Source organism: Triturus cristatus, chromosome 2_2 (assembly GCF_964204655.1).
Source record: "Triturus cristatus chromosome 2_2, aTriCri1.1, whole genome shotgun sequence".
NCBI classification, from domain to species: Eukaryota; Metazoa; Chordata; class Amphibia; order Caudata; family Salamandridae; genus Triturus; species Triturus cristatus.
The window spans coordinates 1,104,534,636-1,105,111,351 of record NC_140582.1 but is presented as its reverse complement, the minus strand read 5'-3'; the positions used below and the strand labels follow the sequence as shown (position 1 = coordinate 1,105,111,351).

Below are 576,716 nucleotides of genomic sequence, written 5' to 3'. Positions count from 1 at the left end.
GGCCTATGCTTAATTTTACAGCCCTCTGCTCATATATACATTGGGCGTAATTGGGGGCAAAAACGGGCACTGATATGCATATAAAATCGGAGCTATGGAGGGAAATGCTGCTCTGTTCGCCGCCAGCGAGACACTGACAGCTAAAATGGCCGTCGCGCATGCGCGACACAGCCGCTCGTGGCAATGGAAAGAGGACTGCACGATCGAGCGATTGCGCGTCCTCGCCCCCGAACTCCCGCTCCACTGACAGACTGCGGCGGTTGCGAAGCGCCCTGCAGGGGAGGAAGGAGCACTCCCGAAACAAAGGGAATCAGCACAGAAAAACACTACTCAGACCAGAGGGCACCAGCAATAGCGCAATAGCGGCGAAGCAAAGCGGCAAGAGAGCAGTAATGACAAAGCGGCAATAACAAAGCGGTAAGAGCGCACAAAGCAATACTGCAAAGCCAATCACACAATGAGGGGAATAAACAGGTCGCGTTATCGAGCGCTTTATGAAAACACAATCCAAACAATCCAAATCCAATGGTACAAAAAGAGTAAAGGCTCTTAACTGGCTGCGGAGCAGCAAAGAAAGAGGAGGTGATTGCCTCTGCAGGACCTATTATAGGCTGGACTCTATGGTTATTGTGGGCACTAGGTGCTCATGGGATTTGTAGTTTTTTGTATACAAGAAGTTTGATTGGCTTATGTGAATAAAGCAAAGAAATGAGAAGCATAATCGGAGCCTCCGGTCCTGACATAGAATCTCAGAGTCCACCTCCAGTCCCTTTTGCCACCCCCCGGCCAGTGGCTACATCTGACGATAGTGGCCACATACCAAAGACCTCAAGGGCAAGATACAGCACATGCAGCACACAACAGCAACAGCCCAAGCGGTCCAGGGCGCAGGCACCATCACCAAACTAAAGCCACCGCAGAGCGCAAAAGCCCTTCAGGCAACACCCAGGGCCATAAAGCCAAGAAGCAGGCCTCAGGCTCACATGTCTGAGAGGCATCCCCAGCCAAGGACTCTCCTGTCCAAAAAGCATCTCACAAAGACAAGCAGCCAGTTGCCTTGCCCGCTGAGAAGCTGGTGCCTGCTAAGAGTACACATAAAAAGAGCTCCAAGGGTGATTCACCCACAACCTCAACTCCCATCCAGAGCACTGTGAAGCAGGAAATGAAGGGTACTGTAGGGGGTACATCTGGTAAACAGGGGATGGATGGGCAAAGACAAGGCCAGGCCAAGTGTACCGCTGGATCCAGCATGTCCCCAGAGGGAGGGCCACCGGCTGCACCTGATGCAACTTTGGTGGAGAATGTGCCTGTTGTGCCCGCCCCACTTACCACTACTCCCAAGACAGTGAAGCCATTTAGACTCCCCAAAAAGTGGAAAGGCACCCTTTCACATTCTCCTACCCACACTGTATCTCACGGCAGCATGACTCCACCTCCACGTGCCACCACACCACCCAGTCCAAGCAGCCCTCCGGCTTCCAAAGCCACTGATGCCTCCACCTCAGCTGGGCCTCTCTCTCCCCGGTACAGTCCTCCAACTGTCCCCAACACTCAGCCACCTCCCAGTCTGACTGACAGCCAGGTCTGAGTGGAAGTCCCCCTCACACACCTGTCTCTCCCACAGCGGTGCCTGGACTGCCCATTGTTACCCCCCTGACAGTGTTGCTGACCATGGCAGGGTACAGTCTCACCCACTACCTGTGCAGGTTCTCATGTACCTACTCTGCAATGTGAACTGGTCACCGGACTTGATGTTCACTGCTGTTTGCCCATTCCCTGTGCAGCTTCTCATGTATCTACTCTGCACCTTGGACTGTCCCCTGGCCTTGCTGTTTGTCCATTCCCTGTGCAGGATCTCATGTACTTACTCTGCACTTTTGACTGGCCACTGGCCTTGATGTTCACTGCTGTTTGCCCATTTCCTGTGCAGGATCTCATGTACCTCATCTTCACTTTGTACTGGCCACTGGCCTTGATGTTCACTGCTCGTTGCCCATTCCCTGTGTAGGATCTCATGTACCTCATCTGCACTTTGTACAGGCCACTGGCCTAGCTCTTGTCGACTTTTGGTGCTTATCTGTGTAATACGTGAATAAAGACAATTACTCCTGACTTCTGCTTTGTCAGTGTCCTTGCTAAATAAAGGGTTTTATGTCTGGGTATGGTTTACTGTGACACATTCTTTGTATGCCACTTCTACATTGCATGCCACTTCTACATTGCCAATGGCTTGTTTCACATTTTCAAGGTTTTACCGAGGTGACAGGCACTTCAGTTCTTCTTGACTCTGAGGCTTGGGGGTGCAATGATGGTGGTTTGTGATGAACTACTGTTATCATAGTCATTCTTTGGTCAGGTTGTCTATATTATACAAATGTCATGTTTGTATGCACTGTCTGCACAAGGTGGGATTCTATCCACAGTATTTCAGGTAGGTTGGCCAGGGTCATCATGTCTGTGTGATCTTTCTTGATGTGTGACCAGCAGTGTTGGTGTATGGTCAACTTGTGATGGCCAGTCATCAATGTCACATGGGTACATTTCAATGTGTGCACTTGGGTGGTCAAGAAGTGTGCAGTGTGAAGGGGTGACTTTGTCAGTTGTGTTGATGTGTGTGTGCCCCTGCAATGTCAACTGCACACATGTGTCACCCAGGTGTTTAGTGCCTATTAGTCGGATTGTTCAGCCCTGTGCTTGTGATTGTGTGCACATGTGGGAGTTGTAGGTTGTACACTGTGCAGTGTGTTAGTGTGTCCTTGCACTTCTGGGGACACCCACTTGTAGTTGGTGGCAGTTGTGAGTATGCAGAGCGTGTGACTACCAAGTCAGTGGTGTGTTTTGTTGATCAGCCATGTGTCTTGATAATGCTTGTACTCACTGTGTGGACCTGCAAAGCCACACTGACATTGTGGCCGTGTTTTCTCATGCATTGCTGTCACTTGAGGCTTTTTGGGCTCCAGAATGGCATGTGGGGTGTGGAGTCATACCATCCCCTCTCCCTACCTATTGTGAGTCTGCACTCCATCTATTTTTGTATGGGGCACTCCTCATCTGTCCACTACTGACACCACTTCACTCTCATGTCAGCTGTCCCATTGAGTTGCCAGTGGGTGTGCCTCCCCACCACTTCATCTGTTACACTATGCTTTGTGATGCTGATCTGTGTACAGGACTAATGTGCCACTCAGGACAGTTTCCAAATTGGTTATATATGATTTTCTTGTACTGTTTTGCAGCAATGGTTGGTCATGTGCAGTTCAACTGTTTGTGCTGCACAGTCCTCTGGTCATGTGGTTTTTACCTGGGTGTCCCAGACTTGTGCATCTGTGGGTGTTGGGTTAGCTGTATGTGTCTTTCCTGAGGTACTGCTTCCCTTCCTGAGTGTGATGTTCTCTGTGTGCTGTGCTGATTAGTGTTGTGGGTGTCTCATTGTGTGTCACTCATATCTCTGTGGAACTGATATGTTTGGTGTGCACACACTGCCTGTAGTGCGTGCAATGCTGTGAGTGTATGTTGCCTTGTCCTTGCCTGTTGTGCATCCCCTGATATCCAGCTGTATTTGCAATGCGATGGATTGGCATGTGCATCTGTTGTGTGTTTGATGTGGATGTGTGCAGTGTTTAGACTGTGTTGTCTCTTGCACCTGACAGATGCTCTGTGTGATGTTCTATTTACATGTGGGTGTGTGTTTTGTTGGTGTGTTGTGATTCATTCAGATTTGTGTTGCAAGTGTAGTGTGCATTACTTGTGTGTCTGTCATAAGCACTTAGGGCTATTCTTGTTCCTGAGCTTGTTTTGGGTGCATCCTTGGAGTTTTCTCCTCTCATATTTGACCTGTCACTTGTTAGGATTGTGCATGTGCAAGCATGTGGTATAACTATGACACCAGGTTGAATTGATGGGTAGTGTGGTATGTCTCTCTGTGTTTCATTGTAGGCCCATTGCTCCCAGTTTGTGTCCATGATTGTTTTGATATGATGCACTTCTTGTCTGCATTGGGGTATGTTGTCTGTGCATTGTCCCTGACTGATGAGGTTGTGTACTCCTGTTCTGTCTGGGCTCACATTGCCTTTCCAGAGTTTTGCTGCACAGGTCAGGTCTGGTCTTGTCGTACGTCTGTGTATGTTGTTATTGAGTTTTGTGTTTGGCTGTTGGTTTTGTGCCAGCATTGGTTCATGCATCCCTGAATGAGTGTGTGAGATGTTTGTGGAGGCCCCCCAGGGAGTGTGATTGATTGTCAGTGTATTGACTGGACATTATTGGCACCCTTCTGTGTGTTTGACATTGGTGTTGTGTGCTGTAGGTGTGAGGTTGGGGGGTATGTGTGAAGGATCCAAGTTGTGTTTGACAGTCATGGAGTGTAACAATGCGCCCTGTGTGTTGTGCTGCTGACATACACCTGTCAAATAGTTGGATACATATGTGTGGCTGTTCACTGTTTGACTTCAGAGACTTCCTTTCATTCCTGTGCCTATACATGGGTTGCCTTGCTGTCCCCCTGAGTTGTTGCACAGAAGTGACTGTGGTTTGATTTCACTCACTGTGCCAGCCATGTGTGATTTGATGGGCTAAGGGTGTTGTTATATGTTCCTTCGCTTGCATGTGATGTACACAAGCTTAGTGGTTGTCCTTGGCCTTCCATTTGTGTGCACCTCATTTTAACTTTCCTATTTGTTGTCCTCCACTGCTGCTGACATCTGATCTGAGTATGTGGCTGTGCGTCAGTGTGGGGTATGTCTGTGTGACCTGACAGGCTGTGTATCCAGTTGAGTGTTTGTTCTGCATCTGTATGAGTGTTCATTTTGTGCTTGGACTCAGTTTTATGCCATGAGTGTAGTGTAGGTGTGGTGTGAGGGTTGCCTTGGCCATGTGCTTCTGTGATGTGTGTTCCTCTGCAGCCCCACCTGCTGAGGCTGTCTATCTAGTTGTTTTGTTTGTGATGCAGGGTGTGGGCTCACCTGGCTGGTTTTTGTGCATGGGGTAGCACAGGAGAGGCACATGGCATGTCCCTTCATGTTTGGGGGGGCTACTGTGTGGAGGGTGGAGGTGTGGGCCTATGATCTTTGTGCACTGCCCATGCCTGCCGTTGGCCCTGCCTTCTGCATTGTGCGCATGTTTTCCAGCATATTCACCACTGCAGTGATGTGACCGGATCATTGCATCAAGATCGCGGTTGGTGGGTGACCTGGATGCGGAGTGGTGAGTTGGTGACAGGGAGGACATGTGTGGGTACACTTGTTGATGTGTTCCTGGCCCCACCAGGGTTTCTGGTGTGGACAGGAACCCTCTATCTGCCCATGAATTGTGCGTTGTTGTTGTGTTCGGAGTTGTGTCATTGTGTACCTGCGTCGTCGTCCGCGACGGTGCATAACTTGCTGGTAGTGTATCAGGTACAGCACTGGGAAGACTTGTAGAGCTGGATCCATTGCAGTCGGGACCGAGTGGAAAGGCTCGGGAATATGGTTTCGCGATCCGCAGTCGTGCTTCCGCTGTCTCTGGTTGGGCGGTTTCTCTGCTGCGGTGCGACTGGCTGTTTGGGGCATCCTAATTTGTACGGCGGACAGGACGTCTTTCCGCATGGCGGTGGGTCTCCATTGGCTCCCACCGCCGTGGTGGCGGGCGCATTTTGATGGTGGTTCGCATCGCACCGCGGCGGACGGTAAATGGGCTATGTTTGACCATACTAATATGATGGGCGTGAGGATCGCTGCTGTCATGCAAGAAATGGCATTTTCCGCCACCGCCAGTACGGCGGTGGTGTCTCCTCCCGCCATCATAATGGGCCCTTTAGTTTTGTTCTTACCTTTATTGCGGCATGTTTGGAATAGTTTTTGGTATAGTTGTTTTTTGTTCTCTCTTTTCTCTCTCAAATGTTCGCTCTTCCTCCATATTGTCCACTATACGATAAATTGTATGTTAATTATTTGGTTGTTTTTATAGTGTTTGTTTAATTAGTAAGAGTTTTCTATTGGTTTGTGCTTTGGTGTTTTAATTGGTCGAGATAGCTTTTTTTAAATTTTAGCTGATACAATTTAATTTGTTTAATAATTATTATGTTTATGTATTGTTTGTTTTTTATTTTGTTTATTGTTGGTATTTAAATTTATATGTCGATAAATGTGTTATATATTTTTACATATTATATATACTTATGTTTTTATATTTTCGTTATTTGTGATATATTTTTAATGTTGTATTGTTTGTTTATTTATTTGTCTTTGTATTTTTTATTTATTTGTTTTAATTAATGTGATTAAATTATAACTATTTTTATTGTTTCTTTAAAATGTTTGGTATATGTTATTTTATTATATTATTGCAAATAGTATTATTTAATTTGTCATTTTCAATGTAGTTTATATGTATTTTATCAATGTTTGTGTTGTCGATAATGTTTATATCAATATTTTTGATGTGTTTCATTTTATTTGAATTTTATCAATATTTTTGTTGTCGATATTTTTGCATTCGAGATTTTTTTGGACTATATTTAATTATTGATGTTAGTGTCATTTCTATTTTGTGCATTGTGTATTGACATTTTTGTTTATAATATTGTTGACTCATTAATTTTGTAGTTTGATGTTATCAGAGTCGATGTTGTATCAGTTAACCACTTGATCTACATATGTCCTGCACTAAAGGGAGCCCGTTCTGTATTGCCTAAGCGTATCTTTAATGAGTGGGGGATCCAAATTTGCCAATTGCCAAATGGCCATAATAAAGAGCTTAGATCCCACTGACCCCCAGATGAACTGTAAATTCTTGATACTCCTGACATTGCATGATAAATTATTTAAACAGACCACTTTAGGCATAGCACAAACAGTGAACTAGTACAGTGACAACGAAGTAGATAACTATCAAATACAGTCTTAAAATCTATTAAAATTCGGCTTTGCAGTACTTTGCACAAATTGAATTAAAGTATTAAATTGATATGCGTAAGCAAAATGACACTTTAATTACTCTTCATCAGTTGAGACACGATAAACATTGCAATGCATATATATAAAGAATAATGAATTCTTAGCATTTTAAGAGTGTCTAAGTGTTCAAGTTCTGCGAGTTGATGACTAATATGTAGTATTCATTTACAATCAGAAATAATGTAATAAGGATATAAATTTGCCCAATGACACTATAAATGGTTAAAGCAATGATTTAGTACAATGCAAATATAATCAACCATCTATTATAGTATGATTACATATTTTGATCTGATGATTGTAAACTATTTTCCTATGAAATCAATCATTGAAGTGGTGAAGAAATTTTCTTAAAAATTGGCAAAATGCAAACTTTTTTTGTTTGGAATTTTTTTTTCTTTTAGCATGTATGATTTTGGAAATATTGTGATTGTTTATAAACTTATAACAATAAATGGATGCTTATGGCAATTTTAAATGTTTTATTCTCTGTGGTGCATTTTTCACGTTTGCAAATAGTGTGGTTCAGAATAAACTCTCTCCATAGAGTAACCAGTACCAAGTTCTCTACTGATATCAACTTCATTTCTCAATGTAGGTTCGGTGAGTTCTAGGGGTTTGATACAGATGAAAGTTGTCCATAGTTGGGCATTTGTTTTGGAAATGACATTCACTATTTTTAGGAAGTTGGCTTTCTTTGAACAGTTGTATTGAGATTGAACACCCTATTCAATGAGGGTTTCCCATATAACTGAGGTTTATTGTTAAAGTGAACTATGCTACTTGTAAAGTGTATGGTATAGGGTCAATGTCACACATAATGATTTCTTTCTACACCAAGGGAGGTGTATCTGTGATGGCACTAATGATGTCTGATTTTCTCCAGAGATATTTTGAACTTACTGTCAGGTCTCTAATGCCATAGTAGTGTGTAGCACAATATGCAGGAAAACAAACCTGAATGATTTAATCAGTAATATTATCAATGATTTCATTTGAGATGTGATCAATGATGTCATAATTAATGTCATAGAACATGTCATGAGCGATGTCATATGTGAGGTCATAAGCAGTGCATGACAGGGGAGCAAATTATAGTTGGTGCTGCTCACTATAAGTGTTGAATTTTTGTGTGTTTTTAAAGTTCAAAATAGTAATGTTGTCACTGACAAATTCATCTACCTTTCCCGTTTGGCTTCTTCAATGATTTTTTATTTCTTTTTACGTAACTGAATACTTAATTATCATATGTAAATGCAACCCCACCATGCTGCCAGGCCCTGAAGCCAACCCTCCCTCCAGACAGCAAGCCCCACGCTGTGCACATCTCTAGAGTTACCAGTATGCCAGTCACTGCTCTTTAGAGATTTTGGTAGGAAAGAACCACAGGGGCATGTGTACAAGCCCCTATCGCCACGGGAACGTCACTTTTTGTGACATTCCCGTGGTGATAGGTGCCTGGCCTTATGTAGAAGACAGCGTTAAGCCACTTAACGTGGCTTAACGCTGACTTGTACATAAGGCACCCTTTCACGCTATGTTTAGAGTGAAAGGGGAATGCAGTGGGTGTTGCGCTGGGCGTTCCACCGCAACACCCATTGTATTTGACGCTGCCTCCTATGTACAAGGGTAGCGAACATAGGAGCCAGTGCCAAAATTAAGACCAGGAAATCCTGGTCTTAAGTTGGTGAAACGAGGCGAAATGCATTATTTCTCCTCGGTTTTGCTTATTCCATGTGTGCTGCCTTGTGTTTCACACATGGAAAAAGCTAAATGCCATTGTTTGTTTATGTACAGGAAGGTGTCCCTTCCTACACATAACTAATCCTCCCCTGCACACAGACACCCTTGCAAGGGTGCCTGCGTTGGTGCTAAATTTAGACTTAGTGCCATCGCAGGGGGAAACGCAAGGCTGCACCGCATTCTTGTAAATATGGCGCCGCCTTGCATTTCCAAAGTGGTGGAGCATGTCGTTAAGCCCAGGAGGCTAGCTCCGCCACTTCATTGTACATATCCCCCACAGTGTTGTAGAGACACCACCAGCATCATAGTCTCTAAAGTGGATAAAATAACTTCAATAGATACCTTCAGTGTAGATGCCTGATCCCTTGTATATATCGAGGAAAGACTGTGCCTAAAAAAGGAAGGGTGTAATGCGGCATGTATATGCTTGACCCCATGATGGTCAAGTTGCAATTCCTGAATGTCAAAAAATGCTTTCTTCAAACAGGAATATTTGTGATATCGACAATGTGGTAACAATGTAATATTCTGATGCCACATGATGTTAGTGATCTTATGGAACATGCCATGAGCTATGGCCTGGACAGACCAAGCCCTCATCAGTTTCATTATACACATCCTGCACCACCTCTGAAAACACCCACTGCAGCTTCAAAAGCATCTTAGATGGGAAGTGGGCTTCCCCCCTGCCTGAGCACCAGCCCTAGCGCACCATTGACTTGCTAAAAGCCATCAAAAACCTTAACAGCTGGATCAATTAAGTACAACCCAAGGCAATATACCAACAACAGACCAGCTGCTACACACACAAACTCAGGCTGATGATACATCACTGCAAGCAACTGGAGCACAAATGAAGAATAAGTTAAGACACCGCAGATAAAGTCATCTTCAAATCAGACCAAATACGCTAACACCAGCAGATACAAAACACCAAGCGCACAGCTCTCACAGATATCATTTACAATAGCAGCAAGGGAATCTATACTATCAACAAAGATTTACTTGTGCCTCCTGCCACCTCCAGCAACATCACCCCCTCACAAGACCTTTGCAACAAGCTCTCAGAAAGCTCAGAACAAGGAAAAATCCTATCCTTAAAATCTGAGGTCAGCTTGGCCAAGCGAGCTATGACCAAAAAATAGAATTCAGAAGCACGTTTCCTGCGGCAGTAAATCAAACAAAAGAGATTTTTATTCTCAATAGGAAATGATAAAATCAAATACAAGAGGCAAGCAAGTCTATGAAGAAGATGAGCAAAGGGAGAGTTTCCTGGCATGCTAATTTAAATAAAAGGTAAATAGCAATTCAATAAAATCTATTAGAAAGCCTGACATTAAACAAGTGACCAGTGATCCTTATTAAGGTAAAGATTGGCCCTGTATTAGCAATCAATATTTTTGGACGCCCCTAAGCTTCCTAAACTTATAAGTGAGAGCAGGTAAGCATTGGTGCAACCTTTCATCGAGAAAGAAACTGTTTAAGTCATAAAAAGTATTTCTAATTTCAAGGGGACCAAAGATATTGCTTTACCGGTATAGTGGTCTAAATTATCTTTTATCTCATTAACAAGTCTATTACAGAATTGTTTAATCATCTTTAACAGGAAGGAAATATACTTACATGGTATGGTAAGAGAATGCTTGCAAATTAGACCTGTGCTGAGTGAAGAGTCGGAGCTTACGGAATCCCTATATGGGCTGAAGAGCAAGGCGCACAGCTGATATTTGCAGACTATTGCTGAGAGCCCACATCATCTGGTCTACTCCAATCATCAGTAGCCATGCATTGGTTGGAAACAGGACATAATGTGTCACAGTTAAGATTCACTATACTAGAGTCCTTGAAGATCTGTCCTGGGAGTGATATACATAAAAAATGACTGAGGTCCCAATTTCAGTGGGTTAAGTGGCTTAATTCCTCACAACCCTTCGGGTTAAATGACCGTATTGAATTAACATGTTTTCTCTAATAACTTTTTCGTTTATGCAATATTTTCATGTGGATTTAATCATGTCATATATTTTAGAATGCAGCAAAATCATATAACATCATGTTTATGTTTAAAGTATTTTATTCATTCAGTGTGTCACATCCAAACTTACATACCGCAATACAAAATTGGCAAGTGAAAAGAGGGCAAAAGTTCAGCATGACACTACATTTCAATACAAACGTTCCCCACCCCCCCAACTACCCAACGCCCCCCGAACGCCCCCCCCCACCCACCCCCCCCACCGTCCAGTGCGCTACTAACCTGCGGCCCATCTCCCAAAGCTATAGGTAATTGAAAAGGAGGGTCTCAACCCAGTCACTGATCCGGCGCTGCCGGGCTCGTAAGCCGCAGTAGGCGAAGGTACCTCGGACAGGTGAGCTCCCGAAACTCTGTGAGCAGCAGAGAGTGGAAAGGCTGCCACAGTTCATTAAATTGCGTCACATCCCCAGCCACCACCAAAGACAATTTCTCCATCCCCAGCACGTGCCACAGTCTGTGAAGCCAACCCGTTATCGTGGGCACTGTGTCTGTACGCCAGTGTATCAAGATATTCTGAACTGCGGAGCCGAGTGCAATGGCGATCTGCCTGCCTCTTCTGGACTTAAGGGGATACATTAGCTCATTTGGGAGTCCTAGCAGGGTATACGCCGGGAAGCGCGGGAGCTCTATGCCGAAACGCAAATCAATTTCATCCAGCACTTCCTTCCAGTAGGCAGTTAAGAGGGGACAGTCCCAGAGAATGTGCGTAAGTGTTCCCCTTTGCCCGCACCCTCGCCAGCATGTATCTGTCTTACTATGATCAAACTCATGAATCCGCTCAGGCGTATAATACCAGTACGTGGACACTTTAGTAAAAGTGTCAGTGAGGCCCATATGGTATGCAGAGTGGCACGCTCTGTAAGATATGTGGTCCCAGTCCTTGGGGCTCAGCGTCCGCCGAAGCTCCCTCTCCCATCGAACCCTCCCTGGGTTGTGGAAATGTGTGGAAGGTAATTGCAGAAACTTATACAAGTCCGAGATTAGCTTCGAGTCCGACGTACGGGACACCAGCCACCTCTCACACGGTGAGAGCCTCCTGTCCGCCACATCCCTAACCTGTGGCTGAAGGGCCCAATGCCGGACCTGCATATAGCGGTGTCTCTCTGTTTCGGGGAATGAGAAGTCCCGCCGAAATTGTGTAAACGGGATGACCCCCTCCGGGCCATACAGGTGATATAATGCTCTACACCCTGCCTGCCGCCAATGCGTGAAGGCTCCCCTCTCCGTCCCAGGAGTGAAGACGGGATTATCCACCAGCGGTGAAAGCGGAGAGGGAAATGTGGTGAGGCCATAACGAAGGTAGACCGCATCCCAGACTCGCAGAGGCACCCTAGTAACGAAGGAGGCGTAAAGGTTCCTAGGCCGGTGGGACCGGTGCAGGAACGGTATCTCCTGCAGAGGTCGCCCCGCCACCGCTTGGTCCTGGAAGAGCCAATGCTTATCCGACTCCCACCTGCACCATTCGACCAGGTACCTTAATTGCGCCGCTTGGAAATATTTACTGAAGTCGGGAATACCTAGTCCCCCAGCCTCAGGGGACATAAGGGAGAGAGTCCTACGTAGCCTAGGCTTTTTCCCCTGCCAAATGAACCGCGCCACGTCCGACTGTAGCTGCTGTATCCACCCCTTAGGCGGCGGCAGCGGCAGGGCCCTGAACAGGTAGTGTACTTGCGGCAAAATCGTCATCTTGACGGCAGCAATCTTACCCAACCAGGCAAGAATGCTGCGATTCCAGCGGCCCAGCTCGCTCTTGATCTTGGCACCCAAGGCTGAGTAATTGGCTGAGACCATAGCGGGCAACGTAGGGGCGATCAGAATCCCCAAATAAGGTATCGCCTCCGAGGACCAAAGCAGCGGGAACCTGTCTTGCAAATGCGCTTTAGTGTCAGCCGCCAGGGAGATATCCAAGGCCACCGACTTCCCCATATTTACTTTGAAGCCCGAGACCGCACCGAACGCCGCCAGTTCTTCCATACAGGCCGGAAGCGATGTCCGGGGTGCATCCAATGTAAAGATGACATCATCGGCGTAGAGACTGACCGCGTGTGTAAAGCCTCCCATCCGTATCCCCTCCACCGCCGACCGCGTCCGCACCCGTTGAGCGAACGGCTCCATGTAGAGAGCAAAAAGCAGGGGCGAAAGCGGGCATCCCTGCCTAGTACCTCTCTCGATGGGAAAGGCCGCAGAGGTGTGGCCGTTAACCCGGACCACTGCCGAGGGCTCCCTATAGCAGTTAAGGATCATGGTGCGGAACCGATCTCCTATACCCGCCTTCACCAGCACTTGTTCCAGGAAGGGCCAATGCACCCGGTCAAACGCCTTTTCTGCGTCAACCGTGAGCATCATCCTCTCGCCCGGGATCCGAGAAGCCTTTTCCAGCAGGTGGACCACCCGCTTCGTATGATCCACCGTCTGCCGCCCCGGAACGAAGCCCGCCTGGTGCGGGTCGACAAGGTCGGGCAGATGAAGTGCCAGGCGGCTGGCCAAAATTCCAGTATAGAGTTTCAGGTCGACATTCAGGAGAGAGATCGGCCGATAAGATCCACAGTGCTTAGGGTCTTTCCCCGGTTTGGGGATGACCGTGATGGAGGCCCTCAAGAGGTCAGGCGATATGGCACCAGGTTCCGCAAAGGAGTTGAAGAGGCGCGTGAGAACGGGAGCCAGCAACCCACAGAACGTCTTATAGAAGAGGGCCGAGTAGCCATCGGGGCCCGGCGCTTTGCCGTGCTTGAGTCTGGCAATGGCTGTCACCACCTCCTCTATGCTAATAGCCCTGTTCAGGTGGTCCGCCTGTACGGGATCCAGGAAAGGCAGAGTGACCGAGTCTAGATAGGAGGTCATAGCCGGTACGTCTGTCGGGTCACCCGCGTAGAGGCCCCCGTAAAACCCCCGAAACACGGCAGAGATGCATGCATCATCTGTCACTGCAACGCCCGCGGGGTCAGAGAGTTCCTTCACCGACTGGCGCTGGCGGGTGGCCCGGAGTCTATTGGCCAGAAGTTTGCTACAGCGATCCCCCCGTGTAGAAAGCGTGGCGCAATCGGAGGGCCGCATATTCCGCCCGATCCACATCCAAGGCAGCAAGAAGTTTCCTCGCTTCTTTGAGCTGCCGCCAAATCCTCGGGCCCCCGTTCTGCGGTGTATCAGTTCCAGCTCCCGAACTTTGTCAGTAAGCTCAGCCCTCTTTAGCTTGCGCTCTCTATTTTCGGCCGCAGAGATTGACAGGAACTCCCCCCGGAGGACCGCCTTCAGGGCTGCCCACTGGGTGGCCCTGGTGGTATCTGTGTTATCGTTATGTGCCAGATATTCCCGAAGCACCTGCCCAATACGATCCGTAACCGCCTTCCTGTGTAGTAGAGTATCCCGAAGGCGCCAGACCCTCTCCGGGGCGGCCGACGGCGGCAAGCAAAAGGAGGCCTCAACAGGGGCATGGTCCGACAGGGAAATAACCCCCATGTCCACAGCGGACGCCAGGGCCTGCGCCGGAGAGGTGACCAGGAAATGATCAAGCCTCGCATAGGTCTTGTGCGCGTGGGAGTAGTAGGAGTAATCCCTGGCCGCGGGGTGCTTCTGGCGCCAGAGGTCCCCAAGGTCCACCTCCGCGAGTCTAGCCTTACAGTCGGCTGAAAGTTCCCCAACCTGCGGGGAGCGCTGCACCGAACGGTCGACCGCCGAATCAAAGACCATGTTAAGGTCGCCCCCAAGGATGACATGCCTATCCGGCAAGGCCGAAATCTCCTCCACCACCGACTGCAAGAACCGCTCCTGTCCATCATTGGGGCTATAAAGGGAGCCTATCGTGAACGTAATGCCCCCCACCAGAAACCTATGTGCCAACAGCCTCCCTTTTATCTCTGCCAATTTGTGCATGTGTTCCCCCCGGAAATGTCGAGCCACTAGAATCGCCACCCAGGCTGTTTTGGCAATCCCGGGAGAGAAAAACTGCGTCGGGAATTTACAAGAGCGTAGCCGATGTGTATCCTGTGGTAACAGGTGAGTCTCCTGGAGAAGGCATATGTCCGCCCGTGTATTTTCTAACAAAGAAAGCACTGCGCGCCGCTTAACCGGATTGTTCAAACCCCTGACATTCAAGGTCACGATCTTAAAGGTATGAGGGGGCATAGTCAGACAGGTGTATAAAGGCGCTAGCGTCCTGCGCGGCGATCATATAGAGCAGGCACACCCCCCCCACCCAAACCGCCAGTCAGTCTCCCAAAGACAGCATGCCAAGCCGCTCCCCCCTGCGCTGCGCGGCCTAATACCAATCACCAGCCCCGGTGTGGCCAGGTCTCCCCCCCCGCACTCCCCAACCCTACAATCCGCCTCCTCGGGCGCCTCCTCATCGGCATAAAGCAAGACAAAGGCAGGAAACACAGGCAAAGCAACAGCTCCGGACAGAGCGCACTGGACATCTCCCACCCCCAACTCCCCCGACCCCCCCCGGCCCCCCACCCCCCCAAAACAACCCCAACCCCCCCTCCCAGTCCCCCGAACCCCACTCCACACTCCCTGGGTCCCCGCCCAAGCCTCCTTCGGTAACATGCAAACAGTCCCTCACGTGTCCCCCCCACGTCCCGAAACTTCAGTGTCCAAGTCCTGCCCCCTGGGAAGCAGGTCTTCGGTGAAATATACTAGTGAACGTCCAGCAACCACTCCTTCCCCGCCCACCCCCGCCCCGCCAGCCCCCAAACCTGTATAGCAAATAAAGGCTGTGGTAATCTCCCCCCGGAGCTGCCTCACGCAGTCAATGCTACGTCGCTGACGCCTGTGTTCCCGGCCACTTCCATGACCGCATCGTCCATGCCGGCCCTAGTGGTGGGCGAGTCCGGGCGTGCAGTTCGTCCATGGGGCCGACGCCCCGAGACCCTCCGCCATCCATCCTCTCGGGGGCGCCCCCGCCTCTGCGCGGCCCCCTCGGCCTCCGGCACCTCGATTCCCAGGACCCCACATGTCTCCTGCAGGGAGCGCAGTTGGTGCATTGTACCGTTCCAGCGGAAAATGAGGCGAAAGGGGTGCCCCCAGGTATATGGCGTGTCGTGCGATCTGAGAAAGTCCGTAGCCACCTTGAATGATTTACGCTTCTGCAGCGTGATGGCTGACAGGTCCTGGTAGAGGGCCACCTGATGGCCTCGAAAAGTCAGAGACTGCCGCTTCCGCGCCTCCACCATGATGCGCTCCTTAAGTGGGAAATCCGGGAGGAAAGCCAGAATGTCCGGAGGCCGCGTCGACGCGCCCCGCTGGGGTCCCACTCTATGCGCTCGGTCGATCCGTATAGGGAACCCATCCGCTTCCCCCAATATCTCACGGAACAGGGCTTGCATACAGCTCGCGACGTCTGCCCCTTCGGCCATGGATGGCAGTCCGCGGACCCTAATGTTGTTCCGCCGAGACCTGTAGCTTTTAAGAATGGCCTATCACCATAACCAACTCAGGCCTACAGTACTGAGTAAAAGCTTTCCTACAAGGAGTTGCCTTGTATCAGGCATACAAGTCATAAAATTGAAATGTATACAGAAATACAGTTGGCAAAGCAAAACAGTGTCTCGCCTAACAGGGCTTAACAAGGATGCTCACAGTACAACTCTTCTATACTCATGGATTGTCAGAGAGAGTAATCAATATCAAAACCCTTGCTTACTAAGGTAATCTACAGAATTCCAGGTAAAAAAACTGTGTTTCTCCTAACACTAAATTTGAGGTTTGCAGGGGATTCTGGATAGGAAAATGTTGGGGAATCCACACAAGCCATACTTCACTGGACTCCCCAGGGTGTCTAGTTTTCAGAAATGTGTGGGTTTGGTTTGTTTCCCTAGATGGTCGCTGAGTCCAGGGCCAAACACCCAGGTGCCCCCCTTGCAAAACCGGTGTTGCGGGGATTCTGCACATACACAGAACTATGTGCAGATAAACAGGACCTCAGTGTATAAGGGTTGTACCTTCCTATCACCTTAATACCCAAAATCTCAAAACCGACTAGCTATAGTGTCTCATTTGTTCTCCTACATAATCACGAACCTACAAATGATTAGACAACCCAGAACACAACAATCCCGACTCTCAGGAATCGCGATAGCAAGACATACCCTTTCGCTCACTCACTCGTACTTGTCCACAATAAGGAATAGCAGAGTCACTGTATAGTTCAACATTTTTATTTTAACTATTGTGCTCTATAATGCAGTATACAAGCCTCTACCAGCAGCGAAATGCATACACTCAGAGCAATGAGCATTGTTACAATTGCATTGAATATAAAGGCGGATGTCATCATATACAGACAGTGGAAAAATGACTATAAGGCCTAACCACCCTCCTTTTGACAGGAAGAAGCTTTATTTTATAAAAGAATATCGCTGGGCTTTCTCAGCAGACCCCATACCTTATAGCCTAGATGGAAGGTTTACATCATAGGAACAACATGAGGCTTCTCCATGGAAAGGTCTCTCTCCAAGTGTGTGTGAACAACATGCATCCCCGTAATATCAAAGCACGAGTCTCCAGCAGTGCAGCTGTGTTTAGCATGTTTTGTCTAGGTGCTGGGGACTGCCAAGAAAAGAATAACAAGGGGCAATGTTGATCGACCCTGCACATCGTGTTCAGACTAAACTCCAGGAACTAGCAGAGAACACGAAAAGCAGACAGTTCTCATGTGAAAGGCATAAACAGAGTCTTGCAAAATAAAGTCATGTAGTAACGTTTGCAAAAGCAGCATCATGGCAGCAAAACTCATGCTCACTTAGCAATGTCGACAGTGTTTGTTAGGTTTCCTTGAGTGCGGCTGGCTAGAACCCAAAATCCACAGGTAGTCACATTCTGAAAAAAAGTCAGTGCCTAATGGGCTTTTTGCCGCCCTGGAAAGGGAGAAATTAGGGGAAATTGTCCCAAGCAGAAAGGCTGTGGTTATTTTTTTTGGGGGGGTGGGGACATTGGTATGCCAATTATGGGCAGCCCCCACCCCTATGTATAATAAAGCCAGCATAATCGCTGGCACCTAGTGGGCTTTGGGGGGGCAGATCAGAGGCTACTGCCCCATCTGCCTCCTGGGGGGGGGGGGGGAAATAGTGTAGCATCTTTTTTGGGGAATGGGGACATTGGTATGCCAATTATGGGCAACCCCCACCCTACTGGCCTCATCTGCCTCCTGAGGAACAGAAAGACTGTGGCATCTTTCTTGGGGGGTGGTGGCATTGACATACCCATTCTGGGCAGCCCCCACCCCTGAATTTTGATTTTTTTAAATCCCAGGTGCTTAGTGGGCGTTCTGCCTCTGATGGGGCAGATAAGGGGCTATTGTCCCCATCTCCTACCGGGGGCAGAAAGTGAATTTTTTTTGGGGTGGGGGCATTGGCATGCCCATTCTGGGCAGCTGAGATAGCCCCACGAGCACCGAAACATTGAAACTGAAACTAAGTTTCAGTTTTGTTTTCAATGTAATGACGACAGTGTGCCATGCCCGCAATCGTCATTACATTGAAAATTAGAAACAGGACTTGGGAGGTTGGGGAAGCTCTTCCCCACCTCCAGAGGCCCCCGCCCCCCAACAAAGGAAATTCCTCTGCTATTTGCAGCAGAGGGATTAAGTGAACCTGTGGACATGACAGAATGGTCCCGTCATGAGCACAGGAGCACTGGTGCTCATGACAGAACCATTCCGTCATGAGCAACTAAAGGGTTAAGTGACTGATAAAATTAACATATGGTTTTCATCAATATGTCAGGTCTACTGCATTTATTGTAACTTTTTATAATAAACATTCAGCATATAACCTTCATCATTGGAATGCCACCAGAACCAATTTAAGCCTATTATACGGAGCATAAACTTTCCATAAGCCAACTCATCCGGCATACAGTCATAGAAGTACAAATGTATATAAAATTGCAGTTGGCAAAGCAAAATACTATCCATACTAAGTGAGCCCAATAAGGATTATTGCAGTGCAAATCTTCTATCTCCACAGTTTGTTCAGGTAAATCACCAACACCAAAACCCTTGTCTACTTAAGTAATCTGTTAATTTCCATATACCAAAATGCCTCCCTACAGACTTTACTACAGTGTAATAACAATCGATCATTAAAAGCCTATTGTGTTTACAAAATATTTTCCAAATAGGTAGATCAGTCCTACTGGCTTTGTCATAACAAGTATGACATTTTAAGTTGATTTCATACTTAAAAAATCAAATCAATGTAATATAGCATTCTTTTATTAATGAACCTTTACACTTTTACATTTGCTTTATATTTTACCCACCAACGACCTATTCAAGTGCACATAAACTGGAAACCATCATGCACACAGTTATAAACATGGACGCTATTTAGGAGTTGCCTAGAGTCGCAGCTGTGACCCCTGGCTTGCCCCTTACGTCCTCTGGGATTGCCTTTGCGACCGCCGACCTCAGAGGTGGTATATGGATGGCATGAATTGCAAAATTCTGGCACTGGAAAATTTGGTCATTTCTGATATAAGGGAGCACACATGACAAAGTGAAGGCCCTGGCACAATGGAGATAATATTTGAGATATTGGGACAGCAATACCATATTTTGGAAAAGATGGTGTTATCTCAGGGGAAAACTCAGGTTTTACTGGATTTGGCACACCAGGAAATGATATAAAAATATAATGAGTGTCTATGGTATTTTAGCAACTTTATGTGAACATTGTAGTGTAAAACGCATTATTTCATCCCATTCTTTTCAAGTTTTTCTCAGGGGAGGCCACCTCATAGAAGAGGTGTAGTTTACTCACTCATGGTCAATGGTCATATGATGTCACTTCCTGTGGTGTCATTAAGGTAAAAAGGTATGTGATGTCACTTCCACCACCCCTGGCAATTTGAGGAATCAACAGCCATAGTTATAAAATATGTAGAAAAATACAGCTTGCAAAACAATGTACTCCTCAACAGAGTCTAACAAGAATCATCACATTAAGCCTTCCTCAGAGTTTGTCAGAGCGGGTGGCCAACGTCAAAACCCTTGCTTATTACAGTAATCTGTAAGATTCCATGCAATTAAAAACCTATTTGTATATAGAGTAATAACAATCCACACTTAAATGGCCATCAACTTTCCAGATATTCTTTTCACAATAAATACATCAGGTTTAGTGCATGTATCATATAATTTCATAATAAATAGATCAGGCCTATAGCCATAATCATAATAACCAACTCAGTCTTGTGCCATCAAGTATAAACTTTATCACATTCCAAAAAGTGCAATAAATACAATCTTTGTAGTGGAAGACCACAAATTCGACCCAATTAAATGTTGCACTCAGGGGGACGAACATGTGTGTGTGGCTCAGCTCCTCTCTCATTAGGCCTCTGAAAGCTCTTTTCTGTTGATCATGTAAGGACAGGTGAGTGCTGCACCGTCAAGCCAGATTTAAAAATCCATGTTGCTTAATAATTGCCCTCCTCCCATATGTGCTGCTGCCAGAGAAAAACACCATAGATTATCTAGTTACCTAAGAACATTTATTAGCATTACAATGTCATGTGTATGCCCGTGAAATTTCAAGCTCAGGTAGCTGGATAAGTAAACAAAATGATCCTAGCTGGTGGAGGTCAAGGAGTTTTTGTGGGAGCACACAGCCTCGGCCCAATCAAAACATTTACTCCTGGCTCCCAACATGTGGGCAAAGACAAAGCCCCTCTCCAGGTGATTATAACATAATTGACTGGCAACAGCTGTGCTGTCAAACAGCACCACAACAAGGATTGGCAAAGACAATAGGTAGGACCTTGGCAAGCTGATGTTATGATATTTTTTCTTTATAATTTCAAAGCAGCTATAGCCTTGCGATAATATTGAAATAATAAAAGTAAGCATTGCTTTGCATATACTTTTAAAATAATAGTATTAGTGTCTTTGAGGAGGTGGATATACTTATAACAGTTAGAGAAACAATTTTTTATTTGTAATGCACATCACAAAAAAAAAATATTCGTATTGGGGCAAATACACTTTGGCTTTGAATTACTACTACCTGAAAACATAGTTTAAACACAGAAACATGACTAAGAAAATAAGCAAGCAAATAGGTATCATCTTGAGATGTTGGTCTTGCCAATTTTTGAGTCTTTTTGTCAAAACCCACTAAAAGATGGCCTGCTCACACAAGAGGAATGGTCAGCTATTGTATGCCAGAAACAAACCTTTTGGCATTCTGTCCAGCAAAAAATGTATATGAACTACAATAGGTTACCATGTGTTCGAGATAGGAACCAAAGTATGCACAGTTTTTATTAACAAAAGTTTTCTTGGCATCAGCTTTAGGACATAAGCATATTACAAATAGCAAACTAGAGGGCAGATGTACGACGAGAACTAGCATGGCCAAACATGTTTGCGACACGTTTGCGACTCCCAAAATAGAGTTTTGCAACTTGCTTTTAGGAAGGGCATTCCCTTCCTAATGGCGAGTCACAAGCCATGTACCAATGTTTTGCAACCACAATTGCGGTTGCAAAACACTGGCAAATTACCATCAATCAATCAATCAGGGGTTGTATAGCACTTTACTCACCCGTGAGGGTCTCAAGGCGCTGTGGGGGGGGCATCTCAAGATCAGTTGAAGAGCCAGGTCTTGAGGTCCTTCCTGAAAGTGTGCAGGGTCGGGGAGCGTCTGATGTTCACTGGGAGCTTGTTCCAGGTCTTGGCTGCGATGTAGGAGAAAGCTTTCCTGCCGGTTCTGTTTTTGCGGATGCGGGGGACCTCTGCCAGGGCGAGGTTGGCGGAGCGGAGGTTCCTGTTTGGTACGTAGAAGGATACTCTCTCCTTGAGGTATTTGGGCCCGATGTTGTTGAGGGATTTGTAGGCATGGGTGAGGAGTTTGAAGGTGACCCTCTTCCCAACGGGTAGCCAGTGGAGGCCTTGTAGGTGTTGGTTCATGTGCTTGCGATGCGGTGACCCAAGGACGAGTCTGGCTGTGGCGTTCTGGATGGTTTGGAGTTTGTGTAGAAGAGTTCTATTGATTCCGGCGTAGAGAGCGTTGCCGTAGTCCAGTCTGCTGGTTATGAGTGCATGGCTGACGGTCCTTCTGCAGTCGGGGAGGATCCATTTAAAGGTCATACGTAGGATGCAAAGGCAGTTGAATCTAGTGGAACAACGGAGTTGATCTGGCGGTTCATGGAGAGGGAGGAGTCAAGGATGATGCCAAGGTTCCGAGCGTGGTCGGTAGGGGTGGGTGGGTTCCCGAGGGTGGAGGGCCATCAGGTGTTGTCCCAGGAAGAGGTGCATTGTCCATGGATGAGGACCTCGGTCTTTTCTGAGTTGAGCTTCAAGTAGCTGTCTTTCATCCAGGCTGCCACGTTCTTCATTCATTACTGGAAGCAGAGTCTGGTGTCTTCGGGATTCTTCGTGAGTGAGAAGATGAGCTGGGTGTCGTTGTCGTAGAATACGATGCTGAGCCCATGCTGTCTGACGATGGCGGCGAGCTGGTATATGTTATGTTATGTTATCCAGTTTTTTAAAGCGCAAACAGCTGCCCCAGCAACGGGGCGTCCCGGCGCTAACCCAACCAGTACCTGAGGGGTGAAGGAAGATAACCAACAGAGGACTAGATAAGGGAAAAGAGATGCGTTTTTAATTCTTTCCGAAAGGCAGTTAAGTTGGTTAGGGTACGGATGTGTAGAGGCAGGGAGTTCCACACTCTTGCCCCCAAGACCTTGAAGGAACGTCCACCCATTCTACACAGCTTTGAGCGGGGGACTGTCACAAGGTGTTGTCCTAAAGAGCGTAGAGTACGCTGAGGGGTGTAGGGAACAAGGAGCGGGCGTAGGAGTTCAGGGCAGTCCGAGTTAAGAATTTTGAATGCCGTGGTGAGGGTTTTAAAATGGATACGGGATTCAATTGGCAGCCAGTGCAGATTGCGGATGGTAGCTCTGGCCGAGCACCTGCGTGGGAGGCCAACCACTGCTCTGGCGGCCGAGTTCTGAATACGCTGCATCCGTGCTAATTCTGCTTTATTTGCCCCTAAGAATAGCACATTGGCATAGTCCAGCCGGGCGAGAATCATGGACTGGATGATGAGTTGGCGGGTTCTAGAGTCGAAGAAACCGAGTATCGGGCTAAGACTTCTCATTAGGCCCACGCACGTAGCTGCCACTTTCTTTGTGTGGGACTGGAAGTTAAGAGAGGAGTCGAGCCAAACACCTAGGTTCTTCACCACGTCTTTCGGCACGGGGGTGGGACCAAGCAAAGAGGGCCACCAATGGTCACTCCAATGGCTAGGGTTTTTGCCAAGGAGAAGCACCTCCGTTTTCCCGGCGTTCAGCTGCAAACAGTTGTTTGTCATCCACTGTGCAACTGCCGCTAGCCCATCCTTGAATTTAGTGGCCGAGGTGGAAGGGCCTTCAGAGAGTGTGATGACCAGCTGTGTGTCGTCGGCATACGATACAAGCGTAAGGTCCCACTCTTTTGCCACTGCTGTAAGAGGCTGAACGTATAGGTTGAAAAGAGATGGGCTGAGCGCCGATCCTTGGGGGACTCCCTGTTCGATGGAATGGGGTTGGGAGATGTAAGGTGGGGCTGAAACTTGAAAGGACCTGTCTTTGAGGAAGGACCGGAACCACTCAAGGGCGAGTTCGTTGATCCCTATGGCCTCAAGTCGAGTCAGCAATATGCTGTGTGAGACCGTGTCAAAGGCCGCGCTGAGATCCAACAGGATCAGCGCGGCACTTTGACCAGCGTCCAGGGCGTCCCGAATGAGTTCCGTGGTGGTCAGCAGGGCCGACTCGGTGCTATGTCCTGGCCTGAAGCCATTTTGGGAAGGATCAAGGACGTGGTTGGACAGCATATGATGGGATAGCACTTTATTGACATGAGCTTCGGCCAGTTTAGACGTCCAGGGGAGCAGCGAGATGGGTCTGTAGTTTTCAGGTTTTGTGGGGTCTAATGTGGGCTTTTTAATAATAGGAGAGACCCAAGCGGATTTCCAGTGGGTGGGAACCACAGCTGAGGAAAAAGAGAGATTGAGTAAGCTAGAAAGCGAGGGAAGAAAAAATTCCAATGAGTCCAGGAATTTGGATGGTCTCATGGGGTCTGTGGGGGAGCCAGATTTAACCTGTCTGCACAGTTTTGCAAGGTCGTCGGGAGATATGTCAGGTATTCTTGACAGTTTCGACGTGTCCACTGCAGAGTTGGAAGTGTTAATGGGCACTGGCTCATCTTGAGGAAAAGAAGTATAAATTTTCCTCACTTTCTCAATGAAGAAAGTGGCAAGGTCTTCGCACTGTTTCGAGGAAGTTATATATGAGCCAGTGTTGGAGACTTTTTGGAGGCTTTGCACCAATTTAAAGATCGTTTTGGTAGGGTTGGTGCTTTGTTTAATTTCCTTTGCGTAAAAGGAGGCTCGGGTGGTTCGTATCGTCTTGTGATATATACGCAATTTTGACAGGTAGAGGGCTTTGTCGCTATCTAGGTAGTTTTTCCTCCATTCTCGTTCGGTTTTCTTGCAGTCCTTCCGTAAGGTTTTAAGCGTATCGTTGTACCATGGGTTGGAGGGGGAGCTGCGGGTTTTAGTCCATTTTGCAGGAATAACGGCGTCAAGCCCTGTCACAATCCAGTCATGAAAAGCAGCATAGGCTGTGTTAATATCTCTGTTGTTGTCGGGGAGATGGAATTCTCCTAGGTTTTGAATGAGATTTTCTGAGGACAGTTTGTGCCATGGTCGTTTGTGGCAGGGGTTAGCCGCAGCTTTAGCGTGCGTTTTTTTTGCCGTGATAGTAAGTTTGATGAGGGAGTGGTCGGTCCAACCCATGGGTTCAGGGGGCTCAGCACTGGCTTCCAAGATGTTGGTAAAGATAGGGTCTAATATGTGCCCGGCAATATGAGTGGGGGAGTGGACCAGGGAGTTTAGCTGCAGGGCCGTAAGGTCGGCCAGCAAGTTTTTAATGGTGGGTTCATTGACGGAGTCCAAGTGGAGATTAAGATCACCCAGTATGGTGAAGTTGGGAGAGGAGACTGCCAGAGTGTGGGATAGTTCGAGGAGTTCATCAATAAATCTGGCAGAGGGGCCAGGTGGCCGATAGATGTAAAGACCAGAGAGGGTGAATTGAGGGCAAATGGAGATCTTGAAGCGAGCACATTCGCAACCCCAGATGTCTTCTTTCGTGAAGGAGCAGTTATACGTGGTTCGGTATATAACGGCTATTCCCCCACCCCTAGAGTCTCTGTTAAATAGTTTTAGATGTAGATGTTGAAGAGCGTGGGGCTGAGTGATAATCCCTGGGTTACTCCGCAGTTGATCTCTGTTGGTTCTGCGAGGAAGGGGGGGAGTCGAAACCTCTGGGTTCTGCCAGAGAGGAAGGAATGGATCCAGTCGAGGGCAGCTCCTTGTATCCCTGTGTCATGAAGTCTGGCTGCGAGCGTGCGATATGAGACGGTGTCGAAGGCTGCGGAGAGGTCTAGAAGGATGAGGGCCCAGTGTGTCCCTGGTCTATTAGCATGCGCATGTCATCAGTGGCGGCAAAGAAGGCGGTCTGGGTGCTGTGGAATCCAGACTGGGAGGTATCTAGGATGGAGTTCTCTTCGATGAAGGCAGTTAGCCGGGCGTTCATGAGTCTCTCAGTGACTTTGGTCGTGAAGAGGAGGAGAGGGATGGGCCGGTAGTTCTTCAAGTCCATTGGGTCGGCCGTTGGTTTCTTGAGGAGGGGTTTTACTTCCACCCATTTCCAGTCGTCAGGGCAGATGCTGGATCTGAGGGAGGAGTTGATTGTCCGTCCTAGTTCGGGTGCGATGACGGCGGCGGCCCTGTGGAAGATGTATGGTGGGAAGGGGTCAGTTGGGGCTCCTGAGTGAGTTTTCTTCATGGTCGCGGTGATGAGTTTGACGGTAGCGGGGTCTCAGGACGTGATGGTCAGCTTATCGGTGGCATTGTGTAGGGGGTGGTGTCCGATGCTGGTTCGCTGAAGTTGTCGTAGATGGCCTTGATCTTCAGATGGAAGTAGGAGCTGAGCTTGTCGCAGAGTTCCTGGGAAGGTGTGACGTCCGTGGCTTCGCAGGTGGGATTTGCGAACTGCTTATGACGTTGCACAGTTCCTTGGCATTGGTCGCGGTGGTCTGGACTTTGTCTCTTATGAAGGTCGGTTTGGTGTCTCTTATGCGATGGTGGTATTCCTTCAGGGCACTTTTGTGGTTGTTCCGTGCTTCCGTGGTTTTCTGGTTTCGCCAGGCTTTCTCTAGGCATCTGCAGGAGCGTCTGGCGTTTTGTGTCTGTGGTGAACCAGGCGGCCATCAGAGGGTGTTGTTTGGCAGGGTGGCGGAGGGGTGCGATCTTGTCGGTGCAGCAGGAGAGCCAGCGGTGAAATTACCTGGCTGCGGAGTTGGTGTCAGTCGTGGCGCTGGGGGGGTTTTGACGGATAGTGGTGTTGAGGTGTTCCTCTTTGACCTTGCTCAAGTTCCGTCATGGCGGGCGCGGGGCGGGCGCGGGTGCGGTGGTGGTGTTGAAGATGAAGTGGATGCAGTGGTCGTTCATCTAGGGGGGGTGGGTAGTGCGGCTGAAGCGGATGTTAGTTCCTCCCATGAAGATGGGTTCGAGGGTGTGACCCGCTCTGTGGGTAGGCGTGTTGACGAGCTGCCTCAGTCCTAGGTTGGCGAGGTTGTCGAGGAGAGTGGTGGAGTCAAGGTCGTTGCAGTTGTCGAGGTGGAAGTTCAGGTCCCCGAGTAGAATATAGTCCGTGGAGGTGATGGCGTGATGGTAATGCATTCGCAAATGGGAAGGGGTCCCCGGTGCACCACTACCTGCCCTTAAAAAGTGAAATTAAAAAGTTTCATTTTTTTAAATGCATCCCGTTTTACTTTAAGGAAAAAGGGCTGCATTTAAAAAAAGAACTGCTTTATTGACATACAGTCCCAGACATGGAGGTCTGCTGAGGCCAGCAGGCCATCATCCCTGCGAGGGCCAGCCATTCCCAATGGGGTCGGTAAATTGCTAGTGGCTCATTTATATTCATGAGCCTCGCATTTTGTGACCCCATTGAAAATCGCAATCAGTGTCTCTGACACAGTTGTACATTCTAAATTGCGAGTCGCAATTGTCGATTCGCAATTGAGCACAAATTGCGAGTCACAATTTAGAATGGTCGTACATCTGGCTCCAAGTCTATTTCGCATGTATAACAGATGCTATTTTAGAGGAAAATCCAGAAGAGACGTTAGAGGAATCTTCAGAAGTGAGGCGTAAGGAAATTCCCTGTTTTCCATGATCACCTCACCCCACTTTTTGCTTGAGTTTATTGCTGTGTACGAACTCTTCACACTGGAGCCCTGACATGCAGTGCCAAGTGTGTGTACCCCGAAAACATGGAGAATCAGATAATCCCTGATTGGTATATTTGGGTCACCCAGAAGTCCCTTATATATGGTTCTCTGGGTACCCAGGGCCTATAAGTTAAATGTCACTAGTGAAAACATTTTGAAAGAACTTTATTGACACCATTCAGTTCTGACACAGCATAGTGCCTACAACCCAGTGGGCCGGCACCGCGGAATGACATATGCTATAATTATTGCAGTAGGGAGAGGAACACAACAAGCCGCCTACAACCGCATTGGGCCGGCCGCGTCAAGTAGGCGGATGTTATGGTTGGCATCAAATACAGGTCTTGAGCATTTGCAATTCAACAATTAAACCAGTCGAACACAATTACATCTTGACCGTACGTCTGCCACATCGCAAGTCTCATGGTCCACAAGATGAAAGCCTCGCAACTCAATTGCAACCGCATACCAAGTACAATCTAATTTCCCTAAAGGAACTCTAGCAATCGTGCCTCGGTGTGTTAGGAGGTCCCCAACATTCAATTCCCATTTGCATCCCGTGTGACCTCCCCCTCCTGGTGATGTTCGGGGTCAATGTCCGTGGTGGAGGTATGTTCCAGTAGGTGTGCCTGGAGGGGGGCCCAAATGTCTCGCAGACAGGAGAAGGGTGGTAAGAGTTCAGCGTAGGTGCATAGTTGCTCCTGACAAGATATGAGATCAGTCCTTGAATTTGTGGCACGAACTCTACCCCACCTGCATGCGATCTGCCGTTTAGCTAGGAGGAGGGCCAAGGAGGTGTATTTCTGTATCTTGGCAGGCAATGTTTCAGTATAACCCAGAAGAGTTTTGAGGGGGTCAGTGGGCATGTGTGTACCTATCATTTCCTCATGGAGGACCTCCCTCCAATAGCCCTGGACAGGGGGACAGCTCCAAGCCAAATGGGCGAAGTCCGTGCCTGCTGCTCCGCATCTATTGCACCTGTCGTTGTTGCTCAAGTGTAACCTGTGTAGGCGAGCTGGTGTATAGTTGGGGTGGGGACGGTCTCCCTCTCCTTCTGGGTGGTGCGATAGAGCAGGGACACCACATACACGGGAGCAGTCTGTTGCAAGGGAACGTGTAAAGGGAGCATAATGGGGGGTTCAAGTGGGAAGCTGGGGGTAAGAGACCGCATATCCTGCCTAAGCCACACATTATAGAATCTTTCCAGGAGGGTGGGGGAGGTGTTACCGAAAATTTTTTGGCTTGTGAGAAACTTCCCATGTGTGTACAGCTGGCCCCAGATTAGACAGGACAGTTTATGCAGCATACGGCGGCAGCCTCCCTCCTGTGTGACTGAGAGATCATGGTGCCCCTGTAAAGGTGCCAAAGGTGAGTAGAGCAGGGGGCATTGGATTCTGCGTGCCAGTTCTCGCCAGGCACTGTTGGTACATTGTACTGTGGTGGTGGCTAGGTGTCTGGGGACTGTCGGGGTGCTGAGGTACACCACACAGGGCGTGGGGGCCATGTACCCATGTTCTATAGCTAAGTGAGGCATGTAAGGGGGGGCGTCCAATACGCTGTGAAGTGCGCCTGGGCGTATGCGAAATAGAGCTCCAAGTCAGGGACTTCATATCCTCCAGCAGCGAAGGGTCATGTGAGGACGTCCCAGGTTAGTCTGGTTTGTTTCCCGCCCCATACCAGACGGATCAACTGAGTTTTAATACTTTTAAAAAAATGGCGGCTGGGGGTTTGGGGGATGTTGATAAAAAGGTAAAGCAGTTTGGGTAGCACGACCATTTTGATCAGGGATACCCTGGCAGCCATGGAAAGGGGCATCACAACTAGGCCTGGGCGGTAAATTCCGTTCCGTTCGCGGAATTTGCGGAATTTGGGTAATTTCGCGTTCCGCGGAGAACGCGAAATTGCCCAAAAATCTGCGTTCCGCGACTTCGCGAAATTTTTTGCTTGTTCGCGTTCTCAATATGCGTGTTCGCGAGATATTTCACCCCGAGCACGCAAACAGCAATCGCGAACAGGAAAAAAGTATCGCGAACAAGCAATTCCGCGTGTTCGCGGAATTTCTGCTTGTTCGCGGAGAATTTTTACCGTTTCGCGGAGATTTGCGTAACGCGATTCCGCAAATTACGCCCACCCCTAATCACAACCCATTTGGAGACTTTGTCTGTTAGGCGGTCCAGCGCATTGCCGTAATTGGAGCGCATCAGCTCATCTCGACTGCGGAATATGATAATACCAAGGTATGTAATCGTGTCGGCATTCCACGTCAGTGGGTAGTCAGTGTCGAATCGCTCAGTGGAATCTGTCAGAGGGCATAGCTGAGATTTCCCCCAATTTATAGTAACCCCAGAGAGGTGGCAGAAGAGGATGAGGAGACGGAGAATGGGATTGAGGCTGATGGCGGGGTCTCGCAGGTACAGTGTGAGATTATCCACATACAGGGAGATTAGTATTTGCCTCTCCGGGTAGATCAGTGCATAGTCCTGAAAGTGTTGTCTAACCTTGACCGCAAGGGGCTCGACCACTATGGCGAAAAGGAGAGGCGAGAGGGGACACGCCTGCCGGGTGCCCCAAGCTATAGTAAAGGAAGACGACTGGACGCCATTAACCATGACTCTAGCTTGTAACCCAGTGTACAATAAACTGATCCAGGCTAGGAAGGGAGCGGGGAACCCCATGCACTGCAAAATGAAGGCAAGATAATCCCATTCCAGGGAATCGAATGCCTTGGTGGCGTCTAAGAAAATTGCTGCAGCATTCATGTCCGGGTTTATGTCATGGAGTATCGCGAATAAGGTGCATAGGTTGTGAGACGTGCCTCTGGTGGGTACAAAACTTGATTGGTCAGGAAGTACTAGGGCAGTCATAAAGGGGCTTATGCGGTTAGCGATTAACTTAGCCAAAATTTTGGCATCAATGTTAATTAAGGAGAGGGGCCGGTAGGAGTCGCAGTGTGTGGGCGACTTACCAGGCTTAAGCAGGGAAATGATAAGCGCCTCCCTCATAGTTGGTGGGAGTATGCCCGTTTCACGGGTCTCCTCGTAGACGTGCCTCAGCAGTGGGATAAGTAAGTGACAAAATGTTTTATAGAATTCGACCGGGAGCCTATGAGTCTTATATAGGAGCCTGCAGAACCTACGGAAGGTCTCTACTATATCTGACGTGTTGCTGTGTAATTGGCATTTGAGAATTGCGGGGGTCGAATCAGGGACGCCAACGTCTTCCCCGGTCTATCTCCCTCCCCATATTGTTGCGCTTTGTAATATTTCCCCCCTAAACCTAAATTCACTCTCAGCCGTCTCCTGATACTCAGTGAGTAAGTGGGGGCGTGCTGTATCTCAGCTTCCGTATTTTTGAGTTCTGACTCCAACCTGCATAGGGTGGTACAGATGTCATGCAAGATTTCTCCGCTCTTTGCAATGCACAGGCCCCATATTGTAACCTTAAACGTTTCCTATATCGTGGAGTACTGCGCTACCAAATCCTCATTCGAGGGAAGAAATCGGTGATCTCCTGTTCTAGCTGTTGTTTAAACACGGGGTCGGTCAGGGATAGCGGGTTAAGGCGCCAGGAAAGAAACATGAATCCTCATGTGGGGGGGTAAGAGTGACGAGCACGGGGGAGTGATCTGAGTATGTGCGAGGGAGATGGGAAGTGTGCATCAGCCAGGTAGCGAGGCCTTTGGTGACGAGCCAGCCGTCAATCCTAGACCAGGAGGAGCGGGCCGTGGTGTAGCAGGTTCCCTCATGTAATTGCGGGTGCAGATGGCGCCAGGCGTCTATTAGCTCATGATCAGCTATGATCAGTTTGAGGGTGGAGTGTGAGCTGGAGTAGTGATGTGGTTGTGGATGCGAGCGGTCCTGTGCGGGGTTCACCATAACATTGAAGTCACCGCCCCAGATCAAATGAGTAGGTCCAATGTCCATGATCTTGCCCCAGAGCACCCAGAAGAATTCCGGGTCGTCAGTGTTGGGACCATAACAGGATACAAATGTGAAAGATTGGGTGGCCAGCCTGCCCCAGAGAATGGTGTAGCGGCCCTGTTTGTCTGTAAGGGAGCCTATGGGGGTGTAGGGGAGGGTTTTTCTGACAAGGATGCACGTGCCCCGGGCATAGGAGGAGTACGAGGGAAAACATGCGTAGCTTGCCCTGCGGGATGCGAAAGTGGTGGGGGCAGAGGGATTAAAGTGTGTTTCCTGCAGCATCGCGCAGTGGACGTTGTGGCGATCCAGATAAGATAGAATGTGGCGGCGTTTGTGGGGATCTCCTAGACCACGCACATTCCAGGTAATGAAATGATATGCAGGGGGGTCTCGGTGGGTCACTCATAGTAGCGGCTTAAGGTGTATGTACTTGAGCGTGTACGCGGTCTGTGTTGACGTCAATGTGCGGATGCATGAATGTGCGACAGAACAGTGGCATGTGGCAATGCATGAGATCGTCGTCTTCTTACGAGATTATGCATGAGCCCCCCTCCTCCTCCCACATCAGCAGCCCAATCCTGCCGTGGCCCACAAATCCCTCCATATCGCCAGGTTCCCAACTGGGGAAAGTGGCCTATGTGACAAACTAACTTCCAAAAAGTGGAACATAACAACAATAGCAAGGGTTCGCCTGATGGGTGAAGTCCAGAGGGCGATTAGAATCTACTCGCTTTAGCGAGGGCGTTTGGGCATTCATATGAAGGTTCATCTTAGTACGGTTACTAGTGCATCCGTATGGCGTGGGTGGCACCCTAGTCGAGTCAATCGGGGAAACAGGATGCTGTAATTACCAGCGTGAGACATAAATAGATAGTCCCGTGTGTGCGCTGAGGCTCCGGCTTGCGACGAGCGGGGTCAAAGGAGTGCGTCTAGTCTAAAAGTCCCCCATACGGACTACGCCAGGGTCACTATAGTGGTGCGATGGACAAGGTTAAAACTGGATGGCAGTATATCATTCAATATCGGAGGTGTTGCCCCCACCGTCTGGGCGGTGGGGTGGGTAGGAACGGCCTGTAGGTTGTTTTCGTAGTGTCTTGAGGAAGCCCTGTGCGAGCTGTGGGGTATTAAAGAAGTGGAGTTTTCCCAGGTGCGTGACTTTGAGACGGGCAGGGAAGAGCATTGCGTAGGGCAGATTAAGTTGTTGCAATCTCTTCCTGACCTGGAGGAATTTCCTCCTCTGCTCCTGAACAGCCATGGTAAAATCAGGGTATATTGAAATGTTCATACCCTCAAAGCAGAGCTGACCTTTTTGTCTAGAGAGGCGAAGGGCCGTGTCCCGGACCCGGTAATTCAGCATCCTGGCAATGATCGGGCAGGGTGTAGCCCCGGGAACCGGGCCGGCCGCCAGCGATCGGTGAGCTCGCTCCACCACCAGAACCGGCAAAAAGGCCTCCATGTTGAACAACGTTAAGAGAAGACGCTCAAAGTAGTCTTCCATCCTGCCCGTAACAGTCAATTCCAGTATCCCTAAGATGCGAAGGTTGTTCCGCCTAGAGCAGGATTCTAAGTCTTCATTCTTGGCCACTATTTTATTTATTTATTTATTTGAACTTATAACGTGCAACAGCTACCCACAGTGGGTTTCCCGGCGCGAAGGGATAGACTAAAGAAGAAAAACGGACCTATAAAAGCAGCACCATGAGACAACTGGATCAACATGCAAATCACTGGAACAGTAATGTTTTCAATTTTTTCCTAAAGGCGAGAAAATTAGACGGGCTGCAGAATTCTGAACAACCTGAAGTTTATTAACAGTGGCCACATCAGCACCAAGGTAGAGGACATTTCCGTAGTCCAGGCGAGAGGTTACCAATGCCTGGACAACGGTTCTCCTGGTGGATAGAGGCAGCATCCATAACATTTTCTGGAGCCATCGTAAGGTAGTAAAACAGATGGCGGCTACCTGAGTGGCCTGCTGTCTCATGGAGAGTTTGTCGTCGATGAGAAAACCGAGGTTGCGGGCCACTGAAGATGGCTGAGGGAGAGGTCCCATCTCACTAGGCCAATGTTGTGGGCCCCATAGATCTTTCTGTTTCCCGAAAATAAGGATTTCGGTTTTGTCACCGTTTAGCTTGAGGAGATGCCTCTGCATCCACTCAGCTATACGTGACAACCCGGTTTTCAAAACCGATATATCATTGCTTTCACAGCTAGAGAAGGAAAAAACAATCTGAGTATCATCAGCATATGAAAAAATGGTCAGCCCAGCGTCTTCTGCAATAGAAGCGAGGGGTCTTACATAGATGTTGAACAACAGAGGGCTGAGTATAGATCCCTGAGGAACGCCATATGCCGATGTATAAGTGGAAGAAGTGGCTTTCGTGGAAAAGACCTGGAAAGTGCGCTCACTTAAAAAGGAGGAAATCCAGGCCAAAGCCGGACCGTCCAATCCCAGGGAACGAAGAGAGTTCAAAAGAATGGAATGGGACACGGTATTGAACGCCGCACTTAAATCCAAAAGGATAAGCGCCGATGTTTCACCGCGGTCGATACCGTGTCTTAAACTCTCTGTTACCCCAAGAAGGGCGGTCTCAGTGGAATAATTGGCACGAAAACCAGACTGGGATGGATGCAAAAATCCCGACGATTCCACTAGATGGTATAATTGGGTGTTGACATGCCTTTCCAGCACTTTAGAGAGTACGGGTAGCAATGATATTGGTCTGAAATTGACAAGATTGGACATATCAGCTCCAGCTTTTTTTAGAAGGGGGACAACCATTGCGTGTTTACAATCCCGTAGCACCTGGGATTCACGTAATGAGGCATTTAAAAGTCGCATAAGAACCCTCCGAGGTGCAAGATCTAGTAATTTAAGAAATTTTACAGGTACAGGATCACGCGGTGAGCCCGATCGTGTACTGCTTAAACAGATGGAGAACGAAGTGTCGTCAAACAATTTCCAGTGTGTCAACTTCACCCTAGAAGAAAGCAGTTCGATATCTCCGGTCTGTTCATAACACAATTCTTCTGTATTCAGAGGGGGGCTCATGGAATCGTAAATACGTTCAACCTTAGCTATGAAAAATTTTGCAATAGAGTTACACTGGGCCTCATCTAAAGCTGGGGGTGTTGGGATGGTATCAGCACCTGTCAGTTTTTTAACAACAGAGAAGAGAGTACGAGGACAGTTCTGTGCTTGTGTAACAGTATCCGCAATGTAAGCCGCTCGGGCGGTTTTACATTTTAGATGGTAATCTCTTAAAGCCTCTTTATAAGCAGTCTTCTGAGAGACTGAGTAAGAGTGCCGCCATTTCCGCTCTAAGGCCTTGCATTTAGTGCGCAGGGCTTTCAAGTCAATGGAAAACCAAGGCGCCGGGGGACGATGTGACCTGAAGTGTGTGGAAGAAGGCGGAAGAAGAGTAGTAACAGCGTTTATAAGCCAATGGGAGACAGCTGTGTTCATCTCAGCGGCTGAAGCCATACATTCCTCAGGACAGGTATTGGAAAGATGGTGATTAAACCTATTGATATCGAGTTTCCCCCAACGATAAGTTGGAGCGCCCTTATCTAGGATTCTATTTACCTGATGTTTAGTGTACAATAAAGAAAAATGAACCGCAAAGTGATCTGACCACTCCAGAGGACGAGCACTCTGAGAGCAATCAAAAGAGACATTAGAAAGAATAGGATCCAATAAATGTCCAGCAGAATGGGTGGGACCAATATTCAACAGGGGCAGATTAAAAGCCTCCAGGTCAGATAAAAAGCGTTTACTGTTTGTACACTGAGGGTCTTCAAGATGTAAATTAAGATCACCAAGAATGGTGAAATTGGCTGCCCTGAGAAGTAAGGGAGTTATGATATCAGCAAATGAAGATATCCAAGAAGAGGCGTTCCCAGGAGGGCGATAGATCAACAGGCCCGATAAGGTGAATTGAGGATTGATCACTAATTTGAAGAATGCAGTCTCGCTTCCAGACATAGGAAGGACTTCAAACTTGCATGTATATATTGCCTTAAAAATAATGGCAATCCCTCCCCCCTGTCCGGACTTTCTATCCAATATTACCATGACGTAGTTGTTGGGAACAGCAACAGCGACATCAGGACCAGAACAATCCTGAAGCCAGGTCTCGGTAAGAAACAATGCGTCAGGCTGCTCTTCGATCATAAAGTCGTAGATATGATGCCTATGTTTCGGGAGGGATCGGCAATTAATGCTCCAAAACTGGAGTGGAGGGCTACTAGGATGTTGATTCCGTCTCCGCCTTCTCCTACCCAGAGTATAGGACTGATGTATTATTTTGGCCATGGACCCTTTACCAAGAGAATAGCCACAGCCGGCACACACAAACTTAGAGATCGGAAAACAACAAACGGTGCAGTTTGTAGGGTAAGTGGGACAAAGAGATTTTAAGTCCTCACCTGAATAATTGACTCTACCGCAGGAGCTCGTAGAGGGAGTCATAGCCCCAAGCCCCGGTCTGGCACGGACGGGCACAGACGGGCTGAACTCTGGCGTAACTCCGGCGGAAGTACGGCGATCCGCTGCGCGTGTCCGCTGCGCGAAGGCAGGGCCCTCTTAAGTAGAGGTCTAGCGTCCTTATGACGTCAAACCCCAGTGGCGCCGTCCGGCGTCCGACCAACCCAAGATGGCCGCCGAAATCCTAACTATCAGGACAGGGACCCGCCAAGTGCGGTGAAATCACAATTTATAGTGCAGGTGAGGGGCTGCTTTAAAAACAGGGCAAAAAACTGAAATGAAATTAAATATTACAACAGGTAGATTAAAAACACGCGATTAGCGCAAAGAGCGTCGTAAGGGTCTAAGTATTACGCGCTACACGCTCACAACCTAGCGGTCATCAAGAGCAAGCCGTAATGGTCCATAAGTCTATAACCTTGAGAGCCCGCACCAACTCCAGCGTGTGAGATGTAGTTGATGTGGTGGTATCCTCAAGGTCCGATATGCGGAGCTCCACCTCCTCTAGGCGGTCGTCGTGTTTGTCCACTCTGTATGTGACACCATCGAGCCTAGCATTCATGGAGTCCATCTTCGATTCGATGGAGGTCATACTGGACTGCATAATCAATAACAGTTCTTTGAGGTTCGCGGTAGAGGGGGCAGAGGCCTCCGCTTGTTCCTCTTTGTGTTCCGCCTGAGAGCGGGTGGTCTTCCGAGCATCGAAGGTTAGCGTCGGCTGGCTCCCGTCCGGCTTTCCCATGGCGTCAGGAGATGCTGTGCGGTGTCGGAAGAATGCCCAGGGGGTATCTGGCCAGCGTCGGTGGGGGTGCTGAGGCCCATGTCAGGGTCAGGCGGCGAGTACTCTTCTGCTCTTCCGGGAGGCACCGTCCCAGAAAGGCCGGTCCCCCTACCCCAGGCAGCGGTCGACTCCGCAAGGATACACTAGGTTTGCTCCAAGGGAGGACCACACCGGCCGGGTCAGCGCATCCCCACTATGCTTTCCTCAGTCACCTCGCACGGCGGCCTCTCACAACCAGTACTGTCTGCGGCCTCAAGAATCAGACCCTCAAGTATGAGCAGCAATGGTAGGCCGACAGTTCCGTCCCATTACGGGCAGGGCCAGTCGCGTGTCTTCACCCTCGGATCACCTCACCCCCCAAAGGCAGCAGTCTGGGGCATCAGCAGTTTGCCACCTACTGCACCATTCCCGACAGGGCCACCAGTGCGCTGCAATCGGGTTCTAGCAGCTGCCACCAGCTGGGGGGGCAGTCCGGCGGGAATGTGAATGGGTCCCACAAGGTCACCGCAGAGGGCCCAGGAATTGCGGTGTATGATGCGTGGGAAGGGTCGTGTGGCCGGGCCCTAGGGTGCAGGCCTTGATGCCCCCGGAATCTGTAGTGCATGTATCAGCCAGCCGACAGCATGACAGGGCATGCGCAGGTCCTGGGCAGGTTTGCTCAATGATCCGCGCCATCTCAGCACCAGTACTTCAGCGTGAGGGAGTGGAGAGACAGAGTCGGGGTAGCAGGGAGGCAGAGCAGGATTCACAGGGCCAGCCGCAGCCCGCCAGGCCAGTCACTACGGGTGCGCTGGACGCGCGCCGCGGCAGCTGCCACTCGGGGGGTCAGTCAGCCCCGGGGCCCACTGAACACTCACCGCCTCACCTCCGCTCCGCTAGGCTCCCCGCTGGTCCGACACGGCAGTCAGATGCCTGCCGTGGGGGTCCGCACGGCAATCCACCCTCAGAAGTGCCAACACAGCATCAAGGCAGAGGGGAAAGCAGCGCCTTCAGTCCTTCCCGCAGGGCCTGGCAGGCCGCCACGCACAAGCGATCCCAGCAGCGGCACCAACACAGGCGGCCAGGTCCAGTAGATCGTTCTAATTCTGTCCAGCACAGCTCATTCAGCCCGCGCAGCTGCCATTTTATGCAGCGCGGTCACGGAAGCCAAGACTCGGATTACAGGGCTGCACAGGCTGGAATGTCGTCGGCTTTGTCAGAAGGGTAGCGCTGCTCAATTCCGACAGCCGATTTCATGTTTCTAGAGCACCTTCCGCCCAAGATGACAAGGATTTCTGCCGGATTGCAGCCCGAACTGTAAGAGCCTCACACAAGTGCGGCCATCTTGCTTGGAGCCCTCTAGCGCCCCCAAAGAGCAAGTGAAAACATGGATCTAGGCCTGCAACTGCAACTTAGCTGGCCAGTTTACAAACTGCAAATTCAACCTGTAAAACCCCCCCTTTGTAAGGCCCACCCTTACTTTTAAATACTTATAAGTTGCCATTAGGTTAGGCTCTAAGTGCCAGTGGTACACAGTAAAAAATCTCCCAACTCATTTTTTCACTGTGCTAATGCTGGCTCTGCTATAGAAAAGCACTTACTAAAATGACTAATGTCTTTTAAAGAGTTAATGCCCATTATCATCTTGTACCCTGCCAGCAGGTGTTAATGGCTCCCAGTAAAGGTAACAAACGAGCCTTGATTGGGAGTAGGTGTCCTTCTGGCAGGATAGCCTGGGCTGTTGTCCACACCAAGTGCCCAAGCTTCAAAGACGCAGCCCTTGTTACAAGCAGAGCTCACTCACACATAGGCATGCCCCAAACAATATCCAAGTAGCCAGTGAGTCACCCATCAAGATGGGCGGAAAACCTGTGGCATAACTAGTTTGCACGGGGTGTGTTCTCATTTCCCTAGACATACCTCATATGTGTGCACAGAGTTGGGACCAAGTTGGAGTAGAGCATTCTGGGAAGGTTTGATGCCAAACCCCCAGGAATTGATGTCAAAGTGGGTAGGGTTTGTCCTGGGAACCTTTTCCCTATTGGTCAGGGAGTCTTCCCTATCCACAAGTTAGTGCTAGACATAAAAGTGGCACCCGGATGCCCTCTTCAGAATTCTGCTGTACCTTAGAAAGACAGAAGAAGGACTGTGCCTGCAGAGCCCATACTCCCGAAAAGGGAACTGCACCTGCTGTAAACTGTGGAGAGAAATCCCAAGGGCTGGACCTACTCCCACTTGAACTGAGGACAGATGACTGGCCTCTGAACACTAGTTTTCTAGTCTCCTGCTAAGCTTGAAGAACACAAAAGCTGCAAGAAGCCCAAGAAACTGTCTAGTTACACTTTCTAGTTCCATCTGGATTTTGGGATACCCTGCTAACAACCTCCAAGGGAGTCCTACAACCTCCATGTGAGTCCTAACCCCCAAGTGGTGCCCAATATGTCCTGGACCCTTGAGGTGTACCTAAAAAGTTCAAGAACTGGAGTCCAAAAGAACTAGAGACTCATATCGGGACACTGCTGAAACCAGAGCTGCTGTCGATGACTTGCTTGTAGGATTTAGTTGGCCGGACATTCCGCTCCAAGTTCCTCACGTCGACAACAATAGTCCTCACTCTCCTTGTGAATGCAAATAAAAAACTTGACCGAGGCCAATGCAAAAACTGCACCTGACTGCGAACCAGACCTGCTCGGACACAGACTCTGGACTTTGCTTGCATGTAGCTCTTCACATCGACAATGACCACCGACCTTTTCCACCAACACAAAGTTCTAACCTGGGACTAGCCTGCTGTCAACTAACCATTCTTCAATCCAGCCTGCAGCCCAACCTGCCCAAAAAGTTTTTCTTCAGAACTTTTGGCATTGACCTTGTCTAGTGTGACCAGATACTTGCAGTTGATACTTTGATCTTTTAACCCTAGAAACCTCTACAAATTTGAAAAACAATATCCCTGGTATTGTTTGTAATTTTGTTGTCCATTTAATGATTAAACTTTATATTATTTTATTGTGTTTTGTTTTCTACATTTTAACTGTTTTGGTGCTGGTAAATGCTTTATACATTTGTCCTAGCTTAAGCCTGTTTGCTCTGTGCTACAGCTAGAAAGGATTGAGCTCAGATTTAAGCTACAAGAACCTAATTGGACCTAGTTAGGAATAGTGTCATTATTACTTGAAAAGGACTACAATTCATGCCATCTAATAATACACTTTCTTACAATAGGTATTGGACATTGCATGCATTAAGTGCAAATGTAAAAAGACACAAACATTTTCAGTCAGTTCTGTAGGAACTGAGCAGGGTGCTGTGCCTTTTTGGCAGAAAAGAAAAGCGGAGACAGAATTTAACTTCTTCGCTGCTAGGCCTTTTACCCCCTGTGCTAAGCCTGTTTTGTGCAATTTGGGGTAGTTTTTGCTTCGGCCCCTGTAACTTTTTGACCACATAAGGTATCCACGTCAAATTTGCGTCCTTTTCTTCCAACATGACAGGGATTTTAAAGGGACCCAGGGTTTGTTGATTCCCCTTGAGGTGACCCAGAAATTTGACAAAATACAGTTACTTTTGGTGGAAAAATGGGAAAGAAGTGCTGCAGATGAAAGTGTCTGTTTTTTCCCTGCAAATGGTATCAACAAAGGGTTTGTGGTGTTGCAATCACCATCTTCCCTGCTTTCAGGGACTGTCAGACTTTTGTCATAAATCCAAATTTTTTACACAGTTTTGGCATTTTACTGGGACATAGCCTATTTTTGCTATTTTTGTACTTTCAATCTTGTTCCAGTTAGTGGCAGAGATGGGTATAAAAACAATAATGGATCCTGGAAAGCTATACAATTCAGAAAAGACAACATTTAGAATTCAGCGAGGGGTCATTTGTGTAGATCCTACAAGGTTTGATTTTTTTAAAGAAACTAACAGTTGAATATAGGGAATATTGAAAATAAGTTTTAAAAAAACAGCCATTTGTGCCAATATTTTCACTTGTAACCTCTTATAAATATGACAGATTTTGAAAAGCAATATACCGTTACAACTGCTGGACTCTTCTGTTTGAGGGGATATATAGGACTTGTAGGTTCACCAAGAACCCGAGGAACCCAGAGCAAATAACTGAGCAGTGTCTTGCAATGTTTTTTTTATTGTGTACCGGGTATATAGCAATTCATTTGGGAAAATATAAACAGTGGAAAATCGATATGAAAGACACCTTTATATTTCTGAAATGAGAAGAAAATATAGAGTTTAGAAACAATAGCTAATTGCACATCTCTGGAATTTTGGGTACGCATACTAGCATGTGAATTATCGGACATTTTTCAAAGTGACTTTTTGTTTACACATTGTCCTACATTTGGGCGGCAGAAATGCTTCGAAAGTCAATAGGTAATAACAGTTGCTCTATGATTCTTTATTCCCCTAAGTCTCACGATAAAAATGGTACCTCACTTGTGTGGGTAGGTCTACTGCCAGTTACAGGGAATAGCCCAAAACACAACGTGGACACACCACATTTTTACAGTGAAAACTGACCCTTTTTTTGCAAAGTGCCTAGCTGTAGGTTTTGAGCCCTAGCTCTGCCGGCATCTAGGGACACCTAGCAAACCTATACAGTTTTTAAAACTAGACACCAAGGGGAATCCAGGATGGGGTGACTTCTCTGGCTCCCACCAGGTTCTGTTACCCCTAATTCCTTGCAAACCTCAAACCTTGTAAAAAAAAAACACATTCTCCTCACATTTCTGTGATGGAAAGTTCTGGAATATGCGTGGATCCACTAAATTACAACCACCTCGCATTCCCCAAAGTCCTCCGATAAAAATGTTACTTCACTTGTGTGGGTAGGCCTAGTGCCTGAGACAGGAAACGGGCCAAAACACAATGTGGACACACCACATTTTTACATTGAAAACTGACCCTTTTTTTGCAAAATGCCAAGCTGTAGATTTTGAAACCTAGCTCTGCCAGCACCTAAGGAAACCTAGCAAACCTGTACATTTTTGAAAACTAGACCCACAGGGAAATCCAGGATGGGGTGACTTGTCTGGCTCTCACCAGGGTCTGTTACCCAGAATCTCTTGCAAACCTCAAACTTTGTAAAAAAAAAGTTTTCCTCAGATTTCTGTGACGGAAAGTTCTGGAATCTGTGTGGATCCACAAAATTCTACCCACCCCGCATTACTCAAAGTCTTTCGATAAAAATGGTACCTCACCTGTGTGGGTAGACCTAATGCCTGTGACAGGAAACAGCCCAAAACACAACATTGACACACCACATTATTACACTGAAAACTGACCCTTCTTTTGCAAAGTGCCTATCTGTAGATTTTGAACCCTATCTCTGCCGACCTGTAGGGAAATGTAAAGATGATATCCGGTAGAGTTTAGTTCATGTAAGATCTTTATTTAGTAAGAGATCAGGTAAAACACCTCCAGCTAGCACCACCCTTCACATTGAAAGCATAACATTCCACCCATGCAGATAGTTCTATATTTCATTACAAAGTGAACACATCTTCCCCCTTATACACAAGGAAAACAATAAAAAATACAATCAAAAATCACATTTCAACGTATGATACAAAATAAAATAAATAACTGTTTCAACAAATGGAATAGGATCACATCCAATTATACATCAATCACAGAGAACTGGTTGAGCAGCATTACATTTACAAACATTTCCTGTGCTGCAAGCAGAGCCATCAGCTAAAATAAGAATATTATTATTGACAGCTTTTACTTGAACAGGTTTTGAAAATTTGCTCTCACCTTTGATTGCTACCCCACCTTTCCTGGTTACGACCCAATCTCCTTCTTTTATGTCTGGCACTTTAACAGCTTTCCTGTCATTATAATGACTAGTGGCAACTAATTGCTTTTGGCATTCATCATTCACAATAACAGTACGATCAACCCAGACACACTCTTTATCCTTTAGCCAGACAGGTACTCCCTTTACACCTGGCTCACGACCTTTAAGATAGACAAACAGTGACACACCAGTCACAGAATGTGGCGTCACTCTGTACAACCACACCAATTTTTTTCAATTCTTCCAACCAAGACAATCCTTTAGACAGGGATAATTGTATATTATCCATCAACAAATGATTTATCCTTTCTACTAATCCATTAGCCTGGGGCCTGAACAATGCAACTCTTTCATGTTTGATTCCTAATTTACTCAAGAAATCCACCATCTTCTTCGACACCAACTGCACACCATTGTCAGACAACAGGACCTTCGGAATTCCTTCATGCATAAATACTCTCTCCAAAAATCCCACAACCTTGTCTTTGTCTATGCAATCTGCAGTTTCAATAAGGAACCACTTTGAGTGATAGTCCACCAAAACCATTAAAAACCTGTTGTAAAAATCAAATTTGGAATTTGGACCCAAGAAATCAATTGCTACTCTCTCCCAAGGACGTTTGGGAAAAACATTACAACTCAAAGGAGGCTGTCTTACTATCTTAGTCTTATCACTGTTCGCAAACACATAACACTCCTTCACTACTCCCTCAATGTCTCTGTCCATACATGGCCACCAGAAAGACTGTCGGATTCTCCTCTTCGCCATGTTCCTTCCCAGATGACCATCATGAGCAATATCAATAATCTTCCTTCTTATCCCCACTGGTGGCACAAATTGGCTCCTCCTTAACAACCTCCCATGACACACACTCAACTCGTCATGAACATGATGATAACCTTTAAAACTGACATCATTCTTGTGATCACCCCGACCTTCATATACAAATTTCATAAATTGTTGTAGAATATCATCCCCAGATGTGGCAAATGGCCACTCTTCTTTATTTAGAGCCAATTCTACCTTCTCACTCCCTACTACATCAATCTGCTCATCTACCACATCCTCATCCAGCACCAATTCCACCGTATCAAGAGGCATCCTGGACAAGCAATCAGCAACTACATTTTTCAAGCCCCTCATATCTTCCACTTCAAAATTGTACTCTAGCACCGATAACATCCATCTCGAAATCCTAAGGGTTACACTGCCCTCTAAACCCCTTCCTCCCTTAAACAAATGAATAAGGGGTTTGTGGTCAGTACGGACCTTGAAAGGTAAACTCCAAACAAAGTATCTAAAATGATTTATGCCCCAACAATACGCTAGAGCTTCTTTTTCAATAACAGAGTAGAATGTTTACCTCATTATAAAGTCTCCGAGATGCAAATCCAATGACTCTTTCTTGGCCATCATAAATCTGAATCAACACGGCACCAACTCCAACAGCACTTGCATCAGTGGTAATAAACGTTTTAGCATTGACTTAAAAATGACCAAGTGTAGGAGCTCGAGCAATACAGCTTTTCACCTTATCAAACGCTTCACTACAGGCTTCATTCCATTCAAATTGAACACCCTTCTTCATCAATTGCCTTAAGGGTTCTATAATCTCAGTGAAACCTTCCACAAACTTTGAACACTATTCTGCTAAGCCGAGGAATGATTTCAACTGATCCTTAGTAAGAGATATAGGAGCATTCTTTACTGCAGAGACTTTTTTCGGTTTGATTCTCTCCTTAGATATCTCATGCCCCAAATAAGTCACACAATTATTTTTTAATTGACATTTTTCTTCCCTAATTGTCATCCCATTCTCTTCCATTCTTCTTAACACCTCATCTAAGACCTCATCATGATGCATACCATCTTTTCCTACAATTAACACATCATCGTAAAAGCAAAGAACATTACTCAGCCCTTCACAAATTCCTTGCTTTGCTCTCTGGAACACCGCTGAGGCAGATGCTAATCCAAAAGGCATCCTACAGTAACAAAATGCCTCCACTGGTGCAACAAAAGACGTGAGATGTCTAGATTCTTCATGTAAATCTATTTGGTGATAAGCAGCTGACATATCGATTACGCTAAATACAGCTCCCCCACCCATTGCAGTAAACATCTCTGAAATGTTAGGGAACGGCTGACTATTGACCCAAATATTCTTATTCAGGTCGCGTAAGTCCACACATAAACGGATCTTTCCTCCTTCCTTAGATGCCACCACAATGGGTGCCGACCATTCAGAGGCCTCAATGGGTTCTATTATCTTTTGCGCTAGGAGTACACTCTTCACCTTGTGAACCACTGGCTTAGAATTCTTTTTTTAAATGATTCTCAGACAAAAAATTTTACGTTTTCCCAGTTGATCAGAAAACACCTTGGGATGCTTCTCCACTTCTCCATCATATTCACTTCATACGTATCAATATTGTGCACAACTGAAGTAGTAACAGGTTCAGTAGCGTTCGGATTTAAAATGACGTTGAGATCTTTAGAAGACGCCAACCCAAAAGATCAGACTCCTGCTTAGTCAAGTACACATGTCCAAAAACTTAGTTACCATTAAATGAAATTACCATCCATCTCATCCCCACAATTTCAATGATTTTTCCTCCATACCCAGCTACTTTAATGTCGGGTTTGTTCCACACCAACATTTCCCCTGTCCACTTCTTGGAAAATGTCTCTCTAGAGAGTAAAGTATATAAACTTCCCGAATCTACTAACATTTCAATCCCACATTTGTCTAAGTTTATGACACAATGAGGTTTCTCTAAATTGTTTGTGCTTTCTCTAGGAACACCATCTAGAGATAAATGTGGTTCAATATTGGTATGCTTTGACTTTTCACAAACTTCTACACTCAACATCAGTTCATGCACGCTTTCACAAGTGTCATGTACCTCTTGTAATCGAGTGAATTGGGTTTTAGTTCTACAAACCTTAGCAAGGTGCCCTTTCCTACCACAAGCTCGACACATGGCATTCCTGCCCATGCACATAGTACTAGAAGCAATATGGCCAGGAGTGCTGCAACGGTAACATTTAACTACTCTAGCATCAAATCTAGGAGTTGAGGAAGGAGTTTTCCCAGATTCATTAAATTTGTTAGAAGAATGGAAATTCATGACAGGTTTCACTTTCTTAGTTTCATCAACAACAGCATGTACCTCAGGTGCCTTCTGAATATGTTCCTTAGTCGACATTGAGGTATTGCATTTATCGATTTCCTGGATCCACAAATCTGTGTGCTTCAACCCCTTAGCAATTTGAATAGCTTCTTCAAGTGAGGGATCTTTGATTAAAAGTTTCTCTAACCCTTTTGTTATTACTACAGCTTACAATTTGGTCACGGATAAGAGAATCAGCTAATTCTCCAAATTTGCATGTTAGTGAAAGTCCCCTAAGTGCAGCAACATATGTTGCAATATCTTCATCCACCTTCTGAGTACGACCAAAAAATGTGTGTCTCTCTAAAACAGTATTAATCTTTGTTTTGAAATAAACCTCTAGCATTTGCAATGTCATTTCATAAACATTATTTGGCTGACCATCTCCCATTCCTAAAGATATTTCCGGAAGATCCTCATATAAGCGCCTCCTTTCAACACCCAAATGATGGAGTAATATGACGTGTCTGAGCACTGGACCGTACTTGTCAGCCCCTGATGCCAACACATAAGTAAGAAACAATTTCTTCCGCTCTTTCCATGGAATAGGAGGTTCACCAGGCGTAGCCAGAAAGGTAGGCGGTGCAGACAAACCTTGATCAGCCATAACCATAGATAACTCCACGTAAATAGTACAAAATAACAAATGTTTAACACCAATACACCTTTCATTAACTGTATGAACACGGTACCTGTAAGAAAATGTGGTGAAATAAAATAACTAACTAATATAAAAAATTAAAATAACAATCAAAAAAATAAACTGGTAGTTATCTGTTTTTTATTAAGATAATGTGTCCAAGTTCATTGTGGAAAAAATGGATATCTTCGTGTAAACGTAGAACACCTTTAAAAACCAATTTAGATGAGTCCACTCTAAGATGGCCACCCGAGGAAACAGTCATGTAGTGAAGGAAATTCCGGCCCAAAGAGTTAAAATGGCCGCCACAATGCGTGGTTTACGTCCCTTTTCGATAGGAGGTAGGAGACAAACTTTGATGAGGCAATGAGGCAGAGCGCGCGAGCAAACACTCGTGAAGAATGTAAATAGAGGCCATGCACGGGGAGACCACGAGAAGGTGAGCGCAATTAACAGACACTCTCAATGTTCCTTTTGCTCTTCGGATATTATCGTAATGACAAAACCGGCCATAGAAAGTTCCATTACTAACGCTTTCAAATGTAGCACTCTCACACCGCCAGCATTAATCAGGTGTCACTAATAAAAAGGAACAAGTCAATTTTACCCGCTCCGCTAACTCCGGAAGCAAAATGAGAATAGTTGCTTTAAATTGAAGAATAAGATCATGCTGCTTCCTCCGTTTCATATGGCACTAAATCACAGCGCTTCATTACACATTTGGCGCTAGTGAAACAGGGCAGTGTTTCATTCAATTTACGCTGCTCAGTGCCAGTAACAATGTTGTAAATCATCCAGTACGGCTCCCTTCTGCTTCGTATGGCACTAAATCACAGCGCTCCATCACACATTCGGCGCTAGTGAAACAGGGCAGTACTTCATTGTGAAATCATCCAGTACGGCTCCACATGGTCAAGACTTCAAGAAGCTTTATAGGAACACTTACAGTAGTTGCAGAAATGAAAATCCAGGGGTGGAGGTGATAGTAGACTGCCCCCTGTGCAGTATGGGTTCGCCAACTTGTCGCCAATGTAAAGATGATATCCGGTAGAGTTTAGTTCATGTAAGATCTTTATTCAGTAAGAGATCAGGTAAAACCCCTCCAGCTAGCACTTCAGCTTCACAGCTCTAACCGCCCTTCACATTCAAAGCAAAACATTCCACCCATGCAGACAGTTCTATATTCCATTACAAAGTGAATACATCTCTACACAAACCTAGCAAACCTATACATTTTTGAAAACTAGACACACATGAGAATCCAGAATGGGGTGATTTGTCTGGCTCTCACGAGGGTCTGTCACCCAGAATCCCTGCAAACCTCAAACTTTGTTAATCAAAACACATTTTCCTCCCATTTCTGTGACGGAGACTTCTGGAATCTGCGTAGATCCACAAAATTCCACCCACCCTGCATTCCACAAAGTCGTCTGATAAAAATGATACCTCACTTGTGTGGGTAGGTCTAGTGCCCATGACAGGAAATGGCCCAAAACGCAAGTTGGACACACAACATTTTTACATTGAAAACTGATCTTTTTTTGCAAATTGCCTAGCTGTAGATTTTGAATCCTAGCTCTGCCAGCACCTAGGGAAACCTAGCAGACCCATACATTTTCTAAAACCAGATACCCAGGGAAATCCAGGATGGGGTGACTTGTCTGGCTCGCACCAGGTTCTGTTACACAGAATCCCTTGCATACCTCAAACTTTGTAAAAAAAAACAAATATTCCTCACATTTCTGTGATGGAACGTTCTGGAATCTGCATGGATCCACGAAATTCCACCCACCCCGCATTCCGCAAAGTCTTCTGATACAAATGGTACCTCGCATGTGTGGGTAGGCCTAGTGCCCGCAACAGAAAATGGCCCAAAACTTATTGTGGATACATCACAAATACATATCACAAAACGACCTGGTTTTGCAAAGGCGGGTCACCTGGATTTTTGGCCCTGGGCTCGGCAGCCATCTAGGGAAACCTACCAAACACACATATTTTCAAAAACTAGACACCCGGGTGAGTCCAGGGAGGAATGGCTTGTGTGGACCCCCAATGTTTTCCTACCCCAAATCCCGTGTAAACCTCAAATTCAGCTGAAAAAAAAGTCACTTTTTGCTCAAATTTCTGTGTGAGAAAGTTGTCGGATCTTTCCTCCTTCCTTAGATGCCACCACAATGGGTGCCGACCATTCAGCGGCCTCAATGGGTTCTATTATGTTTTGCGCTAGGAGTACACTCTTCACCTTGTGAACCACTGGCTTAGAATTCTTTTTTTAAATGATTCTCAGACAAAAAATTCTACGTTTTCCCAGTTGATCAGAAAACACCTTGGGATACTTCTCCACTTCTCCATCATATTCACTTCATACGTATCAATATTGTGCACAACTGAAGTAGTAACAGGTTCAGTAGCGTTCGGATTTAAAATGACGTTGAGATCTTTAGAAGACGCCAACCCAAAAGATCAGACTCCTGCTTAGTCAAGTACACATGTCCAAAAACTTAGTTACCATTAAATGAAATTACCATCCATCTCATCCCCACAATTTCAATGATTTTTCCTCCATACCCAGCTACTTTAATGTCGGGTTTACTCCACACCAACATTTCCCCTGTCCACTTCTTGGAAAATGTCTCTCTAGAGAGTAAAGTATATAAACTTCCCGAATCTACTAACATTTCAATCCCACATTTGTCTAAGTTTATGACACAATGAGGTTTCTCTAAATTGTTTGTGCTTTCTCTAGGAACACCATCTAGAGATAAATGTGGTTCAATATTGGTATGCTTTGACTTTTCACAAACTTCTACACTCAACATCAGTTCATGCACGCTTTCACAAGTGTCATGTACCTCTTGTAATCGAGTGAATTGGGTTTTAGTTCTACAAACCTTAGCAAGGTGCCCTTTCCTACCACAAGCTCGACACATGGCATTCCTGCCCATGCACATAGTACTAGAAGCAATATGGCCAGGAGTGCTGCAACGGTAACATTTAACTACTCTAGCATCAAATCTAGGAGTTGAGGAAGGAGTTTTCCCAGATTCATTAAATTTGTTAGAAGAATGGAAATTCATGACAGGTTTCACTTTCTTAGTTTCATCAACAACAGCATGTACCTCAGGTGCCTTCTGAATATGTTCCTTAGTCGACATTGAGGTATTGCATTTATCGATTTCCTGGATCCACAAATCTGTGTGCTTCAACCCCTTAGCAATTTGAATAGCTTCTTCAAGTGAGGGATCTTTGATTAAAAGTTTTTCTCTAACCCTTTTGTTATTAATACAGCTTACAATTTGGTCACGGATAAGAGAATCAGCTAATTCTCCAAATTTGCATGTTAGTGAAAGTCCCCTAAGTGCAGCAACATATGTTGCAATATCTTCATCCACCTTCTGAGTACGACCAAAAAATGTGTGTCTCTCTAAAACAGTATTAATCTTTGTTTTGAAATAAACCTCTAGCATTTGCAATGTCATTTCATAAACAATATTTGGCTGACCATCTCCCATTCCTAAAGATATTTCCGGAAGATCCTCATATAAGCGCCTCCCTTCAACACCCAAATGATGGAGTAATATGACGTGTCTGAGCACTGGACCGTACTTGTCAGCCCCTGATGCCAACACATAAGTAAGAAACAATTTCTTCCCCTCTTTCCATGGAATAGGAGGTTCACCAGGCGTAGCCAGAAAGGTAGGCGGTGCAGACAAACCTTGATCAGCCATAACCATAGATAACTCCACGTAAATAGTACAAAATAACAAATGTTTAACACCAATACACCTTTCATTAACTGTATGAACACGGTACCTGTAAGAAAATGTGGTGAAATAAAATAACTAACTAATATAAAAAATTAAAATACCAATCAAAAAAATAAACTGGTAGTTATCTGTTTTTTATTAAGATAATGTGTCCAAGTTCATTGTGGAAAAAATGGATATCTTCGTGTAAACGTAGAACACCTTTAAAAACCAATTTAGATGAGTCCACTCTAAGATGGCCACCCGAGGAAACAGTCATGTAGTGAAGGAAATTCCGGCCCAAAGAGTTAAAATGGCCACCACAATGCGTGGTTTACGTCCCTTTTCGATAGGAGGTAGGAGACAAACTTTGATGAGGCAATGAGGCAGAGCGCGCGAGCAAACACTCGTGAAGAATGTAAATAGAGGCCACGCACGGGGAGACCACGAGAAGGTGAGCGCAATTAACAGACACTCTCAATGTTTCTTTTGCTCTTCGGATATTGTCGTAATGACAAAACCGGCCATAGAAAGTTCCATTACTAACGCTTTCAAATGTAGCACTCTCACACCGCCAGCATTAATCAGGTGTCACTAATAAAAAGGAACAAGTCAATTTTACCCGCTCCGCTAACTCCGGAAGCAAAATGAGAATAGTTGCTTTAAATTGAAGAATAAGATCATGCTGCTTCCTCCGTTTCATATGGCACTAAATCACAGCGCTTCATTACACATTTGGCGCTAGTGAAACAGGGCAGTGTTTCATTCAATTTACACTGCTCAGTGCCAGTAACAATGTTGTAAATCATCCAGTACGGCTCCCTTCCGCTTCGTATGGCACTAAATCACAGCGCTCCATCACACATTCGGCGCTAGTGAAACAGGGCAGTACTTCATTGTGAAATCATCCAATACGGCTCCACATGGTCAAGACTTCAAGAAGCTTTATAGGAATACTTACAGTAGTTGCAGAAATGAAAATCCAGGGGTGGAGGTGATAGTAGACTGCCCCCTGTGCAGTATGGGTTCGCCAACTTGTCGCCAATGTAAAGATGATATCCGGTAGAGTTTAGTTCATGTAAGATCTTTATTCAGTAAGAGATCAGGTAAAACCCCTCCAGCTAGCACTTCAGCTTCACAGCTCTAACCGCCCTTCACATTCAAAGCAAAACATTCCACCCATGCAGACAGTTCTATATTCCATTACAAAGTGAATACATCTCTACACAAACCTAGCAAACATATACATTTTTGAAAACTAGACACACATGAGAATCCAGAATGGGGTGATTTGTCTGGCTCTCACGAGGGTCTGTCACCCAGTATCCCTGCAAACCTCAAACTTTGTTAATCAAAACACATTTTCCTCCCATTTCTGTGACGGAGACTTCTGGAATCTGCGTAGATCCACAAAATTCCACCCACCCTGCATTCCACAAAGTCGTCTGATAAAAATGATACCTCACTTGTGTGGGTAGGTCTAGTGCCCATGACAGGAAATGGCCCAAAACGCAAGTTGGACACACAACATTTTTACATTGAAAACTGATCTTTTTTTGCAAATTGCCTAGCTGTAGATTTTGAATCCTAGCTCTGCAAGCACCTAGGGAAACCTAGCAAACCCATACATTTTCTAAAACCAGATACCCAGGGAAATCCAGGATGGGGTGACTTGTCTGGCTCGCACCAGGTTCTGTTACACAGAATCCCTTGCATACCTCAAACTTTGTAAAAAAAAACAAATATTCCTCACATTTCTGTGATGGAACGTTCTGGAATCTGCATGGATCCACGAAATTCCACCCACCCCGCATTCCGCAAAGTCTTCTGATACAAATGGTACCTCGCATGTGTGGGTAGGCCTAGTGCCCGCGACAGAAAATGGCCCAAAACTTATTGTGGATACATCACAAATACATATCACAAAACGACCTGGTTTTGCAAAGGCGGGTCACCTGGATTTTTGGCCCTGGGCTCGGCAGCCATCTAGGGAAACCTACCAAACACACATTTTCAAAAACTAGACACCCGGGTGAGTCCAGGGAGGAATGGCTTGTGTGGACCCCTAATGTTTTCCTACCCCAAATCCCGTGTAAACCTCAAATTCAGCTGAAAAAAAAGTCACTTTTTGCTCAAATTTCTGTGTGAGAAAGTTGTGGGATCACTGGGCTGATACAAATTTCCTACCACCCAGCATTCCCCCAGGTCTCCCGATAAAAATGGTACCTCACTCTTGTGGATGGCCCAAGTACCCGCGACAGGCAAGGGCCCAAACATTATTGAGGAGATATTAAAATTACCTATCACAAAATGACCTGGTTTTGCAAGGAGGGTCACCTGGGTTTTTGGCCCCGGGCTCGGCGGTCATCTAGGGAAACCTACCAAACCCACACATTTCTGAAAATTAGACACCTGGGGGAGTCCAGGGAGGTATGGCTTTTGTGGACCCCCCAACCTTTTCCTGTCCAGAATCCCCTGCAAACGTCAAATTTAAATTGAAAAAAACCCACTTCTTTCTCAAATTTGGGGATCTACTGGGGAGGGGTACCATTGGAAAGGGGAGATTCTCCCCTTTCCCATGATGTGTCTCCTGACTTTCTACGTGCTCAGGGGGCTGAGATAGCACATTGAGAACGTAGAAAGTGAAACTGAAATGAGCCTATTGGCTTATTTCTGTTTCGGTTTCTGTGCAATGAGGTCAGCGTGATGTGTGCACTAATCTTCATTGCAAACAACAAAAAGAGACAGCCTCGGGATCTGGGTAGACCCTGTCGGGGGGGAAAAGGAAATCCCTCTGGTGCCCGCACCAGAGCGATTTCCCCTGCCATGTGCAAGGACGGCCGGGAGCCGTAGTGCGCACACGAGGACCATAGCGCAGGACAGCTCCCGACTGTCCTGGGCATGGAAGGGGTTAAACAGAACCTTAGAAATTCACTGAAAAAAACAAAGGTTACAGGGATGTTATAGTTAGGCTGTCATTTCACTCTTACAAAAGCATAGAAATTCAGCTTATGATCTCACATATTACATCACTCATGACATGGTCAGTGACATCACTGATGACATCATTGATGACATCTCAAATGACATCACTGTATGTATATATATTTGCAGTTAGAAAAAGGCGTGAAGCAGAAACGCGTCCTGTTTACATTACCCCGGTAAATAAAGTACCGAGTTTCTTTCACCCTCAATGGAGTGCGGTCTCTTCCCTTGAATGACCAATGGGGTTTGAGCTGGATATATATATATATATTATCTACTGGCGGTCGCCAGTAGATAGTTATAGTTAGGACCACGTTTCCATAGGAAATCCGCAACATTCTATTTTAATTAACTTTGGCGCCGGTTGACGAATCCTCGCGAATTTTTCAAAATAGGTGGGGCGCTACGCTCCGCTCCTACCCTGAAAGTCTCGGGGGGATTCGTCAAGCGGGGGCTGAGATAAAAGGGGGGTCCCAAAACGCGTTTTTCCCATGCATTTTTCCATAGGACCTTTAGACACAGCTACAGCCCGAACGGCTGAACAGAATTACTTGAAATTTGGCAGAGAGGTAGTCCTCAGGTCAAGGAAGTGCCTTTTGTAGGTTTGGTGTGAATCTGTTCAGTAGATTCTGAGAAAATAGCCTTTAAATCAATATATATATCTGAGCCAGCTTACGGTGCGCTTACGGGCGCTTACCGTACGCGTACGCGTACGGTGACGTGCGCGAGCGCGATTCTGATTGGCCCTTAGATCTTAGTAAACATTCGAATCGGTCGAAACTAGGAAGCGGCGGCCGCCATTTTCTCTCTCGCACTCTGACAGGGGGGTGAAAAACAAAGCCCCAAAACATGTAAAGGGGCTGTTTAGACAGCTCCCAAGCACCTAGCCATGTCCAGGGAGTCCCCAACGATCCCCCAAGGGAAAAAAGGCAATTTTAATTTTTTCGAAAATTTCGCCGATTACGCGTACGGTAATAAAAAAAAAAAAAAAAAAAAAAAAATATCCACATTTTTTCCCTACCCCGTGTGCAAAAGGTGCCCGGAGGGCACCTTTTGCGCATGGCTTATTAGCCCTATACCTAACACATATTTTACCTATCACAGCGATGCTCATCATATTTCCTCCATGTGCGCACGGTGCGCGCACGGAACGAACTGCGTTAAGTGGGCGCGCACGCCACAAATGGCGTAAAGTAACTTAGCATTTAAAAAAACGTACAAATTCACTGAAAAAACCATAGGTTTCACACACGTTATAGTTAGGAATTAGCATTTAAAAAACCTTGCAAATTCACTGAAAAAACCATAGGTTTCACACATGTTATAGTTAGCTGGACATTTTACTGATAAAAAACCAATGAAATTCCCCCGTTATAGTTACTGTAGGCAACTATAACTCACGCGACCGTAAACCTCTGCTGATGACATATGTGTCTTTCTGAAAAAAAAATATTTGTAATATATGTATAGCTAAAATTTAATGGAAGAAGACATGGGCAAATAAGTGTCTTAGCATCAGCAGAGGATTACGGTCGCGTGAGTTATAGTTGTAGTTGCCTACAGTAACTATAACGGGGGAATTTCATTGGTTTTTTATCAGTAAAATGTCCAGCTAACTATAACATGTGTGAAACCTATGGTTTTTTCAGTGAATTTGTATATATATATATATATATATATATATATATATATATATATATATATATTCACTGAAAAAACCATAGGTTTCACACATGTTATAGTTAGCTGGACATTTTACTGATAAAAAACCAATGAAATTCCCCCGTTATAGTTACTGTAGGCAACTATAACTCACGCGACCGTAATCCTCTGATGATGCTGATATATATATATATATATATATATATATATATATATATATATATATATATATATATATATATATTCACTGAAAAAACCATGGGTTTCACACACGTTATAGTTAGGAATTAGCATTTAAAAAACCTTTGAAATTCACTGAAAAAACCATGGGTTTCACACACGTTATAGTTAGGAATTAGCATTTAAAAAACCTTAGAAATTCAATGAAAAAACCAAAGGTTTCACACATGTTATAGTTAGCTGGACATTTCACTCGTAAAAAACCATTGAAATTCCCCCGTTATAGTTAGTTCAGCTAACTATAACTTGCGCGCCCGCAATGCATTACTGATGACGTCACATATTACATCACTCATGACATGGTCAGTGACATCACTCATGACATCACTGATGACATCTCAAATGACATCACTGATGACATCATCCAGTGAATGTGTGTTTTTCTGAAAATTAAATATGTTTAATATATGTATATCTCAAGGTCGATGGAAGAATAAATGAGTATATAAGGGTCATTCTCGGCCAAATATTCAATTTCTCCAACAGATTTCAGTACCCGATTTCTCATTGCTGCAAGGCCTAAACTTTTTATTCTTCTTGATTTCGAGTAGAGACTTGCAGAAGATAACCTATCTGAACATTCGTAGGATCCAATTTCTCGATGCGATAACATCTTCAAACTGAAACTGTACAGCTTCTTACTGACAGTTTTCTCGTGAGAAATCTCTTCCCACATTTCCTTCAATTCTGTTTTTTCTGATTTCGTAATGTAAGACGTTACATCTCGAGCAACAGCAATGGAATTGTCAGCTACATACTGTATATCCATGTTAGCGTTCCACATGGATAAAATCACTGGGTTGTAGTCATTTATATTTTTTGATTCTTCTTTTCTTTTAAGGTTGTAGGTATTCTTAGGTGATTTTCTTGTGATAGTATGTCTCACAGATGACATAAAACTGTTAACTCTTCCATTTGAAAGAACAGGTCTAGGAAATCCAAATCGACATTTAGTGTAGTATTTATCTTTGCTCTTGTTTTTCCGTCGACAGTATTTTCCACACCGATGACTTTGGAAACGTAAAACTTGCTCCTTTGACTTTTTCTCTTCTGTGCTTTTTGGTATAGCACATGTTGCATATTCTTCAATGTAAGATAACACTGCTTCATCAGTATCTGTTCCAAACTTTGGGGCATCCTTGATCCACAATAGCATATGAATATGAGGAGCACCTCTTGCCTGGTACTCTTTTCTCCAAAAGAAATCCACTACTTCTCCTAGAGGTGGATTTTTTTTATTGCAGATGAAGGACATCATAGCCTCAAATCTATGATTGAAATATCTGCAAACATTAACCGGATCCAATGAGCACAGTTCTCCTGCTGTCTTGTATTCGATGTTTTTAATGTTTGAATTTGCCTCTCGTAGAAAATCCAGTAAATCATCCCAAGCGTACTCGGCACAGCTTAGGGTAACGAACCATGTTGGTGTTCCTAAATTCCATAACATGCATTTTAATTCACCATGGCGTCGGTACCAATATTCATTTGTCCCACGCTGACAAGCCATCAGATTGATCAGTTGTGTTTCCAAATGATCATCTCGGTGCTGCACTTTCTCCATAAAATCCTTAGCAGACACATTTTGCAAATGTACTCCACTTTTTAAAATGTGATTTACTGCATAAGACAATGCAGACAAGTCGCTTTCAAATAAAAGATGGAACAAATAAGGAATACTTTGTCGAAATCTGGGATCTTCAGCATATAGTCTTGTAGTCCGATACTCAGAAGCTGGAATCTGTTCCGGACGTTCATCGTATCGTCCTCCTTTTCCTTTAGGAAACAGCTGGGGAAAACATCGAGCTTCCAAGCTCTCCTCCCATACACTCACGGGAGTTCCTTTTGCTTTCTTCATCTGAAATAGATCAATATTGTCTCCCATAACTTCTTTTGAATGAAGAGGATGTATGCTAAAATGTTCATAAATTTCTTCTTCCTTTGACTTGTCCACTTTTTCAATTTGTCCAGTTGGTGTTTCTGTGTCTTCTTGTAAATCTTCTTCTTCTTCTTCTTCTATATAAATTGATTCATACCATTTGTTATTCCTTTTCAAATACAAATTTGCTCTTTGTACTTTCCGTACATCTACCAGCTCCTGCCAAATCTTCTTATTCTTTGTAGGTACACCATTAACCAGAATAATTAATGGTTCAGTTTCCAAAGTATCCGCATCAATAGTTTCCATATTTTTTTTCAAATCCAAGGACAAATACACCACTCTACCTTTTAAACCTCTCAGTAAATCTGAAGGAGGTAATTTACCAGTTTTGGGCTCCATACGTACTATGGTCTGGAACGGATGAACACATTGAATGAGTATAGACTCATATGTATTTAATTCAGAAAGTTCAGCAGGAATAGCATCCAATTCTAAATTATTATGTACAGCTCTGGTCGGCATTCTATTTTCCTCTAACTTGTTGTAACAGTATTTACAAATACGCTGATCTTCACCCAATTCAAAACAATTTTCAAGAAATATATATGTGGCAAAATCCTTCCACTTATAATTATCTTCATTTTCACTCTTTCTGTAGAGATCAACATTCCTAGTTTGTTTTCTATAATGAGTTCTGCGGCAACAAATACAAGTAATATTTGGTCTTTCATTAGAGATTATTGCAAATTTGTTATGTGATCATTAAATGTCTTACTTACAGAGGGTTCTACATTCTCTTCCACTTCTTCCTCATTTACTGTGTCCTTCTCTGCACTGTTTTGTTCAGGACCAAAGTAACAAAACTGAATTTCATCAACAACCTTCTCTACATCTGATACCGTTCCACGGAACAGAGCCCTATTCAATTCATCTAACTTTATTGCTGGACTTTTAGCAAAATACAACCGTCTCACAAACTTTCTCATTTCAGTATGATGAACAGCCAGCATCCTAGAATGATGGAAAACACTATTACACACTTTTCTAGATAGACAAGCCAGAGAATGACCCTGCAAACCAGTATTCTCTCTCACTCTGCATGGATCCAGACTTTGAAGCACCTTAATCTTCTGTTTTACACTTTTTTTACTATATTCTCTTAGAAACTCACGAAATTTATCAATAGATTCCTGACGCACAGTGCAAATACTACTACAATTCCAAGTGTACACTGGGGCTTTAGGACGTCTCCCCATAGCCTCATCCGCCATCACTTGTACCTCATCTTTTGGAACCATTATCTCCTTCTCCATTATGCAACCATTTTTCACTTCATAAGCACGACCTCTGGTGTCAACTGCATGCAGCAAACTATTACTTTGAAAATAACTCTCTTCATTAAAAAAAGGTTCACTACTTGAACTATGCATCCATTTTCCTAAAAACACTTTAGAAAAGTTTGTTCTGTTCACTACTCTTTTCCTTTTGCTATGTGATTTCAGTACATTAACCATTTTGTCTAATGTACGCATCCTATTCAAAATTAAAATGAATAGTTTCCTTTTTAATTCTAATGCCTTTGCTGCAATGGCTTCAATTTCTTTTTTTCTCTTATAAAACTTAGCCTTTTGCTTATATTTCTTCACATCCTATATCAAATTGGACATAACTCTTCTCTGAAACATTTTTCTACGTATCTCTTTAAACGCTGTTTTTCTGTTTAAGTTAATCTTTTTAGTTGCAGAAGGTATATTTGCATTAACTAAATTCTCAATTTTTTCCTGTCCTTTTCGATTGAAATCATTCTTTCCAGTACAGACATTTTGTACATTTTTCCTTTTTTTGAATATGTTCTTTAGAAAATTTTTTGTCTGCTTACCAGAAGACTTTTTCTTTTTCCCAACATGAGCATCTTCAACTAACTTAGGTCCTCCAGTTGTCTTCAAATATAGGTTTTTTTGTGGTCTTTTTTTACTCTGGATTTTGTAGGCATCTTAAATTTTGTTCACTGCTCTTCAGCAATACCTGAAAAAAACTAAAAAAAAATTCCTTTATTTTATTTAAATATATTACTACATTTGTTTTCACATTAGTCACAAAACAAAATTTCTTTGCCAATTTGAAAGCACACTTACTACTCTTTTTTTGGGCAAGTGATAATCACTTTTACAGACTGACACATTATGAATCCACTTTTCAGATTTTTTAAAAAGCACATGTCCAAACTGCTTTTTCAGACCAGCACCATTTGTAACCTGGGTGACTGCCTACACTCCAGCAAGGGCAACCAGCCTTAGTGATGCTGAATGTATTTGCATTACTGACTGAAACCTCAAACCCCACTCGCTTGTGAATACTGTGCATGATTCCACATGGTAAGCAGCTGGGTGTGTGCTAAGAGTCTGCTTCTGCACCAAAAAATGGCTCCCCCTTTCCTTCTAATGCAACTGTGAAATCACCAGAGCAATACGCAATAAATCTCTGCCTGTAATTTCTCTTTGCACACAGAGTCATGTTTTCACATTAGTCACAAAACGAAATTTCTTTGCCAATTTGAAAGCACACTTACTACTCTTTTTTTTGGCAAGTGATAATCACTTTTACAGACTGACACATTATGAATCCACTTTTCAGATTTTTTAAAAAGCACATGTCCAAACTGCTTTTTCAGACCAGCACCATTTGTAACCTGGGTGACTGCCTACACTCAAGCAAGGGCAACCAGCCTTAGTGATGCTGAATGTATTTGCATTACTGACTGAAACCTCAAACCCCACTCGCTTGTGAATACTGTGCATGATTCCACATGGTAAGCAGCTGGGTGTGTGCTAAGAGTCTGCTTCTGCACCAAAAAATGGCCCCCCCTTTCCTTCTAATGCAACTGTGAAATCACCAGAGCAATACGCAATAAATCTCTGCCTGTAATTTCTCTTTGCACAGAGTCATGTTTTCACATTAGTCACAAAACGAAATTTCTTTGCCAATTTGAAAGCACACTTACTACTCTTTTTTTTGGCAAGTGATAATCACTTTTACAGACTGACACATTATGAAGGAATGGAGCGGCGGCTCTGAGGTCACTGGGAGTACGGAGACGGCAAACCCCATTGAGACTGAGAGACTATATGGCCATATGGAGTATTACCAATAGAATTCTAACTGGTTCTTAAAGTTCATTTGAATGCTCAGAAAGACATCTTGGAATGATATATTACGACCGGTAGCTTTTGACTAGTTGAACGCTAAAGACCAGACCGGTGGGGACGCGCTGCGAGGGGGCTCGCAGTCTACCTGATCTTCTTGCCTCTCCTTGCTTCACCGACTTCACTGGGTATTCGGGCGCGGCTGGGCTCCTGACGCTGTGGTCTCCCCCGACGGCGAGCAGCTGACATCGCTCGGCCGCGGAGCGGGGTCGAGACTACAGCTCCCAGCCTGCCCTGGGAGATCGCCGCCCACTTCCTGCTTGGCGTGAACGGAGGCGCTTAAAGGCGGACAGCACCAACAGTGGAGCGGGAACGCTAAAGACCAGACCGGTGGGGACGCGCTGCGAGGGGGCTCGCAGTCTACCTGATCTTCTTGCCTCTCCTTGCTTCACCGACTTCACTGGGCATTCGGGCGCGGCTGGGCTCCTGACGCTGTGGTCTCCCCCGACGGCGAGCAGCTGACATCGCTCGGCCGCGGAGCGGGGTCGAGACTACAGCTCCCAGCCTGCCCTGGGAGATCGCCGCCCATTTCCTGCTTGGCGCGAACGGAGGCGCTTAAAGGCGGACAGCACCAACAGTGGAGCGGGAACGCTAAAGACCAGACCGGTGGGGACGCGCTGCGAGGGGGCTCGCAGTCTACCTGATCTTCTTGCCTCTCCTTGCTTCACCGACTTCACTGGGCATTCGGGTGCGGCTGGGCTCCTGACGCTGTGGCCTCCCCCGACGGCGAGCAGCTGACATCGCTCGGCCGCGGAGCGGGGTCGAGACTACAGCTCCCAGCCTGCCCTGGGAGATCGCCGCCCACTTCCTGCTTGGCGCGAACGGAGGCGCTTAAAGGCGGACAGCACCAACAGTGGAGCGGGAACGCTAAAGACCAGACCGGTGGGGACGCGCTGCGAGGGGGCTCGCAGTCTACCTGATCTTCTTGCCTCTCCTTGCTTCACCGACTTCACTGGGCATTCGGGCGTGGCTGGGCTCCTGACGCTGTGGCCTCCCCCGACGGCGAGCAGCTGACATCGCTCGGCCGCGGAGCGGGGTCGAGACTACAGCTCCCAGCCTGCCCTGGGAGATCGCCGCCCACTTCCTGCTTGGCGTGAACGGAGGCGCTTAAAGGCGGACAGCACCAACAGTGGAGCGGGAACGCTAAAGACCAGACCGGTGGGGACGCGCTGCGAGGGGGCTCGCAGTCTACCTGATCTTCTTGCCTCTCCTTGCTTCACCGACTTCACTGGGCATTCGGGCGCGGCTGGGCTCCTGACGCTGTGGTCTCCCCCGACGGCGAGCAGCTGACATCGCTCGGCCGCGGAGCGGGGTCGAGACTACAGCTCCCAGCCTGCCCTGGGAGATCGGCGCCCATTTCCTGCTTGGCGCGAACGGAGGCGCTTAAAGGCGGACAGCACCAACAGTGGAGCGGGAACGCTAAAGACCAGACCGGTGGGGACGCGCTGCGAGGGGGCTCGCAGTCTACCTGATCTTCTTGCCTCTCCTTGCTTCACCGACTTCACTGGGCATTCAGGCGCGGCTGGGCTCCTGACGCTGTGGTCTCCCCCGACGGCGAGCAGCTGACATCGCTCGGCCGCGGAGCGGGGTCGAGACTACAGCTCCCAGCCTGCCCTGGGAGATCGCCGCCCACTTCCTGCTTGGCGCGAACGGAGGCGCTTAAAGGCGGACAGCACCAACAGTGGAGCGGGAACGCTAAAGACCAGACCGGTGGGGACGCGCTGCGAGGGGGCTCGCAGTCTACCTGATCTTCTTGCCTCTCCTTGCTTCACCGACTTCACTGGGCATTCGGGCGCGGCTGGGCTCCTGACGCTGTGGTCTCCCCCGACGGCGAGCAGCTGACATCGCTCGGCCGCGGAGCGCGGTCGAGACTACAGCTCCCAGCCTGCCCTGGGAGATCGCCGCCCACTTCCTGCTTGGCGCGAACGGAGGCGCTTAAAGGCGGACAGCACCAACAGTGGAGCGGGAACGCTAAAGACCAGACCGGTGGGGACGCGCTGCGAGGGGGCTCGCAGTCTACCTGATCTTCTTGCCTCTCCTTGCTTCACCGACTTCACTGGGCATTCGGGCGCGGCTGGGCTCCTGACGCTGTGGTCTCCCCCGACGGCGAGCAGCTGACATCGCTCGGCCGCGGAGCGGGGTCGAGACTACAGCTCCCAGCCTGCCCTGGGAGATCGCCGCCCACTTCCTGCTTGGCGCGAACGGAGGCGCTTAAAAACAGACAGATCCCTCCGCGTCGCGGACGCGCGCGGACGGCGCCGGGCGGAGCCCGGGCAGAGGGCGGGCCGTCTGTGGCCGTCCGGGGACGGCGAGGGACGGGACGGGCAACCCCCCTTGGCCCCAGCGCTTGTATCGGAGAATAGACCCAGGTATTGCATTACCTGTTTGCGCAGGGAAGTTGGACAGGGTACTGAATCCCTTTGAAAAACAGCAGTTTTACCCTTGACCTTAGGGGAATTATGTCTACTCATCCCAACACTCGCTCTGCTGGGAATAAATCAAACAAAAAACCCACCCCTAAACCAACTCGGGGGGAAACTACAAAGGAGGGCGCCCTTGCAAGTGGGAAGAAACCAACTGCAATCGACTTAATGCTAAAGAAAGTGACTGGCGAAATTGAACGCATGGAAAGGAGTTTATCCTCCTCGCCTAACCTTAACGCCATCATTCAAACACCCTCTAGAGATGTCTTAATAGTAGATAGCCCAAATACTCAGGGTAGTGTATCCCAAACAACCAATGATATAGAGGACGTCCCCTGTGCACAAACCGCAGGCTTAGAAACCTCTGAGCTTAATGACATGACCATTAGGAAAAAAAGGAAGCGATTGGGGAGAAATAAGGGACATCAGAGACAGTGGAAAGAACTACCAAGAGACAATTCTCTATCATGTACCCAAGAGCATACAATAGCAGTAAATGACTCTCAAGTAGAATCCGCACCACCAGGGTGGATTGACACGGTAGTTTTGGATTTGAAAATACAGCTAGAATCTTTCATCACGACACAATTAAAGCCTATCATAAGTAAGGTGGATAAAATAATGTGTGAGCTCACCAAACTATCTAAAGCCTTAGAGCACACACTTACTAAAACTCCACTTGCTCCACCCCAATCAACTGAGGTAACCACAAATGATAAGGCAGACTCAAAGAGAGCACAAAATAACAATTGTGTTAGTCACTCCCACCAAGAAATAGTCCAGGTTCATGAGGCCCCCAAAATTGCCCAAAACCCCAAAGGGGGCACTAACGATAACTCCAGAGGAAGACACAATCAAGGTGTAAGTAATACACAAAGAGAGAAACCGATCCCTCAACCTTTAATGCAATGGAGACAGGATGATCGTACCCAGAGGGAAGGGAATTATAATAACTGTTATACAGACCCTGATCCCTTTTATAACAACAACGCTCCACACATAGATCTCCCCCCCGAGGAGTGTCCTTTTGTAGTTATTTTTGCAGGGGTCCCGGAAATTAGGCCTAATGAGAGAGAAACCCATTATCAACTGCTCACCAAAATTTCCAAGTGGCTGAATATCCATAGACCCTTAAGTATGGGGGTGAGAGGAGAGATAGCAAGTGTAAGAAGGGCAAGTTGGATTGGGGGAAGGAATAAAGACATTAGAGGCGATTGCATAGTTGCACACTTCACGGACACTAGTCTGGTTGAGTACATTCTGAAGAACTCCAATAGGAACCAAACAAGTACCATTTGTGCACTCCCACTCGGGTATTTTTACCCTAGATCCAGGAATAATAATTATGGGGGTGACGAGGGAGGGTGGACGCGGGTTAGAGCGCAGCGCCCACATAGACCGAGACTAGCAAGCCGCCCTGAACAGCCCTATCCCCCCAGAGATCGCGCACAATGGACAAATAGATTTGCCCCAATTCAATCATTAGAAGATATTGATTGACTCACACCCACAGAAATCAGTAGTGTAGTAAGCCTGGCTACCAGTGGTTGCTCTGGCCTTGACTCATGGGGCACATGTGGGACTGAGGAAAGTACCCAATCTGGGAGATTGGACTTACCTCGGAGGCAGAGGGGAACCAATTCACCCAATATCGATCTACCTATAGCTGGGGAGGACAGTTTAACTTTGACTCCCACAACAAAAGGCAAGGACAAGATGGAGGGTTTGACCATCCTTTCTTGGAATATTGCAGGGTTGGAAGTCAAATTTAAAAGTAAGGAATGGGTAGAATTTATAAAATCCTTCCATGTCATAGCACTCCAAGAAACTTGGGCAAAGGATTCAGGCCCATGTCAATTGGAGGGCTACAAGTGTTTTTTTAGACCCGCACAAGGAACAAACTCGGGTAGGGCAAAAGGAGGCCTAGTAGTTTATGTGGACTTAGACCTGAAAGGTACCTGGTCTTACCCAGATTGTTCCTCAGACAACATACAAACAGTTAGACTTCTCCACAAGGGGGAGAGTCTACTGTTAGTAAACTTTTATAACTCCGGCCCAGTGGAAGGGAAATTCCCAATATTAGCGGAGCTGGAAGGTAGACTAAATGAGGAACTAGAGCAAAGGACGAAGGGGCCAGAACCAACTGTTCTGTTAATGGGTGATTTTAATTGTCATTTATGCCCCAAATTACTCCCTCCAACCCCTGACTGGTCAGCTTGCCCATTAGAAAAGGGCCCCCACTTTTCTCATTGCAAAGAGGGAACAACTTTGATGAAGTTATTAGAAGACTTTGCCCTCAGTCATGTCATGGACTTAGCTGCTCTCAATGTAGGCGAATCCCTAACACCAACATTTAAGGGCAGAGGGGAGGGGTCTATAATAGATTACATAACGATCTCAGCTAGCGCAAGAGATCAGATCTTAAATACCTGGACAGAGTGGAGCCCCTTCAGTGATCATAATCCCATTATAATAGAACTCAAAGGGAAGGATTTAACTAAAAAAGACCCAGGGTTGATTCACCAATCTGAAATTCAACCAGTAGACCAAGGAAGACGCTTAAGGTGGTCAGTGATCAACCCCCAGGAATTTTATGTCAAATTAGTGGATGAAGGGAAAGCCCACATAGAGACCTGTTTAGAACACACCTCAGAGGACAAAGGAGTAGTAGAGGCGTTTGAGAACTTGACTAAAATAATCGAGAGACTCCTAACAACCAAGAAGCCCGCAATGCAGTCATCTACGCCAAGATGGTTTGATTCTACCTGTTCCAAAGCGCTAAGAGATCTAAAACTGAGCCTGAAAAAAACCCCAAGGGACAAGGTAGAAATTGCTCGCTGCAGAAAAAACTACAAAAATCAATTAAAGATCAGGAAAGGGACCCTTCAAAAAGAAGTATGGGCAGACCTAAGGGAGGCTGGTGAGAACAAAGACTATGCCCAGTTCTGGAAAATTATAAATAGACCTTGCCTCCACGACTCAAACTCTCCAGTCATCAGCTCTAACATCTTACCAGAACACTGGATTGCTCATTTCAAATCCCTGTATAATCAACAGGAGATGGACACTGGTGATGGAATATGGAGGGGACCAAGGGCAGATAAATTTGAACTATCTTTGAACTATCTTTGGATGAAGTTCGCAAAGCAATTTTAGGTCTAACACGCAACAAAGCCCCGGGCCCAGACGGGACCCCCCCGGATCTTTTTCTTAGCAACACTGAGCTATGGGTCCCAATGGTAACAAGAGTTTTGAATGCAGCAATTAAAACGGGTCTGCCGAGATCATGGTCCACTGCGGTGATTGTCCCTATTTACAAAAAAGGCTGTAGGGACAGCCCGCAGTGTTATCGACCAATCTCGCTCATTGACGTCTCTGCCAAGGTACTAGGAAGGGCACTCCTCAATCGACTAATAGATTGGACTGACACCAATAACACCCTGGTGGACACCCAGTATGGGTTCAGAACAGGCAGGTCAACCACCGACCAATGCCTTAACCTATACCTGATCACTGCTAAGTATACCAAGACGTCTGAAGGCACCATGTATATGGGGTTTATGGACTTAGCAGCAGCTTTTGACAATGTCAATAGAGCCAAACTCTGGATACTTATGTCTAACCTAGGCATTGACCCGGATCTCATTAACATCTTAAGGGAGCTACATTGGAACACCACTGCCAAGGTCTGCTACAGTGCGGGGGGGGTGAGCACTGATCCCTTCCCGTGCTCGGGCGGGGTGAGGCAGGGGTGTATCCTGGTGCCATTCTTGTTCTCCCTCTACATAAATGGCCTGGAGAATGACCTCGTTGCACTGGGAACTGACTGCCCTAAGGTGGGCACGCGTCATCTGCCAGTACTTTTGTACGCCGATGACGCGGTGCTCCTAGCCCGAACAGCTGTTGGTCTGCAACTTTTAATCAAGGGTTTCGCGGATTTCATGAGGAATTTGGATCTCTCCGTCAACATGAAAAAATCATTCATTATGATAGCGGGGAAGAAACCACGAAAGAAATTTGTATTCAAACTGGGGGATCAGGTCCTGGACACTGTTAAAACATTCCCATACCTGGGCCTTTTATTTGACGATAAGTTAAACTTTGTCCCGCTGATTGAGGAGAGGGCAAGGAGACTAGTGTTAGCTAATGGGGCTATACTGAGCTTTGCACGTCGAATGGGTCGTTGGTCACCAGAACAGGTGATGACTTTGTATAGATCAGTTAGTATTTCCAAGACCATCTACGGAGCAGAAGTGTGGGGCTGCAGAGAGGCACAACTAATTCAAAGTGAGGAAGACAAATTTTTATAAAAACTGTTAAAACTTCCGCCGAGCATCACTGCAGCAATTACTCATGAAGAGCTGGGAATCACGTATATTGCTGACATTATTAGACTGAGACCTATACTGGCCTGGCTCAAAATTTGGACAAATCCAAATGCAGGACTATCCAGACAGATCATCCAGGATTGCTTGTCGAAAGAGAAATGCCTTCAAATCCCATGGCTGAAATATGTTAAAGACACTCTGGGGGATATTGATGAACAAATGCTATTCCTGGACCCCTCCAGGGTGGACATATACTCCAGACACTACGTTCAAAGCTTATTGTTGGACAAATTTAATGGCAGGAGGAAGGAGTTGGATTTAGCTAAATCCTCGGCAGTTGCCCACTCCCTTGTCTCTAATCAAGCTGGCATGGAACCATACCTCTTTTTATTGTACAGTCAGCACGAGAGGTTTTTAATGACTCGTTTTAGGCTCAATTTGTTGCATCATATTTTAGCTTATCCATCAGGTTTCACTCAAACAATTGAGCAGAAGGGTGCCTGCGGCTGCGACAATAGGTCTCCGCAGGACACCCTTCATTTTGTATTATTGTGTCCTTTTTATAAAACACCGCGCCAAAGATTTTTAGTGGATGTCTTAAAGGACTCAAATATTATCCATGCTAAACCTGCCTTATTGTTCTTGCAAAGAGCCGCTGAAACGCGAACCTTATTCGCTGTTATAAGTTTCCTCAAAATTGCTTTTAAATTGAGAAACACAAGGAAATGATGAAGGGTGGGTTAGGGAGGTACGGGAAATATTATTATAATACGGGGTCTTGTATCACTGTTGCTCACAGGTTTTTATCTTTAACAAAAACCTAACTTTTTCATTGGATAACTTTTTCTCTGTCTACTTTTTAACAATTGTTACGTTGCTCAGAATGTTCTTTTTGTGATTACATATTATGATTAATATGTATTTTCATGATGGTTTTTAACCTTCGAAACAAATAAATGAACTGAACTGAACTGAATGCACTTTTCAGATTTTTTAAAAAGCACATGTCCAAACTGCTTTTTCAGACCAGCACCATTTGTAACCTGGGTGACTGCCTACACTCCAGCAAGGGCAACCAGCCTTAGTGATGCTGAATGTATTTGCATTACTGACTGAAACCTCAAACCCCACTCGCTTGTGAATACTGTGCATGATTCCACATGGTAAGCAGCTGGGTGTGTGCTAAGAGTCTGCTTCTGCACCAAAACATGGCTCCCCCTTTCCATCTAATGCAACTGTGAAATCACCAGAGCAATACGCAATAAATCTCTGCCTCTAATTCCTATTTGCACACAGAGTCATGTTTTCACATTAGTCACAAAACTAAATTTCTTTGCCAATTTGAAAGCACACTTACTGCTCTTTTTTTTGGCAAGTGATAAACACTTTTACAGACTGACACATTATGAATCCACTTTTCAGATTTTTTAAAAAGCACATGTCCAAACTGCTTTTTCAGACCAGCACCATTTGTAACCTGGATGACTGCCTACACTCCAGCAAGGGCAACCAGCCTTAGTGATGCTGAATGTATTTGCATTACTGACTGAAACCTCAAACCCCACTCGCTTGTGAATACTGTGCATGATTCCACATGGTAAGCAGCTGGGTGTGTGCTAAGAGTCTGCTTCTGCACCAAAAAATGGCTCCCCCTTTCCATCTAATGCAACTGTGAAATCACCAGAGCAATACGCAATAAATCTCTGCCTGTAATTCCTATTTGCACACAGAGTCATGTTTTCACATTAGGCCCTTAAACGACATTTCTTTGCCAATTTGAAAGCACACTTACTACTCTTTTTTTTGGCAAGTGATAAACACTTTTACAGACTGACACATTATGAATCCACTTTTCAGATTTTTTAAAAAGCACATGTCCAAACTGCTTTTTCAGACCAGCACCATTTGTAACCTGGGTGACTGCCTACACTCCAGCAAGGGCAACCAGCCTTAGTGATGCTGAATGTATTTGCATTACTGACTGAAACCTCAAACCCCACTCGCTTGTGAATACTGTGCATGATTCCACATGGTAAGCAGCTGGGTGTGTGCTAAGAGTCTGCTTCTGCACCAAAAAATGGCTCCCCCTTTCCATCTAATGCAACTGTGAAATCACCAGAGCAATTCGCAATAAATCTCTGCCTGTAATTCCCATTTGCACACAGAGTCATGTTTTCACATTAGTCACAAAACGAAATTTCTTTGCCAATTTGAAAGCACACTTACTGCTCTTTTTTTTGGCAAGTGATAAACACTTTTACAGACTGACACATTATGAATCCACTTTTCAGATTTTTTAAAAAGCACATGTCCAAACTGCTTTTTCAGACCAGCACCATTTGTAACCTGGGTGACTGCCTACACTCCAGCAAGGGCAACCAGCCTTAGTGATGCTGAATGTATTTGCATTACTGACTGAAACCTCAAACCCCACTCGCTTGTGAATACTGTGCATGATTCCACATGGTAAGCAGCTGGGTGTGTGCTAAGAGTCTGCTTCTGCACCAAAAAATGCCTCCCCCTTTCCATCTAATGCAACTGTGAAATCACCAGAGCAATACGCAATAAATCTCTGCCTATAATTCCTCTTTGCACACAGAGTCATGTTTTTACATTAGTCACAAAACGAAATTTCTTTGCCAATTTGAAAGCACACTTACTGCTCTTTTTTTTGGCAAGTGATAATCACTTTTACAGACTGACACATTATGAATCCACTTTTCAGATTTTTTAAAAAGCACATGTCCAAACTGCTTTTTAAGACCAGCACCATTTGTAACCTGGGTGACTGCCTACACTCCAGCAAGGGCAACCAGCCTTAGTGATGCTGAATGTATTTGCATTACTGAGTCCAACCTCAAACCCTTAAACTATTCTTTTTTTATACCAGTACACCTTAATTTATTGTGAAAACATAGTCCATATTATTTTACATGTTCCTCACATTTAAATTTCTCCCAAAACAGAAAATAATAAACACAACTTCAACAAAAAGAATTGCATTTCTATTATTCATTTCTTAATTTACCATATACATCCCCTCTCACACTCTAAACTCACCTTTAAAATTAGTTAGTTGTGAAAGAAATGTGGCACTCAAACAGCAGATTATCAGAGCCAGGATCTCTGTTCTTTACACCTCTCTCCTCTCAGCAGAACCAGATAATGGCAAACTTTCCCTCTCTTTTTCCACATATATACATGTTAATTTCAAATCTCAGTGCTTCCCCCTCTTTTTCAAATGTAATCACACATTTCTATTGGTTGAAAACCAACCCTTTTCCAAAAGTACCCTTCCCCCAACTTGACTTCTGCCTAGTACCCTTCCCCCAACTTGACTTCTGCCTGCTACCATAGCAACAGCTCATGGAACACTGCTGTGTGGAGTTAGGTCAGAAGTTCGCCAAACAATGTTTCAATTCCACAGAGCAAGAGTGCTTGACTTTTCTAACCTAACAGCAAATCCATAGTACTGTTCTTTGGTAACACATTTTTCTGTACCAATACAAAACATGCTTCTATAAATTTACACATACAGCCTAGTTTTTAGTGTAGAATGGTATGAAACAGCCAATCAGTTCTTTTTTTTTAAAAAAAATATGTATTTCTTTTTACCATTCTACTGAAATACACCTCCTGATTGCATCCAGATCTCCTTTGAAGATGTTCACAGTGTGGATTGTAGGACACAGCTATGTCTTCTGGAGTGAAAAGTTTGCAGAGAAAACAGGTATGGTGAGAGACCTTGCTTTGCCAAATGTAGACATTAAATGGATTGGTCAGAGAGGGTTAAAGTGACACCAATTGATGCCATTGGTGAAATCCTTCATGCAAAACCAACACCCTGACCTCATAATAGTGCACTGCAGTGGCAATGACCTAGGCACTTTGACTGGGGTAGGTCTGGAAATGCTTATGAAGGACACCTTTGCACAACTGTTTTCACTTTTCCCTAAAACTGCCATTGTGTTTTCTAACATATGCCAAAGGCAAAAATGGAACTGGTCCAATCATTTCTGTCCACAGATTGACAAAGCAAGAAAGCACGTCAACAAATCTGTTTCTGCTTTCCTCTGTGACTATGGTATGGGTTCCATTTACCACAACAACTTGCGTTACGACATGCAAGACATTTATAGAGGAGATGGTGTGCACTTCAATGATGAAGGGAACAGAGTCTTCCTCTTGAACCTTAGACTCTGCATCGGTACTTACTTGTAGGTACCACTTAAAAATCACTTCATAAACACAACGGCTCTTTTTAGAGCCCCCTAATATCTAAACACTTAAATCTGCATTTCATTTCTTTTTTTATTTATTTTTTTACCGTACGCTTACCGTACGCGTACCCCGCGATTTTTTTTAAAATCAATAAATGTTTTCTTTGTACTTTTCTGTCCTTCTTTGACCCCCTTACAAATGTTAGGGGGTCTGTAACTCTCCTCCTTGCCCCCTTTTCTTGTTATCACTCTTTTTTTTCTGAGTGAAACACACGAAATGGCGGCCGCCGCTTCCTGGTTTCGGCCGATTCGAATGTTTACTAAGATCTAAGAGCCAATCAGAATCGTGCTCGCGCACGCCACCGTACGCGTACGGTAAGCGTACCGTAAGCGCACCATAAGCTGGCTCAGATATATATATTGATTTAAAGGCTATTTTCTCAGAATCTACTGAACAGATTTACACCAAACCTACAAAAGGCACTTCCTTGACCTGAGGACTACCTCTCTGCCAAATTTCTAGTAATTCTGTTCAGCCGTTCGGGCTGTAGCCCTGTCTAAAGGTCCTATGGAAAAATGCATGGGAAAAACGCGTTTTGGAACCCCCCTTTTATCTCAGCCCCCGCTTGACGAATCCCCCCGAGACTTTCAGGGAAGGAGCGGAGCGTAGCGGCCCACCTATTTTGAAAAATTCGCGAGGATTCGTCGACCGGCGCCAAAGTTATTCAAAATAGAATGTTGCGGATTTCCTATGGAAACGTGGTCCTAACTATAACTACCTACTGGCGACCGCCAGTAGGTAATATATATATATATATATATATATATATATATATATGTATATATATATTTATATATATACATATATATATATTGAACAGCAAATTTCTCGCGCAATTTCCAGGCGCATGAAAAGAGTAGTCGCACACAAGTTTTCCTTTGAGAAGTTCTTTAGTAATTAGTGACTTAGACGCGTTTCGACACCACGGTCTTCGTCAGTAAGTCATTACAGTAAACCAGGAAGTAGTTTTGTTTTTTAAGCAGTTCCTGTCACCAAACAATAAACATAGAAGAAATATATATATATAAATGCTTGATGCTGCTGTTTCTCATTGTTTTTAGAGAACAGACTCCTACAACTTTACTCATAAAAAACACAGACATTTTTTGTGTAACGTCAAGTAATCGGTTAATATAATCAGTGTATTCCTTGAGTTGGCTTTTGGAACTATTCTTAAACAATATTCATTTTAGAATTCATTGATAAAATTACCAAAAGATATAATTAAAAAATATTTTTTGTGTGTAGACATCATAATGCAATGAACATGCAAAATAAATGGCCAGTGCCAAACATTAATTATCAATCTTCTTCCTTATCTTATTAGGAAAAATAATGAATTAATTCAATTCCTGATTGTTATTAAAAAGAAAAAGTAAACATCAGTAGCCGAGGCGGCTAGACCGGGACAGCCAGAGATCTCCAGACTCCGACGGAGCGTGTGACAGAGGTGGTAGGACAAGGAGAAGGTCATTTAAAGTCCTGTTATATCAACCTAGATGGACATAGAGGTCTTCCTCATGATTCAAGCCTCTTGGGGTCTTGCTCTGAAGTTTGATTATATATTCAGATTCCAGGCGTCGCAATTGACGTTCTCGATCTCCCCCTCTGGCTGACGCTTGCACCCTGTCAATGCCAAAATTTGAAATTTTAGAGCTGATGTCGGACATGTTCGGATGTATCAGATCGCAATGCTTAGCAATGGCATAGGATAGGTCTTTGTTTTTGATAGCACGCAAGTGCTCGAGTAGGCGTTTCTTCACTGGGAAGATCGTGCTTCCCACATAACGCAGACCACAAATGCAGACTAACACATATACGACAAAATCAGTGTTACAATTAATAAAAACATTGATTTTACCCATTTTCCCGTTAGGTAATTGGAATTTTTTCACATTTGTGCTATTGTAACATGCTTTACAACGCCCGCATTTGTGGAAACCTGGTAGTTCTTGCAACCATGACCCTTTCGCCTTTGTTTTCATGTCTAAATGGCTGTGGACTAGTATGTCCTTTAGTGATTGACATTTCCTCTATGCAATATGTGGTGATGGGCTGACCAGTTTTCTGCCCTACCTCTAACTTTGAGTTTACGAAAACACGTATTGATCTCTTTCATTTTTTACGCAAATTAAAATTGCTTAAATTATATATCTGCAAATTAACCAGAGATCCATCTAAAACTAAATCATCTACCAGAATTCCCACTAATCCGGATGAGATTCTATCTGTGGGCGACATCGAGACATTGGCTATTATGAGGGAGTTTCAATCAGATGTACGAGATTGGGATTCAGATCGTGACTTATTGATTAGTATGGACATGAGGTTAACAGAAAATCCAGAAATGATTTTAAATCTAAATCAAAATTTAAGAGGCTTGAATCATGAGGAAGACCTCTATGTCCATCTAGGTTGATATAACAGGACTTTAAATGACCTTGTCCTTGTCCTTCCACCTCTGTCACACGCTCCGTCGGAGTCTGGAGATCTCTGGCTGTCCCGGTCTAGCCGCCTCGGCTACTTATGTTTACTTTTTCTTTTTAATAACAATCAGGATTTGAATTAATTCATTATTTTTCCTAATAAGATAAGGAAGAAGATTGATAATTAATGTTCGGCACTGGCCATTTATTTTGCATGTTCATTGCATTATGATGTCTACACACAAAAAATATTTTTGAATTATATCTTTTGGTAATTTTATCGATGAATTCTAAAATGAATATTGTTTAAGAATAGTTCCAAAAGCCAACTCAAGGAATACACTGATTATATTAACAGATTACTTGACGTTACACAAAAAATGTCTTTGTTTTTTATGAGTAAAGTTGTAGGAGTCTGTTCTCTAAAAACTATGAGAAACAGCAGCATCAAGCATTTATATATATATGTTTCTTCTATGTTTATTGTTTGGTGACAGGAACTGCTTAAAAAACAAAACTACTTCCTGGTTTATTGTAATGACTTACTGACGAAGACCGTGGTGTCGAAACGCGTCTAAGTCACTAATTACTAAAGAACTTCTCAAAGGAAAACTTGTGTGCGACTACTCTTTTCATGCGCCTAGAAATTGCGCAAGAAATTTGCTGTTCAATATTTTAGCGGGTCCAGCACCCGCTTGCCTGCACCAACCTCGCCAGGTGGATGTTATCGGAAGAAACGCTGGAAATTAAACATATATATATATATATTCACTGAAAAAACCATGGGTTTCACACACGTTATAGTTAGGAATTAGCATTTTAAAAACCTTTGAAATTCAGTGAAAAAACCATAGGTTTCACACACGTTATAGTTAGGAATTAGCATTTAAAAAACCTTAGAAATTCAGTGAAAAAACCATAGGTTTCACACATGTTATAGTTAGCTGGACATTTTACTCGTAAAAAACCAATGAAATTGCCCCGTTATAGTTAGTTCAGCTAACTATAACTCGCGCGCCCGCAATGCACTGCTGATGACGTCACATATTACATCACTCATGACATGGTCAGTGACATCACTCATGACATCACTGATGACATCTCAAATGACATCACTGATGACATCACTGATGACATCATCCAGTGAATGTGGGTTTTTCTGAAAATTAATTATGTTTTATATATGTAAATCTCAAGGTCGATGGAAGAATAAATGGGTATATAAGTGTCTAAATGGATGATTTGTTTTTGAAAAATTGATTGTTTAACTGACTGATTAAGTGTATCATAGTGAATACATGTTTTAGTGAGTAATGTTTAAATATGTATATATCTGTATCAGTCTCTCACTTTGTGTATAAGTGGCTGCATGGGTTGGTGAGTAGATACATGGGTGTCTATATAGGTTATTAGTTGGTTTTTTGAGTATCAGTCTGAGTGTCTGCATGGTTCGGTGGGGGGTATTACGTAGTGCATAGGTGTATGAATGAGTGACTCACTGTTTGTATGTGTTGAACACAGCATGTGTGCAGGACTGTATGGGTGGATGAGTGTGTGCATGGATGTGTTAGTGAGTGAATGACTGTCTCAATAGTGTCTTTATGAGTAACTACATATGTTTTAAACTAGTATATGTGACTATTTGTGTATATATGTGAGTATATGTGAGAGTGAGAGATTGAAAGAGTTCTTGTATGAATAAGTATGTGTTTCTATAAGTGATTGTTTAAAAGACTAAGTATGTGTAAGTTTCCGTAGAAGTAAGTGTGGTGGTGTGTGTATAACTGTATATGCAAGTAAATGTATGTTTGATTCTTTGTTAGCATGAGTGACTATGTGTGTGAGTAACTCTATGGATGAGTGGCATTGTGTAACAGGATGTATATGTGTATGAGTACATATGATGAGTGAGCACATGTATGAGTGACTGAATTGGACTGTTGGTGAATGAGTGGATGTGTATGTGGGTCTTAGAATTACTGAAAAGGTTGTTTTATCTGGTATTGGTATGTCCATTGTTTTGAACATTGTAGTTTCTATTTTTGAATGTGTGTGTCAAAGGTTATATTAGGGGAAGAGGAGGTCTGCCACTCTATCACAAGGATGATGTCATCAGTGATGTCATCAGTGATGTCATTTGAGATGTCATCAGTGATGTCATGAGTGATGTCACTGACCATGTCATGAGTGATGTAATATGTGACGTCATCAGCAGTGCATTGCGGGCGCGCGAGTTATAGTTAGCTGAACTAACTATAACGGGGCAATTTCATTGGTTTTTTACGAGTAAAATGTCCAGCTAACTATAACATGTGTGAAACCTATGGTTTTTTCACTGAATTTCTAAGGTTTTTTAAATGCTAATTCCTAACTATAACGTGTGTGAAACCTATGGTTTTTTCACTGAATTTCAAAGGTTTTTAAAATGCTAATTCCTAACTATAACGTGTGTGAAACCCATGGTTTTTTCAGTGAATTTGCAAGGTTTTTTAAATGCTAATTTTTTTTTTATTCTTCAATTTTTTCAAACATATTTTTAATTTAATTTACTTACCTTTTATAAAGACTATGCTTTAATTTTTAAAATCCTTAAATATTTTTTTTTAATATATTTTTTAAAATAAACATGTAAAATTTATTTCCAGTTCTTTTTTTTTTTTTTTTTTTTTTGGTACGCGTACCGTAAGCTCACGGTAAGCGTACGGTTTACGCAACGTCCGTAATCTATCTACGCTGCTTGCGTATAGTTACGCACTTTGCGTAGCCGCGCGTACTGCGCGTGGGACGCGTGCGCGCTTACGCCACACGCGCACGTTACGCGGAAGTGCCGGGAAATGACTGTTATGCGCATGCGCGCAAGCGCGTGTCTTTTTTACGCGCATACGCACTTTTGCCGTAAGCGTACCGTAAGCGTACCGTAAGCGTACGGTAGGTCATGTGATCTTGAAACACAACTTTTGATTGGTTGAAACTACTTTCAGTTCTAGAACTCTCCTACACCACACCCATTCCCCTCATTTCTGCTTGTGATCCCTTGGGAGAAGGAGCTGGTTTGTCTTTGGGATACGATGGCAGAACAGCAGAGCCCTTCTGAGAGTGAGGCTAGCACCAGCAGCACTGTCTTGAGGCAGAGAGCGAGGAAACAAAAGCCCTCTTATGTATGGGATTATTTTACTTTTCCTGAAGGCCAGCAAAAGGTGAATGCACCCTTAGTTACTTGCAGGCTGTGTAAGCGTGTACTTTCTAGAGGTAATCCTGACAGGAAGTATTCCTTTGGGAATCACACCATGAAGAGACACCTCCAGGATGTACACAGAAGGACACATGGTCATCTTTTTGGAGGTAACTCTTCAGAAAGACGAGCCAGTACATCCACAGCAGCTCAGCCTGGACCATCATCTGCAGGGCTGACTCCTTCTTCTGCAGGTCAGGTGAGCCCTTCATCTGTGGGGGGAGAATCTCTTTTTGCTGGCCCTCTGGAAATTAACCCTCGGTTTGCGAGGGTTGAAGTACGGTGCGCCACTTGTCACGATCTAATTACTTATAGGGAGACCAGTGTTTCCCTGGTGAACAGTAAAATAGATCAGCACACTTGTCGTACCGTCTAATATTCCCAATCTTTCTTTCCTCTGTCCCTGCATGAACACAACGGTTCTTTTAAGAGCCAACCTTATCTTTCATCTTTTTTTTACATATGTTTTTAAAAACTTTTTTTTATTTTTTTTTACCGTACGCGTACGGTGCGCGTACTTTTTTTTTATTTTTTAAAAAAAACACTAAAAATCATTTATCACATTACATTGTCCTTGAGAGACTACAATTATTATTATTGACTTACCATACTCACTGAAAAAATATTTATTCATTTCTTTTTATAAAAAATAGTTTTAAAAATGTTTGTAGTTTTCGAAAATTTTCTATATCTATCTGGAAAAAAAGAAAAAAGTATTAATATTTTTTAAACATTTTATAATACAGTACACATATTTACATTTTTTACCAAAAAATCTTTTTGCCTTATTTTTGCTGTTTTCAGAATATATTGCATTTCACTATAAATTGTGAAAGCAATTGCATTCATCATTTTACAGCGGGCAAAAAAAAATACCAATCACAAAGATTGTATTAAAAAAGCCCTGATTCTTTTTTTAATTAAACTTAACATTATAGAAATGCATAATATTGTAAAAAAATATCATCTAATACCAATACTTATTTGTTTTAAATACCGTCTGATATGTTTGTTTCAGAACTATAATCACAATATTATATCTCAAATAACTCCAAAATACATCTGATTTCATTTCCTTTAGGCCAAATACTAATTTTAATTTTTTTTTTGGAATAAATTTCCAACGGAAATCCAATAAAATTCTAATGTTTAATTTGTCCAGATCTCACCGATTCTCTGTAACATTTTGGTTCACGAAAATTTTTTGAATAATTTATTTAGTCCACAATAGAATTGGTTACTTTTCCACATGGCCAAATAGTAATTTTTTAAATCATTTTTGAAAAAAATTCCAATGGCAGTCCAATAACATTCCAAAATTTAAAATGTGCAGAAGTTACCGATAATCTCTAAATTATTGGTTTTTCAAAATTGCATTAAAAATTAAAAAAGTCCACATTACAATTGGTTATCTTTCCATTAGGCCAAATGATAATTTTAAAAATCTTTTTTTTACAAAATTGCAATGGTAATCCAGTAAAATGGTAAAATTATTTTGTCCAGATCTTGCCAAGTCTCTCTAAAATTTAGGTTTCAGGAAGATTAGATAGGAATTTGCTAAATCAAAAGGCAAACGTTGTTTGAAAATCAATTGGGAATCATTACACAGTGTCCAGCCTTTTTCACATTTTAGATAAACTGTGTAATGTCCAGAAGTAACAGTAGGTCCATCATGGAAAATTATTGCAACAGTTACAAAAGTTTTTCCTGAAATTGATAATTGCTGTCCTATAAACTTCTTTATTAAAGTATCCAATTTTGAACCATCAGCTCTACATCGTTGCATCATTAAAATTACATACTGTCCGTATTCCTTTAAAATTAATGTTGAAAACATGTCAGAATTACACTCACCACATTTCATGCTATGATTAGCATCTTTAACTAATTTTGCAAAAGTGACTGTTTTACTCTCTGGCAATGTCAAATAAATAAACCTTTCATTATCAACAATAGAGCCACATATATTATAACAATTATCACAACTATGTTCCCATTTATAAGAGAGACCAAAAAAAATGTCAATGGGAACTCCTTCTTCTTCCACTACCTGAAGAAAATACATCAAAAATTCATGTGCATCTTGCTGTTCATTTTGAGAAAACTGTGTTCGTCCTGAACATACATCTAAAAGTTTTCTAATGTCAGTAGCACTTTCTATTTGAGTTTTATCTTTACTCAGCTTTTGAAAAAGGAGACTCAGCTCTGAACAGAATCTTTTTCCCTGATTTACTATTATCTGCTCTTGCAAACTTTCCAGATAAAATGCAACATTCAGCACTACATTTGCGTAGCAGTTGACTCCAGAGCTATTTTCAAAATGACATCCTACAACCTGTTCTTCATTTTCCTTTTTCTTTTTGCTTGCAATTACATCACTCCTCTTTTTTTTCCTCTTCTCTACATCTTCACTACAGATATTCTCATTTTTTCTTTTACGAGAAACTACACGTTTCTCCAACACAGGATACTGACCCAAATGAGGAGCATAGCTTCTTCTTAATCTATTATACTCCTTTACACAATTTGTATCAGCACTAACTTTTGATTCTTCAAAGTCTATCATGAATAAACCTGATAATGTTTTGACTCGTGACAAAGCATTATATGCCATACCTTCTTTGAACACAGTTGAACCAATGTTCACAAATGCACAATCTACAGTCAATCCTTGAGACTTGTGAATAGTTACAGCATATGCTAGAGAAAACGGAAACTGCTTCCTACGTACATATAAGTCTTTCACAAGCATAAAACGAACTGTACAACGACAAATATCTTTTACTTCATCTATCTGATCAAATTTTATTTTTAAACATTCAATTCCTTCTTTTTTCTGATAATTAATAAAACCCACAACTCTTCCCATCGCTCCATTAACTAAACCTTTCTCAACATCCAAATTTCTCCTTAAAAACACTCTACAGTTCATGCAAACATATAGATTTTTTTCTAATCCAGCTGTTTTGGAGATGTTCTTCTCTAGTGAGTCCAATTTATTTTTCAGTTTGCCTGTTACTGTGACAGTAATTCTTCCATCCTCAATTTTGTCCACTGCTTCCAATTTCCTGATCTCTTCCTTTTCCAATTTCAAAAGCTCCTCATTGAATATTGAGCATTCACGTAGAGTAGGCATTAAGCAGATGACACTTTTGTTTTCTGCAATGTTCTTGTATATCTTCTCTGCAACTATTTCTTCCTTTGGAAATAAATTATGTAGCAGCCGAGTCTGTAATGCTTTTTTGCCAGCTTCTGTGAGTAGTCCAATCCTGATATCTTTCAGAATACTTCCATATTCTTCATCGTTTGCTTGCCTCATATTAGTTGTAAGTTCCTTGTACTCAAAGAAGGACCAAATATTTGTATTACCGATACTTCCCAATGACTTCTTCGTGTCTTCATGTGTCACAGTATTAAACACTGGTTGTCCTTTAACTGGAGTAAGTTGCAAAAGATCTCCAAAAACTATGACGTGTTTTCCACCAAATAACACGTCATAGTCTGTCTTCAAAATTTGCTGCATTCTTAAATGCACAAAGGCAAGCATTAATTTTGATACCATGCTCACCTCATCAATAATGAGAACTTGCATCTTCTTCAATACTCGTGAAACTTCCAAGGATGCTTCTCCAGTTAGCTTGTTGAATTGTATTTTGTTCTCATGCTCCACTGGTAACATTAGCAAACGATGTAAGGTGATTCCTTTTATGTTATATGCAGCTAACCCAGTTGGAGCAGTAACCACACAAGACAAAGTAGAATCCGTTTTTTGCTTTAGGTAGCTTCTGATGACTTTAATTAGGAAACTTTTTCCAGTGCCAGCTTCTCCGCTTACATACATCCTGATTGGATGAAATGATGTGCATGAGCACTCTTTTTTTACATGTAGAAATCCGTGATCAATTTTGTTTTTGATCTCTTCATAAATTTGTTGCTGCTCTTGATTCAGTTGTCTTTCCAAATTTTCTAAGTCTATAAATTCTTCTTGAGCTTGATTCATAGCTGTTTCCACTTCATTCATGGCTATTGATGCTTCATTTTCAACGATTGGTTGTCCTAGGGGATCTTGACTGTGTGTTCCTGAACTTTGGCTGTCCTGAGAACTGTCTCTAGCTATTTCTGCTGCAATTGTAGTTTCCTGTTCAATTTCTTCATTTAACATTTGCAGATAAGTTGTGAATGTATTGCATTGTATGCTGTCTTTGCAAGCATTAAATGAATCCTCATAGCTTTGAAATTCTCCCAGTAGTTCATCCTCTGTACGCCATGGTTTGAACAACTGTAAAAGAGCCAAGTAGTAAAATTCTTTCTTGTCGGTAGTGTCGCAACTCAGCTTCCGGTGATTTATCAAACTTCCTTTGGTTTGCTTCACCAAACATCCTTCTTCACCAACAACTTTATATTTTCCATTATTAATGTCTTCTGCAGCTTTCCGTGAATAAATGTAGTTCTGCAACACTTCATAGAGACACATGTTCTCCAGATGATGACTTCTCTTGGGATAATATGTGTCCAACATGTTTGTTTTCAATATATCTGTACTTTCTGGGTCATTCTCGGCCAAATATTCAATTTCTCCAACAGATTTCAGTACCCGATTTCTCATTGCTGCAAGGCCTAAACTTGCCCAAATTATTCTTCTTGACTTCGAGTAGAGACTTGCAGAAGATAACCTATCTGAACATTCGTAGGATCCAATTTCTCGATGCGATAACATCTTCAAACTGAAACTGTACAGCTTCTTACTGACAGTCTTCTCGTGAGAAATCTCTTCCCACATTTCCTTCAATTCTGTTTTTTCTGATTTCGTAATGTAAGACGTTACATATCGTGCAACAGCAATGGAATTGTCAGCTACATACTGTATATCCATGTTAGCGTTCCACATGGATAAAATGACTGGGTTGTAGTCATTTATATTTTTTGATTCTTCTTTTCTTTTAAGGTTGTAGGTATTCTTAGGTGATTTTCTTGTGATAGTATGTCTCACAGCTGACATAAAACTGTTTACTCTTCCATTTGAAAGAACAGGTCTAGGAAATCCAAATCGACATTTAGTGTAGTATTTTTCTTTGCTCTTGTATTTCCGTCGACAGTATTTTCCACACCGATGACTTTGGAAACGTAAAACTTGCTCCTTTAACTTGTTCTCTTCTGTGCTTTTTGGTATACCACATGTTGCATATTCTTCAATGTAAGATAACACTGCTTCATCAGTATCTGTTCCAAACTTTGGGGCATCCTTGATCCACAACAGCATATGAATATGAGGAGCACCTCTTGCCTGGTACTCTTTTCTCCAAAAGAAATCCACTACTTCTCCAAGGGGTGGATTTTTTTTATTGCAGATGAAGGACATCATAGCCTCAAATCTATGATTGAAATATCTGCAAACATTAACCGGATCCAATGAGCACAGTTCTCCTGCTGTCTTGTATTCGATGTTTTTAATGTTTGAATTGGCCTCTCGTAGAAAATCCAGTAAATCATCCCAAGCGTACTCGGCACAGCTTAGGGTAAGGAACCATGTTGGTGTTCCTAAATTGCGTAACATGCATTTTAGTTCACCATGGCGTCGGTACCAATATTCATTTGTCCCACGCTGACAAGCCATCAGATTGATCAGTTGTGTTTCCAAATGATCATCTCGGTGCTGCACTTTCTCCATAAAATCCTTAGCAGACACATTTTGTAAATGTACTCCACTTTTTAAAATGTGATTTACTGCATAAGACAGTGCAGACAAGTCGCTTTCAAATAAAAGATGAAACAAATAAGGAATACTTTGTCGAAATCTGGGATCTTCAGCATATAGTCTTGTAGTCCGATACTCTGAAGCTGGAATCTGTTCTGGACGTTCATCGTATCGTCCTCCTTTTCCCGTAGGAAACAGCTGGGTAAACATCGAGCTTCCAAGCTCTCCTCCCATACACTCACGGGAGTTCCTTTTGCTTTCTTCATCTGAAAGAGATCAATATTGTCTCCCATAACTTCTTTCGAATGAAGAGGATGTATGCTAAAATGTTCATAAATTTCTTCTTCCTTTGTCTTGTCCACTTTTTCAATTTGTCCAGTTGGTGTTTCTGTGTCTTCTTGAAAATCTTCGTCTTCTTCTTCTTCTTCTATATAAATTGATTCATACCATTTGTTATTTTTTTTCAAATACAAATTTGCTCTTTGTACTTTCCGCACATCTACCAGCTCCTGCCAAATCTTCTTATTCTTTGTAGGTACACCATTAACCAGAATAATTAATGGTTCAGTTTCCAAAGTATCCGCATCAATAGTTTCCATATTTTTTTTCAAATCCAAGGGCAAATACACCACTCTACCTTTTAAACCTCTCAGTAAATCTGAAGGAGGTAATTTACCAGTTTTGGGCTCCATACGTACTATGGTCTGGAACGGATGAACACATTGAATGAGTATAGACTCATATGTATTTAATTCAGAAAGTTCAGCAGGAATAGCATCCAATTCTAAATTATTATGTACAGCTCTGGTCGGCATTCTATTTTCCTCTAACTTGTTGTAACAGTATTTACAAATACGCTGATCTTCACCCAATTCAAAACAATTTTCAAGAAATATATATGTGGCAAAATCCATCCACTTATAATTATCTTCATTTTCACTCTTTCTGTAGAGATCAACATTCCTAGTTTGTTTTCTATAATGAGTTCTGCGGCAACAAATACAAGTAACATTTGGTCTTTCATTAGAGACTATTGCAAATTTTGTTATGTGATCATTAAATGTCTTACTTACAGAAGGTTCTACATTCTCTTCCACTTCTTCCTCATTTACTGTGTCCTTCTCTGCACTGTTTTGTTCAGGACCAAAGTAACAAAACTGAATTTCATCAACAACCTTCTCTACATCTGATACCGTTCCTCGGAACAGAGCCCTATTCAATTCATTTAACTTTATTGCTGGACTTTTGGCAAAATACAACCGTCTCACAAACTTTCTCATTTCAGTATGATGAACAGCCAGCATCCTAAAATGATGGAAAACACTATTGCACACTTTTCTAGATAGACAAGCCAGAGAATGACCCTGCAAACCAGTATTCTCTCTCACTCTGCATGGATCCAGACTTTGAAGCACCTTAATCTTCTGTTTTACACTTTTTTTACTATATTCTCTTAGAAACTCTCGAAATCTGTCAATAGATTCCTGACGCACAGTGCAAATACTACTACAATTCCAAGTGTACACTGGGGCTTTAGGACGTCTCCCCATTGCCTCATCTGCCATCACTTGTACCTCATCTCTTGGAACCATTATCTCCTTCTCCATTATGCAACCATTTTTTACTTCGTATGAACGACCTCTGGTGTCAACTGCATGCAGCAAACTATTACTTTGAAAATAGCTCTCTTCATTAAAAAAAGGTTCACTACTTGAACTATGCATCCACTTTCCTAAAAACACTTTACAAAAGTTTGTTCTGTTCACTACTCTTTTGCTTTTGCTTTGTGATTTCAGTACATTAACCATTTTATCTAATGTACGCATCCTATTCAAAATTAATATGAATAGTTTCCTTTTTAATTCTAATGCTTTTGCTGCAATGGCTTCAATTTCTTTTTTTCTCTTGTAATATTTTGCCTTTTGCTTATATTTCTTCACATCCTTTATCAAATTGGACATAACTCTTCTCTGAAACATTTTTCTACGTATCTCTTTAAACGCTGTTTTTCTGTTTATGTAAAACTTTTCAGTTGCAGAAGGTATATTTGCATTAACTAAATTCTCAATTTTTTGCTGTTCTCTTCGTATTGTTACATTCTTCCCTGGACAGACATTTTGTACATTTTTCTTTGTTTTGAATATTTTTTTAAGAAATTCTTTTTTCTGCTTACCAGAAAATTTTTTCTTTTTCCCAACATGAGCATCTTCTACTAACTTTGGTCCTCCAGTTGTCTTCAAATATAGTTTTTTTTTTAGCGTTTTTTGAACTCGAGATTTTGTAGGCATCTTAAATTTTGTTCACTGTTCTTCAGCAATACCTGAAAAAAACTAAAAAAAAATCCTTTATTGTATTTAAATATATTACTACATTTCTTTTCACAATAGTCACAAAACAAAATTTCTTTGCCAATTTGAATGCACACAAACTGCTCTTTTTTTTGGGCAAGTGAAAATCTCTTTTACAAACTGTCACATTATGAAACCACTTTTCAGATTTTTTAAAAAGCCCATGTCCAGAGTGCTACACTCCAGCAAGGGCAACCAGCCTTAGTGAAGCTCAATGTATTTGCATTACAGACTGAAACCTGAAAACCCCACTCGCTTCTAAATACTGTGCATGACTATACACGGCAAGCACATGGGTGTGTGCTAAGACTCTGCTTCTTCCCCCAAAAATTCACTCCCCCTTTCCATCTAATGCAACTGTGAAATCACCAGAGCAAGACGCAATAAATCTCTGCCTAGAATTCCTCTATGCACACAGAGTCATGTTTTCACATTAGTCCCAAAACGAAATTTCTTTGCCATTTTTAAAGCACACTTACTGCTCTTTTTTTTTTTCGGGGCAAGTGAAAATCACTTTTACAGACTGACACATTATGAAACCTTTTTTTTTATTTATTTAATTGCACTTGTCCAAGCTGTTTTCTTCAGACCACCACCATGTGTATTCGCGGTGACTGCCTACACTCCAGCAAGGGCAACCAGCCTTAGTGATGCTGAATGTATTTGCATTACAGACTTAAACCTAAAAACCCCACTCGCTTGTAAATACTGTGCATGACTATACATGGCAAGCACATGGGTGTGTGCTAAGACTCTGCTTCTTCCCCCAAAAATTCGCTCCCCCTTTCCATCTAATGCAACTGTGAAATCACCAGAGCAAGACGCAATAAATCTCTGCCTCTAATTCCTCTATACACACAGAGTCATTTTTTCACATTAGTCCCAAAACGAAATTTCTTTGCCATTTTGAAAGCACACTTACTGCTCTTTTTTTTTCGGGCCAAGTGAAAATCACTTTTTACAATTGGAAATCACTTTTACAGACTGACACATTATAAAACCACTTTTTTTGATTTATTTAAATGCACATGTCCAAGCTGTTTTTTCAGACCACCACCATGTGTATTCTCTGTGACTGCCTACACTCCAGCAAGGGCAACCAGCCTTAGTGATGCTGAATGTATTTGCATTACAGACTTAAACCTGAAAACCCCTCTCGCTTCTAAATACTGTGCATGACTATACATGGCAAGCACATGGGTGTGTGCTAAGACTCTGCTTCTTCCCCCAAAAATTCGCTCCCCCTTTCCATCTAATGCAACTGTGAAATCACCAGAGCAAGACGCAATAAATCTCTGCCTATAATTCCTCTATACACACAGAGTCATTTTTTCACATTAGTCCCAAAACGAAATTTCTTTGCCATTTTGAAAGCACACTTACTGCTCTTTTTTTTTCGGGCCAAGTGAAAATCACTTTTTACAATTGGAAATCACTTTTACAGACTGACACATTATGAAACCACTTTTTTTGATTTATTTAAATGCACATGTCCAAGCTGTTTTTTCAGACCACCACCATGTGTATTCTCTGTGACTGCCTACACTCCAGCAAGGGCAACCAGCCTTAGTGATGCTGAATGTATTTGCATTACAGACTTAAACCTGAAAACCCCACTCGCTTCTAAATACTGTGCATGACTATACATGGCAAACACATGGGTGTGTGCTAAGACTCTGCTTCTTCCCCCAAAAATTCGCTCCCCCTTTCCATCTAATGCAACTGTGAAATCACCAGAGCAAGACGCAATAAATCTCTGCCTATAATTCCTCTATGCACACAGAGTCATGTTTTCACATTAGTCCCAAAACGAAATATCTTTGCCATTTTTAAAGCACACTTACTGCTCTTTTTTTTTCGGGCCAAGTGAAAAGCACTTTTTACAATTGGAAATCACTTTTACAGACTGACACATTATGAAACCACTTTTTTTGATTTATTTAAATGCACATGTCCAAGCTGTTTTTTCAGACCACCACCATGTGTATTCTCTGTGACTGCCTACACTCCAGCAAGGGCAACCAGCCTTAGTGATGCTGAATGTATTTGCATTACAGACTTAAACCTTAAAACCCCACTCGCTTCTAAATACTGTGCATGACTATACATGGCAAGCACATGGGTGTGTGCTAAGACTCTGCTTCTTCCCCCAAAAATTCGCTCCCCCTTTCCATCTAATGCAACTGTAAAATCACCAGAGCAAGACGCAATAAATCTCTGCCTATAATTCCTCTATGCACACAGAGTCATGTTTTCACATTAGTCCCAAAACGAAATTTCTTTGCCATTTTTAAAGCACACTTACTGCTCTTTTTTTTTTCGGGGCAAGTGAAAATCACTTTTACAGACTGACACATTATGAAACCTTTTTTTTTAATTTATTTAATTGCACATGTCCAAGCTGTTTTTTCAGACCACCACCATGTGTATTCTCTGTGACTGCCTACACTCCAGCAAGGGCAACCAGCCTTAGTGATGCTGAATGTATTTGCATTACAGACTTAAACCTGAAAACCCCACTCGCTTCTAAATACTGTGCATGACTATACATGGCAAGCACATGGGTGTGTGCTAAGACTCTGCTTCTTCCCCCAAAAATTCGCCCCCCTTTCCATCTAATGCAACTGTGAAATCACCAGAGCAAGACGCAATAAATCTCTGCCTATAATTCCTCTATGCACACAGAGTCATGTTTTCACATTAGTCCCAAAACGAAATTTCTTTGCCATTTTGAAAGCACACTTACTGCTCTTTTTTTTTCGGGCCAAGTGAAAATCACTTTTTACAATTGGAAATCACTTTTACAGACTGACACATTATGAAACCACTTTTTTTGATTTATTTAAATGCACATGTCCAAGCTGTTTTTTCAGACCACCACCATGTGTATTCTCTGTGACTGCCTACACTCCAGCAAGGGCAACCAGCCTTAGTGATGCTGAATGTATTTGCATTACAGACTTAAACCTGAAAACCCCACTCGCTTCTAAATACTGTGCGTGACTATACATGGCAAGCACATGAGTGTGTGCTAAGACTCTGCTTCTTCCCCCAAAAATTCGCTCCCCCTTTCCATCTAATGCAACTGTGAAATCACCAGAGCAAGACGCAATAAATCTCTGCCTATAATTCCTCTATGCACACAGAGTCATGTTTTCACATTAGTCCCAAAACGAAATTTCTTTGCCATTTTGAAAGCACACTTACTGCTCTTTTTTTTTCGGGCCAAGTGAAAATCACTTTTTACAATTGGAAATCACTTTTACAGACTGACACATTATAAAACCACTTTTTTTGATTTATTTAAATGCACATGTCCAAGCTGTTTTTTCAGACCACCACCATGTGTATTCTCTGTGACTGCCTACACTCCAGCAAGGGCAACCAGCCTTAGTGATGCTGAATGTATTTGCATTACAGACTTAAACCTGAAAACCCCACTCGCTTCTAAATACTGTGCATGACTATACATGGCAAGCACATGGGTGTGTGCTAAGACTCTGCTTCTTCCCCCAAAAATTCGCTCCCCCTTTCCATCTAATGCAACTGTGAAATCACCAGAGCAAGACGCAATAAATCTCTGCCTATAATTCTTCTATGCACACAGAGTCATGTTTTCACATTAGTCCCAAAACGAAATTTCTTTGCCAATTTGAAAGCACACTTACTGCTCTTTTTTTTTTCGGGGCAAGTGTAAATCACTTTTACAGACTGACACATTATGAAACCACCATGTGTAACTACAACAAAAACAATTCCCATTTCTATTATTCATTTCTTAAGTTACCACATACATCCCCTCTCAAACTGTAAACTCACCTTTAAAATTAGTTAGTTGTGAAAGAAATGTGACACTCAAACAGCAGATTATCAGAGCCAGGATCTCTGTTGTGTTCACCTCTCTCCTCTCAGCAGAACCAGATAATGGCAAACTTTCCCTCTATTTTTCCACACATATACATGTAAGTTTCAAATCTCAGTCCTTCCCCCTTTTTTTCAAATGTAATCACACATTTCTATTGGTTGAAAACCAACCCTTTTCCAAAAGTACCCTTCCCCCAACTTGACTTCTGCCTAGTACCCTTCCCCCAACTTGACTTCTGCCTGCTACCATAGCAACAGCTCATGGAGCACTGCTGTGTAGAGTTAGGTCAGAAGTTCGACACACAATGTTTCAATTCCACAGAGCAAGAGTGCTTGACTTTTCAAACCTTACAGCAAATCCATAGTACTGTTCTTTGGTTACACATTTTTCTGTACCAATACAAAACATGCTTCTATTAATTTACACATACAGCCTAGTTTTTATTCTAGAATGGTATGAAACAGCCAATCAGTTCTTTTTGTTTTGAAAAAAATATGTATGCCTCCATTTCCAAACTGTCTTTCTTTTCATATTGCCATTCTACTGAAAGACACCTCCTGAGTGCATCCAGTTCTCCTTTGAAGATGTTCACAGTGTGGATTGTAGGGCACAGCTATGTCTTCTGGAGTGAAAAGTTTGCAGAGAAAACAGGTATGGTGAGAGACCTTGCTTTGCCAAATGTAGACATTAAATGGATTGGTCAGAGAGGGTTAAAGTGGCACCAATTGATGCCATTGGTGAAATCCTTCATTCAAATCCAACACCCTGACCTCATAATAGTGCACTGTGGTGGCAATGACCTAGGCACTTTGACTGGGGTAGGTCTGGAAATGCTTATGAAGGACACCTTTGCACAACTGTTTACACTTTTCCCTAAAACTGCCTTTGTGTTTTCCAACATATGCCAAAGGCAAAAATGGAACTGGTCCAATCATTTCTGTCCGCAGATTGACAAAGCAAGAAAGCACGTCAACAAATCTGTTTCTGCTTTCCTCCGTGACTATGGTATGGGTGCCATTTACCACAACAACTTGCGTTATGACATGCAAGACATTTATAGAGGAGATGGTGTGCACTTCAATGATGAAGGGAACAGAGTCTTCCTCTTGAACCTTAGACTCTGCATCGGTACTTACTTGTAGGTACCACTAAAAAAATGACTTCATAAACACAACAGCTCTTTTTAGAGCTCCCTAATTTCTAAACTCTTAAATCTGCTTTTCATTTATTTATTTTTATTTTTTTTACCGTACGCTTACCGTAAGCTTACGGTACGCGTACCCTGTGATTTTTTTTAAAATCAATAAATGTTTTTTTTGTACTTTTCTGTCCTTCTTTGACCCCCTTACAAATGTTAGGGGGTCTGTAACTCTCCTCATTGCCCCCTTTCCTTGTTTTCTCTGTTTTTTTTCTGAGTGAAACACACAAAATGGCGGCCGCCGCTTCCTGGTTTCGGCCGATTCGAATGTTTACTAAGATCTATGGGCCAATCAGAATCTCCTTCGCGCACGCCATGTTTCTTCCGTACGCTTACCGTAAGCTTACCGTACGCGTACCCCGTGATTTTTTTAAAAAATCAATAAATGTTTGTTTTGTACTTTACAGTCCTTCTTTGACCCCCTCACAAATGTAAGGGGGTCTGTAACTCTCCTCATTGCCCCCTTTTCTTGTTTTCACTCTTTTTTTTTCAGAGTGAAACACAGAAAATGGCGGCCGCCGCTTCCTGGTTTCGGCCGATTCGAATGTTTACTAAGATCTAAGAGCCAATCAGAATCGCGCTCGCGCACGCCACCGTACGCTTACCGTAAGCGTACGGTAAGCGTACCGTAAGCGGGCTCAGATATATATATTGATTTAAAGGCTATTTTCTCAGAATCTACTGAACAGATTTACACCAAACCTACAAAAGGCACTTCCTTGACCTAGGGACTACCTCTCTGCCAAATTTCTAGTAATTCTGTTCAGCCGTTCGGGCTGTAGGTCGTTCTAAAGGTCCTATGGAAAAATGCATGGGAAAAACGCGTTTTGGGACCCCCCTTTTATCTCAGCCCCCGCTTGACGGATCCCCCCGAGACTTTCAGGGTAGGAGCGGAGCGTAGCGCCCCACCTATTTTGAGAAATTCGCGAGGATTCGTCGACCGGCGCCAAAGTTATTCAAAATAGAATGTTGAGGTTTTCCTATGGAAACGTGGTCCTAACTATAACTACCTACTGGCGACCGCCAGTAGGTAATATATATATATATATATATATATACATATATTACCTACTGGCGGTCGCCAGTAGGTAGTTATAGTTAGGACCACGTTTCCATAGGAAAACCTCAACATTCTATTTTGAATAACTTTGGCGCCGGTCGACGAATCCTCGCGAATTTCTCAAAATAGGTGGGGCGCTCCGCTCCGCTCCTACCCTGAAAGTCTCGGGGGGATTCGTCAAGCGGGGGCTGAGATAAAAGGGGGGTCCCAAAACGCGTTTTTCCCATGCATTTTTCCATAGGACCTTTAGAACGAGCTACAGCCCGAACGGCTGAACAGAATTACTCAAAATTTGGCAGAGAGGTAGTCCCTAGGTCAAGGAAGTGCCTTTTGTAGGTTTGGTGTAAATCTGTTCAGTAGATTCTGAGAAAATAGCCTTTAAATCAATATATATATCTGAGCCCGCTTACGGTACGCTTACCGTACGCTTACGGTAAGCGTACGGTGGCGTGCGCGAGCGCGATTCTGATTGGCTCTTAGATCTTAGTAAACATTCGAATCGGCCGAAACCAGGAAGCGGCGGCCGCCATTTTGTGTATTTCACTCTGAAAAAAAAGAGTGAAAACAAGGAAAGGGGGCAATGAGGAGAGTTACAGACCCCCTTACATTTGTGAGGGGGTCAAAGAAGGACTGTAAAGTACAAAGAAAACATTTATTGATTTTAAAAAAAATCACGGGGTACGCGTACGGTAAGCTTACGGTAAGCGTACGGTAGAAAAAAAAAAAAAAAATATGAAAATCAGATTTAAGTGTTTAGATATTAGGGGGCTCTAAAAAGAGCCGTTGTGTTTATGAAATGATTTTTTAGTGGTACCTACAAGTAAGTACCGATGCAGAGTCTAAGGTTCAAGAGGAAGACTCTGTTCCCTTCATCATTGAAGTGCACACCATCTCCTCTATAAATGTCTTGCATGTCATAACGCAAGTTGTTGTGGTAAATGGCACCCATACCATAGTCACGGAGGAAAGCAGAAACAGATTTGTTGACGTGCTTTCTTGCTTTGTCATCGCACCGCATGTCCACCGTGCGCGCACGGCACTAACTGCGTAAAGTGGGCACGCGGTGCGCGAAGCGCACCGCGTGCGCACGGAACGAACTGCGTTAAGTGGGCGCGCACGCCACGAATGGCGTAAAGTAACTTAGCATTTAAAAAACCGTACAAATTCACTGAAAAAACCATAGGTTTCACACACGTTATAGTTAGGAATTAGCATTTAAAAAACCTTGCAAATTCACTGAAAAAACCATAGGTTTCACACATGTTATAGTTAGCGGAAATTTTACTGATAAAAAACCAATGAAATTCCCCCGTTATAGTTAGTGCAGGCAACTATAACTCACGCGACCGCAATCTTCTGCTGATGACATATGTGTCTTTATGAAAAAAAAATATTTGTAATATATGTATAGCTAAAAATGTATGGAAGAAGACATGGGCAAATAAGTGTCTAAATACAGTATTAGCATCAGCAGAGGATTGCGGTCGCGTGAGTTATAGTTGCCTGCACTAACTATAACGGGGGAATTTCATTGGTTTTTTATCAGTAAAATTTCCGCTAACTATAACATGTGTGAAACCTATGGTTTTTTCAGTGAATATATATATATATATATGTGTGCGTGTGTGTGTGTGTAGAAAAAAGTGCTCTGAGAGTCAATAAAACAAATCTGACTCCTTCTTGTATCTCTCTTTAAGATTCCTTTTATTCTTTCTTAGGGATTTTTTTCAATATAGCATACTGCTTCCACAACTGCACTAGCCACAAACAGACAACAAGTGTTCGCTCCCAATTGCGCTTCTTCATGGCTGTTACGAACAACAATTATGTATCAAAACATATTCAAGAATTTACAAAGACAGTTAAAGTATGCATGAATATCACAATGTTTGTTCTATAATGATCTACCTCACTCCTCACTAATGGTCAAATTCCTATTTGACAGCACACTAAAGTACCAGTGAAGTACATTAGTTACCCTTTGGATACAGAAATAAATCAAAAAAATTGTTCTGCAATAGCCTTACAATGGAGAACGAGACTTCATAAAACATGCTGTAAGTGAACCTCCCAGCTTTCACATTTATTTTCACCACGTTATACTTCTGACATGATTATGACATAGTGTGGACTTTGGTGTTTTCACCTCTTTCTTCTTATATACGTTTCCCTGTTGCCATGAGAATTTATTGAATATTTGTTTTTCATTTTACCTCTTGAATATAATTCTTTAGGTCTTCCTTAGCCTTTAGCTCCTTATGTAATGCCTTATTGCTAGTTTGAAGTTTTTATTATATCTGAAGCAAAATAGAAAATACAAGCACAAGAACAGAATTACGTTCAAGTTCTCATGATTTAGTAAATGATCCCCATTAATAAAAAACCCTTATTAACTCATAATGTTTTCAAGTCATAAGTCCCACGGGGAGGGACTTGACCGCTGGCCAAACCAACTGTGGCCTACGTGCAGTGCAAAGGGCACACCCCCTTTCCAGAAGCAAAGTTTCTTTCCCAGGCTCTTTCTATGGCCATCCTAGGAGCACTGAGCAGGGATTAGCCCGGGGATGGTGGTAGTGCCTCCTTCCTTGGGGATGGTGGTAGTGCTCTGCTCATCGCCTTCTTTCTCCTGCCAGCCTTGTCCCTCTGCAGTGTGAAGATCTTTCTGGCATAGCCTCTTTTGCCACCAATTGTCCTTTGACTGTGGAGCGTGGCCTCCCATTGAGAACTGTTGGATATTGATCTGCTGAATACGGTGTTGTTACGTGGGCCCCGATGGGTCATGCTAATGTGTTCCCTCACCCAAGAGGGTGTTCCTGTAACTCCCCCTCTGTACGTTGGTCCGGATAGTCACGACTGTGACGTAGGGAGCTGAGGGTTAAATAAATGGTTTCGGGTGTAGGCGAGTCAGAGTAGTACCCCACTAAACTGTGTCTGAATGTGTCATTTATGAGCGCAGGTTAAGACCTACCTCCGGAGTGTTCCCTGCTACGGCTGAAGCCCGGCCAGTGAACACAACAAGTAGCGGTGATTGGGTGGACCCTGCGACCTACCCAGGTGAGATGCCCAGCGCCATGTGGGCCCATTGCTGTAGGCTTCTTCGCGTGCCTATCAACGGATCCTGCCTGGTGACTGGTGCTGCGAGTGGTGGTGTGGCAGGGGAAGTGAGCGTGTCTTTGCTTTGTCCCCAAGGTGCAGCCAGCGTCAGCGTGTGGAGGTGTGATCCTGTGAGGCGAGTCGCGCCCATCTCCTGTGGTTCCAGCGTTCCAAGTGCGGCACCCGGCCGTGATGGTGAGGTCCTGTTTCTGCTGGTGGGCCCCATCTAGTTCCAGGGGGTGTGACCTAGTCTCTTGTCTGCAAGGAATTGAGCGACAGTAGAAGGCCCAGAGAGGTGAGAGATGGCCGCTCCCGCATGTGTGAGGCTGCCTGGGGCATGTTGACTACTGTGAGTGCCCGGGACAGCAGCTTTCCTCCTGAATATCGGAGAAGGAGGAGAGCAAAGAAAAGAAGCCTCCCACACAGCCCAGCAGCCAGGAAGAATGTGCAGGACTCTGGCAGGGTGTACAAGTCGACAAATGCAAGCGAATCATGGCTACAAAAGGGTGAAAAGTGCATGTCTGGTAGCATACACCCATTATCACAGAAGGTGGACAAACGACTTTTTAAGCTCATAGCAGACAGGACCTGGGGGTAGAATATCAAGCACCTACTGAATTTGGCACCCCGATTGTAGTTGCTCGCAAACCCAAGCAGCCAGGAGAGGTTCAGATCTGTGTGAATATGCACCTTCCCAACCTCGCCATAAAGCGAGAACGACACCTCACCCCTACAGTGGATCATATCGTGGCTGAGGTCAGTGCTTAGAAATGGTTCTCGAAGATGGATCTATGTAACGGATACCACAAGCTTATGCTGGATCCCGCGTTCCATTGTGATTACCACTTTTTCCCCCATGTGGGTTTAAGAAGGTACAGGTGCCTACATTTTGGAATTCCGAGTGCTGCAGAGGTTTTCCAGGACACCATCAGGAGGACACTTTCCGGCCTCGATGGGGTGTTCAATGTCAGGGATGACATTCTGGTTCACGCCCCCACTCTGGAGGAGCACTTTGCCAGCCTAAAGACTGTGTCTCAATGGTTAATGGAAAACGGACTAACGCCCTACAAAGAAAAGTGTGACTTTCTTAAAAAACAAATATCGTTTTTTGGCTTCCATTTCTCGCAGGAAGGGGTGTCATCAGACCCCCTCAAGGTCCAGGATATCCAAACAGCTCCTGCCCCACCAATGTTACCGGAGTAAGAAGCTTTATTGGAAAGGTGAACTATTGTGGTCGGTTCATCCGCCACCTGACCGATCTTACTGATTCACTGAGGGAGTTGATCAAGTCCAACGTTTGCATGGAACTGGGGACCGGAACAGGAGAACGCTTTTCAAGACACAAAGCAAGCCCTTTCAGCAGTCACAACATTAGTCTATTTTGATCCAGCAAAGGAATCAGAGTTGTCCGTGGACGCCAGTCATACTGGATTTGGAGTGGTACTCTCTCAACGGCAGAGAAATGGAGGATGGGCCCTGGAGGCATATGCCAGCCAAGCACTAATGGCGACGGTACAGAGGTATTTACACATTGAAAATGAGGCCATCGGCATCCACTGGGGCTGCCGCCATTTTCACTTATACCTTTATGGTCAGCCATTTACAGTACATACTGATCACAAGCCTCTTATTTCATTGTTCATGTAGTCTTCATCTAAGCCCCCACCTCGAATGAAAAAATTGATTCTTCAGTTATAAGACTATCATTTCACCGTGGTCATCGGTCATGGAACTCAAAACCCTGTGGACTATCTCTCTAGGCATGCCCGTCCTGCGACCCAGGTCAAGGAAATGGATGTGAAGGAAGTGGAAGAATATGTCCGCCGGGTAGTGGTAAGGTCCTTCCCATCTCATTGGAGAAAATCCTGGAAGTGACAAAAAAGGATGAATGCCTCCAGCTTTGCATCTCCGCTGTGTGGTCAGGAAAATGGAGTACACTGCTAGACAAAATTGTGTATCGCACTGAGGAGGCGAGGTCAGCACTGTTGTCTCTACACAATGGGGCTCATTTATGAGCCCCTGCGTCACTTTTGCGCCGCCGGTGCGTCACTTTTTGTGACGCACCAGTGGCATAAAACATGCGCCATGTTGCGCCATATTTACAAAGTGACGCATCTAGGTAGATGCGTCACTTTGTAAACCCCTGCGCCACATTATACCTGCGCCAGTTATAATGTATGCAAGGGGGGCGTTTTGACGCAAAAAAGGGTCGTAGAAGTGACGCAGTGAAATCTACGAGATTTCACTGCGCCACTTCTAGGGTGCAAATGCGTCACTTTCTTGCGCCTGCCTCACAGCAGGCGTAAGACTGACGCAGGCCCTTTCACATGGGGCTTGCCCCATGTGAAAGGACACATTGCTGGAGTTGCGTCACTTTTGTGACACACTCCAGCGATGCATCACTTTTGCGCCTACAGATACGTCAGAAATACTGACGTATCTGTGACTCCTTGCGACATGATGCGTCATACTGTAAATATGATGCATCACTGGAGTCGCAGGGAGGGCGCAGTGGAAAGTGGCGCATCACTGTTTTCTCGCAGTGATGCGTCACCTTTCATAAATGAGGCCCAATGTGAGGGGCGAGTGGATAATATTCCCGGAAGGTTGCCTGATGAGAGGTACGAGATCGGTGATGTTGGATGTCTGCAACAGAGGGTAGTCGATTTGGCATATTTAGCTCATCATGGAGTCATCAAAACGAAGTCCCAACTAAGATGCAATATATTGTTTCCCAGTCTGGATGCCCTCATGGAACAAGCTGTGCAGAGGTGCTAGCTTTGTCAAGCAGCAAGGCCTGCTAACCCGCCGGCTTCCATCATTACTGAAGTGATTCCACCTTTTCCCTAGTACAGGGCAAGCGCAGATTTCGGAAGCCTCCCTGATGGGCCTCATATGTTGGTGGTCATTGACGATTTCTCAAAATATTCTGAAGTTGAAATTCTGGAGTCCACCACGGCGAGCCAGACTGTTCCTCGTTTTGAGAAAATCATGACGACCCATAGATTGTTTAAAGAACTGCGCAGGTATAATGGCCCTCCTTTCTCAAGCCAAGAATTTGCAGAGTATTTAATATCCAGGGGAATCTGTCACCGAAAAGTCACACCCCTGTGGCCTCAAGCCAATGGAGAGGCAGAGTGCTTCATGCGTAGGCTTAACAAGGCCATCAGGATTGCAGTGGTGAAAAGACAGGAGAAGGATTGTGTTCTTTATGGCTTCCTAAGAGACTATCAGATGACCCCTCACTTCCCCACCCAAGTGAGTCCCATGTCTTCATGCATTAACCAGTCAGTGGGAGAGTTGATTCCACACCCTGAAGTTGTGTCAGCCAAACAAGAGCGGGTGGCAGAAAAACTGCAGAAATGCAAGCTGAGAAATGATAAAGTATTGCGGAGGGGTGGAGCGAGACCGAGCTACTTAAAAGTAGGGGATGCTGTTATGGTGAGGAATCGATACCCCCGAGGAAAGTTTAGTCTGCCTTTTGAACCTGAACCCTCGACAGTCCAGAAAGTGCAGTGGATCAATATAACTGCAGTGAAGGATGGAGCGACCATAACCAGGCATGTGTCATTTTTTAAGGCCTACCCGAATCCTGGCAGCAGTCAAGCAGGGGTGTCTTGCGATCACGAGTGATTTAAAAAATTTTTTTTTTAATTTTTTGTACTTGTATAGCGCACAGCTACCCGCAGTGGGTTTCCCGGCGCTTGTACGAATACCGCAAGGGAACCCTTCCTGGTTTTCCTTGTGATGTGTCCACTCCTGGGCACCCCCATGGTGAAACCAGGCATCCCTCGCGTTGTGGGGGCCGTTGTGAAGACTAAGCAAGCTATTGCCCAGAGTTGCAGCGTGGGACCCATGATTAGAATAGGCACTGAGGTGAGAATATCCGGTCAGATGAATTAATGAGCCAGAGACCCGCCGAGGCTGGAATCGAACCCTGGTCCCTGGCCAGAGCTCTACATCAAGGTCTGCCTGTTCTAACCATTGAGCCACACTTCTCCACTCTGCCTGCTCTAACCATTGAGCCACACTTCTCCACAATCTTGGATCTGTCTTTTTCCCTGAAACTTGAGATCCAGTGAGCTCACAGGGTCTGCTCCTGCACCTCCTCCTCTGCCATGTAGAGACCCTGGCCCATGCTGGCATGTCTCTTGGGACACCAGCAGGTGAGGCAGATTTTTTGGGTGGAGAGGAAACATGGCTCATACCACTGTGAGAACCACCAAATGTTCATCTCAGCAGACGTTTTCCAAGACAACAATCTCATGCAGAAGTGATTTCTGACCCTGCCGCTTTGCCTTAGTAATCAGGAGATACAGTATGGTCTTCTGGATCCAGCAATGATGCTGATAACAGTGGAGGGCAGGACGCAGGAGCATGATGATCCAGAAGACATGGAGAGATTTCTCGATGCTCTGGACCTCGACAACATGGACACTCATGAGCGTCCTGGTGAATCAATGCCTTAGTCCACAGTGAGTAAGGAGAGACAACCTGATAACTAAGAGGAACGCTGGAGGCTTGAGAGAGTTATGCAACGTTGATCCTCTAACAGGGGCAAACAATTGAGTAAAATTCATGGCTGTCAAAGGGACAAGTCATGTTCACCGCGCATGGTTTAGGACAATATGCCTTACTGTCCTCAGGCCAGAGGTGGTGCTTGATACCTTCTTTTCTTGCTCTGTTCCGTGACCACAGGGGCCTGCGAGGGAAGTATGCTGATGAAACACGGATGTAAGCTTGCGGGTGTGCCATGATTGACAAGGGGTGTGCCACCTGTGTGCCCCGTAGTTACGTGGCAGACTGAGTGAAGCCCACAGAGGCTTGCTGTTGGACTATTATACAGTGCATGCATTGCTGACTGAGTCCTGCAACTGTAAAGTACTTTATGTTATTTGCTCATATGTTTATTACAGAAATCTATGATTTACCTATTCCTCATTTTGGTGGTGATCTCTCGGCTTCAATGTATGTCATAGCTCAGATACAGTTGTGGATTTCTGGGTTCTGTGTTTGGAACCCTACTTGGCCCATTGGGTGGCATGGCCAATATGTGGATGTAGATCCATTTGCTAACATTTAATGGACCAGGGCCCATGATGGCAGGCTGGTGGGTCCGCTGTGACCCAGAACTATAGGTCTTATTGACCCCATATTATTCCCTTTTCCCAGTGATAGAGGAGGAGTCAGCGGTCATTTACGTGTTTCTCTGGGTATAGCATAATCTTCTTCTCTGCTTTTCGGAGGTTGTGGTTCATATACCAAAGACAACTCCTGGTTTACCCCTGTTCTCCCTTTTTAGCTACCTTTTTACTCCCATTCATGAACCCATCCTGTGCCATACAGGACTCAGATTGCCTTTGCATGTCCTATTCTCTTCTAGATTACAGGAAGAGTGTGGTGGCCTTTCTGTTCCACAAATCCCTGGTGGTCAGTATACTGTGGATGTGGAAGGACCCCTTGGGCAGGTACATCTTTGCAAAGCTTTGGACCCACAGGGATAATTTTATTATGAACTCTATCCACACTCCTTTGGAGGATAAGACAGAACTCTTCTCCTCCCTGATCAAACTCCTCCTCTCTTTTGGCGCGTCATGGTTGATCAATGGAACATGCCCCTAGACCTCTTCCTTGACAAATCCAGAAATCACGCAGCCAGACAGCCCCAGGACCGGTTTATCCTCTCTGACCTCATTAATGCCCATGCTTTGGTAAAGCCCTGGCGATTGACATATCCAAGAGATAGGGACTACACTTTCACCTTCTGCATCCATTCCTGGATCGATTTCTTTTTGTTGTCTGTAATTTAGTGGCAGCCTCGATTCTTCCAAACAGTACCTCGAATCATAACATGGTGGTAATTGACCTTGGCCTTCAACTCTTACATCCCCGCAGGATATTGGCGTATGAACACAGCACAGTCAGTATAGGACCTCCTAGGACAAACGCAGGCTGTGTCAGTACCTTGGTCAGTATTTGGAGGAAAACGCTGGGTCCGTCTCCTCTGCACAAATGTTATCGGTGGTCAGGAAGTCCTCTGTGAGTGGCAACATGATGAGCAACTTTGCTAACTTTAAGCTCTGCTTGACAAGCAGCAACGTTGGCTGACTGACTGATCTTACACATTACCTGACCAGGTGTACAACTCGGTGCCAACCCCCACTCGAGGAGCTGTTCGTGTCAAAAATGATCTGAATACACACCACACATTGCAGGCAGAGTCACCAATCTTTCGCATTGGCAGTGGCATTATGAATGGGTGGAAAAAACTGTCTGGTTATTCGCTGCACAACTGAAGCAGGCACAACCACGCTCTGAGATACCTGCGATCAGAGTCGCCCATAACATGCTCCTTACTGTAGTGTTGGGCCTCAAGACTACATGGTGAGACAGTAACAGACACAGGCTAGTGTGGTACAGTAACTGGGCCCCTTTTTATTGACAGGGTCACCTGACTGGTGACGCCTGTGGTGGGTGGGTGTAGAGTGTATGTTACATCCTGGTAGAACACTAGAATGTATCCAGCCGGATACTACACTTACGATCATTCCTTGGCATACTTTCGGGAGTTCACCAACTATTATGAGACCCTCCACTCCCAGACGGCGCATAGCCCAGCTCCCGTGGAATGGGTGTCGCGAGACCAGGCACACATACTCAGTGTTGATTTCGGCAATGCGGACATTTCTGCCCCCGGGAGATGTTGGCCTACCGATTGAATTTTATAAAATCACCAAACCCCTGATAGTGCCACTGTTGAACAGGTTGTTTAGAGAGATCTTTGCTGCTGCAGGCCCACTTCTGGAATTCAATAGGGCACATATATCCTTGATACTCAAACCAGATTGGAACCCACTTCAGTATACCAATTATCACCCAATATCCCTCATCAATGCAGAAATGAAAACTTTGGCAAAGGTCTTGGCCAGTAGACTCCAGACTTATATCACACTCCTGATACACCCTTCACGAGTTGGATATATACCTGCCGGTACTTTGGCGATTCACCTGAGGATGCTCTTCCATCTGCTTTGGCAGGTTCCTACAGCATCAGTGACCTATCCATTCTCTCCCTTGTTATTCTTGTTGGCACTATAGCCACTAGAGGCTAAGATTCATACTGTGCCCTGTAATGATGAAATAGCCACAACAGTGGGTGTGAGGAAGGCTTTCTATTTTACGGACAATATTTTGGGAGTCATCTCCACTCTTGGGACTTGATATCTGCCCTCAATAAAGAGATAGACTCTTTTCCCAACTTCTTGGGGTACTGCATAAACTTGTCAAAATGTGAGGCCATGTCAATGATGCTGGTGAACGCTGTAGTGTCATTAGAGGGGTGACCATTCGCCTGGTGGTCCACATGTGTAAAGTACCTGGGCATGTACCTGAGTAACTATCTATCCAGAATGGTCAAACTTTATTCGATATTTTTATCCATTGGTATTCCATTTAAGTTCACAAATTTTCTCTTATTAATAACAGGTTCCAAATGGCTTTCCTCGAACATACTGCAATTCCCTGTTCCTCATAGCACAATATAGCAGATAAAACCCAATGCATAAACGGAATACCAATGGATAAAGTATTGAATAAAGTTTTGAGAAAAGCAAGAAGATGGCTGTATTTGACTGACTGTGGATTTACCGGGCTGTGCCTCCTGGCACTTCTGGAGCCAGACGTGGCTGTTGCTTGTTTGCCAGGCCTAAACCTTCCGTTTAATGCAAATGTCACCCCTAGGAAAGTTCCTAAACAGCCCATTGCGCAGGGTGCATTGTATTTAAAAAGTAGACACAAGAAGATGATGGACAGAGTGCTGAAACTTTTCAGACACTCACCCCCAGTCACAGATCTGGGTTGAATCTATCATCGTTCTTTATCTCACTTTGCCACCCCAGTTCAGACACAGCTATATGCAAATCAGTCTTGACCCTGAGCCTCATGGGAACAGTCCAGCCCGAACTGCCAAGCTATGTCTTTCCTGGACTGGAAACAAGCATCCTGGGACTGGTTTTGGGTGAACATCTATTATCAGACAGGCTAGCTTGAATCCAGTGGCAAAGTGAGCAAGGAACCAACGTATTGGCATACTCTACCTACTTAGGATGAACAAAGCATACACAAGGAGATGATGGACGGAGCGCTGAAGCTTTTCAGACACTCACCCCCAGTCAAAGATCTGGGTTGAATCCATCATCGTTCTTTAGCTAACTTCGCCACCCCAGATCAGACACAGCTATATGCAAATGAGTCTTGACCCTGTGCCCCATGGGAACAGTCCAGCCCGAACTGCCTTGCCATGTCTTCCCTGGACCGGAAACAAGCATCCTGAGACTGGTTTCAGGCTAACAGCCCTCATCAGCCAGGCTAGCTTGAATCCAGTGGCAAAGTGAGCAAGGGACCCTTTCTGAACTGAGGTGGCGAAGTGAGCTGAAGAATGATGGATTCAACCCAGATCTGTGTCTGGGGGTGAGTGTCTGAAAGGTTTCAGCACTCCATCCATCATCTCCTTGTGTTCATTTAAAAAGAAGGACATGTACCTTTTAGTTTTACAAGTCCTGCTAGTGAAAAACTCCCAAATGTGTTGTTTGCTACTGTGAGGCCAACCTCTCTCATAGCATAAAATTGGGTTACCTGATTACAATTAATAATGATAACTTTTGACTGCTAACAGGTAGAAATGTCATGATTCAATTCTAAATAATTGTAAGCTAAAACCCTAGTTAATGATAAAGTCAGATGTTAAAACACAATTCTGAAAATAACTCTTTTAGAAATTTGCATTTTAGTTTCCTAACCATTTGTTGCCTGCAGCCTGTATACTGGTTCGCATGGTTGGATGCATTTGGCAATCAGCCATTGTATATTCCTTCCATACATTGAGACAAAGGAGGACAAGGTGTCGTCAGAATGAGGCATCCTGTCAGGATGGGAGGGACAGAGCTGTTCCCTGGCCCAATTATATTTCAAATGTGCTCCCTCCAGCACACGCTCCAAAAAAATGACACCAGGCTATGGTCATCCTGAATCCTTGAAGTCTGGGCAGGGGAAGGAAGGAAATTCCAGAAACAGATGTGGGGAGAAGTCTAGAGGTATCTCCCTTTTCAGAGCTGACACCAGGAATAAAATATTGGACCCTCAGACAAACTCTTCAGTACATCACTGGACCTGTGGACACTAAGGAAGGACTACCATGCTACCAGAGGATTGCTCTGCTACTTGAGGCCTGCCCTACTCTCTGTCAAAGGAAGGCTGGGCCTGCTCCCTTAATTCCAGGCTATCCTGAGTGATACCAACCGCCATCTGGCAGTCCTCCTGTTTTGAGCTACAGATACACAATAAGCTCCAGATTCCTCCCTGCAACAGCCCAGCTGACCATCTACAACTGGACCAACCTGTCACTTGCAACTGGACCTGACTAAGCTCTGCTATCCTCTGCTAGTGTGGACCTCTGATCCAGGCCCTGGACCCTTGGCTGGTATCAGTTGAGATCCTCCTGTGAAAAAAGGTGAAATCCTGAAATTTTGGCCTTTTTGGGTAATCAAAGGGGCATGTTCACACTAAGACTCTAAAGCTCCAGTGAACCCGACTCTTGGCAATTTAGCAACTGTCAGCGAGTAATGAGAACTTGAGATTTGCACTTCGAGGTATAGCAACAATAGCCAGCGGTGACCAACAATTTGAATCTCCAAAAATTACCATCCGTGATGCCCAACTGGATCTTCACGCTACAGAGATGACTATCCGCAACACTTGACCTGATCTTCTCACTACAGCACCGACCATCCATGTTCTACTTGATCCTCGCAGCCTCCTTCACCATGAACTGAACTCTTTTGAGAAATTTTCAGTAACAGTAACCTGGTCCCTGTACTTGGCCCATGCACCATCACAGTCGGCTTGAACTTCGTCTTGTCTACTAAGACCAGATGACCGTAAGTGGTTCTTTATGTTTTTAGGCGCTCTAATCACTGAACTCTTTAAAATTGTATGTCTCTGGTTCTACTGATTAGATGTTTGTTGTTTTGGTCTCAAATTGTTTGTTACAATGTACTCTATTTTTCTAAATTAGTGAGGGATTTTTCCTGTGCTGTGTTCTCACTTTATTACTGGTTGTGTGCTGCATACATGCTTTACACATTGCTTTTAAGTTAAGCCTAAATGCTTTTGTGCCAACCTACCAGAGGGTTAAGCACAGGTTAATTTGCTGACTTATGTGGATCATGCTAACAAGGATTGTAGTTATTGCTTGAGAAGGGTTTTCAACCCCTCAAGCAATAACCTAATTTCACCCAATTGCACTGTTGCTGCTGCTGCCAATGTCTGTAGTGCTAGAGGCACTCTTGTGGTTTGAGACCCCGTAATGAACTTTGACTACCATTATTTTAACTGACTTTAGTGTGTTATTTCATCTTAGACTGGATATACGATGTCCTGCATATGCCTGCTTCTCTTAAAAGTTTTGTTCTTGTAATCTTGCTGTCTTTCAGTGGGAGCTGTCATGGAGTAGAATAATCTTGCCAAGAGCAGAGCGTGAAGGATGTGCATTTGAAAGCAATAAATGGATAGAGGTGTGGAATGTACTCTTTGGTTTCGAAGTGCAGTGTTCTGGGCAGTGATGCATACATGTGCTCGGTGTTGTACTATTGGCTTTGACATGGCCTCATGTCATCTTGTTTTCTGACTTTGCCTTGCTTCAGCTTTTCTGCGTGCACAGCAGACCTTGCAAGTTGTTTGGGTTATTATGAGTGTTTACTATTGGCTTTGACATGGCCTCATGTCATCCTTTTTCCCGGGCTTTGCCTCGGTTCAGCTTTTCTGCGTGCACAGCAGTGCTTGCAAGTTGCTTCGGTTATTCACGTTCAAGGTCTTTCTGTTTTCGTGAGGGATTGTTTATGTATTCTGAAAGCCTTGTGAGCTTTGTCAAGATGGAGGCTGGGACATGCGAGATTTGAAGAAGGGGACGTGAGAGCTCCTTCCTGCCGTGGGAATGCTTGCTTGGAACCTGGCCAGTTCTGGTAAGATTCCTCCAGGGGGAGGTCTTTCTCGAACCTTCTAGTGTGTTTAAAGCTGAGGGTTGTGGACTTGGAAACCGAGAGTATGGAATCTGAGCGAGGGTGGACGCGTCTATCTCGGAGTATGAACCCTGGTTGCCGAAGGCTCTCAATCATGGCTGTTTACTTCCCCAGTCTGAGATGCGGTGTTTTGCACCAGGTGATGTATTGAGTTTTGATTATTGCCATTGTGATGTGAGCCAGTGGCTGTGATGATTTGATGTGTGAGTGAGTGCGTTTTCTTTGTGATGTGTGAGTGAGCCAAGGTGCACCTCCAAAGTACTCATTTGATGTTTATATATAGCTTTCTGATCTCTTGCAGGATGTCCTATATATTTGCTTGAGTCTTATCTCATATTATCAGTATTACTCATGCATTTAGGTTATTATTGCTTGCATATGAACATATATATCTCTTTGTATATTTGAATCTTTTGTATTTGAAAGCTTTTGTTGGAGAGTATTGTGTAAAATAAACCCCAAGCCTTATTCAAAAGAGAGGGAGTCCTTGCATTTTGTAAAATAAAACCCCTTTCTAAAGGTGTTGTTTGTTTTGTATTAAAGTTTTGGAAGCGCCAGGTGTTGGGCTACCGTGTGGAAGATTCTGTATTATCTGATAGGTGCAATCAAAACAATGCCACTTTTATACAGTACCTATTAATGAAGCTTTATAAAATATTTTACTATGGAAAATTCAAAACATTTACTTTCTCCTACTTTTTTCATTCTGTTTTTGCTTTCGTCTGCCCGTACTCTATCTTCTGCTCATGTTGTTGCATTTTTAGGTCTTGCCTAACAGCGCACATACTCTGTTTGCTACGAGGGGTATTGTATACAGAAAAGGCTTGGAGCCCACCCCTACTTACCAATGGTTCACTCCAGCTTCACTCTTTGTTTTGGCCTTTTAATTGGGCACCACAGGCCATTGCGTCTGTTCCATTGCTTCAGTGGAGCATGGATGAAGTATTACTAATTAAACTTACTTAGTACCCATCTGCTGCTCATGCTCTGATTAGGGTACTATTTCTTTTTCTCTTCCCCCTTGCACTTCTTTCCCCTCCAGTGCAAACTCAATCTGAAGGTATTGGAGCTCTTAACTTAACAGTTAACTTACATTCATGGTATATTTTTTATTATTAAGGCATGGTGATACATTAGGGGACACATTAAACAACCTTGCATGCATGTTTCATTTTTTTAACTGGATGTGAGACTCATAGGGTTGCACGCCCTTTACCACCCACCAGTTGACAGCTCCGCCTTCGCGGAGAAATGTATCGACTTTGTAAATGAACAATACTCACAAATTGATAAACTCATCTTTCTAGGTGACTTTAAGCTCCACTGGGGCATCTGAGCTGATTTGGCTGCCAACCAGATCCCCTCACTTCTCTCCAGAAATGACTTGTGGAACAGAACTCTGAACCAACACATGCCAAAGGCTTCACTCTTGACCTTATTATCTCCAAAGTTAACCTGATAATAGTAGATGAACCTAAACCAGTAGACTGGTCTGACCATTTCCTCATTCCCTTCTCACTTCACCCCTCTCATGTTACTCTTGGTCAATCCAAAAGGGCCACCACCTGGTTTCGCAACACAAAAAACATCAATCTTAACACTCTCAGCAAATCAGCTAAGACTGCACTTCCAGACATCAGCCCCAATTCTGACGTTAACAACGTGACTGCTCAATGTCTCACCAACCTTTCTGTCTTGATAGAATATTTAGCTACACTTCAAAGCAAAAGAAAAAGGCCCATACCCTCTGCTCTATTGTTTAATAAGTCCCTCTAGGATGAGATCAAAAATCTAAGGTACCTGGTGAAAAAATGAAGACAATCACCTACTACTACTAATCTTTCTAATCTCCGATATGCTAGTTCACACTGCCACAAACACATTTTCAGAAAAAAATATAATTACTTCAGAACCCTCATTGACTCTGCCAAGTATAGGCTAAAGGAACTTTTTGACTCAATCAGACCTCCCACTAATATCCCCTCCTCATCTAACAACAAAATTGTTGACCCTCCCAAGAAAGCAGAAGAATTTCTTCAATTGTTCAACACAAAACAAAACCCTTGAACCACTATCTGGACCATAGTCCAAGCGGCCTCTCATTAAACCTTTACACCCAGCCTCACAGACGGTTTGCTCCCTCCCCGCACGACAGGGCCCGAACTCCGGCCCACCTGGCATACCCCCGCGACAAGCACCCGTACTCCGTCTTCCGACGGACCCTCTGCCCTCGGACCCCTACTCATCACGGGGTCCAGCCCCACCGGCTTCCCCGGCCGGGTCAAGCCGCCCTCTTGGGCCCTGCCCCACGCGGCCGCATGGCCTCACCTCGACCCTAACCCCGGGCCTGGCCGGCCCCGACATCCCGGCACCACCATCCACCCAGGAGGTGAGCGGACCACTTGGCAGGTCAATGGGAGAAAGAAGTACCAAGGGCTCTCCCCCGCCAGGTGCCGATCGCCCCCAGCTCCCCCAGGCACTGGCTCCACCCCCTGCTGGGTGTCTGGACACCTTCATCCCGGACCCTCCGACCTCCAAGTGCGAGGGTCCGGACATCAAAGGGCACCAGCCCTATAACTGAGGCAGCTCCGGAGCAGGAAGGCAGTTGTATCCTGGAGTCGAGAGACACCGAGTGAACTCAACCTTGACGGTCTACTGGCGCTGCCGTAGCCGCTCTTGTGAACCATCGTCCTGCCTGCTGGCGCTGCCGCGGCCTTCTGCAACATTCATCTTCCTGGGACCTGCTGGCGCTGCCGCGGCCCGTTGTAACGACCATCCTCACCGGGACCTGCTGGCGCTGCCGCGGCCATCTGCAACATTCATCTTCCTGGGACCTGCTGGCGCTGCCGCGGCCCGTTGTAACGACCATCCTCACCGGGACCTGCTGGCACTGCCGCGGCCTTCTGCAACCTTCATCTTCCTGGGACCTGCTGGCGCTGCCGCGGCCCGTTGTAACGACCATCCGCACCGGGACCTGCTGGCGCTGCCGCGGACCGTACCACCTAACCACCAAGCTCGAGGATTGTGAGCTCATCATCCTCTCATCCGAACTACCTGATTGGTAAATAGACTGTCCCGCTACCCCCTTCCCTACCTTGCGAGACTCTAATCGAGGGGACCCCTGAGTCCAGACCTCCTTGTACCATTCAACCGTACCTTAAATAAGTGCTTATAAAGAACACTGAACCTTATCCGTGTGTGATATCTGTCTGTGGGGGGGAAGTTACTTGTCTGTACGATCACTGGAGACGGCTCTCCCCGGAGACCTCTCCCCCTGACCCCGGCCGGCCCTCCCGGTCCGTCTACCTTTTCTAACATTGGTGGCCAGCGGCGCGATCCGAATCAACGCGTAATCGTACAGAGAGTAGCTCACCCCACGACATAAGCACGATGTCGACCAAAGATAGCAGCTCCACCGAGAAATTCCAAATGGAGAAATTAGAAGAATACAACCACCGCGAACTGAGACAATTTTGCATAGAACTTGGCATTGCTACCACCGGCCTGAGTACCAAGGATGATCTAAAGCGCGCTCTTGAGTCATGGACAGAAACTGGGGTCACAGGACCCTCCGACCAAAACAGCGTCACACCAGAGGAGAACGCCACGGCTCCCGAGGAGCGGGGAACGGGCCTCCCACAGGAGGAGATCCGAGAAAGAGACAGAGTCAGATTACACGAGTTGGAGATGGCACGACTCAAGATGGATGGGGAACTCAAGTTAGCTGAACAGAAACTCAACCTCGAGCATATGCGGCTTCGAGAGGAACGAGAAGAAAAGCAGAGACAGAGAGAGCTGGAAGAGAAAAAAATAACGCTCGAGCACGAGCGCCGACTAGCGGAAATAGAACTGCGCAAACAGAATAAGGAACTGGGAGTGCCTGAGCGACCACACACCCCGGGGCCAAGTGAGAAAAAAGTTCACATCCCCAAGGATGTTGTCCGCGAATATGTCCGAGAAGACGACATACAACAGTGGTTTAAAGCCTATGAGATCGCCATGACCTCCCACCGGATCGACCGGAGTGATTGGGGAGCCGGACTTTGGGGGAGATTTATCAACGAGGGTCGCGATGCCCTGCTGCAGCTCCCCGATCACCAAATGTCTTCCTACGACCACATGAAGGCTGCCCTCCTCACCCGCTACGGCCTCACGCCCGAGATGTACCGCCAGAGGTTCAGAGATTGCACCCGGATCCCAGGTACAACTTGGGTGGAATACGTGAACTATTTCAGCCGGGCCTTCGAGGGTTGGATCAAGGGAAGTCAGGTCACCACCTACGAACAACTCTTCAACCTTATGGTATGGGAGCACCTGTCAAACAACTGTTTCGTCAAGCTCAGGCAGCACCTACTCGACAGTAAGCTGACTGACCCCCGGCAGCTCGCCGCCGAAGCTGACCGGTGGGAAAGCACCCGAGTGGGCCGGAGAGGGCCACACGACCAGAACAGAAGCAACCAAGGCCAGCACCGTCCTCGGGGAGGAGGAGGGGGCCCGGGGCGAGGGAGAGACGCCTTACCAGCAACACCCGTGGCCAGCACCCCGCCTCCGGCCGGCCGGGACCACCCCCCGTTGCGGCCTGGGTACCGAGCCAACGTCACGTGCCACCGGTGCCAGCGACTAGGCCACTACGCCAACGACCCGAACTGCCCGCTAAACCAAACACCCAAGCCCCGCCAGGTAGCTGCCGCTGCCCTAGGGGAAGAGCAATCATCGGAGGGACCCGAAGAGTACGAGCCGGCCCAGCAAGGGTGGGAACCGGCCGCCATGGTCCTGGCATGCTTAGGGGGAAGAGACATGGTTCCGCGGGCTCCCCTACTCGCCAACACCAGAAAATACGGTCAGTGGGTGACCATTAATGGACAGAGAGCCGAGGCCTTGCGTGACACCGGCGCCAGCGTGACGGCCGTCCGCTGTCATCTGGTGAAGCCCGAGCAGATCCTGCCGAACATTCTCTGCCCCGTCCGCTCGGCAGATAACTCTGAGAGTATGTGTAAGATGGCCTGCGTCCCGTTTGAATGGGGAGGGGTCTCCGGCCTACTGAAGGTGACGGTCCGGGACGATGCCCCCGTGGACTGCCTCCTGGGGAATGACCTCGAGAGTTCCCCGTGGGCCACCGTCGAGAAAAGAGAGCACCTGGGGATGCTGGGCCTCCCGGACTGGGCCTGCATAACCACCCGATCCATGGCCGTCCGTGCCGCCCCCCGATCCGAAGAAACCGAATGGCCAGCACCTCCGCCCCCGGTTGCCCCCGTAGAGGACAACGGCGAGTCCGACCTCCCGGACCCGACTACCGAAGAAGACGCGCAACACCAGGACCTTCCGGATCTGGCTCAGTGGCGTCAAGAAGGGGGGCCCACCCAAGAACAGTTCCGCCAGGAACAAAAGACCTGTCCCTCCCTCGAGGGACTCCGCCAACAAGCCAGTACCCAAAACGCCGGGGACACCACCGGAACCCACTGGGTCTACTGGGATAACGACCTGCTCTACAGCGAGCAAAGAACCGCCGAGCTGGGGGCCGGTCGAGTTCTGGTGGTACCGCTCCGCTTCCGAGACTTTCTGCTCAACTTAGCCCACGATGTCCCCCTGGCTGGACACCTGGGCCAGGACAAAACGTACAGTCGCCTGGTGACCCACTTTTTCTGGCCGAAAATGAGGAATGACGTCCTGAACCACTGCCGATCTTGCCCCACATGCCAAGCCAGCGGGAAGAGTGGTCGGAAGCTGAAGGCCCCTCTGCAACCCTTCCCTGTGGTCACCACCCCGTTCGAGAGGGTGGGGATAGACATTGTGGGGCCTTTGGACCCCCGCACGGCACAAGGACACAGGTTCATCTTGGTACTAGTGGACCATGCCACCCGCTACCCCGAGGCGGTACCCCTACGGACAGTGACAGCTCCGGTGGTTGGCCGGGCCCTGATGGGGATCTTCTCCCGGGTAGGCTTCCCCCGAGAAGTCGTCAGCGACCGAGGTACGAATTTCATATCTAAACACATGAAGTCCCTCTGGCAACAATGCGGGGTCACCTACAGATTCACGACCCCCTATCACCCCCAAGGGAACGGACTAGTGGAGCGTTTTAACCGCACCCTCAAGGGGATGATTGGGGGATTGGAAGAGCCTCTCCGTCGCCAGTGGGATGTACTGCTCCCGTGCCTCCTCTTCGCCTACCGGGAAGTTCCCCAGAAGTCCCTCGGTTTTAGCCCCTTCGAACTCCTGTACGGTCACCCTGTGCGAGGGCCCCTCAGCCTAGTCAAGGAAGGTTGGGAGATGGCCCCCTTAACGACCCCTCCAGACGTCTTCAAATACATCCTGGCCTTACGAAACCAGACCCGGCGCTTCAGGGAGATGGCCAAGGCGAACCTCGAGGCCAGCCAGGAGGACATGAAGAGGTGGTATGATCACAATGCCTCCTCCGTTGAATTCGAGCCTGGGCAGCAAGTATGGGTGATGTCCCCCACCGAACCATGTGCCCTGCAAGATAAGTGGACGGGGCCCTTCAAAGTGGTCGAGCGTAAAAGCCCCGTCACTTACCTCATCGACATGAGGTCCCCCCGGAACCCCCTTCGGGTCCTCCACACCAACCGGCTCAAACCACACTTTGTGCACTCCGAACTAAGCCTCTTGATGGCTACAGACAGTGGTACAGAAGAAGACTCCGAGCCCCTCCCGGATCTCCTGAAGACTCAGGAGAAGGACGGCTCCGTGGACGGGGTCCGGCTCTCTGACGCCCTCACCTCGGAGCAACGCCAGGACTGCCGGGACCTCCTGCTGCAGTTCGCTGCCCTGTTCTCCCTCACCCCCGGGGTCACCCCTTGGTGTTTGCACGACGTAGACACCGGGGACAGTCCCCCTGTCCGGCACCGGGCCTACCGCGTACCAGATCGGGTACGGGCCTGCATACAGGAGGAAGTGGCCAAGATGCTCACGATCGGGGTCATCGAGCCCTCGGACAGTCCCTGGGCCAGTCCGGTTGTATTAGTTCCCAAGGCCGCTGCCCCCGGCACCGCACCTGAACTAAGATTCTGCGTCGACTACCGGGGCGTGAACGCTGTCACCCGGACCGACGCTCATCCCATCCCCCGAGCAGACGAGCTGATCGACCGGCTGGGGGCCGCCCGCTACCTTAGTATCTTCGACCTAACGGCGGGCTACTGGCAGATCGGCCTCACACCCAGGGCTCAGGAACGGTCAGCCTTCTCCACCCCCGATGGCCACTATCAATTTAAGGTCATGCCCTTTGGCATGAAGAATGCCCCCGCCACGTTCCAACGCCTTGTGAACCAGGTCTTGGCGGGGCTCGAAGAATTCAGCGCTGCCTACCTGGACGATATCGCTGTATACAGCCGCCACTGGTCCGACCACCTCCATCACCTCCAAGAGGTCCTACAAGCCCTCCAGCGGGCCGGCCTCACCATTAAGGCCGGCAAGTGCCAAATTGGCCAAGGGTCTGTGACCTACCGTGGGCACCAAGTGGGAAGCGGGCTAGTGGCCCCACTACAACTTAAGATTGCGGCCATCCAGTCCTGGCAGCCCCCCGTCACCCAGACCGAGGTCCGAGCCTTCTTGGGGCTCACCGGCTACTACCGGCGGTTCGTGAAGGACTACGGCAGCATCGTGGGGCCCCTCACGGGTCTCACATCCAAGAACCAACCGAAGCGGGTCAACTGGACTCCTGATTGTCAAGCGTCCTTCGAGGAGCTGAAGGCCGCCCTGTGCACCGCCCCGGTGCTCCAGGCCCCCGATTACAGTCGGGAATTTGTGGTGCAGACCGACGCCTCCGACCACGGCATCGGAGCCGTCCTCTCTCAGTTGAACCCCGAAGGTCATGACCAGCCAGTGGCCTTCATCAGTCGACGTCTCCTGGCCCGAGAACAGCGTTGGAGCACCATCGAGAGGGAGGCATTTGCAGTAGTGTGGGCCCTCAAAAAGCTCCGACCCTATCTCTTCGGTACCCACTTCCGGGTACAAACCGACCATCGACCCCTGCAATGGCTGATGCAGATGCGGGGGGAGAACCCAAAACTCTTGCGCTGGTCCATTTCCCTGCAGGGAATGGACTTCACCGTGGAGCACCGACCAGGCCAAGACCACGCCAACGCGGATGGCCTGTCCCGCTTTTTCCGCCTCGACGAAGAGAGTCCCCAAGGAGATGGGTGACTCTCCCCGCCTTCAGCTGGGGGGGACGCATGTTGGACAGGCCTCACAGACGGTTTGCTCCCTCCCCGCACGACAGGGCCCGAACTCCGGCCCACCTGGCATACCCCCGCGACAAGCACCCGTACTCCGTCTTCCGACGGACCCTCTGCCCTCGGACCCCTACTCATCACGGGGTCCAGCCCCACCGGCTTCCCCGGCCGGGTCAAGCCGCCCTCTTGGGCCCTGCCCCACGCGGCCGCATGGCCTCACCTCGACCCTAACCCCGGGCCTGGCCGGCCCCGACATCCCGGCACCACCATCCACCCAGGAGGTGAGCGGACCACTTGGCAGGTCAATGGGAGAAAGAAGTACCAAGGGCTCTCCCCCGCCAGGTGCCGATCGCCCCCAGCTCCCCCAGGCACTGGCTCCACCCCCTGCTGGGTGTCTGGACACCTTCATCCCGGACCCTCCGACCTCCAAGTGCGAGGGTCCGGACATCAAAGGGCACCAGCCCTATAACTGAGGCAGCTCCGGAGCAGGAAGGCAGTTGTATCCTGGAGTCGAGAGACACCGAGTGAACTCAACCTTGACGGTCTACTGGCGCTGCCGTAGCCGCTCTTGTGAACCATCGTCCTGCCTGCTGGCGCTGCCGCGGCCTTCTGCAACATTCATCTTCCTGGGACCTGCTGGCGCTGCCGCGGCCCGTTGTAACGACCATCCTCACCGGGACCTGCTGGCGCTGCCGCGGCCATCTGCAACATTCATCTTCCTGGGACCTGCTGGCGCTGCCGCGGCCCGTTGTAACGACCATCCTCACCGGGACCTGCTGGCGCTGCCGCGGCCTTCTGCAACCTTCATCTTCCTGGGACCTGCTGGCGCTGCCGCGGCCCGTTGTAACGACCATCCGCACCGGGACCTGCTGGCGCTGCCGCGGACCGTACCACCTAACCACCAAGCTCGAGGATTGTGAGCTCATCATCCTCTCATCCGAACTACCTGATTGGTAAATAGACTGTCCCGCTACCCCCTTCCCTACCTTGCGAGACTCTAATCGAGGGGACCCCTGAGTCCAGACCTCCTTGTACCATTCAACCGTACCTTAAATAAGTGCTTATAAAGAACACTGAACCTTATCCGTGTGTGATATCTGTCTGTGGGGGGGAAGTTACTTGTCTGTACGATCACTGGAGACGGCTCTCCCCGGAGACCTCTCCCCCTGACCCCGGCCGGCCCTCCCGGTCCGTCTACCTTTTCTAACAGTTGTGGACTTGGAAACCGAGAGTATGGAATCTGAGCGAGGGTGGACGCGTCTATCTCGGAGTATGAACCCTGGTTGCCGAAGGCTCTCAATCATGGCTGTTTACTTCCCCAGTCTGAGATGCGGTGTTTTGCACCAGGTGATGTATTGAGTTTTGATTATTGCCATTGTGATGTGAGCCAGTGGCTGTGATGATTTGATGTGTGAGTGAGTGCGTTTTCTTTGTGATGTGTGAGTGAGCCAAGGTGCACCTCCAAAGTACTCATTTGATGTTTATATATAGCTTTCTGATCTCTTGCAGGATGTCCTATATATTTGCTTGAGTCTTATCTCATATTATCAGTATTACTCATGCATTTAGGTTATTATTGCTTGCATATGAACATATATATCTCTTTGTATATTTGAATCTTTTGTATTTGAAAGCTTTTGTTGGAGAGTATTGTGTAAAATAAACCCCAAGCCTTATTCAAAAGAGAGGGAGTCCTTGCATTTTGTAAAATAAAACCCCTTTCTAAAGGTGTTGTTTGTTTTGTATTAAAGTTTTGGAAGCGCCGGGTGTTGGGCTACCGTGTGGAAGATTCTGTATTATCTGATAGGTGCAATCAAAACAATGCCACTTTTATACAGTACCTATTAATGAAGCTTTATAAAATATTTTACTATGGAAAATTCAAAACATTTACTTTCTCCTACTTTTTTCATTCTGTTTTTGCTTTCGTCTGCCCGTACTCTATCTTCTGCTCATGTTGTTGCATTTTTAGGTCTTGCCTAACAGCGCACATACTCTGTTTGCTACGAGGGGTATTGCATACAGAAAAGGCTTGGAGCCCACCCCTACTTACCAATGGTTCACTCCAGCTTCACTCTTTGTTTTGGCCTTTTAATTGGGCACCACAGGCCATTGCGTCTGTTCCATTGCTTCAGTGGAGCATGGATGAAGTATTACTAATTAAACTTACTTAGTACCCATCTGCTGCTCATGCTCTGATTAGGGTACTATTTCTTTTTCTCTTCCCCCTTGCACTTCTTTCCCCTCCAGTGCAAACTCAATCTGAAGGTATTGGAGCTCTTAACTTAACAGTTAACTTACATTCATGGTATATTTTTTATTATTAAGGCATGGTGATACATTAGGGGACACATTAAACAACCTTGCATGCATGTTTCATTTTTTTAACTGGATGTGAGACTCATAGGGTTGCACGCCCTTTACCACCCACCAGTTGACAGCTCCGCCTTCGCGGAGAAATGTATCGACTTTGTAAATGAACAATACTCACAAATTGATAAACTCATCTTTCTAGGTGACTTTAAGCTCCACTGGGGCATCTGAGCTGATTTGGCTGCCAACCAGATCCCCTCACTTCTCTCCAGAAATGACTTGTGGAACAGAACTCTGAACCAACACATGCCAAAGGCTTCACTCTTGACCTTATTATCTCCAAAGTTAACCTGATAATAGTAGATGAACCTAAACCAGTAGACTGGTCTGACCATTTCCTCATTCCCTTCTCACTTCACCCCTCTCATGTTACTCTTGGTCAATCCAAAAGGGCCACCACCTGGTTTCGCAACACAAAAAACATCAATCTTAACACTCTCAGCAAATCAGCTAAGACTGCACTTCCAGACATCAGCCCCAATTCTGACGTTAACAACGTGACTGCTCAATGTCTCACCAACCTTTCTGTCTTGATAGAATATTTAGCTACACTTCAAAGCAAAAGAAAAAGGCCCATACCCTCTGCTCTATTGTTTAATAAGTCCCTCTAGGATGAGATCAAAAATCTAAGGTACCTGGTGAAAAAATGAAGACAATCACCTACTACTACTAATCTTTCTAATCTCCGATATGCTAGTTCACACTGCCACAAACACATTTTCAGAAAAAAATATAATTACTTCAGAACCCTCATTGACTCTGCCAAGTATAGGCTAAAGGAACTTTTTGACTCAATCAGACCTCCCACTAATATCCCCTCCTCATCTAACAACAAAATTGTTGACCCTCCCAAGAAAGCAGAAGAATTTCTTCAATTGTTCAACACAAAACAAAACCCTTGAACCACTATCTGGACCATAGTCCAAGCGGCCTCTCATTAAACCTTTACACCAACACACTTCCCTTTTGGTATTACCTGATTCACCCATCTCTCAGCCAAGGGTTCTTTCCAGGTCTCCTCAAAACGGGTCAATTGACCTCACTACTAAAGAAACCATTTGCCGATGTGAACAACTTTAGTAAGTTCCGCCCTATAAACAAACTCCCTTTCTTTGCTAAAATCACTGACACATGTGTAGCAGAGCAACTCACCCTATACATCAAGGACAATAACTTTCTTGATGAATTTCAATCTGGCTTCAATCAAGGTTGAAGCACATAAACAGCTCTGCTACATGTTATTGACGACCCCTCATTGTACTTAACTCGGGGACAGAGACATCTTAAGGATTTTGGGGGACCTGGGCCAAACGTATTTTGGGGCCCATGGACGGAACAGACTTGAATTAATGATCCAGTTTCAGCTCTTTGATGCCCACTTTGGCTAGGTCACTGACAGCATACAGGCACATTGGTTCAAATTCTAAATGTGTTTACAAGTAGTTCATGGAACGTGATGTGTTTTCAATATTGCAACACAGCAGCAGCTCACTATTATTGCAAATAATCTCTGTGACCCCTTCCTTTTGTCCTTTGTGGGGTCCTGTTTTGCTCTAAAAGAAACTTTTCCTTTGAATGCTACATGAAACATAATCACATTTCTCTGCAAAATGTCTGTCATAGACTCTCACACATCACCCACTTTGAAAATAAATTAAAGGAAAATGGAATTTAAAATCATTTCTCAAAGAATTATTCAAGGTCATCGGGGGAAGACTGTCTGCAGAACAGAGCTGGCCCCATATGGGGGCCCCCTAAATGGATGGGGCCCTGGGCCAGAGCCCTCTTTTAAACATGTCTGCTCGGGAAGCTCTTGCCTCTTGATCCTGCTTGACCTCTCTGCAACCTTTGACACAGTAAACCAACATACCCTTCACAACACTCTAAAACATCGAATGGGTTTTGAAGGTGTAGTTCTTAAAATGGTATGAATCATACCTCACAGGTCGATCTCAGATGATCAAAATTGAAAACTATCTCTCAACATCTATGGCTGTTGATCATGATGTCCCCCAAGGCTCTATCCTTGCTCCCACCGTATTCAATCTCTACATGGAACCTCTAGGAGAACGGCTACAAAAGTCTGAGGTCCTGGGGTCCCGGAGGACACCAAGCTGTACCTCAAGGTGTCCTCCATACATGACATTTCACTCTTGGGCACCACACTCAACTCTATCAAATAATGGATAACATCTAACCACCTAAAACTAAATACTTCAAAACCTGAGGTCCTCCTCATCTTAAACTCAAATTCCACACCTCCTGTACAATCTTGGATGGATAATCTGAACATTCTCACTTCGAAAACCTAACATAGTTGATAGTGCCAAATTCCTAGGAGTCATTCTGGACAAGAGACTTAATCTTCATTCCCAAATCAACACCATGGCCAAAAATGCATGATACCAACTTCGCCTTCTCAGGGGTATCAGACGCCTCATTCCCGAACAAGACCTGAAATATATTGTTCAATAGCTGTTTCTCTCCAGACGTGACTATTGCAATTCACACCTTGTGGGCCTCCCAAATCCACCTTTTCCCTTTGAAATCTATCCTTCATACAGCTGTGCGCTTCGTCTATGGGGCCAAAAGAAAAGGTTGCATCACGCCTATTCTGATAACTCTTAGCTGGCTTCCTATTGAAGCCAGGTCAATATTTAAGGCTGCTTGTATCACCCATAAAGCAATTCTTTTTTCACCCCTCACTATCTAGGTAACAAACTCAAACTATCATGTGAATCAAGACGCACAGGTAATGGTGAAAACTGCTTGAACCTCTGACTTTCAAAAGGGAAAGACTTATGGCAAAATCTTTTGGAATTCACTTCCTCCATACCTCCACACAACCATCTCTTTGCACATCTTCAAAAAGGACCTTAAAACATTCCAAAGAACCTGTTAGCGATAATTCTGTGTCTGTTTCATATTCCTCACTGGAGAACTAGTTTGTCCTTCCACTTCAAAGTCCAATCGCTCCAACTTTGGCTTGCAATGTGTACATCTTTAGTAAATTTGTATCTTGTGAATATATATTTATCACTCTGCGTTACTGTAGTAGTTATACGTCCTTGCACAAGTTATATCCCTCCAATATTAGTTTGCAATGTGTAATTGTTTAGTAAATCTATATTTTGTAAATATGTAACCCTCTCTCTGCATTACTCTATTAGTTATACATCTAGTCACCTCTATCATGTTACCTGCAATGTCAGATCAAATGTACTTTGCTTTATTGTAAAGTGCTCTGACACCTCTTGGTAAAGAATTTGTTATATAAAATCGCATAAATAAATAAACAAATGCTGAGCCAATGCCTAGACTCGAACCTGGCTGCCAGTGCAATTTTTCAGCATTTGGTCCTTTGCACTGAATTGAGCCACTCGGTCTGTACTCTGTCATGGGATACGTCACTGCTTCCCAAACAAATAAAAAAGTAGACTTGTCTTTAAACTGGGCGATGCTCAGGGAGTTAGAAGCCCAGTTTACGGGGTGGCTTACCATTATCACTGAGGCCTGGTCACTCATGTTTCCACCAAGAAACAAACATTTTGCAATGCTATAGGTCTCGCATGTGCAGGAGTTTAAACTATAGGCAATGTAAATGACAGTGCCTTTTATTTATGTGTTTTGAAAACCTGCAAGCGGTGCATAAACATTTACTTTGTACTTATAGTTCTTGCTTACGAGAAGCAAGACAGTAAAAGAGGTGCAGTTACTGTCAGCCTTGCTTCTCGTAAGAAACAACTATAAGTACAAAGTGCGTGTTTACGTACTGCTTGCAGATTTTCAAAACACATACATAAAAGGCATTGTCATTTACAATGCCAATAGCTCAGACTCTCACAAATGTGAGCCTATTGTATTGCAAATGCTTGTTGAGCTCTGAGACAGAGCTGGCAGCAGCCATAGGAATGTACGGACTGTGACAACAATCTGTGTGTTTCAAAAGCAGGAGGGAGGAGGAGGCAGCTGTTGCCAAAACCGACCTCGGTCTTTGAATTCACAGCAAATCGGCCAAGATAAGAGCAAGATTTACAGCCCTGTTTACAACAGAGCTCTGTAAACCACACACACTGGTCTCGAGTGCTCCACCTTAAAGAAAGAAATAGTGCTCACAAGCTCTGAGTAACAACACATGTAACAGGGGCAGTCCTTGAAAATGGGTGGAACTTTTAAAGCCCATATCCTGAATACAGCACGTCTGGCAGAGACAGTGCAAGTGCTGCGTGGGCGAGACCTAGTGTCAGGTTCCCCCGTTCAGAATCCTCTGGATGGTGCTGATGCTCAAATGGGTCCACCTCTGAACTGACCCAAGTCCGGAATGTAATATATACGCGGACTAGTGAGCTAGTTAAGTGAGGGAAAGAAAGGGAAGGAACAGCAGGGAGGGAGACCTATGGAAGACACATAAAATAAGGTAAGTGAACAGTAGTGAACTAGCAGTACAACAACTACAACAGTGATTCCTAGGAGGATTGCGCTAGAGCACACTACCTGTAAACGAAACAAAGGAGATGTCCACCAGAAAAGAGGAGAGGGCGATAACGGTCCTCTGCACAGGCCACTGAGCTAAAGAAAGAACAGATGTTACTAAAGCAACATTCCCCCTTTGCCCTCCACCCTAATATTGCAGCATCGCTCTGTGATTCACATACCCTGGTTTGCAAAAGTGAGGTCAAATCACAATCTAGGGAGTTCATAACGCTCTAGATACTCTCTCTCTCTCCCCTAGGAAACGGTGGAGAAGATCAAAACAAAACGTGGCATGGGGTGTCTTTTATACAGACTGCAATAATGTCTTCAATATACCCCATGGATAGGAACTGGAGTTTTCCAGCCACCCTTCTTTACCCGGAGCGCTGGGTCTCGCCAAGAGGGGTATGAAATGAACTTTAGAGAGCGAGGCGAAGATAGGTGCTCTCCCGCCTCTTGCAAGTCACGGTATACAGTGGAGCGTGTTTACGCGCTCTCCCCAGGGGAAACATGCAGACAAAGTTCCGCGGTAAAGCCAGCTTTTTTCCCCAGGACACTAACACTTGGCAGTGCCCTCTATGCTCCTCCGCACGTAAGCAGCGGACTTAGCGGTTACAGCCAATGGAGAAGCACGGGCCAGGAACGCCTGAGAAGGCAAGTCATCTTGCACATAAATCACAACAGTATCTCCCACGGTAGCAGAATGCGGTGCCGACAGCACCCTTACCGCCCGGATCTCGCAGAACAGCAACTCCGCCACTGCCGCTGATAGTCCAAGAAACATCGGCAGCGGTCGCGGCGTCTGACGTCTCTATATCCGGGATCCGCCGGTAGTCTTGTCACGTGTTGCGCGCTCCCGTGAAGGACGCCAGGAAATGTAGTTCCGCGCGGTTCTTCCTGTGTCTTTGCGTTCTCTGGGGCATCAGGGTGTTACCGGCCCCAGAATCCTGACTCCTAGAAATATGCGTCTTTTGATGGGAATTGTATGATCGGCAATACTGTGCGTTAAAATTCACACCTACTGTAATGCAGACAATGACTGAGAAGCTCCATCCTCTTTGTGCTGCTTTTGCAATTTCTTTACTTACATCTTATCAGGATTTAGTATGTCACTGTACATGGAGCTTGTACACAGATTGTAGCATACCACTGCACATGGCACTTATAGACAGATTTTATTTTTAACTGTACTGGGCACATCATCTAGAAGAGATGGACACAGAGGAATGCCACTGTGTTTACTGCACCCTTTATAAGTTGCCTAAGCCCATCTACGCCATTTATTCGGAGGTGCATTGTGTCCCTTGTTTTGGGAGTGTATATTGCCTTATTCACCCTGTACAAACCTTGCATGTATCCAGTAGGGGTACATACATGCAATGGCCATCTGATCCCATTTGAGAAGTGTACCTTGTATGTTATATCCTATACAGCCCTTGCTTCTATCTTGAAAGTGGTATACACTAAAATCCCCCTCCATGTACTCATTTTGAGGAGACACCGTAGGGAAAATGTTGGATAGAGGAGGAGTAGAAATTACTATTCCCATTCCAGTGAGTGCAACAGTAGGGAAAGTGTTGGATAGCGGAGGGGTAAAAATTACTATTCCCACTCCAGTGAGTGCTGCAGTAGGGAAAGTGTTTGATAGCGGAGGGGTAAGAATTACTATTCCCACTCAAGTGAGTGCAACAGTAGGGAAAGTGTTGGATAGCGGAGGGGTAAAAATTACTATTTGCACTCCAGTGAGTGCAACAGTAGGGAAAGTGTTGGATAGCGGAGGGGTAAAAATTACTATTCCCACTCCAGTGAGTGCAACAGTAGGGAAAATGCTGGATACCACACCAATAAAAAAAACACCATCAACATTTTTATTAAATTGTATTTCCATTACTAACATAATTAATATTGAAATGTAAATATATTAAAATAAAATAAAACATTCATTAATTACACATTGTTTAACACTATAATATCCACAACACAAATCTAAAATTAATTACGCAATTACAATTAATAATTACTAATTAATTAATTCAAATTAATTATTACAAATTAACAAATTAATTAATGCACATTAATTAACAAATAATTAATAAATCTTGAAGAAAAAAAAATGACTTCCCACCATTTACACCTATAAAAACAACACACACCTAAAATTAATAAAACAATTGACATAATTAATTATTAATTAATTTAAAATAATCAACAGCTAATTATCAAACAAGTATTAATAAATTAATTTATACATTTATAACTCTTTAAGAACACAATTATACAATTCTAAATAAATATACATTATTAAATACATTTCATATAATTAAGTTACTTCCCTCCCTATTCCCCTATAAACCCACAACCCGCTACGGAACTAAAAACGCAAAATTCAATCTAAAAATAATTATTAAATACTATAAATAATAATTAAAATCTATGTAATTAAATTACTTCTCACCCTATTCTCCTATAAATGCACAACTCGCTACAGAACTAAAAACACAAAATTTAAGTTAAAAAAAATTAATAACTACGAAAATTTTAACACATATAATAAAAATACAACAATTCTCATACAAAATACTAAAATACATAACATGAATAATGAATCGATATTTTTAACAACCATATTTTTGTTAACAATATTTAACACTTGGATTATTTTTGCAATCGATATTAATTACCTAACAATTGATATTCTTTACCACGATATTTTTTACATCGATATTTCTTACCCACGATATTTTTATCTCGATATTCCTGTGGGTCGATATTTATACATCGATATTCTTGCTCTGTACCCATGGTGCGGTGTCTGACGAGTCTGGCTGCGGAGTTCCGGATGGCCTGGAGTCTCTGCAGAAGAGTTCTGTTGATTCCGGCGTAGAGGGCGTTGCCTTAGTCCAGTCTGCTGGTAATGAGTGCGTTGGTGATGTTCCTTCTGCAGTCAGGGGGATCCACTTGAAGGTTTTGCGGAGGATGCGAAGGCAGTCGAAACTAGCGGGGCGACGGCGTTGATCTGGCGGTTCATGGAGAGGGAGGAGTCAAGGATGATGCCGAGGTTTTGCATGTGGTCTTTGGGGGTGGGTGGGCTCCCAAGGGCGGCGGGCCACCACGTGTTGTCCCAGGCGGAGGTGCGGACCTCGGTCTTCTCTGAGTTCAGCCTACAGCAGCTGTCCTTCATCCAGGCTGCCACGTTTCTCATACCTTCCTGGAAACAGAGTCTGGTGTCCTCGAGATTCTTCGTGAGTGAGAGGATGAGCTGGGTGTCGTCAGCGTAGGATACAATGGTTAGCCCATGCTGTTTCACGATGGTGGCGAGGGGGGCCATGTAGATGTTGAAGAGCGTGGGGCTGAGAGAAGATCCCTGGCGTTCTCCACAGTTGATTTCTGTGTGTTTGGAGAGGAAGGGAGGGAGTCGGATCCTCTAGGTTCTGCAGGAGAGAAAGGATTGGATCCAGTCGAGAGTGGCTCCTTGTATTCCTGCGTCGTGTAGTCTGGCTGCGAGAGGGCGATGTGAGACGGAGTTGAAGGCTGCGGAGAGGTCTAGAAGGATGAGGGCTGTGGTGTGTCCCTGGTCGAGTAGCATGCGTATGTCATTGGTGGCGGCGAGGAGGGCGGTCTTGGTGCTGTGGTTGCTGCTGAATCCAGACTGGGAGGCATCCAGGATGGAGTTCTCTTCTATGAAGTCAGTCAGCTGGGCGCTTACAAGTCTCTCTGTGACTTTGGCCGCAAAGGGGAGGAGAGAGATTGGCCGGTAGTTTTTCAGGTCTGTTGGGTCGACTGATGGTTTCTTGAGGAGGGGTTTAACCTCCACCTATTTCCAGTCCTCTGGGCAGATGCCTGATCTGAGGGAAGTGTTGATGGTGCGTTCCAGTTCGGGTGCGATGATAATGGCAGCCCTGTGGAAGACGTGTGGTAGGCAAGGGTTCATTGGGGCTCCTGAGTGGGTTTTCTTCATGGTAGCTGTAATGAGTTTGACGGTAGCAGGATCCCAGGATGCGATGTTCGGCTTATCGGCAGCGGTGGGATGGGGGTTGGTGCTCGTTGTTGGTTCACTGAAGTTGTCGTAGAGGGCCATGATTTGTCTCCATGATTTGTCTCCAGAGGCCAAGTGTCACAACTGCTTTCTCCCATCTATTCCTCCAGGCACACAAATGGCAGAGGTTGGCCATTCCAGTGCATGCCCAATGCTATATGGGTGTCACTGGGGAATGCCCAGAACCGCTCCCCCACCTTCCAGTGTGGTCAGGCACCAAGCAGCATGGCGCACAAAGAGCATTGAAATGTCCACGTTTCTATAAGTACCATTTCTAAGTGAGCTATTCCAAGTCAACCTTTACCACTGTAAAGGGTATGGTATTGCGGATCCATAGATAGGAGACACCATCAGGCTGCACCACTATAATCCACTATTACAGCTTGAAGTACTGATAACTACTTCCCCATGCCAACCTATGGGAAGAGCAAGCCTCATCAGTAGGGAAACATGCGGTTTATTCTGTGTTATATGGACAGGGAACACAGGTGTGCACTTGCCCGAAACTTTACCTTCCCCTTCGAGTGAAAGTGAAGGGTCCCCTCACGATGACCAGTGCTTTCAAAAGACCAGCCTTAGTATGCACGCAATTGCGCCATCATAGTCCTGTCATGGTAGGTCGAACACATGTTTAAAAGCATGATCCATGCAAGTGTGCACACCACAGCCCTGGAACAGCAGACCAGACACTGTTGACAAGCTCCTTTGGCACACGTGTGCGCTGGTAGGCATGCTGCCTGCAACTGATGCCAATGTGCACACCGGCCTGCAGTGGGAGGCTGGTGTCCTGTGGCTCGGAAACATCATCGGTGTCAGTGCACTGACGGGCCTGCAATCTCAGGTCGGACATACTCCAAGGATAGTATTTGTGCCAGTACGCACTTTCCCGCTGCAGTGGCAGGAGTAAAGTGCCCAGAGTCCTAAGGTCAAGACAAGACAATTGGCAAAACTCAAGGGGAAAATGAAGAACTTTAGAAAAACCTGAAGAGGAGCAGGTCTAACATGCCCCCACCTGATAACCTCTGCCTCTATGCAGGCCACTTATCACCTCATCAAAGCAGTTTGACTCAGCCTGGCAAGGCTGACAAATGAGGAGAAGCTGCTAGAAGGCTAGATTGTGGCTTACAGTAAAAAAAAAAAAAAAGTTGTGTAACTTCCTTTCTGCACTAGTTACAGTGGCAGGTTGTTGGATTTATCAATGCAAATCTTTTAAGTCCTCGAAATATTATTTTAGCTCACTTCTGTCGATAGTTATACTTTGTTAAAGTATTCCCATGTTAGCCTAAGGAGCTAAAATGCTACAATGATGAAACACAAACATGGCAGACTTTCCTCACCAGAGCATATAAAACATTTTTTTAAATGTCCCTGGTTCATTTTACATGGCACTCTACACTGGGGCACCTAGGGAAGACTTCAGTGGTGACTTATATGTAAAAATAAGGAAGTTTAATACTTTGGAAGTACCTTTAAGTTGAATTTGCATATGTTTCTAATTTAAAAGCAGCTTGCAAAGCAGGGCTGAGTGTTAAAAAAGTTGCTAAACTTTTACAAAAAAGGATTAACTGCTACCTTCAGGTGGCACTCCACTCATGCCAAGTGGATCCAGATTCTTATATTAAAGAAACATAAGCAAACAGGCTCGTGATTCAGCCTCGTGTGGATCCGGCGCCCCTGGCCAGATCCGTTCCAGGCTAGTTGCCCGGGGCGTCGCTCTTGAAAGGAGGGCTGCGCAGGGCTGTTTTGGGAAACAGAGTAGCTTGGCAGCACCAGAGTCCTGTCAGCTTTATACCTCAGTCTACCTAGGACAGCTGAAGCCCACACTGAGTGGTAGTCACGGGGGAGCAAAGACGCTTCGCTGAGTGGAAAGAACCGTGAAAAGCATCGTTTCCCAGTTTAACCTGCAGGACAAGCAGTTTACCCCCAGCCTGGCAGCGGCTGGACTCGAACGTCGCCCGAGGCTCCTGTGTGCGAGCAGCAGCACTCCGGTACTTTTCTGAGTTCAAAATGTTTTATTGAATTTTCATAATAATGAACTTGTACAGACATTACAGAAAAAATTGTCCAGGAGCGAAAATACCTATATAAAATAAGAAATTTACAAAAACAATGATAAATTACAATAGGTATAGATGTAAAAATAATCAATTAAAGAAGGGAAATGTAAACGAGAAAGGAAAGGAAGGGAGGGAACCATGTATAATTACTGTGTCAACTAATAGAAAATAGAGCTACGTGCATCATAAAAGTATTTAAGTATAATGACTGTAAAACAATATATCAAGTATAAATATACAATTATAAAGATAAATATACATCTATAGGTAACCAAAACGAGCGAAACAAATTAGAGTTATGAGTAATCCCATTCAGGGATAACTGAGCACCTCTTCTTGTAAAAATGACCCATGACCCTCAAGCATGAACTGATAATGACGAAATATCCTTCCAGCAAAAAGTAATGGATTTTAAAGCGGCTGATATTAAGAAATTAAACAGTTTACCTTCTAATTCAGTTAAGTTATGCAAAAGACCAACAGATTTACATATTAACATTTTATAAGAAATAACATCATGGATATTTAATATCTTTTGTACAATATCCCGAGCATCAGACCAAAATTTTAAAATTAATGGACACTCAAAAAGCATATGGTGTAATGAACCAGGAAGTAATTTACAATGCCAACAAATGTCGTCTTGCAGCAGTTTAGCACAAAATAAACGTACTGGGGTCCATGAACAATTGAATAAAATATAAGAATTGGTTTGGTAAAGCGAAACAGGCAGCCAGCCTGAAATACTATTAAGCCAAATAATCTTCCAAGTATCATTAGGCAGCGAGAGTGAAAGCTCAGCATTCCAAAATGTTGAAATTATATTTAAATTGCTTCCTATAGAATTAGATAATTTTTTATATAAAATAGAAACAGTATGTGAGGACGTAGAGATAGATCGAATATATATTGCTAAATCTGCTTTAACATTGGACGGAATACCATGAGGGAAGGAATCTAAAATTGAATTACATAAAAACTCAAATTTAATAAAATCAGATTGAGGTAAACTAAATTTCGTTTGTAAAGCTTCAAAAGAAATAAAAGCATTGTCGAAATAAATAACTTTAAGATAAAAGATACCCACTTTAATCCAAGCATTCTAAAATTAACATTTCTATTCAGTTTAATAACATTACTATGCCATAATGACAGATCTTCAGTATAGACCATAGGAGATAGAAAATTTGAATTCAGGTCATTAAAAATGAGTTTAGTGGATTTGATAATAACCGATTTTTGCAAATATGTTGATCTGTTAGACATTGTTAGCAAGGTGGTCAATGGAAAAGCATCCACAAGAGAATGCTCTATATGAAGCCAAATAGGATGATTATTTAAAGAGGAAGGAGTAAGCCATATAGAACTTTGTTTCAGTATAAATGCTTTGTGATAGAGAAAAAAGTCAGGCACGCCAAATCCAGCATTGCATTTAGGTATTTTTAATTTTTTATAACCAATACGAGTTAATTTATTGTTCCAGAGAAATTTGGAGAGAAGTCCATCAATATCTATATAGAATTGTAATGGAAATTGAATATGAACCATAGCAAGGGTATAAAGTTTTTTAGGAGTAATAGTCATTTTAATGGAGTCCATTCTACCCCACCAAGAGAGGTGAAGTGAAGACCATTTAGACGTTTTATCTTTGATATAATTTAAAATAAAGTTACTATTTAGGTGCCGATTCCGATCCGTTAAAAAAAATGTGCGTCTGACTCGTATCCATATATTTTTACGTACGAATCGTAAAAGTGCCCTACAACCGGCGAAGTACGATTCGTACGTTAAAAATAGATACGAATAGCGTTGGGAAAAGTGTACGAGAGGCAACCGGACATTTTTATGTGCAAATCGTAAAACAGAAGTCCGACCGCACAAGTACGATCCATACCGTCCGTCCAAATATACAACCGCATGTAAAATGGCATGGCTAAACTTGTGCCCGCGTACAAGTCGCACAGCCCCCCTCCTCCCCCCGCATATGTCAGCACCGTACCCCCATATGTCAGCACTGTACCCCCCATGTCCACACTGTACCCCATCCCCCTACGTGTACATGCCGTGCCTGTAAGCACCATACCCCAACACCGTACCCCAGCCCCGTGCCTGTATGCACCGTACCCCAGGCCCGTACACCATGCCTGTGCCTGTACGCACTGTACCCCAGGCCCGTACACCATGCCCGTGCCTGTACGCACTGTACCCCAACACCGTACCCCAGCCCTGTGCCTGTATGCACCTTACCCCAGGCCTGTACACCATGCCCGTGCCTGTACGCACCTCACCCCAGGCCCGTACACCATGCCTGTGCCTGTACACACCATACCCCAACACCGTACCCCAGCCCCGTGCCTGTACGCACCGTACCCCAGGCCCGTACACGATGCCCGTGCCTGTACGCACCTTACCCCAGGCCCGTACACCATGCCCGTGCCTGTACGCACCGTACCCCAACACCGTACCCCAGCCCCGTGCCTGTACGCACTGTACCCCAGGCCCGTACACCATGCCTGTGCCTGTATGCAACTTACCCCAGGCCCGTACACCATGCCCGTCCCTTTACGCACCGTACCACAACACCGTACCCCAGCCACGTGCCTGTACGCACCATACCCCAGGCCCGTACACCATGCCCGTGCCCGTACACACCATACCCCAGGCCCGTACACCAGCACCCTCACCCAGCATCGCGTATGTACGAATCGTACAACACCATTGCATATGTGACCACTGTACAACAACATAGCATATGTACGCACCTTACATACACGAAAACGACTCGCACTGAACCAGGATACTGTAAAACAGCACAAGGAGGGTCAATTCGAATCGCACAACACCACAAAACACGTCTACAGGATAAAATACATCGAAAACACTGACCTGGCCCATCCAAACAGGCAAACAGAGGTCAAAACCACAACCACCTCTTATAACACACACACCAAAAGTTCAAACCCAGCCACACCCACAAATGGACCAATAAAAAGGGCCCACACACACAAACCATGAGCCTTTGCAACAGACCCACTGCTGCCAGACCCGATAGACAAACAACTGCACCTTACTTACACCTTAACTACAGCTTAAACTTACACACCTTGACACAACCACCTTCACAAAGACCCCCTCTTCACATTCACACCCACACCGTCACATCCACACCCACACACCCACAACTATCCACACCCACACCACACAAGAATCCAAAGTTCACAAGGGAGGAGCTGGACATCCTTGTCAACGAAGTCATCAGAGTCGAGCCACAGCTCTTTGGAACATTGGTCAGACAGACCAGCATAGCTGAGAAATGAGCCATGTGGCAGAGGATCGTCGATCGGGTCAAAGCTGTTGCGCCCATCAGAAGGACCAGGTATGAATGCCAAGCCAAGTGGTACGATCTGCGCAGGGCAGTCAAGCGCAAAATGAACGAAGAATATGCCCAGACTAACATCACTGGAGGTGGGCTGCCCTGCAGACCGGTACATTACCATCCCTGGGAGGAGAAGGTGATGGCCACGCTTCCGCCGGTGGGAGTACACGGACTTGAAGGAGTCGCAGAGCCTGATGAGTACACAAACAACTCACGTAACATAGGGGAACGGCATCCACAACCCAACTACAACTAATGCACGCAACGACCCCAAAGCCCTCACCGGACACAACCACACTCAAAAACCACACACATGCCACTAACGGGTCCATTCCCCATTCACTAAGCAAGGCCATGCCAAGTCACAGGCTACATGAAACACAAGCCCAAGACTGGATGTCCGCGATGCTGGGAGGGTGGAGCCCACCAAACACATTGTGCCACTCAGAAGCAGGCACCAATGCCCTCAGCCCATATGGCCTAGGGACGTACCCATGCACCATGCTCAATGCACTGGGACTGGCCAAGTACTAACAAGGTAGCTGACACTTGGCCCTGCTGTAGACAGCACAAGGCCCTCCTGTGACCACTGTACACTCAAACACCAACTCCACATGCCACATACCTAGCACAGGAACTCACACTCACTGTCATGCCAGCATGCACTATGAGGGGACAGACACATCACCTGGGAGACCCAATGCCAAATCACACTACACCCAACACCATGCCCGGTCACACCCCCCCCCCCACCCCTTACACAAGCACACCCCCCGGGCAGGCAACGGATTTAGCCACTCCCACAATGGACATGTGACACAACAAGACCTATCCATAGCCAAATAAGCATCCTAGCAGTAATTAGACAGGCCAAAGACTCAGGAGAACATATCAATCTGTCCCCCGCAACATACCCATCCACAAGTGTACATTGAGAGGAATGCTAGGCATATCCAACTACCTTGAGGAACTGTGGCAAATTGAATATGTATGAAACATGGATGTCACATGAAACACCATTAACATTGTCTCTCTCTCACACACAGGGCAACATCATGGATCTCCCCCCAACACTGGGTGGGAACCCAGTGTTGGGGGGAGATCCAGGCCCAGGCTCAGCGTGAAGATGATCCCACCAGCAGCGACGACTCTCACCACTCTGTGGATGACCCCGACCAATCTGGCCCCTCTGGTGCCCAAGCCCCTGCAGCACCTGTTTCAGGTACATCTGTGCCAACCACCACCCCCATTCCTGCCACATCCCAGGAAATACCCAGGAGCCCTGCTCGCACTGAACAACAGAGCCTGTCTGACCAGGAGGGACAAGGTCCTCCGGGCACCCAGGAGGAGGCAGACAACCCCGCAAATGCCATCCCTCAGGGGTCCCGTTGACCCGATGTGCCCACAACAGCAGGCCCGGCTCGTGTGGGCAGGGGTGGTGGGAGTGGAGGCAGGCGGAGGCGAGAACCTGACCAGCCAGCTGAGGGAACCGGTATGTCACACATACGCCACATTCTGGACACATACCGGCCTGACACCAGGGGCATCAGCCAGGTAGTGGACACCCTCACAGACATCAAGGGGACCCTCGACGAGATGAAGAACCTGCAGGCCGAGCAACTTGCCAGTCAACAACAACACCAAGGACGGATGGAGGCAAGACTGGCTGAGCTCCTGGCGGTGCAAACGGACATGAGCCCTTCACTCCGTCGGATCGCCGACAACATGGGCAACCCTCCCTGTGCCACCAGGCGAAGACCAGCACCAGCCACAGGGAGAGAGGAGGAGGAGGATTCGTCCGACAGAGCATCACAAGCATTGTCAAGGCCTGCATCTGAGGGTCCCCCCAGGAAGGTGGGTCGTCCACGGAAAAGACCGTGAGAGTCAGCGGACCATCCACATCTCCCAGGTCACCTGGCCTGGCACCTGGCCCTCTGGCACAACAGCAGCACCTCATTCACTGACATTCTCTGCCACATGGACTTGCCGGGCACCCGGCGAGCACCTCATTTTATCTACCAAAACACGTACCCCACCGCAAATAAAATTTTATTTAAGTCATGAGATGTTGCAGTGATTTTGCATTAGTCCACATCATCTGTGTGTTTAAATGTCAAACTATGCCTGAGTGTTGAACTAACTCCACCCATCCATACCCTGGGATCTGAGTCTGGCACAGGACACACATGGGTCACAATGTATCATTCAATACAGACATGGAGCACAATACTCACCCGTGAGGGCTCACCCTGCTGAGGGGGGGCTTGCAATACTGTGCGGACAGACCTATTTGGAAGAGTATCATGAAGGCGCAGAGGTCATGGCTCATGTGGAGTTTCCTGGGGAGGGATTCCCAGGTATGTTTGGCCAGGTGGGAGAACTATGTCCTGCATGCTGAAGTGAGGTGGATGTGAAGAATGGTGGCCAGGGCAAGGTTGGATGCACGGAGATGGCCCAATGGGGACTTGGATGGCAGTGGTATAAGGTTGGTTTGGGGTCGGGGTTGTGGCCTGCCTCCTGAGTGTGGGTGTGGAGTGTGAAGGTCATCCTGCAGCAGACAGTGATCCATTGCAGCTATCTCTGCTGGACGGTGATGTGGCTGGGGAGCTGGATGTTGAAGCTGAGCTGTGCAGATGCACCTTGGATGTGGACAAGTTTCCTTGGAGTCTTAATGTACTTGCTCTGTAGAGGGCAGGGCAGTATTTGACACGGATGTCGTCGTGGACCTGGGGGATGGTCTGTCTTGCCTTGGAGTGGATCGATCTGGGGATCATGTGCATAATGCAGAGGGTGTTGCAGCCTGAGGTACAGATGCTGGTGATTAGCATGGCAAATGTGAGCGAGCAATCCATGATGCACACCAGCTTGTGTGTGTGGCCACTGGGTGCATGTGCAGGGCTCTTGCGGGTGGGACACAAGCAGTTGAGCCAGCTGTAAGGGGACAATCCTCAGATGATGTTATGTTATGTTATATGTTATGTTATATGCGGATTTATAGCGCGCTCCAATAGTCGAGACTGTCCTGGCGCGGGAGTGAAACTAATCCAGGTGGTAGAGGGATCGGTTAATCATGGATTTGAAAGAGGTGCGTTTTAAGCAGTTTTTTAAAGTTAGACAGATTGGGAGAGTGTCTGAGAGCGTCAGGCAGGGCGTTCCACCATTGAGCACCCTTTACCGTCAAGGATTGTCCGCCCAGACGAGCTCTTTTAAATCTGGGAACGACCACCTGCTTTCTGGAGGTAGATCGCAGCTGACGGGTCGGGAGGTAAAGGGTGAATCTTTTGGCTAGGTAGGCAGGGCATGGTCCATTAATGGCCTTATAAACGAGGACCAGAGTTTTGAAGTGCACTCTTTGGGCTACAGGGAGCCAGTGTAGATCCTTCAACTGTTTGCGAACGCTAAGTCTCCTAGAGATGTTAAAAATGAGTCTCACCGTTGCGTTCTGGACTACCTGTAGCTTTCTGATCAAGTAGTCTGGAGCCCCTACATAAAGGGCGTTAGAGTAATCCAGACGGGAGAGCACCAAAGCTCTGGCAACCGCCTCCTTGGCCATTTGAGATGATGACCTCAGTCCTGTACAAGTCCAGCCTCAGGTGGCTGATGTTCAGCCATCCGCCAATGGATCTCATGCATTATTGAATATGAGAACTGGCAAGGTCTGCGTCTTTGGTGAGAGTGAGGAGCACCTGGCTGTCAATGGCACACAAGATGATGATGAGGTGCTGTGTGCATGTGATGGTGTAGAGGGGGATCCTAGACACATTGTAGATCGACACGCTGGGAAATGATACCTCTGCCATGTGCCAGAAAACGACACCATACTACATGCAGAGGCCTTGAGTCCCACTCCCATGGCCTTGCTGGGGTACAGAGGCGGTGGGGAGTGGGAGGGACATGACCTGGTTGGTGTGACATGGCCTGGAAGGCATGGCAGCGCTGTGTAGGCAGTTGAAGTTGCACACTCATCATGCAAAGGTGCTGTGTGTGCGCTTAGTGCATGCCTGAGTGCAGGCGGTAGATTTTTCGGATGGACATTGCTTGGTGGGTGGCTGCAACATCATACTGTAGTGTGATGTGGGTCATGCAAGGACATGAGGGTCGTGCAATGTGCACGTTGCAGGTGCAGACGGTCCAGCCTTTGGCACCGCGTGACCCCAACTGTGTCACAGACAAGCTGATGACACCCAAATTAATGGGTGGAGGGAGGAAGGGAGGAGCATCTTAGAGGCGTGTGTGTTGCCAAATCCGGAAAATGTGTGTGCCCTTGCTGAAGGGCCTGCAGCAGCAGGCGGCATGTCCTTGGACCCATGCCACAAGTTGCACACAAAGACAAGGCTGTCAGAAAGGACAACTGCAACAGGTGTATGTAAAGGAAGGAGTGTCCGGTTCACCATGGCACAGACAATGGATGCACAATCACCAAAGATGACTGACAGCGGATCAGGAAACTGATGGCCGAGCTGCGCACAGGAAACACACCCTCAGCAGGTGTTGAGGGCCCGTTGTGGGGACAGAGATGCCAAAATGCATACACAGTCATGGACTTCATGCACAATAGAGAATCAAATCCATGAAGAACATCATGCATGTTGCTAATCTACACATAGACTCATATGCAAAATCTCGGACAACTATGCCAGAGATGCCGCATGCACAGTGGCAAGAGACCTGCATCGACAGAGATGAGGCACCTTGGATGGTGAGGAACCCCTTTATTACTCAGGCTCACACCTAGGCAAATGCATCAATATGAACAGATGCACAGGTCATGTGGATTAACATGTGGGACCTACACTGCCCCGCCCCCCTTTGTACCACAGATGCTGTAAATCCATTGAACTGCCACACAAGTGACGGGGGTCAGCCAAACACCCCCTGCTGCACACGGAGATGCTGCTATTCCCCATTGAGCCTCTTATGGGGATGTCCCACACTATGTCAACCCATAGCATCCCGTATGTTTCAGAGGGAAGTTTTACACACATTGATGCCTTCATCACAATCTACAATCCCATTACAGATGACTGTCACCAAGTGTGACTATCAATTCATGTGAGTCATGCTCAATGTCATGTGCCCCATGGTGAGTCGACATGTATGCATAGTAACAAAACATGCACAGTAGCAGTGCACACATATTCAAAACAACTACCACACCCAAGATGCCGTGCTGAAATCCTTACCCAAAGGAGACTTTTCACCATGTCCGTGCATGTAACGCTGATTCTGCACACGTTGCAATACTCATGAGGAATAGCAGGAGCCCAACGATGCCACGAGCAGACAGCATGCGCAACTACCAGGGGATGGGAGAGACACAAGAAGTCAGCTAAAAGATGGTCATCCGCATGCATGGTCAGTTACTCTACATGTATAAGGTTGTCACCATGCTAGTTGAAAATTGAGTGTCTCAGCTAAAAATTGTGGAATTACATCATCACTCGAGTGACACATCAGAACACACCTCTAAGTCACTTAGCATACATGCAGCTGGGCACACACATTGCAACACATGCCACACAAGGCTCCAAGCATGCACACTCAGACCCAGGGACTCACCATCATGAGAAGAAGTTGCGTATGAGCTGACTCCGGATGTCCTCCTCCTCCTCCTCATCACTTGTCTCGTGACCAAGCCCTTCATCCTCCACGGGTGGATGTTCCTGCTCATCCGGATCCAGGATGAGTGGCACAGCTTTCTCCACTGCCATGTTGTGCAGCATGCAGCACACGAGGATGATTTTGCAGACCTTCACCGGTGTATATGGGAGGGACCCGCCTGTCTTGTGGAGGCACTGGAATCGGCTCTTCAGGAGGCCAAACGTCCTCTCAACCACTCGCCTGGTCTGCCTATGGGCATTGTTGTAACGGTGATCTGCAGCTGTTCTGGGGTTGCGGAGAGGCGTCATCAGCCATGGCATGTTGGGATAGCCAGAGTCCAATACATGGAAACATCATGTACAGAAGTGGGTCAGGAGAAGCTGTAAGATACAAAGATACCGCTAAATACAGGACAAACAGAGTCTACCCACCAACAAGACATGCTTGTTCGTTGCGCAGCTGCAGCATCATTTCTGGCACCCTGCTATGCCTCATGATGTATGCATCGTGTGCAGACCCTTGAAAACATGCACAGACATGGGAACACTACCATAGCTACACTACCATAGGGATACAACCCCGACACACGTGTGTACTGCCCGTATTACTATGGCGTACGCCTACGGCTACACTACCATAGGGATACGACCCCTACACACACGTGTACGGCCCATATCACTATGGCGTATGCCTACGGCAACACTACCATAGGGATACGACCCCTACACACGCGTCTACGGGCCGTATCACTAGAGTAGTGGTGCCCTAGGGGTACGTGTGATACGCACCGTACCTGTATGGGGATTTGAAAATTACAATGGGGACACATAAGGGACAAGTATTAGGGCCTAAATGCATGCTGGTTGTCATGGATACCCAGTTCCAAGATAACATTTTTCCATCATGTGGCCTGGAAAAAGCAGTTGGCCACATTAAACATTGTTGCAAAGTGGTTGCTGACTTGACATGATGCAACAAATTTGAAAAAATGCTAATGCTAATGCTGTCACTGGTGTATGTTCAAAGGGATTGGAGGAAACGTAGGATGCAAATGAGTCTGACCAATCACTCTGTACTCCTGTACATGAAATAGCCCAGCACGGCAGATATAAGTCAGCCAGAAACCATGAGAGGGCACTTGCCTGCACAACCTTTGATTCGACACCACTGCTGCTGTCTTGGCTTCCTCTGGCTCCATGTCGCGGACTGTGGAGAGGGCCCAGCCTTTCACCCAGGAGGAGAATGAGGCGTTGCTGGACGTCATCTTCCCACAGTTCCCCAGCCTGTATGGTCGACCAGGGGAGCAGGTGAGTGCTGACTCCGCTACCTTTGACTGTGCCACTTCTTTTTGTGACTGGCACTTCTGGCATTGTGTCCAGGTGTGACAGACATGCAATGTAGTTTAGAGTGGGTCCCGGGGGGGATGAATGGCCTATGTCTGTCATGCAGAGCATGATGTGGTTCATGTCTGCATTCCTCACTTGCATTGTGCTTACTGTGACATTCACTGCATGGTGCATGGCACAATCAGCATGGCTTATCCTCTTGTCCATTCTTGTTCTATAGTCCTGAGGTGATTCTGTGTTCCCATCGGTGTGACAGGTGACTCTACCCACAGATGTGTGTGAGTTGAGTGGAGCTGTGGTGAGAGAGTCCAAATGATGTGTACGCCCCTGGACATTGATGTGTGTGAATGTTCCTTGTCATGTGGGTGAGTGTCTATGTGGAGTGTTGCACCACAGCTGCATGGAGGAGGCAACTGTTCTACCCATCTGATGTGAGAAGGAAGCTGTGCTGTGTGTCTGACTTGGTGGGATAGCCCCACACCTGTGACACCCCCCAGGCAAGTGGCACATGTGCAGAGTGAGGTTTTTAGCCCCTGTTGCCACTGGCAGGTGAATGATCTGTGCCTGTGTGTGTCTGTGTACTCTGCTGAGGATGTGTCAGTGACCTGGGGCATGTGACTGCTTGGAGATGCTGTCCATCAGCCTTGTGTTGCTTGTGATGTACAGTGTGTGCCATGATCAGGGAGTGTGTCACACCCCTCATGCCACCTGTGTACTTTCAATGCCATGTAGTGCATTGGGGCTTACACAGAGGCGAATGTCCCCATAACAAAGGTGCTATTAGTTTGCAGAATACTATGCCCTGTTCAACAAATCAAAGATGTTCTAATGTGTGCCTCTGTGACATGGAGCAGGTGTAGTGATCTATTCTCACTTTGTCATCCTCACAGGTAACCACCTACGAGAAGGGGAAGATATGGAAGCAGGCCGTCAGGGCCGTGATCTCCGTGGAGGGTCGCAGTCGGCGCCTGGCCCAGGTGAGGAAACACTGACAGGACATCCGGTGCTGGACCAGGAGGATCGCCCGGGTCCTGCTGGGGGACTCACCTGCACGCAAACACGGCGGGTGCCGGCGCCTGACCCACCAAATGAAGCGTGTCCTGGCGGTGGTCTTCCCTGACATGGGCTGTTACAGGAGAAGCAGCAGCAGCAAGGGGGTAGGTACATGTGTGTTTGTTGTGTGTCACCAGCTTTTGGAAGTGCTCAGTCGCATGGATACACTGCCAGGGTTTATATGTGCAGTGCATATCCTGCTCCCCCAAGTAAACCGCTGCTGTTCTTCCTCCCTTCCCCTCCTTGACATGTGTTCCCTGGTCTGTGTGTAATCACTATTGCACATGGTCATCTAGGCTGCAAGGTCATCAAGGTGCATTATGCTTTCTGCATCATGTGTGGGGGTGGTCTGTGACATGTGTTGGTACCTTGCCTGTGCCCTGTCCTGTCCACTCATTTGGGGGTCCATAATTGTTGGCACTGTCCTGAGGGTCCACATAGGAGTGTGAGGTTTAAAATACACACACTTGCAGCATGCATGACCAATGTAGTGGCATCAGACATAGTGTGCATGAGCGGGAGATATGCATAGGGCCGGGACGGTTGCTCCTGTTACAGTCAGATCATTCCAGGACCATGGAGCAGTGTGCCCACTACTGTCCCCTGAGACACCTTATCCTAGGAATCATGTGTGGCATCACACACTGTGGCCAGTTTTTGTGTGTTCAGCATACTTTGGCCTCTGTGGCATTGTTCCCTGCCCTAATTTGTGTGCAACATGTGTCCACTGTACAGGGTGACCCCATTAGGCTAGTGCATACTCACACTGGGCAGTGCCTGTGTGTCTATGTACAACTATCAGTTGTACATGGACACAATATGTGTGGTCAGCCTCACAAGGTGATGTTGAGTCCATTGGTATACTTGCTTGATGAACTGCATTGCCCATGATGCACAGGGGCGACCCGCTGGGAAGTGTAAGCAGTGTTATCCCACTTTGGTTTACCTTATAAGAGGCTCCCTCGAGCCGTTCGAACTGACGAGTTCATGGAGGAGCACCTGCGCGCCTGGAGATGTACTGTAACCTGATAATATTTTGGCAGCCTGCTCAGCAACCCCAAATAATTTTGCCTAATCTCTACTGACGACGGATAACAATCCAGAAACACGTGTATAGAGATGGCCAGTACAACTATGTATTTACTCGAGACAATCCTGCAAGCACCCATGCTTGATGAACTGCATTGCCCATGATGCACAGGGGCGACCCGCTGGGAAGTGTAAGCAGTGTGATCCCATTTTGGTTTACTTTATAAGAGGCTCCCTCGAGCCGTTCGAACTGACGAGTTCATGGAGAAGCACCTGCGCGCCTGGAGAGGTACTGTAACCTGATAATATTTTGGCAGCCTGCTCAGCAACCCCAAATAATTTTGCCTAATCTCTACTGACGACGGATAACAATCCAGAAACACGTGTATAGAGATGGCCAGTACAACTATGTATTTACTCGAGACAATCCTGCAAGCACCCATGCTTGATGAACTGCATTGCCCATGATGTACAGGGGTGACCCGTTGGGAAGTGTAAGCAGTGTGATCCCACTTTGGTTTACTTTATAAGAGGCTCCCTCGAGTCGTTCGAACTGACGAGTTCATGGAGAAGCACCTGCGCGCCTGGAGATGTACTGTAACCTGATAATATTTTGGCAGCCTGGTCAGCAACCCCAAATAATTTTGCCTAATCTCTTCTGACGACGGATAACAATCCAGAAACACGTGTATAGAGATGGCCAGTACAACTATGTATTTACTCGAGACAATCCTGCAAGCACCCATGCTTGATGAACTGCATTGCCCATGATGCACAGGGGCGACCTGCTGGGAAGTGTAAGCAGTGTGATCCCACTTTGGTTTACTTTATAAGAGGCTCCCTTGAGCCGTTCGAACTGACGAGTTCATGGAGAAGCACCTGCGCGCCTAGAGAGATACTGTAACCTGATAATATTTTGGCAGCCTGCTCAGCAACCCCAAATAATTTTGCCTAATCTCTACTGACGACGGATAACAATCCAGAAACACGTGTATAGAGATGGCCAGTACAACTATGTATTTACTCAAGACAATCCTACAAGCACCCATGCTTGATGAACTGCATTGCCCATGATGCACTGGGGCGACCGGCTGGGAAGTGTAAGCAGTGTGATCCCACTTTGGTTTACTTTATAAGAGGCTCCCTTGAGCCGTTCGAACTGAGGAGTTCATGGAGAAGCACCTGCGCGCCTGGAGAGGTACTGTAACCTGATAATATTTTGGTAGCCTGCTCAGCAACCCCAAATAATTTTGCCTAATCTCTACTGACAACGGATAACAATCCAGAAACATGTGTTTAGAGATGGCCAGTACAACTATGTATTTACTCAAGACAATCCTACAAGCACCCATGCTTGATGAACTGCATTGCCCATGATGCACTGGGGCGACCGGCTGGGAAGTGTAAGCAGTGTGATCCCACTTTGGTTTACTTTATAAGAGGCTCCCTTGAGCCGTTCGAACTGAGGAGTTCATGGAGAAGCACCTGCGCGCCTGGAGAGGTACTGTAACCTGATAATATTTTGGTAGCCTGCTCAGCAACCCCAAATAATTTTGCCTAATCTCTACTGACAACGGATAACAATCCAGAAACATGTGTTTAGAGATGGCCAGTACAACTATGTATTTACTCGAGACAATCCTGCAAGCACCCATGCTTGATGAACTGCATTGCCCATGATGCACAGGGTCGACCCGCTGGGAAGTGTAAGCAGCGTGATCCCACTTTGGTTTACTTTATAAGAGGCTCCCTCGAGCTGTTCGAACTGACGAGTTCATGGAGAAGCACCTGCGCGCCTGGAGAGGTACTGTAACCTGATAATATTTTGGCAGCCTGCTCAGCAACCCCAAATAATTTTGCCTAATCTCTTCTGACGACGGATAACAATCCAGAAACACGTGTATAGAGATGGCCAGTACAACTATGTATTTACTCACGACAATCCTGCAAGCACCCATGCTTGATGAACTGCATTGCCCATGATGCACAGGGGTGACCCGCTAGGAAGTGTAAGCAGTGTGATCCCACTTTGGTTTACTTTATAAGAGGCTCCCTCGAGCCGTTCGAACTGACAAGTTCATGGAGAAGCACCTGCGCGCCTGGAGAGGTACTGTAATGGCAGCCAGGTACGTTCCACAGGAGCGTCAGGAACCTGAAGAAGAGTCCCCAATCTTCCCCTACGGTCATCCGACTCTATCAGACTCTAGAGTAACGGATGACACGTCAGGGGAAAACAGGGAAACAAAACAAGGATAGGCGGGAAGAAAAGCAGGTCGTGTGGATGGACCACTTCAGGGATAATGGCGGGAATTGCCCGGCTGCAAAATAAAAGATGTTATTATACTTTGTCTTATCTGGCAACCCCCATGTCAGAACAACCCCCCTCTAAGTCACCTACCACGGCTAGGGATCACACTAGTAGTATGGGAGGGTGATGGATTTGTCTCAGATGCTCCCCTACAATAGAAGACTGTGAGTTAGGTAAGAAATGTAAGTAGGTAATACAACAATACATTTAGAGAAACAAAAAGCTCACCCCATAGGTATCCAGGAAAACTATGAATTATGCAGAATAGTATCCTCCCACTGTTTCGCAATACAGAGAGGAGCTTCCTTGTTCCTCTAGGGGGTTAGGGAGTTCATCTACCAAGGAATCCAATCAGGCGAAATTAATACTACATTCACTATAAACAGCAATATGTGAAATAAGGCAGCGCAATGCGCTGTTACCGTAATCCTGGTGTTAAGCGCCGTCACCTGAATGTAGAACAGTGGTCCATGCCAGTCTCCCGCCAGTAAAGTGTGAAAAGAGGTCTGTAGTGTGAAGACGAGATAACTTCTCTCGACAACGGAATGCAAAAACACAGCCAAGACACGGGATCTACTCTGGCCGTTTGGGCAAAGCCCCAGTACCGGGAACACTTGCAAAGAGACACAGTACAGGCATCCACGGGCTCAACCCGCGGTAAAACTCTGGGAAAGAGACGGGCCAAATTACGCAGAGCGCTGGTAAAGTAAATGCTGGAAGGTAACATATACCAGGCCCCCTAAGGAAACGAAAAGGCCAGAGGAAAAAGATAGCAGTTTAAATGAACACGGCAACGAACACACCAAAACAGGGAACACCACCGCCAAGCACTCGTCAGTTACCAAAGTGACGACAACGGAAGCAGGAACTACCAGGGCGGAAGTCAGGCACAAACGATAGGGACGGAAATGAGGCTCGGAGCAAGAACGCTAAGCAGCGCCTGCTTGCACCTCCGTCCCTTAAATACTAAGAGAGGTTGGGGCAGGACCGTGGGGCATGACAGGTACTTTAACCTGATAATATTTTGGCAGCCTGCTCAGCAACCCCAAATAATTTTGCCTAATCTCTACTGACGACGGATAACAATCCAGAAACACGTGTATAGAGATGTCCAGTACAACTATGTATTTACTCGAGACAATCCTGCAAGCACCCATGCTAAATGAACTGCATTGCCCATGATGCACAGGGGCGACCCGCAGTGTGATCCCACTTTGGTTTACTTTATAAGAGGCTCCATCGAGCCGTTCGAACTGACGAGTTCATGGAGAAGCACCTGCGCGCCTGGAGAGGTACTGTAACCTGATAATATTTTGGCAGCCTGCTCAGCAACCCCAAATAATTTTGCCTAATCTCTACTGACGACGGATAACAATCCAGAAACACATGTATAGAGATGGCCAGTAAAACTATGTATTTACTCGAGACAATCCTGCAAGCACCCATGCTTGATGAACTGCATTGCCCATGATGCACAGGGGCGACCCGCTGGGAAGTGTAAGCAGTGTGATCCCACTTTGGTTTACTTTATAAGAGGCTCCCTCGAGCTGTTCGAACTGACGAGTTCATGGAGAAGCACCTGCGCGCCTGGAGAGGTACTGTAACCTGATAATATTTTGGCAGCTTGCTCAGCAACCCCAAATAATTTTGCCTAATCTCTACTGACGACGGATAACAATCCAGAAACAAGTGTATAGAGATGGCCAGTAAAACTATGTATTTACTCGAGACAATCCTGCAAGCACCCATGCTTGATGAACTGCATTGCCCATGATGCACAGGGGCGACCCGCTGGGAAGTGTAAGCAGTGTGATCCCACTTTGGTTTACTTTATAAGAGGCTCCCTCGAGCCGTTCGAACTGACGAGTTCATGGAGAAGCACCTGCTTGCCTGGAGAGGTACTGTAACCTGATAATATTTTGGCAGCCTGCTCAGCAACCCCAAATAATTTTGCCTAATCTCTACTGACGACGGATAACAATCCAGAAACACGTGTATAGAGATGGCCAGTACAACTATGTATTTACTCGAGACAATCCTGCAAGCACCCATGCTTGATGAACTGCATTGCCCATGATGCACAGGGGCGACCCGCTGGGAAGTGTAAGCAGTGTGATCCCACTTTGGTTTACTTTAAAGAGGCTCCCTCGAGCCGTTCGAACTGACGAGTTCATGGAGAAGCACCTGCGCGCCTGGAGAGGTACTGTAACCTGATAATATTTTGGCAGCCTGCTCAGCAACCCCAAATAATTTTGCCTAATCTCTACTGACGACAGATAACAATCCAGAAACACGTGTATAGAGATGGCCAGTACAACTATGTATTTACTCGAGACAATCCTGCAAGCACCCATGCTTGATGAAGTGCATTGCCCATGATGCACAGGGGCGACCCGCTGGGAAGTGTAAGGAGTGTGATCCCACTTTGGTTTACTTTATAAGAGGCTCCCTCGAGCCGTTCGAACTGACGAGTTCATGGAGAAGCACCTGCGCGCCTGGAGAGGTACTGTAACCTGATAATATTTTGGCAGCCTGCTCAGCAACCCCAAAATTTTTTGCCTAATCTCTACTGACGACGGATAACAATCCAGAAACACGTGTATAGAGATGGCCAGTACAACTATGTATTTTCTCGAGACAATCCTGCAAGCACCCATGCTTGATGAACTGCATTGCCCATGATGCACAGGGGCAACCCGCTGGGAAGTGTAAGCAGTGTGATCCCACTTTGGCTTACTTTATAAGAGGCTCCCTCGAGCCGTTCGAACTGACGAGTTCATGGAGAAGCACCTGCGTGCCTGGAGAGGTACTGTAACCTGATAATATTTTGGCAGCCTGCTCAGTAACCCCAAATAATTTTGCCTAATCTCTACTGACGATGGATAACAATCCAGAAACACGTGTATAGATATGGCCAGTGCAACTATGTATTTACTCGAGACAATCCTGCAAGCACCCATGCTTGATGAACTGTATTGCCCATGATGCACTGGGGCGACCCGCTGGGAAGTGTAAGCAGTGTGATCCCACTTTGAATTATTATACAGTTATTTGCTGTTGTGTCCTGATTTTCATTATTTAAGGTGGCATGGTGGGTGAACCAACTGGGGAGTGCAGGTCTTACATATGTGCGGAGTATTATAGATGTTACTCATGATGCATTTCATGATATGCACTGTGACCTATTTTGTTTGGCCTCATGTGTCAGATGTACACAGGTGACTGATTATTTCCTGTCTCTTCACCTTGCCCACAGCATCATCGGGAGACTCCGAGGGAGACACCTGCACGGATGTGGAGGAGGGATCCAGCACCAGTGCCACCACTCCTGGCGAGTCGGCAGCATCAAGTGGCATGGAGGGCGAGGGGAGTGCGGCGGAGGACCTGGGTAGTACCAACACCGACTACGACGCTGACGGGTCCAAAGCTGAACTCCCTGAGCGGGCAGAGGCTGCTCCAACAGCTGACAGCAGCACTACAACTGTCACCGCCCCCTCGATTCCCATCACCGCCCTCCCAGTTGCTCTGGTCCCTTCTGTCCGTGTAGGGCAACAATGTGTCTCCTTCGTGCCAGGTACCTCACCCCCTGCCCCTGTCCCCCCTGCTGCCCTCACTGCCGAGTCTGTGGACATTCAGCGGCAGTTGCAGGTTGGGCAGACATCGATCCTGACTGTCCTCCATGGCCACACCAGACTGCTGACACAGATGGTGTCGTACATGGAGGGCATGTCATCAGCGATGTCTGACCAACGGATGTTGCTGAGGTCCATGGACTCGTCACTGACGGCAGCAGTGAGTCTCCTGCAGCGCTTCGTCCCCCCACCTACACCTGCACCATCCACACTTCCCACTCCCATGCCTGTCCCAAGCACACACACACATTCCCAGGCAGGCACCACACCAGGCACAGCCAGCACACCAACAGGGAAGGGCAAGCGCACACCTCCTGTCACGCACACTCAGGGGGAAGTAGGCACACCCACTGGGTCTAGGGTACACAGGCAGACACGCTGCCACAGTTGGAGTCCACATGCCTCACTCCCCAGTCCCTCCAATGTCACTCCCCTCGGCTCCCCTGCCCCACAGTCGGAGAAGGAGACATACTTGGCTGTGCCAGGCCTCAGCCCCACTGGTTCACCATCGCGCAAACGGGCAAGGCACTCCACGGGTAGGGGAGTTGAGTCGCCCCCCTGTCCAACACCTCCCCCAGTAGCGCTGCAACCCATCCTTCCGCCCCACCCCGTCCTTGGGGCATGTGGTTCCTTTGGGTGCAGGGGAGATGCTGGAAGAGCTTGCGAGCGTGTGCAGCACCATCCTGACCTCCACCTTTGGCGCTAGCCCACCCCCTGTAGTGGAGTTGTCCGTCCCTGCACCCTTCAGCACCTATCCTTCTCCCTCCTGTCCCTGCGGTGCCTGCTCCTTCCGCACAGGATGCCCCCACCCCAGTCGATGAAACAGAGGTTTTGAATGTGCAGGCAAGCTACGGGAGACACGTGGCGATGTGTCCCCCTCCAGGACTTCACATCTGTACTAGCCTATGGCCTTTGTAAATAGTAGCCTTTCATACCTTTTATTTTACTGCTGAATAAAACATTTTGTTTTTCCTTTGAACACGATTGCTTTTCAGGTATTGATGTTGGTGCTGAGGCTCCATGAGTTGTGATGGTGATCATGTGTTAGATGTCTGGGAAATGTTGGAATCTGGTGCTCATGGGGTGGAGCCTGGTATCTGCGTGCCATCACAAGGTCTCTGCAATAATTCTTTGGTCGTGTATGCTCTTTGTGTTTGGAGACATTGTCCCAAGGAGTGTTCCTTCCTCTGTGGCACCTGACATCTTCCCTGCAGGGAGTTGCACAATTGTTGTGCTGAACTGTGTCTACATTTCCTTAGTGGCTGACGGATCCCTTCAACTATGTCCATGCCTGCTCAGCAATGTCTCCGGCTGCATCGTCTGTGCCATCCTTGGTAGTCACTGTACTTGTGTATGGAGTATGTTGCCATGCCTCCATGTGGAAATTGTCCCTTTTCGGCACTATGCATGTGTGTACTCCCAGCCTAGCACACATATGGTACTTGTTCTGCCGGGTATTTGGTCACCTGACTGACAATTGTGGGCATTGTATCGGTGGGAAGACCACCCTATTCCTTAAATGGGAGACAACAACTTGGTGGCTGTGCCTGCACCTGTACATTCCTATCTGTCCTGGAATGTGCGTGACAGTGTGTGTTCCCTTTGGCTCTCTTGGTTTAGTAGTCTTACACATAACTACACAGTCTTGTGACATGATCTCAGTGTGTGTATTGTGCTGCATCCGCCAGGGGTGGGTATGCTTGTGTCATTTGTCATCACACCCACATGTGGTGTGTCATGCAGTGGGGGAAAGACATCCATCCTCATGGGTGTGGGACACTGCTGTCAGTGATGTGTTGATATGGCACTCTCAACATAGTCGCACATTGGGGATGCGTTCATGAACCCATGGAGTTGTGGTCATCTGAGGATGATGCACCTACCCCTCATATGTCAGGACAATGCTGGTATTCCTCTGCACCCACCCCCATGTCTGTGTCCACTGCTGGTATTCCTCTGCACCCACCCCCAGGTCTCTGTCCACTGTTGGGAGTGATAGGCACCCACCCCTCACCTGTCTCTGTCCACTGCTAGGAGTGATAGGCACCCACCCCCATGTCTCTGTCCACTGCTGGGAGTGATAGGCACCCACCCCTCACATGTCTCTGTCCACTGCTGGGAGTCCTCTGCACCCACCCCCATGTCTCTGTCCACTGCTGGGAGTGATAGGCACCCACCCCTCACATGTCTCTGTCCACTGCTGGGAGTGATAGGCACCCACCCCTCACATGTCTCTGTCCACGGCTGGGAGTCCTCTGCACCCACCTCCATGTCTCTGTCCACTGCTGGGAGTGATAGGCACCCACCCCTCACCTGTCTCTGTCCACTGCTGGGTGTGATAGGCACCCACCCCCATGTCTCTGTCCACTGCTGGGAGTGATAGGCACCCACCCCTCACATGTCTCTGTCCACTGCTGGGAGTCCTCTGCACCCACCCCCATGTCTCTGTCCACTGCTGGGAGTGATAGGCACCCACCCCTCACCTGTCTCTGTCCACTGCTGGGAGTCCTCTGCACCCACCCCTCACATGTCTCTGTCCACTGCTGGGAGTGATAGGCACCCACCCCTCACATGTCTCTGTCCACTGCTGGGAGTCCTCTGCACCCACCCCCATGTCTCTGTCCATTGCTGGGAGTCCTCTGCACCCACCCCTCACATGTCTCTGTCCACTGCTGGGAGTGATAGGCACCCATCCCTCACATGTCTCGGTCCACTGCTGGGAGTCCTCTTCACCCACCCCCATGTCTCTGTCCACTGCTGGGAGTGATTGGCACACACCCCTCACATGTCTCTGTCCACTGCTGGGAGTCCTCTGCACCCACCCCTCACATGTCTCTGTCCACTGCTGGGAGTGATAGGCACCCACCCCTCACATGTCTCTGTCCACTGCTGGGAGTCCTCTGCACCCACCCCCATGTCTCTGTCCATTGCTGGGAGTCCTCTGCACCCACCCCTCACATGTCTCTGTCCACTGCTGGGAGTGATAGGCACCCACCCCTCATATGTCTCTGTCCACTGCTGGGAGTCCTCTGCACCCACACCCATGTCTCTGTCCACTGCTGGGAGTGATAGGCACCCACCCCTCACCTGTTTATGTCCACTGCTGGGAGTGATAGGCACCCACCCCTCACCTGTCTCTGTCCACTGCTGGGAGTGATAGGCACCCACCCCCATGTCTCTGTCCACTGCCTGGCGTGATAGGCACCCACCCCTCACATGTCTCTGTCCACTGCTGGGAGTCCTCTGCACCCACCCCCATGTCTCTGTCCACTGCTGGGAGTGATAGGCACCAACCCCTCACCTGTCTCTGTCCACTGCTGGGAGTCCTCTGCACCCACCCCTCACATGTCTCTGTCCACTGCTGGGAGTGATAGGCACCCACCCCTCACATGTCTCTGTCCACTGCTGGGAGTCCTCTGCACCCACCCCCATGTCTCTGTCCACTGATGGGAGTCCTCTGCACCCACCCCTCATATGTCTCTGTCCACTGCTGGGAGTGATAGGCACCCACCCCTCATATGTCTCTGTCCACTGCTGGGAGTCCTCTGCACCCACACCCATGTCTCTGTCCACTGCTGGGAGTGATAGGCACCCACCCCTCACCTGTTTATGTCCACTGCTGGGAGTGATAGGCACCCACCCCTCACCTGTCTCTGTCCACTGCTGGGAGTGATAGGCACCCACCCCTCACCTGTCTCTGTCCACTGCTGGGAGTCTTCTGCACCCACCCCCATGTCTCTGTCCACTGCTGGGAGTGATAGGCACCCACCCCTCACCTGTCTCTGTCCACTGCTGGGAGTCTTCTGCACCCACCCCCATGTCTCTGTCCACTGCTGGGAGTGATAGGCACCCACCCCTCACATGTCTCTGTCCACTGCTGGGAGTGATAGGCACCCACCCCTCACATGTCTCTGTCCACAGCTGGGAGTCCTCTGCACCCACCCCCATGTCTCTGTCCACTGCTGGGAGTGATAGGCACCCACCCCTCACCTGTCTCTGTCTACTGCTGGGTGTGATAGGCACTAGGCCTGGGCGAAAATTTTGTTCCGTTCGCAGAAATTGCGATAATTTGACAATTTCGCGTTCCACGGAGAGCGCGAAAATGTCAAAAATTCCGGTTTCCGCAGCTTGGCGATAATTTGTTTCTTGCTCGCGCTGTAAAATAATACATTCTCTCGCGCGCGCGATCGCCTTACCTGAATCCCTGCGTTCGCCGACAACTTTTCTTGATCCGGTCGCGTTCTCCATGAGATGTTGTATTGTTTTTAGCCATTTGCGCTGTCTCGCGACAGTTCGCACCCGCAGTGACGTCATGCATCGCGAGATCACGTCTTTCTTCTCGCGATCATGCACCGCGAGACAACTCAAAACAAGATGGCCGTGCCCGCAAGCAACCACTTGGGTAAGTTGGCGACCTGCAACCATGCAGAAAATCTCGCGAACATGCCGGAAAAAAACTTCCGCATCTTCGCGATATTTCCGCTTGTTTGCGATAATTTCAAACATTTTCGCGATAATTTGCGAAAGTTAATTTCGCAAATTCAGCCCACCCCTAATAGGCACCCACCCCCATGTCTCTGTCCACTGCTGGGAGTGATAGGCACCCACCCCTTCACATGTCTCTGTCCACTGCTGGGAGTCCTCTGCACCCACCTCCATGTCTCTGTCCACTGCTGGGAGTGATAGGCACCCACCCCTCACCTGTCTATGTCCACTGCTGGGAGTCCTCTGCACCACCCCTCACATGTCTCTGTCCACTGCTGGGAGTGATAGGCACCCACCCCTCACCTGTCTCTGTCCACTGCTGGGAGTCCTCTGCACCCACCCCCATGTCTCTGTCCATTGCTGGGAGCCCTCTGCACCCACCCCTCACATGTCTCTGTCCACTGCTGGGAGTGATAGGCACCCACCCCTCACATGTCTCTGTCCACTGCTGGGAGTCCTCTGCACCCACCCCCATGTCTCTGTCCACTGCTGGGAGTGATAGGCACCCACCCCTCACATGTCTCTGTCCACTGCTGGGAGTGATAGGCACCCACCCCTCATATGTCTCTGTCCACTGCTGGGAGTCCTCTGCACCCACCCCCATGTCTCTGTCCACTGCTGGGAGTGATAGGCACCCACCCCTCACCTGTCTCTGTCCACTGCCTGGAGTGATAGGCACCCACCCCTCACATGTCTCTGTCCACTGCTGGGAGTCCTCTGCACCCACCCCATGTCTCTGTCCACTGCTGGGAGTGATAGGCACCAACCCCTCACCTGTCTCTGTCCACTGCTGGGAGTCCTCTGCACCCACTCCTCACATGTCTCTGTCCACTGCTGGGAGTGATAGGCACCCACCCCTCACATGTCTCTGTCCACTGCTGGTAGTCCTCTGCACCCACCCCCATGTCTCTGTCCACTGCTGGGAGTCCTCTGCATCCACCCCTCACATGTCTCTGTCCACTGCTGGGAGTGATAGGCACCCACACCTCACATGTCTCTGTCCACTGCTGGGAGTCCTCTGCACCCACCCACCCACCCGCCCCCTTGGTGCAGTACACTGCTGTCCTGTGCATACACACACAACTATATACTGCTTATATGCTGCACCAGGCCCTAAGCCAACATTTGTGGCGTGTGTACGCCTTGTATCCATTCTGTACTGGTGCTGTAGGGGTACGGGTGGGACGGACCGTACCCCCACATTCATAGGGTGTACGAGCCGTACCCATTCTGTGGGGGCCTGTGTACGGTCTGTACAACGCGTACCCATCCATCCCCACTCCAATGGTGGTATGGGCTGTACCCACGCTCTGAGGGTGTGGGTACGGCACGTACCCCTACATCGCCACTACAATGGTGGTACGGACTGTACCCACACCCTCAGAGCGTGGGTACGGCCCATACCACCATTGAAGTGGTGATGGAGGGGTACGCGCCGTACCCACGCCCTCAGAGCGTGGGTACGGCCCGTACCACCATTGAAGTGGTGATGGAGGGGTACGCGCCATACCCACACCCTCAGAGCGTGGGTACAGCCCGTACCACCATTGAAGTGGTGATGGAGGGGTATGCGCCGTACACAAGCCCTCAGAACGTGGGTACGGCCCGTACCACCATTGAAGTGTACCACCATTGAAGTGTTGATGGAGTATGCGACGTACCCATGCCCTCCATCAACACTTCAATGGTGGTACACTTCAATGGTGGTACGGGCCGTACCCACGCTTGGAGGGCGTGGGTACTTCGCGTACCCCTCCATCAACACTTCAATGGTGGTACGGGCCGTACCCACGCTCTGAGGGCGTGGGTACGGCACGTACCCCTCCATCAACACTTCAATGGTGGTACACTTCAATGGTGGTACGGGCCGTACCCACGCTCTGGGGGCGTGGGTACGGCGCGTACCCCTACATCACCACTACAATGGTGGTACGGGCCGTACCCACACTCTTGGGGCGTGGGACTGGGTACGGTCCATACCACCATTGTCGTGGTGACGGGTGTGCGTCCACGTCCACTTCCGTTGTGACGGTACGTAGGAATTGGTGGACTTGCCCCCCCGAAGTGACCAGACCCTGGAGGTAATGTATGTACAGGTCATATTTACATTTTTACTTGGGTGGGGGTTGTGTTTCCTGCCCCTGCCCCCCCCCCCTTGCCCCTGGGTGTTGTTCTGACCTTCTGCGGCATCTGCGTGGGTTTCTGTGCACCAGGTCATAGGCTAGGAGGGCCGGGATGACACGTAGGATGGGGTCCATGGCTGTCCGTCGCGTACCGGTGCTCCTTCTTCGCGTTGTCCTCGATTTCCCGGCAGTTTTTGGCTGCCGTAAAATCTAAGCAGTGCGGAGTGACATAGGCACGAATCGTACTTGCTGGTCTGTAAAACGCTGCCTGACTCCGTCCGGACGTCACGTACGCGATGTCCCGGATCGGAATTGTGGGTATTTTTTCCACGCTCGTAATCTTTTACGATTCGTACAGAAATGGCATTTCTGTACGAATCGTACTTGCTTGTTTGTAAGGTGGTTTTCCCGGGTACGAGTCGTACGAAGAATACGCTCCGCACGACGATTCGTACCCGGGTTTTACAGGATCGGAATTGGCACCTTTATGTTAATGTTGCTTTTATGGATGACAAAAATAAAATACCAAGATATTTAAATTTATCCTTTTGCCAAATAATATCAGCCATGGGTAACATATCAGGAGTACAAAAGATGTTTAAGGGGAAAAATTCAGTTTTATTAATGTTAAGTTTGTAACCAGAAACCATGGAGTATTTTGCAATAATTTCTAATAAGGAAGGCATTGAGGATATAGGATCACTAATAAATAACAGCACATCATCCGCATAAGCTAAGGTTGTGATAGTAACGTCCTAAATCTTAATACCTTTGATATTAACACATTTTCTTATATGAGTAAGGAAAGGTTCAATTCCAATGGGAAATAAAAGTGGAGAAAGGGGACAGCCTTGTCTTGTGCCTCTAAAAAGGGAAAACTGACTGGACACTTGGCCATTGATAAATAAACGAGCAGTAGGGGCATAATACAAAGCAGAAATCATGCGAATAAACCAAGTACCAAAATTAAATGAAAATAAGGTTTGAAATAAAAATTGCCAATGGATTTTATCGAAGGCTTTCTCTGCATCCGAAGCCAAAATTCCTGCGGGGGAAATTAAAGTGGAACTCTGTTCAATAACGTGTAATAAGGTTCTTGGGTTATTTGTAGAGTATCTATTCTTCATAAAACCTGATTGATCAAGGTGTATAATAGAATCTAGTACAGGGGTCAATCTAGAAGCAAGTATTTCAGCATACAATTTACAGTCTTGATTAATTAAAGAAATAGGACAATAATTTGAAACAAGAGTGGGGTCTTTATCTGGTTTGGGAAGTACAATAATTAAAGCATCAGTAAAAGAACCTGAGATAGTTCCTGAAGAACCAAAAAAAGTAAAAAGTTGAAATAAATAAGGCAGAAGTTGGGACTGGAACTCTTTATAAAACTCAGCTGGGATACCATCTAGGCCAGGGGACTTATTTTTTTTAATGGATTTAATGGCATTTAAAATTTCATCTGTAGAAATGGGTAAATCTAGCCCACGCCTATCCGATTGTGAAATTTTGGGCAAATCACATGTATTTAAAAAAGAGTCCAGTAAGGAGGGATCATGAAACTCGGGCTTATTATATAAAGTAGAGTAAAAGTCCAAAAATTCTTTAACAATATCATTGTGAGATATTGCAATTTTACCATTAGGGCCATGAATTGAGGTAATTTGCGTTCTATCTTTTTTTATACGTAAATAATTAGCTAAAATGTTCCCAGATCTGTTGGCATTAAAATGAAATTTAGCCTTAGAATTAGAGATTTGGATGCCAGCTCTTGTACTAAGGATTGAGTTAAATTCATATCAAAGTTTTTGTAGCTTGACTTTGAATTGAGGATCATTTGACGAAATAAAAAGCCTTTCAAATTTCACAATTTGTTTTTCCAAACTTCTGATATGCGCATTGAATGTTTTATTTTCGTATATGCCATAATAGAAATAGTTATACCCCAATGTAGGCTTTAAAGGCGTCCCATCTAATAACCATACAAGTGGATCCTTCAGGGCTAAGTAAAAAATAATCCTGAATGGCATTTAAGATTTTAGGCTTATTTTGTTCATTAAGAACAATTCCAGTATTCATACGCCATCTAGTTTGGTTTGTAAAAGTTGAAGTTAAATTCAGAACAAAAGAAATCAAGGCATGATCTGAGACGTCAATATTACCAATCATAGGAGTCTTTACAAATTGAACTAGTTGTGTGGAGATTAAGAAATAATCAATTCTAGAAAGTGAATTATATGGATTAGAGAAAAATGTAAAACATTTTTCTGTAGGGAATTGCAAACGCCAAATGTCAACTAACTCGGTGGTATGAATAAATGATTTAAAAGCATGAAAAACCTTAGGAGGGCGAAATTTAGTACTAGATATTCTATCTAATAATGGGTCAGCAATAACATTAAAATCACCTCCAACAATTAAAGGAACTTTACCCAACTTTAGAACCTCAGTGGTAATATTAGACCAAAAAAGAGGGTCATCTGCAGTAGGACCATAAACATTGAGTAAAAATATGACTGAATCATGAATTTTAAATTTAGCTATAATATATCTTCCATCTGCATCCGAAATTTTACTTAAGACTTGGCAATGCAATTTTTTCCAAAGAAAATAGCCACACCGTTTTTTTTACCAATAGCAGGTGACGAAACAATAGTATCCACCCATTTCTTTTTCATATAATTTAAGATTTTGTCATTTATAGGAGTCTCTTGAACAAAACAAATATCTGCCTTACAACTACCTGAATAATCTAACATTTTTGTACGCTTAACTGGATTACGTAAACCTTTAACATTTAGTGAAACAACTTTAATATTGTGGACATTAGCCATAATAAAGAGAGAAAGAATAGAAAATCAAGAAGAGGATAGGAAGAAAAAGAACAATAAAAAGAGAAAATAGTAGCTCCAGAACTAGTAAAAGGACAGGAAAAAATTAAAAGAAGGAGAGAATGACAAACAGAGTACAAAAATATCAATGATGAAACGCACATACGCTTTACAAGCATGACCAAGCCGTTGAAGCCCAATGTAGTAATAAACCATTAATCTGTCAGAAAATACGTAAATTAGCTATAATCAAGTATTAGAGTCATGAGTATCCAAGGAAAGCTGTGAACGCTGATCCAAAAACTGACGCAAGTCATCGGGACGCTGAAAAGATTTTGAAAGGTTGTCCTTCCAGATACGCATTGTTGAAGGGTCAAAAGACCATATTTGAACCCAAGACTACGCAGTTGAGGACGAAGAGCTGTAAATTCCTTGCGAATTGAGACTGTTTCCTTAGCAAAGTCCTGATGAATAAAAATGTTATTCCCATTGACCATCAAGGAAGGAATCTCTCGCGCTGCCTTACGAATCAAAACCAAATGATGATGCCTGAGGACTTTGAAAACCATTTGATGAGGTTTAGTATGTTGAGGATTGCGATGTGAAGGAATTCTATGGGCCTTTTCAATCTCGAATATTTCTGGAAATTTAATTTGCAGAAGGTCAGGAATCAGATTTTCCAAGTACAATCTGCAGTTGCCTCCCTCCACATCCTCTGGTAAATTAAAAATGCGTAAGTTGTATTGTCTGTTACGATTTTCCATATCTAGAAGTCGGGTAGACAAAGGTGATATTTTCGCTACAAGTGGAGTAAAAGTCTCAAGCTTAGCCTTATTATCTTGTATTTTAATTGCATTATCAGCGATTTTCACTGACAGACTCGCCATTTCTTTTCGAACATTTTTAATCTCTGAGGCAATAGAATCTGTGTTGACACGAAGTGCTTGATTTTCCTCTAAAATTAAGAATGATGAAGGTTATGATGACTCTACCGCCTTTGATTTAATTGGCGGAGGTGAAACCTGCTGCTTCTTTTTAGGATGGATAGTATTTTTATTATTCATGTTGTTTTAATATCAAAAGTAGAATAAGGAAAAAATAGAAAAAAATAAATAAAGAAATCGCAAAAATAATAACAAAAATGCAAGAAAATATACTGCAGCAGTGAGAAAATCCTTATTAGAGCTGGTGCAGCAGCTATAATGGGCTATGGGAGTGGCTAGGCCCAAGCCAGGCCCTTTTATGAAGGATTGCTCCGCCCCCCCTGACAGACAAAGCTGGGAATACCTGGAGGCAGAGCTGGAAGCAGAGGCTGAAGACAGAGAAACGCCACCAACACCAACCAAATCCCCAAAAAATCACAGCACTCCACAGGTAAAGATCCTACAAGACAAGCGACCTCATTTGCGCCGCAATTTTGACAGGGAATCGTCGTTATTCAATCAAAAACGGGCGAGAAAGCGCCGGAGCTTACTAGACGGCAGCCATCTTGTTTTGCGCGCTCGCGTGTTTGCACTCACTCCGGCACTTTCCAACAACCTCCACCCCCGAGGCAACGCTGTATTCTGCCCAGCTAGGACTACGGTCTTTATAAAAGGTAAAATAAAATTAAATGACGCGGTCATTTCTTAGGCGGGTTGAAAAAAAGCCTTATTTGGAATTCCGTGCATTTAGGTGGTACTTTGCAACTGGGGTGTGATGCAAAGCACAAAAAAATCTAAATTCAAGAAAACACATATTGATTTTGGACTTATAATGCTGAATGTGTAGAGTTTTCATTACAAGTAAAGGTTGCTCTGTGTATGTTGTTACTCGAAGATCAAACTGGGCATCCATGTCTGGAATCCTTCATCTCAGTATCTCTCTGTTTCAGAAAGATTGTTTTTAACGCCTGTTACTTCAGTGAGATCTTTGGGGATTATATCTTGTTTTACAGTTAATGACCCAATGTCCACTTGTGGTAAGGTAGCTCGGTAGGTGAAGTCCTTACCGACAAAAGCTGTTCATAATCGTAAGTTACAAGTTCCTGGCAGCAACTACTGTATCTTCCAGCCATCCAACTGAAAAAATGGGTACGTTTGATACTGAGCTTCAATGTGATGCTATTGTGAAATGCCTGTCCCAGTCCAGAGCAGTGATTTAGCAACATATTTCAGTCTGGGAATTGTAGTGTTGGTTCACTTGTAGTGTGCTATTAAAGTGCTAGCTTATAGAGGCTTCGCTGATAATAAATTGATGTTTGCAGGCCCTGCATAATCTTTGTCAAAAGTAAACTAAACATAACAATTTGCAGTATTTGAAAATGTGTGTGCGTGTGTGTGTGAGTGTGTGTGTGTGTGAGTGAGTGTTTGTGTTGGTGGGAAAACGGCCAATAAAACGTGGCTGTATCCAGGCATGCCATTACAATGCACGCGTAACAACGCATGCGTCATTACAACGCATAGACTTTGCTATTTTTTTATTACTACACATATGCTTTTACCATGCATGCCTTCACAAGCAATTTTTTTAGGTATGTACGGTAAAGGCACATGTATGGTAAAAAATATATGCATATGGGTGGAAACAGCCGAGTTAGTAGGCAATCCATGTCGTTAGAGGAAACAGAGAGACTCTTCCGCTTCCTCACAACAATGTGTCCCGCCCCCCTCAGACGAGCTGGTAAGGGGGATTGGGCCTAGGGCAGGGGGCTACTATTTTAAAGTTTGCGATGCAGGGGAGGTCGTGAAGGGGTAGTGTTTTAGGGTTTAGGGTAGGTAAAGGGCTGGGAGCCTGGAGGTGGTTGCACAGGGGTATTGTTTTAGGGTTTAGGGTAGGGAAGGGTCTGGAGGCCAGATGGGGTTGAGCAGGGGGAGGGTTTTAGGGTCTAGGGTAGGGAAAGGACTGGGACGGGGGGTTGCACAGGGATAAAGTTTTAGGGTAAAGGGTAGGAAAAGGGCTGGTGTTGGGGGGTCGTGCAGGCCTAGGGTTTTAGGGTTTAGAGCAGGGGAAGGACTGAGGGTCAGAGAGAGTCGCGTTGGGGTAGGGTTTTAGGGCAGGGAAGGGTATTGTTTTAAGAAGGGTTGGGTCCGGGGTGGGGTGCGCCAGGGACTGGGATTAGGGTTTAAGGTAGGGTTCAGGGAAACCTTTTCCACACGTATGCTTTTATTATACATGTTTTACAACAAATTCCTTTGTAAAGACATGCATGGTAAGGGCATGTTCGCTGAAATAATGTGCACAGTAAAAGTTAGCTTTGTAATGGCATTCGTGTTGTAACGCATGTCTCGTAAAGGCATGCGTTAAAACAGAATGCGATGAAATGTCGTACAACTGTGTTGGTGTTCTTGTGCATAGTGGGCATGATGGGAAAGTAGTGGGAATTGTATTGTTGGCTCACTTCTATTGTGCTCTGGAAGTTCTGGATTATAGTGGCTTCACTGATAATAAATAACCCTGGGTGGATTTTGATTAGACACACTACGGGCAACCCTGCAAAAACGGTAAAAAAACTGCAGCTCTACGTGGAGTTCTGCGAGCGGGCGGATTTGTTTGTCCTGCCCATTTGCGTGACATTTTCGATGTGCAGGAAAGCTGATTGCGTGCGCGGGAGGAAATATCACGCAAACTGCACCACGCCGTCATGCATGGACACGGCCATCTTGTTTTTCTCTGTTATGGTGCTGGGGCCTACTTTTCAATCCTGCTTAAATCTTTTTCATCCTTCTTTCTCGAAACTTTTTTTTCTGAGCTTTTTTATTTATTGTCTTTCCCTCAGTCTTAGATAAGGGTATATTTTGCGTTTTATTCTAGTTATTGTGTTTTTTTAAGTGAGTTTTGTACTGTTTTTCTCTATTACTTGCTATCTAATTTTTTTTATTTCCTTCCTTCTTCTCCCTTAATTTTTTTATACTTTCTACATTTTCTTTTCTACCTTCGCCCCCGCAGCATCATGGCAGAGACCCGTGCCAAAAAGGTGGCAAAGAAGAGCTGCCTTCCTTCCGGAAGGCGGTGCCCGCAATGAGTGCGGCCCCGGGCCTTGTATTGAGAGGTGGAGGTGCAGCCCTGTTTTTTTGGGTGCAGCGCCACCTTCTCTCCACCCTAGCAGCAAGCGGCAGGCTTGGGTCTGGGTTTGGGATCCTGGAGCACCAGCAGCAGTGGGCGAGCTTGTGCCGGTCAGTGTATTGCTGCTCCGGGGTCTGGCACACCTAAAACCAGCTGACGCACTGGTGGTTCGACATCATGGACCGAAAGCAGGACCTGCTGGACCTGCTAGGGTTTGAGGTCGCGGGGCTTGGTGAGTAGCTAATTATTATTATTATTATTAATATTATTATTATTATTATTGTTATTATTATTTTCGTGTTCTATGTTATTGCTAATATTTGTTTCCCAAATAGCAAGCATGGTGCTCACATGCAGGTAAGTTACTTTTACAAATATTATATCATGTGATCCTTATTCTAGACCAGGTGCTCGGTGCTACCTAATTGTACTTGGTTGCAACTTTGCACTCGCGTCAGTTGATGATTATGTAAGAACTTAAATTAAATAATGCAAATTAGAGAGAGACTCCTTTCCTTTGTCCTGTCACTACTATAATAGTGGTCTTTAGTATTAGTTATTTAGCTGTGCGTGTCCTCTCATTTCAGTTCTTAGAATATTTTTGTAGCTCGTACAGTGACAAGCAACCAACCAATTTGGTGTATGCATGCGTCCATCTATGCATTTAAAGACAAAATGCAGACTTAGTGAATTGGCACATTAAAGGGGGTTGAGAATGATTGCGAATGAGATCAGAACTTAGAAGCAAATATCATTTGTTGCAATTTACTCCAAAGTCTTTGGAAAAGACAGGCTAGGCAGATTTAGAAAATGTGGAATTGATAGGACGGTCCGCGATACTAGTCTACTACTAGTTAATAAGATTTAGAAAAGTTCAATGTTATTGCAATTGCTATTTCCTGTCCAAAAATTGTTTAGGAGGGATTATTTATTTATATTTACCACTAACTATTTCTTGTCTCTTTAAATATGTTTTACATGCATCAGCATCCAGGGGCAAGAGTTTGTCGGAGGCGGGTGAGGGAGCTGGAGGCTCCTCCCAGCAGGAAGAACGCTCTTTGGCTGATGGCTCTGCTGGTGCCAGTAAGTCCTCCTGTTGTTCATATCAATTTATATTTTCCTAACTTTTACTGCTCCTTAATTTGAACTATTTTCTACCTGTTTCCGAGTTTTATTTATTTCCAAAATGCGCTTTGATCTATCTCTGTCAAAAATCTTGTTATCCCTGCATTATCCTATTATTTACCAAGTTATGTTATATTTCTAGTGTCTGCATTTCACCTCAAACAGCCTTTGTCTGTAGCTTTCTTTCTTCTGGTTTTTCAGTCAGCTTTCACTCTCCCCATATATATTTTGTGGACTGCCTAGTGGTGGTACTGTAAGACTCAGATAACCAATCAATCCTTACTACTCTATTAGTACTAGTACTACTACTACTATGCCATGCAGAATGCATGCCCAAGTAAGGTGTTCTACACATGTTTGTTGAGAATAGATGAGTAGAAGGCTTTCTTTTACCTTCTTATGCTCAATCAGTAAAACGAGAGAGTGGCCATGGTCACACTGGACACCCCAAAGTTGTATCTTTTTCTAATCTAGGCCTAGTATTTAAAGCTGCAGTGGCTGATGAACTGATTACCGTGCACCATGGCTGGAAGGAAGTATGAGGAGGAGGAGGACGGTACCATTACATTTACCAACAAAAAAGACTTTATGTCCGATTGTTTGGCCAGTTGGCCATTGTTATTTTTTTTCCAAAACTCAAAATCACCATTAGCTCTAGCCACTCAGCTCAGTCCTTTACAGGTTGTCTTCTTGAGACTTAGGCTTTTCAAAGATTGCCACCAACAAAAACAAAATGCCCAACCGGATAATTTATTATTTTTGATAGGACATAGAGGGAAAAATGAACGACCATGACAATTTGCGCCTGCTTGCGATTCCCAATGGGGTCGCAAGGTGCATGCCTCATGAATATTCATGAGGCACTTGCAATTTGCGACCCCATTGGGAATAGCTGGCCCTTCCAAGGATGGTGGCCTGCTGGGCTCAGCAGACCTCCATGTCTGGTACTGCTTTTAAATAAAGTATTTTGTTTAACATGTAGCCTGTTTTCCTTAAAAGAGAACGGGATGTATTTAAAAAAAAGAAAATGAAACGTTTTCACTTCATTTTTTAAGGGCACGTCGGACCACTGGCGGCCCCTAAAAAATATTTTCCCCTGCATTTGCAAAGGGGAAGGGGTCCCCCGGGGACCCCATCACATTTGCGAGTGCATTTCCACCCTCTTGAAGAGGGCGGTAAATTGCAAGTGTTTTAAAACATTCATACATGGGGTAGAGAGGCGCTATTAGGAAGGGATGCCCTTGAAAAGCCCCTTCTTAATAGCGAGGTGGAATTCCTGTTTAGCGAGTCGCAAATAAATTGTGACTCACTAAATTGGAATTGTACATGGCCCTATTCGGTTTTGCATGCGCAAACAGGTCGCTAACCCATTTGTGCATGCAATTTAGGGTCGTACATCTTGCGCACTGTGATTGTACCTGAGTTGCTAGTGATGTAGGTATTTTCAATTTTGCTACGGAAAAAAAGTAATTGGGGAGGCGTATATGGCATATAAAAAATGTTTACTGTTCTTTTTTAGCTGCACCGACTTCTAGTGGCGGGGCCAGCGGGGATGGCGGCGCCTTCTAGGGAGCAGATGCGACAGCCGCAGGGTGTGAGCCAGCGGCAGTGGCTGGCGGTGATATGTCATATTGCTTGTTTATTCACAATTTATGTACTCGCTGCAAGGGTGTACATTGTACTGTTGTGAGTAAGACTAAGTTGTGAACAGTTGACGACACCCCTCTTTACTTAGCCATAGAATATACAGTGGGAGTTGAGTAACTAATTGTGGCCTCTTCTATCTTCAACTCAGTAGAGAAAGTTTCATGAAGAAGAGTCAGACCTTGATGGGTTGATGGGAAAGAAGGATGGAAGAGGTGTGGCGCCGAGGCCAGGGTGACTGACGCTGGAATCAGGGGCTCACGGTTCGATAACTGGAACAGGCAGCAGGTCAGCCCAGCACCATGTGACTCAGGAAAAGAGATAATTATGTGGTACAGCTGCCCCACCTGCAGCTAGTAGCAGAGTAAAAGGTGACACGAGTATGTCCTTCTAGGGCGTAAGCTGAGGTGGCATGACCACATTATTTTAGCTAAACAAGAGAGAAGAAGAATACGTGTATACTCCATAGTGTTAAATGCCTGGAACTGCAATCACATCAAAATCGAATGGGCCAAGAAATCGAGGATACCAGAAAATGTTATGTACTGCTAGTGCTATTGTACCACTATATAATTTTATGTATTACTGTTTTGCTAAGAGTGTTGATTACAATTTGTCTTTTTCCTTCTTGATATAGCTACTCCTGCCAATCCACCATCATCCGGCAGGCAGTAGAGAGCAGCCATGACCTGGCAAGGGAAGCTGGAGGTCAACAGGGGCAAATATCAGCAGCTGGTGACTGAGGAGGAGGACGCGCATCAGCTGTAGCCTCCAATGCCCTGGGTCCCAGCCAGGCTTCAGTGCCTCCAGTTGTACTGCGCCATGGTCAGGCAGCCACCCACCACCATTTATCAACAACTGCTGCTCCACCCTATAAACTCTATAAAGCCTTTCAGCGTTGCATGCTCCTGAGGATGGCGCAAATGGAAGCCAGAATAAATGAGCGGTTCGACTGATTGGAGAGAAAGCTCCTAGCCCATCGCTAGGTCTCTCTTGCCCCTTTTTTAATATTTTTTTGTGTGGGTGGGACTTGTTGGAGAAAGGGTGGGAATGTGGGAGTTGGGGAAATCTTTGAGTTTTTGGCATTATTATTTATGGACATTTGTTTGGACAATTGTTTAGACTTTCTTTACTTTGGGCATTGGTTGGGGTTAGGGAGAGGAGTAGGCCAGGTGTTGTGGGCTTTCTAGTTTATTTGTTAGGGAAATCCAACTTCTATGGTTGTACATATGATTTAAATCTTTTTTGGTGGTTACTCTTTTACTTTGCACTGTTTCCATTGCCATGCATGCCTGCAGCCAGTTTTCAAAATCTCCCGATAGTGTAACACACCAACAGATAGTTATGTGGTACCCTCACTTGTCCTACTACTCTCTCCTACTAGTGCCAGCAGTCTGCAACTATATTAACCCATAAGGACTCGGAGGGGGTGTAGGTGTGTGAATTTCCCTAGTATATAGATTATTGTAGCTCAACAATCCCTCACAGTTCTTCCCTTACATGTGATTAGGCGAAGCGATGGATGCATGGTTTCCCAAGGTGCCATGGTGGAGCTAGTCGCCATAGCAGCATGCTTGCGGACTAGTTGCTGAATACCAGTGAAAGCACCAGATCCAGATGCGAGGTTCCACTCCCTCCTAGCTGAACTCAAACTGTAGGATGACGAATATTCTTCGCAGGGAGCTAATTAAATTGAAATAAAAAAACTGAGTTAATGCCATTTTATATGCAAGTTTTGCAAAACAATTGAAAAAGTCACCAGAGGGAGACTAGAGTGTGACTAGTAGTAGTACACAAGAAGAAGACTGATAAGCAATGCTAAAGTAAAATAAATAATCAGAATGGTGAGCTAGTAAAAGTTACAAAGGGAAGTTGACTGGAGCTATGAAGTGGACAAGTGTAACCTTTAGAGCTGGAAGGATGATGATGCTGGCAAATATGAATTATCTTCCTCTGAAAAAAAAAAAAAAATCAAATACTGTGCATGGGCGGGCAATCTAATATATATAATATTGCCAGTGTGGGAACTACTTAGAGCAGGAGAAGATTCTCGCCCTGCCTTGAGTTGGTGTTGCTTTAACCACATCTACCCCTCACATGTGTGACCAATTAATGATAAAAATTTAATTTGGTCACACTTCAACAATCACACAGCCCGGGGGAAGAGGGTTAGGGGTTTGATGAATGGATGGGAAGGGGGATTTGAGGGAAAGGTTTGACAAAGAAAAACACAACACAAGGACAACATTCATCTTGGCAGCCGACCATCATAAATCTGTTATGGGAGGAAATGGTAATGCATGCACGATGATAAGTACTAGTACAGCTAGACCAAATCAAATTGTCCTTGTGCCCCCAGAGAGACCACAGTTACATTATGTTCTGTAACTCTTGTACCGAGCTTTGAAAGATGTCAAATACAATTAAAATATCTGTAGGAGACAAGTAACAAACTTAAAAAAAACTCAAATTGTAATAAGTAAAGAGAAAAAAGATATTGTATTACCAAACTCGGAGTTGCATCTGTATTCCTCTAGGAATGTGCATCAATCTTGGGTGCCAGGCGGATGTGGTTCGGTATGGTAAGTGTGAGTATGTTACATTGTTTTCCCAGTATGGTGCAGGGTAAAAGCCAGGGCCAGGAGATTGAAAAGCAAAAATTATTTTGAAGAGTCAAGGAGAAAACAGTTAAACTGCATAATAGGAGTGCAACAAGAAGAGAAGACTCAGAGGCAGCAAGGCTAAATGTCTGTCTCCGGCAGTTACCTTAACAACATGCCCCCCACCCAACCATCACTTAGCTTTTGATTAAACGATGAATTTGAGCCAGACAGCACTGAGCAATGATCACCTACACACACAGCAACATAGCATTTTCCCAATCAATTACAAAATCAATGCATCGCTATCAGTCACACCACTCACCACCACCACTACACAGACTTATGTAGGTCTGGTGCTGTTGTTTACCTTTAGGCCACTTCGAAGTAATCATCATCCAAATCGGTTGGTTTCAGTGAATTAAAAAACTTCCATCTGAGATGTCATCAGTGATGTCATCAGTGATGTCACTGACCATGTCATGAATGATGTAAAATGTGATGTCATCAGCAGTGCATTGCGGGGGTGCGAGTAATAGTTAGCTGAACTAACTATAACGGCCAAATATCTCTGGTTTTGTATGAGTGATATATCCAACTAACTATAACGTCCCTGAAACCTGTGGTTTATTCAGTGAATTTCTAAGGTTTTTTAAATGCTAATTTCTAACTATAATGTCCCCGAAACCTGTGGTTTTTTCAGTGAATTTCAAAGGTTTTTTAAATGCTAATTTCCAAATATAACATCCCTGAAACCTATGTTTTTTTCAGTGAATTTCATAGATTTTTTAAATGCTAATTTCTAACTATGCCTACAAAGGTGGGACATGTGAAGAAAGAGGAAGAAAAGCGCAGAAAGAAGCAAGACAAATGCAGAAAGAGGCAACAGAAGTCCAGAAAGACGAAGAGCAGTGCAGGAAGAAGCAAGAGATGTGCAGAAAGAACCAACAGAGGAGCAGAAAGTCCTCCTGTGCCCCCAACATTTTGCTGACGGGTACTGGTGGTAACTGACTCTGACTAACCAGGCCTAGAGCCAGTGCTTTGTTAAAAGACACTTAGAAGACAGTAAAAACACCTACATACACTAGGGGACGCTATGCATTGGGGTACCCTTGTGATTAGCATGACCTCCTCTGTATTTGCCATGAGTTAGTGCCTGGGTCATTGCATGAGTACATGGGTACAGACTGGATGATTAGAGTACTGCAAGGAGAGTGCATGGTGAATTTATAAGAGCTTGGGTTTTGGCAGAGTGAATGGATGAGTACATGGTGCTGGCTGGGTGATTGGAGGAGTGCATGGGTAGTGACAAGGAGATGGCTAGACTGCATCAGTAGTGCTGAGGGGATTGTAGCAGTGCATGTCTTAGTGCCTGGGTCATTTATTGAGTACATGGGTAGTGACTGGATGATTAGAGTGCTGCAAGGACAGTGTATGGTGATTTTATAACTGCTTGGGTTTTGGCGGAGTGATTGGATAAGTACATGATGCTGGATGGGTGATTGGAGGAGTGCATGGGTAGTGACAGAGGGATTTCTGGTGTGCATGTGTACTACCTGGGTAATTGGAGGAGTGAATCAGTAGCGTGTAGGTGGTTAGAGGTCTGCATGGGAAGTGCTCAGGGGATTGTAGCCGTGCATGTGTTAGCGATTGGGCCATTGCATAAGTACATGGTGCTGGCTGGGTGATTGGAGGAGTGCATGGGCAGTGACAGGGCGATAGCTGGACTGCATGGGTAGTGCTCAGGGGATTGTAGCAGAGCATGAGGTAGTGCCTGGTTTATTGCATGAGTGCATGGGTAGTGAAAGGATGATTACAGTGCTGCAAAGAGAGTGTATGGTGAATTTATAAGTGCTTGGGTTTTGGCGGAGTGATTGGATAAGTACATGGGTACTGACTGGATGATAAGAGTACTGCAAGAAGAGAGCATGGTGAATTTATAAGTGCTTAGATTTAAGCAGAGTGATTGAATAAGTAAATGGTGCTGACTGGGTGATTGGATAAGTGCATCTGCAGTGACAGGGAGATGGCTGGACTGCATGGGTAGTGCTCAGGGGATTGTAGCAGCGGCTGTGTTAGTGCCTGGGTCATTGCATGAGTACATGGGTACTGACAGGAGGATTAGAGTACTGCAAGGAGAGTGCGTGGTGAATCTATAAGTGCTTGGGTTTTGGTGCAGTGATTAGATAAGGACATGGAACTGGCTGGGTGATTGGAGGAGTGCATGGGTAGTGACAAGGAGAAGGCTGGACTGAATCAGTAGTGCTCAGGGGGGACTGTTGCAGTGCATGTGTTAGTGCCTTTGTCATTGCATGAGTATATGGGTAGTGACTGGATGATTAGAGTACTGCAAAGAGAGTTCATGATGAATTTATAAGTGCTTGTGTTTTGGCGGAGTGATTGGATAAGGACATGGAACTGGCTGGGTAATTAGAGGAGTGCTTGGGTAGTGACAAGGAGATGGCTGGACTTCATCAGTAGTGCTCAGAGGATTGTAGCAGTGCATGTGTTAGTGCCTGGGCCATTGCATAAGAACATGGGTACTGATTGGATGATTAGAGAACTGCAAGGAGAGTGCATGGTGAATTTATAAATGCTTGTGTTTTGGTGGAGTGATTGGATAAGGACATGGAACTGGCTGGGTAATTAGAGGAGTGCTTGGGTAGTGACAAGGAGATGGCTGGACTGCCTCACTAGTGCTCAGGGGATTGTAGCAGTACATGTGTTAGTGCCTGGGTCATTGCATAAATACAGGGGTACTGACTGGATGATTAGAGTACTGCAAAGAGAGTGCATGGTGAATTTAGAAGTGCTTGTGTTTTGGCAGAGTGGTTGGATAAGTACATGGTACTGGCTGGGTGATTGGAGGAGTGCATGGGTAGTGACAAGGAGATGGCTGGACTGCATCAATAGTGCTCAGGGGATTGTAGTAGTGCATGTGTTAGTGCCTGGATCATTGCATGAGTACATGGGTAGTGACTGGATGATTAGAGTACTGCAAGGAGAGTGCATGGTAAATGTATAAGTGCTTGGGTTTTGGCGGAGTGATTGGATAAGTACATGGTGCCCGCTGGGTGATTGGAGGAGTGCATGGGTAGTGATAGGGCGATAGCTGGACTGCATGGGTAGTGCTCAGAGTACTGTAGCAGTGCATGAGTTAGTGCATGGCTCATTGCATGAGAGCATGGGTAGTGACTGGATGATTAGAGTGCTGCAAGGAGAGTGCATGGTGAATTTATAAGTGCTTGGGTTTTGGACGAGTGATTGGATAAATACACACATGTCACATCAGGCCCTGCCCCCTCCCTGCACCACTGTGCAAACGCGCCCCCCCGGCGGGTTTTAAGTTGGGGGATTGATTCCCCTTGAATCCTGAGGGTCCCTGAGGGCCAACTAGCCCACCAGGTACCTCCAGTAAGCACCACAGAGCAGCGTTGCAGAGAGGTGGTCCGAGGCCACACCCCTTTTTACAGGGCAAGCCAGATAGTTTATTGCTAGATTGCTTAGCACTGGCCATTGGCGCCTCTTCCCATACTAATAAACCAATGGGTTTTGATCAAGGTAGACATCTCTTGCATTATACAGATAGGCCCGGACCATTTGCTCAATGTTCATTGGCAGTGATCCACTTTGCTTGACCTCTTGCCTTCACCTTTGCACTGGACTTAAGCCCTGCCAGTAGAAACTACCCAGTTGCACATTTGGGGGCTGATGATCCTGCTCTTGGTGCTCTTGATGTTGTTCTTGTCATTGGTTTTGGCTGCTGTGAGCCAACAGCATGCCCTCAGGCTCTGAACTTGAAGGCTGCACCACAGGACTTGTGCCCGGGACCGGTGGGACTCTAATTCCCTGCGGTTCTTTTTCTAGCTCAATGCCTTGCTCAACTATCCATGTTTTGTATTTTCTAACATCCCCCTCTGAATAAGGAATGAAAGTGGACAGTAATGGTTTGTACCGTGGAACAATAATTGTTGCACACATGCAATGTTTGGGGGACACAATGTCTCTTTCACCCCTTTTATTAGTAGACAAGAAAAGGATTAAAAACCCAACCAAGTCATACCCATCTTTTTTCCCTCCACACCTGCGTACATTGCAGACACCTCCTTTAGCTGTTCCTGTAACATGTGCAACAAAGGGCTAGCTTGGCCCATGGTACTGTCCTCGTTGTTGACTCACAATGTGTCCACCTCAAAAGGAAGCAGCATCTTTGTCATGCATATGAATAGGCCCCATTGGTCCATCTCAATGATCATTCTTTTTACAGTTGCATCTCCTCTTTGCATGACATTCATTGATAGGTCTGTGCTGCTCAAACAGTTGTTCAAGCATGTAACAAGTGGATTCACAGCGTGTTGGCACCTCCTGTATGAGTGCTTTAACAGGCATTCTATTATCACGCTGAATGACCCTCAGCTGTTTCAGAGCTTTACATGATTGGCTGAAATGAGTGCAGATTCTTCTGCAGGTGGACAGTAAGGTGCTTACTTGGTCTTCTTTTTTGAGAAAGTCCTGTACAATGATGTTGATGCAGTGCGCCAAACACAGGACTCTGAAATAACCACCTTCGGCTATGGCCTTAACTATATTACTGCCATTGTCTGTGGTAAGGAATCCAATATTAAGCCCTCTTGGTCGCAGACATTCAAAGATCTTGTTGTTAAAGTCTTCCAAAATGTTTGCAGCTGTTTGGGATTTCTCCATTGCGAACATCGCTACTGTTGAATGCTTCCGAGCAGCATTATAAATCTTAGCAGTGTCAAAACCTGCAGATATTTTTTCTCTAGCCACCTCAAAAGAGATCCAGTGTGCAGTGAAGCACATGTAATCAGTAACTTGACAAATTGTCCACATGTCTGTTGTCAGGTGGATAGTGTGGACAGCACCCTGCTAAAAGGTTTGTCCAAGCAATTCAAGCGCATCATGATGTAGAGCTAGAACAACAACTCTAACAAAATAGGACCTACTGGGAACCCTCCATTTTGGGAAGATGGTGGCCACAAATTCAAGATAACCCACCCCTTCAACAAAAGAAAAAGGAAGGCGGTCCAGTGCTAACCTTTCAGCCAGCATCACGTTGTACTAACGTGCCGTTGGGTTGTTGCGTTCATACTGCCCCTCCAGTCTAGACATGGCAGGAATAGTAGCTTGAATTTTTTTATTTCCTGATGCCACTGATGCAGGTGACTTCTTGAGAGCAGGCGGTGGTAGGCTCAATGTGCTTTTCAGCAGGGCAGTCACTGTCCTCTGTTGCCTTAGTGTCTCGATAGGTGTCTTCTGCCATTACAATGTTGCTGATGTGGGCAATACTACTGCACTGATGGGGAGAGGGCTGCTTTGTGTAATGAAGATGTCTTCCTCTTCTTCACCTTCAACCGTGATTGGATTCAGATTCTCTGTTAAGCCGGCTTTCACCCCCTTCACCAACACTTGCATTATTATGCCTGCTAAGGTGCGCCTCCCAACGGATTGTATGGTGCTTTCTCAAATGGGGTGTTTGGCACCCAGTACTATAGTTTGTACCAAGCTTTCCCCAACTAACACTTGCTCAGCAAAGGGAGCATATGGCAATGTTCGCCTTCTTCTGGCTAACCGAAAAGAAATCCCAAACTGGGGAGCTCAACTTTCTAATGCTGGTGCCACTGCCAATGTCAGATGAACTGGCGGTAGGTGGGCGTTTTGATGTTTGACTCTCTGCAGTACCTACTTCTACTGAGGTGATTGGGGATGTAGGTCGCTGTCACGACAATGCAAAAATGGCAGCTGGCATTGGTTGGGTCTGTGGTGCCACTGACACATCCCCCATGGGAAATTGGGGGATGACTGTCTTCACTGGGGCTGGGCTAACATCCATGATGACTGGCTCGTTGTCATCCTCCTCTTCTACCTCTGCCTCCATAACTCTAAGGCTTTCTGGAAACTTCTCTTTCCCTAGCCTTGTTTAAGTTGTCTCGTGGCTTGTCTCAATCTCAGACTGACAATCGAACCAAATGCCGTCTAGATCATCAGAGAAGGGCTTAAAGAAGAAGATGATGATGCACCACTAGCACTTCTTTTTCTAGCTTGAGATCTGTAAGACAATGGATCTTCTGGAGCAGATTGCTCTACTTCCTCAGACTGGAACTCTCTTGAACTGCTCCTACCTCGGGAGGAACTACTATTGGCAGTCGTGGCTGTTGTTCTTGTTGTTGTCCACATCGCTGAGTTTGCTGCAATAATTGGGTACTACTTTGCGATAGAGATAAGTCAATGTTTACATCACTGCTCATCGGCGTTGCCATGATTAGACTGGCTGCTTCTGTGACAGACATGGGCTTGGGCCTAGATTGAGGTAGGTCCACTGATTTGGAGGTGCTGCTCCCAGCTTGTTCCCCAGAGGCTGGTGCGGCCGGCACAGTTTTTTGTTTTCCAAAATCATCTGGGGCGACATGCCAGTGGTGCTGGTTGTAAGCTCCTTCTTTTTCTCACTGGCTACTTTCTTGGTAGCAGTTTTAGGCTCAGCAGTGGCACCTTTCTTTAGTGCCATCTTGAAGCTGGTAGTTAGAAGTGGCACTTAGCTTCACAAGTTGAAGAGATGTCTGATGTGTGGATCACTCACGCGTCACACCGTGCACAGGCCTTCTTTCTGGTGGCAGTACTGTGAGTGAGGTACTGTTGTCTCTTGTTGTCTTCTTGTCATGCACCTAAAACAAAAGAAGCAAGATGGACATCAGTGAAATGTGACATTGTTGCTGTTCAATTAGTAGCACAAACAAATATAATTTACTGTGTGGTCACTGCTGTTACTCCATCAATTAACAATACAGTGTAAATATATGTACTCATCCTTAAAACAGAAAACCACACCAACATATACTTTCATGGTGACTGACCACTCAGGATGAATAAGAGAGAGGAAAAACAACAACATACAGATGAACCTGCTTTATGTGCAGCATGTGACGTCACGTCACTCACAACGTGTGATGTGGCACTGACTCTGAGGTAGGTGCACCTGACAAATAACAATAGAAGGAATAAACCCCAAGACAATAAAAGCTGTTGTGCACCTATAGCAGACATGGGGTTGATTTGATTGAAGGAAGATGTAGTGGGAAATGGTATAAACAAAGATTTTTTAAATTATATAAAAATTGTACTAAATTAAAAAAAATTACCAATTACTTAATAAAAATAAAAAAATGTAATTGCTCAACCATCCATGCAGCCTATGGCAAAAAGGTCTGAATTTGTTTGGATGCACAAAATGACTGCCAACCAGTGGCACATTGTCATCAACAACAACAGGAAGGTTTCCATTGGGAACAAGGAGAAGACATGCAGGCCTATAGAGAAAGCACACAGGCTGGATCAACAAAATGTCCGCCAGCCACATGGTCACAACAAGAAGCTGGAGGCCTAGGACAAAGAACGCATGTTGGCCTATGGCAAAAGCAGATTGGCTGCCTACACAAAATGGCTGCCAGCCACATGGTCACAACAAGAAGCTGGAGGCCCAAAAAGGAAAAACGCATGCAGGCCGATGGTAAAAGCACACTGACTGCCTACACAAAATGTCCGCCAGCCACAGGGTTACAACAAAAATCTAGAGGCCTTGAACAAAGAACGCATTTAGGCCTATTGTAAAAGCACACTGGCTGCCTATGCAAAATGGCCCCTGGCCAGTGGTCACATGGCATCTGGAACAAAGGCAAATGTTGGCCTATTGCAAACACGCACACTGGCCAGACAAAGGAGGCATGGGAAAACAGAGAAAACATCATTAATTCGGCAATGCCAAAAACGAAAATTATTGGGCTAAATAAAAAATTCACATCAAGACACATCCTTCAAAGCCATTACCCCACCTAGTCCTGACTCCTATACACTGTTTTCATTCAAAAAAGCATGAAATAACCAGAAAGAGCACATTTTATTTTTCAGTCCAAATCCATGCATGGCCTAAATGCAGTGAACACCACAGAGACTGTTGTTTCATGCACCCATGACTAACACTAGGCCTGCTGGCTGAAAGGCCAATTGGCAGACTATGCCACAGTGTGGATTCGATCAAAATGTAGTAAACTGTAAAACATTTTTGCTTTACACAAGAAGGAAAATGAAATCACAGGCCACCCACCACAATCAATTTTGAAAATTGATTAAAAGTACAAATAAATCCAGGTGAATAGCCTCAATCAGACAAACAACACCAGTTTTTCAACCTACTTGTGAAATCTCAAATCCAAAAGTCCTTAAATAAAATGGGATATGCACAAGACACAAAGAGTGATCCTTCCAGCTCCAACTCCAAATGAAAAGTACCCAGATATGGACAAGGCACAAGGAGGATCCAGCTGTACCGGAACAGGAAGTTGGAGACTCTGGAGCACTTCCTTCCAGTTGAAGAAAAAGTAAAAAAACAACAAAAAAGACTCCTCGCACAAAAAACCACCACCACATGTCAATTCGAGGAGGTCATCTCTTCTATGTTTTTTTACAAGAGCACTTTGCTCTCTGTCCTATTTTAAAGCAATGCTTAAACCATATTATTGTGAAATTTGTCTGACATCCGATGTTCATCTTATTTCATAGTTATAACTGCTCTGTTGCTTTCACAATAAAGTGCCACTCAAAGTGACACGCATATGGCTTTAAAATGTCAGGCAAAAAACAATTAAAATGAGAGTTATTATAACTGAATAGGAAAGTTTTAAGCAGAATACACCTTCCTTGCTGTGACAGGCTAAAATGCTGAAAATAACAAGACAACCTCAGTCTCTCGCCTATAGCCTCTTCCTGGCTGTGGTTCCATTCCTCCCTCCAACATGGACCACCCCCTCCTTGCTATAAGATGGCTTCTCAGTTTTGGCATGTAATTTCTAACTTCTTAGATTCTACATGAAGTTTCTCTCGATCCGTTGGGTGCAATAATTAGAACAATTTTTTTCTAGTTCTGCAATTGAATGCACAAGGACTGGTCCACATTACCATTTATAAAACATCTACAGTTAAAGCAGATTAGAATGTCCTGTGTGTCAGCTGTTTCCGATTTCCGATGTGTCAATGGCAAGTGAGGGATCAGAAGTGTAGCAACCATTGATGCATCAGGTGCAATGACCTTGGATTTGGATTCCTGAGGGGCACATTGCACCCCGAAAATGCTGTATCATACTACCCCAACAGTAGTTAATTTTCACCAGGGCACATTTTATCCACCACCTTCCAATTATTATAAGCATTGGGCCTTGTTACACACTAACCAGACAACACTATCAATAACTCACCATTCTAACATACCCTTTATGCCACTCCACTGTATGCTACTACACTATACGTCATTACACTCCACGTTACATAACTATATGCCACTCCACTCTATGCTATTCTGCTTTATGCCAATCCACAGTACGCTACTCCACTCTACACCACTCCTGTGTGCTCTCCTCCACTCTATAGAACTCCACTCTACAAAACTCTACTACATTCTGTGCCACACTACTAGACTTTACTCTACTCTATCCCCATACACCCATGTCCAAATTTGCACACAACTCTATGCCCATACACTCTATTGTACACCATTCTACTCCACTCTACATCAGTTTCCAACACTGTACAACACAGTCCTCCACTCTACTGTATGAGACACTATTTAAATTTGTAACACTGTCCTCAACTCTATGCTATGCCCCTTCAATGTACTCCACCCCACTCTACGCTAATCCACTGGACCCTACTCCACTCTACACAACTACACTGTACACCACTCCACGCTATTCCACTCTATGTCACTCTTTTACACTCTATAGAGTATTCCACTGTAAGCTATTCCACCGTATCCTACTCCACTCGAGAATAATTCATTTTATGCCACTTCACCTTATACTGCTCCATTGTGTGACACTCCCCTCCATTCTATTTAACTCCAATATTCAAGCCTTTATCACATTTAATGGCACGCTACAACATTCTATTTCGCTATATCCCCGTACACTCCACTGTCCCCCTCTATACTCCACTCAGTACCTGTACACTCCAATGTACAACACACTATTCCACTATATGACACTTTTCTATACAACACAGCATTCCACTCTACTGTACGAGAACCCTCTACAATTTATAACAGTTTACTTTCTATGCTAAGGCAATACACTCAACTCCTTGCCACTTTACAATACACCAATACATTCTATTGCACATTACTCCACACTACCTTACACCACTGCATGCAACTCTACTGCATTATAAAAGACTTTACCTCACTCTATGCTGGTACACAACAATCCTGTGTACACAGCTACACTGTTTCACACTCTACTACACTTTATGCAACTCCACTCTACAACATTCTAATACACTTTATGCCACTCTCCAACACTTTACTGCTGTCTATTCCTTTTCACTCCACTGTACAACACTGTAATGTACTGTATGTCACTGTACACTCTACTGCACTCTATTCTCCGATACTCTAGTCCACTATGCAATACTTTATGCAACTCTTTGAATACCACTGCACTGCACTTTACTCCATTCTATTCTGACACGGTACTCTATTCTACTCCACTCTGCGCCACTCAATGCCATTGTACTCTATAACACTCTATGCCAAACCACAGAACCATATACTACATGACTGTACTGTACTGCACACCACTCGACTCTACAAAAATCAACTCGACTGTGTGCCACTCTACTCTACTGTAGTCTATATCACTCTCCAGTACTGTACAGCCCCCAACTACACTGTACTTTAAAGCACAATACTCCAATTTATGAAACTTTACTCAACTGTAAGCTTTGCCACTCCGTTCTACTGTACTCCCTGTTGCTCTAGTCTACAACACACTACTCCACTCCGCTATACTCCACTCTACTACACTTTATCTCACTCTCCGCCACTGTACTAGACTCTGCTCTAGTGCCACTCCTCCGTCTGACATTCAACTCCACCGTATGGAACCCCTCTCTGGAACTAGGTGCTACACTCTATGACACTCTACTCCACTCTATGCCCATCCACACTACTCATTGTACTATAGTGTATTACACTGATGCCACACAAACTCAACTTCTCTCTACGATAATGACACAGCACTCAATTCTATGCCACTCTCCTCCACTGTACTCTACAGCACTCCAATTGACAATAATCCACTCTATGACACTCTACTTCACCCTACTTCACTCTAAAACACTATTCTCCTCTATGACAGTCTACAACACCCTACTGTACTATTTGACATGCCATTCCACTGTACAACTCGCTGCTCCAGTCTGTGATAATTGACTCCACTATATGAGGCACCATAAAACACTTTTCCAGACTGTATGATACATTACTACATGTACTCCTCTCAGTTCTAATCTAAAATACACCAGTCTATGGCAATAGACTTTACCACACTCTACCCCACTATACTGTATGACACTCAACATAACAACTCTCCACTTGCGATACTGGACTCTAGGATTTAAAAACATTGTTATTCAAAAAATGTTTTAAAACATTGATAACTCCAAAAAGGTAAAGCTTAGTTATAGTAAGGAAAATGTATTTTCCCTCTACTACCAAGTTTAAATGCACAGACCTTTGGTTTTTTCATTGAATATATATATATGTATATATATATATTTACTGAAAAAAGCAAAGGTTAAAGTAACGTTATAGTTAGGTGTGATTAAAGTATATGTTTTTGTTATAAAAAACTTTAGAAATTCACTGAAAAAAATAAAGTTAAAGTAATGGTATAGTTAGGTTAATATGTCACAGACACAGTAACGTTTTGAACTGAAACAAATCACAGAAATTCACCAGTAATAGTTAGTGCTTATGACCTCACACATTACATCACACATTGCATGTTCTATGACATCCTTGATTTAATCATTGATGACATTTGAAATTACATCATTGATGACTAAACTGATGACATAATCCAAGCTTCTTTCTTACAAATTGCTCTATAAATGGGTATAGCATTAGAGCCAGTGGCTGGCTGCAGAGGAAACGCTGTGGGGCCGTGAGGCGGGGCAGCGGTGGGGCTGGGTGGAGGGTACTGGAGTCCAACATTCGATGCCAGATATTTATTTATTTATTTAAGTTCACCTTTGGCGTCATATGTCGGACTCCACTATCCCCCAACCAGCCCAGGTCCACCTCACCACTGCAAGCCGCCACTGATTAGAGCTATGAAAGTAAGTGCAAAATAGCTCAGAATAATATGGCCCATTGTTACTGCTATCATACATACAACTCCCATTGGTAAAGCAAGCTTGTGTTTTTTGCAACATTGATCCTATACCATATGTGAAGCCACTACTTGAAGGGTGTTGGCACATGCCTCCCTACTCCGGCCTTATTAAGCTCTGGGACCCATCCCCCAAGGCCGTTTTTTATGAAGGGAAGGGGGTCATGTAGCCTCCCTCCCTGAGACTTCTTAGGCCCCGGGGACCCCATTTCTTCAAGGGTCACTACTTAGAAGATGGGACGGGTCCGCAAGCCATGCTACCTTGCTTTCCGAGCATTGTTAGGCCCTGGTGTTCCCAACCTCCAGGGCCACTGCCTGAATTAAAGGAAGGAGGGCTGACAGGGCCCACCTCCCCAAGCCTTATTAGGCATGGATGATCCCATTCCCAAGGGCCCTTTTTTAATGAAAGATAAGGGGGGCCGGGTGGCCCCCTCCCCAAGCCTTATTAGACCCTGGGCACCTCATCTCCGGGGTCTTTTTTAATTAAAGGGGAGGGATCTGCAAGGCCCCCCTCCTCAAGCCTCATTAGGCCTTGGGGACCCCCATCCCCCAGATCAACTACTTAAGGGGGGCACATCAGGCCGCATTCCCTACTTTCACTAACAGATCAAAAGTCAGCTCCCAGCCAGCAAGAGCATTTTTAAGGCTCCCGTCCACTGGGAGAGACATTCTGTTTGCTCCGTCTTAACGGGAGACTCAAACATGCTCCTGCCAAGTGGGAGAACACATAGATTTCCCTGCCTGTACCACTGCAGGCAGGGAGACCGCAATATCCTGTGGTGGGCTCCCCTGGACTTGTGTGCTGTCCCCGGGAGTTTGAGTCCCTGGAGCAATTAATGGCTCAGGGAGGAGGGCACGAGGTCCCCTCCCCATCTACAATAATTTTGGCTATAGCGATGGGCTTCCAGGGGTCTTTGATGTCTCGGGAGCTGCCCATCCACTCCCCCATATATATTAATTTGTGCCCTGAAAGTGGACTCCCCGGGGCCTGTAATGGCTAGCAGAGAGTGCTATGCCCTCCTTGGACCCCTTTTTACTCACCTGGGTTCACCCATCACTGCGTTTCTCCAATCTCTCGCTTCTGAATTCAGAACCGTGTCTTGTGTTCTGACTGCGGACTTCGATGCCCGGTGGAGCTGCTTGGTTCGGCTATAAAGGAGTCTGGCTCGGGATTCTCCTGTGGCCATCACCTACCCAGCCGGACATTGGGGCATGGCTTTCCTCATCCCTCCGCTGCTCTTTTCCTTATCTGCCTCCTTCGGAATGAATCGCCGTGGATTGTTGACAACTGGACCAGCCTTGGCGCGGCTAAGGCGTGATCGGAAACTCTGGATGGCGGCTGAGTGATCTGGGGTGAGATCTCACCCTTCTGTCCCCTTGCCCTCTGGGTTGAGGCGTAGCTATCCGCCCTAAGGCTTGATCTCCTGCCGCGATGGGGCTGTATCGGCGGTGAGTGCCACATCGATGCTGGTCCGGTGCCCCTGAATTCATGTCTGCAATCTTCCGATCAAGGGGAGGCTCGCTCTCCCGGTCCCCACTGCTGCCTTGCTGCCTGCCCCCATCCTGGCCATCTTCCTGGGTGTACGAATTGACTTCTCTGCTGCCTCCTGGAGCTCTTCTACATGGTCACCCAAATGAGATCGGTGATCTCCCGCCCTCCTTCTCCTCTCCATTCCTCTGGCTGCCTCCCGCTTTCCTGTCCGGTTACGTGGAGTCGACGTCTTAGTGACCTGTTGGACTGAATTCTTTGTCTTTCATCTTCAGGCCCACCATCATGGGATGAACTGTCTGGTATCCCCACCCGGGGTCCTCCATTTTGTGGCCCCAACCGATCACCGTGCCAGAGCATGCCATTGTTTCTTTTTCTCCCTATATGGCCCGTCGGACCGCGGCCTTCATGTCAACCCCTCCCTGACTCTCCCTTTCCCCTCCTCATTGTGTTTAATCTCCTCAAGGCTCGCTTCTTCACCCACCCTCGGAGACTCCTCCTACCTTTGCGATCCGACTTTATGGGATCCTGACTCTGATGTTTATGTTTCCTGGTCCCCAATCCTGTTAGTTGACTCTTCATCTCTATTCTTTTTTACTGTGTTTCCCCTTGATCTGCTATCTTCCGCAGCTTTTCCTTCTGACCTGATCGTTTGTACACCCTTGATTCCCCCCCTCCTTCTATTCCCCATGAACCTTTTCTAGTTGTTTTTGCGATGCTCTTTTTTTATTGGACCCCTGGTCTTTTCTCCATTTTAGTTTCTCTCTCATTTTCCTGTCATGATCTGCTTGCCTTACTCCTTCCATATTGTTATGTTATGTTATGTTAAACAGGTTTTTGTATAGCGTGCGGCTACTCGAAAGAGTGTCCCGACGCTTTAAATTGCACGCTAATCGCAAAACACAACAGAAAAAATGAACAGAAACAGAAAGAGAAGAGACCTGATAGGACCTGAAACTAAGAAGTGAAAAGCCAAGTTTTAAGCCCCTTCCTAAAGGCCAACAGGTTGGTAGTGCTGCGCAGGGACACAGGCAATTTATTCCACAGCTGAGGCGCTAAAAATTTAAAGGAGCGGCCACCAATGCGAGCTCTCTTCACGCGGGGCACTACCGCAAAAAACAAGGCTTCAGACCTAAGCGATCTGGCAGGACGATAAAAAGACAGCCTTTTCTGAAGATATTTTGCTCCAGATGTGTGCAAGGCTTTGTGTGCCAGGGTGAGAGATTTAAAAACTATCCGCTTCCGGACAGGAAGCCAGTGCAGAGCCTCCAAAAGGCCCGAGGCTCTGGCACGGCGAGATAGTCCAAAAATAGCACGTGCTGCCGAATTCTGAACAACCTGTAATCGTTGAAGCAGGTATTCTGGCAGGCCGAGATAGAGAACGTTGGAATAGTCTATTCTCGAGCCTATCATCGCCTGCACCGTGATCTTCCTGTGTTCCTCCGATAACAAGGGAAGGAACTTGCGGAGCATCCGGAGTAAGCCAAAGCAGGTCCCTGTGAGACCGATTACCTGCGAGCGTAGTGCGAGGCCATTGTCGATCTTAATCCCAAGGTTTTTCGCTACCTGGGACGAACTTGCTGGTGGAAACATGTTCTCAGGCCACCACACTTTCCAATCCGGGTCCGAACTGCACCCAAAGAAGAGGACCTCGGATTTATCCGAGTTGCACTTGAGGCTGTTATGATGGAACCACTGAAACACAGCCTCAAGACAACCCTGGATCCTACCTCCATCGAAGTCTGCACCCCTCTCACAGGTAAAAAGGAGCTGGGTGTCGTCAGCGTAAGAGATGGTCTGGGCCCCGAAAGACTCCGCCAGGGCCGCCAGAGGGGTCATGAAGATATTAAATAGAGTTGGGCTCAGGACAGAGCCCTGAGGAACTCCGACACCCAATGGCGACATCTCGGCGGAGCAAGCAGAAGCCCAGACCGATTGTCGACGGCCTGCTAGGAAAGATCGAAACCACTGGAGCACCGTCCCTCGAAGACCAATCTCTGAGAGTCTAGCAAGCAGACCCTCATGAGGGACGGTGTCAAAGGCCGCCGACAGGTCTAACATCACCAGCATCGCTCTCCCACCCGAATCCAACACCTCCTTTATCGCCTCCGAGACTTCCAGGAGGGCTGTTTCGGTGCTAAGATTGGCGCGAAAACCCGACTGGGTAGGGTGCAGTAGGTCGTGGGCCTCCAAGTAATCGGCAAGCACCTTATGCACGTGCTTTTCAATGACCTTCGCCAAAGCCGGCAGAAGCGAAATAGGTCTATAATTCGCTAACACCTCCACATCCAGACCAGGCTTTTTAAGCAGGGGAATAATCATTGCCTGCTTCCAGGACTGGGGAACCACACCCTGTGCAAGAGAACAGTTCAACAGGGGGTTCACAAGTGGATTAATGACAGCTGCCATTTTAGCCAGGAATTTTGCGGGGCAGGCATCCCGAGGGGAACCTGACTTCAGTCCCACCATCAGGTCAAATGAAGCTGTCAGCGAGAGAGGAGGGAAAGCTGCCAAGGCCACACCGGCGTTCAGTCGGGTAGCAGCGGCATTCTCCGCCCGACCTGATACCTCAGGACCCAACACAAGGAAGGAGTCCTGGATCCGCTGGATCTTGGAGGTGAAAAAGTCCGCAATCGCCCTGACCCAGGACGCAGGAGGGGGGGTCTGGGCGGGCGCTGCGCGAGAGGCTGTAAACTCCCGCACAATGGCAAAAAGCTCCCTACAGGAATTGGAAGCGGCTTCAATTTTTCTAGCAAAATAAGCCTTCTTCTCCGCGAGAATGTTCCGATGGTACGCTTTCGCCAGAGACCTGTAGGCGAGTTTCGCCGTCGCGTCGTATTTCACGCGCCAAGCTCTTTCCGCTACCTTGCATTGCCGACGAGAGGCCGCCAATGCTTCCGTAAACCAAGGGGCAGAGGCACCTTTTTCGGGTTTGCGGAGGGGCCTCAGAGGAGCAAGCTCATTGAGCCTCTCTGAGAGCCAGACCTGCAGACGCTCCACATCCTCCTCTAAGTTCCCGGTTAAGGCACAGGGATGATCAGCGCAGGACTGTGCCAACAATTCCGGAGTAATCCGGTGAAGTGGCCTGAATCCCCCTGAAGTCTGCCGGGGGACACCGGCAGGCTTCCCAGCATCTGAGAGATAAAATCTCACCAGCCTGTGGTCAGACCAAAGCACCTGGGTGGGGGCCAACATCTCTATCGGGATCGTAGAGAAGGTCAAATCCAGGGTATGTCCCTTCTCATGGGTCGGCCCAACATGATAAGGAACCAGGCCCATAGGGGCTGTGACCTCCAACATTTTCATCGCATCGGGATCCGTTTCCACGTCCATATGGACGTTGAAATCCCCGGCGACAATGCAATGTTCTGATGTAAGTAACAAAGAAGAGGTCACCGACTGGAACTCTTCAAAAAAAGAGCCCAAGGGCCCTGGCGGCCGATAGACTAGAAGACCCTTCACCGATTGGTGTGGTGAAAGGACAATGGCAAAGGCAAGGGATTCGCAATCCTTGATCGCGTCCGAGGGAATGATGGTGCAAGTGACCCTTTTGTTAACTATTAATGCCACACCACCTCCACGCCCCTTCGGCCTATCCTGCCTGAAGATGTTATACTCGGGCGGGATAGCAGTGGCAATGTCTGGGTTGGACGCCTCGCCGAGCCACGTCTCAGTGAGCATTAGGAACAGGGGTTTTTCTGACTCTAGCAAATCAAAAACATCCAGAGCGTGCCGGCCCAGAGATCGAGTGTTGAGCAGTAGGCCCAGATGTTTAGCGCAAACCGCCGGCTTCTGTGGCACATCGCCAAGATGTTTCTGCGGGCGCCAGCCACACTCCGGGCAGCAATGCTTGCCCTTGTGGCGAGCAGGAAAAACCGTCCGGCAGAAACCATTAGTGTACTGCCAAGACCGAAGTTCCGGACCCGAGTAGTGTAGCATGGTGCTCGAAAAGCAAGCTAACTCGAGCCGAAAGGTCGCGTCCTGCCCGTCGCCTCAAACGCCTCCGGAACGCTGACGGGCGCAGACGGGCAGGACTCCGGCACGACTCAGGCTAAGCGAGGGCTACCACCTGCGCGTACCGCTGCGCGGAGAAGGCGACTTTAAATAGGCTCTCCCGTCACCCTATGCACGCGAGACCGCTCCAAGATGGCGTCCGCCGCTGAGAATGATGCCCCAAGCCAAAATGGCACCCAAGATCGATCCCCGGATCCCGGACCCACCAAAGTGGTGGTGCTTAGAGGCGCTAGGAGCGCTTTTTAAATGCAGTAAGGGGCCAGAGGGCACGCGCTACAAACAGGCAGCAGCTCGAGGTAATGCAATTAAAAGCAGGGGTAAGTGCAGCAACAAAAAACAAACCCAAGATACAAAACGGGACAGTAGTTAAAAACACAGCGCTAGTGCAGCGCGAGCTATGCAGAGTGGTAGATGGTCAGGGACACCGCCCCACAAGGAGCCGCCTTAAGTAGGCTCTCCCGTCACCCTATGCGCGCGAGACCGCTCCAAGATGGCGTCCGCCGCTGAGAATGATGCCCCAAGCCAAAATGGCACCCAAGATCGATCCCCGGATCCCGGACCCACCAAAGTGGTGGTGCTTAGAGGCGCTAGGAGCGCTTTTTAAATGCAGTAAGGGGCCAGAGGGCACACGCTATAAACAGGCAGCAGCTCGAGGTAATGCAATTAAAAGCAGGGGTAAGTGCAGCAACAAAAAACAAACCCAAGATACAAAACGGGACAGTAGTTAAAAACACAGCGCTAGTGCAGCGCGAGCTATGCAGAGTGGTAGATGGTCAGGGACACCGCCCCACAAGGAGCCGCCTTAAGTAGGCTCTCCCGTCACCCTATGCGCGCGAGATCGCTCCAAGATATTGGTTTTCACTCTTCCTTCTCTACCCCTTAGGATGTTTTTGTCTCTACTTATCCTGCGCTAATAGTGTCATATCACTGTGTAACTTTGCTTCATCATGTGTCATTCTGCCTCCTCCAGTAACTCATGTTCTTTATTCTTGTTTTTACTTTGTAACACTGTGCAATATTTAGTTTTTTCGTTGTAGCTTGTAACTTGCTGATACTCTTGTAAAGTGCTCTGATACCTCCGGGTCTAGCCAGCGCTATATAAAACTCATTAAATAAATAAATAAATAAAATAAAATATGCTCCTCTCCCAATAATAAAACAAAGCAACACCGGCCTACATGTTTTTTTGCTTTTCTTTACAATCTCACTGGAGTCCAGCAAGATCACTGAAATTCTTGCTGTTTTTGGTTTTGTGTTTGGCCGCGGGGGCCAATCTGGGTCTTGGCAGGTATCCCTACCCTACCCCCTTATATGATTTTTTTAAAGTTCATGACAGGGGACTAAGCCGCCGGATCCTGTAATGACTGTCAGCAGCATTTTTCTCATGTTGCTTGCATCCAATCTGAGCCCTCGCTCCTGCAGGATTCTGACTGCCAGGGGAGCAAATTGACCCAAGGTGACAAGCGCCCTGACCACAGAAGACTCTATTTTTCAAAATTGGGTTTGAGGGACTCTTGCGAGGATCCCTCAAACCCAACTGCGGAGAAATCTATACTTTTCCAACGTTAATATCTCAAAAACCACTAAATGGATTTACACCAAATCAATAAGCTCAATCTTTGGACCAAGATCTAGCTTCTTGCAAATTATTGGTGTCATTCCGTTCAGCAGTTTTTAAGGTAGCCCGTTTTAAAGAAGCATTTGAAAAGTGCATGGGGATTTTGCTTCTTAGGACCACCATTTTTTCTCGGCCCCTGATGGACGGATCACCCCAAAAATACATATATATATATATAGGTGTGTGTGTTTGTATATATTTTCTGGTTGGAGGTTAATGGGTATAAGAGTATTTTTAGAGGTGGGTAGGGGCATAGGATGGTAAGAAGGGTATTTATGCGGTTTAGGGGTGCATATGGGCATCGGGTAGCAAGGGAATTTTTAAGGTTAAGTGGAGGATAGGCATATATATGGTGGTAAGGGTATTTCTGGGGGTATTGGGTGGGTAAAAGCATATGGTAATAAACAATAATGCTATAGGGAGGTTAGTCATTATGGGTAGTAAGGGTATTTTAGGGTTTAGGATTATGTAGGGATATAGGTGGTAAGGCGATTTTTTGGGGTTATGGGTGGGTAGTGACATAGGGTGGTAAAGGTTTGTTTAGGAATTATGAGTTGGTAGGGGCATAAGGTGATAATTGTAATTTATAAAGGGGAGGTCGGAGGGTTTTCCCACAATGAAAATAACATGTATTTTTTTTATAGTGCATAGGGGTTGGCGGTCTCCCCCCAAAAAAGACAAAAACTCAGTTTACAATTATATATATATATTTGGAGAGAGAGAGAGCGAGCGAAAGATAATTAACTTACCTTGTTTATACTTACTTGTGTGGCAAAGGCATGCATGGCAAAGGAATATGCTTGGTAAAGGCTTGTAAAATTATACAACCTTCCAGATAGCTGGCTTACAATGAGAAGGTGTGGTGCTGAGTATTGGTCAGCCCAGCAGGGTAGCCCTTCTTTTAGAGTAGCAGTCCAGCAGAGTGAAAGTCCTTGTAGCAGAACAGCAGTGCTTCTTCCTGGCAGAGTATCCACAGGTACAAAAGTGTGTTGAATAGATGGTGTCTGTGATCCTTCTTTCATGCAAATGTGTGCCTTTGAAGTGGGCAGAGGCTTCAAGAGGCACGCTTTTGAAGTGCACAAATGTCCTTCCTTCCCTGCCCTTGCTCCAGACTAACCACAGGGGATATGCAGCCCTTTTTTGTGTTCCCATGCCATTCCAGTTTGAACCCAGCCATGTTTAAATCCGTCTTGGCCCTGCACCAAATGAGAACAGTCCAGCCCGAATTGCCAGGCCACGTCCTCCCTGGACTGGAAACAAGCATCCTAGGACTGCTCTTGGTGTTTCACCCCTCATCAGCCAGGATAGCTTGACTCAGTGGCATGGAGAGCACGGGACCCATGTATGGGCAAACCCGTCCCACTCGGGTTGACAAATGCAAAAAGAACAATTAATTGACAGAATGCAGAACAATGTCATACATTCACCCCAGTACAGAGATTTGGGCCTAAATCTAACATTTTTTTGCTCACTATGCCATTCCAGTTTGAACTCAGCCATATGCAAATCAGTGTTGGCCATGCGCCCAAAGAGAACAGTCCAGCCTGAACTGCCAGGCCAGGTCCTCCCTGGACTGGAAACGAGCATCCTAGAACAGGTTTTGGGGTTTCAAGCCACATCAGCCAGGATAGCTTGACTCCAGTGGCATGGAGAGCATGGGCTCCCTGTGCCACTGGATTCAAGCTATCCTGGATGATGAGGGGTCCTAGGATGCTCCTAGGAAGGACCTGGCTTGGCAGTTCGGCTGGACTGTTCCCATGTGGCACAGCATCAAGACTGATTTGCATATTGCCAGGTCTAAACTGGGATGGCATGGTGAGCAAAAGAATGATGGATTAAACCCAGATCTCTTGACTCGGGGTGAATGTTTTGATTTTTTCTGCATTCCGTTCATCAATTTTGTGTCTTCAACTTACTAAAAGTGGCATTTTGAAAATGTAATTTAAAATTTGATTTCACCATAAGTTAGGATTTAAAATTAGGATTCCAGAGACACCAAACATGAATTAGTCATTGTTTCGCATTTGGAAATTACAATTATGAAAGGGAGTAAGGCAATTGTAATGTTATCTTATGGGAGAGATAGGCCTTGAGGTAGTGAAAAACAAATTTTGGATTTTTTTGTACGTAATTCTTTATTTATGAATCATACAGATATACATCTTGAAAAGTCAACATCTGCCACCAAAACGCCATAGCTAATAACAAATAGTAATATGAAAACATGGATGGCTGGTGTTTGCATCTTATAAATATGAAATGATACATAATGAATAGGGGGAGGAAGCGGGGGTGGGTATGGGGCTTGGGTGACCTCGAAGGCCCTGCTCGACAATCAATTCCTTTTCTGGTGGGATTAGTATCCATAAGTGGGAGGTTATGTATCCTGAATGGCTCACCGGCTCACCCACTCACTGTCCCGTGTAGAGGACATAGCACCAAAAAGCCCAACGAAGGCCCCCTTAGAGAGAAGGCTGCACCTCCAAATGTGACTTTGGGGTGTGCGAGGAGGCAGGTGACCCCTGTCTGAGGCTCGGGGGGATTACCCCAGAATGTGTAAACATGTATATTTTGTGTCATTTGGATGGTGGTGATGCCGTTTGCTCAGGACATAGGATGATATGCAGTCACAGAGAAAGGATACAGTCCATGGGCCATGGCCGAGGGTAGGGGAAAATATTTGACTCCTCTTTTTCCATTCGTCTTAGCGTGGGGATGTGTAGTTGCCAGAGTAGATAGGGACAGAGAGGGGAAAGCAGGAGTATGGGGAACAGTGTTGGGGGTTGCAATGCTGATTATTAGCATCATTAGTATCCTCTCTGAACTCCTGGGTATGAATGGGGGACCATCGTCTAAAAGTCTGCAGAACAATATGCTGCCTCGTGGTGCCGTGGGGAGGGGAGGGAGGGTGGGCAGGAGAGAGAGGGTGAGGAGACATAAGGGAGGAAGGGGAAGGGGCAAGGAGGGGCCTGGTACAGGGTTATGGGATGGATATGATCACCTACTGGATTATGAAGGGGAGAGGAAAAGGAAATGACAGGAAATACAGGGCAGCCGGTGGTATATAGTACTTGTGGGAGTGAAAATATAGTGGTAAACTGTGTGTGTATAACCTGTGGAGGGTGTGTGTTGGAGAAGATAGGGGAAGGGGGAAAATAGGTGGGAGCCTGCATCATTAAGAGAGCACTGCGGAAGGTGGGGGTTTTGGGAGAGGGACTGCCTCAGTACATCGAGTTACCTTGTATGCTATGGTTTACATGTTGACTGTGGTTGGTGGTGGAAGAATGGGTGTGGGACGGGTAGGAGAATGGGGTTCCGAGCCCCCTGCTTTGTGATTGTCCCCGGTGCTCTCCTCTGTATGTAGGAAGGGTGCCCACGTCTGTAGGAATAGTTCAGATGGTCCTGCAGGTTATAGATGACCTATTCATGTGAGGCACTGTGGATCATGGATACAAGTGTTGGTGGCGTCGGCGACCTCCATGTCGTAAGATACATATTTTACTTGTGACAAGCGCTGTATGAAAGACATGGCGTTGTGGCTTTGATAACTCTGGTGATTGCCGAGAGTCATGCAGAAGAATAGCAGGGGTGATGAGTGGTGTTAGAAGGCGTCCTCAGAGGGGCCCGGAAGGGGCCCTGACTGCCCTGAAGGCAAATTTTTCAGGGTAGTAGCCCGTGAGTCCCAGAAAGGCTCGGACCTCTGTTTGGGTAGTGGGGGGTTCCCAGGCTAGGATGGCGTCGATTTTGGGCTGTAGAGGGGCGACCTGCCCGCTTCCGACCTGGTGCCCCAGGTAGGTTACCGAACCTTGCCCAATCTGGCATTTGCTGGCTTTCACGGTGAGGCCCGCCTGGCGTAGGGTGGTTAGCACCCTCCGGAGGTGCTGGAGGTGCTCACTCCATTCGGAACTAAAAACTGCAATATCGTCGAGATATGCAGCGCTGAATTTTTAAAGCCCGCCAGGACTCTATTTACCAGTCGCTGGAAGGTGGCCGGGGCATTTTTCATCCCGAAGGGCATCACGCAAAAGCGATAGTGCCCATCCAGGGTGGAGAAGGCGGACCGCTCCTTGGCTCCCTCTGTGAGCGCAATTTGCCAGTAGCCGCAGGTGAGGTCAAATGTGCTGAGGAACCGAGCAGCCCCGAGCCGGTCAATGAGCTCGTCGGCTCGGGGAATGGGGTGGGCATCGGCTCGGGTGACTTCATTGAGTCCCCGGTAGTCCACGCAGAAGCGGAGTTCCGGGGCGACCCCGGGGGCAGCTGCTTTTGGGACCAGGACCACGGGGCTGTCCCAGGGGCTGTCTGAGGGTTCGATCACGCCTAGGGTCAACATTTTCGAGACTTCGGCTTGGATACAGGACCGGACCCGATCAGGGACTCGGTAGGCTCGGTGCCTCACTGGCGGGCTGTCCCCGGTATCCACATCATGGACACACCAATCGGTGACCTTGGGGACCAGGGAGAAAAGGTCCGGAAACTGCCCTAGGAGCTGGCGGCAATCCTCACGTTGCTGGGGAGTGAGAGACGGGGAGAGGTTCACCCCCTCTACGGAGCCGTCCTTCTCCTTGGTGCGCAGAAGATCAGGGAGAGGATCTGACTCTTCTTTGGACCTGTCATCAGTGGCCAGTAGGAGGCTCAGCTCCGTCCGCACAAAGTGGGGCTTGAGGCGGTTCACGTGGAGGACCCGGAGGGGGTCCCGGGGTGACTGGACGTCTACCAAGTACGTGACCGGGCTCTTCCGCTCAACTACTTTGAAGGGCCCGGTCCATTTATCCTGGAGAGCGCAGGGTTTCACGGGGCCATGACCCACACCAGCTGGCCTGGCTGAAACTCGACTAGCGCGGCGTTCTGGTCGTACCAGCGCTTCATCTCCTCCTGACTCGCCTCCAGGTTGGCCTCTGCCATCTCCCGGAACCTCCTAGTCTGATTTCGGAGGGTCAGGACATAACGGAACACATCTCGGGGGGGTCTCGGGGCGCCGCCTCCCACTCTTCCTTGACCAGGCTGAGGGGCCCCCTGACGGGGTGCCCGTAGAGTAGCTCAAAGGGGCTGAAACCCAAGGATTTCTGGGGAACTTCTCGGTATGCGAATAGGAGGCAGGGGAGCAGGAGGTCCCACTTACGCCGGAGGGGCTCTTCCAGGCCTGCGATCATCCCCTTCAGAGTCCGGTTAAACCGCTCTACCAGGCCGTTTCCTTGGGGGTGGTACGGGGTGGTGAACTTATAGGACACCCCGCACTGTTGCCATAAGGATCTCATGTATCGGGAGATAAAGTTGGTACCGCGATCGCTCACGACCTCGCGGGGAAAACCCATGCGGGAGAAGATCCCCATCAACGCCCTGCCCACCACGGGGGCCGTGACGGTGCACAGGGGGATGGCCTCAGGGTAACGGGTGGCATGGTCCACCAGGACGAGGATGAACTGGTGCCCCTGGGAAGTTGGGGGGTCCAGAGGTCCTACAATGTCGATCCCGACCCGCTCAAAAGGGGTACTGACGACAGGGAAGGGTTGGAGGGGAGCCTTGCGCTTCCCTCCACTCTTCCCACTGGCCTGGCACGTGGGACAGGACTTGCAGTGGGCTTCCACATCCGCTTTCATTCTGGGCCAGTAGAAGTGAGTCACGAGGCGACTGTATGTTTTGTCCTGACCCAAGTGGCCTGCGAGGGGAACGTCGTGGGCCAAGCCCAGGAGGAGGTTTCGGAAGCGTAGGGGTACCACCAGCACCCGGCCGGACCCTAGCTCCACCGACTTCTGTTCGCTGTACAAAAGGTCATTCTCCCAATACACCCGGTGCGTCCCCGTCTGGTCGCCCGCGGCCTGGGCCTCTGCCTGTTGCCGGGGCCCGACCAGGGAGGGACAGGTAGCCTGCTCTCTGCAGAACTCCTCTCGGGAGGGGCCCCCCTCGTGGCGCCACTGGGCTAATATGGGCAGATCGCCTAACTCGGTGTCTGGGGTGGAGTCGGAAGGCTGGGGTTCGTCACTGGCGATCAACTCTTCTGGTGGGGGGATGTGGGGACCCTCGGCCGGGACCATCCCATCTTCAGGGGTCGGGGCGTCGTCGACTTCCCTCAGGGGGGTCAGTCGAGCCGCCATGGATCGAGTGGTGGCGCACACCCACTCAGGGAGGCCCATCATCCCTAGGTGGGTCTTGCGCTCAACTTGTCCCCAGGGGGAACTTTCCAGGTCGTTCCCCAGGAGACAGTCGACGGGCTGGGAGGTTCTCACTGTGACCTTCAGTTTACCGACCACCCCTCCCCACTCAAAGGGCACCAGGGCTACCTTACATAGGCTTTCCGTGTTGTCGGCTGAAATGACAGGGCAAAATACGTTGGGGAGGACCTGGTCTTCGTGGACTAAATGGCTAAGGACACCGGTGATGCTGGCCCCGGTGTCACGGAGGGCTTCTACTTGGTGGCCATTGATCATTACGAGCTGCCCATATTTCTTTGTGTTAGAGGGCAGGAGGCTCCCAGGGACCATCTCTCTATCTCCTAAGGATACTAGGGCAATAGCGGCGGGTTCCCACTCCTCGGCCTCCTCTACCTCCTCCCCCAGGGTTACATTGGCTATCTGTCTAACGGGGGGTGCTGCCTGGGTGGTGCGTGGGGCCATGGGGCATTCAGGGTCGTTGGCGTAATGCCCGGGCTTCTGGCAACGGAAACAAGTGATGGTTACCCGGTGCCCCCGTCTCAGGGGGGGGCCGGATACAGCTGGTGGGGGTGCCGGGAAAGGTGGAGGTTGGGACTTCGGGGGACTGGCCTGGGATTCTCTCTGCCCTCCCTGGTTTCCCCCCCCTCTCTGGCGGGGTGGTCCCTGACTGGCTCGGGGGTACTCTCCTACAGGGCCCCGGGAGACCCGGGTGTTGGTCCAGCGATCCGCCTCAACAGCCAGCTTTCTTGGGTCCGTGAGCTTGCTGTCGAGCAGATGCTGGCGTAGTTCCACAAAGCAGTTGGCAGCCAGGTGTTCCCACAACATAAGGTCGGTTAGTTCTTCCATGGTGGTTACCTTGCTGCCCTTGATCCACCCATCGAAGGCGCGGCTGAAGAAATTCACATATTCCACCCAGGTGGTACCCGGGATCTTCCTGCAGTCCCGGAACCGCTGGCGGTACATCTCCGGGGTGAGGCCGTATCTTGTGAGGAGGGCCGCTTTCATGTGTTCATAGGAGGTCTGCATGGAGGTGGGTAGGTCGAGCAGGGTGTCTCTCCCTTCGCTCAGGAATCGTCCCCATAACCCAGCCCCCCAATCCTTCTGCGGGACCCGATGGGAGGTCATGGCGACCTCGTAGGCCCGGAACCACTGCTGAATGTCATCATTTTTGTAATATTCTATGACCACATCCTTGGGGATGTGGACCTTCTGCTCCGTCGGGGCGGCCGCCTCCAGGTTCCCCGGGGGCCGCGCTTCTTCGCTTCTTGCTTTCAGTTCTATTTCCTTCAAGCTGCGTTCATGTCCAGTTGAAGTCTCCTTCCCTCGTGTTCTCGTTGGAGTTTCTTCTCTTCTAGTTCTCCTTGTACTCGCAACTGTTCTACTGCTAGCTTTTTCTTGGCTAATTTCAACTCGCCCTCAATTTTGAGTTTGGCTAATTCGAGCTCGTGATGGCGACTTTTTTCTCTGTCTGCGAGTTCCTCCGGCGTTTCCTTCTGCCATCTTTGTCGGTAGTGCGTCAGCCGTTCACGGTACGATCTCTAGATTATGGGCCCGAATCCCGTCGCTTGCCACCAATGTTAGAAGGCGTCCTCAGAGGGGCCCGGAAGGGGCCCTGACTGCCCTGAGACCCACCCTTGAGGTATCGTAGCCGGGCACTGGCGGGAGACTCCTCAGGGGAGGAACCTCGTATCTAGGATCGCACACTCGGCACCACACGACAGAGAGACACTACACGAGTTCTTAAGAGCAAATCTTTATCAGATCGGAGTGGTAGGATCTTTATGATCAGCAAGGCAAAATATATACAAGTAGAGCGCGGGCTCACAAGGTCTTGGAGGGGGGTTAGGAGGTAGCGGGACAGTTTCTGGGGATAGGAATCAAATGCAGGAGCGTACCCGGCGCACAGCTCACAATCCTCGAGCTGGGGGATACGCTTGTCGTCGTGGGGTCCGGCGGGACCAAGAGAGTCTGTGGGAGCTGCGAGTCACTCAGCAGGCTCGAGTCTAAGTTCGGAGGTCTTATGATCTTCAGGGAGCCGCGAGTCACTCAGCAGGGCTCAAGCACAAGTTCGGAGGTCTTACGATCTTCGGGGAGCCGCGAGTCACTCAGCAGGGCTCAGGTGGTTCCAAGGCGAATCTGCCGGACAGTCCCAGAGCACCCCTTGTTATAGGGCGACTCCTCTTTGATGTCCGGAGTCTGTGCAGGCAGGGGTCTTGTCACCTGGGGGTCGCTTGTTGGGGGTTTCCTGCCATTGTCCTTAGATCCTTTCAGGGCCGGGTCGGGAGGAGCCCCAGACACCCAGCAGGCGTGGAGCCAGCCCTCGGGGAGGCCGGCGGGTCGATCGAAACCCACCTTCCCAGGGAAGCGCGGAGGTGTGATGGAAACTGCTCCTCCCTTTCTCATCCCAAGGGGAGCGCAATGTCCTCCAGCCGGAGTGGCGCCTATAGGCTAGGGTCGCGCTGGGGCCGGCGGCCATCTTGGTGCATGATGTGGGCACGCGGGCCCAGGGTGGCCGAAGGAGGAAGGCCACGGACGGGGGAAGTCCGGGTCGGGTGTGTGTGTTCGGGTGGGAAGGATCGGCTAGGCCGTGGGCTCGGGGCTGGTGTGAGGTGCAGGGGTCAGGTCTGACTATGTTACGAGGGCCGGGTCTAACACGTGGCACGTGTAGGGGCATAGAGGTACTCAGGATCAGACCCACATAAGACCAGAAGGATTGCATCGATGGGGATTCGCATATAATATGCAGTGTGTCACAGCGTGTATTCGTGCACCTCCTCCAACAGTTTGTATGTGGAAGTAGGCCCGCTCTATGCAGTTTCATCGGTGTCCACTACCAATTGTGCAGGGTTTTGAAAAGACAGAATTTCAGTCGCACCTCCCTGGTGCCCCTGTCAAGGGCTTGTAGAGTGTCTGCCCACTCATCCTCTTCATAGGAAACCGATAGCCATGTTTTACCATTTGATACAGAGAGCTCGCAACAAAGGTTGAGAGAAAGATGGGAAGAGAGTACTCCATATAGTCCAGACATTACCCCTTTGTGGAGGTATGATACTACCAGTGAGGATGACAAGGACCAAGGACGTAGGTCTAGACATTTCCTCATGCAGTGCTGCAATTGGGTATATCTCCAAAATTGCGTCTTGGGGAGGCCAAACTCCTCCCTTAACTGTACAAACATTTTCAAGTCACTGTCACGGAGGAGCTGATCCAGGGTGTTGATGCCCTCTATCTTCCATTGGGGCCAAGGCAGCTTCTGTTCATCTATACATAGGCCAGCAGGTGGTGCGCTCGTTGCCAGGCCCTGTGCATGGCGGATAATACCGGATGAGTGGGGTCCTGTGGGCATGTTCCCATCCCATATAAACAGAGACCTGCCTCAGCAGACAGTAGGTGCCATTCAATGAGTACCCAGTCCGGCGTGTCCTGAGTCCCAGGCAGCATATACGCCAGTTGGGAGAGCTGTAGGGAAAGAGCATAGTGTTTTACCGAGGGGAGGCTCGGTCCTCTGCTGGAACGCGAGCTTGCAGCTTTGACACAGCTATAAAAGGTTTCGAGGAGCCCCAAGCGAAGGATTACAGCGTGGTGAGAGGTACCCCTACGGCAGCATCCCAAGGGTATGAATAAAGCATGTGAGTGTGACAATGCGCATAGCTAGCACTCTTGCCCAATGGAGAGCCCCAGCACCTTCCACTTCTCGAAGTCACGTTGCATCTGAGTGAGCAATGGATTCAGGTTGTCTGGGGCCATCCCCACCATACCTTTATTGATCAGTATACCAAGATATTTAGGATGTGAGGGTTACTATTGGGAGAAGTATCCATGTATGGCTGCTTTTGTGGTGCCATCCGAAGTGCTTCGCTCTTTTCCCAGTTTATTTTATAACCAGAAACGGAGGAGAAATCATAAATGCTTTAGGACAGAGATGGCAGAGACCAACGCAGATCCGTGAGAGTAAGCAGAACATCATCTGGATAGAGGTAAAGTTTGGAGTCACCGATTGGGAGGCGTACGCATGTGACGATAGCCGAATTACATATGGTGGCTGCCAGGGGTTCCATGGCCAGTCGAAAAGAGAGGCAGGTAAAGGGTGTACCCCTAACGTGTTCCTCTGTGAATTGGAAATGGATCCAATATGAAAACCCCGAAATTAACCTGCACAGTAGGTTTGTCATATAGCAACCGCACTTTGGCGATGAATTGATTTCCTAAGCCAAAATGTTCCTTTACTTTGAAAAGATAATTGCATTTGATGCGATCAAATACCTTTCAAGCATTGAGCGAAAGTGCAATCGCGTCGTTAGTGAGATCTTTGGTAGACCAGAGCATGTGGGCTAGGGTGCGCAGGTAATTTCTAGAGGAATGGCCCGGTACAAATCATACTTGCGTGTGGTACACTAATGAGGGAAGGACTTTTTGGAGGTGGGATGCCAAAATACTGGCCAAGATTTTAATATCACAGTTCAGCAAGGAGATGGGCCAGTAGCTGCCACACAACAGAGGGTCCTTCCCAGGTTTGGGTAAGACAGCGTTTACTGCACTATTGGAGAGGGGGCCCAAAGAGGACGCCTGCTCCGCTTCGTGGAATGCTGTCTGAGGTGTGTTAGCCACCTCCTCGCCCACCCAGCGATAGAATTCTGCTGTAAAACCGTCTTCTCTGGGAGCCTTATGGCTATTGCTAACTCAATCTTTTCCCTGCTGAACTCCCCCTACAGTAGCTCCCTGCGCTTGTTCGAGAGGCAAGGAAGCAAGGAAGATTGGCATCTTTTAGAAAGGTGGTCAGCTTGTCCCTTTCAACTGGTTCATCTGGGGTAAAGAGGGACTCATAGAATGAAGCAAATTCATTCACGATGTCCTGGGGGCAAGTAGGAGTTTCCCCTCCTGCTGATTTTATGGCTGGTAAGGACATGGCAGTCTCTCGCTGACTGACCTGTGCCGCCAGTAGCCTCCCTGCCTTTTCTCCCTGCATATAGTGCCACCCTTTCATCCTCTGCAGAGCATACTCTGCTTTGGAGGTAAATAGGCTGTTTAGGGCCATCCAGGCCTGCTCTAAGGATTCACGATGTTGTAGCTGTGGGGTGACTCAGGCGCCAATGGTCCACCAAACCATTATCCGCTAGCACATCGTCCATCAAGGCCCTGTCTGCTGCACTACCCTTATTGAGGGGTCCCTTTCTATCCAGAACCGGGTCCCTCACAAGATTCTAGTCACTGCCAATAAGATATTGCGAAGCACCTATATCCACCAGCAGACAGTTTAGCTGGAGGAGAAATTATGTGTTCGCTCCTGTCTGAGCGTAGACCGATCCTGCCCAGTTATGGTGGTCCCTTAACCTCAGTTTAGCAAACGTGTATCGTCTGTCTGGGTCTGTCCATGTCTTTATCACTGTAACCGGATGGGAATTCCGTAGGAGGATTGCTATGCCAAATTTGCGTAGGGGTCCCATGCCTAGGGTATCTCCACCATTCACACTACTCTGGATGACCTTCCCCACCCAATCTCTACGTAACTTATCTGATTTCAGTGCATCAAGGTGTGTCTCCTGCAGCAGTGCCACATCAACTCGTTTGGATTCTAGGTAAGAGAGAATTTTTCTCCATTTGATGTAATGCGTAAGGCCGTGTAAGTTCCAGGTTATAGCACATAGGGGGTAAGTGGCGCACATGGTGTGAGTTAGAGTTGGACAATGAGTAATAGGGTCCCACTAATCTATATCAGGGTCTCTTGTGATGAAAAGAGTGTGGTAAAATGCAACAGGAGCAACACTCAGCCACAGGGGACGAACAGAAAGTAAGGTGTCGGAGGCAATAAATAGGAAGGGGGATAAGAGATCTGAGAGATATGGATATGAGGATCAATATAATTAAGAAGGGAAGGAGGACAAAAGGCAGTCATAGAACAGAGAAGAGAAAGGGTAGAGAAGTAGGAAGAGTGTATAGAGAAAAGATACGCAGGCGCGATGAGGGAAAGAAAAAAAAAAGGCTGGAGGAGGAAGGGGTACAGGTGTCAGGGAATCCCCTGGCACATAACAGATGATATATGACCCGGTGAAGTAACCAGGGCCTGTGTTCAAGGAGTTGTTGTCCTGGTAGTGCAGTGAACGATCAGAATGAAACCAGATGCTAAAAAGGTGGAGGTAAAAGGAGGGGGAGAACAGGTCGAAATAGTGAGAGGTACAATGTAATCAGACAGGATAGGGTAGGGGAGGGTTGGAGGGAAGAGATAAAACAGAAAGAGGGTAGCAGAGGGAACATTAGACTTCCTACCGTGGGTCTAAATGCTCTGGCGCACCGCTCCGAGAGTCGAGTCCACCGGGAGGACAGGGCATTGCTCAGGGCAGATTACGAAGATAACCAAATGGGGCAGACTGAGGGGGAAGTGTTGGCAAATGAGGAAAGGGTTCAAAGGGCAACCACTAATGGCATTGCGGCACTCAGGGTGGTTCTAGAACAGTATTGGAGCCAAAGCTGGGTTTGGGGAGAGAAGATGTGAGCTTATTTCAGGCTAAGCACAAATACTGGTGGCAGTTACAGGTGCGAACAATAAGAACCATGGTAGCCTCATCGATAGATAACTTATACAACTTATACAATTCCACAGATGACCAATACAGTGTAAGCGATACTCAGCTGTCTGTCGTCTGGCAGCAGTCTCGGTCCATGCAGGTAACAGCGGTGGGGCCGTGGGGCCGTGCAAGGGGGAATTCCAAAGGGATGATGCAGAGGTAAAATGTAATAAATAATACATTTTCCCTTGGCATCGTCCCTCAGAATCCCCCGTTCCATGGCCCCATCGCTGTTACCTGCACAGACCGCAGCTGTCTGGCAGCCGTTTTTCTTCCTGTGCGGATACCCGTTCATTGGCCTGGGGGCCTCACCTAGGTCCCTTCCGCCCTCAATTTGCATCCGAGGAGGGCTTCAGAGGAGAGCGGTATTTGTCCCTCTGCTGTTCATGTATGAAGGCGGCCATGGTTTGGAGAGTAGAACCCTTGTCCTCATGGGTGGAGTTGTCCTCTCATGTTCTCTTCCACGATTCTGTGTTGGGTGTCCATGTCCTGCAATCATATGGTGTCAAGGAACTGGTGTAGATCTTCTGGGTCATAGAAATAGTTACAGTCACCATCTCTAGTCATGCGAAACGGGCAGGCTCAAAAAGACCTTGCTTGATGTTCATTGGGTGTAACCTAGGTCTCAGGGAGAGGAATGCCTTGCTTCGATCATTGGTCTCTCTGGAAAAATCTGCGGCTAGTCAGATGCTATGACCTTCATAAGTGAATGGTCCTTGGATGCGTGCTGCGGCCAGCATCTACCTCGTTTGCTCATGGCTCAGGAAACAGGCAATGAGGGGACGTGGGTGCGCATTAGAGTCCTTGCATGGGAGCCAATGCGGTGGGCATGCTGCCTCTTCAGTGGAGGGTCAAAGGTAACACCTATAAGGTTCAGAAGGGTATTGCTCATAAATGCTCTGGCATTTGAATCCTCGATTGCCTCCGGGAAGCCAAAATGTAGCCATTGTCTCTCCTGCTGCGGTCCTCTAAGTCAATCAGTTTGCAACAGAGGAAGAGAAGTTCTTGGTCACTGTCCTGCATTGTGTCGAGGAGGCCCTCCACCACCGTTAGCCTTCAGTCCACTCCTTCCACTCATGCATGAAACCCCACAATATCCATTCTTATCGATTTTGCCTCCTCCGCTAGCTTAGAGATAGTGGAGTCCATTCCTACCAACTGTCAGCTGACGCCGGAGATTTCCTGCAAGATGCAGTTCATAGTCTCACCTGGTGAAGAGGCTGGTGGGGGCGTAGAAGGGCTAGCTGCTCGAAGGAGGGGTGTCACCCTTTGCGGCCATGTTGCGTGGTTGTTTGAATGCTTCCATGAATAGAATTTGCCTGGAGGACTTGCTCCTGTGCTTGTTGGTGGACATTCACTCCTACTCACAGGATGGTGCCTTAAAGGCTGGTCTGGCAAGATGCCTGGTGGTTGGAGAGCAGGACCGATGGCACCCCAATAATGGACCAGTGAGTGCAGTGTCTAGTGCGGTTGCACCATAGTGGCCCCGTAGGCATGTAAGGGTGCCCATCCTGCCACAGTTTGGTTGCAAGGGGACCCTTAATTCACCACTGAAGGGACTCAGGAGTCTCCATCAGGTCCAATTTGCTGCCTGGACTGTTAAATAAGAGGGGGGTTCCCAGAGACTCACGGGGGAACTCTGGAGACGACAGGTGAGAGGCCCTCCTGGTCAGTTCTTTAACTCGCTGCTTTGTCCACACTGGTTCCGCATGATGGGCAGGCCGGGAATAAGGAATGGGGGCAGATAACACTGTGTTCCCCTCAGAGGACCAGCATCGAGTAGGAGTCAGCTGGTCCTAAACGTCCCAGGGATGATGCTGTAGGGCCGTCTGGGGTTTATGCGGGCCCACTTCGCTTGTATGTAGATATGCCAGTAAAGATTGGTCGGCTCGTCAATGCTCATCTAAGCGTGGTGTATGGGAAGTTGCAATGATTTGGTGATTTTGGGGAAGCACCACGTGCGCCCGCTCTCATTGGGTTTGCTGCCTGGTCCCACCCCCATGTGCCCCAGCACTAATCAGTGGGGAAGACCCACCTCATGCTGTGTTTACCCCCTGGTCATTCCTCACCTTCGTAACTTGTGAATCCTGGTAGAGAGGGTGTTCCGGTGGGTAGTCCCTGGAGGCTCGGTTCACCGGGGTGACACGTGGGTCCTGGAGCTGCCAGAAGTGTAGCACAGGAGGATATTGAGGCTGGTGTACCACAGCCTGGAGGGGGGGCAGGAGTCCTCCATTTTCCGAGTACTGCTCGCCCCTCTGTTGCCGCGTTGCGCCCCTCTAGCAGTGATCGGAGAGAATTCTCGGATTCGTATTCTGGCCTGCCTGGTGGGGAGCCGTTAGGTGGCAGTCCAGTGCTTGCAAATCGGGGAAGGTACGGAGTTGGGAAAGGCACTAAGAGTCTCTCACAGGCAGCCTTAGAAGAGGTTGCTCCGGCGTATCCACAGGCTGGCCGCAAACCTCCAGTGCCCACCCAAGAGAAGTGGAGCAATGTGCGGAGGGTTGGGCCTGGTATCAAAGCAAAAGCTAATGCTTCAGTCACGCCTCTAGGCCCTGCGCTTTCCACCTCATCACCAGGGTGATTCCGCTTCTGTGCGTTTTGTGCCATCCTCTGACCCCGATCTAAGACGGCCCGGGGGTCTGGTCAGCGTAAGGGCGGCATATAATATGCCTCCAGCTGCCTCTGGAAGTCCGTTGTCTCTGCCCGGAACTTGTCCCGGGGCAGAGCTCTCCATTCAGGCGGTCATCTTCGTTCTTGGCCAGACCACCAAATGTAGGATTTTTTCACTTTCAGGACATGTACAACTTAAAAGTAAGTGTCCTACTTTTTAACTACATTGCATCCAGCCCTCTGGGCTGTCAAGGGCCTACCCTAGGGGTGACTACATGTATTAAAAAAGAAAAGGTGTGGGCCTGTCAGCGTAAGGGCGGCATATAATATGCCTCCAGCTGCCTCTGGAAGTCCGTTGTCTCTGCCCGGAACTTGTCCCGGGGCAGAGCTCTCCATTCAGGCGGTCATCTTCGTTCTTGGCCAGACCACCAAATGTAGGATTTTTTCACTTTCAGGACATGTACAACTTAAAAGTAAGTGTCCTACTTTTTAACTACATTGCATCCAGCCCTCTGGGCTGTCAAGGGCCTACCCTAGGGGTGACTACATGTATTAAAAAAGAAAAGGTGTGGGCCTGTCAAAGGATTATTTTGCCAGGTCGAATTGGCAGTTCAAACTTCATACACAGTGCCTGCAATGGCAGGTCTTGAGACATGTTCAAAGTGCTACTTCAGTGGGTGGCACAACCAGTGCTGCAAGCCCACTTGTGTACTGGTAGAAGGATGCCTTCAAGGGATTTTTTTTAGAATACTCTGTTGTATACTTGTTCAATATAGGATAAATGTATCCCTATAGATCAAATCTCACATGGAGTTCAAGTATTGCAGGCTGTACACTATGCTTTTGTCATATATATGTGTATCACCTCAAAGTGGTCAAATCAAATAAACAAATAATCAAATAATCATAAGAAGCAAAAGGTGTGTAGAAAAAGTCAAATTTATACCAATAAATGTTATTCAGGGTACCTAAAATGTGAACAGCTATACATAAATTCGGAAGGAAAGGAGTACATTCAATAGTTCCTTCACTAAAGATAGATAAAACACTTTTTCTTAACAATATTAAAAAATTATGTAGAAAACAGTGTGAAAAGTCGACGTTTCGGTCTTTTAAATTGCAATGCGTAAGACCATCTTCAGGACAAAGTGGATTTAAAAGTTGACCCCTGGAAGTATGCTCTTGTATAAATCAAGAGTAGAAGTTTACAATCTCCGCTTTCAACAGTCAATAGTAGACTGATACCTTCTTGTAGTCAATCTTATTGAAACACAGCAGACAAACGCGTGTCTTTATGATTAACAGGAAGCTAGTCGTTTGTTAATCAGCCTTCAAAGAGCACAAATTTAGTTTGAAGTATTACTTGTTGTGCACGGACATTTCGACTACTTTGTGTCACCCGACCTCATGCCGCTCGAACGACTGCTGAACTACTGTCAGTAACATTCGAAGGAAGATATCTATACTCTACGAAGAGATCTGTTCGGAACCTTGCTTCGAACCTTAAGCTTCCCGACTAATAAAGTAGTCGAAATGTCCGTGCACAACAAGTAATACTTCAAACTAAATTTGTGCGCTTTGAAGGCTGATTAACAAACGACTAGCATCCTGTTAATCATAAAGACACGCGTTTGTCTGCTGTGTTTCAATAAGATTGACTACAAGAAGGTATCATTCTACTATTGACTGTTGAAAGCGGAGATTGTAAACTTCGACTCTTGATTTATACAAGAGCATACTTCCAGGGGTCAACTTTTAAATCCACTTTGTCCTGAAGATGGTCTTACGCATTGAAATTTAAATGACCGAAACGTCGATTTTTCACACTGTTTTCTACATAATTTTTGAATATTGTTGAGAAAAAGTGTTTTATCTATCTTTAGTGAAGGAACTATTGAATGTACTCCTTTCCTTCCGAATTTATGTATAGCTGTCCACATTTTAGGTACCCTGAATAACATTTATTGATATAAATTTTACTTTTTCTACACACCTTTTGCTTCTTATGATTATTTGATTATTTGTTTATTTTATTTGACCACTTTGAGGTGATACACATATATCTGACAAAAGCATAGTGTACAGCCTACAATACTTGAACTCCATGTGAGATTTGATCTATAGGGATACATTTATCCTATATTGAACAAGTATACAAGAGAGTATTCTAAAAAAATCCCTTGAAGGCATCCTTCTACCAGTACATTTGCATTTACCCAAGCCCTCAAGGGTATATTGGGTTGTCCACTTTATATATCAGCAAGCCCACTTGTAGCATTTAATTTAAAGGCCCTGGGCACCTGTAGTACCATTTAATTAGGTACTTAAATGCAAATCAAACATGCCAACTGACCCAATGTTTCCATGTTATAAGGAAAGTGTACATGTACTTTAGCACTGGTTAGCAGTGGTAAAGTGCGCAGAGTCCTGAGGCCAGCAAAAATGTAGTCAGTAAAACAGGAGGTCTAAAGGCAAAACATTAGTGTGAAACCACACCAAGGATGCCAGGTCTAACACATCACAGTGCAGTTATAGTCCACAAATGAGCTACCACTCCTTTTATTCGTTGACTGTGTGCTTGCCTTTCAACCTGTACAGTGCTCTGCTGCCTTTTAGTTAGTTTTGCACTACACTACTTTGGCACATAGTTCTGTGTCAGAATTTTGCTGCTATGATGTGATTGGTGCTCTGGACCGTTTGGACATAGATGATGTGGTTCCTAAATGGTCCTGTGTATAGTGTCTTCAAGCATCTCTCACCTATACTTCCCTTACTTCATTATGGCTATAGCTACGACTGTTGTTCGAACCCTGGCTCTCCAATGGTGGAGGACTGACATGATCTCATGAATGAACATTGTACTTTCACGTTTGGGAATTTGTAGATAGAACATCACAGATCCATATTTACTAAGCTATGGCCCTGTTGCTCCATTCCACAGCGCTGGCTCACAAACAGGCTGCCTAGCACCACACACTCGTATTCATCCAAATCTTGAGCTGGAAAGTCAATTCTTTATTAACACTTTCCCTACTTTGCAGAGTCACCAAACAGAGTCATTTTGAGGCATGGGCAAAGTGGACTGTGGCCCAGGTCCCCAGCCTTTTAGGGGGCCCCCTACCAGAATGCTCCCAGCTGTTCCCCTGAACTATCTGTCTTAAAATGTATTGCTGCTAAAACTTAAATCTACATATCTTTTAATTTATATATTTACTTTAGTAAGGGGGAGACGGGGTGATGTGGGAGTTTGTTACGGAAATTTTGCAGATAAATATTTTTAACGCGATGTAACATCCATACAAATTTAGATTGAGAACTAAACAATGTCTCACTCTTGAGTAATAGGAGGGGACCAAAGACACTATTTCTAATAACACATCTAAGCTGTGGTTAAGCCAGAATATTGTAACTCAAATAGTGCTATTTTGCCTGCTGGTACATGTATTCAGAACTATAGAGCTCATATTTACTACCCCTTTGGACTGGGTTTGCATTACTTTTGTAACTGAAACCAAGTGCAAAGCATTGTGGAAGTATTTGCTTTCAATGCAAATCAGGTGTGTGTTAGAATCCGGGTTCTCTGGTTGGCACAGGTAGGTACTTGTGACAAGCAGGGAACCTTTCCTCTAGTCAGGATGAGGGGTTACACTACTAAAATAACCCCTGCTCACCCTCTAGGTAGCTTGGCGCGAGCAGCCAAGGCTTATCTCAGAGCGTTATAGGTTAAGCATTTGTGAACACATACAGTAACCAAGTGACAACACTACAAATGGACACTACACAGGTTTTTATATCAAAAATAAGGATTCTTTATATAAGATTATCACAAGACCGTTAAACGACAAAAATACACAATACTGTTACATTTAGATGGTAGAAGATTGCTTAGTTCTCTTAAGTTCTTAAATGAGACACTTTAAGTCAATGTACCTTAGATGCGACACGCAGGGCAACGAAAGTGTTGCAAAGATGTTGATGTGATGAAGTTCTTGGTGCAAAAGAAATAAAGACGTGAAGATCTTCCAGATGCGTTACGCTTCTCCGATAGTTGTGTGAAGGCTCGACTCGATGCGTCAGCTACAGCGGCGTCACCCCTTTACGCGATGCGACGACAACAGCTCCGACGGCGGCACGCTTCTCCGTGGATGCGAGGCGCTTTTCCAGATGCGGTGTGATGCGACAACTACGATGGCTGTGATGGCGACACGCTTCTTTCTCGATGCGAGACTCTCCTCTCGATGCGGTGCAATGCGTCAGCTGCGATGGCTGCGATGGCGACACGCTTCTTCGGCGTTGTGAGACTTCCGGAATGATGCGAGACGCTTCCGCTCGATGCGATGCTGCAGCGGCGACACTCTCTGCGAGATGCGACGGCAACAGCTCCGACGGCGGCACGCTTCTCTTCTCGAGTCGCGCTTCCAGCTCCTTGCGACACGCAGTCCCTCAGAAGGCTCAACAACAGCAGCAGGCACTTTCAAAATACTTTGGGGAGCTGGGGATGAAGTCCACTGGTCCTGGGATTTTGTTCAGGGGGCAAGCTCAGCACAAGCCCTTGGAGATCTTTTTGAAGCACAAGTTGAAATAAAAAGTATTTCCCAGTCTTTCTCCTCTCCTTCAGCAGCAAGGCAACCACTGCAGGCCAATCCCCCAGGTCAGGGACAGTACTCCCCCTTACAGCTTTCCCGGTTCCTTCTCCTCTGGCAGAGGTTCTTCTTGTTTAAGCAGGATCTGATCTAATTTCTTGGGAGCAGGGTCCCAATACTTATACCCCTAATTCCTTTGTTCCTCTGGGGTTGAGGGGCCTTTGCCCAGTCCAAACCAGTTCTTGAGCACTATGTTGACATGACTCTGCCTTTCTATTCAGGGTGCAGGGCAGAGACATCAGCCGCTCCACAGGAGGTGGAGCCAGTATTGTGGTGGCAGAGCACAGCCCTATTCAGAGTCCAGGTGCACTCCTCCCACCCATCTATCTGTCAATCTTCCTATTCACCACCAGGCTACCTAGCCCTGCCCATATAGGTTTCCCCAGCCCTGTCACTCACACAAACCAGGCAGCAGATACACATCACACAGAGGCGGGCTGGAATGGTTAGACAAGCAAATACCTACTTTCTAAAAGTGGTATTTGCAAACACAGAATATTAAAATAAACTTTACTAAAAGATGTATTTTATAATTCTGAGTTCAGGCATACTAAACTCGATTTTCTACCATGTTCCCTGGGCATGTTAGGATCATAGGATGTAACAATCTTAACAGCCCATTCTGGCCTATGGGGACAGGTAGCCTTACGATAGTGAAAAACGAAAATGGCTGTAATTCACTATTAGGACATGCCACACACATCAGGGCTTGTCCTACCTTATGCTTACAATGCACCCTGCCCTTGGGCCTACCATAGGAGTGACTGATATGAAGATAAGGAAAGGTTTAGGGACTGGGAAGTGGGTGTACTTGCAAAGTCAGCATGACAGTACCAGACTGCACGCAGGTTCTGCAGTGGCAGACCCTAGACACATTTTACTAGGCCGCTTCTGTGGGTGGCACAACCAGTGCTGCAAGCCCACCAGCAGCATTTGTATTTACAAGCCCTGGGCACTCCTGGTGCACTTTACTGGGGTCTGACAGTAAACCACATAAGCCAGTCATGGAATCCAACCAACATATACATTTTACATAGGGAGCACTTGCACTGTGGAACTGGTTGGCAGTGGCACAGTGCTCTGAGCGGCCACCACCATAAAAACACCTGAGGCACAGCGACAAAAAAGAGGAAGGGAGACTCACGCCAAGGTGCCAGGTCTAACACGGTGCATTGAAAAGTTGGAGCCAAAGTAATGCTATGCAATACTTCATGCTATTGTGTGTCAAAGGGACGTAGCAGAGATGGCACATGGGCGTTCCCATGCAGCCACCCATTGGTTTTGACACACATCGGTATCTACAAACAAGTTTAGACACTAATTTTAACCAAAACCATATATGTCCTCAAGACAGGAGTAAACAAGGAGAAATGTTTTATTTCTCCTTACTTTACAAAGTTTGGATATGTGCTGCATTTTATAGCACACATACAAAATGGGAAAGGTATTAAGCCATAGTTTTTGTACTGGAAAGCTTCCCTTCCAGTAAATAAATCTATGCTTGACAGACTATCCACATCCTTGCTGTTGGTGCAAGGGTGTATGAGTTGGAGAATGTCAGCCAATAGAGCCAGCGCTGAGGGAGAGAACACAATAACTTAGTAGATACAGCGATATTTTTCACTGCTTCTTTGAAGCAAGGCAGCACAGGTACTTTGATTGGTTGTGAGTGAGCCAAAAATGCATAATAAATTCTAAGTTCTTCTGAACAGGGGCCCTCGCATACATTTGACCCAGGGCCCCAGAATTTCTTAAGATCTCCACAGCACCAGGTGATGATATGTGTGTTTAGAGGCTTTGCCTTCCATGGTGGTTGGCTCTCTGGAGAAGTGTTGGTAGAGCAGTTTCATTTGCATGTTCAAGAATTCAACATTTCTATGGAGAAGTCCCTCACAGTGTGAATGGTTGACCTTTTGACTGTAGCTCCAGGGTTAGTTGGCTGCAGAATACTGCTGCTTGCTTGATGTTCGGCAGAAACAATAACAATGACAATGCAGGATACCAGGCGCGAGGGCTTTATTAACTTTCAGGTGAACGCCATCGGTTCATGTGCTAGCGACTGGATGGAATCTGGTATGTTCCATCATATTCCTGATGCCTGTGGTTAAGGAGCTTCTGGATGCTCACCAGCTAAGACCTAATGATGAGTCAGGACATTGTCTTGTTCCTCTTATTAGTTATCAGTTCTATTTAATTTGTGTATGTGGTTATTTGAAAGGTGTTCCCCTAGTGTCTGACAGATTTAAAGTCAAAATTTGGCATTTTTGCCACTTCCTGCTTACCATCTATTTGGCATTGGTAACACTAGAGGATAATAGCTCTATGCATGTTCTGCATTTGTTCTTTCCTGGTATTATTCATTGCTTCAGGCTCTCCCTAAGGTTCTAAGCCCACATTGGGGCCTGGCAATTCTCCCTTTCTTGAAAGCTGATTGGTGAATGTTTGTCTATGGAATCTGCATCTCTTGTGGTGCTTCTTGTCCCCAGCACCCTTTGCACTGTGGTTTTCTCCATCATGTGTTTGTTTGGGCCTGCCTTATATGGGCAGCATTTCGATCACTCATGAGTGCAATGGCAAGGCATCTGCATTCAATCTCACCTCTTTTAATTTGGGCAAGTATTTTGGCACGCAGGATCGTTGCATCTAATAGTGGTTGTTTGGCTCCTTGGACCCTTAGTCAGAGAAATCCATGTCTATTCCTGTAATAGTATGACTTGCCATTTGGGGATATAAGCCTTTCCTGTCTCTGTAAGCTATACTCTTGAAACACATTATGGTCATTGTTTCTTGAGCGCTTGTTCTCTCTTTAGATCCTCTTCATTGTTCAGCCTCTTAGGAGTAGCATAATGATGATGGTTGGATCACTGTGGAGTTATTTCATTTATCACACCTTCTGCAGTCTCCTTGGTTAATGAATGGAGGCTCCTACAATGGTAGGAAGTCTTCTTGTTTATTTATGTCCCTTGTACTCTGGTATGGAGACATCTGTGGATCTAATTTTGGTGCCTGCAGTAGTTCTTCTGGGAATGGTCCCCAAAGAGAAATGGCACTGGACCCATATGGTTTGTGGGCATGGTCAGTGTGTGTACCAGTGGTCGGGGTCTCAGAACTGGTCTGAAGATTACTGACCTGAAGGTAGGGTCATGTTTGCATTCCTCATTGAAGAGATAATGCTCTTATTTACTGGTAATCTTCAATCCTCCCTATTCTAGTCTTCCTCATCAAAGTCCTTGCATCCCTCCCACCACTCCTGGTTTGTAAGCTTTCAGCCCACTTGGTGCTAGGATAGTAGAGGAGGCTGGGATTCCTACTGCTTTTGTGGCACCCTTGAAAGGTGGGTGTTGTCAAGGCATCGCAGACAAACTCTTGCATTCTCCTGTAAGGATTGTGACATGGAAGAGTAAAAGTAGGAGTAATAAAAATTACTGTTATAATTGTGATGCGCCACAAATCATACTTTGGTCCCTCTCACCACCAACTCACAAATAAGGTAAAACACATATTGGTAAGAAAAATCTTGAGCCCCCTGTTATCGACTGTCTCAGCTCCTCATGTACCCTGGACTATAAAAGAGAACTTCCTTATCTACAGTGTGGTGTTTGATGATTCAGTTTCTGGCTTATCTTTTATGCTTGTAAAGGTAAGACAGTCGTTCACCATGGAAACGAGGTGCATGCTAATAATTGTGTTATTCACAGCACTTAGAACTGCAGAAACGCAGTATGAAGTATTGTGCAGAAACAAGGGTTTATTATTATGTAAGAAGGAAAATATTTTATAGGTATACTCACATGGTAAGTTATACATCAGGTCTACTGGATGCATCTCATTTGTCTAAAGTGTATGTACCACTTGATGGTTAACGACTGTACAACAAGACTTTCCTTCTGAAGATGTGCAAGCAGTAATCTGGGTGAGAGTTTTATTTTATCAACAAAATAAATATTCTAGAAAACACATGAGATCTGTATTTAATATTCAAATCATATAGTACTTCATTAACACGTAAAAATATACATTTTATTAAATGGCATATTTCTGGTTCGGAAATGGTGCAGTTCGCACAGGTCTATGATCCTGCAGTGACATTATACAAGATTATATCACACTCAGACCACAGCCCTTGTAAATTCTATATTGCTTAGAAGTAGTATTTTTTTTACAATTGAAAAACACTTCTGAATATGTTTTGCCCTCAGCTTTTTAAAGGTTCCCTCACCTGGACGTGGCAGCTTCAGGGTTCAGAATCTCACCCCTTTCAACAACGATGATGAAATCAGCACAAGTTATCTGGCTCCTTCTACTTGGGATTCAAGGTGAGAACTGATTATATTCTGATGTAAGCAGCTGACAAATAGGATTGCCACTATGCCTCTGGGTGTTTCTTGACATGTGCTTAAATTTCATGTCAATTGATTTGCTTCTTGATTCTTTTGAATTGTTGTTAGTTATTCATATAGGTGTCATTAGATGTCACCATACATAAGGAATAATTACTCCGAATTACAGTTCTTGAATGAATCCCTTGTAGGTATCATTCCCTTTGTTAATTTCATGTCAGGCATATAATTTCAATACCGTTCTGAAACGTCTTTCTGTACCTAAGTGCTACCGGAGAGAATGTGTCTTTTGAGTGTTTTCTCCTTGTTTTTTCCTCATCGCCTCTCCCGCCTGTTTTTCACACCTCCTGCCTGGTCCCTCCCAATGCCTCCCAGCACCTCTCCCTCTCTCTTCCCAGCACCTCCTTATTGGAGGATGCAGCACTACCCCATTAAGCAGGCCCCAGGCCCAGCTCTCCCAGTGCTGCTGCACCGCTTTCGCTCCAGTCTTCTTCTTGCCCCCCCCCATTTGTTGAGTGCCTTCCCCTTGCTTTTCCGTTGTTTTCACTGCTTGCTCCTTGCTTTTCCCCTATTTTTGTGAGTACCTTTGCCTTGCTTTTCCCTCATTCTCATTGCTTTCTCCTCACTTCCTACCCTGTTTTTATGAGTGCCGTCCCCTTGCTTTGTCTTAATTTTCACTGCTTTCCCTTCTCTCTTTCTCCCATTTTTTGAGTGCCTACTCCTTGTTTCCTCCTCGTCTCTGCTGCTTCCATCTTGCTTCTTCCCCTGCTTTTTGAGAGCCGCCTCCTTGCGTTTCCCTAGTTTCTACTGCTTTCTCATGCCCCCCCCCCCATTTTTAGGTCTCGCCTAGACAGCGCTTGCGCTGTCTCTCCGAGACACGCAGTATACACTTTAGTGTGGAAGCTTCGAGGAAGCTCCGCCCACTCTCCGCCCATCTTTTTCATTGGCTTAGGTCAGTAATTCTGCATTCCGATTGGTTCATGGTTTGTTCGTCCCTCCTCATGACGATTATGTCGTCATTTGTATCCTTCCAAGGCTATTGACCCCTTTACTCACGCACTTTCTTCTGGTGCACGGACTAATCACAACAGCTGCATGCGATGAGTGCTCTCTTCCTGGCCGGTGTTTCGTTTCCAGCTCACCGTCTGAAAGCCCTTCCCCGCGTGTGTGCGCATGCCCATCAGGCTACGCAAGCGCATTCTGCACTTTTAAACCCACGGGGGAGCACATCTAGAACACCGGTAAAACGCATTTAAAAACAAGCAATTATAGACGCCGAGCGCCTGCTTCACCGGCCACCATGCACATAATTGGACACCGCACGTAACATTTTAGCATGGTGCCCGCTTATTTTATTTTAATTGTTTCCTGCCTCGTTTTTTTTCGGCAAAACGCATTTAAAAACAAGCAATTATAGACGCCGCTGGAGCACGCACTCAGCAGTCCCCCAGGGGCACAAGCAGGCATCCACTTCGGTGCTGCCTCGTAGAAAGTACACAGCTTGGCTCCCTCCCATCCTTCTCTCTTCAGCATGGCTGACTCTCTTTTCCTCTTTGTCGCCCGTCTCTCCCCAACACCTAGCTGACTGGTGAGTCTTTCCACTCATTTGCCCCATTGTTGCTTGTTTTGTTTTATCACAATGGCGCCTGCTTCACCGGCCACCATGCACATAATTGGACACCGCACGTAACATTTTAGCATGGTGCCCGCTTATTTTATTTTAATTGTTTCCTGCCTCGTTTTTTTCCGGCAAAACGCATTTAAAAACAAGCAATTATAGACGCCGCTGGAGCACGCACTCAGCAGTCCCCCTGGGGCACAAGCAGGCATCCACTTCGGTGCTGCCTCGTAGAAAGTACACAGCTTGGCTCCCTCCCACCCTTCTCTGTTCAGCATGGCTCACTCTCTTTTCCTCTTTGTCGCCCGTCTCTCCCCAACACCTAGCTGACTGGTGCGTCTTTCCACTCATTTGCCCCATTGTTGCTTGTTTTGTTTTATCACAATGGCCCCTGCTTCACCTGCCACCATGCACATAATTGGACACCGCATGTAACATTTTAGCATGGTGCCCGCTTATTTTATTTTAATTGTTTCCTGCCTCGTTTTTTTTCGGCAAAACGCATTTAAAAACAAGCAATTATAGACGCCGCTGGAGCACGCACTCAGCAGTCCCCCAGGGGCACAAGCAGGCATCCACTTCGGTGCTGCCTCGTAGAAAGTACACAGCTTGGCTCCCTCCCATCCTTCTCTCTTCAGCATGGCTCACTCTCTTTTCCGCTTTGTCGCCCGTCTCTCCCCAACACCTAGCTGACTGGTGAGTCTTTCCACTCATTTGCCCCATTGTTGCTTGTTTTGTTTTATGACAATGGCGCCTGCTTCACCGGCCACCATGCACATAATTGGACACCGCACGTAACATTTTAGCATGGTGCCCGCTGTTGTGTTGTGTAGGTAACCTTCTCTTCCCCCTTAGCTTATTGCTTCTCCCCGCGCGCCCCTCCCCTCCTGCGCGCGGCAGCCACCAGCTGGAATGTTGACAGCTGGACGTTCTGATGTTGACAGTTTAGACGGTTTGTTAGATCGTCAGTTATTCTTTATGCACTGTGCCTCCTGGTTAAGTGCGTTGTCCGTATGTGAATAAATAACTTATGAGTCTTACTTGAGCAGTCATCCTTACAATTTGGCGACGAGGTGGTCCGACGACGCACGGATGAACCCACGATGAAGAAGTGATTGAATATGATATATTTGAAGGAGGTAATGAAATACTTTGAGAATATTTAAATGAGGAGCAACAGCAAGTAAAAGGAGTAAATTTTAAACGAGGAAGGAATAGAAGTAAGTCCTGCGTATAAGTGAGAAGATTGTTGCACTTCAGGAATTGCGAATTGGAAGGAGAAAATAATTTATTGGATGGTAAAAGTAAAAGTGGACTCTGTTACGTAATTCTAATTCTAATTTAAAACATTTATAAAGCGCAACGTGCACCGAACGGTTTCTTGGCGCTAGTGGAGGGTATTGGCTACAGAGGCAAAGGTGAGAACCGGTGGTAGAGCCGGGAAGGGAGGATTACACAGGGAATGCCTGTGTAAAAAGAAACGTTTTTAGTTCCTTGCGGAAGGATACATAATGGGTGGCCGCGCATAGATGGTCCGGGAGGGAGTTCCAGAACGTAGGGGCCAGGGTGGAAAAATTGGACCCACCCCACTTTTTACGCCTGAAACGTGGAATTTGAAGGAGGGATTTGGTGGAGGAACGGAGTGCTCTGGAGGGAACGTATTCATTTATTAATGAGGAAATGAAGGCGGGGGCGGTGCCTTGACGAGCCTGGAAAACCATGCAGGCGGTTTTGAACAGAGAGCGTTCCTTAACGGGGAGCCAATGGAGCTCCCTGAGGAGTGGTGTGGAGTGATGATAGCGTGGGAGGCCAAAAACCAGCCGGGCAGCTTGGTTTTGGACCAATTGTAGCCTCCTTAGACTGTATGCTGGTATGCCATTGTAGAGAGCATTGGCATAATCCAGTCGTGATATCACTAGAGCGGCCATAATCATTTTGAGTGCCTGGGGGGAGAAGAAACGAGCAACAGTGCGGATAGTTCGGAGGGTGAGGAAGCAGGAGGAAACCACCGAGCTGATTTGAGAGTGAAGGGTGAGCTGGTTATTCATTTTAACCCCCAGTGTTTTGACCGTGATAGAAGGAGTGGGGGCGGGACCAAGAGTAGGGGGCCAGAAGAGAGAGTTCCAGGGACTGGAAGAACCTCCGGTAAGAACCAACTCGGTTTTGTCCGGGTATAACTTGAGATGGTTGTGATTCATCCAGTCCCTGATGAATGTAATGGTGTGGTGGAAGCTGGAGACAGAAAGAGGAGAGGAGGATAGATCAAATATGAGCTGGAGGTCATCTGCGTAATTATACACGGTGACCTCCAGCTGCTGGAGAGCGAAGATGAGGGGAAAGATATAAAGATTAAATAGTAGGGGGGACAAAGAAGAACCCTGGGGGACACCACAGGTGACGGGGAGTGGGGTGGTTGTGAAATCTCCTAGCCGGACCGCCTGGGTGCGGTCCCTCAGGAAGGAGGAAAGCCACACCAGGGCTGATCCCTCAATTCCGGCCGCCTTGACACGGGACAGTAAGATGGTATGGTCTACCGTGTCAAATGCGGCGGAGAGATCGAGGAGTACCAGCGCCTGGTGTTTGTTATGATCCATGCCCTTCCTGAGGTTGTCCAGTACTGATACCACGACTGATTCAGTCGAGTGCCTAGGTCGGAAGCCAGCCTGGCGGGAAGCCAGTCCCCCATTGGCCTCTACGTGGGTGCTGAATACCGCGGTGACATAGCGCTCCAGCACCTTGCCCAGGTAGGGCAGCAGGGAAATGGGGCGGTAGTTGGCTGAGGTGGAGGGGTCAGCGCCGGACTTCTTTAGAATGGGCACTATGGTGGCTGATTTGAGCGTAGGGGTCACTACTCCCTGTGCTAGGGAGTTGTTAAGGAAGGCAATGGGAAGTTCAGGACAAGAGGAGTAGATTTGTTGGAGGGTTCGCGCCGGACAGACGTCTGCCGGAGAACCTGATTTTACTTTGGGGAGGATCTCCAGAAATACCTCTTCGGTGAGGGGAGGGATAGAGGTGAGAAGGTTTTGAATAGTAGGGGGGGAAGGATCAACAAAGGCAGACGAGGGGGGGGATGTTGGCCTTGATGGTGGCGATCTTGTCAAGGAAGTAGGTGTTTAGTTGGTTGCATAGAGGCTGGGATGGGGGAATTTGAGGTGAAGCCCTATCAGAGTAGGCCAGGTCCTGCACTATGCCGAAGATCTCCATAGGTTTGTTTTCAGCACACATTATTTTGGTAGAGAAGTAAACGGTTTTAGCGGCAAGAATTGCGGTCTTGTAGTCGGCGAGTGATGTCAGATAGAGGGTTTTAAGTGAGGGACAATAATTTTTCCTCCAGTGTCTTTCTGCCTGTCGAACGGACAGTTTTAGTTCTTTTAGGTGGTCATTAAACCACCTATTAGACTCCTTAGGTCGCCGAACGGAGATGCGACGCAGGGGAGCCACTGAGTCACAACCTCTAGCCAACCAGGTGTTAATGGACTTAGCTTGAGAGTAGGACGGCAAACCAGAGAGGGACGGGATAGAATTCAGAAGGTGGGACGTCAGAGTGGGAAAGTCAACGCTGTTCCAATTCCGCGCCCAGGTATTTTTGGCGTGGAGGACTTTGGGTACCGGATTGGGAGAGATGGAAAAGGAAATAAGGGCATGGTCGGACCAAGGACAGGGGGAAACCGTCACTGGGGAGACTGGAAGATTGAGGGACCAGACCTGGTCGAGTATGTGACCATGAAAGTGAGTGGGGACAGAGATGTGTGACATAAAATTTAAGGATGTGAGAGACTCAGTGAATTCTTTCGAAGCTGAGCACTCAGAAGGGTCCGAGGGCCAGTAATTGAAATCCCCTAGAACCAATACCGATGCATAGTTGACCACCATGTTGGCCAGCAGGTCTTGGAAAGCCGGCAAGAACTGAGGCGAAGACTGGGGAGGACGGTACATTAGAAGACAGGTGATGGGGGGGGAGAAGGCGAGAGAGCGAACTATAAGGAATTCAGTGGGAGGAATGGGGGGAGAGGAGATGGTTTGAAAGTTCAGTTCCGACCGAGCAATTATCGCCACACCACCACCAACCCTAACTGCCGGACGGTCAGCGCGTAGGGCCACGTAGGAGGAGGGGAGGGTAGCCAAGAGAACGGGAAGGGAAGAATCGCAAAACCAGGTTTCGGTCAAGAGCAGTAAGTCAGGCTTCTCGGAATCGAGCAAGACAAAGAGCTCATGATGGTGCTTGACCGCTGACCTGGTGTTAAGTAAGAGAATGGATAGTGACGGAGTAGAAGGAAGAGGGTCGGGTGGGAGAGGGCATTGTGGAGAAGAGGCGGGCGGGGAGAGCGGCAGAGTAGGAGTGGAAGAAGGTACAAGCCCTAGTGATGTTATGTGCCTACGGACAGAGTCCGAAAGTGGCCAATGGCCATGGAGGGTAGTAAGCTCCTGAGAGGAGTACGAGATGAAATTGGCATGGAGTCGTGCCCCTAGCCCCGTCCGGCCACGGACGGGCGCAGACGGGCTTGCCTTGGGCTCGCCTTCGTTCGGTGCTGCCTCGTAGAAAGTACACAGCTTGGCTCCCTCCCACCCTTCTCTGTTCAGCATGGCTCACTCTCCTTTCCTCTTTGTCGCCCGTCTCTCCCCAACACCTAGCTGACTGGTGCGTCTTTCCACTCATTTGCCCCATTGTTGCTTGTTTTGTTTTATCACAATGGTGCCTGCTTCACTGGCCAACATGCACATAATTGGACACCGCATGTAACATTTTAGCATGGTGCCCGCTTATTTTATTTTAATTGTTTCCTGCCTCGTTTTTTTCCGGCAAAACGCATTTAAAAACAAGCAATTATAGACGCCGCTGGAGCACGCACTCGGCAGTCCCCCTGGGGCACAAGCAGGCATCCACTTCGGTGCTGCCTCGTAGAAAACACACAGCTTGGTTCCCTCCCACCTTGCTGCTTCCCACCCACACGGCGCTTGTTTTACAGTAAGAGCACTTTCCACAAAACATGCGTGACATGCCCCTTTTAAGCTGCAGGTAGTCGCAGAACAAAAGTTTGCCCCAGTGTGCGGTCACATCTAGGGGGACTCGCCAACTCACAATGCTGCTGGCCAGAGCCGGAGAGGGCAGGCGGTATCACATCTCAGCTCCAGGGCTTTTGCAGACACAGGCAGCCTGTCCTGCAGTTGTCAAAAGCTGCCCGGATGCTCTTGTGGTAATCACGGCCCTCCAACCAGCAGGGTACAGGGGCTGCTCGCTCCGGGGGATACCAGGCCTGGAAGAGAGTCTTGTGCACCTGCTGCCCCACTACTTTCCTCACTGCTGGTGGGTATTTGTGCTATTTCACTGAGGCTGACATCCTTTCGTTCCCTGTAAGATGTTTACACATGTATTAAAGTACACGCACACAAATCCCCTAAGATGCAGTACTTGTAATTATAATTTGCAGCACACAAAAACACGCTTTTATTTTTTATTTTTGCAAAGTTGGTGGCTGTGTTAGCGTCCGTTTTGGTGGAGCTGCAGTCAAACAGTTCAGAGGTCTCTTTTTGATTATATGCTTCCGTAGTGGAAACAAACATATAATTACAAATTTGCTGCTTGGCTTGGTGTTAAAGCTGCACCCAAGTACTTCAGAGGTCTTCTTGAAATCGTGTGCTTCACGTTCAGAAAGCAACAAATTACTTTAAAGGAGCTGCCTGGCTTCACGTCCCTCTTCTTGGAACCGCAGATAATTACTTCACAGGTTTATAAAACAGCATGCATATGTTAACAAGCATTGGCAATGCCAATCGGTCTCGCTATTGGGATCTTATATGTATTTAGCTATGCAGCACATTAGCGGAGGGGGAGCGCGACACTCGGCATTTTAGCTAATGTCTGCGGAGAGCTTCTGCTGCCTCAAAAAGCACCTTCTTTATTGATACGCACTTACCCTGACTTCTAGTGGGAAAGTGATTCAGCACCCATGCTAATGTGCGGCACTGCTAAATACATATAAGATCCCAATGGCGAGACCGATTGGCATTGCCAATGCTTGTTTTGAGAGCCTTCTCTTTGCTTTTCCCTTGTATTCACTCATTTCTCCTTGCTTTTCTCCTGTTTTAATGTGCCTTCTCTTCCATTTACCTCTTTTACACTGTATTCTTCCCACTCCCCCTCATTTTGTGTGTCTTCTCCTTGCTTTTCCTTTGTTTCTCACTGCCTTCTTTTACTTTTTTCCCTTGCTTTTTCAGTGCCTTCTCCTTGCTTTTCACTTGTGTTTACTGCTTTCTCCTTTTTTTTCTCATTGCGACTGATCACCACAAAGCAGTAAGCAACTCCTGTGCCTTGAGATCCTCATGGGTGATTTGCCACTCTTCGAAAATCCCGATTGATTGATTTATTGATTGACCCACATTTCAAAATACTTGATGGCCTTTTCAGATTAGAACGTCTCCCTGTAGTCTACCTTCAGTTCAGATACTGTTTTCTTGAGTACAGTAGTTCCAACAGAAACCTGGCAGAGCTCCAATTTGTATCTCATGTAAAGCAAATGGGCCATCTGGGGCCTCAAACCGGTTCCCTGCCATTAGATCTGAAAATGACTTTAATAAAGATATCAGTAATGTTTAAACGGAAGATGAAGCAGATTACTACTGCCTGGTGTGTCTAAGCTCACCTACGATTTTCAGCGTAGGGACACATTATAAATCAAACGTGAGCACATTTAATTTACTCCTCCTTTGCACAGTGTTAACCAAATTACATTTATATTCTGTGGACTAAAAAATCTGTCCTCATTTTCTATACATTTCTAGTGGATCTGAATTTACTGAAACGTGCCTACTACTGAAACAAATGGAAAATAAAAGGCATTTCTAATGAAAATTAACTATTGAAATTGATTTGCAAGTGCCAGGATGAGATGGGTTCTTCTGTATCAGGTTGCCATATTCAACTTATAAACATTTCTTAATTAGATATGTTTCTTAAGAAACACATTATAAAACAAGGGCTTCAATCCGAAAACCTCCAGGATTCATAAAGGGTAACTCTTGGAAATGGTCTTTTCTGCAGGGTCACCCCTAGACTTTTTGCCTTTTCCCTCCACATTTTTACTGAATATGGTTTTGTTGGCTTTAGTACTCTGGGCACTTTACCACTGCTAATCAGTGCAAAAGTGCATGTGTTCTCTGCTTAAAATGTAGGAACATTGGCTTATCCACAATTGGCATATTTAATATAATTATAAGCCCCTAGTAAAGTGAACTGCATGTGCACAGGGCCTGTAAATTAAATGCTACCAGTGGGTCTGCAACACTGATTTTGCCACCCACTTAAGCAGCCCTTTAAACATCTCAGGCCTGCCACTGCAGAGCCTGTGTGGGCAATTTTAAACTGCCATGTCGACCTGGTAAAATAACCCTTTTCCTGGCCCAAACGTTCTTTTTAAATACATATAAGTCACCCCTAAAGTAGGCCTATACAGCCCAAGGATAAGATGCAGTGTATTTAAAAAGTTGGACATATAATTTTAAGTTTCACATGTCCTAATAATTAAAAACTTTAAAATGTGTTTTTACTTCTGCAAGGGCTATATCTTCCATAGGATATCATTGGGATTGCCTTAATACATTTTATAAGTGTAATTTCCAATTGGGAAGAGATGGGACCCCCAAGTTTGTTGTCTCTCGAATCACAATTTAAAATTACAATTTATGGTGAAGTCGAATTTTAAGTTGTAATTCTGAAAATGCCACTTTTAGAAAGTTGTCAGGTTCTTACTTTGACCAATTGATTCCTCCTGCCTGTGTCGGAATACACATCTGAGGTTGGTGACAGCTAATCTTTGTACATTCCCTACACACAGCCACACACAAAGGGAGCGTAGGTGTGGCTGATGGGCCATCCTGTGCAAGATGGGTGGGAGGAGCTGACACTTATACCCTAAGTGCGCCGTGTATTCCCAGACATGGTTTCGGGCTCACTGTGCCACTAAAGTCAAGCTAGACTGGCTGATGAGGAGTGATACCCCAAAACGTTTCCCAAGATGCTTGTTTTCTGTTCAGGGAGGACCTGGCGTGGCAGTTTGGGCTGGACTATTCCCATGGGGAGCAGGGTCAAGATTGATTTGTAAATGGCTGAGTCCAAACTGGGGTAGGGTGGTGAGCAAAAAACGATGGATTAAACCCAGATCAGTGACTAGGGAAGAATGTTTGATTTGTTGTGCATTCCGTCCATCATTTGTGTGTTTTTTACTTACACCTGGATAGGCTGCGTCTTGTCCCCACACAAAGGGGAAACAGCTTGCATGCCCCTGTAGTGAGTCTTGAGCCAGGGGAGGATGGGCAGGAAAACTGTGCACTTCCAGTACTGGACCTCAGACACCACCAACTCAGTGGCCTCTGTATACTACCTGTGCTTGATTGCGGTCAGTCTAACTTTTTGGATTGGATGTGGTCTAGCATGGTCCATAGCCCCGGTTGGTGCTTTGTGCTCTGCAAGTCTGTTTATTTTCTTTAAAAAGTCATATCTCAAGGTCTATTTATTGGATTCTTGTCATTTTGGTACATTAAATTAAACTCTATTTTTCTAACCAGGTGCAGTATCATTTTGTGTGGTGTTTTCACTGTGTTACTGTTTGAAGTTTTACACAAATACCTTACACACTGTCTCTTGAGATAAGCCTGATTGCTCTGTGCCAAACTATCAGCGGGTGAGCACAAATTTATTTATGGTGTGTATCTGACTTACACTGCCTAAGATTGTGGCTCCTGCCTGGATAGGGTGTAAACGTCCACCAACCAGAAACCCAATTTCTAACAATAACCCATTCTATTCTATGCATTTTATAGAGTGCATGGCCACCCCAGAGGGCCTTCCAGTGCTATAAATAACCAAGCAGGTTTCAACTTCTCAGTGAAACCTTATTCCTACTTTGCAAATCCTATCTGGTTACATAGCCTGGGGTCATATAGGAGATAGAGCACCCTCTATCCCTTGCTTTGTGAAATTTGGGAATTGACAACCACTGTGTACTTAAAGTCCTGGTGGGAGCATAGGGCCATGGTAAAAACTGTAACAGTTGGGGTGACTTTTTTTGTAATAGGCCCTATCAGTAATACAGAGGGACTTAAATTATATTCTCGGCTTGATTGGTAGCCAATGAGCTGCAACAATTATTGATGCCTAGGAATTTTTAAAAGAAGATGGGTGGCACTGTTTTGCACTACTTGCAGTCTTTTGATGACATCTTGTGTTAAACCTAGATAGAGGGAATTGCCATAATCAAGGTGGGAAGAGACAAGTGCCTGAACAGTTAGCCTTCTAGGGGGAAACAGTAGGAGAGATAATATTTTCCTAAGCATCCTAAGCACGCCGTAACAGTTCAAGGATAAGTGTGTTATCAAGCCATATGCCTAGATTATTTATGGAAGTATTAGGGGTGGGGGGCTTCCTAAAGACAATGGCCAACATACTAGTTAAAGTAGTTGCCAACCACCATAACTTCGGTCTTATCACTGTTAAGCTTAAGGGAGCAATGGGCCAGCCACTTAGCCACTTCCTTTAGGCAAGATCCAAGTGCAAACCCTTTTGAATGGTTCCTTGGGTTTAGGGACAGAACTATTTGCGTGTCATCTGCATAAGTGACTATTGAGGGACTGAAGTATTAGACTATCTCCACCAAGTGGAGTACATAAAGATTAAATTAGGTAGCGCTTAACAAAGAACCTTGAGGGACGCCACATTTCAAGGAGGATACCTCCGAGTAGGAAGAGGTGTCACATACTTTAAAGCTCCTATCTTCTAAAAATGATGTGAGCCAGTCCAGAGCAAAATTCCTCACTCCCAAGCTTCCCAGTCTCTGTATGAGAGTTGAGTGGGATACAATATCAAATGATGTGCTTAGATCAAGTAGTATGGCTGCTGCAGAGCCCCCTTGATCCAGAAGAATTTTAAATTCTTCTACTTTTACAAGTAGGGCTGTCTCTATGTTGGGATCTGAAACCTTTTTTTGGGGGATAAATTATCTCGTTAACTTCAAGAAATGATGTTAGGTGCTGATTCACATGCTTTTCCAGCAACTTCCGAACACCTGGTAACAGGGAGATTGGTCTGTAGTTTTCCAATAGCAGTGGATCTAATTTTTTTTTTTTTTAATAGAGGTTTTACCACTGTATCTTTCCAGGGGTGAGGGGGTACAATTCCACCCCTTAATAAAAGATTAAGCAGTTCTTGTAGTATGGGGAGAATTTCCTTCATCCTTTGCTTCAGAACATACAATGGGGCTGGGTCGAGTGATCTACATTTAAGGGAAAAAATTGGCTGCCTATTTGCTTCATTTGAAATGAAACTATTAGGAGGGAGAACATTATTTAAATCAAAAGTTCAAGCCTTGCACTCCAGTAAAGCAGTGGTGCTGAGGTCAATTGAATGTAGACATGCATTATCAGTGCTTGCTTGGAGGCCTTGCAGCTGATCTGATGAGTAAAATATCCTAGTTTGAGGAGAAGTCCAGGGTTCTTGGCCCCTGGTCCTGGTGCAGACTGTCAATAACTATGAAAGTAAAGCCGAATATTATGACTAAAGCTCTGATACCCGATTCAGGTCAAGTTCGCGCTATATAAAACTCTGTAATAAAATGAAAAAATAAGTCCAAGCATTGAGGTTCCAGAGACCTGGCCCATACCTGTTGAAACGATACAAAAGGGGTTGGTGATGGACGGAGCATCAGAACCAATCAAACACTCACACCCAGTCAACAGATCTGGGTTTGATCCATCACCGTTCTTTAGCCCACTCTGCCACCCCAGTTCAGACATGGCCATAGGCAAATCAGTCTGACCCTGTGCCTCACGGGAACAGTCCAGCCCGAACTGCCTATAACCATGACCATATGTAAATAACCATCTTCGTGATGAACAGAATAGCACAATCGAGTTGGGTCCATCCTTTTGGACAAAAAGGGAACATTTGATTAAGAAGTCTTGGGCCCCATTAAGTGAACGTTTGGACTCAATTGACTCTAGATTAGTATGCCTTGAACTATTGCTTGCCACATCCCGGGGTAGGGAAGGGAAGGATGCTACTGGGCTAGTCAGCAACTATGCAGGGGGAGGGGGAGAGGGGTCAATTACAACCCTTAGAGCAGAGATACCCCCCTCAGTCCCCAAGGGTCCTATAGCTCCCAGTAAAATGTCTGCAAGTGGTAATTTGCTAGAACCCCGGGGAAATCCCCCTGAACCAGTCTCGAATAACCTATTAAGGGTAGAGCATTCCGGTGATAGGGGAATGCTGCTGCAAAGAGAGTCTGGTAAGCCTGTAACACAAAAGGAAGCATCGCATAAAAGCATAAAGGCCTATAGTGAAGCTCCTTTACCAAACATCCAGCTTCCCCCAGAGTCTGCACCCTATGTAGTGGTTCTGGTGGGGGCTCCTTCACTATGGCAGGGCAAGAGGGAATCACATCAGGAGTTAAAGAACAAGTGTATCCATTGGCTCAATAAGAATCGTCCATTACCAATACATGTCTCTGATGAAATTCTCCACACCAGAAGAGTGGGCTGGGTGGGAAACAAACCAAAGTCAGTGGGGGGGGATTGTATAGTTGTTAACTTCAGGGATTGGAGGGCGGTGGATTACATTTGTGATTGGTGCCAAAACGATCCGGTTTCATCTATTCACCCTCTTCCCCTGTCTTATTTCTATGCAGCTGCGATTCCAGGAAGGGGGGATAAAAAGCATTTTAGAGGGCAAAAGGAGTGGAGTACTGGGGGGAATATATTGTTGTGTAACAGATTTGACGTGCTATCTGGCCTGGAAGAATGTGACTGACTACAAGGGGATAATTATGGTCAGTGGGTGGTCAATACAGCCCCCAATGAGGCAGAGGTAGTTGAAGTACAAAGGGTAACTGTTAGAGAAAGCCCAGTGGTTAATACCGATCCCCAAACATCAACCTGTAAAATCTTGAGTTGGAACATTGCCGGGCTGAGAAGTAAGCGTAGGGATAGGTCCTGTTTGGGAGAGATAAAGTCCTATGACATAATGGCATTTCAGGAAACATGGGACACAAACCATAATTTCTATATAGATGGGTATACACATTTTTTTATTTCTGCTAAACAGGCCCAGTACTGTAGAGCAAAGGGAGGTTTAGCAATGTTTTTTTCCCTGAATTTGAATGGCTCATTAAAACAGATTGATGCGAGCTGCCACAATTGTTTGGCAGTGGAGCTATCTCGGCCACATTTTGGGAAGTTATTATTGGTTAATTTTTATAATTCTCACAACAGTGAGTGTTTAAATCAATTTTTAATATGTCTAGAGGACTTTTTAATATCATACAAAGTAAAAAACCCGTGGTCTGAGGTTATTGTTATGGGTGACTTTAACATCCACCCATGTGGACAAGAATGTGTTCTTGATAATTCAGATGGACCCCCATATTCTGCTCTTGTACACTTTGAACACACTATTTGAATTTGAATTTGAATTTAAAAACATTTCTATAGCGCACTTTTACCATGCGGTTTCTTGGCGCTGTTAGATTGTGAGAAGCAGGCAGGAGCAGAGGGGAATTTAAGCATTGTAGGCTCGGGGAAAAAGAAAAGTTTTAAGACCCTTCCGGAACTCAATGTAGGAAGATGACATACGGAGTTCCGGGGGGAGGGAATTCCAAAATGCAGGAGCAAGCACTGCGAATTTAGTACCGCCAGTCTTTTTCTTGCTAAAGCGGGGGATGGTTAACAAAGCCTGATGAGTAGACCTAAGCTCTCGTCCAGGTATGTAGGGGGTGATGGCAGAACAGATAAATTCCGGGGCAGTGCCTGTTTTAGCCTGGAAAGTGGTGCAGCCAAGCTTGAACAGAGCACGCTCTTTCACCGGCAGCCAGTGCAAGGCCTGCAATAGGGGAGTAGCTCTATGGTATTTAGGCAGGCCGTGAATCAGGCGGGCAGCCTGATTCTGCACTAGCTGCAAACGGCGAATGGCGTAGGCTGGAGCGCCATTGTAAATGATGTTCCCATAATCGAGGCGCGAAAGCACCATGGCCATCACTATAATTTTTAGGGCGGGTAAAGAAAAAAAACGAGAAATCTTCCTGATGATTCGAAGGGAAAAGAAGCAGGAGGAAACAGCTGAATTGACCTGAGAGTGAACAGAAAGTGAGGGATCCAGGAGGATACCAAGGGTCTTGACCTTAGGAACTGGGAGCGGGGGAACACCAAGTGAGGAGGGCCAGTGAGAGGGGGACCAGGGACTGCAACCACCTCTGGTCAAGACTAATTCCGTCTTGTCCGGGTTGAGTTTGAGGTGGTTGCAGTTCATCCAATCCTGGATGAACAGCATGACGGATTGGACATTTGAAGCAGAGGAAGAGGAGTGGGAAAGGTCAAAAATTAGCTGGAGGTCATCGGCGTAATTGAACACCGTGACCTCGAGCTGCTGTAACATAAAAATGAGGGGGTAAATGTATAAATTAAACAAAAGAGGGGAGAGGGAAGAGCCTTGGGGAACTACACATGCAACCTTACGAGAGGTAGCGGTGAAACCAGCAAGATGGACTGCCTGAGCCCTGTCACTCAGGAAGGACTTAAGCCAGGTGAGGGCCAGGCCCTCTATACCCGCCGCCTTGACACGGGTGAGGAGGATGGAGTGGTCCAGCGTGTCAAATGCGGCGGATAGGTCTAAGAGAATGAGGGCCTGGGGGACGTTGGTATCAATGCCCTCGCGTAGGCTGTCCATCACTGAGATCACTACCTTCTCCGTCGAGTGGAGGGGGCGAAAGCCCGCCTGCCGGGGGGAGAGGCAGTGGTTGGCCTCCACATAGGTGCTCAGAGTGCTGGTTACATGGGTCTCCAAGACCTTGGCCAGGTAGGGTAATAGGGAAATGGGACGGTAATTGGAAGGGGATGAAGGGTCGGCACCGGATTTTTTTAGAATGGGAATGACTGCCGCAAATTTATGGGCAGTGGGGACCACTCCAGATTTGAGTGAGTCATTTAAAAGTGTAAGGGGAGGGGTAGGGCAGTGTAGGAAGACTTCTCGCAAGATACGAGCAGGGGCAAAGTCTAGGGGGGAACCTGACTTTACCTTTTGGAGCAGGGAAGAAAGTGTAGCTGTGGTCAGAGGGGGGAAGGAAGTGAGTTTGGAAGTGATGGCAGGGGGGGAGGGATTAGTGAAGGTGAGGGAAGGGGGGGAGATATTAGCCTTGATCGTTGCGACCTTATCAACGAAGAAGTCGTTGAGGGAGTCGCAAAGCGGTTGAGAAGGGGGGATCGAGGCCGTGGCTCTATTAGATGAGGCAAGCTCATGTACTGTGGCAAAAATCTCTTTAGATTGAGATTCAGCTGCTAGTATCCTGTTTGAGTAAAACAGGGTCTTGGCATCAAGTATGCTTTGTTTGTATACTTTGAGCACAGAGAGGTAGATGGTTTTTTTGGCGGGACTATATTCTCTTCTCCATGCGCGCTCTGCTCTGCGTGCGGCTAATTTCTTCTCCTTGAGATCGGGGGTAAACCAGCGATTGGCAGCATGGGCACGCTTCACAGTGATCCGTCTCAGGGGAGCAAAATCGTCGCCTGCCCGGGTCAGCCAGCCATCGATGGTAGTCAGCTGGTCCGGGGCGGCGAGGCCCGAGAGGTCAGGGCAGGAATTGGCCAGGGATGAGCAAAAAGATGGCATGTCTGCCCTACCCCATTTTCTAGCCCAGGTGTTCTTTGGGAGAAGAGGTTTAGGCACTGGGGCTAACGCGAGGGAGAAGGAGATTGAAAAATGGTCCGACCAAGAACAGGGGGAGATGACAGGAGAGGTGGTGGGGATATTTAGGGTCCAAACCTGGTCGAGCGAGTGGCCATGAACATGGGTGGGGCTGTGAACGAGGGGACAAAAGTTAAGACTGGTCATGAGGCTGGTGAATTCTTTGGAAAGGGGAGTTTCGGCGGGATCGTTGGGCCAAAAATTGAAGTCACCCAACACCAGCACTGAGGAGTTGTTAATAACCAGTGTGGCGAGGATGTCTTGAAGGCAGGAAACAAAATTGGAAGTTGTGTGAGGGGGTCGATAGATGAGAACAGCAGTAAGGGGGGTAGAGTAAGAGCTAGCACGAATTATTAGGCAGTCTACCTCAGGGATAGGAGAAGAGGGGAGTACTTGAAAGTGGGAGTCATTATGTGTTATCAGGGCTACTCCACCGCCTCTCCTGCCCTCCGGGCGATCCGCACGAATGATGGAGTAAGAGGGGGGGAGTGCGGCTAGGACGTTGGGGAGGGAGTCTGCCTTAAGCCAGGTCTCTGTTAAGAACAAGAGGTCCGGGTTGTGGCTGTCAAGAAAATCGTGTAGCTCATGCTGATGGCTAACGACAGATCTGGTATTGAGGAGCGTGGCAGTGGTATTATAGGACGGTGTGTGGGGAACAGGCAAGATGGGATGAGTAGGCGCAGCGGCCCGAGGCCGAGGAAGACAACTTTGAATAATGGCGGGGGGGGCAGCGGGGGGGCTCGTAAGGAGATTTAAATGTTGTAGTGAGTTAGACACAGTCGGACTAATGGTGCCAGGGATCCAGTGAGAAAGAAGCTCAGAGGAAGTGTATGACAGCGGGAGGGCATAAGGGAGAGCCCCCTGCCCCGGCCTGCCGCGGACGGGCGCAGACGGGCAGGACTCTGGCTTGACTCCGGCGAGCCTACGGCGCGCCCGCTGCGCTCGTCCGCTGCGCTGACACATGGGGGACGTTTAGATAGAGGAGCAGCGTGGGGGGAGTGGCGTGGGTGGGGTCGGGCGAACCAGCCCGATCCAAGATGGCGGCCACTACCGCTAGGCGCCTGAGGTGGAATCAGCTGCCAGCCAGCCTCGCTGGGCCCCTGAAAAAGCAGGGTGAGAGTTAAAAGGTACCTGTTGAATTTCAGTACAGGTTATTCAACAGAATCAAGCAATTTAGAAACGAGTGCGTGTCGCCGCTTTCAATCGGCGTGACAACGCGCTAAAAGCACTTAGAAGCTCAGTCGCAGCCCTCAGCTCCCACGAGCAAGCCCACTGCCACCGGGCTGCTCGCAATCGCTGGGGAGACTGTGAAGCACTCCTAAATAGAGGAGCAGCGTGGGGGGAGTGGCGTGGGTGGGGTCGGGCGAACCAGCCCGATCCAAGATGGCGGCCACTACCGCTAGGCGCCTGAGGTGGAATCAGCTGCCAGCCAGCCTCGCTGGGCCCCTGAAAAAGCAGGGTGAGAGTTAAAAGGTACCTGTTGAATTTCAGTACAGGTTATTCAACAGAATCAAGCAATTTAGAAACGAGTGCGTGTCGCCGCTTTCAATCGGCGTGACAACGCGCTAAAAGCACTTAGAAGCTCAGTCGCAGCCCTCAGCTCCCACGAGCAAGCCCACTGCCACCGGGCTGCTCGCAATCCTTGCTATGCAAGGGGAGGCCCTTGAGACACTTTTGGCCACCATAAATCTTTATGAATCGGGATGTACTGTGGGAGGTCCTAGGGTAGCTACCTATAAAGGCACGGATACAGGCACAGTCATAGACTATATTTTTATGACTGCGCCAGTCCTAGGCAGTGTTGTTTCATATAAGGTGGGGTCTTCTGTTTTTAGTGATCATAACCCTGTAATTTTAGAAATGGCCCAGGGGCCCAATTAAGTTTTACAGTATACAAGAATATGGGCACAAGACGAGAGGTGATACCAACGGACCGAGGCAGGAGATTAAAATGGACGAAAGTAATTCCTGAAATTTTTTTGGGGGAGGTTATGTCTAATACAGAGAAGGAAGTCAGTATCTGCTTGGATATTGTTGCACCAAATAAACTGATTGTAGAGGCTTTTGATATTATTTGTAAACATATTAGTAGCAAGTTGACGAAGCAAATGCATTCCACAACCACCATTAGTGGAAAAAGATGGTTTGAAAATGCTTGCACTAGGGCACATTCGGCACTCCTTAAAGCATTAAAACATTGCCCTAGAAACAGGGAGCAAATTAGGGAGTTAAGGAAGTCTTATAAACAGGTCATCAGGATAAGGAAAATTCAGATCAAGGATGAGGCATGGGACAAACTTTTGTCAAACTATCAATGAGCCTTTTTTTTCCTGGTGAACATAATTCCCGACTTGACTGTAATATCCAAGATGACCAATGGATTGCCCACTTTGAGAAAATGTATGGAAGTCAAGGGGTTGAGAGCCCACAAGAAGATATCTCTAATTTAGAATTAGCGTCAGTAGTGGTCTTCCAGGAGAGTGAAGTATTTAAAGCAATAACGGAGACTAGGATAAACAAGGCGCCAGGTCCGGGTGGGGTCCCAGCGGACCTCTATAAAAGTCACCCTAGATTTTGGGTAAGGGTACTGACTAACGTTTTTAACGCATCAGCCTCAAACATAACTCCCATCTCTTGGTCAAAATCCATTATCATTCCGGTCTTTAAAAAAGGGCAAAGAGATGACCCATCCTGTTATAGGTCTATCTCTCTGATAGATTCTGCTGTGAAGATATTAGGCAGAGTTATTTTAGCTAGGTTGACAGATCATTTTGAGGGAGGTGGTATCCTAACTAATGTTCAATATGGCTTCAGAGCCAAAAGGAGCACATTAAGTCAATGTCTTAATTTACAGCTCCTTATTAGTAAGTATACTGTAGCCAAAAAGGGTTCCCTCTACCTGGGATTCATGGACCTCTCAACAGCTTTTGACCTAGTAAATAGGTCGAAGCTGTGGCAAATTTTACTTAATATGGGCATTGATAGTGCATTAGTTAAATTCCGTGCTGACCTCCACTGTGGCTTGATTGCTTCTATACAAGTCACCCAAGACAGGAGATGTACAAGGTATTTTAAATCAGAAAGAGGGGTCAGGCAGGGGTGCATTTTGGCACCCCTACTTTTTACACTATATATTAATGCATTAGAACCTGCCCTGAAGGGAGCATCGCCAGATGTTCCGAGAGTAGGAGATACAACTATACCAGTTCTCCTTTATGCTGACGATGCGGTTTTATTAGCCCGCACTGGAGTCGGTCTAAATAAATTGTTAATGAAGTTTGACATATTTATGGAGTCACTTGATCGAAAAATAAATGCAAAAAAATCTCATGTAATGATAGTAGGGGAACAAAGTAGAAAGAAAAAAATGATGACTTTTTTTGTGGGAAAGATGAGGTTAGTAGGGTCCCTGTTTTTACATACTTAGTACTCTTATTTGATGAAAAAGGGTCCTGGGGACCGCAAATGAAACTTAAAAGAAATGTATTTGCTAGATCCACATCGGCCCTTATGGCTTTTCAAAACGTCTTCGAGCCAGACCCATGGAAGCTATTTTAAAGGTCTACAAGGCAAAGTGCCTTGCAATAGCTATTTATGGTTCTGAGATCTGGGGGTATACCTCACAAGACCATCAAATCCAAGTGGTGGAAAATACATTTCTAAGAACCTTATTATCTGTGCCACAGTCAACCCCTACTTTCTCGATACATGTGGAGATGGGGCTGGATTATGTATCAGATAAAGTGAAAATGGCCCCCATATTATGTTGGCTCAAGACTTGGCTTAACGAGGAGATAACTTTGAACCATATGATCTTGAAAGACTGCCTAGCTCTATATATGGCCAGTAAAATCCCGTGGTTAGCATACATTGAATCCACTTTAAAAAAACTTGGCCGGCCAGAGCTTTTTTTGGCCCCAGAAACCATTAAGAAAGCAGACATAGATTTGATAAAAACTGCCATGGTAAACCTTCAATTAGCTGAAAGGGAGGAATTAGAGTTGAAAAAACCTCTAGTTAGACTACACTTTGGGTTAGTGAGTCTACCAGGTCTGGAATTCTACCTGAAGCTAGTTACACGCCCCTTCCATCGTTTTTTGTTAATTAGATTTCGATTCAATTTAATTCATTATTCTTTGGGAGATTACCCCAAATGGGGAGTACCGGACAATGCTGAGCCCTGCAAGTGTGACAATCTGTCATCACAAGACACTTTGCACTTTGTCATGCTTTGTATTACTCAGACATTAGGAAAAGGTATCTATTACCGGTGCTAAAGGAAGTAGGGTTTGCTCAGGTAAGACCGGCACTTATACATTTACAATTATTGAGTAGTGTCCGGACTATTTTTCATGTCGCTAATTTCTTAGTGGCAGCCGTTCGAATCAGCAATATGAAGAAAAAAGTAGGCCAGGGAATGCTGTATTTTGACCTGGGATGAGGCTGTGGTTTTATCCATTACTAAATGGTTATGACCTTTTAATTAATTTTAAGTATAGTATTTGTTATTCATTATTAATTACATGGAATTTTTATTGAATACCCAAGTATGGATATGAGGGGAGTGTGTCATATGTCCCTGCTTTTATGCCTTATGAAATTGATATGTAAAATAATTTATGGTGTTCTATCTGTTTTAACCCTTCAATTGTATATTTCTGTTAATCAATGTAATTGTGTCTTTTTTTGATATTAATTTATCGAATAAAAGTATATATGACTGACTGACACTACACTGTTCCTTGAGTGACAAACTGAAGCCGTTCATGAGCAGCCCCCTCTCTCTTACCACCGACCTACTTCCAACTAATAATTGGATCAGGGTAAAATAGGCTAGGGCCGCAGTCCAGCTAGACCCTATGGGCAAAATTAATAGGGCACAGACTAATGCTGTCTTTTTCTTTATTACTAGAACGTCTCTGCCACATATAAAGTCCACAAAATAACATTCTATCTCCCTCTTCATTGTAGGTCCATGCTTTGGAACATCCCTGCCGGTCCCTCAGGAGAGAATTGAGGCAAAAGCAGGTACGTTTTTAATATTTTAAATGGGCCAAAACCATTACCTTCACCGTACACTACTGTGCATTGTTTTGAAAGTGCATGATTTGTGAAATTATTTCTGGAAGAGGGATATATTCAGGAAGCCCACTTTAGCATTAAGTTAAGGGGGGGAGAGTTTAAGGCATTTAGAGAGTACCGCTTGCTTGGGTGTAACATTGGTTATAGTCCCTGGGCAATGAGAGATTGGACATAAAAATGGCACCCAACAAATCAGACATTTTTCTTTTTTTTAAGACATATTTTATTGCATTTCTTATTTACTTTTGCATTCTTACAATGTGCATAGCTTGTAACATTTTATACATCCAGTCTAGTATACATTAGTCCTTTGCAGCTCTCCGCCACAACCCAGGTATATCCAACATCGTATTACATATGGTGCATTGCCTGACAGTGAACTAATAGAATGTTGACATTTATTACAAACATATTATTACAATATTGGTACTAACTACCCCGAACTCCCCACTTCCATCCCTCCCCGATCTCACTCGTACCGCTTCTTCCGGTCTTGCGACTGTGAACTTCAGCCTATGCTGATCATGTGCATGTGCCTCGCTACCTCCTGCATATACTCTGGCTTTAGGGCTTGGTTATTTTTGTATATACTAGATTCTGCTACCTATGGCTGGGTTTCAGCTGCCGCTATGGACTTTAGAGCTTCCATTAAAGCATCCCATTCTAATGCTATTGGTACTTTCCACAACCCTTTAAGCTCCTCCCTGTGAAGTGTTGTGCTCTCTGCAGTGCCCCATCTTATGAGTTCCGAGTGCCATGTCAGCACATCCGGAGGTCTCCGTGATTTCCCTCTCATTGTAATGTTACATATGGCTAATATAAGTGCAAGGTCCATAAGTCGGTATTGTACTTTGTGTTTGTGCACTTGTGTATGCAATCCTAGTATGCACTCCTCCACCGTGTTCTTCATCTCCCGCTCTGTCGCTTCCCCTATTCTCTGCCTGAAAGTGTCCCAGTATCTTCATATTTTTGGACAAATCCACAACATGTGTATTAGGTCAGCTCCTTCTAACGAACACCTCGGACATTGGTGTTGTGTCTGGGGGAACATTCTGTCCAACCTATGCGGGGTAAGATAGGCCCTGTGCAGTACCATAGTCTGTATAAACTTAAATTTCGTGTTTCGCGATACCTTCCTCGGGTGCTCTAATACCCTTGCCATTCCTTATCTGTGAGGGGCCTGTTGGTGTCTCCTTCCCACGCCACCTTCAGGGTGTCCAAAGGGGCCACGGTATGCGTGCTGATACCGGTGTATAGCCATTTTAACCAATTCATTCGTGGGGGGTTCCTGCCTGTTCGGGGACCAGTGCTTTCTAACATATTGTGTCAGTGCGGCATGTATGAGATACAACTGATCCGGGGCCCCAGTTTCATTAACAAATGTATCATGATCTAATAGTGTCCCATCTCCGAACAAATCCGATGTCGTGGTGATTCCCGCGCTCAGCCACGGTGACAATTTGCGTTTTGTTAGCTTACCACTCAACAGGGGGATCCCCAGTAAGGGAATATTCCCTGCGTATGCCCCGGACGGTTGTGTATACTGCAGCGCCGCCTTCCAGCAGCGAAGTGCCGTGTCTAATACCGGGGGGGGGGCTCCTTAGGGGTTCACCTCCTGGCAGCAGCAATGCATGTAATCTACCATTATCTATGTCTGTGTACCCTATTTCCTGCAAGTTACGGCCCGCCATCCAGTAAGACAGCCACTGCAGTTGACAGGCATAGTAATAAGCTCTCAAGTCTGGGACTCCCAATCCCCCCCTTCGTGTACCCACTTGTAGCTTTTTAAGGCTGATGCGGCGTATGCCGTTTCCCCAAATTAGTTCGATGAGCATCGTGTTCAATAGAATACTTTGAACGTGGTGTGTGGGACCATTAATGGTAGGTTAGTGAAATAGTATAAAAGTCTCGGTAGCACCACCATTTTTGCGAGGGCCACTCTTCCCATCACCGACAATGGCAGTGTTGTCCAGAACCCTATGCTGAATCGCAGGGCGCGGATTGCTTTGTGTAGGCTCCCATCTAGCATTTTCGCATGTGTCCTATATATTTGTATACCTAAGTATTTAAAGGTGTCCGTGGCTACTTCTACGCGCATGTCTCCAAAATCCACATTCTCAATCTCTGCGTGCTCTGCGAAGAAGAAGGCGTGTGACTTACTTATATTAATGGCTAATCCTGATACCTTGGCAAAATGACTGAACGTGTCATGTACTGTGGTTATAGGCATTCGTAGGTCATTCAAGTATAAGAGAATGTCATCTGCGTATGCCGAAAAAAGGTGTTGCATGTGCCCCAGTGATATGCCACGTGGCAGGAATTCTTTCCTCGGCGCTATAGCCAGTGGCTCCAGAGCCAGTATAAATATTAGAGGTGACAGAGGGCAACCCTGCCTAGTCCCTTTATGTATCGTGTATTCGCTAGAGATGTGGTTTCCCGTGCGAGCTCTGGCCACAGGGTTTTTATATAGCAATCGCAGCCACGCAATATAATCCTCTGGTATCCCACATTTCCCCAGAGCTTGAAACATGTATTCCCAGTTTCTGGAGTCGAAAGCTTGTTTTAGGTTCAGCGAGAGGCAGCCCGCATGTGGGTAGTGGCTTGGGGCTTCCGACATCAAATGGTGCAGTTTTAGAATGTTCAAGGACGTGCTACGTGAGGGCAAGAACCCAGTTTGATCTATGTGTATGAGCTTAGGCAAGGAGGGCAGTAATCTAGTAGCCAGCACCTTGCTTAGTATTTTATAGTCCGAGTTTAGTAGGGACAGCGGTCGGTAGTTTGCCACATCCGCAAGGTCCCTTCCCGCCTTCGGAAGTGATATAACCAATGCTTGCGCTGTTGTGGACGGCAAGGGCCCCTCCTTCCATACAGTTTTGTACAGCCTTTCCAATTGAGGGACCATTAAATACGCATATGTGCTGTAAAATTCTATTGGGATCCCGTCCATTCCAGGAGTTTTATTTCGCGGGAGGGTCTTTATGGCTGCTCGTATCTCAGCTTCTGTGATGGGTCCGGCAAGGCCCTTCTGTGCCTCCTCTGTGAGCCTTGGGTACGTCAGCGCAGAAAGGAAGTCTGCCGTTCGGGTCTGTAGGTCTTGGTCTGTGTCGCTATGCAATGTGGCATAATAATGGCGGAAGGCTGTATTAATGTCTGCTTGCGTATATACCTTTCCTCCATCTAGTGTCTCTATCTCGTGTATAACCGTTGTAGTGGGAGCATCCCGTATCAGCTTGGAAAGCAGTGCTCCAGATCTATCTGCCTCCGCATGGGCTCTCCTCGTGTATGCCTGGTAGTCAATGACCCGTAGTGTCTCTAGTGTTTCTGCGTGTTTTATCCTTGCTTCCTGCAGTGGGCCCTTGCTTTCGACTCATGTCACTGCATCCTGCTCTAGTGTGCACATGTCGTCCTCTATCTCTTTTAGTTTCTTATGTATTTCCTGCCTGACCCCCACTGGCGTACTGATTGCTTTCTCCTTTATCTCGGATTTAAACGCATCCCATTCTATCAATTTGCTTGACGCCGTGTTGCTATTGAGTGCAAAGTAGTGTTCTATGGTCCCAGAAAGGTTGCTGCGGAGCACTTGGTCCTCCAGCATCTGCGGCCATAGTCTCCATGTGGGGACTGGCGTGGGTACCCACCCTCATGCCATGGTTACCTCTAGTGAATTATGATCTGAGAAAGTTTTTGGTAAGTAAGTGGCGTTGAGCGTCTGCATTGCTATTCTGGTGGAGCAGTACATCCTGTCAATCCTTGTGTGCAGGTCGTGTACTGCGGAGTAGTAGGAGTATTCTTTGTGCGTGGGGTGTCTCATTCTCCATACATCGCACAGTTCCCAACCGTTTGCCCACCTGCCCAGAGCTTCGGCTTGCCTAAACACTCCCGCCCCATGGAGCGGTGGGTGTGATCTATCCAGTGTTACGTCCATCACCGCATTGCAGTCCCCTCCCAATATCTAGGGGTGCAGTTCCCAACCCACCAGCGCCCCACTCACCACTTCCCAATATTTGTCTTGTTCCGTATTCGGAGTATATACTGTGCCGAGCACAACAGGCTGACCGTCTAACATGCCTTTCACAAATATGTACCTCCCTAGCTTATCCACTCTTTGCTCCGTTGCCTGGAATGGTCCTCCATGCTTCACCCATATTGTGGCACCTGTGGCGTAACTGGAGTAGGAGGTGGAGAAGGTTTGTCCTCTCCATTTTTTGCGCAACTTTACCGCTTCGCCGTCCGTCATGTGAGATTCTTTGAGATACACTATCTGTGCTTTGCGGCGTTGAAGCTGTGCATGTATCCTATGTCTTTTCTGTACTGTCCCCATGCCCCGAAAGTTCCATGTTATTATGGTGTATTTACCTTGCGACATTGTTTCTATATGTGTGTGTCTGCTGGAGGAACACAGCATCTTCTGGATGCAGTAGCCAACTCAATGTTCCCAGTACCGTGAGACCGTCCCCTCCCCCCAACAACCCAATACTCTGTCTGGTCATCCAACTATACCGGACCATAAAACTGAACTGAAACAAAAAAGAAACCTCATTGATCATTTATAGCGCCTTTGCCATTTGGGGGACATTGCTAGCGCTCCACATGTGGTGTACTCTCTCGCAGTAGTATTATAAAGCTTACTACGGAGCCTGTGCCGCCTAAATAGAGGATAGGGTGAGTCAACCCGCCAGCTTCGCGGGCACGCGACAGAGATTTGCTCCGCATTCACAAATAACTAAACAAAATATACTTGCGGATATCATCAGCCATGTAAGTCTTTGATGACTTGCAGGGTCGCAGAGGGGAACAGCGCTACACTGCTCTCAGAGTCCGATTTGTGCATGGCCTCTTCCTCCGAGGAGGGCCGAGTCGTCGCCTCCAGACTGTTCGTAAGTGCGGCCGCCGCCTCCAGCACCCCAGCCTTGGTCTGTTCCATCTGTTGCTTCGTGATGTATTGCCTTGCAGGTGCTCTATCCGTTCTTCGCCGCCTTTTCCCAGATGAGCTCACCCTGCTGCTCCCACTCTTTGCCGACGTCTGTGAGCCAGTCGGTGCAGTACTCTTCAGTTCCATCACTTCCAACCAGTCTTCAACATCGCCTGGGCTTTCAAAAAAGTAGGATTATTGTTCATGTATTATCTTTAGCCGTGCCGGGAAGAGCAGTGCATACTTCAGGCCCTGCTCTCTGAGTTGTTTCTTGACTGCCAAGAAGGATGAGCGCTGTCTCTGCACCAGCAGCGTGTAGTCCGGATAAAGTGAGATCTTTGTGTTTTCAAAAGTTATCGGGGTTAATTTGCGGGCTTTCTGCAGCAAGAGGTCCCTGTCTCGGAAATTCAACAATTTTACTATTAGCGATCGAGGTGGAGCACCTGGTTTTGGGCGTCCCATGGGTATCCTGTGCGCACGCTCTATGCAATATTGCGTAGACAGCCCTTTGTTGGTGACATGGTCCCGGAACCATTGTTCCATATATAGTGACGCATCGCTTCCTTCACTTTTTTCGGGCAGACCAATAACTCGTATGTTGTTCCTTCGGGCTCTGCCTTCCGTGTCCTCCACACGATCCAACAGGGCAGTTACTTGTTCCTGCAGCCGTGTAACTTTGGTGTCGCTCTGTGTCTGCAGTAGGACGACATCTTCCAGCGCCGCTGCGTTCGCCTTTACCTTATCCGCCAACTTCGTGTGGTCCGCTCGGAGCAACCCGAGGCCAGCCGACAGTGACCCAATCTGCAGCTCTAGTGCCTTCCTGGAGTCGCGCACCTCCTGCAGAATGAGATCCAGTTTATCCACTGGGCCGGATGTCGCTGACAATGTCGCGCACTCGGGTCCGGACTTGCCTACCATGGGATCCGCCGTTTCCAAGACGCAGTCTTGTCCGCCCTGTTCATGCTGTCGCACTCCCTTGCACCCCATCCCGCAGGCCGATATAGCGGCAAGTGACCTGGATGACCGCTCTCCGCCCTGTGGCGCTCGCCCCCAGGGCACCTTATCCGACTTGTCTGTTACTGTTTTCCCCTCTGCCGCCTGGGTGCGGTGCCCCCTCCTCCAAACTGTGCCCTAATTCGGTCACTGGCGATGGTTGACGCCGTCTTCTCTTCAGCAGCCCACCCAAAGCACCTGCTCAACAGCTGCACTCTGCATATACCGAGGTCACTGGGAAGGGATTAAACACTCAGAACATGCGGTGGGCCTCGCGTCTTGCAATCTCTACCAATTTATGCTGCATCGCCCTTTCGCAGTCTGCTTACTTCACCGTGGTTATAGTGCTTGTTTTTAACGGACAGGGTTCTCTCCAGGCACTCCTGTGTGCTTTCCGCCACTCCGCCTCAGGCTCCTCGCGATCTCACCCAGCTGTCTATCGCCTTCTGCGCCGCCATTACAGCTTGCCACCCAGCACTTTAAAGCTGCTCTGCTGCTCCCACAGTCCACTTTCAGCAGGTCAGCGCTGTACTGACTCACCCAGCCTTCTCAGCGTCCCGCTTCTCCACTTCCCAGCAGGGCACCACTGCGTCACACCTCAGCCCGGTGATGCGGTAGGCCGCTCTCATCCCTGGTCTCAATTTATTGCTGGCCCCGACTGGCATGTGCTGTGCAGTGCGCTTGTTCCGGCGGCCGCCGCCTCCATTCCCTCCGGGCTCGCTACTCGTTTTCGCTGCTTCTGGCTGCGCGGCCGCGCGCTGGTCACCCCGCAGCGCAGCGGCCTGTTGTGCGCAGACCGACGTGACCACGATGCAGCTCTCCGGCTGCGGCTGCCACCACCTCCGCTTGGCCTTCGAAGTCCCGTCTGCCGCCGCTCCCGGCTCGTTCCGCGATGTTGATCACACCGGGTCCTCTCGCCCACAGCCGCGACCTTTCCCGGTCTTACTGTAGGCTGCCCTGCGACAGCTGGCGGGTTTTCTGCAGGATCTCGGCGGCACCAGTCCAGAGCTCTATTACGATGCGGTCGCCATGCTTGGCTGCCGGCCACGCCCCCCAACAAATCAGACATAACAAAGCCAAAACAATATTTGACGCTAACCGCAATTACGAGTGAACGGTGGTCTCAAGTCCTTTTGTACTACTCCCTCGTCTTCCCCATGACCTGACCCTGTCACAGACCTGCATAAGCCACGCTCCAGCACACTCATCCTGGAGTGTGGGTAGGACAGCTGGCCTGCCAAAGGTGTTCTTGATTGGGAAGGAGTACTCGGTCCTTCTGTGTACCATCGTCTGCTACTTCAGAGATGCTGGACTATCCCACCTTTTCTCCATGCCCTCCTTGGATCAGCACTGCTCTCCCATTGCTCTTCCAGTTCTTTCCTCTTTGGCGTCTTTCACAGATTCCTTCCACATCGACCAAACTCTATTTCTATCAGACCTTGGGAAATGGACCATAACCATAAATAAGGTAACCAATTTGATGCTGCGAAGGATGGACATCCTGTGCAGCTGGAAAGCAGCCGAAATTGTGCCTACGTATGAAAAAGGCTCAAGAGATTCCTTCTGAATTGCAGACTCATCAGTCTCATTGATGTAATTCAGAAGGCCTTTTGTAGACAGATCGTGCACCAGCTTGATAACTGGATAGAGGATCATAGAGCTCTGTCATATGGGGTTTATAAACTAGATAAGCACAATTGATCAGGTTTTTAGGTTCATGGTTATTAACAGAAAGACTGTCATAAAAATCCCACCTTTATCTTGTCTTCATGGACCTTAAGTCTGCATTCGATCTGGTACCCACTGCAAGTTATGGGAGGTCTTGAAGAACAGCAAGATCCCTCATGAGCTCCTGGACATCCTCATCCGTCTACATTAAGAAAGCTATGCCCAAGTTCGATGGGGACCCAAGTGGGAATTAATTGAGTGGATAGGAGTTGACAAAGAAGCCCATCCTGGATTCATATTCGCCCCAGCATTGTTTTTGTTGTATTTAAATGATGTGGTTACCTACCTGGAGGAGAGTGAGGGTGACTACCCTATTGTGGTCAGCAGAAAGAGCCTCTTATTCGCAGATGACACCTTAGTGATAGCCAGAAGCCCGGTTGGACTGCAAACTGTTGTAGATTTAATCATGGCTTTTTATTCAATTATCGAGGGCTGGTGATCAATCGTTCGAAAGCCAAATTCATAACCCTTAACCCACAACAGGACATTTAGAGATTCTATCTGACTTGAAGGCAACCCCTTAGATAGAGTCACAAAGTTTAGCTACTTGGGAATAACCCTAACTAAGACTATGTGCTAGGCAGATCAGGCTAGAAACAGTTCCCTGAAACTAATCTATTAAGTTGCTGCTGTTCTGAGGCTATACAAGTCCTCTAAAGCCAGACGTTTTCCCCAGCCTTAAAAATATACAGGGCCAAGGCAGAGGGTAGCACAATGCATGGGTCAGAGCTATGGGGCTTCACAAGTCTGGCTGAATTGACTGTTACAAAAAATTATTTTCTTAGAGCCTTGGTGGGCCTTCCTATAAGCCCCACTCTTCTACCCATAGCCCATAAAGCTCAGTTGAGACCACTACTATATTGGCGTAGATGTTTATTTCAATGCTTTTAAAGAAATTGTTGCATTGGACCAATCTCAAAAGGTCAAGTGGATATGCAACCATAAAAGACACACTGACCAAGATTGGTTTTGGGGACTACGGGACTGACGAGACACATTCTCCACAACTTACAAGGGGAGCACTGAAAGAGGTGTTTTTGGAGTGCAAGTGGGAACATGAGGTCAGGGGTGTGAACCTATGCTCTCTTTCCAGTAACTTCATTGACATTAAACCTCAAACCAAATTTTATCCTGTTCTTGATTACCTGCTCACGTCCTCCGCCAGGCACTTGTATCTGAGGTTCAAATATGGCACACTGCCCATGTTGTCTTTCTCGTGTAGAGGGAAATGTAATGTGGTAGAGGTGTCATTTGCCCGGTATGCCTCCAGGTGTAGGAATCCGTACCGCCCTTTATCTATTTCTGCCCTGGCTATGCCCGGACTAGAAAAAGTTGGATCCTTCGCATATGCAGGCAGCTTGGGTGCAGACAGCAACTTCTGGTGATTAGGCTCCTCCACACAGAGACCAAGGAAACAGTCATTTGTGCTTTTTCTGGAAACATTCAGTGGAGTTGGTGCATTAGAGCAAAAACTTTGGACCAGCACAATGCCGTGTCTGGCACATACAGGGCATTTCTTCAAGCCTCTCCTTTCTTGAACAAGCACATGTCACGTCATCCCAGGGAAACTGTGGGCATGTCTTGTTTTACTAAGTTATGTACCTACCTGCTTAACTGTGGTCCCAATCTGAGTTATTTTGCGCACCATGTATTATTTATCTCCAATTTCTATGTTTCCACTGGAACTCCTTTTAAATGATATTTTATAACCTTTGTTATATGCCTAGATTCTAAATGTATCAACTGTTGTTGTGTTATATTGTTTGATGTCCTTGTATGGTTGTCTAAACTGAATAAAGTTGACATAATTAACATGTATTAACTCAAAGAAAGAGCTTATCACATGTTCTATAAATAGTCAATGAGGCAAAGTATGCACTTCTTATTTTGCCCATAATCAGTCTAAATAATCAAGCTAATAGTATATTTAATGTCTGGGACATAGAAGGTTAAAGTTAAATACAGATTAGAAGAATTTCAGCAAAAGTTGAGTAGTTATCTAAGGTATGATTTATAGCTAAAAGTCCCTATAAACAATTGCTGCATCCCACCAATCACAATAGGGGGTTGGAGGTAAGTATTTTATGAGAAAGAGGGGGTTGCTATGGCAATAACTTGTGAAGGCCCTTCACACATATAGGTTTTTAAAAAAAATATGGAATTGACTGAATCTAGTTTAAAATCAGCAGTTTCTTGTAGAATTCCTATTAAGAAATCAAGAGTGTAGGACTTGGCCCTTTTTGGCTAATGTCCCTAAACTGCATTCCCCCTAGACCTTTTTTCTGACATTGTGTTGCCAACTTAGATGCTTTGAACACTTTGCCACTGTTAAACAGTGTCAAAGTGTAAGTTTTCCCTGTATAAAGTAATGGTAATTGGTTGTCCATGATTGGTATGTTTGCCTTACTAGTAAAGTGCACTATGTGTGCCAGGGCTGGTAATGTAAATGCTACTAGTGGGCCTGCAGCACTATTTGTGCCACCCACACAAGTAGCCTTAAAAAGGGAACGCAGGCCTGCCATTGCAGGGTCTGCGCGCAGTTAGTTTGTGAAACTGCCATGTTGTTCTGTCAAGTGCACTCACTTGCCAGACCTTACCCTTTCCTTTCTGTGCACCTCCGACACCCCTATGGTAGATCTGGGATATCCTCTGGACAGGTTGTAGTGCATGTGAAAGGTATGCCATGTACTATGGTGTGTGTCATGTCCTGACAGTGAAATAATCTCCATTTCGTTTTTCACTGTGGAAAGGCCAGCTTGCTCATAGGACAGAATGGGAAGGCTGGGTAATGTGTTTTCCAGCCTATCTTCCCAAAGGCTTAAGATGGAAATTTGAAGTTTAGTATGCATGAACTCACAATGTAATAACACATCGTTTTATGTAAGTGGTTTTTGCATTGTGTGTTCAGAAGCCACTCTTTTAGAAGTTGCCGCATTTTTGTGCTCTGACATTTCTGTGTGTCTCTGCCTTGCTGTGGATTGACTGTCTGGATTTGAAAGCGATAGTTTCTGGGGAATGTCTTGACCCAGGGGAGGAGGTGAGACAGCAACAGGCTGACCTGCATCTGGAGTGTAGGGGGAGGAGAAGCCCCTAGAGGTGAAGAGGCCTGGGTTGCTGCTAAAAACAATTGGGTCATCTCCTGCTGAGTGATTGAGAGTCCAGACCCCCCACTAATCAAAGGAAGAAAGGTGTTACTGGCAGGGAGGCACCCAGAACTGGTTTGAACAGGGGTCAGTGCCCCCTGAAGCACAAAGACTTCAAAGCCATTGAGGGGTATAGCTATGAGAGCTGAAGCCCCTGAACTTTGGAGAATGGCTTGATCAAGTGTGAACAAGACTGGAGCTACTTGGTGGTCAAGAGGACCTTTGCCAAGGAAGAAACAACTGAAGAGACTGAAGGATAGGACTGCTCTTGCTGTGTGATCTGGGGCTGGGCTGCAGTTTGCTGTTTCAACCAAGGAAAGGCTAAAGGAACTTTGTTGTGTGCTGTGTCCCCCTGCTTGAAGGACTTTGCTGTGTGCTGTGTCCTGAAGTAACTATCCCCAAGGGCCTGAGGTGAGTTGGCTCCCTGTTCGGAAACACAGGAACTCAAAAGTTTCCAAGGAAGACTCTCAGAGACGATGTGTGCATGTGCTCTGTCTAGCCTGAGATCTTCGTAAGGTGTGCCCAGTGATTGTGGCACATGGAGTCTTAGTGTGTCTCAGAGACGCTGTGTGTGTGTGCTCTGTCTAGCCTGAGACCCTCGAAGGAGTCGCCTTGTTATTGTGTGCACCGGAATAAAGTGAGTCTCATCGATGCTGTGTGCGTGTGCGTTGTGCACTGTGAGACTTTTGTGAGGATTTGCCTTGTTATCGTGTGCACCTGAATCCAAGTGAGTCTCATTGCCGCTGTGTAAGAGTGCGTTGTGCACCGGGAGACCTTCGTGATGATTTGCCTTCTTATCGTGTGCACCGAAGTAACGTGAGTCTCAGCTACGCTGTATGCGTGATCTTTGTGCAGCTGGTGACTTGTGTGTGGAGTGCCCAGTGATCGTGCACCAGGAGTGAAGAAAGATTCAGTGACGCTATGTGCGTGTGCTTTGTGGCAGCCTGAGATCTTCGTAGTTGAAGCGGCCTGGACCGGCAGTCCCAGAGGAGCTGAGTTGCCAGCCCGAGCAGCCGTTGCCATTGCACAAAGCTGCATTGGATGCCCAGCCGCATGACGAGGAGAGGAGAGTGAGTTTGCGCCCCTCAGGTAAAGTGTGTCGACTCCTGGGGTGGGGCGCGGGCTCCGAGGGAGACACTCTTAGCCTCTCTCTTGTGTTGGCAGCCTGAGCCTCTGCTTCGGCTCGTGTCGCGGCCCTTATCGCCAAAGGAGTGGTGGTACAGGGGCCGGAGTGCGAAGCTGCACTTTGGGATTACATCGTACTGTGTGGGGGGCAACTGTGAGAGGCGGAGAGACAGCCTAAGGCCCGGTGATCGGGCCTGAGTGTATTACGCAGTATTCCATTTCTGAAGAACGGAGTACCTGACCGTCGTATTACACATTGCATCATTTCTGTATAGCGGAATGCATGATTAGAGTATTACGCTTTGCATTATTCCTGCCTACTGAACTACCTGATTAGTGTATGAGGCATGGCATTTCTATATGCATAACCAACTACCTGATTGTTATATGACGCATTGCCTTATTTTTGCAGAACGACATATCTGGTGGTTGTATTACGCATTCCATTACTTGATCCTGCAAAGTGCCTCATTGTTGCGTTACGCATTGCGTTCTTTCATTTGCAGTGTCTAATTGCTGCGTGACGCATTACAGTATTGTTACATTGCAAAAGTATCTGATTCTCGCATTATGACTGTATGGGGGGACTCACCTTGTCTTGCTTTGATGCCGCAGGAACGCAGGAACGCCGCTAGACCACCAGGGACGGGACGCACACGCTGTCGGTTCCCCTCGCCGCCACCAGTGCTTGTTGGCCGCAGTGGGGGGGGACTACAGCTCCCGGCATTCACAGCGCCAGCCAGGACTTCCTTCCGGCTTGCTCAGCGCCCGGAGGGGCTATAAAAAACAGAGGCTCCCTCGGTGGAGCGGGGGACTCACCTTGTCTTGCTTTGACGCCGCAGGAACGCAGGAACGCCGCTAGACCACCAGGGACGGGACGCACACGCTGTCGGTTCCCCTCGCCGCCACCAGTGCTTGTTGGCCGCAGTGGGGGGGGACTACAGCTCCCGGCATTCACAGCGCCAGCCAGGACTTCCTTCCGGCTTGCTCAGCGCCCGGAGGGGCTATAAAAAACAGAGGCTCCCTCCGCGTCGCGGGACGCGCGCGGGCGGCGCCGGGCTGAGCCCGGGCAGAGGGCGGGCCGTCTGTGGCCGTCCGGGGCCGGAGGAGGCCGGGCCGGGCTGAAACTCTTGGTCATCGAGCCAATTCCGGATCATTGTCACATCTGTAAGAGGACAGGAGAGATAAGTTACAGGGGGGGCATTTCGTGGGCTATACATTGCTGTTAGACAACACCTATTGTTTCGTGCTTGGTATTGGCTAGCCACATCTGGCTGACTAAGGGTTAAAGCTCGCCGGTTGTTAAAGCGGTTGTTAGAAGATATTATAAAAGCGGGAGGACAAAGGTCGACCATGGGAAAAACGAAAAAAACCCAGAGTAGACCAGGGGGAGGAGTAAAGGGAACCCTAGATGCATTCATCACACGGGCAGAATCCTTACTTTCACATGAAATATTATTGACGGAGCGGAGGTTATCTCTTGATTCCCTCCTGGCCCACAAACGATCTTCACTGGGGACAATTGCTGAGTGTGTCACACCTGGGGGGAGTACCCCTGAAGGTCAGAACATCTTAGCCCATAGTAACACCCAGCATGTGACCACAGTACAAGTTCATACAGCTACGGGAGTAGAGGGGGAACAAGAGGTAATAATATTGGAGGGGTCTTTAACCCCCCCCTGTCAACACCATACTTCTCCTTTGAGATCAAATGTGACGGTGTCTGGAGTCTCCGAGCAACCAACCCCGGGTACCAGGGAAATTAGAGCTGAAGAACAAACTGGGAATGCCATTGGGGTAGAAAGAGAACCTGACATCCCACTAGGGAGAGAAAGTGAAGTGATTACCCGATCGAAAAAAATGTTACTAGGGACAGACCCCCCCCCTTGCACCTGGCCCTATTGCGAATATAAGGTCCCTGCCAAACGCACATCGTAAAGGACCCGAAAAAACCAGAAATGGCAATAAACCGAAAAAAGGTACACTTAGGAATGAGCCCATGGCTACTGAGGACACAAGATCCCGATTTACTTGTACACAATGTGAAACCTGCTCCCCGGCAGTTAGAAAGGAATGGCTAATGGAGACAACGAAAGTACTAGAGTCCAACATAGAAGCCCTCCTCCTTAAACACTTGGCCCCCTTAGTAGAACATATTAAGAAAATAGAGGGGAAAATAATCAGACTGTTGGATGCACAAAATAGGGAACATCCGGTGGCCCGAATAATCACGAGTCAGGAGGGGCTGAGGAGCGACTTGTGTCCAGCCAGTGCCGATTCACATAATAGCAGGCTGGTAGGGAGCAACATGAGAGCAGACACTATAGTGAACAAGGATAGAGATACACCCCCCATCATTGCAATCCCTAGACCACAGCAGGAGGGTAAGAATAGTGGGACGGTATTAGCTCACAGTTTGCCAGCGGCACAGGCCAAGAGCACTCCGGGTCTTCAGACATTGGACTTGCCCCCAGCCTCCTGCCCATATACAATAGTCCTGGCGGGAGTTCCAGCCCAAAACCCCGACAGAGAAGAATCGACAAGCTCCCTGATAAATAAAATTAACCACTGGTTACATAATAACGTGAGGGGAGTTAATCCGAGGAATACTCAAATCCTCATGGCAAGAAGGGTAGCTTGGGTTGGACCATCAGAGAAAAAATTCCCAGGGGATTGCGTTATTGTTAACTTCAGAGACCCGCAAATGGTAAAAGAATTACTTGCTTTTAGTTGTGGGTTTTTCGATAGTGGGTCGACAATAAAAATGCTCCCACTTAATTTTTTCTACAGGTACCATTTAACCGAGCAAAGACAAACGAATTGGAGAAGAAGGGAAAGGCTTACCACAAGAAATAATAGCCCGTGGTCTGGCCCTAACCGGTTCACCCCATTATGTGAGACAGCAGTGATGGATGAACTGGACTGACTGGACCACGAAGAGCTTTTAGAGCCCCTATCTCCCTCAGTTAATTTAGAGTACAGGGAATTTCTGGATATCACGGGAAATACTCTAGAACTTTCCATCAGGGAAAATGAAATTTCACCAACTCCTGTAGTTAATAGCGTGGTATCGGGAGGGACTTGCTTGGCAGGGTCCCTTGACCAAAATCAGTCCACCCTAGACAGGAGGATAACAAATTACGAGGCGGAGGAACTTAGGGTGGCCTCTTGGAATATTGCAGGATTATCTTCCAAGTTAAAAAATAAGGAGTGGTTGGACTATAGTCAGAAATTCCATATTATCTGTCTTCAAGAGACGTGGGAGACGGATAGTAGCGTTGTACACTTAGAGGGATATAAAATGTTTTTTGTACCGGCACGGAAATCTAGCATGGGAAGAGCGAAAGGGGGACTAATGATTTATGTGTCTCTTAAACTACAAGGGTCCTGGGTGGCCTTGGGCTGGAGCTCGGATCATTTACAGGGTATTAGTCATCGCAGGAAGGGCTTAAGTTTTGTCTTAATAAATTTTTATAATGCAGTTCAGCCAACGCAGAGGTTGAATGAGCTCGAGGATAGATTATCAGACTTACACTCTAGGGGAAATAACCCCCCAACCTTGATTCTAGCGGGTGATTTTAATTGCCATCAATGCCCACACTTAAAATGGGAAGGGGCTAAATGGGATTTTTGCCCCTCTACCAAGGACTGGCATCTAGAACATACACTAGAAGGACTTAATCAAGCCCACTAATTCTAATGTTATTAACCCAACGTTTAAAGGCAGAGGTAGGGATACCATTATTGATTTTATTTTTGTCTCGAATGATCTTAAACACAGGATTGTAGATTTTAGTATACAGATTAGCATTTTTAGTGACCATAACCCCTTGGTGCTGTCATTGATGGTCGAGGATTCATCGTCTCAGGCAAAGGCCAGTATGACGAGGGGCAAACTAGATGCAATTGATCAAGGCAGGCGCATACGTTGGTCTAACATAGATGGGGAAGCATTCTATAAAAATCTTATTGCAACTCCCGATTGTGGGATCTGGTTGTGTTTAGACCAGGAGGTGAAAGGCAAAAAATTGATAAACGCCTTTATAAATATGGCACGGGACATTGATAAGTTACTCAGGGCTAAAGTATCACCCACGTCCAACAGCCAACCGAAATGGTTTGACAAAGCTTGCTCCAGTGCCCAAAGAGAATTAAAACGGGCACTTAAAAAAGAACCGAAAGATAAGAGAAGGATAACGGAATGCAGGGCCCAATATAAGCTGGCCATAAAAAGGAGGAAACAAACCATCCAATCTGAGGCTTGGGGGAACCTAAAGGAGGCAGCGGAGCTGAGAGACATGTCTAAATTCTGGAAGGTGATAAACGATCCAACATTTCAGACATCAAATAGCGAGAAGATGGCCTGTAACATCCTCCCAGAAGAATGGGTTTCTCATTTTAGTAAGCTGTATAATCATGTCAGCATTCCAACCCAATTAGCCACAGAGGTGGGAACTCTGCCAAACTCATGGGTGGAGTTTACAGTGGATGAAGTTAAAAATGGAATTTGTGCCCTGACAAGAAACAAGGCCCCGGGGCCAGACGGGATTCCTCCAGATCTATTCTTATCACAGGTCGAGCTGTGGGCACCTATATTAGTGAGAATTTTCAATACAGCCGTGGAAGAGGGACTGCCAAGATCCTGGTCAACTGCCCATATTGTTCCCATATTTAAAAAGGGAAATAAGAGTAACCCACAATGTTACCGACCAATTTCTTTAATTGATGTGTCTGCAAATGTGCTAGGGAAGGTGATTTTAAATCGTCTCATGGACTGGGCGGAGGAAAAGGAAATTATCACAGACACCCAGTATGGTTTTAGAATGGGCCGCTCAACTACTGACCAATGCCTCAATTTATATAATTTGGTCGCAAAATATACGGTGGCTGGCGAAGGTACAGTTTTTTTAGCTTTTATGGACTTAACAGCAGCCTTCGACCGGGTCAATCGAGGGAAATTATGGGAGATTCTAGAGTTGCTAGGGGTAGACTTGAGCTTGATATTCATTTTAAAATCATTGCACATGAGTACTACAGCCCAGGTTCGGTATAGTAACGAGGGGAATCTAACCAACCACTTTTCTTGCACAGGGGGTGTGAGACAAGGCTGCATCCTGGCGCCTTTTTTATTTACATTATATATAAATGGTTTGGACAATGCTCTGAGTACATTGGGAGTTGATTGCCCGAGAGTAGCAAATAGAAATATCCCGGTCTTACTGTATGCGGATGACGCAGTACTCCTCTCGCGCACAGGGAGGGGTCTGCAATCTCTTATTGACGGCTTTTGCGAGTTCATGGCAAATCTAGATTTATCCCCTAACCTCACAAAATCCTACATTATGGAAGTAGGAAAAAGACCAACCAAGAATTTTACCTTTAAAATTGGGGGACACAAACTAGAGAAGGTCGAGGTCTTCAACTATCTAGGGATCACCTTCGACAAACATCTCAATTTTAACGCACTAACCACTGAAAAATGCAAACAGCACGTGAGCATTATGGGCTCAATTATGAATCGTGCCACGAGATTAGGTAGATGGTCAGTGCTGGAAATATTGAATTTATATAATTCAATTTGTTGTTCTAAAATTATGTATGGGAGTGAGGTTTGGGGATTTAGAAACGTGGCCTCTATTCAACTAGAGGAAAACAAGTTTCTTAGGAGGATCTTGCAGGTTCCTCAAAGTACACCGGCCCATATTATTCATGAGGAGCTAGGGATCCCGTATATGTCTGACAGATTAAGTTTCAGGCCATTACTGTGTTGGATCAAAATCTGGACCAACCCTGAAGCAAGTCTAAGCAGAGAAATACTAACAGACTGTATTAACAGGGATAAAGGTCATAAGATACCATGGCTTAAATATGTTCAGGATAAACTGGAGTGGCTGGGTTTTGCAAAATATTTTAAGGAACCAACGGCACTAACACCGCAGCTAAAGGTCACGCTAAAAGCAGAATACATGAGGCGGATAGCCTGTGCCCGGGAAGATAGCGAAATTCTGAAAGGGTCAGTGAGATCTCATATATTAACTAAATCTGTTGTAGGTCTCGAACCCTACCTGGCACTGATCTATAATAAAAATGATAGATTTTTAATGACCAGATTTAGACTGGATCTCTTACACCATATTTTAGCAGTTCCCGCGGGATATACGAAAGAAATTGATACAAAGGGTCCCTGTGGCTGCGATCTGGGATCTCCACAGGATACCCTACATTTTGTATTCTTTTGTCCATTTTATGAATATCCGCGGGCTCTTTTTTTAAAAACCATCCTAAGAGCGAATAAATTTACCCAGGTTAGAGTAGCTCTCTTATACCTAAAACTGTCCGCGGAACCCTTCACACTGTTCTGTACTGTAAATTTTCTAAGATTAGCTGTGAAACTGAGGAAATCTAGAAGGGAGGCGTAAGTTAGTTTGATTGCCGGAAGCTGTTGTTGAGGCACCCGGACTAAAAGGCCCCCCGTATGATAGTTTTACACTGTACACAGAACAGGAGATGATGTATGGAGTTTTCACAATTGTTGAACTGCAACGTTTACAGTACTTGGGATGTTATAAGAAGTTTTTTTTTTTAATCAGGCTACGGCTTTTTTAACTTGATTGATCTTATGTAAACTACGATCTTGCATTTTAATTATTCTCAAAAAGTTGGTATTCCCTACCTGCACAGATGTTATTTAACTGCACTTTATAAAAAAAAAAAAACTATGAATTTGTAATTTAGTATAAATCTTGGGCCCAATTTTGCTACTAATATCTTGGAATGGTCCATCAGACATGTTGTTTTTTAATGTTTTAAGATGAATTGCTCAAATTATTGTATTTGAAATGTGTAAATATTTTGTTCTTTTCTGGATGTTTTAATATCCGAATAAAGATACTTTTGAATTGAATTGACTGTATGATATGATTTTAGGAGTACAGTAGAGAATGTTTAGAAGTGCTCATTGACATTGCCAGAACTTACAAGGGCTGGCTCGCCTAACAACTGGCCAGGAGAAATATTACACAACCTCATATGTTGGTTTTATATCGTGTGGTCTTATCATATGTCTTTTTACATAAAGTTTATACTCGTTTTTACAAAACTCATGTGGAGTCCATTTGTGTTGTCATCATTGGATTATTGTGAGTGTGGTTGCGAATACTTTACACATTTGTCTTGAAGATAAGCCTGGCTGCTCATACCAAGCTACTGAAGGAGTGAGCGGGGCTATCTAAAAAGGTGACCTTCCTTTCCCTGACGTTGGAACGTGGGTCTCTACTAGGCCTAAGGTACCTACATCAGCCAACCAGGGATCCCGGTTCTAACAAAGAGTTAATAAGATAATATGGCAAATGCTGTGGGGGAAGGATCCTTCTTCATCAACATCATTACCAATAACATTGCACCCCACTCCCTCCCCTCTATGGATAACATACTACTCAGAGACCTGAACTTTCACCTGGACAACCACAGCGATCATAACGCCACTGACTTCCTGGGGAACCTCACCAACATAGGACTGAATCAACTGGTCTCCACCCGCACACACACTCAACCCCATCTTTGCCGGAGGAAACAACATTTGCTTCAGCCACACCAAGGAGCAACTCTGTACAGACCACCACTGCATCCACTTCTCCTGTATGAAATCCACCGCACACAAGCCCACACGCCGCCTCTTACACAGATGCTGGAGCAAAGCCTCTGAAGAACACCTCACATCCGCCCTCACCTGCACTCCGCACTCCTCCACCAACTACGACAGACGCCAGCACAATGGCAAGCAACCTCCAAGAATGGATCGCCAACTGCACCAACACTCTTGCCCCCCCTCCAGAACAGCACAAGATGATACAACAAGAGAGCCAACTGGTTCACCACGGATCTCCAAGAATCCAAATGCTCCTGCCGATGACTGGAGAAGACGTGGAGAAACAACAAAACCCCGGAAGCACGCTCCGCCTACAAAACACGAAAACAAGAACAAGGGGCACCCTGCTCACTAGGAACCAGGGTATGTGATGTGTAACAGAAACAATGGTTCCAGTGGAAAGTTAGGCTTATCTATAATAATAATCAAATGCACAATCGCAATCACAAAAACGGGTTAAGGTGATGTCAGAAAAAAAGAGGGCCTTGCAGACTTTATATTCAAATGAATTATTTTTTTCTCAGATTTCTAAAATTCAAATTGATATATACACAAACCAAATAAAAACAATAGTGCTTTTGTGTTCCCAAGTGAAAAGGAACCATAAAACAAACAGTGAAAAACATGTAACGTGTACAGCTTGGTTTCCACAAAAAAGGCGACCAAATATTAACTTAGTAATGATTCCAGCTTCTGTGTACAATAGTCAGAGCTGTTAAACTGGTTCGCTTTCAAATACAGTCGACGGCGTTTCGACCCTTTTACAGTGCAGGGTCTCTTCAGGACCAAGGAATTGGGGACAGTATAATGATCAGAAAAAGAAAAGAAAGCATACGCTTAGAATGCTATATGTCAGGTAGGATCCTTAAATAAGGACTTAGATGGAATAATAGGTACCTGATAGCGATTGTTCAGCCTTGTGAGACAGTGAAATAAGTGAGACACCGGTAAAGTGAGAGAGGAAAAGGGAATACTCACACGGGGACCAGGTCAGGTGCTGCTCATGTGAGAATACAAAAGGTGTATTGATCAGTAAGCTAATTATTGACGTTTAATGAACTGTGGGTTATTGAGAAGATGATTGTCTTACCCCCGTGTGAGAGACGAACTGGTGGACTGACAAACGGTCTTAATCATAGGTTGCTCAATCATGGTAGATGGCAGAAGTACATGATCCCCTGTAATAGTGAGCATGGTGTGTATGAGTATTGAGCAATACATCTTTGAATAATTTACCACAACAATGTTAAACAGGTGCAAGCAGGCTTACCACTTAGGGGCCGATACCGATGGCCGGTCAGACAGCTGTCGGTAGCCTTACCCTGCGACTGACACGTACCCGGAGCCGGTCCGTCCTGTAGAGTAAGTACGATACGCATAACTGCCAAAAACACGACCGACACGTAGGCTGTGAATCAAGCCCCATTCTCCGTCTGAGCCGTAACTCCCAAAGAGGAACCGTGTCGCCCGGAAGCAGTATCCATAGCAGTTTCCGGCATGACAAGTACAATACGTACTTCCTACGCGCCGGACGGTCGTCACGTACGGCACGTCACAGCATCCGGAAAACAAGCATATCAGCTACGATTCACGCCACAAATCAATACACGGCTACGAGACGGAACAGCTTGCAACGGGTACGAGACAGAGCAACAAGCAGCGTGTACGACACGAACACATCATGAATCCCATCGTGCAGGTCATACCAGTACTCTGTATCTAAGACCGGCTCAGGAACCGATGACGACGGAGCAGGCGGTAAGTCAGACACCTATCACATAAACAAACGACACGTACCCGCAAAATGGCACACACACACAGGGGATGCATATCTTGGCCACTAACAACAGCCCACCATAGGGGTTGCATGGCCAGCACCACTAACACCCCCACCCATAGGGGGCCTGTTGCCCATCACCCCTGCCCACCCACTCACAGGGGACCTGTTGCCCATCACCCCTGCCACTCCCACTCACAGGGCTTTTGTTTCCCATCACCCCTGCCACCCCCACTCACAGGGGACCTGTTGCCCATCACCCCTGCCACCCACACTCACAGGGCTTATGTTGCCCATCACCCCTGCCACCCACACCCATAGTGGACCTGTTGCCCATCACCCATGCCACCCCCACTCACAGGGGACCTGTTGCCCATTACCCCTGCCACCCCCACTCACAGGGCTTATGTCGCCCATCACCCCTGCTACCCCCATCCATAGTGGACCTGTTGCCCATCACCCCTGCCACCCCCACTCACAGGGCTTATGTTTACCATCACCCCTGCCACCCCCAATCACAGGGCTTATGTTGCCTATCACCCCTGACACCCCCAGTCACAGGGCTTATGTTGCCCATCACCCCTACCACCCCCACTCACAGGGCTTATGTTGCCCATCACCCCTGCCACCCACACCCATAGTGGATTTGTTGCCCATCACCCCTGCCACCCCCACTCACAGGGCTTATGTTGCCCATCACCCCTGCCACCCCCACTCACAGGGGACCTGTTGCCCATCACCTCTGACACCCCCACTCACAGGGGACCTGTTGCACATCACTCCTGCCACCCCCAGCCATAGGATGGGTGATGCGCAACACATCCAGCATACGCAAACATCAGGTATGTCCGCAAAATACATCCCTCATGACATCATGACAACAGTGTGTAGTCTGTGACAAATGCCCACAACAGTGAATATGGCAACGAGCATACAATGTAAGTAACAGCACATGTGTGACCAACACATGAGTGTGACATACACAAGGCAAGCATCACCATAGCATTGTGGAAATGTAAAAAGAACACCCCCTCACTGTGTAGAACAGAAGTCAAGTGGGGCTCACAAAATGCAGCAGATGTGGAGCATTGTGGTGATGGGGACCAAACCCCCCTTAACACAGTGACCAAAAGGTAAGTGTCATCATGGTCAAAGCTGCAAATAGCAAACAGCAGATATGATCCCTGATCCCAACACATCAAACACTTCTGGGGCAAACAAGTGGTTGTGTCCCATACACACAGAGATGTGGTGAGGCAAACAGTGCTGTGAAAACATAACACTCTCGGCCATGTGCAGACAAGCACCACACATGGGGGCTGACAATGCACACAGTGTACAATGACACAACAGCAGAAGTGACCATCACCAAGCATGCACACATCTCGAAAATAGACACACCAATCAAAACAACATGTGTAGACTGTAGGTGTCAGCTCACTAACTCACATTCCATGCCAGCAATGGTACCCAACAACCAGGATGAATGTGCACAATGATGTGAAATGACTCACAGGGACAGCATGCAAAATCACAGAAACAGCATCCAGACAAAGGTCCACAACAGCAATACCAATGCACTGGTGCAGATGCACAAACACAAACAGGCAAACTCACACTGCACATAGGACACAACATGTGGTTGTCACAGTATCCCCAGGCAACTACACGACACATGACATGGGCTGAACCACAGTGGCACAGATGTGGACACAGTGCCATACAAAAGTAAACCATCATTGGGACACCCTCAGTGGGCAATCAGGCGTTGGGAGATGAGAGGAAGCACAACAGACACATGTGACACTAGCTGGAATGAACACCAACGAACACAGCTAGAGACTGACACACAACAGCACAATCCCCAGGGACAAGACATTGGGGTGACACAAGCATGCATGACAACTCCACTGTGATGACAAAGGCAGATGTCGAACAAACTGGGAAACCCAGACATGTGTCCTGTGCCACAAACGTACATCACACCATACATAAACACAAATCACTCAGCATGGCCCCTCATCCATGGACAAATGGGAGCTAGGGGACCATCCATGCAAACATTCACATCAGTCCACCATCAACACCACACACTTGAACTGCAAAACTTTGTGTATCTGTGAAGCCCACTTGGACAGGTGACATTGCACATGCCCACATGACAAACACAGGAATGTTGGCAGGAACTAAGGTGCACACACACATCACACAAGGACTGTTTACAACCCTGGGGAATGACAGACACACTGCACAGTATGCAGTACATGGCCATGACCTCAAAGTTCATGTGACCTTCAAAATCCCTGCCACAGTCCCAGGACTATGCAGATGCCAAGGAGGAACACAAGGCACCCGTGCTGACACCTGCCAGCATCGCTGCCGTGAACCCGACAAGTGGGAGCAGTCACACACACATACAAATATCTCAATCACTGAAAACTACCACCTAGGGACAACTACATGATATTGCGAACAAACAAGTGCCTTGAGGAACCCTCACTGGGTCCCATCTGTGTCTTACAACATCATCAACACTCAGAACTGACAAATCATAATGATGATACACCAATTAACAGTAGTGAGTCATGCACCCGCACATCTGGTAGCCCATTGGAAAAGTAGTGGGATTAAACCAGTACCACTCAGCAAGCATCAACAACAGGAACATATCAAGGGAACACTGTCTGTGCATGAACAGGGATGTGGACACACACACATGCACATACAACACACACCATGGGCCCAGGCCATGTCACTGGACAACACACTAGCTTGAGGGGACACAACTCCTGTGGGAGCCCAGCTGTGCCAAACATATTCACCGCAAGTTCCACTCATGTCTGAAGAACACTTGGTCAGTCAGCCATCAGTTACCACACAATGAAGGCTCTGGTCACAACAGCCTGGGTACGGGAGTCACCCCTGAGTCAGCTGCACATACCCCAAACATATGTCTAGCAAGTTGCACAGAGGACCCAGTTTCTCCTATTACAATGATGCCCACACCTGTAGGGCCAGTAGTGATGAGCATGAAGTATGTGGAAGTGACAATTTGGACAATGGGAAGCACATCATATGTGCAGGGGTGCAAGCCACAGATGTGACCATGGCAATTAAATGCTCACAGAGAGATGGACACAAATAGTTGATCCAGACACACCCAGGTAGCTGCAAAGGATGACATGGATACCCACCAGAATAGGATACATATCTCATGGACCACAGGGAGTACCTCACATCAACACATCAGTATGCAACATTGTAAACCAAGTGCAAGGGCATCTAAAACAACCTCAACATGATGTACAGCTAAATCAAGTTCACAGGGACAAAGTAAAAAGCTTTATTCAGCATATGAAAAGTGAAACGTCTGTTCCAACAGAAGGCCAATGGCCAGTCCATGTCCAAATGGCAAGGAGTGAACTAGAGTGACAAATTCAGTATATGAAATTCGAAACGTCTGTGCAACCAAAAGGCCAATGGCCAGTCCATGTCAAATTGCCAAGGAGTGAACTAGAGTGACAACTGTCACACCTTGCTTACCTGCACTGCTAAGGACCGGGGTCATCCCCTCGGAGGGGCATACATGGGGGAAGGCCAGGCCCCGCAGGGACAGGATCAGGGCGCAGCAGAAGGAGGCAGTGACGAGGTGGGGGATGCAGGTGAGACACTTGCAACTGCAGTGGAGATGACTGAAGTGGTGGGTGCTGTCACAACTGTGGGGCACAAGTCAGATGGGGTGGGTGCTGGCACAACTCCAGTGGGCAGGTCAGATGGAGTGGATTGGCTACCACTGCAGTGCCCAAGTCAAACGGGGTGGGCGTTGACTCCAAAGCAGTGCCTACATCCATGGGAGCGGAATGGGGGACAGGTGAGGTCTGCAGGGCAGGGGGTGGGGACACGGTCCCCACATCAGTGGCACCAACTGTCTGACTAGGTGTGGAGGAGCAAGTGCTAGGGGGGATGGCTTTAGCATTTTGGGAATGGTGTATCTGTGTGTGGGGGAACCCGGGGCAGGGAGCGGCAGGGTAACCTCTGGAGTGGTGGCCTGGGGGATGGAGGACGGAGACTTTGCCTTGGAGCTGCGTGCTGGTGGGGGGTCTTGCTCTTCTTGCGCCGGGGGGACTTGCAGGTGGGCGTCTCGGTCTGACTGCGCCTGGGGGAGGTTGTCCGGGTATGAGGGGCACTCCCTTCTGTGTGTGGGGGCTTCCTCTTCTCCTTGTAATCAGGATCTGCTGGGTCGGTGGGGAAGAGGCCAAGGTCACAGAGGAAGAGCTTCTGGGGGGAAGGGGTTGCAGGTGAGGCAAGGGAAGGGGGCTGGGAGGGGGAGGTCTCGGAGGACTGTGGAGTGGTTGTGGATGACTGTGTGTGTGTCAGCAAACTAGTCCCTGTGAGTGTGGAATCAGTCCTCTGCGCTTGCTTGTGTGCAGGTCTAGCCCTTGGTTTGGGGGTTTCTGTGCTTTGGACAGGTAGTGTGCTAGGAATCGTGGGTGCTGCTGGGGTAGGAGGGGTGTGGGACTGTTGGAGGAGGGACACTGCTCCCGTCAGGGAGGAGGCCACAGACTGGTTGGTCCTCTATAGGGCAGACATGCCCGAGGAAATGCCCTCCATGAATGACACCAGTTGTGTCAACAGACCAGTGTGTGCATGGAGGACCTTCAGCATCGACGTCTGCCCTACATGCATCTGTCTAAGTAAGTCCACATAATCCTCACTCAGGAGTGCAGAGGACTCAGGGGCAGGGGGTGCAGTGCCTGGCACAAAGGAGAAATGCTCACAAACACGGGAGCCCACAGGGACCTCTGGGATGGGAGCCGATGGGAGGGGGTGGTGGTGGTGGTGGCAGAGACAGCCTCACTAGCTGGGGTGTGGTGGCTGCTGACACCCGCCTCCACAGGGGAGTCATCCTCGGAGCTGCTGTGGCCTTCAGCTGGGGGGGATGGTGCTGACGACTCCTCTGTGTGGCTCAAATCGCCCTCCGCGCCACTGGGTCCACCTGACTCCTCTCCTTCTGTCCCTGTAAGGCTCTGTGGCTCCTCCTGGTCCGTGGAGCTGTCCCCTCCTGTGGCTGTGGATGTATCTGGATAGGAATAGGAGGTAAGAGAACAACATCAGTCACCTGCACCGACTGCACACACCACATTGAGTACATCACATCACAGGGCAAGCCCTGGCATCATCAGCTGAACACAGCTCAAAGTTTCAACACTATTTAGAATAAGCCAATTGTCATTTTCAACATCAACCATGGCACACATATCCCTCCTTGCACACATATGTCTGTTGCATGTTGGATGCTAATACCCCAATGTGCCAACATGCACCACCCACACATTAGTTGTACATGCAAGTGAACATGTAGGAGTATGTCACTAGACCCACAGCACATCTCTTGCGACTGACTCAGCACAGGTGTCCGGATGAAGGGATGGGCAGAGACAACAACAATATGCACTGACTCACTTATCCTAGCTCAGGGGCAAATCTGACTCTGCAGATGACCGCCGCACTTGCCCATCCCATGCAAATAACATATCCAGGATCCAGAAGACCCCACATCATGAAAATCAGACATATGAGTCTCAGCAAACACAAATCCATGCACATTAACACATCACAGTCTGCCATGCATATAACCCAGCTGAATGAGGGACAGAGTTGCATACACCATTGTGCGCTGTCAGATGATCACACACACCTATATCTAAAACAGGTCTTGTATCCCAAGTCACATTGCAGATGTCATCCTGACCCTCTGAATCATGGACCCCCCCAGTTGTACGTAGCACCAAGCCACACCCTAATGACACAGAGGCACATACCTGAGGGCACTTGTCATGAAGCACAACCTGCAATTTCACACACAGGAGTGGGATTACAGAGGGTTTCTGAATGCCCTTGAGGGGGCAGGACTGGGCAGGACTAAGTGAACCAGTTTTTTGCACCGGACAGTAGTCAGGTGGCTAAGCAATTGTGGCATACTTGCTATACCTACTCCTGATGCCCAAAAATTGGAGTACCCTGCTGCATGGTTTTGTATTGAATACCCCAGAAACATGTTGCGAGTCAGACCAGCAATTGGCACACATCTCAAGGGCACACACAGTTCACATGTCAGATCTCAGGCATTGACCCACCCATGAAACACACAACAGAGTCCCGGGAACTGATGCTGACTGGTACCTGATACATAGCTGACTGCAGGGACACAGTGCCCTAGTGACACAAGCAAAAGACTGTAGGGGCCACACCTGTGGAACAGATGAGGAGGGTGCATCACACAGATGAGGGACCTACGTAATGTGGAAGTGTGACCCGGACAAAAGACTGCTATTTGCATGTCAGACATAGTACACAGATCAGGCATGGACTTACCCCCTTCCTGCTGCTGTCTGGCCTTCAGCTGCCTATCCAGGTCCGGGAAGACCACCGCCAGTATCCGGAGCATGTGGGGAGTCAGGGTCCGGTGTCCGCCCCTCCTGCGTGGAGGTGACAGCTTCAGCTGGACTCTAGCTATCCTCCGGGTCCAGCCCCGAAGGTCCTACCACCTCTTCTGGCAGTTGCGGATGCGGCGCTTGTAGACCCCCACAGAACGAACAGCCCGGGCGATGGTCAGCCAGATCTCCTGCTTCTGGTGGGCATCAACCTGTGAGGAGGACAACATGAAAAGTACATTAACACACATGCCCCAGATTTGTGCAGCACACATGTCATCATCACAAAGGGAAATTAATTACACAGGTAGTGCAACCCTGGGGAATGAAAACTCACATGCATGTCTGACATGTTAACAATGCCTGGATAGTTTAAGCTGGCAAAAATGCACTTTAGCAGCAGGAAAACTATTCAGTGCATGTACCTACACACTTTGGGGGATGAAAGTAGTCAGTGAGAATGCTTGCCACTGCTGTACACACTGCTAGTACTGCTAGTCAGACAACATGCATAATTAGGAAGGCAGTGGACAGCACACTCACCTGCTTCCCTGGTGTCCCATAGAGCTTTCTGTACTCTGGAAGGAGCCCGTCCAGCAGGGCCTGGTTCTCCTCCTCAGTGAAGGCTGGGGCCCTCTCCAGTGTACGTGCCATAGCAGGAGCCAGAGGATGCAGACACAGCAGCAGTGGTAGCAGGGATGTGGTCCAGTAGCATGTAGTGCAGGCAAGTGAGCTCCCTGGGGTCCAGCCAGCCTTATATCTGTGCTGCAGAGGCAGACTCTGTGCCATGTGTCCAAAGTGATAGGTCCAACACGGTTGCATTCTTTGAATCTGGCCAATCCATTCAAAAGTACGACTCGTACATGCCTTCCGCATCGTTCAAATCTTCACCTTCATGGAACACTTGAAATTGCAACATTGTTGTAGGCATCCAACTGAATTTCCAGTGCACAACTCATACAAGTTTTGAATCCGCATACGTCTCCATGACAGTCCTGAGCCAATGGGTGCGCCCGGCTCATTCAACTGACTGTACAACGCGTATTTTGAATGTACACATGCACCCGTCTCTATACGATTCAATGGCCAAGGTGTATGCCTGTCTCGGACCATGCCTGTGCGTCGCGTATGCATGATAGTCACCCGCGTCAGACCTCATTGGATTCAATGACAAGGCGTACGCACGGCTCGGACATGACCCGTGCAATGCGTACGCATTGTCACCCGCGTCAGACCGCACTAGTGTGACTATTAGACGGATGCAACACACATATACTGGCCATGGACACCTGCGCACACCTGCCACACTATAGCATTGGCCACACAGTGTCCCATGGCATGTAAGGCTGCATTCCCTGGGTGTTGGAGGGGGGCACAGCAGTTTTTTTTTGTCTGGCACATTGTAATTGAGCTGACTTTTGGCCTCCTGAAAAGCCATTTTCGCTGCCTGGACAAGACCGGAGGGGCCCTTCCATATGAGCCTGCAAAGGAGTGCAAAATAATACTGGTCTGCTGCATGCTACACAACATGGCGGGGCGGAAGGAGGTGCCTCTCATCCAGGATGAGGATGACGATGACCAACGTCCGGCACCTGTGGAGGATCCCGGCCTGGGCCAAGATGCCAGTGATGATGAAGATGATGGTGACGTCCACTCCCAGCTCATCAACAACTTCTTCACCTGAATGTGAGTTTCCAGGGTTGTTATGTGAATGTATGGAGGTAGCCAGGAATGTGTTGAGCCAGCTCTGTTGCTGTCTGAGTGTGTCTGTGTGCCACTGACTGGATGTGTGCTGTGATGTGTCCATTCAGCGGGTGTGTACTCCACAATAGGGTAGTACTGCTAACTAGTATTTGTGTAGGTGTTTTGCAACATGTTTTGTGCATGTGTATTGCATTTTCTCCTGTTCGTCTGTGCTTTTGACTGTATCTAGTCTGTCCTTCCCAGGGTCCTTTGCCTGTTGTGTGGTCAACACTGACCCCCAACACCCAGAAGCCAACACCAGTGTGGAAGCTGACAATTCCCTTCAACTGATGTACCACACATCCCTGGACTTCCATTCTCCAACACATTGTTAGCGTGTGTCCACTGTTACGTAGAATTACCTTGCAACTATTGTGGAATAAACGTGTTGCTGATGTGTAATGAACCTGTGCTACGCTTTGTTATGTGCGTTGTCTGTCTTCCCACATCTGAGTGACATCTGCTTACCTCACCTGTGGACTTGTTACCACTGACTGTGCTTGGTGTTGTGTCTGTGCATGCCAATGTGTTTCAGGTCAACATCATTGTGTGTGATGAGTAACATGGCCATGGTGAGTATGTTTTGTGTTGCCATAGTGGTGTGTCTCCCTCACATGTGTCACATCCCCATGACTGACCTTACGTTGCTCACATTGTTGCAGTATTTGGCATGCACTGTGTTGTGTAGCAGATCGACTTCGCCCTGAACATGACAAATTTGAATCCAACAGAGGCAAGTATGGTGTACTGGTGAGTTTATTTATAAACATGTGTGAGTGAGGTGCACAGGATGGTGGGTGCTGTACAGTGGTTTGGGAATCCAAAGTTCACATTGGAGTTGGAAGTGCAGGTAGATGAAATGTCCAGAGTAAAGTCCACAGTCGTCTGCTACATAGGCCCAACATGAACCCTCCATGTCATCTGCGCGAGTTGCATGCAATTGGACAAGGTGAATAGGTTGCGCACAAAGAACATTGTCCAGAACAGGTTTAGAGGCTGGGACATCTGCCTCTCACATGTCCTTCTTCAGACAACCCCTCTACTTCCGGGGGGGATTCTCATCTGCAGGCCTCTGCAGTGCAGGGGACTCTCTGCCAGAGTCCTCCTCCCTCCCTGTGGCGCTGGCAGATGGTGTTGCGACAGATGTGGGCACACAGGAGGGTGGGGACAGGTTGGTGTTGATCTGGCGGAGGCATTGTAGTATATCCCGATGCACCGCATTAAGGGCATCCCACTTTGCCTCCATGCGGGCATGGTGGGCGACCTGCTCCTGTTGCATGTCCTTGAGGATCCCCACTACCTGGCCAAATCCTCCGGTGCTATCCTGGTACGCATCTATGTTGCGTGCCAGTTGGGGGTCATCATGCAGTCCAGGCCCCTCTGCAAGGCGTGCCCTGTGCCTCCCACCCCTCCCAGCACCCCTCTTCACACGGGCAGGACCAGCGGCGGTACGCACAGGTGACCCTGGGACCCCTTGGGTGGTGTTGCTGGTGGTGTTGGCTGTAGCTTGCAGGGGGTCCTGTGTCCCTGTGCTGTGGGTGTTGATTGTCCTTGGTCTGTCTGTGTTGGCGGGGGTGCCCTGTCGGTGTCCAGATAGTGGAGGCGTGGGTACAGGGGGGGCAGATGTTGCTGCTGCTGGTGCTGTATAATGGCTCACACCGGAGGGGCCAGGTTGGTCGTCGTCATCCAAAGAGGACAGTGAGAGAGTCAGACCAGAGAGCTCAGTGTCCAACAGAGTCTGGGACTGGGTATCCTCGTCATTTGTCACTGGGTGCCCAGCACGACCTGTGTTTGGACAATGTGATTTATGTTTCTACATGCATCGTTGGTTCACAAACATGACATTTTCTACTTTTCAAACAGACGCCTGCCTGTACACTGCTTTTTCCCAGCTTGTCACAGACAGAGTTTGATCTTGTTGTTGGCCTTTTGCCAGCATTGCCTTGTGCTCTCCACAACAGAGCCCAGTGTCAGACATCTTGTCAGTTCCTTCCCACTCCCTGTGAGGCGAGTATGTTTCAGGTTGATCTTGCTGGGCCATGTGGGTGGGTGTAGGTTGTCTGTGACTGCGAGTCCCATCATACTCTTGGCTACACCCCCTTTCCCAACATGCCCATGGTTCCTCCCTCTTGACTCTGCTTCCCTGTGAGGGGGTGTGACAGCAATGGCAAGATGGCTGACTGCGAAATCCTGGTGTTTGTTTGGCTACAAGTCCCAAGTGAGCCCCTGTGCTTCACACAACAGCACCCAGTATGGGGTATCTTTTGCTGATATTTCAATGAGGTGTGTGTCAATGCATTGTACCCGGTGAGTTGTGTGGAGTGTGTGTTGGGGGGTGTCTCCCCAAGCTGATTAGTATGGTCAGGGCTGTCAGTCTTCCTTTCCATCATGACACGTGCTTCCACTGTAGGGCGTGCAAGTTGTCTTTCAGGATGTCAGTCAGTGGTGTCCTGCTTCTGATTTGCACACATGCCCTAGCAGGGCCTTGTGCTCCCCACAGCAGGACCCAGTGTCAGCCATCTTGTCAGTCATTTTCCACTCCCTGTGATGTGGGCATGTTTCAGAGAGGTATTGATGGGCCAATCAGGAGGGGGAGCAGTATCTGTGACTACAAACACCATCATGCTTTTGGATACACTCACTTCACCTGCATCCCCACTATTCCTTCCTGACAGTCAGCTGCACTGTGAGGTGGTGTGTTTGTGGTGTCAAACTGGCTGGCTGGGTGTATTTGGCTTAGTGCCACTGGCTTGCTGTATTTGTTTGTAGGTTGGTGCATGTCATGACACAGTCCCCAGTCACTATGAGATGGCAGTTATTGTGTTTGTGTGACTGGCATACACATCTTAGGTTAACTATTGGTTAGTGTAGCTTTGCTTGGGGTGCATGGTTTCGCTGCCCCCTTGCCACACAATCTTGGGTATGTTGTTTGTGTACTCACCAGTCTCTTGGAGGTCTGTTAGGCCATGGACGCTCTCTGGTGGTAGGATGCCACGCACCTTCTCCTCCCAGGTCCTGAAGTATACTGGTTTGGCAGGAGGGCCACCGCTGGTGCGCTGACTCAAGGCATGATCTTTTTCAATGAGTTTCTTGACCCTCCTGCGCACATCATACCACCTGTTCTGGATATCGTCCTTTGTGCGCAACGTTGGTGCTTGTGCATTCACCTTGTCCACAATCCTCACCCACATCTTGGTTTTCAGTGAGATGAGGATCCTTTGAACCAATGTACCAAACAAATGTGGCTCTACTCTGATGATCTCGTCTACCAGCACTTCTAACTCACTATCTGTGAACTTTGGATTCTTCTTTGGAGGCATAGTGATGGGTGGTGGTGGCGGGGATGTGTGTGTGAGAGTGCAAGTGATGGTGGTTTGGTGTTGGTTTTGCTGTGTGTATGTGTGTGTGCTTTTGTATGAGGTGCTGATGGTGTGTGAGTTGTGTAATGTGTGAGTTGTGAGTGTGTCTGTGGTTGCTGTGTACTGGTGTTTGCTGCTGGCTGTGTCTCCTGTTTGCAAGGGATGATGGTAGTGAATGTTGTCCTTTATATAGTTGTAGTTGTGGGTGTTTCTTTGTCCAATTAAGTTTTTTTAGGGTATTTATTGGCTTACTCATTGCTTGTTTGGTCCTTTTTTTGTGTTTTTTCCTTTGTGTTTCTTAGGTATGAAGGAGATGTTCATGTAATGGAAACGGAGGCTGCTGTTGTCTCGTGCGGGCTTCTCCGCCTCGTTCATGCTACCTGTCTTCTGTGTTTGGTAGGCGTTGTTTGCGGCGGTCTCTATTGCTTGTGTGCCGGGTTGTCTGTGCGTGTTGGTCGTGCGGCTTGGTCTCCGTGCGAGTCGGTCTAGTTTTACATGCATTGCATCGTACTGTGCTAATCGTACATCGCGGGTACAGGTCGGTCGGGTTAATTCCGGGTTCGTGTCAGTCGGTGAAAATCGCGTCGGATTTCCGGCCGGATCACTATTTTCCCTCCGACTCGGTCGTATGGCTTGTATTCCGTATGTGTTGGTTGTAATTCACTTGCGTTGCATCGTACTGCATGGGTCGTACGGCGCTGGTCCGTGTCGGTCGGTATTCGGTCCTGGGCCGTGTTGGTCGGTTCGTTTTGCGGCCGGAATCGGAATCGGCCCCTAAGTGTAGTAATGATGAAGCAGATTCTTCGATTTAATTGAACCGGCCATGGGACCAATCGTGCCACGGAGATAGTATTACTCTGTGGGGTAATGCCAATAGGTTAGTGACAGCCCGACTCCCATCCAGCATTCTAAACGAGGATCTCAGGTGCGGCGTGTGAGTGATGATAGCACTGAGGTCTCCGCGCGCTGTGGTTGATTGAGGTAGAGAAGGGCAGGGAATTAACTAGCTTTTTCACCCGTGGCCCCGTGACAAATGCAACAACCTAGAGGACAGATGCCACTCGTCTCTAATGTGGTCTTAATGTATATTGTACTGCGCGTGTGGACTGCAGGGCACTGTAACCCATTAAGGTTTGCACCAAGCATGGATGCCGCCTTTCGTCTTCACTGTCGCATTACTATGCTAATCCAAGGGCGCCCTGTTAGCTCGGTCCGCTACTTGCGTAAGGCGCTTAATCTATGCAATAAGACTGCAAAATACTAATGATGCGTGCCAGCAATAGTGTTAGCACATGGACACCACCAGTCTTTAATGTTGCTCTTCAACTCACAGTAGCACAGGTTTTAGCTAGGGAATCGATTCCCTAGCTAAAACCTGTGCTAATGTGTGTTAAAGCACCCGGTACTTTAGCAAGCGCATTGTAAAAGATTAACAGCATTCAGACGCCTTGCACACAGGGCAGGCCCCGCCAAGAGCACACCATACATTTAGTATAGCAATGCAACATTAAAGACTAGTCCGACTCCCATCCAGCTGTATGTAACTGTAGGGTAAATGCTCAGTACTTGCGCTCTATTCTTTCTCTCCTCAGGTACTGTCATTACAAGAATTTAATTGATGCAACTGATTATAAGCTAACTCTACTATTTTTCCTGATGGAGACTTCTGGTATATCCATGTGTATTCTGATCTGACTCACAAAATTATTATTTCAGTTACACTTTTAAAACTCCTTATGAGTCTGTGGTTCTTTGAATAAAAGATAAATGTATTTTAATATTTCCTCCCTATTCTAATCTACTACTAGATCTTTTGAATGTGCATTTACTCAGGAGACAGGATTGGTAAGAATACTGGTGTAAAAGGTTTCCTAGGGTAAACAAAATTGATGATCAGAGGATATTTGCCAGCTCATTGCGTTATGAATGTATGTGGGCCCAAATGGGTGTTGTGTGTATGAATGTGTTGAGCTGGTAAACTCTGCTGCATCAACAGCACCGCTGCAACTCTCTTCCCTAACGACACCATCTAACAGATCCTTCGCACCTGGACCCCTCTCACCACAGAAGACACCTTAAAGACAATGAAGAGCATCCACTCCGGAGCATGTTCTGACCCCTGCCCACCGCACATCTTCCACAGAGCTGCCTCTGCCATCGCACCTGAGCGACGCCAAACTATCAACAGCCACATTCCCTGAACAATGGCAGCGGTCCGAAGTCAATCCCCCTCCTAAAGAAGCCCTTCGCAGACCCGACAGATCTCAAGAATTTCAGGCCCCTCTCACTGCTTCCTTTTGCAACCAAAGTCATCAAACAGGCCGTCAACACCCATCTAGCACACTTCATAGAAACCAACAGCATCTTAGACACCTCTCAATACGGATTTCGCAGCAACAAGAGCACCTACACTGCCCTCCTCCCTGCCACTGATGACATCCGTGCTGTCCTCGACCAAGGCCACATGGCAGCCCTCACTCATCCTTCTGGACCTATCGCCAGCCTTCAACACTGTGTCCCACTGCACACTAGCCACTAGACTCCACGACACTGGCAACCAAGGAAAAGCCTTAGACTGGATACGATCCTTCCTCTCAGGCAGAACAGAGAGAATTAGTCTCCCGCCCCTCCTATTTGAACCTACGGATATCTGGCGGGAAGTACTCAAAGGATCCTCCCTCTGCCATACTCTCTTCAAAGTTTACATGGCCCCCCTCGCAACCATCCTCAGAAACCATGGGCTTAACATCGTCTCCTACATCGACGGCACCAAGCTCCTCCTCTCCCTCACCAAGGAACTTGACATCATCAGGCGCAACTTCCAAGAAGGGAAGGAAGCCATCATGACCTGGATGAACAACAGCTACCTAAAATTTAACTCAGACAAAACAGAAGTCCTCATCCTTGGCTCCATCCCATCCACATGGGACAACACCTGGTGGCACCCTGCCTTCAGAAACACATCCCCCTCGACAGACCTTGCACTCAACCTCGGCATCATTCTCGGCTCTTCACTCACCATGAATCGCAAGATCAGCGCCGTATCCTCCGCATGGTTCAACACCCACTGTATACTTCACAAGACATTCAAGTGGACTCCCCCTGATTCCAGAAAAACTGTCACCCATGCACTCATCACCAGCAGGCTGGACTACAAAAACGCTCTCTTTGCCGAAACTAACAGAAAACACCTCCGCAATCTCCAGACCGTCCAAAACTCCACAGCCAGGCTTATCCTCTACATCCCATGACACAACCACATCACCCTACACCTCTGTGACCTCCACTGGCTACCTGTCAAAAGAAGAATAACCTTCAAGCTGCTCACAAATGCCTATAAAGCTCTCCACAACACCAGACCCCAATACCTCAACAACCGAATCTCCTTACACGCCCCCAAGAGAAACCTCTGCTCAGTCGACCTCGTCCTAGCCACCGTCCACCATTTCTACAGGACCAGAGCAGGTGGAAGACCCTTCTCCTACCTCACAGCCAAGACCTGGAACGAACTCCCCCTTCACCTCTAACGGAGCCCGACACTGCACCAATTCAGAAAGGACCTCAAGGCCTGGCTCTTCGAATGACCCTAGCAGAGCTGCTCACACCCCTACCACCCCTCCAGCTCTTTGAGACCCTCACAGATGAGTAGTACGCTCCACAAACCCTGATTGATTGATTGATTGATTGATTGATTGATTGATTGATTGATTGATTGATTGATTGATTGATTGATTAACATGGAATTTATGATTGGATGTGTATGTCCAACAATCTGTAATAAATGTATCTGAGTCTATTGATGTCAAGAAATATCTTAACTGTGATTTTAGATTTGCCAAGAAAGTACAGTTTAATTCCCAGAAATCTAAGTCAGCTTGTAGAAGTGGCTGTGTGGAGGATACTCTCTTTGAGTTGTGGCTTGCGATCTGCTGAAGTGAAGAGCTGAATAATTTTGCTGTTCTCCATGCTCTAGTGTTTTTAGAACAAGAACAAGAACAAGGAACACAGCAAACAAAAAGCTAAATGTTGAACTATGATCATTTTGATCAGTTTGACTGCCACGCAGTGTGAAATGTATCCCAGATCACCAGGTGAAACTGGCTTTTGGTAGCAGGGGCTCAATTTGTTATCTCCTATATTACATAGCCCCATGTTAAGCAGTAATAAAGGGCTCAACGATGAAATACCGTGGCTCCAAATGGGGCGTTGAAATAACCACCAGTAGATTAATTTACACTTACACATAGACAGAGTGTACCTGGTACACCATCACACGACACTGTGAAACCATTGGTACTGCAGTGCCCTCAGTCTTAAATGGTTTTACTTTAAATGAGTCTACCTGGAATTATCACACTTTGCTGGCTTTTAAATCAAACCGAAGTCGTGAGGCTAATAGGCTACATGCCCTCCATAGTCATCCTCCCCCAGCTGGACCGTCTCTCAATAGAAATGATAGCACTGACGCTCAGCGCTAAGACCCACCATTTGACATCCTCACCCTTATCTTCCTTTGGAATACCTATTTGCACAAGTGCATCAGAGAAAGTCCAACCGAAAACTGCCCGCTAGTACTAGTACAACATCGCCCATCTGGGCAGCTCTAGACTCTGGCCAGAATATAACCCCCACCCCTTTTTTCTGGGCAATCAGCCTCTCACCCGTTCACACACCGGGTGCTTCGTAATCACGCGCCAGTCACACATAGAGCAGACGTGTACTTCTGCCCCTTCTGAAAAAATCTCGCCCATCTGGGCAGCCAAAATACAAAAAAGATCTAGGTAGAATTTCACCTTGCACCCGTTTCCACATCGGGTGCCTTGATAGTCACGCACCAATAGCACATAAGAGCATGCGTGTACTTCTGCCAATTTAAAACTAGACACTGGCGCTTAGGGCACGGATCAATGCGCACTTGCCCTCAGTGGTTCCCATCCCGCGCTTCACTTCTCTATTCTGAGCATGCGCGAAACTCCACCATTTTGAATCCAGGCACTCGCGCTTCAGGACACAGGAAGTAGCACTATGGGTTTATCAGCAATTCAGCCTACTGCTCCACACTGAGCATGTGCACAATGCGGCCATGGATGAATCAGGCTTCTCCTCCAGGGACACAGGAAACCACGCACCTGATTTCACCTAGCACCACTTAAAACCAATTTACTTAAGTGAGCACACTAGAAAAGCACAACGGCTCTCCACCCAGTCCTACACCGGGGAGGAACGGGAGCAGTCGCCTAGGATCCACACAGGAAACTTTCTTCGAGGCAGTAAGGGTATGAATGAGAACGGATTGAATGAAAGTACTTTGGGGCAATTAGCCCACCGTAAGCACAATTGAGGATGAATGTTTTGTGTGTTAGTAATTGTAAAACCATAATTCTCACGCCAGCTGTGATATATATGTTCTTTTCCCACAGGTTCTGACAAGCAGGGGTTTCCCCTCCCCTCCCCTCCTCCCATGGGGCCAGTAGCTTTGGTCTTTAGGGTAAGAACAGTGAGACACGTGCTCTCATCTTTGCATCCCCATCATGTACACAAATTGAGTGGCACATGTCACATGAGAAGTCACTCACACAGAAACTGGATCAGTGCATGTATTGAGTTCAGTTATTCGCCACTACTACGGTCTGTTATTATATGTTTTTATTCTCTCCCTATATTTTCTTTTACAGGCTTAAATCTAGGAGCCATCCAATTGTGGAGTGTGACACTGATCACGCCCACACAGTGGTACACTCTCGCCACTTTTGGTGAGAACGGAGCCCCCATTTACATATTTAGGTCCTGATGAATGCCCCGGACCCTCCTGGGCTAATATGGCAGAATCATGTCGACCTCTAAACACAACGGTTAGAGGACACTAATTCCCCCACATACCGTCACCTGCTTTTAGACATCATATAGTTACCTTTCACATTAAAAAACACAATGAGGATAACTTTAATGATTTTTAATCTCACTCACTTATACACGGGCCCACAATTAGCTTAGAAATGCATCCCTGTCGTCGGGTGTATGCCCGCCCTCTATCAAACCAAGGTTTTAGAGGGCGAGGACTGGTCAATGATGAAGCATGACACCAGGTGGTGTGTGAGACTAGTCCGTTACTTTTTGTGAGATGTCCTCGCTCACAATATAACTCAAACCTTATAGTGGTTATCACTTTAGGAGCAGCTCTTTTGTGGTTAAACAAGCAGTAACTAGTGTCATTGGCGTATTAATGTCAGTGTCTATTAGAGAAATAGGCATGTTTCTCACAAAGTGTAGTTGGTCTTTACCTGGTTTCATAATCAGGGTGAATATAGCCGTATTAAAGTTCCTCACAGAGCAACACAGATATTTTGTCTCTTGTTTGATTGTTATAGCATCAACCTATTATCACATTAACTATTTTTTATAGAAATTGTCATACACTATGAATATATCATAAATATACCTTACAGTACATTACACCCCCCTGCATCACAACACAACATGAATATTTATTACAAACATAACAGGCAGCACAGCAAACAAAAACGTAAGTTCTGAATTTTGCTGCCACTCAATAAGATTTTCTACTCTAGCAACAGCTTTTTGACCGCAAATGGTCGTGACTGCCCTCATTGGAGAAACCTCCTTGAGGGCCCTCCTAATGACCAAAACATCACACTGGGGACGCCAAATCTGGCTCTTCAACTTACTGTTTTCAAGTAATGCATGAGAAAACACCACCATGTGGATTTGGCCAGAACTCTACCTTATAAGTATAATGTGGAGTTGCCAAAATTCAGTCAATTCCGCTGGCGTAGGACCCTGCACTGCAGGCTTGGTGTATCTCAGAACTGATGCATTGTTTTTGCTGTGTGACGCATCTTCAATGCGGAATATTTTACCCACCACTAGCTGATAGCTAAGCTTTATGTATTCCTCCTAGACAGCATCACAGAATAGGGAGCTTAGGTGTGCGTTTGAAGGCCATCATTGGCAGGCTGAGAGGGTTGATCTGGGCACAGCTCCACTTACACCTAAATAGGCTTTTTCCTACCTCCACACAAAGGCTGCATGCCCCCTGTAGTTAGTCTGGAGCCTGGGAGGGGAAGTAAGAATGCATGGGGACTTCAATGGGAATCCTCTAGAAGCCTATCCCCACTTCAATGGCAAAACTCAATATAAACACTGGACCTCAGACATCAACCCTTCATTACATTTCTGAACCTATGGATACTCTGCCAGGAAGAATGATTGCTGTGCTGCTGAAGGACCGTCAGTCTGCTGTACTGCACTCTGCTGGACTCCTGCTTTGCTGTGCCGACCTAGTGCCTGCTTCCCTCTTGCCTGGGTGAGAAGGACTGGGTCTTCACCTCTTGAACCCAAAGTGACGCCAAGGGCTAGTTGGCTGGTCTCCTGATCTGAAGCCTCAGGGACATAACAGGCTTCCAACCACCTTGCATCTGCACCTGAACTATGCCATCTGTGAGTTTACCCTGACAATTGGTGCCATCCCAGTCCTGGACCCTTGGAAGTAGTCTCAAGGTGCTTTGCCAGCCTCTCTGGATCCAGCCAAATGACGCATCTCTTCTGCTGCTCAGCACAACTCCAAGCATAACTAATGCGTCTCCACTTCTGCCTGGATTGGACCCATCTCACAGCCTTGCACTGCTGCCACAGCCCACATTGCCTTTGAAACCGCTGCTCTGCGATGCATCCTCGGTGCAGGCCATTACATCTCTCGAGATGCATCCTCGGTGCAGGCCATTACATCTCTCGATGACGGCAGCCTTGACAACAACGCCAGACTCTGCATTGCAGCTCCAAAGACCTGACACATTTCCCCAACTGGGCGATGCATCCCTGACTTCGGTTTTCGCATTGCAGATTCGCAAGAGCAAATTGACAGAATCCTTGACACTGACGCAACAGGACCCTGCACTGCAGGCTTGCTGTATCTCAGAACCAATGCATTGTTTTCACTGTGTGACGCATCTTCAATGCGGATATGCAGATTGAAGGTACTTTATGCAGTGGGCCTAAATGGCTCCATAGTGGTTGGCCTGAACTTGTAAATTTGTCCCAGTATGGTCTAACGAGGTATCCACAGTTGGCGTTTTATAGCTTTTGGTGCTATTTTCACCAAAAACTTCAAAATTCAATGTCACTGGTTCTACTAATTGTAATTTTGATGTTCTGATCTTGTTTTAATTCTTAAATAATAATCAAATTTTCTAATACTGCTATGGGCTCCTTTTGTCGAGTTTTCACAGTTTTTCTGTTTGATGTGTTACAAAAATACTCTATGTAATGCCTCTGAGTTTAGCCTGACTGCTCTGTGCCAAGCTACCCGAGGGTTGAGCACACATTAATTTAGGGTTTGCTTGTGGTTTCCCCCTGAGAAGTATTGTGGTTGCTGCTTGAGGAGGGTTTCAACCCCCTAACCAGAAACCTTGTGCTGGTGTTCAGCAGTGAGGGTTTGGGCTTCTGTTTGTGCAGTCCATTACAATAAACCTGTGTGACACTACCAATGCACATAAATAATTAAAGAACAAATCAAGCTTAAATTCTCCTTGATTGGAATCCTTTTGATTATTTCAATTTCTTCCCCTACCTTTGTTTCTAAAACCACACCTGCAGGGATGGAATTCATGCTGGCCAAAATGATTGTCTACACTGAGTTCTGCAAGGAGAAGGGACTTCCTTCCAAGAACACCACCAGGAAGGTGGAATTGCAAAAGATTTTGAGGTCCTGGGCAGAAGTGCATCAATCACTGGTTGAAACAACAGAAGTGGATGATGTGATGGAAGGACAAAGAGAAGGTTTCATTGAGATGTAGCCTTCAAATGAGGGAGATGACATAGCCCCTGGAGTGAAGCCCCCTGCCAGGGTAGGGAGAAAACTGATCATCCCCAGAGGATCCCAGAGGATCCCCAGAGGATCTTGTGGAAAGGATGGAAGAGAGAGAGCACAAGTTGGAAATGGCCATTCTCAGGATGGAAGAAAAGAAGGCTGAGAGGACTGTGGTAAATAAAATATCACGCTCTCAGACTTTTAAATATTAACAATAAGATCATGCATAAAGCAAGAGGCTGAGTCTGTGGTATCAGATTCATAAAGGGCTTTATTCCAATAACTCGAGTCAAAGGGAGAATATCTCCATCACCAAAAAGGATCTGGACGGGGCTGAAAAGTATTCTCAATATTCTCAAAACATTATTCACAGAGTACAGTATATATACATTTCTCAATTGTACGTAAGCAAGAGAGCAAGAGAGAATGAGATAAGAGCATGTGGGCGTGTAAGTAGGCGTGAAGGTGGGCGTCCATGTGGGCGTCCACTTGATGATAAGGGGTAAATTGTCATGTGTGGGTGGATACCTGGAGATGATTTCGCAATGTCAGCAGAAATATTTGGCAGAGATGCGCGCTCAGCAGCATGACGTGTAATTGACGTGCAACTAGGGGGTGAAGGGGACTTGACATTTAGCTCTACATGTGGAGACAAAAGTCTGGGGTTATGTCAACCTAATCCCAAATCATATCTAATATCCTATGTTTAAAGAACTGTGTTATCCACAAGGGAAGGGCTCTCGGACAGAATCTATTCTATACTGACTGTGTGTGCGTGTACAAGCGTCTAAGTGTCTACACTGAATGCGAGGGGATGGGAATATTCCATGGTGACAGGGCTATGAATTACTTGCATGAAGACAAAGAAGCCGGGCCTTTTGCTTGGTAACTGGAGGAATGTTTACTTAAGCTACTAGGCAGGAATGCATCGGCTGAGGGGGAAGCAGATAATTCGAAGGTGAAATACAGCTCTTGGCAGAGAATAGGCTGATGTCAGGCTTCGTGGGCCGCGCAGAGAATGAGACAAAGTTCATGGTCACAGATGCAAGCTCAAGCTGAAGCTGTCAGAGGCAGAGAGCAGGGAAAGGCTTTGAGGACAGAATCGGGCCTACTTGCCTGAACTGTAAAAATGGAGTAACTTAGCCATATAAAGTCGGTGGCCTTTCATACTTAGGAATCGAATATCCAGCCCATTCATGGCGGATCTGACAGAGGACATGTTAACGGTGGACGCACATGTGTTTGCGTCTTCGAAACTGGAACTGGAGGAAACATACATGTACTTGTAACATGCATATAGAACCATATAGAACCGTTGGGGTCCAAGATAGGGGACATAACTGGTCAGGAGAATCCACATTTCCACATTCCCTCCTTGTCCCCTACTTGCCCTTCAAGAGATATCAATCTTCATCAATCCATTGATTTGCTCATGGAGCATCATTTCTTCTTCTTTCTTCTTCCGGGATCTTGAGCGAAAACCTTGATGTGGAATACACGATGTGGCACACAGACCACAAATCGCTGGTCCACATTGCAGGCATAGACAGCAACTGAATAGTATGAGAAGGCCAATACCTAGGAAGGATAGGACCCTCCATCCAAAGGTGGATAATACACTCCAAAACCAACCGGACCAAGTCCAGGTGCCTGGATTCTGGTGTATCTGGCTTACAATCTTATGAAGGCGAGTTATGGCTTTATATACAGATGGCGAATTTTCTGGTATGAAAAATGCAATGGCTTGATCCGATGACCCTACAAGCTCCGCCCCTATCGGCCAGGATAACGTCAAGGACAAGACTATTTTGAAGCACAACAATCCGCATAGCAGACTGCTCTTCTGTTAAATTGCCTAAGGCGGAAATAGTTTCGTTCACTACTGCTTCAAGGGTTCTGGTTAATCTACGTATCAGCTTACTATTGGTAACTGTACCTATATAGGGAAAGAAACCTTTATTGAAATCTGTGTATTTTTCCCATGCTGTTTCAGTGTAATTGACAATTGGGAGATCTCTCTGCTGTCTATTGTGTACTAAATGAGTATTTCTATGAGAATCAGGAGGAGCTAGGAAAACAGGTGATAGGATGAATGCTATGTAACAGGTACCATCCCAATCTAGAGGTAAGCGTATATATGCGGTCTGGCCACATATAAAGTAGGAATGACGAGAAGCTCTAAATGTAGACTTGCCTTGATCACTGAATTTTATTACAGTGGTGCATTTACTATGGCCCATGTGTATGGAGCCATTCTTTCTTATACATAATTCCCCTTTTACTGGGAATACTGACATGGCGGGCAAGATTGGTGTAGCTTCAGATTCAACGTTCAGGATCATGAGGTTAAGTGTAAAATTACCTAATCCATATACTTCATTTCTTAGATCAGTTCCTGTTCTTTTGGGAAGTCCCTCCTTGTTAGGGTAGCAGACTTTAAGCAAAAACTAAATTCAGGTTTCCCCATACCCAGTTGTCTTGATAAACTGCGGAATTCGAATCTAGGGAATTAATCAAACTAAACCATGCTCCACAGGAGCCATTGTGTGTGAACGGATAGAGAATAAAGGGGCAAAACTCCCTTATAGTTCTGATAGGGGGGGGAGTCGGCCACAGACCCAGCAGTCTGTAGCATTGCTAGTCTGATGTGAATGGTGCAGCATCTGAATAAAGGTATTGTTGCGTAAGGCAAGTCGATATGATAGCTCATAGGATGGCAGATCACTAAATGTGTGCTTTATGGTATCATTAGTGGAGGAGTATAAGAGTGAGGCAATAGGAGGAAAAATAGCATGTAGTATTAAGCTGATACATATTATCGTGATGCTCTTAAGATATTGAAAAATTACAGTCACTATACATCTATTTGCTTCTTATCTAACTCTCTTATTTCTGCTTTATGTTATTGTCCAAGATCTTATGCGAGCCAGAATACATGTTCAACCGCTTCACCACCTAGTGGACTTAATTGATCAAACGGGTTCTGACTTTTTGAATCAAGGTTTAGCTTTGTGGAAACTTCTGGGCATTCTCCTCTAGAAAATGTTGTTCAAAATCCAAGTTCAAAGTTTTTTTTCCTTTGTAAAAGAGTGGTGAAGGTGCACTTTGACTTTAACGGCCGTCCCCGTGGTCCAGAGCACTGACTTCGGCGCCTGTCATCCAGGAGCGATGGAGTATTCTTTGACCTGGGTGTTGTCAGGGAAGGCGGCAGCAACCTGCGAACAACAAGAGAGTAGTGCAGACATCAAGGAAGCCAGGTAATCTGTCAGCATGTTACTGTCAACATAAGTAATCTTTTAGGCATTGTAGTGCCCACATATTTTGGTGGTCTACCAAAGACCACTTCATAGGGAGATAAGCCTGTTCTAGAATGAGCTACAATTCGCATGTAAAAGAGGGCAACCGGCAGGGCTACCATCCAGTCTATACCTTTGTCTGCGCAAATTTTTAATGTCTGATTATGTCTTTCTACAAGGCCTGCTGCTTCAGGATGTCGCACACAATGGAATTTCCAGGTATACCCTAACAGAAGGGACACCTGCTTCATTAGTACCAGGACATATTTGTAACCTCTACATCTGTTTATTTGGATATAATCCATTTGGAGCACTTCAAAAGGGTGGTCAGGTGGATGGAATCCACCTTGTTCCATCGGAATGCCTTTACCTGCATTGAATTGGCAACAGATCATACATGTTCTGACCTTTTGTTTCGCTGCTGCACGCAGGTGCTTGTTGAACCATATATTCTGTAAGCTATCTATCATTGCTTTCTCTCCTAAGTGTGCAGGACTATGTGCGGTATTTATAATCACTTGTACCATGGTATCAGGAAGAAACCATGTGGATTTGCCCTTTGTCATCCAACCTTGATCAGTCAGTACCCCTCCTTGTTCCGATCATTTCTTTAATTCGTTTACAGTAGCATGTGTCTGAATGTCTTGTACATCCCTGGAAGGATCCCTAACTGTCATGGCTTTGGACAGTGATAGTATCTGTGATTTTGTCATGTCTAGTGGGGTCTGAGCTGTCTGTTTAGCAGTTCGGTCTGCCAGATCATTGCCTTGGGAAATGGTATCTGTGGCTCTAGTATGTGCTTTACATTTTAGGATAGCTATGGCTGTTGGTAAATGTATTGCTTCCAGTAGGGCTTGAATAAGGGGGCCATGCTGTATCTTGGCCCCATGAGAGGTCAAGAAACCTCTTTCTCTCCACAAAATCGGTGTAAATGTTTACTCTCAGGTGCTTAGCTCTTATGCACGCTTGTGTCAGGGCGATGAGCTCTGCTGCTTGTGCTGACAATATGTCTATTCTTTTAGTCTCTATTATTACAGTATCAGCAGTCACTGCATATGCTGCCACTAATTCTCCCGCCCCTGTCCTCATGCATGAGCAGTCAACATATAGTGTTAGGTCGGGGTCTGGGAGTGCAACATCTGTCAAGTCTTGTCTTGGTTTAGTCACGGTATGTATTACTTCAACACAGTTGTGTGGTGAAACGCTTTCTGTACTGGAGGGCAAAAGGGTAGCGGGATTCAGTATGTTGCATCGTCTGATCTCTATGTGTGGTTGAAATAACGTCAGCTCATAATCTGTCAGTCTAGCTACAGTCAGGTGTTGTGTTTGTGTCCGGTTCAAGAGAACCTCTACTGCGTGTGGTACTTGTACTGTCAGAGGGTGGCCCAGCACTATCGAGTCACTTTGTCTTATGGCTAAGGCCGTTACTGCAACTGATTTAGGCACGCAGGCAAAGCCTGTGCTACTGGGTCTAATGTACTAGAAAGATAAGCACAGGGCTCGTGTTTTCCTGCATGATCTTGTGTTAGGACAGATAGTGCTGTTCCATCCCGCTCTGTCACAAAAACATAAACGATTTGTTGTAATCAGGGTTTGCTAAAACTGGTGCTTGACATAAAGCTCTCTTTAATTCTTCAAATGCCACAGTGTGTTCTTGTGTCCAAGGGAGGACTTTAGTAGAAGCTGTATTAGGGGCTTGGACTAATTCCCCTGAAAGATCACAATAAAACATGAGGAAAAGGGGAAAACACCATACCTATTTCCTTGGCTTAATTTCTAAGGGGGCTAATTTCTAAGGGGCTTAATTTCTTAAGGGGCTAGCGGGAAGCGAACCTCCTCAGGGGCCACCCTGTGTCTTGACAATACTATTAATCCCTGTGTGTAGCTACTGGGCGTAAGCAAAATTATAGGAGATACACAGCGTATGTGAAACGGCGAGAAATCCTTCAAATTAATGTACAAACCTCATTGTGTTAGCTCATAAGCTAGCCAAATGACATCTCATATGCAAATGTCCCTATTACATGAACCTACACCAACCTGAAGTCAATATTAATGCTAGGAGGCCCTAATAGGAATGCTAAATTACCTAAATATTCGGAAAACCAAGTTTAAGAACAGTTGTTAATGTTGATAATTAATAATTTATCTGCTAAAGAAATCAGTCAATGTGCAATAATTTCCACCTATACAATAAATAGCCTAATTCAAAAACAAGTCAACTTTTGGGGCCACCACTCACAAGAATGAGCTTACTAAAGCAAAACTTTAAAAAGGAAATCCTGTCAGATATTTTCTCATTACCCTAAATACCGGGCCTCATATGTCCCTCTGTGGTGGCAGTCCCTATTTAAAACAGGCCTTTCAAGAGTTAAAATGCGAGTGCACAGATCATAATTGTTCCTTAATGTCCAATCTGGAAACATATGACCGAGGCTGCCTGTCTATAAGAGAAAGGCAGTTATGTGAAAAATATTTTAGTCTTGCATAGCCTTTTTCTTTTGTTTCATTCATCTCCAACACCAATTAGACATACACTGATAACGTGTTGTCTGCTATTTTGACAGCATGATAAAGGTAATATCATGTCTGTGAAATTTAGTAATTGTGCCAAGCCATCAGTATACCGGGCACAGAAAGCATAGATAATTACACTAACATATATAAATGAGCAGCGATGCGCAATTACAGTACCTACAGCTCAGATGCGAACATTCTGGCCTGCTTAATTTGTCAGGCTTATAATCAATAACTTATTTACCTGCCCTATACAACCCCATCTGGCAGTGGGTCATCCCAATGATGACCGCGTCAAGTCTGACACACAGGATCAGCAACAATAATCAAAAAATGACGAACACACGAACCTGTCTCTTTTTTTTTTTTTTTTTTTTTATAAAAATGTGCTATGCTTCTTTGTACACAATGTACCCTCATGTCCTAGTCGAAAATGCATCCCACATCTTTCCTCACAGACCCGTAACCACTGGATCATTTATCCAATGCAACTGGTGGCAGCTTGTGGCCACAATTCAAAAATGTCTGAATTTGAAAATCGTTTTTATATAGGCACATAGCCCTTAAAATTCCAAGCAAGAGCAACATTTTACTTTCTGACCAGAAGCAATATAACAATTGCTAAAAAATAAAACAAATCTTCTCCATAGACATTTCCTCGGGGCACTTGTTTTGCACAGAATAGAACAAGGGAATCTTTCTCGACTTACATTTCTCAGCTGCCCTGTCTTATCAGAGAAGTTAAAAATAGCCCCTCAGCGCGGCCTGAGCCTGGGCTGCCAGCCATCTTTTGTTTGTTTTTCCTACTCCTGGCCCCAAGGCTCTCCAGCTGCAGGCATTACACAGATGCGATGTCAGAGAAGCCTTCTAAGCAGTGCCCTGTTCTGCTCCTCTCATCGGCCCCCACCTACACTGGCTACAAGGTCAGAATCCGTCTCCGATTTCTGTATCACATTCTGCTCTACACAGCCCCCACCTTCTCCTCACTCTGAAGCTGTCAAAGACAAAAAGACTACTCAATTCCATAAAAACTGCAATAATTCGCTCAATTGAAAAATTATTTTTACATACAATTTGCACTCAGGGGGTCATAATCTTACCGACTTGACCCAGCACATTGGCTCACTGGACCATCAAGAACACAAACCTGTATTCATGAAAAATTTTCAAATTCGAAATACCCACAATTCTTTTACCAAGCTAAACTTGTCACTAATTATTTTTCGTTAACACTTTGTACATTAGGGGTGTCATCAAATCACAGGAGTTGCTCCTTCTCTAGCTGCACCCCTCTCAATTTCCTATTAACAATGTAGTCAAATGTTGGACCATGTAAACACCAGCTATGCGCTGTTCATTTGGTGGGGGCTCAAGAACCTTTGGGCTACTATGTAATTAATATATGTATTATAACTGGTCTTTTTACTGGGGCCACTCTTGCTGGGTCCTCTGAAAGGACGGGATAAATACCAGCAACGTCAGTATTTCTTTTTCTGTCAGCCTACGCTCATTTTACCAGCTCAAATTCCTCCTGTAACATCTCATCCTTGGCTTTTCCAGACTCCAGTCCACTCCTCTCTGCTTCGTGAAACACTTACTCTGACCTTCTATGTGACGCCTTGCGCCAAAAACTCAATGGCATCCTTCCAAGCTGGTCTACATTTTCTCTTTCATAAGAGTGTTTCGTTGTCCATCTACTTGTTCTGCTTTTACTCAGATACCTTCCTCAACTAACACGTTTTCTCGGGCTTTGTCTGAATCCTCCATACTTTTCTCTTCTTTTCTGAGCGCTTACTCTGTGCGTCTATGCTATTCTTTACGCCATAATTCAACAGCGTCTTTCTGTGACTGTCTAGCTTTCCTCTTCCACAACTCTTCTTCGACTTTCATGATACATTCGGCATCCCAGGTCCCAGCTACGGGCCATCTCTGACTTTCTGGTAACTCTTTGGTGTAGTCCACCCATAGATCAAGGAATAATATGGCGTCTAAGCCATGCTTGTGAAAAATAAAATGTCCTGTAGTGTCCCTAGGAGGAATAGGAACTGCTTCTTCAAGCACCCCTTTTCTGGTAGTAATCTGTCTTAACTTCGAGAAGAGCGGCATATTGACAACTGATCTGATACTTACTCTTGAACTCACTTAATACGAAAAAAACACAATAATGAACAGTGAACAATGAACAATCATTCATACCACAATATTTGAACACTTTAAACATTAAACATTAAACATTTTAACAACGACCGACAATGATGACAGTCTGCCTAACTAATCACCACGCTGAATTCTTGACAATAACTGAATACTTCGGAATACTTGATATACTGCTAAACAGTACATATACACTGCTAAACAGTGCAGACCGGATTTGTGTACCCAAATCCGTCTTGACCGGCACAACCTATGTGCGCGTCAACACGCCTCCCCGGCGATGGTACTCACCGAGTAGCTCCTTGAAACGGAAGGCCTCAGAGAATGGACTGGACTCGACGACTGCGGACATCGGACCCTCTGGACATCGGGACTTTGAAAACCTGGTGGGCCTCTGTATACCTCAGACGCAGCTCTCTCGCAGGTGGGCTCTGGGTAGACAATCTGCGTTCCTCACCGCCTCGTATGGATGCCTTGTCGCAGTCTGTCCCCTTCGGTGGCCTGAGGGAGTTGGCGGGAAAAACCCGCGACGTGCACGCTTGAAGTCCATCACGGCTATGGAAGGGGGCAAAACAGGACCTTCATCTCCGGCGTGTGGGGAAAGAGATTAAACTGTTCGGGCGCCATTCTGTGGTAAATAAAATATCACGCTCTCAGACCTTTAAATATTAACAATAAGATCATGCATAAAGCAAGAGGCTGAGTCTGTGGTATCAGATTCATAAAGGGCTTTATTCCAATAACTCGAGTCAAAGGGAGAATATCTCCATCACCAAAAAGGATCTGGACGGGGCTGAAAAGTATTCTCAATATTCTCAAAACATTATTCACAGAGTACAGTATATATACATTTCTCAATTGTACGTAAGCAAGAGAGCAAGAGAGAATGAGATAAGAGCATGTGGGCGTGTAAGTAGGCGTGAAGGTGGGCGTCCATGTGGGCGTCCACTTGATGATAAGGGGTAAATTGTCATGTGTGGGTGGATACCTGGAGATGATTTCGCAATGTCAGCAGAAATATTTGGCAGAGATGCGCGCTCAGCAGCATGACGTGTAATTGACGTGCAACTAGGGGGTGAAGGGGACTTGACATTTAGCTCTACATGTGGAGACAAAAGTCTGGGGTTATGTCAACCTAATCCCAAATCATATCTAATATCCTATGTTTAAAGAACTGTGTTATCCACAAGGGAAGGGCTCTCGGACAGAATCTATTCTATACTGACTGTGTGTGCGTGTACAAGCGTCTAAGTGTCTACACTGAATGCGAGGGGATGGGAATATTCCATGGTGACAGGGCTATGAATTACTTGCATGAAGACAAAGAAGCCGGGCCTTTTGCTTGGTAACTGGAGGAATGTTTACTTAAGCTACTAGGCAGGAATGCATCGGCTGAGGGGGAAGCAGATAATTCGAAGGTGAAATACAGCTCTTGGCAGAGAATAGGCTGATGTCAGGCTTCGTGGGCCGCGCAGAGAATGAGACAAAGTTCATGGTCACAGATGCAAGCTCAAGCTGAAGCTGTCAGAGGCAGAGAGCAGGGAAAGGCTTTGAGGACAGAATCGGGCCTACTTGCCTGAACTGTAAAAATGGAGTAACTTAGCCATATAAAGTCGGTGGCCTTTCATACTTAGGAATCGAATATCCAGCCCATTCATGGCGGATCTGACAGAGGACATGTTAACGGTGGACGCACATGTGTTTGCGTCTTCGAAACTGGAACTGGAGGAAACATACATGTACTTGTAACATGCATATAGAACCATATAGAACCGTTGGGGTCCAAGATAGGGGACATAACTGGTCAGGAGAATCCACATTTCCACAGGACCTTGGGGGAGAAAAGGTTATTACTAGCTGATGATCTGAGTTTGAAAGAGCAGGATCTCAAGGCCAGGTAGCCAGAGTAAATCATTGATGGAGGCAGCAATTCTACAGTATCTGAAGGAGCCAAAAACGTCTGCATCTTCAAGGATATGCTGCCCAGTTATGTGGTGGGGATGACATTGATTAATGGTTTTATGCCTGTGAGATGGCCCTGAAGGATTCAAAAGATACCAGAAGAGCACTGGGGGGGATGTGGTTTCTGGAAACACATGCCTACAGTGAGGCAGAACACCTTCTTACTTTAGAGGTTGAGAAAAAACAGGTACTCTCCCATGAAAGTCATCTTGATTGCTAAGTTTGTACAGACCCCTGAAAAGTGCATCCAGAGGTTCATGGACAGTCAGATGCCTCCCAACCAGTACTGGGTGGAATTTGTGGATAACTCTAGCAATGCACTTAATGGTTGGGTGCGGGGCAGCCAAGTTAATGACTATAGTGGTTTGTACAAACTATTTATTAGAGAGCACATGTTAAGTATTTGTTTTCCAGAGCTGCACCAGCACCTAGTAAATAGTAAGATAACTGACCCCAAAGAAGCCTGCTGAGGAGACAGGCATCTGGGCCTGAACCAGAGTGTTCAAAAAGGTGTTTGGGAGAGACTCATGCAAGGCTGTTCAGGGTTCCCACCAGGAGAAAAAGGGGGGCGAAAAACATAGGGCGTTCTCAAAAGGCCCCCGAAATATTCCTAAGGGAACAGTGGTAACCTGTCCCAGTCGGAGCCTAAAAAGAAGGGGTTCTTTGATACGCAGAAAGAGAATTTTGTACACCAATGCACAGAATGCTACAAGTATGGACACTCTAAGGGTGACTCCAAATGTCCCAAGAGGACACAGCCCCCCACTGGTGGGCAGACACCTGGGTAGGCAAGAGTAGCGCTCGTGAAGGAGGTAGTCCCGGTTATCTCTGGAGAGCAGACACAGGTGACCCTAGTTTCTCTGTGGGATAAGGAGATGGTATCAACAACCAGAACCTGACTCAATGGACTGATACTCTCAACTTCCAGACACTAGAGGGGTCTATGATAGTTTCTAATGACTCCCCCCAACAGTGCGGTTTACTACTGCTAATTCAAGTGTCTATGTCCGATTTGTAACACAATGTCACTACACTGCAGCAAAATAATTCCCAAAAGAATTAGATTAGAAAAGATTAGAAAAAATGTGAGAATGGCGAGAAAGCACCTCACTGTAGTAACACCAAGGGGGGCTTGCTAGTTGCTATTCGCTAGCACTCCCACTTATCATCATCGGTTGCTTTCTCACCATGAAAGGAAAATGTGTTCCAACGTGAATTTTCTCAAAAGTGAAGGAAAGAAACAGTAAAAGAAAAGTAGAGTATGCACTGTAAGTGCTAATGTCACTCAAGTGCCCTGCTGGCCCCAGTGAGAAATTAAATGAAATGCAATTCTCAACGTTAAAAATGAGATCCTACTCACTGGCTAGATTGGTATGTCCAAAGTGCCAAAATGTTTTGCTGCTACCAATTTGCGCAACTTCATGAGGGCTAAGGGGATGACCAGTCTTCACTTCACTTAGAATTACCACTTGGTCTGCAGGTGTATGACAATAAAAGACAAAAAATATGCCAGGAGTAAATAACTCCCATTCTCCAGTAATCTCCATATTTAGATTGATGATAATACAAAACATTTCATTACCGAGTCGTTGCCAATGTCCTTCGTACCTGCAACCAACTCGTCATGCGGCACGCGCCAATTGGTCACTTGTCCGCAGGGTAACAACATAAAATTATGGCACCTGTAGATATGCGCAAATAGTAAAGTATTCATTAAACATTCATTAAGTATTTGTGGAAATATGGATTTTTCTGGTCAGTTATGTCCCCTATCTTGGACCCCAACGGTTCTATGTGCATGTTACAAGTACATGTATGTTTCCTCCAGTTCCAGTTATGAAGACGCAAATACATGTGCGTCCACCGTCAACATGTCCTCTGTCAGATCCGCCATGAATAGGCCGGATATTCCATTCCTAAATATGAAAGGCCACCGGCTTTATATGGCTCAGTTACTCCATTTTGCAGTCCAGGCAAGTAGGCCCTGATTCTGTCATCAAACTCTTCTTGCCTTCTGCCTCTGAAAGCTCCAGTCTGAGCCTGCATCTGTGACCATGAACTTTGTCTCATTCTCTGCGCGGCTCACGAAGCCTGACATCAGCCTATTCTCTGCCAAGAACTGTATTTCACCTTCGAATTATCTGCTTCCCCCTCAGCCGATGCATTCCTGCCTAGTAGTTTAAGTAAACATTCTTCCAGTTACCGAGCAAAAGGCCCGGCTTCTCTGTCCTCATGCAAGTAATTCATAGCCCTGTTACCATGGAATATTCCTATCCCCTCGCATTTAGTGTAGACACTTAGACGCTTGTACACGCACGCACAGTCAGTATAGAATAGATTCTGTCCGAGAGTCCTTCTTTCGTGGATAACATAGTTCTTTAAACATAGGATGTTAGATATGATTTGGGATTAGGTTAACTTGACCCCCCAGACTTCTTGTCTCCACATGTAGAGCTAAATGTCAAGTCCCCTTCACCCCCTAGTTACACGTCAATTACACGTCATGTTGCGGCGCGCGTATCTATGCCAAGTATTATCTTATGGATCCACCTATATGTGACATCATAACCAATTATGTTCCTTTTTACTCCTTATTACACCCATTTTTGGTTACGCAGATAAATCGTCATTTTCCTTATCAATTGTTACGCCTACTGCATTCGCCTCATTGTAATGTATGATCTATAAAAGTCATTTCTTGTCAATAAAGTATGTACTTCACTTCCTGAACCCCCGTGGTGATGGAACTTGGAGCAACCGATTATAATCGATCACTGGAATAAAGCCCATTCCGAACCTCTAATACCACGGATTCTGCCTCTCATTTTACTGAGCTATTTTATTATGTTTATATATCAAATTAAGTCCCGGTAAAGGAATTTTATTTACCACATGAATGGCGCCCGAACAGGGACACTTTCTCATCTCACGCGCCGGCGGTGAGTTGCAGGCCCGGTCTCCTGCCACAGCTGGACGGACAATAACGCGTACCAGCAGGATTTCCTGTAGCTCCCTCCGGTCAAGCGGGGGCGACTGAGGCTGCGATCAACACCCAGACGAGGCGGTGAGAAGTGCGAAGTATCCCGACCAGAGCCTAGCTGAGAGAGCAAGATCCGAGGTATACAGAGACCCACCAGTTCGAAGTCAAGCCCAGTTTCCGACGAGTCGAGTCGAGTCCAGTCCGGTTCAAGTTCAAGTTACCGAGGCCTTCCGTTTCCGAAGCTACCCGGTGAGTACCATTACTGGGGAGGCATTTCTGACGTGCACATAGGTTGTGCCGGTCAAGACGGGTTTGGGTACACAAATCCGGTCTGCACTGTTTTAGCAGTGTATCTGTACTGTTTAGCAGTATATCAAGTATTCCGAAGTATCTAGTTATTGTCAAGAATTAAGCTTGGTGATTAGTTATGCAGACGATCATCATTGTTGTTTCAGTTAAAGGTTTAATGTTTAATGTTTAATGTGTTTAAAAACGTCCTGCATATTGTGGTATGAATGGTTGTTCATTATTGTGCTTTTGTATTAAATGTGTTCAAGATTAAGTATCGGATCAGTTGCCAATATGCCGCTCTTTTCGAAATTAAGACAGATCACTACTAGAAAAGGGGTTCTCGAAGAAGCCGTCCCTATTCCTCCTAGGGATACTCCAGGGCACTTCATGTATCACAAACATGGCTTAGACGCTATATTATTTCTTGATTTATGGGTAGACTACACCAAGGGATTACCAGAAAGTCAGAGGTGGCCCGCAGCGGGAACCTGGGATGCGGAGTGCATCATGAAAGTCGAGGAAGAGTTATGGAAAAGGAAGGTCAGACAGTCACAGAAAGACGCCGTTGAGTTATGGCGTAAAGAATCTCATAGACGCACAGAAAAAGCACGTAGACAGGAAGAAAAGAATAAAGAGAGTTCAAATAAAGTTCGAGAGAATCCATTAATTGAGGAAGGTATCCGAGTGAAATCAGAACAAGTAGATAGGCAAAGAAATGCCCTTATGAATGGTATGTATCCCCTTCTGGCCGAAGGATTACCTAAGGCTACTCCAGAAATACCGAAAGACTTGCCACCCCCATTGTTCCCAATAAAGGTACATCCTAAGGGGCATCCTAGAACCGCAGAAGATGTTTTTCTTTCCTCATATTTAGATGACGCAGCTCCCGAGTATGCTAATTCCGCCCCACATAGACCGCATACCAGGGAGATCCAACGCCAAGATCCAGTACCCGTATCCCTACAGCAACAAATCGAGTCACAAGTTCCGGCAAGCACATCTGTTTCTGCATCCGCTCCTACAGCTACTTCTATAGCTGTGTCCACACCTGTAGTTGCTGTGTCACGTTCGACGAATCCTTTCACACCCGACACCCCAGATGGGGCCACGGGAGGTGCTACCAATATTTTTTCTACGCCACCCAGAATGAATAAACTTACTTTTCAAGAGTCAGCACATTCACGTACACCCAAACTCATAAGTGCCCGTACGCTGAAGGAACTTCTTATAGATTGCAGATATGACCCTGTGCCCGGTAAAGAGGACGAAATGACCCTGGCATCATTGCGTATCAGACGAGCCGCAGTGTATTTAGGGAAGTTACCAGGAATGACTGCGCATCTAGATAAAATATATCATTTTGTCCAAACAGGGCGAGATCCAGAATGTATTAACAGAGCTATGGAATACCAGAAAGTAGAGATACAGGGGGAACTGTTACGTTTCCTCATAAATTGTGTGATCAGAAATCAAGACCGACCGGGGGTAAACCCGGAAGCAATGCAAATTCTTACCAGATGGAGCCAGAATATATCAGAAGGGAGACATGATAAGCAAAATTGTATAATAGCCATGTGCCGAAAGATCCGTAAAGAAATAGAACGCCTACACGAAGAGAGATTAGAGGTAGACGAGTTCGAACAAAGCGAGGAAGAAGGGTCAGGACTGCCCACAGGACAGTCAGACACCATAGCCTATGTAGGAAGAGGAAGATCTTGTAATAGTAATAGATGTCTTATTGACCCGATACGTCCGATATGTCCAGATAATAACAGGAATTTCCAAATACCTATAATTAATATAAGGTCTAACGAGCATTCGTTCCAAACCGCCGACAAACTACTCCGAGAACGAAGGGGTTATCATTTTCTCGATTCTATGGATGAACAAGATTTAGCCAGGGCAGCTGTCCATTGGGTGGACAGTCCCGGAAAATATAGTGATGATACAGTAGTACGCACATTTTTGAATCTCACCCCAGATGAACAGAGGTTAGTTGGGATTTATATGATTCAACAACTCATTATACTATATCGGAGTCAGCGTTCGGACCCTGGTCCCTTACCTGACATATTGACTGAATTGCTAATGAATAAATGGAGAGGTGCAAGTACTAAATTAATTAAAGAAATTCTAGAATCAAGAAAGCAGTATATTCTTTTTGTATGCGCAGAGCGTGTCTCATTGCCCATCAAGGAAAGAACCACGTATTACATGGATAGACAGAATCCCTTACGAGAAGTGCACCCAATAAAGGGCGAGGACAACGAGTTTAAGCGCGTATTTGTATATACGCCCATATCAAAAATAGAATTGTTACAAATGAAGAAAGTGGTACCCAGTCATGACAAAGATCCAGCGGGTTTTCACCGAGAAATTAAAGACATGTTACTCATGGGAGAGTATACCTATCCCGACATTATGACAATATTAAAGGTATTGATGCCTGCTGGTATTTATGAGAAACTCAAGGAAAAAGAGTGGGAGGTAGGAGACCAAAAGATAGAATGGTCAGTGTTAGAAGCGGAAGAAAAGGCCCGAACTGCAGGAGCAGGACTTGGGGATAAAACTAAAGCACTACCAGGTTTATTAGTACAGGTACTGCCACGTTTATTAACTACGAAAAAAGAAGATTGGGGTACAATTTCAGCCTGTAAACAGAAGCAAGATGAAGACACTAGTGATTACTATGCCCGATTTGAAAAATGTTTTGGTATAAATAGTGGCATAAAAGCAAGTAGCGAATCATACCCACATCTGTTTGTAACAAAATTAGTAGAAAATGCCCTGCCCCCAGTAAAGAATAGAGTATTAAAATTCGAGAGTACCTGGCAAGGCAACACTCCATCACAAATGTTACAAATGTTACAGTACCATCACAATAGAATTAGAGAGGAACAAGAACATGAACACAGACGCATGAAAGACACGAAAATGAAAATGCTAGTTTCCCAGACAGTTCCAGCTGAAGGACATAAAAAGGGTATGACACATTCCGATTCAGCAGGACCTGTAAAAGGGACATGCAATTATTGTAAAAAGCCAGGTCATTACGTACACGACTGTCCAGTTTTAAAACATAATATCGCCATAGGTAAAACACAAGAAAGATCACGGCCACTCAGACAAGATCAGAATGAACAAGGAGCTCTGCAGCATGCCCAGGCCATGCCAGCCGCACAACAGCCAATACAGTTTGTGCCAGCTGCACCACCGTTGCCTGTTGCTGCCACACAGACAACAACACGACAAATGTATCAGACCGCACAGTATGAATATCCTGAGTATCAGCGTTACGCATGAACTAGCCTAGAGAGGGAAGTTGACTTACCCCTTATTGAAATACCTGTAGATCAAGAAGGACCTTATGTACATAGTGAATTATTAGGCCAAGATAGAAAATTTTTACTCGATACAGGGGCAAGTCGAACAACTATAAAACGTAGTGAAGTTCCAGGGGCACCCCTCTCAGGCTCACAGAATATTTCCCTTGGTTTTTCAGGAAAACCTATTGTTAATAAAGTATCACAGCCTCTTCCACTTACGATAGGACCTTTGACCCGAACTATAGATTTATTGCTTACTAAATCATGTCCAGAAAATCTGTTAGGAATAAAAACACTGAAAGCTCTAGGAGCCATAATATGTTGTTCTCCGGAAGGAGTAAGGTTGTTTTTACGTGATTTTAAAGGTCACTATGTGTCTAGAGACATGGATCCCCGACTGCAGACTTTACCTACACATCTATGGGCACAAGGCCCTACTGATGTTGGTTGCATGAATATTACACCATATCGAGTCACATTAAAGGCAGGAGTGGTGCTACCACGAATGCGACAATACAAGTTACCACCAGATGCTGTAGTGGCTTTACTACAAATCATTGACGAGCTCATTGCCCAAGGAGTAGTTGTGGAAACAGACTCCAATGTATGTAATTCACCGATAATTCCGATTCTTAAACGAACAGATCCAAAGGCCCCGCCAGTATATCGATTGGTTATTGATCTGCGCGAATTAAACAAGTGCATTGTGCCACAATTCCCTGTGGTCCCAGATATCTCGTCATTACTGACAGCCATTGATTCCGAAGCAACATTCTTTACTGTAATTGATCTCAAGAATGCTTTTTTCAGCGTCCCAATAGATCCGGAGAGCCAATATTTGTTCGGATTTAGTTTAAATGGACGTAGCTTTAAATTCTCACGCGCACCTCAAGGATTTACAGAAAGCCCCAGCATCTATAGCCAAGCACTGAAACGAGAACTAGATAGTATCCACATGCCAGTTAACACTGCTCTGCTCCAATACGTCGATGATCTGCTGATCACCGCAAGAAGCGAACCGGAATGTGAAAAAGCATCACTGACAGTTTTACAATTTCTAGCCGAAAAGGGGCACAAGGTGTCCCCTTCTAAGCTGCAATTCTGTGTCCAGCGAGTTGTTTATCTTGGACACTCACTGTCCAAGGAGGGAAGGCAGCTTACACCGGACCGCATTCAGTTAATAGCTAACATGCCAACACCCAAGACACAAAAGGAGGTGCGGGCTTTCATAGGTCTCACTTCATATTGCAGGCAGTGGATCCCTCAGTACGCATTTCTAGCAAAACCACTCATTCAGTTAACCACACAGGAGGCAGCCACATCGACTGTTCTCCCTTGGACTCAGGAACATACACAAGCTTTTGAAAGCCTAAAGAAAGCTTTATGTCAAGCACCTGTCTTAGCAACACCATGTTACAGAAAACAGTTTACACTCTTTGTTACAGAACGCGAAGGTACTGCTTTGTCAGTACTCACACAGGAACAAGCAGGAGCACACAAACCATGTGCTTATTTTTCTAGTACATTAGATCCCGTAGCTCAGGCTTTGCCTGCATGCCTGAAATCAGTAGCAGCGACAGCTTTAGCAATCAGACAAAGCGATGCCATAGTGTTAGGACATCCATTGACAGTTCAAGTGCCACACGCAGTAGAGGTTCTTGTAAACAGAACGCAAACACAACACTTGACTATAGCGCGACTTACAGGGTACGAACTTACATTGTTTCAGCCACATATAGAAATCAGACGCTGTAACACATTGAATCCTGCCACACTTTTGCCAGTAACCGGAACAGACCCACTAGCTCATGACTGTATTGAAGTTATTACTATAACGACAAAACCCAGACAAGACTTAACCGATGTCCCATTGTCAGATCCAGACCTGACATTGTATGTAGATGGTTCATGTATGAGAACAAGTACAGGAGAGTTAGTGGCCGCTTACGCAGTCACAACAGATACTGAAGTCATTGAAACTAATCGTATAAATACTTTGTCAGCTCAAGCCGCAGAGCTCATCGCTCTGACACAAGCCTGTATTCAAGCCACGAATAAAAAAGTCAACATATACACTGATTCACGTTATGCATTCGGAGTTGTACATGACTTCGGCGTGCTGTGGCGAGAGAGAGGTTATTTAACTTCCCACGGTGCCCACATTCAGCACGGACCCCTCATTCATGCCTTATTAGATGCAATACATCGACCCACTGCAATATCAATTATGAAATGTACGGCTCATACGAAGGTTACTGATATCATTTCCCAAGGCAATGATCTAGCCGACAGAACAGCTAAACAGACTGCTCAAACTCAAACCCCCGACATGATAAAGACAATAGTTCCGACACCGACACAGTGTATGACAGTTAAAGATCCTACTCTTGACGTAATTGACATACAGACACATGCTACACCAGACGAAATAAAGAAATGGACTGAATTAGGAGGGATCCAAACGGACCACTGTATGGTTCCTTCCTGATTCAATGGTCCAAGTTATAATTAACACTATACATAGTCCAGCACATCTAGGAGAAAAAGCTATGCTAGACAGCATTCAACACATTTGGTTCAATAAACATTTACGAGCAGCAGCCAAACAAAAAGTCCGTACCTGTATGATCTGTTGCCAGTTCAACCCAGGAAAAAGCGTTCCCGTAGAACAGGGTGGATTTCATCCTCCTGATCACCCTTTTGAAGTGCTCCAGATGGATTATATCCAGATGGAACGATGTCGAGGATTCAGATATGTTCTCGTAGTTGTCTGCGCTCTGTCCCGTTGGACGGAGGCATACCCGGTTTCAGATTACACTGCCCCGACTACTGCCAAACAGTTGGTTCGAGAATTCTTCCCACGATACGGTTTACCACGTGTTGTCTACTCAGATAACGGCCAGCCGTTCTCATCCGAATTAATGAAACATGTTTCACTTCTGTTAGGATATCAGTGGAAATTCCACTGTGTCCGACACCCCGAGGCAGCAGGTCTCGTAGAAAGACATAATCAGATACTGAAAATCAGATTGTCCAAAATATGCAGAGAGAAAGGTGTCGACTGGATAGTAGCGTTACCAGTTGCACTCTTTTACATGAGAATGGTAGCACACTCTCGAACAGGGCTATCCCCGTATGAGGTGATCTTTGGCAGACCACCAAATATGTGGGGGACGCCTATACCACGCAAAATAACTGATGTTGACTGTAATATGCTGACAGATTACTTGGCTTCCTTGATGTCTGCACTACAATCTTGTCGTTCACAGGTAGCTGCAGCCTTTCCCGACAACACTGAGGTGAAACCCCATGACGTAGTTCCGGGTGATCTCGTATTTGTGAGAAATTTCGACCGAAAGACTCAGCTGGAGCCCAGGTGGAAGACACCCAAGTTGGTTCTGCTCACTACAAGGACAGCCGTGAAGATCGAGGGCCGCAAGGGCTGGATTCATTCAAGTCATATCAAGAAATTTCATGGACTATCCTCGGATATAGACATTGTGCCCTGCACTCCCTCACAGACTGATTCAAAACTTCCTTTGGTTGAAAAGACTAAAACCGAACTCTATAAAGTAAAATTGAGGCCTAGAACGTCAGACAATTTGATTGTTTAAGTCCTCTCCAAGGTGAAGCGGTTGAATTTGTCTCTGACATGTATCCTCTAGACCTGAATCATGGACAGTCGCGGAAAATGTTGAAACGACAGGCGTATTGTAAATCACTGCGTAGCCACTGCATAGTGACATTATTAATCTTGTTTTTCTTGAGTCTTTTAATAATTACTGCAAGTATATTGCTGCACATATATTACCCTATTTCTAGACATGTTTATAATGTTACTGCTGAACATTCTTTTAGTGACTTACCTCCGCATGAATTGTCTTATAGACTTGCGCTGCGCAATAACACTTTCATTAGTATGTTACATCATTCCCATCAGACTAGTAATGCCACCAATTGTTGGGTGTGTGGTCGGCTCCCTCCCTATCAGAATTATGAAGGAGTCCTGCCATTCTTTCCACACCCATTTACACATAATGGCTCCTGTGGAGCATGGTTTAGTTTAATCAATTCCATAGACTCAGACACAGCAGTTTACCAAGATCATTGGGTATGGGGAAACCTGAACCTAGTTTTACTCAAGGTCTGCTACCCTGACAAGGAGGGTCGCCCCAAAAGAACAGGAACTGATCTAGAAAATGAAGTATATGGATTAGGTAATTTTACACCTAATCTCATGATTCTAAATGTCGTATCCGAAGTTGAACTAGTCTTACCCACCATGTCAGTATTCCCAGCGAAGGGTGAATTGTGTGTAAGAAAGGTTGGTTCCATACATATGGGCCATAGTAAATGCACTACTATAGTAGAATTCAGTGATCAAGGCAAATCTTCATTTAGAGCTTATCGCCACTCCTACTTTATATGTGGTCAGACTGCATATATGCGTCTACCTCTAGATTGGGATGGTACCTGCTACATTGCATTCCTTTTGCCACCTGTTTTCCTAGCTCCTCCTGATTATTACAGAAATATTCATTTAGTACACAACAGAGAGCGGAGAGATCTCCCAATTGTCGATTACACTGAAACAGCATGGGAAAAATACACAGATTTCAATAAAGGTCTCTTTCCTTATATAGGTACTGTTACAAATAGTAAACTGATACGTAGATTAACTAGAACCCTTGAAGCAGTAGTGAATGAAACTATTTCCGCCCTAGGCAATTTAACAGAAGAGCAGTCTGCTATGCGGATTGTTGTGCTTCAAAATCGTCTTGTCCTTGACGTCATCCTGGCTGATAGGGGCGGAGCTTGTAGGGTCATCGGATCAAGCTGCTGCGTATTCATACCAGAAAATTCGCCATCAGTATATAAAGCCATCACTCGCCTTCATAAGATTGTAAACCAGATACACCAGAACCCAGGCACTTGGACTTGGTCCAGTTGGTTTTGGAGTGTGATATCAGCCTGGGGATGGAGAGTTCTATCCTTCCTAGGTATTGGCCTTCTCATACTATTCAGTTGCTGTCTATGTCTACAATGTGGACCAGCGATCTGTGGTCTGTGTGCCACATCGTGCATTCCACATCAAGATTTTCATTCAAGATCCCGGAAGAAGAAAGAAGAACAAATGATGCTATATGAACAGATCAATGGATTAATGAAGATTGATATCTCTTAACGGGCAAGTAGGGGACAAGGAGGGAATGTGGAAATATGGATTTTTCTGGTCAGTTATGTCCCCTATCTTGGACCCCAACGGTTCTATGTGCATGTTACAAGTACATGTATGTTTCCTCCAGTTCCAGTTATGAAGACGCAAATACATGTGCGTCCACCGTCAACATGTCCTCTGTCAGATCCGCCATGAATAGGCCGGATATTCCATTCCTAAATATGAAAGGCCACCGGCTTTATATGGCTCAGTTACTCCATTTTGCAGTCCAGGCAAGTAGGCCCTGATTCTGTCATCAAACTCTTCTTGCCTTCTGCCTCTGAAAGCTCCAGTCTGAGCCTGCATCTGTGACCATGAACTTTGTCTCATTCTCTGCGCGGCTCACGAAGACTGACATCAGCCTATTCTCTGCCAAGAACTGTATTTCACCTTCGAATTATCTGCTTCCCCCTCAGCCGATGCATTCCTGCCTAGTAGTTTAAGTAAACATTCTTCCAGTTACCGAGCAAAAGGCCCGGCTTCTCTGTCCTCATGCAAGTAATTCATAGCCCTGTTACCATGGAATATTCCTATCCCCTCGCATTTAGTGTAGACACTTAGACGCTTGTACACGCACGCACAGTCAGTATAGAATAGATTCTGTCCGAGAGTCCTTCTTTCGTGGATAACATAGTTCTTTAAACATAGGATGTTAGATATGATTTGGGATTAGGTTGACTTGACCCCCCAGACTTCTTGTCTCCACATGTAGAGCTAAATGTCAAGTCCCCTTCACCCCCTAGTTACACGTCAATTACACGTCATGTTGCGGCGCGCGCATCTATGCCAAGTATTATCTTATGGATCCACCTATATGTGACATCATAACCAATTATGTTCCTTTTTACTCCTTATTACACCCATTTTTGGTTACGCAGATAAATCGTCATTTTCCTTATCAATTGTTACGCCTACTGCATTCGCCTCATTGTAATGTATGATCTATAAAAGTCATTTCTTGTCAATAAAGTATGTACTTCACTTCCTGAACCCCCGTGGTGATGGAACTTGGAGCAACCGATTATAATCGATCACTGGAATAAAGCCCATTCCGAACCTCTAATACCACGGATTCTGCCTCTCATTTTACTGAGCTATTTTATTATGTTTATATATCAAATTAAGTCCCGGTAAAGGAATTTTATTTACCACATATTCATTAAGACATTAGCTGCTGTGCGAGTGATATTGAACTATAATACAAGGCTTTTAAAGGACGTGCTATGACATATCTCAAGTGCAATGACTTGGCTAGTGATTGATATTGAACTCCATGATAACAGCAGGGTTTGTAAAGGACTGGTTACGATAGATAACGTGTAAATGGGTTTGGAAGCAATATTTGACAAAGAATATGTACATATGCGGGGAGAGTATTGAAGTCTGTGGTGTTGTTAGATATAGCAACAGATGCATGGAGACATTTTCCACTCAAAAAGTCTCTGCTTGGGCATGTGAGGTGATGATGTTTAATGAATACTTTACTATTTGCGCATATCTACAGGTGCCATACTTTTGTGTGGTTACACTGCGGATACGTGACCAATTGGCACGCGCCGCATGACGAGTTGGCTGCAGGTACGAAGGACATTGGCAACGACTCTTTTTGTCTTTTATTGTCATACACTTGCAGACCAAGTGGTAATTCTAAGTGCAGTGACGACTGGTCATGCCCTTAGCCCTGATGAAGTTGCGCAAATTGGTAGCAACAAAACATGTTGGCGCTTTGGAAGTAACAATGGTCTGAGTTGAACCATTTTTTAACTGAAAAAGCTCACAGCACTAAATAAAGCTAAATCTAGCCAGTGAGTAGGATCTCATTTTTACTGTTGGCAATTGCATTTCATTTCCTTTCTCACGGGGACCAGCAGGGCACTTGAGTGACATTAGCACTTACAGTGCATACTCTACTTTTCTTTCACTGTTTCTTTCCTTCACTTTTCAGAAAATTCTCGTTGGAACACATTTTCCTTTCACGGTGAGAAATCAACCGATGATGATAAGTGGGGTTGCTAACGAGCACCAACTAGCAAGCCCCCCTTTGTGTTACTACTGTGAGGTGCATTCTCGCCATTCTCACATTTTTACCAATCTTTTCTAATCAGATTCTTGTGGGAATTCTTTTGCTGCAGTGTAGTGACATTGTTTTACAAATTGGACATGTAGACACTTGAATTAGTGGTAGTAAACCACACTGTTGGGGAAATGTTTCGAAAATATCATAGACCCCTCTTGTGTCTGGGTGTTGAGGGTATCTGTCCATTGAGTCAGGTCCTGGTTGTTGATAATGTGGTGAGTGGGGGAGGCCTGACTTGTTTTCCCCCTGTGCTCTTTTTTGTGTTGATGGATAAGGAGATGGTGCCAAAAGATCATATGACTGCCAATACCAAGCACAGGCAGGGGGTCACCGTTAAAGGGTAACAGGTGGAGTCTCTGAAGAACACAGAAGTCAGAATGACTACTGTGAGGGGATGTGTGACAGAACCATGTATGCATTGCCACACATGCCTTTACAACACCGTAAACTGTAATGCATGCATCTTTACCACGCATGCCTTTACCGCAAAAACATTTACCGCACATATGCCTTTACCAGGCATGCCTTTACTAGAAATTTTGCTGGTGTAAAGGTATGCATGGTAATGGTGAATGCATGGTAAAAATGTAAAAGGTACGTATTGGGGGCATGGTCTGGCCATGACTAGAGATGGCCACTTGAAGTTGGAGCTCAGCACAGGGACAGGCTCCGGACGGTGGTTGCAGCATTCTGAACAATGCAGTGGCTCACCTAACTTGCTCCCCCCTCGCCTGAGGAACGCAGCACCCACCACTGACACCAAGACTGGAAGCTGGAAGCACAGATCACCACCCTCACCCACCTCGACTCTCCCCGCCCCACTGTGCCTAATCGCCATTGCCAAGAGAAGGCACACATGGGCCCTGAATGCCCTCTATACCTCCAAGGCAGAGTATGCCCTTCAACGCCTAAAGCGGAAGCACTATGAACATAGGGAGAAGGCAGGCCTCCAGTAACTGCGGCAACGGGAGGCTGTAATTGCTATTCTGACTATCTTGTTGCTGGGCGGGGAGATACTCACCCGTCTGCAGGCCATTGTTAATGAGTTTGCGCAATTTACGGAACACGCTACACCCTAGAGACTCCAGTGAGTGAGGATCGGATTGCCATATTCCTTGAGAAGGTCAATCTCCCATGCCTAACTGACAAGAGCGGGAGCCATTAGTAAGGAAGAGATCGCAGTGGCCATCTCCAAGCGACCCTATCACAAAGCCCAGGGAGAAGACGGCTTCCCAGCCTAACTCTACCAGTGGTTGTAGAAGAGATGATCGACTCCATTCATGTGGCCTTTCAGGAGGCAGAGCAGACAGCCTCTTTGGGATCCCTCTCTAATAGGGCAGTGATCGCAGTTCTCCCCAAACCCATGAGCGACCCACTGCTTTGTGGCAGCTACCGGCCTATATCTCTCCTAAACTGCGATATTAAGATCCTCGTGAGCATACTGGCATCATGCTTAAGAAAGGTCCTTCCCTCCCTCATCCATAACTCCCAAGTCGGCTCCCTACCGGGGCACTCTTTCGCACCTTAGCCCACACCCTCTGGACCTCCAGGGACCTCCCGGAGGAGACTGCAGCTCTCTCCCTGGACGCCAAAAAGGCATTCACTCACATTGATTGGGGAAACCTCTTCACCACCATGAAACGGTTCGAATTAGAGGACCAATTCATCTCCTGGTTGCGACTGCTGAATGACTGCCCGATGGCCCATGTCAACTGAGGAGGGTTTCTTTATAACCCCTTCCAGATCCAGAGGGGCACCCACAATGGTTGTCCGCTCTCCCCACTCCTATTCCTTCTGGCACTGGAACTCTTGGCCTCAACTATTCACCATTCGCCGCTTATAGCTGGCATCCACATAGCGGAAGGCCTCTCCAAACTATATCTATATGTCGATGATATCCTGCTCACCCTGCGGGATCTCAGTAGCTCCCTACCAGCACTACTGTAGGTCATAGATAAGTTTGTGGCATGTCCGGTTACAAGGTGAACTGGGAAAAGAACGAGGCCCTTCCCCTGTCGACCTGCACCACAAAGGCGTCAATCCACGTATACTCCTTCTGCTCGAAAGCCTCTTGGCGCAAGTATTTGGAGATCCTGGTCAACAGGGGTCTCACTCAGATGGTCCTGGACAACTTGAACCCCCTCATCACGCAGATGAAGTGGGACTTCGACAAGTGGTGCCTTCTGGGATTCTCTATGTGGGGCAGGGCGCAGGCAGTACAGATAGTACAATTTTACCGTGCTTCGCCTACAAGCTCGGCATGCTCCCCGTCACAGTGCCCCTGGCCACACTCTGCCTCCTGGATCCGGGCTTTTGTATGGGGGTCGACCCGACCCCGGCTATCTGCAGCCAAGTTTATGGCGTGCTGCTCCTTCAACAGCATGGGCCTGCCGCCCTTGGATCACTATGTTCTGGCCTTTCACCTTTCCTAACTTACCTACTTATTTACAGGCACCCCAAACCCTGCACAATAGGTTCACACAGAACAATCACTCCTCTCATGCAGCGACAAACTCGGCATTCTCTATGGGGACCATAATTTCCAGCCATCCCACCCACACCCATGCTGCAGGCCACGTCCAAAGCCTGGCACCGTTCCCACCGCCTCTTTGGGGTGGACCACCGACTTCATACCAGGGCGCCAATGTGAGCCAACAACAGCATCCACATTGACGGCCAGGCCCATTGCTGGAAGGGCTGGGCGAAAGCAGGCATATACACCTTGGACCAGGCGCTACTGGATGGTGACCTGAAACCTTTCAATCACTTGAAGGAGGAGTTCGGCCCCATCCACAACAAGCCTGTCTGTACCTACAGCAGCAACACTGCCTGTGGAGTTGCCTTGACCCCCATCCATGGTCCCTACAACCCTCGCCGGACGTGGAATACTTGTCCACATAGGGCGGATATCAGGGGTGATGTTGGGGCTTTACGGCACACTTACGAATCACCTCTTCTCACAACCCCTCTCTCATAACCTCCGCACCAATTGGCAGGACCGCCTTCAGATTACTATCATGGAAGAGGACTGGCCAGATGTCCTGGAAGCCCTTAACAGAGGCACCCAGGAAGCCTGATTGAAACTCTGCCTGTTTAAGACGGTCCACGAGGGGTATTTGGCTCTGCACAGACTGCAAAGTGCTGACCTCCTGCCCCACTTGAACCGCTGGAGATGTTTGACTACCCAATGTGACCTCATCCACATCCTATGCAACTGCCCTCAATCCAGTCCTTTTGGGCCATATTGGGGACACCATTGAGGCATCCATGCCTCTCCGACTCCCTCGCACCCCCTCAGTCCTCCTCCTGCATGATCACAGAGGTTCCCCAGACCTATCCCGGCCACCACGCCACCTCCTGTTCGTGTTGACACTGCCCACCCACACCGCCAATGGGCACAGAGACTACCTGCGCTTCTACTTCCCTGATGTCCAACACAGCAGCCCAGATATGTCACCCATGTGCTATCAGGGCCCCCTCCTCCCCTGGTTGTGCTCCCGGCCCCCATGCCTGCCCCAGGCTCCCTCCCTCTTCCATCCCCTCCTCCTCTCCCCCCCTCATCCACCCCAGTCTGCTTTGCCCTCCCTTTCTCTCCCTCTCGGCATTTCCTCCTCCATTTCTCCCCTGATCCCTCTCACCCTCCCCTACTACACCCTCTCTGAGCCTACCTGCCAAGGGCCCTACTCCCTCCCCTCCTCCCTTTGTCTGACCTTTGCCCCCCCTTTTTCTTTCCCTTCCCCTCCTTGATGGGCATGCTGATGTGCAGACCCCCCTACATGGATGCCTGCCATCGCAATCCATGCCCACTGTGCTCTCGGCATGCTCCAGGACTGTGGCCTAGAATCCCCCCTATGGTCAGCTCCCCGAAACACCTCAAGCTCCTTCACTGCTACCCCCTCCACTCTGCTGCAGTACCCGCAGCCCACCCAACCCCGTGTGTAGGCGACAGCCTTACCCCTTCCTGCCCTGTACCCCCTTCACCAGTCCCATGTGATGCCCCCCATACACCTACTCCTTCCTCCCCCCAACCTCCAGAGGTACCACAGCCCATGGGTGCCAACACTGATTGCACTGGGAGGAATGCCTATGACCCACCACACTGCAGCCCCTGCCCAGGGTCCAGTGCCCCATGATGGGGCAAAAGGCTGGGCACACTGTTTCTGCTAGTGACCTGTGCCTCTCCCCCTTGTCATTCCCACCGCCCTCTTCCCCCACTTCCCCCACCCGACCTTTTTCCCTTCCTATTCTCCCCTCCCCATTTATTACTGTGCCATTAAGTTGCTCGTTACTGCCTTTTATTGAATTACAACCTTGCAGTAAACTCTTCCTTCGATAACAATTTACGACACAAAAAAGAGGTAAATATAACCCCTATAAATATATATAAATATATATATTACCTACTGGCGGTCACCATTAGGTAGTTATAGTTAGGATGTAGTTTCCATAGGCAGAGCGTTTTTTATTTGTCAATAACTTTGGCGTTGTTTGACAAATATTTGCAAAATCTTCAAAATGAATACCCAGTCACTTCAGCTGCTGTCTTGAAAAATTTGTGGTGATCCGTCAAGCAGGGGCCGAGAAAAAGGGAGGGTCCCAAAATAATTTTTCTCCATGTTAATTTCCATAGGAAACTTTAGACACTGCCCACCAATTGCCATTGGTTGTTTCATGTGGCATGCAGAAATGCTGGCTTGTTGTTGGTGCATTTCTATAAATGTCCCTCCTTTGTGTGCTTAGTTCTCTTTCCGGCTATTTCACTCAGAGAACATTTCGATCGGCCATCACACTGCCCTGCCTGTGATGGCCACTCCTCCTGTATGGGCACCGCAGCCTTATACACAGCATGGTTCCCTCCCACGTTGCTGCTCCCAGCTTAGAAGCGTTCATGTTTTGTTTACTTCCCTTAATTTTTTTGGTGGGTGTTCCACAGAGAGGGCAGGCCAAGAATAACAGTATTTTCATTTATCCACCAACACATAGTATTTACATTTCTGTGATCGGCATGTTTTCGAGTGTTTTTTGTTTCCACTGGATGAGCATGCCTATGGTACGTGTATATGACCTCTTGCAGACTTTTTTTTACAGATCTATTTTATCTGTAATTCTAGCCTACACCTGGTGCACCACAACCAATCCCACAGCAGAACATATTGCTGAGAGCTGAATGTGTGAGTGGGAGGGTCTGGTAATGTATAGGATTGAAGCACTGGTAGAGACTTTGCACTGGCCTCTCTCTAAGATGTCCTGCATCAGTCAGTGGCCACCTCCCAGTATGGCGCAAGCTTGGCCTTTAGCTGAAGGGGCACCTGAGGTGAGTAGTTCATGGACAGGTGTTGTGTAATATTTAGTACCATTGAGGGGGAGGATCAGGATAGGGACAGACTGATATATAGAGTAAGTCAGCTCAGTGTGACACTGCTTCTCTCTGCATACAGACAGAAAGGGCAGTGTCACGTTGTGTTAGCTTACTCAATAGTAAGCCCGGCTGGGGAACTCTGCTTAGTGGAGTTTATGGAGTTTTGCCTACTCCACACTCTGTTGAGAATATGGAGTTCAGGCAAAACACCGACTCCGTGGCAGAGATGAGTTAGCCAGCCCCTCCACCCTCCCTAATATAATTATAAAATTGAGTGACGTACAACATAGGAGTTTGCGTGGACGAGGACGGCGAGGATGAGCAGAGAGAGACCATGGCGAGGAGGAGGCAGCCCGTAGACGCCACAGCAGGTAAGTGCCTTTTTAAAAAATATATATATATTAAATTAGGGAGGGTGAAGGGGAGTGGAACACCGCGTAGTTGCTCTCCACCAACTTCACCCGGGGTTACTCAATAGACAAGCCTGGTGCTATCCCTATATGCCCCCTCAATGGTAGTCTCTGTAAACATGCAGATGCTGGTTTGTTTTGCCTGCTCCAAGCATGGTCTTTTGACAGTGCTGTTTTTTTTAGCTTTTGGACGATAAACGCTCATAGCTGTTGGTTGTTTTAGTTTACTAGTTACATCTGCACTCCAAAGGAGAGGCGTGCGCTGTGTTTAGCACTAACTGTGATTGGAGAGAAGAGGGACACTTTTGCCCGGGGTTAGTGAGAGAATCCAAGGAGTCGGTAATGGGATGTGGGGGCACCAAAAATGATTATCGCAACGGGCGCCACCAGCGCTAAAGACGGTTGTGCTTAACGGACTACACCAGCAGCTTAACACAAGGTAATTACAACCATTTATTCTAAAAACAATACCCAGAGAACATAAATGAAGAACAAGATTTTTAAAGGGCTTTGAATCTCGCTAGAAAATTAAATGTAAATTAATTTGCCTTTTTTTAAAAAATATTGACAACATACGTCTCTTTTGGAGAGCCATGATGTATCCTTAAAGACACTAGACCCACTGTAAGGGAAATGCCACCACTATTCGGGAATAAGATAAGCCTCTGCACATTTGCTCTTGTGTCTGAAATGAATAAAACCGGACTCCGCAAGCCAACCTTAATCACTATGCCCCTTCCACCAGCAGAGCCCACAGGGAAACTTAAAAGCTCTTCTGTGCCTTTCTGGAGTGGAGATTTTTTTACGGATACCAGTCAGGGACCAGGGGACACATTAAAGCCTGAGGAACACAGGAGTCGGCTGTGTGTAATTAAGTAGCACTGTAAAATGTACTTGAATTGTGAGAGACAACTGAAGAGTAACTATTCCTAAATGGAAAACATAAACTCTGCCTCAAAATGCGGTTTTAAATATCTCTAGAAGAAGCATCTCTTCTCTTGTGCGCCAGATAAAACTTGAAACACACATTTGTTGACGGTCGGGTTTCTATGACTTTTATTAATAATTTGAAAGTTAAGCAGAACCATCATATCAAAATGTCATACAAATGAGTTAACCTGACACTTCAACTTGGATACTGTGCACACCAGTAATTGCAATTCTGCATACAAATTTCTAACTGCATGAACCAGTAGGCAAAGAAATGAAAAATAGGGTACTTATGACTCTTTATTAGCCAGATATACTGGCATCTAGTAAATATATTGTTTTGCCTCATGTGAGTTTGGCCATCTAATACAATGGAAGCCATGTTCTAGTGAAATCGTCATTCCTTCATGGAAATTGTCTTTCATTTCTTATCAGGGATTAACAAATTCTTGAAAATTAGGTAATTTATTCATCTGAGACTAAAGGGATACTCAGTGGAGAATGTGAGTAGTAATAAGATTTCATCTTCCATAACGCTTATTAGCTTGCCTTTCCTGCCACCTCGTTGCCCTTTTATTTTGTCGTTAAAGCTGCAGCACTTAGATGCAGATAGCCACATCTTGGACACTTATTATTTGCAGCTTGTAACTTTCAAGTTGTAGACTCGCAGTTATCCAATCCAGGTGCTATGATGCTGCTTGGCTAAAAGTAATAAAATATTGTATTTTAGCAGCCCGATGCAGCAGCAATTCAATGCATATTTTAAAAATAAGTATGTTACTCGTAAAATATTTAGGCCTGGGCGAAGCACTACGCTCGCGTAGTTTGCGAAGTTCGCGCTACTTCGCACTACGCGAACTGCACGTAGCACAGTGCGAACACGCGTAGCGTAGTGTTGCGTAATGCTGCGGTCATTATTTGCTTGCTCGCGGTCCTCAACGTCAAGTTGGCGACCGCGAGCAAGCTAAATGACATCCCGGCGAGACTTTTTCCTTGTTCGCGATCAGCAACTGCAAGTTGGCGATCGCGAGCATGGAAAATAAACCTCCCGGCGAGATTCCCAACGCGAGGAGGTCAGGTTTCTCATTGCGAGTGGTCGCGTATGCTCGCGACCGCTCGCGATGAGAAACTACCAGTTCGCGTTGAGAAAGCTGAAGCTCGAGTAAAAATCTACTCGAGCAGCAGAAAACTACAGCTCGCACTGTGCAAGATGCCATTTTCAATGATTGCACAGTGCCGGTTGCTTGTCCGCACTGTGCAATCATTGAAAACAACATCTTGCACAGTGCGAACATGTTACTACGCAGTTCGCGAAGTGCTACGCGTAGCTCGCGTAGTGCGAACTTCACTTTGCGTAGCTTCGCGAAGTGCTACTTCGCGAACTACGCCCACCCTTAAAAATATTATGTGTTGAATGGCTAAACACTTTAAAAAGTGGGTAATTTGTAAAAAAAAAAGTGCCGGGGCTCTTGTCAGGAGGCAGCTTTGACCAGCACATTTCTCCACAGAACCAACAGACCCTTCAAGTGCCGAGAGGAAGTTGCATAGTGGCCAGAGCTGCCAACCTCAGAGCTGGCGAACCTGGTTTGATTATCGGAGTTGGCTCAACATCCTGTGATCACTTAATCGACCTCTGCCTACCAAAAATGAATGTCTCCTTAACTGGTGCTCAAGCGCCAGAGTTGATGATTAAGTGCTGGTGATCAGCATCGGAAACCACCGGCTCAAACTAAGCACTGCTCATGAGGTCCAAAAGGCAAGACAGATTGCATTGTAAATTCCTGTTGTTAAATTGGGTACATCCGTTCAGTAGTTGCTGTGAAATGGAAAGAAATTCCTAGTTGTATACGTGGGACGCAGTGGATCCGCAACCCCTCCCGATCTTGTGCTGAGATCTGATTGGCTGCCAACCCTTCAAACCAGGAAGTGTGATTGTGGTAGAACCCCCAAGGCTACATTTTTGGTATAAAAGAACCACACCTTCACTAGGTAACTAGAGCAGATGCGTCTACGCTGACACTGACACGGAGGTCCCTGCATGCTTGTGTCCAAATCGTGACTAAGATGGGTCCTTCATTCTCTCCATTCAGGTAATGGGGTTGGCTCTTTCCTAGGGGATTCTTGACTTTACACCCACATGCATGCTAGTTACATATAGGTACACTTAGGTAGGGTCCGCATCGTAGGAGTATGCAAAGATTGCTGGTTTACATATGCCTGCATATATTCATTGCTTTAGCCTCTGGAAATGTTCATTGTATATTCAATGATGATCCCTCATTTGAAATCATTTGAAATGGGCTATAACAAAAGTGTTCACGAGGAAACAGTTGCTGTGAGGATAATATATCTCAGTCACTTTTGTATTTATGTGATTTGTATTTTGTACCCTTATCTATAAAGGCTGTTGGGTATTAGGGATAATGCCCTAGCCCTTCTCTCATCATTACTTAAAGACAGATGCCAAGTTGTAGCCCTAGGCAAATTTGAATCTTCCCCCTTCTTGCTTGCCTGTGGTGTTCCGCAGGGGTCCTCCATTAGCCACACTCTCTTTAATATTTATGTAATGGAATTAGTCTCCCTAGTTAATGTGGATGATAAACACATTGTGGTATCAGTCTCTAGTGCCAGCTGTGAGGTTGCAGCTTACTTCCATGACTGTATGCTGGAAATAAGTTCGTGGATGAGTGGACACTGACTCAAACTAAGTTCTAATAAGACCGAGGTCATTCTCTTTGGTAATCTCCTTCGACCCCGGTCCCCCACCTGGTGACCAGATGACCTTGGCCCTCTTCCTCTCCCAGTAGCCAAAGTTAAAAATCTTGGGGTCGTAACAGATCCCAAACTCATCTTCTTCCACCAAGTCAGTGCCACCAACTCCTACTGCTTCCATCATTTATTAGGAAAGTCTCCCTGTTCATCCTGGTCTCTACTAGAAAGACCGTGATAACAGCCCTGATTCTTTCCAAACTGGATTACTATAATGGCCTTTATGTCAATTTGCACAAAATATTCGGGGTTGTATCGCACAGTCGGGTGATGCATTGGGTCCGAGGAGTAGCAAAGCAATGATGCAAAGTCTGGCAGCATCATCAAGGCTGTCGTCTGAGAGAGATGTGAGTGTGTGTGCTGAGAATGTGGCATACAGTGGGCTAGGGCGGTGGTGCGAGTCTGTAAGACGGATCAAATCCACGCAGCGGCACAGATGCATCGGTTCTGCTCACAGTTGCGCCATGCAGCAGAGTGGATGTGTTGGTTCCACTGGATCCACAGAGCCTGGCAAAGCACCTTAAGCCCTCTTTCCAGGGCTCGCGACTGGGGTGGCACCACTTTCAGGGTAGTCTCACAAATGGCAGAATTTAGGTACAGATGCAAGTTTGTTGATGGTATGTTATGTCCCTGAGGCTTCAGATCAGGATGACAACCACTCTGGGTTCTGGGGTCCAGATGTGCAGGTCCAGTCCTAAACCCTGGAAAGAGGGCAGCAGGCCAGCACAGCATGCAGGAGTCTAGCTTGGTGCAGTCCTGCAGAGTGGCAGTCATTCAACAGCACAACAGTCCTGGAGTACCCGCAGGTCCAGAAGTGTCGTGAAGGGTTGGTGTCTAAAGTTAAAAATATTTACACCAAGTTGTGCCTTTGATGTGGGGCTGTGCCCAGCTACTCACTCCCATCTTGCCAGTGAAAACCCATCCAGGCACACATAATATCCCTAAAATGTGTGTGTTGGACTTGGCCCTTTTGGCAGGTTCACCCCTAAACTTGTTGCCTTTTCTATGACCTGATATTGATAGTTTGTGGCCTCTGCACACTTTAGCACTGTGGCCCAGTGTAAAGTGTGTGCGCACTCTGAGTGCGTGTGGTGAGATTGGCCTGCCCTCCCATAGGAATGCATGGGGGATATGTGTGTCCATGGTAATTCCTGGTATGAGAGGAGTGCAGGGGCGAGTTTAATATGTATGAGTTTGTGAGAATAAATGCTGCGCAACGGTGTGCGCAGATTCATGGTGACTGGTGGAGAAGGGCCACTTTTAGAAGTTGCCATTTCTGTGTGCTATGTGTCTGCCTGCCTGATGTGGAGTGCATGTCTGACTTGTGAGTGACAGGAGCTGAGGGGTGTGGGTGGCTCCAGGGGACAGGATGTGTCAGCCCAGTGGTGAATAGAGAGATCTGCATCTAGATGGGAGGGAAGAGTTGCACCTGGGACCTGAATAGGGCTGTGCCTTCCCTCCACAATGCTGGCTCCGCCCCCCCGTGGTGTGTCTGATGATGAGCCCCCACCGGACAAAGGGGAAGAGGAGCTGGGTAAACAGAGTGCTCCAAATCCCCCATGAACCAGTTGCATCTGGTTTTCCCCCAGCCCTGTGCCTACACACAAAGGGAAATGCTAGTATAAATATAGGGGCTGTGACCCCAGGAAAATGTTCTGTTGTGCTTTTGGGTACTGATCCTGACTTGAGGGGGCCGCTGCTGCTGGGCTCCAGGAGGAACCGCCACTAGGGACTGCCTCCCTGCTGGAGGGCCCTGTGAGCTGGGCTGACTGAGCCCAGCCTTTGCCACCCCTCCTGAACCATGCTTTGATTCTGGGGAAGAGCGCTTTGTTTTGACCCTGGACTTAGGACTTCACTTCTAGCGCCTTGGGAGCACTTTTCTTTTATTTAAAGGAGCGCTGGTGACTGCAGCGCAAGGCTGCAGCGTGGGGGATTCCCCCACGCTGCCCTTTATTCTGCCACGTTTCGGTAGCCTGTGGTGCTCATTTTTGGGTATTGGCGGGTGCCCACCCCGCTTTTGTGCTCATTTGGCGGGAGCCCACCCCGCATTTGAATTTATTTAGTTGGCGGGAGCCCACCCCGCATTCGTGCATACTCTGCGGCTTTTTTACTCATTTAGCGGGAGCCCACCCCGCTTTATTATTTATTTTCCGGGTGCCTACCCAGCTTTGATTATTTAAGTGACGAGCGGGTGCCCACCCCGCATCTCCGCCAAGACCGAAAAGTAATCCCCGCTGCGGCCCGGAAAGAGAACGGGCGGCACCACCGAGAACACTGAGGGCCGCCGCGCTGACCGCGGCAACCCGGAAGTCAGGTAGTCGAAGCCTGGTTGCAGGCGTGGACTGGGAGTGGCCTGGAAGAGATGCGCCACTGGGGAGCCCACCCCGTGCTGTGGCATACGGAGGCAGTAAGAAAAGGAAGAAGCCGGCGTCTCTCAACGGGGCTCCCAAGAGCGAGGGAGAGCCCAGTGGTACCAGCTGAGGAGGCAGAAGAGAGCTGAGAGGAGAGAGAGCTTCCCCTGCGAACCGCTAGCACAGGACTACAGCGCCAGCCTTGTGACTCGAGGTAACAGACTTGCAGAGGGAAGTGCTGCAGGCGAGCCGCGTCCTGCTGATTTGGTAGTTGTGTCGGCTGGCTCACACGCGCACCATTACGGGTGTGTGGTACCGGGGCCAACTTAGGAGGGGGGCATGTTGTAACTCCCACCATCTAAGAAGAAGTTGAGGTGCCAAAGAGGAATCACACGCTCAATACCGAGATTACCGCATTCTTCGCCACACGTGCAGCCGGGGCTCAGTTCTAACTTGTTGGGGGTGGTGTTGGGGCATATTGTCAGTGCCCGCCCTGGTGGTTTTGCTGAGGCCTCCACAGTGCCTGTGCTGGTTCCACAGCTGCCCTGCCAGACAGTGGGCAGCTGCAACGGAGGACATTGTTGGTGATAGAGTCCCAGAGAGAGGGCTCAGGAGGCACGCTGGTGCCCGGGCTCATTTTTACAGCTGCCCAGCAATTAGTGGGTAGCTGCCATGTTTAGGTTGTGCAACTGCGCACTTTGCTTTGCCGCTTTTGCAGCCAGCCCTGACACTGTGGAACATAGGGCGTTGTGGTCCCTGAGAGAGGCCAGTTGGCCTAGGGCCAGTTCAGTGTGTAGCGCCCCCGCTTGGGGCACACTGTGTTATGCTGGGTACTGCCTAATGTATTTATGACTGTGGTGCCTATTGTGCAATGTATTCTCCTAATCTGTTTTATGCCTCATGATTCTTACATAATGTACGTTTGAGGTTGGTGCATAAGGTCTGATCCTAATATGGTTTATGCCTAATATGATAATGATAAATCTTACTTTTACTATTCTACTAAGTGATGATTCTGACGGTGGTCCATGTGGCCCTGTCATGTGTATATAATCCCCTGTAAATATTGCCCACTGCCAGTTGGCATAGTGTATATTGTGTGATTACCATCTAATGTGTTTTATGATAATACAAAGGCTATTTTTGATATAACCTTGTGTTGAGTTCCTTTTGTGGTGTGCCTAGTGTGTTGCTGCTGTGTGAGTGTGTTGCGCATTCGCTTTACACATTGCCTCCGGGAAAAGCCTGACTGCTCATGCCAAGCTACCAAGGGGGTGAGTAGGGGTTATCTTTGGCGTGTAATTCCCTTGCCCTGACTAGAGTGGTGGTCTCTGCCTGGCTTTGACGCAAGCCTTAGCCAACCAGAGATCCCATTTCTAACATTGGTTGTCAGTGGCGAGGATAGGACTTGCGTTTGCGCGGTACCACAGCAAAAACTGGTTGCACTACAAGCTCTGCATTTAGGTAAATCACGTTTTCGGGGATTATTGTTTCTGAGTTTTAATTTATTTTTTCACCTAAAAGTGTCATTTTGGAATAAGGTACCCCTATTGCAGCTGTTGCACCTAGGTCTGCTGTGTTGCACGTGTCTCTGAGCATCCTGCCAAAATGGAGTCTGCCTTTAATTTTTATGGTCTGTTTAGATACAGTATGTGGGAATTGGTGGAGTTCTGTGAGGAGAGAGACATACCAGTGAGTGGGTCAGACACCCCGTCAAAACTTCGGGAAAACCTGATCCAATGGCAAAAGGATGAAAGGGACAGTGAGCGCAATGGAGAGAAGAGGGCCCTGGCCACACACCAAGAGGGTAGTGGTTCTGAGGGTGGCCCTGAGGAGTCTGAAGTGGAGGAAGAAAATGACAGTACAGGGACGCCAGTAGATAGTGAGGACCCCATAGATAGGGAGTCCATTGCTGGGTCCAGTGTCAGGGCCAGCGCCCCATCCCTTTCCCTGCCCCAGAGGAGTGGGTAGATAGGAGGGAAGAAAGGGAGCATCAGCTGGCTTTAGAGAAACTCCAGCAGGAGAGCTATGAACATATGGAAGTTCAGAAATTGGAGTTGGAGCATAGGAAGTTAGCCTTAGAGGAGAAAAAGGCATTACTGGCTCAGGAGTTGAGTCTCAAGACTTTGGGCCTTGAAGAGCAAAAGCTAGAGACTGAGAGGGTCCTAGCGCAGGAGAGGATGGCGGAGGCTGAGAGGGCCTTCGCCAGGGAGAAATTAGTTGTGGAGTGTAGATTATACCCTGAGTGCAGTTGTAGTTTTCTGGAATCCCCAGGAAGGGTGGGATCCAGTGGTGTCAGCAATATTGAGTCCAGTGCAGGAAATCCCATTCCCAGTTCCCAAAATATGGTACTTTGTTACCGAGAAGAGAAGTACTGGTTGAAGTTTAGGGACAGTAAGAAACTGTCTCACCAGTCTTGGGGTGATTTTTCGAATGAATGTAATGATGCACTGACTGATTGGGTAAGGGTTAACACGGAACAGGATTTTGAAGGACTGTTCGAACTGGTTAACAGAGAGCATCTGCTCAGTTGTTGTTTGCCAGGGTTGCGCCAACACCTGTTGGAGGGTGGGTTTTCTGATCTATGGGAGTTTACACGAGAGGCAGACCTCTGGGAAAGTGCCCGAGGTTCTGAAGAGGCATTGAGGAGTGATCCCAAAAGTAGTGGCTCAGGTATCTTCCAGTCCTGTATTGGGGAAGAGGTTCAGAGTAGCCCAGCTAGGTCCCAGTGTAGTGGGAGGGGTGTAGGGGCTCACGTCCCGTCTCAGTGGAGTAGGAGTGAGTGTGGGACTGAGTGTCCCCAGGTGCCCGAAACCCAGTCTCAGAACCTGAATGGTTTCTTCATTGAACACCAGGTTGGGACCCTAGGCTGTCCTGTTAGTCCATTTGAGGAGGATCTCCTAGTGTCTGGAAAACCTGGAGCATCTGTAAATAGAGCTCCAGTGGTTCTGGTGTCTGGCGGTGCCGCTCCAGTTGGGAGGGTACAGAAGTACGGATTGAGGGGTGAGAGGGGGTGTGTTCCCCAGTGGAAGAACCAGTGGGTCAGGGACCAGCCAGAAGTGCTGAGTCCCTTTGGAGTGACCATGGTGACACCACTTCTGTCCTGGGGGATCTTTGTGCACTGTCAGATGGACAGGGGTCGGGATATCTGCGCCAGGCAGACTGTCACACAACACATGAGTCAAGTGTTACCCTTGGGGGGATACTGTGTGAGTCCCCAGAAGTCCTGGCATGCCAGGCAAGTACTCAGCCAAAGGGTTTAGCTCCAAGGTTGGGAGGCCAGGTTCAGGATCTGCCTGACCTGGAGGGAAGGACGTCTGTAACCAGTGTCCTGACCGGTTCATCTTCCAGGGGTACCGCTCCAGTTGGGAGGGTGCAAAACTCTGGAAGGGGGTGAAGAGGGAGGGAGTCCTCGTCCCTGACCCCGGTGCAACCTGAGGGGTTAGGCCCTAGGTTGGGAGACCAGTTGTTGGAGAGAGGTCCTGAACTGGTGGGAGAGTTGTGGTCTGAGGGTGCTTCTCAAAGGAGGAGAGTGCGGAACCCTAGAAGGAGAGGTAGGGGGAGGAGAGCCTGGCCCGTGACTTATCAGCCTCAGGGTGCGGACCCTAGGCTAGAGGATCAGTGGCAGTTTAGAACTGCCCTGATGAGGGGTAGCGTGCAGAATGGTTTCTATGTGCCAGGGGTTACTACCCCCCACTCTGTGGATGGGCAAGGACCAGTGACATCTGGGTTGCCTAGGACCTGGTCCTGGCCGCGGACAGCTAGGGAGTACCAGGGGGTAGCCCAGTTGGTCCAGAGAGCTTTTACAGATGGAACCACGTGGGTTCAGAGTGGCGTAGAAACGGAGGGTGTCCCTGCCGTTGGGGGCCCGCGTCCGTGTTCTATCGCCCAGAGCAGGGAAGCCCATCAAGGAAGTTATTGGTCTGCCCTGCGTTTTGGCTCGAAGGGAGTTGTGTTGGACTTGGCCCTTTTGGCAGGTTCACCCCTAAACATTTTGCCTTTTCTGGTATGAGAGGAGTGCAGGGGCGAGTTTAATATGTCTGAGTTTGTGAGAATAAATGCTGTGCAACGGTGTGCGCAGATTTATGGTGACTGGTGGAGAAGTGCCACTTTTAGAAGTTGCCATTTCTGTGTGCTATGTGTCTGCCTGCCTGATGTGGAGTGCATGTCTGGCTTGTGAGTGACAGGAGCTGAGGGGTGTGGGTGGCTCCAGGGGACAGTGTGAGTCAGCCCAGGGGTGAATAGAGAGATCTGCATCTAGATGCACCTGGGACCTGAATAGGGCTGTGCCTTTCCTCCACAATGCTGGCTCCGCCCCCCTGTGGTATGTCTGATGGTGAGCCCCCACTGGACAAAGGGGAAGAGGAGCTGGGTAAACAGAGTGCTCCAAATCCCCCCTGAACCAGTTGTATCTGGTTTCCCCCCTGCCCTGTGCCTACACACAAAGGGAAATGCTAGTATAAATATAGGGGCTGTGACCCCAGGAAAATGTTCTGTTGTGCTTTTGGGTGCTGATCCTGACTTGGGGGCCGCTGCTGGGCTCCAGGAGGAACCGCCACTAGGGACTGCCTCCCAGCTGGAGGGCCCTGTGAGCTTGCCTGCCTGAGCCCAGCCTTTGCCCCCCCGAACATTGCTTTGATTCTGGGGAAGAGCGCTTCGTTTTGACCCTGTTCTTTGGACTTCTCTTCTAGCGCCTTGGGAGCACTTTTATTTTAATTAAAGGAGCGCTGGAGACACCGACAACACCCTCAGCACCGCCGAACACCTGCACTTCCAGATCCACACAGACCCCAACACAACCCTCAGAGGTATCCTCGTTTACAGACCCAACCGGACCCCGACCGCGGTTCAGCGACTCCATTGCCGACTTCATCAGCACACATGCCCTCGCCTCCACGGACTACATCCTCCTCTGGGACCTGAACTTCCACCTCGAGAACAACAATGACTACAACTCCTCCACCTCCTGACAACCTCGCCAACATCGGACTCAGACAACTCGTCACAACACCCACCCACTCCGCCAGCCAGACGCTTGACCCCATCTTCTCAGCAAGCTCCCACGTCTTCTTCAACAGCACCACCGAACTCCACTGGACCGACCACCGCTGCATCCACTTCACCTTCCAGAAACCCACCACACACCACCACACCCAGCAGATGCCTCGCCACCACTGGAGCAAGGTCACCGAGGGCCAGCTAACCACCGCCCTTGCCCAGATCCCACCCGCAGACCCGACTGACCCCGACGCCGCAGCCCGCAGCCTCAGACAATGAATCGACGACTGCGCCAACACCCTCGCCCCACTGAAGAAGCCCCCCAACACCCACACCAGCAAGAGAGCCAGTTGGTTCACCGAAGACCTCCAGGCCTCCAAGGGAACCTGCCAAAAACTCGAAACAAACTGGATCCGTGAACAAACACCGGAAAGCTACACAGCCCACAAGAACGCCACCCGCAGACACCACCACCTCATCAGATCCGCCAAAAGGACCTCCTTCAAGGACCGCCTAAACAACAACGCACACAACAGCAAAGAGCTCTTCAACATCGTGAAGGAACTCTCCAACCCCAGCTCCAACACCAACGACATCCCACCGTCACAAGACCTGTGCGACTCGCTGGCCACCTTCTTCCATCGCAAGATCGCAGACATCCACGACAGCTTTGACGCCGTCACCACCCCGGCAACCGCTGAGACCCCCGCTCCCACGACCACCACCCACACCAACCACCTGCTCGCCTGGACCAACATCAACGATGACGACACCATCAAGATCATGAACATCATCCACTCCGGATCCCCGGAAAGACCCCTGCCCACACCACATCTTCAACAAAGCCAGCAGCACCATCGCACCCCATCTCCAGAAAACCATCAACATCTCCTTCGAGACAGCGACCATCCCAGAGAGCTGTAAGCACGCAGAAATCAACGCCTTATGCAAGAAACCCAAGGCGGACCCCAAGGACCTCAAGAAATTCCGACTCATCTCACTGCTCCCGTTCCCGGTGAAGGTCATCGAAAAGGCTGTCAACAAACAACTGACCAGCTTCCTCTAGGATAACAGCATCCTGGACCCATCCCAGTCTGGGTTCTGCAGCAACCACAGCACCGAAACTGCCCTCATCACCACCACCGACGACATCAGGACCCTGCTTGACAAAGGAGAAACTGCGGCCCTCATCCTCCTGGACTTGTCAGCCGCCTTCGACACGGTCTGCCACCGCACACTACGAACACGCCTCCACGACACCGGAATCCAAGAGAAGGCCCTGGACTGTACCAGCTCCTTCCTCTCCGGCAGAACACAGAGCGTCCGCCTCCCCCGTTCCGCTCAGAAGCCACCAAGATCATCTGCGACGTTCCCCAAGGCTCATCCCTCAGCCCAACGTTGTTCAATATCTACATGGCACCGCTCACCCAAGGCACACAACGGCACAACCTCAACATAATCTCCTACGCTGACGACACCCAGCTGAGCCTCTCCCTCACCAAAGACCCCCATAACGCCAAAAACAAACCTCCACGAAGGAATGAAGGACGTCGCCGACTGGATGGGAGACAGCCAACTGAAGCTGAACTCAGACAAGACAGAGGTCCTCATCCACGGATCCACCCCCTCGGCCTGGGACGACTCCTTGTGGCCGACTGCACTAGGAGCTACCCCTACACCCACCAACCATGCACGCAACCTAGAGGTCATCCTCGACATTACCCTCTCCATGATGAAGCAGGTCAACGCCGTCTCCTCCTCCTGCTTCAACACCCTCCGCATGCTTCGCAGGATCTTCAAGTGGATCCCCGCCGAAACTAGAAGGACGGTCACCCAGGCCCTTGTCAGCAGTAGACTGGACTACGGCAGCGCACTCTACGCAGGAGCCCCGGCCAAACTCCTGAAACGGCTCCAACGCCTCCGCACGCCTGACCCTCAACATCCCTTGCCGCAGCCACATCACACCCTACCTGAGAGACCTGCACTGGCTCCCCATCAACAAAAGGATAACCTTCAAACTACTCACCCACGCACACAAGGCACTCCACAACACTGGACCAGCGTACCTCAACAGCCGACTCAGCCTCTACACCCCCACCCGCCAGCGTCGCTAAACAGACCGCGCCCTCACCACCGTCCCCCGCATCCGAAGAGTGACCGCCGGCGGCAGATCATTTTCCCACCTCACCACCAAGACATGGAACACCCTCCCCATCCGCCTGTGGCAGAATGAAGACCTCCTAACCTTCAGGAGACTCCTCAAGACCTGGCTCTACAAACAGTAGCAACGTCCCCCCCAAGCGCCTTGAGACCCTCACGGGTATGTAGCACACTTTATAAATGCTATGACTGATTGATTGAAAGGCTGTTTTGATATGACCTTGTGTGGAGTTCCTTTTGTGGTGTGCCTAGTGTGATGCTGCTGTGTGAGTGTGTTGCGCAAACGCTTTACACATTGCCTCCGGGATAAGCCTGACTGCTCGTGTCAAGCTACCAAGGGGTTGAGCAGGGGTTATCTTTGACGTGTAACTCCCTTGCCCTGACTGGAGTGGTGGTCTCTGCCTGGCTTTGGCGCAAGCCTTAGCCAACCAGGGATGTAATTTCTAACAGTGTGGCTATCTTGGAGGAATACACAAAGCTCAACTGTCATTTACACCCAATCATGTGACCAGAGACTGGCTGCAGCACCAAATGGCTAAAGAAAGAATCACAATTTAAAATACAACTTCACCATAACAAAGGATTTTAAATTGTAATTCCAGATACACCAAACATGAACTGGTTATCCCTTCCCATTTGCAAGTTACACTTATGAAACGTAATAAGGTAACTTCAATATTATCTTTTGGGAAAGATATGCCTTGTAGCAGTGAAAAAAGGATTTTAAGGATTTTCTACTACCAGGGCAAGTAAAACAGTACATGTCCTGCATTTTAAACACATTGCACCTTGCTCTCTGTGCTGTCCAGGGTCTACCCTAGGGGTGACTTGTAAGTCTTAAATAGGAAGCTTTGGGGCTGGAAAAGGGTTTGTTTTTCCAGGTCAAAATGTCAGTTTCAAAAAGCACACACACAGTCTGCAAATGGCAGGCCTGTGACATGTTCTAGGGGGTAATTATTTAATTATGTGGGTGGCATAGTTAGTGCTGCAGTCCCACTAGTAACATTTAATTTACCGGCCCTGGGCACATGTAGTGCCACTTTGCTAGATACTTATAAGTAAATTAGATATGCCAATTGGGTATAAGCCAATGTTACCATGTTTAGAGGCGAGATCGCATGCACTTTAGCACTGGTTAATAGTGGTAAAGTGCAGAGTCCTAAGGCCAGCAAAAACAAGATCAGAAAATTGGAGGGGGTATACAAAAGGTTAGGGGGAAGACCACCCTAAGGTTGAAAGGTCCGACCCAGGACAGTGTTCCACCTTAAAGTCCATTCCCTGTAGAGAGATAGACCACCTCAACAGTTTGCATTTGCACACTGGGTCGATTATTAACGAAGCGCGGAAGACCATACTTAATTTTTGTTTCGGTGGGAGAAGCGGGTCAAACATGACTCCTTCAGAAAACATTTTTGAAATGCTTTTTTGGCCCTGCTGGACCCCCCACCCTGCCCAAGAGACTTAAGGGGTCAGGGTCTACCCTGCCCCTTTTCTTTTTAAAATGCTTTTCTTGGAATTGGATCAAGCCGAGTGCCAAGATGGCTGCTAGCACGTCCTGGTTTGAAGTGTTGGCAGCTAATCAGATCCCCTGTCTCCCTTTATATTACATTGGAAATTCCTTTAAATAACTCTGCAACTACTGAACAGATTTACACCAATTTATTAAAAGGTTACGTTCTGGACCAACAGCTACCTTTCTGTCAAATTTGGTGTAATTCCGTTCAGCAAATCGGGCTGTAGCCATGTCTTAAGCTCCTATGGAAATTAACACAGGGAAAATGTATTTTGGGATCCCCCTTTTTCTCGGCCCCCGCTTGACAGATTACCCAGAAAGTTTCAAGACAACAGCTGAAGTGAGCTGCAAACTAGTTTTGAAAAAATCGCAAGGATTCATCTAACATCGCTAAAGTTATTGGCAAAAGAAAAAATGCTCTTTCTATGGAAACTACATCCTAACTATAACTACTTGCTGGTGACTGCCAGTGGGAAAATTATATATATGACCTGTTTTTTTTTTTACTATTGATTTTCCTGATATTACAGTAACCATTGTCTGCAGCTAGCACAAATACATAGCCTCCCATATTTTGCTAAACACCTAAACTGCTTCTCTTTACAAGGTTAAATTAAAACTACTTTAATCACTCACCACTTTCTCACCATTTTTCCCAGTCGCTGGGCCTCCATCACAACCCATCAGTCAAGTCAATCAACACAGTGTCACCATCACTACCCATCAGTTGTATATCACTCACAGTCTAGTCTTTGCTACTGTCTCACTTACCATTGCTAAGAGGTTTCTGAGACAACAAATTAATAGAAACAGCCTAGCCAGAGCCAAGCCAAGGATCTTTCTCGTCTTTGGAGCCTGTGAATGAGCCAAGCCCTCAAAATGTTTACTATGTAAATCATACCTCAAACATCCTTTAGAATATTTAGCTTTATTATTAGATATTAGATATTAGATACTAGAAGCTTTAACATTAATATGCCACATTATAGCACTACACTTAGAAGACATATTAAAGTGATGGTTTTAAACATGAACCATTAGTGAACTAAGAGGTAAGACAGTTGTCCTGTAAACCATGTATGTGGCCCAGATTATTATACAGCAACATTATAGTATATTAAAGCAAACACAATAGGCTTTGTACAGCTGGCATCCTGAACTCACTTATTTAACCGCTTTCCTAACTGATAATGAAGAAAAAGGAGTTCTCTATTTGCATTAGAGCAGACAATTTAAGCAAGCGAGACATGATTTATACAGGTTTTCTTGTTTTACTTTGTACAAACCAGCCACTATATGGATAGCCATTGGTCTCTCCTTTTTATATGTTTTACCTGTGTGCATTTTTCTGCAGTTTTTATGTAGGAATTGGACCGCTTTAAATCAGCATCAGTTACATTACACAAGGTCACATTCATTTTTTAGGCACAAGTAGATTAAGTGATTTGGCAAGAATCACAGGAGGTTAAGCTGACACTAAGACTCCAACAGGATTCCCTAGTTCCAAAGTCAGCAGCTGTAGCTGGAACATCACTTCCTGGGTAGAGGTAGAGGGGTAGGTAGAAGCCACTTGAAAGCTTGGCTCGATATAGGCTCAAGGTTCTAACAGGACCTCGAGCTGAGCCAGAGCCAGACTTTAGGCTCAAGCCTGTCATGGGTTTTTTAGTGGCTCTCTCACATCATCCACCATTGCTTCCCATCAAACTGCCAACTTTTACTGTCACCATCAGTAGCAACCAGACTGTCACATCAGTCAACACAGTCTTGCCATCTTTACTATCACACTCTCCCCTGCACCCTGTTACATCACTCACCAGAGTCTCAAATTTGCTAGTCATCACAGCCTTTAGTGACTACTCAACTTCTCCATCACTGCCAATTACACTCTCATCATTGCTGCCCATCATGTTCTCACCAATGCTACCAAACCCCTTTCTGTCACTCATCGCAACCTTACCACTGCCCATCACACTCTCACATCAATTACCTGCTGACATCACCATTGTGTCTCATCACAATCTCATCATTACTAGAATCACATTAACATTATATTGTAGTTGCATTTGCATAGTGCTTCATATCCCTGACAAGGCACCAAAGTGCGTATGCAAATGGGTAGTATGTTACTTTGTGGGAGCGCTATGAATGGAAGAGTGTCTTGTCATGGGGACTGCATGCATAAAGTTTTGAGGCTGAGCATGAGACTAAAGTTGGGCTCTTTTTGTGGTTTGACTAAAAAAGAATTGAGAAATAGGACCTTTAAGAAGTAGATGCAAGTGTTTTAACATTCATATAGCACTTACAACGCCCACATAGGGCACTGAAGCACTTGCATACATGGGTGGCATGATGCACTATGTAGGGTGTGTAGTGTCCTGCCAGCATAGGAACCCGCCAGTAAGTACACCACACACGGAGAGTAATTCTACACGTCTTCATTCCGCTGTGTGCAAGGCAGGACTCAACATTCTAAACCTGCCTTCAACACATCCCTCCAACACTTACGTCACAGGTCTACAGTAGAAACCTGAAGAGTTCCATTGTTCTTTAATCACAAGACACTACATCTCCCGCTTTGTTAAATAAAAAGTCACAACTTTCAAAAATTGCCCATCTTTTTCATTGGATACTGTCCCAGTCCTTTGTAAATGGTGGCTTTTCATTGGTCAATAGGGTTTATCTTCTTGTAACCTCCCATTAGGACACTTTCTGTTACATGTTGTTACTCGGTAGGCTTTAATTACATCCTCCGAGCACTATTTTCTTCAATCCCTTTCTCCTGCCTGCTGTTGCAGGCAGGACACGCTCTCCCTCAATGCATTTTTTTTTCATTTATCCAGCATGGCCGGTCTTGGCACCAATAATAGGGACCCTGCTTTTCTTTTGTCATTAGCTGGCCGAACGCAGCCGCATGGCTTTCCTTTTCTATTTGTTTATGTTTTTTTAAATAACAGCACCCGCGCTTTACCTTTAAACATCTTAATCTAAAGCGCTGGTGCCACGAGTCCTTAAATAGTAAACAAATAGAAAAAAAAATTGCATTCTTTTTCTATTTGTTTACTTTGGAAGCAATTGTGACACCCTCACTTTAGCTTAAGATGTTCAAAGCTTAAACGCGGGTGGCGTCATTGTAACAAAAGTAAATAGCAAAAAAAAGTGCAGCCGCCATTTTTTCTATTTCTTTACTTTCGTTTCAATTTCAGCACCCCATCTTTAGCTTTCAACATTTTCAACTAAAGAGCAAGTGCCGCGATTGCTTCAAAAGTAAAGAAATTGAAAAAAATGGTCAACTGTAAATGACAAAGACTTTTATTTATGTGTTTACAAAACCTGCAATCAGTGTTTACGCACCACTTGCAGGTTTTGTAAACCCAGAAATAAAAGGCATTATCATTTACAATGCCAATAGCTCAAACTCTCGCAAATATGAGACCTTCAGCGCACGCACACCACTCGCGGGACGCTTAATTTATGTTAGACATGTTTGCTGTGCCTTGTTTTTTCTGTTTTGCGAAAGCAAACCATTTTCTGTCAAGGTTTGAGCAGTCAGAAGAGAGCCCCCTCTCTCCTCTTTCATGACGATTCCCTAACTTGAGGCTTGGTCTCTTGCGTGCACCAGTGGCCATGGTGCGCTGAGCAAACAATGGTGTATATTTTGAGTGGTACACAGTGGCCCTGACGTAAGAGGGGCCCTCTCCAGCTGCTGCTACAGTATTTGAAAGTCAGACTCTGTTGATGGATGAATAAGGATACTTCGATATTACTTTCAAGTTCTGTGGTTTCATATAAAACTAGTACATTACATGCGATCTGTTTAAAACCCGTCACCCTAAGAATTAGATGCAGGCGGCAGGCCCAGTGCACTGATTTGTAATTGGATGCTGGCTGAGGTGCAATCATCCAATTATAAAAGAGCTCTCACTTAAGATTGAAAATGCGGCATGTGCTGCTCCTGCCAATCCAGAGCAGTCCCAATATTTGGTTAGGAATCCAAACAGAGGAATGAGCGTGTTACTCTGCCTGTCACGTGTTGAGTGGGGCACTTAATAAGGGTGGACGGCCTGCAGGCCGCCGTTTAGTTGGAAAGTGGAAGTTTAGAAGCCCATCCGATCCATGAAAGCCCGAGTGAGAGCAGTCCGGCACGTGCAGCGGTTGGTCATTACAGGCACATTGGCGTTGGGACTCTTCCACAAACTGGAAGTATGTTTCCTGTGGAATCGTTGGCCGTAAAACATCCAGGGGCAGATTTACAAGCCCCATGCGCCACATTTACGCCGCAGTTGCGTCACTTCTGTGAGGCAGTGGAGGCGTAAACCATGCGCCACATTGCGCCTTATTTACAATGTGACGCATCTAGGGAGATGCGTCACGTTGTAAAGCCCTGCGCCACATGAAACCTGCGTTAGGTTTCATGTGGGCGTTACGGCTCATGGTGGGCGTTCCGTCACAGGAACGCCTCGTAAAAGTGACGCAGTGAAATCTACAAGCTACGTCAAAACCCTGTGCCTGCTTGAAGCAGGCGTAAGGAGTGACGCAGCATGTTAGGCATAGGGCGGCCCTGAGCATTGCTGGAGCCGTGTTGTGCTTGCGACATGACTCCAGCAATGCGCCGTCCTTACGCCTCAGGATGGGACACGGATCGCACTATTCTTGCGCCACGGTGCGCCGCATTGTAAATACAACGCATTCGTGGTGGCGCAGGGAGGGAATTGTGTGTCGCATCTGTAGGAAGGTGGAATCTGACTATATGGTTGCCCCCACTTTTTTCCTGGTGTTTTGCTGGTTTATGACTTAGTTGGACTGGGATCCTGCTATTCAGGGCCCCAGTCTATCTGCTTTCTCTGTAAAATGGTTTCCATGTACATTAGGTACATATCTAGTTGGATTCTGGAGTGCCTTATAAGCCCCTAGTATATGATATTCTATGTACCTAGGGCATAGGTACCTCAGAGGCCTACCAGGGGCTGAAGCATGTATTATGCCACCCCTGGGAAGCACACAACATGACACCACAGGTCTGCTACTGCAGCCTGGGTAAGGGTGTGCTTGCACCCCTTACAGTGGTATAGGCTACCTATGTCCACCTATATATACAGACACATATAAACCTATAAGTCACTCCTTTGGCAGGCCTTGACAATCCTGAAGGCAGAGTTTGAGTTTGAGTTGTGAGTTTGAGTTTTAAAATACTTGTAAAGCGCTCATACACCTGCGGTTTCTTGGCGCTACTGCTAACCAGATCCAGGGCTAAAAAACAGGGGAGACTGCTGGGGATTTAATCAAAGGATTTTGTGAACAAATGGGCTTTGAGAAGTTTGCGAAATAGCGGGTACAGTGTGATGGATCGCAGATCCAGGGGAAGGGAGTTCCAGAGGATCGGGGCAAGGGTAGCAAATTTCGAACCTCACCACTTCTTTGTCCGGTAGCGTGGGATAGTGAGGAGGGACTGGAAGGACGAGCGGAGTTCCCTAGTGGGTACATAGGGGGTGATCTCTGAGGAGATAAATGCTGGAGCCAGGTCCAGTCGGGCCAAGAAGGTGACGGAGGCGAGCTTGAATTGGATTCGGGCTCGCACAGGGAGCCAGTGCAGGGATTTCAAGAGGGGGGAGGAACGGTGAAATTTGGGAAGATTAAAGACCAGGCGGGCCGCCTGGTTTTGTATCTGCTGCAAACGCCGTAAAGTATATGCAGGGATACCTGCATATAGGGCGTTGCCGTAGTCCAGGCGGGACACCACCATGGCTAAGGTGATGAGTTTGAGAGCTGAGAAGGTGAAGAAACGGGACACCCTGCGTATAGTGCGCAGTGAAAGGAAAGAGGAAGATACCACAGAGCTAACCTGGGAGTGAAGGGTGAGTTGAGAGTTGAGTTTTATGCCGAGGGTTTTAACAGAGGTAGAGGGTTCCGGAGAGGGGCCAAGAGAAGGGGGCCAGAAGAGAGGGGACCAGGGGCTGGATGAACCACCCGTCAACACCAGCTCGGTCTTGTCGGGGTTGAGTTTAAGGTGATTGTGGTTCATCCAGTCCCGGATGTGGAGCATGACAGATTGAAAATTAAGGACAGAAGAGGGGGAAGAGGAGAGGTTAAAGACCAGCTGGAGGTCATCCGCATAATTAAATACGGCGACCTCCATTTGTTGAAGAGAAAAGATAAGAGGGGCAATATAGAGATTGAACAAGAGGGGGGAAAGGGAGGAGCCTTGGGGAACCCCGCACTGGACTTTTCGGACGTCCGCTGTAAAATCACCCAGGCGAACGGCCTGGGTGCGGTCGCTCAGGAAGGATGATAGCCAGACCAAGGCGGTCCCTCCGATCCCGGCCGCCCTGACACGGGAAAGCAGGATGGTATGATCCACCGTGTCAAAGGCGGCTGAGAGATCGAGGAGCACAAGGGCCTGGCGCCGGTTAGTATCCATACCCTCCCTGAGGTTGTCCAAGACCGAAATAACAACGGACTCCGTGGAGTGTGCGGGGCGGAAGCCGGCCTGGCGGGGAGCGAGAGCTCCATGAGTCTCTACAAAGGAGCTCAAAGCGCCGGTGACATGGCGCTCAAGCACCTTTGCCAGAAAAGGTAAGAGGGAGATGGGGCAGAAATTGGCAGGGACAGAGGGGTCTGCCCCAGGTTTTTTTAGAATCGGCACAATAACCGCAGACTTCAAGGGGGAAGGAACCACACCTTTAGCCAGAGAACTGTTGAGGAGGTGAAGGGGAGGATCCGGGCAGGAAACAAAGATGTGACGGAGAATGTGAGAAAGACAGGGGTCGAGTGAAGAGCCAGATTTAACCAAAGGTACCAAGGAAGACAGGGCTTCCTTAGATATGGGGGGGAGGGCAGTGAGTTGTCCCTTGGGAGGGGGGCATTGGGGGTCAACAAAAGAGGGAGAAGGGGGCGGGATGTTAGCTTTAATAGTATAAATTTTATGGATGAAGTAGTTGTTGAGGGAGTGGCAGAGTTCCTCGGAGGGGGTGGGCTTCAAAGTTGTTCTGTCAGAGAACGCCAGGTTATGGACAATCGTGAAAATCTCCTTAGGCTGGTTTTCTGCAGCAAGGATTTTGGAGGAGAAGTAGGCGGTTTTGGCCACCAAGATGTCTTTTTTGTACTGGGTAAGGATGTTGGTATACTCCAGTCTTAAAGTGGGGCAATAACTTCTCCTCCAAGCCCGCTCCGCGCGGCGTACAGTAAGTTTGGTGGCCTTAAGCTCTGCGTTGAACCACCGGTTGGCATCCTTGTCACGCTTGGAAGTAATACGTTTGAGTGGGGCAACAGAGTCACTGCCAGCGGAGAGCCACTGATCTATAGCCTCAACCTGGGAGAGGGTAGAGAGGCCCTGCAGGGAAGGGAGGGAAGTGATAAGAAGGGAGGAGAGGTCTTCCGGGTTGACACGGCCCCATGCTCGAACCCAGATGTTTTTGGGGCGAGGGGGTTTGGCTGGGGGGTGAATGGGTAGGGAAAAAGAGATAAGGTGGTGGTCGGACCAAGTGCAAGGCGAAATAGAGAGGGATTCCACGGGACAGTTTAGGGACCAGATCTGGTCAAGCGTGTGACCCTTGATGTGGGTGAAGGAGTGGACATGGGGGGTGAAGTTGAGGGATTGGAGGGTTTCAGAGAATTCCTTAGAGGACGAACATTCAGCTGGGTCGGAAGGCCAGAAGTTGAAGTCGCCTAGGAGTAGGATAGAAGAGTTATTAACTGTAATGGTAGCCAGGACTTCCAAGAAGTCAGAAAGGAACTGTAAAGGGGATTGAGGAGGACGGTAGGTGAGAAAACAGGTCAGAGGGGGAGTAATGGAGGTAGTGCGAATAACCAAGTATTCGGTGGTCGCGATATCAGGCAGGGACAGAATTTGAAAGGGGAGATCGGTGCGTGCGATGACCGCCACGCCGCCTCCAGCTCTGCCGGGAGGGCGATCAGCCCGAAGGGCGTAGTAGGAGGCCGGTAAGGTGGCTAATAGGAAGGGGAGGGAGTCGTCGCTGAACCAGGTCTCCGTTAGGAAAAGAAGATATGGGGCTTGAAGATCCAGCAGGACTGAGAGTTCGTGTGCATGGGCGACTGCTGACCGAGTGTTGAGATAGAACACCGTGAGGGATTTAGTGGGAGGGGTGATGCTACTGGACGAGAGAGAGGGGTCAACTGTGGGAAGGGGGATGTGAGAGGGAGCGGCAGGAGAAAGACCAAGAGAGAGGATGCGGGAACAGGTGGAGGTAGCGATGGGCCAGGGTCCCTGGAGCTTGTGTAGTTGGTCCGGGGTATAGGTGGTGAGCGGGGCAGAGTGACGCGCCCCTAGCCCCGGACAGTCGCGGACGGGCGCAGACGGGCTTGCCTTCGGCGCACAAACGGCACTCCCGCTGCGCTCGTCCGCTGCGCTTCCTGTGCATGCACATTTGTATAACAGTAGGGGGCGTGGCCTGTAGGGGGCGTTGTCAGCGCACACACCTGTGCTGATGGCGGCCGCTCGAGAAATGCCAAGCGCGAGCAGAGACAAGATCGTCTGTGCGCTGCAGAAGATGTCAGGTAGTGGCGCTTTGCAAACACAGAGAGAGAGTAAGTGACACCACACAATGTTACAAGAATTAAAAGCAGTTGTGATTTTAAAAAGCAATTTCAGCAAGGTCCTCGTACCTCCAGCTCCCGGTTTTTCGCCTCAGGACTGGGAAAGCAATCTACCCAGCGCTAGCGATTCAGCGCTTAAGTAGGAAGGGTAAAAGGGGGCGTGGCCTGTAGAGGGCGTGGCCTGTAGGGGGCGTTGTCAGCGCGCACGCCTGTGCTGATGGCGGCCGCTCGAGAAATGCCAAGCGCGAGCAGAGACAAGATCGTCTGTGCGCTGCAAAAGATGTCAGGTAGTGGCGCTTTGCAAACACAGAGAGAGAGTAAGTGACACCACACAATGTTACAAGAATTAAAAGCAGTTGTGATTTTAAAAAGCAATTTCAGCAAGGTCCTCGTACCTCCAGCTCCCGGCTTTTCGCCTCAGGACTGGGAAAGCAATCTACCCAGCGCTAGCGATTCAGCGCTTAAGTAGGAAGGGTAAAAGGGGGCGTGGCCTGTAGAGGGCGTGGCCTGTAGGGGGCGTTGTCAGCGCGCACGCCTGTGCTGATGGCGGCCGCTCGAGAAATGCCAAACGCGAGCAGAGACAAGATCGTCTGTGCGCTGCAGAAGATGTCAGGTAGTGGCGCTTTGCAAACACAGAGAGAGAGTAAGTGACACCACACAATGTTACAAGAATTAAAAGCAGCTGTGATTTTAAAAAGCAATTTCAGCAAGGTCCTCGTACCTCCAGCTCCCGGCTTTTCGCCTCAGGACTGGGAAAGCAATCTACCCAGCGCTAGCGATTCAGCGCTTAAGTAGGAAGGATAAAAGGGGGCGTGGCCTGTAGAGGGCGTGGCCTGTAGGGGGCGTTGTCAGCGCGCACGCCTGTGCTGATGGCGGCCGCTCGAGAAATGCCAAGCGCGAGCAGAGACAAGATCGTCTGTGCGCTGCAGAAGATGTCAGGTAGTGGCGCTTTGCAAACACAGAGAGAGAGTAAGTGACACCACACAATGTTACAAGAATTAAAAGCAGTTGTGATTTTAAAAAGCAATTTCAGCAAGGTCCTCGTACCTCCAGCTCCCGGTTTTTCGCCTCAGGACTGGGAAAGCAATCTACCCAGCGCTAGCGATTCAGCGCTTAAGTAGGAAGGGTAAAAGGGGGCGTGGCCTGTAGAGGGCGTGGCCTGTAGGGGGCGTTGTCAGCGCGACCGCCTGTGCTGATGGCGGCCGCTCGAGAAATGCCAAGCGCGAGCAGAGACAAGATCGTCTGTGCGCTGCAGAAGATGTCAGGTAGTGGCGCTTTGCAAACACAGAGAGAGAGTAAGTGACACCACACAATGTTACAAGAATTAAAAGCAGTTGTGATTTTAAAAAGCAATTTCAGCAAGGTCCTCGTACCTCCAGCTCCCGGTTTTCGCCTCAGGACTGGGAAAGCAATCTACCGAGCGCTAGCGATTCAGCGCTTAAGTAGGAAGGGTAAAAGGGGGCGTGGCCTGTAGAGGGCGTGGCCTGTAGGGGGCGTTGTCAGCGCGCACGCCTGTGCTGATGGCGGCCGCTCGAGAAATGCCAAGCGCGAGCAGAGACAAGATCGTCTGTGCGCTGCAGAAGATGTCAGGTAGTGGCGCTTTGCAAACACAGAGAGAGAGTAAGTGACACCACACAATGTTACAAGAATTAAAAGCAGCTGTGATTTTAAAAAGCAATTTCAGCAAGGTCCTCGTACCTCCAGCTCCCGGCTTTTCGCCTCAGGACTGGGAAAGCAATCTTTGGTTTTGTGTGAGAGGGTCCCCAAGCATGAGCTGAGCCCCTCTGCAGCTTTCGGAAATACTTCCTTATAGCTGTTCTGTGATACAGCCATACCATATACTCTTAAGTGCATTATAACCTCGCGGTAAATGCTAACTTTGGAATGGCTGCATCAAAACATGTTGTGTTTGGTGTCAAATGCTTTGGAATAGTACACCCCTCCCACCATTTCTGGCGGCGGGGGTAGCATTCCACCCTTCTAGAGGGAGAGACATGTTCACACTGGTCTACCCGGTTAAAACTTTCCAAAGCCCATCATAAAATGGAAACGGGTCTGGCCTCCTGCTGCTGAGGGAAACTTTGGCATGGGAGGCCTGGACAATAGGTTTCCTGTCACAGGGAGGTGTAACCACCTCCCCAGACAGGCAGATGTGTATTGGGGCAAGGTGGGTGCATTCAGAGAATGCTTTTGAGACACTGCCTGGGGCACACAAGGTGTCCCTGTGCATAGCCCAGTTCAAACCGGTTGCAGGGGCACTCAGCCCCTGCTCTGGCACAAAACTGGACAAAGGGGAAGGGGTGTAACCACCCCCATCCCAGGTCCTCCCATAGGTGGGACCATAGAGTTACTCCAACCCCTAAAATTACTATAAGTATTTTAATCCATTCCCTAGGACTTTCTATCCTGACTAGAAGACTGAAGAAATCTCCCTTGGAGTCAAGGAGTGACTCCCCTGCTTGGCAGGCACCAAAGTAGCAACTGACTGGTCTGCATCGCTGAAGCTCCCGCCGGTCGCCGAAGTCTTTGCATCACCAGAGGTAGATTTCCAGACTTCCCTGAGGCTACCCTGAGTCCACAGCAAAGCTGAGGCCCGTGGCTGTCGTGGGTGACGTGGAACCGTGACCCCTGGACACCATGAACTTTTGCAGCAACACTATCTTCCTGGTCCTCCTCTAAGTTGTGCTTTGGGCTGTGAGTAGCCCCAGCCTTGAGCACCTCCTGCACTGAAGATTGTTGGCCTCCACTCCACGAGTGACCCGTGGGCCAGCTTCAAGTGTGACTGCTCAAGGCTCCTTCGCGATCACTAGCCCGTTGGCTAGCAGGTCCCCACGAAGGCAACTCCTTTTCTACTTGGGCTTTCCTGGTTGCTCCAGATGTGCCCTGACTTACCCTTGCTGGGTGAGTCCCTCAGACCATGCTGGTCTGCACCACAGTCCTTTATCTGAATTCCAGTGACTTGCCGTTGCCAAGGCTTATTGGGTCCATTCTGGTCGCCGACACCGCAGCACTCGACAGACTTCATGGGACAGCTCGAATCCGGCTCGTGGACTTAGTCGACGCCTCCTGGACCTCATGGCTGAAGAGTCAAGACACCCATTAATTCACCTGAAGCACCCGACATCTGTGGGCATTGGTCCATCCTAGCCTTGGTCACTGGCTAGTGACCCAGACTCTGTCCCCTCTGCTTTCAGGTTCCTTCCATCCTAGATCCAGGCTTGGATCTCTTCGGACACTTCTCCTCTTCACGACAGCAGCAGTTCTTTGCAGGCTCCCATTGAAATCGATGACGCGACCCGACACCAAAAGACACCTATGCACCCGGCTTCCCTGGGTGAGGTAACTCGAGTACTCCGGTGCTCCCATGGGTGCTAGCCCTAGAACTTCTTAAGTCCAAAAGGTTTTTGTCCTGACTCGATTAGAAGTGTCCCTAAACTTTAAATTTCCAACCACGACATTGCCCATAGAAACTAACGAGAAACCAAGGTTGTGTTTACACACTGCATACAGTCCCTGTGGGTCCCCTGTGTTACTAACTTGGGTGGTTCCTTGGGGTCCCTGCGATTCTGCAGGCTCAAGACCTTGTGTCTATCCCAGTCGTGGTTCTTATACCACTTTTTTTGGTATATGGTTTGGTACGCCCCTAGGGCCCAAACGTGTATTTGTGCTATTACTGATAATTGCTAACTTGTAAACAAAGTACTTCGAACTCCAGTCTCATAAATAGACTAGAGGGTTGTGTTTTAACCTAAATACATATATTTTGAATATATACCTGGTGTGGTTGTCCTTTCATTTGATCATTCAAGAGATTATAGACTTGTAAAACAAGCTGCGTTACATTCCTTCAAGACTTAGCCTGAAGGCTGCTCTCCATAGCTACCACTATGATAGCTTTCAATAAAGGTTGTCTTTAACCATTCACCATAAGGGGTTGTTTGGACTGATACAAGGTGCCCACTAGAACTAGTGGACAGCATATATCAGGCCACCTTCTCACATTGGTGTGCAGCGTGTGGAATTCCAGCTTGCCATTGTTTTACCAGATAATCTCAATTGAATTGATCAACTGAAAACCACTAAAGGTACCTTAGGTACATATAATATCAAGTTTAGCTACAGTAAGTTCTACTGAACTTAGAGATGTGTGTTAAGGGATAGCACACCCTTTCTACAACTCAAGAGAGTTTAGTAGGCCACACTAGTGTAGGCAGTGCTTTAAATGGGCCGGTACTCACTGGTACTGAGTACCAGCACTTCTTAGTTTTATCTCTCTGAGTACCAGCACTTCTCTACTGCCGAGGAGAGTACCAGTACTCATGAAATGCTGGTGCTGGCGGTCTGTCTCTGACAGCCCAGGCACTTCTGTAGACCTGAGCCGAGCCCCCGCTGATCTATTCAGCTTGGGCTCATCTCCATACCGTCGGGGTGTTCACCATCACGCTGTGTTGTAAACACAGAAATCGAGGCAGCCGGTGACAGCGCTACTAAGAAAGCCGTGGGAGGTAACCAGGCTCAAATATCTTAAATACCACCTGATTCTTTTGTAAAGTGTCTGCTTATGCCTGTCTGCTTGCTTGTGATTGTTTTTGTGTGAGAGAAATACGAGAGAAAGGGGGAGAAAATAGAAACACTTATGGAAGGTATATCAGAGGAAATGTGTGGAATGCTTGTGTGTGCACGTCTGCTTGTTTCTTTCTGTGTCGCTGGAGAATATATAGTATTGTGCCAAGCAACAGCAATTAACAGTATTGATGTTGCACATATTAAAAAACAAGGAAATGTTAAAATATCACAGCGTTTGGCTTTCCCTGTGTAATGAGTAAACCTTCTTTGTTTAGTGAAAGACATTTCTCATGTGTTTTGGTATGTGCTGCAAGTAATATAGATGTCGAGAAGTATTGGCATGACTTCTAAGCCCCGCACCCAAACCCCACCCACTCGCCACATTTAAATGAGTACCTGCACTATTTTTCCCCCATTTAAAGCACTGAGTGTAGGTAGTGCTGTGCACCACACCACATTAGTAATGTCTAACCAGCCAGGAACCAGTGGGTCCATACCAGGAACCAGTGAGCTCCTTCCCTATAAATATGAGGATCACTCCTTTGCTCAGCTAAGGGCCTTATGTTCCATTAGGAAGCTGAAGACAGCAAAAGTCCATCCACCCAGCATCTCATAAAGATACTTAAGCTGGATTATATCACAGGGCCTTGTGGGCCTGATGATGTAGACAGTGTGGGTGGGGCAGCAAGTGAGGGTGGGCCTAGGGGTAACAATTCACCTGACCCTACCTCTAATGCTGACCAGACTGGTGAAAATGATCAGACTCTGGTGAACACAGATCTCCTGGGTGAGGATGAGGAGGATGACAACAATGCTCCTTCCTTTATTCCTCCAGTTAGACCTGACAACAGGGCTAGAAGGGATAGATCTATGTCAAGGGGATCTATCCAGTCTAACTCCTCTATAGGGACCTCTGTCTCTTCTCACAGAGGGAGGGAAACCTCCCAGGAGAGGAGAGAGAGACTGCTGAAGTATGAGCAAAACTAGTTCAACCTCAGAAAGCAGCAGATGGCCTTAGATAGAATGATCTAGAATTGTCAAGATTAAATGGATATACGTTAAAATGGACCCTAGTAGACCCAAGTAACATCCTAAAAACGGTGGTCACCAAGGCTTATTTGCCTATCATAAAATGCCTCGTCCAGTCTGTCTCTGACATAGAGGTTATTGCCAATTTTGGCATGGTTACAGAGGAGGTTAGGCGGGCCTTGATGGCAATAAAGGCCAAATCGACTCAAAACAAAAGAGGGTGGTTTAACCATTCATGCACGGCGGCATATTCTAAGCTAAAATCCGCCCTGCGTAAATCGGTAAGGGATCCCGTCGAAATATCTAAATTAAGGAAGGCCTATAACTGTGCCCTAAAGGAAAGAAAATTGGAGCTAAAAAAACAGCTCTGGGAAGAACTGCACAAGAGCTGTTTCACTAACAATAATATCGCTTTTTGGAAAGTGGTTAGAGCTCCATTCCTTACTGATAATGGTAATATGCCCAGAGTGGAGGTTGCTATAGATGAAAGGGACTGGGTTGATCATTTTTCAAGAATTTTCTCTTTAGTTCCAATTGCAACTGATTCGGGTAACACCTGTCCTCATGGCCAGGGACTTATGTCTTTTCCAATTGATATATCTATTACTATAGACCAGGTTACACGGGCCTTAAATGAGAGTAAATCAGGAAAGGCCCCCGGGCCCGACGGGGTCCCAATAGACTTTTATAAAAGTAACACCGAACTCTGGATTCCCTTTCTAACTAGAGTGTTCAATGCACTATGTGCCACAGCCATCCCGGAATCCTGGAAAACATCTATTCTCGTCCCGATCTTTAAGAAAGGGGACAGGAATTCAGTTACCTGCTACCGCCCCATCTCCCTCCTGGATTCAACAGGGAAGGTGATGGGTCGAATTATACTCGATCGTTTGCAGGAGTGGGCAGCGGAGAATAACATCCTATCTGACCTACAATATGGGTTCCGAGAAGGACTGGGCACTATAGACCAGGCCTTAAACCTATCACTTTTGATAGATAAATACGTTAATATCAAGGCCGGAGCACTATATATGGTCTACGTTGACCTATCATCCGCATTTGACTGCGTAAACCACGCTAAACTTTGGTCCATCCTTCTAGACCTAGGGATGGACCAAACCGCAGTCACCTTTCTAAGAGAACTCTATGCGGATGCAAGTGCCAGAGTAAGATTCGGAATAAATGGCGAATTGACTGTACCCTTTGGGATAGAAAAGGGGGTGAGACAAGGTTGTGTCCTGGCTCCATTCTTCTTCACCCTCTATACAAATGGTCTGGAGGGTGAAATGTTGAAGGGAGCTCAGGACCTTCCTATGGCGGCCAACCGTCGTATCCCGGCACTTTTATACGCGGACGACGCGATTATTTTGGCCCGCACCCCAAATGAACTCCAGGGGGCTTTAAATAAATACGCCTCTTTTATGTCTAGCCTGAACCTTAAGGTCAATATAGGGAAAACCTTCGTAATGAGGGCAGGTGTTAGCAAGAGTACTAAAACCAGATCAATATACCTGAATAAAGAGAGTTTAGCAAGTACGGATAGTTATCCTTACTTAGGTGTCATGATCGACAAAAAATTAAACTGGAAACCGGCAGTTGAAGTAAGAAAACTGCAGTTTGCTAGAACCACCTCTGCACTTGTGAGTTTCTCGAGGAAACTTGGGAGAAAAGCACCTGCAGAGATGGTAAAGATCTACAAAGCCAAATGTATATCAGTGGCCTTGTATGGTGCAGGAGTATGGGGATATGTGTCTGTGGCAGCCATTCAGACGATAGAAAACAACTTTCTGAAATATCTCCTTGCTCTACCAACATCAGCCGCAAACTATTCCTGCCACGTAGAATTAGGTCTTCCATATGTTGCCGACCTGGCGAAAATCCAGCCTCTCCTATTATGGCACCGAATATGGACATCTGATAAATCTCTCCTTACACAAACTATCATTCGAGACTGCAAGGACCTAGATAATGCTCATAGATCTGGGTGGCTATCCTATGTTAAAAACTTTTTTACTGATCTTGGCCTAGGAAAATATTATAATGATCCCCCTACAATTCAGGAGTTAACAAGAAAAGTCTTTCACGATCTTTGCTATAGACATCTCGAAGACTTAAGACTTAACTCGGAGATCATGAAACAAACGGTCAGACAGAGTTTAACAGTCCAGACCGTCTTTGGGATACAACCTTACCTGATGTACAACATTACTTCTTATGAGCTATACCTTCTTGTAAGGTTTAGATTGAATTGTTTCCATCGACTATTCACATTTCCATTGAGAAACAACTGGGCCAAAATAATTCCATTCTGCCCTTGTGACGGGAGTTCTTCCCAGTCTACAATTCACACTATCTTATTTTGTAAATACTACACAGACCAGCGGAAGAAATTATTAATCCCCCTTTTAAGACGCACGGGCTTCCGTACCTGTCGCCCGGCGTTATTGTTTTTACAGTCGCTTGAGGGGGAGGGGTTGGTCCACACTGTCTCTAATTTCCTACAATACATCATGCGCCATAGACAGAATCTAGGCTGACCTAACCCAGATCTGTTTTTATTTAAAGAAACTGTACCATTTTAATTGATGCTATACCCATAGGTGTATGCTATAGTTTACATTTTGGAAAACTACCATTATTGTGAATATTTACAACCAGACATGACCTTTAAACACAATGAATTTTAAACGTGTTTCTGAAAATGTATTTAAATGTGTATTTTTAAAAATTGTATCTTTTATGACTCTCTGTGGCGAGCCGAATAAAGAAATTTTTGATTGATTGATTGACTGCTGAAGTATGAGCAAAACTAGTTCAACCTCAGAAAGCAGCAGATGGCCTTAGATAGGGAAGCCCTAGAGCTCTAGGGAGCTAGTAAAAAGGAGGGACTAGAGTCCATTGGTGGCAGCAATTTCCCTAGGGATGGGGAGAGGTCTTATGACCATAGAAATCTAAGTAAGATTGTACCTCCCTACCAGAATGGGGATGACATCCACAAATGGATAACTGCCTTGGAGAGGGCCTGTAAAGTGCAGAAGGTTCCGCAAGGTCAGTGGGCAGCAATCTTATGGCTCTCCTTTGCAGACAAAGGCAGAGCTAAGCTCCTCACTGTAAGAGAAGAGGATGCTGATGATTACAAGGTCTTGAAGAGTGCTCTGATTGATGGGTTTGGCCAAACCACTGAACAGTATAGGTTGAAGTTCAGAGACACCCAAAAAGCTCAGACTCAAGACTGGGTAGACTTTGTTGATTGTGCTACTAAGGCTCTGGAAGGTTGGATACATGGCAGCAAAGTGCATGACTTTTCAGGATTGTACAATTTGATTATGAGGGAGCAGATCCTTAGTAATTGTCAAAACCAGCTTTTACACCAGCACCTGGTGGACTCTGATCTGACCTCTCCCCAAGAATTGGGAAAGAAGGCAGACAAATGGGTCAGAACCAGGGTAAGGCCTAAGAATCAGGGGGGTGACCAGAAGAAAGATTCTACCAAGCCCCAAGAGAAAGGTGGAGACAAATCCAAAGATAAGTCCTCTACAGGGCCCCAAAAGTCCTCTTCTGGGGGCGGGTCCCAAACTCCTTCCTCTCCTGAAAAGAAGCCATATGGCCATGTCTGTAAAAAGCATGGGCACTGGAAAACTGATTCCAGTTGCCCCAGGATTGGCAATAAAGAAAATGTTCCTCCAGCAAATACTACCAGTCCTGAGGTTCCGTGTGGGACGGAACGACACTTTTGAGTGGTGACGAATATGGATGAGTTGGGTATCTACGAACCGCAAATGACGAGTATAGTGGGTGTACGCAGTTTCGCTACGCAACCACGTATGGTTCGTCTTATTTTTGGGTTTATTCATCTGAACCCTCGGGTTCCATTTTAGATACGGCATCCATTTTGTTTCTTGCCCTCAAGTAGCCAGCGAACTGACTTTTGTCTGCTTCGTGACCCTGGGACTCTCAAGCTTACGCGAGAGACACGTGTTTCCTTGAGTGTGACTTTTATGATGTGGGAAACGACACGACGAAGGCAGATGGCCCCGTTCGAGGTTCATCTTGCCGTGCCGGTCTATTGTTTCAGCCATGCATACATTAGACACGGTATCTCTGATCCCGTTATCAAGTTTCCTTTATTACTCCTAACACTCTTCTTTAACCTGTTGTGCATCCTTGTTCTCCCTTTGCATCTGTTTTTGTCCCTTCTCCTAATGGGTTTACGATCAGGATGGAATGTGTTTTATATGCTTTTACAGTTGGGAACTGGCAATACTGTGGTAATCATGTTCCGGCCTCTTGAAACATGAACGCGACCCTTTTTGAAGTTTATTGTGGGAACTGAGTTGTAATATTTGTTCACTATATTGGGCTATGGGAAAAACGTGTATAAAAGGAGCAATCCACTTTTTGTAAATTGAAGCAGTCTCCGAGAACCTACACGCTGTGTACTTCTTGTGACCTCTGTATCCCTGCAGTAAAATAAAACGCTGATCTCTGACGCCGCTGGAAGTGTCCCGTGTCTCTGTGTTTGGTACGCCAGAACAGGTAACCCACGAAGGTTTCAGGTGTTGTTCCCTGGCACCGCTGGGTCTTAGAAAAACCCAGTCCTTCAGTTGGCGCCCAACGTGGGGCGACATCAGCGGTACCGGTCCAAAGCCCGACGATCGTGAGGAACTTCGTGTGAAATCTCCGAGGGAAGGTGCACCCCGCTTCATCGATCCAGTTGTCGAAATAAGTGGCCCGACGTCTTTTCCCGCGAAGATCCCCGCCTCCTGACGGCTGCGACGGACTGATGCCCTGACTGTCGACCTGTTTTTGGCGCCTGGCGTAGTCCTTTGTACGGCGAGACGATAGACGGGCCTTCCTGGTGACGCCATTGTTCTTTCAGTTAAGTATTTGTGGGTCGCTCCCTGTGTTCCTTTGTTGTTTACATGGTACCATAGCATTTGTGGTTCTTAGTTGTTGGGTTTTATTTGACGATTGCAATTGCCAAAAACCGAGAGTCTCGCAAACTTTTTGCGAGGATATCGTAAATTCGATAGCCCTTGAAGTTTGTAAACTCGGTTAATGTGCGCGATGCCTAGCCGTAGTACTTTGTTTGGGTTTCTTAAATGTTGCAGAATGGATTCCCGGCTGGAGGATTCATGCCCGATACCTCCGGTTGGAACTCCGATTTATGAGCTCTATAGTCGCCATGGCGTAGGTCCTATCGTGTATAATGAATATTGGGTCCGCTACACTAAAAATGATGGCGTTCTTAGTTGGCCATCTCATGGTAGTTTTGAAACTGCCGTTTTAGATAATTTGGAAGCTAAACTGTTTAAAAAGAAGGCTAGGCCGGCCATGTTTGATTCCTTCCGGTTGTGGCGGAAAGAGGCCAAGCAGAAAGAAATCAAACAGAGTAAGAAAAGTAAAAGAGAAGGCGTTATCGCGGTGATGCGAGATGCTGAACAGTATCAGCGAGACAAAGATGAGAAAGAGCAGGAAGTTAGTGCTCGACTTCATCATATGGCGGTGGATAAGTGTTATCCGGTGCTACCGCCTAACAATGATAAGTCAGGAGAAGAAGCGGTAGAGGATTCGCTATTGTCTTATCTGTTGAAATCACCACCCCCCTATGCTCCCGATACTCTGGGTCCTGTAATTCTACCTCTTCCTCCACCTGCTGTTTTGGCGGCTGCTGGTCAGCCCGCTGTTCCTCCCGCTCTCCCGAATCCCCTTGTGCCACAGATCGTTCCTCCTCTTTTACCGGCTTCTCTTCCTACTGCGCCTTTTCAAGTCCCTCCTCAGTCTGTTGTTCCTGCTACTCCTGGTGCCGCGTCAACTTCTATTGCCTCTACCCCTACTGTTGCCGCGCCTGGATCTTCTTCCTCTTCTCCTTCTGTTCGTAGTCGTCTCTTGACTGCTGTTGCTTCTCTTTATTCTCCGCTTTTTGGGCCAATACTCGGCTCGACTCTTTCAGATGTCGCTCAGAGGCGCAGCCAGCTTCCTGACGATAGAGAACGCGAATCGCTGGTAAAAATGGCACGTAAATGGATTCGTAATCCTGTTAAATATCCTTCGCGTGTAGTGTTTGACACATTTTCTCAGTTTAATGCGCCCACTCAACGATTCGTGTTTGAGGAATTCTGTAAATCATTGAGGGAAGAGTGGGATCACGATGTGGTAGATACTGTACCGTCTGAGGTTTCTGAGCTCCAGCATCGGTTCACAACTGGTGTGATTGTAGGTGACAAAGTTCGGGAAGCTCTAGAACGTTTATTATCCTTTCGATGTACAGTGCAACCTCGAGCATTGTTTAAGGAGGAGACGGCAGCATGGATGGCGCAACCTGGTCAATATCCGATGCGGGAAGTTCCCCCAGTATGGATGCCAGGCGATCCTAATGCTAACCCTGCTGTCCCAGGCCGTTTTCAGAGAGTGTGGATACACCTCCCTTGGAAAAGATCGGAAGTCTTACAGGTGAAGCAAACTATGCCTGATCCCCGTAAAAATCCAGCAGGTTATTATAAGGAGTTATCCCAATTGGTGGATGCTACTGTTATGAATCTAGCTGATATTGATATGTTGTTTGGCAATGTAGTGCCTCAGCCGATTTGGGCGAAAATTCGTCACGAGAATCACGCGGCTGAGTTAGGCGGTGACTGGGCTGCCCTTACAGCGGCAGACGCTCAGCAAGTCGGTGGGGCTAAGCCTGAGCAGCTTATTGTGGCATTGCCCCAGAGGATTATTACCCTCATGAAAACGCTTATGCCAGCGATGCGTGTTAATTGGGACAAGCTGTCCGCGTGCAAGCAAAAGAGGGATGAAAGCGTCTCCGACTTCTTTACGAGATTTGAGGAAGCATTTGTCGATCATAGTGGTCAGGACATGCGCTCGGAGGGTGGTCAGCGGCTGTTTGTTGATAAGTTTGTGTCGAACTTGTTGCCCGAACTTAGTAATAAGTTGAAAAATTCTGAGAGTTCGTGGGCCGTTTCTACCACTGCTCAAATATTGGCTACGGCCCAATATTACAAAAATAGGGAAAAGGAGGAAAGTGAACGTGCAGATAAGAAAACAAAGGATCTTAAAACTAAGGTCTTATTGCAGCAAGCGTATCCTCCGCGCTCGAATTTTAATGATTCGCAACAGCCAAATAGATCGCAATCACAGTTCTCTAGATCGCAGATGCGAAATGACTCTCCCGCACCCCGTTTTGCGTTGGGATACAATCAATGTGCGTACTGTCGAGGGGAGGGCCATTTGAAGTTTAATTGTCCGGTTCTCCGTGATAGGAATAATGGTGTGTCAGCTCGAGGAGGACGTGGTGGTCCTCAACAAGCTTCACGTGGTAGAGGTCGTGGAGTTACTCAGAATCAGGCCGAGCGTTTTGCCACTTCCTCAGACTCGCAGAATTGTTTCGATCGACGTGAACAATAGTCTGGTAGATCTGCACAGTATCATGTGGATGACTGTTACGTTGAGCGTGATGTTGATATGGATGGTATCTACTAGGACAGCCATAGACGAAGGAAGGGAGAAGTATCAGTTCCGGTTGATCAGAGAGGGCCTTATGTTGACGTAGCTACATTGGGTATCGTTGAGCCTTTTCTGTTGGACACTGGTGCAGCAAAAAGTTCCATTATGCATTCGAAACTCCCTGGCGCGCCTTTGTCTGGCTTAACGAATGTTTCCGTTGGATTCTCTGGCGCCCCCGTTAGCAATTCAGTTTCTAGCCCCTTGCCACTTACGATTGGGTCTCATGAGCTCGAAGCTCCTTTGATTTTGACTACTGGTTGTGGTGAGAATCTTTTGGGTTTGGATTTGTTGAAGAGGTTACATGCGACTTTGTACTGCTCTCCTACGGGTGTGGAGCTTACGTTTGGTGAGAATGTGATTTCCCCTATGTATCTATCGATCGATAAGCTCCCACCGGAATTGAGTTCTCTTCCAGCTTCTTTGTGGGCAACAGGTCCCAATGATGTGGGCCTGTTGGATATCCCACCTTATGTTGTTCAATTGAAAGTTGATGCGCGCTTACCACGCATACCACAGTATCGAATTTCTCTTGATGGTGAACGGGCACTATTAGCGATCATTTACGATCTGATCGGTAAAGATGTTATCGAGGAGACACGAGGTAACGTGTGTAATAGTCCCGTGTTGCCTATTCTGAAACGAACTGATCCGTCCAAGCCTCCCGTGTACCGTCTAGTTATCGACTTACGGGAAGTCAATAAAAATGTTGTCCCACAGTTTCCTGTGGTTCCAGATATTACAGCTTTACTGACTCTGATTCCAGCCTCTGCATCATGGTTCTCGGTAATAGATCTGAAGAATGCGTTCTTTAGCATTCCGATTGCTGAGGAAAGTCGTGATTTGTTCGGATTTTCGTTAGGAGGTCGCAGTTTCCGGTTCAAACACGCACCTCAAGGCTATTGTGAGAGTCCATCGATCTACAGCCAAGCTCTTAAAAGTCAACTAGATGCATTTGTGCTACCGACTGGTGCGGCTTTGATTCAGTACGTTGACGATCTGTTGGTAGCCGCAGATACTGAACAAATTTGCAAGACTGCTACTGTGTCACTGTTGCAGCACCTCTGTGACTTACACCACAAAGTGTCACCTTCTAAATTGCAATATTGTTGTCAAGAAGTTACCTACTTAGGTCACTTATTGTCAAAGGCGGGAAGAAGGTTGACCCCTGAAAGAATCGCAGCAATTGCTCGAATGACTGTGCCAACAACTCAGAGAGATGTGCGTGCCTTTTTGGGTATCACGTCGTACTGCAGACAGTGGATTCCGAACTTTTCACTGTTAGCGAAGCCACTGATAGCTCTCACGTGCAAGGATGTTTCGACTCCTTTGCCGTGGACGGAGGAATGTCAAAAAAGTTTTTCTGAACTACGTGATGCGCTGTGTTCGGCTCCCGTGTTAGGTACTCCTGATTATAGTAAGCCATTCACAGTATACGTTCACGAGAGGGAAGGTTGTGCGTTGAGTGTTTTAACGCAACAATTTGGCGACAAGCAGCGCCCGTGTGCATATTTTTCCTCGACCTTAGACCCGGTAGCTAGAGCGTTGTCAAGTTGCTTGAGGGCGACAGCGGCAGCAGCGGCGTCTATACGACAGTCCGCAGGTCTTGTTATGGATAATATGCTCATGGTGATGGTTCCGCATGCAGTTGATACTCTCTTGAATCGGACAAAGACTCAACATCTGACGAGTGCAAGGTTGTCTGGGTACGAGCTGACCCTTTTGGCAAGTCATATACAGATCAAACGTTGTAATGTACTGAATCCAGCGACACTGTTGCCGATTAATGTGGAATCAGATGATGTGCCACCACATGATTGTTATTTACGAACTGAGGAGGAAACAAAAGGTCGTGTGGACCTGAAAAACACTCCCTTGCCAGATCCCGATGGTACCTTGTATGTGGATGGGTCGTGCTTTAAATTGCCGAATGGTGATGTGACGACTGCGTATGCTGTAGTAACGTTGAGCACGATTGTGGAAACTGCGAGATTGAATCAGAATTCAGCACAAGCTGCAGAGTTGATCGCTTTGACAAGAGCGTGCGTTTTGTCTAAAGGAAAGCGAGTGAATGTGTTTACCGACAGTCAATATGCATTCGGTGTTGCGCATAACTTTGGAAGATTGTGGAGAGAAAGAGGATTTATGACATCGCATGGTACGAAGATCCAGCATGGACAGCTCGTGAATGACCTTTTGGATGCACTTACACTGCCTAAACAAGTGGCAATTGTTAAATGTAGTGCACATCGGAAAGTGACGGACGATGTCGGTCGTGGTAATGCATTTGCGGATGAGATTGCTAAGGAAACGGCTAAGGATCTTGCGACCCGAATGTATGTCACGAGTTCAGTAAGGTGGCCGACAGAGACTGGTATGTGTGAAAATACTATTGAGAGTGTGAAAGCAATTCAGAACGAGGCTACCAAGGCTGAGAAGACTAAGTGGAAAGAAAGTACGGGAAAGTTGGATATGTATGGATGTTGGGTTGACCTGACGGAATGTCAGAGGTGGATGTTACCAGATGCGTATGTATTAGCTGTTGTGACGATGGCTCATGGGTTGGCACATATCAGTGCGAAAGGCATATGTAGGTTCTTGTCCCCTGTATGGAGAAATGAGGGTATTGCAAAATGTGCCGAGAGAGTGGTTAAGAATTGTATGGTGTGTTTGATGCACAATCCTGGCAAGGGTACCCCCACTCCACCTGGTCATTTTGCTCCTCCTGTTTGTCCCTTTGAGGTTATCCAGCTGGACTTTATCCATATGGAGAGATGCAATAACCTAAAGTATGTTTTGGTTGTGGTTTGTGCATTTTCCAGATGGATTGAGGCCTATCCTCTTAAGGATAACACTGCCCTGTCCACAGCAAAAATCCTGCTGAAGGAATACTTTCCTCGGTACGGAATGCCACGGATTGTATGGTCGGATAATGGGAGTGAGTTTGTGGGAAGTGTAATGCAGAGTGTGTGTAAGGGCCTTGGAATTTGTGAGAAATTCCATAGTGCTAATCATCCTCAGGCAGCGGGTTTGGTTGAAGGGTACAATGGTACCCTGAAACTGAAACTCGCCAAGATTCAAGCTACGACTGGTTTATCGTGGCCTGATGCCTTGCCTCTGGCCCTCCTATCGACCAGAGCGACCGTACACTCTCGAGTAGGGCTTAGCCCATATGAGATTGTGTTCGGCCGCCCTGCGAATATTTGGGGGGTTCCGAGACCAAGGGCCTTTGATAGTCTTGAGTATCCAATGTTAATTGATTACTTGCATGATTTGACCACTAAACTACGGTTAATCCATCAACAGGTCTTTGAAGCTCTACCGGCGCAGACAGAGGGTCCTGGACACCAGCTCCGGCCAGGGGACTGGGTCGTTACCCGAAACTTTGGTCGAAAGCGTAACTTGGAGCCAAGATTTGTCGGACCCTTCCAAGTCTTATTGATGACGAGGACTGCGGTTCGACTGGAGGGCAGGAAGAATTGGGTACACGCCAGTCACACGAAGAAGGTGCCGATCCCCTTACCAACGGATGCTTGGGTGAGGACTGGGATTTCGGCAACAGAAACTGAGACTCCTTTGCACTTTGTGCCGTTTAGCGACGCTCAACCGGTGGGGAGTGATTTGTCACTGCCAAACCCACATGAAGAGTCATCGGTAGCAGAGAACCAAAGGTCTGACTCGTTGTCCTTTTCATCGAACACTGTTGCGCCAGCTGAACAATTGTTTGTAGAGCAAACTCAACCTGGAAGAAGCCGATATTTTCTTCGTTCAAGGACTAATAAAAATTAGTTATATATATTTGTTTTTTTTGATGTTATGAACATTATGGACAATTATATCCTTTCTTTTTGAGTTTTTTTTTGTGCTGTCCTGCGGCTAAGAGATTTGTGATTTGAGTTTTTTGCGAGGAAACCTCTCCATCCGGGTCACCGTAGGGCCGTGCGGGTACTCCTTTCTGTTTAGCAGGTTTCTGACGCTAGGTCGGTTACTTTTGTCGATTCCTGGGAACTCCTGGGGATTGATAATCGCTTCTCAGAACGAAGTGCGTCAAGTACGTCACGGACGGTTTGTAGAGGATGGCATTCTCTAAGCTATTGGAAGCAGAAAGGATGTCGGCGCAGAGATCAGAATTAAGAAAAGTTGTATGTACAAAATGTTTTTTGTTTCAGGTGTTCCTACTGTTCCTGACCGTATCTATGTTATTGGTGGGTGGAGTATATTTTGGAGTACAGTTGTTATTACCCTCTGTTTCACCTACCCTTTCTCCTAAACTAAGCTCCCTCACCACTGTTTCTCCACATTCTTTTCATCCTCTGCCTCAACATGAACAGGTTAGACGTGCGGAGTTCATGAATAACTCCTTTGTTCAACTTCTACATCAGCATCAGTTGGTGATGAACACTACCAATTGTTGGGTGTGTGGGTTAATGCCACATACCATGGATAGGGGTATTCCGTATTTGGTTCTTCCCTACAGCTCCCAGGGTTCGGCTCGAGCATTCCAAACTATGTTCCGTAGTGCACTAGATTCTTACCCCAGTCGAGAGCCACGTTCTGCCAATTTTGGTCCTGGGCCGTATCACAAACCTTTGGCGATAGCGATAGCGGATTTAGATAGAGATGTTTTTGATGCGTCGCTTATCCCAAGTGAGGAGGTACAGGCTTACAAGGATCTGAGCGAGGCTGAGTATAGTACGTCAGTGGGTGATAGACAGCTTAAGAGCTCGTCCCCAATATGGATTGTACCACACCTCGGTAATTTCTGCTTGAAAGGTTTGGGTCGAAATCCGAGAGCACAACTTGGGAACAGTGCTTGCACCGACACGTATGTTCTGCCGATGCTCTCTTCCCCTGTTTTTCTGACCGCCAAGGGCACTTATTTTGTATGTTATGAACGCGCATATACATGGTTACCCCGTGATTTTTCGGGTACCTGTTATATTGCGAATCTTCTACCACCGACTTTCACTGTCGCCTCAGATTATCATAAAACTAGAGTTGTGAGAGGTGTTATTAGCAAAGAGGATACTGCCGGTCAAGAAGCAGGAGACTTCTTTAAGGGTTTCTTGCCGTTTTGGGGACCTATGGTTAATAGTAGGAACTTAAGACAACTGACACGTGTAGTAGAGTCGACTGCTAATATTACTGCAAGTGCCCTTGGTAATCTCACAGCTGAACTTCAGGCGGATAGACTCATGACGTTACAGAACCGTATGGTTCTAGGGGCCTCATGTAGGTAGCGAAATACCGGTCGGTAACGGCCGATTTTCGGTAAATATGCCGTTACCGACCGGTATTCAGACAAGTGAGATGTAGGAGTCCAAAAACCACTTTTCGGTAAATATGAGGCGGTAAATACCGATTCATAGTTACCGAATTCTAAAATACCGATTCATATTTACCGAAGACACATTTAACGAATCGGTAAATATGAAGTGGTAAATATGAAGTGGTAAAAACTTAAAATGACATGTAGGAGCAGTCGGTAATTAAGAAATCCAGGAAAATCGGTAAATAAGAGTCGGTAATTAACACGGATGGAAAGCAGGTGGTAACCATCAACAATGCACATAAGCAATCCCAAAATGCAACAGCGTGGACAACATGGCCGCCATGTACGTCATTGCAAGGCGCCTACGTCTACAGGCAGCAGGACTGAGGGTGTGGCGACGGGAGGAACAAATCTACAGACAGCGCATCACACTATTCCAGCTGACTGATGCAGAGATACATGAGAGGTACAGGCTACACCCCGAAACCATCATGGACTTAATCAGGGACCTTCACCCACTCCTGGACCAGCCAATAAGAAGGGCGCACGCCATACCCCCACATGTGCAGGTGCTCTGCAGCCTACATCTGTTGGCATCCGGCAGTTATCAGGTGGTGATAGCTGCGGTGGGTGGGGTATCCCAGAGTTGCCTGTCACGTTTCTTCAGGAAGTTCCTGGATGCCATGATGCAGAGAATGCACCACTACATAAGCTTCCCAAACACACAGGCTGCACTGCAGAAAACAAAAACAGACTTTTATCACATGGCACAGTTCCCCCATGTCATCGGCTGTATTGATGGTACACACATCCCAATCTGTCCACCAGCTGAGACAGAGCACATCTACAGGAACAGGAAGTCCACCCACTCCATCAATGTGCAGGTGATCTGTGATGCAGGAAACATCATCACAGATATTGTCGCAAAGTTTCCTGGGAGCACCCACGACTCTTACATCTTCCAGAATAGTGGGATCTACACACGACTGAGAGCCGGAGAATTCGGAGAGGGATACCTGCTGGGTAAGTAACAGTGACGCCCCTTGAAACCTGCAAATCAGAGTGTATAGAGGCATGTAACTGATGGTTCCCTTTTACTCATCCAGGCGACAGTGCATATGCATGCCGTTCATTCATCCTCACTCCCTACCTACACCCAGCAACCCAGAGTGAGAGACGATACAACGTGGCCCACAAATCTACACGCAATGTGGTGGAGCGCACGTTTGGACTGCTGAAGAGCAGGTTCCGCTGCCTCCACAAGAGCGGAGGCGCACGCCAGTACAAACCCATCACCTGCTGCAAGATAATTGCCACTTGTGCAATGCTGCACAACCTTGCCACGAAAAAAGGTACAGATGTGGAACTAACATATTTTGAGGACAACGAGGATGAGTCAGGCCAGCCAGAGGGCAGCGCAGCTAGAGTGCCAACTGCAATCGATGGGAGAGAGAGACGGGCAGAGATCACATGCAACTATTTCTGAGTAAGTGAGGGGACACAGCGAGTTGTGAGAAGTCATGACGTAGTTTAATGTGGCACCACGCCATGAACACATGAACAGGCCAATCTGGCAATATGCCATCTATACAATGAGTATGTCCAGGGTTACGTCACCCAATGGCAAGTGGATAAGCAGGGCCACATCAATGTTTGCGCATACGCGCTGCAGTGGTGGATTGCACGGCCTGTGCATCCTCACTAGAGCCAACCCCAAGCCGCCTGCTGCTCCTGCGTGCTTCGGGGACGGGGGGTGTGATGCTGCTGCTGGTGTCGATGCTCTCCGCAGCATCCCCTGCAGCAGTTGTCGACGCCTGACTAGTCAATAGCACCCCTAGTGCACTTGTCACCTGCACCATCCCCCGAGACAGGTCGCTGCAGCACTGTGTTAGGCCCTCCTGCATCGTCACAGAGCGCCGGCAAAGTAGGGAAGTCGCAGTTGCCAGACGGTTGAGTGCCCTGCTGGTAGTGTCCCTTCTCTGGCGTTCCCGGCGCCGTGCTTCGATGTCAGCATCTAATTTGCTGCACAACTGCTGGATTGACTGGGACATGTCCCGAATGCCCGCAGCCATGCCGCCAATGTTTGTGTCCATGTTGACTAAGCTTGTCCTCATCACCCGCATGTGCCTCTGGACTGACATTACTGCCTTTGATTGCAGGCGCTGTTGCTTCAACATTTGGCCCTCGAGCCCCAAGAAGACACCATGGCCGTCAGTGGGTGCTGGTGGACTCTGGACACGCGACCTGCGGCGCCCTCTTGCTCCCGTCTGTGCTGCCTGTGAGGTGTGGGGCACAGTGGGATGGCTCCCTTCCTGGGGCCCGGTGCGGTCTTCTGGTTCCATGCTGTCGTCTGACGAGGTGTCAAAGGCTCGTAGCCTGGCTGCTGGACGCCTCCTCATTCTCACACCTGCAAGCGGAGATGTGGCCGGTGAATCGAACATGAGTGGCGATGCTGGCTCTGGTGGTGGTGATGCTGGCTCTCGGTGAGGTGATGCTGGCTCTGTGTGCGGCGAGGCTGGCTGCGTAGGTGGTGCGGCTGCAAGTGGGCCTGCTCCCTGGTCTGCACTCGTGCTGGCTAGAGGTGATTTTTGTGGCCGGTGTGCCGTCTCCCCTGCAGCATGCCCTGTACTGCATGATGTCACATCTGTGGACAGAAAAACAACATTGGCTCAGTGTCCCCGAAGGGCTGCATTGCAAGCGTCACAATAAATCATTTCACATTCCAATCTGTCCTCTGTCTCCTTGTGCCTCGAGTGCGTGACATGCCTTGTTGCCCTGTGACATTTACGTCATGGTTAGTGTTGCCCTGACTACATCTTCCGGAATGCATTGCCTGTCTGCACTGACACGTGTGGACTGCAGTGTGATTCTCGTTTCACAATGGGGGATGTGGGATAGGGGTAGGGGCGGCTACATTGCTGTGCTTTCGTCTTACCTTGCTGTGTTGCGGCTCTGGCAGAGCTGTCGGCGTCCCCAAGACCCACGACGCTCTCTTGCTCGAGTGTGGCCGCCACCAGCTCCTCCAGTTCGGTGAGGGCAGGTGCCCTGTTGGTTCCACCTCCGGTCTGGCTGGCCTCCTTCTGGATGTCGCCCATCTTCCTCTTGGTCACAATCCTCAGGTCATACCAGCGCTTTTTGAGGACCTCAATGTCCCTGTGGGTCACTCCCACAGCATTGACCTGCGCCTGGATGGCCAGCCATATGTTGCGCTTTTCGGCCTCAGGCACTTGCAGGGATTGCCTCCCAAACAGCTTCTGGTGCTGCTTCACCACCTCCTCCACCAGCACCTGGAGTTCCTTGGGGCTGAATTTGAGCTTCCTCCTCCTTTCCCCTCCGTCTTTCTGTGTTCTCTGGCTGGACATGCTGTTCGTTTCCCGCTCGCACATGCAACTGCTCCCTGCCTCTCCTCTGCACTCCGAGCCTCTCCAGGGTCGGCTAATTATGTACACCTGCCTGGGTGTGGCCACTTCGGCTAATTGTGTACACCTGCCTGGGTGTGGGCAGTTCCTGGTTGGGTGGGCTGTCGTTGCACAGGATTAGCTGTTTCGTCAAGTCATGTGCTGTTATTTACCGAATCCGTACGTACCGATTCGGTATTTTCCGATTCGGTAGATACCACCTCGGTATTTTCCGATTCGGTATATACCACCTCGGTATTTTCCGATTCGGTAATTATCACCTCGGTATTTACCGATTCGGTGAATTCCGATTCGTATTTACCGAATGTTACCGAATCGGTAACTGTTACCGAATTTTTACCTACATGTAACTTACCGATTCTAATTTACCGATTCGGTACGGCTCGGTATTTAAGAACCGGTAAAATTTATTTACCTACATGAGGCCCTAGATGTTGTTCTCGCAGATAGAGGTGGTGTGTGTAAAGTTATCCATTCGAGTTGTTGCATTTATATTCCTGACAATGCTCCAACTGTTTACCAAGCCATCTCGAAGTTGCACAAGATCTCCGAGTCCATACACGTGGACGAAGGTAATTGGACGCTCCTAGGATGGTTTTGGGGCCTGATGTCAACTTGGGGTTGGAAGATTCTGATGATCGTAGGGGTTGTTGTAACGTTTCTGTTCACGTGTTGTCTTTGTGTACAGTGTGGTCCTGCCTTATGTGGCCTATGTGCTACAACGTGTATAAGACGACCATCTGTTACCAAGGAGACGTTGATGAATAGAATGATGTTCCAGCAGCAACTGAACGACCTGATGAATATTGAAGTAGATTCTGATCTTGACTAGTGCTTGCCTACATGAGGGCAAAAGGAGCGTCTGAGGTTCCGTGTGGGACGGAACGACACTTTTGAGTGGTGACGAATATGGATGAGTTGGGTATCTACGAACCGCAAATGACGAGTATAGTGGGTGTACGCAGTTTCGCTACGCAACCACGTATGGTTCGTCTTATTTTTGGGTTTATTCATCTGAACCCTCGGGTTCCATTTTAGATACGGCATCCATTTTGTTTCTTGCCCTCAAGTAGCCAGCGAACGGACTTTTGTCCGCTTCGTGACCCTGGGACTCTCAAGCTTACGCGAGAGACACGTGTTTCCTTGAGTGTGACTTTTATGATGAGGGAAACGACACGACGAAGGCAGATGGCCCCGTTCGAGGTTCATCTTGCCGTGCCGGTCTATTGTTTCAGCCATGCATACATTAGACACGGTATCTATGATCCCGTTATCAAGTTTCCTTTATTACTCCTAACACTCTTCTTTAACCTGTTGTGCATCCTTGTTCTCCCTTTGCATCTGTTTTTGTCCCTTCTCCTAATGGGTTTACGATCAGGATGGAATGTGTTTTATATGCTTTTACAGTTGGGAACTGGCAATACTGTGGTAATCATGTTCCGGCCTCTTGAAACATGAACGCGACCCTTTTTGAAGTTTATTGTGGGAACTGAGTTGTAATCTTTGTTCACTATATTGTGCTATGGGAAAAACGTGAATAAAAGGAGCGATCCACTTTTTGTAAATTGAAGCAGTCTCCGAGAACCTACACGCTGTGTACTTCTTGTGACCTCTGTATCCCTGCAGTAAAATAAAACGCTGATCTCTGACGCCGCTGGAAGTGTCCCGTGTCTCTGTGTTTGGTACGCCAGAACAGGTAACCCACGAAGGTTTCAGGTGTTGTTCCCTGGCACCGCTGGGTCTTAGAAAAACCCAGTCCTTCAGTCCTCCTGGTACTACTAGTAGTAATCCTCCAGGTGGTAGTATTGCACCCATAAAGTTAGGTGCTTTTGCATGTGGAACAGAGGTAGGCCCCAATTTAGGAAGGGCCTCCTCACCTGACTCCTCTGACTCTGATGGTGGCATGGGATTTGCCACTTTTACAATAGGTCCCAATGCATTGGGCAGTTACAGATTGGAGCCACTGATTAATGGTCAGAAAGCTGTGGCCTTCAGGGACACAGGGGCTAGTGTCACCATGGTGACAGGGAAACTAGTCCCCCCTCAGCAGCTTTTACCTGAGTTTAAATACCAGGTGACCAACATTAATGGTGTCAGAACACATCACCCCATGGCCATAGTCAATCTCAGCTGGGGAGGGGTCACAGGCCCAAAAAGAGTGGCAGTGTCCCCAAACTTGCCTGTAGATTGCCTGATGGGCAATGATCTGGAAATTTCAGCCTGGGCTGAAGTTGAACACCAAACTCATCTAATAATGCTGGGCATCCCTGAAAGAGTTAGTGGGGCTTTGATGGCCACAGCCCAAACCCAGAAGATATTTGCAGTGGTGGAGCCTGATAAAATGTCCCACTCTCCTCCACAAGAGAGGACAAGGGTTGAAGACAAGTCTTCTTCCCCCCAGACAATAGGTAAGGGTCAGCCTCCTCAGGGGGCTGATCCTACCCCTTGTGAATGAACTGCCCCAGAGGTAGTCAGGCCTGGCCTGGCAACACCCCTGATGGCAGTGGAACCTTCCAAGGTGGTACCCAGTCTGGAGCAGGTAACATGCCCCTCTCTACCCTTTCTCAGTCAGCCCAGGGCTCCAGAGGTCAGGAAGGTCAGTGGACCCCAAAGGGGCCCCTGTCCAGAGGAACCCCCCATCAGCAGATTAGGGGCCCCCAGGCTAGTAGCCCTAGCAAGGGGACATTTCCTCACTCCACTGAGGGATTCCCATTACCATTGTGTAGGGACCTCCCCCAGCAGGACTCTGTTGGGCAAGGGCAAACATGGGACCCAAAGGTTCCAAACCTGCCCAGCCCCTCCAGTGTTCCAACCAAAGGACCCCCAGCTGTAGGCAGCCAGAGGTTGACCCTTAGAGCAAAGTACAACTCAGTCATGTAAAGTAAGGCATCCATGGTGACAAGTGACCTGAGGAAGCTGAGACCAACTTTATTAGGGCCTCACTTCTCTACTCAGATACCTCACCAGCCTTCTACTTTGCCAAAACACATCACAGGTAGTAATTCCCAATGGTGGAGATTTTCGGATGCCCTTAGGGTGAGGAACAGCTTAGTGGACCATAAGACAGGGGGCACCCATACTAGTGCAGGTGCTTCCTTATATGGCCACTTAGTCAATAAAGGCTCAACTGGCCAAGGTTAGCATTATCTCCTTTCGTTTGGGGGGTTATGTAGGAAGGTGGAATCTGACTATATGGTTGCCCCCACTTTTTTTCCTGGTGTTTTGCTGGTTTATGACTTAGTTGGACTGGGATCCTGCTATTCAGGGCCCCAGTCTATCTGCTTTCTCTGTAAAATGGTTTCCATGTACATTAGGTACATATCTAATTGGATTCTGTAGTGCCTTATAAGCCCCTAGCATATGGTATACTATGTACCTAGGGCATAGGTTCCTCAGAGGCCTACCAGGGGCAGAAGCATGTATTATGACACCCCCCTGGGAAGCACTACAAAATGGCCCCACAGGTCTGCTACTGCAGCCTGGGTAAGGGTGTGCTTGCACCCCTTACAGTAGTATAGGCTACCTATATCCACCTATATATACAGACACATATAAACCTATAAGTCACTCCTATGGCAGGCCTTGACAATCCTGAAGGCAGAGTGCTTGGTTTTGTGTGAGAGGGTCCCCAGGCATGAGCTGAGGCCCTCTGCAGCTTTTGGAAATACTTCCTTATAGCCGTTCTGTGATACAGCCCTACCATATACTCTTAAGTATATTATAACCTCGCGGTAAATGCTGACTTTGGAATGGCTGCATCAAAACATGTCGTGTTTGGTGTCAAATGCTTTGGAATAGTACCCCCCCGCCAGTTCTGGCGGCGGGGGAAGCATTCTAGAGGGAGATACATGTTCACACTAGTCTACCCGGTTAAAACTTTCCAAAGCCCTGGCATCACAAAATGGATGCCACTGCCACAGACACGGGTCTGGCCTCCTGCTGCTGAGGGAAACTTCGGCATGGGAGACATGGACAATAGGTTTCCTGCCACAGGGAGGTGTAACCACCTCCCCAGACAGACAGATGTGTATTGGGGCAGGGTGGGTGCATTCAGAGAATGCTTTTGAGACACTGCCTGGAGAACACAAGGTGTCCCTGTGCATAGCCCAGTTCAACTGGTTGCAGGGGCACTCAGCCCCTGCTCTGGCACAAAACTGGACAAAGGGGAAGGGGTGTAACCACCCCCACCCCAGGTCCTTCCATAGGTGGGACCATAGAGTTAGTCCAACCCCTAAACTTACTATAAGTATAGTAATCCAGTCCCTAGGATTTTAGATTACCCTGGACGAATCTCTGCAACATATATCCTGGACCTTCGACGTTCTATCCTGACTAGAAGACTGAAGAAATCTCCCTTGGGGTCAAGGAGTGACTCCCCTGCTTGGCAGGCACCAAAGAAGCAACTGACCGGTCTGCATCGCTGAGGCTCCCGCCAGACGCCGAAGTCTTTGCATCACCAGAAGGTAGATTTTCAGACTTTCCTGAGGCCCGTGGCTGTTGTGGGTGACGTGGAACCATGACCCCTGGACACCATGAACTTTTGCAGCAACACTATCTTCCTGGTCCTCCTTGAGGTTGTGCTTTGGGGTCTGAGTAGCCCCAGCTTTGAGCACCTCCTGCACCGAAGATTGTTGGCCTCCACTCCACGAGTGACCCGTGGGCCAGCTTCAAGTGCGACCGCTCGAGGCTCCTTCGCGACCACTAGCCCTTTGGCTAGCAGGTCCCCACGAAGGCAACTCCTTTTCTACTTGGGCTTTCCTGGTTGCTCCAGATGTGCCCTGACTTACCCTTGCTGGGTGAGTCCCTCAGACCTTGCTGGTCTGCACCGCAGTCCTTTCTCTGAATTCTAGTGACTTGCTGTTGCCAAGGCTTGTTGGGTCCATTCGGGTCGCCGACAACGCAGCACTCGACAGACTTCATGTGACAGCTCGAACCGGCTCGTGGACTTAGTCGACGCCTCCTGGACCTCATGGCTGAAGAGTCAAGACACCCATCAACTCACCTGAAGCACCCGACATCTGTGGGCATTGGTCCATCCTGCCCTTGGTCACTGGCTAGTGACCCAGACTCTGTCCCCTCTGCTTTCAGGTTCTTCCATCCTAGATCCAGGCTTGGATCTCTTCGGACACTTCTCCTCTTCACGGCAGCAGCAGTTCTTTGCAGGCTCCCATTGAAATCGATGATGCAACCCAACACCAGAAGACACCTATGCACCCGGCTTCCCTTGGTGAGGTAACTCGAGTACTCCAGTGCTCCCGTGGGTGCTAGCCCTAGAACTTATTAAGTCCAAAAGGGTTTGGTCCTGACTCGATTAGAAGTGTCCCTAATCTTTAAATTTCCAACCAGGACATTGCCCATAGAAGCTAACGGGAACCCGCGGTTGTGTTTACACACTGCATACAGTCCCCGTGGGTCCCCTGTGTCACTACCTTGGGTGGTTCCTTGTGGTCCCTGCGATTCTACAGGCTCTAGGCCTTGTGTCTATCCCTGTCGTGGTTCTTATACCACTTTTGTTGGTATATGGTTTGGTTCGCCCCTAGGGCCCAAACGTGTATTTGTGCTATTACTGATAATTGCTAACTTGTAAACAAAGTACTTCGAACTCCAGTCTCATAAAGAGACTAGAGGGGTGTGTTTTAACCTAAATACATATATTTTGAATATATACCTGGTGTGGTTGTCCTTTCATTTGATCATTCAAGAGATTATGGACTTGTAAAACAAGCTGCTTTACATTCCTTTAAGGCTTAGCCTGAAGGCTGCTCGCCATAGCTATCACTAGGATAGCTTTCAATAAAGGTGGTCTTTAACCCTTCACCATAAGGGGTTGTTTGGACTGATACAAGGTGCCAACTAGAAATAGTGGACAGCATATATCAGGCCACCTTCTCACAGCATCTTTAATGGTACATCCTTGCTGATTTGCAGAGATGCGCCAGAACTCGTAAATCTGCACCCCAATATTTTATAGACCTATTTGCGAGTCCAATTAACAACTCCATTCAGCGTCTCAAAAGGTAAATGAAGAGTTTGTGAAAAAAAGAAATTTAATTGTAGAGAGGGTGTGTGAGTAGAAACGGAACCAGGGCGATAATGGCCCGGTTCTCTTGCGGAAAATATCTAGTAAGACAACACGTTTATTATGTTTTGAACCCCTCCCCAACCTCTACCCCAATGCAGGCATCTGCAGATATTACACTCCATGTGGAGAGGGGAGGGGGCCGGGGTGTCAATAACATTTTCCCCACCTCTGGGCCCCAGTGCCACTGCACCTGCTTCACTAATGATAGCTACAGGCTGTCTCTCTGCCCTTAGTTAACAATACTGGCTTCCATTTCACGCCATCCCTTTCCCTTCTATCTCTCTAAAGCTCTAACCTTTCCCTTCTATCTCTCCAAAGCTCTAAACAAGTTGTCCCCTCTCTCCTCTGCTTCAGTGTTCCGCTCCCTTAGACCATTGCTCCAAGATCCAAAGTAACACTGGCACAGCAAGTATGCACTGGTCCCATAATGCAAGTAAAGAAGAATAGTATAAAGGCTGTAATACTGCAGTGTTAGCACCATTGATCCTTGCAGCTCTGTGAAGCAGGCTGTCTACTCTGCCCACTCCATAGGGCCATGCCCAAAGCATGCTATGCTGTGTTAAATACATTTTTTTTAAAACACTCATCTAGCCCATCCGAACAACACCCTGCTTGGGCCCTGTTCTGTATGCAGCAAGAGTGGCCTAGGCCCTAATGCTAACTACAAAAACAGGCACAGCGTCCTTTTTCATATTAAAACAGCCGTACCTGGGGTCCAGTTGCCACTCACTCTCCTGGCACCAGTGCCACATCACCTGCTGGGCGAATGGTAGTGATTGACCTGTATTAAAAAACAAAAGAAGACTCTATATATCATCCTCTTCCCTGGGGGCATCTTTTTGTGGAGGTTTTCTCTGTCCCTTTGTAAACAAACAAATGAGCCCCCATTTACACCACACCACTTCTGGGCTATTGCAGTGGCATTATCATTGATCTCTATTCCTTCCTCTGTCTCGTGGGCCATTACAATGAGGCCTCAGGACCTGAGGATTAGGGCTCTGCATTTGAATGCAACTCTGCTTGCCACAAACCTGACTCACCTTTTTGCAAAAACATCCTACTCTGCACAGTAACCTTGAGGTGCCTCTGTCTGAAAGTAAAAGATGGGGTGGGTGATTGGAGTGGGGGGAATGGACAGGGTTTTCTTTACTGTGAATCAGAGCGAGGAATAGAGCTAAAGAAAAAACTTGCCTTCTCACCAGTGTGTCTGCTTCTTGAAAATAATTTAACTGTGTGTAATTGGATAATCTACAAATATAAAGGCTGCTTTGGAGCCAGTATAGGCTTTTAATGAATGGGGTCATTTGAAGCTTCATAGTGACAAATATTTATTCTTTTTGAGCAGCAGTCTAAAGGTGGTATCAACGGAGTACTGGATTGTCCTACTAATGAATGGCTACAACAGTGTTAGCACTAGATATAGTCTGATTACTTTTTTTATAAAATGTATATTTTAAAGCACGTTTCATCTTAAACAGCACATCATTTTATGGCAACCTGTTTTTTATTGTGTAATGCAACTTACAACAAGCATCTGCAATGCAATAGGTCTTGTATGTATGCAAGTTTGAGCTATTGGTATTGTAAATGATAATGCCTTTTATTTATGTTTTTGTTTTTAAAACATAAATAAATGGCATTGTCATTTACAATGCCAATATCTCAAAGTCTCGCAAATGCAAGACCTATTGCATTGTAGAGGCTTTTTTAAAAGTGTGTGTGTGGGGGGGTTGCAAACAGAAGGTAGCAGAAGGAACACAGACGGGGAGGGTGTGGGTAAGCCAAACAGGATGCGGGTGTGGGGAAGCAAAAATGATGTCGCAGTGGGGGAACGGGCACGGAGGGCTTTGGGAATCAAACGATAGAGCAATATGGCGGGCAGGGGGAGAAAAGCAAATGAGCGAGACCAACATTAAACTGGTGGTGAAACCACACCCTTTGCAGGTAATCTGAGCTGTGGAGCAAAGCGCAGCGGGCTGAAACTTTGGAACTAGAAAACTGCTCAGTAAAGCGCTCCAATACCTTCCGGTTGGGTTCGCGGTTGTGGAAGAGTGTGTCCAAAGAGACATTTGCAGCCAAGGATTTTCTTTCTTTTTTGGATTCATTTCGTAGAGGAACAAATTGAGAAAAGAGAGTAAGAGCCCTTTGTTGAAGTCATGGTTTTTAGCAAGTGAGCAGATGTCCAAACCTAAAGCATATTAATGTTTAACATAGATGTTCATTCAGAAAAAAAAACACGCCTGATCTAGCAGAATGTACATCAAATACCTTTGACCTTCCTAAAGGCATCGCTGAGTTGCCCTCTTCTGTCTCACCTGGCCCCTGAAGAGCTCCCTATTTGCTACGAGTTAAACAAGCTGGTGGTCACAACTGTGTATGAGAGATCCTCCTGCCCTCCTGCACTAAGAGAAACTGATTAAAGAAATAAGGACCCCATGCATCAAAGTAAAAACCGGTCGCAAACCGGCAGATTCTCAGAATCTGCCTCTTTGCATCATCCCAAATGCAAAAATCGGAAATCGCGATTGCATTTAAGGAATCGCAAATTGTGATTCCTTAAAAGCAATGCTAGAAGCAAATTAAAATAGCGATATCGATTTTAGGGTTCGCAAATTACCGAAAAATAAAACAGGTCGCTAATTTGCAAGAACTTTGAAAAATGCACTAAAGTGCATTTTTCAAAGTTACATGTTACACACACACATGCCCTTGGTGCATGTGTGTGTGCAACATGGGTGCACATTACAATTTCAGGGGTGTAACAGGGTGTCCTTTTGACACCCTTGCACCCTTGAAATTGCATGTGCAATTTGCGATTACCTAATGGGTACTAGCAAATTGCGCATGCAATTCTCATTCGTGCTATCCTGCTGACTTCACATATATATGTGCTGTCTATAAACGACAATATAAAACCTTATCATAAAAAATGCTCTTAAGGATTTTGGTGGATTTGAGCCCCCATAGGTGATTGTGTATATTGATTTTTACCAAGTGTTCAGAGCTGCTGTCGTTTCTTGATTCACAGCTGACATGCACTGCTTCTGGTGTGGCCAGCAGGCAACAAAGCATGTGCTCACTGCATCAACACAGCCCCAAAACCACATAAATAATACTGCTAGTCACCCACCTGCAGAAAGGCGGTGAGTAACTCGCGTAATGTGCTGTAGCGTAATTACGCAAAGTTACAGCAAAATTATGCAAGACAATGCTGAATTAGGTAAGGCGCATTTAGCACTATTTTGTTAGTGCAGAATGGGTGTTCACAGCCAAAATGGACCTGAGGATGCATTTTGGGCCAAGAAAATAGAGTTAAACGCAACAAAAGACCAGCAGCAGCCACTCAGGCTTAAGTTTCTGGTTCCTGTGGTAGAAATGTTGTCCTATAAAACTTTCCTGTGAACATTCCATTTACGGTCAAAAATGACAAAAAACGCAGGGAACATCTGAATGCGAGTGGATGTTTTTTGCAGCGCTTACACTTATTTGCAATCTTCTCAGAGACGTTTTAAGGCATGGGCAAAGTGGGTTCTGCCCCAGGGCCCCGGCCTTTCCGGGGCCCCTGATAGAGCCAGCTCTGTGCTGCAGAGAGTCTTGGCCTGATAACCATTGATAATTCTTACAGAGTGTTTTAAATACTGTTTTTCCTGTAAGTTATTTTTATTGATGGCGATATGTGAGAAGCTATTACAAACATTTTGCAAAGAAATGTGTTTATGTTTCATGCAACATCCATACAAAAAAGACTCTTTTAGACCAAAACAGGACCTCACATATGAGAAATTATTTGCAATAATATTAGTGAAGTGCTGCTGTGTTACAATATTGAAAACACACCACTATCCCTGATTATTAGATGTAAACACATTTAGAATCTGGCCGAGTGTGCCTGTCAGTGACCTTGCCAGAGACAGCATGAAAGAGCTGAAATTGAATCATAAATTCAAACCTGTTCCCAACAGGGGCCCCCAAAATACGTTTGGCCCATGGCCACTAAAATCCTTAAGAGGTCTCTGAATTTTCATTAAAGCGAAATGCGGAGTTGCATCAAAAATTAATGTAAGGAACCATTTTGTGCTAAAATATAGCATAAAGAATGGATTTACATTTCACATAATTACGCATAATTTTGCTGATATTCCATGTAATTAGGCAAAAGCAAGTTACACAAATCTCACACTCCCCTATATTTGTCATAGAGCTGGTGACTGTCAGGGCGCTCGCTACATACGTCCTAAGCTAGCTGCTTGCCTTTTGGTAAGATCGGTCATGACTAAAGGGGTCAGCTTCCACACAGGGGCTGAGTAATCACAGTTTTGTCTGTAGCTAACAAGTTCCAGATTTGAAATCCAACAGGGCACACTCAGACTTTCATCCTTCTTACCTTCACAGAGTGCCACAGAGCTGGCAGTGACAACACCAGGAGGCGAATCCGTTCCTATTATGAGCAGTATAATGGTAAATATTATTCAAGCCCAGGCTCAGTAGGTGTCTCCTTGGAGTTCAGATTCTGGGAGTACAGACTCCAAGAGCCAGATGCAGCTCTCCACTCTGAGGCACCCCAAGACCTTGCCTCATTTATCTATCAAAGTATTGGAGCGTGATATGAGCAGGCAAAGCAACACAGTGGGTCAATGCGCCTAGTGAATGCATCTGTTGGCGTTTTGCAGGTCACATACTCTGGTGCCCTCTTGACCTTTCACCTTCTCCGAATCATTGTTTGCTCTGCCAGTCATAATTCCCGGCTCAGCAAGTGGAGAACCAACAAAAGTGGCTACTTGTCCCATCTGTCTGTTAAAGTGTTTAGAAATGAAAGAAGGGGCTGACAGAAAGGCCTGGATATTAGTAAACGCCCACAGTCTCATCTCTTGTAAAAAGACCAGGTAAGGTGTTAGTTACCTGACATTTACCCGACACAGTTTACTCATACAGGCCTTTGAGAGAAACCAGTCTGTCGGCAGTATCTTTACATTTCCATGTCTAGCCTTGATAATATATCCCTGACTTTACCCATCTCTTCTGGACTCTCCAACCTTCATTCAACTTAATTTTGCAAACCCTACTGGCCTTTCAGAGTTCGGAATGTGACTGACTCTGTCCAGCCCTGTAAAGCTTGTCCGGCGACGATGTTTGCCCAGCCCTTCTGGACTTCAAAAGCACGTCGAAAAATCTCGAAATCTGCCCAGAACCTTCAGCCTGACAGAAAGCGGATTCTGCCCCTTACTGGCCCTTCAGTAGCTTGACATTCAACAAATACTCTTCATTCAGAGCTGGACACGTGAATGACTCCTCTGCCCAGCTCTTCTGGTCTTTTACCGTACAACAGACCTCCCCTCCCTTACCTGCCTTTCAGAGGCATGTCGAAAAGCCTTCGGATTCCATCCGATCTGATTGCATTGGCAACTCTTCAGAAATATACTGCCCACTGGCATAGGGTGACCAGATTCTCAAACCAAACAAGCATTGGCATAGCCAATAGGTCTCGCCTTTGAGACCTTATAAGTGTTTAGCCATGCAACAGTTAATGTTGTTGCTGTAAGGATATTGTACTGCATAACTAAATACTTATAAGGTTCGAAAGGCGAGACCTATTGGCTATGCCAATGCTTGTTGTATATTTGCCACTTGAATGGTGTTGGGGGGCCATGTACCTTCACTTTAACTAAGATTACAACCAGTACACTTTTAAAGGACTGGCGTTAGCCAAAACCTTTTGATTTTACAAAAACTAAATGTATAGCGCACTTTCAGTCAGCCCTCTTTGTCCATTCCTCTGTTGGTGTGTCATTCACATTTTTCTTCCACCACCTCAGCATGGGGTAGAGGGTAGGCCCACTTCCGTCACTGAGAGTGATGGCATTCTGCCCTTTGACAAAGAGCACATCCATAAAGCAGATCCTTTAAGTGCCAATGGCAACCACTAGCAAATGGATACTTTTTGAGACCCCAAAAATATTTTGTATTTCAGCCTGTTTTCTTTTTTTTTAAGATTGAGTGCCCAGCTGCTTCGTCTGCAATCAGTGTTTGGAAAAACAATGACGAAGAAAAACAAGCATTGACAAAGGAAAAAGGTTGATAGCCAATGGCAGACATGTTGGCTTTGCCATCGCTCGTTTAATGTAGAATGGGATATCGTGTCTCCTACTGCACTGGCAGGAAGTATTATCAGGACTGCACCTGGTAATCCAAGGCACTGTGTTCACCTTTAGACTGTTTCTCTTAATGATAAAATCCAGTATCCCTTGTGAGAGTGGTGCTCCCTTCTCAACCAGTTCTGGAGTCTCGTCCTATTGGCGTGGCACACACAAACAGCACTGGTATTCTCAAACAAAAGGTGCAAAAGTTATACAAGGCCGCTGCTGCAAATGGTCGGGAACACAATGTGCATGGCTTAAAGTCAGACCCAGTGGCATTAGCTACCTGAGCAAGACAAAGCCGGATTGAAACAGAAACAAAAAAGAATAAAGGATTGACGTCAAAGTTTAACATTTGGAGCTCCGAGAGATAGCCTACAAACGCAGCTTCACTATTCTTGTAAATTGTTTGATCCTAGGCAAAGAACTTTACTTTCCTGTTGATAAGTACTTGGAGCAGATTTTGTTGGCAATGGGCACTATAAAAGTGTGCTCGCTCATATGCCCCGTTTTATTTTATTCCCGCACCGTATGTTATTCTACACAACTTCAGTGCTGATTGCTCCCATGAATAGATCTATCACATTGTGCAGCGGGTTCAGTTGCACCAGTGCCCGTGACAGTGATCGGCCCGCCGCTCCTCAATAGTGCCTGCTCTCATTTACTGTTAAACTGGGGCGTCGGAAGACCCACTTTCCTTGTGTAAATTGACAACTGTTGTTCCTCTGGTTTCAAGTACTGCTGCATGGCAAAAGGATCGCTACTGAAAGTGATGGTATACACGCAAAATAATTGATAATATATTTAAACAACAGAAACAGCATTTTCACTCCTCCTTTACTCTATATTATGCAGCAGGTGCGGCACCGCTCCAGACCAGCAGAGATAACTGCCTCACCTTAGAATGTGTGGCTGGAGCTAAAAATGAAAACAAAGCTCAAGTTTGCTGCAGCATTTTCAATCGTTTTTGTTAGCTGGAGCCTTCATCAGCGCCGCCTTTCTCGAGTTCTCATCCTGCTTCCTCGAAAGCACCGCCTCTGTTCACAGCTATATATGTACTAATATTCATAGCCCTGAAATTTAAAGCATCAGCCGAACTATAGTATACATCACACACCAGCTGGCATGTTAAAAACAAAAACAAGCGCGAGCGCTGAAAGTTAAACAAGCACTGCAGGCTTTAAACAGAGAGCACGTCATGGAACTGCAATAAAAAAAGTGCCCGTGAGAGAGGCGCTTAATTAACCATGACAACAAAGCAAAGGCAGACGGCGGCTCTGCGCACGATTCTGCACGTAATCGCAAGCTTGAGGCCAGCAAAAGCCTGGGTAGCACTTTGAAAACCCACTAACTAAATGTCTCGGCAGAGCAGCGCATGCGCTGTCTCTAGCGAGACCTAAAAACGGGGACAGTTCATAGGCGTAGTAGTAGGACTACAGTTTGCTGTAACGGTTGACATAAAAGTAGGACTATTTGACAGCTGTCATAGACATGTAAAAGGGACTAAAATGGCAGCCGCCTCCACAGACACAGATGAAGAATTACAGACAAATCATATGTGTGACACAGACTTAGCCGAGAGAGACGTCGAGATTTCAGTGACCGTCACCGGGTGACCCACTAATTGCACGGTGTGATATCCTTAATTGGTGACACTAATGGCTTCCTGTGGATTGCAAAGTATGACTCACTGCACAGCCTGGACAACACTGCCTGGAGACGCGGATTGAGCAGCAAACCCGAATTGCCAGGGCACGCAGTGGCTCGTGGCCTGATCCTACCAGTGCCTGCAGCCTGGCCAGCCTTGGCAGAGTGTGTTACAGCCCAAGTAAGTTTAGGTTTTAAGCCTGGGTACCAATGGCAGCGCGCGATCAGGCAGCTGCAGCGCCTGTGGTGTTCCTCAAAACGGTGAAATGGGTTGCAAAACTGGCACCTCGTGAAGTGTGTTTTATGTTGTTGGGGCCTCTCTGACATAGGTTCCCTGTTCAGCCTGGTCACTCACATGACATCAGAGAGTGGCCCCAAGTCCTGATGTTCTCCTGACTTCAGTTTGCTGGGAAGGAGGGAGGCACCGCAAAGGCTGGCAATCTTTATGTTGATTTTTTTGATGGCCCATCCAACAACAGTAGCCACCAAAGTGTTGTTAGGGCCTCGCACATATTTTTGGGCTGGGTCGCACCTTGGAGAGAGGCACAGGGTCACTCATGTGACGTCAGAGGGTGGCCCGAGTCCTGATGTTCTTCTGACTTTAGTTTGCAGGGAAGGAGGGGGGCCAACACAAAGGCTGGCAATCTTTATGTTGTTTCTCTGCTGGCCTATCCAACAACAGTAGCCACCAGAGTGTTGTTAGCAGGGCCTCGCACATCCTGTTTGGGCTGGGTCCCACCTTGGAGAGAGGTCCTGGACTGAGTGATGCTCTCTGCGCAGCATCATTAATTATGAGGGAGAAACCAGAGGGTCCAGTATAAGTCAGCAAAGGCTGAAGGTACAAGCCTCAAAAAACAAACAACCACAAAAAAACAAAAAACAGCTCCTGACTTAGTGTGCAGAGAGAGCCTTGATTTAATATGTTGCAAGGGAGTTTCCTGATATTTGTACGATTCTAAGTATATTTACTTAGACATGAGTATACATGAAAGTTGTTTAACCATTATTTCTTACGCTTTGCAGCAGCTAACGTAGAGTTTCTAGTTGCTCAAATGGGTGTCATATCTGATATTTATAAATTTCCCTCGGTTTTATATCTTGATTTTGCTCTCAAGAAAGTGCCACTCATATTCGATAAAATGTCACTCATAATTAGTCTGAAATTATGAAAATGTCACACATAGAAATCTGAAACCTTGGCAGCTATGAATGAAACATTACACCTACAACAAGCCAGGACTATTTGCTTTGTCAGTTGTTCTTAGCTGCTTAAGATAAATAAGCAACAAACTTGATCTTCGTTGTACGTAACATTAAAAATGCTTCAGTTCTGGGATGATGAGACTGTGAAAGAACTATAACGGGTCTCTTTGAAGGCAGTGAAGGGTGGTATTGCTGCAGCAGTAAAATTGTTTTTTCATCCTGAGGGTAAAAATGGACATTCCAATAGAGGCCCGTCTCAGCACCTGTAAAAAGTAAGTAGAGAAATGTCCCGGTTTTTAAATAGTGTTTCAGTGTGAGACACTATTTAAAAACCGGGACATTTCTCCGTTTAACTCGGGCACTGCACAAAAACCAGGACATTTCTGTAATTAGGAGCAAAGTGTCGGGACACGGGGACATTGCTCAGAAAATAGGGACCGTCCGGGTAAATCCGGGACATCTCGTCACCCTACAGGGCCGGCGCTAGGCATGGGCATTGGTGGGGAGAGGATGTGGTCCATCGGCTAGAGTGCCGACTTTGGTGCTGGAAACCAGGGTTCGAGCCTCGGGGTCGTGTCCACATCCTGACTTTCCGTTTCTCGCCGACTACACCCGGGGCTGTGTTATAAAAAACCCTAATTATAAAAGGGAAACAATACAGCGACATCCCTACAAAGAAACTATATAAAGTCCATGGAAAGACGACAAAGAAGTATGTAGGAAGGGGGCCTCAAAATCACGCATATTTTATCCTAAGGTCGGTCAATACACCTCATAGGGGCCCTTACAATCCTATTGGACAAAGAGTAGCGACTTCTAACAAACAAGGACGTTATTATAATAAAAAGAGTAATCCAAAGGAAACAATTGACTAGTGAAATGGAAGAATAACCCTAGGGCTTTGCAGACCACCTACAGGAATCTTCTATATTAGAAAATTGAAAATTACTGATCTACTGTATGGATGGTAGCCTGCCTCAACTTGAAGAGGTACAGACTAATTATTGTGCCAGTCCTTGGTGCTTTTTAAATTACTACATGAGAGTCATGAGTTTGGTCTTGAAAAAGATGGAGATATAATCAAGCCATCGAAACGCGTTGACGCCTATTTTTTTACACTAATCTGTTTACATGGGCGACAGTTAACAAGTACTAAGCATGAAAGTACCAGGTTCTACGTCCCACATATTGGTATTACGGATGTGTAATATTCTTGATGACATATTGCTCTTGTCTATATTAGTGACTCTCATTTTTTATGTTTTTTAAGCTATTGTGATGAACTTAGGTTGCTTATTTTTATTATCAGTTATTGTTTATTTATGTCAAATCATCGTCTGTATGTAACAACTTTTTATCTTTTAATATACGTTGAACAATTAATAAATTTACCTATGAAGTCAGATTTATATTAGTTTATAGTTTTGTTTAATGTATTCTTTTTTACATGCTTTACAATCTTCCTCAGTTTGGATGAATGAATGAGATTATTGGGTCAGGATACGTGTGTGATAAATTCCACCTATATTCAATTATTTGGTCCAAAGGGTGCCTTTTTGATTCACTTCCAAGTGCCCTACTCCTTTGGTTTAGAAGGGGCCCCTCTTTTCTTAGACAAGTTTCTGGACAAATCACTTAATCTCCACGTGCCTCCTGAATGTGTAATGTAAATACGGTGCTCGTGTAAAGCACTACACTACCTTCGGGTCGAGTTTGCGCTATATAAATATGCAACAACAAAAAAAAGTGTGGGCAGCTGCCCAGGGCCCCGCGGCTGTCTAACTAGAATGGGGGCGGGCCTCCACGAGTCCTTCATGATTTTGAAATCGTGCCATTGCACAAGTTACAGGTGGCCAGCCCCCTCCATTTGGGTTTGCAGACATGGTGAACTGTGAAAGACACAAGGTGAGGCCCCCCTCTCCTGGGCACGGCTGCCATGGGCTCAAACGCAACATGACACTGTACCCAATTGAGGTGCTGCAGACTGGGCAGGGCAGGGTTTGTGCCCGTGATACCTTTCCCTTCATCTCTTTCTCTTAGCCTGATCGCCGCATCTGCATGGTAACAGCGGTTAGGCAGACACTTGAACTGCTGTGAGGTGTGAGGTGAGCCCTGCCCCTGAAACGCAGAGCATCCTGCAGGGCTCAGCACAAAGAAGGAGAGTGACCTCACATCAGGATGGTCTCTGCTCACTTCCAAAGAAGGGAAAGGTAGAATGGCAGAAAACGGAGAGAGAGGTGATTATTCTGTTTTTTTACAATTCTGTTTTGTTGTTTTATTTTACAAAAAAGCATGTGCATCCAAAAGTAAAATGAACAGAGTCAAACATAAATAGTAACTGCAGTCGAGTATAATCGTTTACTGGTTTTTATTTTCATGTAATTTACATGAAACAAAGGAATATTGGACAATTGGGTCTGTAAAAGAATAGTAGAGATCGCGCATCCATTCCTTACCACCCTGAGGTGAGTGCAAAGAACTGTCTAAGATACACCGGTGAGTGCAAAGAACCGTCTCAGGTACACCCAAGCTATTTAACCCGTCAAACCACACATCATACCTTGTTTTGCACATCTGAAAAGGTAGCACTACTTCCCGGCATCATGTATCACTCATCTTAAATCCCTAATTCCTGTGTTCCTGGCTATATCTAAGGAAGTCTGGTGTTCTCTTTAGCTTGTAACAGAAGTATTGAGGGAGAGGCACATCTACAATGGGTCAGACAAACAAAAAAAAGTAAGAGGTGGGTGAGATGACAGAGTACAGCATGGAGCCGAGAGCTGTACATAATGGGCAAAACAGCTATATAGAACAAGATGCTTAAGGAAAGGGAGATGTGTATGTAATGGCAGAATCAATGACAGACGGGAAGATTGTTGGTTAGGCAAAAGGAATAGCATGCAAAAAAGAAATGTAACAGACTTGGGGAGAGTGAGAGGGTGGAAGAGGAGAGAATGTTGTAAGTTACATAAGAGCAGTGGTGTCACACAAAATGAAGGGATCTCTCTCTACAGAATGTAATAATGGGCCCCTGAGTCTCCCACATCTCACAGATAATCATCGGCCCTCGGCTGAATGGGAGCCCCCTGATGGGTTGGGGCACCATGAAGTGTTGTGGGCCCATCTGTGCTGCAGGGGCCTGTATTGCGTCCTGGCACAAGAGGTGAAGCAAGGTAAGAGGCCAGGGAGAAGAGTGGTGAAGAGCAGCGCATGTAGGGGGAAGCGGAAGCTACAGGGGCAGAAACAGCGAATGGAGGCAAGAGGTGAGAGAGAGAGAGAGATAAAACATGAAGAGCTGAGCATGGCAGGGAGAGGTGAACATGAAGGGGGCAGAACCAGTGAATAAAGTTAAGGCTGGAGAGAAAGATGAAAGGTGAAAGGCAGTGCTTGGATAGGAGAGGTAGATATAAGAGAAGCTAAACCATTAGGATAACTTGAGTGTCATGGAGAGGAAATGGTGAGTGTTAAATGTAAGAGGAAACACAACCAAGATCAGGAACGAGGCTGGGAGAGAGAGGCAGGGGAGAGATAGATTTCAGAGAGGTAGAACCAGTGAGAGAAGGTTAGAGACTGCAGAAAGATGAGTGGTGAAGGGTTCAGCAGGTAGGTAAGAGGTGGGTGTAATAGAGGCAGAATTAGTGAGAAAGTTAAGAGGCCATAGTAGACATAAAGTGAAGTGTAGAGCATGGAAGGGAGACCTGGATAGAAGAGGCAGAAACAGTTAGACAAGGTAAGAGGTAGGGGACTCAAAGAGGAGAGGTGGATGTAAAGGGGACAGACCAGCAAAACATGTTAGGAGGGTGGAGGAAGAAATGAGAGGTGAAGGACAGTACATACATGGGGTATATGGATGTAAGAGAGGCAGAACACTCATGCCACCTTACACAAAGAAGAGAGTGGGAATGGAGAGAGGTGGATGTAGAAGGCCAGAATCAGTGTGAAAAGTAAGAGGCAGGGGGAGAGCTGAGGCATACAGCATGGAGGAGAAAGGTGGATATAAGAGGGACATAACGAGAAAGTGAAGCGACAAAGCTGGGGATAGCAGAGCGATTGATGTAGAAGGGATGTTGTGAGGGTCTGGCTCAGTATACGGTTCTCACTTATGCAAGTGTAGCACCCTGCACTCATCCAGACAACCATTATAGTGATTTTAGTGGTCTTAGACAACCTTAGAAAGCTCTCTAAGTAGTAGCTATGGAGAGCTGCATCCAGGCTTAGTCCAGAAGGAGTGTAAAGCAGCTTGTTTTACCAGTACTTAATCTCATGGTATAGATTAGGTGAAAAAGAATCACACAATGTAGTTATAAAAATAGGTATTTTATAACAAACACTCATTAACACAATGTATTATCTCCTACCCAGAGATATAAACACAATACACACAATACTTAGGTAATAGAGCACGTAGGTAGCACAAATACATAGTGGTCCCCAGGGGGAGACCAAACCATATACTAAAATAGTAGAATGCAAACCACGACCTAAGTCGAGAATGGACCCAGAAGACGTAGAAGAGCCGGGGACCAAGGAACCACCCTACGTGAGTTTCTAGGAGCCCCACAGAGGTTGTGTGCTGTGTGGGATCATGACAGCATGCTCAATGTTGATCAATAGGTAAGACGCAGATGCAATTTTTTAAGAAGAAACCTTCCCAGTGGACCCTGAAGAAACCCTGTGGAATATGAAACTATGGAGAGTCACCCCACCCTTGGATACCCCAAGAACCAGGATACCCGAATCAGGGAATCCGGGTGCATAGGTGTCAAGTGACGTCGGAGACCGCTGTAAACCACAATGGAGGACTTCAGGAAAGGTGCCACTGGAGAAGAAGACGAAGGAGTCCGGTGGAACCCAAAGGTGTATTCAAGATGAGGTATTGGCTGCAAGAGTTGCTTGAGGTTTTTGGAGCCTGAAGATCTCTGTTGGAAAGAGCAAACAAGCCTTGGCAACAGCAAGTCGATGCAGTGCACAGGGGTTCTGTTCCAGCGGGTCTGATGAGGGATACTGGCCTCAAACTTGGTATGTAGACAGTTCAGGCCTCGAGGGAGTTGCAGAACCACCACCTGTGTTGCTGAGCCTTTCGGAGTCAGTGGGAGCCCATGATCAGCAGACTGGTCAACTGTGTTGCGGTGCATGCAGATGCAGGGGAGTGACTCCTTCACTCCAAGGGAGATTCCTTTGGGTGTCTTGGATGTTCACAGGCCTGGTTAAGAACCTGTATGGAGCACAGGCACAGACATTGCAAAAGACCAGTAGGACGACAACACCAAGAGCAGCAGGAATCTTACACGTTGCAGTCTCGGTTCCCAAAGCATAGTCCAGAGTGTTCAGACAGTCGAAGTTGAAGGGGCGTATGATTTGATTCTTGTCCCACGACGAATCTAGGGATCTACCCACAGGTAAGCCCTTAAGTACCCTTAGGAATGGGTTGGGACAATTCAAGGGTCCTGAGGGGCTGGATTGTGGGGGGATACTTCCATGTCCTTTGTCCAGTTTCGTGCCAGAGTGGTGAGCCAATGGCTCCATCAACTAGTTTGAACTGGAGTTTGCAAGGAGGGCACCAAATGTGCCCTTCATGCCATCTCAGTGGTGCTGCTCAGCACCCCACCCTGCCCCAATACACTAAACCCCTTCTGGGAGGTGTTCACACCTTTGTTCTGCCTTACCCTTCTCGAGCTCGGCTCAGCAGCAAGAGGGCAGAAACATGTCTCTGGTCGGCAGCAGCCCTAGCTTTCTGTCCGGTTCTGGAAGACTAGTATCGGCAGAACTAAGGGCCTCCCGGAGGAGCTTTACAGTGCATGGAATCATACCCATCACACCATTTATGGTATGGTTTGATCCCAACATGTTTGGTACCAAATATGACAGGGTTTGTTACAGCCAGTTTAGAGATGGTCATCGCGTAATGACGCATGGCTAGTCTATATGTAATAATTGCTGATGCACTAACAACCCAGGAGAATGGACTCTGAAGGTCGTACATGTGCCCCACTCATGCAGGGGCACCCTCACACTTAGGACCCAGCATCTTGCCTACAGGTTTAAAAGGTCTGCCTTAGGGGTGATTTTTAGGTTTTAAGTGTAGTGACCTCAGATATAGGGTAACCTATATCTGTCTTAAGTGGTGCTAGAACCAGCTTACACAGGCTTCAATGCAGGCCTGTAGTCACAATTTGAGTATTCTCTCATGGGTGGCATAATACATGCTTCAAACCATGAGGGAACACTGGTGTACCTATGTTCTGGGTACCTCAGTACCATATACTAGGGACTTATAAGGGTACCACAGTAGCCAATCTGGAGTGTACCTAGGTACTCACCATGTCAAGTTTAGGTAAGACGCACAGAGACTGGTGTCCTGATTAGTAGAGTCCCAGTCAGACCAATCATAATGACTCTAGCAAAAAGTGGGGGTGACCATGAGAGCAGATCCTACTTTTCCACACGCGTAATTCACAAAATAAGGTTTGCAGAAAAGACGAGAATAAGAATAAAGCGTGAATAGAAATAGGTGGTATAAGAGGCAAAATCAGTGAGAAAAGATTACAGTGTTCTGGAGGATGAAACTGGAGAGAAGATGTAAATGGGGCAGAGCCAGTGAAAAAAGTTATAAGGCTGGGGGACAGATGAGCAGTGAAGGTTGTGTATGGTTAAAACTCATGGCTATAAGAGAGACAGAACCAGCAAGAGTACATAAGCAGAGTGGCGAGACAGAAGTGGATGGTAGAGAGAAGACTCACCAAGAGATAGTAAGTGGTTGGATGAAGAGCGAGAGAGGAGGGGAAGGTAGATGTTCGATGTGCAGAACCAGTGAGAGAAATTTAAAGGCTTGGTGAGAGATCAGAAGAGAATAGTTGATCAGGGAGGTACAGTTTGATGTAAGAAGGCCAAAATCAGCAACAGGTGAAGAAGAAGTGGTCACTTCCGGCACATCAACGCGATGCTACACAATTGTAGATCAGCTGTGAAGCACGCAGCTGATATTTCTGATCTCATCATTGCTCATAATTTGGACCTTCTGATCATCACTGAAACCTGGCTCACTAATACTTCCTCCCCAATTCTTGACATCTTAATCCATCCTGACTACTCTATTCTCAGAAGTGACCGCCTGGATAAAACAGGTGGGGGCATTGCCTGCATTCATCGCTCCAACCTCACAATAAAACAATACTCTTGTACTGTCTTATCCACGTGTGAACGGCTAATCTCTGAAATCGGGTACAAAGGCAAGAAGATTTGTGTGCTGCACTCGATATATCACCCTCCTGGTGACAATCTAGTCTTCACTGAGCAAATCATGGAGGTCATCAGCTTGAGCTCGGACCAACTCTGCCACATATTCCTCGGAGACTTCAAACTTCCTTGCAATGAAACAAATGATCCAATTGTCCATTCCTTTAAGACCTTCTTCTCTGACCTCAACTTCTCACAGCTCTGTAAAGGCCCTACTCACAATAAAGGTGCCACTCTAGACCTCATCATTACCAAAGACAACTTCATACAATTAGGGCAAATCCTACCCTGTGACTGGTCCGATCACTTTCAAATTCCCTTCCTCATCTTAGATAAGGGACTGGATCAACAGGGGCAACCCCTTAGAGCATAACAAATGATCCGCAATATGAGGGACCTCGACATTAGCTTGTTAACCTCAATCACCAAAAAAAAACTACAGCCCCCCTCTAATTTGACCAACCTTGACGATCTTTCTGAGCACTACTTTAGCACTTTTTCTAACATTCTTGACTCTGTTGCTCCCAAACAGCTCAAAAGGATCCCAGTCAAACTCTCTAAACCATTGTTTAATTGTGCCCTAAATGATGAACGGCGCAATCTAAGACTCTCTGAGAAACTCTGGAGAAACTCGCCTTCCACTACAGCACTCTCTCAAATGAGAAAGTTGAGAAGCCTTTACAACAAACACATACGCTTGGCAAAAATCAACCACTTCAGATCTCAACTGGATGGAGCTAAAAATAGACCAAAAAAGCTCTTCAAACTCATTAAGGAACAATCTATCCAATCCTCTTACCAGAGCTCTGCTCCGCTATCCCTGCTCCCTATAGGTGATGATTTTACAGCTCACTTCCCTGAAATAACAACAAAAATAGAGCTGGAGCCCCAACTTTATTATCTAAAATACCACCCACAGAATCAGGGAAGGGGGCTGAATCCTTGACAATTTACCACCGGCCTTTGGGTGCAGGTTTCTCCTACCAGACTACACTGAGATACTTTGCAACATGTCATCAATCAAACCCTCCAACCAATTAGGAGATCCACTTCTTGCCAAGCTCTATAAAGATTTAATCTCAGCCATTCTCCGTCTTTGGTCCAAGATCATTCATGAATCCCCCATACAGGGAAAGATCCCGGACTGCCTAAAAGTTGGGCAAGTTACTCCCATTCCTAAGAAGCACAATGCGAACCTATCAGATCCTAACAACTTCCAACCTATCACCAGCAGCATGACTCTAGCGAAAGTGCTGGAAAAATGCATTCATTCACAGCTCTGAAAACATATTGAGAAATATCATCTCCTAGATCCTCTCCGGTCAGGATTCAGAGCAGGACACAGCACTGAAACGGCACTAACGCACATCGTTGATGACGCCGTGAGAGCCCTTGACCAAAATGTCCCTTGTCTCCTGATCCTTCTAGACCTGTCCTCAGCCTTCGATACCATCAAACATGAAAACTTGATTGATCTCCTACAAAATAGGATGGGATTGTCGGGCCCGGTACTAAATTGGTTTGCCTCCTTCCTTCACAACCGCACGCAAAGGATCAAAGTTAATCATGCCCTAGCTTCCAGCACCCCGGTCTTAATTGGAGTCCCCCAAGGCTCGACGCTCTCACCCACTCTCTTCAATCTATTGATGGAGCCTCTTGCAGTCATTCTGAACAGAGCCAACATTCAATACCAAATGTATGTGGATAACACGCAATTGTACCTGAAAATATCATCACAGGAGGACATAAAAACTTTAAATGCTGCACTTGCACAAACTCAACAATGGCTGGCCCAAAACCATCTCTTACTAAATACTCTTAAAACGGAATTTCTTTTGATCACCCCACCTAATCACTCAGCTCCTACCCTTGACTGGATTAAACAACTAACTGCTCTGAACTGCACACCTCATGTTGTAGACTCTGACAAATCTTTAGATGTCACATTGGATAAACATCTAAATATGCAAGGAAATATCAGCGCTACTACTAGGAGAGCCAATTTCCAACTCAACACACTAAAGAAAATCAGACCATTCCTCCTCCCGAAAGACCTTAGGCCGGCGGTACAATCCCTGATTATCCCTAGATTGGAATATGGATTGGTGACCCTAGCAGGACTTCCCAAAGCCAGCTTAGCCCCACTCAGAGCTACCTTGAATGCTTCAGCCAGGCTTTTGGCAGGATCTAGGAAATTTGATCACAATTTACCCGACCTGCTGCACCTAAACTGGTTATCTATTGAAGCCAGAATCCGACTCAAGATTGCTTGTCTGACTCATAAAGCCATACACCACAATACCCCATACTACCTAACAAATAAACTTGAGCTATCGGGCTCTAGCAGGACCCTCAGAAATACATCCACCCTTCTCTTGAAACCGCCAAGATTCACAAAGAAAAGATCGTACAACCGTGCATTCACCGGTCTTGCTTCTAGAATCTGGAACTCCTTACCATCCGAGATCAGATCAAATCCTTCTACTACTTCCTATAAAAAACTGGTTAAAAGACTACTAATGAACGAACTTTAATCGCACTGATCATGTTCGGGTGTTTTGTTAATAACCAAATTCTTGTTGTATTCTCACTGATGTTCTATATGTTTTATACCTTCTTTTTGCATTTGTTTTGTCCCAGTCCTCGGTAGCTCCTTTAACTGCATCATTTGTTGATTTTTGCTTGATCCCCCTTTGTTAATTTTCCTTGATGCTCATCGCACATCTTGGCTCCTTCTATTGTATGATGTTTTACTCTGAGTGCTATATGGCGACTCTGATACACCCTACTCGTTACTCTTGAATGTTTTCCCACAGTTTTTACTCTCACTTACCTCCTTTATTATGTTTTGTATAATAGCTGAAGACTACTCTGTACAGCGCTCTGACACCCATTTGGGTCTTGTTCGCGCTATATAAAACTTTTCTAATAAATTAATAAACTAAATAAATAAAAGGAGAGAGGGAAGGAGAAAGGGGAGAGGTGTAGGTAATGGGTCAGGAGCAGCAAGAGAAGATAAAAGGAAAGGAGAGAAGGAAAAGGCATAGCTGTATTTAGGATGGCAGAACCAGCAGAGAAGATAAATACTGGGTGGAGAGTTGGAAGGTGAAGAGTAGGGCAGGGAAGAGAGATGTGGATTTAAGAGGGGCATAATCAGCAAGCAAATTTGAGAGCCAAAGTGGAAAGATGAGAGGTTACAAATAGAGCATGGAGGTATGAAGGTCAAGATGGATGTAAGAGTGGCAGAGCCAGAGAGAAAAGGTGAGAGTCTTGGGGATTGGGAAGAGATGAGACGTTAAGAGGAGAGCATGCAGAGTGATGTGGATGTAAGAGGGGCTGAACCAGCAAGAGAAAAAAATAGGCTGAGCAAGAGGTGAGATAAAAAGTAAAGCACAGAGGAGAGAGGTGGATGTAAGTAAGCAGAATCAGCAGAAAAAAGTAGGAGGCTGGACGAGAGGTAAAGGTGAGTTTGATCTAGCATGTGCTGCTAAGTACATTGAGCCTTCTGCCAAAGTTTGCAATTATCTGTCTCTTTATTTTCCAGGTAGAAAATTTGACTTAGATTTGCGCTGTGAATCATCCTTCACAAAGGTTTGTGATCTTGATCCATCCTCAACAGGTCTGCGAAATTACGGCTTGCTCTCTGTATATTCTTACTCCTATTGACCTTTTTATTAAATCTAGCACCCAGTTGGGACCGTTTCCTCCCCATTTCATGAATGGACATCTAAAGATCAAAGCCCCTGCCCTGACCTCCATTTGCAATATCGTCCTTGCCTCGTCATCTGTTGCTACCAATGTAGAAAAAAATAAACAAAAAACCTCAAAAGCTGCATTTGTTCCTCTGTTCAGAAATCCTTCAGCAGGTTCAAAGTTTCTCAGCATCTTCTAACATCTCTTTACTGCCTTTTCCTGAAAAATCCTTGAAAAATAGGTCAACTGACAAATCTCTCATAGAAACTAATTTATTTATTGATCGCTTGCCAGTTGGAGTCTGACCTCTCCATGAGTTAGAAGTAGCATTTCTTGCTGTGTCAGACAGTTTGTACCTGATTCCTGATCAGGAAGGCAGAGCAGCCTTGATATTACTAAATTATAGTGTCACATTTATCAGTTTCCCATCGGTGCTTTTGAATCAACTGGAACAACCTGGAATTCAAGGTATTCCCCTGGCGTTGCTTTAGGTCTATCCTTTTCTTGGATTGATTTTCCATTTCTTCTCGCCTTGTCTGGACAAACAGTGTGTTATCTACTTCTACTACATCCATATGCAACACAAAATCCTGCATTTTCACCCGTCACTGCCACAAGACTGCTGTACAGTCAATTATCTTCTCACAACCAGATTATGCAAGTACTCCCTGTCTTGAACTTCCCACCTTTTGCATTTGGTACCCTGCAGATCATTAAGAACACTGATAGGATACTAATCTGAGGCTGCCCTAGATGCTGTAGTATTACTATTCATCTTTCTGCTGATTCCAGCTACCAAACGATCTATCCATTTGCCATTGTGCACTGCATAAAAAGGCCTGCTCATTATTCAGCACTATAATATTCCATCCGTTTATTACAGAATCCTATGCTCTGTAACAGCCATGCTCATGTGCCATCCTAAAATTAAGAGGAAACATATTGGAGGTAGATCCTTCTCCTTTCTAGCTGTACAGTTCTGGACATGTCTCTGTTTTGAGCTATGGTGCATCTTAATATTTTGGTAAAAAACATAAAACGGGTCTTTCTATACATTAGTATAGCCTGTACCTTTTCCTTGGAAATCCCTTAGCAAAACGATACTCTCTTGGTGTGGTATTTTCATTCATCTCTTTCAACAGAAAAATAACTAAAGAAATGTGCATTATCTGCACAATTTAGTGAAATTTAACAAAACACCCTGAGGAAGAAGTCCAAATATCTTGTAAAAGTAGTTTTAAGGTCTATTAGGTATCTATTCCAGCATGTTTTAAAGTTTATAATTTGTCACTAACAGTCCAAGTAATTAGAGCCATGCATGATACACACTAGTTATCCTGTCCCAAAGAGTATTAAAATACATTTACCAGGCTGCCGCCCTGGGTCAGTCTGGTCATGCTCCCAAAGACAGCCTAATCGCCGTCAAGTGCAGAATGACAATGGCCCGGCCTGGGCAAGCACAAGATGATGTGCGCCTCTTCCCACAACAAATTATCCCAAACCTCAAGGAGTGACATGAGGCCTGGGGAAATTGCTGCTTTTCAGCAGTACAGTTTGAATTAGCCTTGCTTTGGAGATGAGAAGAAGGGGCAGTGTACAGGAAAAGGGGGCTGAAGAGAGGAGCTGACTGAGGAGTGAGTGCCTCCACAGAGGCCACAGATTCCATAGAGTACATCATCACACATGGAGTGATTACCCAGTCACTGAGTTTAGGTCAGTGGGTGACCAGTAGTTTTAGGAAGGCAAATATTTTATTGGCGATTGGAAGGACCAAAAGTGTTTGATTGGGTAGTAATTTATGGATGATGGACATGGTCTTTCAAGGGTCTTGCATTCAGTTATCTCTTTAACCAAGATCCAGTGGATTTACCTGATGGTAGGTGCAATTTGGTTGTTACTTCTTAGGCTAAATTTGAGTCAAGCGACGTGTCTGAACCCTTTGCAATTTGGCAAGTGTCTTCTCAGCTATTAAGGATATGTGACTTCAAATGTGTCTTCAAGTCTTTAAAAATGCAAATCTAAGGGATACTCAGGGAGTATGGGAGATTTATTTTGAAAGTCAAACACCACCTCCCCAACCTATTCCACATTGCTAGATTTAATTTCCGTGTAAGGGAAAACTGCATTGAGCCTGCTATAATAAATCCTTTGTGTTTTGTTGCTTTAATTTACTATTTGTCTGTTGAGTGACTGGTTCCCATTGTAGCTTTTGACAGTTTTTTCCCTTTTTACACATTCTTGTCCCTATTTAGCCATCTCATCTTTATATCTTTAAGTTAGTTCAGCTCTTTTCATCTCTTAAAAATGAAGTTTGAGAGTAGTTGCTGGGTTTAGGCATAAAGTTTGTGGGACTGGTCCAGCTTTTGGTGCTCCTGCCACCTGTATATGTTCTCTGTCACCTCATCCTCTTATTTTCTCTAATCAGTGCTTTCTGTTATACACTGGAGCATTTGCTGGCCACTCACCCAAACCAGCATGGATCCTTTTGTGCTGATGCCCATGCCTGCTAAAACCAAATGCCTTAACCATGAACTTCACTGGTGCAACTGGAGTATTGGGGAATCACCTGAAGATCCACTGCATCGCTATGGGTCAGTCTGGCATAGAATTTGAATCATGCACTTATCTGGAAACATTGGTTTTGGGGAGATATGGGCCTAGCTTTTAAACCCAGTTTGACGTGTTATATTTCCACATAATAGAGCTGTTGCACTTATTTTATTAGGGCTATTATTTATATTTGTAGCCATCTCAGTGATATCCACATTAGAGAAGTAGCTTCTTGCAAAGCTACTTCAACAGTGCCAGAAAATGTTTGGTCAGTTGACACTTCCTATGATGTCACTTGTTGTGATACTACATCTTATGCATATTAGAGGGGCATCGCATGTTCCTATCCTGCTCGGGCCCCACAAATCCTAGGACCGGCCCTTCCCACTGGGTTCTAGTGCCTAGCCTCCAGGCGCGTGATGTCTTTAATCTCCTTTTTTTCTCCATCCTGCAGAACGTCTTGTGCATGTGCGGTGGAATGAAGCTCACCATGGTATGAGTTCACATTTCAATGGAACACCAGCAATTCTGAACAGTGACACCACTCCGGCCTCCTTCGCCCCTCGCTCACTGCTGTGTTCGGCACAGATACAAGACAGAACACCAAGGCAGCATCATAGCTCAGAGATCAATGCCCCTGCTAAAGAGCATTAGACGTCATCGTCAAAATGATTTCCAACTAGTTGGACTTATTCAGTCTTTCATGCTTTGAGATCAATTAATTCAGTCTCACCAGGTAGGCAAACAATGCCACCTATTATTTTTTATTCAAGCGCATAGAAACATTGCGATGTCAATGATGTGCTCGAACCTGAGGTCTTTGCATAATAAATAGCATACAAAGATTCTGGAAATAAAATGTATACCTATTGTGAATCAAAAGGAGACAACTGCATAATGAAAAGACAAAAACGCGAGGGAGTGTGGAAAAGAAAACTCTACGTGGGACGAGATAACAAAATGCATTGGCAAAGCCAACAGGACTTGCTTACTGTTGCCTTTGCCTTTTAGAAAAGCTGGCTGCACAGCATCATCCAAAAACAAGGCCGGAAAGGGATGGGCGGGAGAGAGGCTGGGAGGGCAGGGAACTAATAGGGTGGGTCCGAGCAAAGAATGTGTCCTAGCTCACAGCTGCCACCACGCGCACCCCTGCACGCTCCCGAGGCAATACTCCATGGGAGTGAACTTTAAAAAAAAGGTGGGACATACACCCACCATTAGCCATTTGCAGCCTCCAGTTTTTACAGGACACACACAAAAGCCAATCCAAAAGCGTGGGAGGAGTCAGACCCCACTAGGACATATAACAGATCGCCACAGCGCAAGCTCTGTAAGCTTGACTGAAAAAACAACATTCACAGCATAGCGCTAGCCACTATTCCTCACTGCACCTTAGGTGTGACTCTGCTGACACACATGGACATTTGTAGGGATCTCCTGGGTTTCCTCATCGATTAGTTTAACTTGCATTTATTTTTGATTTAAGGTGTGTGCGTTTTATTTTATTTGCAGGTAATTGAAGGTGAAAAATACTTCAAAATGCAGACTGCTTTGATTTTAAGCAAGTCTTTGACCCCCCTCCCCCTTCATCTCCACTCTCACTGACCCAGCCTCATAGCACACTTGTTAGATTTTCCTCACTTATTTAGGTCTTGCCTAGCGTTGCAGCATGAATGCGCTGCCATCGCTTCTTGCAAAGCTACTTCAACAGTGCCACAAAATGTTTGGTCAGTTGACACTTCCTATGATGTCACTTGTTGTGATACTACATTTTATGCATATTAGAGGGGCATCGCATGTTCCTATCCTGCTCGTGCCCACAAATCCTAGGACCGCCCTTCCCACTGGGTTCTAGTGCCTAGTCTCCAGGCGCGTGATGTCTTTAATCTCCTTTTTTTCTCCATCCTGCAGAACGTCTTGTGCATGTGCGGTGGAATGAAGCTCACCATGGTATGAGTTCACATTTCACTGAAACACCAGCAGTTCTGAACAGTGACACCACTCCGGCCTCCTTCCCCCCTCGCTTACTGCTGTGTTCGGCACAGATACAAGACAGAACACCAAGGCAGCATCATAGCTCAGAGATCAATGCCCCTGCTAAAGAGCATTAGACGTCATCGTCAAAATGAATTCCAACTAGTTGGACTCATTCAGTCTTTCATGCTTTGAGATCAATTAATTCAGTCTCACCAGGTAGGCAAACAATGCCACCTATTATTTATTATTCAAGCGCCTAGAAACATTGCGATGTCAATGATGTGCTTGAACCTGAGGTCTTTGCATAATAAATAGCATACAAAGATTCTGGAAATAAAATGTATACCTATTGTGAATCAAAAGGAGACAACTGCATAATGAAAGGACAAAAATGCGAGGAAGTGTGGAAAAGAAAACTCTACGTGGGACGAGATAACAAAATGCATTGGCAAAGCCAACAGGACTTGCTTACTGTTGCCTTTGCCTTTTAGAAAAGCTGGCTGCACAGCATCATCCAAAAACAAGGCCGGAAAGGGATGGGCGGGAGAGAGGCTGGGAGGGCAGGGAACTAATAGGGTGGGTCCGAGCAAAGAATGTGTCCTAGCTCACAGCTGCCACCACGCGCACCCCTGCATGCTCCCGAGGCAGTACTCCATGGGAGTGAACTTTAAAAAAAAGGTGGGACATACACCCACCATTAGCCATTTGCAGCCTCCAGTTTTTACAGGACACACATAAAAGCCAATCCAAAAGCGTGGGAGGAGTCAGACCCCACTAGGACATATAACAGATCGCCACAGCGCAAGCTCTGTAAGCTTGACTGAAAAAACGACATTCACAGCATAGCGCTAGCCACTATTCCTCACTGCACCTTAGGTGTGACTCTGCTGACACACATGGACATTTGTAGGGATCTCCTGGGTTTCCTCATTGATTAGTTTAACTTGCATTTATTTTTGATTTAAGGTGTGTGCGTTTTATTTTATATGCAGGTTATTGAAGGTGAAAAATACTTCAAAATGCAGACTGTTTTGATTTTAAGCAAGTCTTTGACCCCCCTCCCCCTTCATCTCCACTCTCACTGACCCAGCCTCATGGCACACTGTTAGATTTTCCTCACTTATTTAGGTCTTGCCTAGCGTTGCAGCATGAATGCGCTGCCATCACTTTGCGAGGCATGCAGTATATACTGTAGTGTGGAAGCTTTGTGGAAGCTCCGCCCACTCTGCCCGTTGGCTTTTGTCTTAAATGCTGCCTTCCGACTGGTTTGAGGCTTGTTAGTCCCTCCTCATTCATCATTTGTATCCTTCCACGGCTATTGGCCCCTTTACTCCTGGCACTATTTTCTTTTAGGTCTTGCCTAGCGTTGCAGTGCGAATGCGCTACCATCCCTTTACGAGACATGCAGTATATACTGTAGTGTGGAATCTTTGTGGAAGCTCCGCCCACTCTCTGCCCATTGGCTTTGGTCTTAAATGCTGCCTTCCGATTGGTTTGAGTCTTGTTAGTCCCTCCTGATTCATCATTTGTATCCTTCCAAGGCTATTGGCCCCTTTACTACTAACACTATTTTCTTCCCTGTCTCCCCACCCCACTGCCCCCTCCCTCAGTCTGTAACTTCACACCCCCCCCACTCTCGTTTGTGTTGTCTTGCCTGCCAGCACTTCCGTTTTCATCTTTATTATTGCCACCTTGAAATATGCGAGTTCCTGGTGCGTGCTGTACAAAAACGTCTTGTGTTTAATGAACTAGATTTTAATGTTACTCTAAATATAATAAGACTTTAGGCAACATTCGGGGTATGCATGGCAACTGACACCTCTTAGTTCACAAATGGCATTGTTGTCGGTTGGGAGGAGCGGTAGTGTTTTAACTCATGCTTAAAACGAGCACTATTAATAACTTCCTCTCGAATTGAGTGCTATAATCTTGTGTCCTGAGGTGACGCGCTAAAGAAATGCACTTTTTTGAATTCTGAAGAGACATTATTGCACATTTACATCATGTTTACTGTATGATTAACATGCCGATCATTTTCACGGCTCGCCCACTGGCTCGTATACGCTTGGCTCGTATATGCAGGCTCGTATACGCTTGGCTCGTCTCTGGCTGGCTCTACCTGTTAATTAATATATTGGCTCGCTCACCTCTAACAAAGAGAGATGAATGGATACATGACAATGAGCCCAGTAGATGGTAGAGAAATAGACTGGTGCAGACAAACACATTCAGTCTCCATTACCTCACGTTAGAATCATCACTTTCAATAACCTGGAAATCTCCCGGCAACTCCCGCATGCCCCAACCTCATCCCCCTCACCTATTCTTAGCAGAAGAGGCAGATTCTGAGCTGTGCCCTGCTGGAGCAGAGGAGCACAGCAGAGTCTGCAGAAGCGCAGGGATCCCTAGCCTCCCCAGGCGGGCACCTAAGCCTTCCGGGTGCCTTCACACTCAGGATAAATGAATACATTTTGTTCTGTGATTTAGTCGCCCCTCTGTGAGCACTGTCTGGCAGATGAAGCTCTATATTAATAAACACATTCAGAGAGGTGGTTGCGTAAAAACAGCCACAATACCATACTTTTGACAGTGTAGTTAAATACCTACTCATCTAGTATCTCTTTGGCTGATCATTCCATGGCACTACCAAAATTACATTTGGACACATTTGCTCAACTGTAAAACACTCCCTTCTATGGGTTATTAACAACTCAGGGCTTTGGGGTTAGGTAACCTACTTTGGATGCTGTGTAAAAGAGTATATACAAAAAATAATGCAATGAAACTAAGCAACCAGTACTGTCTAAAACACTGTGAAAACTGACAAGCATTCTGGCATTTTGTTTAGTTAATGTCGATTTTCTCATAGATGCGAGTAAAGTACTCTTAATATCTTATTGAAATCGGCACACTTTTAACTAATAGCACCGGGCAACCTTTGACAACTAGGCAATTAATACATTTTCATGTACCCCCGAAGCCCCCCTGCCCCCGCCCCCTTGGCAGACTTAAGTACCTCACAGTGTTTGGTGGATAACCAAGATGCAGAAGAGTGAGTCAAATAGTCTAGAAAATTAAAGAGAAGCCGGGATTTGGATTCACATGCTCCGATCCCGATTGCGTTGGTTAGTCTGTAAGCACTACTTTTATTAATGAGTTTCGCATTAGTGAAGCACCACGGTGTGCATATGTGACACTTCACACATGAGGTATGTGCCAAGCAATTGTTGACACAATCCACACTTTGCGTCTTTTTCAATATATTTTCAACGTCAATAACTCTAACTCACAAATGCGAGACCTAATTGCATTGCAAATGCTTTTTTCACTTCACTGCTACCTTCATTTACAAGTAATTACAGATCTCCTTGTTCCCCCCCCCCTCCCTTTCCCGGAATGTAGCTACAGACCACCTAGGGTTGTGCACCCCACAATTTGAAGATCTCTGATGGGAGAAGAAAGTACAGTAATAGAACTCGACCGAGACATAGGCCTTTGGCATTCGAGGCCACAGATTTAATGTGCTGCACCTTGAGACATCAGTGGAATCGCACTCCTCCATGCTCACCAGCTCCATGCTCCTGAATCAAATCTTACTCCACAAAAATGGTGCAAGGATGAGACTCCATTCAAATCTGGGGAGCCAGGTGTGCTGCAAGAGTAAGACTCCACCTGAATTAGGCCATTGTTCTGTTGTTCACAGTGCCTGGACTGCAACACTAATAGCACACTTTAATATTTGTTTTGTTTTTATGTTCATTGAGAGTTTAAAGTATAATTAGAATTGTGGCGATTGCTGGCTGATCAGGAAAAATCACCAGATCTCACTGAGACATGATTCTTCTGAATCAATTTTATTTATACTGCTCTCCGAAGTCGAGCTGTATTTTTGGTCCATTTTTAGCTCCTTGTACAGCACTTGCTACAACCAGAGCTTAGTCCAGTAAACCACACCGTGCGCAGGTCTTAAATCCCAAAGCCAGGCGTGGAAAGGCGGATGCAGGCGCAGCAGTCCACAGGCCCCTGAAGTGGTGCCCATAGGTGTAAAAATCAGTTTTTCAGTGGATTGAAAAGTAGTGACATTACGTTACTCAGTGGGCTAATAAATTGGGTGAGCTTAGCAATTGTTTTTGCTTTTATCGGTTTGAGCTACTTCAGCACTCCAACACCTCGAGCTAAGTGCAGCTCAAAGTTCACAAAACCATGCTTGAAGCATGTCTTTGATACTTATACAACAATGTCTCAACCAGTAATTACAGGGACAATTTTAGGAAAATGCATAAATCATCAAGGAAGGGAAACAAGAGACCAAAATAAGAAATTTGTTATTATTATCATACAAATAGTTATAACAGCACTATGGTACAATTAAATTAAATTAAAGTAGCCAAAAATACACCAATTGTGTACTGACCGTGCTTGGTGCAAGTGATAAGTGCAGTGACACAAGTGATATATACAGTGTGGAACGGCGCAGAGTGAAAACAAACATTAATCATAAACAAATTACATAAATACAGTAAATAATTTGTTATAAGGTATTAATCCTCAGGTAGCCGTGGATTACACTGGGATGTCGACGGCGTTTCGACCTTATGCAATTAAGGTCATCATCAGGGCAATGGCTACAATTTGAGGAGTGCTGGAATCACACAGTAGTACAGGAAATCAAAGAGAACGCTAATGAATGGGCGTTCTCAGGAAATCTTGCAGGCACAAGGAAAATATATTCAAAGACAGGCTATCTGTAGTATAAGCCTGTTGCAGTCGTCAAATTACAGTCCAACTGGTACGAACGATATCCACTGTATCAGTGTGCAGAGTTCAACGAATGAATTCCCCAAATCAACAAAACCAAACCAAGCGGAATCAATACGTCCTTGCGTATTGATTCCGCTTGGTTTGGTTTTCTGGTGATTAATCGACCGGATTGCTTGGATAGAGATTTCTGGTTCCATTAACGGTTACCGCTCCCTCCTGATGTGTAATTATGTCACTCCTACGCATGAAATTGGATTAACCGTTCAAATAATTGGCGGGTGCGTTCATTTGGATTAAGTTTTGTTGATTTGGGGAATTCATTTGTTGAACTCTGCACACTGATACAGTGGATATCGTTCGTACCAGTTGGACTGTAATTTGACGACCGCAACAGGCTTATACTACTTTATGATGAGATCCAGCTGTGTAGGTAGTAACAGGGTATGACCCAGGGTAATCACCATGATGAACTCTGCTCCTCCAGATAAAAGTTAACCTTCTATACATACTTAACCTATGTAATATTTACTTCCCGGGATCCTTTCTCTTTGATCTCCTTAGAGTGTGAGAGAACTTTTACTTAGCAGTGAGACAGTGACATCAAGCTGTGTAGTTTCTCTACTGCTGGTTTCTACTTTGCATTCTGGTGCCCGCAGTTATGTTTTCACTGCTGTAAATGCATGACTATAATTACCAGAAAGAATCTGAAGTGGATCAACTACTCACTCCTGACATTGAAAAAATGACAGCTCTGCATCTGTTGACTTAACTAGAAATGCACTAGAGCAGCGGAGAGCTCCATCTGCACATCATATTAATCTACCTACCAGTTGGATTTGAAATATAAATGACTGGGAGCAGGACTGGGGAGGAAACCTACATGTTATGGACAGAGGGAGCCAACCAGAGGCCTAAGACTCAATGGCTGCATAAAGCGAGTGGTTTGCAACCAGACAAAGGGCCACATGTATCAAGCCTTTTTCCCGTTTGCAAATGGGCAGATTCTCAGAATCTACCCTTTTGTGAATGGGAAAAAGCCATTTGGGATGTATCATCCCAAAAGACCATCGCAAAATAGAGAATCGCAAAATTTGCGATTCTTTATTTTACAAATGCAATTAAGGAATTGCAAATTGCGATTCCGTAAATGCAATTCTGAGGGTACCACACATTTGCTATTTAGCCTTAAGGAATTGCAAATTACCACCAAGTTCAAGTTGGTGGCAATTTGCGACGTTCATAGAAAAGCACTTTTTTGATTTTTTAAAAGAGCCAAATGTCACACATACATGCCCTTAGGGGCACACATGCATATTTCAGGGGTGCAACAGGGTGTCCTTTTGGCACCCTTGCAACCTTGAAATTGCATTCTCAATTTACGATTCTCTAATTTGTAATCGTAAATTGAGAATGTCTTCCCATTCATTCCTATGGTCCTCCTAGCCCATAGGAATGGGAAGGTATTCCTTATTTGCGAATATCAATTTGCGATTCGCAAATAAGGAATATGTAGGATTCACCAAATTTTTAGCAAATACTACATACATTGCATTTTGCGATTCTCTAATTGCGATTTGCTAAAAATCGCAATTTCAAATTCGCAAAACTCTTTTTTGATACATATGGCCCAAAAATACTACTTTAATTTTTCCTTACTGTGATCTCTCGCTTCATGATTGCTTCACAGTGTCCAGCAAAATAAGAATGGTAAAGTCTGGCACAAAGCACTTCCATGCCAAAGAAGCTGTAATGTAGAAAAAAAGTACACTTGGTCTGTGTTTGTGGAACATCTTGTCACGCCCCAAGTATTTCGAGCACCCTGGATTCCAGTGGGTATTGCTGGCATTTGATAGCCAATAGTGGCATCTGGTGGACACCCCAGGCATATAATATGAGTATGTATTAAGGCTAAATTTGGTCACCTAAAGATGTGAAGTTTCCATATGGTTCTTTATATGAAACAGCGAGTTATAACCTGCCCATGTTAGGTTAGACAAGCTTGAAAGAGATTTGTGTATTGCTGTCCTGCCAATGGCCTCCTGGTGCTGTTGGGCACGGATGACTTTTTCCCCCAAGTCTCCTTTATATTTGTGTTGGAGTTTGTGATCGTTTACTTTTGTGGTTTGTGCAGTAGTGATAACCAGCTATATGGAATATCTAAATTGTGTTGTATGGTTTTTATTTGTTTATAATGAAAAACCAAGCTGAAGAAATTAATAGTTTTCACGGAAATTTCACCAACAATGGCTTTTGGCAGGCTCACAAAACATACCAAGTGAATGCCTTCCTTGGAGAAAAATATTTTCTTGCAGATTGGTTTTCCTAATTTTCTTTTTAACCCTATCCTAAACTTTTTTACCTTTTTATCTTTTGCTTCTACCTTTTTTCTAAAAGGAAGAGGAGGAAGGTTCCTTCCCTTAGCACTACCTATTTAGATTGAGCCTAAAACAGTGCTTGCGCTGTCTGAAAGACAAGGTGTAATCTCTTCTAGGGGCTCTTGGCATGCCCGTCTATTGCTATTTGATGTTTCTTGAATGCTTTTATTTTAGTGGTGCATTTTGGTAAGTGTCCCCTCCAGTAAACATTTTTGTCGCCCATCACACAGTGTTCAAGGTGTTCATGCTTCCTGTTGTTACAACTCGTCATGACCCCTCCTACCTGTGTTTCTATTGGGTGTCCATAGCAATGTGTTTACACAACACCAGTGAAAATACAGTGGGGCAGATTACAAGCCCCTTGCACCACTTTTTACATCACTTTTCCCATGTCAAAAATTATGCAAAAGTGGCGAAAGGGGCTTGTAAATCTGCCACAGTGTTTATAGTGTTGCATCCCAGTTTATATTCGCAAAGCTGTGTAAGTAATGATAACTTTACCAGCTCATCAGGCATAGCATTCAGGAAACAACTCGAGACACTGCTCTTTCCCTAAAAAACTCCCGATCTCAGACATCCTGTCCTAGTCCTCCGTTGTTATGTTTGTCTTAGTGCTGGGAAGCCCAAGGGCAGCTATGCGCTTTACAAATCCATAAACATAAACATCTTATATTATTGGTTTTATTTTTCACAAACACATCGATATCATTTTATGTACTTTCACACATCGTGTTGAAAGCCGATATGAAAATTCAGGTTATCAACCACAATGTGCATAAAGTGTAGATTTACATTTTTATAAAACGTACAGAAAATTATTTTAGTTTGCCAGATGTCTCTGTCTCCCTCATTCTTCCTGTGTTTATAAAGATATCAAGGGTTTAGTTTTTGTTTGTACTTCTGCTTGCACAGCAGAGGCACAAACAAAGAAAAATGCACAGTATATCATCAGTGGCTCCTTCTTCATGTATGGTCCCAATGACAAGTTGGTCATAGTTGAGCATTGCTTGTTATTTGGCATGGCTATGGTCTGTTGGAAATTCAATTAATATTCCGTTTGCAAACCAGATATTGCAATATATCAGTGGGGTGGTCTGTTGTGATATCTGATATGGGGTCCAGGAGATTGGTTTGTCTGGAGGTTGTCGATAGGTTAGAAGCAATGAGGTGATGAAAATTGGGAGCAGTGAGCAGCATGTAATTAATGATATAACCTGTGATATTGAGTGATCTTTGATCATGGAAGACAGTAGCCGTAACACTCCTTGTTGCCAACTGCTAGGACCACCGTCTCTACCAATGCACCTCTATTATAATCAAATCCCTAATAGGTCCACAAGACTCTGCCAGAGCACCGCTATCCCTACCCGCAGCCCCACCTTCTACCATGTGATGGGATCACACCACAGTGATATACCAGTGCATAGCTTTGCAAAATGTGGGCCCTATACAAATAATTATTGATAGGCATTTGTGTGCCATGGAAGGCAGCCCTCACCAGCATACCACATCATTAAACTCCACTGCATACCACTGCACAACACAAAATACCATTCCACATAATTCCACTCCACAACACACAATCCTATTCCATATAATTCCAGTGCACTCAATCCCACACAATCACTCTCTACATAATTCCACAGCACACCATGCCACACAATTCTGATACACAAATCCCCTCCACACCACACATTTCCATGCCACACAATTACACAAATAACTAATCCAATCCAACCTACATACACCACATACACTTCATAACACATCAGTAAAGACATTGCCATTTACAATGCCAATAACTCCTACAAATACAAGACCTATTGCAATAGTAAAAAACATTGCCGCTTACAACGCCAATAGCTCTGACTCCAACAAATGCAAGACCTATTGCATTGCCATTGCTTGTTCTATATTGGCAGCAGGAGAGGCAAAAAAAGGTCATGACTTTCCACTGTATATTTTCTTGGATGACTTGGAAAGTGGCTGTTTCATAACCAGAAAATAGTTTTGAGGAACCTCTGTGGCAGAGATGTACTGGTTTTGCTTTGCAACACACTTTTACCCAGCCTAAGTTTTATCTCACTGCCCACCTCCTTTCACAGCTCCCTTCTTAGAAGAAATGTTTCTGGGAGGAGTAAAAATACTTTCTTTGTTGCTACCAGTGATATCAGGATTCTTTAAATTGTATGATACCTTTCACAGTGATTTGGGCTTTGAAGTCGACACTCTGATTATTATGCACCATTTAGTTTGCTCTCTAAAATGCTTTCCATGTACATTAGGTACATCTTTAATTGGATTCTAGAGTGCCTTATAAGCCCCTGGTATATGGTATACTATGTACCTAGGGCATAGGTACCTCAGAGGCCTACCAGGGGCTGAAGCACGTATTATGCCCCCCCTGGGAAGCACTCCAAAATGACACCATAGGTCTGCTACTGAAGCCTGGGTAAGGTGGTGCATGCACCCCTTACTGTGGTATAGGCTACCTATATCACTACCATTGGACACACATATAAAACCTATAAGTCACTCCTATGGCAGGCCTTGACAATCCTGAAGACAGAGTGCTTGGTTTTTATGTGAGAGGGTGCCCCTGCATGAGCAGAGCCTCTCTGCAGCGTTCGGAGTACCTCCTCTGATGCTGTTTGTGGTGCAGCCTGACCATATACTCTTAAGAGCACTATAACCTCATGGTATATGCTAACTTTGGACTGGCTACACGGAAACATGTCATGTTTGGTGTCAAACACTTTGGAATACTCCCCCCACATTCCACCTGTCTATCTTTGAAAATGGCCCCTCCCCGAGAACCCTGGGAAAACCCTGCATGGTACACCCTATCGTAACCATATCTCGCTGGTATTGAGCATCTGGTTCCCATGAGGTGGGTTCCTTGCAACAGCAGGAGATCTGGTCACTGCCTTTCAACGTAGACCAAAGACAGCCCAGCACTTGATGTCATCCAGCTGCCCATTGACTTCATGATCACTACTATAACAGGATCTGGTTTTGATGGTAAATAAAGACCTAAAGTTTCTGTGTGTAGGCTAAAGGGTTCCCTGACCGTACTCAATGCCCAGGTCTGTTGTCTAGACTATGGTTTTAGCTCCAGTGTTCCAGGTTAAGGTGAGGTGGCTCATTGATGTCTCTCTATTGTTATGGCACTGCCTGAGGCATTTTCCGCTCAACGTTTTGGCCCCAAGTGTTCTGTGTCCGACTCTGATGAGTCCAAAGGTCTTACCAGAGCACTCACACTTCCTGTGTGAGTCTGTTGCACTTACGAGTGCATGTTCAGAGTTTGTCCCATTGCCCAGAGTCCCTAAGCCCCCGATTTTAGTCTCCAATTTTATATGGGAAGCTTGCATAGCTTGCAGGGTGCCAGTCACATCCGAGGTCCCCGGAAGTTGAGCTTCTTCTCCATTGTTCCCTCCGAACTTGCTGGCAGGGGTACCGTACATTTGTCTTTTATGCTTTCGCTTGGTGGGGGCCTTGGTCTGCGCTCCCCATGGTGGGCTGGCAGGGGACAGGGTCTTTCCACCTAGATTTGTGTGGGTTTGTTTCCACAGGGATGGCACCCTCCGAGCTTGTTCACAGTTTGTTTCACCCAACAGCTTCTGGGGGTTGTCCCACAGGGTGACACAAAAGAGACTCTACCGGGCTCTGTATACCACAGACCCGAATAGGTGTGTCTGAAGGTCTAGGAAGAGCAAAGGTTCCTCTGGCACTGTATTGGACAAATCCCTGCAGTTTTGCCTGCTGTATTGAGGCAGTGGCCGTCAGGCTCCAGGCCCTAGGACCTCTCAGTCGGCAAACAGTTCCTTCATGGGACCGGGATGGAGTTCGGCGCAACATACAGTACCTAGGGGTTACCCTTGCAGTCGTAGGTTTTGAGTACCTGACCAAAACACAGTCCAGTCCTTCGTGAAGTCTTAGTGGGGATTGGCAAGGCCCCAGGGACAAGCCACTGCTCCAGTTGTTGCCACTGCACACTCGGGCCACCGTTGTTTTTTGGGCCGGGGCACTGACCAACAAGCACTATGGGCACATGAGCAGTCAGGCCCAAGGACTGTCGATAGATGTCTGGCGCACCTGGGTGCCAATAACCTTGTTCCTGGCAGAGCAGGTCAGTCTCTTCCCTGGGTCTCCCCCTCTCTACCTGTCACATTTCCGAGGGGTGAACAATCTTGGAGCTCAAAGGCTATCCTCAACCCCATTTTCTCCCAGGGCTAAATGGGTAAAAATCAAGTTTTCAATATCATATCAACACTGCATAGCATTTTGTGACATTGTTTGTAAAAGGTCCGCAAGATCTCAATATGCATTCATATATAAATCAGTGTGCTACAGTGAGACACAACGTAGTTCTTCCACATTAATTACTATAAAGGTGTATTCCGTTTTAAAAGGTTTGTGGTAATACGATGTATAGTTAATTGCAAGTGAAAGACTTTTTTTAAAGTAAGACCATATTATTGGCCAATATGAGTCTTAATGTGCCTCCAAAACCATTGATCATGAGTGCACAAACTCTAAGGGCCTTATTTATGAGAAGTGTTGCATCGCTGTGACAAAGCAGCGATGCAACACTTCTCAGTGCGCCCTCCTTGCGAAACCATAGATGCGCAGTGTTAGAAATGGGATTTCTGGGTGGCTAAGGCTTGTGCCAAAGCCAGGCAGAAACCACCACTCTAGTCAGGGCAAGGGAGTTACACGCCAAAGATAACCCCTGCTCACCCCCTTGGTAGCTTGGCACGAGCAGTCAGGCTTATCCCGGAGGTCATGTGTAAAGCTCACAGCAACAACATCCCAGGCACACCACAAAAGGAACTCCACACAAGGTCATATATAAAAATAGCCTTTGTATTATCATAATACATTAGAATAGTAAGCACATATTATACATGGTGCCACCTGGCACTAGGTCATATTTACAAGGGATTAATTACACCTGACAGGGCCAACTGGACCACTGTCAGTACCATCACAAAGTGAACTTAGTAAATGTAGAACTTATCATAAACATAGAACACATCCAGTAACTACTGGTAATCACTGTACTTAGCATCGGCCTGTAACATAAACTACATTATGCACAGCATCACATCATGCGCGAATTACATTCTGCGCCAACCTCACCAGCATAAACACACTATGCAATCATCTCACAAGTCTAAACACCTTAGACCCTAACCTCCTAAGTATAACTCACATTAGGGACGTAAATCACAAAGTGAAACATAATCTCACTAGCATAAACCATAATGTGCAGAACAAACTCATAATCATAAACCACAGTTTAGAGGTATCAAACAGGGTGTGTAAAACATACTACATGAATTACATTTCCTAGCACCACACTCACATTAGGGCCTAGCGCCCTATTAACCTAATAGTCCCAAAAGTCAGGGCGTGCTGCCTAGCAGCTGAATCCAGGTGCGCAACTGTGCAAACCTAAACGTAACATCTGCCCACTAATTGCCGGGCAGCTGGGAAGGGATGGAGCAAAGGAGTGCGTTTCACTCCTAACTTCAGAAAGACAGGCCTCCAAAGAATTGCGACCTAAATGTAGCAGCTGCCCACTACTTGCTGGGCAGCTGTGAAACTTGAATGGGGCCTGGGCACTCGATGTGCCCTTGAAACAAATGGGCAGAAATGCAGCAACTGCAAATGTCAACAGGAAGAGGGGGGCGCTGGCACCGACTGTGCCCTGAAGACAAATGTGCCCATACGATAAAAGCAGAGGCCCCTGTGGGCCTTCCTAAAACAATTATGGCCATCGTTGGAGCCACACGGGTCTCTGAAACAGATATGCCCCCAAAAGAACTTGCCCCCAACGTTGGAGCACACAGGGCTCTGAAAACAATTATGGCAAGCGACGTGGGAGCGGCCCGCTCTCTGGCGGGGCCACTCAGGGGAAACAATGAAGGGGGCCAGGCACCAATAGCGTGCCTCGATATGGACCCCGCTCCCCACGAGCTCCACTCACCAGACGCCGCGTGGCGCTCTGCTCTGTTCTTCGCCCGGTCCCTCTCCTGGGACCGGGACTTCAACGTGGAGGCTGCGAGGCTCTCGGCGGTCCAGGCTGCATGCGTGCAGCACCGCTACGGACCCCTCGATGTAGAGGGCCGACACCTCTGCACTTTACTCGCGGCACCGGGGCTCCCTCTTCACCACGGGAGCCCTGGAGTAGACAAGGGACAGGCGCTGCCTGCACCGGCCGCCTCTCTTCACCCGGGCCCCCTCCTGGGACCCGGGACTCTACTTCGCTCACGGAACCCGCGAGGCTCCAGACGACATCCCTTCTGTGCGGCGCGCGGGACTTCCCTTTGCACACGGGAGCCCCTTGCGACCAGGTGCCGCCTTCTCCTCCCCTCTTCCGCTTCCGTCCGCCAGGCCCCACCCACAACCAGGCGGGCTGCGGACGGTGGAGGCGATCTGGCTTTTTTTGGTGGCATATACAGCGGGGTGGGGACCCGCTAAGGAATAAATAAAAGGCCGGAATGTTTTGTGGGCACCCGCTAGTTAATAAAAATGAAAAGCGAAGGCGCAGGGTGGGCACCTGCTTAATTAAATAAAAATAAGCGGGGTGGGCACCCGCGCTGCTGGCGTCACGGGGGAATCCCTAATCTGGGAATTCCCTCTCCCTCTCTCTGCAGCGCGATGCTGCACAGCCCCAGCTCCTCTCTCTGGGGGAATTTAGAATAAAGTGCTCTCCGTGCGCTAGGATCAGGACCAGCTTCTTCAAAGTCCTGGAAGCTGGGAAGAAAAAGGCAGAAGGGTCCAAAAGGTCCTGGAGGCATCAAGGGGGCAATGTATGGCCCAGCACACAGGGCCCTCCAGCTGGGAGGCAGCCCCCATTGCAGTCCCTCCTGGGCCCCACCAGCAGCAAGCCTCCCCACCGCCAGGAACACTGAACAGGAACTTTATGGGGACACAGCCCCTATATTTATACAACATTTTCCCTTTGTGACACAGCACAGGGCTGGGGGAAAAACCCAGATGCAACTGGTTTGGGGGAGCTTTAGAGCACTTTGTTGTGCTCAGCTCCTCTCTCCTTTGTCAGGTGGGGGCTAGGTACTCAGACACACCACCGGGGGCGGAGCCGGCATTATGGAGGGAAGGCACTGCCCTATTCAGGTCCCAGGTGCAACTCCTCCCTCCCATCTACAGGCAGATCTCTCCATTCACCACCAGGCAGACTCACCCTGGCTCCGGGAATTCCCCACACCATCCAGCACCTGTCAATCACAAGCCAGATATGCACTCCACATCAGGCAGGCAGGCACACAGTACACAGAAATGCCGACTTCAAGAAGTGGCACTTCTCCACCAGTCACCATAAATCTGTGCACACCATTACGCAGCATTTATTCTCACGAGTCCGCACATACTAAACTCGACCCTGCACTTTTCTCATACCAGGAATTACCATGGACACACATATCCCCCATGCATTCCTATGGGAGGGCAGGCCAATCTCACCACATGCACTCAGAGAGCGCACGCACTTTACACTGGGCCACAGAGCTAAAGTGCGCAGAGGCCAAAAAGCACTACCACTATGTCAGAGCTTAAGGCAAAAAGTTCAGGGGTGAACCTGCCAGAAGGGCAAAGTACAACACGCAGTATTTCCAGTATGGCGCATCATGTCACAAAAAGAGTTACTCAGTATTACTCACGTATCTGTAGGCGCAAAAGTGATGCATTGCTAGGGTGTGTTTGAAAACAGACTCAACTACAGCAATGTGTCCTTTCACATAGGAAAGCCTCATGTTAAAGGACCGGCATCACCCTTACGCATGCCATGAGGCAGGCATAAGGTTTTGACGCATTAGCGTCCTAGAAGTGATGCAGTGAAATCTCATAGATTTCACTGCGCCACTCCTGCGACCCTTTCTTGCGGGGGAATGCTCACACTGTATACATTATACCTGACACAGGTATAATGTAGCGCAGGAATTTACGAAGTGACACATCTGCTTAGATGGGTCACTTCATAAATATGGCACAACGTGGCGCATTATTTATGCCGCTGCAACACCACAATAAGTGACGCAACAGCGGTGTATATGTGACGCAAGGGCTCATAAACCAGCCCCTAATTTCCTAAATAGAGCACACCCATCCCCTGACATGAAGAGAGTCAGCTTCTTTAATTGAGATGTTATATTCTCAATGGGTTCTTCCCAGAGAAAACCTTTCTTGATTGCTATTCCTGACACCTCTGTCACTTTTTTCCAACATCACCCCCAGCCATCAAGGATCCCACTTTCCATTTGTGTCCTCTTAGTTCACTAACTCCATAACTTCCTTCTTTTGTTTCTCTTTCCGCCATCTACTCTACATCCCACCCCTTATCCATCTTTACTTTAATCTCCTTGCTTCAAAGTGCCCTAAATTTAGCCTAAACACTATATTGACAACCAACATACCAAGATGCTGGAAGAGTCCTTCATCTCCATACCTTGCTTCCCACATTTGTGGTTGCTCTTTCGCTTACATGTCCCTCTGTGCATATTCTTGCTATTTTCTGTCGATTCTTTGAAGGGTTCCATGGGCAATAAGATTGGGGCTTTCCATAGAAATCCCTCAGGAGAACAACAAAACAGTGTCAGTGACAAGCCTGAGTCTGGGATTCACATTTTGTGAGCTACATTCAATGCAGAAGGCAATAGAAATAATGCACAATGATCCGTGATACCCCCTACAATGTCTTTTAGATGTCTGTCCCCAACCCACTAGCAGGCTCCACCACCACAACCATCAACCTCTGTTAAGGTGACCTTGGAATGTACATTCTAAGAAATGGAATGCCATAAAGGACGAGATCAGAATTGGGGGTGGCTGGAATTACATCCAAATGCTCCTAAGGTGACTGAATGACCTCAGTCCAAAACGTCTCACTTAGGGGCATATCAACAAGCAGGCGATAAAAAATTATCGCCGCTTTTGCGGCCGTTTTCGGCCGAAAAGCAGCGATAATTTTATCACCTAATCAGCAAGGTCATGCTAACGCGTGAAACCTTGCTTTAGCGTCAGGATTCCTAACGCCCAGCTTTGCATCTCCAATGAGATGGAAAGTGGGTGTTCCTGACCTGGCATGACAGGAGAAATGTCGCTGAGCGACATTTCTCCTATCAGCAAGCCTAACGCTATGAAGCATAGCGTCAGGAAAAGTAGCGATAACCCCTGTTATCGCTACTTTCCTTACGCCTGCTTCAGGACTGACTTAGCCATGATATCCTATGGAAGGTGGATATCATAGTTTGTGAGTCCCTATCAACTAGGTAACGTGAGATTATCGCTGGGTTTCCAGCGATAATCTCATGTTAGCCAGTTAGCGCTAGGATTTTAATTGCTGATGAGATAAGGGTTGCTAATAGCAAGCTATCTCAGCGATAAAAATCGGCGCTAGCCGGCGATAATTATTCGAGCGCTAAGTGCGCTCAGCGATAATTATCGCCGGTTGTTGTTGATATGCCCCCTAATTAGCTCAGTTATGGGAGCTAAACCTTAAGGGAGTCGTCAAGTAGGATTTTTCTCTTTTCAGCTGGGTGTAATAGTTATGTCTATACTTTTCTTTTATATTACAATTTGTTTTTGTAACTTAGTGAATTCTTGATTATTTACAAGAAGGCCACTTATCTTCCAGCACCTTTCGCCCTTCTGTGACGTCACACTGGGAGCTGTCTTGCCTTCTGTGACAGTACAAGGTGTTGGTCAATGATAACCGATGGCGCAATGAAACTATCAAGGCAGGGGAAAGTCGGCCATATGTATGCTAAACAGAATTCAATGTTTGCAGAGTGGGACAATGATAACAGAAATGTAAATTGAAAAAGCAGCAGTTTACGGTAATGAGAAACCTTGAAGACTTCTGAATTTCCAGAAGCATTTACATTGTGTGCTATGCCAGTTAATCAAAGGTCTCTGTTTGTGTTAACAGGGGAGGATGCTGCGCCTTCAGGGTCCATCTTTCTGCCGCTCATTGTTGGAGCGCCCCCCGTAGTGTGCACAATCAGTAGCTTATTGCTAAATGCTGTACTGATTAATGAGAAGGCAGATGGCATGGGTATCCCCAAGGATGTGGAAAACAGCCAGAAAATACCAGGTATGGACAACAGAGCGGCGCGGCTGGAGTCCCCTCAGACCGTCACTTGTGTGGTCATTTTCAACACCTTATAGTGGCCTCTCATAAAAACCGCTAACAGACAAGAGGGGTCCTAGAAGCAAAATAGTCAACAACGCAAGTGATTTCTAGTCTTTAATGGCATGCAATATTTTAGGAAGTGTAGTATCAATTCCTTCACTATAAGCCAGCGTGAGGTTGATATCTCCTCTGTATTTTCTGCTTATACCATGTAATTTATTAAATAATAATAATAAAATGTATTCTGCTGATAACACTGTGTATTTCAATACTACGAAATGACATTTGCTAGGAGAATTAGTAAATTGGACAGTTGATTGGGTTATATTTTGAGTAGAAAGCTCCTATATGTGACAGTCAGGCAACAATAGCATCAACTGGTCAAGACGAGGCAAAGCAATATGATGATGTGCACAGATGACATTGACAATTAGGCATGCACCATGGGAGGCCAGTGACTTATGCCTCCTCCACATATACTAGCTGGCAGAAAGATATCTTGGTAAACAGCTTCTATTGAAATGCCATCATGATAGATGCCAATTGCAGCAGAGAGAACAGTCAATAAACATATAACAGCTGGCTCACGGCTCGTTAGTTTAGCAAATAGATAATCTGTGACACCTTGGCAGCCATTTGAAAATCAATCTGGTGTTGGTAGGGTTTTGACACTGTTGATATCAGTCCCCTAAATCTCTTACCTATTACTTTGAACAAGCTGCTGAGGAACACAAGTCTCCACACTCTGCTTAAAATACTCCAAGTTTCTATTGATGGGTCTTCGAAATGCAGACATGTCCCTCTTCAGCTTCATCAGAAATGTACTCCCACATTGATAGCTAGCTCCAGATTCAGCACCCATATCTCACCCATATTACATCATCTGCACCCCACAAGCACATGACTTGCAAAGCACAATGCACATTCAACCTATTCCACTCTGTAAGAACTTTCCCATGAAGGACCAACAGAACATTGATGCTGCGGAACCCCAGGACTAGCCTTCCTTCTCTGGTGCCCCCCATCTCTGAAACACACTGACCGACCATATCAGGAACACCTGCCATCTCCTCTCCTCCAAAAAGCTAACAGAGCCCCACCTACCATTAAAGGCTTTGGCATCACCACCAACACTATAACAACCCCTCATTAATTTCAACAGTTTGGCATTGATCCTAACACATTGCATCCTCGCTTTCAAAGCACCTACACATTCATTCAATTATCATTGCTATTCTTAGCTCTGTTGTCCCAAGTTCCCCCTTGGTACCTGTGAGTACCTTGTAATGGTTAACAATAAAGAGTAAAAACTCTTGTAGGTAAGCTGTTGTTGTTCACCCTAGGCATCTCCTTGAGCAATAGAGAGTGCCATGAAGCCGTTGAAGGTTGCATAACTGGACTTTTAGGTGTACAAAGACTGCATTAGTACCATACTGCCCAAAGGATTGAATGCAAGACTTTATGCCTGGTGCGCAGCTTTTATCATAAATAAACAGATGACAACACTACAAGACACAACATCTCTTATACTCAATAACCTCTTGTGGTTCCTATCTTCAAAAAGAAACACACCTGGGGTGAAGCACTTTCTGCCTTAGTACAGCTCTCTGGAAGGAACCTTTGTTTGACAACTAACAGATACAAAATCACTTGCTTTAAGACTCTTCCCTGACTTAGACCTGTTTCTGTCTTCACTTAGTTTCAACTCAAGTAACACTGGGGGGTTTTCAGCAGCATGTGCACTGAATAAATTAGGGATGAAAAACAACCTTCAAGTGCAACGATGAAAGTGCAGAGACGCCCCCCGTTTGGTCTAGAACAGCACACAAAAGCCAGTTACATGCATAAAATATAAAATGTGTTAATATTGCACACCAATGCAGGGGGCAGGTGTCTACTTCAAAGGACTTATATTTAACAAACATAGTAAGCAGTGCATAGTTTCAGTTTATTTTTTTTTGCATAGTTACTAAAAACCATTGCAATACAATAAAACATTCATTAAAACCATTGAAACACAGCTATAAAACCATTAATACACACAGTAAAGTGCAGTGCAGTGCATACATGTCTGGTGATAGCATCTAGCATGTGTCGAGCACGTCAAATATAGTGCATCATAGAACGCCCTTTTTTTATTGCTACCAAGCTGAAGAAATTAATAGTTTTCATGGAAATTTCACCAACAATGGCTTTTGGCAGGCTCACAAAACATACCAAGTGAATGCCTTCCTTGGAGAAAAATATTTTCTTGCAGATTGGTTTTCCTAATTTTCTTTTTAACCCTATCCTAAACTTTTTTACCTTTTTATCTTTTGCTTCTACCTTTTTTCTAAAAGGAAGAGGAGGAAGGTTCCTTCCCTTAGCACTACCTATTTAGATTGAGCCTAAAACAGTGCTTGCGCTGTCGGCAAGACAAGTTGTAATCTCTTCTAGGGGCTCTTGGCAGGCCCGTCTATTGCTATTTGCTGTTTCTTGAATGCTTTTATTTTATTGGTGCATTTTGGTAAGTGTCCCCTCCAGTAAACATTTTTGTCGCCCATCACACAGTGTTCAAGGTGTTCATGCTTCCTGTTGTTACAACTCGTCATGACCCCTCCTACCTGTGTTTCTATTGGGTGTCCATAGCAATGTGTTTACACAATACCAGGGAAAATACAGTGGGGCAGATTTACAAGCCCCTTGCACCACTTTTTACATCACTTTTCCCATGTCAATAATTAGGCAAAAGTGGCGAAAGGGGCTTGTAAATCTGCCACAGTGTTTATAGTGTTGCATCCCAGTTTATATTCGCAAAGCTGTGTAAGTAATGATAACTTTACCAGCTCATCAGGCATAGCATTCAGGAAACAACTCAAGACACTGCTCTTTCCCTAAAAAACTCCCGATCTCAGACATCCTGTCCTAGTCCACCGTTGTTATGTTTCTCTTATTGCTGGGAAGCCCAAGGGCAGCTATGCGCTTTACAAATCCATAAACATCTTATATTATTGGTTTTATTTTTCACAGACACATTGATATCATTTTATGTACTTTCACACATCGTGTTGAAAGCCGATATGAAAATTCAGGTTATCAACCACAATGTGCATAAAGTGTAGATTTACATTTTTTCAAACTGCGTGGCAATTTCTTTGTTTACTGCATGTGCCCAGACATTTTTACAACACGCAAAACTGTGTGTGTATAATTTTATGTACTTTCACAAATCCTGTTTAAAGCTGATATTAAAATTCAGCTTCCCAGCAACAATACACATAACGTGTAGATTTACATTTTTATAAAACGTACAGAAAATTATTTTAGTTTGCCAGATGTCTCTGTCTCCCTCATTCTTCCTGTGTTTATAAAGATATCAAGGGTTTAGTTTTTGTTTGTACTTCTGCTTGCACAGCAGAGGCACAAACAAAGAAAAATGCACAGTATATCATCAGTGGCTCCTTCTTCATGTATGGTCCCAATGACAAGTTGGTCATAGTTGAGCATTGCTTGTTATGTGGCATGGCTATGGTCTGTTTGAAATTCAATGAATATTCCGCTTGCAAACCAGATATTGCAATATATCAGTGGGGTGGTCTGTTGTGATATCTGATATGGGGTCCAGGAGATTGGTTTGTCTGGAGGTTGTCGATAGGTTAGAAGCAATGAGGTGATGAAAATTGGGAGCAGTGAGCAGCATGTAATTAATGATATAACCTGTGATATTAAGTGAACTTTGATCATGGAAGATAGTAGCCGTAACACTCCTTGCTGCCAATTGCTAGGACCACCTTCTCTACCAATGCACCTCTATTATAATCAAATCCCTAATAGGTCCACAAGACTCTGCCAGAGCACCGCTATCCCTACCCGCAGCCCCACCTTCTACCATGTGATGGGATCACACCACAGTGATATACCAGTGCATAGCTTTGCAAAATGTGGGCCCTATACAAATAATTATTGATAGGCATTTGTGTGCCATGGAAGGCAGCCCTCACCAGCATACCACATCATTAAACTCCACTGCATACCACTGCACAACACAAAATACCATTCCACATAATTCCACTCCACAACACACAATCCTATTCCATATAATTCCAGTGCACTCAATCCCACACAATCACTATCCACATAATTCCACAGCACACCGTGCCACACAATTCTGATACACAAATCCCCTCCACACCACACATTTCCATGCCACACAATTACACAAATAACTATTCCAATCCAACCTACATACACCACATACACTTCATAACACATCAGTAAAGACATTGCCATTTACAATGCCAATAACTCCTACAAATACAAGACCTATTGCAATAGTAAAAATCATTGCCATTTACAACGCCAATAGCTCTGACTCCAACAAATGCAAGACCTATTGCATTGCCAATGCTTGTTCTATATTGGCAGCAGGAGAGGCAAAAAAAGTCATGACTCTCCACTGTATATTTTCTTGGATGACTTGGAAAGTGGCTGTTTCATAACCAGAATATAGTTTGGATGAACCTCTGTGGCAGAGATATACTGGTTTTGCTTTGCAACACACTTTTACCCAGCCTAAGTTTTATCTCACTGCCCACCTCCTTTCACAGCTCCCTTCTTAGAAGAAATGTTTCTGGGAGGAGTAAAAATACTTTCTTTGTTGCTACCAGTGATATCAGGATTCTTTAAATTGTATGATACTTTTCACAGTGATTTGGGCTTTGAAGTCGACACTCTGATTATCATGCACCATTTAGCTTGCTCTCTAAAATGCTTTCCATGTACATTAGGTACATCTCTAATTGGATTCTGGAGTGCCTTATAAGCCCCTGGTATATGGTATACTATGTACCTAGGGCATAGGTACCTCAGAGGCCTACCAAGGGCTGAAGCACGTATTATGCCCCCCCAGGGAAGCACTCCAAAATGACACCATAGGTCTGCTACTGAAGCCTGGGTAAGGTGGTGCATGCACCCCTTACTGTGGTATAGGCTACCTATATCACCACCATTAGACACAGATATAAAACCTATAAGTCACTCCTATGGCAGGCCTTGACAATCCTGAAGACAGAGTGCTTGGTTTTTATGTGAGAGGGTGCCCTGCATGAGCAGAGCCTCTCTGCAGCGTTCGGAGTACCTCCTCTGATGCTGTTTGTGGTGTAGCCTGACCATATACTCTTAAGTGCATTATAATCTCATGGTAAATGCTAACTTTGGACTGGCTGCACGGAAACATGTCATGTTTGGTGTCAAACACTTTGGAATACTACCCCCCGCATTCTACCTGTCTATGTTTGAAAATGGCCCCTCCCCGGGAACCCTGGGAAAACCCTGCATGGTACACCCTATCGTAACCATATCTCGCTAGTATTGAGCTTCTGGTTCCCATGAGGTGGGTTCCTTGCAATAGCATTGACATCATGATCACTACTATAACAGGATCAGGTTTGATGGTAAATAAAGACCTAAAGTTTCTGTGTATAGGCTAAAGGGTTCCCTGACCGTACTCAGTGCCCAGGTCTGTTGTCTAGACTATGGTTTTAGCTCCAGTGTTCCAGGTTAAGGTGAGGTGGCTCATTGATGTCTCTCTATTGTTCTGGCACTGCCTGAGGCATTTTTCGCTCAACGTTTTGGCCCCAAGTGTTCTGTGTCCGACTCTGATGAGTCCAAAGGTCTTACCAGAGCACTCACACTTCCTGTGTGAGTCTGTTGCACTTACGACGGCATGTTCAGAGTTTGTCCCATTGCCCAGAGTCCCTAAGCCTCCGATTTTAGTCTCTACGTTTATGCGGGAAGCTTGCATAGCTGGCAGGGGTACCGTACATTTGTCTTTCATGCTTTCGCTTGGTGGGGGCCTTGGTCTGCGCTCCCCATGGTGGGCTGGCAGAGGACAGGGTCTTTCCACCCAGATTTGTGTGGGTTTGTTTCCACAGGGATGGCACCCTGCGAGCTTGTTCACAGTTTGTTTCGCCCAACAGCTTCTGGGGGCTGTCCCACAGGGTGACACAACAGAGGCAATCTTTCAAGGAAGAGACTCCACCGGGCTCTGTATACCAGAGACCCGAATAGGTGTGTCTGAAGGTCTAGGAAGAGCAAAGGTTCCTCTGGCACTGTATTGAACAAATCCCTGCAGTTTTGCCTGCTGTATTGAGGCAGTGGCCGTCAGGCTCCAGGCCCTAGGACCTCTCAGTCGGCAAACAGTTCCTTCATGGGACCGGGATGGGGTTCGGCGCAACATACAGAACCTAGGGGTTACCCTTGCAGTCCCTTATAGGAGGTAGGTTTTGAGTACCTGACCACAACACAGTCCAGTCCTTCGTGAAGTCTTAGTGGGGATTGGCAAGGCCCCCGGGACAAGCCACTGCTCCAGTCGTTGCCACTGCACACTCGGGCCACCGTTGTTTTTTGGGCCGGGGCACTGACCAAAAAGCACTATGGGCACATGAGCAGTCAGGCCCAAGGACTGTCCATAGATGTCTGGCGCACCCGGGTGCCAATAACCTTGTTCCTGGCAGAGCAGGTCAGTCTCTCCCCTGGGTCTCCCCCTCTCTACCTGTCACATTTCCGAGGGGTGAACAATCTTGGAGCTCAAAGGCTATCCTCAACCCCATTTTCTCCCAGGGCTAAATGGGTAAAAATCAAGTTTTAAATATCATATCAACACTGCATAGCATTTTGTGACATTGTTTGTAAAAGGTCCGCAAGACCTCAATTTGCATTCATATATAAATCAGTGTGCTACAGTGAGACACAACGTAGTTCTTACACATTAATTACTATAAAGGTGTATTCCGTTTTAAAAGGTTTGTGGTAATACCATATATAGTTAATTGCAAGTGAAAGACTTTTTTAAAAGTAAGACCACATTAGTGGCCAATATGAGTCTTAATGAGCCCCCAAAACCATTGATCATGAGTGCACAAACTCTAAGGGCCTTATTTATGAGAAGTGTTGCATCACTGTGACAAAGCAGCGATTCAACACTTAGTGCGCCCTCCTTGCGAAACCATAGATGCGCAGTGTTAGAAATGGGATTTCTGGTTGGCTAAGGCTTGCGCCAAAGCCAGGCAGAAACCACCACTCTAGTCAGGGCAAGGGAGTTACAAGCCAAAGATAACCCGTGCTCACCCCCTTGGTAGCTTGGCACGAGCAGTCAGGCTTATCCCGGAGGTCTTGTGTAAAGCTCACAGCAACAACATCCCGGGCACACCACAAAAGGAACTCCACACAAGGTCATATACAAAAATAGCCTTTGTATTATCATAACACATTAGAATAGGAAGCACATATTATACATGGTGCCACCTGGCACTAGGTCATATTTACAAGGGACTAATTACACCTGACAGGGCCAACTGGACCACTGTCAGTACCATCACAAAGTGAACTTAGTAAATGTAGAGCTTATCATAAACATAGAACACAAACAGTAACTACTGGTAATCACTGTACTTAGCTTCGGCCTGTAACATAAACTACATTATGCACAGCATCACATCAGGCGCGAATTACATTCTGCGCCAACCTCACCAGCATAAACACATTATGCAATCATCTCACAAGTCTAAACACTTTAGACCCTTACCTCCTAAGTATAACTCACATTAGGGACGTAAATAACACAGTGAAAAATAATCTCACTAGCATCAACCATAATGTGCAGAACAAACTCATAATCATAAACCACAGTTTAGAGGTATCAAACAGGTTGCGTAAAACATACTACATGAATTACATTTCCTAGCACCACACTCATATTAGGGCCTAGCGCCCTATTAACCTAATAGTCCCAAAAGTCAGGGCGTGCTGCCTAGCTGCTGAATCCAGGTGTGCAACTGCGCAAACCTAAACGTAGCAGCTGCCCACTAATTGCTGGGCAGCTGGGAAGGGATGGGGCAAAGGAGTGCGCTTCACTCCTAACTTCAGAAAGACAGGCCTCCAAAGAATTGCGGCCTAAATGTAGCAGCTGCCCACTACTTGCTGGGCAGCTGTGAAACTTGAATGGGCCTGGGCACTCGATGTGCCCTTGAAACAAATGGGCAGAAATGCAGCAACTGCAAATGTCAACAGGAAGAGGGGGGCGCTGGCACCAACTGTGCCCTGAAGACAAATGTGCCCATACAATAAAAGCAGGGGCCCCGGTGGTCCTTCCTAAAACAATTATGGCCATCGTTGGCGCCACACGGGGCTCTGAAACAGATATGCCCCCAAAAGAACTTGCCCCCAACATTGGAGCACACGGGGCTCTGAAAACAATTATGGCAAGTGACGTGGGAGCGGCCCGCTCTCTGGTGGGGCCACTCAGGGGAAACAATAAAGGGGGCCAGGCACCAATAGCGTGCCTTGATATGGACCCCGCTCCACACCAGCTCCACTCACCAGACGCCGTGTGGCACTCTGCTCTGTTCTTTGCCCGGTCCCTCTCCTGGGACTGGGACTTCGACGTGGAGGCTGCGAGGCTCTCAGCGGTCCAGGCTGCATGCGTGCAGCACCGCTACGGACATCTCGATGTAGAGGGCCGACACCTCTGCACTTTACTCGCGGCACCGGGGCTCCCTCTTCACCACGGGAGCCCCGGAGGAGACAAGGGACAGGCGCTGCCTGCACCGGCCGCCTCTCTTCACCCGGGCCCCCTCCTGGGACCCGGGACTCTACTTCACTCACGGAACCCGCGAGGCTCCAGACGACATCCCTTCTGTGCGGCGCGCGGGGCTGCCCTTTGCACACGGGAGCCCCTTGCGACCAGGTGCCGCCTTCTCCTCCCCTCTTCCACTTCCGTCCGCCAGGCCCCACTCACAACCAGGCGGGCTGCGGACGGTGGAGGCGATCTGGCTTTTTTTGGCGGCATATACAGCGGAGTGGGGACCCGCTAAGGAATAAACAAAAGACCACAATGTGGGGTGGGCACCCGCTAGTTAATAAAAATGAAAAGCGAAGGCGCAGGGTGGGCACCTGTTTAATTAAATAAAAATAAGCGGTGTGGGCACCCGCGCTGCCAGCGTCACGGGGGACCCTAATCTGGGAATTCCCTCTCCCTCTCTCTGCAGCGTGACGCTGCACAGCCCCAGCTCCTCTCTCTGGGGTAATTTAGAATAAAGTGCTCACCGTGCGCTAGGATCAGGACCAAATTCTTCAAAGTCCTGGAAGCTGGGAAGAAAAAGGCAGAAGGGTCCAAAAGGTCCTGGAGGCATCAAGGGGGCAATGTATGGGCCAGCACACAGGGCCCTCCAGCTGGGAGGCAGCCCCCATGGCAGTCCCTCCTGGGCCCCACCAGCAGCAAGCCTCCCCACCGTCAGGAACACTGAACAGGAACTAAACAACTTTATGGGGACACAGCCCCTAATTTTATACAACATTTTCCCTTTGTGACACAGCACAGGGCTGGGGGAAAACCCAGATGCAACTGGTTTGGGGGAGCTTTGGAGCACTTTGTTGTGCTCAGCTCCTCTCTCCTTTGTCAGGTGGGGACTAGGTACTCAGACACACCACCGGGGGCGCAGCCGGCATTGTGGAGGGAAGGCACAGCCCTATTCAGGTCCCAGGTGCAACTCCTCCCTCCCATCTACAGGCAGATCTCTCCATTCACCACCGGGCAGACTCACCCTGGCTCCGGGAATCCCCCACACCATCCAGCACCTGTCAATCACAAGCCAGATATGCACTCCACATCAGGCAGGCAGGCACACAGTACACAGAAATGCCAACTTCAAGAAGTGGCACTTATCCACCAGTCACCATAAATCTGCGCACACCATTACGCAGCATTTATTCTCATGAGTCTGCACATACTAAACTCGACCCTGCACTTCTCTCATACCAGGAATTACCATGGACACACATATCCCCCATGCATTCCTGAGGGAGGGCAGGCCAATCTCACCACATGCACTCAGAGAGCGCACGCACTTTACACTGGGCCACAGAGCTAAAGTGCGCAGAGGCCAAAAAGCACTACCACTATGTCAGAGCTTAAGGCAAAAAGTTCAGGGGTGAACCTGCCAGAAGGGCAAAGTCCAACACGCAGTATTTCCAGTATGGTGCATCATGTCACAAAAAGAGTTACTCAGTATTACTCACGTATCTGTAGGCGCAAAAGTGATGCATTGCTGGGGTGTGTTTGAAAACAGACTCAACTACAGCAATGTGTCCTTTCACATAGGGAAGCCTCATGTTAAAGGACCGGCATCACCCTTACGCATGCCATGAGGCAGGCATAAGGTTTTGACGCATTAGCGTCCTAGAAGTGACGCAGTGAAATCTCATAGATTTTACTGCGCCACTCCTGCGACCCTTTCTTGCGGGGGCATGCCCACACTGTATACATTATACCTGACACAGGTATAATGTAGCGCAGGAATTTACGAAGTGACACATCTGCTTAGATGGGTCACTTCATAAATATGGCACAACGTGGCGCATTATTTATGCCGCTGCAACACCACAATAAGTGACGCAACAGCGGTGTATATGTGACGCAAGGGCTCATAAACCAGCCCCTAATTTCCTAAATAGAGCACACCCATCCCCTGACATGAAGAGAGTCAGCTTCTTTAATTGAGATGTTATATTCTCAATGGGTTCTTCCCAGAGAAAACCTTTCTTGATTGCTATTCCTGACACCTCTGTCACTTTTTTCCAACATCACCCCCAGCCATCAAGGATCCCACTTTCCATTTGTGTCCTCTTAGTTCACTAACTCCATAACTTCCTTCTTTTGTTTCTCTTTCCGCCATCTACTCTACATCCCACCCCTTATCCATCTTTACTTTAAACTCCTTGCTTCAAAGTGCCCTAAATTTAGCCTAAGCACTATATTGACAACCAACATACCAAGATGCTGGAAGAGTCCTTCATCTCCATACCTTGCTTCCCATATTTGTGGTTGTTCTTTCGCTTACATGTCCCTCTCTGCATATTCTTGCTATTTTCTGTCGATTCTTTGAAGGGTTCCATGGGCAATAGGATTTGGGCTTTCCATAGAAATCCCTCAGGAGAACAACAAAACAGAGACAGTGACAAGCCTGAGTCTGGGATTCACATTTTGTGAGCCACATTCAATGCAGAAGGCAATAGAAATAATGCACAATGATCTGTGATACCCCCTACAATGTCTTTTAGATGTCTGTCCCCAACCCACCAGCAGGCTCCACCACCACAACCATCAACCTCTGTTAAGGTGACCTTGGAATGTACATTCTAAGAAATGAAATGCCGTAAAGGACGAGATCAGAATTGGGGGTGGCTGAAATTACATCCAAATGCTCCTAAGGTGACTGAATGACCTCAGTCCAAAACGTCTCACTTAGGGGCATATCAACAAGCAGGCGATAAAAAATTATCGCCGCTTTTGCGGCCGTTTTCGGCCGAAAAGCAGCGATAATTTTATCGCCTAATCAGCAAGGTCATGCTAACGCGTGAAACCTTGCTTTAGCGTCAGGATTCCTAACGCCCAGCTTTGCATCTCTTTTCAGCCGGGTGTAATAGTTATGTCTTTACTTTTCTTTTATATTACAATTTGTTTTTGTAACTTGTGAATTCTTGATTATTTACAAGAAAGCCACTTATCTTCCAGCACCTATCGCCCTTCGGTGACGTCACACTGGGAGCTGACTTGCCTACTGTGACCGTACAACGTGTTGGTCAATGATAACCGATGGCGCAATGAAACTATCAAGGCAGGGGAAAGTCGGCCATGTGTATGCTAAACAGAATTCAATGTTTGCTGAGTGGGACAATTATAACAGAAATGTAAATTGAAAAAGCAGCAGTTTCTGTTAATGAGAAACCTCGAAGACTTCTGAATTTCCAGAAGCATTTACATTGTGTGCTATGCCAGTTAATCAAAGGTCTCTGTTTGTGTTAACAGGGGAGGATGCTGTGCCTTCAGGGTCCATCGTTCCGCCGCTCATTGTTGGATTGCCCCCCGTAGTGTGCACGATCAGTGGCTTATTGCTAAATGCTGTACTGATTAATGAGAAGGCAGATGGCATGGGTATCCCCAAGGACGTGGGAAACAGCCAGAAAATACCAGGTATGGACAACAGAGCGGCGCGGCTGGAGTCCCCTCAGACCGTCACTTGTGTGGTCAATCACAATACCTTATAGTGCCCTCTCATAAAAACCGCTAACAGACAAGAGGGTTCTAGAAGCAAAAGAGTCAACAACGCAAGTGATTTCTAGTCTTTAATGGCGTGTAATATTTTAGGAAGGGTGGGATCAATTCCTTCACTATCAGCCAGCGTGAGGTTGATATCTCCTCTGTATTTTCTGCTTAAACCATGTAATGTATTAAATAACAATAATAAAATGTATTCTGCTGATAACATTGTGTATTTCAATACTACGAAATGACATTTGCTAGGAGAATTAGTAAATTGGACAGTTGATTGGGTTATATTTTGAGTAGAAAGCTCCTATATGTGACAGTCAGGCAACAATAGCATCAACTGGTCAAGACGAGGCAAAGCAATATGATGATGTGCACAGATGACATTGACAATTAGGCATGCACCATGGGAGGCCAGTGACTTATGCCTCCTCCACATATACTAGCTGGCAGAAAGATATCTTGGTAAACAGATTCCATTGAAATGCTATCATGATAGATGCCAATTGCAGCAGAGAGAATTGCCAAATAACAGTCAATAAACATATAACAGCTGGCTCACGGCTCGTTAGTTTAGCAAAGAGATAATATGTGACACCTTAGCAGCCATTTGAAAAGCAATCTGCTGTTGGTAGGGTTTTGACACTATTGATCTCAGTCCTCTAAAGCTCTTACCTATTACTTTCAACAAGCTGCTGAGGAACACAAGTCTCCACACTCTGCTTAAAATACCCCAAGTTGCTATTGATGGGTCTTCGAACTGCAGACATGCCCCTCTTCAGCTTCATCAGAAATGTACTCCCACATTGATAGCTAGCTCCAGATTCGGCACCCATATCTCACCCACATTACATCATCTGCACCCCACCAGCACATGACTTGCAAAGCACAATGCACATTCAACCTATTCCACTCTGTAAGAACTTTCCCATTAAGGACCAACAGAACATTGATGCTGCGGAACCCCAGGACTAGCCTTCCTTCTCTGGTGCCCCCCATCTCTGAAACACACTGAACGACCATATCAGGAACACCTGCCATCTCCTCTCCTCCAGAAAGCTAACAGAGCCCCACCTACAATTAAAGGCTTTGGCATCACCACCAATACTATAACAACCCCTCATTAATTTAAACAGTTTGGCATTGATCCTAAAACATTGCATCCTCGCTTTCAAAGCACCTACACATTCATTCAATTATCAGTGATATTCTTAGCTCTGTTGTCCCAAATTCCCCCATGCTACGTGTGAGTACCTTGTAATGGTTAACAAAAATGAGTAAAAACTCTTGTAGGTAAGCTGTTGTTGTTCACCCTAGGCATCTCCTTGAGCAATAGGGAGTGCCATGAAGCTGTTGAAGGTTGAATAACTGGACTTTTAGGTGTACAAAGACTGCATTAGTACCACACTGCCCAAAGGATTGAATGCAAGATTGTATGCCTGGTGCACAGCTTTTATCATGGGTTAGGGCCAGCTTACCTAATAAACAGATTACAACACTACAAGACACAACATGTCTTATACTCAATAAACTCTTGTGGTTCCTATCTTCAAAAAGAAACACACCTGGGGTGAGGCACGTTCTGCCTTAGTACAGTTCTCTGGAAGGAACCTTTGTTTCACAACTAACAGATACAAAGTCACTTGCTTTAAGACTCTTCCCTGTCTAACACAGTATATTTAGACCTGTTTCTGTCTTCACTTAGTTTCAACTCAAATAACACTAGGGTGTCTTCAGCAGCATGTGCACTGAATAAATTAGGGATGAAAAACAACCTTCAAGTGCCACGATGAAAGTGCAGAGACGCCCCCCGTTTGGTCTGGAACAGCACACAAAAGCCAGTTACATGCATAAAATATAAAATGTGTTAATATTGCACACCAATGCAGGGGGCAGGTGTCTACTTCAAAGGACTTATATTTGACAAACATAGTAAACAGTGCATAGTTTCAGTTTATTTATTTTTGCATAGTTACTAAAAACCATTGCAATACAATAAAACATTCATTAAAACCATTGAAACACAGCTATAAAACCATTAATACACACAGTAAAGTGCAGTGCAGTGCATACATGTCTGGTGATAGCATCTAGCATGTGGCGAGCACGTCAAATATAGTGCATCATAGAATGCCCTTTTTTTATTGCTAAAATGTGATTAACAGGAGCAGCATTGTCAAATTATGAGCCAGTTTTTTCGCACTTAGCCTGTTGCTTGCAATGAAATGCAGGACAATGTATACGTGCTTGAATGTACAACCTAGCAGGCATGTGGCAGCCAGAATATGACACATTTTGTTGTTACTGCAAGGTTATTTAAAAGGATCAGCATTTCCATTTAAAACCATCTTGGCAAGATGGCAGAGTTCTTTGCCTATGTGTGCTACTCAGTAGACTCCCAGTGCGTCTTCAACTGGAAGCCTGACCTTCTCTGCAGTCAGAAGCATGTGCCATTTTCTGTTCGGCTAACATAAGAAATTTTGCAAGTCTACAGTTCAATTGTGTGGCCACCGGATCAATGCATGCCAGCACCACTTGCCTCCTAGAGCGAATTCCCCTCTGTTTGAAGGAAGCCTATAACAGCTGTATCCTTTCTTGCAGTAGCTCCTTGCAGGTACAGATTATATGCAGAAAATCACCTGTTTATGTGCCGCACAAGTTGCAAGAAGTTTGGCTCGACAATCGCTGCCAGGGTGGAAGGTTCTGGGCACAAGTGATAAGGCCTAGACGATGCCTAAGAAATTTAATCTTTAGTGCTTTGGGATAACCCTCATTAAAATATTTTTTAGATAAAAGTGTTTTATAGGTATTTAGGGTCATCCAGGCATGGGATCTGGCTGAGAAGGTAGTCCACCAGTCAGAATTGTTTTACGGTCTTCTATACCAGAATCTTGAAGGATAAATGATGGAGCTGTGTATTCCAGAGGTCAGAGAGTCCGGCAGTTTCCAGAGATTCCTGTAGGTAGCTTCTTGTGGGAGAGGTATCCATTTGCTGGAGTTCTTGACATGCAGTTGGTTTTAAGTGTTTGAGGTGGAGCATCTGCTCTTGTACCAGCAGATGATGTGAGTGCTATTCCTGGACAGAGATTGTTTTAGTAAGCCGAGCTCCAGCCTTATTTTTGCTGGTGAGATATAGTTTGGGAGACTGAACATGATTCTGTACGCTTTAACTAATGTGATGTCCAGTAGTTATTATGTCCCTGTCTCACATTGCTTCACTGCCATAGGTTATGGTAGGGAGTAGTTTGGCCTGTGCTGCCTTAAAGAGGGGACTAAGAGTGGGCCCCATCAGTTTTGATGTAAGGTTTTCATTGTTATTACTATGCCCACCCCTTTCCACCTAATTTCTTCTTTCTGATGGGCAAAGGACTCTTCCTTATCCATGATGACACCTAGGTAGTTGTAGTCGATTGCTGGATCTAATTGTTTGCCGCCCAGTTGCCATCTCCTCGGCCGACACCTTTTATTGTTGATGGTCATAGTCCTTGTTTTCCTAAAGTTGTTTTTTAATTTGTTCTCTGTGACGTAATTTTGCAGTTCATTGAGAAGATGGAAGGTGAATATCATGGCTAAGTTTGTGAATCCCTATCAACTAGCTAATGTGAGATTATCGCTGGGTTTCCAGCGATAATCTCACGTTAGCCAGTTAGCGCTAGGATTTTAATCGCTGATGAGATAAGGGTTGCTAATAGCAAGCTATCTCAGTGATAAAAATCGGCGCTAGCCGGCGATAATTATCCGAGCGCTAAGTGCGCTCAGCGATATTTATCGCTGGTTGTTGTTGATATGCCCCCTAATTAGCTCAGTTATGGGAGCTAAACCTTAAAGGAGTCGTCAAGTAGGATTTTTCTCTTTTCAGCTGGGTGTAATAGTTATGTCTTTACTTTTCTTTTATATTACAATTTGTTTTTGTAACTTTTTGAATTCTTGATTATTTACAAGAAAGCCACTTATCTTCCAGCACCTATAGCCCTTCTGTGACATCACACTGGGAGCTGTCTTGCCTTCTGTGACAGTACAAGGTGTTGGTCAATGATAACCGATGGCGCAATGAAACTATCAAGGCAGGGGAAAGTCGGCCATATGTATGCTAAATAGAATTCAATGTTTGCTGAGTGGGACAATGATAACAGAAATGTAAATTGAAAAAGCAGCAGTTTCCGTTAATGAGAAACCTTGAAGACTTCTGAATTTCCAGAAGCATTTACATTGTGTGCTATGCCAGTTAATCAAAGGTCTCTGTTTTTGTTAACAGGGGAGGATGCTGCGCCTTCAGGGTCCATCTTTCTGCCCTTACAGGAGCCGCTCAAGGTTGGATCGCCCACCCTAGTGTGCACGATCAATGGCTTCTACCCAGAGGATGTACTGATTAGTTTAGCGGCAGATGGCATAGGTATCCCCAAGGACGTGGAAAACAGCCAGAAAAAAACAGATATGGACAACAGAGCGGCGTGGCTGAGGTCCCGTGAGAACTTCACTTGTGTGGTCATTTACAAGACCTTATAGTCCCCTCTCATAAAAACCTCTAACAGACAAGAGGGTTCCTAGAAGCAAAATAGTCAACAATTCAAGTGATTTCTAGTCTTTAATGGCGTGTAATATTTTAGGAAGTGTAGGATCAATTCCTTCACTATCAGCCAGCGTGAGGTTGATATCGCCTCTGTATTTTCTGCTTAAACCATGTAATGTATAAAATAATAATAATAAAATGTATTCTGCTGATAACATTGTGTATTTCAATACTACGAAATGACATTTGCTAGGAGAATTAGTAAATTAGACAATTTATTGGGTTATATTTTGAGTAGAAAGCTCCTATATGTGACAGTCAGGCAACAATAGCATCAACTGGTCAAGACGAGGCAAAGCAATATGATGATGTGCACAGATGACATTGACAATTAGGCATGCACCACGGGAGGCCAGTGACTTATGCCTCCTCCACATATACTAGCTGGCAGAAAGATATCTTGGTAAACAGCTTCTATTGAAATGCTATCATGATAGATGCCAATTGCAGCAGAGAGAATTGCCAAATAACAGTCAATAAACATATAACAGCTGGCTCACGGCTCGTTAGTTTAGCAAAGAGATAATATGTGACACCTTAGCAGCCATTTGAAAAGCAATCTGGTGTCGGTAGCGTTTTGACACTATTGATCTCAGTCCTCTAAAGCTCTTACCTATTACTTTGAACAAGCTGCTGAGGAATACAAGTCTCCACACATTAAAATACCCCAAGTTGCTATTGATGGGTCTTCGAACTGCAGACATGCCCCTCTTCAGCTTCGTCAGAAATGTACTCCCACATTGATAGCTAGCTCCAGATTCGGCACCCATATCTCACCCATATTACATCATCTGCACCCCACCAGCACATGACTTGCAAAGCACAATGCACATTCAACCTATTCCACTCTGTAAGAACTTTCCCATTAAGGACCAACAGAACATTGATGCAGCGGAACCCCAGGACTATCCTTCCTTCTCTGGTGCCCCCCATCTCTGAAACACACTGACCGACCATATCAGGAACACCTGCCATCTCCTCTCCTCCAGAAAGCTAACAGAGCCCCACCTACAATTAAAGGCTTTGGCATCACCACCAATACTATAACAACCCCTCATTAATTTAAACAGTTTGGCATTGATCCTAAAACATTGCATCCTCGCTTTCAAAGCACCTACACATTCATTCAATTATCATTGCTATTCTTAGCTCTGTTGTCCCAAATTCCCCCTTGGTACGTGTGAGTACCTTGTAATGGTTAACAATAAAGAGTAAAAACTCTTGTAGGTAAGCTGTTGTTGTTCACCCTAGGCATCTCCTTGAGCAATAGGGAGTGCCATGAAGCTGTTGAAGTTTGCATAACTGGACTTTTAGGTGTACAAAGACTGCATTAGTACCACACAGCCCAAAGGATTGAATGCAAGATTTTATGCCTGGTGCACAGCTTTTATCATGGGTTAGGGCCAGCTTACCTAATAAACAGATTACAACACTACAAGACACAACATGTCTTATACTCAATAACCTCTTGTGGTTCCTATCTTCAAAAAGAAACATACCTGGGGTGAGGCACGTTCTGCCTTAGTACAGCTCTCTGGAAGGAACCTTTGTTTGACAACTAACAGATACAAAGTCACTTGCTTTAAGACTCTTCCCTGTCTAACACAGTATATTTAGACCTGTTTCTGTCTTCACTTAGTTTCAACTCAAATAACACTAGTGGGTCTTCAGCAGCATGTGCACTGAATAAATTAGGGATGAAAAACAACCTTCAAGTGCCACGATGAAAGTGCAGAGACGCCCCCCGTTTGGTCTGGAACAGCACACAAAAGCCAGTTACATGCATAAAATATAAAATGTGTTAATATTGCACACCAATGCAGGGGGCAGGTGTCTACTTCAAAGGACTTATATTTAACAAACATAGTAAACAGTGCATAGATTCAGTTTATTTATTTTTGCATAGTTACTAAAAACCATTGCAATACAATAAAACATTCATTAAAACCATTGAAACACAGGTATAAAACCATTAATACACACAGTAAAGTGCAGTGCAGTGCATACATGTCTGGTGATAGCATCTAGCATGTGGAGGCCACGTAAAATATAGTGCATCATAGAATGCCCTTTTTTTATTGCTACGATGTGATTAACAGGAACAGCATTGTCAAATTATGAGCCAGTTTTTTCGCACTCAGCCTGTCGCTTGCAATGAAATGCAGTACAATGTATACGTGCTTGAATGTACAACCTAGCAGGCATGTGGCAGCCAGAATATGACACATTTTGACACATTTTGTTGTTAGTGCAAGGTTATTTAAAAGGATCAGCATTTCCATTTAAAACCATCTTAGCAAGATGGCCGAGTTCTTTGCCCATGTGCGCTACTCAGTAGACTCCCAGTGCGTCTTCAACTGGAAGCCTGGCCTCCTCTGCAGTCAGAAACTTGTGCCATTTTCTGTTCAGCTAACATAAGAAATTTTGCAAGTCTACAGTTCAATTGTGTGGCCACCGGATCAATGCATGCCAGCACCACTTGCCTCCTAGAGCGAATTCCCCGCTGTTTGAAGGAAGCCTATAACAGCTGTATCCTTTCTTGCAGTACAGATTATATGCAGAATATCACCTGTTTATGTGCCGCACAAGTTGCAAGAAGTTTGGCTCGACAATCTCTGCCAGGATGGAAGGTTCTGGGCACAAGTAATAAGGCCTAGACGATGCCTAAGACACTTCATCTTTAGTGATTTGGGATAACCCTCATTAGAATATTTTTGAGATAAAAGTGTTTTATAGGTATTTAGGGTCATCCATTTAGGGTCATCCAGGCATGGGATCAGGCTGAGAAGGTAGTCCACCAGTCAGACTTGTTTTACGGTCTTCTATACCAGAATCATGAAGGTTAAATGATGGAGCTGTGTATTCCAGAGGTCAGAGAGTCCCGCAGTTTCCAGAGATTCCTGTAGGTAGCTTCAAGTGGGAGAAGTATCCATCTGCTGGAGTTCTTGACATGCAGTTGGTTTTAAGTTTTTGAGGTGGAGGATCTGCTCTTGTACCAGCAAATGATGTGAGTGCCATTCCTGGACAGAGATTGTTTTAGTAAGCTGAACTCCAGCCTTATTTTTGCTGGTGAGATATAGTTTGGGAGACTGAACATGATTCTGTACGCTTTAACTTATGTGATGTCCAGTAGTTATTATGTCCCTGTCTCGCATTGCTTCACTGCCATAGGTTAACGTAGGGAGTAGTTTGGCCTGTGCTGGGATGTATGATGTTACAACGCATACTTTTACAATGCATGCACTTACAACGCAATTTTTACAACGCATCATCCACTACAACGCATTCCATTACATCGCATGACACTACAACGCATTTTCAAAAACTACCTTTACAACGCATTCCATTACATCGCATGCTACCTTTACAACGCATACAATTACAACACATAATATTACATTGAATTTAAGGTAAGTTTAGGATAGTATAGGGGCAAAAATTACTATTCTAACTCCAGGGGGTGCAACAGTAGAGTAAGTGTTGGATAGTATAGGGGTAAAAATTACTATTCTAACTCCAGGGGGTGCAACAGTAGGGTAAGTGTTGGATAGTATAGGGGTAAAAATTACTATTCTAACTCCAGGGGGTGCAACAGTAGGGTAAGTGTTGGATAGTATAGGGGTAAAAATTACTATTCTAACTCCAGGGGGTGCAACAGTAGGGTAAGTGTTGGATAGTATAGGGGTAAAAATTACTATTCTTACTCCAGGGGATGCAACAGTAGGGTAAGTGTTGGATAGTATAGGGGTAAAAATTACTATTCTAACTCCAGGGGGTGCAACAGTAGGGTAAGTGTTGGATAGTATAGGGGTAAAAATAACTATTCTTACTCCAGGGGGTGCAGCAGTAGGGTAAGTGTTGCATAGTATAGGGGTAAAAATTACTATTCTAACTCCAGGGGGTGCAACAGTAGGGTAAGTGTTGGATAGTATAGGGGTAAAAATTACTATTCTAACTCCAGGGGGTGTAACAGTAGGGTAAGTGTTGGATAGTGTAGTGTAATATTATGCGTTGTAATGGTATGTGTTGGAAAGGTAGTATGCGATGTAATGGAATGCCTTGTAAAGGTAGTTTTTAAAAATGCGTTGTAGTGTCATGCGATGTAATGGAATGCGTTGTAGTGGATGTTGCGTTGTAAAAATTGTGTTGTAAGTGTAGTGCGTTGTAAAAGTTGCGTTGTAAAGGTTGTTCCCCCCTGTGCTGCCTTAAAGAGGGAACCAAGAGTGGGCCCCATCAGTTTTGATGTAAGGTTTTCACTGTTATTACTATGCCCACCCCTTTCCTTCTAATTTCTTCTTTCTGATGGGCAAAGGACCCTTCCTTATCCATGATGACACCTAGGTAGTTGTAGTCGATTGCTGGATCTAATTGTTTGCCGTCCAGTTGCCATCTCCTCGGCCGACACCTTTTATTGTTGATGGTCATAATCCTTGTTTTCCTAAAGTTGGTTTTTAATTTGTTCTCTGTGACGTAATTTTGCAGTTCATTGAGAAGATGTTGTAAGCCAACCTGGGTATGACTGAGCAGGACTATGTCATACATGAGATTAGTCAATATTTTGCCCCCTAGCCTGGGTGCATGGGAATTTCAGAAGTGTAGTGCTTGCGGAAGGTCTGCCGTGAATGGATTAAACATGGTGGGCACTAGCACACAGCCTTGCTTCAGGCCTTTGGCTGTGGGCACTCTTCTGGAGAGGTGAGTCCCACCTCCCAGTTTCACCTGAACCCGGGTGTCTGTATGGAGTAGTGGCAGCATGCTTAGAACAGCTTGTGGAATTCCCCATTGGACCAGCTTCCTCCACAGTCTTCCCCTCTCGAAATTATCGAAGGCAGCAATAAAGCCAATGAAGCATAGATGTAATGGGAGGTTGGCAGTCTTGGTTGTCAATGAATAGAGAGATTGCAAGGATATTTGTTGTTGTGCCTGACGTTTTGCAGAAACTTGTCTGGTTTAGCGGTATTATCTCTCTGGTATCTGCCCAGGCTATAGTATCCTCTAGTACGGTTCCCACAAAATATTTTGCCTCATTGTCGATCAATACCACAAAATGGTAGGTCCCCAGCTACAATCGGCACAATCGGCGAGCCCCTCCATGACTCTTGTATTCTATGCATACAGTGCATAGTATATTCTTTACTTGATACAACTGTGGTAATGCCATTTTCAACAGAGTAAACTTACTAGCACATGCATCAAAAATGCCATTTGCGATTCCTTATTAGCGAAAAATAAGGATTCGCTAATAAGGAATCGCAAAAGCCTATGCATGTAGAAATCGCTTACAAAATAGCGATTTCTAAATATTTCTTAATTACGAGTCGCAAATTGCGAGTCACAATTAAGGAATACCTCCCCATTCATTCCTATGGGCCCAGAGGCCCATAGGAATGAATAGGAGGACGTTCTCAATTTGCGATTTTCAATTAGAGAATCGCAAATTGAGAATGCAATTTCAAGGGTGCAAGGGTGTCAAAACGACACCCTGTTGCACCCCTGAAATCCATCTGTGTACAAATGTTGTGCACACACATGTCCAAAGGACATGTGTGTTTGTAACCTACCACTTTGAAAAATGCACTTTTGTGCATTTTTCAAAGTTTTTGCAAATTACCATGAAGTTCAACTTCATGGTAATTTGCGCCCCCTAACAGCGAAATCGCTAATTATTTTACTTTAATGCATTGCATTTAAGGAATCTCAATTTGCGATTCCTTAAATGCAATCGCAATTTGAGAACTCGCAATTAATTGCGAATTCTCATATTGCGAGTGCCTTGACCCTTCATGCATCGCAAATGCCCTTTTTGCGGGCGCAAGCGGCGATTTTTGCGAATCGCACCGTTTGCGCTCGCAAAAATGGTTCTTGCATGTGCCCCTTAATACCTAATTGCTCAAGTTAAACACAAATTGATTGTTTTTGAGAATTACAAAAGCCCAGTTAGTACTTTTCAATATGCACTACGATTGGAAAAAATATTGAGATACATGGTTTATCTGTGCAACTGTCATTCAGGTTAAATGCATGCCAGTATTGCAGAAAAAACAATCTGCAAACATATTCTGAGATGTCGCCTATTTCAGTTCCCACAGCTGGAAATCACATAGAGTCCAGGAAATGTTGTTAATTTATTTAGGATTTTGGATGAGTTATACTGGGACAGATTGCCACAAGAGTCACAAACTATTTAGAAGAAATGAAATTGCAACTGAGCAGCATATGCGCTACGGCGAAATATTCGCACTTCCGCCCTTAAGCTGACATCAGTATTAATCTGAGATATAAGTTCTGGAACTTTTCCTATTGACTTTTATAATATTCTTAAGAAACATCTATTTAACAGAGAAAACATATGTATTTTATTTCTTATGTCATTTGCAGAGTGATTTCCTAAAACAAAATGAGGTCCTAAACCTGTGTCTAAGATATGCCACATTAACCAGGCCATCAAATAAACACAGTAAACACACGCTAATTTTAGAGCACAAAAAAGGGTTTGGAAAAAATAAGAGACTTTGGCAGCTGCTCTCCTGTAAATATCTACAAGTTTGATTACATTAGTGACATTTATATTGATGTAATCTATGGTCATTCACAAAATCAGGCACATTTAATCAAATGAAGAGCAGAAAGCAGCCATGTAAAAAAGTAATCAGTTCTAGTGGTTACAGTGGGTTACAGGCGGGTGGATCAATTGGCCATCCTAAGGAACTTTGCTTCTGGTGGCTGCAAGTCATGTCTAAGATGAGGAGAATAGAGACAGTGATGCAAAAAATGATAAATGAAAAATCGTGAATGCACTTACATTTTGGAATAGTTGGGTTTAATACAATGTGTGGATGTAGTGCCCTTACTCATAGACACCTATGATCTTCGTCAAAGTTTCTAACACCAACATCCTTCCATGACATTACCTCAAAGATATATCATCACATTCAGATCATTGGAAAACACAAGAGCATGAACAGTACCATTATCTTACCCTGCAATCTACACAACCACATCAACTTGTCACACTCACATTCATGCTCCTCACACTCTCGCACTCGCTAAAAAAATGACAGAGAAATGGTGGCACCTGCTGCATGACCTCGCTCTGGACCTGCTCCTCCTTATAGAAACATAGCTTAAACTAATCTGTGCACTGGACATCGCTACAACCATTCCTGCTGGCTATAATCTCACCAAGGAAGACTGTCATAACAAGCCCGGAAACAATCACCATCATTTATAAAGACACCATCAGTTCTACAGACATCCCCACCTGCTCCTTCCAACAACATCAACCACTCACAAGACCTCTGCAATATGCACTTCTGTAACAATATAACCTCCATACACAGCAACTTAGAATTTCAACCAGACCCCATCACCCACATAACTCTATTTCCTATCTTAGCCAAAGAACAACCCCTGAAAATATTGCCTGCTTTCACTGCTGATGAAATAGTAGGTACCATGAAAACCACCAACCACAGGGCCCCATCAGACCCTGGCCCTCACCACACCTTCACCAAAGGTCTCCTACCTATTAGCAAAGCACTGACACCTATCCTCAATGCCGCCATCGACTAAGTCACATTCCTGAACACCTGGAAAGATGACACCGGCATTCCCCTGCTCAATAAACATCGCAGACCCAGCTACGCTCGACAACCACAGTCCTAACTAACAACTAAAAAATCCGGCCGAGGTCTTAGAGAAACTAATTACCCAACAAATCATAGACCACCTCAAGAACAACCAGCTCCTCAATGCCACCCATTCCAGCTTCAGGCCCAACCACAGTACATAAACAGTGCTCATTGCTGCGGCAAATGATATCTGCATGATACTTGATAAAGGAGGCACAGAAGCTCTCATTCTCCTGGATCTCTCAGAAAAGACCCACATAGCTAGAACAGGTTAATTTAGCAATAAACACCTCTCCTTTGACTTCAGCTGGTGGATGCTGAACTTGGACCCACACCAGGAACCTGGGAATCTTTGTTGTCAACAAACTGGGCATGTCCACACAAGTCAACGTGTCAATGAATCCTACTCCTACACCCTGAATTTGCTGATGATCTTCAAAAAGCTTCCTAGCAACATGAGAAAGATCATCACCCATGCCAGTGTCACCAGCAAATCTAGCAAACAAGGAGTATATCAAACATTCACCCCCAGTCACAGATCTGGGTTAAATTCATAGCTTTATGCTCGCCATGCCATTCCAGTTTGGACCCAGTCATATGCAAATAAGTCTTGACCATGTTCCGTATGGGAACAGTCCAGCCCGAACTGCCAAGCCAGGTTCTCCCTGGACCAGAAACATGTATTCTGGGACCAGTTTTGGGGTATCACCCCTCATCAGCCAGGCTAGCTTAAATCCAGTGTCAATGGGGTGAATGTTTGAATTGGTGTTAATTTAAAGAGATAAACAATCTTTTTTTTACTAAACCTGGATGAAGTCTTTTTGTGGTGTTTTCATTGTGTTACTGTGTGTATGTGTGTTGCACAAATACTTTATGTATTGCCTCTTTAGATAAGCCTTACTGCTCTGTGCCACGCTACAAGAGAGTGAGCGCAGGTTATCATTTAGTGGGTATCTAGCTTACCCTGACTTCAGAGGTGGGTTCTGCATGACTTGGTGCATACCTTAGTCAACTAGAAACCCCATTTCTACTAGTCTTCAATCAGAATTGACCGCTCAAACCATTGAAAGGTTTTCTGCTCCTAACTTAGGAGTCCTAAGTTGCAGTGATGACTAATTAAAGAATGGAAAACATCCCCTTTAAACACATCTTTCTATGTGAATTTGGGTGCACGTTTTAAGGAACATAGCCAACTCTCACTGAAACTGTGGAAAAATGAAAGCTTCCCATTTCTTAAAAGTATGCCATTTCCTTTAAGGAAATTATGGTGCTGTAAAAAAAGGTTTTATTTTTCAAAAGGAATCACAAAGGTGGTTGTGTATTGACTCTACTATGCCAATCTGTGTGGACAATTGGAGGTAGTTGCAATTTGTGATCTACCTAATGATCATTCTTTAGGTAGGGGGGCGACAAACCATTCTGAAACAGAATTTTGTGAAGTGGTTCACAAAATGATATACTGGTTGCAAAAAGCCTGGGTGCAAATAGCAACCACTTTATGTGACAAGTATCTTAATGCATCTGTCCACAGCAAACGTGAATTACATGCAGGTGGTTATCTCCTCTGCACAGTTTTGCTGAGGGGAAGATAGATGATTATCCTTCCTGATGTTTATGGACCAAACAGGTAGTCTTACAGTGGCTTCTAGCATGGAAAGCAAAACAGTGCAATTGTGTCAAAATAGTGTACAGAAATAATGCGCCTAAGAGCTTGAGTTTGAATTTCTTTTGCTCAATTTAGTAAAGATTTATGTATACTTACGTAAAATGCATTGCAATAATCCAGTATAGTACCTATCAGCTGGAGATAGTAACTTTTCTATTTTTTGGCATAAGAAAAGGAAAGCTTGGCATGATAGTGTGCTTTCTAATCAGTGCAAGGAGTATTTGAGACTTGTTGAGGTATATAGACAGTGGCAAAGACACAGCTGACATCCGTGATGCTTAAGGCTCCAGTATTGATAAGCATGTACGCTTGTGCTGCGAGACTTGTCAGTGGAAGTAATGCAATGTTGATTAGTTACTTTGGATTGTTTTCATTCTGTTATATTAATTATTTTGAATGGGACTTTATCCTTCAGTTGCATTGTCAGTTTGCTTCTTTTAACAACATGGTAGCACAGAGTATGTAACACCCACCAATGCTGTGGTATTCTGTTGTAAGGAAAAGCCTAATTTTGCATGAACACTGTTTAACTTGGCCCTCTATGCAGTGTCACCCCCCAACGTTTTGACTTCAACCCACCTATTTTCGATGGCCTGGGGACTCTCTGTACATTACCACTGCTAACAAATACTAAAGTGCATGTGCTCACTAACTAAAACATGGTGGCTTGTACACAATTGGAAAATGTTATTTACTTGTATGTGCATAGTAATGTGGTACCCCATGTACCCAGGGCATTTAAATTAAATAATCCATGTGGGCCTGCAGCACTGATTGTGAATATCCACTTAAGTAGTCCTGAACAACATGCTCCAAGATCTGCCATTGCCGCCCTTGTGTGCAGTTTTAAACTACCATTTAAATCTATCAAAATAACAATTTTGCTTGGCCCAAACCTTCCTTTTCAGTACATATGTCACCCTTGGTGTAGGCCCTGAACAGCCCAGAGGGCGAGTGCAGTATATTTAAAATTTAGACATGTCATTATAAGTTCTACATGTCCTGGTAGTGAAAAACTCCAAAATTAGTTTTCATTCCTGCAAGGACTACCTCTTCCATAGGATAATATTGGGTTACCTTACTACATTTAATAAGTACTAACATTCAAATGGGAGCAGGTCATCAGTTCAAGTTTGGTGACTAAAGAATTGTAATTCTAAAGCCTCTCTAAAGTCGGATTTTAAATAACTATCCTGAAAATAGTACTTTTGGCAAGTTGATATTTTCTTGTACTAACCATTTAGTCCCTGCAGCCCGTTTCCTGGGTCGCATGACTAGGTGTAGCTGGCAATCCGTTTTTGTGTATTGTAGCCAGACAGTGAGAATTTCCTTATACATGAATACAACTGTAATGCAATGTAGAGTACTCCACAAAGTACACCAATCCAATATATCTGTAATGCTAAATTAGATCCCAAGAAGGGACAAAATAACTGTAGAAAGTATCAATGACAACAGAAAATTAAAATCCAGTTAGGGAAAAAGGAGCCTTCTCGTTTAACAAATACAGTTTAAACAATGTCTAAGGTAACCCATTTGCCTATATACGACACACACCCCACAAACAAATGATTTAAATCACCAGACTCATTTTGTCCCAGATTCAAATCATAGCTGGAGTACTCTAATCAGTAATCACCATAACAAATGCACAGATAAGAGTATTATACCTCTCACACATGAGAGATCATTAAAGTTTATAGAGGTTAAAAAATAGACCCAAGGCCTCTTTGAATACTTGGATGTGATCTGGATTTGAACCTTGTAGATTCCTACATTCATATATGGCTAATCTATAATGTTCAGCACACCATTCTTGATGTGTGGGCACCTGTGCTGCAAGTCAATTTTATTTATTCATTTATTTATATAGCGCCTGAATCACCCCCGCAGGGGTATCTCTGCGCTTGCGGACATGTGAGAAAGTGCTGATACTATGTGAGGCGTCTTGAACAGAAATGTTTTCATGGACTTTCTAAAGTGGAAATGGTCTATACACTGCCTCAATGTAAGCGGGAGCGAATTCCAGTTCCGTGGGTCAAGGTAAGAAAAGGCCTTCCCCCCCGATCCAAGCCTTGTTAATACGAGGAACTTTAAGAAGGGATTTAGAGCTGGATCGCAGGTCTCTAAGTGGAATGCATTGGCTAAGCTTCTCCGCAAGATATGTTGGCCATACACTGCCTTATGGACGATGCAGCAAACCTTAAATTTTATTCGCTTGCGCACTGGAAGCCAGTGCAGCCGCCGCAGCACCAGACTCGACGAAGATCTATAGGGAGCATTCAGTACCAAACGCGCTGCTGTGTTTTGAACTTCCTGCCAGCGATCTAACAAGGCCTCATTGGCCGATACCAGTAGAGCATTGCAGTAGTCAAAACTAATCAAGAATAATGTCTGAATGAGAGTCTTCCGTGTATGGTCTGGGAGAAACGGAAATACTGGTCTCAGCAGACTCAATACATGAAAGCATTGTTTGAGACACCTGCTTACTGTTTGAGACACCTGCTCCTTCATGTTGAGACTATGCACAAAGCGCACCCCAGTCAATGCCGTAATATGCAGATCTTAGCCACTATAAGAGCCGTTGACATCAAGATAATCCAATGAGAAGTTGCACTATCCAAAGCAACACAATCAATACTCTACCCCAAAAGGAGACCTGCAGACCAGACCATCTTTTGACATATTGTTCCATTCTATTCATCAATGGCTGGATATTATCAGCCACCATATTTGCCAACTCCATATTTATCAGCAAACCCTAAAACTTCAAACCTGAACTCCTTGAGGAGAAGCCAAATACGTTTTGTGGAGATCTACAGCCCCTACGCATAAGTGCCAATGCCTCACACTTAGACCAATGTATCATATATCCAGAGAAGCCTGAAAATTGACGGAATAATCTGGTTCATTCTGAGTCAGTAAGATTTCAACTGCATATAACAAGATTGTGCATATTATAACAGGCGTTTCTATTCCCTGCACTCGAGGAGACGGTTAAATCGCTGCTGCTAACGGTTCAATTGCTAAAAGGAACAGTAGCGGTGACAGTGGAAAACTCTTCGACAAATTCTTCCACAGTCTATCTGTGCCTATGTGTTTGAATATAGCCATAACTGTTTGTTTAGAAGGCCAGGTCCAATTCCTGCCCTGCTTCAGGCATGAAAAAGTTACACCCGTCCAACTTGATCAAAAGCCTTTTCTGAATCTAAAGAGAGCAGCAACTTTTCATGTGAATAATTTTGTACTTTCCATATCACATTGGACAGAAGACGCATATGATTACAAGAAGAACTCCTCAGTACAAAATCGACCTGAGAGCTATGTATCAAACTGGGGAGGACTTTCTTACGGCAGGTTGCAAGGACCTCTGCAGGAATGTGAAATGAAGTGGATGATTCGGATACCATGAAGATGACCCAACTCTGGTGATGAGATCTTCAATGCTGGGAAGGGGAAAACCATGGACCCAGAAGGCTTCGTTGAGGCACCTCAAATCGACACACATCCTCATGTCCCCAGACCTCCTCTTAGCCAGAACGATGGGCGAAAGCCAGATCGTAGCTTCTACTTTTTCAATTATACCTTGATCACACAGAGTTTTTAAATGTTTGGATAAATCAGCCTAATGCTGAGGGGAACATTCTGTAACCTCTGCTTGATAGGCCTGACATTTTCTTTGATCTTGATAAAATGCTGAAAGTTAGTGATTTTGCCAAGGCATTCTCTGAACACCTTTCCAAACTTGTACTCTCATTTATTAGTCATCTCAGTAGAAGACAGAGAATAGATGTCCTTGGCAGATTTAACATGATCTAAAACAGACTGTTTGTCAATAAAAACAGGTTTGGCTAAACCAGGTTTAATGCTTAAACCAAATTCAGCCTGATGAAGTAGACCAAGGACAATAATCCCCCTTCTTGCCACGTACACTTTTCCCTTGATGACTTCCCCTAGGACACTGATGGTGGCCCAGAAATAGCCTAATAATTCAATTCTGCTACCTTCAAAGGCCACGGTGAGTATGTCAGGGGCTAACAAGCTCTTCTTTGACCAGAACTTAAGGTACTTGTCTTGTGACACAATAGTAATACGTGTTCCTGTGTCTACAAGAAGTTGAATGCGAGTGGTTTCAATGGTGACATCAAGCGCAGGATTAGGAATGGGAAGTGTGGTTTGTTTGTCGCTACAGTCTTTCACCACTACCACATATTCTTGGCTAGTGACATCATCATCATCATGGCTATCAGGCTCATTCAGAACACACCTTATATTTTTCCTTTTAGCCCCCATGCAAACTCTAGCAAAATGTCCCATTTTTCCACACTGTCCACACTGTTAATTAACAGCAGGACAATTTTTAAAGGACAAAACATGTAAATTCAGACCACACCTGTAACAATAAATTTTCTGATTGAATGACCTACTCTGCACAAAATTATTGCCACCTGTTTGTTCTGTCTTTTGGTATCATCACGCTTGCCAACAGGCAGTTTTGAAGAAAAAGCACCTGAAATTGTAGTATTGGACAAAGCAGTCTCTAATTGTTTAGCATCTTCCATAGAGCTCTCAATACTTTTGGCAATGTCTACCACTTTGTCTAAAGATAGATCTTTCCGTGTGAGTAATCTTTCTTAAATGTTTTTACAGTAATATCTGGCTACAAGTTGGTCCCTAATGAGTTGCGAAGTAAAATTCTCAAATTCGCACTTAAAGGCAAGAACTTTTAGTGCTATGATGAAGGTGTTGTTGTGTGTAGCTTTAAATACCCGTATATAAGTCTATTGAATCATGTCCATATATAGGCACAATTCAACTTGTCCTTATTTAGGCATAATATTCCTGTCCTTATATAGGCATTGGCCATGCAGATCCAAATACAGGCATGGTCACCTACAACCTTCCATCCCACTTCACAATGAGTTCTTAGAAACCAGACCCTTAAGCCGTTGGGATTTTCCTTGCAGGGATTATTGATTTCTCTAAGAACTCATCTATTATGCAAGAACTACTATTCCTTAGGGGTTCATCCATGACGTCTTCCTCTGCCCGACTTTATGTCAATGCTAGCATTCCTAGACACCTACCAGGTATAAATATACGTTCACTTGCCCTGGCAATTCACAGCGCGGCACAGCTCGGTTATATGGCTCGCCATGGCAAATCCTGAAGGAGTTCGAGTCCCCGCCTGATGCACTGAACAGACGCTGTCTTCCCTGCACGCAGAGATTCCAGCTTCCAGTGTTCCAACTCCCCTTGCGGGGTGTTAGAGTTCGAGATCTGGAACGAGATTCCCACCTCTCTCATTCTAAGGTATGGAGCTGACTAGAACCTAAGGAAATTCTTGGCATCTCCTATAAAAATACTAACTTAAGCTCAGAACAACTATGGCTTCAATAAGCACCTACTTCCTACCTTGCACTACATTCAAGTTAGGTACACTGGGGTAGAATTATTTAGAAGCACCAGATGAGTATCCACTTTTAGCCTATGTATTTATGTGTATGTATATAGATATAGGTCATAGTTAAAAGACAATGCTGTTGCAGTTTTACTTCTTCTTACTGCTGACGCTGTGCATATTATATATTGCTTACTGTCTAATGATCGTGACAGCTCATATCTCTTACACGAGATCTAAGACTGTTCAATAAATCCTTTTTTATTGAAAACGCCCATCTTCCTAGTTTCTGTGTTACTCTGAAGAAACTAAGAATGCACGATTGACTGAGTGAAAATGTTATCTATTGTTTCCACGATTCTGAGACACGTTCCAATTCTGAAAGGGAACAAAGTTGTCATGTTTATGCGGTTGTCAGAAGCTAATCCCTTCTTGTTCATTCGAGAAGTTTCTAGTGACCTCTGAGTTAGCTGGCACACAAGTAATTAAGTTTAATATACTCGACAGGAGCATACTGACCTCAGTCCTATGCACAGAACTATAGTGTATATTATTCCAATGCGCAGAGCCTATAAGGGAAATAGGAACTACACTACAGTGTCAATGTTCTCAGATGGTTTCTGCATTCTGGTAAAAAATGTGTACATGTGTACTACAATGTTTTTCATTTTTGTAAAATATTTATCTAGTTGAGCTTCAGCAATGTCAAATTTGTCAGGATCTTCGCCTTTAGGTGGAGCATATGGAGGTAAATGATCAAAGACATTCTGTCCTTCAACACCAAATTGATAATACCTAAGATTTTTCTTTCTTTCAGGTCTGAATCTTTGACCGTCGATAGCACCCAAAAAAGCCTTAAAAGATCTAAACTACAGTTTCCATTCGAGTGGAGGTTCAATCGGTGCTTGCAGAAATGGAGCTGGAGTTGTAACACTCTGCATGGTGATGGATTACCTGTAAAGTAAAACTGTTAACAAGACCAGGAAACAAGAAATAGGAAAAGATAAGCAGAAACAAAAACAAAGAAAAGGAACAAGAGAAAGTCCGGTAAGAGGTGGAAAAAAAATAAGAGAAAGAGTAAACAAGAAGAAAAGCAGAAGAAAGAAAAAGAAAATCCTTGTATTGTTCGTAATGTATGGCTCAACAAATAATAAACATACAGCAACCTCTTAGTTGAGTTGTGCCTTTGGCTGTCACCTGAAAATTTGGCCAAACGATAACTAAATCGTGAATAGTTTGTGTGTGTATCACAAACGTAATACACGAAAAATCCTGTTTATTAAGTGACCAGACGTGTGTGTGTATCACAGACGTGACACAAGTGAAGAAATAAATGATCTAGTTGCCAGTATTAGATCAATGTTATTTAGTAAGAGACTGTGTGCGTATCACAGAAGTGATGCGCCGAAATTTCCTGAACGTGAGCTTCCCAATGTCGTTGCTATGCAACATCCTTGCTGGCTGCATACAGTGAAAATACATTCAAGATGGCCACAACGTGAGCATGATGCGTAACCGCGTTGCGTAGATAGTCAGCACTTCATCAGCGTGAACAAAGTAGAGGATTCCGTGGAGCGAGCAGCAGGCATGTGACAGCTGATGAGGATTCCAGGTAACGCGCTGTAGCCACAAGATGACGTGTTGGCCGCACTTCAAACCGGCAAGTTGTAACAAAAGATATACAAAGTTTCGCTCCTCTCTTTTCCAAAGCAAAACAGCACTGATGCCTGCTTCCAACATGTCCCCAGCCTTGGATTCCCTCAGGAATACACAACAGACATCTTTTCGAGCAAGGCAGACAAAAAAAAAATTGGACGCTCTCTGTACCCCCCGGAACATGCCCGTGGCCAAGTAACAAAAGGAAATGGTACTCACGGTTTGCCCTGAAAGCGGAGGTCAAGGGACATAAATCAGTACCTGGCGAGGCGTGTACTCAGTCCAATTCCGTGGCATAAGTTGTTTGATCTAAGTGGCATCGCATCTCACATCCTGTCGTCTGTCGCCACTGAAATAAAGTGGATGATTCGGCATAGTAATGATGAAAGTATTTATTAGAGGTGGTAAAGAAAGCCGTCCCAGCTGGCACAGCCAAGACACACAAACAGTAACTGTCGCTGAGGAAAGACTCAGGACATCACCATTGTCAACACTCCAGATGACATCATCTAATTCTGCCAGCATTACATCACCACAGAATGTTAATGCCTGCATAAATAAGCAATATGGAACGGTAGCTTGCACAGTTAGTAGGATCCTTATTGTGCTTCAAAATAAAGTTGATGAGTGCTCTAGTAAACTCCAACCTAATAACAGAACCACCCTCCAGTGGTTTATAAAGAAGCAGAATCATCAACTCCCTGTTACTCTTATAAACATTTATTTGGAATCCATCATCACCAGGGGATTTGCTATTGGGCATACCCTTAATAGCCACAGAAATCTCCTCCTCTGCCATCTCCCCCTCAGGGAGCTGCCTACCATCTTCAGACAGGGTGGGAAGATGAAGATCTCTCAGAAAATCAAGTTCAGAAGTGGCCTCAATTAGGGCCTCAGTGCAATAAAGTGTTGAAAAGAAATACGCAAATGCTTCTATAATCTCCACCGGGTATATAAGAAATCCCTTATTTTTGCTATAGAGTGCTGTAATGACAAAATTTACCACATGTTGGTGTAATTGTGCTGTAAGAAGCCTACCTACCTTTTCACCTTGCTCATAGTAACGCCTTTTTAAAAAAGTCGAGCATACTCTGCTTGCGTTGTAAGATGTGCATTAAGATCATATTTTGCATGCTCTTACCTATGCATGGAAACTGCTGTGGGATGTCGTACATAACTTTGTAAGATCACGTATCACTCTTCATAATCGAGTATTTGTATCTCGTATTTCCTGCTTGAAAATCGCTGAATCACACATGAGCATACCTTTTAAGGTGGCCTTTCCTGCTGCCCATATCACCTATGCAGAAGTTGCAGAGGATTCATTATCTAACAAGAATTGACATAGATGGCCAATAAGTTGCTGCTTATTCTCTGAAGCAGGATAGTGTGAAAGTTTTAGCCGCCAGCTCTTGGACACAGAATACACATGTCCTAAATCCAGTTCCAAAGTTATTAGCGCATGGTCAGAGATTCCCCCAGTATCAATAGTACGAGCACTCAAGTAGGCTAGCGAAGCAAGAGGCATTAAAAAGAATCTTTCGGGAACAGGTGTCATGGACACATGAAATAATTGTGCACTCCCTATTTCTTTGGTGTGTCAAACTACCATTGATCTTTTAAGCCATGGTTACTCATTACATCATTCAGAATTGCTCTATCCCTTGCGTTATCTCTATACATTTGCCCAGAATGTTCCAAATAGGGATCAATCACTATATTCCAGTCTCCACCAATTATTATTTTGATGCGACCAAACTCTGTCAGCAGTCTAGATAATGCAGCGAAGAATGACGACCGATCATGGTTGAGAGCCTATACCAACCCCACAATTAGAATCTGATCCATACTTTTACATTTTATAAAGACTTAACGTCCCAACGGGTACGTACGCATTTTTAGAACAGTGACCCAAACAGATTTGTGGAACAGAATAGCAATTCCAAACCTGTGAAAAGAAGTCTGAGTGTCAGAAAGGGCAGCGGGAAATACACTACTACTTACTACACAGTCCAGCCAATCTCTCTATAGTTTCCTCAATTCCAGGGATCAGAGATGAGTCTCCTGTAATAGGGCAATGGCTGGGAGTTTTGAGGCCATGACTGTGTTTTATGTCTTTTGTATATATTTTGTATTTATTCACACAATTGAGCACCTTGGCCTGCACTACGTGATTGTTTGTACCATTATCTGCATATACATTGAAGGATAATATAGAATATCCACAGAAACCGCTGTCAGCAAGTTATTATTATTTGTGTGAACTGAAGTGAGAACCCACCACTTAGATTTGTAAATAATTCATTGATTGTTGGCTTCCCCAGACACAAGCAGGATGGTCGCTCACCTCACAAAAGAGTCCCACGGTGTACTCTATTTGAAGAAACTAGATCAATTAGAGTAAGCTTGTCATTAATGACTTAATAGCTCATATCAATGTAGATAGAGAGCGCCCACTTGACCCCAGTGTAATGGTAACAGGGGGGGGGGGGGGATTACCAGTTGATTACAATCCTTATGAATCCCTAAGAAACTGAGAAAGGAATCCTTGAGTAATACCTCATTGTACCGGCCATTCCCCTCAGGTTTCAGCTTCCAAATTTTTTACTTACATGGAGGAGTTGAAATTCAATGGAAAAATGACATTGGGTGTGCAGTTGATGCAAGGACCTTGTAATCCTGTTATCTCCCGCATCAAAACTGGACAACGTTTAATGAGTTCCTTAGGGGTGTTCGGCCAGATTCATAAAAACTGAGAAAATACACAAAAGTTTGCAAAGACGTTAATTATCATCACAGTTAAATAGGAAAATAACATTGCAAATCACAAATTAAATATAGAAAAACTCACACTTGGAGAACGTTCATGTAAGCATTGAACAAAACCATCACCTGGGCACCATTCCAAAGCAGGAGTAATAATGTGCAAAACATAACAGGCCCGTAGAATACAGCACATTAACAGAGTGGATGAATTGCACACGGTGTTGAAACACATTTGGATCCTGCCTACAGAACCTGAACAGAGGAGCAGAAGAATAAACGGGATATGTGGGTAAAGGATGAACATATTAGTACAGTTTTCTTACAGGAGTACCGCTTTACCAGGAAGCGGATCCAGGCCCTCATTCAGGATCTTTTCCCAATGACTAGCTATGACATTCATACAACCCAGGCTATACCAAAATATCTGCAGTCCCTGACTGCAGTGCATCTCTTAGCCGCTGGGGCCTATCTGTCCACAGTGACCTTGAAATTTGACCTTTCTCAGAGTGCAGGCTCACAAACTCAAAGCCTAGTCCCCAAACATCAAAATATACTTTAACTTCCCTGATGCTCCCACAGAGCTACTGTGTCTGTAAGACTCCTTCAACAGCAGTGCACAATTCCCAAATGTCATTGGTGCCACAGCTGTCGCATCCTTCCCTCTTTCATATCATCTTCTGGCACCCCACATATGTCTAAATAGGAAGGAACAATAAATGTACAGGCAGTATACAACAGTATTATATAATCACTGGCAAAGTAACATTATATCCAAGTAGCACTCATAAAGGGTGCAGCACAATATAGCAAAGACTAGCAAATAGTGAGCTGGGTGACAGAGCCTCTGTTAATAAACACCCGTATGCAACGGATTTTATTTCATTGATTGTTTCCGTATACCACTGGGGCAATTCACCAGCCACTTCAAAGTGCTTTAAATTTGGTGTTACCGAAAGCAGAACGAATGGTAGCCAGCTACGACAAAGTCAAAAGATATAGAGAAAATAGAGGATGAAGATCAGGGGATGGAGATGCCTTTGGGAAGAAGTAGGACCATGGTAAAGTTGCAAATTTGAGACAATTGTCAGCTTGAAGAGAGAAAAGAAGCAATTTCTAGATAGAGAACCCTTACGAATGGAATGGTTTGCATCATCGCATGAATATCCTGCTTGGGTGAGTGTTGAGGACAGTTTGAGGCATTCAGCTTCAGGTGCCTGGTGGGTTGGTAAAGTAGCGGACGTATCGTGAGGTATGAGGGTCTTATTCACAAGGGGTCAGTGACTCACCAAGAGTGCAGAGGTGACATGATTGTCACATGGACCATCAAGGATAAGGCAAGTAGCATAATCTTGGGCTTTCTGCAGTTTTGTTTTATTAGGGATTCCTGCATAGATACCAATACAGAAGTCTAATCTGGAGATCACTACTTCCACGACAAATGCTATTTCTGTAGGGACAAGATAATTCGTAAGAAATGTAGGAGTCAGGGACAAAGGCCAAGTTACTGAACATTTTGAAACAGAGTAGGTGGTGGGTCCTTGGAAGGAGCTGATCGAAAGAGAGTATATATTGCCTAGACAAAGAAGTTGCCTCTCATTCCTGGCGGACTCCAGACAAAGCCAGTTTGAGCACTCTCAATACATTCCAAGACATTTAGATGGTTTAATGGAAGCCCTCGACTCAGCAAAAGTATTCACATCACAAAGATATCTGTAGTGTGTTTGGTAAAAGACACACTGAAATATGCCTATCTTTATTGTGTGAAATGGTTATACAGTATCATGGACCACTTAGGCAAAAGTGTGTTCTTTTTTTTAATTAAGAGAATACTCTTAGAGCGGGATATAGAGTCAACGCACACCGGATTTGCTTAAGTTGCTGTCTCCACTGACATTGCAAAGCTGAACAAGCACAATTTCTCTAAGACATTGATTGACAATGATATTTGTATTTGAGTAAGATAATGGCTTTCTTAGTTTACTGATTCTGCATGTTTTCCATACCATGAAGCTCTTGGCCACTCTTGACTGTTGTTATCCGTTTGATGAACCATCAAGATTCAATCTAAGGCCCTCATTATGAGCAGCCGGCTAATAATATCGGCTGGTTGAGCCTATCAATATTTAACAGGGGAAAAGGTATGGGGACATATAGATTTTGGTGCATAGAGCCCCATATTCTGCATATAATTCACTAAAAACGTGTAACGGGTGGAATTTATCACACCTGATAGATTCCAACTCAAAGGAGTCTAATTTTATCAGGTGCACAAAATGTCATAGCAATTACCAGGCCACCCACTATGAGGATCTAAGGCCCTTATTTCATTTTCCGAGTTAATCAGAGATTTCTGACTCCTCCATAAATCCCTATTTGCACAGGGGTCAGAATTCATGGTATTTTCCACACCAGGTAATTATTGTGTGCGCTAAATACCTCACCCTTTTTTAATTGCTGCACGTCAATCCTGCTGAAATTTAACAGGAGAAAAGTGTATGCTATTGACCATACCATGCAGGGTAGGTACTATGCCAATAAATAACATAATTTATGGTATTATTATTTAGCTGATGTAATAATTAGAACCTATTTCTCCAACAAACGTGGATTTAGGGCCCAAGTCTTGTAGTAAGCTTTATTGTTTGATCAATAAAAATTGTAATAAATGTGTGCAAAAAGCAGACAAATATGCAATTAATAAAAATGCATTTACCTATACACACTGTATCGAGATTAAGGGATTAATTTACAAGGGGATAGCGCCATCAGAATGTCACTTTTACTGACGTTCTGGTGGCGCTAGGCCCTTAACCATATATTTAAAAAGGAGTGTTAAGCCACTTTTTGTGGCTTAGCTACACCTTGTAAATACGGGCCCTTTAAAAGCATCACTAAGTGTGAAAGGGGTGTGCAATGGGTGTTGCTGTGGGCATTCCACTGCAACACCCATTGCTTTTTGACGCTGCCCCAAATTTACAAGGATGTGTAGATCTGAGACAGCACCAAAAACGAACGCCATGCAAGAGCAGGCATTAGAAATACTATTATTTCTTCTCGTTTTGGCTTTTTCTATATGTGCTGCATTCTGCGGCACACATAGAAAGAGCAAAACACCATTGATGAATATTTATGTGTAGGAAGGTGTCCCTTCCTGCACATAAACAAGCATTAAATAATGACATTTTGCTACTTCTAAGTGTGCTCTATGTGTGCTGCAGAATCTCCATTTTCAGTTGTTTATGTGCAGGAAGAGACACCTTCCTGCACATAAACAATCATTCTCTGCAACACAGGCACACTTGCAATATAGTGCCAGGGTGCCTGCCTTGGCACTAGGTAGCTAATTTTAGCGCCAGCGCTAGGGAAAACACCGGGGTGCGCCGCATTTCAGAGCGCTACATTGCCAAATTTAGCACAGCTCCGAGCTCCGACATTTCATTGTAAATATGCCCCCTAATGTCAATAACGTTAGTAAAATGTGAGGAATTATTAAGATCTAATTTAAAAAGCTAAATTAGCAGCCCACACTGCCATTTTCTTGTTGACAGATTAGATCCCGAAGCGGATTTAATAAGCACAAACCACTTTTGCCCCACCCGGATCTAGATTAAAAATACTGTGCACGGTCCCATTCCCTGTTCAGATCAGTTGGTCGGCCCCGGGCCTGCAGTTCAGTCCGGCAAAAGTAAAATAGTTAGAATCTGTTTTTTTACTTGCTTTTGGCAGGGCGTAGCTAGGTTGACGGGCATAGGTGAAACCTAGGTTTGTAAGCGAATTTTGCACTTCATGCCAGGGCCCATGGAGGAGAATGCAGGAAACATAATGATTATGCTTCCAGGCACATGTTCACCTCATATGCAAAAAAAGTGGTCTTGAGCAGTGATCTCCAATGGGTGTCTAATTTTGAAAGTAACAAAGCAAGTGTAGCCAAGATTAATGTCTGTTACTGCACAGCCTTCACTGCCCCGTTCCACCTTGGCCGACCCAAGCTGGGTTAAAGTTTCTTACTGGTAGCGCTAAAAGTCACATAGACAAGATCTTCCTTTGCGTCTGAACATTTATGACTTCCAGGAGGTATCGTTGCGGCTTTCTCACCAAGTAGGAGTTGTTCTAGGTCTGAACCAGAGTTGTCTAGTGACTTGCTCCCTTGCTTCCCTCGGTTGCCTGTTTATTACTTTTTTCCAGGCTTTCTATGGGCAATAGTGCCCTTTAATTTATTAGACCACATATTGTCTTGAGTTTTAAAGATATTTCAGATGTGCCTATTGATGAGTTAGCGAAGCCTTCACTGTCCTGATGTAATATTTCAGGAAAAAAGCTTACAGTCTAGAGATTGATTCAAAAGGCCGAATTCCAGTCTTAGTCTGGACCGACACGTGTATCATGGCTGTTGGAATATTTTCCTAAAGGCGGTACAGTGGATTTGCTGCAAGACAGAAACTACTTCCAACCCTGAGTATAGGGTCATTAGATGAATTGCTGAGTAACAAATTTAATTAGTTGATACCGTGATTCATTGCAGCTCCTTTCTTTTTCAGAGACTTCACATGTGCTGTAGATTTGCTATTTTCACAAACTCCCAGATAGTTATGTTTCCTGGCTGTATAAGTGGTCATGCTACCCAGGTACCAGATTAGGTGTTTTTTGTATGTATGCATGTATGCAGTATTTATAGAGCTTGGCAATCACACAACTGGTATCTTTGCGCTATAGTATGTGAGTCATCAATCAGAGATGGCATCAGGTGTGGGATAACATGTAAAGTCCTCAGGGATGTCAAGTTCTAAGGAACAACCATGTTTTGACCTTTTTCCTAAACTGCAAAAGGTCATGGGACTGTCTGATTTCTAATGGAAGTTAATTCAAGAGCTTTGCGGCGGCTGAGTTAAACGCCTTACCTCCTGCCTAGGCTCTTCGAATTTTAGGACTTCTCACCAGGTAAGCAGTGGAGGAACAAAGGCACCTGGGCGGGATATACCATGCAAAGGCCTTCTGTAAAGGTTTGGGTCCGAAGCCTCGAAGGGCTTTGAATACCAAGTAGAGAGATTTAAACTGAATTCTCTGCATTAATCGTAGCCAATGAAGCTCTGCAAGGGCCGAGGAGCCTGACGAGCGGCGAGGTTTCATCAATGCCAGTTTGGCCGCCAACGTTTGAACTCTTTGAAGGCGTTCAATCAGGAATTTTGGGGACTCCAATAGAAGGGCGTTACAGTAGTCCAACTTGCTGAGAATGATACTTCCAACAACCAAGGCTCTGGCCGTATTAGGCATCAGCGGGAGGATCTTCCTCAAAGCTCTGATCAGGGAAAAACAGTTCCCCACCAGCTTGTTTACATGTACTTCCAGATTAAAGTTGGCATCTAGCCTAACTACCAAATTACGTACTGATTTAGCCGGGACCAGAAGAGAGGTAGTTGAAGAAGGCCAGAAATTGTCTGGGAAAGGGGAGGGAACTTTCCCCACAGCACAATATAACACTTCAGTCTTGTCAGAATTAAATTGAAAAGAATTGGCTCTTAGCCAAAGGACAGTGTCCTGCATGCAGGCATGAAATGTCGTAAGAGATATCGACTGACTTCCCTTTAAGGAGAAAAAGAGCTGTGTGTTGTCAGCGTAGTTCACCAATTTCACACCATGCGCCTTTATAATATCGATCAAGGGTCTCATATAGATGTTAAAGAGAATAGGACTGATCGCCATTTCCTGTGGAACGCCATGATGAATATTGGAAAACTCAGATTGGTACGGAGGGAGAGAGACCGCCTGACACCTGCCGGATAAATAAGAGCGGAACCATTCTAGAGCCGAGCCCAACACCCCGATCTCTTCCAGTCTGGTCAGCAAGATGTCATGGTTGACTGTGTCGAAAGCGCCAGACAGGTCAAGCAGAATAAGAATGCCAGATTGTCCCCTGTCTGCCCTCAATCAAAGATCGTCCAACACGGTCACCATAGCAATCTCAGTTCCATGGCCAGGTCAAAAGCCGAACTGTATATCATCAAGCCTAAAGTTAGATTCTAGGAACTGGGGCAAAGTTTTGCTGACCAGTCGTTCAATGATTTTAACCGGATACGATAAAAGTGAGATCGGTCTGTAGTTACTAGCACAAGTAGGATCGAGTGTTGGTTTTTTCAAAAGTGGTTGGACCCCAGCCCGTTCCCAGCATTTCTCCATAAAGAAGGTCGCTAAGTTGTCACACAGAACTTGAGTTTGCAAGATTTTAGATTGTGCACATTCGGGAGCAGCAATATCCTTTACAATTTTAAAAATAGTTCTAGAGTTATTTTTAGAGTTTAAGATAATGTTTACAAAATATTCTGATTTTGCTAAAATAATTCCCTTCCTATATTCCACTATTGCAGCCTTCCACCTAGATTTGTCCTCATTAGAGTATAGCTTCCTCCACTTCCTCTCCGCCTGCCAGCAGATCTGTCTTAAGGATTTAAGGGGATCATTATACCAGCAGGCTGACGGCCTGCCAGTCTTCTTACAATTTTTCATGGGAGCGACCTGGTCAAGCCTAAATTTAATCTGATCACAGAAATCCACATAGTTGTCTTCCACTGACCTCCCATTGTTGAAATTCTCTTCAAAAGAAAAGACCGGAGATGAAGTGGTCTTTCCTTTTAGAAGTCCCTTCCAGTCTCTACTCCTGAACGTCCTTATCTCGCTGGTAGCTGACCGTACCTTCCTAGGGTTGAATATCTGAAACTTGACCAAATAATGGTCGGACCAGCCAACTGGAAGGATTTCTACTGCTTCCAAGGCCTGTTCCTTAGAGAGGACCAGATCCAGTATGTTCCCCCCCTTGTGGGTAGCCTCATTGACCCGTTGACACAGGCTCAGACTCTCACAAGACTGAATTAGGTTACTGTATCCCGAATCCAGGTTTCCATTAAACCATAAATTAAAATCACCCAAAATAAGCAGATTAGAGTTTGTAAGGGCCATATTGCAAATGACATCTACCACCATATGAGGTGAGCTAATCGCACCAGGGGGCCTGTAACAGATTGTGCCCGCCAGTAGATACATTTTTGGGTCTTTAAGTGAGAAACCCATGAGTTCAAATCCTTCAACTTCGTCGATATCTAATTGAGCGAAGTCCAGAGTATCCTTAAAAATAATCCCTACCCCACCTCCTCGTCCTCTAGCTCATGGTTTATGTAAGATTTTGTAACCTGGATGACATGCCGTTCCTAGTTCTACCTCAGATCCTAAATGTGTCTAGGTTTGAGTCATAAATAAGACATCTAAGCAGTAAGAGTCCAGTAACAACTGGATCTCCACATGGTGTTTAGGTAAAGATCTGGCATTAAGCAGCCCTCCCGCCAGAGCATCTTTCCTAACAAAGTCAGCCTCTGGGCCAGCCATTTCCTCGAATCGCAACATGTCAGTCCTGAGGCTCGTTGACCTAATAATCTGTAGTAGTACTTTGCTAGAGTAACAGATCTTCCTGTGAGCATCTTCCCCTTCATCAGAACGGGCAGCATGGCTGGTGCCAGCGGCGAGCCCGCTGCGCACGTCCGCTGCGCGGCCACGCCAGCGTGCTGTTTTAATAGGTTTGAGCTAAAAGACTAGAATGCTGACCAACAAAAATGACAGGGCCGCTCTTACAGGCGGGCACCTCAAGGTCAGTCTGGAGGCTAAGCATTCAAGCAAGAATGGAACAGTGCAACAAATTAAAAACGCAAGCATTATGTTTAAAAAAAAACGTTCCCAAATAATGTGCAAATTAGCAAGTAACAGTCCCCCCACCACACAGTACGAATCACGTAGCTTTAGTTCTGGTGTCTTCTATAGATAAGGACCTTTGTCTTGTCTAGGTTTACCAGGAGATGGTTATCCACAGTATAGGTATTCGGAATGCTCAGTGCTCATTGTATACCAGCTTTGCTGTGATACGTTATCACGATGTCCACATAATGGATAATATGCAGTTTGGTAGTCCCTACCTTAGGGTTACTTAGCAGCCGGTCTCCATGAACTTCCCCAGGTCAGCGGTAGATAAATTAAAAAGCAGGGGAGCCAGAATACAAGCCTGCTTTAGACCATGGTTGGTATAGTTTTTCATTTGGGGGTACTGGCTCCAGTTTTCTTGCAGTCCAATGTCCCTGTATTTAATCAGATAATTGCCCTGAGCAGCTTTGGGGGTACAACCCAAGTTTCAAGTTTCTTCCAAAGGGTTGCCTGGTCAACACTAGATAATGCTGCACTATAGTCTATGAAACAGCAGAAGGGCGGTAGCTGATTACTTTGTGCTACTTGATGTCTCAGGAAAGATAGTGCTATGATGTTATCCACGGTGGATGCTGCAGCCCTCAAGCCTGATTGGAAAAATGGCAAGACTTTGTGATGGAGCACCCATGCCTCTAGTTGCTCCAAGAGAACACAAGCGTAAGCTTTAGCTTCCTAGTCCAAGAGCGTTATTAAGCAGTAGTTGAGGCTTTGTCTTGTCCTCCTTTTTATATATTGGACACAGAATAGACCCCCTCCAAGATTCAAGGACTGATGCAATTAAAAAGGCGGATTTGAAGACCAGTGTTAACAACCTGGCCCACTTTTTCGGAGCGCATTTAAATGTACTGGCTGGGAGGCCATTTGGACCAGGTGCTCAATCACTTTTCATGTGCCTGATCATAACCTCGACTGTGTCAGTGTTTGTTAGTTATAAAGTAATTAAAATCAGCTGTTGCAAGCAGCCCAGTATGTTTGGAGGGCAGAGGACTGGTACGAGAATAGATCTGTCATATGCCTTACCTCTGCTGCCTCCGGCACTCAGCTTTCTCTCGTTGCTTTACTGTTTTTTTGTTTGTTAATGTGTTCCCAGAAACACACCTCTTTTGATCTTTAAGCATCTGGAAGATAGTCAACATTCCTTTTGATTAATTTTGTTCTTTTGACCCAATACTGTTTTTTTATGCAGCGTTCGCATATGTTTTATTATCGCTGCTGACCTTGTAGTAGGCTTTTGCTTGTGTGCTCGCTGGGCTTTGTGAAAAGCTCTTCTTGTGGAGATGATATCTTTATTATAATGGATTTACGGCCTCCATTGCCTGTCATTCTTTGGGCATATTGATTTGCTCCTGTGGCCGACCAGATGAGCTGTAAGGTATTCTGTGAGGTTGCCCCACTCCTGGTTTCCAGGTTCTAAATGATTTGTGAATAACTTGCCATCCTGTGTGCCTAATTTACCTCACTAGGTTCACAATCTCCTCCCCAGTATAGGATCCTATGTGATTGCTTCTGTCCGTTATGTGAGATGTTAAATCAAATGTGAACTTTAGTGGGGTGTGGTTGCGTTCTGTTGTGCTATATATTTCCACATTTGCAGGCTGGCCTGCTAAATGCTCATTTTAAAAGATATAGGGCCAGATGTGTGATGTGATTTTGCATTTGCAAATGGGTTTGTGACCTGTTTGTGTATGTAAAATCACTGTGGGCCATGCACAAACACTACTAGGGAATCCCAAAAAATTGCAACTGTTTAGCGACTCGCAATTAGGAGGGGGCGTTCCAAGGGCATCCCTTCCAAATTGCGATTCGCAGCCCTATGTGTGAACGTTTTGCAACTGCAATTGCGGTCGCAAAACACTCGCAATTTACCGCCCTTTTCAAGAGGGTGGTAATACAGTCGCAAATGGGAAAGGGTACCCCAGGGACCCTTTCCCTTTTGCTAATGCAGGGGAAAATATTTTTTAGGGGCAGGCAGTGGTCCCAAGGACCCCTACCTGCCCTTAACCCGTTCGCTGCTAGGCCTTCCCCCCCCCCCCGTGCTAAGCCTTTTTTGGGCTATTTGGGGTAGTTCGCGCTTAGGCCCCTGTAACTTTTTGTCCACATAAGGTATCCACACCAAATTTGTATCCTTTTTTTCCATCATCAAACGCCAGTCAAGGAGGCAGCCATGATGGCAACACTCTTCACTACTGCATTGACTTTTTGGACTGTCCTTCCCCACACTGCCTTGTGAATGGCATCCGTCTGTTGGACTGGGTCACCACATCAATGTGGTGACTACTTGATTGTCTCATGTACCATCATTGACAACTCACTGCTTCACTAATCACCTTATTGTAAATATTTACCCCCGTCACATGTCCCCATTATAAATAAACACTCCTTACACACACATGTCATTGTGTCTGCTCCGTGTTTATTTAAAGATGTGCAGTCTTCACCATGATTACAATATACCTGGAGTATGGAATGTATGTAGGCAAGGAGAGTCTGAAGGGACCTAGGAAAACACAAAATAACTAAAATATTCACTAGTCATCACACAATACTTGTCATCAAGGTACTCTAATCTGCACACATTACAATGAGCAACAGTACCGACATAAACATCCTGGAGATTTGGCAAACTACCCTGTCCCAGAAACATTGGCAGCCAGCACTGAGTCAACAACAGGCTGCAGTCACAAAGCTCACATACACCTTGCCAGCAACAACGACATCAGTAAACAATGGCTCCGTTGTACATTGTCACTCACCTTCAGGTGAAGTAGTGGTTGATGAGCTGTTGATGCAGGTTGACACCTTCCTCCTCTCCTCTATCCTCGTCACTAGACATGGGTTGATTTGCAGGCGGGGAGCTTGGCTGCTCATCAGCATCCAGGAACAGGGGGGTCTCCTTGCCGAAGGCCAGGCTGTAGAGCATGCAGCATGCAAGTACAATCTGACACACCTTCTTGGGTCAATACATCAGTGCACCTCTGGTCTTGTCCAGGCAACGGAAACGTGACTTCAGGAGACCAAAAGTACGCTCCACCACACAACGTGTCCTCCCATGGGCATCATTGTAGCGGACTTCAGCTGGTGTCCTGGGATTCTGCAGTGGGCTCAGCAACAAAGGGATATGCCCCGACCTTGCATAGGCTACCCTGAGAGTAGTAACAACAGCATATGTTGAAACTGCCACACTACTGTCTCCTACCTAGCTGCAGTACCTACCACACCTTCTTGCATAAGTCACACAGGGCACACATCAAATACACAATGACCCAAGACTGCGTGTTTATTGACAAGTATGTGCATGAGCCAAGAAAAGTAAAATCTGCACATTGTGAAGTCAGACATTCATCACTGTGAGTTGCTGTGCCCTTTCACCCATTGACATGTGTAACCATTAGAGAGTCCATCACAACACTGTTCTGTGTACATGCCCAGCAAAATCACAGGTGACATGTGATGGATTAAAACCATGATCTCTTGACTTGGTAAGAGTATTCTGCATCATTCAGAAACTCTGTCCATCACCACCCCCATTTTTCCCAAATCGATTTTATCCACACTCAGTGTGGGAGGGTATGCTCAGACGTGAGTCCCTTGCTCATTGCACCATTAGGATTCAGGCAAGCCGGGCCGACGAAGGCTGTGATGCCAGAAACCGGTCCCCGGAAGCTTGTTTCCTTCCCAGTATAAGAATTGGCTTGGTAGTTTGGTTTGCCCTGTTCCCATCATGCACTGGGACAGGTACAGACTAATTTGCATGTAGCCAGGTTCTGAACTGGGATGGTGCAGTGAGCTAAAAAACGGTGATGGATTAAAACCATGATCTCTTGACTTGGTAAAAGTATTCTGCATCATTCAGAAACTCTGTCCATCACCACCCCCATTTTTCCCAAATCGATTTTATCCACACTCAGTGTGGGAGGGTATGCTCAGACGTGAGTCCCTTGCTCATTGCACCATTAGGATTCACGCAAGCCGGTCCGACAAAGGCTGTGATGCCAGAAACCGGTCCCCGGAAGCTTGTTTCCTTCCCAGTATAAGAATTGGCTTGATAGTTTGGTTTGCCCTGTTCCCATCATGCACTGGGACAGGTACAGACTAATTTGCATGTAGCCAGGTTCTGAGCTGGGATGGTGCAGTGAGCTAAAAAACGGTGATGGATTAAAACCATGATCTCTTGACTTGGTAAAAGTATTCTGCATCATTCAGAAACTCTGTCCATCACCACCCCCATTTTTCCCAAATCGATTTTATCCACACTCAGTGTGGGAGGGTATGCTCAGACGTGAGTCCCTTGCTCATTGCACCATTAGGATTCACGCAAGCCGGGCCGACAAAGGCTGTGATGCCAGAAACCGGTCCCCGGAAGCTTGTTTCCTTCCCAGTATAAGAATTGGCTTGATAGTTTGGTTTGCCCTGTTCCCATCATGCACTGGGACAGGTACAGACTAATTTGCATGTAGCCAGGTTCTGAGCTGGGATGGTGCAGTGAGCTAAAAAACGGTGATGGATTAAAACCATGATCTCTTGACTTGGTAAGAGTATTCTGCATCATTCAGAAACTCTGTCCATCACCACCCCCATTTTTCCCAAATCGACATGTGAGGGAGTACATGTCAATGTTTCTAATCATATACAACAACATGGCATGTGTAGTCAGCAGTGGGCTAAAGGTTACATTAACATTGAGTGCACAATCTTATGCCATGAATCATGTGTCTACTGTGCACTGTTGAGACCTGGCCATTGGCCATTCACACTGCATGATGTGTTCATAGGTGCTGTCAAGGTGATCTGACATCCAAATCACAGTCACTGGCTCAAATGCATGGAAGCCATATCGCAGTAGCTACCGCCTGGCCCCTGCGGTGTGTCACTGCAAATGCCCAAGCTGCACTCGCATTAGTGATAGGCATATACACATGGTCAAATGGCAGTTGGCATGCTCCGCCACCCAAATCACGGTCATCCTTAGCAATGTATGGCTCACATATCGCCTGGCCCCTGCAGTGTGTCACCGCCAATGCCCAAGCCACACTCGCGTTAGTGATAGGCATATACACATGGTTAAATGGCAGTTGGCATGCTCCGCCACCCAAATCACGGTCATCCTTAGCAATGTATGGCACACATATCGCCTGGCCCCTGCGGTGTGTCACTGCCAATGCTCAAGCCACACTTGCGGTAGTGATAGGCATATACACATGGTCAAATGGCGGTTGGCATGCTCTGCTACCCAAATCACGGTCATCCTTAGCAAAGTATGGCACACATATTGTGGTAGCTACCGCCTGGCCCCAGCGGTGTGTCACCGCCATGGCCCATGCTGTTACAGCCAATGGGAACTGCAATCGCGGTAGACTAATCCAATTTTGAAAATCGCGGTAGGCTTGCTCCCCCACCGTGGGGCTGGTCATTGGATGCAATGGAAAGATTCACAACTGCGGGAGCTATCGCCTGGCCCCTGCAGTGTGTCACCACCATGGCCCATGCCCTTATAGCCAATGGGAACCGCAATTGCGTTAGACTAATGCAATTTTGAAAATCACGGTAGGCGTGCTCTGCCACCGCTGGGCCGGTCATTGGATGCAATTGAAAGATGCACTACCGCCGTAGCTACCATGTGTCCCCTGCGGTGTGTCACCGCCATGGCCCATGCCCTTACAGCCAATGGGAACCGCAATCGAGGTAGACTAATGCAATTTTGAAAATTGAGGTAGGCGTGCTACACCACCGTGGAGCTGGTCATTGGATGCATTTGAAAAAGGCTGACCCGGAACACCAATTGCAGCGGCTTAGAACCACTGAAACTACCCTAGGGGGCTATGTATGTGTGGGAGAGAGCCTCACATTTCCACAGCTCCCAGAGCTTGCTGCCTGACACCCCTCACCACCGACTGCTGCTGCTGTCTCCAGAGTCTGCTGCCTGATACCCCTCACCACCAACTACTGCTGCTGCTGTCTCCAGAGTCTACTGCCTGACACCCCTCACCACCAATTGCTGCAGCTGCTGTCTCCAGAGCCTGCTGCCTGACACCCCTCACCACCAACTGTTGCTGCTGTGTGTAGAGCCTACTGCCTGACACCCCTCACCACCAACTGCTGCTGCTGCTATCTCCAGAGGCTGCTGCCTGACAACCCTCACCACCAACTGCTGCTGCTGCTGCTGCTGTCTCCAAAGCCTGCTGCCTGACACCCCACACCCCCAACTTCTTCTGTCTCTGGTAGCTGACCGTACCTTCCTAGGTTTGAATATCTGAAACTTGACCAAATAATGGTCGGACCAGCCAACTGGAAGGATTTCTACTGCTTCCAAGGCCTGTTCCTTAGAGAGGACCAGATCAAGTATGTTCCCCCCTTGTGGGTAGCCTCATTGACCCATTGACACAGGCTCAGACTCTCACAAGACTGAATTAGGTTACTGTATCCTGAATCCAGGTTTCCATTAAACCATAAATTAAAATCACCCAAAATAAGCAGATTAGAGTGAGTAAGGGCCATATTGCAAATGACATCTACCACCATATGAGGTGAGCTAATCGCACCAGGGGGCCTGTAACAGATTGTGCCCGCCAGTAGATAACTTTTTGGGTCTTTAAGTGAGAAACCCATGAGTTCAAATCCTTCAACTTTGTCGATATCTAATTGAGCGAAGTCCAGATTATCCTTAAAAATAATCCCTACCCCACCTCCTCGTCCTCTAGCTCATGGTTTATGTAAGATTTTGTAACCTGGAGGACATGCCGTTCCTAGTTCTACCTCAGATCCTAAATGTGTCTAGGTTTGAGTCATAAATAAGACATCTAAGCAGTAAGAGTCCAGTAACAACTGGATCTCCACATGGTGTTTAGGTAAAGATCTGGCATTAAGCAGCCCTCCCGCCAGAGCATCTTTCCTAACAAAGTCATCCTCTGGGCCAGCCGTTTCCTCGAATCGTAACATGTCAGTCCTGAGGCTCGTTGACCTAATAATCTGTATTAGTACTTCGCTAGAGTAACAGATCTTCCTGTGAGCATCTTCCCCTTCATCAGAACGGGCAGCATGGCTGGTGCCAGCGGCGAGCCCGCTGCGCACGTCCGCTGCGCGGCCACGCCAGCGTGCTGTTTTAATAGGTTTGAGCTAAAAGACTAGAATGCTGACCAACAAAAATGACGGGGCCGCTCTTACAGGCGGGCACCTCAAGGTCAGTCTGGAGGCTAAGCATTCAAGCAAGAATGGAACATTGCAACAAATTCAATTAAAAACGCAAGTGTTATGTTTAAAAAAAAACGTTCCCAAATCATGTGCAAATTAGCAAGTAACAGTCCCCCCACCACACAGTACGAATCACGTAGCTTTAGTTCTGGTGTCTTCCATAGATAAGGACCTTTGTCTTGTCTTGGTTTACCAGGAGATGGTTATCCACAGTATAGGTATTCGGAATGCTCAGTGCTCATTGGATACCAGCTTTGCTGTAATACGTTATCACGATGTCCACATATTGGATAATATGCAGTTTGGTGGTCCCTAGCTTAGGGTTACTTAGCAGCCGGTCTCCATGAACTTCCCCAGGTCAGCGGTAGATAAATTAAAAAGCAGGGGAGCCAGAATACAAGCCTGCTTTAGACCATGGTTGGTATCGTTTTTCATTTGGGGGTACTGGCTCCAGTTTTCTTGCAGTCCAATGTCCCTGTATTTAATCAGGTAATTGCCCTGAGCAGCTTTGGGGGTACAACCCAAGTTTCAAGTTTCTTCCAAAGGGTTGCTTGGTCAACACTAGATAATGCTGCACTATAGTCTATGAAACAGAAGAAGGGCGGTAGCTGATTACTTTGTGCTACTTGATGTCTCAGGAAAGATAGTGCTATGATGTTACCCACGGTGGATGCTGCAGCCCTTAAGCCTGATTGGAAAAATGGCAAGACTTTGTGATGGAGCACCCATGCCTCTAGATGCTCCAAGAGAACACAAGCGTAAGCTTTAGCTTCCTAGTCCAAGAGCGTTATTAAGCAGTAGTTGAGGCTTTGTCTTGTCCTCCTTCTTATATATTGGACACAGAATAGACCCCCTCCAAGATTCAGGGACTGATGCAATTAAAAAGGCGGATTTGAAGACCAGTGTTAACAGCCTGGCCCATTTTTTTCGGAGTGCATTTAAATGTACTGGCTGGGAGGCCATTTGGACCAGGTGCTCAATCACTTTTCATGTGCCTGATCATAACCTCGACTGTGTCAGTGTTTGTTAGTTATAAAGTAATTAAAATCAGCTGTTGCAAGCAGCCCAGTATGTTTGGAGGGCAGAGGACTGGTACGAGAATAGATCTGTCATATGCCTTACCTATGCTGCCTCCGGCACTCAGCTTTCTCTCGTTGCTTTACTGTTTTTTAGTTTGTTAATGTGTTCCCAGAAACACACCTCTTTTGATCTTTAAGCATCTGGAAGATAGTCAACATTCCTTTTGATTGATTTTGTTCTTTTGACCCAATACTGTTTTTTTATGCAGCGTTCGCATATGTTTTATTATCGCTGCTGACCTTGTAGTAGGCTTTTGATTGTGTGCTCGCTGGGCTTTGTGAAAACTCTTCTTGTGGAGATGATATCTTTATTATAATGGATTTACGGCCTCCATTGCCTGTCATTCTTTGGGCATATTGATTTGCTCCTGTGGCCGACCAGATGAGCTGTAAGGTATTCTGTGAGGTTGCCCCACTCCTGGTTTCCAGGTTCTGAGTGATTTGTGATTAACTTGCCATCCTGTGTGCCTAATTTACCTCACTAGGTTCACAATCTCCTCCCCAGTTGAGGATCCTAGGTGATTGCTTCTGTCCGTTATGTGAGATGTTAAATCAAATGTGAACTTTAGTGGGGTGTGGTTGCTTTCTGTTGTGCTATATATTTCCACATTTGCAGGCTGGCCTGCTAAATGCTCATTTTAAAAGATATAGGGCCAGATGTGTGATGTGATTTTGCATTTGCAAATGGGTTTGTGACCTGTTTGTGTATGAAAAATCACTGTGGGCCATGCACAAACACTACTAGGGAATCCCAAAAAATTGCAACTCGCAAAATGGTGTTTAGCGACTCGCAATTAGGAGGGGGCGTTCCAAGGGCATCCCTTCCTAATTGCGATTCGCAGCCCTATGTGTGAATGTTTTGCAACTGCAATTGCGGTCGCAAAACACTCGCAATTTACCGCCCTTTTCATGAGGGTGGTAATACAGTCGCAAATGGGAAAAGGTACCCCAGGGACCCTTTCCCCTTTGCTAATGCAGGGGAAAATATTTTTTCGGGGCAGGCAGTGGTCCCAAGGACCACTACCTGCCCTTAAACCCTTCGCTGCTAGGCCTTCCCCCCCCCCCCCCCCCGTGCTAAGCATTTTTTGGGCTATTTGGGGTAGTTCGCGCTTAGGCCCCTGTAAATGTTTGTCCACATAAGGTATCCACACCAAATTTGTGTCCTTTTTTTCCATCATCAAACGCCAGTCAAGGAGGCAGCCATGGTGGCAACACTCTTCACTACTGCATTGACTTTTTGGACGGTCCTTCCCCACACTGCCTTGTGAATGGCATCCGTCTGTTGGACTGGGTCACCACATCAATGTGGTGACTACTTGATTGTCTCATGTACCATCATTGACAACTCACTGCTTCACTAATCACCTTATTGTAAATATTTACCCCCCGTCACCTGTCCCCATTATAAATAAACACTCCTTACACACACATGTCATTGTGACTGCTCCGTGTTTATTTAAGGATGTGCAGTCTTCACCATGATTACAATGTACGTGGAGTACGGAATGTATGTAGGCAAGGAGAGGCTGAAGGGACCTAGGAAAACACAACATAACTAAAATATTCACTAGTCATCACACAATACTTGTCATCAAGGTACTCTAATCTGCACATATTAAAATGAGCAACAGTACCGACATAAACATCCTGGAGATTTGTCAAACTACCCTGTCCCAGAAACATTGGCAGCCAGCACTGAGTCAACAACAGGTTGCAGTCACAAAGCTCACATACACCTTGCCAGCAACAACAACATCAGTAAAAAATGGCTCCGTTGTACATTGTCACACACCTTCAGGTGAAGTAGTGGTTGATGAGCTGTTGACGCAGGTTGACACCTTCCTCCTCTCCACTATCCTCGTCACTAGACATGGGTTGATTTGCAGGCGGGGAGCTTGGCTGCTCATCAGCATCCAGGAACAGGGGGGTCTCCTTGCCGACGGCCAGGCTGTAGAGCATGCAGCATGCAAGTACAATCTGACACACCTTCTTGGGTCAGTACATCAGTGCACCTCTGGTCTTGTCCAGGCAACGGAAACGTGACTTCAGGAGACCAAAAGTACGCTCCACCACACAACGTGTCCTCCCATGGGCATCATTGTAGCGGACTTCAGCTGGTGTCCTGGGATTCCGCAGTGGGCTCAGCAACAAAGGGATATGCCCCGACCTTGCATAGGCTACCCTGAGAGTAGTACCAACAGCATATGTGTGAAACTGCCACACTACTGTCTCCTACCTAGCTGCAGTACCTACCACACCTTCTTGCGTAAATCACACAGGGCACACATCAACCACACAATGACCCAAGACTGCGTGTTTATTGACAAGTATGTGCATGAGCCAAGAAAAGTCAAATCTGCACATTGTGAAGTCAGACATTCATCACTGTGAGTTGCTGCGCCCTTTCACCCATTGACATGTGTAACCATTAGAGAGTCCATCACAACACTGTTCTGTGTACATGCCCAGCAAAATCACAGGTGACATGTGAGGGAGTACATGCTAATGTTTCTAATCATATACAACAACATGGCATGTGTAGTCAGCAGTGGGCTAAAGGTTACATTAACATTGAGTGCACAATCTTGTCCCATGAATCATGTGTCTACTGTGCACTGTTGAGACCTGGCCATTGGCCATTCACACTGCATGACATGTCCATAGGTGCTGTCAAGGTGATCTGACATCCAAATCACAGTCACTGACTCAAATGCATGGAAGCCATATCGCGGTAGCTACCGCCTGGCCCCTGCGGTGTGTCACTGCCAATGCCCCAGCCACACTCGCATTAGTGATAGGCATATTCACATGGTCAAATGGCAGTTGGCATGCTCCGCCACCAAATCACGGTCATCCTTAGCATTGTGTGGCACACATATCGCCTGGCTGTTAACGCAGGTTCACACCTTCCTCCTCTCCACTATCCTCGTCACTAGACATGGGTTGATTTGCAGGCGGGGAGCTTGGCTGCTCATCAGCATCCAGGAACAGGGGGGTCTCCTTGCCGAAGGCCAGGCTGTAGAGCATGCAGCATGCAAGTACAATCTGACACACCTTCTTGGGTCAGTACATCAGTGCACCTCTGGTCCTGTCCAGGCAACGGAAACGTGACTTCAGGAGACCAAAAGTACGCTCCACCACACAACGTGTCCTCCCATGGGCATAATTGTAGCGGACTTCAGCTGGTGTCCTGGGATTCTGCAGTGGGCTCAGCAACAAAGGGATATGCCCCAACCTTGCATAGGCTACCCTGAGAGTAGTAACAACAGCATATGTTGAAACTGCCACACTTCTGTCTCCTACCTAGCTGCAGTACCTACCACACCTTCTTGCATAAGTCACACAGGGCACACATCAACCACACAATGACCCAAGACTGCGTGTTTATTGACAAGTATGTGCATGAGCCAAGAAAAGTCAAATCTGCACATTGTGAAGTCAGACATTCATCACTGTGAGTTGCTGCGCCCTTTCACCCATTGACATGTGTAACCATTAGAGAGTCCATCACAACACTGTTCTGTGTACATGCCCAGCAAAATCACAGGTGACATGTGAGGGAGTACATGTCAATGTTTCTAATCATATACAACAACATTGCATGTGTAGTCAGCAGTGGGCTAAAGGTTACATTAACATTGAGTGCACAATCTTATGCCATGAATCATGTGTCTACTGTGCACTGTTGAGACCTGGCCATTGGCCATTCACACTGCATGACGTGTTCATAGGTGCTGTCAAGGTGATCTGACATCCAAATCACAGTCACTGGCTCAAATACATGGAAGCCATATCGCAGTAGCTACCGCCTGGCCCCTGCGGTGTGTCACTGCCAATGCCCAAGCCACACTCGCATTAGTGATAGGCATATACACATGGTCAAATGGCAGTTGGCATGCTCCGCCACCCAAATCACGGTCATCCTTAGCAATGTATGGCACACATATCGCCTGGCCCCTGCAGTGTGTCACCGCCAATGCCCAAGCCACACTCGCGTTAGTGATAGGCATATACACATGGTCAAATGGCAGTTGGCATGCTCCGCAACCCAAATCACGGTCATCCTTAGCAATGTATGGCACACATATCGCCTGGTCCCTGCGGTGTGTCACCGCCAATGCCCAAGCCGCACTTGCGGTAGTGATAGGCATATACACATGGTCAAATGGCGGTTGGCATGCTCTGCTACCCAAATCACGGTCATCCTTAGCAAAGTATGGCACACATATTGTGGTAGCTACCGCCTGGCCCCAGCGGTGTGTCACCGCCATGGCCCATGCTGTTACAGCCAATGGGAACTGCAATCGCGGTAGACTAATCCAATTTTGAAAATCGCGGTAGGCTTGCTCCCCCACCGTGGGGCTGGTCATTGGATGCAATGGAAAGATTCACAACTGCGGGAGCTATCGCCTGGCCCCTGCAGTGTGTCACCACCATGGCCCATGCCCTTATAGCCAATGGGAACCGCAATTGCGGTAGACTAATGCAATTTTGAAAATCACGGTAGGCGTGCTCTGCCACCGCTGGGCCAGTCATTGGATGCAATTGAAAGATGCACTACCGCCGTAGCTACCGTGTGTCCCCTGTGGTGTGTCACCGCCATGGCCCATGCCCTTACAGCCAATGGGAACCGCAATCGAGGTAGACTAATGCAATTTTGAAAATTGCGGTAGGCGTGCTACACCCCCGTGGAGCTGGTCATTGGATGCATTTGAAAAAGGCTGACCCGGAACACCAATTGCAGCAGCTTAGAACCACTGAAACTACCCTAGGGGGCTATGTATGTGTGGGAGAGAGCTTCACATTTCCAGAGCTTCCAGAGCTTGCTGCCTGACACCCCTCACCACCGACTGCTGCTGCTGTCTCCAGAGTCTGCTGCCTGATACCCCTCACCACCAACTACTGCTGCTGCTGTCTCCAGAGTCTACTGCCTGACACCCCTCACCACCAATTGCTGCAGCTGCTGTCTCTAGAGCCTGCTGCCTGACACCCCTCACCACCAACTGTTGCTGCTGTGTGTAGAGCCTACTGCCTGACACCCCTCACCACCAACTGCTGCTGCTGCTATCTCCAGAGGCTGCTGCCTGACACCCCTCACCACCAACTGCTGCTGCTGCTGCTGCTGTCTCCAAAGCCTGCTGCCTGACACCCCACACCCCCAACTTCTGCTGTCTCTGGTAGCGGACCGTACCTTCCTAGGGTTGAATATCTGAAACTTGACCAAATAATGGTCGGACCAGCCAACTGGAAGGATTTCTACTGCTTCCAAGGCCTGTTCCTTAAAGAGGACCAGATCCAGTGTGTTCCCCCCCTTGTAGGTAGCCTCATTTTCCCATTGACACAGGCTCAGACTCTCACAAGACTGAATTAGGTTACTGTATCCTGAATCCAGGTTTCCATTAAACCATAAATTAAAATCACCAAAAATAAGCAGATTAGAGTGAGTAAGGGCCATATTGCAAATGACATCTACCACCATATGAGGTGAGCTAATCGCACCAGGGGGCCTGTAACAGATTGTGCCTGCCAGTAGATAACTTTTTGGGTCTTTAAGTGAGAAACCCATGAGTTCAAATCCTTCAACTTTGTCGATATCTAATTGAGCGAAGTCCAGAGTATCCTTAAAAATAATCCCTACCCCACCTCCTCGTCCTCTAGCTCAGGGTTTATGTAAGATTTTGTAACCTGGAGGACATGCCGTTTCTAATTCTACCTCAGATCCTAAATGTGTCTAGGTTTGAGTCATAAATAAGACATCTAAGCAGTAAGAGTCCAGTAACAACTGGATCTCCACATGGTGTTTAGGTAAAGATCTGGCATTAAGCAGCCCTCCCGCCAGAGCATCTTTCCTAACAAAGTCAGCCTCTGGGCCAGCCATTTCCTCAAATCGCAACATGTCAGTCCTGAGGCTCGTTGACCTAATAATCTGTAGTAGTACTTCGCTAGAGTAACAGATCTTCCTGTGAGCATCTTCCCCTTCATCAGAACGGGCAGCATGGCTGGTGCCAGCGGCGAGCCCGCTGCGCATGTCCGCTGCGCGGCCACGCCAGCGTGCTGTTTTAATAGGTTTGAGCTAAAAGACTAGAATGCTGACCAACAAAAATTACGGGGCCGCTCTTACAGGTGGGCACCTCAAGGTCAGTCTGGAGGCTAAGCATTCAAGCAAGAATGGAACATTGCAACAAATTCAATTAAAAACGCAAGCGTTATGTTTAAAAAAAAACGTTCCCAAATCATGTGCAAATTAGCAAGTAACAGTCCCCCCACCACACAGTGCGAATCACGTAGCTTTAGTTCTGGTGTCTTCCATAGATAAGGACCTTTGTCTTGTCTTGGTTTACCAGGAGATGGTTATCCACAGTATAGGTATTCGGAATGCTCAGTGCTCATTGGATACCAGCTTTGCTGTGATACGTTATCACGATGTCCACATATTGGATAATATGCAGTTTGGTGGTCCCTAGCTTAGGGTTACTTAGCAGCCGGTCTCCATGAACTTCCCCAGGTCAGCGGTAGATAAATTAAAAAGCAGGGGAGCCAGAATACAAGCCTGCTTTAGACCATGGTTGGTATAGTTTTTCATTTGGGGGTACTGGCTCCAGTTTTCTTGCAGTCCAATGTCCCTGTATTTAATCAGGTAATTGCCCTGAGCAGCTTTGGGGGTACAACCCAAGTTTCAAGTTTCTTCCAAAGGGTTGCTTGGTCAACACTAGATAATGCTGCACTATAGTCTATGAAACAGCAGAAGGGCGGTAGCTGATTACTTTGTGCTACTTGATGTCTCAGGAAAGATAGTGCTATGATGTTATCCACGGTGGATGCTGCAGCCCTTAAGCCTGATTGGAAAAATGGCAAGACTTTGTGGTGGAGCACCCATGCCTCTAGTTGCTCCACGAGAACACAAGCGTAAGCTTTAGCTTCCTAGTCCAAGAGCGTTATTAAGCAGTAGTTGAGGCTTTGTCTTGTCCTCCTTCTTATATATTGGACACAGAATAGACCCCTTCCAAGATTCAGGGACTGATGCAATTAAAAAGGTGGATTTGAAGACCAGTGTTAACAGCCTGGCCCACTTTTTCGGAGCGCATTTAAATGTACTGGCTGGGAGGCCATTTGGACCAGGTGCTCAATCACTTTTCATGTGCCTGATCATAACCTCGACTGTGTCAGTGTTTGTTAGTTATAAAGTAATTAAAATCAGCTGTTGCAAGCAGCCCAGTATGTTTGGAGGGCAGAGGACTGGTACGAGAATAGATCTGTCATATGCCTTACCTATGCTGCCTCCGGCACTCAGCTTTCTCTCGTTGCTTTACTGTTTTATAGTTTGTTAATGTGTTCCCAGAAACACACCTCTTTTTATCTTTAAGCATCTGGAAGATAGTCAACATTCCTTTTGATTGATTTTGTTCTTTTGACCCAATACTGTTTTTTTATACAGCGTTCGCATATGTTTTATTATTGCTGCTGACCTTGTAGTAGGCTTTTGCTTGTGTGCTCGCTGGGCTTTGTGAAAACTCTTCTTGTGGAGATGATATCTTTATTATAATGGATTTACGGCCTCCATTGCCTGTCATTCTTTGGGCATATTGATTTGCTCCTGTGGCCGACCAGATGAGCTGTAAGGTATTCTATGAGGTTGCCCCACTCCTGGTTTCCAGGTTCTGAGTGATTTGTGATTAACTTGCCATCCTGTGTGCCTAATTTACCTCACTAGGTTCACAATCTCCTCCCCAGTTGAGGTTCCTAGGTGATTGCTTCTGTCCGTTATGTGAGATGTTAAATCAAATGTGAACTTTAGTGGGGTGTGGTTGCTTTCTGTTGTGCTATATATTTCCACATTTGCAGGCTGGCCTGCTAAATGCTCATTTTAAAAGATATAGGGCCAGATGTGTGATGTGATTTTGCATTTGCAAATGGGTTTATGACCTGTTTGTGTATGCAAAATCACTGTGGGCCATGCACAAACACTACTAGGGAATCCGAAAAAAATTGCAACTCGCAAAATGGTGTTTAGCGACTCGCAATTAGGAGGGGGCGTTCCAAGGGCATCCCTTCCTAATTGCGATTTGCAGCCCTATGTGTGAATGTTTTGCAACTGCAATTGCGGTCGCAAAACACTCGCAATTTACCGCCCTTTTCAAGAGGGTGGTAATACAGTCGCAAATGGGAAAGGGTACCCCAGGGACACTTTCCCCTTTGCTAATGCAGGGGAAAATATTTTTTAGGGGCAGGCAGTGGTCCCAAGGACCACTACCTGCCCCTAACCCCTTCGCTGTTAGGCCTTCCCCCCCCCCCTGTGCTAAGCCTTTTTTGGGTATTTGGGGTAGTTCGCGCTTAGGCCCCTGTAACTTTTTGTCCACATAAGGTATCCACACCAAATTTGTGTCCTTTTTTTCCATCATCAAACGCCAGTCAAGGAGGCAGCCATGATGGCAACACTCTTCACTACTGCATTGACTTTTTGGACTGTTCTTCCCCACACTGCCTTGTGAATGGCATCCGTCTGTTGGACTGGGTCACCACATCAATGTGGTGACTACTTGATTGTCTCATGTACCATCACTGACAACTCACTGCTTCACTAATCACCTTATTGTAAATAGTTACCCCTCTGTCACATGTCCCCATTGTAAATAAATACTCCTTACACACACATGTCATTGTATCTGCTCCGTGTCTATTTAAGGATGTGCAGTCTTCACCATGATTACAATGTACCTGGAGTATGGAATGTATGTAGGCAAGGAGAGGCTGAAGGGACCTAGGAAAACACAACATAACTAAAATATTCACTAGTCATCACACAATACTTGTCATCAAGGTACTCTAATCTGCACACATTACAATGAGCAAGAGTACCGACATAAACATCCTGGAGATTTGTCAAACTACCCTGTCCCAGAAACATTGGCAGCCAGCACTGAGTCAACAACAGGCTGCAGTCACAAAGCTCACATACACCTTGCCAGCAACAACGACATCAGTAAACAATGGCTCCGTTGTACATTGTCACTCACCTTCAGGTGAAGTAGTGGTTGATGAGCTGTTGATGCAGGTTGACACCTTCCTCCTCTCCTCTATCCTCGTCACTAGACATGGGTTGATTTGCAGGCGGGGAGCTTGGCTGCTCATCAGCATCCAGGAACAGGGGGGTCTCCTTGCCGAAGGCCAGGCTGTAGAGCATGCAGCATGCAAGTACAATCTGACACACATTCTTGGGTCAGTACATCAGTGCACCTCTGGTCTTGTCCAGGCAACGAAAACGTGACTTCAGGAGACCAAAATTACGCTCCACCACACAACGTGTCCTCCCATGGGCATCATTGTAGCAGACTTCAGCTGGTGTCCTGGGATTCCGCAGTGGGCTCAGCAACAAAGGGATATGCCCCGACCTTGCATAGGCTACCCTCAGAGTTGTAACAACAGCATATGTGTGAAACTGCCACACTACTGTCTCCTACCTAGCTGCAGTACCTACCACACCTTCTGCCGTAAGTCACACAGGGCACACATCAACCAGACAATGACCCAAGACTGCGTGTTTATTGACAAGTATGTGCATGAGCCAAGAAAAGTCAAATCTGCACATTGTGAAGTCAGACATTCATCACTGTGAGTTGCTGCGCCCTTTCACCCATTGACATGTGTAACCATTAGAGATTCCATCACAACACTGTTCTGTGTACATGCCCAGCAAAATCACAAGTGACATGTGAGGGAGTACATGCCAATATTTCTAATCATATACAACAACATGGCATGTGTAGTCAGCAGTGGGCTAAAGGTTACATTAACATTGAGTGCACAATCTTGTGCCATGAATCATGTGTCTACTGTGCACTGTTGAGACCTGGCCATTGGCCATTCACACTGCATGATGTGTTCATAGGTGCTGTCAAGGTGATCTGACATCCAAATCACAGTCACTGGCTCAAATGCATGGAAGCCATATCGTGGTAGCCACCGCCTGGCCCCTGCGGTGTGTCACTGCCAATTCCCAAGCCACACTTGCATTAGTGATAGGCATATACACATGGTCAAATGGCAGTTGGCATGCTCCGCCACCCAAATCACGGTCATCCTTAGCAATGTATGGCACACATATCGCCTGGCCCCTGCGGTGTGTCACCACCAATGCCCAAGCCACACTTGCGGTAGTGATAGGCATATACACATGGTCAAATGGCGGTTGGCATGCTCTGCTACCCAAATCACGGTCATCCTTAGCAAAGTATGGCACACATATTGTGGTAGCTACCGCCTGGCCCCAGCGGTGTGTCACCACCATGGCCCATGCTGTTACAGCCAATGGGAACTGCAATCGCGGTAGACTAATCCAATTTTGAAAATCGCGGTAGGCTTGCTCCCCCACCGTGGGGCTGGTCATTGGATGCAATGGAAAGATTCACAACTGCGGGAGCTATCGCCTGGCCCCTGCAGTGTGTCACCACCATGGCCCATGCCCTTATAGCCAATGGGAACCGCAATTGCGGTAGGCTAATGCAATTTTGAAAATCACGGTAGTCGTGCTCTGCCACCGCGGGGCCGGTCATTGGATGCAATTGAAAGATGCACTACCGCCGTAGCTACCGTGTGTCCCCTGTGGCGTGTCACCGCCATGGCCCATGCCCTTACAGCCAATGGGAACCGCAATCGAGGTAGACTAATGCAATTTTGAAAATTGCGGTAGGCGTGCTACACCACCGTGGAGCTGGTCATTGGATGCATTTGAAAAAGGCTGACCCGGAACACCAATTGCAGCAGCTTAGAACCACTGAAACTACCCTAGGGGGCTATGTATGTGTGGGAGAGAGCCTCACATTTCCACAGCTCCCAGAGCTTGCTGCCTGACACCCCTCACCACCAACTGCTGCTGCTGTCTCCAGAGTCTGCTGCCTGATACCCCTCACCACCAACTACTGCTGCTGCTGTCTCCAGAGTCTACTGCCTGACACCCCTCACCACCAATTGCTGCAGCTGCTGTCTCCAGAGCCTGCTGCCTGACACCCCTCACCACCAACTGTTGCTGCTGTGTGTAGAGCCTACTGCCTGACACCCCTCACCACCAACTGCTGCTGCTGCTGTCTCCAAAGCCTGCTGCCTGACACCCCACACCCCCAACTTCTGCTGTCTCCAGAGCCTGCAGCCTGACACCCCTCACCACCAACTACTGCTGCTGTCTCCAGAGCCTGCTGCCTGACACCCCTCACCACCAACTGCTGCTGTCTCCAGAGCCTGCTGCCTGACACCCCTCACCACCAACTGCTGCTGCTCCTGGACCCAGTGGTGGTGGGGACTGAGAAGATCAGGGCCAGTCCCTTCACCACCGAGGAGCTGGAGGTCCTGGTGGACGAGGTGCTCACACAGTATGGCAGGCTATATGGCACATCACATGCTGTGGTAAGTGTTTCAGTGTGGAAGTGAAAGTGCTGGGGGTGCACACATGACGTCTATCTGCTGCAGTATGTGCCTGAGAGAGTGGGGTTGTGTCATGCACTGCCTAGCCTGTTGTCTCCAGGGGAAAGGGGTGTGCAGCCTATTTCACATGTTTCCCTGCCAGCACATCAAGATTGGAGGGACATGTATTGTCAGCCATACAGTGACGAAGCACGTTGATAATGCAGGAGTCAGGACAGTAATTGCTTGTGTGAATAGATGTGTGGGTCCCTGATGTCCTTCACAGGCTCATCTATGGCCTTAGCAAGGGTTTACGTCCAGAGGGTACTGATGGAATCGTGTCTGACTCAAAATGTTCATCATCAATGGGTCAGCACTATGCTCAGGACTTTAATACCAGAGGGTGACACTCTTGGTGGGCATTCATCTATGACACAGCAGATTGTCGTACTTTTGTGCACAGCCCCTTCCATTTCCACCAGCATGTCTACTGACTGGCATATATAGGCACTGTTTACACTCTTAAATTGTCCATACATGAGACATTTCTGATGCCCCACGTTGGACCTCAGAGTGATTCCACCTGGCCTGCACAGTCACTACCCAATCTGACATGGCCACATCACTGAATTTACAGAGTGCAACATGTGTGTGGTTTGCTGGACTCTCCATCAAAGAGCCATCTCAGCCCTGTAGATTGCACACAACAGGTCTTGTGAGACGTTTTTATTCTGGACAGTGGTATTGGTAATAGATAATAGGCGCTTATGGTTGATTCACCTTGTATTTGTGGGGATTATATTAATTGCGGTGCTTAAGGGTTGGCGAGAACCACCAGCCTCCCTTATTTATTGTGGCAAACGCAACAAAGAATCATCATGAGTAAACCCAAGCACACGCAGAATTTCAGTTTACAGTGTTAGAAAGTAACTTGTACATGAAACATAATAAATCAATCTTTGTTTCTTTCTTGTGATTTTCTTCTTTTTAATACTTCCGTTTTTACAGTAGTTCCCAAGCCAACACGTGTTTCGTCGCCTTCGTAAGATCGTACATGCGACTTGTTCACGGCTAGGTAGAGATTGATATGATATTTGACATGAATCCATTTATATTGTAATTGTTGCAAACATTTGTTATTATTAGCCAACAAATGTGCTCCCAGGGTTATTACAGAGGCATTGTACTACTTAATGTGATGATATCACATGATTATGGTATATATTCATGCGAGGTGTACAGACCGTGACATATACTCAGGTGTAGGCTTATATTATATGATCATATATATCAAAAACAATCATTGGTGCTAGATAGTGAAAAGTGCATGTGATAATGACTGATTATGTGGTAGGAAGTAATTTTTATGTGACGCCTTCCAAGGTTTTGTACGGTATGTATAGTCTCTAAAAACCGGTCTCCCAGTGGCAACCAGAAAGTGAAAAGCTGGGGGAGAATCTAACAAGTGGAGGATAGCAAGATCTGTTATCCTACTCAAATTAAAATTAACCTGTGCCGAGCCACTGACCTGAACACTGTCTTTATATTGTGGTCTGAAAAAAATATATAAAAGAGAAAGGACACACAACTATGTAAAAGCATATCCAAGATTACCAGTTGAAATAATGGTTGTTATATCATGACATACTATTGCGGCGAACCGTGGTTAAATACGTACATAGAGTGTGACGATAATTCCAGGTCACCCTATCCTGTGACGCAAGGGGGTACCCTGCTAAGGGTTGCTGTTGGACTTGGCCCTTCTGGCAGGTTCACCCATGAACTTTTTTGCTTTTTATTGGTGATTTTTGGTTTCTGCGCACTTTCCCTGTGTCCCAGGATAAAGTGCGTGCGCGCTCTGAGTGCATGTGGTGAGATAGGCCTGCCCTCCCATAGGAATGCATGGGGAATGTATGTGTCCCTAGTAGTTCCTGATGCGTGGGGTGTGCAGGCCCGAGTTTGGTATGTGCGGACTCGTGTGATTGAATGCTGCGCGATGATGTGTGCGGCGTGCATGTACCTGGTATGGAAGTGCCACTTCTAGAAGTGGGCACTTCGGTGTGCAGTGTAAAATGTGTGCCTTGTCACATGATTGGCTGGTTGAGGTCATGTGACGGGCTAGGGATTCCCCAGAGTCAGGATGAGTCACCCAGTGGTGAATGGGGAGATCAGCAGCTAGATGGGTGGGAGGAGTACACCTGGGTCCTGAATAGGGCAGGGTTTTCCCCACACAATGCTGGCTCCGCCCCCTGTGGTGCGACTGACGACCCTAGCCCTGCCAGGGAATAGAGTGAGGGGCTGAGCACATCAAGGGTGCTCCCCAACCAGCTGCGACTGGTTTTCCCCCTCACCCTGAACCCAGAACAAAGGGTTTTAGTGTATAAAAATGGGGCTGTGTCCCCACAGAAACTGTTCTCTTCCAGGATCCTGAGGGGGGGGCTGCTGCTGCTGGAGGCCAGGAGGAACCGCCACTTTGGACTGCCTTCCTGCCTGGAGGGCCCAGTGAGCTGGCCCCTGGCCCAGCCTTGCCCCCTGCCCACCTTCCTAAGGACTTTGCTGGACTTTGGTGCTTGCTGGCACCCCTGAGCGCCTGGAGGCGCTTTTCTGTCATTTATAGCGCTAGGAGCGCTTTATTGGTGGCCAGCAGTGCGGAGCTGCCATTATTAGCGAGGGAACCCCGACGTAGGGATTCCCTGTTATTTTGCCGTCCTCGCGGGTGCCCACCCCCCTTATTTCCGCCTTGTGTCCTGTTTAGATAGCCCTAGCGGGTGCCCACCCCACCAGGGACTTTGTGCCGCTTTATATCCCTAGCGGGTGCTCACCCCGCCAGGGAACTTGTGTAGAGATCACGGAAGCCTACCCCGCATCAAGGAAATCACCGCCGACTGGCCCGGGAGCCGGGGAAGTACCGTGAGGACTTCCCCGCAGCGTAGGAAAACGCCGCGCTGTGATTGGATGCCGCGGGATGCGTCCCCTAGCAACCGGGACTCGGCCGACCCGCGTCATCCCAGATGCCAGGAGAGGACGACCTGGAAGCACGAGAGCGGAGGCAGCGCTGGAGTTCCCGGAACCGCCCAGTAAGTCCGAAGGGCTGGGGGGACTCCGCGCCTGTGTCGGGGGCATTCTGGTGATTTCTAAGAGCTCCGTGTAGCTCCAACGTGGGGGCATTCTTCTTTCGAGTCCCCCGAGCGGGACTCCAACGGTGGGGGCCATTGTTGCTACGGGGGCATTTTTCTTAAGAGCCGTGAAGGCTCCACGGGGGCATTCTTGTTTTTAGAGCCTGTGAGGCTCTGGGGGCATTATTCTTTTTGAGTCCATGAGAAGGACTCCAACGAAGGGGGACTAAGTGTTCACAGAGCCCCGTGAGGCTCTAACGCGGTGCCCAGGTGTTTTCAGAGCCCACGAGGCTCCCACGTTATTCGGGGGCATTTCGTTGGTGATTCTGAGTCCCAGAGGGGACCCCAACGTCTGGGGGCATCATTTCTCGAGTCCCTGCGCAGGACTCCAACGTTGTGGGGCAGCCTTTCGCTTTGCTGAGTCCAGAGGGACTCCAACACTTGGGGGCATTCTTTTTGGCAGAGCCCAGGGAGGCTCCAAGGCATGCCATATTTGTCTTAAAAAGCACAGTGGTGCCCACGATCCTTTCCCAGCTGCCCAGCACTTAGTGGGCAGCTGCTACGTTTAGGTTGTGCCCCTCCACGCTGGGGGCTTGCGCAGCCTGCGCAATCTTGCCCTGACTTTGAGACAAAGGGCGCCCTAGCCCCCTGCAAGGCCAGTTGGCCTAGGGACTGCCATAGTGGTGGCTAATGTGAGTTTTGCGCTATTGTTCCTAACCTGCACCTCTGAATGTGTGTTTATGCGTCATGTGCCTTGTTTTACACCGCTGAATGTATTTTATGCATCATGTGTTTTCCTTCCCTACACCTCTGAATGTGTTGCGATGCATCATGTGTAATGTGCGTTGCGTTTACCCCTACAGGTATTGTGATACTTAGGTGGTTGTTTGTTTTCTCCTAGTACAGGTGGTGCTAGTGAGGTCCTAGTTCCCTGCGTGACATTCTCCTAAGGTGGTTAGGGTTGCGTAGGTGGTACTTACCGGATACCAGTAGTTACTGGTTGTGTGCTATATATGTTATTTTGTGCTACAGTAATTTTATTCCTATGTTCTAAGTGCTATTTCTAAAAAGTGCTAATTCCTGACAGTGGTCCATGTGGCCCTGTCCCCTGTACATATAATCCCTTGTAAATTCTGCCCATGCCTGTTGGCACATTGTAAAGTGTGTGTTTTTATCTGATGTGTTGTGTATAATACAAAGGCTATTTTTATAGAATACCTTGTGTGGAGTTTCCTTTGTGGTGGGCCTTGGGTGTTGTTGCTGGGTGCGCGCGCAAACGCTTTACACATTGCCTCAGGGATAAGCCTGTCTGCTCGTGCCAAGCTACCAAGCGGGTGAGCAGGGGTTATCTTTGGCGTGTAACTTCCTTGCCCTGACTAGAGTGGTGGTTTCTGCCTGACTTTGGCGCAAGCCTTAGCCAACCAGAAATCCCATTTCTAACATTGGTGATCAGCGGTGGGATTTGGACTTGCGTTTGCGCTGTACCGCAGCAGCGACTGGCTGCACCACAAAACTCTGCATTTAGATAAATCACATGGTATAGGGATTATTGTTTTAAGTTTGCTTTTAAGTGTCATTTCTTTGGAAATGTGTTTTTTGTGCACTGTGAGTTAGGTGTCCCTAGCTCGGGAGGGTAGATCATCCCCCTTAGTGCATTGTGTTTTCTGGATTCACCAGAGGGTGGGATCCAGTGGTGGCAGCGTAATAGTGTCCAGTACATTTGTCCCCCGCCCTGCGCCCAGAGTTGGTACCTGTGTCACGTGGTGGTCAGGTTGAGGCATCAGGGGTGGTAGAAACTGCCTTACCAGTCCGAGGGGAGGGTTGTGTGTGGATGAATGGTGTGTGGCACTAGGCAAGTGAGTGTGAGTTCCCTGGGTTAGAGAGCTTGCTGAATCTTTTTGTGAATTGTGTGTTCCTGTTAAGCTCAGACCCCTAGGTTCCCTGTGTAATCTTTTCTCAAGAACGTCCGCCAAAATGGAGCCTGCTTTTGATTCCTGTGATCTGTTTGGGTACAGTATGTTGGAGTTGGTAAGGTTCTGTGAAGAGAGAGACATAGGGGTGGATGAGTCAGACACTCAGTCCGAACTTAGAAGCAGCCTGATCCTATGGCAAAAGGGTCAATGGGATCTTGAGCGCAGTAGGATAAGGGCCCGGGCCTCACACCAGGAGGGTGGTGGGTCTGTGGGGAGCCCTGAAGATTCAGAAGAAGAGGAAGAAAGTGACCTGACAGGGACGCCAGTAGATAATGGAGACCCCATAGATAGGGAGTCCTTTGCTGGGTCCAGTGTCAGGAGCAGCACATCATCCCTTTCCCTGTCCCCAGAGGAGTGGGTAGATAGGAGGGAAGAAAGGGAGCATCAGCTGGCCCTGGAGAAGTTCAGGGTAGAACTTGCCAAGCTGGAGACCGAGAGGGTCTTAGCTCAGAAGCAGATGGCTGAGGCTGAGAGGGCCTTTGCCAGAGAGAAATTAGCTCTGGAGGGTAAGTTGTCCCCTGAGCACAGTGGTAGTTTTCTGGATCCCCCAGGGAGGGTTGAGTCCAGTGGTGGTAGCTATATAGATTTCAGTGTAGGAAATCCCAGTCCCAGTTCCCCCAGTCTGGTACCTGTTTCCCAGGAGGAGGAGTTAAGGTTGAAATTCAGGGGCAGTAGGAAACTGTCTCATCAGTCTTGGGAGGAGTTTGTGGATGAATGTGAGAATGCACTGTTTGAGTGGATAAGAGGTCCCGCAGAATCTGATTATGATAAACTGTGTGATCTGGTTCTCACAGAACACCTGCTCAGTTGTTGTGTGCCGGGGTTGCGCCAACACCTGTTGGGGTGTGGATTGTCTGCGTCATTTGAGCTTGGAGATGAAGCAGAGCGCTGGGAAAGTGCTAGAGGTTCTCTAGAGTCATTAGGGAGTGACTCCAAAAGTAGTGGTTCAGGTATCTTCCAGCCCAGCGTGGTGGAAGAGGCTCAGTGTAGCCCAGCTAGGTCCCAGGATAGCAAGGAGGGTGTAGGGGCTCACTGCCTGGCTCAGTGGAGCAGTAGTGAGAGGGTGACCGAGGGTCCCCAGACGTACGAAACCCTGCCTCAGGACTTGGATGGTTTCAAGAGGGAACACCAAGTCGGGGACCTAGGCTGTCCTGTTAGCCCATTTGAGGAAGATCTCCTAGTGAGTAGAGGACCTGGAGCGCCTGTAAGCAGGGCTCCTTTGGTTCTAGAGTCTGGCAGTACCGCTCCGGTAGGGAGGGTACAGGAGTCCAGCGTGAGGAGTGATTGGGGGATGAGTTTCCCAGTGGAAGAGCCAGTGGGTCAGGGACTACCCAGTTGGGCTAGGATCCCGTGTAGTGACCATGGGGACACCACTTCTGTTCTGGGGGATCTCTGCGCACTGTCAGGTGGACAGGGGACGGGAGATCAGCACCAGACAGACAGTCGCCCGACTTATGTGTCGTATGTTAGCCTCAGGGGGATGGAGTGTAAATCCCCAAAAGTCCTGGAGTGCCAGGCGATTATTCCACCAAAGGTTCTAGGCCGGAGGTTGGAAGGCCAGGTTCAGGGTCAGCCTGACCTGAAGGGTGGGACATCTGTAACCAGCGTCCCGACCGGTTCTTCTTCCAGAAGTACCGCCCCAGTTGGTTGGGAGCAGGGTTCTGGAAGGGGGTGCAGAGGGTGGGAGAGCCCACCTCTGCCCCCGGTACAACCTGAGGGGTTAAACCCTGGGTTGGAATGGCGTTCTAGGTGTACCCCTCGCTGGAGGAGGAGGAACCCTAGGAGAAGAGGTAGGGGGAGGAGAGCCTTCCTCAAGACTCCTGGTCCGCCTGAGGGTGTAGAACCTAGGCTGGAGAACCAGTGGCAGTCTAGTCCTGTCTTGCAGAGAGGAAGAGTGGAGAATGGCCGCTATGTGCCAGGGGTTACTACCCCCACTCTGTGATTAGGCAAGGACCGGTGGCACCTGGGTGGCCTAGGGCCTGGTCTTGGCCGCGGACAGCTTGGGAGTACCAGTGGGGTAGCCCAGTTGGTCCGGACAGTGGTTTTAAAAGGAATTCCATGGGTTCACCGTGGCGTAGAACCGGAGGGTGTCCCTGCAGTTGCGGGCCCGCGTCCGTGTTCTATCGCCCCAAGCAGGGAAGTCCATCACGGTGGTGATCGGTCTGCCCTGCGTTTTGGCTGGAAGGGGGTTTTGTTGGACTTGGCCCTTCTGACAGGTTCACCCCTGAACTTTTTTGCTTTTTATTGATGATTTTTGGTTTCTGCGCACTTTCCCTGTGTCCCAGGGTAAAGTGCGTGCACGCTCTGAGTGCATGTGGTGAGATAGGCCTGCCCTCCCATAGGAATGCATGGGGAATGTATGTGTCCCTAGTAGTTCCTGATGCGTGGGGTGTGCAGGCCCGAGTTTGGTATGTGCGGACTCGTGTGATTGAATGCTGCACGATGATGTGTGCGGCGTGCATGTACCTAGTATGGAAGTGCCACTTCTAGAAATGGGCACTTCGGTGTGCAGTGTAAACTGTGTGCCTTGTCGCATGATTGGCTGGTTGAGGTCATGTGACGGGCTAGGGATTGCCCAGAGTCAGGATGAGTCACCCAGTGGTGAATGGGGAGATCAGCAGCTAGATGGGTGGGAGGAGTACACCTGGGTCCTGAATAGGGCAGGGTTTTCCCCACACAATGCTGGCTCCGCTCCCTGTGGTGCGACTGACGACCCTAGCCCTGCCAGTGAATAGAGTGAGGGGCTGAGCACATCAAGGGTGCTCCCCAACCAGCTGCGACTGGTTTTCCCCCTCACCCTGAACCCAGAACAAAGGGTTTTAGTGTATAAAAATGGGGCTGTGTCCCCACAGAAACTGTTCTCTTCCAGGATCCTGAGGGGGGGGGCTGCTGCTGCTGGAGGCCAGGAGGAACCGCCACTTTGGACTGCCTCCCTGCCTGGAGGGCCCAGTGAGCTGGCCCCTGGCCCAGCCTTGCCCCCTGCCCACCTTCCTAAGGACTTTGCTGGACTTTGGTGCTTGCTGGCACCCCTGAGCGCCTGGAGGCGCTTTTCTGTCATTTATAGCGCTAGGAGCGCTTTATTGGTGGCCAGCAGCGCGGAGCTGCCATTATTAGCGAGGGAACCCCGACGTAGGGATTCCCTGCTATTTTGCCGTCCTCGCGGGTGCCCACCCCGCTTATTTCCGCCTTGTGTCCTGTTTAGATAGCCCTAGCGGGTGCCCACCCCACCAGGGACTTCGTGCCGCTTTATATCCCTAGTGGGTGCCCACCCCGCCAGGGAACTTGTGTAGAGATCACGGGAGCCTACCCCGCATCAAGGAAATCACCGCCGACTGGCCCGGGAGCCGGGGAAGTACCGTGAGGACTTCCCCGCAGCGTAGGAAAACGCCGCGCTGTGATTGGATGCCGCGGGAGGCGTCCCCTAGCAACCGGGACTCGGCCGACCCGCGTCATCCCAGACGCCAGGAGAGGACGACCCGGAAGCACGAGAGCGGAGGCAGCGCGGGAGTCCCCGGAACCGCCCGGTAAGTCCGAAGGGCTGGGGGGATTCCGTGCCTGTGTCGGGGGCATTCTGGTGATTTCTAAGAGCTCCGTGTAGCTCCAACGTGGGGGCATTCTTCTTTCGAGTCCCCCGAGCGGGACTCCAACGGTGGGGGCCATTGTTGCTACGGGGGCATTTTTCTTAAGAGCCGTGAAGGCTCCACGGGGGCATTCTTGTTTTTAGAGCCTGTGAGGCTCTGGGGGCATTATTCTTTTTGAGTCCATGAGAAGGACTCCAACGAAGGGGGACTAAGTGTTCACAGAGCCCCGTGAGGCTCTAATGCGGTGCCCAGGTGTTTTCAGAGCCCACGAGGCTCCCACGTTATTCGGGGGCATTTCGTTGGTGATTCTGAGTCCCAGAGGGGACCCCAACGTCTGGGGGCATCATTTCTCGAGTCCCTGCGCAGGACTCCAACGTTGTGGGGCAGCCTTTCGTTTTGCTGAGTCCAGAGGGACTCCAACACTTGGGGGCATTCTTTTTGGCAGAGCCCAGGGAGGCTCCAAGGCATGCCATATTTGTCTTAAAAAGCACAGTGGTGCCCACGATCCTTTCCCAGCTGCCCAGGACTTAGTGGCCAGCTGCTACATTTAGGTTGTGTCCCTCCACGCTGGGGGCTTGCGCAGCCTGCGCAATCTTGCCCTGACTTTGAGACAAAGGGCGCCCTAGCCCCCTGCAAGGCCAGTTGGCCTAGGGACTGCCACAGTGGTGGCTAATGTGAGTTTTGCGCTATTGTTCCTAACCTGCACCTCTGAATGTGTGTTTATGCGTCATGTGCCTTGTTTTACACCGCTGAATGTATTTTATGCATCATGTGTTTTCCTTCCCTACACCTCTGAATGTGTTTCGATGCATCATGTGTAATGTGCGTTGCGTTTACCCCTACAGGTATTGTGATACTTAGGTGGTTGTTTGTTTTCTCCTAGTACAGGTGGTGCTAGTGAAGTCCCAGTTCCCTGCGTGACATTCTCCTAAGGTGGTTAGGGTTGCGTAGGTGGTACTTACCTGATACCAGTAGTTACTGGTTGTGTGCTATATATGTTATTTTGTGCTACAGTAATTTTATTCCTATGTTCTAAGTGCTATTTCTAAAAAGTGCTAATTCCTGACAGTGGTCCATGTGGCCCTGTCCCCTGTACATATAATCTCTTGTAAATTCTGCCCGTGCCTGTTGGCACATTGTAAAGTGTGTGTTTTTATCTGATGTGTTGTGTATAATACAAAGGCTATTTTTATAGAATACCTTGTGTGGAGTTTCCTTTGTGGTGGGCCTTGGGTGTTGTTGCTGGGTGCGCGCAAACGCTTTACACATCGTCTCAGGGATAAGCCTGTCTGCTCGTGCCAAGCTACCAAGGGGGTGAGCAGGGGTTATCTTTGGCGTGTAACTTCCTTGCCCTGACTAGAGTGGGGGTTTCTGCCTGACTTTGGCGCAAGCCTTAGCCAACCAGAAATCCCATTTCTAACAGTTGCACTCCGATTTCAAGGCGATTTCCGGATTTCAAATTATTTGATCCCAATCTCTTTGTAAGAAAGACAGAAGTTGTGTCTTTGCTTTAGTATCTTGTAGTTCTCATAAACCAAAGTGAGAGTAGTTCACTCGTTCTGAAAAGTTCTAACACAACTCCTGTCGTGTATAGAAAGAGTTGCATTATATTCCCTTACCTCTGGGTTTTTGAGTAGAGCGTAACTGGGGGGTGCAGCTTCCTCCTCGCGCCGGACTCCAAATACGAGTGCCGGCATAGCGTTGCTACGTGATTTGTTAGTATCACTGTGTCACGTGATCATAGGTAAACCACGCGATTGGATATAGTCAGCTCCAATAGGAAGGTTCCATGTATGAGTGGTGCCAAAGGCATCTAAAGTATATATGACAAAAGTCCGATACGAATTGGATTTAAAGCGTATAGTGTTTGCAAGGTCTAAAATAATATGGGATGTAACCCCGTCTATTTATTCAGCAATATTTATAAAGAATCACGGTATTTGGCTGTACCTCAAATATCTTCTATAATAACCCTATAGAAAGGAATAGGGCATATGAAGTACAGCGGGGCGAAATTTACTGGTAAACGTTGTGCAAGCCATAAAAAAAAGGCATACCTTAAGTGTATGGATACGAGCTCGGTGGCGGCCATATTGAGACGGGATAAAATCTTAAGTGTACGAATACAAGCTCGGTGCCGGCCATATTGAAACGGGATAAGATCTATGAGGAAACTTTATTCCTCTCCAATTGTGCACAGTAGTGCAAACATGTGTAAAACACAAATGCCTATTGGCGGTTGTGGTCGCATCGATAATAAGGTTTGTTAAAAGGATATTAAAAAATTCTATACTAGCTGCAAGCACAGTAAGTGCAGAGATTTTAGGTATTCTTATGATTTTTAATCCAAAAGTTAATCCTCAATTATTAAGGTCATTCTCTAGGTTGTGAGTATCTACATTACTCACAACGCACACGGTCTATGACAAGTGTTTTCATTCTAATAAAGCACTGCCAAAAAACTACATTCCCCTAACGATCTCAAAAGATCGATAGAAACTACACATACCGGTCTATGTGTTGTCAAACTTAAAATCTTCTATCATTTTCATCAGTGACTATTATATATATACGTGACAGACCTGTTCATACAACATAATAGCATTGAATGTGGGAAAGACATTTAGTTAGATGCGTTCTTGTTATGCCATTACAGTTAGTATGCATTAAATGGTTACAGAAGATAACATATGTACCTGGGATTTACAACCACACCTTATTTTCATTTGCCTAAGAAATAATGCATCTCATCATCAACATTCATCCCAATGTCAGTCGTTCGTAGTTTCAGAATCCAAGATGCTTCGTACCTGCGAAGCGTGAGTTCTCTATTACCACCACTCGGGTTCCTCATGGTCTGCTCTATTCCATAGAATATAAAGTCCTTGTGTTGACCCTGTGAATGGCATTCCGAGATGTGTGTTGCGATCGTGTATCTGAGGTCGCCCTGTTTTACTGCCCTCATGTGTTCCCCTATTCTTACACGTAAGGGACGGATCGTGCTTCCCACATATTTCTTGGTGCACCTACACTCAATGATGCATACTACAAAATTAGTGTTACAGTTGATGTTTGTAGTGATTTTGTAGCGTTTGTTGTTGGGACCTGTGAAGTCCAATTTCTTACTGTCGGCCCATTTGCAGGCTGAACAGTGTCCACATCTGTGGAAACCCATCATATGTGTTGATAACCAATTTTTGTTGGTTGTAGGTGTAGGGTAGCTAGGGCTTAGGAGACTTCTGAGACAAGTTCCTCTCCTGTAAGTTATCTCAGGTTTGTTATTAATAACCCCCATCATAGTCTCATCTTTTCTCAGAATATGCCAGTGTCTGTTAAGACTTTTAGTTAGAACAGTAGAGAGATTGTCGAAGTTCGTAATTAATCTAATTTTGTTGACATTTTTCTTTTTATTGGTTGTATTCTTCAAGGTAGTTTCTCTCTTGAGCCTACTGATCCTTGATTCAGCTTTTTTTTGGGTGTGTGTGTTATAACCTCTAGATTTGAAGCGTTTGGTCATTTCTTCAGTACAGTGTTTGAAGCCAGATTCTAGACTGCAATTGCGTCTGGCTCTAACAAACTCCTCATAAGGGATGGCATTAATCTGGTGCGTAGGGTGTGCGCTTGATGCATGTAGAATTGCATTACAAGCTGTATCCTTCCGATACAGCCTGCTGTGTATCTGGTTGTCTTTTATGTATAGTTCTGTATCAAGAAATGTTATTTTGTCCTTACTATACTCATATGTAAATCTGATGTTCCAAGTATTGTTATTAAGATGTTCTACAAATTCAATCAGTCTGTCATTGTCCCCTGTCCAGATCATGAGGCAGTCATCAATGTATCTGCACCAAAAAAGAATAAACTCCATCCAGTTTGAACCATGCGGGCCCCAGACCCACTCCTCCTCAAGCCACCCCATGAAAAGGTTGGCGTACGAAGGAGAGAATCTGGAGCCCATGGCAACTCCCTGTTTCTGGCGGTACCATTTATCTTTAAATAGAAAAACATTATTGTCCAGGATCAGCTCGATCATGGTAATTAGCATTTCTGTGTGTTCCCATGTGCTGGCTGATCTTGTGCTCAGGATCTTCCTGGTCGCTTTTAATCCACATTCTCTCCTGATACTTGTGTAGAGAGCGGTAACATCAAGTGTTACTAGTGTCATGTCATGTCCCCAAGTAATGTCAGATATGAGGCCCAAAATGTGTTTGGTGTCACGTATAAATGACGGAAGGTTGTACACCAGAGGCTTCAAAAAGATGTCAACATATTCTGACATCCTTTCGGTGGGGCCCTCAATCCCTGAAATGATAGGCCTACCAGGTGGAAAGGGTAGGTTCTTGTGTATTTTCGGGAGCGTGTATATACATGGAAATCTGGGTTTGTTTACTTGTAGATAGCTGTATTCATCTTGATCTAAAATACCCATTCCATGCCACTGTTTCAAGTGTCTGTTAATATGGTCCGTAAGTTTCCAGATTGGATTAGTCGTGAGGTGTTCATAGCATTCCAAGTCTCCCAATTGGGAAAGAATTTGGGTCTCATAGTCTATGTTAGACATAATGACGATATTGCCCCCTTTGTCTGCCTCCTTTATGATTATACTGTCATCATTCCTTATCATTTTAATGCTTGCCTTTCACCATGTGTCAGATTGTCATTCATTATGTGTGGTGTGTGTTTTTTTGACTCAAATCTGTCCAAATCATTATTTACCAATTTGTGGAAAATATCAATACTGTTGCCACTATGAAGGGTGGGTGTCCATTTAGATTTCTCTCTCAGACCACTCTCCACACGGGCATCACTCATTACATTAAGATCTCGCATAATAATGTCTGCAGTTGTGACCGACAAGAGTAGTCTGGTATCGATAATTTCTTGTATAGTTATTTCACTCAGGGTATGTAGTTGTCTATCATCAACCATTCTTTTATTAGCTTCATTATACATCATGAAATGCTTTTTTATTTTCATTTTTCTTACAAATTTATACAAATCAATTTTCAGATCCACCACACTGCCATGTCTTTTAGCACAGAAACTCAAGCCTTTCTTAAGGAGAGCTTTATCGTCATTTGTGAGTAATTTTGTGGACAGGTTAACTATACTGACAGTATCTACTTCTTCCTGTTCCAGGACCTCGTTCTCATGCCTGGTTTCTCTTCTTTTTCTGCCCCCTCTTTTCCCTCTCCTTGTCTTGGGCTTATCAAAGGGCATTTGTTTTGTTCCCTGTTGCCCTTCTTGATTCGTAAAACCTCTTGTAAATAATGGTTTTCAATGCCTGCTGTTTCTATCAGGGCATCTCCCTGTTCTGATCCACTAGTAACTGGTGTATCAAGTGACTTATTGCTAGAACTAATGGAAGTTGTCATCTTGGGTTTGATAAGGTCATCTTTGGATATAAGATGATCATATTTGGTCGCGAAGGTGAAAATTCTACCATTGCGGTAGTCAGCCTCGTCTCTCTTGCGTTTTTTGGTTTTACGTGCTTTGATCTCTGAAATATGATGTTTTAAGATATCATTCAAGATGTTATAGTTCTTTTCAGTTGCTTCTGGGAGATTAAGTAGTTTGATTTCTGCTTCTAAGGTCTCTATCTCTGTCTGTAGTTTAGCTGTTTTTCTATCACAGTTTTCTATCAGTATCCCCATTAGTTTGTTGGAATTTTCTGTTAATTCTTGTTCCCATGCTAATAACAAATCTGGGTCTAGGTCATCATATGTGGGTAAAATTTGGGAACGAAGCCCCCTCGGTATTTGCTTGAGCTTAATATATTGTCGGAGGGTAGCCCCGTCCCACCATTTAGATGCTTTGTTTCTACGTAGCCTCTCAAGTCGTAGGAATTTATTTTTCAGACCCTCATTTAGTCTGGTTATTAATTCTGCATTGCTGTGAGAAGGGTGTGGGATTGTTAGATCATGTCCCTCCATGTAACCTCCATGACACAGTGAGCCATTCACAGAGCAAGGACATTGTTGGCTGTGCAGTGTTGGATACAGTGAGTCTGCCCCTAAACATATGTTGAAATGTAATGTATGTCTTGCTCAACCTCAAACTATATAGTAAATGTGGGCAGCTTTTTGTGCTGGCATCCTGCATGTGTATGAGCTGGGCAGGTACTGTGTCCACCCTCATACACGCATGCATTTTCATATGATTCTCCCATGCTAATGTGCCCTGTGAGATGCAGTATTGTCTCTGCAAGACATATTTGTGAATTTGGGCTGAGTTTGTATCATGCTCCTGTAATGAGAGATAGTGGTACATAACACTGTGTCACTGATTTTTCCCCCTCTTGTCTCCCATGCCTGCAGCTCAAAGTCCACCAGCGTAAGGCCGTGTGAGGGCCATTGCACGCAAGGTGCGGGCTCTGGGCATCTCCAACCGATGGCGCACACACTGTCACAAGAGGTGGGATGACATCTGCTGGCTGAACAAGAACGTCGTAGAGATGACGCTGGGGCTGCTCCCTCGGACTGGCAGGTTAGCGCGCCGGAGCATGACACCACTAATGGCCCGCATCTTAGCTGTGACATAGCCTGTGGTGGATGCACGTTTGAAGGAGCATCAGCAGCAAGCTGGGAATGAGTACTCTGGGAAGGGGGACTTTAGTTTTGAGTGGCTGCATGTGTTCACAGCTTGGGCCAGCGCTGGGCTTTGTGATGTTGGTAGTGTGCTGCAGTGGCTTGTAAGTGGCCTCTGTGTTGTGTGCAGCTGTCATGCATTTGCCCTACCTCTTCTTTCTCATGTCATTGTAGTAATACAAAAACAACAGTTGATGGACAGAATGCAGAACAATGTCATACATTCACCCCAGTACAGAGATCTGGGCCTAAATCCATTGTTATTTTGCTCACCATGCCATTCCAGTTTGAACCCAGCCATATGCAAATCAGTCTTGACCCTGTGCCTCATGGGAACAGTCCAGCCCGAACTGCCAAGCCAGGTCCTCCCTGGACTGGAACCAAGCATCCTAGGACTGGTTTCGGGGTTTCACCCCTCTTCAGCCATGATAGCTTGAGTCCAGTGGCATGGAGAGCACAGGACTCACGTCTGAGCATACCCATCTCACTCGGGGTGACAAATGCAAAAACAACAGTCGATGGACAGAATGCAGAACAATGTCATACATTCACCCCAGTACAGAGATCTGGGCTTAAATCCATTGTTTTTTTGCTCATCATACCATAAAGCAAAGAAATGAGAAGCATAATCGGAGCCTCCGGTCCTGACATAGAATCTCAGAGTCCAGCTCCAGTCCCTTTTGCCACCCCCCAGCCAGTGGCTACATCTGACGATAGTGACCACACACCAAAGACCTCAAGGGCAAGATACAGCACACGCAGCACACAACAACAACAGCCCAAGCGGTCCAGGGCACAGACACCATCCACAAACTAGAGCCACGGCAGAGCACAAAGGCAAAAGCCCTTCAGGCGACACCCAGGGCCAGAAAGCCAAGAAGCAGGCCTCAGGCTCACATGCCTGAGACGCATCCCCATCCAAGGACTCTCCTGTGCAAAAAGCATCTCACAAAGACAAGCAGCCAGTTGCCTTGCCCGCTGAGAAGCTGGTGCCTGCTAAGAGTACACATAAAAAGAGCTCCAAGGGTGATTCACCCACAACCTCAACTCCCATCCAGAGCCCTGTGAAGCAGGAAATGAAGGGTACTGTAGGGGGTACATCTGGTAAACAGGGGATGGATGGGCAAAGACAAGGCCAGGCCAAGTGTACCGCTGGATCCAGCATGTCCCCAGAGGGAGGGCCACCGGCTGCACCTGATGCAACTTTGGTGGAGAGTGTGCCTGTTGTGCCCGCCCCATTTACCACTACTCCCAAGACAGTGAAGCCATTTAGACTCCCCAAAAAGTGGAAAGGCACCCCCCCACATTCTCCTACCCACACTGTATCTCACGGCAGCATGACTCCACCTCCACGTGCTACCACACCACCCAGTCCAAGCAGCCCTCCGGCTTCCAAAGCCACTGATGCCTCTACCTCAGCTGGGCTTCTCTATCTCCGGTCCAGTCCTCCAACTGTCCCCAACACTCAGCTACCTCCCAGTCCAATTGACAGCCAGGTCTGAGTGGAAGTCCCCCTCACACACCTGTCTCTCCCACAGCGGTGCCTGGACTGCCCATTGTTACCCCCTGACAGTGTTGCTGACCATGGCAGGGTACAGTCTCACCCACTACCTGTGCAGGTTCTCATGTACCTACACTACAATGTGGACTGGCAACTGGACTTGATGTTCACTGCTGTTTGCCCATTCCCTGTGCAGGTTCTCATGTACCTACTCTGCACCTTGGACTGACCACTGGCCTTGCTGTTTGTCCATTCCCTGTGCAGGATCTCATGTACTTACTCTGCACTTTTGACTGGCCACTTGCCTTGATGTTCACTGCTGTTTGCCCATTTCCTGTGCAGGATCTCATGTACCTCATCTGCACTTTGTACTGGCCACAGGCCTTGATGTTCACTGCTGTTTGCCCATTCCCTGTGTAGGATCTCATGTACCTCATCTGCACTTTGTACAGGCCACTGGCCTAGCTCTTGTCGACTTTTGGTGCCTATCTGTGTAATACGTGAATAAAGACAATTACCCCTGTTGTCTGCTTTGTCAGTGTCCTTGCTAAATAAAGGGTTTTATGTGTGGGTATGGTTTACTGTGACACATTCTCTGTATGCCACTTCAACATTGCCAATGGCTTGTTTCACTTTTTCAAGGTTTTACCGAGGTGACAGGCACTTCAGTTCTTCTTGACTCTGAGGCTTGGGGGTGCAATGATGGTGGTTTGTGATGAACTACTGTTATCATAGTCATTCTTTGGTCAGGTTGGCTATATTATACAAATGTCATGTTTGTATGCACTGCCTGCACAAGGTGGGATTCTATCCACAGTATTGCAGGCAGGTTGGCCAGGGTCATCATGTCTGTGTGATCTTTCTTGATGTGTGACCAGCAGTGTTGGTGTATGGTCAACTTGTGATGGCCAGTCATCCTAGTCACATGGGTACATTTCAATGTGTGCACTTGGGTGGTCAAGAAGTGTGCAGTGTGAAGGGGTGACTTTGTCAGTTGTGTTGATGTGTGTGTGCGCCCCTGCAATGTCAACTGCACATATGTGTCAACCAGGAGGTGAGTGCCTATTAATTGGATTGGTCAGCCCTGTGCTTGTGATTGTGTGTACATGTGGGAGTTGTAGGTTGTACACTGTGCAGTGTGTTGGTGTGTCCTTGCACTTCTGGGGGACACCCACTTGTAGTTGGTGGCAGTTGTGAGTATGCAGAGTGTGTGACTGCCAAGTCAGTGGTGTGTTTTGTTGATCAGCCATGTGTCTTGATAATGTTTGTACTCACTGTGTGGACCTGCATAGCCACACTGACATTGTGTGTGTGTTTTCTCATGCATTGCTGTCACTTAAGGCTTTTTTGGGCTCCAGAATGGCATGTGGGGTGTGGAGTCATACCATCCCCTCTCCCTACCTATTGTGAGTCTGCACTCCATCTATTTTTGTATGGGGCACTCCTCACCTGTCCACTACTGACACCACTTCACTCTCATGTAAGCTGTCCCCTTGAGTTGCCAGTGGGTGTGCCTACCCACCACTTCATCTGTTACACTATTCTTTGTGATGCTGATCTGTGTACAGGACTAATGTGCCACTCAGGACAGTTTCCAAATTGGTTATATGTGATTTTCTTGTTCTGTTTTCCGGCAATGGTTGGTCGTGTGCAGTTCAACTGTTTGTGCTGCACAGTCCTCTGGTCATGTGGTTTTCACCTGGGTGTCTCAGACTTGTGCATCTGTGGGTGTTGGGTTAGCTGTGTGTGTGTTTCCTGAGGTACTGCTTCCCTTCCTGAGTGTGATGTTCTCTGTGTGCTGTGCTGATTAGTGTTGTGGGTGTCTCATTGTGTGTCACGCATATCTGTGTGGAACTGATATGTTTGGTGTGCACACACTGCCTGTCGTGCGTGCAGTGCTGTGAGTGTATGTTGCCTTGTCCTTGCCTGTTGTGCATCCCCTGATATCCAGCTGTGTTTGCAATGCGATGGATTGGCATGTGCATCTGTTGTGTGTTTGATGTGGATGTGTGCAGTGTTTAGGCTGTGTTGTCTCTTGCACCTGACAGATGCTCTGTGTGTGATGTTCTATTTGCATGTGGGTGTGTGTTTTGTTGGTGTGTTGTGATTCATTCAGATGTGTGTTGCAAGTGTAGTGTGCATTATTTGTTATGTTAGTGCTATTTGTATTGCGCACGGCTGCTCCAGCGAAGGAGCGTCCCGGCGCACCGACAAGGTGGCGAACACAACACAACTGGGGAACAGAAATAATTATTAAGAAATTGGGGAGTGCAGGATTTAACAAAGCTCAGAAAATAAATGAGTTATAGCGGCCTTGCGGAAGGAGAGCAGGTCACCAAAGGTCCGGAGTTTCAAAGGGAGAGCGTTCCAGAGTGCGGCTGCCCGCACCTTAAAAGAGCGACCCCCCACCCGACTGAGTTTGAACCGAGGGGCTACCGCTAATTCTTGGTCTAGCGAGCGCAGAGTGCGGCCCGGGATGTAAGGGCGCAAGAGTTGGTGCAGTAAGGGAAGTGATAGGCCCTTCAGAATTTTGAAGGAAAGGCACAAAACTTTAAAGTGGATCCGCTGCCTAACGGGTAACCAATGCAAGGCTCGCAAAGATTGACCGGCCGAGCAAAACCTAGGAAGACCTATGATCGCTCTGGCCGCAGCGTTCTGCACTCTTTGAAGTCGGGTTAACTCAGCCTGGTTTAATCCTATAAAAAGGGAGCTGGCATAGTCCAGCCGTGCCAAAACCGTTGCTTGCACCACCAATTGACGAGTTGCGGCATCGAAGTATTTAAGGGCAGGGCGCAGATTGCGCAGGATGCCGAAGCAGCAAGCCGCCGTCCTTTTGGTGTGGCCAACGAAGTTGAGGGAAGGGTCCAGCCAAACACCAAGGTTTTTGATCTCCGCAACCGGAGTGGGGGTCGGCCCCAACTCAGAGGGCCACCAAGTATCTCCCCATAGGTCCGTCCGCTTCCCAAAGATCATCACCTCCGTTTTTTTGGCGTTTAGTTGGAGACAGTTGGACGTCATCCAACCAGCCACCGCCCTGAGTCCTTCTCTGAATCTTGGGGCATCCACCCCCGAGTCCCCGCTGATCGTGACCGCTAGCTGGGTGTCATCTGCGTACGACACCATGGTCATACCACAGAGCTTCACAACCTCAGCCAGCGGCCTCACGTAGATGTTAAACAACGTGGGGCTCAGTGAGGAACCCTGTGGGACCCCAAGAGACAGACGATGACATTTGGACTGGTAGGGCGGGGACGCCACACAGAAGGAACGATCCCTGAGAAACGAACGGAACCACTGGTGTGCAGTGCCGATCACCCCTATCTCCTCAAGACGTTGCAGGAGAATGTCATGGGAGACCGTGTCAAAGGCGGCGCTTAGGTCTAACAAAACAAGCGCCGCCGTTTGACCTGCATCCAGAACTACCCGAAGGTGCATTTGTGTGTCTTTCAAATGCACGTAGGGCTATTCTTGTTCCTGAGCTTGTTTTGGGTGCATCCCTGGGGTTTTCTCCTCTCATATTTGACCTGTCACTTGTTAGGATTGTGCATGTGCAAGCATGTGGTACACTATGACACCGGGTTGAATTGATGGATAGTGTGGTATGTCTGTCTGTGTTTCATTGTAGGCCCATTGCTCCCAGTTTGTGTCCATGATTGTTTTGATATGATGCACTTCTTGTCTGCAACGGGGTATGTTGTCTGTGCATTGTCCCTGACTGATGAGGTTGTGTACTCCTGTTCTGTCTGGGCTCACATTGCCTTTCCAGAGTTTTGCTGCACAGGTCAGGTCTGGTCCTGTCGTACGTCTGTGTATGTTGTTATTGAGTTTTGTGTTTGGCTGTTGGTTTTGTGCCAGCATTGGTTCAGGCATCCCTGAATGTGTGTGTGTGATGTTTGTGGGGGCCTCCCCATGAAGTGTGATTGTTTGTCAGTGTATTGACTGGACATTATTGGCACCCTTCTGTGTGTTTGACACTGGTGTTGTGTGCTGCAGGTGTGAGGTTGGGGGATCCAAGTTGTGTTTGACAGTCATGGAGTGTAACAATGCGCCCTGTGTGTTGTGCTGCTGACATACACCTGTCAAATAGTAGGATACATATGTGTGGCTGTTCACTGTTTGACTTCAGAGACTTCCTTTCATTCCTGTGCCTATACATGGGTTGCCTTGCTGTCCCCCTGAGTTGTTGCACAGAAGTGACTGTGGTTTGATTTCACTCACTGTGCCAGCCATTTGTGATTTGATGGGCTAAGGGTGTTGTTATATGTTCCTTCGCTTGCATGTGATGTACACATGCTTAGTGGTTGTCCTTGGCCTTCCATTTGTGTGCACCTAATTTTAGCTTTCCTATTTGTTGTCCTCCATTGCTGCTGACATCTGGTCTGAGTATGTGGCTGTGCGTCAGTGTGGGGTATGCCTGTGTGACCTGATAGGCTGTGTATCCAGTTGAGTGTTTGTTCTGCATCTGTATGAGTGTTCATTTTGTGCTTGGACTCAGTTTTATGCCATGAGTGTAGTGTAGGTGTGGTGTGAGGGTTGCCTTGGCCACGTGCTTCTGAGCTGTGTGCTCCTCTGCAGCCCCACCTGCTGAGGCTGTCTATCTAGTTGTTTTGTTTGTGGTGCAGGGTGTGGGCTCACCTGGCTGGTTTTTGTGCATGGGATAGCACAGGAGAGGCACATTGCATGTCCCTTCATGTGTGGAGGGTGGAGGTGTGGCCCTATGATCTTTGTGCACTTCCCATGCCTGGCGTTGGCCCTGCCTTCTGCATCGTGTACATGTTTTCCCGCATCTTTACCGCTGCAGTGATGTGACCGGGACATTGCATCAAGATCGCGGTTGGTGGGTGACCTGGATGCGGAGGGGTGAGTTGGTGAAAGTTAGAACATGTGAGGGTACACTTGTTGATGTGTTACTGGCTCCATCAGGGTTTCTGGTGTGGACAGGAATCCTCTATCTGCCCATGAACTGTGTGTTGTTGTTGTGTTCGGAGTTGTATCATTGTGTACCTGTGTCGTCGTCCGCGACGGTGCATAACTTGCTGGTAGTGTATCAGGTACAGCACTGGGAAGACTTGTAGAGCTGGATCCATTGCGGTCGGGACCGAGTGGAAAGGACCGGGAATATGGTTTCGCGCTCCGCAGTCGTGCTTCCGCCGTCTCTGGTTGGGCGGTTTCTCTGCTGCGGTGCGACTGGCTGTTTGGGGCATCCTGATTTGTACGGCGGACAGGACGTGTTTCCGCATGGTGGTGGGTCTCTATTGCCTCCCACCGCTGTGATGGCAGGTGCATTTTGATGGTGGTTCGCATCGCGGCGGACGGTAAATGGGCTATGTTTGGCCATACTAATATGATGGGCGTGAGGATCGCTGCTGTCGTGCAAGAAATGGCATTTTCCGCCACCGCCAGCACGGCAGTGGTGTCTCCGCCCGCCATCATAATGGGCCCTTTAGTTTTGTTCTTACCTTTATTGCGGGATGTTTGGAATAGTTTTTGGTATAGTTGTTTTTTGTTCTCTCTTTTCTCTCTCAAAGGTTCGCTCTTCCTCCATATTGTCCACTATACGGTAAATTTATGTTAATTATTTGGTTGTTTTTATAGTGTTTGTTTAATTAGTAAGAGGTTTCTATTGGTTTGTGCTTTGGTGTTTTAAATGTATTAGTCGAGATAGGTTTTTTGAAATTTTAGCTGATACAATTTAATTTGTTTAATAATTATTATGTTTATTTATTGTTTGTTTTTTATTTTGTTTATTGTTGGTATTTAATTTTATATGTCGATAAATGTGTTATATATTTTTACATATTATATATACTCATGTTTTTATATTTTCGTTATTTGTGATATATTTTTTAATGTTGTATTGTTTGTTTATTTATTTGTCTTTGTATTTTTTATTTATTTGTTTTAATTAATGTGATTAAATTGTAACTTTTTTTATTGTTTCTTTAAAATGTTTGGTATATGTTATTTTATTATATTATTGCAAATAGTATTATTTTATTTGTCATTTTCAATATAGTTTATATGTATTTTATCAATGTTTGTGTTGTCGATAATGTTTATATCAATATTTTTAATGTGTTTCATTTTATTTTAATTTTATCAATATTTTTGTTGTCGATATATTTGTATTCGAGATTTTTTTAGACTATATTGATTTATTGATGTTAGTGTCATTTCTATTTTGTGTATTGTGTATTGACATTTTTGTTTATGATATTGTTTACTCATTAATTTTGTAGTTTGATGTTATCAGAGTCGATGTTGTATCAGTTAACCACTTGATCTGCATATGTCCTACACTAAAGGGAACCCGTTCTGTATTGCCTATGCGTATCTTTAATGAGCGGGGGATTCAAATTTGCCAATTGCCAAATGGCCATAATAAAGAGCTTAGATCCCACTGACCCCCAGATGAACTGTAAATTCTTGATACTCCTGACATTGCATGATAAATTATTTAAACAGACCACTATAGGCATAGCACAAACAGTGAACTAGTACAGTGACAACGAAGTAGATGACTATCAAATACAGTCTTAAAATCTATTAAAATTCGGGTTTGCAGTACTTTGCATAAATTGAAATGTGTAAGCAAAATGACACTTTAATTACTCTTCATCAGTTGAGACACGATAAACATTGCACTGCATATATATAAAGAATAATGAATTCTTAGCATTTTAAGAGTGTCTAAGTGTTCCAGTTCTGCGAGTTGATGACTAATATGTAGTATTCATGTACAATCAGAAATAATGTAATAAGGATATAAATTTGCCCAACGGCACTATAAATGATTAAAGCAATGATTTAGTACAATGCAAATATATTCAACCATCTATTATAGTATGATTACATATTTTGATCTGATGATTGTAAACTATTTTCCTATGATATCAATCATTGAATTGGTGAAGACATTTACTTAAAAATTGGCAAAATGCAAACTTTTTTTGTTTGGAATTTTCTTTTCTTTTAGCATGTATGATTTTGGAAATATTGTGATTTTTTTTATAAACTTATAACAATAAATGGATGCTTATAGCAATTTTAAATGTTTAATTCTCTGTGGTGCATTTTTCACGTTTGCAAACAGTGTGGTTCAGAATAAACCCTCTCCATAGAGTAACCAGTACCAAGTTCTCTACTGATATCAACTTCATTTCTCAATGTAGGTTCGGTGAGTTCTAGGGGTTTGATACAGATAAAAGTTGTCCATAGTTGGGCATTTGTTTTGGAAATGACATTCACTATTTTTTAGGAAGTTGGCTTTCTTTGAACAGTTGTATTGAGATTGAACACCATATTCAATGAGGGTTTCCCATATAACTGAGGTTTATTGTTAAAGTGAACTATGCTACTTATAAAGTGTATGGTATAGGGTATAGGTGTATCTGTGATGGCACTAATGATTTTCTCCAGAGATATTTTGAACTTACTGTCAGGTCTCTAATGCCATAGTAGTGTGTAACACAATATGCAGGACAACAAACCTGAATGATGTAATCAGTAATATTATCAATGATTTCATTTGAGATGTGATCAATGATGTCATAATTGATGTCATAGAACATGTCATGGGCGATGTCATATGTGAGGTCATAAGCAGTGCATGACAGGGGAGCAAATTATAGTTGGTGCTGCTAACTATAAGTGTTGAATTTTTGTGTGTTTTTAAAGTTCAAAATAGTAATGTTGTCACTGACAAATTCATCTAACTTTCCCGTTACTTTAAACTTTGGCTTCTTCAATGATTTTTTATTTCTTTTTACGTAACTGAATACTTAATTATCATATGTAAATGCAACCCCACCATGCTTCCAGGCCCTTCAGCCAACCCTCCCTCCATACAGCAAGCCCCACGCTGTGCACACATCTCTAGAGTTACCAGTATGCCAGTCACTGCTCTTTAGAGATTTTGGTAGGAAAGAACCACAGGGGCATGTGTACAAGCCCCTATCGCCATGGGAATGTCACTTTTTGTGACATTCCCGTGGTGATAGGGGCCTGGCCTTATGTAGAAGACAGTGTTAAGCAACTTAACGTGGCTTAATGCTGACTTGTACATAAGGCACCCCTTCACGCTATGTTTAGAGTGAAAGGGGAATGCAGTGGGTGTTGCGGTGGGCGTTCCACCGCAACACCCATTGTATTTGACGCTGCCTCCTATGTGCAAGGGTAGCGAACATAGGAGCCAGTGCCAAAATTAAGACCAGGAAAATCCTGGTCTTAAGTTGGTGAAACGAGGCGAAATGCATTATTTCTCCTCGGTTTTGCTTATTCCATGTGTGCTGCCTTGTGTTTCACACATGGAAAAAGCTAAATGCCATTGTTTTCATGTGTGCTGCATGAAGCAGCACACATGAAAATTACAAAAAATGGCATTTTAGAATTGTTTATGTGCAGGAAGGGACACCTTCCTACACATAACTAATCCTCCCCTGCACACAGACACCCTTGCAAGGGTGCCTGCGTTGGCGCTATGTTTAGACTTAGTGCCATCGCAGGGGGAAACGCAAGGCTGCACCGTATTCTTGTAAATATGGCGCAGCCTTGCATTTCCAAAGTGGCAGAGCATGTCGTTAAGCCCAGGAGGCTAGCGTCATGCTCCGCCACTTCATTGTACATATCCCCCACAGTGTTGTAAAGACACCACCAGCATCATAGTCTCTAAAGTGGATAAAATGACTTCAATAGATACCTTCAGTGTAGATGCCTGATCCAATGTATATATCGAGGAGAGACTCTGCCTAAAAAAGGAAGGGTGTAATACGGCATGTATATGCTTGACCCCATGATGGTCAAGTTGCAATTCCTGAATGTCAAAAAATGCTTTCTTCAAACAGGAATATTTGTGATATCGACAATGTGGTAACAATGTAATATTCTGATGTTACTGATCTTATGGAACATGCCATGAGCTATGGCCTGGACAGACCAAGCCCTCATCAGTTTCATTATACACATCCTGCACCACCTCTGAAAACACCCACTGCAGCTTCAAAAGCATCTTAGATGGGAAGTGGGCTTCCCCCCTGCCTGAGCACCAGCCCTAGCGCACCATTGACTAGCTAAAAGCCATCAAAAACCTTAACAGCTGGATCAATTAAGCACAACCCAAGGCAATATACCAACAACAGACCAGCTGCTACACACACAAACTCAGGCTGATGATACATCACTGCAAGCAACTGGAGGACAAATGAAGAATAAGTTAAGACATCGCAGATAAAGTCATCTTCAAATCAGACCAAAGACGCTAACACCAGCAGATACAAAACACCAAGCGCACAGCTCTCACAGATATCATCTACAATAGCAGCAAGGGAATCTCCACTATCAACAAAGATTTACTAGTGCCTCCTGCCACCTCCAGCAACCTCACCCCCTCACAAGACCTTTGCAACAAGCTCTCAGAATGCTCAGAACAAAGAAAAATCCTATCTTTAAAATCTGAGGTCAGCTTGACCAAGCGAGCTATGACCAGAAAATAGAATTCAGAAGCACGTTTCCTGTGGCATTAAATCAAACAAAAGAGATTTTTATTCTCAATAGGAAATGATAAAATCAAATACAAGAGGCAAGCAAGTCTATGTAGGGAGAGTTTCCTGGCATGCTAAATTAAATAAAAGGTAAATAGCAATTCAATAAAATCTATTAGAATGCCTGACATTAAACAAGTGACCAGTGATCCTTATTAAGGTAAAGATTTGCCCTGCATTAGCAATCAATATTTTTGAAAGTCCCTAAGCTTCCTAAACGTATAAGTGAGAGCAGGTAAGCATTGGTGCAACCTTTCATCGAGAAAGAAACTGTTTAAGTCATAAAAAGTATTTCTAATTTCAAGGGGACCAAAGATATTGCTTTACCGGTATAGTGGTCTAAATTATCATTTAGCTCATTAACAAGTCTATTACAGAATTGTTTAATCATCTTTAACAGGAAGGAAATATACTTACATTTTATGGTAAGAGAATGCTTGCAAATTAGACCTGTGCTGAGTGAAGAGTCGGGAGCTTACGGAGGCCCTATATGGGCTGAAGAGCAAGGCGCACAGTTGATATTTGCAGACTTTTACTGAGAGCCCACATCATCTGGTCTACTCCAATCATCAGTAGCCATGCATTGGTTGGAAACAGGACATAATGTGTCACAGTTAAGATTCACTATATTAGAGTCCTTGAAGATCTGTCCTGGGAGTGATCCAAATAAACAATTACTGAGATCCCAATTTCAGTGGGTTAAGTGGCTTAATTCCTCACAACCCTTCCGGTTAAATGACCGTATTGAATTAACATGTTTTCTCTAATATCGTTTTCGTTTATGCAATATTTCCATGTGGATTTAATCATGTCTTATATATTTTAGAATGCAGCAAAATCGTATAACATCATGTTTAGTGAACATTTAGTTTTGTTATGAAGGTGTATAGGCTTAACATATTCACATAACGAAATTGGCAGGATATTCACTGCTGTCCCCTGTCATTTGTATAGAGTTCCGGTTACTTTTTGCTAATAGCGCACACTGCCTCTTTCAACTCAGCGCAGTGAACTAACAGGTTAGTTCGTCACGTTGCATATTACGTAGCACGTAGCGTACACAGGAAGAGCGTTGGCTCGTCTTGGAACGAGCAGATTTTGGCCATGGACCCTGGGTTGAGCGTTCAGAGACACTAAGTAAGTCAGCGCGTATGAGCACTCGTTTTGCACTGCTTCTTTTGATTTATTGACTTGACGGCGTTCACTCGTTCAATCGGGTAAAACACGAGTAAAGTTAGGTCGAATTTCAAACTCGTATTTGACACACTGGGTTCACTTTCCATAATGTGAGCAAGTTCCGCTTTAACTGCCTTTAACTCTGATAACATCTTTTTAATTCATTAAAGCGTAGGGCTTTAGTGAGAGTCAATGTGAACGTCCATTCAGCTTTAGATGCCAGTTGTACATAAAATCCTCCTTACGCTGAAATTAGCAATAATGTGAAAACACAAGTTCTTTTTATGTTTAAGTACTAGGACATGATATAAAGTTTTTTGGGGTATTTCTTGAAAGCAGGTACTGTTAATGAATGTGTGTATGATTATTTGTGAATTTCTTTGTGAAAGTGTTAATATTACACAGAATATATGTATTGTTCACATTAGATACTGGGACTGATTAGCTTCTTGTTTATTTCTTTAGATCCCTAAAGAAGGGTCACTGGAGCGACCCAAAATGCATTGGGTGGTTTAAGCAATGGATTAAACTCCAAAAATATGATACTATTATAAGAATTGAAGCAACTGACTAATTTGAATATAAAAGAAGAGATGAAACTTTGAATATATGATTTATGATCATCATTTGAAGTATGGATAAGGAACCACAGTAGTTCCCTGAAAAAGTGAGCACATTCTTCGGAGAAGGGTCCCCCTGACCGAATCATCACTAGTTTAAGATTTCTTGGCACTTTGACTAAGTGCAATGAATGGGGCAGCACACAATGAACTTTGATTAGAGATTAATCGTCAATAAATAAGTGTGCACAGAGAATCATAAGTAATCTACTCCAATGTTCCCCCATTTATGGTCACCGAAGGAGTGTTCTGCAAGCTGTTTGTAGCACAGAGCAGGGACGGAGGTGATGGGACCCTAGAGTACATCACTGGCCCAATGACGTCAATCTTGTGCTTCTTCTTTGCTTGCCAGTGGACAGTAAATGCCATTATTTCTAGAATGGGAGTGTGAACAGGACTTGAAACATGCCAATGTCAAGATGGTGGTCAGTCTATAGAAAGTTACCTGAAGTTTCCAAGCCAAGAGGAAGCAAGATCAATTTCCTATGATGTCAGTTCCTCTGTAAACCATGTATGAGGAGACATTTTCAGGAGAAGTATGCACCACAACAAGTTTTCCCTTTTTATGTGATCTTCACCCAGTGCTTTCATTGTTGTCCTTTGCTCTTTACAGCTGAAACCTACCACTGAAATATGCCTCTGGATTTGTCAGACAATTTCTGTCATCCTGCTGTCAGGAAGAGTTTGCTGCATGGCCAATCTCTTCACTATTGACTCACACATTTGCCAAGGAGATTTTTTCCCATAAGGGTAGGACAGGTAAGACAATTTAGGTGGCTAATGTACTTGCTGATAGAATTTACGAGTGCAGACTGTCATTAAGTATGGATCATCATTAAGCACTTCAGGGGGTTGATCTGTATGCTGCATTACATAGTTTTATATTCTCTGTAAGAAAGCTTAGCGGGTTGATATGTTTGCGGCACAGATCCAAGACTAACATGCATGTCATAAGTTACACTACAGTAAGTTGTGTGAATGCTGGAAAATATGGTCCATGACCTGGTAGTCAAATGTTTCAATTTATGCGGATAAGTTACTTGTTCAATATTTTAGGATTGAAAACAAGGGCTCTGTATTTTGAAAATGCGATCAATCGCAGGGCAAAAGAGCCAATTACTGATGCAGACGGAACCATTACCCCATGCAATTCAATGCCATGGATCGAAGAAGACTGTAAATGACACTCACAGAGAACAATAGCAGAACGAAGTGGATGCAAAGGACCTCCATGTATCTATATATATATGCATTTAAGTATCATTTATTTTTTCGTTTATATAGTGCAAATCTTCTCCCCCTATTGTTTGTCAGAGGCTGTAACTAACACTAAAATCATTCCCTAGAAATGTAATTTGAGATTTTGTGTAACAAAGTACTTATGTGTAGGCTTTACTGCAAAGAAATAACAATCCATCCTTAAAGGCCCGCTAATAGTAGCACATCGCTTTCACAATCAATTTGTCAAGCCTAATATTTTTATCATAATTTTTCATAATAAACATATAAGACCAATGGCAAAAAAAATAATTGCCAAGTGAACCAATTAGGCCTGTAGCTTTTAAGAATGGCCTGTAACCATAACCAACTCAGGCCTACAGTACTGAGTATAAGCTTTCCTACAAGGAGTTGCCTTGTATCAGGCATACAAGTCATAAAATTGAAATGTATACACAAATACAGTTGGCAAAGCAAAACAGTGTCTCGCCTAACAGGGCTTTACAAGGATGCTCACAGTACAGCTCTTCTATACTCATGGATTGTCAGAGGGAGTAACCAATACCAAAACCCTTGCTTACTAAGGTAATCTACAGAATTCCAGGTAAAAAAACTGTGTTTCTCCTAACACTAAATTTGAGGTTTGCAGGGGATTCTGGATAGGAAAATGTTGGGGAATCCACACAAGCCATACTTCACTGGCCTCCCCAGGGTGTCTAGTTTTCAGAAATGTGTGGGTTGGTTTGTTTCCCTAGATGATCGCCGAGTCCAGGGCCAAAAACCCAGGTGCCCCCCTTGCAAAACCAGTGTTGCGGGGATTCTGCACATGCACAGAACTATGCACAGGAAAACAGGACCTCAGTGTATAGGGGTTGTACCTTCCTATCACCTTAGTACCCAAAATCTCAAAACCGACTAGCTATAGTGTCTCATTTGTTCGCCTACATAATCACAAAGCTACAAATGATTAGACAACCCAGAACACAACACTCCCGACTCTCAGGAATCGTGATAGCAAGACATACCCTTTCGCTCACTCACTCGTACTTGTCCACATTAAGGATTGGCAGAGTCACTGTATAGTTCAAAATGTTTATTTTAACTATTGTGCTCTATAATGCAGTATACAAGCCTCTAATTAATTACCAGCAGCGAAATGTATACACTCAGAGCAATTAGCATTGTTACAATTTCATTGAATATTATGGGGGATGTCATCATATACAGACAGTGGAAAAATGACTATACGGCCTTAACAACCCTCCCCTTGACTGGAAAAAGCTTTATTATATAAAAGAATATCTCTGGGCTTTCTCAGCAGACTCCATACTTTATACCCTAGATGGAAGGTTTACATCATAGGAACAACATAACTCTTCTCCATGAAAGGTCTCTCTCCAAGTGTGTGTGAACAACATGCATCCCCGTAATATCAAAGCACGAGTCTCCAGCAGTACAGCTGTGTTTAGCATGTTTTGTCTAGGTGCTGGGGACTGACCAGAAAAAAATAACAAGGACAATGTTGATCAACCCTGCACATCGTGTTCAGACTAATCTCCAGGAACTAGCAGAGAACATGAAAAGCAGACTGTTCTCATGTGAAAGACATAAACAGAGTCTTGCAAAATAAAGTCATGTAGTAACGTGCGCAAAAGCAGCATCATGGCAGCAAAGCTCCACCTTAGTTACTTTCAGGTTTGATTCTTTTCCCTGTTTTTAAATACGGCTGGCCCGCTTACCTGCACGCTGTCATCTCACCCGCACAGTAATTTGGAACACACCGCATTTCGCGGGTCCCTCGCCACTGTCTCGTTGGTGGCCATATTGGGTGAGGGGTGAGCCACATCGCGGTCTAGTCCTCATTCAGGAGGCTCGACCAGCATAAATGGCAGCCACACCTTCGCGCAGCGTCATCGCGCAGCGGGATCGCCGGACTTCCGCCGGAGTTCCGCCTGAGTTCAGCTCGTCTGCGCCCGTCCGCGCTGAGGACGCGCTGCAGGGCGGGCTGGACTCGGCTGACTCTTCTTCACAACTCCATGAGCTACCTAGGCGCAACTCTTTGGCGGAACTCATGGCCCTTAGACCCCCAGTGCTACAATGCTTTCATCGTCTTCTACCTGATGAGTGCTTGTATTCCCAGCGATGTGTGTCATGTAAGGCTTCTCTTTGTTACGACGTTTCAAGCTCTATTAGACCTCACTCACGCACGGGATGTCTCCCTGCTTCGTCACATAAAACTGGCATTTTAATTAATGCGCGATCGCTGATTAAGCATAATGTTGCTTTCCATGATTTCGTTGAAGAAAGACAGCCAGATTGGGTCTTCATTACAGAGACGTGGGCTTCGGATACCTCCGGTCACGATCTTCTTTTGGCCATCCCTGATGGCTATTCCCTTCATAGGCAGGATAGACTTTTGCGCAGAGGCGGAGGAATTGCTGTTCTTATTAAATCCTCTCTCTCTTGCTCTATTAATTCTCTGTCTTTGCCTGGAGATAGTTTTGAGGCACTTTATTTTTGTATCTTGTGTGCCCCATCCGTTTCTTTTACTGGAATACTTATCTACAGACCACATGGCCCTAGGGCGAGTTTTCCTTCAGACCTTCTTAGAATCCTGGAACCCTACTTCGGAAAACCCTTTCTTTCCATCTTGGGTGACTTTAATTTTCATCTCGATGATGTCAACTCAAAGGATACCCTAACACTAACTGAGGCACTCGGTGCCTGTGACCTTGTTCAGCTGGTGAGCAGCCCTACACATAAGGCTGGTCATATCCTCGATGGGGTTTTCTCTAGTGATTCTACGGGCTCACCTTTGCCGTTAGTCTGGACAGATCATCTTGCAATACCTCTTGAATTTGCCCTCCCTGCCCAGCTTTTAATTAATCAGACTGTCACTTCATTTACCCTTAGGAGAAATTACAGAAACATTACTGATGACACTATTGCTCCCTATATTCATCTCTCTGAATCTTTCTCTTCGAAAACTGCGAATGACGCAGCACATGAACTTATGTACTCTATTTCCAGTGCTGCGGAAGAGCTTGCCCCCGCCTCCCTGCGATATGTAGCCCGTCAGAAACCTACTGCTCCCTGGTTTTCCGAGCATCTTAGACTCTTAAGGCAGGGTTGCAGAAGTAGTGAGAGAAGATGGAGGAAGTCCTGGGATCCGGAAGATCGAGCAGCTCACAAGTCCGCTCTGCGGAACTATAAACAGAGAGTCATAGTGGAAGAGCAAGAGTATTTTTCCAATCTTACAGGTTCCCTAACGTCATCTAGGGAGCTCTTTAAAATTGCTGATTCCCTATGCTCTCTTCAACTTCCTGATCCTGTAGTGAGCTCCCAGGATCTTTGTGATAACATCTCGGACTTCTTCCACAATAAAATCCTGGACATTCATCTAGCTCTTGAAGCCCAATGCAAGTCCTTGGATAAGGATACTCCTGCTGCTATAGCCAAGTTAGATGCGCTGGGTAAAGAGCCTCTCAAATTATTGAGGGAATTTCCCTTATTATCTCTTGAAGGATTGAGCCTCCTACTTGATAAGATTAAATCCTCCTCTCCTATGGATCCTATACCCCTAAAAACCTTGAAGGAGTGTAGAAGCAGTATTCTGCCACCTATGCTGGAAGTCATGAATAAGTCCATTGTTCAGGGCTCTTTTCCAGTAGTATGGAAGAAGGCTATTGTAAAGCCCCTCCTTAAGAAACCTTCTTTGGACCCTGGGCTCCTTAAAAAATTTTAGACCCATTTCTCTGCTTCCTGCTCCTGCAAAGATATTAGAGGCACACCTCAACTCTCATATCTCCACCTTTCTTGAGACCAGTGAGTATCTTGATAATACACAGCACGGATTCAGAAAGCATCATAGCACTGAATCCGCACTCACTGTTGTAGTCGATAACATCCGACGTAAGGTGGATAGTGGCCAAACCACAATACTGGTCCTATTAGATCTCACAGCCGCGTTCGATACCCTGTCTCCCGCCATTTTAACTTCTCGGCTCAGTGAGGCAGGGGTTACCGGACCGGCCTTGAATCTTCTCGACTCTTTTCTCCTTGATAGAGAACAACGAGTAAAGCTTGGAAGTTTCCTCTACCCTGCCAAGTCATTACAATGCGGGGTGCCACAGGGGTCGGCTCTTAGTCCGACCCTGTTTAACATCTATGTGGCCCCCCTTGCTAGACTATTAAGATCGCAGGGGATGGAGGTGGTGTCCTACGCAGATGACACTCAGATCATGGTGTCACTGGCCCATTCCTCTGTCCAGACATCCGCCATTGGCTTTAGGTCATGCATGCAGCATGTTGCAGATTGGATGGTTATCAACTCCCTAAAGTTAAATGGCGATAAGACAGAGGTCTTGGTCTTTGGGAAAGATCTAGACGTCTGGTCGAGTGAGTGGTGGCCTACTACTCTTGGCATTTGCCCCACCCCCTCCTTATCTGCCAGAAATCTCGGCGTGGTTTTTGACACCTCACTTTCCATGACGCTCCAAACAAATAGGACCGTGGCCACATGTTGTGGTGTTATTAGAATCCTAAATAGGATTCGTAGCTATCTTTCTTTGCAGGCGCGGAAGCAGATTGCAGTGGCTGTTGTAGGCTCCAGGCTTGACTACTGTAACTCCTTATATGCCGAATCCAACAAAGGCCTGATCCATAGACTGCAAATTGTGCAGAATGCTGCTGCACGTTTTGTTTTGGCCCTCCCTCTGGCATCTTCAGCTACAATCGCTAGGAGAGATCTTCACTGGCTTCCTGTCCAACATAGAGTCTCCTTTAAGATTCTATGTCTCACTTACAGGGCTCTTGTGGCTGACACCGAAAATGCACTTGGATCTTTGCTTACTCGCTATTGCCCTTCTAAAACTCTTCGGTCTGCTGGACTATTCAATTGGTAGTCCAACGCACGAGATTAGCTAGATGGGGAGCGAGAGATTTTCCGTGGTTGCCCCTAAGCTTTGGAACTCTCTCCCAATTGAGATTAAAACCCTTCCCTCTTTGGATTTGTTTAAAAAGGCCCTGAAAACCTGGTACCTTACCAAAGCGTATTAATAAAAGTTCGCTGTTTCGATTGACGAGCTGGATTATTTGACTTAGGCGCCTTGACGCCCATTGGGCAAAGTTTTGCGCACAATAAGACTCAAATCATTAATTCATTCATGCTCACTTAGCAATGTCGACAATGACCCTAATGGCCATATAACACAAGGTCGTTTTGTGATGGGTAATTTATATATCTCCACAATACGTTTTGAGCCCTTGCCTGTCATGGGTACTTAACCCACCCCCACGAGTGAAGTGAAGTACCATTTTTATGAGAAGATTTTGGAGAATGCGGGGTGGGTGGAAGTTTGTGGATCAACGCAGATTCCAGAACTTTCCATCACAGAAATGTGGGGAAATTTTTTGAGGTTTGCAAGGGGTAACCGACCCTGCTGAGAGCCACACAAGCCACCCCATCCAGGATTCCCGTGGGTGTCTAGTTTTCAAAATTGTATAGGTTTGTTAGGTTTCCTTGAGTGCGGCTGCACTAGAACCAAAATCCACAGGTAGTCACATTCTGAAAAAAAGTCAGTGCCTAATGGGCTTTCTGCCATCCTGGAAAGGGAGAAATTAGGGGAAATTGTACCGAGCAGAAAGACTGCGGTTATTTTTTTGGGGGGTGGGGACATTGGTATGCCAATTATGGGTAGCCCCCACCCCTATGTATAATCAAGCCAGCATAATCGCTGGCACCTAGTGGGCTTTCTGCCCCCCAGGGGGTAGATCAGGCGCTACTGCCATCATCTGCCTCCTGGGGGACAGAAAGACTGTGGAATCAATTTTTGGGGGTGCGGGCATTGGCATACCCATTCTGGGCAGCCCCCACCCCTGAATTTGGATTTTTTTAAATCCCAGGTGCTTTGTGGGATTTCTGCCTCTGATAGGGCAGATAAGGGGCTATTGTTCCCATCTGCATCCTGGGGGGCAGAAAGTGACAATTTGTTTGGGGTGGGGTCATTAGCATGCCCATTCTGGGCATCACCCACCCCTACATATGAAAAGAAATCCCTGGTGCATAGTGGGCTTAATGCCCCCCTGGGGGCAGATCAGGGGCTACTGCCCCATCTGCCTCCTGGTGGGGCAGAAAATGTGTGCATTTTTTGAAGGGTGGGGGACATTGGCATGCCCATTCTGGACAGCCCCCACTCCGAACTTTGGAAAAAAGAAATGACGGTGCCTAGTGGGCTTCCTGCCCCCTGTGGGGTCCCCATCTGCCTCCCAGGGGGCAGAAAGCGACACTTTTTTTGGGGTGGGGACATGTAAAAATAAATCCCTGGCGCATAGTGGGCTTAATGCCCCCCTGGGGGCAGATCAAGGGCTACTGCCCCCATCTGCCTCCTGGTGGGGTGGAAAAAGTGTGGCATTTTTTGAGAGGTGGGGGCATTGGCATGCCCATTCTGGACAGCCCGCACCCTGAACTTTGGAAAAAAGAAATCTTGGTGCCTAGTGGGCTTTCTAAGGGGCTATAGCCCCATCTGCCTCCCAGGGGTGGCAGAAATACTCTAGCATTTTTTCTGGGGTGGTGGCATTGGAAAGCCTATTCTGGGCAGCCCCCACCCCTACGTATATTTAAAAAAAAATCCCTGCTACCTAGTGGGCTTTCCGCTCCCCCCGGGGCAGATCAGGGCCTAAAGCCCCCATATGCCTCCTGAGGGAGCAGAGAGACTGTGGCATTTTTTAGGGGGGTGAGGGCATTGGCATGCCCATTCTGGGCAGCCCCCACCGCTTCGTATATATATAAAAAATCCCTGGTGCCTAGTGTGCTTTCTTTCCCCCCAGGAGGCAGATCAGGGGCTATTGCCCCAATGTGCCTCCTGGGGGGATAAAGTCCTTTGCCTTCTTTGGGGGCATAGGGGGGAGGCATTGGCAAGCCCATTCTGGGCAGCCCCCACCCCTGGCCTATATAAAAACTATCTGTGACGTCTAGGGTGCTTTCTGCCCCCCTGGGGTATTGAATTGGTGGCTACTGCCCCATCTGCCCCCAGGGGGGGAAGAAAGATTGTTTGTGTGAAATTGTAATAGGCAGAGGAAAGGCCCTTGCCCAAGGGGCTGCTGCACCCTCCCTGGTGGCTAGTGGGTGGATCCCTTCTTGAGGCATTCCACAAACAGGGATCCACTAGGGAAGGGTACCATTGGAAATGGGAGATTCTCCCCTTTCCAAGGATACCTCTCCCAAATGTTTTGGTGCATGGGGGCTTAGATAACCCCACGAGCACTGAAACATTGAAACTGAAACTGTTTCAGTTTTGTTTTCAATGTAATGATGACAGTGCGCCATGCCCGCAATCGTCATTACACTGAAAATTAGAAACAGGACTCGGAAGGTTGGGGAAGCTCCCGCCCCCCAACAAAGGAAATTCCTCTGCTGTTTGCAGCAGAGGGATTAAGTGAACCTGTGGACATGACAGAATGGTTATGTCATGAGCACAGGAGCACTGGTGCTCATGACGGAACCATTCCATCATGAGCAACTAAAGGGTTAAGTGCCTAATAAAATTAACATATGGTTTTCATCAATATGTCAGGTTTACTGCATTCATTGTAACTTTTTATAACAAACATTCAGCATATAACCTTCATCATTGGAATGCCACGACAACCAACTTAAACCTATTGTACAGAGCATAAACTTTCCATAAGCCAACTCATCCGGCATACAGTCATAGAAGTACAAATGTATATAAAATTGCAGTTGGCAAAGCAAAATACTATCCATCCTAAGTGAGCCCAATAAGGATTATTGCAGTGCAAATCTTCTATCTCCACAGTTTGTTCAGGTAAATCACCAACACCAAAACCCTTATCTACTTAAGTAATCTGTTAATTTCCATATACCAAAATGCCACCCTACAGACTTTACCACAGTGTAATAACAATCGATCGTTAAAAGCCTATTGTGTTTAAAAAATATTTTCCAAATAGGTAGATCAGTCCTACTGGCTTTGTCATAACAAAGTATGAAATTTTAAGTTGATTTCATACTTAAAAAAACAAATCGATGTACTATAGCATTCTTTTATTAATGAACTGATAAAGACTTTACACTTTTACATTTGCTTTGCATTTTACCCACCAACGGCCTATTCAAGTGCACATAAACTGGAAACCAACATGCATAAGTTATAAACATGGACGCCATTTAGGAGTTGCCTAGATTTGCAGCTGTGACCACTGGCTTGCCCCTTGCGACCTCTGGGATTGTCTTTGTGACCGCCGACCTGGCACTGGCACATTTGGTCATTTCTGATATAAGGGAGCACACATGACAAAGTGAAGGCCTTGGCACAATGGAGAAAATATTTGAGATAAGGGGACAGCAAGACCATATTTTGGAAAAGATGGCGTTATCTCACGGGAAACCTCGGGTTTTACTGGATCTGGCACACCAGGAAACGATTTGAAAATATAATGAGTGTTTATGGTATTTTAGTAACTTAATGTGAACATGTTAGTGTAAAACACATTATTTATCCCATTCTTTTCTAGTTTTTCTCAGGGGAGGCCACCTCATAATAGAGGTGTAGTTTACTCACTCATGGTCAATGGTCATATGATGTCACTTCCTGTGGTGTCATTAAGGTCAAAAGGTATGTGGTGTCACTTCCACCACCCCTGGCAATTTGAGGAATCAACAGCCATAGTTATAAAATTATAAATATGTAGAAAAATACAGCTTGCAAAACGATGTACCCCTCAACAGAGTCTAACAAGAATCATCACAGTAAGCCTTCCTCAGAGTTTGTCAGAGCGGGTGGCCAACATCAAAACCCTTGCTTTTTACAGTAATCTGTGATATTCCATGCAATAAAAAACCTATTTGTAGACTTAATATAGAGTAATAACAATCCACACTTAAATGGCTATCAACTTTCCAGATATTCTTTTCACAATAAATACATCAGGTCTAGTGCACGTATCATATAATTTCATAATAAATAGATCAGGCCTATAGCCATAATCATAATAACCGACTCAGTCTTGTGCCATCAAGTATAAACTTTGTCACAATCCATAAATTGCAATAAATACAATCCTTTTACTGGGAGACCACAAATTCGACCCAATCAAATGTTGCACTCAGGGGGACGAACATGTGTGTGGCTCAGCTCCTCTCTTACTAGGCCTCTGAAAGCTCTTTTCTGTTGATCATGTAAGGACAGGTGAGAGTTGCAGCGTCAAGCCAGATTTAAAAATCCATGTTGCTTAATAATTGCCATCCTCTCATATGTGCTTCTGCCAGAGAAAAACACCATAGATTATCTAGTTACCTAAGAACATTTATTAGCATTACAATGTCATGTGTATGCCTGTGAAATTTCAAGCTCAGGTAGCTGTATAAGTAAACAAAATGATCCTAGCTGGTGGAGGTCAAGGAGTTTTTGTGGGAGCACACAGCCTCGGCCCAATCAAAACATCTACTCCTGGTTACAAACATGTGGGCAAAGCCAAAGCCCCTCTCCTGGTGATTATAACATAATTGACTGGCAACAGCTGTGCTGTCAAACAGCACCACAACAAGGATTGGCAACGACAATAGGTAGGACCTTGGCAAGCTGATGTTATGATATTTTTTCTTTATAATTTCAAAGCAGCTATAGCCTTGCGATAATATTGAAATAAGAAAAGTAAGCATTGCTTCGCATATACTTTTAAAAGAATAGTATTAGTGTCTTTGAGGTGGTGGATATACTTATAACAGTTAGAGAAACAATTTTTTATTTGTAATGCACTTCACAAAAAAAAAAATCTTATTGGGGCAAATATACTTTGGCTTTGAATTACTACTACCTGAAAACATAGTTTAAACACAGAAATATGACTAAGAAAATAAGCAAGCCAATAGGTATAACCTTGAGCTTTTGGTCTTGCCAATTTTTGAGTCTTTTTGTTAAAACCCACAAAAAGATGGCCTGCTCACACAAGAGCTATGGTCAGCTATTGTATGCCACAAACAATCATTTTGGCATTCATTCCAGCAAAAAATGTATATGAACTACCATAGGTTACCATGTGTTCCAGATAGGAACCAAAGTATGCACAGTTTTTATTAACAAACGTTTTCTTGGCATCAGCTTTAGGACATAAGCATATTACAAATAGCAAACTAGAGGCCAGATGTACGACGAGAACTAACATGGCCAAACAGGTTTGCGACCCGTTTGCGCATGCTAATTCTGATAGGGCCATGTACAAACTCTATTTTGCGAGTCGCAAACAAATTGCGACTCGCAAAATAGAGTTTTGAACCTTGCTTTTAGGAAGGGGTATTCCCTTCCTAATAGCGAATCACAAGCCATGTACCAATGTTTTGCAACCACAATTGCGGTTGCAAAACACTCGCAAATTACCATCAATCAATCAATCAATCAGGCGTTCTATAGCGCGCTACTCACCCGTGAGGGTCTCAAGGCGCTGGAAGGTGTGGGGGGCATCTCCAGATCAGTCGAAGAGCCAGGTCTTGAGGTCCTTCCTGAATGTGTGCAGGGTCAGGGAGCATCTGATGTTCACAGGGAGCTTGTTCCAGGTCTTGGCTTCGATGTAGGAGAAAGCTTTCCTGCCGGTTCTGTTTCTGCGGTTGCGGGGGACCTCTGCCAGGGCGAGGTCGACGGAGCGGAGGATCCTCTTGGGTATGTAGAAGGATACTCTCTCCTTGAGGTATTTGGGTCCGATGTTATTGAGGGATTTGTAGGCATGGGTGAGGAGTTTGAAGGTGACCCTCTTCCCGACGGGTAGCCAGTGGAGGCCTTGTAGGTGTTGGTTCATGTGCTTGTGATGCCGTGACCCAAGGACGAGTCTGGCTGCGGCGTTCTGGATGGTTTGGAGTTTGTGTAGAAGAGTTCTGTTGATTCCGGCGTAGAGGGAGTTGTCGTAGTCCAGTCTGCTGTTTATGAGTGCATGGGTGATGGTCCTTCTGCAGTCGGGGAGGATCCATTTAAAGGTCATACGGAGGATGCAAAGGCAGTTGAATCTAGTGGAACAATGGCGTTGATCTGGCGGTTCATGGAGAGGGAGGAGTCAAGGATGATGCTGAGGTTCCGAGCGTGGTCGGTAGGGGTGGGTGGGTTCCCGAGGGTGGAGGGCCATCAGGTGTTGTCCCAGGCAGAGGTGCATTGTCCATGGATGAGGACCTCGGTCTTTTCTGAGTTGAGCTTCAAGTAGCTGTCTTTCATCCAGGCTGCCACGTTCTTCATTCCTTAATGGAAGCAGAGTATGGTGTCTTCGGGATTATTTGTGAGTGAGAAGATGAGCTGGGTGTCGTTGTCGTAGAATACAATGCTGAGCCCATTCTGTCTGGCGATGGTGGCGAGCTGGGCCATGTAGATGTTGAAGAGCGTGGGGCTTAGTGATGATCCCTGGGTTACTCCGCAGTTGATCTCCGTTGGTTCTGCGAGGAAGGGGGGAGTCGAATCTTCTGGGTTCTGCCGGAGAAGAAGGAATGGATCCAGTTGAGGGCAGCTCCTTGTATCCCTGCGTCGTGAAGTCTGGCTGCAAGCGTGCGATATGAGACGGTGTCGAAGGCTGCGGAGAGGTCTAGAAGGATGAGGGCCCAGTGTGTCCCTGGTCTATTAGCATGCGCATTTCGTCAGTGGCGGTGAGGAGGGCGGTCTCGGTGCTGTGGTTGCTGTGGAATCCAGACTGGGAGGTGCCTAGGATGGAGTTCTCTTCGATGAAGGCGGTCAGCTGGGCGTTCACGAGTCTCTCGGTGACTTTGGCCATGAAGAGGAGGAGAGAGATGGGCTGGTAGTTTTTCAGATCCGTTGGGTCGGCCGTTGATTTCTTGAGGAGGGGTTTTACTTCCGCCCATTTCCAGTCGTCAGGGCAGATGCCGCATCTGAGGGAGGAGTTGATTGTCCGTCCTAGTTTGGGTGCTATGACGGCGTCGGCCCTGTGGAAGATGTACGTTGGGCAGGGGTCAGTTGGGGCCCCTGAGTGAGTTTTCCTCATGGTTGCGGTGATGAGTTTGACAGTAGTGGGGTCCCAGGACATGATGGTCAGCTTATCGGCGGCAGTGTGTAGGGGGTGGTGTCTGGTGCTGGTTCGCTGAAGTTGTTGTAGATGGCCTTGATCTTCAGATGGAAGTAGGAGCTGAGCTTGTCGCAGAGTTCCTGGGAAGGTGTGACGTCCGTGGCTTCGCAGGTGGGTTTTGTGAACTGCTGTATGACGTTGCACAGTTCCTTTTCATTAGTCGCATTGGTCTGGATTTTGTCTGTAAGGAAGGTCCGTTTGGTGTCTCATGCGATGGGGGTATTCCTTCCGGGCACTTTTGTGGTTGTTCCGTGCTTCCGTGGTTTTCTGGTTTCACGTCTGCAGGAGCGTCTGGCGTTTTGAAGTTCTGTGGTGAACCAGGTCGGCCTTCAGAGGGCGTTGTTTGGCAGGGTGGCAGAGGGGTGCGAGCTTGTCGGTGCAGCAGGAGACCCAGCAGTGAAATTCCCTGGCTGCGGAGTTGGTGTCAGTCGTGGCGCTGGGGGGGTTTTGACGGATAGTGGTGTTGAGGTGTTTCTCTGTGACCTTGCTCCAGTTCCGTCATGGTGGGCGCGGGGCGGGCTTGGGTGCTGTGGTGGTGTTGAAGGTGTACGCAGTGGTCGTCCGTCGAGGGGGGCTGGGTAGTGTGGCTGAAGCGGATGTTAGATCCTCCCACGAAGATGGGTTCAAGGATGTGACCCGCTCTGTGGGTGGGCGTGTTGATGAGCTGCTTCAGTCCTAGGTTGGCGAAGTTGTCGAGGAGAGTGGTGGAGTCGAGGTTGTTGCAGTTGTTGAGGTGGAAGTTCAGGTCCCTGAGTAGAATGTAGTCCGTGGAGGTGATGGCGTGGTGGTAATGCATTCGCAAATGGGAAGGGGTCCGCGGTGCACAACTACCTGCCCTTGAAAAGTGGAATGAAAAAGTTTCAATTTTTTAAATGCATCTCGTTTTCCTTTAAGGAAAAGAGGCTGCATTTAAAAAAAAGAACTGCTGTATTGACAAGCAGTCCCAGATATGGAGGTCTGCTGAGCCCAGCAGGCCACCATCACTGCGAGGGCCAGCCATTCCCATGGGGTCGTAAATTGCTAGTGGCTCATTAATTTTCATGAGCCTCGCATTTTGCGACCCCATTGGTAAACGCAATCAGTGTCTCTGACACTGTTGTACATTCTAAATTGCGAGTCGCAATTGCCGATTCACAATTGAGCGCAAATTGCGAGTCGCAATTTAGAATGGTCATACATCTGGCTCCAAGTCTATTTCGCATGTATAACAGATACTATTTTAGAGGAAATTCCAGAAGAGACGTTAGAGGAATCTTCAGAAGTGAAACGTAAGGAAATTCCCTGTTTTCCATGATCATCTCACCTCACTTTTTGATGGATTTTATTGCTGTGTACGAACTCTTTACACTGGAGCCCTGTCATGCAGTGCCAAGTGTATGTACCCAGAAAACATGGAGAATCAGATAATCCCTGATTGGTATATTTGACTCACCTACAAGTCCCTAATATATGGTTCTCTAGGTACCCAGGGCCTATAAGTTAAATGTCACTAGTGGGTTGCAACACTTGTTCTGCCACAACTAAAGAGCAAGTGAAAACATTTTTTTTTTTTAAAGACCTTTATTGACACCATTCAGTTCTGACACAGCATAGTGCCTACAACCCAGTGGGCTGGCACCGCGGAATGACATATGGTATAATTATTTCAGTAGGGGGAGGAACACAGCAAGCTACCTACAACCGTATTGGGCCGGCCGCGTCTAGTGGGCGGATGTTATGGTTGGCCTCAAATACAGGTCTTGAACATTTGCAATTTAACAATTAAACCAGTCGAACACAATGACATCTTCACCGTATGTCTGCCACATCCCAAGTCTCATGGTCCACAGGATAAAAGCCTGGTAACTCAATTGCAACCGCATACCAAGTACAATCTTATTCCCCTAAAGGAACTCTAGCAATCATGCCTCGGTCTGTTAGGAGGTCCCCAACATTCAATTCCCACTTGCGTCCTGTGTGACCTCCCCCTCCTGGTGATGGTCGGGGTCAATGTCCGTAGTGGAGGTTTGTTCCAGTAGGTGTGCCTGGAGGGTGGCCCAAATGTCTTGTGGACAGGAGGAGAGTGGTAAGAGTTGAGCGTAGGTGCGTAGTTGCTCCTGACAATATATCAGATCAGTCAGCCAGTCCTTGAATTTGGAGGCACGACCTCTACCCCACCTGCAGGCGATCCGCCGTTTAGCTAGGAGGAGGGCCAAGGAGGTGTATTTCCGTATCTTGGCAGGCAATGGTTCAGTATAACCCAGAAGAGCGGTGAGGGGGTCAGTGGGCATGTGTGTACCTATCATTTCCTCAAAAGCGTGGAGGACCAACCTCCAATAGCCCTGGAAGGGGGGACAGCTCCAGGCCAAATGGCCGAAGTCTGCGCCCGTTGCTCCGCAGCTATCACACCTGTCGTTGTTACGCAAGTGTAACCTGTGTAGGCGAGCCGGTGTATAGTATGATCAGTGAATATATTTGTAATGTATGAGGCGTAGTCTGCTGTTGGAGGAGATTTCTCCAGTCTGGCGGCAGCAGAAAGACCATTGTTCATCAGTGAGAGGGTGTCCCAGTTCCTCTTCCCATCTGCCCTTGGTTGGGGTGGGAACGGTCTCCCGGTTCTTCTGGGTGGTGCGATAGAGCAGGGACACCACATGCGTGGGAGTAGTCTGTTGCAAGAGAACGTGTAAAGGGAGCATAATGGGGGGTTCAAGTGGGAAGCTGGGGGTAAGAGACCGCATATCCTGCCTAAGCCGCACATAATAGAATCTTTCCAGGGGGTGGGGGAGGTGTTACCGAAAAATTCCGGGCTTGTGAGAAACTTCCCGTGGGTGTACAGCTGGCCCCAGGTAAGACAGGACAGTTTACGCAACATACGGTGGCAGCCTCCCTCCTGTGTGACCGGGAGATTATGGCGCCCATGTAAAGTTGCCAAAGGCGAGTAGAGCAGGTGGCATTGGATTCTGCGTGCCAGTTCTCACCAGGCACTGGTGGTACGTTGTACTTTGGTGGTGGCTAGGTGTCTGGGGACTGTCGGGGTGCTGAGGTACGCTGCACAGGGCATGGGGGCCATGTACCCATATTCTATAGCTAAGTGAGGCATGTAAGGGGGGGTGCATCCAATACACTGCGAAGTACACCTGGGCGCATGCGAAATAGAGCTCCAAGTCAGGGACTTCAAATCCTCCAGCAGCAAAGGGTCGTGTGAGGACATCCCAGGTTAGTCTGGGTTGTTTGCCGTGTGAGATCATCCGCATACAGGGAGATGAGTATTTGCCTCTCCGGGTAGATCAGTGCATAATCCCGAAAGTGTTGTCTAACCTTGGCCGCAAGCGGTTCGACCACAATGGCAAAAAGGAGAGGCGAGAGGGTCACCCCTGCCGGGTGCCCCAAGCTATCGTAAAGGAAGATGACTGGACGCCATTAACCATGACTCTAGCTTGTAACCCAGGGTACAATAAACAGATCCAGGATAGGAAGGGAGCGGGGAACCCAATGTTCTGCAAAACGAAGGCGAGATAATCCCATTCCAGGAAATCGAATGCCTTGGTGGCGTCTAAGAAAATTGCTGCAGCATTCATGTCCGGATCTATGTCATGGAGTATCGCGAATAAGATGCGTAGGTTGTTAGACGTGCCTCTAGTGGGTACAAAACCTGATTGGGCAGGAAGTACTAGGGCAGTCATAAGGGGGCTTATGCGGTTAGCGATTAACTTAGCCAACATTTTGGCATCAACGTTATTTAAGGAGAGGGGCCGGTAGGAGTCGCAGTGTGTGGGCGACTTACCAGGCTTAAGCAGGGAAATGATACGTGCCTCCCGCATAGTTGGGGGGGAGTATGCCCGTTCCACAGGCCTCCTCGTAGACATGCCTCAGCACTGGGATAAGTAATGTTTTATAGAATTCATCCGGGAGGTGGTCCGGCCCCGGCGCTTTACCGGATTGTAATTGCATCATAGCTGATATGATTTCTTCATCCTCGTGATGTTCGAGGAGAAACTCCCACTGGAGTTCAGACTCCAACCTGCGCAGGGTGGTACGAATGTCGTGCAAGATTCCTCCGCTCTTTGCAATACACAGGCCCCGTATTGTAACCTTAAATGCTTCCCATATCCTGGAGTACTGCACTACCGAATACTCATTCCAAGGGAAGAAATCGGTGATCTCCTGTTCTAGCTCTTGTTTAAACACGGGGTCAGCCAGGGATAGCGGGTTAAGGCGCCAGGCTAGAAAAGGTGAATCCTCATGCGGGGGGTAAGAGTGATGAGCACAGGGGAGTGATCTGAGTATGTACGAGGGAGATGGGAAGCGTGCATCAGCCAGGTAGCGAGGCCTTTGGTGATGAGCCACCTGTCAATCCTAGACCAGGAGAAGCGGGCTGTGGTGTAGCCGGTTCTCTCATTTAATTGAGGGTGCAGATGGCGCCAGGCGTCTATTAGCTCATGATCAGCTATGATCAGTTTGAGGGTGGAGTGTGAGCTGGAGTAGTGATGCAGTTGTGGATGCGAGCGGTCCTGTGCAGGGTTCACCGTAACATTGAAGTCACTGCCGCAGATCAAATGAGTAGATCCAATGTTCATGATCTTGCCCCAGAGCATCCAGAAGAATTCCGGGACATCAGTGTTGGGACCATAACAGGATACAAATGTGAAAGATTGGGCGGCCAGCCTGCCCCAGAGAATGGTGTAGCAGCCATTTTTGTCTGTGAGGGAACCTATGGGGGTGTAGGAGAGGGTTTTTCTGACAAGGATGCACGTGCCCCGGGCATAGGAGGAGTATGAGGAAAAACATGCATAACTTGCCTAGCGGCATGCGAAAGTGGTGGGGGCAGAGGGATTACAGTATGTTTCCTGCAGCATCGCGCAGTGGACGTTGTGGTGGTCCTGATAAGATAGAATGTGGTGGCGTTTGCGGGGTTCTCCTAGACCACTCACGTTCCAGGTAATGAACTGATATGCAGGGGGTCTAGGTGGGTCAGTCACAGTAGCGGCTTACGGTGTATGTACTTGAGCGTGAAAGCGGTCTGTGTTGACATCGATGTGCGGATGCGTGCATATGCGACAGAACAGTGGCATGTGGCAATGCATGAGATCTTCTTACGATATTATGCATGAGCCCCCATCCCACATCAGCAGCCCAATCCTGCCGTGGCCCGCAAATTCCTCCATATCGCCAGGTTCCCAACTGGGGAAAGTGGCCTTTGTGACAAACTAACTTCCAAAAAGTTGAACATAACAACAATAGCAAGGGTTCACCTGATGGGTGGAGTTCAGAGGGCGATCAGAGTCTCCTCGCATTAGCGAGGGCGTTCAGGCATTCACATGAAGGTTCATCTTAGTACAGTTACTAGTGCATCCGTATGGCGTGGGTGGCGCCCTAGTCGAGTCAATGGAGGAAACAGGATGCTGCAATTACCAGCGTGTAGGCCAAGGGCGTGAGACATAAATAGATAGTCCCGTGTGTGCGCCAGGGCTCTGGCCTGCGATGAGCTGGGTCAAAGGAGTGTGTGATCCTCGGGGCCCAGTGGCGGCGCCCCGCAGAGGGGCAGAGTGTTCCGCTCCTTCGCGGTCGCACACAACGTCCCAAATAGTCTAAAAGTCCCCTATACGAACTATGCCAGGGTCACTGCAGTGGAGCGATGGACAAGGTTAAAGCTGAATGGCAGTATATCATTCCTACCCACCCCACCCCACCATCCGGGCGGTGGGGTGGGTAGGAACGGCCTGCAGGTTGTTTTGGTAGTGTCTTGAGGAAGTCCTGTGCGAGCTGCTGGGTGTTAAAGAAGTGGAGTTTTCCCAGGTGCGTGACTTTGAGACGGGCAGGGAAGAGCATAGCGTAGGGCAATTAAGTTGCTGCAATCTCTTCTTGACCAGGAGGAATTTCCTCCTCTGCTCCTGAAAAGCCATTGTAAAATCAGGGTATATTGAACTGTCCATCCCCTCAAAGCGGAGCTGACCTTTTCTCTTGAATTCAGCATCCAGGCTATGATCGGGCGGGGTGTAATGCAGGGAACCGGGCGGGCTGCCAGCAATCGGTGAGCTCGCTCCACCACCCGAACCGGCAAAAAGGCCTCCCTGTTGAACAACGTTATGAGAAGACGCTCAACGTAGTCTTCCATCCTGCCCATAGCAGTCAATTCCGGTATCCCTAAGATGCGGAGGTTGTTCCGCCTAGAGCGGGATTCTAAGTCTTCATTCTTGGCCGCTATGACCTTGAGAGCCTGCTCCAGCTCCAGCGTGCGAGATGTAGTTGATGTGGTGGTGCCCTCAAGGTCCGATATGCGGCACTCCGCCTCTGCTAGGCGGTCGTCGTGTTTGTCCACTCTGTATGTGACACCATCGAGCCTAGCATTCATGGAGTCCATCTTCGATACGATGGAGGTCCGGCTGGACTGCATAATCAATAATAGTTATTTGAGGTCCGTGGTAGAGGGGTCAGAGGCCTCCGCTTGTTCCTCTTCGTGTTCCGCCTGAGAGCGGGTGGTCTTCTGTGCGTCGAAGGTAAGCTTCGGCTGGCGCCTGTCCGGCTTTTCCACGGCATCAGGAGATGCAGTGTGGTGTCGGAAGAATGGCCAGGGGTATCCGGCCAGCATCGGTGGGGGCGCCGAGGCCCAGGTCAGGGTCAGGCGGCGAGTACTGCTCCGCCCTTCCGGGAGGCGCCATCTCAGAAAGGCCGGTCCCCCTACCCTGGGCAGCGGTTGACTCCACAAGGATACACTCGGTTCGCCCCAAGGGAGGACCACACCAGGTCAGAGCATCCCCACTATGCCCTCCTTGGTCACCTTGCACGGCGGCCTCTCACGACCAGGACTGTCTGCGGCCTCAAGAATCAGACCCTCAAGTATCAGCAGCGATGGTAGGCCGACAGTTCCACCCCATTACGGGCAGGGCCAGTCGCGTGTCTTCACCCCCGGGGCACCTCACCCCCCAAAGCAGCAGTCTGGGACTTCAGCAGTTCGCCCCCTCCGACACCATTCCCGACAGGGCCAGCAGTGCGCTGCAATCGGGTTCCAGCAGCTGCCACCAGCCGGGGGGATCAGTCTGACGGGAGGGTGAATGGGTCCCACAAGTTCACCGCAGAGGGCCCAGGAATTGCGGTGTATGATGCCTGGGAAGGGTTGTGTGGCCGGGCCCTGGGTGCAGGCCTTGAGTCCCCCGGAATCTGTAGTGCATGTATCAGCCAGCTGACAGCAAGACAGGGCATGCAGCGGGGCCCGGGCAGGTACGCGCGGTGATCCACGCCGTCTCAGCACCAGTACTTCAGCATGACGGAGTGGAGAGATGGAGTCGGGGCAGCAGGGAGGCAGAGTGGGATTCACAGGGCCGGCCGCAGCCCGTCAAGCCAGTCACTACGGGGGTGCTAGGCACGCGCTAATGCCACTCGTGGGGTCAGTCAGCCCCGGGGCCCACCAAACACTCACCGCCTCACCTCCGCTACGCTAGGCTCCCCGCCGGTCCGCCATGGCAGTCAGATGCCCGCCGCCATGGGGGTCCACACGGCAGTCCACCCACAGAAGATCCAACATGGCATCGGGGCAGAGGGGGAAGCAGCGTCTTCAGTCTTTCCCGCAGGGCCCGGCAGGTCGCCCCGCACAAGCGATCCCAGCAGCAGCACAACCACAGCCAGCCAGGTCCGGTAGATCGTTCCAATTCTGCCCAGCACAGCTCATTCGACCCCCGCGCAACACGGTCACGGAAGCCAAGACCCGGATTACAAGGCTGCACAGGCTGGAATGTCATCAGCTTTGTCTGCAGGGTAGCGCTGCTCAATTCCGATGGCTGATTTCGTGTTTATAGAGCACCTGCCACCCAAGATGACAAGGATTATGTTGTGCTCTGTACATGAAGACACTGGTAGCCATGTTGTAAGTTTCTAAATCTTCTTTATTAGTTCCAAGTCAAGTGGTATCAATCAAGGATCAGCCATGTACCAGCTCCTACACCAGCCCCACCAGGAGCAGCCTGCCTAGCTGCTCAGCCCATCTCCAACTGTCACCACTCATTCACACAGGCACCCAGGCATTCCACGCATCACAGTCACACCAACATTCCGCTACCATCTCTCACTCTGGCTGAGCAGCTAGGAGGACCTAGTCTTATTACAATTAAATGTAATACTCAGGATATAACAGATTTCTGCCGGATTGCAGCCCGAACTGCAAGAGCCTCACACAAGTGCGGCCATCTTGCTTGGCACCCTCTAGCACCCCCCAAGAGCAAGTGAAAACATGGCATTAGGCCTCCAACTGCAACTTAGCTGGCCAGTTTACAAACTGCAAATTCAACCTGTAAAAACCCCTTTTTTAAGGCCCAACCCTAACTTTTAAATACTTATAAGTTGCCATTAAGTTAGGCTCTAAGTGCCAGTGGTACATAGTAAAAAATCTCCCAACTCTTTTTCACTGTGCTAATGCTGGCTCTGCTATAGAAAAGCACTTCCTAAAATGACTGATGCCCTTTAAAGAGTTAATGCCCATCATCATCTTGCACCCTACCAGCAGGTGTTAATGGCTCCCAGTATAGGTAACAAACGAGCCATTGAATGGGAGCAGGTGTCCTCCTGGCAGGATAGCCTGGGCTGTTGTCCCCACCAAGTGCCCAAGCTTCAAAGACGCAACCCTTGTTACAAGCAGAGCTCACTCACACATAGGCTTGCCCCAAACAATATCCAAGTAGCCAGTGAGTCACCCATCACGATGGGCGGAAAACCTGTTGCATAACTAGTTTGCACGGGGTGTGTTTTCATTTCCCTAGACATACCTCAAATGTGTGCACAGAGTTGTGACCAAGTTGGAGTACAGCATTCTGGGAAGGATTGATGCCAAACCCCCAGGAATTGATGTCAAAGTGGGTAGGGTTTGTCCTGGGAACCTTTTCCCTATTGGTCAGGGAGTCTTCCCTATCCACAAGTTAGTGCTAGGCATAAAAGTGGCACCAGGATGCCCTCTTCAGAATACTGCTGTACCTTAGAAAGACAGAAGAAGGACTGTGCCTGCAGAGCCCTTACTCCCGAAAGAGGACTGCACCTGCTGTAAACTGTGGAGAGAAATCTCAAGGGCTGGACCTACTCCCACTTGAACTGAGGACAGATGACTGGCCTCTGAACACTAGTTTACTAGTCTGCTAAGCTCTAGGAACACAAAAGCTGCAAGAAGCCCAAGAAACTGTCTAGTTACACTTTCTAGTTCCACCTGGATTTTGGGAGACCCTGCTAACAACCTCCAAGGGAGTCCTACAACCTCCAAGGTAGTCCTACAACCTCCATGTGAGTCCTAACCCCCAAGTGGTGCCCAATATGTCCTGGACCCTTGAGGTGTACCTAAAAAGTTCCAGAACTGGACTCCAAAAGAACTAGAGACTCATATCGGGACACTGCTGAAACAACAGCTGCTGTCGATGACTGGCTGTAGGATTTAGTTGGCCGGACATCCCGCTCAGTGTCCCTCACGACGACAACAACAGTCCTCACTCTCCTTGTGAATGCAAATAAAAAACTTGACCGAGGCCAATGCAAAAACTGCACCTGACTGCGAACCAGACCTGCTCGGACACAGACTCTGGACTTGGCTTGCACGCAGCTCTTCACATCGACAATGACCACCGACCTTTTCCACCAATACAAAGTTCTAACCTGGGACTAGCCTGCTGTCAACTAACCATTCTTCAATCCAGCCTGCAGCCCCACCTGCCAAAAAACTGAATTTTTCTTCAGAAAAGCAACTAAGCCAGGAGGTGAAATTTCCATCAGGATTACTCTGGTCCCTGTATCAGGCTCGCAGCGCTCCATCTCAGTCAAACTTAACTTTCGGCATTGACCTTGTCTAGTGTGACCAGATACTTGTAGTTGATACTTTGATCTTTTAGCCCTAGAAACCTCTACAAATTTGAAAAATAATATCCCTGGTTTTGTTTGTAATTATGTTGTCCATTTAATGATTAAACTTTATATTATTTTTTTGAATGGGAGTGTAATTTTTTATTGTGTATTGTTTTCTACATTTTAACTGTTTTAGTGCTGATAAATGCTTTATAGATTTGTCCTAGCTTAAGCCTGTCTGCTCTGTGTTACGGCTAGAAAGGGTTGAGCTCAGGTTTAAGCTGCAAGAACCTAATTGGACCTAGTTAGGAATAGTGTCATTATTACTTGAAAAGGACTGCAATTCATGCCATCTAATAGTACACTTTCTTACAATAGGTATTGGACATTGAATGCATTAAGTGCAAATGTAAAAAGACACAAACATTTCAGTCAGTTCTGTAGGCACTGAGCAGGGTGCTGTGCCTTTTTAGCAGAAAAGAAAAGCGGAGACAGAATTTAACCTCTTCGCTGCTAGGCCTTTTTCCCCCTGTGCTAAGCCTATTTTGGGCAATTTGGGGTAGTTTTTGCTTAGGCCCCTGTAACTTTTTGACCACATAAGGTATCCATGCCAAATTTGCGTCCTTTTCTTCCAACATCACAGGGATTTTAAAGGGACCCAGGGTTTGTTGACTCCCTGGAGGGGACCCAGAAATTAGCCAAAATTTAGCTACTTTTGGGGGGAAAATGGGAAAGAAGGGCCCGATTCACAGAACTAACTTAAGACAAAATCCTAAACTTACTACCATTTTGGTATTCACCGAAAGCACTTACTCATTTTGGTATTCACAGAAGGCACTTACTCATTTCGGTATTCACAGAAGTTAGGAGTCCTAATTTTAGGACTCCTAAATGCCTTCTGTGAATACCGAAAGTCCTAAAATTAGGATTTTTCTCAATTTAGTAGTAGTAAAGTTAGGACTCCTAACTTTAGGACTCCTAAATGCCTCCTGTGAATACCGAAATCCTTAAAATTAGGATTTTTCTCAGTTTAGTAGTAGTAAAGTTAGGAGTCCTTACTTTAGGACTCCTAAACTGAGAAAAATCCTAATTTTAAGACTTTCGGTATTCACAGAAGGCATTTAGGAGTCCTAAAGTTAGGACTCCTAACTTCTGTGAATACCGAAGTGAGTAAGTGTCTTCTGTGAATACCAAAATGAGTAAGTGCCTTCTGTGAATACGAAAATGGTAGTAAGTTTAGGATTTTGTCTTAAGTTAGTTCTGTGAATCGGGCCCGAAGTGCTGCAGATGAAAGTGTCTGTTTTTTCCATACAAATGATATCAACAAAGGGTTTATGGTGCTGAAATCACCATCTTCCCATCTTTCAGGGACTCTCAGACTTTTGTCATAAGGTAGAAATGGGTATAAAAGCAATAATGGATCCTGGAAAGCTATACATTTAAGAAAAGAAGACAACATTTTGAATTCAGCGAGGGGTCATTTGTGTAGATCCTACAAGGTTTTTTTTTTAAAGAAACTAACAGTTGAAAATAGGGAATATTGAAAATAAGTTTTAAAAAAACAGCCATTTGTGCCAATATTTTTACCTGTAACCTCTTATAAATGTGACAGATTTTGAAAAGCAATATACCGTTACAGCTGCTGGACTCTTCTGGTTGAGGGGATATATAGGACTTGTAGGTTCACCAAGAACCCGAGGAACCCAGAGCAAATAACTGAGCAGTGTCTGGGTATATAGCAATTCATTTGGGAAAATATAAACAGTGAAAAATCGGTATGAAAGACACCTTTATTATTCTGAATTGGGAACAAAATATAGAGTTTAGAAACAGTAGCTATTAGAACACCTCCGGAATTTTGGGTACGCATACTAGCATGTGAATTATCGGACATTTTTCAAAGTGACTTTTTGTTTACACATTGTCTTACATTTGGAAGGCAGAAATGCTTCGAAAGTCAATAGGTAATAACAGTTGCTCTACAATTCTGTGTTCCCCTAAGTCTCACGATAAATATGGTACCTCACTTGTGTGAGTAGGTCCACTGCCCGTAACAGGAAACAGCCCAAAACACAACATTGACACACCACGGGGCATATCAGCAAGGCAATAGAATTATCGCCGCTTTTGCGGCCGTTTTCGACCGAAAAGCGGCAATAATTTTATTGCCTAATTAGCAAGCTCATGCTAACGCGTGAAAACTTGTGTTAGCATAGGAATTCCTAACGCCCAGCTTTGCATCTCTTATGAGATGCAAAGTGGGCATTCCTGACCTGACAGGCGACATTTCTCCCATCATCAAGCCCCACGCTATGAAGCATAGCGGCAAGAAAAGTAGCGATAACCCCTGTTATCGCTACTTTTCTTACGCCTGCTTCAGGACTGACTTAGCCATGATATCCTATGGAAGGTGGATATCATGGCTGAGTTTGTGGGGCACTATCAACAAGCTAACGCCACATTGTGTGCGATTATCGCTGGATTTCCAGCGATAATCTCACGCTAGGCAGTTAGCGTGGGAATTTTTATTGCTTTTGAGATAAGCGTTGCTAATAGCACACTATCTTAGCCATAAAAATCCCCGCTAGCCGGCGATATTTATCCTAGCACTAAGTGAGCTTAGTGATAATTATCGCCGGTTGTTGCTGATATGCCCCCACATTTTTACAGTGAAAACTGACCCTTTTTTTGCAAAGTGCCTAGCTGCAGGTTTTGAACCCTAGCTCTGCTGGCTTCTAGGGAAACCAAGCAAACCTATACAGTTTTTAAAACTAGACACCAAGGGGAATCAAGGATGGGGTGACTTCTCTGGCTCCCACCAGGTTCTGTTACCATTAATTCCTTGCGAACCTCAAACCTTGTAAAAAAAAAACACATTCTCCTAACATTTCTGTGATGGAAAGTTCTGGAATCTGCGTGGATCCACTAAATTACAACCACCTCGCACTCCCCAAAGTCCTCCGATAAATATGTTACTTCACTTGTGTGGGTAGGCCTAGTGCCTGAAACAGGAATCGGGCCAAAACACAATGTGGTCACACCACATTTTTACATTGAAAACTGACCCTTTTTTGCAAAGTGCAAAGCTGTAGATTTTGATACCTAGCTCTGCCAGCACCTAAGGAAACCTAGCAAACCTATATATTTTTTTAAACTAGACAGACAGGGAAATCCAGGATGGGGTGACTTGTCTGGCTCTCACCAGGGTCTGTTACCCAGAATCTCTTTCAAACCTCAAACTTTGTAAAAAAATATTTTCCTCAGATTTCTGTGAGGGAAAGTTCTGGAATCTGCGTGGATCCACAAAATTCTACCCACCCCGCATTACTCAAAGTCTTTCGATAAAAATGGTGCCTCACCTGTGTGGGTAGACCTAATGCCTGTGACAGGAAACAGCCCAAAACGCAACGTTGACACACCACATTATTACACTGAATACTGACCCTTCTTTTGCAAAGTGCCTATCTGTAGATTTTGGACCCTAGCTCTGCCGGCCCATAGGGAAATGTAAAGATGATATCCGATAGAGTTTAGTTCATGTAAGATCTTTATTCAGTAAGAGATCAGGTAAAACAACTCCAGCTAGCACAGCTCTAACCACCCTTCACATTCAAAGCATAACATTTCACCCATGCAGATTTTTCAATATTCCATTACAAAGTGAACACATCTCTACACAATAATTTAATACAATAAAAAATCGCATTTCAACGTATGATACAAAATTAAAAAAATAACTGTTTCAACAAATGGAAAATGATCACATCCAATTATACATCAATCACAGAGAACTGGTTGAGCAGCATTACATTTACAAACATTTCCTGTGCTGCAAGCAGAGACATCAGCTAAAATAAGAATATTCTTCTTGACAGCTTTTACTTGAACAGGTTTTGAAAATTTTCTCTCACCTTTGATTACTGCCCCAACTTTCCTGGTAACGACCCAATGTCCTTCTTTTATGTCCTTCACTTTAACAGCTCTGCTGCCATTATAATGACTAGTGGCAACTAATTGCTTTTGGCATTCATCATTCTCAACAACAGTACGATCAATCCACACACACTCTTTATCCTTTAGCCAACCAGGTACTTCCTTTACACCTGGCTCACGACCTTCAAGAGAGACAAAGGGTGACACACCAGTCACAGAATGTGGCGTCACTCTGTACGACCACACCAATTTCTTCAATTCTTCCAACCAAGACAATCCATTAGACAGGGATAATTGTATATTATCCATCAACAAACAATGTATTCTTTCTTTTAATCCATTAGCCTGGGGTCTGAACAATGCAACTCTTTTATGTTTGATTCCTAATTTACTCAAGAAATCCACCATCTCCTTCGACACCAACTGCACACCATTGTCAGACATCAAGACCTTCGGAATTCCTTCATTCATAAATACTCTCTCCAAAAATCCCACAACCTTGTCTGTGTCTATGCAATCTGTAGTTTCAATAACGAACCCCTTTGAGTGATAGTCCACCAAAACCATTACAAACCTGTTGCGAAAAGTTTGGAAATTGGACCCAAGAAATCAATTGCTACTCTCTCCCAAGGACGTTTGGGAAAAACATTACAACTCAAAGGAGGCTGTCTTACTATCTTAGGGGCATATCAGCAACAACCGGCGATAATTATCGCTCAGCGCTCTTAGCATGAGGATAATTATCGCCGGGTAACGTGGATTTTTATCGCTGAGATAGCGTGCTATTAGCAACGCTTATCTCCTCAGCGATAAAAATCCTCACGCTAACTGCCTAACGTGAGATTATCGCTGGAAACCCAGCGATAATCTCATGTAGTATGGCGTTAGCTTGCTGATAGAGACTCACAAACTTAGCCATGATATCCACCTTCCATAGGATATCATGGCTAAGTCAGTCCTGAAGCAGACGTAAGGAAAGTAGCGATAACAGGGGTTATCGCTACTTTTCCTGACGCTATGCTTCATAGCGTGGGGCTTGATGATAGGAGAAATGTCGCTTAGCGACATTTCTCCTGTCATGTTAGGTCAGGAACGCCCACTTTGCATCTCATCAGAGATGCAAAGCTGGGCGTTAGGAGTCCCCACGCTAAAGCAAGGTTTCACGTGTTAGCGTGGCCTTGGTAATTAGGCGATAAAATTATTGCCGCTTTCGTCCGAAAATGGCCTCAAAAGCGGCGATAATTTTTTATCGCCAGCTTGTAAATATGCCCCTTAGTCTTATCACTGTTCGCACATGCATAACACTCCTTCACTACTCCCTCAATGTCACTGTCCATACCTGGCCACCAGAAAGACTGTTGGATCCTCCTCTTCGCCATGTTACTTCCCAGATGACCATCATGAGCAATATCAATAATCCTCCTTCTTATCCCCACTGGTGGCACAAATTGACTCCTCCTTAACAACCTCCCATGACACACACTCAACTCGTCATGAACATGATGATAACCTTAAAACTGACATAATTCTCGTGATCACCACAACCTTCATATACAAATTTCATAACTTGTTGTAGAATATCATCCTCAGATGTGGCAAATGCCCACTCTTCTTTATTGAGAGCCAATTCCATCTTCTCACTCCCTACTACATCAATCTCCTCACCTACTACATCCTCATCCAGCACCAATTCCACCGTATCAAGAGGCATCCTGGCCAAGCAATCAGCAACTACATTTTTCAACCCCCTCATATATTCCACTTCAAAATTGTACTCTAGCACCGATAACATCCATCTCGAAATCCTAAGAGTTGCACTGCCCTCTAAACCCCTTCCTCCCTTAAACAAATGAATAATGGGTTTGTGGTCAGTACGGACTTTGAAAGGTAAACACCAAACAAAGTATCTAAAATGATTTATGCCCCAACAACACGCTAGAGCCTCTTTTTCAATACAGAGTAGAATGTTTCGGCATTACGAAGTCTCCGAGATGCAAATCCACTGACTCTTTCTTGGCCATCATAAATCTGAGTCAACAAGCCACCAACTCCAACAGCACTTGCATTAGTGGTAATAAACGTTTTAGCATTGACTTAAAAATGACCAAGTGTAGGAGCGCGAGCAATACAGCTTTTCACCTTATCAAATGCTTCACTAAAGGCTTCATTCCATTCAAACAGAACACCCTTCTTCATCAATTGGTTCTATAATCTCAGTGAAACCTTCCACAAACTTTGAACAACATTCTGCTAAGCCGAGGAATGATTTCAACTGATCCTTAGTAAGAGATATATGAGCATTCTTTACTGCAGAGGCAACACTTTTTTTGGTTTGATTTTATCCTTAGATTTCTCATGGCCCAAATAAGTCACACAATTCTTTTTTAATTGACATTTTTCTTTCCTAATTGTCAGCCCATTCTCTTCCATTCTTCTCCACACCTTCTCTAAGACCTCATCATGATGCATACCATCTTTTCCTACAATTAACACATCATCATGAAAGCAAAGAACATTACTCAGCCCTTCACAAATTCCTTGCATTGCTCTCTGGAACACCGCTGAGGCAGATGCTAATCCAAAAGGCATCCTACAGTAACAAAATGCCCCCAGTAGTGCAACAAATGATGTGAGATGTCTAGATTCTTCATGTAAATCTATTTGGTGATAAGCAGCTGACATATCGATTATGCTAAAAACATCTCCCCCTCCCATTGCAGTAAACATCTCTGAAATGTTAGGTAACGGCTGTCTATCGACCCAAATTTTCTTATTCAGGTCGCATAAGTCCACACATAAGCGGATCTTTCCTCCTTCCTTAGGTGCTACCACAATGGGTGCCGACCATTCAGAGGCCTCAATGGGTTCTATTATCTTTTGCGCTAGGAGTACACTCCTCACCTTGTGAACCACTGGCTTAGAATTATTTTTTGTAATGATTCTGTGAAAAAAAAATTGAAGTTTTCCCAGTTGATCAGAAAAACCTTGGGATACTTCTCCACTTCTCCATCATATTCACTTCATACGTATCAATATTGTGCACAACTGAATAAGTAACAGGTTCAGTAGCGTTCAGATTTAAAATGATGTTGAGATCCTTAGATGACGCCAACCCAAAAGATCAGACCCCTGCTTAGTCAAGTACACACGTCCAAAAACTTTGTTACCATTAAATGAAATTACCATCCATCTCATCCCCACAATTTCAATTTTTTTTCCGCCATACCCAGCTGCTTTAAAGTCGGGTTTGTTCCACACCAACATCCACCCTGTCCACTTCTTGGAAAATGTCTCTCTAGAGAGTAAAGTATATAAACTTCCTGACTCTACTAACATTTCAATCCCACATTTGTCTAAGTTTATGACACAATGAGGTTTCTCTAACTTGTTTGTGCTTTCTCTGGTAACACCATCTAGAGATAAATGTGGTTCAATATTGGTATGCTTTGACTCTTCACAAACCTCCACACTCAACATCAGTTCACGCATGCTTTCACAAGTGTCATGTACCTCTTGTACTCGAGTGAATTGGGTTTTAGTTCTACAAAACTTGTCAAGGTGCCCTTTCCTACCACAAGCTCGACAGATGGCATTCCTGCCCATGCACATAGTACTAGAAGCAATATGGCCAGGAGTGCCGCAACGGTAATATTTAACTTTTCTTGCATCAAATCTAGGAGTTGAGGAAGGAGTTTTCCCAGATTCATTAAATTTGTAAGAAGAATGGAAACTCGTGACAGGTTTCACTTTCTTAGTTTCATCAACAACAGCATGTACCTCAGGTGCCTTCGGAATATGTTCCTTAGTCGACATTGAGGTATTGCATTTATCCATTTCCTGGATCCACAAATCTGTGTGCTCCAACCCCTTTGCAATTTGAATAGCTTCTTCAAGTGAGGGATCTTTGATTAAAAGTTTTTTTCAAACTCTTTTGTTATTAGTACACCTTAAAATTTGGTCATGGATAAGAGAATCAGCTAATTCTCCAAATTTGCATGTTAGTGAAAGTCAACTATGCGCAGCAACATATGTTGCAATATCTTCATCCACCTTCTGAGTACGACAGAAAAATGTGTGTCTCTCTAAAACAGAATTAATCTTTGTTTGGAAATGAACCTCTAGCATTTGCAATGTCATTTCATAAACATTATTTGGCTGACCATCTCCCATTCCAAAAGATATTTCCAGAAGATCCTCATATAAGGGCCTCCCTTCAACACCCAAATGATGGAGTAATATGGCGTGTCTGAGCACTGAACCGTACTTGTCTGCCCCTGTTGCCAACACATAAGTAAGAAACTATTTCTTCCGCTCTTTCCATGGAATAGGAGGTTCACCAGGCGTAGCCAGAAAGGTAGGCGGTGCAGGCAAACCTTGATCAGCCATAACCACAGATAACTCCACATAAATAGCACAGAATAACAAATGTTTAACACCAATACACCTTTCTTTAACTGTATGAACACGGTACCTGTAAGAAAATGTGGTGAAATAAAATAACTAACTAATATAAAAAATTAAAATAACAATCAAAATAATAAACTGGTAGTTATCTGTTTTTTTTTAAGATAATGTGTCCAAGTACGTTGTGGAAGAAATGGATATCTTCATGTAAACGTAGAAAGCCTTTAAAAAACAATTTAGCCGAGTCCACTCTAAGATGGCCACCCAAGGAAACAGTCATGTAGTGAAGGAAATTCCGGCCCAAAGAGATAAAATGGCCACCACAATGCGTGATTTATGTCCGTTTTCAATAGGAGGTAGGAGACAAACTTTGATGAGGCAATGAGGCAGTGCGCGCGAGCAAACGCTCGTGAAGAATGTAAATAGAGGCCATGCACAAGGACACCACGAGAAGGTCAGCGCAATTAACGGACACTCTCAATGTTTCTTTTGGTCTTTGGATATTCTTGTAATGACAAAACCGGCCATAGAAAGTTTAATTACTAACGCTTTCAAATATAGCACTCTCACACCGCCAGCATAAATCAGGTGTCACTAATAAAGAGGAACAACAAGTCAATTTTACCCGCTCCGCTTACGCCGGCAGCAAAATGAGAATAGTTGCTTTAAATTGAAGAATAAGATCACGTTGATTCCTCCGTTTCGTATGGCACTAAATCACGGTGCTTCATTACACATTTGGCGCTAGTGAAACAGGGCAGTGTTTCATTCAATTCACACTGCTCAGTGCCAGTAACAATGTTGTAAATCATCCAGTACGGCTCCCTTCCGCTTCGTATGGCACTAAATCACAGCGCTCCATCACACATTCAGCGCTAGTGAAACATGGCAGTACTTCATTGTAAAATCATTCAGTATGGCTCCACATGGTCAAGACTTCAAGAAGTTTTATAGGAACACTTACAGTAGTTGCAGAAATGGAAATCCAGGGGTGGAGGTGATAGTAGACTGCCCCCTGTGCAGTATGGGTTCGATAACTCGTCACTGATGTAAAGATGATATCCAGTAGAGTTTAGTTCATGTAAATCTTTATTCAGTAACAGATCAGGTGAAACACCTTGAAGAACCTTGGTGTGAAGCTTGATAACAAGCTCTCTCTGAGAGCGCATGTCCTTGGCCTGTCCGGCACCTGTTTCGGCATCCTGAAAATGCTCCGCAAGTTTCTTCCTCTATTGTCTGCGGAGCACAGACGGATTACGGTGCAGGCGCTTATTGGTTCTAGGCTAGACTATGCCAATGCTCTTTTCCTAGGCCTTCCGGACTACTTGGTCCAGCGTTTGCAGGTGGCACAGAACTCTGCAGCCCGTGCGATCTTTGGTCTGCATAGACGAGCACGGGCTTCTGGGCTGCTGCAGACGCTTCATTGGCTGCCGATCCGGAAGTGGATTATTTTTAAATCCCTGACGCTGGTGCACAAAGCTTTGTTTGGCTCAGGCGCAGGATATCTGCAGAAAAGATTGGCTTTTTATCGTCCTGCGTGCTCACTGCATTCAGAATCCCTTTTCACTGCTGTGGTCCCACGCGTGAGGAAGGCCCGCATTGGGGGACGTTCTTTCAGCCTCAAGGCCTCCCAGCTGTGGAATTCGCTTCCACTGGCACTCCGCAGCATTCCCAACTTGCTTCAATTCAGGAAGAATTTGAAGACTTGGCTTTTTAATCATTCTGTTTAGGTGGGCTTCTTTCTTTCTCTTTTGGGTTCTGTTCTACTTGTTATGTTGTTATACTCTGTAGCTGCCTGTGGAAAGCGCCGGGACACTCTTTTAGAGTAGCCGAGCACTATAAAAATGCACTTTAACATAACATAACATAACCTCCAGCTAGCACTTCAGCTTCACAGCTCTAACCACCCTTCACATTCAAAGCATAACTTTCTACCCATGCAGATAGTTCTATATTCCATTATAAAGTGAATACATCTCTACACAAACCTAGCAAACCTATACATTTTTGAAAACTAGACACACATGGGAATCCAGAATGGGGTGATTTGTCTGGCTCTCACCAGGGTCTGTCACCCAGTATCCCTGCAAACCTCAAACTTTGTTAACCAAAACACATTTTCCTCCCATTTCTGTGACGGAGACTTCTGGAATCTGCGTAGATCCACAAAATTCCACCCACCCTGCATTCCACAAAGTCGTCTGATAAAAATGATACCTCACTTGTGTGGGCAGGCCTAGTGCCCATGACAGGAAACGGACCAAAACGCAAGTTGGACACACCACATTTTTACATTGAAAACTGATCTTTTTTTGCAAAGTGCCTAGCTGTAGATTTTGAATCCTAGCTCTGCCGGCGCCTAGGGAAACCTAGCAAACCTAAACATTTTCTAAAACCAGATACCCAGGGGAATCGAGGATGGGGTTACTTGTCTGGCACTCACCAGGTTCTGTTACACAGAATCCATTGCATACCTCAAACTTTGTAAAAAAAACAAATATTCCTCACATTTCTGTGATGGAACGTTTTGGAATCTGCATGGATCCACAAAGTTCCACCCAACCCGCATTCCGCAAAGTCTTCTGATAAAAATGGTACCTCACTCGTGTGGGTAGGCCTAGTGCCCGTGACAGGAAACGGCCCAAAACGTATTGTGGATACATCACAATTACATATCACAAAACAACCTGGTTTTGTAAAGGGGGTTCACCTGGATTTTTGGCCCCGGGCTCGGCGTCCATCTATGGAAACCAACCAAACCCACACATTTCTGAAAATTAGACACGCGGGGGAGTCCAGGGAGGTATGGCTTGTGTGGACCCCCAACGTTTTCCTACCCCGAATCCTGTGCAAACCTCACATTCAGCTGAAAAAAAAGTAACTTTTTTCTCAAATTTCTGTGTGGGAAAGTTGTGGGATCACTGGGCTGATACAAATGTCCTACCACCCAGCATTCCCCCAGGTCTCCCAATAAAAATGGTACCTCACTCCTGTGGATGGCCCAAGTACCCGCGACAGGCAAGGACCCAAGCCTTATTGAGGAGATATCAAAATAACCTATCACAAAATGACCTTGTTTCGCAAGGAGGGTCACCTGGGTTTTTGGCCCCGGGCTCGGCGGCCATCTAGGGAAACATACCAAACCCACACATTTCTGAAAATTAGACACCCGGGGGAGTCCAGGGAGGTATGGCTTTTGTGGACCCACCCAACCTTTTCCTGTCCAGAATCCCCTGCAAACCTCAAATTTAAATTGAAAAAATTCACTTTTTTCTCAAGTTTGCTTGGGGATCCACTGGGGAGGGGTATCATTGGAAAGGGGAGATTCTCCCCTTTCCCATGATGTGTCTCCTGACTTTCTACGTGCTCAGGGTGCTGACATAGCACTCTGAGCACGTGGAAAGTGAAACTGAAATGAGCCTATTTGCTCATTTCTGTTTTGGTTTCTGTGCAATGAGGTCAGCGCGATGTGAGCACTAATCTTCATTGCAAACAACAAAAAGAGACAGCCTCGGGAGCTGAGTAAGCCCTTCCCCAGCTCCCGAGGCTGTCGGGGGGAAAAGGAAATCCCTCTGGTGCCCTCACCAGAGGGATTTCCCCTGCCATGTGCAAGGATGGCCGGGAGCCGTACTGTGCACACGAGGACCATGGCGTAGGACAGCTCCCGACTGTCCTGGGAATGGAAGGGGTTAAACAGAACCTTACAAATTCACTGAAAAAAACAAAGGTTACAGGGATGTTATAGTTAGGCTGACATTTCACTCTTACAAAAGCATAGAAATTCAGCTTATGACCTCACATATTAGATCACTCATGACATGGTCAGTGACATCACTGATGACATCTTAAATGACATCACTGTATGTATAAATATTTGCAGTTAGAAGAAGGCGTGAAGCCGAAACGCGTCCTGTTTACTTAACCCGGTAAATAAAGTACCGAGTTTCTTTCACCCTCAATGGAGTGCTGTCTCTTCATTTGAATGACGAGTGGGGTTTGAGCTGGAGATATATATACATCATATATACATCAGTGTGAGCAGGATCAAGACTCTCAGGAAGGCTGTGGCAATGTATAGTCCAGCGCCAAGAACTTTGGGGCATCACTAGATGTTTTGGGAGCCCACATCACTGCATGAGGTACCTCGTTGGACTGCAAGTACCATCATGCAGCTCACCTGAGTTCAGCAGCACAAACAATATCCACCTGGTTTTGTAGGAGGAGCTGAGAGACTGGTTTTAAGGAGTGGTTTCTTAGCCTTAGGCAAAGCTTTCAGCCGTTGAGACCGGCACTGAAGACGGCCATCCAGGCCAGAAACGCGTCTGCCTAAGCATTTCAATGGACAGCAAGCTAGCGCTGAAAAGCTCAATAAATTGCTTTTGTCAGTATCCGGAGCTGTGTCCTGCTTGCTTTTTCCTAAGTGAGCTTTGGTAGTGGATATATATATATATATATATATATATATATATTCACTGAAAAAACCATAGGTTTCAGGGGTGTTATAGTTAGCTGGACTTTTCACTTGTACAAAACCATTGAAATTCCCCCGTTATAGTTAGTTCAGCTAACTATAACTCGGGCGCCAGCAATGCACTGCTGATGACGTCACATATTACATCACTCATGACATGGTCAGTGACATCACTCATGACATCACTGATGACATCTCAAATGACATCACTGATGACATCACTGATGACATCATCCAGTGAATGTGTGTTTTTCTGAAAATTAAATATATTTTATATATGTATATCTCAAGGTCGATGGAAGAATAAATGGGTATATAAGTGTCTAAATGGATGATTTGTTTTTGAAAAATTGATTGTGTAACTGACTGATTAAGTGTATCATAGTGAATACATGGCTTAGTGAGTAATGTTTAAATATGTAAATATCTGTATCAGTCTCTCACTTTGTGTATAAGTGGCTGCATGGGTTGGTGAGTAGCTACATGGGTGTCTATATAGGTTATTAGTTGGTTTTTTGAGTATCAGTCTGAGTGTCTGCATGGTTCGGTGGGGGGTATTACGTAGTGCATAGGTGCATGAATGAGTGACTCACTGTTTGTATGTGTTGAACACAGCATGTGTGCAGGACTGTATGGGTGGATGAGTGTGTGTATGGGTGTGTTAGTGAGTGAATGACTGTCTCAATAGTGTCTTTATGAGTAACTACATATGTTTTAAACTAGTATATGTGACTATTGGTGTATATATGTGAGTATATGTGAGAGTGAGAGATTGAAAGAGTTCCTGTATGAATAAGTATGTGTTTCTATAAGTGATTGTTTAAAAGACTAAGTATGTGTAAGTTTCCGTAGAAGTAAGTATGCTGGTGTGTGTATAACTGTATATGCAAGTAAATGTATGTTTGATTCTTTATTAGCATGAGTGACTATGTGTGTGAGTAACTCTATGGATGAGTGGCATTGTGTAACAGGATGTATAGGTGTATGAGTACATATGATGAGTGAGTACATGTATGAGTGACTGTATAGGACTGTTGGTGAATGAGTGGATGTGTATGTGGATCTTAGAATTACTGAAGAGGTTGTTGTAACTGGTATTGGTATGTCCATTGTTTTGAAAATTTTAGTCTCTATTTTTGAATGTGTGTATCAAAGGTTATATTAGGGTGAGAGGAGGTCTGCCACTCTATCACAAGGATGATGTCATCAGTGATGTCATCAGTGATGTCATTTGAGATGTCATCAGTGATGTCATGAGTGATGTCACTGACCATGTCATGAGTGATGTAATATGTGACGTCATCAGCAGTGCATTGCTGGCGCCCGAGTTATAGTTAGCTGAACTAACTATAACGGGGGAATTTCAATGGTTTTGTACAAGTGAAAAGTCCAGCTAACTATAACACCCCTGAAACCTATGGTTTTTTCAGTGAATTTCTGAGGTTTTTTAAATGCTAATTCCTAACTATAACGTGCCTGAAACCTATGGTTTTTTCTGTGAATTTCAAAGGTTTTTTAAATGCTAATTTCTAACTATGCCTACAGAGATAGGAAATGTGAAGAAAGAAGAAAAAATGCACAGAAAGAAACAAAAGAAGTGCAGAAAGAAGCAACAGAAGTCCTCAAATACAAAGATAAGTGCAGGAAGAAGGATAACGTGCAGAAAGAACAAAAAGAAGAGCAGAAAGAAGCCTTGTTGCAAAATCATCCTGTACCCTCAACTTTTTCAGACGGATACTGGTGGTAACTGAGCCTGACTAACCAGTCCTAGAGCCAGTGCTATGTTAAAAGACACTTAGAATACAGTGAAAACACCTACATACACTAGGGAACATTATGCGTTGGGGTCCCCCTGTGATTAGCATGACCTCCTCTGTAAGCCCCTAGTATATAAGAGGGCATGGGGATTAAAACTACCTCTTAAAACAGGCCACAGGGCGTTTTTGCACACGTTAACTCAGGCCCCGTCCCCTCCCTTCACCACTGTGTAAACACGCCCTGTGTCCATTTTTAGTTGGGAGATTAAGTTCATTTGAATCCTGAGGGTCCCTGGGGTCCAACTAGCCCACTAGGTACCTCCAGTAAGTGCCACAGAGCTGCGTTGCAGAGAGGTGTAAAAAGTGGCACGGCCTGGACCACCTCTCTGCAATGCAGCTCAGTGGCGCTTACTGGAAGCACTTGGTGGGCTAGTTAGCCCCCAGGGGCCCTCAGTATTGAAGGGAAATTATATCCCCAATTTAAAACGTGCCATAGTGCGTGTTTGCACACGTCACCTCAGGCCCCGTCCCCTCCCTTCACCACTGTGTAAACGCGCCCTGTGGCTATTCTAAGTTGAGAGATTAAGTCCCCTTGAATCCTAAGGGTCCCTAGGGTCAAACTAGACCACTAGGTACCTCCAGTAAGCACCACAGAGCTGCGTTGCAGAGAGGTGTAAAAAGGGGCTTGGCCTCAGAACACCTGGCTGCAGCGCAGCTCCCTGGCGCATACTGGAGATACCTGTTGGGGGCGCGTTTGCAGAGTGCTGCACGGAGGGGGCATGGCCTCCGGCACGATGCCAGTCTTTTATTTATTTTAGTTTTTTAAGAAGGGGGGCTGTTTGGTTCCCCTTCTTATTCTAATTTATTGGCCCTGATGACCCCATCCCCCAGGGCCAGTCTCCTAATTATATTTTTTTGACCCCAATCCCCAGGGCCGGCCACTGTTTTTTAATTTTTTTAAAAAATATATATTTATAGACACACCTAGGACATGCTGGACAAACCGTACGTACCTATCACCATGACGATTTGCGTGATATTCATTAAAAGGCGACTATGCATGCAATGAATCCACGTGGAATGTATTTACACCACTAGTGAAGCTCTGACATGTCTGATGCCCTACCGTGCCTAATCCCGGTAGACACCCTTGTCGTTTATTTATACAAACTTGGGTAGCTATTGACGGGCACATTTAATACACATGCACAGCAAGCCATTCAAAGGGGATTCGACAAAAATTCGACCAAAACTATGCAAGAAACCCCCCTCACGCTTAATAAAACACACATCCACTGCCGGATGTGTAATACTTTTTATTTTACTCTCTGGAAAGGGGACGAACATCACTTGAGAGTCACAGCGCGCTCCTGACAGAGCCCAATTCTGTGTTACACCCACCATTGCCTGCCGTGTGCCACACACCTCTGTGTTGTATTCCACTAGCTAGTGCATATGCTATGACACTCTCTAGCCCATGTGCACTGTAACACCACCCCGTGAATATGTCATGCCACACTTGTCTTCGCACGGGTTATATTGCCCCATCTAACGTGCCTTTCTCGATGCCTATGTTATAACGCACAGTGCTATGCCATACATATTACAATCTGGGATCCATATCTTTGTCACAGTGCATATGCAACCTTACACTCCCCAGCACATATTTTATATTACAACTTTAGAGACTAGTTAGGTTACACAACACTGCCCTGTGCATATTACACTCCAAGGCGCATATCGCATAGCACGCGCTAGTGCCTGTGCTATCTCGCGCTCTCCAATGAATCTGTCATTGCGCACAATGTATTGCATATTATATTTCACGCCCGGTTCATCTTATATCACACTTTTTGGTGCATAGTTTATACCATACACTATATCTAGTTTTCATTTTCAATCGTGCTCTCAGGAGTATGTTCTATATAACACTGCGTCCACCTACCCTTTTCACGGGCATTACATTTTGCGATAGGGGGTGGAGGGTCAGGGGGTGTTTCTGCCAAGTGAGCCCGGAGTCACAGTCACAAACGTCCTCTTCTTCCTGAATAAAAGTGAGATTATGCTGCATACTTGTTCATATTTTAAGTAGTTCGCACAGACACAATGTTTTAAAAACAATAAAGTTCCTAATACCCGCCTTCTCTGAACAGTTAGCTTGCTGCCCCATCCCCTTCCTCCCTATCCTCTGTTGTGTGAATCCATGGACTAGCCTCCTCCCTCCTGCCATGCATGGTCTGATGTGCTGCCACTGCCCTCAGTATGATGTACCAGTCCACTCCTCCTGCCCTCCATTGCCCAATTCTATGCCCCATCATTGACCTCCTGCTTAAACTCTGTGCTTAGCTTGCTGCCCCTATTCTCCTTCCCCCTGCCCTCCGATGTCTTTGTGCATGCCCCTGCTCCATCCTTTTTGCCCACCATGTCCCATGGACCTGCCACTCCTATCTACTCTGAGTGTTCTGTTGAGCTGCCACTCCCCTCCCACCTGCCTAGCATTGTCAGATGACTGTAACCTGTCCCTGCCACCTCCACCCTGCCTGTCCACATGCCATGCCCCTATCCTCTTCCTCCTGTCCTACATGGTCCATTGTACTGCCACACCCTTCTGCTCTCCCTGGTCTGTTGTGCTGCAGCTGCTCCTCCTGCCTGCCCCGTGTGGTCTGTTGTGAGGTCCCTTCCCATGAACTTTCTTGTCTGTGCACAGGTCCTGACCCTCCCTTCTATCCTCCATCGTCCTTTGTGCATGCCCCTCCACCCTCCTTCTTGCCCATCATAGCCATTGTGCTGCCACTAACCCTCCCACTTGCCATGCATGGTCTTCTGTGCTGCCATGGCCCCTCCCACCTTCCCTGTGTGGTCAGTTAGCTGCCCCTGACCCCCTCCCACCTTCCCTCCATGGTCTGTGTGTATGCCATCACAGTCTCACTGTTGCTCTTCATGGTGTGTCTTGCTTCTAGTGCCCATCCTGCCTGACCTCCATGGCTATCTTGCTGCTCCTGCCCTGCCCCCTTGCCCCCAGCCCTACTCCCTCCCTCCTGGCTTGTCTGTTCCATTGTAATGCCCCTGATCCGTCCCTCCTGCCCTTTATGGTCTGTTATGCTGCAGCTTTCTCTCCTGTCTGTCCATTATGGTCAGCTAGCTACCATTGCCTCTTGCCCCTCTGTTCTCTGTTGTCCATGTGCATGGTCCTGTCCCCTCCCTCTTGCTTTCTATGGATTGTTGTGCTGCACTCCCGTCCTGCATGCCCTGTGTGGTGTATTGTGCTGCTGCAAACCCTGATGCCTGCCCTGCAGGGTCAGTTTGGTGCACCTCTCCATGTCCCTCCTGTCCTCTGTTATCCAAGTCCATGTCCCTATCCCATTTCCTTCCATGATCCAATGTACCATACTTGCGAACATTTTGAACTTGGTAAGAGGGAGATTTTGAAAAAAAACTGGGGTGTTGATTTTCCCCTTTGAGTTACATTGAAAAAGAGGATATTGTAGACAGGAGACAGATCAAATAAAGCCCATTTGAGCTTAAAAACATTGGACGTTTCCTGGCTGAATCGGGTCTGTTGGCATGTATGGTTGTACTACCATTGCCTCTTCCTTCTGCCCACAATGTTCTATTACATTGCCACAGGCTTGAAGGAGGGTAGATTTTGTATCACAGGGGGCCCCTGGCCCGTTCTGTCCACACCTGAAGTATGAGACCCTTGTCCTTGCTCTGCCAGCTGCATTTGTAGGCCGTATTAAATTGACCAGCGGGTCCTGTGTTGCTATATAATTATCCTGAGACATCCTTACCACTCAGCCAGTATAAAACCCCTGTGTAGGCCCTTCTGTTCAATATGTAGGCCTCTTTGTTAAATTGACCATAGCTCTGCAATTTTAGTGTATAGCAGTCTGAAGGCAGGTCTGCGAGGCCTTCTGCTCCAAACCAGTAGCCCCCACCCTACCCGAGTGCTCCGTGCTCGGTATCAAAGTTCAACATCCCCCTGAAGCTGTCGACATACAGTAGGCTGCATCCTGGACTGGTACTTGCTTCCTGGGCAGGTTTCCCGCTTTTAAGGAAGTGGCAACCGCAGAGCGTCAAGTTAGGAGAACTGAGGAGATTTTATACATGAATATATTGAATTCCCGTACAATACCCATTATTTTCTGCTTGCTCTATGGAACTTACGATAAGCGATTGGCCTGAGAGACTGACCTTTTCACCCAGTCCATTGTCAGCATTAAGTGGGTAAATGACGAAATGTCTGGTAAAATCTGCAGACGAAGCTTTTGGGTAGCATACGTAGGTAGATGTAGCGTGCAAAGGAGCCCACAAAATGATATAAAAAGGGAGCACCCACAGATATCGACGGACTACCTCGCCGTCTGTATGTAGGTTAACAGGCAGTGCAGGTTTTCCCCAAGAGCTGGGAGCTCTTGTCTTCCTTTGCTTAAAATGTCTTGCTCTGCTTTGCTTGAAGTATCTTATTCTATTTTACCTATATGAAATGTCATGTTATGTTTAACCATTGTTCTCTTTACTTTTGCATTTAAAAGATTTTGTATTGTAATTGCAGGAATGCTTGCTCTAAGAGTAAACGTGAGTGTTCCTAGGTAACATTTTCCTTGGTGTAACTTGTTTCTCATGATGCATTTATAGATGTGTTTTCTCTCTCTCTCTGTCAGTACATTAATTGAGATACAGAGACTATCATGACAGCTGTATGATTATCTGGAGTCTGTATTTTGTACTTTATGTCTCTATTCTGCGGTTTCTTTGAAGTTGCATCTTCTCATTAAACTGCCATTGTATTCTGCCTCCAATTCCATGTCTCATATGTCTGTTTTCTTCATTTTTGGAGCAAGCGTTCCTAGGCACCCCGGCTCAAATTAAGGTGCCCCTTTTGTCCCTGACTCACTCTCCTGCTCAGTTCTGTGGTGGCTCCCGGGGATCTGGGGACCGCCCCTAGCTTCCTTGACCCGTAATAGATCTTGCCTCCAACAGCCTCTCTTGCAAGTCCTGTATTGTTGGTTTGTTGCCCCTGCCCCCCTTTCCACTGCCCTCCATAGTCTGTTGTGCTTCCACGGCCCTTCCTGCCTGCTCAGTGTGGTTAAATTGTTGCCTTTGCACCCTCCTACCTGCCTTCAATTTTCAGAGTCCGTGCCCCTGGCCTCTGCCTCTCAACAGTATCCTAATGAACAACTAGATTGCTAACATTCTATATTTATTACAAAAGTGTGGAACGCCTGACATCATCTTGATGTAATCAAAACTGTAATACCTAGAGCATTTCCTTTAGAAATTACATATATGAGAGGGTCTTATTGGCATCAAAATTATGGTTAGTGCTCTAAAAGGCTAAAATAAGGACATATTTTCTGAGTTTTCAAATAGCGACAAAGCACTTTTAAATTATTTGTTATCTTTATGTTTTTTTATCCAGTTGACCACTTGATTAAATGTTGCACTTAGGGGAGATGATGTGGTGTTACTTCCAGAACTGCAGACTTTGAAACTGGGGAACCAGGTTGAAGTTTCTGCTTCAGCTCGACATTCTGTGATTCTGGTCAAATCACTTAGTCTCCCCATGTCTACAACCAAAATGAATGTGTTCTTGTGTGATGTAACCAATGCTCATGTAAAGCACTCCAATACCTGACAAGTCTGCACTATATAACACTGCAAAAACACAAAATAATAAGTGTTTTGCACACTTCTGTCATTGGGCTATATTTGGGCTACATCTGGGTGATTTTGGGCTACATTTGGGCTCTTTTGTCTCCGGTGGCCATCTTTGGAGATTTATTTGTTATGAAGTTTCCTAATTTCCTCATGTACTGCAGTCTCCTCAGTAGGAAATGCTTTCAGTTTTTTATTTTGATTCCATCATGAAGGTATTCAGATATGTCACACATTTGCCATAAATTCTGAATGTTAGCACTCTAGTTGCTCATTAGATCACTGTAGTAAAACTACTGCACCATGGAAGTCTGCTCCTGGTATTAAAAGTGCATGTTTCAGTCTGCATGTCAGAATTTTTTAATGAAATAGAAGAGGATTTGAGAAGTCACTCAAAATGTGCCCTCATTTTCTTTCTTCAGCATTAATCATAATTTCTATGGCAAAATGAACCTCCTCATTGTGTTCCTTTTTAAATTAAATGTTTTAAGTGTTACCAGTTTATTCCAATCAAGATGGCTTCAGGTGTGCCATACTTTTGTCATAATGAAGACAGTAAGCGCTCTAGTTGTTTTTAAGAACATTCTGGGACATTCTGTCATTGGGCTATACTTGGGCTACATCTGGGTGATATTTTGGCTACATTTGGGCTCTTTTGTCTCTGGTGGCCATCTTGGGAGACTTATTTGTTATGAAGTTTCCTAATTTCCTCATTTACTGCAGTCTCCTCAGTAGGAAATACTTTCAGTTTTTTACTTTGATTCCATCAAGAAGGCATTCAGATGTGTCACACATTTGCCATAAATTCAGAATGTTAGCACTCTTTTTGCTCATTAGATCACTGTAGTAAAGCTACTGCTCACCAGGGAAAACTGCTGCTGGTATTGAAAGTGCATGTTTCAGTCTGCATGTCAGAATTTTTTAATGAAATAGAAGAGGATTTGAGAAGTCACTCAAAATGTGCCCTAATTTTTCTTTCTGCAGCACTAATCATACTTTTTATTGAAAAATGAACCCCCTCATTTTGTTCCTTTTTAAATTAAATGTTTTAAGAGTTACCACTTTAATCCAAGCAAGATGGCTTCAGGTGTGCCATACGTTTATCATAAGTAGGACTGTTAGCGCTCTAGTAGTTCTTTGGAACACTCTGGGAAGCTGCAGTAGAACACAAAGGAATCAACTGACAGTCTCTGCCCTTGTTGGATGTACATGTTTTACTGAGAATGTCAGACTTCATTCTCACATGACTGAGAAAGATAATGTGAATTTACAGAAAATAAGCTCTCAGTTTAGCCTATAGATCACCTTCCAAATCTCTGTGGTAAAAGCATGAGAAAATATTTTTCTCTCAATCATGATATCCCAGCAGAAGGATTTTTCACATGGTGAAATCACCTTAGAACATACCACAATTCCTAAAATGAGTATGGTACCATCAACAAATGATTTATAATGTAACTAAAGTCTTAAAACCTTCTATTAACTGCAATGCTTTTTAATGAGGTGCTATCATGTATATTGGTCCCAAGATGGCTGCCAACACTTCTTGGATGAAGTGCTGACAGCCAATCAGATCTCAGGATGAGATGTGTGGTTAGGCTCCGCCCACATATATATATGCTTTTAAATGCTATTTTCTCAGGATCTACTGAACAGATTTACACCAAACCTACAAAAGGCACTTCCTTGACCTGAGGACTACCTCTCTGCCAAATTTCAAGTAATTCTGTTCAGCCGTTCGGGCTGTAGCTGTGTCTAAAGGTCCTATGGAAAAATGCATGGGAAAAACGCGTTTTGGGACCCCCCTTTTATCTCAGCCCCCGCTTGACGAATCCCCCCGAGACTTTCAGGGTAGGAGCGGAGCGTAGCGCCCCACCTATTTTGAAAAATTCGCGAGGAATCGTCAACCGGCGCCAAAGTTATTCAAAATAGAATGTTGCGGATTTCCTATGGAAACGTGGTCCTAACTATAACTACCTACTGGCGACCGCCAGTAGGTAATATATATATATATATATATATTACCTACTGGCGGTCGCCAGTAGGTAGTTATAGTTAGGACCCTGTTTCCATAGGAAATCCGCAACATTCTATTTTGAATAACTTTGGCGCCGGTCGACGAATCCTCGCGTAATTTTCAAAATAGGTGGGGCGCTACGTTCCGCTCCTACCCTGAAAGTCTCGGGGGGATTTGTCAAGCGGGGGCTGAGAAAAAAGGGGGGTCCCAAAACGCGTTTTCCCTATGCATTTTCCCATAGGACCTTTAGACACAGCTACAGCCCGAATGGCCGAACAGAGTTACTTGAAATTTGGCAGAGAGGTAGTCTACAGGTCAAGGAAGTGCCTTTTGTAGGTCTGGTGTAAATCTGTTCAGTAGATCCTGATAAAATAGCATTTAAATCAATATATATATCTGTGGCAGCGCTCCGTGCGCTTACCGTACGCTTACCGTACGCGTACGGTGCCGAGCGTGAGCTCAAATCTGATTGGTTGTCACATGACTGTAAACATTCGAATCGGACGAAATCAGGAAGTGTCGGCCGCCATTTCGTGTGTTTCACACAGAAAAAAAGGGAGATAACGTGAAAAGGGGGCAAGGAAGAGAGTTACAGACCCCCTAACATTTGAAAGGGGGTCAAAGAAGGACACAAAAGTACAAAAAAAACATTTATTATTTTTTTTTAAAATCGCGGGGTACGCGTACGGAAAGCTCACCGTACGCGTACGGTAAAAAAAAAAAAAAAAAGAAATGAAATGCAGATTTAAGTGTTTAGATATTAGGGGGCTCTAAAAAGAGCCGTTGTGTTTATGAAGTGATTTTTTAGTGGTACCTACAAGTAAGTACCGATGCAGAGTCTAAGGTTCAAGAGGAAGACTCTGTTCCCTTCATCAGTGAAGTGTACACCATCTCCTCTATAAATGTCTTGCATGTCGTAACGCAAGTTGTTGTGGTAAATGGAACCCATGCCATAGTCACGGAGGAAAGCAGAAACAGATTTGTTGACGTGCTTTCTTGCTTTGTCAATCTGTGGACAAAAATGATTGGACCAGTTCCATTTTTGCCTTTGGCATATGTTAGAAAACACAAAGGCAGTTTTAGGGAAAAGTGAAAACAGTTGTGCAAAGGTCTCCTTCATAAGCATTTCCAGACCTACCCCAGTCAAAGTGCCTAGGTCATTGCCACCACAGTGCACTATTATGAGGTCAGGGTGTTGGATTTGCATGAAGGATTTCACCAATGGCATTAATTGGTGCCACTTTAACCCTCTCTGACCAATCCATTTAATGTCTACATTTGGCAAAGTAAGGTCTCTCACCATACCTGTTTTCTCTGCAAACTTTTCACTCCAGAAAACATAGCTGTGCCCTACAATCCACACTGTGAACATCTTCCAAGGAGATCTGGATGCACTCAGGAGGTGTATTTCAGTAGAATGGGAAAAAGAAATGAAAGACAGTTTGGAAATGGAGGCATACATATTCTTTTAAAATAAAATGAACTCATTGGCTGTTTCATACCATTCTACACTAAAAACTAGGCTGTGTGTGTCAATTTATAGAAGCATGATTTGTATTGGTACAGAAAAATGTGTTACCAAAGAACATTACTATGGATTTGCTGTTAGGTTAGAAAAGTCAAGCACTCTTGCTCATTGAAAATGAAACATTGTGTGGTGAACTTCTGACCTGACTGTAGACAGCAGTGTTCCATGAGCTGTTGCTATGGTAGTAGGCAGAAGTCAAGTTGGGGGAAGGGTACTTTTAGAAAAGGGTTGGATTTCAACCAATAGAAATGTGTGATTTCATTTGAAAAAAAGGGGGAAGCACTGAGATTTGTAATTAACATGTATATGTGTGGAAAAAGAGAGGGAAACATTGCCATTATCTGGTTCTGCTGAGAGGAGAGAGGTGAACAGAACAGAGATCCTGGCTCTGATAATCTGCTGTTTGAGTGACACATTTCTTTCACAACTAACTAATTTTAAAGGTGAGTTATGAGTTTGAGAGGGGATGTATGTGGTAAATTAAGAAATGAATAATAGAATTGGAATTCCTTTTGTTGAAGTTGTGTTTTTCAATTTGTGTTTTGGGAGAAATTAAAATGTAAGGAACATGTAAAATATTATGGACTAAGTTTTTTCCATAAATTAAGGTGTACTGGTATAAATGAGGAATACTGAAACCAAAATTTCAACATGTGCAGTTTACAGAATCTGAAAAGTGGATTGAAAACGTGTGAGACTGTAAAAGTAATTATCACTTGCCTAAAAAAAGAGTAGTAAGTGTGCTTTCAAATTGGCAAAGAAATTTCGTTTTAAGCCTAATATGAAACCATGACTCTGTGTGCAAAGAGGAATTGTTGACAGACATTTATTGCGTACTACTCTGGTAATTTTACATTTGCATTACTAGGTAAGGGGCAGCTATTTTTCTGCACAAGCAGACTCTTTGCACACACCCAGCTGCTTACCCTGTAGAAACATGCATAGTATTCTCAACCGAGTGGGGTTTGAGGTTGCAGTCAGTAATGCAAATACATTGACCATCACTAAGGCTGGTTGCCCTTGCTGGAGTGTAGTCAGTCACCCAGGTTACACATGTCCCTGGTCTCAAAAAGCTGTTTGGACATGTGCAGTTTACAGAATCTGAAAAGTGGATTGAAAACGTGTGAGACTGTAAAAGTAATTATCACTTGCCTAAAAAAAGAGTAGTAAGTGTGCTTTGAAATTTGAAAAGAAATTTCGTTTTCTGCCTAATATGAAACCATGACTCTGTGTGCAAAGAGGAATTGTTGACAGACATTTATTGCGTACTACTCTGGTAATTATACATTGGCATTACTAAGTAAGGGACAGCTATTTTTCTGCACAAGCAGACTCTTTGCACACACCCAGCTGCTTACCTTGTAGAAACATGCATAGTATTCTCAACTGAGTGGGGTTTGAGGTTGCAGTCAGTAATGCAAATACATTGAGCATCACTAAGGCTGGTTGCCCTTGCTGGAGTGTAGTCAGTCACCCAGGTTACACATGTCCCTGGTCTCAAGGAGCTGTTTGGACATGTGCAGTTTACAGAATTTGAAAAGTGGATTGAAAACGTGTGAGACTGTAAAAGTAATTATCACTTGCCTAAAAAAAGAGTAGTAAGTGTGCCTTGAAATTTGAAAAGAAATTTTGTTTTCTGCCTAATATGAAACCATGACTCTGTGTGCAAAGAGGAATTGTTGACAGACATTTATTGCGTACTACTCTGGTAATTTTACATTTGCATTACTAAGTAAGGGGCAGCTATTTTTCTGCACAAGCAGACTCTTTGCACACACCCAGCTGCTTACCCTGTAGAAACATGCATAGTATTCTCAACCGAGTGGGGTTTGAGGTTGCAGTCAGTAATGCAAATACATTGAGCATCACTAAGGCTGGTTGCCCTTGCTGGAGTGTAGTCAGTCACCCAGGTTACACATGTCCCTGGTCTCAAGAAGCTGTTTGGACATGTGCAGTTTACAGAATCTGAAAAGTGGATTGAAAACGTGTGAGACTGTAAAAGTAATTATCACTTGCCTAAAAAAAGAGTAGTAAGTGTGCTTTCAAATTGGCAAAGAAATTGCGTGTTCTGCCTAATATGTAACCATGACTCTGTGTGCAAAGAGGAATTGATGACAGAGATTAAATGCGTACTACTCTAGTAATTTTACATTTGCATTACTAGGTAAGTGGCAGCTATTTTTCTGCACAAGCAGACTCTTTGCACACACCCAGCTGCTTACCCTGTAGAAACATGCATAGTATTCACAACCGAGTGGGGTTTGAGGTTGCAGTCAGTAATGCAAATACATTGACCATCACTAAGGCTGGTTGCCCTTGCTGGAGTGTAGTCAGTCACCCAGGTTACACATGTCCCTGGTCTCAAAAAGCTGTTTGGACATGTGCAGTTTACAGAATCTGAAAAGTGGATTGAAAACGTGTGAGACTGTAAAAGTAATTATCACTTGCCTAAAAAAAGAGTAGTAAGTGTGCTTTGAAATTTGAAAAGAAATTTCGTTTTCTGCCTAATATGAAACCATGACTGTGTGTGCAAAGAGGAATTGTTGACAGACATTTATTGCGTACTACTCTGGTAATTTTACATTTGCATTACTAAGTAAGGGGCAGCTATTTTTCTGCACAAGCAGACTCTTTGCACACACCCAGCTGCTTACCCTGTAGAAACATGCATAGTATTCTCAACCGAGTGGGGTTTGAGGTTGCAGTCAGTAATGCAAATACATTGAGCATCACTAAGGCTGGTTGCCCTTGCTGGAGTGTAGTCAGTCACCCAGGTTACACATGTCCCTGGTCTCAAGAAGCTGTTTGGACATGTGCAGTTTACAGAATCTGAAAAGTGGATTGAAAACGTGTGAGACTGTAAAAGTAATTATCACTTGCCTAAAAAAAGAGTAGTAAGTGTGCTTTCAAATTGGCAAAGAAATTGCGTTTTCTGCCTAATATGTAACCATGACTCTGTGTGCAAAGAGGAATTGATGACAGAGATTAAATGCGTACTACTCTAGTAATTTTACATTTGCATTACTAGGTAAGGGGCAGCTATTTTTCTGCACAAGCAGACTCTTTGCACACACCCAGCTGCTTACCCTGTAGAAACATGCATAGTATTCACAACCGAGTGGGGTTTGAGGTTGCAGTCAGTAATGCAAATACATTGACCATCACTAAGGCTGGTTGCCCTTGCTGGAGTGTAGTCAGTCATCCAGGTTACACATGTCCCTGGTCTCAAAAAGCTGTTTGGACATGTGCAGTTTACAAAATCTGAAAAGTGGATTGAAAACGTGTGAAACTGTAAAAGTAATTATCACTTGCCTTAAAAAAGAGTAGTAAGTGTGCTTTAAAATTGGCAAAGAAATTTCGTTTTCTGCCTAATATGAAACCATGACTCTGTGTGCAAAGAGGAATTGATGACAGAGATTAAATGCGTACTACTCTGGTAATTTTACATTTGCATTACTAGGTAAGGGGCAGCTATTTTTCTGCACAAGCAGACTCTTTGCACACACCCAGCTGCTTACCCTGTAGAAACATGCATAGTATTCACAACCGAGTGGGGTTTGAGGTTGCAGTCAGTAATGCAAATACATTGACCATCACTAAGGCTGGTTGCCCTTGCTGGAGTGTAGTCAGTCACCCAGGTTACACATGTCCCTGGTCTCAAAAAGCTGTTTGGACATGTACAGTTTACAGAATCTGAAAAGTGGATTGAAAACGTGTGAGACTGTAAAAGTAATTATCACTTGCCTAAAAAAAGAGTAGTAAGTGTGCTTTCAAATTGGCAAAGAAATTGCGTTTTCTGCCTAATATGAAACCATGACTCTGTGTGCAAAGAGGAATTGATGACAGAGATTAAATGCGTACTACTCTGGTAATTTTACATTTGCATTACTAGGTAAGGGGCAGCTATTTTTCTGCACAAGCAGACTCTTAGCACACACCCAGCTGCTTACCCTGTAGAAACATGCATAGTATTCTCAACCGAGTGGGGTTTGAGGTTGCACTCAGTAATGCAAATACATTGAGCATCACTAAGGCTGGTTGCCCTTGCTGGAGTGTTATTGTGATTTTTACTTGCAGGAAAGGGGTACATAGTATTTTAAGATTTGAAAAGATCAGAAAAAATATAGTAATATATTTAAATAAAAGAAAGGATTTAAAAAAAAAAAAATTCAGGTACTGCTGAAGATCAGTGAACAAAATTTAAGATGCCTACAAAATCCAGACTACGGAAAAACCACAAAAAAAATCTATATTTGAAGACAACTGGTGGACCAAAGTTAGTTGGAGATGCTCATGTTGGGAAAAAGAGAAAGTCTTCTGGTAAGCAGACAAAAGGATTTTTAAACAAAATCTTCAAAAAAAGGAAAAATGTACAAAATGTCTGTACTGGAAAAAATGTTTTAAATACAATACAACAGGAAAAAATTGATCATTTAGTTAATGCAAATATAGCTTCAGAAACAATAAAGATTAACTTAAAAAGAAAAACAGCATTTAAAGAGATTCGTAGAAAAATGTTTCAGAGAAAAGTTATGTCCAATTTGATAAAGGATGTGAAGAAATATAAGAAAAAGGCAAAATATTACAAGAGAAAAAAAGAAATTGAAGCCATTGTAGCAAAGGCTTTAGAATTAAAAAGGAAACTAACAGAAGATTAAGGTGCTTCAAAGTCTAGATCCTTGCAGAGTGAGAGAGAATACTGGTTTGCAGGGACATTCTCTGGCTTGTCTATATAGAAAAGTGTGTAAAAGTGTTTTTCATCATTTTAGGACGCTGGCTGTTCATCATACTGAAATGAGAAAGTTTGTGAGACGATTGTATTTTGCTAAAAGTCCAGCAATAAAGTTAGATGAATTGAATAGGGCTCTGTTCTTTGGATCGGTATCAGATGTAGAGAAGGTTACTGATGAAATTCAGTTTAGTTACTTTGGTCCAGAGCAAGACAGTGCAGCTAATGACACAGTTATTGAGGAAGAAGTGGAAGAGAATGTAGAACCCTCTGTAAGTAATAAATTTATTAATCAAATGACAAAATTTGCAATAATCTCTAATGAAAGACCAAATATTACTTGTATTTGTTGCCGCAGAACTCATTATAAAAAACAAACCAGGAATGTTGATCTCTACAGAAAAAGCAAAAATGAAGATAATTATAAGTGGAAGGATTTTGCCACATATATATTTCTTGAAAATTGTTTTGAATTGGGTGAAGATGAGCGTATTTGTAAATACTGTTATAATAAGTTAGAAGAAAATAGAATGCCAACCAGAGCTGTACATAATAATTTAGAATTGGATGCTATTCATGCCGAACTTTCTGAATTAAATACATATGAGTCTATACTCATTCAATGTGTTCATCCGTTCCAGACCATAGTACGTATGGAGCCCAAAACTGGTAAATTACCTCCTTCAGATTTACTGAGAGGTGTAAAAGGTAGAGTGGTGTATTTGCCCTTGGATTTGAAAAAAAATATGGAAACTATTGATGCAGATACTTTGGAAACTGAACCATTAGTAATTCTGGTTAATGGTGTACCTACAAAGAATAAGAAGAAGATTTGGCAGGAGCTGGTAGATGTACGGAAAGTACAAAGAGCAAATTTATATTTAAAAAGGAATAACAAATGGTATGAATCGATTTATATAAAAGAAGAAGAAGAAGATTTACAAGAAGATACAGAAACACCAACTGGACAAATTGAAAAAGTGGACAAGTCAAAAGAAGAAGAAATTTATGAACATTTTAGCATACATCCTCTTCATTCAAAAGAAGTTATGGGAGACACTATTGATCTGTTTCAGATGAAAAAAGCAAAAGGAACTCCTGTGAGTGTATGGGAGGAGAGCTTGGAAGCTCGATGTTTTCCCCAGCTGTTTCCTACAGGAAAAGGAGGACGATACGATGAACGTCCAGAACAGATTCCAGCTTCTGAGTATCGGACTACAAGACTATATGCAGAAGATCCAAGATTTCGACAAAGTATTCCTTATTTGTTCCATCTTTTATTTGAAAGCGACTTGTCTGCATTATCATATGCAGTAAATCACATTTTAAAAAGTGGAGTACATTTACAAAATGTGTCTGCAAAGGATTTTATGGAGAAAGTGCAGCACCGAGATGATCATTTGGAAACACAACTGATCAATCTGATGGCTTGTCAGCGTGGGACAAATGAATATTGGTACCGACGCCATGGTGAATTAAAATGCATGTTACGGAATTTAGGAACTCCAACATGGTTCCTTACCCTAAGCTGTGCCGAGTACGCTTGGGATGATTTACTGGATTTTCTACGAGAGGAAAATTCAAACATTAAAAACATCGAATACAAGACAGCAGGAGAACTGTGCTCATTGGATCCGGTTAATGTTTGCAGATATTTCAATCACAGATTTGAGGCTATGATGTCCTTCATCTGCAACAAAAAAAATCCACCACTTGGAGAAGTTGTGGATTTCTTTTGGAGAAAAGAGTACCAAGCAAGAGGTGCTCCTCATATTCATATGCTGTTGTGGATCAAGGATGCCCCAAAGTTTGGAACAGATGATGATGAAGCAGTGTTATCATACATTGAAGAATATGCAACATGTGCTATACCAAAAAGCACAGAAGAGAAAAAGTTAAAGGAGCAAGTTTTACGTTTCCAAAGTCATCGGTGTGGAAAATACTGTCGACGGAAGTACAAGAGCAAAGATAAATTCTACATTAAATGTCGATTTGGATTTCCACGACCTGTTCTTTCAAAAGGAAGAGTAAACAGTTTTATGTCAGCTGTGAGACATACTATTACAAGAAAATCACCTAAGAATACCTACAACCTAAAAAGAAAAGAAGAATCCAAAAATATAAATGACTACAACCCAGTCATTTTATCCATGTGGAATGCTAACATGGATATACAGTATGTAGCTGACAATTCCATTGCTGTTGCTCGATATGTAACGTCTTACATTACTAAATCTGAAAAAACTGAATTGAAAGAAATGTGGGAAGAGATTTCTCACGAGAAGACTGTCAGTAAGAAGCTATACAGTTTCAGTTTAAAGATGTTATCGCATCGAGAAATTGGATCCTACGAATGTTCAGATAGGTTATCTTCTGCAAGTCTCTACTCGAAATCAAGAAGAATAATTTGGGCAAGTTTAGGCCTTGCATCAATGAGAAATAGGGTACTGAAATCTGTTGGAAAAATTGAATATTTGGCAGAGAACGACCCGGAAAGTACAGACATTTTGAAATCAAACATGTTGGACACATATTACCCAAAGAGAAGTCTTCATCTAGAGAACATGTGTCTCTATGAAGTGCTGCAAAACTACATTTATTCACGGAAAGCCACAGAAGACATCAACAATGGAAAATATAAAGTCATTGGTGAGGAAGGATGTTTGGTGAAGCAAACAAAAGGAAGTTTGATAAATCACCGGAAGCTGAGTTGCGACACTACTGACAAAAAGGAATTTTATTACTTGGCTCTTTTGCAGCTGTTTAAACCATGGCGTTCAGAGGAAGAACTACTGGGAGAATTTCAAAGCTATGAAGATTCCTTTAATGCTTGCAAAGACAGCATAGAATGCAGTACTTTCAAAAATTATGTGCAAATGTTAAATGAAGAAATTGAACAGGAAACTACAATTGCAGCTGAAGTAGCTAGAGACAGTTCTCAAGTCAGCCAAAGTTCTGGAACACTCAGTCAAGATCCCCTAGGACAACCAATCGTTGAAAATGAAGCATCAATAGCTATGACTGAAGTGGAAACGGCTATGAATCAAGCACAAGAAGAATTAATAGACTTACCAAATTTGGAAAGACAACTGAATGAAGAGCAGCAACAAATTTATGAAGAGATCAGAAACAAAATTGATCACGGATTACTACATGAAAAAAAAGAGTGCTCATGCACATCATTTCAACCAATCAGGATGTATGTAAGCGGACAAGCTGGAACTGGAAAAAGTTTCTTAATAAAAGTCATCAGAAGCTACCTACAGCAAAAAACGGATTCAACTTTGTCTTGTGTGGTTACTGCTCCAACTGGGTTAGCAGCATATAACATAAAAGGAATCACTTTACATCGCTTGCTAATGTTACCAGTGGAGCATGAGAACAAAATACAATACCACAAGCTAACTGGAGAAGCATGCTTGGAAGTTTCAAGAGTGTTGAAGAAGATGCAAGTGCTCATTATTGATGAGGTGAGCATGGTATCAAACTTAATGCTTGCCTTTGTGCATTTAAGAATGCAGCAAATTCTAAGGACAGACTATGACGTGTTATTTGGAGGAAAACATGTCATAGTTTTTGGAGATCTTCTACAGCTTACTCCAGTTAAAGGACAACCAGTGTTTTATACTGTGACACATGAAGACACAAAGAAGTCATTGGGAAGCATCGGTAATGCAAATATTTGGTCCTTCTTTGAGTACAAGGAACTTACTACTAATATGAGGCAAGCAAACGATGAAGAATATGGAAGTATTCTGAAAGATATCAGAATTGGAGTACTCACTGAAGCTGGCACGAAAGCATTACAGAGTCGGTTGCTACATAATTTATTCCCAAAGGAAGAAATAGTTGCAGAGAAAATATACAAGAACATTGCAGAAAAGAAAAGTGTAATCTGCTTAATGCCAACTCTACGTGAATGCTCAATATTCAATGAGGAACTTTTGAAATTGGAAAAGGAAGAGATCAGGAAATTGGAAGCAGTGGACAAAATTCAGGATGAAAGAATTACTATTACATTAACAGGCAAACTGAAAAATAAATTGGATTCACTAGAGAAGAACATTTCCAAAACTGCTGGATTAGAAAAAAATCTATATGTCTGCATGAACTGTAGAGTATTTTTAAGGAGAAATTTGGATGTTGAAAAAGGTTTAGTAAATGGCGCTATGGGAAGAGTTGTGGGTTTTATTAATTACCAGAAAAAAGATGGAATTGAATGTTTAAAAATAAAATTTGATCAGATAGAAGAAGTTAAAGACATTTGTCGTTGTACAGTTCGTTTCATGCTTGTGAAAGACTTATATGTACGTAGGAAGCAGTTTCCGTTTTCTCTAGCATATGCTGTAACTATTCACAAGTCTCAAGGATTGACTGTAGATTGTGCATTTGTGAACATTGGTTCAACTGTGTTCAAAGAAGGTATGGCTTATGTAGCTTTGTCACGAGTGAAAACATTATCTGGTTTATTCATGATAGACTTTGATGATTCAAAAGTTAGTGCTGATACAAACTGTGTAAAGGAGTATAATAGATTAAGAAGAACCTATGCTCCTCATTTAGGTCAGTATGCTGTGTTGGAAAAAAGTGTTGTTTCTCGAAAAAGGAGAATTGAGAATATCTGTAATGAGGATGTAGAGAGGAGAAAAAAAAAGAAGACTGATGTAATTGCAAGCAAAAAGAATAAGGAAAATGTTGAAGAGGTTGTTGGTTGTCATTTTGAAAATAGCTCTGGTGTCAACTGCTATGCAAATGTAGTGCTGAATGTTGTATTTCATCTTGAAATTTTGCAAGAGCAGATAATACTAAATCATGAAAAAAGATTCTGTTCTCTGCTGAGTCTCCTTTAGGAGAAGCTGAGTAATGATAAAACTAAAATAGAAAGTGTTTCTGATGTTAGAAATCTTTTAGATGTATGTTCTGGATGTACACAGTTTAAAGAAAATGTCCAGCAAGATGCACAGGAATTGTTAATGTATATGCTTATGGTACTGGAAGATGAAGGGGTAGAAGTTGAAAATATATTTGGTGTCTCTTATAAATGGGAACATTGTTATGAAAACTGTATGAACACATGTAGCAGTAATGTTGATTCTGAAAGGTTCATATATTTAACATTACCAGAGAGTAAATCAGTGACTTTTAGTAAATTAGTTAAAGATGCTAATCACAACATGGAATATTCTCAATGTAAATCAGACATGTTATCAACGTTATTTTTTAAGAAATATGGACAGTATGTAATTTTAATGATACAACGTTGTAGAGCAGATGGAACAAAATTGGAAACTAAAGAAGTTTGTAGGTAGGTAGGTAAACTTTTGTTGCAGTTGCAATAATTTTTCTTGATGGTCCTTCTATAACTTCTGGTCATTACACAGTTTATCTAAAATGTGAAAAAGGATGGACACTGTGTAATGATTCTCAATTGATTTTCAAGCAACGTTTGCCTTATGATTTACCAAATTGTTACTTAATTTTTTTTAAACCAACATTTTAGATACAAATTCCAGCATCTGAAGAAACCATTTTTTCAATTTTAAAGGATTAAGATTGGATATTTCACTTAAAAAGGATTTTAAAATTACCATTTGGCCTCATGAAAAGGTAAAGGTAACAATTGTGGACTTCTTTGACAGATAATATTTTGGTGTATGTGCTCATGCAACAAGGTTTACAGACGTTATTTATTGCAAATTGTTATTGTTCTTAGAAGGTATTTTTAATATATATGTGACATTTCTATCAAGGTATGTTTTAGTGAGGATACATTCGGGGCTTTTTTAAACAATCTTTCAGATTGGTTTTTTTTTTGCCCGCTGTTAAATGATGAATACAATTGATATCACTATTTTCAGTGAAATGCAATACATTCTGAAAACAGCAAAAAAAGGGCAAAAAATTGCTTTGTTAAATATGAAAAAACATGTACTGTTTAATAAAATGTATTGTTGAATATTAATACTTTTTTTCTTTTTTTCAGATCTTGAAAGAAAATTTAGGAAATGTAATTCATTTTGCTTGCAATTAAAAAAACCCATTTATTTCTAATTAAGTTATTTTGAGGGTCAGGTAAGTTTAAAATATCTGTATTTCTCACTCCTTCCCTTTCATGCTCCCTTTTCTTCACCTCTCCTCACTCTGCTTTTCTCATTCCTCTTCCCTCTCTCTCTTCTTGCTTTACTACCCTTTCGTAACTCCCTCACTCCTTCTCTACTACTCCCCTAGGTTTACTGCCTCCATCTCTATTTTTTCAACTATGTTTCTCTCCCTGTCTCCATATGTCTCAGTCATTCTAACTGCCTTACTCCTTCTCAGTTCCTTGCTCTCTGTCTCTGTTTCTGTCTCACTCCCTTTGTCTGTTTTACCCTTAATTTCCATAACATCTCTGGGGCAGATTTACAAGCCCCCTGCGCCACAAATACGTCACTTTTCATGACATACTGGTGGCGCAGGGTGCTCCTCCATATTTACAAGGAGAGGAAAAGCCACCCTGTGTGACTCTTCCTCTCCTCGTAAATACAGCCACTTCACACGCAGCACTGTGTGTTGAAGGGGTATTCTATGGGTGTTGTTGTTTGTGTTCCCACGCAACACTCATAGAACTACACATATCTCCTGATTTACGAGAAATCGTAAGTCTGAAGATGTGTGTGAATGCTACGCCACCCTAGAGGTGGCGTTGCGAGGCACATCAAGGAGAAATGTTTTCATTCCTCTTCATTATTTCCTCTTTCAGTGCATGCTGCATGTTACAGCATGCATTGAAAGAGGAAAAAGCCTCTTGTGATTGTTTTTTTTTTCAAAGTCTATCATGAATAAATCAGATAATTTTTTCACGCGTGACAAAGCAACATATGCCATACCTTCTTTAAACACACTAGATCCAATGTTTACAAAAGCACTATCTACAGTTAATCCTTGAGACTTTTGAATAGTTACAGCATATGCTAGAGAAAACGGAAACTGCTTCCTGCGTACATATAAGTCTTTCACTAGCAAAAAACGAGTGAACAACGACTAATGTCTTTTACCTCTTCAATCTGATCAAATTTTATTTTTAAAAATTCAATTCCATCTTTTTTCTTTTACTTTACAAAACCCACAACTTTACCCATAGCTCCATTCACTAAACCTTTTTCTACATCCAAATTACGACTTAAAATTACTCTACAGTTCATACATACATAAAGATTCTTTTCCAAACCAGCTGTTTTCGAAATGTTTTTCTCTAGAGAATCCAATTTAGTTGCCAATTTGCCTGTCAATATAATAGTTATTCCTTCATGTTGTATTTTATCCACAGCTTCCAGTTTTATAATGTCTTCATTTTCCAATTGCAAAAGTTCTTTATTGAATATGGAGCATTCATGTAGTGTTGGCATTAAGCAGATTACAGTATTTTTTTCAGCAATTTTCTTGTATATTTTCTCTGGAACTATTTGTTCTGTTGGAAACAAATTACACAGCAATCGACTCTGTAAAGCTTTTCTGCCATGTTCTCTGAGTAGACCAATTCTGATATCTTTGAGAATACTTGCATAATCCTCATCATTGGCTTGCCTCATATTGGTAATGAGTTCTTTATACTCAAAGTATGTCCAAATATTCACATTACCTATACTTCCTAACAACTTTTTCGTGTCTTCATGTGTAAGTGTATGGAATACTGGTTGTCCTTTAACTGGAGTAAGCTGCAAAAGATCCCCAAAAACTATGACGTGTTTTCCTCCAAATAACACGTCATAGTCTGTCTTTAGAATTTGCTGCATTCTTAAATGCACAAAGGCAAGCATTAAGTTTGATACCATGCTTACCTCATCAATAATGAGAACCTTCATCTTCTTCAATACTCTTGAAACTTCAAAACATGCTTCTCCTGTTAGCTTGTGGTATTGTATTTTGTTTTCATGCTCCACTGGTAACATTAGCAAACGATGTAAGGTAACTCCTTTTATGTTATACACTGCTAACCCAGTTGGAGCAGTAACAACACAAGACAAAGTTGAATCCGTTTTGTTCTGTAGGTAGCTTCTAATGACATTAATTAAGAAACTTTTTCCAGTTCCTGCTTGTCCACTCACATACATTCTGATTGGTTCAAAAGATGTGCATGAGCACTCTTTATTTTCATGTAGTAATCCGTGATCAATTTTTTTTCTGACTTCCTCATAAATTTGTTGTTCATCATTCAGTTGTTGTTCCGAATTTGGTAAGTTTATTAAATCTTCCTGAGCTTGATTCATAGCTGTTTCCACTTCAGTCATGGCTATTGCAGCTTCATTTTCTACGATTGGTTGTCCTAGAGGATCTTGACTGAACGTCCCAGAACTTTGACTGTCTTGAGAACTGTCTCTAGCTACTTCAGCTGCAATTGTTGCTTCTTGTTCAATTTCTTCATTTAACATTTGAACATAAGTTGTGAAAGTACTGCATTCTATGCTATCTTTGCAAGCATTAAAGGAATCTTCATAGCTCTGAAAATCTCCAAGTAGTTCGTCCTCTGAACGCCATGGTTTAAGTAGCTGTAAAAGTGCCAAGTAGTAAAATTCCTTTTTGTCAGTAGTGTCGCAACTCAGCTTCCGATGATTAATCAAACTTCCTTTTGTTTGCTTCACCAAACATCCTTCCACACCAGTGACTTTATATTTTCCATTGTTGATGTCTTCTGTGGCATTCCGTTTAAAAATGTAGTTCTGCAGCACTTCATAGAGACACATGTTCTCAAGATGATGACTTCTTTGTGGGTAATATGTGTCCAACATTTTTGTTCTTAAAATGTCTGTACTTTCTGGTTCGTACTCAGCGAAATATTCAATTTCTTGAATAGATTTCAATACCCGATTTCGCATTCCTGCAAGGCCTAAACTTACCCAAATTATTTTTCTGGATTTGGAGTACAGACTTGCAGATGATAACCTATCAGAACATTCGTATGATCCAATTTCTCGATGCGATAACATCTTTAAACTGAAACTGTATAGCTTTTTACTGACAGTTTTCTCGTGAGAAATTTCTTCCTACATTTCTTTCAATTCCGTTTTCTCAGATTTTGTGATGTAAGATGTGACATACCGAGCAACAGCAATAGAATTGACAGCTACATATTGAATATCCATGTTAGCATTCCACATGGATAAAATGACTGGGTTGTAGTCATTTATGTATTTCGACTCTTCTTTTCTTCTCAGGTTGTAGGTATTTTTCGGCGATTTTCTTGTAATAGTATGTCGCACAGCTGACATAAAACTGTTTACTCTTCCTTTTGAAAGAACAGGTCATGGAAATCCAAATCGACATTTTGTGTAGAATGTATCTTTACTCTTGAACTTTCGTCGACAGTACTTTCCACACCGATGACTTTGGAAACGTAAAACTTGCTCTTTTAAGTTTTTTTCTTCTGTGCTTTTAGGTATAGCACATGTTGCATATTCTTCAATGAAAGATAAAACTGCTTCATCAGCATCTGTTCCATATTTTGAGGCATTCTTGATCCACAACAGCATATGAATATGAGGAGCACCTCTTGCTTGGTACTCTTTTCTCCAAAAGAAATCCACAACTTCTCCAAGAGGTGGATTTTTTTTATTGCAGATGAAGGACATCATAGCCTCAAATCTATGATTGAAATATCTGCAAAGATTAACCTGATCCAATGAGCACAATTCTCCTGCTGTCTTGTATTGGATGTTTTCAATGTTTGAATTTGCATCTCGAAGAAAATCCAGTAAATCATCCCAAGCGTACTCAGCACAGCTTAGGGTAAGGAACCATGTAGGAGTTCCTAAATTCCGTAACATACATTTCAATTCTCCATGGCGTCGGTACCAATATTCATTAGTCCCATGCTGACAAGTCATCAAATTAATCAATTGAGATTCCAAATGATCATCTCGCTGCTGCACTTTGTTGATAAAATCCTTTGCTGACACATTATGTAGATGTGCTCCAGTTTTTAAAATATGATTTACTGCATAAGATAGTGCAGGCAAGTCACTTTCAAATAAAAGATGGAACAAATAAGGAATACTTTGACGAAATCTTGGATCTTCTGCATATAATCTTGTAGTCCGATACTCAGATGCAGGAATCTGCACTGGACGTTCATCATATCGTCCACCTTTTCCTGTAGGAAACAGCTGGGGAAAACAACGAGCTTCCAAGCTCTCCTCCCATACACTCACGGGAGTTCCTTTTGCTTTTTTCATCTGAAACAGATCAATAGCGTTTCCCATAACTTCTTTAGAATGAAGAGGATGTATGTTGAAATGTTCATAAATTTCTTCTTCTTTTGACTTATCCACTTTTTCTATTTGCCCAGTTGGTATTCCTGTGTCTTCTTGTAAAACTTCTTCATCTTCATCCATATAAATTGATTCATACCATTTATTATTTCTTTTCAAATATAAATTTGCTCTTTGTACATCTACCAGCTCCTGCCAAATTTTCCTATTCTTTGTAGGTACACCATTAACCAGAATAACTAATGGCTCAGTTTCCAAACTATCTACATCAATTGTTTCAATATTTTTTTTCAAATCCAATGGCAAATAGACAACTCTTCCTTTTAAACCTCTTTGTAAATCTGAAGGAGGTAATTTACCTGTTTTGGGCTCCATACGCATTATGGTCTGAAACGGATGGACACATTGAATGAGTATAGACTCATACGTATTTAAATCAGAAAGTTCTGCAGGAATATCAACCAATTCTAAATTATTATGTACAGTTCTAGCTGGCATTCTATTTTCCTCTAACTTGTTATAACAGTATTTACAAATACGCTGATCTTCACCCAAATCAAAACAATTTTCCAGAAATATATATGTTGCAAAATCCTTCCACTTATAATTATCTTCATTATCACCTTTTTTATAGAGATCAACATTCCTTGTTTGAATATTTTAATGGCTTCTCCGGCAACAAATACAAGTAATATTTGGTCTTTCGTTAGAGATGATAGTAAATTTTGTCATTTCATCTTCAAACTTTTTACTAACAGTGAGTTCTACATTCTCTTCCACATTTTCCTCAATAACTGTGTCATTTCCTGCACTTTCTTGTTCTGTACCAAAGTAACAAAACTGAATATCATCAGTAACCTTCACTACATCTGCTACAGATCCACGGGACAGAGCATTATTCAACTCATTTAAATTAGTGCTGGACTTTTTGCAAAATACAATGTTCTCACAAACTTTCTCATTTCAGTATGATGTACTGCCAGCATCCTAAAATGGTGAAAAACACTTTGACAAACTTTCCTAGATAGACAAGCCAGAGAATGTCCTTGCAAACCAGTATTCTCTCTCACTCTGCATGGATCTAGTCTTTGAAGCACCTTAATCTTCTGTTTAACACTCTTTTAACTATATTCTCTTAGAAAGTCACGTAATTTATCAATAGATTCCTGTCGCACAGTACAAATACTACTACAATTCCAAGTGTACACTGGGGCTTTAGGACGTCTCCCCATAACCTCATCAGCTAACACTTCTTCCTCATTTCTTGGAACCATTTTCTCCTTTTCCATTACACAACCATCTTTCACTTCATATGTTCGACCATTGGTGTCAACTGCATGCAACAAACTATTACTTTGAAGATAACTCTCTTCATTAAAAAAAATTTCAGTACTTGAACTATGCTTCCATTCTCCTAAGAACACTTTACAAAAGTTATTTTTTTTCACTAATCTTTTCCTTTTGCTTTGTGACTTCATTGCTTTGACTAATTTATCTAATCTACGCATCCTGTTCAAAATTAAAATGAATAGTTTTCTTTTTATTTCCAAAGCCTTTGTAACAATTGTTTCAATATATTTCTTTTTCTCATAAATTTGGTTTTCTTCTTATATTTTTTCACATCCTTTAGCAAATTTAACATCACTCTTCTCTGAAACATTTTTCGACGAATGTTTTTAAAATCTATTTTTCGTGCTACGTCACTCTTTCTTACTTCTGATTCTACATTAGCTTTTATTATTTTCTGTCGACTCTGTTGTCGTTTTGTACTTGAAACAGTATTTCTTTGTTTGAAGATATTTTTTTTTAAAATCCTTAGTCTGCTTACCAGAAGACTTTTGCTTTTTTCCATAATGAGGTTCTTCAACTAATTGTTTTTGTCCAGTTGTCTTCAAATATAGATGTTGTTGCTGTTCTTTTCTCTTTCTTGACTTTATAGGCATCTTTAACTTATTTCACTGTTGTTCAGCAATACCTGAAAGAAACAAAAAAAAAAATACCTTTATGTAATTTTAATACATTATGATTTTTTTTTTGAGCTTTTCAAATCCTATCATAACAGCTGACCCTTTCCTACGAGTGCAAGTCTTACAAAACACAAGCAACATGAATTAAATCTCTGACAACAATTCCTGTGTGCAGATAGACCCATGGTGTGATTCTAGGCAGAAAACGATATTTGATTGGCAATTTCAAAGCACATTTACTAAAGTGGTAGAGTAAGTGATAATTACTGTGACAGCCTGACACATTTTCCTTATAGTTTAGAGAGACAGAAAAGAGCACATGTCCTAACAGCTACTAGAGACTATCAGCATGTGTTACCTGGGTGAGTGATTAGACTAGAGCAAAGGAAATGAGCCTTGGTGACATTGAATGTGTTAGTGTTACACACTGCTATCTACAATACCACACAATGCTGAATAGTAAGCATGGGAGTGTAGGAGAAGCTGCTGCCTGTGTGCTAAGAGTGTGTTTCTGGAGACTGTGTATTGTCAGGTGCAAGAGATATCTGCATGGACACTTGCACAACTGCATGAAGACTGCAGAGATGTATGTAAGAGTACATGTGTGGTATGGGTTAATTGGAGTTTTGAACATGTAAAAACTACCTCACTCATTGCAGGAGTGGAAGGAAAATCTACCATGTTGATTTCTCAAACGGGTTAGCATTTGCCTCTCATTTGTGAGATAGAGATTTCTGCTGAGTGCTAACCATCACAGTTGAAGAAAACAAGCTGCCCCTTTCCTGCGAGTGCAAATCTTACAGACCAACAGCAACACAAATTAAATCTCTGAGAACAATTCCTGTGTGCACACAGACTCATGGTGTGATTCCGGCAGAAAACGATATTTGATTGGCAATTTCAAAGCACATTTACTACTGTGGTGGAGTAAGTGATAATTACTGTGACAGCCTGACACATTTTCCTTATAGTTTAGAAAAGCAGAAAAGAGCACATGCCCTAACAGCTATTTGAGACCATCAGCATGTGTTACCTGGGTGAGTGATTAGACTAGAGCAAAGGAAATTAGTCTTGGTGACGTTGAATGTGTTAGCGTTACAAAATGCTATCTGAAATACCACACACAGCTGAGTAGTAAGCATGGGAGTGTAGGAGAAGCTGCTGCCTGTGTACTAAGAGAGTATTTCTGGAGACTGTGTATTGTCAGGTGCAAGAGAGATCTGCATGGACACTTGCACAACTGCATGAAGACTGCAGAGATGTATGTAAGAATACATGTGTGGTAAGGGTTAATTGGAGTTTTGAACATGTAAAAACTACCTTACCCATTGTAGGAGTGGAAGGAAAATCTACCATGTTGATTTAAAATGTGTTAGCATTTGCCTCTCATATCTGAGAGAGTGATTTCTGCTGAATGCTATCCATCACAGTTAAAGAAAACAAGCTCTCCCTTTCCTGCGAGTGCAAATCTTACAGAACAACAACAACACAAATGAAATCTCTGACAACAATTCCTGTGAACACATAGACTCATGGTGTGATTCTATGCACAAAACAGTATTCCTGGGTGATACCAGTACACCTTAACTTATGGTGAAGACATACTCCATAATATCTTACAAGTTCAAGGCAGATAAATATATTCCAAAACATAAAATGTAATACACAACTTTAAAAGTGGAAGGAAAATCTACCATGATAATTTCAAATGTGTTTGCATTTGCCTCTCATTTGTGAGATAGTGATTTCTGCTGAATGCTAATCATCACAGTTCAAGAATGATTTGTACTAAATGCTAACCATCACAGTCAAAAAAAAGCTGCCCCTTTCCTACAACTGCAAGTCTTACAGAACAACAGAAACACAAATAAATCTCTGACAACAATTCCTGTGTGCACACAGACTCATGGTGTGATTCTAGGCACAAAACAAAACTTATGGTGAGGACATACTCTATATTATCTTACAAGTTCAAGGCAGTTAAATATCTTCCAAAACATAAAATGTAAAACACAACTTTAAAAGAAGAATCAAATTTCTATTATTTATATCAAAATGCAACATATACATCCCCTCTCAAATTCATAACTCACCTTTAAAAGTAGTTAGTTGTGAAAGAAATGTGGCACTCACACAGCAGATTACACACAGCAGATAATCAGAGCAGATAATCAGAGCCAGAATCTGTGATCTGTACTCCTCTCACCAGAACCAGTAAATGGCAAAGTTTCCCTCTCTTTTTTCACACATATACATGTTAACTTCAAATCACATTGCTTCCCACATCTTTTTAAATGGAAACACACATTTCTATTGGTTGCAAATTTCAACTCCTTCCAAATGATCCCTACCGCCAACATGACTTCTACCTCCTAGCATAGCAACAGGTCATGGAACACTGGTGTGAGCAGAGAGGTCAGAAGTTCACCACACAATGTTTCTAATCCAAAGAGCAAGAGTGCTTGACTTTTCAAACCTAACAGCAAATCCAAACTAATGTTCTCTGGGAACACATTTTTCTGTACCAATACAAAACAAGCTTTTAAAAATGTAAACATACAACCTAGTTTTTAGTGTTGAATAGTTTGAAACAGCCAATGAGTTCTTTCTATTTTAAAAAACATATGTAAGCCTCCTTTTTACAACTGTCTTTCTTTTCATATTGCCATTCTACTGAAAGACACCTTCTGAGTGCATCCAGATCTCCTTGAAAGAGGTTCACAGTGTGGATTGTAGGTCATAGCTATGTCTTCTGGAGTGAAAAGTATGCAGAAAAAAGAGGTATTGTCAAAGACCTTGCTTTGCCAAATGTAGACATTAAATGGATTGGTCAAAGAGGGTTAAAGTGGCACCAATTAATGCCTTTGGTGAATTCCTTTCTACATCTCCCACAGCCTAACCTTATAATTGTGCACTGTGGTGGAAATGACCTAGGCACTTTAACTGGGGTAGGTCTGGAATTGCTTATTAAGGACACCTTTGTGCAATTGATGTCGCTTTTTCCACAAACTGCCTTTGTATATTCTAATATATGCCAAAGGCAAAAGTGGAACTGGTCCAACCAACATTGTCCGCAGATTGACAAAGCAAGAAAGCACGTCAATAAGTCTGTTTCTGCTTTCCTCAGAGACTATGGTATGGGTTCTACATACCACAACAACTTGCGTTACAACATGCAAGACATTTATATAGGAGATGGTGTACATTTTAATGAGGAAGGGAACAGAGTCTTCCTCTTGAACTTTAGACTCTGCATTGGTACTTACTTGTAGGTACCAAAAAACACTCAATAAACACAACGGCTCTTTTTAGAGCCACCTAATATCTAAACACTTAAACTTGATTTTTAATTCTATTTTTTTAAAGAATTTTTTCCGCCTTGCGCGCACGGTGCGCGCACCCCGCGATTTAAAAAAAAAAAAAAAAATTTAAATCTTTTTTTTGGCTCTTCGGGGTCCTACTGTGACCCCCTGACAAAGGCTAGGGGGTCAGGAACTCCCTACTCTGCCCCCTGTTCACGTTCTCCACCTTTCCTTTTCAGTTTTTCAGTGTGACAGACAAAATGGCGGCCAACACTTCCTGATTTTGACCGATTCGGATGTTTACTGACATCTATTCACCAATCAAAATTACGCTTGCGCACGGCACAGTGCGCGCACGGTGCGCGCGTATAGATATTTATATGCTTTTAAATGCTATTTTCTCAGGAAATACTGAACAGATTGACGCCAGACCTGCAAAAGGCACTTCCTTGACCTGAGGACTACCTCTCTGCCAAATTTCAAGTAATTCTGTTCAGCCGTTCGGGCTGTACCTTCGACTAAAGGTCCTATGAGAAAACTGCATGGGGAAAATGCGTTTTGGGACCCCCCTTTTTTCTCGGCCCCCGCTTGACGAATCACCCCGGGACTTTCAGGGTAGGAGCTGAGCGGAGCGCCCCATTAGTTTTGAAAATTTCGCAAGGGTTCGTAAACCGGCGCCAAAGTTATTCAAAATAGAGTTTCCAGATTTCCTATGGAAACACGGTCCTAACTATAACTATCTACTGGTGACCACCAGTAGATAATATATATGGGGGAAACAGGGAGGTCAAATTGAGAAAATTGGAAACACAATATATTCTGAACCTCGACACAAAGACTCCAGGTGGTCTTAATATCACGGAGGATCTATACACTTGCATATGGATGACTCCTTACATGTCCAGCATGCTTTCTTAGAAATTGAATAATATTTTTAAGAATTTTATATATATGAATTTTTATGAGGAATTTTAGGAAATGACAAATATATCTTTTTTATGTGTAGGTGTATTTATATGTGTATTTATATATTTATATATTTATTCATTTATATATTTATATATATATATATGCGTATTTATTTTAGCACTATTTTGCACCACATGTTTGAGATGTATGTTCAGCTTCAAAAAATATCCCAAATATGGCAAAACCTATACTAGAAACCGTACATTTCTGAAGACTATATATACTTGACATTACTTAAATAGAGAAGAAATAACATCTTAAAAATAATACACAAATAAATGGCAACAGTTATCAATAGCAGTATCGCAGAGACAATGAAATAATTTATATATATATATTTTTTTGCACAGTAAATTTAAGCACTTGTAATTTCCACAACCATAGCATTATTTGCACATTGTTGAATCCAGGTTTTCTTTTTCAAAATGCTAGTACCTCGAATATTAGGATTATCAAAATATACATTCAAGTATGATGATAAAGATTACAGAAACCGCATTTAAGCATGCATTTATCCAGATCATACTGTGTCATAATATATTACAATTATGAACGTTGATAAATTGAAAATAATGGTACTACTACGCATTGATGCAAGGTATTATTATTATGAAATGTGTTTGTAAAGCATACTAATGTTTTGACAAAACCTACGTAGAATACCTCTTCTATTTCTATATTCATGTGCAAACCAATCACTGAACACGTTGTTACCTTAAAAATGCACTAGCCGCAAAAAAACGTCACCATGTGAGCAAGACTCGAAGGAGTTGAAACGCGTTATGGCGGCATCCAAATAAACACGTAATTTGGCACTAAATCTGTGGTCCGTGTCCCTGTGTTGCTGTGAAAAGCTGAGACGCTGCGGATTCGCTGATATTTGAGCCGGGAGGTTTCACCCGGTTCCACACGGGCCCCCGCTACACCAAAAGTCGACAACGGAAGAGAAACCACATCCGGAGCTTCTGGCGAAGGAAACACAAGTGAAGTCCGGAGGGACTAGGATTGTCTGACCCCCCTTCAACGCGCTAATTCAGTCAAGCCGAAACCGAGCTGAGATCGGTGAAAGCCGGGTCGGAGGACGCGACGGAAACCGAGAGACGCAAGGTAGGCGAGACTACAAGCAAAATACCAATAAGGGGTTAGCGGTTTATGCCATACACGCAAACGGGGCTAAACTAACAAAGCAAAGTAAAAGTTATAACCTCAAAGACGCGTGACTAATATATTACAATCATGATGTCCGGAGACACGTTAAAAGACAGAGAAGCGGCAGCTTTATATATGTTCACTGATGCAGCAGTTATGAAAACATTGCCACAGGCAAATAATGAAGACAGCAATAAAAGCGAAAACACTCTGAAAGACAAGTATAGACAGTTGGAGAAATGTATGCGCCAGGAACAAAGTAAATGGTGGGAAACAAAGTCCTTACAAGGCTACATTGATGTAGGGCGCATACCACACGGTCTTAGAATTTTTATAGCTCCAAGCTACGAGAACCCGAACCCAAAAATGATGCAAGAATGGGCACAATGTAATCTGGAATCTTCCAGAAATTTAGTTCTGATCCTAATCAAATATGCTGAAATTGACCGTGCTACGGTGTTAGAACAAATTGACAAATTAAATGAAGAAATTGGAAATTACGAAAAAACGGAGACAAATCAAATGCAAATTGATAAATTACGCAAAGAAATGATGACACGCTTGAAAAAAGAGGAGGACAAAATAAAAGAAAGAAAAGCCTACAAATTCATAAGAGACAAAAAAGATTATGAATTGGGACAGATTTTCACCTTCTCAAGAAAATACGATACTTTAAGACGTACCAAAGCAAACATAAAGGATGGCCAAAGAAAAGACATAACATCAGGTGACAAATTTGCAACTCCAACGGATAATTCAGATCTAAGCTCCGCCATTGACAATGGTTCTGACTCCGAGCTAAGAGACAAAACAGTGGGGGTCTCGAAACCAGTACCTGAGCCAGGAGATGAGATCAATTTTTTATGCATGGACAGACGGCAAACATTACGCCCAAGAGTTCAACCGACCGAAAATCCAGAAATTATAAACGTAGGCAGAGGCGCAAGGCGCGAATTCGGATCATCAAATCCCAGAAGGCGAGCCAGGGGAAGATGGATGAGAAAATAAGAGTGGAAAATGAAACAAACCAAACTATCATCAATCTAGCAGATATTGATCTGACTAAAGCGGAAGAACAAATTTTAAGCCTAGGCCTATCTTTCTGTCCGGAAAGCAACTTCAACTACTCAAGAACCAGGATGGATATCTACAGGAGTATAAGAAAGTTAAAATTAAAAAAACACTTTTTACTACAAGAAAAAGAAAAACAAAAAAGAAAAACAAAAAATGCCAATCCTGAGAATCCTATAATGGTGGGGGAAACAAGATCAAATCAGACTGCAACAAACCAAGAAACACTGTTATTGGATACTCTTAATGATCTATGGTCCGAAAGTAACGTACAAATGGACAATGAAATAATGAGGGAGCTCAATATCAACATCAGACCAGTGAGAGCAGAAATCCCATCACCATTTAAACCAAAATCTACATTCGTACCGATCAGTCAAAGAGACTCCATAGACGTCTTCAATGAGCACTTAACGGGTGCTATCAAGAAACTGCACCATAAGGTACAGAACGAAAAAACCAGATACAATAAAACATCAACAGACTACAACAAACTTATGTCAAAACTCAATAGGGATCCCTCCATAGTCATACGAAATGCGGACAAGGGAGGTAATATTGTCATCTGGAAGAAAACTGAGTACCTAAAGGAGGCGTTGTCGCAAATCAATGACAGTGATTGCTACGAAAGAATAAATGGAGCAGATTTAAAAACAATATACCAGCAATATAATACCAAACTACTAAACTGGAGGACCAAAGATCTCATAACCAAAGAAGAGTACAATTTCCTAAAAAATTACTACCCAATCACACCATCAATGTACTTTATTCCCAAAATTCATAAGGACAGAAACAAACCACCCGGCAGACCAATCATATCGGCGCGGGGGAGTTTGCTAGAACATGCCTCACAATATGTGGATTTTTACCTACAAAGCCATGTACAAGGTTTAAAATCATATCTAACGGACACAAGTGATTTCTTATATAAGCTCAAGGATATAAAATGGCAAGAGGACTATCTAATGATGGCACTAGATGTCCCATCGCTCTACACGAGCATTAAACACAAGGATGGACTACAAGCACTTCGATATTATTTAAGTTCAGAGACACTAGTATTAACAGATCATAGTAAAATGTTAATAGATATGGTCGAATTTTGTTTAACTAACAATGTCTTTATGTTCAATAACATGCATTACCAACAGTCAACAGGCGTAGCTATGGGAGCCAGCTTCTCCCCCAGCTACGCATGTCTTCACATGGGTTGGTGGGAGGAGCTGGTCCTGGCCAACGGATTCTGGGAAATCATGAAAATCAACATTGTTATCTGGTTGAGATTTATTGATGATCTTTTTATAATATGGAAGGGAAGACAACAGGAGGCAGAAAATTTCCTAACTTTAATCAATAAAAACAATCTAAATCTCGAATTTACAGGTACAATTAACAATTCATCTGTAAATTTCCTTGATACCAGTATATATATTGACAAAAACAAAATTCAAACTAAACTTTATCGCAAAAAAACAGCGGGAAATTCAACACTGCACAGCTCTAGTGCCCATCCCCGACACTTGATCAACAGCATCCCCTATGGGGAAATGCTAAGATTAAGACGAATAAACAGCGATGAGGTAGTCCTCAAACAAGAACAAGAACTAGCTAAAAATAGATTCCTTGCTAGGGGCAATTCCGATAAAACTATAGACAGGGCGTTTGACGAATCCGTGAATAGGGATCGTTTGGACTTAATAAAACCCAAATCAAAGAAACAACAGTCATCAGTAGCAAGCTCCACCGATGACAATGCCATAAGTGAATTTCGCTTCATTATAGATTACAACAACCAACACAAGGAGCTACGTAACATGATAATGAGCAACTGGTCCCTTATTCTAAGCGACCCAGTCCTAGGACAGTTCATGCCCAAAAAAGTGTCCATCACATATAAGAGAGGAACATCTATGAGAGATAAACTTGTCTCAACAACTCCTGAAGTAATTGAAACTTGCAGTTGGCTTAAAACCCATTATGGTTTCTACAGATGTAAAACATGCAAGGCATGCCAGCTGGGTATAAACAGAACTTCATATACAACACCCTTTAGTAAGGAGGAAATCAAAATAAAAAAGCTACTCACATGCAAGACAGAATATGTTATATATGTTTTAATATGTCCCTGTGGGCTACAATACATTGGCAGCACCAAGCTACAAGCTCACAAACGGATTTTACAGCATATAAGAGCAATTAACAATCATGATAATACATATCCTGTAGCTAGACATTTCCATGAATATCACAATTCAAGAAGTCAGGATTTAAAATTCTTCCTAATAGACTGTATTCCCCAAAGTAGACGTGGGGGAAACAGGGAGGTCAAATTGAGAAAATTGGAAACACAATATATTCTGAACCTCAACACAAAGACTCCAGGTGGTCTTAATATCACGGAGGATCTATACACTTACATATGAATGACTCCTTACATGTCCAGCATGCTTTCTTAGAAATTGAATATTATTTTAAGAATTTTATATATATTAATTTTTATGAGGAATTTTAGGAAATGACAAATATATCTTTTTTATGTGTAGGTGTATTTATATGTGTATTTATATATTTATTCATTTATATATTTATATATATATATATGCGTATTTATTTTAGCACTATTTTGCACCACATGTTTGAGATGTATGTTCAGCTTCAAAAAATATCCCAAATATGGCAAAACCTATACTAGACACCGTACATTTCTGAAGACTATATATACTTGACATTACTTAAATAGAGAAGAAATAACATCTTAAAAATAATACACAAATAAATGGCAACAGTTATCAATAGCAGTATCGCAGAGACAATGAAATAATTTATATATATATTTTTTTTTGCACAGTAAATTTAAGCACTTGTAATTTGCACAACCATAGCATTATTTGCACATTGTTGAATCCAGGTTTTCTTTTTCAAAATGCTAGTACCTCGAATATTAGGATTATCAAAATATACATTCAAGTATGATGATAAAGATTACAGAAACCGCATTTAAGCATGTATTTATCCAGATCATACTGTGTCATAATATATTACAATTATGAACGTTGATAAATTGAAAATAATGGTACTACTACGCATTGATGCAAGGTATTATTATTATGAAATGTGTTTGTAAAGCATACTAATGTTTTGACAAAACCTATGTAGAATACCTCTTCTATTTCTATATTCATGTGCAAACCAATCACTGAACACGTTGTTACCTTAAAAATGCACTAGTCGCAAAAAAACGTCACCATGTGAGCAAGACTCGAAGGAGTTGAAACGCGTTATGGCGGCATCCAAATAAACACGTAATTTGGCACTAAATCTGTGGTCCGTGTCCCTGTGTTGCTGTGAAAAGCTGAGACGCTGCAGATTCGCTGATATATATATATATATATATATATTTATATATATATATATATATTCACTTAAAAAACCATAGGTTTCACACATGTTATAGTTAGCTGGACATTTCACTCGTACAAAACCAATGAAATTCCCCCGTTATAGTTAGTAAAGGGAACTATAACTCACGCGACCGCAATCCAGTGCTGATGACGTCAGATATTACTGTGGGAAAAAGAGTGTCGTGTCGTGTTCGAGTGCTGCTTGCCCTTTGGTCACCCCAATGAGCCTTGATGTAACTAGCGGCAGACCAGCCGCTGAGCGAGCACCACCCCATGTGAAGGGGGCCACGAGTTCCGAAGCACGGGGCTCAATGTGGAGCACGGCGCGTGGATTGAGCGCGGCTTCACTCCTTGGGGCTCAATGTAGAGCTATGAACTTGGCAATTATTAAGGAAGCAACCATCTATGGATAAGTAATTACGGACTACATCTCCCATTAATTATTGCGTTTTGTCTCATCCAGAGCAGCTGCATATCAGCGGACGATTGAATTAAAAAGGAGGATGTGGCCCGGCTTGCTTCCTATGACTGCGGTGCCTCTGAGGAAGTGAACTACGAAACGCATCAGGTGGCAGTCGTATGCTAATAAACTGAGAAGCGAAGCTGAGCATACCAAATAAATGCTTTTACTGGGGAAAAGAGTGTCGTGTTCGAGTGCTGCTTGCCCTTTGGTCACCCCAACGAGCCTTGATGTAACTAGCAGTGGAATAGAAATGGTCCCAGAGTATACATGGAGATTTAAAAAAGATCAACAAAACAAATATTGCAACAATTTTAAGGCAAAACCATAGTGTTATTTAATCACACTAGGAACAGGCATATAAATGCATAAAGCAAATCACACTATTTACAGATGTGCAGGGTGCCAGGGGGATGGGAAGGGAGTGAAGAATTGGGTAGGGTAGTTGAGTAAGTGACATAGACAATTTCAAAGCAATGGTACACATCAATTGTTGGGCACCTTAGTGGCGTGCCAAATATTCAAGAGTCATTCATGGACAAAATCAAATATTATTGCCAGGAGGCCATATACAAATGAAAGTTCACAGTGCTCAACGCACTATTGAGGGTACTGGCATGATGGGATGTCGACGTTTCGACCCCTCTTCACAGGTAGGTGAGTTAAATCCTTACAGGTGGGGTCTTCCTCAGGACGGAAGAGGATGGTGAACCGGGGGAGGTAGGCACCTATGCAAAGATATAGGTGAAGATTAAAAAAGGGAATAGTGCCAGGCGGAAATTCAACTGTGTGACTGGATAGGGATATGACTGCCATAATTACCAGAGAACGAGAGGGCATCAAGTCAGTGACAGCTTGGCATCTGGGCACAAAGGCTCAAAGGTCAGGTGGGAGTGAAAGTCACCTAAAAGTTAATTTAAAAGCGACAGTAAGGTCAAAAGTGCAAATGGCTAAAAAACCGGGAGGTGGGTGATGACTCCAAATTAATCTAGATCCAGTACTTTCCGCATAACTGTCAATGCAGGCTCCTGCGGGATGCTGGTGTATAGCGAGACTATGTCACAAGTGACAAGTAACTGCTCACATGGGTTAAAAGGTTGTTGATCAATCATTGCAATAACTTGCATGGTGTCTCGGAGGTATGTTTCTGTTTCTTCTGCCAATGGTTTCAAGAAAATGTCTATGTACTTGCATAGAGGTTCCAAAAGTGATCCGCAGCCGGATACTATAGGGCGACCTGGTGGATGTAGGATATCCTTATGTATCTTGGGTAACGTATAGATGGTTGGTAGTCGTGGATGTTGTTGATTCAAATACTCGTATTCCAATTTGCTTAGAAAGCCACAGTTTAAAGCATCCAGAGTTATTAAATGGATTTCCTCCATCAGGTCCTTCGTTGGGTCAGACCTCAACAGTGAGTAACTAACACCGTCTTGTAATTGCCGTAGAATCTCCGATTTGTATGCAGTCGTATCTTGCACCACTATAGCCCCGCCTTTGTCGGCAGACTTGATCACAATATCTCTGTTATTTCGGAGGGTTTGGAGAGCCGCTTTCTCAGACTTACTGGTATTCGGTATAGTGTGTTTGTATGTTGAGAGTAAAGTGCCAACATCGTTCAGAACCATGCTCTCGTAAGCCAAAATCCTGCTACTCATGGCATTGGCCGGTGGAAAAAACTTCGATGGAGGCCTTAATCCAGTGACCGACTTGGGTAGACTGTCTTCCTTGTTCTTAAAGAAATACCTGAGACGGATCTTACGGAAAAACCCTTGGAGTTCAGATTTAAGGTTAAATGAGTTCGGATGGGCAGTTGGGACAAAAGATAATTGTTTTTAGAGGCTGTTTCCTCGGTGATTCGTCTCACCCCACATACCGATCAATCAGCGGTGTGTTTCTGATGGAGTATTCGTTTCCTCCTTTTTCCAAAAATAAAACGTGAGTCTAGATTAATTTGGAGTCATCACCCACCTCCCGGTTTTTTAGCCATTTGCACTTTTGACCTTACTGTCGCTTTTAAATTAACTTTTAGGTGACTTTCACTCCCACCTGACCTTTGAGCCTTTGTGCCCAGATGCCAAGCTGTCACTGACTTGATGCCCTCTCGTTCTCTGGTAATTATGGCAGTCATATCCCTATCCAGTCACACAGTTGAATTTCCGCCTGGCACTATTCCCTTTTTTAATCTTCACCTATATCTTTGCATAGGTGCCTACCTCCCCCGGTTCACCATCCTCTTCCGTCCTGAGGAAGACCCCACCTGTAAGGATTTAACTCACCTACCTGTGAAGAGGGGTCGAAACGTCGACATCCCATCATGCCAGTACCCTCAATAGTGCGTTGAGCACTGTGAACTTTCATTTGTATATGGCCTCCTGGCAATAATATTTGATTTTGTCCATGAATGACTCTTGAATATTTGGCACGCCACTAAGGTGCCCAACAATTGATGTGTACCATTGCTTTGAAATTGTCTATGTCACTTACTCAACTACCCTACCCAATTCTTCACTCCCTTCCCATCCCCCTGGCACCCTGCACATCTGTAAATAGTGTGATTTGCTTTATGCATTTATATGCCTGTTCCTAGTGTGATTAAATAACACTATGGTTTTGCCTTAAAATTGTTGCAATATTTGTTTTGTTGATCTTTTTTAAATCTCCATGTATACTCTGGGACCATTTCTATTCCACTGTATGTTACCCAGGTCCCAGTGATTATTGGGTTTACCCTTAGTTCTAACGCTTGATGTAACTAGCGGCAGACCAGCCGCTGAGCGAGCACCACCCCATGTGAAGGGGGCCACGAGTTCCGAAGCACGGGGCTCAATGTGGAGCACGGCGCGTGGATTGAGCGCGGCTTCACTCCTTGGGGCTCAATGTAGAGCTATGAACTTGGCAATTATTAAGGAAGCAACCATCTATGGATAAGTAATTACGGACTACATCTCCCATTAATCATTGCGTTTTGTCTCATCCAGAGCAGCTGCATATCAGCGGACGATTGAATTAAAAAGGAGGATGTGGCCCGGCTTGCTTCCTTCGACTGCGATGCCTCTGAGGAAGTGAACTACGAAACGCGTCAGGTGGCAGTCGTATGCTAATAGACTGAGAAGCGAAGCTGAGCATACCAAATAAATGCTTTTACTGGGGAAAAGAGTGTCGTGTTCGAGTGCTGCTTGCCCTTTGGTCACCCCAACGAGCCTTGATGTAACTAGCGGCAGACCAGCCGCTGAGCGAGCACCACCCCATGTGAAGGGGGCCACGAGTTCCGAAGCACGGGGCTCAATGTGGAGCACGGTGCGTGGATTGAGTGCAGCTTCACTCCTTGGGGCTCAATGTAGAGCTATGAACTTGCCAATTATTAAGGAAGCAACCATCTATGGATAAGTAATTACGGACTACATCTCCCATTAATCATTGCGTTTTGTCTCATCCAGAGCAGCTGCATATCAGCGGACGATTGAATTAAAAAGGAGGATGTGGCCCGGCTTGCTTCCTTCGACTGCGGTGCCTCTGAGGAAGTGAACTACGAAACGCGTCAGGTGGCAGTCGTATGCTAATAGACTGAGAAGCAAAGCTGAGCATACCAAATAAATGCTTTTACTGGGGAAAAGAGTGTCGTGTTCGAGTGCTGCTTGCCCTTTGGTCACCCCAACGAGCCTTGATATATATATATATATATATATATATATATATATATATATATTACCTACTGGCGGTCGCCAGTAGGTAGTTATAGTTAGGACCACGTTTCCATAGGAAAACCTCAACATTCTATTTTGAATAACTTTGGCGCCGGTCGACGAATCCTCACGAATTTCTCAAAATAGGTGGGGCGCTACGCTCCGCTCCTACCCTGAAAGTCTCGGGGGGATCCGTCAAGCGGGGGCTGAGATAAAAGGGGGGTCCCAAAACGCGTTTTTCCCATGCATTTTTCCATAGGACCTTTAGAACGACCTACAGCCCGAACGGCTGAACAGAATTACTAGAAATTTGGCAGAGAGGTAGTCCCTAGGTCAAGGAAGTGCCTTTTGTAGGTTTGGTGTAAATCTGTTCAGTAGATTCTGAGAAAATAGCCTTTAAATCAATATATATATCTGAGCCCGCTTACGGTACGCTTACCGTACGCTTACGGTAAGCGTACGGTGGCGTGCGCGAGCGCGATTCTGATTGGCTCTTAGATCTTAGTAAACATTCGAATCGGCCGAAACCAGGAAGCGGCGGCCGCCATTTTCTGTGTTTCACTCTGAAAAAAAAAGAGTGAAAACAAGAAAAGGGGGCAATGAGGAGAGTTACAGACCCCCTTACATTTGTGAGGGGGTCAAAGAAGGACTGTAAAGTACAAAACAAACATTTATTGATTTTTTTAAAAAATCACGGGGTACGCGTACGGTAAGCTTACGGTAAGCGTACGGAAGAAACATGGCGTGCGCGAAGGAGATTCTGATTGGCCCATAGATCTTAGTAAACATTCGAATCGGCCGAAACCAGGAAGCGGCGGCCGCCATTTTGTGTGTTTCACTCAGAAAAAAAACAGAGAAAACAAGGAAAGGGGGCAATGAGGAGAGTTACAGACCCCCTAACATTTGTAAGGGGGTCAAAGAAGGACAGAAAAGTACAAAAAAAACATTTATTGATTTTAAAAAAAATCACGGGGTACGCGTACCGTAAGCTTACGGTAAGCGTACGGTAAAAAAAATAAAAATAAATAAATGAAAAGCAGATTTAAGAGTTTAGAAATTAGAGAGCTCTAAAAAGAGCTGTTGTGTTTATGAAGTCATTTTTTTAGTGGTACCTACAAGTAAGTACCGATGCAGAGTCTAAGGTTCAAGAGGAAGACTCTCTTCCCTTCATCATTGAAGTGCACACCATCTCCTCTATAAATGTCTTGCATGTCATAACGCAAGTTGTTGTGGTAAATGGCACCCATACCATAGTCACGGAGGAAAGCAGAAACAGATTTGTTGACGTGCTTTCTTGCTTTGTCAATCTGCGGACAGAAATGATTGGACCAGTTCCATTTTTGCCTTTGGCATATGTTGGAAAACACAAAGGCAGTTTTAGGGAAAAGTGTAAACAGTTGTGCAAAGGTGTCCTTCATAAGCATTTCCAGACCTACCCCAGTCAAAGTGCCTAGGTCATTGCCACCACAGTGCACTATTATGAGGTCAGGGTGTTGGATTTGAATGAAGGATTTCACCAATGGCATCAATTGATGCCACTTTAACCCTCTCTGACCAATCCATTTAATGTCTACATTTGGCAAAGCAAGGTCTCTCACCATACCTGTTTTCTCTGCAAACTTTTCACTCCAGAAGACATAGCTGTGCCCTACAATCCACACTGTGAACATCTTCAAAGGAGAACTGGATGCACTCAGGAGGTGTCTTTCAGTAGAATGGCAATATGAAAAGAAAGACAGTTTGGAAATGGAGGCATACATATTTTTTTCAAAACAAAAAGAACTGATTGGCTGTTTCATACCATTCTAGAATAAAAACTAGGCTGTATGTGTAAATTAATAGAAGCATGTTTTGTATTGGTACAGAAAAATGTGTAACCAAAGAACAGTACTATGGATTTGCTGTAAGGTTTGAAAAGTCAAGCACTCTTGCTCTGTGGAATTGAAACATTGTGTGTCGAACTTCTGACCTAACTCTACACAGCAGTGTTCCATGAGCTGTTGCTATGGTAGCAGGCAGAAGTCTAGTTGGGGGAAGGGTACTAGGCAGAAGTCAAGTTGGGGGAAGGGTACTTTTGGAAAAGGGTTGGTTTTCAACCAATAGAAATGTGTGATTACATTTGAAAAAAAGGGGGAAGGACTGAGATTTGAAACTTACATGTATATGTGTGGAAAAATAGAGGGAAAGTTTGCCATTATCTGGTTCTGCTGAGAGGAGAGAGGTGAACACAACAGAGATCCTGGCTCTGATAATCTGCTGTTTGAGTGTCACATTTCTTTCACAACTAACTAATTTTAAAGGTGAGTTTACAGTTTGAGAGGGGATGTATGTGGTAACTTAAGAAATGAATAATAGAAATGGGAATTGTTTTTGTTGTAGTTACACATGGTGGTTTCATAATGTGTCAGTCTGTAAAAGTGATTTACACTTGCCCCGAAAAAAAAAAGAGCAGTAAGTGTGCTTTCAAATTGGCAAAGAAATTTCGTTTTGGGACTAATGTGAAAACATGACTCTGTGTGCATAGAAGAATTATAGGCAGAGATTTATTGCGTCTTGCTCTGGTGATTTCACAGTTGCATTAGATGGAAAGGGGGAGCGAATTTTTGGGGGAAGAAGCAGAGTCTTAGCACACACCCATGTGCTTGCCATGTATAGTCATGCACAGTATTTAGAAGCGAGTGGGGTTTTCAGGTTTAAGTCTGTAATGCAAATACATTCAGCATCACTAAGGCTGGTTGCCCTTGCTGGAGTGTAGGCAGTCACAGAGAATACACATGGTGGTGGTCTGAAAAAACAGCTTGGACATGTGCATTTAAATAAATCAAAAAAAGTGGTTTTATAATGTGTCAGTCTGTAAAAGTGATTTCCAATTGTAAAAAGTGATTTTCACTTGGCCCGAAAAAAAAAGAGCAGTAAGTGTGCTTTCAAAATGGCAAAGAAATTTCGTTTTGGGACTAATGTGAAAACATGACTCTGTGTGCATAGAGGAATTATAGGCAGAGATTTATTGCGTCTTGCTCTGGTGATTTCACAGTTGCATTAGATGGAAAGGGGGAGCGAATTTTTGGGGGAAGAAGCAGAGTCTTAGCACACACTCATGTGCTTGCCATGTATAGTCACGCACAGTATTTAGAAGCGAGTGGGGTTTTCAGGTTTAAGTCTGTAATGCAAATACATTCAGCATCACTAAGGCTGGTTGCCCTTGCTGGAGTGTAGGCAGTCACAGAGAATACACATGGTGGTGGTCTGAAAAAACAGCTTGGACATGTGCATTTAAATAAATCAAAAAAAGTGGTTTCATAATGTGTCAGTCTGTAAAAGTGATTTCCAATTGTAAAAAGTGATTTTCACTTGGCCCGAAAAAAAAAGAGCAGTAAGTGTGCTTTCAAAATGGCAAAGAAATTTCGTTTTGGGACTAATGTGAAAACATGACTCTGTGTGCATAGAGGAATTATAGGCAGAGATTTATTGCGTCTTGCTCTGGTGATTTCACAGTTGCATTAGATGGAAAGGGGGGCGAATTTTTGGGGGAAGAAGCAGAGTCTTAGCACACACCCATGTGCTTGCCATGTATAGTCATGCACAGTATTTAGAAGCGAGTGGGGTTTTCAGGTTTAAGTCTGTAATGCAAATACATTCAGCATCACTAAGGCTGGTTGCCCTTGCTGGAGTGTAGGCAGTCACAGAGAATACACATGGTGGTGGTCTGAAAAAACAGCTTGGACATGTGCAATTAAATAAATTAAAAAAAAGGTTTCATAATGTGTCAGTCTGTAAAAGTGATTTTCACTTGCCCCGAAAAAAAAAAGAGCAGTAAGTGTGCTTTAAAAATGGCAAAGAAATTTCGTTTTGGGACTAATGTGAAAACATGACTCTGTGTGCATAGAGGAATTATAGGCAGAGATTTATTGCGTCTTGCTCTGGTGATTTTACAGTTGCATTAGATGGAAAGGGGGAGCGAATTTTTGGGGGAAGAAGCAGAGTCTTAGCACACACCCATGTGCTTGCGATGTATAGTCATGCACAGTATTTAGAAGCGAGTGGGGTTTTAAGGTTTAAGTCTGTAATGCAAATACATTCAGCATCACTAAGGCTGGTTGCCCTTGCTGGAGTGTAGGCAGTCACAGAGAATACACATGGTGGTGGTCTGAAAAAACAGCTTGGACATGTGCATTTAAATAAATCAAAAAAAGTGGTTTCATAATGTGTCAGTCTGTAAAAGTGATTTCCAATTGTAAAAAGTGATTTTCACTTGGCCCGAAAAAAAAAGAGCAGTAAGTGTGCTTTAAAAATGGCAAAGATATTTCGTTTTGGGACTAATGTGAAAACATGACTCTGTGTGCATAGAGGAATTATAGGCAGAGATTTATTGCGTCTTGCTCTGGTGATTTCACAGTTGCATTAGATGGAAAGGGGGAGCGAATTTTTGGGGGAAGAAGCAGAGTCTTAGCACACACCCATGTGCTTGCCATGTATAGTCATGCACAGTATTTAGAAGCGAGTGGGGTTTTCAGGTTTAAGTCTGTAATGCAAATACATTCAGCATCACTAAGGCTGGTTGCCCTTGCTGGAGTGTAGGCAGTCACAGAGAATACACATGGTGGTGGTCTGAAAAAACAGCTTGGACATGTGCATTTAAATAAAACAAAAAAAGTGGTTTTATAATGTGTCAGTCTGTAAAAGTGATTTCCAATTGTAAAAAGTGATTTTCACTTGGCCCGAAAAAAAAAGAGCAGTAAGTGTGCTTTCAAAATGGCAAAGAAATTTCGTTTTGGGACTAATGTGAAAAAATGACTCTGTGTGTATAGAGGAATTATAGGCAGAGATTTATTGCGTCTTGCTCTGGTGATTTCACAGTTGCATTAGATGGAAAGGGGGAGCGAATTTTTGGGGGAAGAAGCAGAGTCTTAGCACACACCCATGTGCTTGCCATGTATAGTCATGCACAGTATTTAGAAGCGAGAGGGGTTTTCAGGTTTAAGTCTGTAATGCAAATACATTCAGCATCACTAAGGCTGGTTGCCCTTGCTGGAGTGTAGGCAGTCACCGAGAATACACATGGTGGTGGTCTGAAAAAACAGCTTGGACATGTGCATTTAAATAAATCAAAAAAAGTGGTTTTTTATAATGTGTCAGTCTGTAAAAGTGATTTCCAATTGTAAAAAGTGATTTTCACTTGGCCCGAAAAAAAAAGAGCAGTAAGTGTGCTTTCAAAATGGCAAAGAAATTTCGTTTTGGGACTAATGTGAAAAAATGACTCTGTGTGTATAGAGGAATTATAGGCAGAGATTTATTGCGTCTTGCTCTGGTGATTTCACAGTTGCATTAGATGGAAAGGGGGAGCGAATTTTTGGGGGAAGAAGCAGAGTCTTAGCACACACCCATGTGCTTGCCATGTATAGTCATGCACAGTATTTACAAGCGAGTGGGGTTTTTAGGTTTAAGTCTGTAATGCAAATACATTCAGCATCACTAAGGCTGGTTGCCCTTGCTGGAGTGTAGGCAGTCACCGCGAATACACATGGTGGTGGTCTGAAAAAAACAGCTTGGACAAGTGCAATTAAATAAATAAAAAAAAAAGGTTTCATAATGTGTCAGTCTGTAAAAGTGATTTTCACTTGCCCTGAAAAAAAAAAAGAGCAGTAAGTGTGCTTTAAAAATGGCAAAGAAATTTCGTTTTGGGACTAATGTGAAAACATGACTCTGTGTGCATAGAGGAATTATAGGCAGAGATTTATTGCGTCTTGCTCTGGTGATTTCACAGTTGCATTAGATGGAAAGGGGGAGTGATTTTTTGGGGGAAGAAGCAGAGTCTTAGCACACACCCATGTGCTTGCCGTGTATAGTCATGCACAGTATTTAGAAGCGAGTGGGGTTTTCAGGTTTCAGTCTGTAATGCAAATACATTGAGCTTCACTAAGGCTGGTTGCCCTTGCTGGAGTGTAGCACTCTGGACATGGGCTTTTTAAAAAATCTGAAAAGTGGTTTCATAATGTGACAGTTTGTAAAAGAGATTTTCACTTGCCCAAAAAAAAGAGCAGTTTGTGTGCATTCAAATTGGCAAAGAAATTTTGTTTTGTGACTATTGTGAAAAGAAATGTAGTAATATATTTAAATACAATAAAGGATTTTTTTTTAGTTTTTTTCAGGTATTGCTGAAGAACAGTGAACAAAATTTAAGATGCCTACAAAATCTCGAGTTCAAAAAACGCTAAAAAAAAAACTATATTTGAAGACAACTGGAGGACCAAAGTTAGTAGAAGATGCTCATGTTGGGAAAAAGAAAAAATCTTCTGGTAAGCAGAAAAAAGAATTTCTTAAAAAAATATTCAAAACAAAGAAAAATGTACAAAATGTCTGTCCAGGGAAGAATGTAACAATACGAAGAGAACAGCAAAAAATTGAGAATTTAGTTAATGCAAATATACCTTCTGCAACTGAAAAGTTTTACATAAACAGAAAAACAGCGTTTAAAGAGATACGTAGAAAAATGTTTCAGAGAAGAGTTATGTCCAATTTGATAAAGGATGTGAAGAAATATAAGCAAAAGGCAAAATATTACAAGAGAAAAAAAGAAATTGAAGCCATTGCAGCAAAAGCATTAGAATTAAAAAGGAAATTATTCATATTAATTTTGAATAGGATGCGTACATTAGATAAAATGGTTAATGTACTGAAATCACAAAGCAAAAGCAAAAGAGTAGTGAACAGAACAAACTTTTGTAAAGTGTTTTTAGGAAAGTGGATGCATAGTTCAAGTAGTGAACCTTTTTTTAATGAAGAGAGCTATTTTCAAAGTAATAGTTTGCTGCATGCAGTTGACACCAGAGGTCGTTCATACGAAGTAAAAAATGGTTGCATAATGGAGAAGGAGATAATGGTTCCAAGAGATGAGGTACAAGTGATGGCAGATGAGGCAATGGGGAGACGTCCTAAAGCCCCAGTGTACACTTGGAATTGTAGTAGTATTTGCACTGTGCGTCAGGAATCTATTGACAGATTTCGAGAGTTTCTAAGAGAATATAGTAAAAAAAGTGTAAAACAGAAGATTAAGGTGCTTCAAAGTCTGGATCCATGCAGAGTGAGAGAGAATACTGGTTTGCAGGGTCATTCTCTGGCTTGTCTATCTAGAAAAGTGTGCAATAGTGTTTTCCATCATTTTAGGATGCTGGCTGTTCATCATACTGAAATGAGAAAGTTTGTGAGACGGTTGTATTTTGCCAAAAGTCCAGCAATAAAGTTAAATGAATTGAATAGGGCTCTGTTCCGAGGAACGGTATCAGATGTAGAGAAGGTTGTTGATGAAATTCAGTTTTGTTACTTTGGTCCTGAACAAAACAGTGCAGAGAAGGACACAGTAAATGAGGAAGAAGTGGAAGAGAATGTAGAACCTTCTGTAAGTAAGACATTTAATGATCACATAACAAAATTTGCAATAGTCTCTAATGAAAGACCAAATGTTACTTGTATTTGTTGCCGCAGAACTCATTATAGAAAACAAACTAGGAATGTTGATCTCTACAGAAAGAGTGAAAATGAAGATAATTATAAGTGGATGGATTTTGCCACATATATATTTCTTGAAAATTGTTTTGAATTGGGTGAAGATCAGCGTATTTGTAAATACTGTTACAACAAGTTAGAGGAAAATAGAATGCCGACCAGAGCTGTACATAATAATTTAGAATTGGATGCTATTCCTGCTGAACTTTCTGAATTAAATACATATGAGTCTATACTCATTCAATGTGTTCATCCGTTCCAGACCATAGTACGTATGGAGCCCAAAACTGGTAAATTACCTCCTTCAGATTTACTGAGAGGTTTAAAAGGTAGAGTGGTGTATTTGCCCTTGGATTTGAAAAAAAATATGGAAACTATTGATGCGGATACTTTGGAAACTGAACCATTAATTATTCTGGTTAATGGTGTACCTACAAAGAATAAGAAGATTTGGCAGGAGCTGGTAGATGTGCGGAAAGTACAAAGAGCAAATTTGTATTTGAAAAAAAATAACAAATGGTATGAATCAATTTATATAGAAGAAGAAGAAGAAGACGAAGATTTTCAAGAAGACACAGAAACACCAACTGGACAAATTGAAAAAGTGGACAAGACAAAGGAAGAAGAAATTTATGAACATTTTAGCATACATCCTCTTCATTCGAAAGAAGTTATGGGAGACAATATTGATCTCTTTCAGATGAAGAAAGCAAAAGGAACTCCCGTGAGTGTATGGGAGGAGAGCTTGGAAGCTCGATGTTTTCCCCAGCTGTTTCCTACGGGAAAAGGAGGACGATACGATGAACGTCCAGAACAGATTCCAGCTTCAGAGTATCGGACTACAAGACTATATGCTGAAGATCCCAGATTTCGACAAAGTATTCCTTATTTGTTTCATCTTTTATTTGAAAGCGACTTGTCTGCACTGTCTTATGCAGTAAATCACATTTTAAAAAGTGGAGTACATTTACGAAATGTGTCTGCTAAGGATTTTATGGAGAAAGTGCAGCACCGAGATGATCATTTGGAAACACAACTGATCAATCTGATGGCTTGTCAGCGTGGGACAAATGAATATTGGTACCGACGCCATGGTGAACTAAAATGCATGTTACGCAATTTAGGAACACCAACATGGTTCCTTACCCTAAGCTGTGCCGAGTACGCTTGGGATGATTTACTGGATTTTCTACGAGAGGCCAATTCAAACATTAAAAACATCGAATACAAGACAGCAGGAGAACTGTGCTCATTGGATCCGGTTAATGATTGCAGATATTTCAATCATAGATTTGAGGCTATGATGTCCTTCATCTGCAATAAAAAAAATCCACCCCTTGGAGAAGTAGTGGATTTCTTTTGGAGAAAAGAGTACCAGGCAAGAGGTGCTCCTCATATTCATATGCTGTTGTGGATCAAGGATGCCCCAAAGTTTGGAACAGATACTGATGAAGCAGTGTTATCTTACATTGAAGAATATGCAACATGTGGTATACCAAAAAGCACAGAAGAGAACAAGTTAAAGGAGCAAGTTTTACGTTTCCAAAGTCATCGGTGTGGAAAATACTGTCGACGGAAATACAAGAGCAAAGAAAAATACTACACTAAATGTCGATTTGGATTTCCTAGACCTGTTCTTTCAAATGGAAGAGTAAACAGTTTTATGTCAGCTGTGAGACATACTATCACAAGAAAATCACCTAAGAATACCTACAACCTTAAAAGAAAAGAAGAATCAAAAAATATAAATGACTACAACCCAGTCATTTTATCCATGTGGAACGCTAACATGGATATACAGTATGTAGCTGACAATTCCATTGCTGTTGCACGATATGTAACGTCTTACATTACGAAATCAGAAAAAACAGAATTGAAGGAAATGTGGGAAGAGATTTCTCACGAGAAGACTGTCAGTAAGAAGCTGTACAGTTTCAGTTTGAAGATGTTATCGCATCGAGAAATTGGATCCTACGAATGTTCAGATAGGTTATCTTCTGCAAGTCTCTACTCGAAGTCAAGAAGAATAATTTGGGCAAGTTTAGGCCTTGCAGCAATGAGAAATCGGGTACTGAAATCTGTTGGAGAAATTGAATATTTGGCCGAGAATGACCCAGAAAGTACAGATATATTGAAAACAAACATGTTGGACACATATTATCCCAAGAGAAGTCATCATCTGGAGAACATGTGTCTCTATGAAGTGTTGCAGAACTACATTTATTCACGGAAAGCTGCAGAAGACATTAATAATGGAAAATATAAAGTTGTTGGTGAAGAAGGATGTTTGGTGAAGCAAACCAAAGGAAGTTTGATAAATCACCGGAAGCTGAGTTGCGACACTACCGACAAGAAAGAATTTTACTACTTGGCTCTTTTACAGTTGTTTAAACCATGGCGTACAGAGGATGAACTACTGGGAGAATTTCAAAGCTATGAGGATTCATTTAATGCTTGCAAAGACAGCATACAATGCAATACATTCACAACTTATCTGCAAATGTTAAATGAAGAAATTGAACAGGAAACTACAATTGCAGCAGAAATAGTTAGAGACAGTTCTCAGGACAGCCAAAGTTCAGGAACACACAGTCAAGATCCCCTAGGACAACCAATCGTTGAAAATGAAGCATCAATAGCCATGAATGAAGTGGAAACAGCTATGAATCAAGCTCAAGAAGAATTTATAGACTTAGAAAATTTGGAAAGACAACTGAATCAAGAGCAGCAACAAATTTATGAAGAGATCAAAAACAAAATTGATCACGGATTTCTACATGTAAAAAAAGAGTGCTCATGCACATCATTTCATCCAATCAGGATGTATGTAAGCGGAGAAGCTGGCACTGGAAAAAGTTTCCTAATTAAAGTCATCAGAAGCTACCTAAAGCAAAAAACGGATTCTACTTTGTCTTGTGTGGTTACTGCTCCAACTGGGTTAGCTGCATATAACATAAAAGGAATCACCTTACATCGTTTGCTAATGTTACCAGTGGAGCATGAGAACAAAATACAATTCAACAAGCTAACTGGAGAAGCATCCTTGGAAGTTTCACGAGTATTGAAGAAGATGCAAGTTCTCATTATTGATGAGGTGAGCATGGTATCAAACTTAATGCTTGCCTTTGTGCATTTAAGAATGCAGCAAATTTTGAAGACAGACTATGACGTGTTATTTGGTGGAAAACACGTCATAGTTTTTGGAGATCTTTTGCAACTTACTCCAGTTAAAGGACAACCAGTGTTTAATACTGTGACACATGAAGACACGAAGAAGTCATTGGGAAGTATCGGTAATACAAATATTTGGTCCTTCTTTGAGTACAAGGAACTTACAACTAATATGAGGCAAGCAAACGATGAAGAATATGGAAGTATTCTGAAAGATATCAGGATTGGACTACTCACAGAAGCTGGCAAAAAAGCATTACAGACTCGGCTGCTACATAATTTATTTCCAAAGGAAGAAATAGTTGCAGAGAAGATATACAAGAACATTGCAGAAAACAAAAGTGTCATCTGCTTAATGCCTACTCTACGTGAATGCTCAATATTCAATGAGGAGCTTTTGAAATTGGAAAAGGAAGAGATCAGGAAATTGGAAGCAGTGGACAAAATTGAGGATGGAAGAATTACTGTCACAGTAACAGGCAAACTGAAAAATAAATTGGACTCACTAGAGAAGAACATCTCCAAAACAGCTGGATTAGAAAAAAATCTATATGTTTGCATGAACTGTAGAGTGTTTTTAAGGAGAAATTTGGATGTTGAGAAAGGTTTAGTTAATGGAGCGATGGGAAGAGTTGTGGGTTTTATTAATTATCAGAAAAAAGAAGGAATTGAATGTTTAAAAATAAAATTTGATCAGATAGATGAAGTAAAAGATATTTGTCGTTGTACAGTTCGTTTTATGCTTGTGAAAGACTTATATGTACGTAGGAAGCAGTTTCCGTTTTCTCTAGCATATGCTGTAACTATTCACAAGTCTCAAGGATTGACTGTAGATTGTGCATTTGTGAACATTGGTTCAACTGTGTTCAAAGAAGGTATGGCATATGTTGCTTTGTCACGAGTCAAAACATTATCAGGTTTATTCATGATAGACTTTGAAGAATCAAAAGTTAGTGCTGATACAAATTGTGTAAAGGAGTATAATAGATTAAGAAGAAGCTATGCTCCTCATTTGGGTCAGTATCCTGTGTTGGAGAAACGTGTAGTTTCTCGTAAAAGAAAAAATGAGAATATCTGTAGTGAAGATGTAGAGAAGAGGAAAAAAAAGAGGAGTGATGTAATTGCAAGCAAAAAGAAAAAGGAAAATGAAGAACAGGTTGTAGGATGTCATTTTGAAAATAGCTCTGGTGTCAACTGCTACGCAAATGTAGTGCTGAATGTTGCATTTTATCTGGAAAGTTTGCAAGAGCAGATAATAGTAAATCAGGGAAAAAGATTCTGTTCAGAGCTGAGTCTCCTTTTTCAAAAGCTGAGTAAAGATAAAACTCAAATAGAAAGTGCTACTGACATTAGAAAACTTTTAGATGTATGTTCAGGACGAACACAGTTTTCTCAAAATGAACAGCAAGATGCACATGAATTTTTGATGTATTTTCTTCAGGTAGTGGAAGAAGAAGGAGTTCCCATTGACATTTTTTTTGGTCTCTCTTATAAATGGGAACATAGTTGTGATAATTGTTATAATATATGTGGCTGTATTGTTGATAATGAAAGGTTTATTTATTTGACATTGCCAGAGAGTAAAACAGTCACTTTTGCAAAATTAGTTAAAGATGCTAATCATAGCATGAAATGTGGTGAGTGTAATTCTGACATGTTTTCAACATTAATTTTAAAGGAATACGGACAGTATGTAATTTTAATGATGCAACGATGTAGAGCTGATGGTTCAAAATTGGATACTTTAATAAAGAAGTTTATAGGACAGCAATTATCAATTTCAGGAAAAACTTTTGTAACTGTTGCAATAATTTTCCATGATGGACCTACTGTTACTTCTGGACATTACACAGTTTATCTAAAATGTGAAAAAGGCTGGACACTGTGTAATGATTCCCAATTGATTTTCAAACAACGTTTGCCTTTTGATTTAGCAAATTCCTATCTAATCTTCCTGAAACCTAAATTTTAGAGAGACTTGGCAAGATCTAGACAAAATAATTTTACCATTTTACTGGATTACCATTGCAATTTTGTAAAAAAAAGATTTTTAAAATTATCATTTGGCCTAATGGAAAGATAACCAATTGTAATGTGGACTTTTTTAATTTTTAATGCAATTTTGAAAAACCAATAATTTAGAGATTATCGGTAACTTCTGCACATTTTAAATTTTGGAATGTTATTGGACTGCCATTGGAATTTTTTTCAAAAATGATTTAAAAAATTACTATTTGGCCATGTGGAAAAGTAACCAATTCTATTGTGGACTAAATAAATTATTCAAAAAATTTTCGTGAACCAAAATGTTACAGAGAATCGGTGAGATCTGGACAAATTAAACATTAGAATTTTATTGGATTTCCGTTGGAAATTTATTCCAAAAAAAAAATTAAAATTACTATTTGGCCTAAAGGAAATGAAATCAGATGTATTTTGGAGTTATTTGAGATATAATATTGTGATTATAGTTCTGAAACAAACATATCAGACGGTATTTAAAACAAATAAGTATTGGTATTAGATGATATTTTTTTACAATATTATGCATTTCTATAATGTTAAGTTTAATTAAAAAAAGAATCAGGGCTTTTTTAATACAATCTTTGTGATTGGTATTTTTTTTTGCCCGCTGTAAAATGATGAATGCAATTGCTTTCACAATTTATAGTGAAATGCAATATATTCTGAAAACAGCAAAAATAAGGCAAAAAGATTTTTTGGTAAAAAATGTAAATATGTGTACTGTATTATAAAATGTTTAAAAAATATTAATACTTTTTTCTTTTTTTCCAGATAGATATAGAAAATTTTCGAAAACTACAAACATTTTTAAAACTATTTTTTATAAAAAGAAATGAATAAATATTTTTCAGTGAGTATGGTAAGTCAATAATAATAATTGTAGTCTCTCAAGGACAATGTAATGTGATAAATGATTTTTAGTGTTTTTTTTTAAAAATAAAAAAAAAGTACGCGCACCGTACGCGTACGGTAAAAAAAAATAAAAAAAAGTTTTTAAAAACATATGTAAAAAAGAGATGAAAGATAAGGTTGGCTCTTAAAAGAACCGTTGTGTTCATGCAGGGACAGAGGAAAGAAAGATTGGGAATATTAGACGGTACGACAAGTGTGCTGATCTATTTTACTGTTCACCAGGGAAACACTGGTCTCCCTATAAGTAATTAGATCGTGACAAGTGGCGCACCGTACTTCAACCCTCGCAAGCCGAGGGTTAATTTCCAGAGGGCCAGCAAAAGGAGATTCTCCCCCCACAGATGAAGGGCTCACCTGACCTGCAGAAGAAGGAGTCAGCCCTGCAGATGATGGTCCAGGCTGAGCTGCTGTGGATGTACTGGCTCGTCTTTCTGAAGAGTTACCTCCAAAAAGATGACCATGTGTCCTTCTGTGTACATCCTGGAGGTGTCTCTTCATGGTGTGATTCCCAAAGGAATACTTCCTGTCAGGATTACCTCTAGAAAGTACACACTGACACAGCCTGCAAGTAACTAAGGGTGCATTCACCTTTTGCTGGCCTTCAGGAAAAGTAAAATAATCCCATACATAAGAGGGCTTTTGTTTCCTCGCTCTCTGCCTCAAGACAGTGCTGCTGGTGCTAGCCTCACTCTCAGAAGGGCTCTGCTGTTCTGCCATCGTATCCCAAAGACAAACCAGCTCCTTCTCCCAAGGGATCACAAGCAGAAATGAGGGGAATGGGTGTGGTGTAGGAGAGTTCTAGAACTGAAAGTAGTTTCAACCAATCAAAAGTTGTGTTTCAAGATCACATGACCTACCGTACGCTTACGGTACGCTTACGGTACGCTTACGGTAAAAGTGCGCATGCGCGTAAAAAAGACACGCGCTTGCGCGCATGCGCATAACAGTCATTTCCCGGCACTTCCGCGTAACGTGCGCGTGTGGCGTAAGCGCGCACGCGTCCCACGCGCAGTACGCGCGGCTACGCAAAGTGCGTAACTATACGCAAGCAGCGTAGATAGATTACGGACGTTGCGTAAACCGTACGCTTACCGTGAGCTTACGGTACGCGTACCAAAAAAAAAAAAAAAAAAAAAAAAGAACTGGAAATAAATTTTACATGTTTATTTTAAAAAATGTATTAAAAAAAAATATTTAAGGATTTTAAAAATTAAAGCATAGTCTTTATAAAAGGTAAGTAAATTAAATTAAAAATATGTTTGAAAAAATTGAAGAATAAAAAAAAAATTAGCATTTAAAAAACCTTGCAAATTCACTGAAAAAACCATGGGTTTCACACACGTTATAGTTAGGAATTAGCATTTTAAAAACCTTTGAAATTCAGTGAAAAAACCATAGGTTTCACACACGTTATAGTTAGGAATTAGCATTTAAAAAACCTTAGAAATTCAGTGAAAAAACCATAGGTTTCACACATGTTATAGTTAGCTGGACATTTTACTCGTAAAAAACCAATGAAATTGCCCCGTTATAGTTAGTTCAGCTAACTATAACTCGCGCGCCCGCAATGCACTGCTGATGACGTCACATATTACATCACTCATGACATGGTCAGTGACATCACTCATGACATCACTGATGACATCTCAGATGACATCACTGATGACATCACTGATGACATCATCCTTGTGATAGAGTGGCAGACCTCCTCTTCCCCTAATATAACCTTTGACACACACATTCAAAAATAGAAACTACAATGTTCAAAACAATGGACATACCAATACCAGATAAAACAACCTTTTCAGTAATTCTAAGACCCACATACACATCCACTCATTCACCAACAGTCCAATTCAGTCACTCATACATGTACTCACTCATCATATGTACTCATACACCTATACATCCTGTTACACAATG

The 576,716-nt window shown here is 45.5% G+C and overlaps 1 protein-coding gene across 2 annotated transcripts; it reads left to right on the top strand.

The window, feature by feature from the left end:
• Positions 1 to 125,336: 125,336 nt before the first annotated feature.
• On the top strand, positions 125,337 to 408,889 carry LOC146863225 (uncharacterized). 2 transcript variants are annotated; one of them, XM_085642657.1, is made up of 6 exons: positions 125,337 to 125,579; positions 206,361 to 206,477; positions 227,813 to 227,869; positions 391,876 to 392,040; positions 403,925 to 404,089; positions 408,420 to 408,889. In XM_085642657.1, exons 2-6 carry the CDS (start codon positions 206,429 to 206,431, stop codon positions 408,668 to 408,670), a joined length of 687 nt encoding a protein of 228 aa, XP_085498783.1. In that variant the 5' UTR covers positions 125,337 to 125,579; positions 206,361 to 206,428; the 3' UTR covers positions 408,671 to 408,889. The 2 variants fall into 2 exon arrangements, with proteins under 2 accessions (XP_085498783.1, XP_085498784.1); XM_085642658.1 differs by lacking the exons at positions 125,337 to 125,579; positions 206,361 to 206,477; positions 227,813 to 227,869 and adding an exon at positions 298,868 to 299,163.
• Positions 408,890 to 576,716: the final 167,827 nt, after the last annotated feature.

Coding starts and splice junctions, on each gene's coding strand:
- LOC146863225 (XM_085642657.1), top strand. CDS start 206,429: ATGATGAAATCAGCACAAGTTATCTGGCTCCTTCTACTTGGGATTCAA. Junction 392,041..403,924: donor AAACAGCCAGAAAATACCAG/GTATGGACAACA, acceptor TTGTGTTAACAG/GGGAGGATGCTGTGCCTTCA. Junction 404,090..408,419: donor AAACAGCCAGAAAATACCAG/GTATGGACAACA, acceptor TTTTGTTAACAG/GGGAGGATGCTGCGCCTTCA.